We start from the raw sequence: 576,716 nt of genomic DNA on the forward strand, positions 1-576,716 counted from the left end.
TTGGCAAAAACTTTCCCACGTAAGGTAACATTCACTGTTTTCCGGGGATTGGCACTTGATATCTTTGGGGCCACTATTCAGACTGCTACAGTCACTTAGGAGACTACTGCAGTGGTCCAGAGAAGAAGTGATGGAGGCATGAACTAGACCACAGGCAGTGGGGATTCTAGAGCTGCCAGGGAGGCACTGCTGGCGGCAGCTGGGAACCGGACGGGAGGAGTAATGCCTGGCACCCTGGTTTCTGGCTGGGGCAACTCACAGAAACTCTCAGGAATGCTGAGAGAAGAGCAGATTGGGGGTGGGATCAAAGAGGGGACTGGTGTTGGGGAAGAGGTTGAGATGAGTTTTAGACACATTTGCAGGTGTCGACCAAAAGTTGGGCCACTGAGCAGACACCCGCCTACATCTTGAGGCCCCACACGAGGGTCTTGTCCCAAATGGGTGAGCCATGACAGAGTGGGAATGCTATGGAGGGAGGAGGTAGCCACAGGCAGGGCTTGGGGGTAGTCTGGAAAACAGAGAATGAGAGGAGTCAGAGCAAAGAGGCGAGGTCTGTGGAGGTGCTGCAGAAAAGCATTGGGCACTGACTCAACAGAGAGCCAGGAGCTCAGGAAGGCTCAGGTGGCTGGACCATGGCATGGAGCAGATGCAGAATAATAATGGCCTTCCATGAAGGCGAGGCCATCTCTAGCAAAATGTCCACCCTCCATGCCAACCCTCCCTCCCAAACATCCCTTCTGATTTCCCATGCTATGAGGGCCTGGGCACCAGAGCCCTTGGAGAGAAGATCCATCGGAGGAGGGAAAGTGGGAGGACCCACATGGCTCAGGTTAAACTTACACCTGGCCTTGCATGGAGAAGTCTCGGTGAACTTCTGAACAACAAATCAAGTTACAGATGGCTGAAACAAAGGGTAGTTTCCCAGGAGCTGCTGAGAACATCAGTTGGGGGCCTGTAGACTCATCCAAGTCAGACTCAACTGTATCTTTTTTTTTTTTTCCCAATTTTTTAAAATTGTAGTAAAATATACATAACAGAAAATGTACTATCTTAACCTTTTTTTTCTTTTTTTGAGACAGCATCTCACTCTGTCACCCAGGCTGGAGGTCAGTGGTGTGATCTCAGCTCACTGCAACCTCCATGTCTGGGGTTCAAGTGATTCTGCTGCCTCAGCCTCCCGAGTAGCTGGGATTACAGCCATGTGCCACCATGCCTGGCTAATTTTTGTATTTTTAGTGGAGACGGGGTTTCACCATGTTGGCCAGACTGGTCTCATAACTCCTGACCTCGAGTGATCAGCCTGCCTCCGCCACCCAAAGTGCTGGGATTACACGTGTGAGCCACCATGCCCGGCTTCCATCTTAACCATTTTTAAGCACGTTGTTCAGTGGTGTGACATACATTACCACTGCTGTACAGCCATCACGACTAACCATCTCCAGGCACTTTCAACTTGTAAAACTGAAAGTCTGCACCCATTCAACAATAACCCCCCACGTCCCATCCCCTCAACTCTATCTTTTTAAAGTGCTTTTCCCAGTGAAGTTTCTAACATTGCTAAAGAGCATAAAATACAAAGATCCGGCCACGCAGCAGGGGCTTTTTACCCTGCAGAATGCCCACAAAACTGTTTTGTATGTTTAATTTTTTTAACCAAGGAAATAGGGGATGCCCAAGATTTGGTCCCCAAACCAGAAAGACTGTGGGTTCTTTGCATCAAGCCGGGGGTTTTAGGTTTTAGTGCACTCCCCATGGGCACTCTGTCAGCCCGCTCCTCGGGTGTTCCCCCGCCCCTGCCTTTTCCTCTCTCATCTCCTCCCTCCACCCCTCTCAGCCTTGCAGTTGCCCTGCCTCTCCTCTGGCTGCTCCATTTGTAGGGAGGGTCTGCTTGAGGGGAGTTCCCATTCTCTCTCACCCAGAGTCAAGACTCTTGACTCTATTGCACCTAAAAAGTTCCTGAGGAATTTGACAATGCCCCACCCTCAGAGACAAAGGGTGAAGCCCAGGAATCTGTATTTTTAACAAACATCCCAGGGGATCCCGATACTTCAAGGACAGAGACACATGCACACACCCCCACACACACCCACACTGACTACCCGCACACTCCCACAGCTCAGAAGGCTGCAGGACCCACAGTAGGTATTCGGGACTATTTGTTCAATCCACACCTGAGTCGTTGCACAATTAAGTCCCTCGGAACACCTCGCCTGCCATCTGACAGCTTCCCATCCAGAAACCACACAGTACAGTAAAAAACAGAAAAAAGAAAGCCGTTAGACCCCAGTGAATGTTATTTTTAATGAAAGTGGTGCGTTTTGACTCACAATGTTGAAACCAGATTATAAATGAGTCATCAGTGAATCGACCACAAAGAGCCTTTGCGGAGGTGATTTACAGGAGAGCTCTGATGTCTGCTGTCCCCTGCACATGCTTCACAGAGATGCTGTCAGATGCAGAGCTGGTCTGGGGCATCTGTTGCCGCGTCAGCTCAAAAGGACGCTGTGTTGTCACCAACGGGATTCCCCAGCCCAGGCGGTGTTGCGGTCCCACCCACACAAGGAAGGCAGCCATCACTGAACAATGCTTGTGGTTACATCATCATTGCTGGTTTCCAGGTAGTGACTAGCAGATACTGGAGACAGACAGGCCATCTGCTCTTCCTGTGCACCCCAGCTCCTCCCTCATGCCCACATCCTCTTGCCTGGTCTTCTAGAAGCAGCCCCTATGCAGACAGACCAGCAGGACTGAAAGCTGGACAGACTCGAGCCAGAGAGCCAGGTGGAACAACCTGGCCAGAAAAAGTCTGGCCACAAAGAGTCTGGCCACAGCCCCGCTTTCCTCATCTCTGAAATGTCCACATGGCTGCCTGCCCTGCCCAGCTCAAGGGAATGTTGCAAGGCTCTCATGGAAACCATGCTTGTGAGTGTTTTGAGGACTATCATAACCCATCCCAAGGTCAGAGGACAGTAGAAAACAAAAATCTTGCTTTCAGAGGGTGCTTTCACCAGTCGGCAGCCTCTCCCCCCGGGCAAAGCCAGACAACTAAAACAGAATGAACCAGCAGAGTGGGGTGGGGGTGAAATGCTCCACTTCCAACCCAGAAAGGAGAAGCCAATGTTCATGTTTCCCCTTAGAGAAACAGGCAATGTTTGAACAGGAACACCACCACCAGAGGGTCAGTCCACACACAGAACACCCCATCTCCATGCCGATGGAGGACTGACTGTCCTGCTGCTGAACTGCACCCTTGCGGCTCTCCCGGACACTCCACTGGTGGCCACACTCAGGAAAATGAAGAAAAGCCTTCAAAAGGACCCTTCTGGCCATTTAGGGAATGCAGTGGCCTGCTAGCTCCTGCTTGCCTGTTCAGAGCTGCCTCCACTGGGGCAAGAATTTGCAGCCAAGAAAATCCCTGACAACCCCAGGGACAGAAGGGTCAGTCTGGTGGGATGGGAGACCGTCGACCAACCCAGCAACCCAGATTAGCCTGCTCCACCAGGAACTCTGTGTCCAGAGAGCAGGATCTGCCACGAGCAAAACTAGGCCTCATGTACTATTCCACAATAGCAACTAGAAAGCATGTGACCCAGAAAACCTTCAAAGAAGGCCAGAAATTCATTAAATCTGAAAAGGAGGGAAGAAGGGCGGGGGAGAGGAAAACACTGTTTAGCAAAGCCAACTCAATCCCTCTTTCATGCGTCACAGATGCTGGACCAGTCTCAGCATTCAAGAGGAAGAGAAAAATGAAAACAAAAACCAATCTGGAGTTGAATGTCAGCCTTCCCCTCACTGGTTCTGGGTCCTTTGCAAGGCCATATTGTCCCTGGACTTCTCTTGCTTCACTGGCCTTCCTCCCAGGATTGCCATGAGGATTAAATGGACTCATATATGTGTTGTACCTACACAGTACCTGGAACATAGTAAACATCCAATAATGTTGGTTTCTTGCTACAAGAAATTGTAAAATATGGCCACAAATTCCTCCTATCTTGGTAAGCACATCCCTTGGCAATTACTTAGCTGCAACTCCCATCAAGAGTTGAGGTCTGTGTCCCTACCCCTTGAATCCGGGCTAGCCTGGGACTTGCCTCAACCAGTAGAATTTAACAGAAGTAACAGTGTGTGACTTCCAAGGCTAGCCCTTGTCACTTCCACTTTTGACCTCTTGGAATGTGGCCCAGAGACAGCCATCTAAGGAAGCTGATCTAGCCCACTGGAAGACGGGTGGGCGGATGGAGAAGTGAGGTCCCCCAACCAGCTGCCAGTCACATGAGAGAGGCCATCTCAGGTCTTCCGGCCCAGCTGAGCACTCAACTAAATGCAGTCACATGAGTGAGTGAACCCAAGCAAAACCAGCAGAACTGTGCAGACAACTCTTACAATCAGGAAAATAATCAATTCTTGTTTGTTTGTTTGTTTGTTTTTTGAGACAGAGTCTCTGTTGTCAGGCTGGAGTATAGTGGCGCAGTCTCGGCTCACTGCAACCTCCGCCTCCTGGGTTCAAGCGATTCTCCTGCCTCAGCCTCCTGAGTAGCTGGGACTACAGGAGCCTGCCACCACATCCAGCTAATTTTTGTATTTTTAGTAGAGATGGGGTTTCATCATGTTGGCCAGGATGGTCTTGATCTCTTGACCTCGTGATCCACCCACCTCGGCCTCCCAAAGTGCTGGGATTACATTGTTGTTTTAAGTCACTAAGCCTTGGGATGATTTAGTATGCAGAAAATTCTTACTGAAATACCTTTATTATTTCCACCTCTAAAACATCTTCTCCCTTGGACATTCTTGGGTTTCCCTTAGCCACACCACATCTGGTAGATTATTCGATGAAAAACTAAGAGTTTATGGGGACCAGGAGCTATGGTTCTTACAGTCATCAAGTCATTTTTATGCCCACATGTTATGATAATTAATCAATCAAACAATGAAGCAGCATCTGCCAACTCAGGTTGATAATTAGCAAGTCTGCTTATTCTACCTTTAAAATAGATGACAAATTCAACGACTTATCTCCAATTCCACCACAATCTCTTACCTGGATTATTGTGTTACCCTCCTAATTGGTCTCCCCCTTCCATTTATGTCTCTCTACACGTTGCTCTTCTCCACAATGAAACCAAAAAGATTTTTGAAATATATTCACTCATGCATTCACTTCTTCAACAAAAATTTAATTTTTGGCCAAAAATATCTTCCTCTGTGGAATTTACATTCTAGTTGACATCTGAGAAATTAATAAGTTAATGAATAAAATATATGATGTGATACACTCAGCAAAGAATGAAGCAGGAAATGAGGAGGCATGGATAGATGGTGTTGGGAGGGGTACCAGCTGTGAATAAGGTAACCAGGAAAGGTTTCGATGGGAAGGTGATACTTAATGACCAATGGAATGGCAAGTGTAAGCACCCTGAGACAGAACCATTCCTGGCGTACTGCAGAAATAGCAAGGAGGCTAGTGTGGCTACACAGCATAAGGAAGGGAGGCCCGCCACTGCACTCTAGCCTGGGCGACAGATTGAGAACCTGTTTCAATAAATAAATAAATTAGCATAGGGGAGAGTTAGGAAGAAATGAGTTCAGAGAAGTAACAGGGAAGGGAGGTGAAGAAAGTCAGATTACACACCACGTTGCAAACCAATGTAAAGACTTAAGCTTTTGCTCTAGTGGTATGGAGAGCCATTAAAGTATTTTCCTCAGAGGAGTTACATGACCTGATGATGTATATTTTAATAGTGCCACTCTAGATAATGTATTGAATACAGACTGAAGAATATTCTGAGATGATGCCTATCACATAATTTTTTAATGTCCCCAAATACTAACATCAAAAATAGGTAGTACAGCCGGGTATGGTGGCTCAGGCCTGTAAGCCCAGCACTCTGGGGGGCCAAGGTAGGTCAGGAGTTTGAGACCAGCCTGGCCAAGATGGTGAGACTCTGTCTCTACTAAAAATACAAAAATTAGCCAGGCGTGGTGGTACGTGCCTGTAATCCCAGCCACTCAGTAAGCTGAGACAGGAGAATTGCTTGAACCTGCGAGGTCAAGGTTGCAGTGAGCTGAGATTGCACTACTGCACTCCAGCCTGGGCAACAAAATGAGACTGTGTCTCAAAAGAAAAAAAACAAAAAGTTGGTACAAGTACTAAAGAAGAGCAAAACCAAAAATCCATTTGCCATGTTTGTCACAAAACTACCTAACAAAGTATCCCCATGGTTTCCAAATACAAGTGGATGGGGCGAAACCACCAACAGATCCCAGCTCTGCATAGAATTAACATCTGTACAGAAGGAAGCAAAGGCGGAGCTGGCACATGTGACAGACCTGAGAATCCCCAAATACCCAAGAGGACTCAATGGAAAGCTGAGAGTCAATTTGAGAATAAGAGCTAAAACAGGAAGGGTTTTGCCCACTCATATACTGGGTGAGTTCAAGGAGTCAGCAGTAAAGGTCTGAAAAGGCTAGAACTGTCTGAGAAAGTCCCATAAATTCTAAAAACTAACCAACCAAAACTCCTTCTGTGACAACGCCTCACGCTGAGAAGAAACTTCTAGGAATAGGACCCAATTTGAGCAACACATGGGGCAAGAGAAAAAGAAAGAGACAAAGGAAAGGGTAAAAAGGGGGTAAGAGGAACACAGAGCCTTGAGACCTCAAAAAGTGAGGCACCACATTCCTAAACACTGTGAAAACAACAGAAGAGAGAACTTTAGAGCAGTGAGGCTTAAAAAAAAAAAAAGGCCAAGCAGTACTGTATCTTCTAGAGATTCACAAAAACTAGTTTATATTAAAATTTTCAATAGAAAACTATTGAAGGCCACACAGTGGCTCACACCTGTAATCCCAGCACTTTGGGAAGCCAAGGCAGGTGAATCATTTGAGGTCAGGAGTTTGAGACTAGCCTGGCCAACATGGCAAAACCTCATTTCTACTAAAAATAGAAAAAATCAGTTCAGTGTGGTGGTGTGTGCCTGTAATTCCAGCTACTCAGGAGGCTGAGGCAGGAGAATTACTTGAAACTGGGAGATGGAGATTGAAGTGAGCTGAGATTATGCCACTGCACTCCAGCCTGGGTGACAGAGCAAGACTTTGTCTCAAAAGAAAGAAAACTGTTAAAGTTAAATAATATATAGTTATTTAGGAAAAAAAAGATAAAATTACAGAATCACATCCCTACAGACCATAAAACAGATCATAAAGACATGCCTACAAAATGAATGAAATCCACAGCTTATTTAAAAACAAGCTAAAAGACCAACATAAATTAGAGCAAGAAAAATTGAGAAGCAAAATGATAAAATTCAGGGAAGTATTAGGAATTTTCTTAAATCATGTTAGATATTATTGTTAAATTAAAAAGAAGGGAAGAGGGCATAAATTCAGTGAATAATTCCTTAAGAGAAATAGAAAGTATAAAGTAAAAAAAAAAAAAAGGTATATTAAAATAAATGAAGAAAGAATTAAGAGGGATTTGAGAGAAATTAACAAACACAGAAGACAGACAAAGAAGATCCAACATTTGTGTAAAAGGAGTCCCCAAAAGAGAAAACCAAAGTGAGGAAAAGAACACAAGCTAAAAACTACAATGGAGTGGGAGAATTTTTCTGAAATTAATTTCTAAAGATTTGAGATTACATAAAGTCAGAATCACCCCAATACAAGCAGCACCAAAATACATTCTAATAACATTTTTAGACTTTAAAGAAAAATATAAAATCCCTCAGACATCCAAGAGTGAAGAGCACACTGCTTAGAAGGCAGAGAAAACCAGGTCATCCTCAGACCTCTCAACAGTCACACTTTGTGCCTGGAGAACAGATGGAAAGAGGGTGAGGATGGAAGCAGGGAGAACTGATAGGAGGCAGAGCCAACTGGACTTTCTGGTCGATCAAACATGGGATGTCAGAAGACCTGAACAGCTAGGATGAAGTTGCCATTGATTCTATTGGGTAGACTGTGGGAGGCAGTGGTTTGGGAGTGAAGAATAAGCTAGTAGTTTGTGCATACTATGTTTTAAATGTCTATTAATAATCCATATGGAGAGCTGAGTAAGCAGCTATATAAAGAATCTGGAGTTTGAAGCTGAGGTCTGGGTTAGAAATACATATTTGGAAAAGATCAGCATATGGAACCTGGGTAAAATCAATGAGGGAGTCAGTGAGGAGAATATACCCCTATTCAAAACTTCACATTGGCTTTTAACAAAATCCAAATCCTTTATCTTGACCAATAAAGCCCTACATGTGTCTCCCTCTCACACCTCATCTCCTATCACTCTCCACCTCACTCCAGGAGCTCTAGGCACATAGGCCACCTTGCTATCCCTTGAGTAACTTCACTCCCATCTCAGAGCGTTTACATTTGCTCTTCCCTGTGACCAGGACATGTTCCCTCAGATGTTTGCATGTCTGCATGCTGACATCATTCAACACTCTGCTCAAATGTCAGCTCCTCAGAGAAATCTTCTGACACCCTATCCAAAATGTCTACCCCCGACCCCAAACCCACCGCTCTCACTCTCTAACTCCTTAATCTGCTTTATTTTTCCATTATTCATAGGTTCCTTTTTCAGTTTCTATTGCAGCAAAACAAATTACCCTAAAACTTAATGGCTTGCCGCAGCCATTTGACTATGCACACAAATTCTGTGGGTCAGAAATTTGGACAAGGTGCAGAAAAAATGCCTTGTCTCTGCTCTACAATGTCTGGGGCCTCAACAGGGAAGGCTCAAAGGCTGGGGTGACTCGGCAGCTAGGGTTTGGAATCATCCGAGTGCTTGTTCACTCCTGTGTCTGGCATCAGAGCTCAGCTGACTCAAAGACGGGGAATGCTGACCAGAGGTCTCCACATGGCCTCCCCATGTGGCTTGGCTCCCTGACAGCATGGCCACCTCAGGGCAGTCAAACTTCTTACTTGGTTACAGAGACCCAAGAGCAAGTGTCCCAGCAAACGTGGAAGAATCTGCACTGCCTTTCAAGACCCAGCTTCAGAAGGCATACAACGTCACTTCCCCGACAATTTACAGGTCAAAGTAGTCTCAAGCCTGGCAAAAGGAGGAACACAGACGCCATGCCTTAACAGAAAAAGAATCAAAGAATGTCGAGGCTCTGTCCCACCGTACTGCCTGAGAAAGGGTTAAGTTCTTCTTCCCAAGCGTGCTACTAGATGCCTGTGGAAAGAATGAATTGTCTCCTTAATATTTGTCTGTTGACCTATGAATGTCTTGCTGTCACTATCTCCCCCTACCCTGGAGAGAGGACTCTGAACTCCCAGCTGCTCTAGTATATATCAAGTCTTGATATAAGATCTTGACTCCACAAAATGGAGAACACAGTGGTTCTCTCTTTACAGCAGGGCTCCTAAATCTGTCAACAGCACCCTCCCCCATGATGAATGGTCCATGTCCATTTTACAAGCTGGTCCCTGTTAATTCCCTACAACTTCTTGTCAGGACTTCTTAAAAGGATGAAATATTTTTCTGAATATTGGAAAAACCCACAAAAACACAACAGAAGAATTAAACAAGTTCACAGAATGCTCGTTCACAATGCCATTTGATTAAAGATAATTGAACAAGGAAACTTAATTCCAGGCAGAACTGAGTGGTTATTTTCCTAAATTGGAAAAAATGCTTCTCTTTCCACCATCAAAGCCCCTAAAAATGCCACCAAGATTGTTGAATAACATTAACTTGAGACGGGAAACCACATGACTTTACACCCACATATTCGCCCTTTGGCCTGGGCATGCTTGATTCAAGAGAAGAGTTACATGTGCCTGAGCACCTCCCATCAAGTTTTAGAAGCTTTGCATCGCCCTGACCAAGAGTTTCTCTTGGATTATAGCTAAGGCTGGGCATAGGCTTGTATGCAATCATGGGACAGAAAGAGGCAGAGACTGCATCCCAAAGGGAGATCAAATGAAGCAAAACAAAGAAAGGGAAGGACCAGACCCAAACCCAGATCCCACCGGCAGGCTAGAACATGGCTTGGGTTGTCTGGAAGCAGTTCCCAGACAGAAATCTCAGTGTGGTGAATCAGTTTCCTTGGACATCAAGGGGATAAAGAATCTGCTGTAGAGACAGAACGTATTTATTCAAGGAATGGCTGTGAGAATTGGGCATGAGAGGCGGTGGATGGAAAGAGCATGGAGTATGTGGCAAGGAAAAGCCACCATGAATCCCCAGTCTAGACACTAATCCCATAACCAGAGAGAAGCAAACTATCTAGAAGAAAGGGCATGTTTGGGAGATGCCAGTTGAGCATAGCTCTGAAATGACTGGTTGTGAGACCTGAGTCAGGTATTGCAAGACAAATCTTTTAAAATCACAGAGAGGAGAAAATAGAGATAATAAAAAAAGACAAATGATAGTTTACACACAAATCTTTTTTTCTGTCCTGTAAATCAAATTCCACTATAAACAATGCCATAAAAAAAGGTCTACTCCTCTAAATAGCAAAGATTTCCAAGTACAAAAAAGAAGGCCCCCCTACATTAAACAATGCAATTACATCACAGCATGAAAGCAATGTTCAGAGAATCTTGTATTATTCAGGACGATAATCCGTTATCATGAGACTGATGGCATGCATCCCCACGCCCGGGCAAGGGAGAAAAGAGGATTGAGCGGCAATGTCCTGCAGTATTCACTTTGAAAGGATAACACTTTTCCTGTTTTATCACACATGCTGCTTCTTAAAGGTAGGTCCCAATTCTATTGTTACCAGCCCTACAAATGCCTAGCAAATGCAAGGATAGTTTTGGCTGCAGCAATTCTTTGCAGGGGATGGAGCTCTGGGCCACTCTCCCTTTAAGTGTTTTCAGGCCAAGCCCAATGGCTCATGCCTATAATCCCAACACTTTGGGAGGTCAAGGGAGAGGATCACTTAAGGTCAGGAGCTCAAGACCAGCCTGGACTATAGAAAGACCACCCCCATCTCTATAAAAACTAATTAAAACAATAACAGGGAATGGTGGTGCATACATGCCTGTGGTCCCAGCTACTTGGGAGGCTGGGGGGGTGACAGATGGGGGAGAATCACCTGAGCTCAAGAGTTTGAGGCTGCAGTGAGCTCTGATCCCACCACTACATTCCAGCCTAGGTGACAGAGCAAGACCTTGTCTCTAAATAAATAAATAAAAAGAGGGGCCAGGTGCGGTGGTTCATGCCTGCAATCCCAGCACTTTGGGAGGCCGAGGCAGGAGGATCACCTGAGGTCAGGAGTTCGAGACCAGCCTGACCATATGGCAAAATCCCATCTCTACTAAAAACACCAAAAAATTAGCTGGGCATGGTGGTGGGCACCTGTAATCCCAGCTACTCAGGAGGCTGAGGCAGAATTGCTTGAACCTGGGAGACGGAGGTTGCAGTGAGCCGAGATTGCGCCATTGCACTCCAGCCTGGGTGACAAGAGTGAAACATTGTCTCAAAAAATAAATATAATTCAAATTTTTTAAAAAGTGTTTTCATACTGAAGAAACAATAGCAGCTCATATTTGTATCACATTTTCATGCTTGAGGGGCATTTTTACCTACATGGTCTCAGTGGATTCTCCCAAAAACCATGTGAGGTCAGGATAGCCCAGCCTGGTGTGACTCACACAGTGCACACACTTAGCTAGAGCTCTCTGTCTCTCCTTGGGGAAGGAGAGGCACTTGGAAGGGATGAAAACGCTGTCCCTCCCTGACCTTGCTGCAGACCAGGCCCTCTTTGTCCTCCAGGAAGACAAACAAGTCTTTGGGGACCTACGGGCATAGAGGCCACTTTGGTGGGAGCAGGACTTTTGTGGAAAGAGGGTCCAGTCTGAAGAGGGAATGAACTCAGATGTGTTAAAGGGACTCTGTCACCAGGTCTGGGAACCTATAGATGGTTGGGGGCCCCTAAGTATTGGAGCCAGTGCCAGGTGACAAGCAGCAACGCCAGGGAGTTGAGTGCCCGAAGGGTGGATGGGACCAGAGTACCACATCTTGCACAGAAAGGGAAGCCTGCTTGCAGAGGCAAGGGTTGCCCCCAGTTGGAACTCCTCCAGGGCTGTGACGTGAGGTCTCACTGGCAGACTTTTCTGTTCCCCGTGGAGCAGGACCATCAGTGTCTCCCCCCGAGTAGGATCAACATCCTGCCAGTGCTTTGAGTACCCCCAACAACATCAGTGCAAATCGCTCAGCCACCCCACAGCATCCCAGACTCTTGGAAGTCTTATTAGAATCCTGGACACCCAGCAAGGATGGGAGCAAGAGCTCCCATTCCTGTTCTTTGGGGCCAGGTGGGCACCCTTTAGGTCACGCCAAACCGAAGACAGATGGGAGTGGACGCTTCTTTTTCACTGGCATTATTGCTGTTATTGTTATTATTATTACTTCATCTTCACTGAAATTTGTTAAGGTGGAAAGAAGTTAAAGCACATGCCAGGAACTTATAGCCAGTGGATGACACCAGCCCTTTGATTCTCGGGCCCTGATTGCTTTATTATACCAGGCTCCTGCCCCAAAGGTAAACTATGCCAATGAGTCGGGCCTCTGTTTGTTCACTTGAAAACTGTAAGGAGTAGAGGGAGGCCCTATACTCTCTCCGTCCCCCGCTATCCTGGACCCGTGAGTCTCCCGCCCCGGGGTCCCGACTTGGAGGCGGGTGGCAGGCGTACTCCACCTCTCCTGCAGAAGGAGCGCAGGTCCTCTGAATACTTTCTCCTTCTCCAAACAGCACTTCCTTCGTCCCTGTTAGGAGCCTGCTTTATAAGGTGAGGGACCTTCTTTTCATAATAAAGCCCTTTTTAATTCTGAAAAAAAGTAAAAACCTTTGCTTGGAAGGAGTTCCGGACAGACCCAGCTTACACCGAGCTCCTTGGAAGCTGATAGCATTTCCACGCAGCTGCGGGTGCAGTCACCACGATGTGCTTGGGAGGAGAAGGACGATTTTGTGACCAGACAGAAGAGCCCTCTTCTGTACTAAGCCTGTGAAGCAGCAGCTGTTCTGTGTTCCTCTGACCAGGAAACGAGAGATCAACTCGGAGAAAATTCAGAGAAAAGCAACAAAGATGATTAATGAGTAAGTGACAGCCTTGCGGGGGAATCCATTGCCAGAGCTGGATGGATATCACACGCCAGAGCTGTGCGTGTGAGCAGGAGCTGGCCACAGAGAGAGAGAGGAACTATTTGACTAGGGCTCAGGCAGTATCCATACTATAGAAGTAACGGGAATGAAATGGAGAGGAAAGGAAGATGTCAGCTGAAAACCAGAAACAAGTTCCTCACCAAGACGATCCCCTCTCATGACAAGGATGGAAAGCATGTTGCTTTAGTTGTTATCATGGAAGGCCAGAAAAAGCCTTGGGAGAATCCAATTTCAGGAAACTGTGGAAAAATACCAGAGAGCTGTGGAGAGCCCACAGGGAACCTACAGAGCAGCCTCTAGACCTCGACAGCCCTGTCATGAATTAGAATCTTTGGACGAGGGTGGCAAGCCAGCCAGATCCTACAGCAGCCGACAAGCAACCAAGTCTACACAACTTCGCCCGGGACAGCTTCACAGGGTCACTGTGATTTAGATGATAATAAATAGCCCTCCCCAGCAGCCATGCGGACCTTGGGAACAAGTCTTCTTTTCTTGGTCCATTGAAGTCGCTGAAGCCCATTAGTAGTGAAGTTTCATCCCCATTTGTAAATCACTGCCTTAGTCATGCAACATAGCTCTTAAACAACTGAGGGTGTTTGTTTTTCATTCTCGGAGGTTATGAAGCATAGATGCTAGCACTGGCCTGAAAGCAGCTTTGTTCCTATGATTCCTGCACAGTCCATCTCCCAACTCTACTTTTCTGCTAAGGTGCCGGGCCCATAGAGCTCTTTGATTGCATGTCATTACAGTACAAAATAAACAGGAGAGGTGGCCCTGGGGGCTGCCACCAGGGCAGGAGGCTGCTGTGAAATCTGGAAAACTGACTCCTGGCCATCCCTGGTCCGGATACAGGTTATTTTTGTGGCAGCCCCTGACCCCGGACACCCTGCGGTCTCCTCTTACACATCCTTCTCTCCACGCACTGCTTCCACCTGTTGGCTTTTGTCACCATCAGCCCCAGAGTGTCTGCTCTGCCCAGACCCCACACTCCTCTGTGTCCTTTCCCACATTTCCTCCCCACTGTCTTGCTTGCTTCTCAAAGTCAGCAGGCACCACGAGGAAGGGGATTTCTCTGTCAGCCTACAGGAAACTTTCACCGTGAACAGATTCCTTCAATCCAGAAAAAAGCCTTCGGGGGAGGGGTTGGGGGGCTCCAGTCAGAAACCCTAGAGGGTTGGCCCCCGGGGCAGAGGCTCTCACACACCCTGCCTGCTGCTGGGGGCACACATGCTTGGTGAGGGTTCACAGGGCCCAAAGCTATAGGATTCCTCACTCAAACCCCTCAGCCTGGCCCTACAGAAATGTGCTCTGTCTTGGAGAAGCCAATTAACCTCTCCAGAGGTCATTCCCTCACACTGTATCACAGTGACCACAATTCTAATGCAGAGGCAGAAGACTCAACTAATTCTGCATGGAGAGAATGTGCTCATATATTCAGACTTCCTATACTCAAGGTTTCTCCAATAGACATGAGTGTTCTAATCAGAGCGCGACATTGCACAAGTGATCAAGCTCAAGGGCTCGGAGTATTAGAGAAATTTGCCCAACATCACACACTGTGTCACGCAGCAGGTCAAGTTTCAAACCCAATCAATCCTGTCTTACGCCAAAGCCCTTGATTTTTCAGTTATGTCCACTGTTCTGCAGTGAGTCCAACAAAATATTTGTTTCCAGTGGTTAGACTGAACACTCTGAGACCCTGTGGTCATGTGAAGATAGCTGTGTTCATCACAGCACTTGGTGACAAGTAGCTTACGAAAAAAATAACAAATTGGAAGGTTGGGAACAATAGCTCATGCCTGTAATTCCAACATTTTGGGAGGACCAGGCAGGAGGATCGCTTGAGGCCAGGAGTCCAAGACCAGCCTGGACAACATAGAGAGACCCTGTCTCCACAAAAAAATAAAAACCTTGGCTGATCATTAGCCTCACCTGGGGAGCTTTGAAAAATTAGCCTCACCTGGGGAGCTTTGAAAAATTAGCCTCACCTGGGGAGCTTTGAAAAATTAGCCTCACCTGGGGAGCTTTGAAAAATTAGCCTCACCTGGGGAGCTTTGACAATAGCCAGGTGTGGTGGCGGGTGCATGTAATCCCAGCTACTCGGGAGGCTGAAACAGGAGAATCTATTGAACCGGGGAGGCGGAGGTTACAATGAGCCAAGATCACGCCACAGCACTCCAGCCTGGGCAACAAGAGCAAAACCCCATCTGAAAAAAAAAAAAGAAAAGAAAAGAGGTTCACTTAGCTCACAGTTCTGCAGGCTGTACGAGACGCACGATGCGAGTATTGGTGCTGTTTCTGGTGCTGGGTCAAAACATAGTGGAGAAGGTCACAGGTGCAGCAGACACATGTAAAGAGGGAGAACCTGAGAGGCATCCTGGCTCTGTAACAACACACTCTCATGGAAACTAATCCATTCCCCTGAAAACCAATCCACTTCCACAAAAACGGCACCATGCTGTTCATGAGGGATCTGCCTCCGTGACCCAAACCCTCCCACGAGGGCCCACCTCCCAGCACCGCCCCACTGGTGGTGCTGGGGATCAAATTTCAACATGAGATTTGGAGAAGACAAACATCCAAGCATGGCATCTGTCTCCCTGAGTCCTCACTGGCCCCTTCAACTCCCCACAAGTCCTGTCCACTCTACCCACAGGATGGCTCTTGCATCTGTCCACTCCTCTCCCCATGGATTCCTAGACTAAGCCAGCACGGTCGGTCTCACCAAGAACACAGCAATAGCCTCCTTCCCCTTCAGACTCTCCTCCCACATTGAAGCCAGAGTGATCCTATGAACATAAATCCCACAGTGCACCCACAGACCTCTCCTGTCTCACCATGGGCCTCTCTCATCCACTGTATTAAGGCCATTCTTACATTGCCATAAAGAAATACCTGAGACTGGATAATTTATGAAGAAAAGAGGTTTCATTGGCTCACGGTTCTGCAGGCTGTACAGGAAGCATGGTGCTGGCATCCACTTGGCTTCTAGGGAGGCCTCAGGAAGCTTCCAGTCATGGCAGAAGGCAAAGCGGGAGCAGGCACGTCACATAGCGAAAGCAAGAGCAAGCGAGAGAGATTGTAGGGAGGTGCCACACCCTTTTAAACAACCAAATCTCGTGTGAACTGAGAGCAAGAGCTCACTTATCACCAAGGGGACGGCCCAAGCCATACATGAGGGATCCACCCACCTCCCACCAATCACCTCCCACCAGGCCCCACCTCGAACATTGAGGTTACAATTCAACACGCAATCTTGATGGGGACCACATATCCAAACCGTATCACCCACCTTCTGCCCTACAGCCTCCGTGGCCCTCCTCTGCTTCCTCAAGTCATCCTTGCCCCTGCAACCTCAAGGCCGTGGCGCACACTAGGCTTTTCCCCCACCAGCAGCTCTGCCCCTTGGAGCCCCCATGAGACCAGCATGTGGAGGGCGAGCCGGTTGGGTAGTGGAGGCGGCTCCTGTAGGAGTGTTAGCATCTCCACACAAGCCTTGACAGCCCTGCTCTTCTCCTCCGTGGGCCCCACAGTGGGTCTCAACCTGATGGCGCACCCAGAGATTCTGCCATGATGGTTCTGGGTGAGCCTGAGCCACAGTTTTTCAAAGGTCCCCAGGTGAGGCTAATGATCAGCCAAGGTTGAGAATCACTGCCCTGAAGACAGCATGAGGATGATAGACGGGTCATTTCTTACTGAAAGGGCCCTATGTGCCAATCACTGAGTTACGCACTCTGTGGCTGGTTTCACTGAAGTCTCACCAAAGCTACAGGAACTGAGGATGACGATCTCCATTTGCAGGTGAGGAAAACCAGGCTCAGAGAGGGGAAGGAACTCACCAAGGTCATATAGCTCAAGCCGGTAGAGCCAGAGAATGAGCCCAGGGGTGGCTGCCTCCAAAGCCTGCATTCGTGACCATTCTAAACCCTGTGCTTTCTGTGAGGTTCAGTAAGGTGCACAGAGAATGCCAAACTTCACAGTCCTCTGAGATACAAAATGTAGTTGTGCCACCATGGAGGAGCCAATGAGAAACAGCGTCCAAAATGTGGAAACACGTGTTTTGTTCCTGATGTCAGACTCTGTAAATCCCACAAATAACACCTCAGCACATCCTCCCATCACTGTCAACAAACTGTAAAACGCCTTTTAAACAGACCAGAGTCATGACTGTACAGAAATCAAATCCAGCAATTCAATTTTCCGAGGAATTTTTTTTGTTTTTTGAGACAGAGTCTCACTCTGTCTCACCCAGGCTGGAGTGCGCTTGGTTCACTGCAGCCTCCACCTCCCAGGTCCAAGCGATTCTCCTGCCTCAGCCTCCTGAGTAGCTGGGACTACACACATGTGCCACCACACCCTGCTAATTTTGTATTTTTAGTAGAGATGGGGTTTCACCAGGTTGGCCAGGCTGGTTTCAAACTCCTGACCTCAGGTGATCTACCTGCCTCAGTCTCCCAAAGTGCTGGGATTACAGGCTTGAGCACCACGCCCAGCCCCAAGGAATGCTTTGCTTGACTGTCTCCCTCCACTTGCTTTGTAAGAAACTCTAGTTCAAGTTGATTTGCAGAAGCTCCTTGAAACCTGTGACAGAAGGTGCTGGGCATCAGGTGAGGAACACCTGGTCCTCGTTAGCCTCTGGGGCTTCCACTCAGGCATTTGTTGTGAATTTTCTTTTCCATTGAGTCCTCACCAGTAATCCATGATCTGATCCAATATAAAAAGACTTCCAATTATTTAGATAATAACATATTACATTTATACAGTGCTTTACCATTTTCAAAGTACTTTCGCATATCTTATTTCATTTGCATATCAGGCATTCAGTGTTGGCTACATTTGCAAAGATAAATACAGGTGATAAATAGACAAAGTCTAAAAAATACTGTATTTTATTATCATCTCCAAATGCGGTTTCAAATAAGACAAATTAAATAAACATATTAAAATGAGAAGTCTCTTAAGGAAAGCAGCACACATTCATAAAGTTACCTTTTCCAAGACTAGCAAAATAATGAGCATGATGAGGAACTCAAAGCACATTTCTAGAGACTTCCATTTCCAGCAATATGGTAGACTACTAAGCTGACACATCCAACTGCTGAAAACAACCCAAAATATTGAACAAACTACTTTTTAAATAATAATAATTTGTTGAAGACAACCAAGAAACTAAGGAATACTGAGAGGGCAATACTAAGTAAAGTCAAGAATCTGAAAATATTTAAGTAAAATTAATTACCTGGAGAGCACCAAAATCAATGTTGACCTTGAGGACATTGGTCAAGCTCAGTAATCTGAGAAGTGCAGGAAACTGGAGATAAGATGGAACGTGGAGAGTCTAATAAGAAACACCTAGAGCTTCCTGTAACACTAGTGTACTCTTTTTTTTTTTTTTGACACAGAGTTTCGCTGTTGTTGCCCAGGCTGAAGTGCAGTGGCGCGATCTTGGCTCACTGCAACCTCCACCTCCCAGGTCCAAGGGATTCTCCTGTCTCAGCCTCCCAAGTAGCTGAGATTACAGGCTCCTTCCACCACGCCCGGCTCATTTTTGTATTTTTCGTAGAGACCAGGTTTCACCACATTAGTCAGGCTGGTCTGGAACTCCTGACCTCAGTCAATCCACCCACCTCGGCCTCCCAAAGTGCTGGGATTACAGGCGTGAGCCACCGCATCCGGCGAACGCTAGCATACTCTTAGTGGAAAGGTGAACTAGACCAGGGATTGCAGAGAAGATTGCTGTCTTGAGGCTTGGCATAGCATAAAAGGGAAAAACCTACCCTGAGAATCTGTAACCTCAAGCCAGCCCACATGTGAGTTTGCTGTTCTTATCTGCTCTAGTGGCCCTAAATAACTCAAGCTGGAAATTTGGTGGTCCTCAAAACCCTTAACTGAGAGTTTTGTTTACAAAGACCTACTCTAAAATTCCAGCTCTAGGGAAGATGGAGTAACCACATTCCATCCTGTCTCTCCCACCAGATGCCAGAACACAATGCACAGAGAAGCTGAGGATTCTACATGCAGGGGCTCACGCCTGCAATCCCAGCACTTTGGGAGGCTGATGCAGGTGGATCACCTGAGGTCAGGAGTTTGAGACCAGCCTGGCCAACATAGAGAAACCCTGTCTCTACTAAAAAACACAAAAATTAGCCAGGCATGGTGGCACATGCCTGTAATCCCAGCTACTTGGGAGACTGAGGCAGGAGAATCGCTTGAACCTGGGAGGCAGAGATTGCAGTGAGCCAAGACAGCGCCATTGCACTCCAGCCTGGGCAACAGAGACTCCATCTCAAAAAAACAAAAGTAAATAGCCTGCCGGGAGCTGTGGCTCACGCCCGTAATCCCAGTACTTTGAGAGGCCCAGGTGGGCAGATTGCTTGAGCTTAAGAGTTTAAGACCAGGGCAAAACCCCATCTCTACAAAATACTAAAAATATAGCCAGGCATGGTGGTGCATGCCTGTGGTCCAAGCTACTTGGGAGGCTGAGATGGGAGAATTGCTTGAGCTCAGGGAGGTCAAGGCTGCAGTAAGCTGTAATCGTGCCACTGTACTCCAGCCTGCGTGACAGAGTGACGAGACCGTGTCAAAAAAAAAAAAAAAAAAAAAAAAAGTAAATAGCAGCAGGCAGAATAAATGAGAAAACAAGAATTCAGATTACTGCTGAGCTGGCAGAAAGTTGACCATTTTCCCCTCTCCAGTCCTCCTGCTGCTTGGCCCCAGACATGGTCCACTCATAGGAGATGCATTGTAGATAAGAGGAATGAAAGCCCAGATTTCTGGCAGGAGGACTAGAAAGATGAGCCCCAGAGTATAAGAAAGCCCTGAAGAAGGGGCCGGGCCTGGTAACTCACGCCTCTAATCTTAGCACTTTGAGAGGCCGAGGCAGGTGGATTGCCTGAGCTCAGGAGTTCAAGACCAGCCTGGGCAACATGGTAAAAGAAATCACGAAGAAGAAGGGGCTTGGCAAAGTTACACCATAAAGTTATATATAAACTCCCAAATTTAGCAAACTGTATAAATTTAGAGATAAATTCAAAGAAATATATCTTTGAATTCATCCTAAATTCAAAGAAATCAATGCCAAGACACATCATAAGCAAACTTCTGAAAACTGAAGTCAAAGAAAACATCTCTAAAACCATCAGAGAAAAGTGCCACAAAGCCTGGCGCAGTGCCTCATGCCTGTAATCCCAGCACTTTGGGAGGCAGAGGCGGGTGGATCACGAGATCAGGAGTTCAAGGCCAGCCTGACCAACATGGTGAAACCCCGTCTCTACCAAAAATACAAAACTTAGCCAAGCGTGGTGGTACATGCCTGTAATCCCAGCTACTTAGGAGGCTGAGGCAGGAGAATTACTTGAACCAGGGAGGCAGAGGTTGCAGTGAGCCGACATCGTGCCATTATACTTCAGTCTAGGTAACAGAGCAAGACTCCGTCTCAAAAAAGAAAAGAAAAGAAAAGTGTCACAATGCCTATAGAGAAAGAAAAATTGAAATGGCTATGGACTTATCATCAGAAACTATGGAGGCCAAAAGGAAGTGGCACATTTTTTTTTTAATGCTGAAAAAACAGACCTGTCAACCCACAATTTTGCAGCCAGCAAAAATATTGTTCAGAAAGGAAGATGAAATAAAGACATTCTCAATGGAAGGAAAACTAACATTCACTGCCAGCAGATCTCTCTAAAAAAATTGCTAGAGCCGGGAGCAGTGGCTCGCGCCTATAATCCCAACACTTTAGGAGGCCAAGGTGGGTGGATAACCTGAAGTCAGGAGTTCAAGACCAGTCTGACCAACATGGTGAAACCCTGTCTCTACTAAAAATACAAAAATTACCCAGACATAGTGGCGGGCACCTGTAATCCCAGCTACTGGGGAGGCTGAAGCAGGAGAATCACTTGAACCCGAAAGGTGGAGGTTGCAGTGAACCAAGATCATGCCATTGCACTCCAGCCTGGGTGACAGAGCAAGACTCAGTCTAAAAAAAAAAAAAAAAAGAATAGCTAGATAAAGTTCTTCAGAAAGAAGAAAAACGGTATTTGGAAGGAAACTTGACACATCAGAAATGAAAGCAACAGACACGATAAATATCTAAATCAATACATTATTCTCCTATTGAGCTCCTTAAAACACGTTAATGACTGAAAGCAAAAATTGTAATATTTTCTAATGAGCTTTCATATATATATATACACACACACACACACACACACATATATGTAACATATAAGACAAATATAACAGAAAGAGGAAGAATAAAGGGACCTGTACGGTAGAAGGGAGGAGTTAACAAAGATAGATGCATACATTACTGAAACAGGCCAGGTGCAGTGTCTCATGCCTGTAATCCCAGCACAGGTGGATTGCTTGAGGCCAGGTGTTCGAGGCCAGCCTGATCAACATGGCAAAACCCATCTCTACTAAAAATACAAAAATTAGGTAGGTATGGTGGCGGGCTCCTGTCATCTCAACTACTCAGGAAGTTGAAACATGGGAATTGCTTGAACCTGGGAAGCAGAGGTTGCAGTGAGCTGCGATCACACCACTGCGCTCCAGCCTGGGCAACAGAGTGAGATTCCATCTCAAAAAATAATAATAATAATTAATTAATTAATGAAACAAAAAACAAGCAAAGAGAAACAAAAAAAGAGCTATTCGAATTATTTTTAACCTCTGAAGAGGGTCATTTAAAAACACCTCTAAAAAGAATAATGAAGAAAAAGCATGAAAAGGCAAAATAAATGATAACATGAAAAGGAAGTGATACCTGTAAATACGGCAGAGATTATAGACTGATAAAAGAGTACTTCAACAACTTTTCCTAATAGCATTGAAAATTTCTACATTCTTAGAAAAAAAAAATTACTAAAACTGATTACAAAATAAAAGGAGGCCAGGCGCAGGGGCTCAAGCCTATAATCCCAGCACTTTGGGAGGTCGAGACAGGCGGATCACGAGGTCAGGAGATAGAGACCATTCTGGCTAACACGGTGAAACCCCGTCTCTACTAAAAATACAAAATAATTAGCCGGGCATGGTGGCGGGCGCCTGTAGTCCCAGCTACTCGGGAGGCTGAGGCAGGAGAATGACGGGAACCCGGGAGGCGGAGCTTGCAGTGAGCTGAGATCCGGCCACTGCACTCCAGCCTGGGCGACAGAGCGAGACTCCGTCTCAAAAAAAAAAAAAAAAAAAACACGAAATAAAAGGAAACATTAATTAGGCCAGTAGTCCAAATTTTCTAGTAAAGAGAACACTAGGCCAAAACAGTTTACAGGAGAGTTCAAATAAACTTAAGGAACAAAGAAATCTTTTAAAAAATTTACCAAGAAATAGAAAATGAGAGACAATTCAACAACTCCAGGTTATGAGGCTAGTATGATTTTTTCAAAAAAACCTAAACAAGAAGAATTTGAGAATTTAAAATTCTAAGTCCATTTAATTCATGAATAAATATGCAAAAAATCCCAAGCAAATATTAGCAAACCAAATCCAACCGCATATCTTCTTTTGCGATACCATATTTTTGAAAAAATAAAACAGCCGGGCACGGTGGCTCACGCCTGTAATCCCAGCAATTTAGGAGGCCGAAGCAGGCAGATCACCTGAGGTCAAGAGTTCGAGACCAACCTGGCCAACATGGTGAAACCCCTGTCTCTACTAAAAATACAAAAATCAGTTGGGCGTGGTGGCGGGCACCTGTAGTCCCAGCTACTAAGGAGGCTGAGGCAGGAGAATCACTTGAACCTGAGAGGAGGAGGTTGTGAGCCGAGATCGCGCCACTGCACTCCAGCCTGGGTGACAGAGTGAGACTTTGTCTCAAAAAAAAAGAAATAAATAAAAGTAAAACACAGCACACCAAAGGCTGAGTTTATCTCAGGAATTCAAGACTGATTTTATATTTTTAAATCCACCAATATTAAAGGTTAAAGGAGAAAAATCTCATTAGATGCAGAAAAAGCATTTTATAAAATTCCACACCCATTTATGATTTTTTAAAAGTTTCTTAACTATTAACAACAAATCAGAAGTAAAAGGAAATTTCCTTAATCTTTTTTTTTTTTTTTTTTTTTGAGATGGAATCTAGCTCTGTCACCCAGGCTGGAATGCAGTGGCACAATCTCAGCTCACTGCAACCTCCACCTTCCTGGTTCAAGGGATTCTCGTGCCTCAGTCTCGCGAGTAGCTGGGATTACAGACTTGTACCACCATGCCCAGCTAATTTTTATATTTTTAGTAGAGACGGGGTTTTGCCATGTTGGCCAGGCTGGTCTCAAACTCCTGGCCTCCCGAAGTGCTGCAATTACAGGCATGAGCCACCGTGCCCAGCCAAAAAATTCCTTAATCTGATTAAAAAGACATCTATTTAAAACTTCTCAATTGTTTGGTTTCCCCTCTGGCACTGAAGGAGCTTGGAAGTCATCACCCCATCCTAACAACAAGTAAAAAGCTGAACAAACTGAAAAAGCAATAACTCTTCTGAAGTCCATCAGAGAAGTGAGGTCACATGGCAAATCACTGTCCCCAGAGTTGAAGAGACAGATATGCGAATACAGAGAATCACAACCTACCAAACCAGAAACCCATGAGCAGAAACTTCCGCAGAAACCAGTACCATAGCAGAGAAGTCTAAGCTACAATTGACAAATTTCTGGGGACTCTGTGTGGACTAGCCTAAGAGTTTGAAACTCCAAGGTGACCCAGTCATAGAGGAGGACCCACACTTTTATGACTTTGACCTCCTTGAGATTGACCAGGTTCTCACACTGAGACAGAAAAAACCTACTCATGGCAGTGGAGAGGAAAAGGAACCATTTTAAAATATGCTGGAGCATTCTGTTCTTCCTAACAAGGCCTGCCCTCAAGGGCTCCCAGGCGTGGTGGCAGGTGCCTGTAATTCCAGCTACTCGGTAGATTACTATACTACAATTCCTTCTAGCCAATACATCACGTCCAGCTATCAAGAAAAAATACAAGGCATAGTAAAAGGCAAAGAAAGAAAAAACCACACACACATACACACACACAGTTTGAAAAGGCAAAGCAAGCATCAGAACCAGATTCAGATGACAGGGACGGTGGAAATATCAGACCAGAGATTTTAAATAATTAAGTTTTTGTGGTTTTTTTTTTGAGAGAGGGTCTGGCTCTGTCACCCAGGCTAGAGTGCAGTGGCTCGATCTGGGCTCACTGCAGGCTCCAATTCCTAAGCTCAAGTGATCCTCCCACCTCAGCCTCCCAAGTAGTTGGGACTACAGGCACACATCACCACGCCCAGCTAATTTTTGTATTGTTTTGGGATTACAGGTGTGAGCCACTGCCCCCAACCCCTTTTATTTTCAATCTATATACATCATTATATTTAAAATGGATTTCTTGTAGACAACATATAGTTGGGTCTTGTTTTTTGATCTACTCTGACGATCTCTGTCTTCTACTTGAGGTATTTAGACCATTGATGCTTAAAGTTATTATTGATATAGTTGGGTCAATATCTACTATATTTGTTGTTGTTTTCTTTCCATTGCCCTTGTTCTTTGTTCCTATTTTTGTTTCCCACTCTTTTTCTGCCTTTTGTAGTTTTTTTTCTTTTTTTCAAGATAGGGTCTTGCTGTATTGCCCAGGCTGGAGTGCGGAGGCACAATCACAGCTCACTGCAGCCTCGACCTCTCTAGCTCAAGCAATCCTTCTACCTCAGCCTCCCAAGTGGCTGGGACTCCAGGCGAGCACAATCACACCTGGCTAAGTTTTTTTTTTTTTTTTTTTTTTTTGTATTTTTTGTAGAGAAAGGGTTAATGGAGCATTTTTTCCTCCTTTCTTAACATATCAGTTATAATTATTTTTTAAAGTTTTTTTAGAGGTTGCCCTAGAATTTGCGTGTACGTTTAGAGCTAATCCAAGTCTTCTTTCAAATAACACCATGCCTCTTCATGGATAATGCTAGTGCTTTATGATACCAAAATAGGCCGGGCCCAGTGGCTCAAGCCTGTAAACCCATCACTGTGGGAGGCCGAGGCAGGCAGATCACTTGAGGTCAGGAGTTCAAGACCAGCCTGACCAACATGGTGAAACCCTGTATCTACTAAAAATCCAAAAATTAGCCGGGCGTGGTGGCGGGCGCCTGTAATCCCAGCTACTCAGGAGGCTGAGGCAGGAGAATCACTTGAACCTGGGAGGCAGAGGTTGCAGTGAGCAGGGGTCTCGCCACTGCTCTCCAGCCTGGGTGACAGAGCAAGACTCAGTATCAAAAAATATATATATAATAACAAAATAATACCAATCTCTCATTCCTACTTCTTGTATTACTGTCTTCATTCATTTCATTTATACATATGTGTTATGGACCGAATGTTTGTGTTACCCCCAAATTCATATGTTGAAGCCCTAATCTCCAATGTGATAATATTTGGAGATTGGGCCTGTGGCAAATAATTAGGACTAAAGGCCGTCAAGAGGGCAGAGTGTTGGTCTAATGGTATCAGTGCCCTTATATGAAGAGACAACAGAGTGCTTTCTTTTGTTTTGTCTGCGATGTGAGGACAGAGTGAGGAGGTGGCCATTTGCAAGCCAGGATGAGGGCCCTCCCCAGAACCTGAGCACGCTGGCACCTTGATCTCAGACTTCCAGGCCCAGAACTGAGAGAAGATAAATTCTATCATTTAAACCTCTGTCTATGGTATTTTATTATGACAGCAAACAGAGCTATTATTATTTTAAACAAACTTTTAACTGTTAGATCAATTATGAATAAGAAAAATAAAAATTTTTATCTTACTTTCACTTTTTCCTTCTCCAATTCTCTTACTTTTTGTAGATTCAACTTTCTAATCCATATCATTTTCTTTTTTTCTGAAGTATTTATCATTTATTGCAAGGCAGGTCTACTGGCAACAAATTTGGTTAAGTTTTCCTTGTCTGAGAAAGTCTTTATTTTGACTGGGCACGGTGGTGGCTCACGCCTGTAATCCCAGCACTTTGGGAGGCCAAGGTGGGTGGATTAGTTGAGGCCAGGAGTTAACAACCAGCCTGGCCAACATGGAGAAATCCCACCTCTACTCAAATTACAAAAAATTAGCCAGTCGTGGTGGCACGTGCCTGTAATCCCAGCTACTCAGGAGGCTGAGGCAAGAGAATCGCTTGAATCCTGGAGGCGGAGGTGGCTGTGAGCCAATTTCATGCCATTGCACTCCAGCCTGAGCGCCAGAACAAGACTCCATCAAAAAAAAGAAAAGGAAAAGAAAAAAGAAAAGAAATCTATGCTTTTGAAGGATAATTTCACAGGGCAGAGCGTTCTAGGCTGGTGTTTGGAGTCTTTTCCCCTCAACACTTTAAGTATTTCACTCCATTCTCCTCTTCCTTACATGGTTTCTGAGGAGAAAGTAAATACAATTCTTATTTTTGCTCCTCATAGATAAAGTGTTTTGTCCCTCTGGATTATTTTAAGATTTATTTCTTTATTTTTGATTTCCTATAGTTTCACCAGGTTGCCCAGACTGGTCTTAAACTCCTGAGCTCAGGTGACCTGCCTGCCTGGGCCTCCCAAAGTGCTGGGATCACAGGCGTGAGCCATGGCACCTGGCCAGTTAAATAATTATGACTAACATGTTGTGGAATCTAATGGATAAAATAGACAACATGGAAGAACAAATAGGCAGTGCAAGCAGAGAGATAGATATTCTAAGAAAAAAAATCAAAAAGAAATGCTAGAGCCCAAAAATACTGTAAGAGAAATGAAGAATTCCTTCAATGGACTCAACTGGGGAGAGACTGTCTGAGCTTGAGGATCTGACAACAAAAACTTCCAAAATGAAAAATCAAAGAGAGAGAAGACTAAAAAACGAAGATTATCCTAGAACCGTTGTACAACTACAAAAGATGTAACATACACGTAATGGGAATATCAGAAGGAGAGGAAAGAAAGAAAGGAAAAAAAAAAAAAAAGGAAGAAATACTTGAGACTGGGCACGGTGGCTCACGCCTATAATCCCAGTTCTTCAGGAGGCCTAGGCGGGCATATCTTTTGAGGTCAGGAGTTCAACACCAGCCCGGCCAACATGGCGAAGCCCCATCTCTACAAAAAATACAAAAATTAGCCAAGTGTGGTGGCATGTCCTTGTAGTCCCAGCTACTCAGGAGGCTGAGGTAGGAGGATCACTTGAGTCCAGAAGTCAGAGGTTGCAGCGAGCTCAGCTGCCCCACCAAACTCCAGCCTGGGCAGCAGAGGAAACCTTGTCTCAAAAAAAAAAAAAAAAAAAAAGGAAGAAGAAGAAGAAGGAGGAGGAGAAGAAACGTTTGAAGCAGTAATTACTGAGAATGTTTCCCAAATTAATGTTAGACACAAAACCACAGATCTAGGAAACTCAGAGAACACCAACCTAGATAAATACCACCAAAAAAAAAAAAAAAAAAAAAAAAAAAAAATCTATACTATGTATATTGTATTCAAACTACAGGAAAACAATTAAACAAAGGGATGAAGAAAAATATACCATGGTAACACTAATCAAAAGAAACCAGAGATAGCTACATTAATGTCAGACAGAGCAGATTTCAGAGCAAGGAAAGTTATCAGGGATAAAGAGAAGCATTGCATGATGATAAAGGGGGTTAAATCTCCAAGAAAATATAATAATTCTTAATGTGTATGCACCTAACAACAGCATCAAAATATACGAGACAAAAACTGACAGAACTGCAGAGAGAAATAGATAAATCTACTCTTACAGTTGGAGGCTTCAACACCTTCTATTGGAAATGGACAAACTCAGCAGGCAGAAAATCATAAGGACATAGTGGAATTCAATAACACCATCCGTCATCCGGCTGTAATTGACATCGATCAACTACTTCATTCTAGCAACAACACAATATACATTCTTCTCAAGCTCACATGGAACATTCACCAAGATAGATCCCATCCTGGGCCATAAAACACACCTTAACAATTTTTTAAAAACAAAAATTATAAAATATCTGCTGTCAGACTAAAATGGAATTTAACTAAAAATCAATCATGGAAAGAAAGCTGGAAGTGTTCAGAATACTTGGAGATTAAATACCACACTTTTTCATAACACATGGCTCAAAAAAGAAATCTCAAGAGATATGGGGTTGGGGGGAGGAAGTTGGTTAAAAGATACAAAATTCCAGTTAGACAGGAGAAATAAATTCAAGAGACCTGTTGTACAACCTGGTGACTGTACTTAATAACAATGTATCATATTCTTGAAAATGTGAAGTAGATTGTAAGTGTTCTCACCACAAAAATGATAACTTTGTGAGGTCATATGTATGTTAATTAGCTCGATTTAGCCATTCCACTCTATGTATATAGTGGAATATATATAGAAATATAATATATTGAAATATATATTATGTATATCTTGAAATATATATTTTGAAACCTGTTACACACAATAAATACAATGTTATCACTTTAAAAAATTAAAATTCAATAAAATAATCTCAAGAGGAATAAAAATATTTTGAACTAAATGAAGATGAAAATGTGACTTATCAAATTTTGTGGGATGCAGCAAAAGTAGTGCATAGAGGAAGATTTATAGCCTTGAATGCATATATTAGAAAAGAAGGAAGATCTAAAATCAATAATCTAAGCTTCCTTTTTAGAAAACTAGAAAAAAGAGCAAATTAATTCTGAAGTAAACAGAAGAAAAGAAATAACACAGCCAGGCACGATGGCTCACACCTGGAATCCCAGCACTTCAGGAGGCTCAGGCAGGTGAATCACTTGAGGTCAGGAGTTCGAGACCAGCCTGGCCAACATGGCAAAACCCTGTCTCTACTAAAAATACAAAAAAATTAGCCGGGCTTGGTAGCGTGTGCCTACAGTCCCAGCTACTCAGGAGACTCAGACAGGAGAATTGCTTGAACCCAGGAGGCGGAGGTTGCAGTGAGCCGAGATCACGCCACTGCAGCCCAGCCTGGGCAACAGAGCGAGACTCAGTCTCAGGGAAAAAAAAAAAAAAATTAACTCAAAATGAATCATAGGCCTACATGTAAAGTGCACAAATGCACAACTCTAAAATTCCTAGAAGATAACATAAGAAAAAATGTAGATGACCTTGAATTTGGTGATGACTTCTTAGATGCAACCCTGAAGTCCCAGATGTGCCAGGCCTGGTAGCTCACGCCTGTAATCCCAGCACTTTGGGAGGTTGAGGCGGACAGATCACCTGAGGTTGGGAGTTCGAGACCAGCCTGATGAACACAGAGAAACTCCGACTCTACTAAAAATACAAAATTAGCCAGGCATGGTGGCACATGCCTGTAGTCCCAGCTACTTGGGAGGCTGAGGCAGGAGAATCGCTTGAACCCGGGAGGCGGAGGTTGCAGTGAGCCAAAATGGTGCCATTGCACTCCAGCCTGGGCAACAGAGTGAGACTCCGTCTCAAAAATAAATAAATAAATAAAGGCCAAGATGCAACACTAAAGACCCAAAAAACCTACCAAAGTTTTAACCTGTTCTACCAAGAAACAAATACTATTTCAGAATATAGAGAAGAAGCAGTCTCCGGCCCCTTTTATGAAACTATCATAGTCTTGGTTGTGAAACCCAACAATATTATAAGCAAGGGACGTTATAAGCTTCATCAGTGACCATACCAATGGAAATATACACTGAAATAGGATAATTTAAGTCAGGCACAGTGACTTGTACCTGTAATCTCAGTTACTCAGGAGGCCAAGGCAGGAGGATTCCTGGGGCCAGGAGTTTGAGACCAGCCTGGTCAACATAGTGAGATCTCTGTCTCTAGAAAAACAACATAAAAAATTTTAATGAAATAGGATAATTTGGAGAAGATTTATTTACAACGTGTGGTTTAAGGGGAACAACAAGGGATCTTGTTCTTGAGATAGGAACCAGGGAAGAGAAAGCTTACCAGACCTCAGAAGAAGAGAGAGTGGTTGGAATAAACAACTCATGTCTCAAAAAATATAACCAGCCAGAAATGAACACACCGTCCTCCCTTCCTCCAGTCTCCTGCTAGGGCTCCCCACTGGCCTGATCCAGCTGTCAACCAGAGGGTACAGGACCTTGATGAAGAAATTCACATGGGTCAGCCCTGCTGGGCAGTGGGCAAAGTGCAGTAAAAAGAGCAAGCATATCTGGAAGGGCAAAGGGAAGATCTCCAAATTGCAGGCCAAACTTGCTCATACATTTAGACTGAAAATTCGTTTTTAAAAATTATCAAGTTAAATCTAGCAATGTATAAAAAAGCTAATATGGAATAACCATGATGGGTTACATTTTAAAATGCAAGTTTGCTTTAACTTTTCTTTCTTTTTTTTTTTTTTTTTTTTTTTTGAGACGGAATTTCACTGTTGTTGCCAGGCTGGAGTGGAATGGCACAGTATCGGCTCACTGTAACCTCCACCTCCCAGGTTCAAATAATTCTCCTGCATCAGCCTCCCAAGTAGCTAGGATTACGGGTGCCCACCACCATGCCTGGCTAATATTTTTTATAGTTTTAGTAGAGACGGGGTTGGCCAGACTGGTTTTGAACTCCTGACCTCAAATGATGCACCAACCTGAGCCTCCCAAACTGCTGGGAATTCAGGCGTGAGCCACCACAGCCAGCCTGCTTTAACTTCAAAAAAACAAATTAACTAGAAAAACAAATTTTTCTCCTTTAAAAAATTAAAGGAGAAAGAAATCTTGGTTATCCCTATAGATATAGGAAAGATGTTTCCTAGGATTCAATATCCTTTCTTGATTAGAAAAAAAAAAAAAAATTAGTAAACTAGGAATAGACAAAAATTTTCCTTAACGTGATAAAGGAGATCTACAAAAAACAAAACAAAAGCCTACAGCAAACATCAGAAGCTGAAATGCTGAAGGCTTTCCCTGTGAGCCTTCAACAAGATGAAGATGCTTGATAACCCCACTCCTTTCAACATTATGCTGGGGGTCTCACAGGAAGTCAGACAATGCAATAAGGCAAGAAAAAGAAGTAACAGGAGGTTTAGGAAGAGACAAATCATTAATATTACAGATGACATAATGTCTACAAAGGAATTCCCCTAAATAATATACATATATTATTAAGATATTACAGTCAATAAGAGTATAACAAGATTTCTGAACACAAAATCAGGATACAAAAATCAGTTGTGGCTGGCTGTGGTGGCTGACGCCTGTAATCCCAGCACTTTGGGAAAGGAAGAAACTAGCTTGCACACCAGGTGCCACAGACTGCAGGGCTTAATCTACAGGAATGTGTTTCTTCACATTTCTGGAGGCTGAGATTCTGAGACCAAGGTGACTGCAGGGATGCCTCCTTCCGAGGCCTTTCTTCTTGGCTTGCAGATGGCTGCCTCCATTCTGAGTCTTCACTTGATCTTGCCTCTGCATGTGGCTGTCCTAATCTCCTCCTCCGAGATAGACACCAGTCATGTTGAATTAGGATGTACCCTCATGGCCTCATTTTAATTTCATTCCCTCTTTAAGATCCTATCTCCAAATACACATTCTGAGGTGCTAGGCGTTAGGGCTTCAACTTATGAATTCCAGGGGTGGGAGGACAATACAGTTGCTAACACCTGGGAAACCGTGGGATGAACTCAGCTGCCCTGGTCCAGGCTGGGGTTGGATTCCACGGGAGGAGGTGGGTGTGGTCATCTTTTCCCACTCACTGAGGTGCTGGTCCTCCATGGGCTTCTTTCTTCTGACTGTCTTCCAGTCGCCAGGTTGTTTCCCACACCAGGCCTGAGTTAGGGTCGGGACTCTCCATGGCCATGAGCATCCTTCTTTGCTTCTCTACATTCACCATTTCTGCAGAGGCCCCTCCTTTCTAGGAAGAGGGAACCTTTCCAGTTCCTGCCAATAGTTACAATGAGATTAGATGTGAATACAAGGGCCAACCTAGGGGAAAGGAGATACGATAGGGCAAAGGAGAGGAGACTGGGAAGGAAAGTCTCGGGCTGGCTATGCATGGGCATATGACCCCCAGTGCTTTATTTTTAGTGCCAGCTTGTGATATAACACCTTCTCCTCCTTACTCCCTACATCTCACACCATGCAGCCACCACCACAGCAGACAGCACAGTGCAATCGGAAGAGCACACACAGACTTGGGGCACACAGACCTGGTTTGACTCATGTCTCTGCCATTTACTAACTGTGTGGTGTTGGCCAGGTTGCTGATTCTTTGGGGGACTTGTTTTCGTCATATATGTAGAAGGGGACAGTAATATCTACATTATAATATCACTGGGAGGATTACTTGAAATCATGCATGTAAAGTGCCTGGGAGCCGGGCACAGTGGCTCATGCCTGTAATCCCAGCACTTTGGGAGGCCGAGGCAAGCGGATCACCTGAGGTCAGGAGTTCGAGACCAGCCTGGCCAACATGGTGAAGCCCCGTCTCTGCTAAAAATACAAAATTAGCCAGGCGTGGTGGTGCATGCCTGTAATCCCAGCTACTCTGAGGCAGGAGAACCACTTGAACCCAGGAGACAGAGGCTACAGTGAGCTGAGATCACACCAATGCACTCCACCCTGGGCAAAAACAGTGAAACTTGGTTTCAAAAAAAAAAAGTGCCTGGGACCTGTTGTTAGGGGTTAAACTATGCTCCCCTAGCCAAAAAATTCATACGTTGAAGTCCTTACCCCCAGTACTTAACAATGTGAGTATATTTGGAAACAGAGTATTTAAAAGGGTAGTTTTAAGATTTAGTGAGTAGTTAAGATTTAGGGAGGTCATTACTGTGGGTCCTAATACAATTTGACTGATATAAGAAAAGGAAATTATGACACAGACAACTGGGAGCAGTGGCTCACGCCTGTAATCCCAGCACTTTGGGAGGCTAAGGCAGGCGGATCATGAGGTCAGGAGTTTGAGACCACCCTGGCCAACATGGCAAAACCCCATCTCTACTAAAATTACAAAAATTAGCTGGGCGTTGTGGCGGGTGCCTGTAATCGGGAGGCTGAAGCAGGAGAATCGCTTGAACCCAGGAGGTGGAGGTTGCAGTGAGCTAAGATCACGCCACTGCACTCCAGCCTGCTCTTACAAGACTGTCTCAAAAAAAAAAAAAAAAGACACAGACACACACAGGGGACAACCACATGAGGACACAGAGAAAATAGGACCATCCACAAGCCAAGGAGAGAGGCTGCAGGGGGAGCTGATCCTGCTGACACTTTGATCTTGGACTTCCAGTCCCCAGGAATAGGAGAGACTCCGTTTCTGTTATTTAAGCCCCCTAGTCTGTGGTACTTTGTTACAGCAACCCTTGAAGGGAATAGTCTTCAGGCTGATAATCCTAAAGAAACCCTGGCCCCCAAGGCTGCCCCAGATCTTCCCCATTTCCCCCCAGGACTATCCATGTAAGAAAGACTTAGGCTCACTCATCTGAGCCAGTGACATTATGGACCCAAGAATTAAAAATAAGATGAGTTGGGAGTGAATACGAGAAGATGCAAATTTTCTTTCAAGTCATTGGTGGGAGTTTGGGAGCGGTAAAACGGGGGATAGACATGTTTCAGTCAAGAAAAAAATAATCAAGGCATGCTGATAGATCCCTAAACAATCTCAGCCTGTGATGACTTTGTCATTTCGAATGATATCTTTACTGATATTTGTCAGTTTCTTCTATAAACTGCAGGTTTCACAGGTAACCTTGTGAACAAATGGGTTTCCTGTGAACCAGCACGCCCACGTCTTTAGAATGTAGCCAGGTCTTCTGATTTTTCATTCCCTATTTTGGCAGTCAACAGACAGGCCACTTGTCTTTGCTGCTAAGGTGGAAGAAGGAGATAAAAGGATTTATTATCTGAACATTCTGGAACCTTCCAAACAAATCTGGTTTGTTTTTTTTTTTCCTAAAAGCTGGACCACATTTCGCAAGATGAGAAGTACATTTTCTTTCTAAACCAGCTTGTTCATCTCTGCTTGGTTCACACAAGCATTGACTCCTTATTGAATGACAACCTGCTAACCCACAGAGTAGAAGACTGCTACGACAGCACAGCAGTTGCACGCTGAAAATCCAGAGGATTAAGTGAGTTTGCATCATTCATCACTAGCGTTCCGTGGTCACGTTGCGGCGTCTCCATCACCAGCCGCCCGCTGGCAGGTCCTTGGGCTGTGTGAGAAGGGGATGAGATCAGCGTCCAGGGGAGAGCCCAGAGGGAACCACAGGCAGCCCCTCTGCTCACAAGAGGGGCTCATGCTCCCCACAAATGAGACACCCCGTGGCTGGGGCACCAGGCTTATCAGGCAGAAAGTGGGCTGGATTTCAGCCTTCACAGTTTGCTCAGCCTTAGAACCCACACAGCCCTGGACAGCGTCCACCATTCTGAACTCTACAGCAAAGGTAACAGAATGTTCCAAGTGATGCTTTAGGTTCCAAGCTACTTTCAATGCGATAGGAAATAGTCTAGAACCTGATCCACAACCTGTGAGCCTTCTCACTGCCCTCACCAAAAAATACAAAGAGTGGGCCAGTTGAGAGACATGATTTTGAAGAGAAGATTGCCTGAGGGGTGTCTGTGGAGAAAGCTGTGCTTCCTGGGTGGAAGTGGGGGCCTCCCCTCATCTCAAATTCATGGGTTTCCACAAAGTGTCTCAGAGAGCTCACCCTGGGATTCCCTCTTGCTGATGGCAGAGGAGGCTGGCGCCCTTACCATCCAGGAAATCCAGAGAGTGGGTGTCAGGCTGCGGGAGGCTGATGAAAGCCCCAACCGTGTCAGGCCTAAACCCGGAGCCTATAAATGTGGCCTTATTTGGAAAGAGGGTCTTTGCCGATGTTATTAAATTTAGGATCTCAGGATGGGGAGATTATCTGGGATTAGCCCTAAATGAGATTATATGAGCCCTAAATGCAATTAGCCATTTCCCCGTAAGAGAGGGACAAAAGGAGGTTTGCCCAAGGCAGAGGAGATGGCGATGTGATGCAGAGGTGGGGACTGAGTGATGCGGCCACAGCCCAAGGGTTGTCAGCAGACACCACAAGCCAGAAGCAGCAAGCTGGGAATTCTCCCGACCGTCGCAGAGGGAGCAGGGCTCTACCCACACCTTGATTTCAGCCCCGTGATCTTGGTTTCAGACTTCTGTCCTCCAGGACTGTGAAAGAATAAATTTCTGTGTTAAGCATCATAATTTGTCGTAATTTTTTAGAGAACCACAGAGAACTAATGTACAGGATGACCACTGCCTGCTTTTTATAATTATTATTTTTATTAATTGATTGATTGCTTGAGACAGAGTTTCACTCTTGTTGCCCAGGCTGGAGTACAATGGCACAATCTTGGCTCACTGCAGCCTCTGCCTCCCAGGTTCAAGCAATTCTCCTGCCTCAGCCTCCCAAGTAGTTGAGATTACAGGCATGCGCCATCATGCCCAGCTAATACTGTATTTTTAGTAGAGACGGGGTTTCACCATGTTGGTCAGGCTGGTCTCGAACTCTTGACCTCAGGTGAAACACCTGCCTCGGCCTCCCAAAGTGCTGGGATTTTGGGCATGAGCCACCGCATGGTTTTTTTAAATAATTTTTTTTGTGTGTGAACCGGGCACAGTGGCTCAAGGCTATAATCCCAGCACTTTGGGAGGCAGAGGCGGGCTGATCACTTGAGGTCAGGAGTTCAAGACCAGTCTAGCCAACATGGCGAAACCCCGTCTCCTCTAAAAACACAAAAATTAGCTGGGCATGGTGACGCATGCCTGTAATCCCAGCTACTCAGGAGGTTGAGGTAAGAGGATTGCTTGAACCCAGGAGGTGGAGGTTTCAGTGAGCTGAGATCATGCCACTGCACTCCAGCCTGGGCAAGAGAGTGAGACTCTGTTTCAAAAATAATAATATTTATTTTTGTAATGACATGGGATCTCACTAGGTTGCTGGTCTTGAACTCTCGGCCTCAAGTGATCCTCCCTCCTCAGCTTCCCGAAGTGCTGGGTTTACAGGTGTGAACCACCATGTCTGGCCCTGCCTGCTTTGATGCCAGAACCAGAAGCAAGCACTGGGTTGGGGTTGGCCACCCTCCCAGAGCTTGTCGGGGCAAGCCACACAAGAGGGTCAGAACCAGCTGCAGCCACACGGAGAGGGAACCAGCATGGGGTCCGCTAGCGGCCTGACCAATAAGACCACCTGGAGAGGCGGAAACCCCAGCAGCAAAAAGCTCGAGGTAAACCCAAGGGACTAAAGCAAAGCGTCTCAAATGATCACCAAGAAGAGACTCCAGGAAGCGCAGACCCACGGAGGAGCCCCGCCAGGAGAAAGGGCAGCTTTCAACCACAGCCAGACCCAAAGGAAGCACAGCCAGCTGCCCATGCACCTACTCGGGTGAGAGCTGTCCCGGGCCCTAAAACCCCTCACCCAGCTCCAACCTTGGGAGAAAGGACAGAAGCCAGCCTCATCCCTTTCCCATGCAGACTTCCAGCCCTAAGCAGCCTCAGCTGGAGCAAGAAGAATGGTTTGAAGTTTTGACTAATATCTTGGCCTGGACATTGAAATTCCAAAATGAGACTTTTTTTTTTTTTTTTTTTTCCATTTAAAGCAACCATCAGACAATTTCCTAAGAGGAGCAGAAAAGTCCAAGCCTGCCAGGGTCTGGGAACATGAATCCGGCTCAATAAACTTTAAAGGGGCAGCACAGGACAAAAGCTAAAGTCGCCTTCCAATTGCATCGCAAGCTGTGCTCATTCCACACACCGGTTGCACAAAGGCTGGTGAAAACATCTCAGTGGAACTGAGAGTAGCCAAGTTCCCGTGAAAGGAAAACATGCAAATCTGTTTTCAGTATCACTTTCAAGCTTCCTGAGTGGAGCCTTTGGCCTGGAATGACTCGCATTGACGTCAGCCGGAGGCAGCCATATCGCAGCAGCTGCCATCCCTTCCTCACCCGCAGCCCCCCGGGGCAGAAGACACTCTGGTTTTGTTCATGGGAGATTAAAAACAGTTGCTGCTGCATCCATAATTCACAACCCCTGTGATTACCGGGGCCAGGAAAACTGAGCAGAAAGCACAAGGCGTCCACATTAAAACCAAGGGGAGCGGGCGCAGTGGCTCACCCCTGTAATCCCAGCACTTTGAGAGGCCAAGGCAGGCGGATCGCCTGAAGTCAGGAGTTCAAGACCAGCCTTGTCAACATGACAAAAACCCTCTACTAAAAATACAAAAAAAGTAACTGGGCGTGGTGGCTCACGTCTTTAGTCCCAGCTACTTGGGAGGCTGAAACACGAGAATCGCTTGAACCCAGGAAGTAGAGGTTGCAGTGAGCCGACATCATGCCATTGCACTCTGGCCTAGGCGACAGAGTGAGACTGTCTCAAAAAAAAAAGAAAGAAAGAAAGAAAAAAACAGGCCGGGTGCGGTAGCTCACGCCTGTAATCTCAGCACTTTGGGAGGCTGAGGCAGGTAGATCAGCTGAGATCAGGAGTTCAAGACCAGCTTGGCCAACGTGGCGAAACCTGTCTCTACTAAAAGTACAAAAATTAGCCAGGCGTGGTGGTGGTGGGTGCCTCTAATCCCAGCTATTCAGGAGGCTGAGGCAGGAGAATCACTTGAACCTGGGAGGCAGAAGTTGCAGTGAGCCAAGATCACGCCGCTACACTCCAACCTAGGCGACAAGAGCAAGACTCCGTCTGAAAAAAAATTAAATAAATAAATTAAAAAAATAAAAAACACAAAACAAAAAAAACAAGGGGAGACCCACAAGAAAGATGCCAGAGATGGGGATCATGGTCAACTGGGACCCCGCCCAGGGCACCACACGCTTGCCGGTTCCCCTGAGCCTCAAGGCGATGGGATCTACACCACACATCTGAGGCTCTGATAAACTGCTGGAAACACGGGCTTACGCATGATGCTGCTTTGTTTTACGGCACTCTGTGAGGGAGAGAGGGCAGGTACCCCACAGCCCAGGGTGGACTCCTCTTGCCTACGGTCTCCTAGCAGAGCAGCAATCACCCAGGAGGAGAGAACAAGCTCCTTCCCGGGGCTGCACTGGGGCTGGTGGCAGTGGTGGCAATGTCGATTGTCATGTGCCCTGCCCTGCACTGGCGGCCTGGACCCTGACTCTATTTTGAATCTTCTGGTTCCTTCCAGCATCCAGGACAAGGCCCTGGCAGTAAAGCCCAGCTCCACACGGCTCCTGCAGCATGGAGCTGGTTCTCCTCCAAAAGTCCTGAGAGATGTATCATTTCTCAAGCTGGTAGATAATTCTGCCCCTTTCTATAGTGCTTCTCAGACACATCCCATAGGTAATTGTTGCTTGAAGCCTCTATTAAAATGTGAGGCAACAGAAGCCAGTGGAATCTGCATCCCTTTCCTTCGTTTAGTCTCAGGATAGAATGGTCTTTCTGACTAAGCCAGTGATTTGGGCATAAGGAAAGGAATGTGAGTGTGGGGAAAGGGAGGTGGGGGAGAGGGCTGGCGTGCACTGCTGCACTCTCTGTGGTTTTAAGATCCTTCAAATAGAAGCTGTGAACATGTGGCTGGGTGGGGTAGCTCACACCTGTAATCCCAGCACTTTGGGAGACCAGGCAGGGGGGTCACTTGAGGTCAGCAGTTCAAGACCAGACTGGCCAACATGGTGAAACCCCATCTCTACTAAAAGTATAAAAATTAGGTGTGGTGGCGGGTGCCTGTGATCCCAGCTACTCGGGAGGCCGAGGCAGGAGAATTGCTTAAACCCAGGAGACGGTGTTGCAGTGAGCCGAGATCATGCCACTGCATTCCAGCCTGGGCAACAGAGCGAGAGACTTTGTCTCAAACAAACAAACAAACAAAAAGGCCACGCACAGTAGCTCATGCCTGCAATCCTAGCACCTTAGGAGGACAAAGCAAGTGGATCACCTGAGGTCAGGAATTCGAAACCAGCCTGGCCAACGTGGCGAAACCCTGTCTCTAGTAAAAATACAAAAATTAGCTTGACGTGTTGGTGTGTGCTTGTAATCCCAGCTACTCAGGAGGCTGAGGAAGGAGAATGGCTTGAACCCGGGAGGCGGAGGCTGCAGTGAGCCGAGATCGTGCCATTGCACTCCAGTCTGGGTGACAAGAGTGAAACTCTGTCTTAAAAAAATAAATAAAAAGATAGAAGCTGTAAACATGTGGCTGTGCCTTGGGACTGCCCGGCTTCAGCACTGCTCTGAAGTCAGGGCCGGCGCAGAGCAGAGCTTACTACCAGAGGACGTGAGTGCAGATCCTGCTGCTGGCTCCACCACTTGTCTGAGCGGGACACCAAGCCCAGCTCTTGCTGCTGCCACTGCTTCTCCCCAGGGGCCTGCCCCGAACCCCACTCCTGGGCTGAGGTCTGGCCCCTCCCCTCACCTTGCTAATCACAGTGCCGTCATAGGTGATGTCATTTCCCAGTATACTGAGCAACGCGAGGGTGGGAGCTTGGGCCTGTCCAAATCCCAGCACCCATCACATAAAATGCAAAATGAAACACGCCAACCGCAGATAACGTCCAGATGGTTTTCTTATTGCTGGCGTTGCGATATCAGTAAGTATCAGCAAGTAACCATCATTCCCCAGGCGTCCCTTTCTTGGGTCTAAGGAAAGCTCGTAAGGTTGTGTGGATCCACATCGAGGACCGTCTGCTCGGAGGTGGGAGACTCTTCTGGGGAAAGGCAGACGGTGAAGAAAAACAAGAGCTGTTTTGCTGTTGTTACTTTTAATCAATCTTTTATTCACAGCTACAAACCTTTAATCAATTATGGATAAAACACATAAGCTTTTTGAGATGCCGATAAAGGAACCCATACTGAGAGACCACATAAAATCCGAGTGCTGAGCTGGCCATGGGCTTGGCGGGTCAGCAGCACACGGAGGCACAGAGATGGTGGCACCAACAGAAAGGAATGTGGGAAAATTTTGTCCCCCAGATAATACAAATAGAACAATAAAATGAGGTTCAGGGTTGAAATGGCAAAGTCAACGTTGCGGTCATTCTCTTGGGTCCCTTCCATGTGCTGGGCTACAATTATAAATGGGGCATGCTGGCTGCATGCCAGGGGCTCCTGGCCTCCAGGAGACAGACACTGTTACACCAGGCTAAGCAAGTGCCATAAAGTCAGGGATCGCTTGGGGCCAGGAGTTAAAGACCAGCCTGGGCAACACAGCAAGATGCCATTTCTACAAAAAAAAAAAAAAGAAAAAAAAAAATTAGCCAGGCATTACAGTGCACATCTGCAGTCCTAGCTACTTGGGAGGCTGAGGTGGGAGGATGGCTTGAGTCCAAGAGTTCGAGGCTGCAGTGAACAATGATCGAGCCAATGCACTCCAGCCTGGGTGACAGAGCAAGACAAGACCCCGTCAATCAATCAATCAATGATAAAACAGGCCACTGGCCAGATTTGGCCTACAAGGCAGTAGTTTGCCTGCCCCAGGTTCAGATTAGAAAATAGAGTTGAAATCCACTAGCACAGTCCCTCCAAGTCCTGCTTTTCTTCCCCCTTCCTATTCCATATGCCTAGATTTTTTCTCATATCCAGTGATTCCAAGGCATTGCTAAATGATCTGAAGATTACAGTGAGTTTGCCTTCATCTAAGCTCAAGAGACTGCAGTGCATAAAGATAATTTGTTCAACAGTGTGAGAACTGCTTTGCCAGGAGTGCTGAGTGTTTTAGTAATCAATCAATCAATCAGTCAGAGAAGAACTCATTAGGCACATGGTGCTGTTCCACACTGGAGATGTGCAGAGCGTTGAGGCTGGATCCTCACAAGCGTTGAGGCTGGATCCTGGCACGTGGGTTGGTGAGAAATTCCCACTTCCCTGTTGCCCGGGTACTCATCGCCGTTTCACACAGTTTTAGTTGTGTATAATCCTTGAGAGTCACATCTTCCATTTCTTAACCTGTACAATGAAGAAATTCAACTAAATAGCAACATGATTTTGTGTGTGCACCAGGGGGCTTCTCAGCGAGGGCTTCTTGGAGATGTCTTGAAGGCAGCCATGGGCCATGTATGAGGACTGGCCTCAGGGCAGGCTGAGCCATGGGGGAGGGCTCTTAAGCCCAAGAGATGGAGGCTGTAGTGAGCCATCCTCTTGCCACTGCACTCTAGCTGGACAATGGAGCAAGACCCTGTCTCAAAAAAAAAAAGAAAAAGAAAAAGTATTCACTATTTATATGAAATTCAATTCAAATTCAGCTGAGCATCTTGCCTGTTTATTTGCTAAATCTGGTAGCCCTCTAGGGAGAGAAGCAAGTTCACATTTGAGTGTCTGGACCTCCCAGCAACATACTAGTTGGTTCCTACAACCTGTGCGTGGGCATGAGTGCATGGAAATGGCGATAGGGAGAGGGAATAAAACAGAAATAGAGGAGGGTAAGTAATTGAAGCCTCGGTATTTTTGCTGTCATTGCAAGAAGAAGGAGATGATCTGACATATGGTACAGATGAAGAGTTGAAAACTCAATGCCAGCCGGGCAGGTGGCTTACGCCTGTAATCCTAACACTTTGGGAGACTGAGGTGGGTGGATCACCTGAGGTCAGGAGTTCAAGACCAGTCTGGCCAACATGGTGAAACCCCGTCTCTACTAAAAATACAAAAATTATCCGGGCGTGGCGGCGGGCAACTATAATCCCAGCTACTCAGGAGACTGAGGCAGGAGAATCTCTTGAATCCAGGAGTTGGAGGTTGCAGTGAGCCGAGATTACGCCGCTGCACTCTAGCCTGGGTGACAGCGGGAGACTGTCTCAAAAAAAAAAAGAAAAGAGAAAAAGAACAATGCCACAAGGAGCTAGACAAGGAGTAAAAGTTAGTCAAGTGGAATGGATACAGCCACAGGGAACAGTGGAGACATGGGACACTAGGGGGTGCATGCCCCACCTAAGAGTTCTGCCGGTACCTCGCTCCAGCTCACTCCGCCATGTGATCGTCAGGATTTGGTACGGAAGAGCTGATTCTCCTCGGGATGACGGTCCTGGTAACCTCACCTGTGGATAGTGAGGCTGATTTCAGAAAGAGCTTTCGAGAGCCCGCAGAGTTCATGAGTAAAGCTGAATACAGTCCCAGCCCCAGCAAATGAAGGCTCCTTCAGCATTAAAGCAACTACAAGCTTCACCTGGAAGCAGCACTGCCAGGTAAACACAGGACACCCAGTTAAATGTGAACTTCAGATAAACAATGAATACCCTTTCGGTATAAATGCATCCCAAATATTGCATGGAACACATTTACACCCAAAATATCTATATTTGTTGGCCGGGCATGGTGGCTCACACCCATAATCCCAGCACTTTGGGAGGCCAATGCGGGAGGATTGCTTAAGCTAGGGGTTTGAGACCAGCCTGGGCAACACAGTGAGACCCCATCTATACAGAAATAAAATAATTAGCCAGACATGGTGGTGCACACCTGTCGTTCTAGCTACCTGGGAGCCTGAGGTGGGAGGATAACTTGAGCCCAAGAGATGGAGGCTGCAGTGCACTGTGATCCCGCCATTGAACTCTAGCCTGGACAACAGAGTGAGACCCTGTCTCAAAAACAAAACAAAACAAAAAAACAAGTATTCATTGTTTATATGAAATTCTATTCCAGTTTAACTCAACGTCTTGCCCTTTTATTTGCTAAATCTGGTAGCTCTCTAGAGAGAGAAGCAAATTCACGTTTGAGTGTCTGGACCTCCCAGTAACACACTAGGTGATTCCTATGTACTCCCCCTGAGGCCAAAGGATGGATGTTCTAGAACCATCTCGGCCCCTCCCCAGTTGTGTGTTCCCCGTCCCTCCGAGCCTCGGTTTCCCCATCTCTTAGGTGGACATGGGAATTCCTACCTCACAGGATTGTCACAAGGATGAAATGGAGTAAATGTAACGGCATATTGTACAGTGTCTGAGACGAAGTGGACAGGCAACACGCTTGCTGCTGAGTGAAATTCCTCACCCTCAGAATGACGCTTTGTTCTCCCACTGCACCTGTCGAGACCCGTCCAGGCCGGGCCAGGGGAGCGTGTCACCCCCACAGTGGCAGGCAACGTCATGTGGCCTCCAGGGCCTTCAGGAGGAGGCAGCGAGGAACACAAGGGCTGTGCTCCAGGTGAACCGCCCAGATCACAGTTCAGGGCAGAATGTGGACCCTGGCTTTCTGTTCTTTTGGGTTGGAAGCCACGCCTACAGAATCCTCCTTCCCCACTTGGGCTTTGCCGCCATTTTTCAGCGGCATGGAAACTGCTGCCAGCAGCACAAGGATGGTTTCTAGTGCAACCAGAGAGTTCTCTGAGGGGCTCGGAGAGACCCAGGACCGGCTTCAGCCACCTTCCCCACTCCGGCCTGCAGCCTCTTGAAAGCCAGGCCTGAACATGGAATAGCTGGGAAGCCTTCGAGCATTCCAAAGAAGAAACGGAACCTGGAGCATGAAGAGCTTCATTTTATCAGCTTCCTTCCCTGGATGCCTGAAGGGTGACACCGGATGTCTGCGCTTAGGACACAGAGGTGCCTGCCAGCGCCGCACGCTGATCCGCCTGCAGACGGCCCTGTCCACGCACACAGACACGTCCCAAACACTGCAGGGAGATCTCTTGAGAGGGCTCATTTAACTCTGCTTCCCTTGGAAATAAAAGTGACTGCATTCTTTCACTAGGGCTGCCATAGCAAAGTGCCGCAGTCTGGGTGGCTTCAGCAACAGAAATGCCTTGTCGCCCGGTTCTGGATGCGGGAATTTGAGATCAAGGTGCCAGCAGGTCGGTTCCTTCCGAGGCTGTGGAGGACGCATCTGTTCCAGGCCCCTCCTCGGCGTGCAGGCCTACACGGTCACATGGAGTTCTCCCTTCACAGCTGTCTGTGGTCAAATGTCCCCTTCCTATAAAGACACCCATCATGTTGAATTAGGACCTACCCTCATGACCTCATTGTAACTTAGTTACCTCTTTAAAGACCCTATCTCCAGGCCAGGCGCGGTGGCTCACGTCTGTGATCCCAGCACTTTGGGAGGCTGAGAGGTGTGGATCACCTGAGGTCAGGAGTTCGAGACCAGCCTTGCCAGCATGGTGAAACCCCATCTCTACTAAAAATGCAAAAATTAGCTAGGTATGGTGGCATACGCCTGTAATCCCAGCTAGTCGGCAGGCTAAGGCAGGAGAATCACTTGAACCTGGGAGACAGAGATTGCAGTGAGCTGAGATCACACCACTGCACTCCAGCCTGGGTGACAGAGCAAGACTCTGTCTCAAAATATATATATATATAAATAAAATTAAATTAAAATAAAGATCCCATCTCCAAACAGGGTCACATTTTTAGGTACAGGCAATTAAGACTTCAACATGTGAATGGGCGGGGGGGGGGACAGAATTCAACCCGCATCAGTTATCTTGTGGGAAAGAATAAAGTCCATTAATCGAAAAGTCTGCTGTGGTAGATATCACAAATATTCCTCTTCTACATGGATGAATCTCAAAATAATTATGCTGAGTGAAAGAAGCCAGGCCAAAAGAGAACACGCTGTGTGATTCCATTTATAGAAAATTCTAGAAAATGCAAACTAATCCATACAGCAGCAGAAAGCAGTTCAGTGGTTGTCTGGGAATTGAGGAGCAGGGATGTCACGGGTGGGGAGATAGCAAAGGGTCCCAAGGAAACTTCCAGCAGTGATGGAATCGTCATTATTGTGATTGTAGTGGTGGTGGTTTCATGGGCATATGCGTGTGTCAAGCTTATCAAACTGTAGACTTTAAATATGCATATTTTATTATACATCAATTAAAATTCCATAAAGACTTGGGTTTTTTTTTTTTTTTAATTTATTTATTATTATTAGACTTCAAGTTGTAGGGTACATGTGCACAACGTGCAGGTTTGCTACATATGTATACTTGTGCCATGTTGGCGTGCTGCACCCATCAACTCGTCATTTACATCAGGTATAACTCCCAATGCAATCCCTCCCCCCTCCCCCCTCCCCATGATGGGCCCCGGTGTGTGATGTTCCCCTTCCCGAGTCCAAGTGATCTCATTGTTCAGTTCCCGCCTATGAGTGAGAACATGCGGTGTTTGGTTTTCTGTTCTTGTGATAGTTTGCTGAGAATGATGGTTTCCAGCTGCATCCATGTCCCTACAAAGGACACAAACTCATCCTTTTTTATGGCTGCATAGTATTCCATGGTGTATATGTGCCACATTTTCTTAATCCAATCTGTCACTGATGGACATTTGGGTTGATTCCAAGTCTTTGCTATTGTGAATAGTGCTGCAATAAACATACGTGTGCATGTGTCTTTATAGCAGCATAATTTATAATCCTTTGGGTATATACCCAGTAATGGGATGGCTGGGTCATATGGTACATCTAGTTCTAGATCCTTGAGGAATCGCCATACTGTTTTCCATAATGGTTGAACTAGTTTACACTCCCACCAACAGTGTAAAAGTGTTCCTATTTCTCCACATCCTCTCCAGCACCTGTTGTTTCCTGACTTTTTAATGATCGCCATTCTAACTGGTGTGAGATGGTATCTCATTGTGGTTTTGATTTGCATTTCTCTGATGGCCAGTGATGATGAGCATTTTTTCATGTGTCTGTTGGCTGTATGAATGTCTTCTTTTGAGAAATGTCTGTTCATATCCTTTGCCCACTTTTGGATGGGGTTGTTTGTTTTTTTCTTGTAAATTTGTTTGAGTTCTTTGTAGGTTCTGGATATTAGCCCTTTGTCAGATGAGTAGATTGCAAAAATTTTCTCCCATTCTGTAGGTTGCCTGTTCACTCTGATGGTAGTTTCTTTTGCTGTGCAGAAGCTCTTTAGTTTAATGAGATCCCATTTGTCAATTCTGGCTTTTGCTGCTGTTGCTTTTGGTGTTTTAGACATGAAGTCTTTGCCCATGCCTATGTCCTGAATGGTACTACCTAGGTTTTCCTCTAGGATTTTTATGGTATTAGGTCTAACATTTAAGTCTCTAATCCATCTTGAATTAATTTTCGTATAAGGAGTAAGGAAAGGATCCAGTTTCAGCTTTCTACTTATGGCTAGCCAATTTTCCCAGCACCATTTATTAAATAGGGAATCCTTTCCCCATTTCTTGTTTCTCTCAGGTTTGTCAAAGATCAGATGGCTGTAGATGTGTGGTATTATTTCTGAGGACTCTGTTCTGTTCCATTGGTCTATAGCTCTGTTTTGGTACCAGTACCATGCTGTTTTGGTTACTGTAGCCTTGTAGTATAGTTTGAAGTCAGGTAGCGTGATGCCTCCAGCTTTGTTCTTTTGACTTAGGATTGTCTTGGAGATGCGGGCTCTTTTTTGGTTCCATATGAACTTTAAAGCAGTTTTTTCCAATTCTGTGAAGAAGCTCATTGGTAGCTTGATGGGGATGGCATTGAATCTATAAATTACCTTGGGCAGTATGGCCATTTTCACGATATTGATTCTTCCTATCCATGAGCATGGTATGTTCTTCCATTTGTTTGTGTCCTCTTTGATTTCACTGAGCAGTGGTTTGTAGTTCTCCTTGAAGAGGTCCTTTACATCCCTTGGAAGTTGGATTCCTAGGTATTTTATTCTCTTTGAAGCAATTGTGAATGGAAGTTCATTCCTGATTTGGCTCTCTGTTTAACTGTCACTGGTGTATAAGAACACTTGTGATTTTTGCACATTAATTTTGTATCCTGAGACTTTGCTGAAGTTGCTTATCAGCTTAAGGAGATTTTGGGCTGAGACAATGGGGTTTTCTAAATATACAATCATGTCGTCTGCAAACAGGGACAATTTGACTTCTTCTTTTCCTAACTGAATCCCCTTGATTTCTTTCTCTTGCCTGATTGCCCTAGCCAGAACTTCCAACACTATGTTGAATAGGAGTGGTGAGAGAGGGCATCCCTGTCTTGTGCCAGTTTTCAAAGGGAATTTTTCCAGTTTTTGCCCATTCAGTATGATATTGGCTGTGGGTTTGTCATAAATAGCTCTTATGATTTTGAGGTACGTTCCATCAATACCGAATTTATTGAGCGTTTTTAGCATGAAGGGCTGTTGAATTTTGTCAAAAGCCTTTTCTGCATCTATTGAGATAATGATGTGGTTCTTGTCTTTGGTTCTGTTTATATGCTGGATTATGTTTATTGATTTGCGAATGTTGAACCAGCCTTGCATCCCAGGGATGAAGCCCACTTGATCATGGTGGATAAGCTTTTTGATGTGCTGCTGAATCCGGTTTGCCAGTATTTTATTGAGGATTTTTGCATCGATGTTCATCAGGGATATTGGTCTAAAATTCTCTTTTTTTGTTATGTCTCTGCCAGGCTTTGGTATCAGGATGATGTTGGCCTCATAAAATGAGTTAGGGAGGATTCCCTCTTTTTCTATTGATTGGAATAGTTTCAGAAGGAATGGTACCAGCTCCTCCTTGTACCTCTGGTAGAATTCAGCTGTGAATCCATCTGGTCCTGGACTTTTTTTGGTTGGTAGGCTATTAATTATTGCCTCAATTTCAGAGCCTACTATTGGTCTATTCAGGGATTCAACTTCTTCCTGGTTTAGTCTTGGAAGAGTGTAAGTGTCCAGGAAATTATCCATTTCTTCTAGATTTTCCAGTTTATTTGCGTAGAGGTGTTTATAGTATTCTCTGATGGTAGTTTGTATTTCTGTGGGGTCGGTGGTGATATCCCCTTTATCATTTTTAATTGCGTCGATTTGATTCTTCTCTCTTTTCTTCTTTATTAGTCTTGCTAGTGGTCTGTCAATTTTGTTGATCTTTTCAAAAAACCAACTCCTGGATTCATTGATTTTTTGGAGGGTTTTTTGTGTCTCTATCTCCTTCAGTTCTGCTCTGATCTTAGTTATTTCTTGCCTTCTGCTAGCTTTCGAATGTGTTTGCTCTTGCTTCTCTAGTTCTTTTAATTGCGATGTTAGAGTGTCAATTTTAGATCTTTCCTGCTTTCTCTTGTGGGCATTTAGTGCTATAAATTTCCCTCTACACACTGCTTTAAATGTGTCCCAGAGATTCTGGTATGTTGTATCTTTGTTCTCATTGGTTTCAAAGAACATCTTTATTTCTGCCTTCATTTCGTTATGTACCCAGTAGTCATTCAGGAGCAGGTTGTTCAGTTTCCATGTAGTTGAGCGGTTTTGATTGAGTTTCTTAGTACTGAGTTCTAATTTGATTGCACTGTGGTCTGAGAGACAGTTTGTTATAATTTCTGTTCTTGTACATTTGCTGAGGAGTGCTTTACTTCCAATTACGTGGTCAATTTTGGAGTAAGTACGATGTGGTGCTGAGAAGAATGTATATTCTGTTGATTTGGGGTGGAGAGTTCTATAGATGTCTATTAGGTCTGCTTGCTGCAGAGATGAGTTCAATTCCTGGATATCCTTGTTAACTTTCTGTCTCGTTGATCTGTCTAATGTTGACAGTGGAGTGTTGAAGTCTCCCATTATTATTGTATGGGAGTCTAAGTCTCTTTGTGAGTCTCTAAGGACTTGCTTTATGAATCTGGGTGCTCCTGTATTGGGTGCATATATATTTAGGATAGTTAGCTCTTCCTGTTGAATTGATCCCTTTACCATTATGTAATGGCCTTCTTTGTCTCTTTTGATCTTTGATGGTTTAAAGTCTGTTTTATCAGAGACTAGTATTGCAACCCCCGCTTTTTTTTGTTCTCCATTTGCTTGGTAAATCTTCCTCCATCCCTTTATTTTGAGCCTATGTATGTCTCTGCATGTGAGATGGGTCTCCTGAATACAGCAGACTGATGGGTCTTGACTCTTTATCCAGTTTGCCAGTCTGTGTCTTTTAATTGGAGCATTTAGTCCATTTACATTTAAGGTTAAGATTGTTATGTGTGAACTTGATCCTGCCATTATGATATTAACTGGTTATTTTGCTCGTTAGTTGATGCAGTTTCTTCCTAGCCTTGATGGTCTTTACATTTTGGCATGTTTTTGCAATGGCTGGTACCGGTTGTTCCTTTCCATGTTTAGTGCTTCCTTCAGGGTCTCTTGTAAGGCAGGCCTAGTGGTGACAAAATCTCTAAGCATTTGCTTATCTGTAAAGGATTTTATTTCTCCTTCACTTATGAAACTTAGTTTGGCTGGATATAAAATTCTGGGTTTAAAATTCTTTTCTTTAAGAATGTTGAATATTGGCCCCCACTCTCTTCTGGCTTGAAGAGTTTCTGCCGAGAGATCTGCTGTTAGTCTGATGGGCTTCCCTTTGTGGGTAACCCGACCTTTCTCTCTGGCTGCCCTTAAGATTTTTTCCTTCATTTCAACTTTGGTGAATCTGGCAATTATGTGTCTTGGAGTTGCTCTTCTCGAGGAGTATCTTTGTGGCGTTCTCTGTATTTCCTGGATTTGAATGTTGGCCTGCCCTACTAGGTTGGGGAAGTTCTCCTGGATGATATCCTGAAGAGTGTTTTCCAACTTGGTTCCATTTTCCCCCTCACTTTCAGGCACCCCAATCAGACGTAGATTTGGTCTTTTTACATAATCCCATACTTCTTGCAGGCTTTGTTCATTTCTTTTTCTTCTTTTTTCTTTTGGTTTCTCTTCTCGCTTCATTTCATTCATTTGATCCTCAATCACTGACATTCTTTCTTCCAGTTGATCGAGTCGGTTACTGAAGCTTGTGCATTTGTCACGTATTTCTCGTGCCATGGTTTTCGTCTCTTTCATTTCGTTTGTGAGCTTCTCTGCATTAATTACTCTAGCCATCAATTCTTCCACTTTTTTTTCAAGATTTTTAGTTTCTTTGCGCTGGGTACGTAATTCCTCCTTTAGCTCTGAGAAATTTGATGGACTGAAGCCTTCTTCTCTCATCTCGTCAAAGTCATTCTCCGTCCAGCTTTGATCCGTTGCTGGCAATGAGCTGCGCTCCTTTGCCGGGGGAGATGCGCTCTTATTTTTTGAATTTCCAGCTTTTCTGCCCTGCTTTTTCCCCATCTTTGTGGTTTTATCTGCCTCTGGTCTTTGATGATGGTGATGTACTGATGGGGTTTTGGTGTAGGTGTCCTTCCTGTTTGATAGCTTTCCTTCTAACAGTCAGGATCCTCAGCTGTAGGTTGTAGCTGTAGGAGATTGCTTGAGGTCCACTCCAGACCCTGTTTGCCTGGGTATCAGCAGCAGAGGCTGCAGAAGATAGTATATTTCTGAACAGCAAGTGTACCTGTCTGATTCTTGCTTTGGAAGCTTCCTCTCAGGGGTGTACTCCACCCGTGAGGTGTGGGGTGTCAGACTGCCCCTAGTGGGGGATGTCTCCCAGTTAGGCTACTCAGGGGTCAGGGACCCACTTGAGCAGGGAGTCTGTCCCTTCTCAGATCTCAACCTCCGTGTTGGGAGATCCACTGCTCTCTTCAAAGCTGTCAGACAGAGTCGTTTGCGTCTGCAGAGTTGCTGCGTTTGTTATTATTTACTGTGCCCTGTCCCCAGAGGTGGAGTCTACAGAGACAGGCAGGTTTCCTTGAGCTGCTGTGAGCTCCACCCAGTTTGAGCTTCCCAGCAGCTTTGTTTACCTACTTAAGCCTCAGCAATGGCGGGCGCCCCTCCCCCAGCCTCGCTGCTGCCTTGCCGGTAGATCACAGACTGCTGTGCTAGCAATGAGGGAGGCTCCGTGGGTGTGGGACCCTCCCGGCCAGGTGTGGGATATGATCTCCTGGTGTGCCGGGTTGCTTAAAGCGCAGTATTGGGGTGGGAGTTACCCAATTTTCCAGGTGTTGTGTGTCTCAGTTCCTCTGGCTAGGAAAAGGGATTCCCTTCCCCCTTGCGCTTTCCAGGTGAGGCAATGCCTCGCCCTGCTTCAGCTCTCGCTGGTCGGGCTGCAGCAGCTGACCAGCACCGATCGTCTGGCACTCCCCAGTGAGATGAACCCAGTACCTCAGTTGAAAATGCAGAAATCACCGGTCTTCTGTGTTGCTCGCGCTGGGAGTTGGAGACTGGAGCTGTTCCTATTCGGCCATCTTGCTCCGCCCCCCCGACTTGGGGGTTTTTTAAGAATAAATTGGCCAGATGTGGTGGCTCAGGCCTATAATTCCAACCCTTTGGGAGTCCAAGGGAGGAGGCTTGCTTGAGGCCAGAAGTTCAAGACCTAGTTGGTCCGAGTGTTGTAGGTTATTGTTAAGCTGATTTAACATTGTCTCCCCCGATAACCACAACTGACTATTAAAAAAAAAAGTTTGAGACCAGGCTGGGCAACACAGCAAGACCCCACCTCTATTAAAAAATTGTATAAAAATTAATCAGGCATGGTGGTGTGCACCTGTAGACCTAGCTACACAAGAGGCTGAGATGGGAGGATCACTTGAGCCCAGGAGCTCAAGGCTGCAGTGAGTTATGATCAAGCCACTGCACTCCAGCCTCTGGGCAGCAAAGTGAGATCCTGTCTCAAAAAATAAATAAATAAAACAACAAATATTTCACTTCTCTTCTTCCCTTCTGTTCTTTTGTTGGCCATATGGTAGGCATGTACTTACTTCCCTGTTCCCTTCGAAGTCAGGTGTGGCCATGAGACAAGGCTTGACCAATGAGATGCTGGCAGAAGGGATAGGTGTCACTCACAGGTGGTTGTATTAAGAGCCAGGGTGTGATTCAGCACTTTCCCTTTAGTCCCATCCCTGCAATCATGGAAGGATGAGTCAAGATGGAGCCTCCAACCACCTGGGTCCCTGCCATGACCAGCGCCCCCTGCTGACGTGCGGTAGATGTGCATCACCAGTGAGAAAATCCTTTGCTTTTTTGAATCACTGAGATTTGGGGCTTGCTTATTACCACAGCATAACCTAAACTCTGCTGACAGAGTCACCTACAAGTGAGAGAGTCTGTCATTCAGCTGTGGCCCCACTGGAATCAGGCAGGAGACGGAAGCCACACAAGTAGAGGGTGAACCTAACCAACCACCCAGACTCCTCCCCTCCCGAAAGCCTCGCTATACTCTGGTCCTTTTTGCTACACAGTAATATGCATAAAGGGGTACACACTTGCTTTTCTGTGTAAAAATGGCTCCCAAAAGAAAGCTAGCTGCTGGGGGTGGCAGTGGAAGTGAGAAGGAAGGCAAGCATTCCAGCAAGGTCTGAAGGTCAGAAGCGGGTTGTGTGGCGGGAGGCTGAGGTTGCAGTGAGCCAAGATCACATCACTGCACTCCAGCCTGGTGACAGAGTGAGATGCCATCAAAAAAAAAAAAAGAAGAAGCGGGTTGTGTTGTGTAAATGACGTTGGTCCTGTATTCGCACATCATGGCATGGAAACCGTGTCTCACAGCTTCCAGTTTTGTCTTCCTACATTGTCGGAGGGGGTCATATGCTACAGAGGGGGTCTTGAATTTGAGGAGTCACCAAAGTATCAGAATTTCTATGATGCCTATTTAGCAAAATGCATTTCAAACACAGGTGATCTTCCTGCACAAAGAAGCAGACTGTAATGAAGAGAAGACACGAGGCTTGCTTCGTGCCACTCAGGGAGAGAGTAGAGGCATGGTGCTTGGTTTCAGCACCTCCGCCAGCTTTCTCTGGGCCCCCTGGCAGACCTTCAGCCTTCCTGGCTCCTGAGGTCTGTCCATCAAGCTGGCTTACGTGGCCTCTGAGGTCCTCTTCAGCTTGAGGTCCTATGATCATTCAGGACTGGGTATCTCACCTCCTGTCCATGCCTTGGTGCTTCCTAGATACAGGACATTCTATGACACACTTTATGTAATTCTGAGTTATTCCTCACAGCAAGCTTAGGAGGGATATGGTATTATAATCCTGGTTTTACTGTTTTACTCCTCATGAGGAAACCGAGGCTTGACAAAGTCAAGTAATTTGCCAAAACCACATACCCTTACAAGACAGAGCCAGAAATGCAGCCCTGATTTTCAAAGCATGTTCTTCTGCTTCTCAAGCACATGCTCAGATCACTCCACATTCTTTCTCATGGCCTTTTTTTTTTTTTTTTTTTTTTTTTTTTTTTTTTTTTGAGACAGAGTCTCGCTCTGTCGCCCAGGCTGGAATGCAGTGGCCGGATCTCAGCTCACTGCAAGCTCCGCCTCCCGGGTTCACGCCATTCTCCTGCCTCAGCCTCCCGAGTAGCTGGGACCACAGGCACCCGCCACCTTGCCCGGCTAGTTTTTTGTATTTTTTAGTAGAGACGGGGTTTCACCGTGTTAGCCAGGATGGTCTTGATCTCCTGACCTCGTGATCCGCCCGTCTCGGCCTCCCAAAGTGCTGGGATTACAGGCTTGAGCCACCGCGCCCCGGCCTTTTTTTTTCTTTTCATTTTATCTTTGCCTTTTGTTAGTAGTACAAAAAAAATCAAGATTTATTGTGGTGGTCTGGATGACACCCTCATAATCAGGAATTACCCCTCCATGTTGGAACCAGCACCTCCATTTGTGCTCACAATCTAGCTCTAAGGGGTCTCCTAATGAAACTGCATTTAACTTTTCTTTTTTTTTTTTTTTTTTTTTTTTTTTTTTGAGATGGAGTTTCGCTCTGTCTCCCAGGCTGGAATGCAGTGGTGCGATCTCAGCTCACTGCAACCTCTGCCTCCCGGGTTCAAGCGATTCTCCTGCCTCAGCCTCCTGAGTAGCTGGGATTACAGGCACCCGCCACCATGCCCAGCTAATTTTTATATTTTTAGTAGAGATGAGGTTTCACCATGTTGGCCAGGCTGATTTTTAAAACACTTTATTAAAAAAAGAAAGAGAGGGAAGGAAGGAAGGAAGAGAGAGAAAGAAAGAAAGAAAAAAGAAGGGAGGGAGGAAGGAACGGGGAAAGAGAGAGAAAGAGGAAGGAAAGAAGGAGAAGGAAGGGAGGGAAGGAGGGAGAAAGGGAGAAAGGAAGGAAGGAAGGACAAGAAAGAAAGAGAGAGAGAGAGAGAGAGAGAAAAAGAAAGAAAGAAAGAAGAAAGAAGGGAGGGAGGAAGGAAGGAAGGGGAAAGAAAGAGAAAGAGGAAGGAAAGAAGGAGAAGGAAGGGAGGGAAGGAAGGAGAAAGGGAGAAAAGAAGGAAGGAAAAGAGAAAGAAAGAAAGAGAAGAAAGAAGAAAGAAAGAAAGAAAGAAAGAAAGAAAGAAAGAAAGAAAGAAAGAAAGAAAGAAAGAAAGAAAGAAAGAAAGAAAGAAAGAAAGAAAGAAAAAAGAAGGGAGGGAGGAAGGAAGGGGAAAGAGAGAGAAAGAGGAAGTAAAGAAGGAGAGGGAAGGGAGGGAGGGAGGGAGAAAGGAAGGAAGGAAGGCAGGTAATGGAGACAGTTATTCCCATTCCCCACCCCCCAGAAATAGAAACATTTAAGAGCTCCAAGTTTTTAAGAATTATTTTAATACACTTTTCCTGTGAAACTCAATTCAAGGCAGCTTCGAGGTAAAAATGCTCATATTTAGCCTCTGTCCTTGTATTTTTAGGCACCTTGAGTGCACTCACTACACTCACACCGAGAAGACCCCCAAGAAATTCACCTCCTTGTGCAGATAAAGGAAAGGCAAACTGGTCATTCTGGAAACCAGGGTCAATTCTAGGTTTCTAGAAGCCTGGCTGTGGGCCTCAGGGCCCTTCATGAAAGCAGGGGCCTCAGATTGACCCCTTCCAAGCATCCCCTCCCGGGAGGGGAAGGGCACAGATTCTCAAGGGACCCTGGTGCATGCAAGTAAACTGAGGCCTCTAAGCTAGCACGTGGCACCACTGCCCTAGGAGACAAGCCATCCCCGCTCTCTGTCTGGATGGCCTGGTCAATGCAATGTAGATCATGCATGTGATTTCTCTCACTGATATTCAGGGGTAGGGTGTCGAGAACCAATTTGAAATGTATCCAAGTATCTGATGGAAATAAGAGGGAGCTACAGAAAATGACTCAAGCTGAGGACATATAGGAAGGAATTGGTTCAGGTGTAAGGAAGGATTTCTGGGGAACTTTCTTCCTTGTGTTCGTTCCTCCCTCTTTACGTAAGGTCTTGAGTCATGAGCACCTTGCGTTAGATGCTGGGATACAAAATGATCAAAACAGAGGGCCTGCCCACTGAGAGTACACAGTTCCGTGGGCCACATACACCCTCCAAAGTAATCCCACCATGACAGGGCAGCTGTCATCATGGAAGGACTGCCCACGTGCAGAGGGTCCCAAGAAAGTGGTCCTGTCCTGGAAGCAACTTGAGATTAGGATCCTGCGTCATCCAACAGCTACAGCTTAGGCAGATGACTAGCAGTTCCCTGGGCCCAGGCAGTCCTCCAATTCATAAAAGCAAACAGGCGTGGGGCAGTGGCTCACTCCTGTAATCCCAGCACTTTGGGAGGCCTAGGCAGGTGGATCACAAGGTCAGGAGTTTGAGACCAGCCTAGCCAACATGGTGAAACCCCGTCTCTACTAAAAAATATACAAAAATTAGCCAGGGATGGTAGCATACGCCTGTAATCCCAGCTACTCGGGAGGCTGAGGCAGGAGAATTGCTTGAACCCAGGAGGCAGAGGTTGCTGTGAGCCGAGACCACGCCATTGCACTCCAGCCTGGGCGACAGAGCACGACTCCATCTCAAATAAAAGGGAGGGAAGGAAGGAAGGAAGGAAGGAAGGAAGGAAGGAAGGAAGGAAGGAAGGAAGGAAGGAAGGGAGGGAGGGAGGGAGGGAGGGAGGGAGGGAGGGAGGGAGGGAGGGAGGGAGGGAGGGGGGGAGGGAGGGAGGGAGGGAAGAAAGGAAGGAAGGAGGAGGGGAAGGAAATAGAATTGTAGGTTGCCAGCTGGACGGGTTCTAGAGGTTGGAGAGGCCAAGGTCCTCCCATGACGAATCAGGAAACTGAGGACACACTTTCCCTGCCAGTTCTCCAGCAACACCCGCTAGCATCCCAGGCTCTCTATCTACCTAAACAAAGTCAATTCCCCCTGCCTAGCAATTTAATTTATGAGGAGTTTTTTTATGGTAATGAGTTGGAACTGAACACACACTAAAATGCAGCACAAATCACTGCGATGAGAGCTGAAAAATGCTAATCTCTCTCCAACATCTTCAGTGCCATTCTCCTGGAACTACCTGCTCCAACAAGGTTCCCGCGGGTTAATTACTGCTGCAGAGGAAATTGCACTGATTTGCATCTGCTTTCATCGGCTGGAACCAGTGCATGTCCGTCCTGCAGGAACAGGCCTGGGTTAACCTGTTGGCTGCTTCAGGTGAGAGGGACACCGCGTTGCAGGCTGCCTCTCCACCCCACCAACGCTGTTTCCCAGCCTCGGGGCACCTGCAGAGATCCCGATCTGGTTACCTGTTCACCTGTATTTTGTGCATCTGATACTCCCAGAGCCTGCCCACCTGCTCCTTGCAATGCGAAAGCAGCAAATCCCAGGCCCCTCGCTCAAGGCCTGGGATTTAATTTGGCCTGTTTGAAAGGTCCCATTCCTACCTGGTGAGCTCATCAATAACTATCAAAGCCACCTTTCTTCCCCTCCAAGAACCAGCCTTTTTACAGTGACTGGTTCCAAATGCAATTTCAAAATCTGGCTGGCTCCTGCAGAAGCCAGCACAGCCTCCCAGATGGGAGGAGGCCATCTCTGAAGGCTGGGAGAGTTACACAACAGAATCCCAGTGCACTAAGAGAAAGAAGAGAGAGATTGCTGTAGAGGACTGGCCTCTGGGGCTCTGAAGACCTGAGTCCTCTGTTCTCAGATTGCATGGGGCTTGAAAGCTCCTGGCTGTTGGTCCCCTGTGTGTGTAACAGGGTACCTTCTTGTTCTCAGAAAAGGAAAAGTCTGTAATCCATGCATTGATATGCAAATGTGTGTTTACCCAGGTGAGGTGTATTGTGAGAGAAACCGCTGGGATAGGTTTCCACTCTGCACATAACCTTTATTACAGTATTCTTGTTCCACTGGGCTACTCAAAGAGGGTTTAAAAAGAAAGTTCCGCTTGCATACTACGTCTGGCCTGCAGAAATCTTTCACTGAGCCATGTTTTAACGAAAAGCACTAATATTATTATGTTTGCATTAGCATGCATGGGCTGTCGTTAGGTGCTTTTGATTATAATGACAGCACCAAGAGTCTTAAATCTAGGTAGCACCTGTTCTGAATGATCCTCTGATGATATTGAATATAAGCAAAATAAGTATTTCATATTTATTGCTGACAGATTGGATATGACTGCGTTTTTTCTGTGAAGGATGCTGAGCAACTCTGTATCAGTAATTGTGCATAGGACTCCAGGATTTGGTCCATACAGGAAGTCCTTTAACAGTGCTTAGCTTACAAGCTCTCCAGGGTGGGGATGGAGCCTCAGTCAGACTGATACACTTTGCAGAGTGCCTGGCTTAGTCCATGCTCAGTCACATTTGGGGCAGGCGGGAGTGAATAAAGGTACACATGGGTGGACAAAATAACACAGTCTAGCCCAGGCGCGGTGTCTCATGCCTATAATCTCAGCACTTAGGGAGGCCGAGGTGGGCGGATCACAAGATCAGGAGTTCGAGACCAGCCTGGCCAATACGGTGAAACCCCATCTCTACTAAAAATACAAAAATTAGCCGGGAATGGTGGCAGGTGCCTGTATTCCCAGCTACTCAGGAGGCTGAGGCAGGAGAATTGCTTGAACCCAGGAGGCGGAGGTTGCAGTGAGCTGAGATCACGCCCCTGCACTCCAGCCTGGGTGATGAAGCGAAACTCTGTCTCAAAAAATAAAAAATAACATAACCTATCCCTTAAGTAAAGCCAGGTTGGGGGGAAAGGCAGCAGCCACCGGTGAAATCACCCCTAGGTGAGGACACTCAGCAAGAGAAGGTGGCCCGCCCTGGAGCCACCTGAATAGGCAAAAGGGAGTCAAATATCTGCAGAGGAATTTGGCACAAAACGTGTGGCATATTGTATGACCTGTTTATAGAGATCGTCCTGGAAAAATAAAAAAAGGTTGAGGACTCAGGAGGGTGTAAGCAATGACTAACCTAGTTAGCTAATTACAGGAGTTACACAAAACGGCTGCAGGGTAAAGTCCATTCACGGGTTACTCAAGACTAGCCCCACCCCCAACAGGCACTGTGGAGGCCTGCAGCTGAGCTGGGCCCGCGTCCCTTCCTCCACATGCACACCCCTTCCTAGCTGCACACCCAGGTGCCATGCCATCTCGGGTCGCTGATACATCTGTTGGCTTGTGCCCCGGCTAACAGCCATGACTGAGCTTCCCAGTGTGTGACGATGGCAGTTCTCACCCGGAGCAGCACAGAAGGGCGGCCTGCTGGCTCTACAGCCCCTTCCTCTACAGCCCTCTTGGACCCCGATCCTCCTACAGACCCTCCCCTTCCCTTCCCCAGTAACCCTGACTCCCACCCAGGAGTTGCCAACCAATCACCGGCTGAAAGTGGAGGCCACTTGGAAGGCTAAACTTTGTGGCTGTATCAAATGTCCTCCCTGAGACAGCCCCAAAACAATGCAATTTCCTTTCTCAGCCATCGCCCCAATAAAGAAACACCGCTGCGGATGCATCTAGCCATGGCCAGCTGGAACGGCATTCTGGGCACCTTGGTCTGCCTTTGTAAACAGCATGTGCACACCCAGGGCTCACTGCACACGCTTGCACACGCCACACATGCACACCGCTGAGAGAGGGCGGGCATGAGGAGGGCCCTGGAGCCTGAGGGTCACAGAATGCTCGAGACTGCATTCTCCTCTAGGATCTTGTCCTTTGGCAAAATGAAACTCAGAGGGTCAGAGTTTCAGAGGGTCAGGAAATGACAAAGCCAAACCTCAAGCTCTGATGTTCTGGCCACAAAAGGAAATGCAGGCACAGCCAGCTGCCTAGAAAAGAGGAAAACAGGGCTACCGTGCTTCTTGGATTGCTGCCCGATTTTTCTCTTTGACCATCACTAGCCATGAAGAGGCCCTAATTACCAGGCCCCTTTGTACTTACCTGGAATATTGGAGGGCTCACTTCCACACATTTATTGAGGGTCTACTATGTGCTATGCACTGTACTAGAAACTGAACTGTGCCAAAACAGTTCCTGCTCTCTGGATGTTTATATCTGGCAAGTGAGAGCAGCAGAAAAACAAATGATGGCAATAGAGTAACAGGGAAAATAAGAGAAGACATACATATGTCAAAAAAGTACAACTGGGCCAGGTGCAGTGGTTCATGCCTGTCATCCCAGCACTTTGGGAGGCCGAGGCAAGCAAACCAGACCTGCCTCCTCAAGGTCAGGAGATGGAGACCATTTTGGCTAACATGGTGAAACCCCGTCTCTACTAAAATTACAAAATTAGCCGGGTGTGGTGCGATGCACCTGTAGTTCCAGCTACTTGGGAGGCTGAGGCAGGAAAATCGCTTGAACCCAGGAGGTGGAGGCTGCAGTGAGCCAAGATCACGTCACTGCACTCCAGCCTGGGGGACAGAGCGAGACTCTGTCTCAAAAATAAAAAATAAAAAAGGTGCCACTGTGTCTCTCTTAGGGAGGAAGTTGGGGAAGCTTTGCAGCCATAGTGACATCAGGTGAGGATTTTGCAGGAACTGTCAGGCAGGTGAGAAATGGCGTTATCCCTGGCCGAGGGAACCATGCAGGTAGAACTCAACGATAGAATGTGGCAGCCAAGTGGAGTCAAGAATGACATCCAGGCCGGGCGCAGTGGCTCACACCTATAATCCCAGCATTTTGGGAGGCCGAGGCGGGTGGATCACCTGAGGTCAGGAATTCCAGACCAGCCTGGCCAACATAGTGAAACTTCATCTCTATTAAAAATACAAAAAGGTGGCCGGGCACAGTGGCTCACGCCTGTAATCCCAGCAGTTTCAGAGGCCGAGGTGGGCAGATCACCTGAGATCAGGAGTTCAAGACTAGCCTGACCAACATGGAGAAACCCCATCTCTACTAAAAATACAAAACTAGCCAGGCATGCTGGCACATGCCTGTAATCCCAGCTATTCAGGAGGCTGAGGCAGGAGAATCACTTGAGCCTGGGAGGCAGAGGTTGTGTTGAGCCAAGATCACGCCGTTGCACTCCAGCCTGGGCAACAAAAGCGAAACTCCATCTCAAAAACAAAACAAAAAAACAAAAACAAAAAAATAGCCAGGTGTTGTAGTGGGCGCCTGTAATCCCAGCTACTCAGGAGGCAGGAGAATCACTTGAACCGGGGAGGCAGAGGTTGCTGTGAGCCGAGATCGTGCCTTCGCACTCCCGCCTGGGCGACAAGAACGAAACTCTGTCTCAAAAAGAAAAGAAAAAAGGAAAAAAAAGAATGACCTCCAGGTGTTTTGTCTTGGACAAGTGGGCTAATCACAGCACCCTTATCCCACATGAGAAATACTGAAGGACAGGCAGACATATAGAGTAAGATGGTGAGTTTATTCCCCGCCATCTTGATTTCGAGTTATCTGTAGGACAGCCAGGTGTAGGTATCAATGTGCACCTGGACAAGTGAGTGTGGAGAAGAGTGTAGAGGAAAGAGGCCAGGTAAGTAACCTCAGCAACAGCATGGTAGACGATGGTGTAGATGGGGTAAGGAGATGAAGACGGAGCATGTAGGCCACTCGTAAGCTGGTGCAGTTAAATAAGAAGGAGGAGAGCAGGAGTCCTGCAGGCTCACGGAATACAGTCATCAAGTTTCTAGCACAAGGAAGGGATGGGTGATCCTCCACTGATGTGAGGCTAAGGGTGCACACGGACAGGTTGGCCTCAAACCAGAAGGGGGGCTGTTCTCAGCTCCTGGAGTGAAGAGAAAGACAAGCAGGAGAGGAGGTAATGAGGGAAGTAGGGACAAAGGGGGACAAGAAGTTGAGAACTGTGTTTTGTTCTCCCTTATGAAAATAGGCTTAATGAAAATTGCCTAGGTCAAATTACCTGGTTTTTTAAATGACCAGGTAAAGTCTTTGTTTTGTTTTGTTTTGTTTTCTGGCCTGGTGCAGTAGCTCACACCTGTAATCCAAGCATTTTGAGAGGTCGATGTGGGTGGATCACTTGAGGTCAGGAGTTTGAGGCCAGCCTGGCTAACATGGTAAAACCTAGTTATCTACTAAAACTACAAAAAAAAATTGGCAGGGGATGGTAGTGCCTGCCTGTAATTCCAGCTACTTAGGAGGCTGAGGCAGGAGAATCGCTTGATCTTGGGAGGTGGAGGTTGCAGTGAGCCCAGATCACGCCACTGCACTCCAGCCTAGGTGACAGAGTTTTTTTCATCTCAAAAAAAAAAAAGTATTTTTTCTTTCTTTCTTTCTTTGTTTGAGACAGGGTCTGTGGCCCAGGCTGGACTGCAGTGGTGCGATCATAGTTCACTGCAGCCTCAAATTCCCAGGCTCAAGTAATCCTCCCACCTCAGTCTCCCAAGAAGTAGCTGGGACTACAGGTGCGTACCACCACATCGAGCTAAGGTAAAAGCATCTTTAGAGAAATAAACTAATTCTAAGTGTACTCTAATTATACCTCTCTATGTGATACATACATTTATTAACGATACAGCAAATGCCTTGGGGAGAAAAGATTCCCAGGATCTGGCAACACTGAATTATTTCACTGAGATTCCTCAAAACCACGAAACAATAAGTTTCAGCTGATAAATACATGAAATGTCAAACACTGTGAAGACTTTGACTATCCCTACTTAGAATAATCAAAATCAACCGGGCGCAGTGGCTCACGCCTATAATCCAAACACTTTAGGAGGCCAAGATGGGCGGATCGTGAGGTCAAGAGATCGAGAATATCCTGGCCAACATGGTGAAATCCCATTTCTACTACTAATACATACAAAAATACAAAAATTAGCCAGGCATGGTGGCATGTAGTCCCAGCTAGCTACTTGGGAGGCTGAGGCAGGAGAATCACTTGAGCACAGGGGGCGGAGGTTGCAATGAGCCAAGATCGTGCCACTGCACTCCAGCCTGGGTAGCTAAGCAAGACTCTGTCTCAAAAAAAAAAAAAAGAAGAATCAAAATCTGTGAAAACATAACATAGATAGCTGCTCATCTGATTAAAAGGCTCTCTGTTCTCATGTCCTATTCTTACAAACTCAAGAACCTGACACAAACTTCAACCTCCAAATAGAGAAGCAGCTTCACTGTACAGAGCCAAGTAAAAATGCCTTTGGTAGCTGGGCACAGCAGCTCACACCTGTAATCCCAGCACTTTGGGAAGCCAAGGGGGGAGGATCACTTGAGGCCAGGAGTTCAAGACCAGCCTGGGCAACATAGTGAGACTATCTCTACAAAAAAATGAAAAAGTGAAAAAAATTGCCTTTGGAGACAGAAGTTTGAGGGCATTTTGAAGACTTTTATGTGCCGAGAAATTTCAAGCTTGAAAGATCAAAAGGCAAGAAGAAATAAATATATCTGGTAGTTTGAAGGATCAAGGGATCAAACTGCTCATTTGACCAACTGGAGACTTACAAGAGCATTGGAATGTGGGTCGGATCCAATGTGGATAGAATTCAGCTCTGGGCTTTTAAACCCATTACCCACTGGGAACAGGATTCCGAAGGAAAATGGCAGGTGTGTGAATAGGTGTAGGGTCCACATGATAGGCCCTGTCTGGCAAACGCCCACTGGCATGCTACACCAAATGGAGAAAACAGACATGGGTTCCCTGTCTCATGGATCCCCTGAGTTTACACTGCAGGGCACATTGCAAAGGAATGAGAGCACCCACCACAAAGGGAATACCAGAGCTTGGGCCAGAGGGCAACACAGTAGCCCTCCCACTGCTTATGAAGCCCTGGGGCAAGAGAGAGGGCTAGAAGGAAGGAGGGGACAAGCATGTCCCCTGGCACCGATGACAGACTCGTCAGCGAGAGCCAAACCAAGCCCCTCAGTGAGTCACACAAACCGTGGAGTTTGAACTGAACATCTACAAGGAGCACGGAGGCTGTGCTTCTCCAGAGCCCCGCTTGCTGTGCCGGGAGCATTCCCGTGGTGCTGTCAGGGTGCCTGGGTGGGGCTTCACTCTGGGTTCCAGAAGCTACTGCTCAAATGCCGCGTCCTCTCATCAGGACAACTGAAAGCTGGGGAGAGGAAAGGGAAGACTCCAGGGAACGTGACTCTGACTTCCCAGAAAGATAAAGCCACGGATGCCACCGCACCTGGCTGGGAGCCAAAAGGCATGACGTGGTGTGGAAGTGAATTACAGAAACTCTCGGGCAGGAGCTGAGGGCTTGAGTGTCCAAATGAGATACAGCCTCCTCTTCCTGATCCCATTCTTTTCCTCTTCGAAAGGTGCTTTGTGCGTTTTAAATTCAAAGGAAGGGTTTGGACAAAAGGGAGGCTGTTCCATCCAGAAAGCACGTACTTGTCAGGACAAGCCATCTGCCAGGGCGTCTGGCGGGGAAGGGTTGGGGGCCACGGGCTTACTTACCCGAAGTCCTCGGGCAGTGGCAGGGGCCCAGAGCACCTCCCCGCTGTGAATCAGAAGAAGGGCATTCCTCCACTGTTACCAGCTCCTCCATCTCCACCAAAGCAAGCCAGGCCTTTCCCTTTCCCACGTTCCCGGGTCGAGAAGCAGGTGTGGTCCTTTGCAGCAAGTTGACATCAATGAAAAACACATTCCTTGGCCCTTCGATTCCTATTGGCACATGCAGTTTCTGAGACTGAGTTACACCTGACCTCTGGGTCAGTCCCTGTTTACTCATCCGCACAACCCACTCGTGTATCAGATAATGACCCAGCCCTTGGATGTGACTCCTGCTCGGCCCCAGGAGGAGTAGGCAGGGTGTCAGGGAGACCTCCCTCCAGGGGCTCACAGGCTGCCCCGCACTGGTGATGGTACCCAGGAGGGCCTTTGCATGGTATCTACTCATGTAAAACATGCCCCTTCTGATGCCCGCTTCCTCTTCATTTACTTCCTTGCATTTATTCATTCATTCACAGGATAGATATTGGGTTCCCCTGGTGCCAGGCTCCACAGAAAGTCTTCAGGGGAGCCAGGTCTAGTGGCTCACACATGTAATCCCAGGGACACTAGAGGCTGAGACAGAAGGATCCCTTGAGCCCAGGAGTTCAAGACCAACCTGGGCAATATAGTGAGACCCCATGTCTACAAAAAAAAAGAAAAAAATGAGACAGGGTCTTACTCTGTTGCCAGGCTAGAATGCAGTGGTACGATCTCAGCTCATTGCAGACTCAATCTCCTGGGCTCAAATGATCCTCCCACCTCAGCCTCCACAGTGGCTGGCACTGCAGGTTCACACTACGACACCCAGCTAATTTTTGTATTAAAACAATGTTTTTAAATTAGCCAAGCATGGTGATGCACACCTGTAGTCTTTAGTTACTCAGGAGGCCGAAGCAGGAGGATCACTTAAGTCCAGAAGTTTGAGGCTGCAGTGAGCTATGACTGTGCCGCTGCACTCCAGCCTAAATGACAGAGCAAGACTCCGACTCTAAAATAAATAAATAAATCAGAAAAGTGTGGAGGATGTAATGGTGAACCAAACCTGGTGTGATTCCATCTCCCACATGACTTACCTTTCAGTAAGGGAAGACATCAGAAGCAAGCAAGCAAGCAAATAAATAGGCCAGATAGTTTCTGTGAATAGGAAGGGCTTTGGAGCACATCGAGACTAGGGGAGGGGCTAACTTAGTCCTCTCTGAGGAAGGGACACATCCTGAGGGATGAAGGGCAAGCACATTTCAGGCCCGGGCCCCTGAGAAGGGGAGCCCAAAAGGAAGCCGTGATGGGGGTTCGAACCGCCAGCGTGAAATGGAAGCCTCAGCCAGACAAGGCGTGTCCTCGCTCGTCAGACACAAGCATGCTCTGGCCCAGAGCAGGATGGCCTCAGGCCTGGCCTCCACCCATGGGGCTTCCTCCTCTGAGGCAGAGAACTTTGAAAAGAAGTCACCCACGTGGTTGCTTCTAACTCTCCCAGAAAAGCAGCAAATGTGGCTTGTTACACCAGGGAGAGAGGCCGTCTCGGTGAGGACACTCTGGTGGCTCACGATTGGCCTGATTTCCTCAGGTGGTAGGAGAGGGTCAGAGGCCACTGATCCTCCAGTCACTGTCCTCCGGAGACCCCAGCCAGTATCAGTCAGCTCCTGCCAACGCCTCCTGGAAACTACACCATTGCCCCACTCGTGGGCAAAACCCCACATAGTACTTGGACTCTTTTTCTCAGAGGCGGCTGATGCACGCACAGCCAGGGCCCTGGGCCTGGCTGCCCAGCTCATCTTCGCTTCCAGAAACTTCCCTTCTCCCTGCTGCATGGGACCGGCGCCAGGCCACATCGTGGCTTGGCTTGGGGGCAGCGTGCCTCCCTCCTGAATGTCGCAGCTCCGTGTGCTTCCTGAGGTGATGAATGACCTTGATTCACATTGGTGAAGTAATGGCTTTCCTCCTCAACCTTCTCATCCATTAGTCACGTTGCAACACGGCCCTGCATGGCACAGAATGCATTCCCAGGAGCCAGCTCAGGGCATTGCAAACACCTCCCAGGCTCGGCTTACCAAACTCACAGTCACACAATCAGCCCAGGTGCCCGGAACTGCCTTGGCCCGCTGCCACCAAAGTCCCCACAGCAGGGACTTGGGAAAGCGTGAGAGCAGAGGCCAAGGACTGGGGCTCAGGTCCAGGTCTCCCCTTGCTCTGTAACTTTGGGCAAATGACTTAACCTCTTTTGGCTTCTGCATCTATACACCGCCAATAACGCCGTGAGCACTGGGGAAAAGCAAGTGAGAAAGTAACTGCGGAAGCACTTTGTAAGCTGTTATAAAGCACCAGAAAATGACAGTGGTTCAGTCCCACGGAAAAATTGATCACGATGGGTGACCGCTGGGTCATTACCCAAGGAGTTTGTTTGTTTGCGTGTTTGTTTGTTTGTTTGTTTGTTGAGACAGGGTCTTGGTCTGTCACCCAGGCTGGAGTGCAATGGCACAATCACGGTTCACTGAAGCCTCAGCCTTCTGGGCTCAGGTGATCCTCCCACCTCAGCCTCCAGAGTAGCTGCAACTGCAGGTGCATACCACCACACCTAGCTAATAACATTATTTTTGCACTTAATCTTAGCCAAAAGGCTGAGAAGTGATATAATTTTATCTTTTGTAGAGATGGGGTCTTATTGCACTGCCCAGGCTGGTCTCAAACTGCTGGGCTTAAGGGATCCTTCTGCCTCAGCCCTCCAAAGTGCTGGGATTACAAGCATGAGTCACCACGCCCAGACACCTAAAGATGGCTCATTTCTATGAGGAATAGAAATGATGTCCCTGAATCCATTTCTGGGACATGGAAAGACAACGTCATAACACAGTGTTTTTAGTACAGGTTGAGTATGCTCCTCATTTAAATGCCTAGGGGGCTAGGCACAGTGGCTCATGCCTGCAATCCCAGCAATTTGGGAGGCCCAGGTGAGAGAATCACTTGAGGCCAGGAGTTCAAGACCAGTCTGGGCAACATGGCAAACCCTGTCTCTACTAAAAATACAAAAATTCAGTGGGCGTAGTGGTGCATATCTGTAATCCCAGCTCCTCAGGTGGTTGAGGCACAAGAATCATTTGAACCCAGGAGGTGGGGGTTGCAGTGAGCTGAGATCGCGCCACTGCACTCCAGCCTGGGTGATGGTGCAAGACTCCATCTCAAAAAATAAATAAATAGCTTGGGAATCACAGTGTCTTGGAGTTTGCATTTTTTTTTTTTTTGATTTTGGAATATTTGCCTAATGTACCTATCAACTGATCATCCCAAATCCAAAAATCCAAAATCCGTAATGCTCCAGTGAACATTTCCTTTGAGCATCAGGCTGATGCTCAAAAAGTTTCAAATTGTGGAGGATTTCGGGTTTTTGGTTTGGAATGCTTAACCTATATATCAGTAGGTAAACTTCCTGTGTAAAATCTAAGAAACAAACCCCATGCTACATTGTAAAGCATTGTAATACGATGCCAAGAAATGTCCATAGGTGTATGTATAATACATCCTCTGCCCCAAAATCATTGCTTGGAGACTTGGGATTGGAACCTACATTGCATTAATGGCTGTTATTTGAGCCTGCGAGGAGATAGAGTAGGTGGATTCAACAGCAGGCTCAGACACCTGTAGTCCCAGCTACTCGGGAGACTGAGGCAGGAGAATCGCTTGAATCCAGGAGGCGGAGGTTGCAGTGAGCTGAGATCGCGCTACTGCACTCCAGCCTGGGTGACAAAGCAAGACTCTGTCTTTAAAAAAAAAAACCAGAAAACAAAACAAAACAAAACAAAACAAACGGTGGGCTCAGGCCACTGTCACTGATGCAAGTAATCTTGTAGCTTCCAATGTATATACTTAAGCAAGAATTAGCAAGTTTTCGAAAACTGCATGCCAAGTTAGTGGCCAAAAAGAATCCCTGCCCTCCTGCCTAGTGGAACTCCCTTTGATGGACAGCTCTTGCTGCTCACATGGGCCCATCCTTTTCTGTCTTTCTCTCTTTTTTTTCTTTTTTTCTTTTTTTTTTTGAGACAGAGTCTCACTCTGTTGCCCAGGCTGGAGTGCAATGGCACAATCTCGGCTCACTGCAACCTCCGCCTCCCGGGTTCAAGTGATTCTCCTGCCTCAGCCTCCCGAACAGCTGGGATTACAGGCACCTGCCACCATGCCTGGCTAATTTTTGTATTTTTCATAGAGATGGGGTTTCACAAGGTTGGCCAGGCTGGTCTCGAACTCCTGACCTCATGATCTGCCCACCTTGGCCTCCCAAAGTGTTGGGACTACAGGCGTGAGCCATCACACCCAGCCAATTGCTAAATTTTTACCATTCCATTTTATCAAACAAAAGAGAGGCAGGACTTGGATATTTCTTAATCCACAGGTAGTAAGATCAGGCTAATAATGGACAGGTGCAGTGGCTCATGCCTGGGTGACAAGAGGGAGACTCTGTCTCAAAAAAAAAAAAATATATATATATATATATATATGTGTGTGTGTGTGTGTGTGTGTGTGTGTATCAGGCTAATAATGATGCTCAAGGGCAAATTGCCAAGGATCTGGATGTAAATGGCAGGGGGCTGGGGATTGGATAGGAAGGGACAGCAAGCCAGTTGGCAGGAGGGTGTTCACTGCCCTCCATGCACCAACCCCGGCTGGTCTCCTTTCCTTGATGGCGAAGCACCATTAGCAGGCCTCCTCTAGCTCTGGAAGCAGGAGTCTTGTCCTTGAAAATCATAGAGTTTAGGCTGGGCACGATGGCTCACACCTGTAATCCTAGCAGTTTGGGAGGCCGAAGTGGGTGGATTACCTGAGGTCAGGAGTTCGAGACCAGCCTGGCCAACATGGTGAAATCCCGTCTCTACTAGAAATACAAAAATTAGCCAGACATGGTGGCTCGTGCCTGTAGTCTCAACTACTTGGGAGGCTGAGACACAAGAATCCCTGGAACCCGGGAGGTGGAGGCTGCAGTGAGCAGAGATCGCGCCACTGCACTCCAGCCTGGGCGACAGAATGAGACTCCATCTCAAAAAAAAGAAAATCATGGAGTTTGAGGCCTGGGAGGCTTGGGCGAATTCAAAACCAAGCACAGGCCTGGCGTGGTGGCTCACACCTGTAACCCCAGCATTTTGGGAGGCTGAGGTGGGTGGATCACTTGAGGTCAGAAGTTTAAGACCAGCCTGGCCAACATGGTGAAATCCCTTCTCTACTGAAAATACAAAAACCTAGCCAGGCATGGTGGTGCATGCCTGTAATACCAGCTACTCAGGAGGCTGAGGCAGGAGAATTGCTTGAACTGGGGAAGCAGAGATTGCAGTGAGTCGAGATCCTGCCACTACATTACAGCCTGGGTGACAGAGAGAGACTCTGTCTAAACAAAACAAAACAAAACAAAGAGTGCAGTTCATTCCTCTCCCTTTCTTCTCCACGATCTGAGAGGGAGAGTTTAAGAAATGCAGATGCCCAGGCTCCACTCACAGCCACTTAGAAGCAGGCCTTTCAAAACTGCCATCCCTAAGACCACCGTCTTCACTCCCCTCTACACATGGTCTTCGCCAGCCTTCCCCATCACAATCGAGAGCTCCGTCTTCCACCTCCAGCAAACACCTGGAGACTGTCCTTAACTCATTCCTCCATCATGTTCCACATCCAATCCATAAGAAAAGAATGTCAGCACCACCTTCCCAAGAAATTCTGAATTACGTATCACCTCCCCTAGCATCCAGAGTCACACACGGCCCCACAACCAACAAGGTCCTCCTTACAGGACCACACCCCTGCTCACCGCCCTCACGTAGTCTCTTGCCACCATCCAAGAGCAGCGTCCTCCTCCAAGCTTTGGACAGGCCACCCTCATTCCCCTCTCAGGGCCTTTGCCCCAGTTGTTTCCTGCCCTGGAATGCTGGTCCCCTAGTCTGGCTCCTTCTTGCCTTTGTGGAATTGCTCGTGCAGACGCTGTCTCTGATTCACTATCTAAAATTTTTGCTCAGCCAGGCATAGTGGTTCATATCTGTAATCCCAGCACTTTGGGAGGCTCAGGTGGGAGGATCCTTTGAGCCCAGGAGTTCAAGACCAGCCTGAGCAACACAGCAAAACCCCATCTCTACAAAAACATTTTTTAAAATTAGCCAGGCATGGTGGTGCACACCTGCAGTCCCAGCTACTCAGGAAGCTGAGGCAAGAGGATCACTTGAGCCCAGGAGTCTGAGGCTGCAGTGAGCTATGATCACACCACTACACTCCAGCCTGGGAGACACAGTGAGACCCTGTCTCAAAAAATAAAATATCCAGGAGCAGTAGTTCACACATGTAATCCTAGCACTTTGGGAGACCAAGGGGGGTGGGTCACCTGAGGTCAGGAGTTCAAGACCAGCCTGAGCAACATGGTGAAACCCCGTCTCTACTAAAGATACAATAATTAGCTGGGCATGGTGGTGGGCGCCTGTAATCCCAGCTACTCAGGAGGCTGAGGCAGAAGAAGTGCTGAACCCGGGAGGTGGAGCTTGTAGTGAGCCGAGGTCATACCACTGCACTCCAGCCTGGGCGACAGAGTGAGACTCCATCTCAAAAATAAAATAAAACAAAACAAAATCAAATCAAATAAAATAGTTGTTTTCCTCCTCTCCTACCCTCCCCTCTAGCCAATCTCTGTCCCCTTATGCATTTTTATTGTCCTGATAGCATGTCACTCTCTGAAATGATTTCTTCTTAATTTTATGTGTTGACTGTCTCCTATGAGCACCATAAAGGCAGGGTCACATCCCCCTCATTTACCACTGGAATGGAACAATTCCTGGGCCAGAAAAGTGTGCTCAAAAAGCATCTGTTGATCCCCTCCAAGAGTCCAGTAACTTCAAGCAAGCTGAGCAGGAGAGAGCACCAACTACTCTCGAGTTGCCAATGGCCAGTTTCAACACCTCAGGCAGTGAGGCCCACAGCCGAGCTCCAGCCATTGCATCTGAGGCCTCCAGTGCTAAGGGAAAAGCCCTGGGCCTCTTCCACTTTTGGCCTCCTTCTCTGCTGGGGCTGCCCCACTTTCCACAGGAGTTGGTGACGGGGCACGAGTTGGCCCCGGCAGTCCACGCCCAGAGCCCCGGGCAGGAGAGCACCTTCTCCCTTTCTTGGCCTCACCACCAGGACCGGCAAGCTTTTCAATTCCCCCATCTGCAAGACAGGGACAAAGAATGCTTTGTCACCCCACCTACTTCTCACGGGTGTTATGAAACAACTGTTTGCTCGGAAAACACTTTGAGCAACTTGGGGAAAGGTGCCCGGGGCTCAGATGACGCCTGTTGCATTCGATCCAGGCCAAGAAAGTGCTGTGCCAACTAGTCATCCGGTCACCGCCACACCCCCTGGAGGGGCGGGAGGCACAGCAGCTTCTCCTCTGTCTCCAAGCCTGTGTCACCAAGCCCGCTGGCCATGCTGCGGTCCCAGAATCTGCCCACAAGGTGTGTGCGTGATCCTGGGGCTGCCTGAGCCACTGGTTTCAGCAGAATCTGAGCTCTCTATGGGCCTGGACAGTGGCCTCCAAACACCCAACCTACCCTTAGCCAGGAAGAAGGGCCGAGGGTCACCTGGGGATAACCTACCTGAGCTCCTGCCCTGCGGGGCGGGGCTTAGATTTTGCTGCCAGCATCCCGGAGAGGGAGCTGGGAACAAAGTCGAGTGGTCTTGGCTCCCCAGCCTGGGGAGGGCAGATCGTAACCTGCAGGCAGGCAGGTGCCTCCTGAGCCGACAGCAGTGGCAGCAGCCACCTAGTTACTATGACAACCATACTTGGCCACCATCACTCTGTCCCCAAGAGGGGCCAGCCCCAACCCTGACCACGCAGGGTCACCCAGGGCTGCCCAAGGTTGAGAATGGAGAAGAACTGAGGCGAAGGCAGGCTGAGGGCCCATGGGCACACCTCCCCTTTGGTCAACAGCTCAATCTTAGCTTTGGACTGGACATTGGACTCAAAGGTGGGACAGGTCTCTCTCTCTCTCTGCAGCACCCACCCCAGGCGGCTGCTTCAAGATAAACCCTCTCCCTGCAGGTGACTTCAGCAAGGCCTTTCGCAGACAGTGCACAGCAGACAGCATGCATGTTTAATTATAACTCTCTCGCATAGGCAGGGCTGGCTATATACAGTATGTCTGCCTGTTACTAATTATATTTACTTTCAAACGAAGTGGGGGGAGATCTTCTGAAGATGAGTCAGAAAACAAAAAAGCCCTTCGTTGTTATGAAAGCAGGGGAATGTCTCCTGAGAGCGTCTGGAGCAGTGCTGTCACTGCCTGACAGTGGAAAACCTGAGCGCCAAGCCAGTCAACCCGGTAAACACCACATGCTGGCTTTCCTGGCCCAGCGTCCCTTCAAGCCAGTGCCTGAACTGCATACCAAGCCACAATCAATAGGAAAGGCGTTCTCCCTCCCGGACAGAGCAGCATGAAGAGCCTGGCGGGCTCTTCCTGCAAAGACAGGGCCACTCGGCGATCTGCTGCCACCTTAATTGGGAGGCAGTGTTCCAGTTGAAACACAGCAAAGGTTTTTTCCCTCATCAAAGGAGAAGCATTCTGACCAGATGGCTGAAATGAAAAGGCTTCATCCTCAGCCTCCACACAGCCAACGGTGTTATTAATAACAACACTGCGAATGCCACAAATCACATGCGAACACCTAGAAACCCAAAATAGTCACCACATGCAGAGCAGAAGTCGTCCGCGCTTTGGCGGCGATTAGATCATTGTGCTAATTTCAGCTGGACGCAGCCTCACGCACACGCATGTGGACTCACATCCGCGTCTGTCTGTGTGTTTGAGGTCTGCAAGTGTGAAGTGCCCGTGGCTGTTTGGGCGGAACTGGTCTCCAGGCCCCACTCAGCCATCAGCTGCCTCCTCTGAGAAGACCGCGTGGGCAGCCCTGCCTCCTCTCCACGCAGACGCCAGAGAGTGAGCCCAGCCGAGGGTGACACATCCGCCCAGGAGAGCCATGCAAACTCACACTGTTCAGAATGGGTTTTCCAATCATTTTTTAAACAGTCACACTTGTTTTGTTTGCTTTCTTCCAGGAAGGCTGCACTGTTTTGGAAAAGTAGGGGGAGGACATTTTTTTAAATGAGTTCACTTCCTGAGTCTTTAAAATATTTCCCCGTAGACAGAGTATTGAGAAGCTGTGGCCAGAGGACACAGCGGTCTCAGGTGGGCGGCACCCGGAGTATGAGGATGAGGGCGTGTCCCCTGACGCGCGCTCTTCACAAGCCATCCGCAGGGGAACGGAAGTTGGCAACCAGACAGCAACAAAAGAGCCGGGAGAGCATCCCTTCCCAAACCCCCACCCCACTTCCCAGCACCCTCCAAGAAAATGTTTCTAAAGCCAGTTTGGAATTCGGAATGGGTTTTCCTGTTTGTTCAGGCAAGGTTGAATTATGAAATCACAGTATTCAAAGGAGAAGAGAAAACATAGATATGAGAGACTAGTCACTGAAGATTTCATTAGGAAGGAATTATGACGTAGATAGCATGAATCAAAGTGCTTTTTCTCAGGCATTATTTTACCCGTTACTCGTGGCCGCCCTGTGAAGCAAATGGTGGTACGCCTATTTCACAGGTAAGGCCCCGAGAGGTGAGGCGGCAATCCCAGGGACCCTCTACCCACTCTCACAGACTAAGTCAACTTCCCTGCTGTACCCCTTCTTAGCAATCTGCACCATTCCTTCATTGCTGGAGGCATCACTAGAAGCAAAAGTTATTTGCAGGGTGAGTTGGCCTATGTTGATCACTCCCCATTAGAATGAAAACTCCATGAAGACAGGCACTTGTTGTGTTCACGAAGGTACCCAGACTGGGCACAGTGCCTTGAGCACAGTAGCTTTGAAGTATGTATTTATTGAAGAGGTTAAAAAAAAAAAAAAAAAAAAAAAAGCCCAGGCATTGTGGCTCCCACCTGTAATCCCAGCACTTTGGGAGGTGGATCACTTGAGGTCAGGAGTTCAAGACCAGCCTGGCAAACATGGCAAAACTCCATCTCTACTAAAAATATATATATATGCACAGTGGCAGGCGCCTGTAATCCCAGCTACTTGGGAGGCTGAGGTTGAACCGGAGAGGCAGAGTTTGCAGTGAGCCGAGATCACGTGACCTCACTCCAGTCTGGGCAACAGATCGAGACTCCATCTGAAAAACAACAACAACAACAGAAAACAAAACAAAACAACAACAACAAAAAAAACCCTCTTGTTCTGAAGGAAGAAAGAAGGCCCAAAAAGAGAAACATGGCAGCGCTGAGCATGCCAGCAGAAACACACATGATCCTTTTCAAAACCAGTGCCACAAACCCTTCCAAATTCACAAAATCCTGGGGCCTGGAGGGCCTGGTACCTGGGCAGTGAATAGGCCTTTCCACTTCCTATCAAGGCACTGGACGGGTAGGTACAGGGAGTGTCCCCCCACATGCAGCAGATGGGGTACGAGTGCCCTTCCAGCAAATGGAGAATCAAAGGCAGAGACAGCAGTGCTTTATCCTGAAAGTAGCTTGACCAGCAAGGGCAGAGCTTGGCATCAGACCTATCAGCCCTGCCCATAATCCCCTGATCAGATCACAGATGGAAGCAATGCTCTAGTTTTCAGAGCAATGGTCCAAACTCTAGCTTTGCCCCACAAAGATGACACCCAGCCTCAAAGTGTGGGGGCCTGGTCACTGAGAAAGCCTCCCTTTTCCCATCCTGGCTCCCCCTGCTCCCTTCAAAGTCCCCAGCCTTCACTAGAGTGGATAATGAGATGAGGAAGAACAGCAGATGGAAGAGCAGGCAGAAAAGGAGGGTTGGAAAGAGGAAGGACCCTCCCACCACCTCACCAAACTGAAGGCTGTGCTCCCAGCAGGCCTGCTGGGGTCTTGTCTTCCATGTGGTTTAAGACACAAGCATTTGTAAAGGCCTGTTGGCTCACTGTGTTCCCGGCCTTGTCTTAGCACTAGAACTCCTCAGGAAAAACACAGAGCCCTGCCCTCGAAAGGCTTCCAGTCTCACAGCAAACCAAACAGTACAGCTTAGAGGTCTCCAAGCACAGAGGCTGTTTGCCATTCCTGGCTTTTCCATTCTCCCAAGTCAGGGTGAGGAAGTTGTGCTGTTCCATCCTCAAACCAAGCCAGGCACTCCCTTTGGGCCTCTCAGTTTCCGACTTCTGCCCAGCCAAGGTTTATGAGAAAGTGGACGCCATCATTTCTAGGAGAAACAGAAGTGGGGAAGTTGTAACACACCACCCCTGACGAGACCGCACTCGGTTCCCGGGTCACACAGAGTAAATGGGGACAGTTTGACTCATCACATCTCTTTTCCTCTGATAAGTGGCCCTCTGGAGCTGCAGCATAAATGCCGAACTCAGGGCCCAGAAGAGTCAGGACTACCCACCCTGTGGGCACCGTGTGTAACACACACCAGAAAACGCCCGAGACCCATGACACGCTACTTAGCAGCCGTCCCGGAGCACAGGAAAGCGCGCCTTCCACCATGAATTCTCTCCAAAAGCCATCTGACTACAGCAGCTCCGATGACTTTGTTCTTACGGTTACATTTTAACTGACAAAGTTTAACAACAACTATGACTTACAGCCTTCTAAAAGTGGCAGCAAAACAATGAACTGAGGAAGTAATGGAAAAAAAACACACATGAAACCACTCAGTACCATGCATGATTTCTGTCATTTCTGAGCATGAGTATATGTGTGTGTTATGTGTATGTGTGTGTTATGTATATGTGTGTATATGTGTGTATGAATGTGTCATGTGTGTGCTATGTGTGTATGGGTATGTTATGTGTTATGTGTGAGCATGTGTGTTATGTGTGTATGTGTGTGTTGTGTGTGTTGCGTGTATGTGTGTATGTAGGTTATGTGTGTGCTATATTTGTATGTTACATGTTATGTGTGTGCATATGTGTGTTATGTGTGTATGAGTGTGTTGTGTGTGTTGTGTGTATGTGTGTGTTATGTGTGTGTGCATGTGTGTTGTGTGTTATATATGTGTGTTATGTGCATGTCTGTTATGTGTGGTGTGTATGTATGTGTTATGTGTGTGCTGTGTGTACGTGTATGTTATGTGTGTATGTCATGTGTATGAGTAGATGTGTATTGTGTTGTGTGTATGTGTGTGCTGTGTGTGTGCATGTGTGTTGTGTGTGGTGTTTGTGTGTTCATGTATGTGTGTGTTATGTGCATGTGTGTTATGTGTGGTGTGTGCGCGTGTGTGTGTTATGTGCATGTGTGTTATGTGTGGGGTGTGTGTGTGTTTTCTAATGGTAGAAAATATTTTCCAGACACACTGTCCTGGCGTTCCCAAGCACATATTTATGCCAAGTTTATAAAAAGCAGCTGCAGACAGGATTGACTGAAGGCTTGCTTTGCTGTCTGGCTTCCAGAAGGTGCATCGGTTCTCACTCTGTCACCAGGACTTGGATTTACCTTTTAAAACCCTCTAACTTTCTGCATCGTGCACCTGAGGGAGACACACCTGTGGCTCAGAGTGAACCAGAACAAAGTCCACCTCTTCCTCTTCTAAGCTTTCATAGTACACTTTTTATTTGCAACGTGCTTGAATGACTTGTATTGTGATCATTTTTAGTCCATCAAAATCCTCGAACAGATACAAAAAGGAAAGTGTTCCAAGGCTCATTTCACAAATATCTGGGAGGCTCAGAGAGGCGGAGTGACTCAAGCACAATCAGCAGCGGTTTTCTGAATTCTTTAGAACATCAGGCAGAGCCCTCCGCGGGTCCGCTGAGGCCAAACTGTCTCTTCACCCACCGGCTCTGGCTTCAGTAAGATGCCCTCTTCCATAGGCCTAAGCCCCTCCAGCCCTTCCCCAGATACTCCCTGTGGTGTCTCCCGCCCCCGACCAGTGAGAAGCTCCAGCCTCTACTTTACCTGCCTTTGGTTCGTCCCCTACCCGACACCCCAGGAAATCCCGAGTGGCTGTCATCTCCTGTGTCCAAATCCACACTCTTCTGCCAGTTTTCTCACTGACCTGGGATGGGGACTCCACTTACTTCCTTCCTCCACCATGGGCTTAATAAAGACAATAATAACCTGCTTTGTAGCTCTCCTGGAGGTGACTAATTGGTTAATCTTGGAAAGGCCCTTTGAAGATGAAAAGCCAGTATTACTCATGGGGTTGAAGGCATGCACCTGCCCCAGTCTGGGCCTGAGTCAGCAGAGAATGGCCTCCCACCTGCAAGCAGGCTGGGAGAGCTGGCCGGGGGCCTGCTCAAGGTCAAGGTTGGCCAACAGAGGGGTGTGGAGAGCGCACCTGGCACCTGTGGCGGGGAAACCAAGAGGCCTTGGCGGCCTGCGCTGGGCGAACCACTCCGACTCTGGGAACTGTGGCCCGTCAGCATTTGCGAGGTGTAATAAGCCTTCCAGTAACTCTGCCAAGAGGGCAGCACATGTCAGGAGCAGCAATCGAGACAGTATTTCCCGGTCATTGTTTGGGGAAAATGCTTTTCTCACTGCAAAGCCCTCCCATTTTCTCCTTCCTCTGGAGGAAGGGGAGCCAGGGGAGGTAAGTAGGGCACAGAGCGGTAGGACCTGAGATTTCACATGCAAGCTGCGGGCCGCAGGGCTCTCTGCTTTTCCAGCTCACGGATATCCTCAGCCTGTCTCCTACTCATCTCTCCAAGGAAAAGGAAGTGGCAGCAAGAACTGGGAACCACCTAAAGAAATTAAAAATAGAACTACCCCATGATCCAGCAATCTTCCTTCTGGGTATATACCCAAAAGAGAGAGAATCACCACCTAGGAGAGGTAGCCGCATTCCTGTGTTCACAACAGGCAAGATAGGAAGGAAACCTGGGTGTCCACTGTGGACAAATGAGTAAAGAAAATGTGTGCACTCAACAGGAATGGGGAAAGAAAGAGTGAAGAAAGAGAGAAGGACAGGAAAGAAAGGAAGGAAGGGAAGGGAAGGAAAGAGGGAGGGAAGGAAGGAAGGAAGGAAGGAAGGAAGGAAGGAAGGAAGGAAGGAAGGAAGGAAGGAAGGAAGGAAGGAAGGAAGGGAGGGAGGGAGGCAGGGAAGGGAAGGGAAACAGGGAGGGAAGGAAGGAAGGAAGGGAGGGAGGGAGGGAGGGAAGGAAGGGAAGGACTGGGTGTGGTGGCTGGCACCTCCAACCCCAGCACTTTGGGAGGGCAAGGCAGGCAGATCGCTTGAGGCCTGGGCAACATGGTGAAACCCCATTTCTACTAAAAATACAAAAATTAGGCATGGTGGTGCATGCCTGTAATCCCAGCTACTCGGGAGGTTGAGGTACGAGAATCTCTTGAACCCAGCAGACAGAGGTTGCAGTGAGCCAAGATCACACCACTGCGTTTCAGCCTGGGTGACAAAGCAAGACTCTGTCTCAAAAATAAAAGGAGATCCACAACATGAATGAACATGGAGGGAGGATAGGGAGGATATTATGTCGAGTGAAATAAGCCAGACACAGAAAGACCAATACTGCACGGCCTCATTTATAGGTGGAATCTTTTAAAAAAAAGTCAAATACACAGAGATGGAGAATAAGACAGTTGCTACCTGTATTGGGGGTGAGGGAGAGGAAATGGGGAGGTAAATGTGAAAGGACACAAAGCAGCAGCTATGCAGGATGAACAAGTGGAAAGACCTAATGTACAATGTGAAGACACACTTAGTTAATAGTGTACTGCATTCGGCATCTTTGTTAAACGAGTAGGTTATAGTTGATTGTAGCTGCTTTTGCCACAGAGGAAAAATACATGCCTATGAGAGATGACAGCTGTGCTCATTTGCTAGACTCTAGTAACTGTTTTACTATATGTACATGTACCTCATAACATCACATTGTATACCTTAAGTATACACAATAAAATTTATTTTCTTTAAAAAAAAAAGGCGGGGGCTGGGCGCAGTAGCTCAGGCCTGTAATCCCAGCACTTTGGGAGGCCAAGGTGGGTGGATTGCTTGAGGTCAGGAGTTGGAGACCAGCCTGGTCAACATGGTAAAACCCCATCTCTATTAAAATACAAAAATTAGCTGCGTGTGGTGGCGCACGCCTGTAATCCCAGCTTCTCAGGAGGCTGAGGAAGGAGAATTGCTTGAACCCAGGAGGTGGAGGTTGCAGTAAGCCGAGATAGCGCCACTGCACTGCAGCCTGGGCAACAGAGCCAGACTCTGTGTGCAAAAAAAAAAAAAAAAAAAAAAAAAAAAAAAAAACCTCATGTCTGTAATCCCAGCACTTTGGGAGACTGAGGCAGGTGGATCACCTGAGGTCAGGAATTTGAGACCAAACCCCTTCTCTACTAAAAATACAACAATTAGTTCGGTGTGATGATGTGTGCCTGTAATCCCAGGTACTCAGGAGGCTGAGGCAGGAGAATCACTTGAACCCAGGAGGCGAAGGTTCCAGTGAGCCAAGATCACACCACTGCACTCCAGCCTGGGCAACAGAGTGAGATTCCATTTTAAAAAATAAAAATAAAAAAAGAGAGGGCCAGGCACAGTGGCTCATTCCCAAAATCCCAGCACTTTGGGAGGCTGAGGCCGGTGGATCACCTGAGGTCAGGAATTTGAGACCAGCCTGGCCAACGTGGTGAAACTCCTTCTCTACTAAAAATACAATTAGCTGAGTGTGGTGATGCGTGCCTGTAATCCCAACTCAGGAGGCTGAGGCAGAAGAATCACTTGAACCTGGGAGGCGGAGGTTCCAGTGAGCTGAGATCATGCCACTGCACTCCAGCCTGGGCAACAGAGCGAGACTCCATTTCAAAAAATAAATAAAAAATTAAAAAAGAGAGGGCCAAGCACAGTGGCTCATGCCTGTAATCCCAGCACTTTGGGAGGCCGAGGCAGCTGGATCACCTGAGGTCAGGAATTCGAGACCATCCTGGCCAACATGGTGAAACCCCTTCTCTACTAAAAATAAAAAAATTAGTTGGGTGTGGTGATGCGTGTCCGTAATCCCAGCTACTCAGGAGGCTGAGGCAGGAGAATCGCTTGAACTCGGGAGGCGGAGGTTGCAGTGAGCCAAGATCGTGCCATTGCACTCCAACCTGGGTTACAGAGTGAAACTCTGTTCCCCTCCCCACCCACTACCCACCCCCACCCCACCTGCTACCCACCACCCCCCCGCCCCCTGCAAAATAAAAAGAAAGAGAGGCCAGGTGTGGTGACTCATGCCTGTAATCCCAGCACTTTGGGAGATTGAGGTGAGAGGATCTGGCTTGAGCCCAGAAGTTACCAGCCTGGGCAATCTAGTGAGACCCCATCCCTACAAAAAACTAAATATTAGTTGGGTGTAATGGCGTGTACCAGTAGTAAACTCCTGGCAGGAGGCCCGCTTGAGTCCCGGAGTTCAAGGCTGCTGTGAGTTATGATGGCACTGCCACACTCCAGCCTGGGTGACAGAGCTACAGGGAGACAGAACTGAGAACTAAAAGAGGCCAAAGCAAGTAGATGAAGGCAAGGGTCCCTTCAGACCACGCCTCCACCCACCCTTGACCCTGTGGAGAGCAATTTAGACACAGTGGCAGCTGGGAAGCCAAGAACAGAACACATTTAAGCCTTGCAACCTAATGCCAAGATTCCGCCCGAGAGACCCCATTTCCTGCCCTCTCTGCACATTCCTTCCATTCCTCCCAAGCACCTTCTCCCACTGCTATTTTCTTCTTTCTTCTAGAAAACAAGTCATGTGGCCAGAAGGATGTCAGGCACTTCTGCTTTCTTTTTGAGATTCCTGGGTTCTTATAAGGTTTTCCTGACCTTCTGTCTGCCTGCAGAGGCCTGGCACCCCAGAGACCCCCAAAACACAAAGAATGATAAAGCTCCAGAGAAACAGGATGGAAGCCTGGGTGCATGAGTGTGGGAAAGAGGGCACAGGGGCTACTACATCTTTGCACTCAGTGAGGAACGGATGGCAGGGCAGGGTGGGGGGAGCAGAGCGGCAGCAATGGGCTGTGAAGTGATTTTGTTCTGTTCAGTTTGGAAGGAGGTGGGTGGAAATGACAGTTTGGAGCCAATCGGAACAGAGGAAACTGTTTCAAGAGAAGCCGTTTCCTTTCTCCAGTTCTAACAGTGCCATCAAGCGGCTCGGGGAGCAGGCGCAGGGCAGTGCCTCCAGACAGCCCGAGCTGACCCCTCAGCAGAGGAGCACGGGGCTGGGCAAAGAGGCAGCTCTCAGCACCCTGCCTGTGGCAAGGGCCAGTCTTCAGCCTCCCAGAGAGACGGCCAAACACCTTTCCCTAGAACAATCTGCAAGGAGGTGGGTAAGGTATCTCCCCAACTGTAGGTATAATGCACAAGCAGCTTAATGGATACTGGTGATCAAGTTTACCAAGTTCCTGCAAGGCACTTCACTGGGACACATTGGGACAAACGTCATCATCCTGTAAGAGACACCAAAGCACGTTTTCAACCCAAGACATGGTCAGTCACCAGGGCAAGCCTGTCAATGCCATCAGTCCCTTGTCGATGTTCAAAGGAGAGCAGAGGACAAAGAGGACAAAAGGGTGCTAGGCAAAACTAGCTGTGACCAGCACACCAGGGGAAAGGATCGTAGGATCCTCCAAGCTAAACTTACTCTTTCACTTACTTCACTCACATTCCTTTTTGAATTCTGCAAATCAAAATCTATTCACCTAAGAAATACAAGGCAGGGCACGCCAGCTCACAACTGTAATCCCAGCACTTTGGGAGGCCGAGGTGGGTGGATCACAAGGTCAGGAATTTGAGACCAGCCTGGCCAATATGGTGAAACCCCGTCTCTACTAAAAATACAAAAATTAGCTGGGCTTGGTGGCGCACGCCCGTAGTCCCAGCTACTCAGGAGGCTGAGGCAGGAGAATCACTTGACCCAGGAGGCAGAGGTTGCAGTGAGCTGAGATCATTCCACTGCACTCCAGCCTGGGCAACAGAGTGAGACTCCATCTCAAATAAATAAATATAAAAATTAGCCAGGGTGGTGGTGCACACCTGTAATCCCAGCTACTGGGGAGGCTGAGGCAGGAGAATGGTTTGAACTTGGGAGGTGGAGGCTGCAGTGAGCTGAGATCACGCCACTGCACTCCAGCCTGGGTGACAGAGTGAGACTCCATCTCAAAATAAATAAAGAAGGAAACAAAAGACTCTCTCAGCAGTTGTGTGTCTGGATAACTGCAAATGAGAAGGAAGTGGACAAGGAGGAGGGAGAACATTCCACAAGGAGCCCAGGCCCCTAGGGTGGGTCCAAGCACTGACACTAAGTCACTGTGCACCTCTGAGGTGGTAGCCTCAGTCTCTGGGCCTCGTTTTTCTCAGGTGTAAAAACAGAGGCTAGAACAGTATCCATAGTTTTCTTTCTTTTTTTGAGATGCAGTCTCACTCTGTCTCCCAGGCTAGAGTGCAGTGGTGTAATCTCTCTCACTGCAACTTCTGCCTCCTGGGTGCAAGCGATTCTCCTGCCTCAGCCTCCCAAGTAGCTGGGACTACAGGCACACGTCGCCATGCTCGGCTAATTTTTCTATTTTTAGTAGAAACAGGTTTCGCCATATTGGCCAGGCTGGTCCCAAACTCCTGACCTCAGATGATCCACCCTCCTCAGCCTCCCAAAGTGCTGAGGTTACAGCTGTGAGCACTGCATCTGGCCAGATCCAAGGTTTTTTGTTTTTTGTTTTTTGTATTTTTTTGAGACACAGTCTCACTCTGTCATGGAGGCTGGAGTGCAGTGGTGCAGTTTCAGCTCACTGCAACCTCCGCCTCTGGGTTCAAGCAGTTCTCCTGCCTCAGCCTCCTGAGTAGCTGGGATTACAGGCACCTGCCATCACATCTGGCTAATTTTTTGTATTTTTAGTAGAGTTGGGGTTTCACCGTGTTGACCAGGCTGATCTCAAACTCCTGACCTCAGGTGATCCACCCACCCCAGCTTCCCAAAGTGCTGGAATTATAGGCGTGAGCCACCATGCTCAGCCAGATCCATGGTTTTCAAAACCACAGCTCCTCGGACCCCAGGGGAGGGGAGGAGCTAACTGGATGGACTTTGGCCCCCATCCCAGTTTACCAGAACAACTCTTCATTCATTCTTCTTTCATGTTTCGTGTTTAGGTTAAGATTTTATTTGAACAAAGGGTTCTGCAGTATTATAGGCACTTTTGGAGGGATCTGTCCTGCCCATGGCTCTCAGAACTGTCCCCCATGCCCACAGAGTTGACCTGAGGTCAGGAGTTTGAGACCAGCCTGGGCAACATAGTGAAACTCTGTCTCTATCAAAAAATACAAAAATTAGCCGGGCGTGGTGGCCTGTGCCTGTAATCCCAACTACACGGGAGGCTGAGGTGGGAGGATTGCTGGAGCCTGGGAGGCTGAGGTTGCAGTGAGCCTTGATCAGGTCACTGCACTTTAGCCTGGGTGACAGTGAGACCCTGTCTCAAAAAAAAAAAAAAAAAAAATTAAATATTAAATATTCAATACAGCATAGCATATAATGACTCAGTAAATATTAACGTTTTTATCACTTCCATTGTTGATATATTCAAAAGTTGTTTGTAAATCATTCATGTTTTCCTGTTGCTATAAAATTAAATTCCAGAAACATCTTGGACTACACCTACCAATACTACTATAAATTTTAATTTCAAAACTATTTTCTTATTCATATCTACTTGCACTGCACCTACCAATAACAGCTAATGCTTTTCTTTACATTTATTTGTCCTGAAAACCTCCATCCAAGGACTTACATATTCGTAGATAGGCTAATTCATTCATTTGTCCATTTCATTATTTTTTTTTTAGATGCTCTGAGATTTACCAAAGAAATAGATGGCAAAAATTCCTTCACTAAGAGCTTCCAGGGTAGAATTTGAAGAAATCATCATTTTAAGTCTGTATTTCCTAAATTAGGTTTCTCAGATTGGAGGTCACCTGAGTTCCCTCGGTAAGAGATCAAAGACTCACATATTGTCAATATGAGAAAAGGCCTCTGAAATTTGCATTTGTCACACTTTGGGTCACAGCCCAGTAGTGGGCCCTGAAATCAATTTAATGGATCAGAACCAGCATTTCAGATTTTTTTTTTTCTTTTTTGAAACAGAGTCTTGCTCTGTCACCCAGGCTGGAGTGCAGTGGCACGGTTTTGGCTCAATGCAACCTCTACCTCCTGGGTTCAAGCTATTCTCCTGCCTCAGTCTCCTGAGTAGCTGGGACTACAGGCACCCACAACTACGCCCAGCTAATTTTTGTATTTTTGTAGAGACAGGGTTTCACCATGTGGCCAGGCTGGTCTCGAACTCGTGACCTCAGGTGATCCACCCGCCTTGGCCTCCAAAAGTGCTGAGATTATAGGTGTGAACCGCTGGGCCTGGCCTAGAATTTTTTTTAAACTAGAATATGTCGCATACAGTATTGTTTTGTAAGTATTCTAAGTATTTTCTAAGTATTTTTCTAAGTATTTTCTAAGTGTTTTATAAGTATTGTTTTGTAAAAACTGATAAATGTGTGTGCTGAGTGAAGATGTCAAACACCCCCCTCGGCCAGGCGCGGTGGCTCACACCTATAATCCTAACACTTTGGGAGGCTGAGGCAGGAGAATCGCTTGAGCCTGGGGATTTGAGACCAGCCTGGGCAACATAATGAGACCTCGTCTCTACAAAAAGAAAATCTTTTATTAGCCAGGCATGATACTGCGCACCCATAATCCCAGCTACTTGGGAGGCTGAGGTGGGAGGATCACTTGAGCCTGGGAGATTAAAGATGCAGTGAGCCGTGACTGCCCCATTGCACTCCAGCTTAGGCGACTAAGAGAGACCCTACCTCAAAAAAATTTGAAATTAAAATTTATAAACCACAAAAGCTTACCTCTCACTGCGGGTCTCAGTCAACACAGCCTGCCAACGCTCTCACACAACCATTTGACCCTCCCCTTCCGTTCCTCAGTCCTCAACCCGATCCAACACACATGCAACCGCACCCCAGGATGCCTGTGCATCACTGCACCTGCCCGGCGTTTCATCAGCAGGCTGGACACTGGCAGGAAGGTAGTACTGTTTAAGGCTGACCCAGTCATGGCTTCCTCTCCTCAGAGTACTGCCTCTGCCAGGGGGCCTTCCTGCCACATTTGACTCCCAGCACAAATCCGTTTGGCTTTGGTTTTATTGAGTTTTGAGTTTCTTGGGAGGAGTGGGAGAGGGGTGGGGGTGGCTGGTAGACCAGTAGAGTTCAGGAAGCCAGCTGTGAAACCCCTGGTCACTTTTGGTCAAGCTAGTGCTGGGCTCAGAGCTGGAGGCTGGGGGCTGTCCAGCACTCACCGTCCTTACAGGCACAAGGGGTTAAGAGGGCCCTCGCTCATTACCACCCTTAACCTCCAACAGTCCGCTGGCAGCCTCTGTCAGCTCTGGCCATGTGTATGAAACAGCAGAGAATCTAGCTGAAAAATGATTTTTTTGTTTGCATGACACGAAATAATCATTTTACCTAATCTTTTTTCTTCACTCACATGACTGAACCACAAGATTGCTTTCGGCATCGTGTAGACCTTGCAACTCAGAGCGCGGAGCGAGGAACAGCAACGCCAGCATCGCCTGGGAGGCTGTGAAAAGGCAGAATCCTGGGTCCAGTCTAGACCTAAGGATTCAGAATCTTCATTTTAGCAAGACTCCCCCGGAAATGTATGCACACGTTAAAGTTTGAGGTGCACTGGCATAATTCTTATGCTGACTGAAGTGCTGTTTTCATTAAGATTCATATCCACTTGGCTTTGGCCACAGGTGCTATTTTTGCAGGAACGCAGTGCTCTTACAGGCCACTGGGACCTGCTGGCATCTGGAGTGCCACCTTCTGCTTCCATCGTCGACCCACGATTTGGAAATACTAGCTCAGCTGAGTGAGGTGGCTCATGCCTGTAATCCCAGCACTTTGGGAGGCCAAGACGGGAGGATCTTTTGAGGCCAGGAGTTCGAGATCAGCCTGGTCACCATAGTGAGATCCTGTCTCTACAAACAACTTAAAAATTAGCTGGGTGTGGTGGTGCATGCCTGTAGTCCTAGCTACTCGGGAGGCTGAGGCACGAGGATCACTTGAGTCCAGGAGTCTGAGGCTGCAGTGGAGCTGTGATAGTACCACTGCACCCCAGCCTGGGCAACACAGTGAGACCTGTCTCTAATAATAAATAAATAATGAATGAAATGCTGGCTCACTCACAGTTGCTAAGCTTTGGCCACGTTTCCATCCCTCCGCAGTGAAATTGTCAGCGTGAGATCCGTCCTTTCCTGGCAAGCTCTGTCTTTCACTCTGGTTTTATTCCCTTCCTCCTACTTTTCTGGCGTTAAAATGTGCTTTGTTGTAGGACATGAGAGTGTCTGTGATTGTAGACGTCGTTTTGTTTGGTTTTGTTTATGTCTTCACTAGGCAAAATAAAACTTGATTACCTATGTCTACCCTGTTGTTTGCAGTTTTCTAGCCTACGAATCCAAAAGTCTGGGAACAACTAGTAAAAATGAAGCCAGCAGGCTGTCCTGCTGATTCCTATGCGCCTAAAGCAGAATTGGAGTGTGGTGTCCCACAGAAGATGTGGGGTACAGCAGTGTTTGCACCCTCGTTCAGAGTGCTGGAAACGAAGAGGTGCCCACTCTGTGAGAAAGAGGCACAGAAAGACAGCGGCACAGCTGGAAGGCGGCACTCCAGACGCCAGCAGGTCCCAGCGGCCTGCAAGAGCGCTGCGCACTTGCAAAGATAGCACCTGTGGCCAAAGCCAACTGGATATGAATCTTAATGAAAACAGCACTTCAGCCAGCATAAGAACTATAGGAAGACAGGCCGGGCGCAGTGGCTCACACCTGTAATCCCGGCACTTTGGGAGGCCAAGGTGGGCAGATCACCTGAGGTCAGGAGTTCAATACCAGCCTAGCCAAGATGGTGAAACCCCGTCTCTACTAAAAATACAAAAATGAGGCCAGGTGCAGTGGCTCACACCTGTAATCCCAGCACTCTGGGAGGCCGAGGAGGGCAGATCACCTGAGGTCAGGAGATTGAGACCAGCCTGGTCAACATGGTGAAACCCCGTCTCTACTAAAAATACAAAAATTAGCAGGGCGTGGTGGCGGGTTCCTGTAGTCCCAGCTACTCGGGAGGCTGAGGCAGGAGAATAGCTTGAACCCGGGAGGTGGAGGTTGCAGTGAGCCGGGATCGAACTCCAGCCTGGGCAACAGAGTGAGATTTCGTCTCAGACCAAAAAAAAACTGTAAGAAGACAGATGTCATGGCTGGACACCCAACACCCAAACACATCAAGGTTTTCTCTGACATCATCTCCTGAAAACTAAAGAACCTGTCACAAGCAAGCAGACCTGTCCCCAAGCAGAAGAAACCATGCATTGCGGGAAAGAGGGATGATTTTCCTCAATAAATGGAGTGGCTGGAGTAAGTGAGTCTGTGGGAAGCACAGAACCAGGGCCTGGTGCAGTGGGAATGGAGGAAGGCTGGGAAGGCAGCCGCCACTGGGCCTGGTGCGGTCCACAGAGGAACAGGAGCAGCCTTCGTCCTCAGCCCACATCGCCAGGCCCTGTGCAGCTGCTCAGCAACCCTGCAAGGCTGGAGGCCCATCCCCAGCGTCCTGGGATTCTCAGCATTCCAGGCCCGGCATATAACAATGGCAGTGTTTGTGGCATTTCAGAACAAGCTTGGAAACTTTCAAATGTCAGAATGAATGATGTGGAAAGCTTGTGGGAGACGCGGAGAGGCAGAAGCTGAGCTGGGAAAATGGCAAGGCAGGGAGGCGCCAGAGGGAGCGCTGCTTAACACGTCCATGGGGCTCCAAGGCTTTTAATAAAGGAATCCTCAGAAGCAGAAAAACATCTTGTGCTGTCAGAGAAGCAGTGATGTGGCAAAAATGTGAAGATTTACTGCCGTCCCGGCAGGCAGAGCTGGGGCACGTGTTACTGATTTTATCAAGGACCCACTGTCTGATTCGCCAGAGGATTTCGCGGAACAGGGAGCGCTGCTGTCCCAGCCAGATCTGGGCATCGGAAGACACATGCAGCTCCTGTCTTGCTCAGAGAAGGAGGCCCCCTGTAACCAGGAAGCTCCCACACTGAAGACCAGACATCACTCCATTCCCACGGTCCACACGGCCCCGCCAGAGGAGACTGTGTTGCACAATCGTCCACAATTTTGGAACGTCTAAGAGATGCCCACTCTGTGAGAAGCGTTGGGCAGAGCTTAGGACCAGACATGGGAAGGCAGAAGTACAGCTCAAAGGCGGCATTCCAGATGCCACTTCATCCCAGGGGGGAATGACAGTGATGCACCCCACAGCAGGAAACCAGGGTTCAGCACCCCCGACCTTCCTGTCCGCAGTCTTCTCACCTGTGAATGACAGACTAGGGCTGAATAATAGTGACATCCCCTGTGGATGGCAAGATTCTCAGAAAGAAGGATCCTGGGTCTCCCTCAACCCAGGTTAGGCCTCAGTGACCTGCATGGAGTCAGAGTCTGTCGAAGGAATAGGTGGATGAAGCGGTGCAGGCCCCTCCTTAGGGCCAAGACTCAGGCCTGTCCCCAGGGTGGCGAGGTCTCTAAAGAGAGACGTGGCCAGGCGCAGTGGCTCACACCTGTAATCCCAGCACTTCGGGAGGCTGAGGCAGTGGATCACCTGAGGTCAGGAGTTCAAGACCAGCCTGACCAACATGGTGAAACCTGTCTCCACTAAAAACACAAAAATTAGCCGGGCATGGTGGTGCGTGCCTGTAATCCCAGCTACTCAGGAGGCTGAGGCAGGAGAATCACTTGAACCTGGGAGGCGGAGGTTGCAGTGAGCCGAGATTGCGCCATTGCACTCCAGCCTGGGTGACAAGAGTGAGACTTTGTCTCAAAAAGAAACAAAAGAGAGATGCAATACAGGCACGGTAGCTCATGCCTATAATCCCAGCACTTTGGAGGTCAAGGTAGGAGGATTATTTGAGGCCAGGAGTTCAAGACCAGCCTGGACAACATAGCAAGATCCCATCTCTACAAAAAAATCTAAAAAGTAGCCAGGCATGGTGGTGCATGCCTGTAGTCCCAGCTACTCGAGAGGCTGAGGTGGGAGGATCACTTGAGCCCAGGTGTTGGAGGCTGCAACAATCTATGATGGCACCCCTGCACTCCAGCCCGGGTCACAGAGCAAGACCCTATCTCAAAAGAGAGAGAGAGAGAAGTCATCAGCTCGCAAGGAAAGCCCCCTGCCTTCTCCCACCTACCACAACTGCCTACTTGGGCAGCAGGGATGGGCACATGAGGACGGGGACTTGGAACCAGGCCAACCTCTGCCTGCTCCACGCTCACTTCTGCTGGGTTTTTTGTGTTGTGTTGTTTTGTTTTGTTTTTGAGACAGAGTCTCGCTCTGTCACCCAGGCTGGAGTGCAGTGGTGTGATCTCGCAACCTCCGCCTCCTGGGTTCAAGTGATTCTCCTGCCTAAGCCTCCCGAGTAGCTGGGACTACAAGTGCCCGCCACCACGCTCGGCTAACTTTTGTATCTTTAGTAGAGACAGGGTTTCACCATGTTGGCCAGGCTGGTCTTGAACTCCTGACCTCAAGTGATCCACCTGCCTCGGCCTCCTGAAGTGCTGGGATTACAGGCCTGAGCCACCGCCCCCAGCCTCACTTCTCCTGTTAATGACCTCAACCCTCTGAGCCAATTGCCACATCCGTGTGAAACGAGAACACCACCTAGAAAGGCTTAGAAGGGTTAGAGGTGATTGCCCGGACGCGGTGGCTCACGCCTGTAATCCCAACACTTTGGGAGGCTAAGGCAGGCGGATCACCTGAGGTCGGGAGTTCAAGACCAGTATGACCAACATGGAGAAACCCCGTCTTTACTAAAAATACAAAATTAGCTGGGCATGGTGGCACATGCCTGTAATCCCAGCTACTTGGGAGGCTGAGGCAGGAGAATCACTTGAACCCACAAGGCGGAGGTTGCAGTGAGCCGAGATCACACCACTGCACTCCAGCCTGGGCAACAAGAGTGAAACTCTGTCTCAAAAAAAAAAAAAAAAAAAAAAGGAAGGAGAAAGAAGAAAGAAGAAGAAGGGTTAGAGGTGACTTTTGTAACAGCTTTCAGCACCTTGCGCACAGCCGGCTCGGAGTGGTCATTACTATTGGCTTACAGTGGCTTCCCCAGCAAAGTCAGCCTCCTAGGAAGGAGCACCCCAGTCTCAGGGCCACTCCCCGAGCACATGTGAGCTCAGCGGGATCCTTGCTGACCGGAGTCCCATGGCGAAACATGACGGGGAGCGGGGAAGTGCTGGTGGTCCGAACGGGGCAGGAGCCCGGGCACCAGGGGTACAGGGACCCAAAGGCCTCCCCTTGTTTCCTCCTCATCAATTCTCCGCAGAGTGAGGGGTGAGGGGTCAGGCCCTGGGGAGTAGGAAAGAAGCAGGGGTCCGGCCGCATCCCCACCCTCACCTTAATCCCCGGTGGGACGTCCCGACTGCTTCCCAGCAAGGCAGCCCTCAGGAGCTGCAGCACAAGTGTCTCGCCTGGAGCCTCCAACTTGAGAGCCTGATCTTTGAAGAACCACTGCCACACTCTGGCAAATGCAAGGAAGTCATTCCCGGTGCTGTGGCCTGGGGACCAGCACTAACTGTCCTAGGGCGCAATCCGAATGCAAGCAGGGGAGAAGAGGCCCCAGCAGGCTGGCTGCTGCTACCGGGAGTGACCATCACCCCTCTGTGTCCAGAGCTCACTCCATGCCTGGAACGCAGTAAACACTGCATCGACAGTGGCCCTCCCCGCAGCCCCCTTGCGCACCCCCTTAGCTCCTGAGCTCCTTGTCATGCTTTTCGCCGGGCCCTGCTCTCTCCTGACAGAAATCTGCATTTATTCCCAATCTCCAGCTGATCTGCGAGCTCCACAAAGGGGAGAAGCCACCTGTTGGGCGGTCTTGCATCTGTGGCAATGCCTTGTGCCTAAACAAGCTTTCGCTAAGTGTTTGTAGCGCGAACAAAAGAGCGAATGATGCATACGAATATGGAGGTCTACTAATAGGTGCTTAGAGAATTAAACCGGTGATGACAGTGATGAAAGTGATGAAAATGAGGCGCGTAGGCTAGGACATTGCAGTGCCTGCGGTAGGCACTAGATGGCGCCCAAGCACACCAAGAAGGTCGAGCAGCAGGAGTTTTTGGGAGAGGGGTTTCCTGGAAGATTGGAGCAGTTATCTATGAAGGCCCCTCGACTGAAAGTCTAAGATCTGGTACAAATGAGCCAGGACCAGCGGGACATGCTGTATTAGTCAGAGTTCTCCAGGGAAACAGAACCAACAGGATGTGTGTAGAGAGAGGAAGAGATTCACGCGGAGGAATGGGCTCGTGTGATTGTGGAGGCTGGCAGGTCCTAACCCCACAGCGTGGGCCAGCAGAGTGGAGACCCAGGAGAGCGGAAGGTGCAGAGAAGTCCCAGGGCGCTCTGCCGGATAACTCCCCTTGCTTGAGAAGGCCAGTCTTTTTGTTCTACTCAGACCTTCAACTAATCGGATGAGGCCCACTGACATTAGAGAGGGCCTCTGCTTTACTCAGAGTTTACCAATATGCTTTGGGATTCTTTTTAAATATAAAATGAGGTCCTGCTCTGTTGCTCAGGCTGGAGTGCAATGGCACAATCATAGTTCCAATGCAGCCTCAAACTCTTGGCCTCAAGCAATCCTCCCACTTCAGCCTCCCAAGTAGCTAGGATTACAGGTGTGCACCACCATGGCTGGCTGTAATGTTGATCTCATACAAAAACACTCTCCCAGTTGACACATAAAGTTAACTATCACACACACACAGCTTGAGCTGTTGTTCCAGAGAAGCTGTGTTTTATTTTGTTTGTTTTTGTTTTTTGTTTTGTTTTGTTTTGTTTTTGGAGATGGAGTCTTGCTCAATTGCCCAGGCTGGAGTGCAGTGGTGCAATCTCAGCTCACTGCAACCTCCGCCTCCTGGATTCAAGCAATTCTCCTGCCTCAGCCTACCAAGTAGCTGGGACTACAGGCGCATGCCACCGTGCCCAGCTAATTTTTTACGTTTTAGTAGAGACGGGGTTTCACTGTGTTGTCCAGGCTGGTCTCGAACTCCCGAGCTCAGGCAACCCACCCACCTTGGCCTCCCAAAGTGCTAGGATTACAGGTGTGAGCCACTGTACCCGGCAGCCGTGAACTTGCATGGAGACCGGCATCCTCCATCTCTCCCTCTTGCCTTCTCCCAAGAGCCCCATAATGAGTGTGAAGTGCTGGAGCAGAGACCTGTTTCCTCCCAGAGAAATCCAAAGGTTCCTGGATCAGAATGTTTTTCCACATGTGGCCAGGCGCGGTGGCTCACGCCTGTAATCTCAGCACTTTGGGAGGCCGAGGCGGGCAGATCACCTGAGGTCAGGAGTTCGAGACCAGCCTGACCAACATGGTGAAACCCGTCTCTACTAAAAATACAAAAATTTGCTGGGTGTGGTGGCGCACACCTGTCATCCTAGCCACTCGGGAGGCTGAGGCAGGAGAATCGCTTGAACCCGGGAGGCAGAGGTTGCAGTGAGCGGAGAACGTTCCTCTGCACTCCTCCAGCCTGGGAGACAGAGTGAGACTCCATCTTAAAAAACAAACAAACAAAAAAGAATGTTTTCCCACATGCAACCCCACAAGGCAAAGCAGAGAATACTACCCATGACATGGTTCTAGGTCCAACTTCTGAGGACACTCTCCCAACCTGTGTTATATCCGCTCTTTGCAGAATTTTAGTCAGTGTTTAAAAATTAGCTCGGCCCTAACAGTCTATGAATTGATGGTAAGTAATTTAATGGAGATGAGTAAGCGAGAAGACAAAGGGAGAAATGTTGCCCTGTCCGCTGAGCACAGCTAGTATCGCAGATAGGAAAGAGCTTTTAGCATATTCACTTGATTGGAGTCGTGTTTACATTCCTGTTGTCAACTGGAAATATTTGCTTGTTTAAAGGAAGCTTCCTGAGTTTCATCTAATTGTTAAATCTCTGTCCTGAGGGAAAGTTCTAGGTGTAGACCCACACTGCACAGTTCGTAAGTGACCACGTGCTAAGGCAAGGCACAAACTCACCTTAGCTGCTAAATTATTTTCTTTCACCATAAAACTGCAAACAGTACTGCAAACAAATCTGCAAACAGTACTGCTGTCAGCAAAATCATTCATTATTTTTCCATGTTAGTATTTTTTAAGCCACTATTCTCAGGAAAACAAAACAAAACCTTTAATTTGTATTTAGACATCATCAGCTAGCATCATAAAAACATTTGATTAAAGCAAAATTAGGCTGTTGGTAATAGACTCACAAAAGCCATTGGGGAAAAAACGGCTTCATCCTTTCAGCTACTCTCTACTTTCAATCCAGTTTTTTAAATAAGGTTTCTAAATACACAACATGAGCAGTGGCCTGCTGGTGTTTCTACCTTGGAAGAAAGTCATGGCAGCCTGTCCCTTGGTCCACCCAGGAGAGAAGAGAGGGACAAAGCAGCCGAAAGAAAGTTCTCCAAAGTGGAGGTGCCCTTTTTTTTTCCTGCCTCAGCCTCCCCAGAAGCTGGGACTACAGGTGCCCGCCACCACACCTGGCTAATTTTTTATATTTTTTTAGTAGAGACGGGGTTTCACTGTGTTTGCCAGGATGATCTCGATCTCCTGACCTTGTGATCCGCCCACCTCGGCCTCCCAAAGTGCTGGGATTACAGGCGTGAGCCACCGCGCCCGGCGAGGGGCCCTTCTACAATTCCAGACAGCCCGAGCATACTCTTCACTCTTTTTTGTTTTTGTTTTTGTTTGAGACGCAGTCTCGCTCTTGACATCCAGGCTGGAGTGCAGTGACGCAATCCGGGCTCACTGCAACCTCCACTTTCCAAGTTCAAGCGATTCTCCTCCCTCAGCCTCCTGAGCAACTGGGACTATAGGCACGTGCCACCACGCCCAGCTAATTTCTGTATTTTTAGTAGAGATGGGGGTTTCACCATGTTGGCCAAACTTGTCTCGAACTCCTGACCTCAGGTGATCCACCCGCCTCAGCCTCCCAAAGTGCTGGGATTATAGTACAGTCATGAGCTACCGCACCTGGCCTTTTTTATTTTGCAACTTTTATGGCTTTACTTAAACACAAATAAAATGTGTACATGGCTGCCCATTCATTTTCTTGGCCGGGCAGCCCAGCATTGGGATTACTGACTCTGACGGCAGCTGGGCTGCTCTTCCTGAAACAGCTTGGAGGTTCTTGGAGGAGGCATGGCAAGCGGTCCCTGCACAGTAAGATTCGCTGCGCATCAGCAGCACTTCCAGCTCCTTGATGTGGTGGACCAGGAACTGGTCTAACTGCTGCCGGATGAAGCTTTTGGTCTTCTTTTGGATGCTCTTAGGCTCCAGGAGGGGTCTGAGGGAGCCATCATTCAGCGTAGGAAATAAATGTCACCTCCACAGGCAGAACCAAGGAAAGGGGTTTTTGTTTTCTGGTGGTTCGTTGTTGTTTTCTGAGACAGGATCTCACTTTGTTGCCCAGGTTATGCAATCATAGCTCACTGCAACCTCAAACTCGCGGGCTTAAGCCATCCTCCTGCTCGTCTCTCCAGTAGCTGAGACTACAGTCACATGCCACCATGCCCAGCTAAAAGTTTTTTTTAAATTTTTTGGCAGGGCACAGTGGCTCACACCTGTAGAATCCCAACATTTTGGGAGGCCAAGGCAGGTGGATCATCTTAGGTCAGGAGTTCAAGACCAGCCTTGCCCACATGGTGAAACCCCATCTCTACTAAAAATACAAAACATTTGGCTGGGCGCGGTGGCTCAAGCCTGTAATCCCAGCACTTTGGGAGGCCAAGACATGAGGATCACGAGGTCAGGAGATCGAGACCATCCTGGCTAACACAGTAAAACCCCGTCTCTACTAAAAAATACAAAAAACTAGCCGGGTGTGTGAGGTGGTGGGCGCCTGTAGTCCCAGCTACTCGGGAGGCTGAGGCAGGAGAATGGCGTAAACCCAGGAGGCGGAGCTTGCTGTGAGCCGAGATCCGGCCACTGCACTCCAGCCTGGGCGATAGAGCGAGACTCCGTCTCAAAAAAAAAAAAAAAAAAAAATTGCCAGGCGTGGTAGCATGCTCCTGTAATCCCAGCTACTCGGGAGGCTGAGGCAGGAGAATTGCTTGACCCAGGAAGCGGAGGTTGCAATGAGCCAAGATCGTACCATTCCACTCCAGCCTGAGACAAGAGCAAGACTTCATCTCAAAAAAAAAAAAAAAAAATTTTTTTTTTTAGACATGGGGGTCTCACGATGTTGTCCAGGCTAGTCTTGAACTCCTGGTCCCAAGGGATCCTCCCACCTTCACTTCCCAAAGTACTGGGATTACAAGCGTGAGTCATCACACCTGGCCTGTTTTTGTTGTTGTTGCTGTTGTTTTTCAATAGACTTCTTATTTCTACCTCTGCCAATAGTTTTTGGGGGTTTTATTTGTTGGTTGGTTGTTTTTTAGAGGCAGAGTCTCAATATGTCCTGGGTAAATTCTTATGAGATCAGAGACCATATTCCCCAATGAACGACTGAAAGAATTAAGGCCGCGCAATGATCCTCACTTGGGAGACGGACAGCCCACATCAGCGAGACACAGAGCCCCACGGACTGTGCACCTGTGGGATCAGAGCTCTCTGGTGACACTCAACAGAGGTGGACCCAAACTCTAGGGAGGAAGGAGGCAGGAGGAAAGGCAGGCAGGGAGGGAGTGAAAGAGAAGGGAAGGAAAAAGAGAGGGAGGGGGGAAGAAAGGGGGAGAAAAGAGAAGGAATGGCCTCTGGGACAGAGGAGCTGGCCTGGGTGGGTTGCGGGCACAGTGATTTCCATCCCACCACTGGCTCCACGTGGAGTGGGCGCTGAATGGATGGCTCTCCAAAACTAAATTGGGGTGCTATTCCCAAAGTCAGGGAGAAGGACTTCAGACAGGAAAGAAACATGTGCCCAGGGAGGCACCCAGCTGCAGGCGTGGACAGGCAAGCTTGGTGGCATGAACAATATTAGTGTCATTCTCCTTTCATTTTCCATCAGTTTGTGTTTTTCTTTTGTTTTTGTTTTCTTTTAAGACAGAGTCTTGCTCTGTCACCCAGGCTGGAGTGCAGTGGCGCAATCCTAGCTCACAGCAGCCTGGAACTCCTGGGCCCAAGTGATCCTCTGGTCTCAGCCTCCCAAGTAGCTGGGACTACGGTTTATAAACCTGGCTAGTTACTTTAATTTTTTAGAGAGATGAGGTCTCTCTATGTTGCACAGGCTGATCTCAAATCCCTAGCCTCAAGCAATCCTCTCACCTTGGCCTCCTAAAATACTAAGGTTACTGGCCAATATATACCCAGTTCTTAACATGATTTTAAACTTTGTTCTCGGGTCCAACTAAATCAGATGAGTGGCTGGGCACGGCGGCTCCCATCTGTACTCCCAACACTGTGGGAGGCCAAGGCAGGTGGATCACCTGAAGTCAGGAATCCGAGACCAGCCTGGCCAACATGTCAAAACCCCATCTCTACTAAAAATACAAAAATTAGGCAGGTGTGGTGTCGCATGCCTGTAATCCCAGCTGCTCAGGAGGCTGAAGTGGGAGGATTGCTTGAACCCGGGAGGTGGAGGTTGCAGTGAGCCAAGATAACAAAACTGTACTCCAGCCTGGGCAACAGAGAGAGACTCCATCTTAAAAAAAAAAAAAAAAAAAAAAAAAGGCTGGGCGCGGTGGCTCAAGCCTGTAATCCCAGCACTTTGGGAGGCTGAGACGGGCGGATCACGAGGTCAGGAGATTGAGACCATCCTGGCTAACACGGTGAAACCCCGTCTCTACTAAAAAAAATACAAAAAACTAGCCGGGCGAGGTGGTGGGCGCCTGTAGTCCCAGCTACTCGGGAGGCTGAGGCAGGAGAATGGCGTAAACCCGGGAGGCGGAGCTTGCAGTGAGCTGAGATCCGGCCACTGCACTCCAGCCTGGGCGACAGAGTGAGACTCCGTCTCAAAGTAAATAAATAAATAAATAAATAAATGAAAAAAAAAAATCAGATGACCTCCTGTTTATTAAAAATGCAGATTTATGGACTCACTTCCACCAGATTGTCTCAGAAATGCTGAGACCGAGCCCTGGAATCTGCATATTTCTGGAGTCTTGCTCTGAGGCCCAGGATGGAGTACAGTGGTGCAATCTCAGCTCATTGCAGCCTCCCACTTCTGGGTTCAAGCAATTCTCCTGCCCCAGCCTCCCAAGTAGCTGGGATTACAGGCGTATACGACCATGCCCAGTTAATTTTTGTATTTTTGGTAGAGACGGGGTTTCACCATCTTGGCCAGGCTGGTCTCGAACTGCTGATTTCAGGTGATCTGCCTACCTCAGCCTCCCAAAGTGCTGGGATTACAGGCGTGAGCCTCCACGCCTGGCCCGGAATCTGCATTTTAACCAGCCCTCCCCAGGATGCTGCCCACTGGCACACGTTCCTGTAGTAAAAAGGAGAGATACTCCATAGACCATAAAACTCCACATTAAAACACGATCAGACTACAAGAGTAACACCAAAGAGAGACTGGACAGATTCTACAGGAAGGTTTGTAAATCATTTCCTTCCCACAGTCAAATTATTCTCCTCTCTGGCTTTTCCAGAAAAAATGCTGGCAATAAAAAAGGTGTAAATAGGACACAATCTAGGAAAGAAAATGTCCCAGACATAAGTGAGGCCAAAAGGTCCCCTCTCCCTCCCACTTTTGGGGACTGACAATCCCCTGTAGCTACTTTGTAAACTTCAAGTCTCGGAGTGGGTGAGAAGGGGTCACCGGCTCAACATTTTCTTTTCCCCAGCGGCCACAGCATCTGTCAGCAGGTCTCCCTGCGGGGCAAATACGCGGCTTGCGGGCCGGCCCTGCACACCGCAGCTGCTGGTTGCTCTGGCAACCGAGACCCAAGCTCAGGATTGCACCGGCCTTGCACAGATGTGCTTCCTCCGGCTGTCAACGCAGGAAAAAGAATTGAGTGTGAAACCCTCAGGATCTGTGAGAAATTATGTGATCTGGTAAGAAAAATTTCTGCAAACCTTTCTGATGCAAAAGACACTGTGAAATGGGCGTTAGTGAGAATTCTCCGTTCCCACCGTGTGACGGGTGTTTTGCCGAGTCATGCGGGAATGTTGGGGTCACCAGCTGATCCAGTTCATTCATTTCTCAATTAAAGAGTCCAGGGAGGGCGGCTGACCTTGAAAGGTAAACAGGACTGAACCCTAGGTCTCTTGACCTAGGGTCTTTGTTTCTGGCAGATCCTCCAATGGCAATGAAGTTTTTTTTTTTTTTTTTTTTTTTTGAGAGGGAGTTTTGCTCTTGTTGCCCAGGCTGGAGTGCAGTGGTGCGATCTTGGCTCACTGCAACCTCCGCCTCCCGGATTCAAGCGATTCTCCTGCCTCAGCCTCCCGAGTAGCTGGGATTACAGGCATGGGCCACCACGCCTGGCTGATTTTTGTATTTTTAGTAGAAACGGGGTTTCGCCATATTGGTCAGGCTGGTCTCGAATTCCTGACCTCAGGTGATCCACCTGCCTCAGCTTCCCAAAGTGCCGAGATTACAAGCATGAGCCACCGCACCCGGTCCTGGCAATGAATTTTGAACCTCCTTTAAGTTTAACCACCTCCTTCCAGGAGGTTCTCATGTTCTCGCAGAGCTAGTCCAAGCCCTGGAAGTTCCGATGGCTCCCCATCCAACTGTGAAGAGAGGCCAACAGGCCACACATTGGCTCTAGACAGAGACATGGAATAAGGACTCATCTCAGTGACGTGAGAAAAAAGGGGAATGAAGATTGTCCACAAGAGGAAAAAAATGAAAACTAAGAAATATTGAGAAGGAGGGCTGGGCACGGTGGCTCATGCCTGTAATCCCAGCACTTTAGGAGGCTGAGGTGGGTGGATCACTTGCGGTCAGGAGTTCCAGATCAGCCTGACCAACAGGGTGAAACCCTGTCTTTACTAAAAACAAAACTAACCAAAAAAAAAAAAAAAACAAAATTAGCCGGGCATGGTGGTGCATGCCTGCAATCCCAGCTAGTTGGGAGGCTGAGGCAGAGGAATCAACCTCCAGGTGGCGGAGGTTGCAGTGAGCCAAAATCGTAACAAGAGGGAAACTCCAACTCAAAAAGGGAAGGGGAGGGGAGGGGAGACGGAAAGGAGGGGAGGGAGGGAAAGGAGGAAAGGGAGGGAAGGGAGGGAAGGAAAGAAAGATTGAGAAGGAAAGAAAGATTTCGAAGGAAAGAATAAAGCAGAAGTAAAAAACAGCCCTGAGCCTTGGAGTCATAGGAAATTTTTTATCAGAGGTATTGATTCTTCCTGTTTAATCCTGATGGGTTAGCATTTTGTGAACAAGTCTTTCCCTTTCGCCTTGGCTACCAGGAAGCTCAGCACTAAACTCTGGGTTAATTATAGCAGTTCTCCTTAGCCTGAGTTTTCTTCTCCCTGCATTACTGCAAATCCTTTCTGGAAGTAGGTAGGAAGACTGAGCATTTGTGATTTTCTTGTTACCTATCTATTCCCTGTTGTGATAGCTGGACACCAAATTCCCTCCAGGAAACTATCCTCCTGTTCTTAGCCCGTGTGCTTGGGACAGAGGGTCCAACTCCATCTCAGGAGTGACGCATGTGACATGGGCGTGAGTCAAGCAGTCATGCCAGCTCCCTTACCACAGTGCTTCATTTTTAGGCGGATCTGTGAGCCAATTGGAGCCAAAGAGATGCAAAGAACAGTTTGTCAGGAATCATGGGATAGAAATTGTTCCCACTAGACTTGAAATTGGAAGGATGTGCGTCTGAAACTACCACAGCTGTATGGGGACCAGGAGGGAAGCATCTGCCCAAAACTACAGCCCAGTCAAGAGGGGAGACCTGTGGGATGAAGAGAGAGAAAGAAACCAGATCCATGTTCATCACTGGGACCCCCAGGTCCAGCTGTACCTGAAGCCCACTCTGCTGTCAAACAACAAGGTCCCCTTCTGCTTCCGTTTGCCTGGGTCTATAAGCATGGACAGAACGCCTTACTTTGCTTTCTCTTACTCCATGAAGAGTACATGGTTATGGCCAAATATGTAAAAAATACAGGAAAAGTATAAAGAAAAAAAAATCCGGCTGGGTGCAGTGGCTCATGCCTGTGATCCCAGCACTTTGGGAGGCTGAGGCAGGCAGATCACAAGGTCAGGGAGTTCAAGACCAGCCTGGCCAATACGGTGAAACCCCGTCTCTACTAAAAATACAAAAATTGGCTGGGCACTGTGGCTCATGCCTGTAATCCCAGCACTCTGGGAGGCTGAGATGGGTGGATCACCTGAGGTTAGGAGTTTGAGACCAGCCTGGCCAATATGGTGAAACCTCGTCTCTACTAAAAATACAAAAATTAGCCAGGCGTGGTGGCGGGCACCTGTAGTCCCAGCTATTGGGGAGGTTGAGGCAGGAGAATCACTTGAACCCGGGAGGCAGAGGTTGCAGTGAGCTGAGATCGCACCACTGCACTCCAGCCTGGGAGACAGGGCGAGACTCCATCTCAAAAAAAAAAAAATCTATCCATAACCCCATAACCCAGAGACAATGATCAAAATGAACTTATTGCTCCTAAAATTTACTTTGAAGACAGGAAAAACACCACTTGTGCATGTCGGTAACCCAAAGCCGGATCCCTTCACAAGCTTCCCCATTTCAGCTGCACGCCGGGAGTTTGTAGCTCATTCTGTTTAGCTGTAGAGAGTAGTTTTAGCAGGCTTTTGACTTAGATTTAAGGATTTCTTTTCTCCTCCCACATTCAAAAGCCATAAATCTGTACTCCAGGAAGCCAGCGGCATAGTATGAGGAGACACTCCCTATTCTGGGCTTGGCCCAGAATCAAAAGCCTTTTTGCTAGAACAGCTGAGCTGGCTGAGCGAACCGCCTGTCTCAGGGGAGCAGCTGGCATTTCAGGTGTGCCTTTTTTTTTTTTTAATTCTACTTTAAATTCTAGGGTACATGTGCACAACGTGCAGATTTGTTACATATGTATACATGTGCCATGTTGGTGTGCTGCACCCATTAACTCATTATTTACATTAGGTATATCTCCTAATGCTATTCCTCCCCCCTCCCCCAACCCCAGGTGTGCCCTTTATCTTTCAGAAGCCACCGCAAGAGTCGCGTGGAGGCGGCACAATTCCCACCTGGCTGTCAGTGATGCTTCCTTGTTTGCAGCCTGGGAAAGTGACTGAGTCCATGTGAGCCGTAGGGACCTGACCTGCCAGCAGTCCCCGAGGCTCCAGCTGGGTGGGCAGCCATGGTGGAGCAGGTTGCTTCCAATCAACAGCGCTTTAAGGAGGCTGCTGCAGGCCAGGTGGTGACTCATGCCTGTAATCCCAGCACTTACGGAGGCTCAGAAGGATCACTTGGGCTCAGGAGTTCGAGACCAGCCTGAGCAACATAGCAAAAACCCCGTCTCTACAAAAAATACAAAAATCAGCCGGGCATGGTGGCATGTGCCTGTGGCCCCAGCTACTCAGGAGGCTGAGGTAGGAGGATCACTTGGGCCTGGGAGGTTGAGACTGCAGTGAGCCAAGATCACGCCAGAGCACTCCAGTCTGGGCAACGAGTGAGACACTATCTCAAAAAAAAAAAAAGTCTCCTGCAAATGGTTTTCCACCAAAGCTCAGAGAGCGCTTCCAGATACGTTTAAATTACGATAACATTCAAACATACAGAAAAGTAGAATAGTATAACAAACACCTATATATGCATCACCCAGTTCCACAATTATTAATATATTGCCAGTTTCGTTTCATGTATTTTTTTTTTAAGGGAACAGCATGAAAATGTATTTCTTTCTGTACTGAAGTTTTTTTGTTTTTTGTTTTTGAGACAGAGTCTCGATCTGGCACCCAGGTTGGGGTGTAGCGGCACCATCTCAGCTCACTGCAACCTCCGTCTCCCAGGTTCAAGCGATTCTCCTGACTCTGCCTCCCAAGTAGCTGGGATTCCAGGCACCCGCCACCACACCAGGCTAATTTTTGTATTTGTAGTAGAGACAGGGTTTCGCCCTGTTGGCCAGGCTGGTCTTGAACTCCTGACCTCAAGTGATCCACCCAACTCGGCCTCCAAAAGTGCTGGGATTATAGGCATGAGCCATTGTGCCTGGCCTGTGCTTAAGTGTTTTAAAATAAATTGTAGACATTATGATATTTACCCCTAAATTTAATTTTATATACAGTATCTGTATATAAAAAATTATATATAATAAAATGGGTTTTTGTTTTTTTTGAGATACAGTCTCACTGTCGCCTAGGCTGGAGTGCAGTGGCACGATCTCAGCTCACTGCAATCTCCACCTCCTGGGTTCAAGTGATTCTCCTGCCTCAGTCTCCTGAATAGCTGGGACTACAGGTATGTACCACCACGCCCATTTTTGTATTTTTTGTAGAGACGGGGTTTCACCATGTTGGCCAGTATAGTCTCGATCTCTTGACCTCGTGATCCACCCACCCTGGCCTCCCAAAGTGCTGGGATTACAGCGTGAGCCACCGCGCCTGGCTAAAATGGTTATTTTAGTACATAATCACAATTGAAACATAATCATATAGAACCACAATGAAAAATCATGCAATTAATGCGATTTTCAACATTGTCTAATACCCAGGCACACTCAAATTTCCCCAAACAGGCTGGGCACAGAGACTCCATGCCTGTAATCACAGTACTTTGGGAACCAATCCCAGAATTCAGCCCTGTGGAGGCCATTGGCTTTCTCGGAAAAAGCAGCCCGAGTGAATTTGCGGAACACAAGTTGAATGAAGTTGGTCACGGGAGAACGGGAGAAGTGGGGACGGCCAGCATGGACAGTAGAGACTTTTCGCTACGTAAGTGAGGAGAGAAATCAGTGCTGCCTGCAGGAGAGGTGGGGCCAAGAGTCTTTTTTTGAGATAGGAAAAATCCTACCATGTCTGTGCGCTAATGGAAATATCTAGTTATAGGGGTGAAACTGATGATGCCGAAGAGAGAGGAAGAATTGCCGGAGCAATACCGGCGATGGCCCAGATGGAATGGGACCCCAGTAGCTGGCAGGGAAGTGCCATCAGGTCATACATGGTAATGGGGAAAGGCAATGGCTATGGGCACAGATACAGTCCATGGTAGTTCTGGTTGGAGTTTGAACTTTTTTTTTTTTTTTTGTCTTGAGACAAGGTCTCACTGTGATGCCCAGGCTGGACTGCAGGGGTGAGATCATAATTCACTGCAGACTCACACTCCTGGGATCAAAGTCATCTTCCCATCTCAGCGTCCCGAGAAGTTGGGACTACAAGTGCTCCCCATCATGCTCAGCTAATGTTTTTTAATTTTCATAGAGATGGGGTCTCCCTATGTTGCCCAGGCAGGTCTCAAACCCCTAGGCTCAAGTAATCTGCCCGCCTCCGCCTCCCAAAGTGCTGGGATTACAGGCGTGAGCCCAGGTACCCAGCCTGAACTCTCCTTATAAGAAGATATTCTCGGCCGGGCGCGGTGGCTCAAGCCTGTAGTCCCAGCACTTTGGGAAGCAGAGGCGGGTGGATCACAAGGTCAGGAGATCAAGACCCTCCGGGCCAACACGGTGAAATCCCGTCTCTACTAAAAATACAAAAAACTAGCCGGGCGAGGTGGCGGGCGCCTGTAGTCCCAGCTACTCGGGAGGCTGAGGCAGGAGAATGGCGTGAACCCGGGAGGCAGAGTTGAGATCGGGCCACTGCACTCCAGCCTGGGCGACAGAGTGAGACTCCGTCTCGGAAGGGAAAGGGAAGGGAAAGGGAAGGGAAGGAGAAGGAGAAGGGGAAGGGAAGGAGAAGGAGAAGGGGAAGGGAAGGGAAGGGGAAGGGAAGGGGAAGGGGAAGTGAAGGGGAAGGGAAGGGGAAGGGAAGGGGAAGGGAAGGGGGAGGGAAGGGGAAGGGAAGGGGAAGGGAAGGGGGAGGGAAGGGGGAGGGAAGGGGGAGGGAAGGGGGAGGGAAGGGGGAGGGAAGGGAAGGGGAAAAGAGATATTCTCATGCCCTTTGGAAATGATGCACCTAAGTCTCAAGGAAGTTAAGTGCCCCAGTAAGCGGCACATTTAAAACTCAAACCCCAAGCCCCTGCTTCTAAAAACTGTTCGTTCCGCCACCCCACAGCTGCCCCTCTATTTTTGCAAGGTGATTCTACAGAACTGGGAAGGCAAGGAGTTGAAGAAACCCTCTGTCACATTTTATTCTTTGCCTTTCATAGAAAAAGATCATACTTACGTTGCTTTGACTCACTCTAAAGATTAACCTGGAATTGCGTCTCTTCTTGGACAAGTCAGAAGTCCTTTCAACTGTCCTTTTCAATTATCTTCTCTGGTCTGGTAGGTTCCTATCTAGAATTTTAATTCACGAAGACCAGAAACAGGACTTCGCAAAATGTCGTCCTGGCACATTTTCCAGGAGGAACCATTTTATTCCTAAACAAATAATCGGAGCATTTTCATTTCGCTGTGATGATCGCTGTAATTGACAGAATCACAGTTGCTCTGGGGCTCCAGGCTACGGAGGCCGGGGGCACAGGCATGGCGCGGACGCCCCCGAGGATCACCGCCAGAGGGCGCCGGCGCGCTCCTTCGTGCCTGCTGCTGCCTGGATGAAAACACTCATAGCTCACGCGGGGCAGACGAGCAAATCCTATGAACTTCTCCAGCCTAGTTTAGAACAAGGGAAAGGGGAGCGCGCGGTACCGGCTGTCCACTCCGCGGTCCTCGTGGCTCAAGTCACCCTGAGTCTTCCCCCAGCTGACAAAGGCGATCGGACGCACAGCCGGGACCCAGCATCGTGGATGGATCCACTTTGCCAATGTACTGAAAAAACTGATGCCATGTTGAGAGAAGGGAGGAATCTATTTTTGTAAGAAATGTTACTTTACACATATTTGGCTGATTTTTGATCTCAAAAAACCCAAAACCTGGTCTAGTGTCCAGTAACTCAGTTGCCTGGAGCCCTATGCAATGAGACTGAATTTCCATGGGGCCCGGTTGGCAGCTTTAAATCATTTTCAGGCAAGGCATACGCACGTGCACACACACACACGTATATATACAGAGAGCTCACCTGGTACTTCTCTTTCGTTTCATGGTGACACATTACAATGCAACATGACCAGCTTACAGGTGCTAGAAACGGAAGTCTGAGGCTGACAACTCAAGGGTGTGTGTGTCAGGGGCAACAGCTCCGTAGATGAGTATTATTAACTATAATTACACCAACCCAGCTTCTTTTGAAAATTGATCAGAGATGCTTTTTCTTGTCTTGATGAGTAGGTGGGAGTAATTATCATTTGCAGTGGGAAATACCGTTGGTTCTAGGGCAAAGCTGGCTTCACTGTTTGTTGGATTTGTCTTTTATCATATACCTCAAGTCTCTCTGAGGAAGGAACTAATTCACCATTGTTTCTCCGCTGTGGGAGAGGGAGGCTGTGGGTGGGGAGTAAACTATAACCGAGATGTACCCTTATTGTATTTCATGTTGGTTAGTGCCCTGGAACCGATGTTTTTGTTTTATTTTCAGATGCAACAGTCTGACAGGTTTTACTAATACCAGCCCTCATCTGGCTTTTACTGAGGTGTCTATCTCGTGTTACAAACCATTCTGTGTGCTGAGGATACAGCAGTGAACAAAAACAGTTCAAAATAAAAATACAAAGCCAGGCGCAGTGGCTCATGCCTGTAATCCCAGCACTTTGGGAGGCCAAGAAGGGCAGATCACTTGAGGTTGTGAGTTTGAAGCCAACCTGGCCAACATGGTGAAACCCTGTCTCTACTAAAAATACAAAAATGAGCCAGGCATGGTGGCACATACCTGTAGTCACAGCCACTCGGGAGGCTGAGACAGAATTGCTTGAAGCTGGGAGGTTGATGTTGCAGTGAGCCAAGATCACACCACTGCTCTCCAGACTAGGCGACAGGGCAAAACTCCGTCTCAAAATAAAAAAAGTTCTAAGTAATCAAATACCCAAGTAATTAATTACCCAAAATCAAAGAGTCAGCAATTGAGTCAGAATTCAAGCCACAATAGCTATTATTCACACTATAGTCACTCCTAAATTTTTTTATTTAGTGATAGTGTTTAAATTGAGCTAAGAATGTCTAACATAATATCTGAGAAGCTAAAGATTTGGAAAGTCTTGTCTTCTGCCATCCAACATTTGGTAAAGACATGGTTATTTTAGCCAGCATTTTTCTCTTTTTTTTTTTGGTATTGTTTTTGGAGACAGTTTCACTCTTGTCGCCCAGCATGGAGTGCAATAGCTCACTGCAACCTCCACCTCCCAGGTTCAAACAATTCTCCTGCCTCAGCTTCCCGAGTAGCTGGGATTACAGGTGTGTGCCACTACACCCAGCTAATTTTTGTATTAGTAGAGACGGGGTTTCACCATGTTAGACAGGCTCCTCTCGAACTCCTGACCTCCGATGATCCGCCCACCTTGGCCTCCCAAAGTGCTGGGATTAAAGGCATGAGCCACTGTGCCCGGCCTCTTTTTCTGAATATAAGTGAATTTTAAACACTGTCACCTGTGAAAGCAGACTAAATTCCAAGTCGTCAAAGTTCTGGACAAGCTGCCGACCTGGACTGCTGGTCTGTAGTTCATCCAGCTCAAGGGAAAGCCAAGAAACAAAACAATCCTGTCTTTTAAAAGGGTTGGGAAAACCAGGGTGTAGATAGGGCCACAGAGCACCCTTAAATGATGAACTGTAATGACACCTAAGTCACCCCTGTATTTAGTAAGTTTCCATGAAAGGGTGGTTCAAAATGACTCTAAATTATGTTTTTGGGTTTTTTCTAAAAGGCCATCTCAGAATTTCTTTTTTTTTTTAGTTCAAGACCAGCCTGTCCAACATGGTGAAACCCTGTCTCTACTAAAAGTACAAAAAAAAAAAATTAACCAGGCATGGTGGTGCACGCCTGTAATCCCAGCTACTCGGGAGGCTGAAGCAGGAGAATCGCTTGAACCCAGGAGGAGGAGGCTGCAGTGAGCCATGGGTGTGCCACTGCACTCCAACCTGGGCAACAGAGCAGACTGTCTCAAAAAACAAAAAAACCTTTATGAATGCTCTTCAAAGGCTGCCAGGTTTGCTGTTTTTGGCATTTTGTTGTTACATTAGGAGGCTATCAAGAAATATGAAGAAAGCTGAATAGATCCTTTCCCTTCTCCTGTTCTCAAACTTATGCTATTTCTAATAATCAAGTAAGTTAACTGGCTTTTAAAATAGATTACTCCTCACAATGTTTCTTTCCTTCCACTTACCTGGTATGTTATCCCAAAGAATCTTTTAAATTTTAGGATTAAAAAAATCCCATTTCTGTTCATTTGGATTTCCATTCATGATTTACCAAGCATTTAACTATGCTCTATGCTGGGGAATCCGATGGTCAGTAAGACATGTCTTGGGAGCTGTCTCGTGGGAAAGATGGACAAGTCACCAGGAAAGTGACAGTAGACATTGGTAAATGCCATAGGAATATCCCAGGGATGGAGATCCTAGCATCTCCAACATGGGGCGCAGAACCCAGGACCTGGGCCTGCTACATTAAGTCTCTCTCAACGAGATGGTAAAATCAGGGAGTATTTTGTTTATCCAGATATCTGGGGTGATAAGCACAGTGCCCGGCCCAAGGCATAGGGAGCCCCACAGGATAGCTGAAGAGGAAGGCACATTTGGGGGAAGGATGCTATACGAGGTGAGATCGGAGTTAATCAGGCCAGATTATGAGGACCTCGGATGCCATACGAGGGACATGATGTTTCTGAGCAATTCCTCAGGCAGTGAGGCTGGAAAGAAGTGCGGCAGGAGGAAGTCATCAGCTAGAGGTGACTGTTGAAGGCAGAGAGGGAGAAATCACCCAGGAAGAATGGAGACACCAGGGGTAGTTTCTAGATAAAACAAGATCTTCTGGATGGGCTAAAAGAGGAGCAAGTTTGTCTTTCTCTTAATGAGAGGGTCTCGCTCTGTTGCCCAGGCTAGAGTATAGTGGTGCCATCACCTGGGCCCAAGTGATCCTCCCACCTCAGCCTCATGAGTAGCTTTGACTACAGGTGTGCCCTACATCCAGCCAATTTTTTCATTTTTGTTGAGATGGGCTCTTCTGGCCAGGTAGGGTGGCTCACACCTGTAATCCCAACATTTGAAAAGGCCGAGAAGGATGGATCACTTGAGGCCAGGAGTTTGAGACCAGCCTGGCCAACATGGTGAAACCCAACATGGTGAAACTCCCGTCTACAAAAATCAGCTGGGTGTGGTGGCACGGGCCTGTAACCCCAGCTGCTTGGGAGGCTGAGGCATGAGAATCGCTTGCACCTGAGAGGAATTCCAGCCTGGGCAGTAGAGACTAAAAAAACAGACAAGTCTTCTATGCTGCCAAAGAAGTTCTGGAACTCCTAGCCTCAGGTGACCCTCCCACCCCTTGGCCTACCCCAAGTGCTGGGATTACAGGTGAGCATGGCATCTGGCTTAGGAGTTCTGGCAGAGGCCCTACTCCTTGCCCTGAGTCCTGTCTCCCATGGCCTCTGGCTCTAGCCCAAGCTTGTCCAACCTGTGGCCCAGGGCAACTTTGAATGTGGCCCAACACAAACTTATAAGCTTTCTTAACACACACTGAGATTTTTCTGCGATTTTTTTTTTTTTTTTTTTTGTAGCTCATGAGCTATCGTTAGTGTTCGTGTATTTTATGTGTGGCTCAAGACAATTTTTTCCAGTGTGGCCCCAGGAAGCTAAAAGATTGGACAGCCCTGCTCTAGCCAAAGTTCATTCCAGCCCTCCTGTGTCAATCTGCTTTTCAACTCAGTCTTTCCAATACACTCAGATCCTGCTTACCTGGGCAGTTTGTGGCAGAAGCTGAGGCGGCTAGGGCATATCCCCTTCCACCCTCTCCAAAGCATCACTTTTACAATTAATGTAACTTTGGAGGTGGCAATGAGAATTTTATGTTAGAGCAAAATTACAAAAACTCTCATAGATCTGATACTGATGACTTGTACACTTCAGATCCTTATCAGTGATGTAGAATACAATGTATTCTCAGCTAGCGCGTTCTCCTACCAATTAGCCGCTTCTTACAATGCTAATGTACATATTCTGTAACCTTAACACAGCTAGTTTCTCTAACAAGGCTTCATGTTTCACACGTCAGCAACATCACCACTGAGCTCCTCTCTCAGGAATCTGTTTTAACGGGCCTTCCAGGTGACTGCTATCTCCCGAAGCTGGGCCCACCACCACCTGGAAGCCCTCGGGAGCTGACACTACCACAGGGATTTTCTTCACTTGGAATCTGAGGCAAATGTGCATTCTCCTGGCAGAGAAGCCTGCAGCTCTAGACATCCTGAAAGATGTTAATAACAAAAACCCCACAGCTTCAGACTCATCAAATTCAGCAGCGAGAGTTCTCCAAACACATGCCAAGCCAAAGTTTTCTCCAAGCCCTTTAATATTCACTTAAACAGTTGAGGCACAAGCAATAATAAAACTGCATTTTTTTACGTTACAAAAAGATTTTGTATGTTATCTGCATGATATCCCAATTTTCTCAGTCTCTTCTGCAGTAACTCTCATTCACACTCTGGTCCACAGGCTGATTTAATAAAGTCAGAGCGGCAGGCGGGAAGATGGTAAAATCAACTTACCGAGGGGCAAAAGGAACCAAACATTTCCTGAGTGCCTACTATGCACGCTCTACTAGCTTTTACACACTTTACATAAACGTGAACCTAAGTTCTAGTTAACAGGCCAGCATTGCTAAGGCCAGTAAGTCTACGTTTTAAATGTTATTTCGCCTTTAAGTACAAATTGTGGAACAAAACAATGTATCTTTGCCCAAAGCAGCATGTCAACTGTTGCACTACTACATTATTTTCCATTTCCAAAGTTTTAGTTTTTAGTAAGTGTGCAACATTAGCACACGGAAACACTCAAGCTGTGTATTAGTTCACTGAAATCTGGGGTTTTTCCGTTCTCACCCGCTGAGCACCATTTGGCCAGCATCACTACAACGAGCTGATTCTATCACCTTGTAAAACTTAAGATGGGAATGGATAGTGTTTGGCAATTACATTTCTGGAAGAAAAAAGTGCTTATTTTTTTCTTTAACTTGACACAGCTACCTTTAAAAAGTGGTACCTCATTTTAAAGCACCAAAGTTGTCATTTAAATAAGAAAATGTACTTGGCTTAATGAGCTGTAAAATGAAGGTATCACTGCCTTTTCAAGCATTACAGTAAAGCCAGTATGTTCAGAGCCAAGTGATACCCAGCTCATACTGCACTCCAGTTCCCAAGGAAACGGCATTTCTACCCTCCCCAAACTTAAGCTGCCCCTCACTCCTCCAGCCAGCCCTCCTTTTTCCCAGTCTGCTCTTTCCTTGCTGAGCTGTCTGCCTCTTGCTCCCTTTCCCATCTGTTCTCCCTCTAACTGCCCCTCTATACATGTCTGGGGTGCTGCCTAAGACTTCTTAGCTGCCTGGTGAGTCACTGACCAATCACCACTGCACTGCTCTGGATTGGGGATCCCACTAATAAAACTAACTGGCACGTCTGTACTGGTCATCCCCCGAAAAAAGCATCCTGTGTAACAAAAAAGCACTGTTTAAGGATTCAGGATCACAAACCCTCAAGATACCCGAGAAAAGTCCTCAAATGTGAGTCGCCTAGTGTAACAGTAGAGGTAAGTTCAAAGATGAAATGTGCTTTGTTCAAGGCTGTGCGGCTAATCAGAGGCAGAAACTAGAACTGTTTCTCTTTCCACTATACCACAAAAAAACCGAGATTAATAATGATTAAGAAGAGTTTGTAAGTCAACCAAAATAAAATGCCTAGTACATAGGAAAAGTCTTTGGATTTCTCCACAGACTTTTAGACAGAACAAAGGCAATCTTTACAATGAGAAATGCTCCTCAGTTCAACAGATGCCACCAAGTACCAAGGATCTTTACTCAGTTCTGAAACTGGATCTGTGACTACGGAGAATATGTCACTATTTGAGAATAAGAGGTCCCACCTGCTCCACTCTTTTCAAGTCTTCAGTCACAAAGTTGCAACTTACTCTCATCATTTAACAAGATAAATTAATCCAGCTGAAGTAGGATTGAGGAGGTACACTGAAGATAAAAGCAAAAGGCAACAAACATTTTTACAAGCAGATCATCCCAGTTACCTTAAAAGTTTCGGATTAATTTACAAAGTAGTGACAGAACCATATAATTTCAGTGAAAATCAAGATAGTTATACCATTAAAAAAAAAAAGATCAATTCAGAAATACTAAGTCAGGCAAGCATGCAAAATTCAGAGTATAAAAAAAAGCACGGCCTGGTTGCCCACATACATTCCTCAGGTTAAGGTGGATTTAAAGATGCCCAACAGAACCCAATGAATCAGAAGCTAAAAGGGACACTTCAGAGATCAGCAGACGCATTCTCTCATGTAACAAATGGAGGGAAAGTGAGCACACACTAACTGGCGAAGCTCACAAGGCTAGATTGGGGTGTACAGAGATCTAATTCCTGGTGCTATTTGCAACTACATATATTTAAAATACAAGGAGATAAATACCCAGAACACATTAAGCCTACTGATTTAAACAGAACATTTCAAGACTGATACACAGAAAGGGAAGGAAGCTGTTAACCCAGCACAGCAGCACACCTCACATACTTATGTCTCAGAGATTAAATGGAAAGAAATGATCAATCAAAACCTTCAATGCTCAGTTTTCACAAACACAAGCCTATCAAATTTCCGGATTTACAGTAAAATGTGCCAGCTAAAAGTGTACATTCTTCAATTTCTCCTATACTTTTTTTTTTTTGCCTATCTTTCAAAACTGAGCACTGGGTATTTTTAACATAAGCCATGTCATATGTACAGTTTAACTATGTTTCAGGAATAAACAAAATCCGTATTTCAGTAACTCATAGTGTATTTATAAAATGAAAAATTATCAAAATACACTTTTCACTGGGAAAAATAAATAAAATAGACAAATGGATCTACACAAAGTAAACATTAACTTTGGTAGATTTCAGTGTAGTTCATAACAAGCATATTTGCCCTTATTTCCCCAGAGCTGCTCAACTACCAAGACTTTTTAAAATATTTTTAACTGAGATTTTATTAAGTTGACATTTGTTTCTCATTCCACATCATCTTCAGCCAAGCTCTGAGCACTTACAATTCTCTGAAAGAAAAAAAAAAATAGTTTTTTAAAGTGTCATAAGCATGTAATCAGGATTCTAACTTCAACATAAAATGATCTCTGTATTCAAACAATCGAATCTTGGTAAAATTCACCCATTCTGACATTTAACTCAACATGTAATACTTTACACACCGTCAGCATCCAAGAAAACAATGATCACACTACTGTCAGTCCCATTTCAAAAGTCAAGTTAACAAAGGAGGCAAAGCATTACATTACATATATTTTTAATTCAGATGGAGTCTCTCTCACCCAGGCCGGAATGCAGTAGCACAATCTCAGCTCACTGCAACCTCTGCCTCCTGGGCTCAAGCGATCCTCCCCCACTTCAGCCTCCTGAGTAGCTGGGACTACAGACGCGTGCCACCATGCCCGGCTAAAGGAGACAGAGCATTACATTATATATATTTTTAATTCAGATGGGGTCTCTGACACCCAGGCTGGAGTGCAGTAGCACAGTCTCGGCTCACTGCAACCTCTGCCTACTGGGCTCAAGCGATCCTCTCCCAACTCAACCTCCTGAGTAGCGGGAACCACAGACTCATGCCACCACGCCCGGCTAATTTTTTTTATTTTTGGTGGAGACAGGGTTTTACCATGTTGCCCAGGCTGGCCTTGAACTCCTGAGTTCAAGTGAGTGCTAGGATTACAGGGCATGAGACACCATATCCAGCCAACATTACATAATACTACATCAGTCAATTATGTAACTAAAACCAAAAAGAATTTAAAATTTCTTTTCACTCCCAGGCAAACCAAGAACACTGATAACTGAGTGATTCAGAGGTCATTTTTAAGGAATTAGGCTTCATAGTGAATTCACAAATACTCCAAAAAACATCACCCTAAGGCCAATTTTCCAAAAGTACTATACTATGCTGCCTTTCAAACAGCGTAATATTAAACTGATGATTCCAGTATGAATCCTCTAGAACTAGAACCACATTAGTCTAAATAAAAACAATTTAGACCCAAGTCCTTGGTTGTCCAACTTGTTCCCTCAAATCGTTGGGACCTTTACTTTCTTTCCAGTCCTTTTCTAATTCAGTTGAGTAAAAATCAGTTTGAAAAATTAACCAGTTAAAACTATCAAGTTCTGTAAATACTTCCTATCATCATTCACTGTTTTAATCATACCAACTTGGGAAATCGACACATGTAATTGACACGCTATTCCAAAAAGTAGATTCATTTGGGCTCCTTGAACTCAAAATGAACAGAAAGCATTTTAATTAACTCCTAATTTACACATAAGTTAATCTTTTACAGTATATTAATGGTATTTTGCATTTTTGAGTAGGGATTTGGGGATGTCGTCAAATAACTACAAACTCAAAGCGCACCTCAGCAGCAGCAGAAGCACTGAGCCTTTACACAAGTGAGTCAGAGGGAATCCATGCTCCTGAGTGCCCTAATATCTAGGCTACAGCTACCTAGGCTCCTTTGCCAGATCACCTAACAGAAGGCATGGTCTCCTGGAAGAGTAGGCAGAAAGCTACTTGTAGAAAGTAGCCAAGAGTGACCTGAATTTGGACAGCTGACTACTAAGACCTGAGACTTATCACTAAGACACACACTTCCCGATCCACTCCAGGGCACAATCACTAGATCTGGGCAGTCATCTGGATGTTTCCCATTAGAGAAGAAAATGTCAAGCACTGATATTCTCGTTTGTTTTCATTATACACATGAGTTTATTTCATCATGTTCACTAGGCTCATTTTAAAATGTCCCTAATCATTCGGTTCTAAATCCTACTCACTTTTATGTCATAACATTCCAATTCCTTACCTGACTAATTGTTGGGAGCTTAGTCAGAAGCATCTGGAACACTGGTGGTGGAAGAGTTTGCTGTAAGACCTGCAGTAACTGCTGTGGCTGTCCACACACAGCAATTGCATTTGTCAGATGGTCTACGCCCTTCTCATATTCACCTGTAAGATTTACATAAAATTACATGTAACCTGAAAAGTCTTGGCCTTTGTCAAAATTAATTTTACACGCCATATCCAAATGATGCTGACCAAAAACACTATGCAAGTAAAATGCTGGAAATAACCTATAGTGCATTCATACAGCTATTATGAAGCCACTAACAAGAATGATTCAGATTACATGTACTGATATGGAAGTGTTTCAAACATACATACATAAGGGGGAAATCAATGTATAAAAATATCCAAGTATTACTATTTATATACTTGGAATATTTCTGAAAGACTGCATGAGACAATTGCTGAGAATTGAATAGTACGTTTCTGTAACAGAGAACTACAAGACTGTAGTGGAAAGAAGGACTGAGATGGAAAGAAGACTCAATCTCACATTAAGCCAAGTCTTTGAACTATTTGAATGGTATTATACGAGAAGGAAAAAAAAATTTTTAAGTGATACTAGTAGGAAAAATGGTCACACTAATGAAATATGACAGGAGAAATAAAGCCATGATTAACTCTGAGTGGGAGGGTTTATTTTCCTTTATCTACAAATATCCTTCAATAGACACATTACATTTGAAAAAAAACACTTAAGGCTTACAGTTTTTCAAAGTTCACTTAATTCAATAAATATTAAGTATCTGCTATGTGCATCTTGTCCTTAGTTAACTCCATTTTATTTTATTTATTTTTTGAGACACGATCTCCCTCTGTCACCCAGGCTGGATCTTGGTTGACTGCAGCCTCAACTTCCTGGGCTCAAGCAATCCTCCCATCTCAACCTCCCAAGTAGCTAGGACCATAGGTGTGCACCACCAAACCGGGCTAATTTTGCTAATTTTTTTTTTTTTTTTGTAGAAACGGGGTCTCACTATGTTGCTCAGCCTGGTCTCAAACTCCTGGACTCAAGTAATCCTCCTGTCTTGGCCTCCCAATGTGCTGAGATTACAGGCATGAGCCACCGCACTTGGCCCTAATTCCACTTTAAATCAAACTCCAAAAACTGCCCCAAATTATCTGAGCAAAACTATGCTATTAAATATTTTAAATTAAGCACTCTTCTGTATAGGAGGTTCCCATCGAAATATTTTAACGTGCCTTACATAAAAATAACGCCATTAGATATATTTTTTAAAAATAACAATACAAGTAGAGGTACAATTCTCCTCACGTTTCTCACATTTCTGCACTTCTGAGCAGGTATTTACTGCCTTCGCTCCAATCTGTCTTTTCAAGGATGTTTGTACAATGAACAACCTCAGAATAGAAACTTCCTCCCTCTGGAGCAAAGGCAGGTTTGCAACGTTACCTATGTGTAGGGAAAAGTGCACACATGTTTACTGCCCATTATAAAAAATTCAGGATCCTTAAATTCAGGGCTCCTCTCCTATATGTAACCCACTACATGTACATGTGTCCCCTGACTTTCTGCATTGCCTATAGGAGCTGTGGCTTGGGAAACCTGTGCAAATGCCAATACCCTTGTTACTATTATTGCAGTGAATAACGAGCTGTCCTTTGTCTCTAGCCCAGTGGTCTCATGTCTTTTGCCAGCATCCATGAAATTGGGGCAAACTAACCTGTTAGCATGCAATTGAGGTAAATCTCAGAACTGGATGGGAGTGGTGGCTCACACCTCTAATCCCAGCACTTAGCGAGGCCGAGGTGGGTGGATCACCTGACGTCAGGAGTTCAAGACCAGCCTGGCCAACATGGTGAAACCCCATCTCCACTAAAAATACAAAAATTAGGCCAGGCGCGGTGGTTCACACCTTAATCCCGGCACTTTGGGAGGCCAAGGTGGTTGGATCTCACGAGCTCAAGATATCGAGACTATCCTGGCCAACATGGTGAAACCCATTCTCTACTAAAACTACAAAATTCAGCTGGGCGTGGTAGCACGTGCCTGTAGTCCCAGCTGTTCAGGAGGCTGAGGCAGCAGAATCCCTTGAACCTGGGAGGCGGAGGTTGCAGTGAGCCAAGATCGTGCCACTGCACTCCAGTCTGGTGAAAGAGTGAGACTCCATCTCAAAAAAAAAAAAAAAAAGGCTGGGCCTGGTGGCGCATGCCTGTAATCCCAGCTACTTGGGAGGCTGAGGCACAAGAATCGCTTGAACCCTCACTTGAACCTGGGAGGTGGAAGTTGCAGTGAGCTGAGATTGCGCCATTGCACTCCAGCCTGGGCAACAGAATGAGACTCCATCTCAAAAACAAAACAAAACAAAACAAAAAACACCTCAGACCTTTTCCAGTTGTTAACACCATTAAGATCACTTTTTACTAGGTTCTTTTTATTTACCAATTTTCCATTATATAAATTCACAGGAAACTTATCTTAAAGAGTAAGAATGGGCCGGGCGCGGTGGCTCACGCCTGTAATCCCAGCACTTTGGGAGGCCGAGATGGGCGGATCAGGAGGTCAGGAGATCGAGACCATCCTGACTAACATGGTGAAACCCTGTCTCTACTAAAAATACAAAAATTAGCCGGGCGCGGTGGCGGGCGACTGTAGTCCCAGTCACAGGGGAGGCTGAGGCAGGAGAATGGCGTGAACCCGGGAGGCGGAGCTTGCAGTGAGTGGAGATTGCGCCACTGCACTCCAGCCTAGGTGACAGAGCGAGACTCCGTCTCAAAAAAAAAAAAAAAAGAGTAAGAATGGACCGGGTGCAGTGGCTCACACCCATCATCCCAGCACTTTGGGAAGCCGAGGCAGGCAGATCACCTGAGGTCAGGAGTTCGAGACCAGTCTGACCAACATGGGGAAACCCCATCTCCACCAAAAATAGAAAAAAATTAGCCAGGCTTGGTGGCACATGCCTCTAATCCCAGCTACTCATGAGGCTGAGGCAGGAGAATCGCTTGAACCTGGGAGGTGGAGGTTGCAGTGAGCCCTTGTCGTGCCATTGCACTCTAGTCACCGCACTCTGGGTGACAGAGTAAACCTCCACTTCAAAAAAAGAAAGGAGAAAACAGTTTCAGATCAACCTTACTAATTTTCCCCCAGCAAGCTGAGGATATTAAGTATGTCTTAGGGAACATCTCTACCATCACACCCAATGCACTTGACCCTGTCAGCTGATGGCAAGCCTGGGTATCAGGATAGTCACTCTGGTTTCTTTCTAGGCTCTTAAATCTGGTATATGTTTTTTGTTCTACCAATTGGCTGCTGTGGAAAGACTGAGAAACATTTTGGGTAAAATTTTGAGTACTGCAGAGTATCTGATGGCACCTGAGTATACGTAAAGGTTTCCAAGAGCTTTTCTTAACCTCTTGACTATCCATCAGAAACAGGTGAATCTCCACTGCCAATGTGAGGACTATGATTGTCCCATCTACACAATGTTTCAGGATACTCCAATTGTGTAGGTCATTGTCAGCTGGGTGTGCAGCTCTGGAGCTGCTTGGCCAATTCCTTTCCCAGATATTGAAATGATGATGTAATGATACCCATCACAAGAGATCAGACACAGGGCTGCACAGTGATCCACTGATGGTCAGTTTGGAATTACAGTAATCAAAAGATTGGCTAAGTCAGTTCCTGCTTCTGAATACATACCATAATTACATCTCTTTTGAACTCGCACTGTTGATTACCTTATCTGCAGATTTAGCAACAATGCTGAAGAAGATACATTGACACAACCTCAAGTGTAGTAGAAGACACACTGACACAACCTCAAGTGCAGTGATCTTCTCATCTTGAGCTCCCTTCCTGTGCAAAGTGGATGCTGCTACAACTTTTGCTGACTGGATGGTCAAATCATAAGTGGTATCTTTTGTTAATGGCATCAAGAATATCATAAAATCCATCTATCAGCATAGGAAGATCAAACCTAGTGTTATATGATGCAAGAAGCAGAGCAACTCAGTATGCAGCACTGCTTTAGCACTGAGGGGGAATGCTTTCCCTTTCCCCAATGCCTGGGTCCTCTCTCTCAGACTGATGGAGAAATTGCAGTGTGATGCCTATAGGAGACCTGGAAATGTCTCCTGATTGGTGCCTATCTTGTACTCCTCTGCAATTACAGATTTTATGTACACAGTTTTTAAGAGACAGCATATCACTCTGTTGCCCAGGCTGGAATGCAGTGGCACCATCACAGCTTACTGGAGCCTCAAACTCCTGGGTTCAAGGTATCCTCCTACTTCAGTCTCTGAGTAGTTGGCTACAGGTGCATGCTATGGCACCTGGCTTATTTTCTCATTTACTGTAGAGATGAGGGTCTCACTTTGTTGTTGATGATGGTCTCAAACTCCTGGCTTCCAGCAATCCTCCTGCCTCAGCTCCCCAAAGTCCTGAGATTATAGGCATGAGCCACCATGTCCGTCCCTACTCAATGATTTTTAACCCTTCCCAGTCTGTTGGCAATTTGAGTACTGTGACTCTAAGTCAAATTAATTGAGCAATTCTATTGATATCAAAAAAGTATTTCTTGGCAAAGGGGAGACATAAAAAGGTAGTTACCACCATTTTCAATGGATTAAATTCTCCCATAAAAAAACAACAAAAACCCATTCACACACAAATGTCCCATATCATGTAGTTAAATTCTATCTAAATCTATTGACACAGCAATCAGAATTTTAAAATACCTGACTGCAGTTTTATTAATGATAGCAACTACTTCAAAACTACGTTTGAGATTACTGAGTAAATTATGGTTCTCACGTTTGTCAATTTGATAATTTCAATTTCATAGCTGAACTTTAAAGACTGACAGAATGTTTTTTAGAAACTTCTTAGCACTGTTGATGAAATAAATGAAGTACAATGTAATGAAAAGGCTAAATTCTGGATCAGATAACAAGTTGGTTCTGAAATAAGGGGTCATGAACTCACCGTGTGACCTTGATTAGGTAAATTAACCTTCTCTGGGACCTTACATTAGCCATTCCTTCCTATAAATACTGGAAAAGATCTGAAGATTAGATGAAGGAGTTGAGGAGTATATTCCTAGCTCATATTCCTTCAGTTACTATTTACCTATCGCACTATGGCTATACATTAGAAACTACTTCAGAGTAAGAGAACCTCATTTGTAAAAACTTATTATATCTTCTATATCATATGATATAGCAAGAAAACCTAAAACTCACTTAAAATATATTATGGACAACAATATCCCACAAGGAATATTTCTTTCTAGAGCCAGTCTTACACAAAATAATCTTCCAATTATTAAGTGCCTAAAAACTTGTCTTGAGATATCTGGAGTACCTTTTCTTATAGCCAAATTACACAAACAAAACCCCATATCATTATAAATTTCTATCAGTGAGAAAAACTCTACCCAGTTCCTTAGCACTTCAATGACTATTACCTTGAGCTAGTAACTCTTCACCAAGCTGTATTTCTTCAAGGAAGAACTTCTGAACAGCTTCGGCATCTTTAAGGTCAGGTAACTGGAAATAAAATATTTAATAATTGACACCACAATTATGCCAGGGGACATAACCAATACACAGATATCAATAAAAATAAAACAACTAAAACCCAATCAATCATTCTAAAAAAACTGATAGAACTTTACTCCTGAACAACGCTTGTAGGAATTAGGAGTTCATCTACATTCAAACGAATAAAAGAAAAAACTTGAGTTTGTATTTGAAAAATTCTTAGAAAGCTCTAACTTGAATGTAAAAAGAGTGCAAAATCTATACCATCTACGCACTTTACACTATTTTCGGATTCCCATTATTGTAGATTTTTATATAACTGTAATCAATTTGTCCTTAAGATTCAACATTATTTTATATAGATTTGTTTTTTGTTGTTGTTGTTTTTGAGACACAGTGTCATTCTATCGCCTAGGCTGGAGTGCAGTGGCACAATCCCAGCTCACTGCAACTTCCACCTCCCGGATTCAAGTGATTCTCCTGCCTCAGCCTCCCGAGTAGCTGGGATTACAGGCGCCCGCCACCATGCCCAGCTAAATTTTTGTATTTTTAGTAGAGATACGGTTTCGCAATGTTGGCCAGGTTGGTCTCAAACTCCTGACCTCAGATGATCCACCCACCTCGGCCTCCCAAAGTGCTAGTATTACAGGTATGAGCCAACGCACCCAGCCTAGATTTTACACGCATCTAAAAGACATTTTTTGAGACAGGGTCTCACTCTGTCACCCAGGCTGTAGTGCAGTAGTGTGATCACAGCTCAGTGGCTTCACTGGCTCAAGTGATCCTCCTACCTCAGCCTCTCTCTACAAAAAAATGAAAAATTAGCTAGGCATGGTGGCCCATGCCTATAATCCAGCTGCTAGGGAGGCTAAAGCAGGATTGCTTGAACCCAGGAAGTCGAAGCTGCAGTGAGCTGTGACTGCACCACTACTGCACTCCAGCCTGGGTGACAAGGTAAGACCTTGTCTCAAAGAAAAGGCCATTTTTATTTGAAAACCTAAACTTCAGTAGCTGGGTGCGGTGGCTCATGCCTGTAATCCCAGCACGTTGGGAGGCCCAGGCAGACGGATCACAAGGTCAAGAGATTGAGGCTATGCTGGCCAACATGGTGAAACACCATCTCTACTAAAATACAAAAATTAGCTGGGTGTGGTGGCATGCACCTGTAGTCCCAGCTACTCGGGAGGCTGAGGCAGGAGAATCGCTTGAACCTGGGAGGCAGAGGTTGCAGTGAGCCGAGATCACGCCACTGCACTCCACCCTGGTGACAGAGTGACACTCCACCTCAAAAAAAAAAAAAAAGAGAGAGAGAAAACCAACCTAAACTTCTATTAGTGCGAGTTTTTGGTACTTGAATTACATTGTACATGCTCTTATTAGCCTAGCCAACACAAGTGAAACAATTTAAATTTCTGAAAGTGGAGACATCTTTCACGGACTATCCCAGCATATGGCAATAATTTAATTCTATTCCTGAATCTAAAAATACATACTGATGCATGTCTCAATCCATTTTCCTATGCCCTTAAAAATATGTTATCAAAAGCATAATAAACACACTACACATTTCACAAACGTAGTCTGAACCTACTAGAACAATGAAGTAGTTCCCTCCCATTTTCACTTCACTATTACCATGTCCAGTCAACCAGCTGTGTTTACACAACTGTTTCAAAATAACAAAACATACTGGTTGACTTAATTTTTCCTTGTCTCAACTTGCTTTAAAAAGAACCACTAATGATCCAGTAATCTAAGTCCTAGGAACCCAGACAATAGAACTCATCTCAATAAAAAGGAAAAGCTGCACACACAATGATTAACATTTACTTAATTTACTTACACACACCACAAAACATTTTTTACCAAGTAGATAAACCTACATAGTCATTAAAAATAATCAAGAACTCAGGATCTATGAAAAGAAAAAATAAATTACAAGTTTTATATCCAGAACTGTGTACTGCAACAAGGCAAAAATTTGTCAGGGCAGTGGGATTCTGGATCAGTGGGCTTGAATAATCTTGAATAATTTTTGAAATAATAACCCACGGTTCTTTCAAAGGAAGCTGGAGTAAGGAAATTAAAATCTTAAGTGTAATATTGTATCATTTTGAAGCACCTGATTAGGAACTTTTCATCTTTTGATGCAGATGTCTTGAGGCCCTCATATTGTTCCTTAATTATTGTTCACACAGTAAGCTGTTTGTTGTTATGGCCAGCAAAAGAAATAATGAAGGACCTGACAATTGTCACTGGAACTATGTTATTCACCTACTCCTAAAAATAAGCTGTATTTCAAAATAAAAATGCAATGTTCAGTATCAACTAGCTTTTTCCAATTACATTTTAATTACATTTCCAATTACAGATTTTAAAATATTTCTATAAACTATATAATTTAAACAGAAACCAGACTATTACCTTGGAAAGCCCAGCTCTCTCCTTGGCAAGCTTCTGTTTCTTTCTTCCTACAAGAAATGTAATGTTATATTTACATTCTGTCATTATAAAAATGGGAATGAAAATAACTCTAATTGCTGTGGCAGTCATTAATTCCATTTGCAAAACATTTCTAACTCTAGGAATCTATCCCTCCCTGTGATCTATCAAGGACATAAGAATAGTCTGGTCAATGAGCTGTAGGCAATGTGACACTGCACTGGAGCGTTCTCCTTCCCTTTGGTGCAGAAGATCTAGCAATTCACAAGACGGAGATAGCTCCAACAGCTGGATTTCTAAAGTAATTACAATAAGCGGATCAAGTCCCCCCTTCCAACCAACACAGGACATGTAACAGGGGTAAGAATTACGCCACTAGTATTAGGGAGTTTTATTACTGAAACATGCCAGATTATATCTTTACGGAAAATTGAAAACTGGCATTCTTAAATGAAAAAAAAAAAAAAAAAAAAAAAAAAAAAAAAAACCTAAAATGTACTGGAGGCATATGGTGGTTATATGAAAATACTATACCACTTAAAGGTACTTGAGCATCCTCAGATTTTGGTATCCAAGGGAGGCCTGGAACCAATCACTCAAAGAAACTGAGGGAGGACTACCCCTAAAGTGATAATCATTAACAACTACCAATGACATAGAGTAACTACTGACATAGTTAAGAAAATGTAAGGCTCCAATACTTATTATTAGCTAATATTTATTAGCTGGGTGATTTTACGCAAATCTCTCATTCTCCCAAGATAAGATCTGTCTAATCTTAGAAGACTACAATGAGAAACAAAAGCCACGAAACAAGCAAATGTCCTCTGAACACCTTAAAGCACTCTACAAATCCAAGCCTCAATGCATGACTAAAGAGGTCTGAGGGCCAGGTGCAGTGGCTCATACCTGTAATCCCAGCACTTTAGGAGGCTGAGCCAGGCAGATCACAAGGTCAGGAGTTTGAGACCAGCCTAGTCAACACAGTGAAACCCCATCTCTACTAAAAATACAAAAACTGGCCGGGTGTGGTGGCGGGTGCCTGTAGTCCCAGCTACTCGGGAGGTTGAGGCGGGAGAAGCACTTAAACCTGGGGGGCGGAGGTTGCAGTGAGCCGAGATAGAGCCACTGCACTCCAGCCTGGGCAACACAGCGAGACTCTGTCTCATAAAAGAGGTCTGCCTACCTGCAGACAGAAGGTTCATTTACTATGGTCAAGGTACCTTTTCTTTCTTTCTTTTTTTTTTTTTTTTTTTTTGAGCCGGGGTGCAGAGCGAACTCTGTCTCAAACAAAAACAAAAAATAAAAAACCAGGAACTATTATCATCCCCATTTTCCAGATGAGAAAATGTATCAAGGTCGCAATTACTTACTGGTGGAATAGCAACTCAAACCCAGGCTTTTGGACTTGAAACATGACTCTCTTCTGCCTCCATAGTTAATAGTGTGGAGAAGACATTATTACCATCAAAACAAAAGGCACCTCAGAAATGAATGTGCCAAGTTTGTGGGATCAATTGTATGAGACATACAATTTGCTAAACCAGAATTTAGGGAAAATGACAAAACTGATCATGAAACCCAGGAAAGTGAAACTTAGTCATAAGGTTTTTTAATAAGGTGGGGAGGAGTGTGTGATTGCCACTGAATACATTTAACTGACACAGCTACCAAATTTTAAGATCTCTTAGTTGCTTTACATTTTTAGCAATAAGATTAAAATTCTGGCTTTAGTTTCATGATACAATTAACTTGCTACATTAACATATTTTCAGATATAGTATAATGCAGTATCTCTGTGATAAAGGGAGAGATAGTAATCAACTGAAAAACCATAAAGAAATTTAACAATGAGCAAAATCAAGCCTTGACTCAATGCTTCCAAGATTTATTCATTTAAATAAGATGCTTAATATATTTTTGACATGTCATTTTATCCGTCCCATTTAAGTGAAATGCACCTGCAGTTGGCATTGTAATTTGGAAATTACATTTAATTTTCTCATAATTTAGAATGATAAAAAACTATGCTTCAAGGATCCTGATACTCTGCTTTTGCTAACAGGTGACAAAAGGTCTAAATAAATTAGGATCCCAAATTTAACCTCAACCTTCACTTTTAACAATTAAGCCTCTCTTCCGCTCCACCTCCTGGGTTCCCACCATTCTTCTGCCTCAGTCTCCCAGGGAGCTGGGACTACAGGCACCCGCCACCACGCCTGGCTAATTTTTTCTATTTTTTAGCAGAGACGGGGTTTCACCGTTAGCCAGGATGGTCTCGATCTCCTGACTTTGTAATCCACCCACCTCAGCCTCCCAAAGTGCTGGGATTACAGGCATGAGCCACTGCGCCTGGCCGCCTAAGCCTCTCTTCTTAACAAAAAAGAAAGCCAACAAGCTACATGCCTTATGTGAGAAACTGCTTTTTTATTGCAAATGTAAATATTCTACTGGAAATAAGTCTTAGAACTCAAAATTTAAAAAAAAAAAATTATTTTTAAAAACTCAAAATTACCTGAACTGAAATAAATTTCATTTCACAAAGGCCAAATAACCCCAAAGTTTTTAAAATCAGCCAGTCACGCAATTACACTTTTTTTTTTTGAGACCAAGTCTCGCTCTGTCACCCAGGCTGGAGTGCAGTTGCGCCATCTCGGCTCACTACAACCTCAGCATCCTAGGTTCAAGCGATCCTCCTGCCTCAGCCTCCCAAGTAGCTGGGACTACAGGCGCACGCCACCACGCCCAGCTAATTTTTTTTTTTTGTATTTTTAGTAGAGACGGGATTTCACCATGTTGGCCAGGCTGGTCTTGATCTCCTGACCTCATGACCTACCTGCCTTGGCCTCCCAAAGTGCTGGGATTACAGGCGTGAGCCACTGCGCCTGGCCTATTTTTATATATACATATGATATAGATAAACATATGATATAGATATATGAGAGAGAGAGATAGATAGATAGATAGACAGACAGACAGACAGATAGATACACACACACGTATATTTTGGAGACACAGTCTTGCTCTGTCCCCCCAGGATGGAGTTCAGTGGTACAATCTCGGCTTACTGCAACTTCCACCTTCCATGTTCTAGCAATTCTGCCTCAGCCTCCCAAGCAGCTGGGATTACAGGTGTGCGCCACCACACCCGGGTAACTTTTGTATTTTTAGTAGAGAGGGGGTTTCCCCATGCTGGCCAGGCTGGTCTCGAACTCCTGACATGAGGTGATCCGCCCACCTCGGCCTCCCAAAGTGCTGAGATTACAAGCGTTAAGCCACCACGCCCGGCCACAATTACCTTTAAACAGACTACAAGATTATTCTAAATAAATTCTACTTGATAACAAAAACATCAAACAACAAAATAATTCTACTTATAAAAAAATCTCATCCAGACGCGGTGGCTCACGCCTGTAATCCCAGCACTTTGGGAGGCCAAGACGGGTGGATCATGAGGTCAGGAGTTCGAGACCAACCTGTCCAACACAGTGAAACCCCATCTCTACTAAAAATACAAAAATTAGCCAGGTGTGGTGGTGTGCGCCTGTAATCTCAGCTACTCCGGAGGCTGAGGCAGGAGAATTGCTTGAACCCGGGAGGCGGAGGTTGCAGCGAGCCAAGATCATCCCACTGCACTCGAGCCTGGGCAACAGAGCGAGACTCAAACAAACAACAACAACAAAAATCTCTAGCATTCATCAATTACCATGTGTGAGGAACAGTACTAAAACTAAAACTCTACACTATACCATTTTTTAAAAGACAAAACTAAAGCTTGAAGTTACTTGCCTAAAGTTACTGCTGCAGCTAAGTAATTCACTGTAATCATTAAGTTGCTTAGGCCAGAAAAAAAAATTTTTAGATTGAAAATGGCGGAGAAGTTTTGAAATAACATTCCTCCATTTGTCTAAAATGATAGCTCTTGTTCCTGCAACAGGACTTCAGGGTTTCCAGCGGACGACAGGGTTAACCCATTCTTTGTAACTCTGCATTTGCACCAAATCCCCCAGCTGCCACCCATTTTGGCAACTACAGGAAAATAACCTGAAGGCAAAATTTGACTGCTAGCATTTATGGAGGAGCATGGGAGGCAATTCAAACATCTCAATCTTCACAAGACCAACATGAGGCAGGCGGCATTACCTGATTTTACAACTACGGAAATTAGGATTCAGAAACCACAAATTATGTCGCTAACCTGGCCCTAGAAATTCAGGGTCTGAATCCAAAACAGTATTCTATTAGTCTACCTAGTCATAAATCAAATTATGTCTATATCCCTTCCCTCCTAAAACATAAGAAAGCTGGAACTAGATGTCTGATTCTAAGTGCTAGTAAGATCAGCGCTGGAGTCACTGCTCACACATGGCTATTGAACGCTTGAAATGACTTAGTATAGCTAAATTAAATCGTAACCACTGTTACTTAAATAAACAATAATCCCTTCTTTGTACATCTTGGACTTTAGTAATTTATGTATCAATTTTAATTTCAAAAATTAATTTGGCTGAACCACCAAGATCAGCTACAAAAATATTTCTTATTCCAACAAATTTGCTCTTCGGTGATGCAAACGAAGATTCTCCCAAAATTCAAGGTGGATCACAACGGTTTTCATGACACGATTCCCCTCTTGTTGACCTCTCTTAAAAGATGTCGCAGGTATGAAATAAGACTGAGCCACAAGAGAAGCGCAGCCCTTTGGACTCCCCTGCAATTTCTATAGCATTCACTCATATCTTGGAAGCACTTAGAACGAAGCTACCAAGAGGGTTTAAGAATGCAGCAATGAGCCGGGCGGATCATCTGAGGTCAGGAGTTCGAGACTAGCCTGACCAACATGGTGAAATCCCGTCTCTACTAAATTCAAAAAATTAGCCGGGCGTGGTGGCGGCCGCCTGTAGTCCCAGCTACTGGGGAGGATGAGGCAGGAGAAGAGCTTGAACTCGGGAGGCGGAGGTTGCAGTGAGCCGAGATCGCGCCACTGCACTCCAGCCTGGGCGACAGAGCGAGATTCCGTCTCAAAAAAAAAAAAAAAAAAATGCAACAATGATACTGCACTGAGCATGCGGATTTAGCCTCAGACTAAAATTCGCGACAAAAATGCACGACTTTTTTTTAAGAGTAGAGGTTTAAAAAGATGAACGACAAAAAAAGAAGCAACCTCTTCCCCACGCCATACACACCCGAGACTGTAACACAAATCAAGAATGCATTTGCACGGCTAAAGTGTTTGGGGAAAACAACACAGGAAAAATCCTTCCTTCAAAATGGAGGGAATTCCTGCCGGGCAGTAGAGCCCCCAGAGCGGCGCAGCCAGCGCCATCGCCTACTGCGGGCCGCACCACGCGGTCGCCCTGGGCGGCCCACAGGAGGGTGGGCTGCAAGGACCCCTCCTGTGGAGGGCGACGGCCGGAGGCAGCAGGCCCGGCCAGGGAAGAGAGGACCCACTCACGTTCTCGAAGCCTGTTCTTGAAGTTGGGGTCACTTCGTCTTTTGCGATCGAAGTAGATGCAGTACCCAATAAAAAGGGCTCCGCATACACCGGCGGCGATGGCGCTGTTCCGACCCACCATCTTCTCTACGACGCTGAGCGTGGACGGTGGCGGCAGGGACGGCGAAGGAGCGGCGGGCCACGAACCCTCAGAGAGGTCGGCGCAGCTCACACCCGACGGCCGCGGGCCAGGAACTCGGAAAGGCAGAGCACACGCCACTTCCGGTCCCAGTCAACTAAGGGCCTCGAGGTAGTCCGCGGCAGTGCCTGAGCAGAGGTCCGGAGCGCGGCTCCTGCGCCTGCGCAGTGGGCCACGCCACCGATGCTCGTGCGCCGGTTCGTGTACGCTCTCGAGTCGGGAATTTGCACGTGACCGCGCACTTTTGTTTTTAAACCCGCGGACCATGCTGTAACGAGGCGGGCGCGTTGCTGGCGTGCACGTACTCAGAAGACTAGCTGACACCCTTGTTTGTGGCAGACAAGGATGCAGGGTCCCGGACTGCGAATGCTTCCTCTTGTCTAACACAGGCAGCCTGTACTTGTTTGAATTAAACTGTACTTTCTTTTCAAATTGCCACAATCCATTGTGCGTAGTGTTTCCATTTCAAAAGAATGTTACAGGATAGCCCCATTCTATGATAACTGGAATAAAATTAAATGGAGTAATTTCTTGAAAAATATACACAATTGAAGAAAAAATAGAAAACATGAATTGTTTTATAGCCACATGAAAACATACACATGATCAGGCCAGGCGCGTGGCTCACGCCTGTAATCTCAGTACTTTGGCAGGCTGAGGTGGGCAGATCACTTAAGGCCAGGAGTTCGAGACCAGCCTGGCCAACATGGTGAAACCCTGTCTCTACTATAAGTACAAAAATAAGCTGGCCATGGTGGCGTGGGCCTGTAATCCCAGCTACTCTGGAGGCTGAGGCGGGAGAATTACTTGAACCAGGAGGCAGAGGTTGCAGTGAGTGGAGATCGAGCCACTGCACTCCAGCCTGAGTGACAGATCAGGACTCCGTTTCAAAAACATAAAATACAATAAAACTATATATATATAGATAGATAGATACAGATATGATCAAAGTTAAGATATTCTGACAAGGAAAATCGTGGGCTGAAAGCAGACATTAAACAGACACTGTAAGTTGAGGGGTATCAAAGAAGTCAAGCATCAGTGTCAGAGACATTGGAACCAGAACTACCTTACCTTGAATAGGGACTGGGTAAAATGAGGCTGAGACCCATTGGGGCACATTCCCAGGAAGTTTGGCATTCTTGGTCACTGGATACTTACAGGGAAGGGAACAAGTTAATAATGTTTACCTAACACACCCAGGGAATGTTCTGATATCCCGATATCTTAAGAACAAAAGCATTCTTAGTTTAATTTTCCCTTTAAATATTGATTCTTGCAGAAGACATTAGTTACAGCAGATTAACAATCCTTTGACAAAGACCAGGCAGTGTCTCACACCTGTAATCCCAGCACTTTGGGAGGCTCAGATGGGCGGATAGCTTGAGCCCAAGAGTTCAACACCAGCCAGGGCAACACGGTGAGACCCTGCCTCTACAAAGAAATTAAAAACTTAGCCAGGTGTGGTGGCACACACCTGTGGTCCCAACTACATGGGGAATGAGGCGGGAAGATCCCTAAACCCAGGAGGTTGAGTCTGCAGTGAGTTATGACTACACCATTGCAGTCCAAGCTGGTGACAGGGCCAAGACCTTGTCTCACAACAAACACACACAAAAAAATCCTTTGTCACAAGCTCCTGTAGTAGAGCACATCTTCCCCATTATTTTTTTGCTGTGTTACATACATTGTACCTAAGGTGGACATGTTCCTTCTCTTGCTTTAGAGTGTGTACCATTCTATGAAGTACCCCTTCTTTCACTTCTTTATTTTTTTTTTGAGACTGAGTTTTGCTCTGTCACCCAGGCTGGAGTGCAGTGGCATGATCTTGGCTCACTATAACCTCCACCTCCTGGGTTCAAGCAATTCTCCTGCCTCAGCCTCCCCAGTAGCTGGGATTACAGGTGTCTGCCATCACACACAGCTTTTGTATTTTTAGTAGAGATGGGGTTTCACCATGTTGGCCAGGATAGTCTCAAACTACTGACCTCTGGTGATACACCTGCCTCAGCCTCCCAAAGTGCTGGGATTACAGGCGTGAGCCACCGCGACCGATCTTCTTGATTTTTTAAATAAACTTGTTTTCACTTTACTCTGTGGACTGGCCCCAAATTCTTTCTTAGGCAAGATCCAAAAACCCTCTGTTGGGGTCTGGATCCAGACCCCAGTAACACCAGGTTGTGTAATAAAGAATTTGGCTGGCCTTTTTCCCCAGTTCCTGGGAGTTCTAACCCCTTGGAATTGACGAGTGATTCACTCCTGTAATCCTAGCACTCTGGGAGGCCAAGTTGGGAGGATGGCTTGAGTCCAGCAGTTTGAGAGCAGCCTGGATACCGAAGCAACGTCGTTTGGGGTAATACCCAAGGTTCGTTGCTTTGTGCCAAGGAAGTCAAGAACTTGAGCACACATGGAGTAAGGTTAACAGCAGAGGTTTAATAGGCAAAAGAAAGAGAAAGGAGGCGTGGGTGCGGCAGGTCATGCCTGTAATCCCAGCACTTTGGGAGGCTGAGGCAGGCAGATCACCTGAGGTCAGGAGTTCGAGACCAGCCTGGCCAACAAGGTGAAACCCCATCTCTACTGAAAATACAAACAATTAGCCAGGCGTGGCGGCAGGCGCCTGTAATCCCAGCTACTCAGGAGGTTGAGGCAGGAGAAGTGCTTGAACCCGGAAGGCAGAGGTTGCAGTGAGCTGAGATCACGCCACTGCTCTCCAGCCTGGGAGACAAGAGCCAAACTCCATCTCAAAAAACAAAAAACTTTCAAAGGTAGTATTACAATGTGAATAAACTGAGAATGTAGAAGTCTCCACATTTCACATATACCATCCACAAAAAAGTGTAAAACTGAACACATGATTAGCAGACAATGCTATCAGCAGATAACTGCACTTTTATTAGCAGTACTCAGCAGGAAAAGAAAAAGCTGTTCCTGGTTGTCATTTCTGTTTTCTCTGTTTCTTAGGGCATCCACTTTTCTTCTGTCCCTTCTTCTTCGTTTTAAGGAGAACAGCTTTTTCTCCAATAAATAAGCTTTTAGAATGTCCTTCTGCAGTTTTGGAAGTAAAATTAAGTCCCTGCTTAGGTTTACCAACATTCTTCAATCGTGGATTTGAATTTTGTTTTAATTTTTCTTTATTAACAGAACGCATGACTCTGAGTTTTCTCCCCATGAGTTCAGAATTATTTAATTTCAGAGCAAGATGAACAGAATCTGTATTCTGCAAATCAAAGGAAAACATAATACATTAATTTCTACCAGAAACCCATCTGCAAAGAAACTAGTGAAAGTGTCACTTTAACAGATTCGAGAACAACTTTTGAGCTTGCACAGATAAGCCCCATCCAATCCCAGGTGTATCAGCTGCCGCGCTCGAAGTCTCCTTATCACCAGCTCCTCACTAGTGTTTCCCCAGAAAGCACTCAAGCTGCCTTGTGAAATGTTCAGCTAAGTCACAATGCTACAGGCTTCATTTTTTTTTTTTCATTGTAAAATGAGGTTCTAAACTAGATTAGTCATATGCAATATTGGCTTTTTTTTTTTTTTTCTTTTTTTGAGATGGAGTCTCGCTCTGTTGCCAGGCTGGAGTGCAGTGGCACGATCTCAGCTCACTGTGACCTCTACCTCCTGAGTTCAAGCGATTCTCTTGCCTCAGACTCTCAAGTAGCTAGGATTATAGGCACAGGCCAACAAAGCCCGCTAATTTTTGTATTTTTAGTAGAGACAGGGTTTCACCATGTTAGCCAGGATGGTCTCAATCTCTTGACCTTATAATCTGCCCACCTTGGCCTCAGAAGTGCTGGGATTACAGGCATGAGCCACCATGCCCAGCCCCCATATGCAATATTTTAAACCAATAAACCTCCTTCATATAGCCATCTTTGTCAAAGCCCCATTGTATTAGCTGACCAGAGGACAGGGAACTCTCCTTTACAGTACCTGACATGTGGACTAGACACCCTCTAGGGTTTCATGTAGATCCAAAATTCTGTTATACTTCTGTTCTAATGTACAGCCATTAATGCTAACCACCCTGAATATCCATGAGATGTTTATTAAGGGACTTTAGAAGCTTATCAAGTAATAGAAGACAGGGAGCAGAGAAGTGGTAAGATAACTACAATACAGTAATAATGGCAACAAACGCTGTGACAATCTTTCTAAAAAAGCTACCAGGCAATTCTTATCAAGAGTCTTCAAAATGGTAACACATCTTAACCTAGTAATATCCTAATGGGGATCTATCTTAAGTAATCTACAATCCAAACTTTTGGGGAAAAAATCATAACCAGGCCAGGCAGAGTGGCTCACACCTATAATCCTAGCACTCTGGGAGGCCAAGGTGGATAGATCATTTGTGCTCAGAAGTTCGAGACCAGTCTGACAAACATGGTGAAATCCTGACTCTACAAAAAAAACACGAAAATTAGCCAGGCGTGGTGGCACACACCTGTAGTCCTAGCTACTCAGGAAGCTGAGATGGGAGGATCACTAGAGCCTGGGAGGCGGAGGCTGCAGTGAGCTGAGATCGTGCCAAAGCACTCCAGCCTGGGCAACAGAGTGAGACTCTGTCTCAAAAACACAAAACACATAACCACTGCAATTTCATTATTACAGGGAAAAACAGAGAATTCTACCAAGGTTCAACATGAGAGAAATGAGAGTACAAACTCTGTTATATCACCCAATGGAACACGCTTACATAACAGAAAACAACATAAAATAGGAAGTAAACACAATTTAACTTCACAGAGAGAAGTTCAACTATAAAAATGGCAGCACAAGGAAAAACTGAAAGGAAATGTAGTAATGGGTTGTTACTGAGAGAAGAAAAATTTATGACATCACATAGTATGTAGTCAGCTCCCCAAATCCTGAGTTCAGTATCAGAGGATTCAATCAACTGCAGATAGAAAATACTTGAAAACAACAAATGACAATAAAAAATATGTATTACATGTAACAATATACATTCATGCAAATGTGCCATTTTATATAAGGGCCTTCAGCATCTGCAGATATATATACTGTTTGCTATGTGAGAGGGATCCTGGAACCAATACACCGTCGATATAAAGGGATGACAATAGATTATTTTTTGTTTTGACATAGGGTCTCACTCTGTCACTTTGGCTGGAGTGCAGTGGTGCGATCATGGCTCACTACGGCCTTGACCTCTTGTACTTAAGCAATCCTCCAGCCTCAGCCTCCTGATAGGACCACAGGCACTGGCCACCATGACCAGCTAGATTTTTAGTTTTTAATTTTTCTTTCTTATTTTAAGACAGGGTCTCATTCTGCCATCCAGATTGGGTGGCTCACTGCAGCCTCGACCTCCCAAGGCTCAGGTGATCCTCCTGCCTCAGTCCCTCAAGTAACTGGTACTACAGGTGTGCACCACCACACCCAGCTGATTTTTGTATTTTTTTGTAGAGGTGGGATTTTGCCATGTTGCCCAGGCTAGTCTTGAACTCCTGGGCTCAAGCAATCCACCTCCGTTGGCCTCCTAAAGTGGTGGGATTACAGGTGTGAGCCACTGCACCCGGCCTTACTTCTATATTTTTTTTGTTGAGTTGGCGTCTACCTACGTTGCCCAAGCTGGACTTGAAGTCCTCACCTTAATCCTCTCGCCTCAGCCCTCCAAAGTGCTGGGATTACCGTCACAAGTCAATATGCCCAGCCTGTATATTCTTTTACTCCTTAATATTGTCAGGCATGAAACACTGGTTAAAAATTAGTGAACTAAATATAACTAATTTTGTACAAAGAATAAAACTTTCTTATACCTTAATGTCAATTATTTACTCTATCATACAGAAGGTGGAGAAGATTCAGTGATTTAGTCCTTCCAATATCCAGGATCTAAAACATTTAATTAGTATGAAGGAGGAAGTGGGACATATTTTGGATAGGTGCAGTTGTAGCAATATATTATGGCAGGTTATAAATTCAGTTTTCTTGTTTTCTTTTTTTTTTTTTTTTTGAGACGGAGATTTACTCTTGTTGCCCAGGCTGGAGTGCAATGGAGTGATCTTGGCTCACAAGAACCTGTCTCCCGGGTTCAAAAAATTCTCCTGTCTCAGCCTCCCAAGTAGCTGGGATTATAGGAATGCGCCACCACGCCCAGCTAATTTTGTATTTTTAGCAGAGATGGGGTTTATCCATGTTGGTCAGGCTGGTCTCGAATTTCCGACCTCAGGTGATCCACCCGCCTTGGCCTCCCAAAGTGTTGGGATTACAGGCATAACCCACCGCGCATTGCCCTTTTTTTTTTTTTTTTTTTTGAAATGGAGTCTTGCTCTGTCACCCAGGCTGGAGTGCAGTGGTGTGATCTTGGCTCACTGAAACCTCTGCCTCCCAGGTTTAAGTGATTCTCCTGCCTCGGCCTCCCAAGTAGCTGGAATTACAGGTATGAGCCACCACATCTGGCTAATTTTTTTAATTTTTTGTGTTTTTTTTTCCCCCTTGAGATGGAGTCTTGCTCTGTGGCCCAGGCTGGAGAAAAATGGAACATTCTCGGCTCACTGCAACCTCCACCTCCCAGGTTCCAGTGAGTCTCCTGCCTCAGCCTCCTGAGTAGCTGGGATTATAGGCGCCTGCCACCACACCTGGATAATTTTTGTACTTTTAGTACAAACGAGGTTTTACCATGTGAGCCGGGCTGGTCTTGAACTCCTGAGCTCAAGAGATTCAACCGTCTCAGCCTCCCAAAGTGCTGGGATTACAGGTGTGAGTCACTGCACCCAGCCCAGTTTTCTTAAGATGGAATTTGAGAATGGAAGTGAAAGTTATCTCTCAACCATGACATGTAGTAGTATCAATGCCTCCCAGGGCACTTCGAAGGACAGTGACAATGCATTAGTCTCCCATACCTCAAAGAGGACATAGCCAAACCCTTTGCCGATGCCTGTCACTTGGTCTCTCACAATCCTCACGGCCATGACACTTCCACAGTCCAGAAAGTGCTTCTCAACGGCAGATTCTGCAACTTCTGAAAACAAATTCAACCAAAATGGAAGTAAAGAGTTGGGAGCTCCTCAGAAACATGGAGATGTTTAATAATACAGCTAGTTAAGCATGGCCCCATGATAATAAGTCATTATATTGCATACTTTTTAGTACATGTGCTGCCACGGCAAACACGTTGGCATGCTTTCAAATTAGTCTTAAATCAAAACATTAAGTTACTACTCAGTTCTTATTTCCTTGTTATTTATTTAGTAACATTAACCGTACTTTGTTTAAACAAACTTACTATAAGGGAGATTCCCCACAAAAACTGATCTCTTGTCTCTCTGAAACAAAAAGATAGTTAATAAAAATCACTCATTAGACCAGAAAATGGAAGTCATTGAAAATCCTCGCTATCTCTCCTTCCCCCCATATCTGACAGGTCACCAGTCTCCTCATTTAGCCACACATTCTGTTCTTCGATTCTGTTTCTTGTCTTCCCTGCTGGACTGTGTGTGGGTACCAGAGGAAGGGAGTGGCTTTTTGTCCACAGCTGGCACTGACACATGGAGGGATCAGGAACAGCCTGCTACACTGGGTGCATGCAAACTTTTTCTGTGAAGGGCCAGATAGCAAATATAGGCTTTGCAGGCCATGTGGAATCTGTTGCAACTACTCAACTCTGCCATTATACCTTGAGAACAGCCCATGGATAGTACACAAACGAATGGTTGTGGCTGTGTGTCAAAAGAAAACTTTATTAACAAGAAAAAAGCAGCAGGTAGACTTAGCTCTCTACCATAGTTTGTTGACCCTGTACTGGGTCCCCAGGTCAAGCCAGGGTTTTCATCCAGGTCGTTGTCATTTCCCCACTAAGTTGCTTTGATATCGACCGAAATGCACTCTATGTTTCTGTGGCTGAACTAAGTGTCCTTCGTTCATTTCTAGGCACCTTTTTCAAGTCCAAATCTGGTCATGTCACTCTGAGTTTAAATTTTTAGAGTAGCTCCTGAACAAAATCCAGACTCCTCTGCGTGAAGCACAGTCAACAAGGTCTTCATGATTTAGCCTCTACCTATTTGTCCAACAGCAACTCTTACACACCTCACCCATCTAATAATTGTATCAAGCTCCTGCCATCTCCTGAGTGAATTATTTTCTGTCCTCACCATTTATACTGTTTTTCTGCCCAGACATGGCCCTCAGCCTTTACAACACTTTTGGTCTACATAAGCCTTCTCTTCTTTCTTTTTTTACCCCTGCTTCTCCACAGGGTAAGTTCTATCTCCTCATCTTTCAAGACTATCATGAAATTTATTCCCCTGGAAACTTGCCTTGTCCCTTCTTCCTGGCATATTCCCAAGTCAAGTGTCCCAATCCTGAGCTGACAAATCATCCTGTGCATTGACGACAGTACTTATACAAGTGACATGACCTGTCACTCCGACCCTTTCTAACATATACTGTCAGCTCCTAGGAAGTTGAGACTATGTCTTAGAACTGTATCTCTGACAGAGTATGTACTAAAAACTGTCTAATGAATAACTGAACTTTCTAGACCTTGGTCTATAAAGTGTTAGACCAGATGATGTCTAATGTACCTACTGACCTAATTATGATTATTTGAAGAGGACTATGTTTTTGTTTCTTTTTTTTTTTTTTTTTTTTTTTTTTTTTGAGACGGAGTTTCGCTCTGTCGCCCAGGCTGGAGTGCAGTGGCGCGATCCTGGCTCACTGAAAGCTCCGCCTCCCGGGTTCACGCCATTCTCCTGCCTCAGCCTCCCGAGTAGCCGAGACTACAGGCGCCCGCCACTGCGCCCGGCTCATTTTTTGTATTTTTTAGTAGAGACAGGGTTTCACCGTGGTCTTGATCTCCTGACCTTGTGATCCGCCCGCCTCGGCCTCCCAAAGTGCTAGGATTACAGGCGTGAGCCACCGCGCCCGGCCGTTTTTGTTTCTTTTTAAGAAACAGGGTCACCCTCTGTTGTCCAGGCTGGAATGCAGTGGCATGATCACAGCTCACTGCAGCCTCAAACTTCTGGGCTCAGGTGATCCTCCCACCTCGGCCTTCTGAGTAGCTGGGACTATCAGCATGCATCATACACTTGACTAATTTTTTTTTTTGTAAAGGCAGGGTCTTACTACATTGCTCAGGCTGCTCTAACTCCTGGGCTCAAGTAATCCTTCCGCCTTGGCCTCCCAAAATGTTAAGATTACAGGCATGAGCCACTGTGTCCAGCCAGGACTACATTTTTGAAGGGAATGTTGACCTCGGTCCTTGTGCCTCTCTTGCCATCAACTCTGTAATCACAGAGGACATAGGCTGTTTCCTTCTGTGCTTCCCTCACATTGCTGATTCCAGTCCCCTTCCAGGAAAAGCCTGGAAGGAAAGATTTCTCTCTACAAAGCTTTCGTTCTTTAAACAAATCAAGTACTACTTACAGATGAGGTCTCAGATGCGAGATCAACTCTAATACGAAATCCATCTGCAATTTGGGCCCCATTTCTATATTATAAATACAAAGGGAAAATGGTTGTTAAAAATGAGTACTCAATTACTAAAACATCTATGCTAAAGTGAAACCAAAGAATAAACAAAGTACTCACACATACTTATACGACAATTATTCTGTTCAAACCTAGGGATAAAATTACCTTTTCAATGCCTGTGTGGCAGCACTCTCTTCCTTAAACACAACATAGGCATTCATATTTTTCTGATCAGGATGAATTTTACGTCTACACCAAAAAAAAAAAAAAAAAAAAAGAAAGAAAGAAAGAAAGAAAAGAGAGACAAGATAAAGTTTGTTAGCCTCAAAGTCACTAGAAAATATCCAGTTTGTTTTCAACTCTTAATCAACACACATGACAAGAATTCCTGGGTGGAAATTTCATCTCTTTGAACAAATATTTAGTAATAACTCAAAAAATAACACACAACTTAAAGATATTGATGGAGACACAACCCACACTTTCTTAAGAGTCCTAACCATGAGAAAACAGATGGACCATGTATATGAATCCCTGAGAACCATACAAGAACTAAAAACTAACATCTTAGCTGCAGTCCGTATGTAACACACACATAAACAGTTGTGAGACGTGAGTTTTCCTCTTTACTGTAAAACACCCATATAGAAGAGTGCACAAACCACATATAGCTGAGCAAATTAACAGCTCAATGTGCCTTGTAGGCCACTCAGAAGCCTCCCTGTGGCCCTTTCCAGTTGCAGCCCCTCCTTCCCTCCAAAGGCAACCACCATTCCCATTTTTATAGGAACTACTTCCCTGCACATCTTTGTGGTTTTATCAGCCAAGTGTCTATTCTTAGACATCATACTTTGATCTTGTCTATTCTTTTGACCTGATATGTCTTTTGAATCTTGTTTAATTTACAGAACTTTCTCTGTATCTCTGTATCTCACTGTTTAGCCTGCAGAACTCCCCCCAGCCTGGATTTTGTGACTGCAAGCTCATCAAGTAGTTCAACACAAACCTTTGTCCTCTATATTTCTTGTAAACTGGCAGCTGCATCCAAAGGCTGGATCAGACTCAGATGTGACCCCTTTGTCACGACTATTGGTGGGTGTTGTGTTCTTTCCAGAGAGTCATGTTATGACTGGTTTTTACCCTTTGTCAATGACTGCAGCTGGTGTTACTAAATGCCTAAACGCATTAAGTCACTAGGATTGCAAAACGGTGATATAATTTGGTTGTGAGGAGTTAGCAAAAAGGACCTAGGAATGAACACAGATCTTTCCCTGAAGACATCAACCTACTGTTTTGAAGTAACAAAAACGCTACTACACAAATGAGTATCATCAAGAAGGGAACTGGAAAACAGTGCTTGACATGACTCATGGCATTCTCTAATAATATACTACACTAATGCTTTTGTATTGATTAAACCAGCTGTGATTCACTGAATGCCTAATATATACCAGACACTCAGTTAGATATTTAACGTATTTCATTTAATCTCACAACTCCAACAGGTGTTTTTTTTTTTTCTGATTTTATGAGTAAGGAAGCTGAGACTGAAAGAGGTACGTGACTGTGATGAAACGGCAACAAGTGGCTGGCCTAGGACTGAAACCACGTCTAGCTGACTCTAGAGCCCTGCTCTTTCACACAACACATGCTGCTGACAACATCCAAATCCAACACATCCTAGTGCACCCCCAGGAACAAATGCAGGAGTTCCACTTCCACCTAGAATGTAAAAAGCCAGAAAGCGCATCACTCCTGCCCTTACCAGTTAAGAAGAAACCAGATAACCCACAGCATCGTAACTTTTGTTGCAGCCATCAGAGAGCTGAAGTCTTGGGGAAAGCCAGCAGCTAGAAGCTAAGGACACGCCTGCTCCCTCCAACGAGAGACAGAGGAAGCACTGGCTCTACTGGCTCTATGATGGCTGAGCACAGGGGCAAAATGCTGGACACCAGACAAGCAGGAAAGATTCCCACCATGATCTCACTAAAACACTAGAATTCAGTGTGGGCTGGGCCTGAAACAGAAGTCCTGGAGGCTGCTGACGCAGGAGTGTGCACCCATCCTCAGGATCTGCCCCAATGACCTCCACTCTGTGGGAAAGCCTGACATCGCAGCCATGGGTGCTGCAGGCCTGGAGGATGGAATGGCCAAAGTGTGGGAAAGGCACAAAGCCCCACCTGGATTCTTGTCTTGATGGAGGAGAAGGCTAAGCTGCTAGGGGAGGGATAGCAAACCCTGTCACTCCAGGGCACAGAGAAGACTCCTACAGCCGGAGGAAGGGAGGAGTCCAGCTACCAGAGGAGAGGTGGGAAACATCCTCTGCACAATCCCCACTAAAGGTACAAGGCATTTGGCACAGCTTGGCTGCCCCAGGAAAAATGCCCTCATCAGGTGCACTCCTGAGACACAGAAACACTAAGACAAGACAGCAGAGACCCTGCTGCACCCACTCCCACCAGACTACCAAGCAAATGACAAACAACAGCACTCTTTATTTTGAGATGGAGTTTCACTCTTGTAGTCCAGGTTCGAGGGCAATGGCACGATCTCGGCTCACTGCAACCTCTAACTCCCGGGTTCAAGCGATTCTCCTGCCTCAGACTCCCGAGTAGCTGGGATTCCAGATGCCTGCCACCACACCCGGCGAATTTTTGTATTTTTAGTAGAGACAGGGTTTCACCATACTGGCCAAGCTGGTCTCGAAATCCTGACCTCAGGTGATTCGCCAGCCTTGGCCTCCCAAAGTAATGAATTACACGTGTGAGCCACTCTGCCTGGCCAACAACAGCACTCACTAAATGAGATCTTCGATAAAACCTACAACTTTCAATCTCTAAGAGACATCTCCGGGCGGGCGCGGTGGCTCATGCTTGTAATCCTAGCACTTTGGGAGGCTGAGGTGGGTGGATCATCTGAGGTCAGGAGTTCAAAACCAGCCTGGCCAACATGGTGAAACCCAGTCTCTACTAAAAATACAAAAATTCGCCAGGTGTGGTGGCACACGCTTGTAATCCCAGCTACTTGGGAGGCTGAGGCAGGAGAATCACTTGAACCCAGGAGGCAGAGGTTGCAGTGAGCTGGGATCGCACCACTGCACTCCAGCCTAGCGACAGAGAGAGATACCTCTAAAAAAGCCAGTCACAAACTGGAGCAAAATATCTGAAACACACATAGCAGGAAAAGGTGTTATATCTACAATATATAAATAACTCCTTACAATTGTATAAAAATAATTTAAAGGTCACTAAAAAATGGGCAAAATTTTTGTACCAACATTTCACCAAAGAATAGATACAAATAGTAAGCACATAAGATGCTTAACATCTGTAGTCACTGTGGTTGGCAAACCTTTAGAATGGCTAAAATTAAATGACGATGCCAAGTGCTGGTGAGGATGTGAAGCAACTGACATTCTCATCTATAGCTGGTAGGAATGTGAAATGGTACAAGCACTTTGGAAAACAATTTTTGCAGTTTCTTAGAAAGTTAAAATATACCATAAGATCCAGCAATCCCACCAGGGAGTTTCTCAAGAGAAATGATCCGTACCCAAATCTTTTTAGCATTTTTATGTATAACAGCCAAAGGCTGAAATAACCTGAATGTTCATAAACTGGTGAATGGGGCCGGGTGCGGTGGCTCACGCCTATAATCCCAGCACTTTGGCAGTCCGAGGTGGGCAGATCACCTGAGGTCAGGAGTTTTAGACCAGCCTGGCCAACATGGCAAAACCTCATCTCAACTAAAAGTATGAAAAAATTAGCCGGGCATGGTGGATATGTGTCTGTAATCCCAGCTGCTCGGGAGGCTGAGGCATGAAAATCACTTGAACCTGGGAGGTGGAGGTTGCAGTTAGCCAAGATGGTGCCACTCACTCCAGCCTGGGCGACAGAGCAAGACTCCATCACAATACAATACGATACATCACAATAAATATAATACAACACAACACAATAAACAGGTGAATGGATAAACAAATGGTACTGTCATACAATGGAATACTACTGAGCAATAAAAATGAATTAATTACCAATGCATTGCAATAATAAGAACAAATCTCAGATGGGCACGGTGGCTCAAGCCTATAATTGCAACACTTTGGGAGGCAAAGGCAGGCGAGCTGCTTGAGCTCAGGAGTTCAGGACCAGTCTGGGCAATAGTGACACCCTGGCTCTACTAAAAACTTAAAAAAATCAGCCGGGTGTGGTGGTGAGCACCTGTAGTCCCAGGTATTTAGGAGGCTGAGGCAGGAGGACTGCTTGAGCCCAGGTGATCAAGGCTGCCGTGAGCCATGATCCGCCACTGGACTCCAGCCTGGGCAACAGCACAAGACACTGTTCCCCTCCACCAATCCTCCTCCACAAAAAAACAAACCTCAAAATCATTATGCTGAGCAAGTTAGACAAGAGTACACCCTGTATGATGACTCTACTTACATAAAATTCTGGAAAAGGCAAACTAACACATAGAGACAGAAAGCAAGTGAGTGGCTACCTGAGGACAGAGGTGGAGGGACATATTGCAGAGGGTTAGGAAGAAACTCAAGGAGATAAAGTGTTCAGTATTGGGACTATGGCAGTGATTTCAAGACTGCCTACATATGTTAAAATCATAAAACTGTACATATCATATATGTGTAGTTTACTGGAAGTAGCCTTAATAAACCAAAAAAAAAAAAAAAAAAAAAAGTTTTAAACATTTTGGCTATAAGAAAAAGGGAAAAAGTTTTACATGAAAAAATTTCCCATAAGCCAAGTCAAAAAGCCAACGAGCTGGGGTGTGGTGGTGTGCACCTGTAGTCCCAGCTACTCGGGAGGCTGAGGCAGAATGATTACTTGAGCAAAGGGAATTCCAGGCTATAGTGGATTATGATTGAGTCACTGCACTCCTGCTGGAGAACAAAGCAAGACTCTATCTCTTAAAAATAAAAAAAGGGCCAGGCACGGCGGCTCATGCCTGTAATCCCAGCACTTCGGGAGGCCGAGGGGGACAGATCACATGAGGTCGCGAGTTCGCGACCAGTCTGACCAACATGGGGAAGCCCCATCTCTACTAAAAATACAAAATTAGCCAGGCGTAGTGGCACATGCCTGTAATCTCAGCTACTCAGGAGGCTGAAGCAGGAGAATCACTTGAACCAGGGAAGCGGAGGTTGCAGTGAGCTGAGATCGTACCATTGCACTTCAGCCTGGGCAACAAAAGCAAAACTCCATCTCAAAAAATAAATTAAATAAATAAATAGCAAATGACAAATAGAGAAAAAATATTTACAATTCATGTCACAAAAGGCTGATTTCATGAACATCCCACAGATCAACAAGACTAATAATTCAAATAAAACAAAGCACAAATGACTCTTTTTTTTTTTTTTTTTTTTTTAATTTTTTTTTTTTTTTTTTTTTTTTGAGACGGAGTCTTGCTCTGTCGCCCAGGCTGGAGTGCAGTGGCGCAATCTCGGCTCACTGCAAGCTCCGCCTCCCGGGTTCACGCCATTCTCCTACCTCAGCCTCCCGAGTAGCTGGGACTACAGGCGCCCGCCACTGCGCCCGGCTAATTTTTTTCTATTTTTTAGTAGAGACGGGGTTTCACCATGGTCTCGATCTCCTGACCTTGTGATCCGCCCGCCTCGGCCTCCCAAAGTGCTGGGATTACAGGCGTGAGCCACCGCGCCCGGCCAAATGACTCTCAAATTACATGACAAGATGCTCACTCATAAGAGAAATTCAAATTAGAAATACCACACTCAACTATCAGGTTTCCAACAATCACAAAGCTCAAAAACGTACTTTTTTTTTTGAGATAGGGTCTCACTCTGTCATCCAGGCTGGAGGATAGTAGTGCAATCATGGTTCACTGCAGCCTCCACCCTCTGGGCTCAAGTGATCCTCCCACCTCAGCCCCCAGAGTAGCTGGACTGCAGGCGTGCACCACCTTGCCCAGCTAATTTTTGTATTTATTTGTAGAGATGGGGTCTCGCCATGTTGCCCAGGCTGGTTTCAAACTCCTAGGCTCAAGCAATCCACCCACCTCAGCATCCCAAAGGTGCTGGGATTACAGGCACGAGCCATCTTCCCTGGCCAACATACCGTTTTTGTAAAGTAAAAAACGTTACTGTTGGTAAAGATGTGGGAACATAAATAGGTTGCAATCTCTACGAGACAGCAGTCAAAATTATGAATGCAAATGCCCTTCTGATTGAGCAATGCCACTGCTAGAAGTTTATCCTACATAAAAGTTAGCTCATGTACAAAATTACCTGAGTACAAGGTCACTCATTTACTCCGACATTATCTGTTTTGTTTTGAGAGAGCCGGTCTTGTTTGTTGCTCAGGCTACAGTGCAGTGGTGTGATCACAGTTCACTGCAGCCTCAAGCTCCTGGGCTCAAGTCATCATCCCACATCAGCTTCCTAAGTAGCTGGGACTACAGAGTCGTGCCTCCATGACCAGCTAAAATATTACAGCAAGGTTATTTATTTTATTTTATTTTTTGAAGACAGGGTCTCACTCTGTCACCCAGGCTGGAGTGCCAGTGGCGCAATCACAGCTCCACCTCCTGAGCTCAGGTATTCCTTCATCTGATTCCCAAGTAGCTGGGACTACAGTGCACAGCATCATGCCCAGTTAATTTTTTGTAGAGATGGGGTTTTGCCATTTTGCCCAGGGAGGTCCTGGGCTCAAGTGATCTGCCTGCCTTGGCCTCTAACAGTGCTGAAATTACAGGCATGAGCCACCGCACCCGGCCTCTAGCATTATTTGTAATGGCCATGAGACTGGGAAAAAACTTTACGTCCATCAGTGGGAGATTTGATAAAATAAATTAAGGTACACCTACAGAATACTCTAAGAAAAAGGGCGTTTTAAAAAAATGCTATAAAAATAATCACTTTCACACCAATATAAACAGATCTCCAAGTTGTACCAAGTAGAAAAAGGGAAAGTGTGGAGTAGTGTATGTTGAACACCAGTGAGTTAAAATGTTTTATGTGGAAAGAAGAACATGTATGCGTATCAGTTTTTAAATGCTAAGATATCTGTAGAAGCTTATATAAGAAACTAAAAACACTCGCCTAGGGTAGGGAATTGGTTGATGAGAAAAGGTATATAATTAAATTTTTTTTATTTATTTTGAGACAGAGTCTCGCTCTGTTGCCAAGGGTGGAGTGCAATGGCACAATCTGGGCTCACTGCAACCTTCGTCTCCTGGGTTCAAGTAATTCTCTTGCCTCAGCCTCCCAAGTAGCTGGGACTACAGGCATGAGCCACCACACCCTGCTAATTTTTCTATTTTTAGTAGGCACAGTGTTTTGCCATGTTGGCTAGGCTGGTCTCAAACTCCTGGCCTCACGTGATCCGCCCACCTCGGCCTCCCAAAGTGCTGGGATTACAGTTGTGAGCCACCACATCCAGCCATCATTACATTTTAAATTAAAAACAATAACAAAAAGGCAGTGGCTCATGCTCGTAATCCCACTGCTTTAGAAGGCTGAGGCAGAAGGATTGCTTGAAGCCAGGGGTTCAAGACTAGCCTGAAAAACATAGTGAGACTCTGTGCCATAAAATAAAATAATAAAATAAAATAAAATAAATTAAATAAATTAAATTAAATTAATTAAATTAAAATAAAAATAAAAATAAAATAAAATAAATAAATAAAATAAAATAAAATAGCCAGGGTGGTGTGCACATCTGTAGTCCCAGCTACTGGGGATGCTGAGATGGGAGCATCACTTGAGCCCAAAAGTTTAAGGCTACAGTGAGCCAAGATCTTGCCACTGCACTCCAGTCTGGGTGACAGAGCAAGAGCTTGTATGTTAAAACAAAACAAAACAAAACAAACAAAAAAAAAAACAATGAGATAGGGCTGGAGGAGAAGCTGACGGTATGGTGTGAAAATTCCAATTTTCTAACATATCCCGCTAAACTCCTTAGTAGTACTTGTACATACACCTATCAGAACCTCTGTTTCTGTTCAAATTTAGGCTCCTGGGTTTCAACCTCATACAGAAATAAAAGTATGACTCAAAAAGAAGGGTTGTATCTTACTAAAGCTTTTAGTATCCACAGCACTGAACAATGCCTGGTATCTAGCAGGATCTGCATCTTTGGTTACCTCCGCAAACACTGTGGGAACCTATATATTCATCAAATCTTAACTATACACCTGGCGCTGTGACGGTTATGAGGAAAAACTGGCAAAGACCTGGTTGGCGAAATAACTCCAAATGAAGACTGAACATTGAAATGGAGTCACCAAGATGTCCAAAGGGACTGTTGTCATACAAAAGTTTGATAGAACAGGATTCCCAGAAATGTTTCTAAAGTACATTATATTTTATCTAATATAAAGAAATCTCTGATCATAAACTTCATCATTTCATGCACCATTAATACAGAAAAACACCCAAGATACGAGACTAATAGGAAACCAGCATAAAGCTGAAGGTAAGTGAAAAATAAGCCTTCCATATGGAAGGGCAAACAAGGAGACTTGTATGTTTCATTCTTGGCACTGAGTGGGAAACAAAAAACTCCCGAGCACTGGAAACAAGCCATTACCAGGATGGTCCAAAACCCTCAGACAGAGAATGTCAAGTGGTCACAGGCTGGCAGTATACCCAGGTGACCAGCACAAGCAAACATGAATTCTCTTTGGAAAAACACAGGAAATAAGGCATTTGTAATCCGTATGAGAAAATTCAGGCATGAAGCTTTACAGTCGCTTCCAAACACCAAAAACATTCGTAAAATATCCATGGCTCAATTTCCAGTAATATTTTCTACGACTCTATAATTTACATTATGGCTTAAAGAAAAACGTGACAAATTTAAAGGCACTAAAATACAGAAGCAAATAGTCAAGCATGCTCTATTATCCAACTATATTAATAAAATATATGAGATTGTTAAGAAATGGTCTCACTTTTTAGCCACAAAGGAAGAAAGTTTAAGGTGATTCCCCCTTCCTCTAATTATAGACTTACTTTATTGCTGCCAGCTTTTTGGATAGAGTTCCCTCTGCTGGAATCTTTTAAGAGAAAGAAAAAGTATTAAAGACAGTATTTGAAATATTACCTCAAATTAATATTTTAAGTGAAGTCTAAATATCCAACTCCAGTACACTGTGATCAAAAACATTCCAGGGAAATAAACAAATCAAAAATAATCATCCTAATGTATTTTTTTTTTTTCTTTTTTTTTGAGACGGAGTCTCACACTGTCGCTCAGACTGGAGTGCAGTGGCATAATCTCGGCTCATTGCAAGTTCTGCCTCCCAAGTTCACACCATTCTCCTGCCTCACCCTCCCGAGTAGCTGGGACTACAGGTGCCCACCAACATGACCGGCTAATTTTTTGTATTTTTAGTAGAGATGGGCTTTCACCGTGTTAGCCAGGATAGTCTCGATCTCCTGACCTCATGATCCGCCCACCTCGGCCACCCAAAGTGCTAGGATTACAAGCATGAGTCACTGCGCCTGGCCAATCATCCTAATGCTATATGAAATGAAGCTTGTGGCTTAGGATAAGCTTTTCCAACGAAACCATCATGCTCAGATTTAAAAGGCTCAAAAACCCAGAGAGAAGTTAAGATTCTGGGCTCTCAAATTGCATCAGATGACTCCAACAGGGAGGACACCAGGAAGAGACACCGACGATGAAAGACACATGAAAAATGTAAAGAAAAGGCCGGGTACGGTGGCTCACGCCTGTAATCCCAGCACTTTGGGAGGCCGAGGCGGGTGGATCATGAGGTCAGGAGATCGAGACCATCCTGGCTAACACGGTGAAATCCCATCTCTACTAAAAATACAAAAAATTAGCTGGGAGAGGTGGCGGGCGCCTGTAGTTCCAGCTACTCAGGAGGCTGAGGCAGAAGAATGGCGTGAACCCGAGAGGCGGAGCTTGCAGTGAGCAGAGATTGTGTCACTGCACTCCAGCCTGGGCGACACAGCAAGACTCTGTCTCGAAAAAGAAAGAAAAATGTTAAGGAAAAAGAAAGGTTTATAAAGTAACATTTTATCGTGTATTCTAATTTTTAAATATGTCTAACTAAACTGATGAATAACATAAAAAGACATATCACCTGTATCTCTAAGAGTTTATATATTTTAACAGGCAAAAAAATGCATGGTGTCTTTCATTGTGCAGGTATGGGAATCCCCCTTATATTCAGGTTCACTTTATTTTCAGTCACATATAGCCTCCTTTAAGAGTAGATGGGGTAGGTAAGGAAAACTTTATGGAAGAGGCAGAAGTACACGTCAACAACTACAGCTGTCGACGACATGCCAAATGCAACCAGGTACTGAGAAGATCAAGGTGAAAAGATACCAATCCTGCAAGTTCACAATCTAGGAGCATGTAGAACGTAAATGCCATGTAGGGCAGTTATTATAAATCTTTTCTGGAAAACTTATTTTCTTTCTCAGTAACCTGATAGTTTACATAGTAAAACTAAGAAATTTTAACTATTCTATTTGCAGTTTATCTTGCTAAAACTGCTAATATAGTCAAACTCTCAAACCTCAAAAAAACAGTCAAGATGTAGAAATGTCTAAATGAATAATCAACATGTGAATGACATCATCAAAACACATTTATTGGGTGCCTTCTGTACAGGGTCTATATCCCATTATTTGTTTGGTTTTGTTTTTTTTTGTTTGTGTTTGAAACAGAATCTCACTTTGTCGCCCAGGCTGGAGAGCAGTGGCACAATCTTGGCTCACTACAACCTCCGCCTCCCAGGTTCAAGCGATTCTCCCACCTCAGCCTCCCAAATATCTGGGATTACAGGCCCCCACCACCATGCCCGGCTAGTTTTTGTATTTTTAGTAGAAACGGGGTTTTGCCATGTTGGCCAGGCTGGTCTCGAACTTCTGAACTTAAGTGATCTGCCTTGGCCTCCCAAAATGCTGGGTTACAGGCATCAGCCACTGCACCCGGCCTACATCCTGCCATTGAAGATATTAATAAATAAGTATAACATAAGGCAATAAAGTACAAGAATAATGCGGAGGAAAAAACATCATTTAATGATATAAAGTATCAGAAAAGCTTTGAAGAAGGGACATTTTAGCCGCATACTGAAAAATACTTCCATAGGCAAAAAAGGTACCTTAAGGAAGGATTCCAGGCAAAACAAATAGACCAGCAAAGGGACAAAGGAGAGAAAACCCATGTGTAGACGAACACAGGATGGGCGGGGCCACACTGGAGAACTGTCAGGCTAAGAATTAAGGATGTATTTCACTGACAGTGAGAATAATTAACACAATGTACATGTGCTGGTAACCCAACAAGAAGAAAGACAAACAGAGTATTTGTAATCACAGCTTACAGTCTGGTGGAGGTGGCAAATAACAATTTCAGTAGAGTGTACTAAGTTCTATAATGAGGGATGGGTGCAGTAAAATGCATAGCAGGGACACACTGGTAGCCTAGAGACTGGGGAGAATCAAGGCAGGCTCCCCAAAGGGGAGAAGGCAACAGCAGGCCCAGTGAGGGGTGTGTGTGGCGGCTGGTGGGGGGCAGGGAGGAAGGGCGTTTCATTAATGCAAGGCAGGGAAAGCAGCAAGGGTTCCGGGAAGAAGAGCTTCAGGAAAACTGAGCTGACAGTGTTTTGTTGGACAAATTAGAGGAAGACTGAAGGTAGGAACTATAATAGGCCTCTCCAACTATTCTGACAGGAGGTAATAACTTAGGTAGGACAAGGGAAAAAGAAAGGAATGACTCATAGTAGTTAGAAATCACAGTTGAAAAACGGGCAGGAATGGCAAACACTAGCACGGGTGAACCAATGCAGAGTCAAAGGCATCCACAAAACCTGCAGCCTGGGTGCCACTAAATACCACAGAAAAATCAGTAGGCAGCATAGGGTTGGGGTGAGAATGGATGGAAGTAAGCAGATATACTGAAATCAGGGTATGACAAGACACCCACAAACAATGCATTAGCCAAAGGTCTAATACGGGGAAATGGAACTCAGAAGGGCAGACAAAAGATATGTGATAAGAGTGGGAAATAGATACCCTGACAGAAATTATAGGCACTGTCAAAACTTTGGGTAATGTCTACTTCTATAGAAGTGGGCAGTTGTGCCTCCTCTAACATTTGGCAATTCCTGAAGATATTTTCCATTGTTACACTGAGGTGCAGGGGGCGCTACCAGCATCTAGTGGGTAAAGACCATGTATGTTACTAAACATCCTATAATACAAAGGGCAGCCTCCAATGACAAAGAATTATCCACTCCAAAATGTCAACTGTATGGAGGGTGACAAACTCTAATCACATGAGAAAGAGCAATTAGAAACATGAAAAAGGCTGGGCGCAGGGGCTCATGCCTATAATCCCAGCACTTTGGGAGGATGAGGCAGGCAAATTACCTGAGGTCAGGAGTTTGAGACCAGCCTGGATAACATGGTGAAACCCTGTTTCGACTAAAAACACAAAAATTAGCCGGGCGTGCTAGCCCACGCCTGTAATCCCAGCTACCTGGGAGGCTGAGGCATGAGAACTACTTGAATCCAGGAGGCGAAGGGTGCAGAGAGCCGAGATCCCACCACTGAACTTCAGCCTGGGTGACACAGAGTAAGACTCTGTCTCAAAAAAACAAACAAACAAACAAAAACAAAAACAGAATAAACATTTCCTATATTCTAATATACATTAATTATGCAATAGTGTCCAAAAATGTACACTATGGTACATCAACTAACTATGCCTATGCAGTTAAAAAAAAAAAAAATCATGTATGGGAAAACCAAATATAAATGATACTTATTTCCTGCTCCAAAGAATGTGGCTATAACTGGTCCAGAGTGCTGAGCTGGTAAAATCCAACTCACTTCTATCAAGTTTTAATATTAAATTGACTTAAACACTTGATCTGTCTGTGCTCAGAGAACAAGGACTGTTTGCAGCAATCACACCCACCTCCCATACTAAATGCATATGATGGGAAATAAGAAGAGAATGCCTAGGATTCCAGCAATGATAGCCAGTATTAACTTTTCAGCCTATTCTGTTGACACAGTAAATAACTCACCCATCCACCCTACAAAGTACACTGCAGGCTTTCATAGTAAGAGTATCATTTTATTAAGTAAACTCACTACATTATTTAAAAAGTTCAAGAGTCAGCAGTAGATAATAAGAGCAACTCTTTTCTTGGGTTAAATTTGAACCTATTGATTCAAAAGGTTAAAGTGCTCCACCACCTCACTAACAGCAAGAAGTTAATCTGATTTAAATGCAACAAATTTTAGTATTATGTAATTTTATGGGGGAATGAAACATACCAGAGAACGAAATCGTACAGATTCTATTTGTCCATACTCTTTAAAAAACGATTTCAGCTTCTAAAATTAAAAAAAACACATACACATTAGCTCACCCTCAGAACATCAAATAAGTGCTATAAAAGGCAATTAAGAAAAATTGTCCGATAATCCTTACTGCCAGGTTTTTTTTTTTTTTTTTTTTTTTTTTTTTTTTTTTGAGACAGAGCCTTGCACTTTCACCCAGGCTGCAGTGCAGTGGTACGATCTCGGCTCACTGCAATCTCTGCCTCGGCGGCTTCAAGCGATTCTCCTGCCTCAGCCTCCCAAGTAGTTGGGACTACAGGCGCCTGCCACCATTCTCAGCTAATTTTTGTATTTTTAGTAGAGACGTGGTTTCGCCATGTTGGCCAGTTTGGTCTTGAACTCCTGACCTCAAGTGATCCAACCACCTCAGCCTCCCAAAGTGCTGGGATTACAGGCATGAGCCACCACACCCGGCCTACTCCCAGTTTTTAAGAACATTTCAGGAAAAGTAGGTGACTATTCAGTTGGATGAACAAAAAAATTTTACTGAAACTTGTGAGATTCTGTCTCAAAAAAAAAAAACCACACAATTCAAGCTCCTATTAGTATCCATTGGATGTATAATGCTTTTCTTTCAATCTTTTATAACCTTTATCGCATGTAAATTAAGGATAGACTTATACCTTCCACATGTTTTCACATTGGTTTAAACCAGGAATAAACTTTTCTTTTGAGATGGAGTCTCACTCACTCTGTTACACAGGCTGGAGTACAGTGGCACACTCTTGGCTTCTGCAACCTCCCCCTCCCGGGTTCAAGCAATTTTCCTTCCTCAGCCTCCAAACAGCTGTGATTACAGGCATGTGTCACCACATCCAGCTAATTTTTTGAACTTTTAGTAGAGAAGGGGTTTCACCATGTTGGCCAGGCTGGTCTCGAACTCCCGACCTCAGGGGATCTGCCCGCCTTGGCCTTTCAGAGTGCTGGGATTACAGGTGTGGGACAACACGCCTGGCCTCAAAAAGGTTTTTCTACTGTTTTTAATGAAGTAGAGTTTAAATTGTCCTTCAAAATATGAGCAGGATGCTGAGCTAAGGATTGCAACAGTTACTATCACATGAACATGCAGAAACAAAGGGCAGGTTTTGCTTCAGCGATCCTCACACAATGGAAGAAACGCAGGACATCGTCATTCTTTAAACAACACATACTTACTATGCACAAGGCACCATTTCAGGTGTCAAGAGACAGAATGAGGCTGAGCACGGTGGCTCACGCCTGTAATCCCAGCACTTTGGGAGGCCGAGGCAGGCGGATCACAAGGTCAGGAGATCGAGATATACTGGCTAGCACAGTGAAACCCCATCTCTACTAAAAATACAAAAAATTAGCCAGGCGTGGTGGCAGGCACCTGCAGTCCCAGCTATTCGGGAGGCTGAGGCAGGAGAAGGGTGTGAACCCGGGAGGCGGAGCTTGCAGTAAGTCGAGATCACGCCACTGCACTCCAGCCTGGGAGACAGAGCGAGACTGTCTCAAAAAAAAAAAAAAAAAAAAGAGAGACAGAATGATGAAAAAAGAGGATCAGGCCGACTGGCTCATGCCTAAAGTCCCAGCACCTTGGGAGGTTAAGGAGGGCAGATCGCTTGAGCCCAGGAGTTTGAGACCAGCCTGGGCAACATAGCGAGAACCTGTCTCCACAAAAACAAAAAGTAGCCACGGCCACAAAAACAAAAAGTAGCCAGACGTGGTGGCATGCACCTGTAGTCCCAGCTTCTCAGGAGGCTGAGGCAGTAAGATCACTTGAGTTCAGGAGTTTGAGGCTGCAGTGAGCAATGATCATGCCACTACACTCCAGCCTAGGTGACAGTGACAACCTATCTTGAAAAAGAAAAGAAAAAAGAAAAACATCTTTAAACATATGGAGCTTATATTCTAGTGGCACATAACAGGAGATAAGGCTGAAAGAAAGAAACCAGGCAGGATGTCACTGCAGCATTCAAATATAATCTGCAAAAGCCTGAATTAGGGCAGGGACTGCAGGAATGAAAAGGAGGGGGTGGATACTGAAATCCATTTATATTAGGATGATTTATGTAATAATTTGCAATGAAGTTATATCCATGACTTATTATTCAATGCTTATTCAACACAGGAAGAACAAAGTTATTAACTTCTCTGAAATTTTACTATACACAAACTTACCTTCTTATTACATGTAACAGGCAAATTCCCAACAAATACAGTTCTCTCGTTCTTTAATCTCTCTTCTTCTTGGTTGATTTGAATTTTCTTTCTTTGACTGACAACTGTGTCATCTATATCATCAAGTATTTTTCTATCTGCTACTTTAACACCAGGTTGAGAATTTTTCCTTTTCTGCCCTTGTTTCTGGTGAATTTCTTCTTCTAAATCAGCACTCGCTAGAGCACTTTCCCTTTTTAAGGCAAAAAATAAAACAAAATAAGCAGTAAGAGTCATACCAGGTAGGTCTAGTATTTGACAAAGCACAGCCCTACCTTCTCAATTAGAAATATTTTCCAATGTCTTCTGAATTTTCCTAGATTTACCACTCACAAATATATCAAAATTTTTAAAGCAGTTTTATCTAGAAACTGACTAGTATCTTTAGAAAAAAAAATGATTTAACTCAAGAGTTAGAAAAAGTTAAGCTCTTTTTTTTTTTTTTTGGAGACAGGGTCTCGCTCTGTCACCCAGGCTGGAATGTAGCAGCGTAATCACAGCTCACTGCAGCCTCGACCTCCCAGGCTCAGGCAATCCTCCCACCTCAGCATTCCAAGTAACTGGGACCACAGGCACATGCCACCACACCTGGCTAAATTTTTTTTTTTTTGAGATGGAGTTTTGCTCTGTCACCCAGGCTGGAGTGCAATAGCGCAATTTAGGCTCACTGCAACCTCTGCCTTTTGGGTTCAAGTGATTCTCCTGCCTCAGCCTCCCAAGTAGCTGGGATTACAGGTGACCGCGATCACGCCCGGCTAATTTTTTTATTTTTAGTAGAGACAGGGTTTCATCATGTTGGCCAGGCTGGTCTTGAACTTCTGACCTCAAGTGATCTGCCCACCTCAGCCTCCCAAAGTGCTGGGACTAAAGTTGTGAGCCTTTTATACATACATACAAATATATATACACATATTTCTGAGACAGAGTCTAGCTCTGTCACCCAGACTGGAGTATAGTGGTGCAATCTCAGCTCACTGCAACCTCCGCCTCCCTGGTTCACAACAATTCTCCTCAGCCTCCCAAGTAGCTGGGATTACAGGCGCCTGTCACCACGCCCAGCTAATTTTTTTTTAAGTAGAGACGGGGTTTCACTGTGTTGGCCAGGCTGGTCTCAAACTCCTGACCTCTTGATCTGCGTGCCTCGGCCTCCCAAAGTGCTGTGATTACAGGCATGAGCTACCACGCCCGGTTTCCTTTTATATTTCTTTTGTAGAGACAGGGTTTTGCTATGTTGCCCAGGCGGGTCTTGAACTCCTGAGCTCAAGCCATTCGCTCACCTCAGCCTCCCAAAGTGCTAGGGTTACAGGCGTGAATCACTGCACCTGGCAAGAATAAGTGAAGCTCAATTTCTGAACACATTAAAGCTGCCAGGCAACAGTAGCAGCAAGTTCATCTAAACAGAAGCTGATTCACTTAAAGCTCTTGGAGATTTAGTTTACACTCTATCAATGCCTAATTTCATTTTCTACTCTAGACCTTTAGGGGCACTATCACACTCCCTGAGACTCTAAAAAGGTTAATATGGCAGCAGAGTACTTACTCTGTACAAGCAACACGGCCAATAGGAAAAACCAGATTCCCTACTTCTCATACTTCTGTAATATTTAAAGGACTCTTACCAAAAGTAAATTGTGAAATGGTAAATACAATATAAAGTATTGCTGAATATGGATAAGCAAGGTCTGAGCATCAATCTGAAAGGAGAACTAAAGGATATTAAGGAGTGAGGGAAGAGAAGAGCCAGTAAGAATCATAAAAATGATTCACTCATCAGCAAATACTTACCAGGTTCCTACTCAGTTCTAGGCTCTGAGAATACAAAGATAAACAATCAAAGGCCTCCAGTAGTCTAGTGAAAAGACAGACCAAGTTCACAATAAAATGGTAACAGCTATGATACATGGTATGCACACATAAACAAGAAAGGCTTCTCAGAAGAGGAAATCAGTGTCTGGCACACAGTCCAATAAAAGCTGACTGTCATTACTCCTACTTGAGGACAGGGTCCATGTCTAGTGTTTTGCTCGCTACAGTATATAAAGTGCCTAGCAGGAGTGAAAGGAAATGAGACAGTACAGTGAGGTGGGAACCAGGTCGGGAGGGACCTTCAGTGTTACACAAAAGTGCTTAGATTTTATCCTATTGAAGATGAGGAGACACTGAAGACTGACAGCATCTAAAACAGATCATTCGGGCAGAAGAGTGGAAGGTAATTAGAAAGGGGATAAGGTTGGAGAAGGGAGACTAGTAAGGATATGGTTACAACAGTGTGTATCTGAGAAGACTGATCAAACTGACCAGAGCAGGGAAGGAGGTGAAGAGGAAAAGGCAGATTAAAGAGATAATTAAAAAACAGCATCATCAGGACTTGGCAACTGATTAGCTAAGCAAGGAGAGGAAAGAAGACAGGATGACTCTCGGGCCACTAACTTAGGCAACTAGAAGGCTAGTGGTAGCACTCATGCCAAGGAACAGGTCTGATGAGAATGATGAGCTCCCAGTGGAGCATTCTTACCTGGAAGTACATAGGGAAAAAAGAGGTGCAAATGCCAGGAGGCAAACAAACATACATGTCTGGAGATCAGGAGAGAGATCACGGTGAGCACAAGAGAGACTGCCCCCAACAAAGGGTGACAAAGGGTCACAAGAACATGACCAAGAATGAGACCCCTGAGGGAAATGCACATTTAAAGAGTAGTCAGAGGAAAAGATACCACAATAACCCCAAGAAAGAATTGGCCAAGAGGACAATCAGAAGAGATTTCTCTCAGGGAATCCAGTAGCTTCGACAAGAAAAGCAGCTACGTGAAGGGTAACAGAGGACTCATAAGACAAAAGCTGCACTGCCCATCACATATGTCAGAGAGGTCAGGGTGGCCTCAGTGAGCACTGCTTCAGTGGCACAGTCAGGACAGAGAATAAAACCCGCCACTACCAGAATGCAAGTTCATGGAAGGGTGAACAGAGTCAAGAAGAGAGAAAGTAAAAGAACAGACTACTTTTCCTAAAAGCTAGACTGAAGGGAAGGACTGTGGGAATGGCAGCAAACAGAGACACGCAATTGTATGGGTTTTTTTTTTTTTTTTGGTGGTTGAGGGGAATGTCCTTTTTAAAGATTAGAATCTTGACTACATCTATATAGTAGAAAGAGGGATAAGGGCCGGGCACGGTGGCTCACGCCTGTAATCCCAGCACTTTGGGAGGCTGAGGCTGGTGGATCACCTGAGGTCAGGAGTTCGAGGCCAGCCTGGTCAACATGTGAAACCCCGTCTCTACTGAAAAAACACAAAAATTAGCTGGGTGTGGTGGTGGGTGCCTGTAATCCCAGCTACTCAGGAGGCTGAGACAGGAGAATCGCTTGAACCTGGAGGCGGAGGTTGCAGTGAGACGAAATTGCACTACTGCTCTCTAGCCTGGGCGACAACAGCGAAACTCCATCTCAAAACAAAAACAACAACAACAAAAAAATGAGTGACAAGGGAAAGAGGGGAATGTGGATGGATCTGACGGCACAGTCCCTAAAAAGGCAGAAGAACATACACGGTACACACAGCAACCAGGTGGTTAATATTGGACAAGAGGGAAGACACCTAAGAAAGAGGGGAAGAAATAAGGCTGTGTACAGATACATTAAGTTTAAATAGGAGGACAAAAATAGCAGTTCCCAACTGTTAGTGATTAATAGCTCCAGAACTGGTAAAAAGGTCTTCAGTTGAAAGGAGAAAAGGGAAAAGGAAATAAGGGGTTTGAGGAGAGTGACAAAGAAGACAGGAATGAACACTGTTACCTAGGTACATGTGATGGGATCACTATTTGGATCACGATTCAAATACACTGTTAAACAACGTTATGCTGGCCGGGCATGGTGGGTCATGCCTGTAATCCTAGCACTTTGGGAGGCGGAGGTAGGAGGATGGTTTGATCCCAGGAGTTTAGGACTAGCCTGGGTAACATAGCGAGACCCTGTCTCTATTTTTCTAATTTAAAAAAAAAAAAAAATGCTGCCTGGATCACTTGAGTCCAGGAGTTTGCGACCAGCCTGGGCGACATGGCAAAATCCCGTCTCTACAAAAAATACAAAAATTAGCTGGGCATGGTGGTGCATGCCTATAGTCTAAGCGACTCAGGAGGCTGAGGTGGGCGGCTGGATTGAGTCTACGAGGCAGAGGCTGCAGTGAGCGACAATCGCACCACTGCACTCCAACCTGGGTAACAGAGCCAGACCTTGTCTCAAAAAAAAAAAAAATGTTAATGAGGGTAAAGAATAAATTTAAGAACACCAAACGTATTTCTTAAATTACATACTTGTGAGGTGGCTCACGTATGTAATCCCAGCACCTTGGGAGGCTGGGGCAGGTGGATCATGAGGTTCAAGAGTTCGAGACCAGACTGATCAATATGGTGACACCCCGTCTCTAGTAAGAATACAAAAATTAGCTGGGTGTGGTGGCGCACGCCCATAGTCCCAGCTGCTTGGGACGCTGAGGCAGAAGAATCACTTGAACCCGGGAGGCAGTGGTTGCAGTGAGCCGAGATTGCACCACTGCACTCCAGCCTGGGTGACAGAGTGAGATTCCATCTCAAAAAACAAAACAAAACAAAACAAAACCAACCAGACAGCAGTAAACCAGGCCACGCAGTGGCTCATGCCTGTAATCCCTGCATTTTGGGAGGCCAAGACAGGTGGATCACCTGAGGTCAGGAGTTCAAGACCAACCTGGCCAACATGATGAAACTGTCTCTCCTAAAAATACAAAAAAAATTAACCGGGCAGGGTGGCGCCTGTAATCCCAGATCCTCAGGAGACCTGAAGCAGGAGAATCACTTAAACCCGGGAGGCCGAGGTTGCAGTGAGCTGAGATCAGGTCACTGCACTCCATCCAGCCTGAGCAAAAAGAGCGAAACTCTGTCTCAAAAAAAAAAAAGCAAACCAAACTCTTTTATATACATGCTGAAATATTTATAGATGAAACATAAGTTTTCCTTTTGCTTCCAGATAACGAGGGGGTGGCTGGGCGCGGTGGCTCACACCTGTAATTCCAACACTTTGGGAGGCCGAGGCAGGCAGACCGCTTGAGGTCAGGAGTTCGATACCTGCCTGGCCAACATGGTGAAACCCTGTCTCGACTAAAAATACAAAAATTAGCCGGGCATGGTGGCGCACACCTGTAGTCCCAGCTACTCAGGCAGAGGCAGGAGAATCGCTTGAACCTGGGAAGGGGAGGTTGCAGTGAGCTGGTATCAATGCACTCTACTCCAGCCCGGGCATGGCATCAAGACTCCATCTCAAAACAAACAAACAAAAACAAATAATGAGGGGGTATATGAATGGGGTAAAAATACAAAAAGGTTGGCCAAGTATTAAATTGCTGATGCTGAGTACATGGGGTTTCTTAGCCTTTTCAACTTTTCTATATGTACTGGATTTTCCATAATAAAAGTTTTGAAAAAAAGTAGAAATATGAAATGAGAAAACTAAGACGAATATTGCAGGTATAGGAATGTTAATTTTTTTACCACCTGATTTCTTTAACATCAAATAAGAGAATTTTACCAACCTGTTTGCCAACTTTTTCTCTGCGTTAGTGTGTTTCTTCTTCGCTTTCACTTTTTTTGCAGGTTCTTGCAAAAGTGGTCTTTCAATCTGGGATGTACTTTCTTCCTCCTCATTCCGTTTCCTTTTTTTGATGGTTTCCTTTTTAAAAGTTTGAAGTTATATTTCAGACCCCATTCTTTTAGAATTCTGACCCTAAGCCATAATTTAGTGGTCTTTCTAAATGAGCATCTCTTCTCTCTCACTGGTATGTAAGAGTCATGAAAGGTAACTTACAATGAATCCTGTGTGCCCCCTTTAGAAATCGCGCTTCACGCGGTAGGTAAGAAGCCTGTTTCATATGTAAGTGGTTTTAACCAGCTATTCGGGAAGAAAGCCCAGTGACTTACTTTAGGCACAGGCACGTACACGGGTTGAATCTGGGGCTCCAGAGAACTGAAGAGGGCCGCCAGCCGACCGGTGCCACCTCTGGAATGGTGCTCGCCGCGGCATAAGCTACTGGCGACCTGTCCAACCCTGTAGTCTCCCGGCGGACTCCCGCGAACGCCGTCGTCAGGGTTCTCTCTAGAAACGGACGCCAGAAACTCAGCCACGCCACGCATCACCGCTTCGCCAGCACGAGGGAACGTACAACATCCCTCCCCAGCTACTCGTGCCGCGCGCCACTCACCCCTCCTCGACACTTCTCTTTCTCTTCCGTTTGTTCATCCCTTCCAAGGCCATTCTTACTCCGAGAACTCCCAGACGGCAGCGGCGCGCAAGCTCGCACTTCCGGGTTCCGGGCACTTCCGCTCTCGGGCCACGCCCCCTCCTCCCCCGGCAGTCAACAGCCAAGCCGCGGTGGGAGGCGCTCGGTGAGGCGTCAGGTTTGTCCCCTTTGGTTGGTGTTCCTTGCCGTTTCAGAGAAGCCTCATTTTGGGAGTGGAGGACGTCTTCTAGGAGTGATTGAAGCCTGCAGTGTGAAGAATCAGCCAGGCTAGGAGCGGGGTGTCCACCCAAGCCAAGGGAGAAACACGTAAAATACTGACTTGTTGAAAAGGAGGGAGGTTTGGCAAGAAATGAGGTTGGGGGTGAACGCAGTGGGGTGTTTACAACTGGCTAATCGCTGTTAAGAGTACAAAGAGTTCTTTGTACTCTTTTTGCAACTTTTCTGAAATATGACATCATTCCAAAATAAAGACCACACCTCTAACGAGTCACGTCAACATACAAATTCGAAAGATTGTAATACGGCCCTGGAAAAGTAGATACTTGACATTCAAAACTCTTCAAAGTGTTCTCAGCCCGTCTTCCCACTCATCTCCCTCCAGCCCCTGACATTCTAGCCTGCTTTTTCCACCGCCTGTACAGTTATTCTTGTCCCCTCTGTTGTAATTGCCCTCCTCTTTCCCCTTATGCAAAATAATGCCCATCCTTCAAGGCCTAGCTCAGATACTGTCTAACTTAGTGTTTCTTTGCAGCCAGGCGCGGTGGCTCGCCTGTAATCCCAACACATTTGGAGGCCGAAGCAGGAGTAATGCGTGAGGTCTAGGAGTCTGAAACCAGCCTGGTCGATCTAGCGAGACTTCCTCTCTACAGAAAACAAATTATAGGGGCACCTTTGTGCTCCGCGCCTGATCTTGGCTCATTGCAACCTCCACCTCCCCGGTTCAAGCGATTCTCCTGCCTCAGCCTCTCGAGTAGTTGGGATTACAGGCATGTGCCACCACGCCTGGCTAATTTTATATTTTTAGTAGAGACAGGGTTTCTCCATGTTGGTCAGGCTGGTCTCGAACTCCCGACCTCAGATGATCCGCTCACCTTGACCTCCCAGCGTGCTGGGATTACAGGTATGACCCACCACACCCAGCTAGGTAGCAGATACTTACATAAGAAAACAGACTACGAAAGAAGCTGTGGTTGGAGATAGTTTTAAAATTATCTTCATTGCCATTCAGTGCTGTTTTTAACCATTTAGAGATCACTGACCACTTTGAGAGTTTGAAATATGAGGACATGGTGGGGCAAGGTGGCTCACGCCTATAATCCCAGCACTTTGGGAGACCAAGGCGGAAGGAATGCAAGCCCAGGAGTTTCAGATCCACGACTGCACCATTTGCACTCCAGTCTGGCAACAAGAGCAAAACTCCGTCACAAAAAAACAAAAGGAGGCCGGGTGCGGTGGGTCACGCCTGTAATCTCAGCACTTTGGGAGGCCGAGGTGGGTGGATCATCTGAGGTCAGGATTTTCAGACCAGCCTGGCCAACATGGTGAAACCCCATCTCTACTAAAAATACAAAAATTAGCTGGGCTTGGTGACGGTCGCCTGTAATCCCAGCTAGTTGGGAGGCTGATGCAGGAGAATCGCTTGAACCCGGGAGGCAGAGGTTGCAGTGAGCCGAGATTGCGCCATTGCACTCCAGCCTGGGCAACAGAGTGAGATTCTGTCTAAAACAAAACAAAACAAATTAACAAGACCCCACTCTAATGTTTTTTCAGTAGGAAAAAAAAAAAAAAAACGTTTTAGAGAACACCGTTAAGAAACCTATTATCTTGGCTGGGTGCGGTGGCTCACACCTGTAATCCCAACACTTTGGGAGGCTGAGGCGGGCAGATCATGAGGTCAAGAGATCGAGCCCATCCTGGCTAACACAGTGAAACACTCCCTCTACTAAAAATACAAAAATTAGCCGGGTGTGGTGACACATGCCTGTAGTTCTAGCTACTCGGGAGGCTGAAGTAGGAGAATCACTTGAACCTGGGAGGCGGAGGTTGCAGTGAGCCAAGATTGTGCCACTGCACTCCAGCCTTGGGCAACAGAGCAAGACTCCTTCTCAAAAAATGAAAAAGAAAAAAGAAAAAAAAAAAAAAAACATACCATCTTAATATGTTAATTGTAAACTAACTTAGTAAAGTCTAGTTTAGGTGACCAGAAGTAGACATAGGTCAATTCTACTAATGCAATAAAATCCTCAAACCCTCTTAAGAAGCTAGGAAGTAGAACAAGAAGGCAGGTGAGACAGAGGCACAAAGGTATAAATCTCGACTCCAACAAAATCTGGAACAATTCCCTATTCAGCACTGTTTCTATAACATACTCAGTACATGATATTAAAAGCTCCTCAAAAAACAGGGTTTCATGATTAGGTAGGATTGAAAACAGTAGGGTAAAGGAAGTTATTTAGGCAGGTATCTCTTCACAGGCCTTCTCTCAAAGTTTTTAATATGCAAACACTGTGGTTCTCTAAGAAAAGAATGTGCTATACATAGATTTCCCAGAATATATTTGGTTATAAATTCCCAGAGCATTTCCAGGGAGCAGTATTCTAGGAATTCATTTTGGGAAGCATCGTTCCACAGATTTAAAAGATCATCCCTTAAACTAATTTTTGTGAAAATAAAGGGCCACCACAAAGATGCTTTAAAAAATATGTATTTGAGCTTTCTAGGCCTTAAAAAAGTTTATTTCCTTTCTTTTTTTTTTTTTTTTTTTTTTGAGACTGAGTTTTGATCTTGTTGCCCAGGCTGGAGTGCAATGGTGCAATCGGCTCACTGCAACCTCCACCTCCCGGATTCAAGCGATTCTCCTGCCTCAGCCTCCCTAGTAGCTAGGATTACAGGCATGTGCCACCATGAACAGCTAATTTTGCATTTTTAGTAGAGACAGGGTTTCACCATGTTGGTCAGGCTGGTTTTGTCCTGACCTCAGGTGATCCACCCGCCTCAGCCTCCCAAAGTGCTGGGATTACAGGTATTGAGCCACCACGCCTGGCCTTTGTATTAAAGAAAGGTTTTCTTTTGGTAGAAAGTCCAATAAGTGGGGCCAAAAAAACTAGATTATGGATTTTTAAAAGTCTGCGGCAAAGCAGTGTTTCTCAACCCAGATGCATATTAGTACCACTGGAGACCCTTACAAATTAAAGATCAACATCCAGGTACTACCTCCAACCAATTAAATATAACTCCTTGGGAGTGGGGTGTGAGTACTGAATATACTTTTAACAATGTCCAGATGATTGCAATGTTCTAGCTGCTGGTAATGGTTTCAAGTGTTAAATAAAAAAATAATAATTTTCTAATTTGGACAATTCTCCAAGTGATAAGAAAAATATTTAAATTCAGACTCAAGCAAAATAGTGTATGCAAAGATAAAAGAATGCCTAGGTCAGGTGCAGGGGCTCATGCCTGTAATCCCAGCACACTGGGAGGCCGAGGTGGGTGGATCACATGAGGTCAGGAGTTTGAGACCAGCCTGACCAGTATGGTGAAACACCGTCTCTGCTAAAAATACAAAAATTAGCCAGGTGTGCTGGCAGGTGCCTATAATCCCAGCTACGTGAAGGCTGAAGATAGAGAATTGCTTGAACCCAGAGAATTGCTTGAACCCAGGAGGTGGAGGTTGCAGTGAGCTGAGATTGCGCCACTGCACTCTAGCCTGGGTGACACAGCAAGACTCCATGTCCAAAAAAAAAAGAATGTCTAATACATTCCTTATCTGGTTAACGGACTTTTAATTTTCATAGGTAGACTCTTCCCTTTTTTGTGTATCAATTAATCCCGTGATAATACATGCTGGATGTGTATGTTCCAGTCAGTCATCACATACAGAAATGAACTAAAATTACTAAATCTTTTAGAAACAAAAATCAAGGATTCACAAACTATGGCATTTTATTTCAGAGCCTTTGCTTACATTTGTACAATATATTACATAATTCTTCATTGTTTGCAGATCCTAATATATACTTTATAGCTTTTATTCTATAAGCTTTTTCTTCAACATTTTGCTGTCAACAAATCTTTACAGTCCTGTACAAATTTGAATAACTTGAAACCATTTTCAACAAAATTAGTTACTGTAAGCACACACTACAAGACTGAAAAAGCTTTTCTTAGAAAAGTTGAATGTAAAGGATTCTGACACGTTAGCATCTACAACAAAACGCATTGAAATTCTCACGTCGTATTGCCAGAAACAAATAAAACATGCCAGCCCCATCCAAAAAAAGTACACAGAACTACAATTAAAACAGTAAAACAGTCTGTACAATAAAGTACTGTGTATTAACAGTGCCAGGTATTAAATAGCTTGAATGAACACATCCGCAATATACAAATGTCTTACAAAGGTGAAGAATTAAATACAAGTGCCAAACAGAACAGAGATTGGAATCATACAACATAAAGTCAATACAAGTGAAAACAATCTTGCATTCATTTTGGATTCTATACAAGGCATTTAATTTTAAAGGCCTACCACCCCCATTAGCTATTTATATTTAAAATAACCACCATCCTTTTGAGACAGTTCATATCAACAATCTTGAACCATACTAATACATTACTTGTTCCTGAAGTCCTTTTGTTGTAGCTCATAATAAAATAAGCAATACAAATGAATTATCTGTATTTAAGGGAAAAGAAACATTTACAAGAAAACACAAAAATATAACTGTTATAATTCATTATGAATAAATATACACTTTGAACTGGCTAAGTACAATCTTTATACATTGTTTAAGATTTAATACAGTTTATTAGCCATTTTCTTTTTTCACACAATGTATTATATCAAAATTAAAAAAAAATACTGATTTATAGAAAAATGGCAAAGTACAGTAGTTCCATTCCAATTTGAAGGGGCATGAAAAGCCACTGCAAGACCTTTTAGCCTAATTCAAACCTGTAAACATGTTCAGTCTTTTTATTTTAAAGAGAATCTTTAATATTTGGTTACCAGGATTGATGTCTGATATCCTGTTAACTGCAGGTTTTGAATTTATTACATGTGCTTGACTTATACAATTAAAGCCACCCTAAGGTGACTTGCTTTAAAAAACAATTACCTTGTACAAATGAAAATAGGTTCATATTTTTTCATAAATAAATGGAAAAATATCAAATGTTCCAGCTTTAACAAAATACAAGGGAATACATATACAGTAAGTTATCTTAACATGTTCGGACCCACCCCTTAACTATGCTTACTGTATTGTCTCTACAGGCAGTGAAAAGCCTCCATTTGCCACAGTGGAAGGCCTTCAAGTTACCAGACACACAATTCCCAGACAAGTTGGAAACAATTATTGCTTGAGGAAAAGCAGTTCATTGTACTTTTTCTTCATAAAAAAGTGCACTTAAGTGCCAAGTCAGCTTGTCAAGAAACAATTTTTAAATATAAAATAGTGCTTGTCTGATATTTTTTTGTGCCACTGTGCAGTATAAAAAAAAAGTGGCCCTCAACAGCCATTAAGTGCAAAGTGCTTTAGCAAGTCCTGCTGTCACCTGCACTCAACTGACATTCCATTTTGTGATGCGCTGGACATTGATGGTTCAGCTAAAGTTAACATAACAGCAGCTGTTATGGAACTGGATGAAGGTGAAGAAGAGGATGAGGATGTAGCAGCACCTAAGGAAAAGGGAGACCAAACCAAGAGCTTAATAAAAATGTATGTTCAACAATGGACAGAAACTACTAGTCCTCTGAACTAAAATTCCGTTATATTCTCCAAAATCATTTAGCTTACAACAACAGTGGTCAATTCTCACAGTACCACAATGTAAAGAAAGGAAAAGCTAGTGTAGCTCAAGAAGCTAGACAGTGCCCAACTACAGAAGTAATGAAAAGGATAGACCAGGGAAGGCTCCTGCATGGGTCAAAGAGGGAAAGAACTGTGCCTAGTCTACAAGACACACAAATAAAATATAGAATACACTTTTTGTAATAGTGAAACAAGTATCAAAACAGGAAAAATCTGCAATCCATTCAAAAATCTTTTATCCCCTAATTCCTCCATCTTTCTGTACTTGGGAGTTTTCTTGTACATGTAAATGGTGACGAGAATGGGAGGCTTAATTGCTTCTTCAAATTGGACCAAAACAGTGCATAGCTCAACTGTTGCATTCTCCTCCACTAGGTTTACAAAGCAAATAACACATTAGTTATTTTCATCAGAGAAAGTCTCTCATTGTTTCCTTTTTTCGTTTTTTTTTTTTTTTTTTTTTTTTTTTTTTTTTTTTTGACAGAGTCTTGCTCTGTCGCCCAGGCTGGAGTGCAGTGGCACGATCTTGGCTCACTGCAAGCTCTGCCTCCCGAGTTCATGCCATTCTCCTGCCTCAGCCTCCCCAGTAGCTGGGACTACAGGCGCCCGCCACCACGCCCGGCTAATTGTTTTGTGTTTTTAGTAGAGACAGGGTTTCACCATGTTAGCCAGGATGGTCTCGATCTCCTGACCTCATGATCCACCTGTCTCGGCCTCCGAAAGTGCTGGGATTACAGGAGTGAGCCACCACACCTGGCCTGTTTGTTTTTTTTTTTGAGATGGAGTCTCGCTCTGTCGCCCAGGCTGGAGTGCGGCGGTGCGATCTCGGCTCACTGCAAGCTCCGCCTTCCATGTTCGCGCCATTCTCCTGCTTCAGCCTCCTTTTTCTTTCTTTTTTTGTTTTTTTTGTTTTTTTTGAGATGGAATCTTGCTCTATTGCCCAGGCTGGCCTGCAGCAGTGCAATATCGGCTCACTGCAACCTTTGCCTCCCGGGTTCAAGCAATTCTCCTGTCTCAGTTTCCTGAGTAGCTGGGATTACAGGCATGCACATCCATGTCCAACTAATTTTTATATTTTTAGTAGAGATGGGGTTTCGCCATGTTGGCCAGGCTGGTCTCAAACTCCTGACCTCAGGTGATCTGCCTGCCTCGGCCTCCCAAAGTGCTGGAATTACTGGCGTGAGCCACCATGCTCAGCCTCTCTCATTATTATAAATTAGTATTCATAAAATAATATTTTTAAATACATGCACAGATTTTAAAAATTCATTCAGTACAGGGGTAATAAGATAGAAAAGTAAATGTCCCTCTCATCCAGGAACCTCCTAATCACCCAAATTCCCCTCCCCATTGTTACCAGTTGCTTCATATTCATTATAACTCTAGAAGAAAGGCTGGCAAAAAACCACCCCGGGGCAAATCTGGCTTACTTGTCTTTGGAAAGAAAATTGCATTGGAACACAGCATGCCTATTTGTTTACATATTGCCTATGGGAGATTTCACACTTAGCATGGCAGAGATAAGTAGTTTCTACAGAGACCATATGGCCCACAAAGCCTAACGTATTTATTGTCTCTTTACAGAAAATGTTTGCAACCCCTGTTCTACAGGAATTTTACCTCTAGAATCTAGAGATATAATATACAAATTTAAAATATGTAGATATAGCAACACCTTTAAAAACACAAATGGAGGCCGGGTGCGGTGGCTCACGCCTGTAATCCCAGCACTCTGCGAGGCCGAGGCAGGTGGATCACCAGGTCAGGAGATCGAGACCATCCTGGCTAACACTGTGAAACTCAATCTCTACTAAAAATACAAAATATTAGCCGGGCGTGGTGGCAGGCGCCTGTAGTCCCAACTACTTGTGAGGCTGAGGCAGGAGAATGGCATCAACCCGGGAGGTGGAGCTTGCAGTGAGTCCAGATCGCGCCACTGCACTCCAGCCTGGGTGACAGAGCAAGACTCCGTCTCAATAATAGTAATAATAATAATAATACAAAAATTAGCTGGGCATGGCGGCACGCACCTGTAGTCCCAGCTACTCGGGAGGCTAAGGCAGGAGAATCGCTTGAACCGGAAGGCTGAGATTGCAGTGAGCCGACATCGCGCCACTGCACTCCAGCCTGGTGACTGACCGAGACTCCGTCTCAAAAACAAAAACAAAAACAAAAACAAAACACAAGTGGAAGCACAGTTCAGTGTCTTTTTTTTAAACAATACATTTTAAGAGATTGTACCATATCAGTACATACAGATCTTTTTCTTTTCAAAGTTGAGTAGTAGTCTACTATATTTACAACTCATAACTTCATATGAATTTCACTATACTGTTCTTGCATTGGTTTTAATTTTTTTGGTAAGAATGATACCTTATTTGGGCCAGCTGCAGTGGCTCATGCCTATAATCCCAGCACTTTGGGAGACCCAAGTGGGTAGATCAGGAAGTCAAGAGATCGAGCCCATCCTGCATCCTGGCCAACATAGTGAAACCCCGTCTCTACTAAAAATACAAAAACTTGCCGGGCGTGGCGGCACGCTTGTAATCCCAGCCACTCGGGAGGCTGAGGCAGGAAAATCACTTAAACGCGAGAGCAGAGGTTGCAGTGAGCTGAGATCGCGCCACTGCACTCCAGTCTGGGCAACTGAGCGAAATTCTATCTCCAAAAAAAAAAAAAGAGAATGATACCTTATTTTATTTGCATTTCTTTGGTAACCAGGATAAGCATTTTTCTATGGATTTTTCTTAAAATAGTATTTAGGAACTGACTTTTAATGCTAACCCAGTAGAGAGGCTCTATTTAGCAAAAGCATTCATTATAAAGAATTTGTGGTGACTATATTTACAAAACACAGTTTAGACTGTGTAGAAGGAGTTTCCGGATAGATTTTTTTTTTTTTTTTTTTGAGACAGTTTAGCTCTTGTTGCCCAGGCTGGAGTGCAATGGCATGATCTTGGTTCACTGCAACATCTGCCTCCTGGGTTCAAGCAATTCTCCTGCCTCAGTCTCCCAAGCAGCTGGGATTACAGGCGCCTGCCACAACGCACAGCTAATTTTTGTATTTTTAGTAGAGACAGGGTTTCACTATGTTGGCCAGGCTGGTCTCCACCTCCTGACCTCACGCAATCCACCCACCTCGGCCTCCCAAAGTGCTGGGATTATAGGCGTGAGCCCCTGTGACCGGCCTCCTCCCAGATTTTAATTTGTCTCACTTCCTCGTGTCATTCAGGTGTCAACAAAAATATGCTGACCATTTGTAATCTAAAGTAACCCATCCAATCACTGCCTTAACATCACTGTATTTTCTTCATGGTGCTTTCAATATCTGAAATTATCTTATTAGGATGTTTTTGGTAGAGTATAAACTCTATGAAAGTGAATATTATGATCTGAAATAAATGTTTTTATTTGAGACAATTTATTTCACTTTAGAGATGAGGAAAATAAGACAAAGAAATTAAAGAATTTGCCTGAAAATAGACAGATATAAAGTCATGGCAGTCTAACTGCACAGTGAGAAATTCTGGTTTATGTTTAAATAAAGTAAAAATACTGACGGGGCACTGTGGCTTACACCTGTAATCCTAGCACTTTGGGAGGACAAGACAGGTAGATCACCTGAGGTCAGGAGTTAGACACCAGCCTGACTGACCTGGCGAAACCCTGTCTCTACCTAAGAATACAAAATCAGCCGGGCCTGGTGGTGCACGCCTGTAATTCCAGCTACTTGGGAAGCTGAGGTAGGAGAACTGCTTGAACCCAGGAGGTGGAGGTTGCAGTGAGCCGAGATTGCGCCATTGCACTCCAGCCTGGCAACAATAGCGAAACTCCATCTCAAAATAAATAAATAAATAAAAGTAAAGTAAAAACACTTACTTTCTCTCTCTTTCTTCTTTAAACGCTTTCTCCTCCGATCAATGGAAGCTACTTCAGATTTTAATGACAGATAATGTTTTCTGATTTCTTGAAGCTTTTCTTGAAGAATTGTGATGCGTTCAGCACTTGTCATATTTTCCAGGTCCGCTATAAATTTAAAGCTTTCATTAATAGACGTTTTTAAAGAAAATTTTAACATATAAAGGAGAGAACACAGAACATGGTTGTTGAATAAGGTTAAGGCAGATAAACTAAAAAACTAAGGCTTCTAAAATATTTGTTTTCCAAATTTTTTAGCCTAGAACAATGCCTGGCACATAATAAATGCACAATATTTGTTGAATGAATATGTACAGAATTAAACACCTTAAGATCTACATATATCCACATCCATATATATAGTATCACCACAGTAAAAAAATCACACTTAAAAATAAAACTGGGACCAGGCACGGTGGTTCACACCTGTAATCCTAGCACTTTGGGAGGCCGAGGCGGGCAGATCACGAGGTCAGGAGTTCGATACCAGCCTGGCCAAGATGGTGAAACCCTATCTCAACTAAAAATACAAAAATTAGCCACGCATCGTGGCAGGTGCCTGTAATCTCAGCTATTTGGTAGGCTGGGACAGGAGAATCGCTTGAATTCGTGAGGTGGAGGTTGGAGTGAGCCCAGATCGTGCCACTGCACTCCAGCCTGGGCAACAGAGTGAGACTCTGTCTAAAAAAACAAAAATATAAAAACAAAACAAAAAACCTAGAAAGACAGCAAAATGCTAAATTGTACACATTTTTTGAGTAACAACACTGTGGATAAATTTTTCTCTTCTGTTCTCTGTTATTTTTTAGGTTTTTTTAAAGAGTGTGTGAAACATTTAAATTAGAAGGCAATTTTAAAAAGCTCTAAAACAATCTTCACTCTCCTAAGAATACTCAAGGTATTTCCTTGTGTGAAAAACTCTAGAGTAGTATTTTAAAAATATACATATTGGCTGGTGTGGTGGCTCACACTTGTAATACTAGCACTTTGGGAAGCAGAGTTGGGAGGATCAGCTCAGTCTTGAGCTTAAGAGTTCAAGACTAGCCTGGGCAACATAGTGAGACCTTGTCTCTATTTAAAATATACACACATATACATATATATATCTTTGTTCAAATGAAGATTTATGAAGTTTTCTCACATATACAAAAGTAGAGACAGAAGGATAGTGAACCCCATGTACTCATCATCCAGCTTCAGTAATCATCAATTTATGGCAAAACTTGTATCATCTGCACCCCTATCCATTCCTGACCCCTAACACCAGATAATTTTAAATCAAATTACCTATGTCATATCAGAAATATCTAGTCAGTGTTGACATTTGCCTCAACTGCCTTAAAATTTTTCTTTAACCTATTTATTTATTCAAATCAGGATCCAAATAAGGTCTATACATTGCAATTCATTAATACATCTATTAAGTTTGCTAGAGTCTCTTTTTCAGAGTATCAGCATGAAGAGTTACTAGAATTGGGGCTGGGCATGGTGGCTCATGCCCGAAATCCCAGCACTTTGCGAGGCTGAGGCGGGAGGATCACCTGAGGTCAGGAGTTCGAGACCAGCCTGGCCAACATGGTGAAACCTTGTGTTCACTAAAAATACAACAACAACAAAATTAGCCGGGTGTGGTGGTGGGCGTCTGTAATCCCAACTACTAGGGAGGCTGAGGCAGGAGAATCATTTGAACCAGGGAGACTGCAGTGAGTAGAGACTGTGCCACTGCACTGCACTCTAGCCTGGGTGACACACTCTGTCTCAAAAAAAAAAGGCTGGCGCGGTGGCTCATGCCTGTAATCCCAGCACTTTGTGAGGCCGAGGTGGGCGGATCATGAGGTCAGGAAATGAAGACCATCCTGGCCAACATGGTGAAACCCTGTCTCTACTAAAAACACAAAAAAATTAGCTGGGTGTGGTGGTGCTTGTCTATAATCCCAGCTACTCGGGAGGCTGAGGCAGGAGGATGGCTTGAACCCAGGAGGCTGGAGATTATAGTAAGCCAAGATCTTACCACTGCACTCCAGCCTGGCAACAGAGCGAGACTCTGTCTCAAAAAACAAAAACAAAAACAAAACAAAACAAGTTACTAGGATGAAGTCTGTATGCTTGTCAATTTAACATGTCACTTACACATCTGAAAACTCCATTTGTAAACTTTGGGTAATCGATTACTGGGCTCCTTGAGATCAGGATCCTTATCACCATTCTTTCCACATTTTCCTGGAGACTGTGTCCTTGCGGGAGATTTGGTACTATGAGACTTCATTCCAGTGGAAACTGATTTGACTGGCTGACTCTTAGTTACACTTTCACCAGCTGAAAGTTCTTCACTATCACTACTATTTGCTGAAAAAGAAAGAAAAGATTTAATAAATGAAAATTTAATAATAAATTTGTCACAGATTTTAGTAGATAATTTTAAATTAGTCATTTGAATTTAGTACTACAGAAAACAACTTGCCTAGAAATCTGGAAAATAACATACAAATGCAGCAGCATCTTAGGAAAAGCAAAAACAAAAAACTTCTTACCTGAACTGCCAATAATATATATATTTTTAAAATCACTCACACTAATCTATCATTATGCTTGGCAGACTGTCAAATATACAGTAATCATTTGAATGGCTTTTTACTCTATTATGTTAATATATAAAGTAAAATATAACTTCTTTTAAAATGATTAATTGTAGAAACCTCTATAATCAATATGTAACATTGGGTATATGCAACATTTTCCTACTCCTTTGGCCACAAACAAATAATGATGCACAATTATCATATTCAATAAAGAACTCCTTGGGAATAAACTCTAAAGTTTGACATGTATAATGAAATTATTCTTAAATAACTCCTATGCTGTGGGTTGACTAAAATAATCAGTTTCACCCTAATAAAATATTCAGTATTTTATGAACAATTCAGAAGTCTGTGTAACAATTATGTTACAACTGCTATTGCTAAGTAAACTTCAGTACTAAAATGGAAATACCTGACCTTGACAGCTTACCATGTGGACAGGTAGGTGATGGGATTAGTATTTCCATAGATAACCTCTTTTTGGATACAAAGTATTACTTTAGATTCCATCAGAATTAATTCATGTTACTAAATTATTCTCTGAGAATGGTTACTCATTCTGATTTACCATGGCAGAAGCCCCGTAAGTAAAATGGGAGAACACTGTGTCTCTGTATTATATGAATATACTAAATGACTCATTGAAGATAAACTCTCCTAGGAAATGTCATTTAAATAGTAAATGCTTGAAGACAAAAACATCACAGTGAAAGAAAAAACACTTTAAATATCCTACCAGTTACACCAAACAACTGATGACTGACTGAATTGGCATATATTTACTGATCTTTCACTTAACAACATCACCAAAAAAAAAAAAAAAAAGAGTTAAACTCTCAAAGCCAGAAAGTTCCAAATAGTAAAGGCAGATAGCAGCAACTCCTCCCACTGTGAAATTTTGGGAATAAAGAAACTCCACCACTGGTTGACACATATACATAACTTCCCTCCCAGCTCCCCCACTGCTGCTCTGGAACCCCTGGCAACTCCTAGCTAAGCCACCCAAGGGTTGGCCCCACTCTATGCAGTGGACTGTCTCAGCCTGGCTTTCGTGGCCTTGCTGAGCACAGCCGCCCGGGGCCCCAGGGACGCCATATTCACCGCCTGGAAGTCATATGGGCTCAGCAGAACCTCGGGGAGCTGGCCGAATAACCCTTTTCTGCACTGAAGTGCAGCCAAGCCGGCTGCTAGCAAAGGTCAGGCAGTGGAGGTGGCAGGAGTCTCCTGGAAGAGCAGCAGGAGGTCAGTGTGGGGCACCTGAAAAAAAATTCTTTACATATTTTCTGCTTCTTACTTTGTCTACAAAAGAGATAAAATGTGCAGCCCTCAGAAGAAATACAGTATATATATATTTTCTGTGGATTGATGAACGGAGTCGTTGCTAAAGTTGGAGCATACTTAGCAAAAAGTATTGTTTGTAGTTACTCTCAGGTCACATAATATAGGGTACCAAAGATAAATGTCGTAGACTGAGTTGTTGGAATTACAGTTCTAAAGTTATCTTGATTGTTACACTTCTATGCTGATTTTGCCTTGAAGAATTACTAAGCGATCAATTTCACTGTAATAAAAATAACACATAGTTGAAATATTTCACAATGTGTGATACATTTTATAGCAAGTGAAAATAACTGTGGAACACAAAGGTAACAAATATGTTGATGTTTATAGTATATTGGCTACTATTTCAAAAACAGATTACTTGATTTTTCATTAGCAATCAATACCACCGCTGAATAACATCAACTTGCTTAAAACTAGAATTTACCTAAGATTAGAAAACCTGTGGTTTTTTTTTGCAGAAATTCTTTATTATTATACTTTAAGTTCTAGGGTACATGTGCACAACGTGCAGGTTTGTTACATAGGTATACATGTGCCATGTTGGTTTGCTGCACCCATCAACTCGTCATTAACATTAGGTATTTCTCCTAATGCATGTTTTTCTTTTTTCTTTTTAAAGCAAGTAGCCTTACAGAATCTGTGTGACTTTTTTTGAGTGTACAGACAAAATCAAAATAATGTACTATCCCATATCCTGAATACCATTTTCTTACTGGGGGGAAAATTATCAGCTATTATTTTTATATTTTAAAAATGAGAGATTTCACACTTACTGCCTTTTCCCTTCTTTTTGTTGTTTACCACTGTTGCTTTATGGCTTCTTTTCTGCTTTTTTGATGAACTTCCTCCTCCCTGAGCATCTTTCACTCTTTTCTGACCTGTACAGGCTATGAAGGGAAAGGGATTAAGTAACACAAAATAAAATCCAACATTTCCTAGGTATAAATTAATTTCACATTTTAGAAGCATAGAACAATCCAAAACTACATGTTCTTTATGACATTTATAAATTGTCACAGAAATTACAATTTTTTAATAAACTGTCATTAATGGAAGCTGAATTCTTATACATAATAAAAGTCAGGGTTTTAAAAAAGAGAAATAAAGTATGCACATCCTTCTTTAAAAAATCAGATCTAAATTGAAAATAGTCCTTAATATAGTACTGGGAGTTTATGAGCCTAGTAATTAAAAAACAAGCATATGCTGAAAATAAAAACTGAAATTTGTTAAGATTCAATAAAACCATAATATAAAGACTTAATCACAGGTTAAAGTGTTAATGACATTATGTCTTATATTAACATAATTTTTTAAATGATATAATGATATTAATGGGGTAAATTTTAGCAGTAATTCACACTTGGTTTTTTTTACCAATTTATTTCAAAAATAACTAAGCTCCCAGGACGCTGTCTGGTTAACACACATACCATTTACAAATTCAACATAGTAGTTCTAAAAAATGTCTCATCTTCTTGGTGGGAAATTATTGCAAAACATTACAAATAAATGTCTCCCTTTTCTTCAAGGACTAGCCCAAGTCCTACATCTTCACTAAGATGTTCCAGGCTTCACTGATGACTCACTTCTCTCAACTGTAGCATTTTTCTATTCCTTAGCAGATGCTAATTCATATATGTTATCTCTCAGACTGTATAAAATAAGCTTTTTTTCTCCATAGACTAATAAAGTACTATCTCCATTAAGTTCCAATGTCAGACACTAAATCAACCTTCTGTGTATAAAACCTAACTTCCTTGGTCAAAAACAGGACAAGTAATTAACTGTCTGCACCTTCCTTTTTAAAAAATAGGTCATATAATCTTACTTATAACTTTTCCTAATACCTTTTTAAATTTTTAATATTTATTTCTTTTTTATTTTTTACACCAAGTATGTGAACCCACCTAAAGTCATTTTAATATAACAATTTAAGTGAAACACAAAGGAGACGTAGATATTGACCATACTGAAGCACAGAGTCACAATTGTCAGGTTTCTCTCCAAGAGAGTTTAATTCTAAAGTGCTCAGATGCTAAGAAATAAAAACCTTCAATGTAGAATAAATTAAGAGGAAAAAACTACATCTAAATAGCAAAACTTACATTTTAACTTGTGATATAGTGGGGACTCTCCAATATTCATAGTAAGTAAATTTATTAAAATGTGGCCATGTGAAATAGGTGCTTAAGAATTTATTTCTGGTAGGGCGTGGTGGCTCATGCCTGTAATTCCAGCTCTTTGGGAGGCTGAGGTTGGTGGATTACCTGAGGTCAGGAGTTCAAGACCAGCCTGGCCAACATGGTGAAACCCCATTTCTACTAAACAAAATACAAAAATTAGCTGGGCATTAATCCCAGATACTCAGCAGGCTGAGGCTGGAGAATCTCTTGAACCTGGGAGGCGGAGGTTGCAGTGAGCCAAGACTGCACCACTGCATTCCAGCCTGGGCAACAAGAGCAAAACTCTATCTCAAAACAACAAAAAATAAAACAAAACAAAAAACCAATTATTTCTAAAAAGATATAAGTTACCCTAAATTTAGGAGTAGCTTTCAAATTCCATAATTATTAACCTAGTCAAGATTAAGATTCAAAACGGCAGCGTTGACTTAGTCTATTAGTAGACAAGATATCGTCCTTTTTTTTTTTTTTTTTTTTTTTTTTTTTTGAGACGGAGTCTCGCTCTGTTGCCCAGGCTAGAGTGCCATGGCTGGATCTCAGCTCACTGCATGCTCCGCCTCCCGGGTTTACGCCATTCTCCTGCCTCAGCCTCCCAAGTAGCTGGGACTACAGGGGCCCGCCACCTCGCCCAGCTAGTTTTTTGTATTTTTTTTAGTAGAGACGGGGTTTCACCATGTTAGCCAGGATGGTCTCGACCTCCTGATCTCGTGATCCGCCCGTCTCCACCTCCCAAAGTGCTGGGATTACAGGCTTGAGCCACCGCGCCCAGCTGTCTCTTTTTCGTTAATTTTAATCTTTTGTAAGATATTAGGAACATATAATGAGGATACAACCTCTCAAAAACTGTAGCAATAGGTTGGGCCCGGTGGCTCACGCCTATAATCCTAGCACTTTGGGAGGCCAAGGCAGGTGGATCATGAGGTCAGGAGATCGAGACCATCCTGGCTAACATGGTGAAACCCCCATCTCTACTAAAAATACAAAAAATTAGCTGGGCATGGTGGCACATGCCTGTAGTCCCAGCTACTCAGGAGGCTGAGGCAGGGGAATTGCTTGAACCCAGGAGGCGGAGGTTGCAGAGAGCCCAGATCACACCACTGCACTCCAGTCTGGGCGACAGAGCGAGACTACATCTCAAAAAACAAACAAACAAACAAAAAAACCCCAAAAACCTATAATAGTAAAACCTGTTTTTCATCTTTCCTTTTTTTTTTTTGTGAGACAGGGTCTTGTTTTATCACCTAGGCTGGAGTGCAGTGGCGTGATCTTGGCTCACTGCAGCCTTCCCAGGATCAAGTGATTCTCCCACCTCAGCCCCCAAGGTAGCTGGGACTACAGGCATGCGCCACCACAGCTAGCTAATGTTTGTATGTTTGGTAAAGATGGGGTTTTGCCATGTTGTCCAGGCTGGTCTTGAACTCCTGGACTCAAGCTATCCACCGCCTTGACCTCCCAAATTGCTGGGATTACAGGCGTGGTGACCACACCTGGTCAGTAAAATTTTATTGTTGAAAGCCTGTCTAATATTCTGAAATAAAGGATTCTTTCATTTTGAAAATTAGTCATATCTGGATAGTTCAGTTCCATGAGATAGTATGGCACAGAAAAAATCATAGTAGTTATACTTATAAATGTGAAAAAAGCAAAGAACATTTCAATTTAATTGCAAGTATATTTTTAATTTATTTTAAAACAGAAATGTTTTAAGTCAAGATTCCTGAGAAAACACAGAATTAACTAATTTGATCTAGACCGTATCTCTTTAAGCTCTGCTAAAAACCTAAAGCTAGCATTCTAAAATCTTTTATGGTATATAAAAAACATATCCTAGTGCTCTGCTCTGTCTTTACAATGGAAAAGTGTGTTCCAAAGCCAGGTGTCAGCCTAGAGTATACTGATTTAAAGATACCTGAATGAAGTGGTTTATAAGAAAAATGATGACAGAAGTATGGCTATGGCACCATCGAAAGGCACTAATACTTTGGGAAGGTACCGATTTGAATTTCCACTTTTAACAATTTCACGGAAAATCAAAAAGTATTACTGTAGGTTATTAACGTACACATTGGTCCTTCAATTTGGAAGCTATGCATCTAAGAAAGCATCAAATTCCTTTACAAACTCACACAAGTTAGTCAGGCTTGAAAATCAGTTTGACACGGTTGTCTGAGGAAAGCAGTGCCTGGACAGTTGGTTGCTCCAAACCCCTACATACAGTATTTGGTTAAGGGTGGAGGGGTCTGTCAATAAATCAAAATGTTCGTGAGAAACTGTACATTACAATTGCAAAAACAATGTTACAGAAATAGATTTAAGCTGCTCATGCCATATAGTCAACCACTGCATATAATGAATTCTCAAACAGGTTTGGATTTGGGCCTGGGTGCAATTTCTAGCATGTGTTCTGGTCCACAATAAAATGTCATGGATGGCTCAAGCAAAGCACATTAAAGCCTTCTCAAGCTTTTAAATGCATTCCACTATTCATTTTCAAATTACCTTTAAAATTTCCATTTTTACCATGTTCACACAAATACGACACTTAATTGCCTCACGTTATAACAAGAGATACTGTGAAATCATTGAAGCTTTAAGAGGGGAAATCCTAAAATATGTCAACGTATACATTTTCCTTCTCACCTTTTTCAGGATGTTCTGGTTCTGGCTGATTACTACTGCTTGAGCTCACACTGGCATCAAAACCTGCTGGTGAGCTATTCCCTTCAGACTGGAGGTCTTGGAGCTCCCCAGCAACACTATCCACCTCAATTGTGCTATCAGTTTCACTCTTGATACTTCGAACCTCTTCTTGGTTTGGAGCCAGTGGTTCTGATACTGTTACAGAAGACTGCTGCCGGCTGCCTTCTGTTACAGTGACTGATGAAGGCGATTCAGGTGTAGTTGGAGGGGTATTTAGCACTGAATTACTGCCACTACTTGGAAATTCTGCTTTTCTGTCATTGACCTCTACTGTTTTTTCTTCAATGGGTTTACTATCGACATTGACTGGAGGTGGTTTTTCTAGTTCTACACTGGGTGGACAACTCTCCTCTTCAGTCACAGTCTGTAGTGACTCCTCTGCCGCCCCCTCCTCTGGGGCAGGATGGGGTGGGGAAGCTGCAGCCTCAGTATCAGAGTCTGAAAAAAGCTCTTTCAGCGTTTTTTTAGGCCACTGTCCCTGAATACTTGACCAGACATCTTTTCGATCTTTGGCCCTGCTGTTTTGAAGTCTTTCATCAGAGTTATTTAAAAGTTTAATCCTTTTTTCTGCCACTTCTGAAAATCCTGAATAGAAACCAGTTGTCCGTAGAGATTTTCTTTTTTCCTCCAAACCATTGTATTTCTTAGTTGGTGTCATCTTTGCTTTTGATTTTTCTTCCTCATCTTCATCTGAAGAGCTGTTGCTACTGTTTTCCATGCAAAGTGATTCTTTGTTCTTGGCCTTCTCTTCCTTTTTGCCAGGTGATCCAGTTTTTAGACACTCTTCTGTATTGCAATACCTTCTTTTACCACGTTTTATTTGTGGTTTTGAAGATTTATCTGTTGTGTCCTTCTTGACATCTTTTCTCTTTTTTGTGACTTCATCTTCTTCATAATCAGTATCTTCAGATAATACTTCTATATCTTTCCTTAATCTTTCTGGAGATTTTGACACTGGTTTGGATATTACCAAATCTGCATGAACTTTGTTTTCTTCTAGCAAAGATGAAGGGTTCTGTTCCTCTTTTGAAATAAGATCATTTCTGTTGTGGGTCAAATGATCAATCTTAGATTCCTCTTTGCCATTATTATCCATGTCTTGAGCACCTCTCTCATCTTCCTGCTCACTGTCTTCAGCAGAACTTTCAGAAGCTAGAAAATAAGAGAAAAAAAAATGATGAGTATGATAAGAACACTAGCAATGTCTTCTATGTGCCAGGGACTGGACATATTAGTCCTGTGTATACAGCCACCTGAGGTCGCTGGCTTTTATCTCTATGTTACATGCAAAGCAACTGGGTTTCAAAGAGGCTAAGAAGCTCTTCCGATGATGGAAATGTTCTATTACGATCACGGTGATGGTTATAATACTGTAGACTTTTGTCAAAACCCATCAAATTTTAAACATAAAAGTCATCAATTTTATGTAAACTATACCTTAATAAAGTGGAAATAAAAAAGAAAAAAGCTTCTCCAAGTTATTTTAAGTATAATATTTTTATCATAATATATCTAAGAAAATAGTGGGGTCAGGATATAATCCCAGATTGTACTACCTGTAAGTTTATATTCTTCTTTTTTTTTTGAGATGGAGTCTCACTTTGTCACCCAAGCTGAAGTGCAGTGGCTCGATCTCGGCTCACTATTTATATTCTTATAAAACTATAGCCTTCGTTTTTCTTTTAATCAGAGACAGGGTCTCACTCTCTCAACCAAGCTGGAGTGCAGTGGCACAATCACAGCGCATTTCAGCCTCAAACTCCTAGGCTCAAGAGATCCTCCCACCTCAGACTCCTGAGTAGCTGGGATCACAGGAGCAAGCTTCTGCACCTGGCCTCTCATTTTTCTTTCATTTTCTTTTGTTTTCTTTTCTTTCCCTCCCTCCCTCCCTTCTTTTTCTTTCTTTTCTTTCTCTTTCTTTCTCTATTTTTTTTTTTTGAGACAGGGTCTTGCTCTATTCCTCAGGCACTATCATGGCTCACTGCAGCCTCAACCCCCTGGGCTCAAATGATCCTCCCACCTCAGCCTCCCAAGTAGCTGGGACTACAGGTGTGCCATACCCGGCTAATTTTTGTATTTTTTGTAGAGACAGGGTCTCGTCATGTTGCCAAGGCTGATCTTGAACTCCTGAGCTCAAGCAATCTGCTCACCTCGGCCTTCCAAAGTGGTGAGATTAAAGGTGTGAGCCACCACACCTGGCTAGCTTCATTTCTCAATGTAATAATAATATCCAATAATTTTGTAATCAATGATTTCCATGATGTTTTAAAGAATAGATAAAATTAATTTTAGTTACTACTAACTTGTATAAAATTAATTATGGAACTTACTGCTTCAGTGTGTTCATTCTGGTAAATCATTTTATTATTATTTTAAGATAACATTTCCTGAGAACTTACTACATGCTGGTTACTTTGACATGCTTTGAACAGACCATCTCATTCAATCCTCACAATAGCCCTACGAGATACATGTCATTATCAGCCCCACTTTATAGTTTAAGAGACGAGGGTTTTAAATAAATAAGAAAAACAAACAAAAGCAACACAACAAAACACAGCAACAACAAAAAAAAGGGACTGGGATTTAAGAGGTTAATCTACCCCCAAAAGTAGTTAAATCTAAGTCATTTAACTCCAGAACTTACAACCTTAACTATAGCTCTCTTCTGAGAAATCCATGCATGTTCTTTAGCTAAATTCATTAAATGTAAAACATAACTGATATAACTAAGATTGCTAAAACATTTGACCTTTACAATGTGTGCCTGCATGGCTACTTTTTTAAAATTATCAAAACAATACACATACCTCATTAAAAACAAATCTAGACTCATAATGAAAAACCAACAAGAGGATAAAAATCTTTTTCCACCTCCAAAGTGTTAACATCTGTTATAGTCATCTCTTACTATTAATAATATACTATTTGTTTTATTTATTTTTGTGTGTGTGTGTGATGGAATCTCACTCTGTCACCCAGGCTGGAGTGCGGTGGTGTGATCTCAGTTCACTGCAACCTCCTCTTCCCAGGTTCAAGCAATTCTCCTGCCTTAGCCTCCAAACTAGCTGGGACTACAGACACGTGCCACCATGCCCAGCTAATTTTTATATTTTTAGTAGAGATGAAGTTTCATTATTTTAGCCAGGCTGATCTTGAACTCTTGACCCCAAGTGATCTGCTCATCTCAGTCTCCCAAAGCACTGGGATTATGGGCATGAGCCAACATCCCTGGCCTGCTGACTTATTTATAAAGTTTATCCTCTATGAGCAATGGGGATTCTTTCTTATCAACACCCATATCTGCCCTCTACCATCCTTCCTATATATAGTTATCTTTCATTTTTACAATATAGTATTTATAACACATGTAAATGTGGTTCCCTGCAGAAACTGGTAGTACATTTGATAAACTTCCTTTCTTATACAGCATTTTATTTTTCAAAGAGTTTCCAACTACTTTTCTGCATATTATATCTTCCTTTGTATCTCTTTCACATTATTTTATTTCATTAAATCAAGCATTGTATCCAATTTCCCCTTATTCACCCAATCTCTGCACCCTAGAGAGCTATTTTCCGCAACAGCATCTGGGTGGTATCTCTCTGGGTCTGCTCTAACAGCTGTCATCCTGGGAATCCTCCTTGCTGCTTTCTCTTGAGCTAGATCCACTGTTAACTGAATCTCACGTCTTCTTCTTCCTTGGTTATCGCATCTGTACTAGAGCTCACCATTGAGTAGCTTCCTTAAAAAGGTACATGGGATGTAAATATTCATTGTCCTTACGTATATGAATACATCCTTACCCTCAAACTTCATTGATTGAGAGTTTAATGAGGTACAGAATTCTAGGTTAAAAATTGTTTCCTTCAGAGTTCTGAATCCTTCTGAATGTACTGCTTCTTTGCTTAAGAGGTTATAAACCATAACTTTCATTTGGTTTCTCATTCCTTTGTGGTGATTTTTTCATTCTTGATATTTTATAATTTCATAATGATGTACTATGGTACGACTATTAATTTATTAAGTACCTAGTGAGCAATTTCAATGTAAAGATTTGTGTCTGTCAGTTCTGGAATTTTTCTTCTTTTAGTGACTTGCTATTTTTTTTTTTTTGAGACTGAGTCTTGCTCTGTCATCAGGATGGAGTGCAGTGGCACAATCTCAGCTCACTGCAACCTTCACCTCCCAGGTTCAAGCAATTCCCCTGCCTCAGCCTCCTGAGTAGCTGAGACTACAGGCGCTTGCCATCATACCCAGTTAATTTTTGTATTTTGGTAGGGACAGGGTTTCACCGTGTCAGCCAGGATGGTCTTGATTTCCTGACCTCGTGATCCGCCTGCATCAGCCTCCCAAAGTGCCAGGATTACAGGCGTGAGCCACTATGCCTGGCCTCTCTCCTCTATTTTCATACTTCCCCCTTCCTAGATTAATTCACTATATAACATATCTTTTCTCGAACATTTCCATTGCTTTTTTTATATTTTCTGAAGATTTCCTCCATTTAAAATTCTTAATGCTCTATTGAAAAATTTTTTTTTTTTTGGAGACAGAGTCTTGCTCTGTTGCCCAGGCTAGAGTGCAATGGCACGATCTCGGTTCACTGCAACCTCCACCTCCAGGGTTCAGGCAATTCTCCTGTCTCCCCAATAGCTGGGACTAGAGGAACATGCCAAGCTAATTTTTGTATATTTAGCAGAGATGGGGTTTCACCATATTGGTCAGGCTGGTCTCAAACTCCTGACCTCAGGTGATCCACCTGCCTCGGCCTCCCAAAGTGCTAGAATTACAGGCGTGAGCCATCATGCCCAGCTCTTCTGAATTTTAATTTAGATTTTTTGTTTTTGTTTTTGTTTCTGAGACAGAGTCTCTCTCTGTTGCCCAGACTGGAGTGCAGTAGTATGGGTTCAAATGATTCTCATGCTTCTGCCTTCTGAGCAGCTGGGATTATAGGCACCAAGCACCACATCCGGTTAATTTTAGTATTTTTAGTAGAGACAGGGTTTCACCATGTTGCTTAGCTGGTCTGGAACTCCTGAGCTCAAGTGATCTGCCTACCTTGGCCTCCCAAAGTGCTGGGCTGGGATTATAGGCCTGAGACATTGTGCCTGGCCTAATTTAGATTTTTATCTCCAAATCTTTCTTGTTCTTTTCTTTTTCAATGCATCTTATTCTTTTTTTTTTTTTTTTTTTGACGGAGTTCCACTCTTGTTGCCCAGGCTGGAGTGCTATGGCGTGATCTCGGCTCACCACAACCTCCGCCTCCTGGGTTCAAGCGATCCTCCTGCCTCAGCCTCCCAAGTAGCTGGAACTACAGGCATGCGCCACCACGCCCGGCTGTTTTGTATTTTTAGTAGAGACGGGTTTGCTCCATATTGGTCAGGCTGGTCTTGAACTCCTGACCTCAGGTTATCTGCCCACCTTGGCCTCCCAAAGTGCTGGGATTACAGGTGTGAGCTACCATGCCCAGCTTATTCTTGTTTTATAGATACTGCAGGTTCTCTGAGTTTAACAAGAGATATGCCCTATTAAAACTTGCTTGGCGCTACTGTTAGTCGGATTTATTAACTGATAGGCTTTACGTGATTCATCCGGGATCTAGTTTACTGTAGGGGATTTCCACTGCCAGAATGTAGAAGATTATTCTCCAGAGGCATTCAATTTCTCCACAGAACTCCAACTACCACTGTACCTCTAGTTTTATTCCCAACCCATCTCAGGACAAGAGGATAGAATCTTAGCTGACTGTGTTCTCTACTCACAAAGGGTATCAAATTTTTATGTATACATATACACACACAAATATGCATTCATATGATGATCATTAATTGGAAATATCTGAAATGTCTTCAATTTGATCTGTGGCCAAAAATAAAATAAAATTCACTGAGGAAAAAAGAAAATATGAAGAGAGCACTTAAAATGTTAAAAGTATGCAAATACTATATTCATTGTTGAACTGTCTAACAGGAAAAATATGGGAAGTAACCAAAATGTCTTTGTGTTAGAAACTAATTAAATAAATTATGATATATCTATTCAGTAGATGTAGATGTGCTGATTTGGAAAGATTTATAAGTTATACTACTAAGTTGGGGAAAAAAAGTTTGTAATATGTTAATGATCCCATCTGTAAAAAGACTGCACACATGTGAGTGTATATTACACATACAGTATAAATACGTGTGTGGAGGGGTTTGGGGGCATTTTATATATGTGTGTATGTGTGTGTGTATCTATATATACTAATATGTCATACATATGGTATAAAAATGCAATTTCTGAAATGATATAAACCTCTAAAAATGGGGGAAAATAGAGAAAAGCAACACAATTTGCAAGTCAGAAAGCAGATGAATGAATGAAGGGCACCAAAGAAGGCTAAACCTCATACCAGCAGTGAGGAAAGCCAAGAACCAACCCAGTTTACCATAGAACCCTCAATAATTACTGACTGCCCTAGTGCCTATGAAAATAAAAAAGGGCAGTGGGGAGCCTCATACAAGGAGCACTGGGTGAAGACTGAAAATTACTTAGATGCCTAGATCCCCACCTCATTTCAGGTTGCAAGGTGACTGCCCTTCTAGAGCTTTATTCTCTGAAGATAGTAGGAGAGGGCTCCTAGCCTGGAAGATGCTAACAACTGTTGAAGGCACAGGTACAGATGTAATGCTGAAATCAGGGGGATTCATGAACATATCTAAACAGTAAGAATCCCCCCACCCCAATCTCTATTCTTCAACTAGACCCTAGAACACTGGAAACCATTCTCTTACCACCCTCCAGTCAAGAGACTGGAACTATTTTCTCTGGAAGCCAACTAGTCTAAAAGAAAAAGACCTAAAGACTTCATATTATTAATTCCCTAGGAAATGGCCAACCAGATCACCCGATAGTGAAACTGAAGGTCAACTAGTGCCAACCATATCCTTGCAATTTCCAAATCAGTTTAGTCTTTCCTTCATAATCTTAAGACAGCCAGGAAAAAAATCTTAATAGGGAAGAGCTCAAAACAACAAAATAGAAAAAAGCAAATTAGAGGTAACTGACCTAGCAAAAAAAAAAAAAAAACTATAAAATCCTTTGAAAGATCAAAATCAGAAAGGTAAGGTATTACGTCCATCTATAAGAACAGAGTGGTACAAAACACACAGAAAATAGAGCTCTTGAAAAATCAAACTAGTTTAATTTAGAAATATTCATTAAAAGGCCAGGCGCACTGGCTCACACCTGTAATCCCAGCACTTTGGGAGGCTGAGGCGGGTGGATCACAAAGTCAGGAGTTCAAGACCAGCCTGGCCAAGATGGTGAAACCCCATCTCTACTAAAAATACAAAAAATTAGCTGGGCACGGTGGCAGGCGCCTGTAATCCCAGCTACTCGGGAGGCTGAGGCAGGAGAATCACTTGAACTCGGAAGGTGGGGGTTGCAGCTTGAACTCAGACGGCGGAGGCTGCAGTGAGCCATGATCGCACCACTGCACTCCAGCCTAGGCAACACAGTGAGACTCAGTCTCAAAAAAAAAAAAAAAGAAAAAAGAAAAATTAAACATTACAGCAAGAAGTCAACAAAAGGATTAAAAGACAAAGCAGATAAAATTTCAAAGAAATAAGAAAAAGACAAAAAAAATCAATAAAAAGCAAGAAATTAAAATATGAGCATATTAGAGTGTATTACAGAAGGTATAATATCAAATAATGGCTGGCCAAACAAAGATAACAGCCAAGTGCAGTGTCATGCACCTATAACCCCAGCTACCCAGCTACTTGGGAGGCTGAGGCAGGAGGACTGCTTGAGCCTAGAAGTGTGAGAACAGCCTGGGCTGAACATAGTGAAACATACACTCAATTAAAAAAAAAAAATTTGGCGGGGCCGGTACGGTGGCTCATGCCTGTAATCCTAGCACTTTGGGAGGCTGAGAGAGGAAGATCGCTTGAGTTCAGAAGTTTGAGACCAGCCTGGGCAATATAGTGACACCTCATCTCAAAAATAATTATTTTTAAAAATAATAATAATGAATAAAAATTAAAAAGGGAGAGAACAGTAAAATGCAGAAGAGGAAATAATCAAGAAAATCATTCAGAAAAAAAACTGCCTAGAACAGAAAGACAGAAGTTGCTAGAATGAAAGAGTCTAGCAAGTAGACATCACAGGGGATGAAAATATACCCACACAAGGCTAAAAAAAGAGAACAGCCAAGTGTGTTATGGATATATCTGTTCTCTTGCTTTGGCCTTGTGTAGATATATTTCAGAGTGAAATTTTTGGACATGAAAAACAAAAGATTCAGGATTCCTAGCAGGGCCTGGTGGCTCATGCCAGTAATCCTGGCACTTTGGGAGGCTGAGGTGAGCTGATCACTTGAGGTCAGCAGTTCGAGACCAGCCTGGCTAAAATGGCGAAACTCCATCTCTACTAAAAATACGAAAGTTAGCCAGGTGTGCTGGCAGGCCCTTGCAATCTCACCTACTAGGGAGGCTGAGGCAGGAGAATCACTAGAACCCAGGAGGCAGAGGTTGCAGTAAGCCGAAATTGTGCCACTACACTCCAGCTTGGGCGACAGAGTGAGACTCCATCTCAAAAAAAGAAAAAAAAAAGATTCCAGAGAGGGAAAAGCAAAAAATAAAGAATAAAACACGTCACACACAAAGAATCAGGAGTTGGAAGAGCTCTGGACTTCACAAAAGCAACACTGGAAGCAAAAAAACAATTCACCACTGCCAATAAAATACTGAAGGAAAAACTTCCAATCCAGTCAAACTATGAATAGAATAAAGATATTTGCAAAACTGAATACAAATATTTAAATGCAGCCAATCTCTAAAAATTGCTTCTCATGCACTTGTTCTTAAGAAGCTACTACAGAATGTGCTTCACCAAAATGAAAGTATAGGGGTGGGCAGGAACGTGAGATGCCAAAAACAAAGAAATCCAAGAACTACATTAAAGGAGATCCCTAGAATGGGATCTCCCTAGGAAAAGAGCTGTGCAACAGACATAGAGGGAAGCCAGTCCAGACTACAGCAGGGCTATTTCCAAAGAAAGTCATACTGCAGGCTATTATCATTAAGCTGCTTGCTGCCACTGTGTAGTCTTTGAATGCCTGAGTGAACCAGACTGGATTTTAAAATCCATATTTATCTTGTTTATAAAATTTATATTTATCTTGTTTCAATGAAATTCCAACTCTCCCTTCCATGTCTTATGTGCCACTACCTAGATCAGCTAATGACATCACTTTATCCAGCAGAAACATTCTGATCTACTTGTGAAAAATAGGGGTAAATCACCATAAGCCTAGAATGAGAATATACAGAGTAGTCTGCTACTACGACTGAGCACACTCCCACATAACATCCACTGTGAATGTGTCAGATGTGTCAGATATTCTTTTTTTTTTTTTTAAGATGGAGTTTTGCTCTTGCTGCCCAGGCTGGAGTGCAATGATGTGATCTTGACTCACTGCAACCTCTGCCTCCCAGGTTCAAGCGCTTCTCCTGCCTTAGCCTCCCAAGAAGCTGGGATTACAGGCGCCCACCACCACACCCGGCTAATTTTTTTATTATTATTATTATTTTTTTTTTTAAATTTATTTATTATTATTAAACTTCAAGTTGTAGGGTACATGTGCACAACGTGCAGGTTTGCTACATATGTATACTTGTGCCATGTTGGTGTGCTGCACCCATCAACTCGTCATTTACATCAGGTATAACTCCCAATGCAATCCCTCCCCCCTCCCCCCTCCCCATGATAGGCCCCGGTGTGTGATGTTCCCCTTCCCGAGTCCAAGTTATTTTTTTTTAGTAGAGACGGGGTTTCACCATGTTGGCCAGGCTGGTCTCAAACTCCTGACCTCAGGTAATCTGCCCACCTTGGCCTCCAAAAGTGCTGGGATTACAGGCGTGAGCCACCATGCCCCGCCAAATGTGTCAGATATTCTAACTGTAGTGGACCCCTATGTTTACCAGAACTGGCTTATGACCTGTCCAACTGAATTCTCTAGAGGGGCTTTTGTAAACTCTCAGAGAAAGAAGCTAAATCTGAAATCAGAGTATGGCTTAGAATCTCTATTCAGGTAACATTCTCAGAAAGCCTTCAACTGCGCTTTCTTATAAAACTAGGCTTATGCTTGTTACTCAATTTTTAAAAAACTAAAAACAGGCTGGGTGCAGTGGCTCATGCTTGTAATCCTAACACTTTGGAAGGCCGAGGCAGGTGGATTGGATTGCTTGAGTCCAGGAGTTTGAGACAAGCCTGGGCAACATGGTGAAACCCCATCTCTCCAAAAACTACAAAAATTAGCCTGGCATGGTGGCACACACCTGTAGTTCCAGCTACTTAGGAGGCTGAGGAGGAAAGGTCGCTTGAGCCCAGGAGGTCAAGGCTGCAGTGAGTCATGATAGGACCACTGCACTCCAGCCTGGGCAACAGAGTGAGACTCTGCCTCAAAAACAAAAACAAAAACAAAACAAAACAAAAAAACCACCCTAAAAAAATGAAGTAAAATAAAAATTACTTAGGAATATAAATACAGATAATTCCATTCTGAAGAAAAGTAAAGCAAGGATTACACAAAAGTCCAGACTATAATTACTTCTGGGAGGAGACATACTACATGTTTAAGTAAATAGTATTTGACAGCTACTGTGGAGACATACTAGTACCCATATTATTACTGTTCTTTAAACTATACATGTATTTTCCATGTACTATTCGCATGTAGGATACATTGGAAAATGTTTTAAAAATCAATTTTAAAATATTGTCCTCATCAGTACAGTGGTGAGTAAACAAATAAAAATATAGTACAGCACTTGGATTATAAAATAATGAGTTAATATAAACACACATCTACAATAAGAAACAAAACCTAGCTTCTACTACATTCAAAGTATGTAAAAATGAAATATCTTTTAAGTTATAAGAAATGTTAAGATATTTTTATGGAGATCCATTCTTTTATCTCATAGATCAGATATGTCCCCTTCCCTGCCTCAGATTTAATAAAGCTCCCCTTTAATCCTCATTGCTTTCATTATCTATACTTCATTCTGCCTTAAATACTAAGCAATAATCTCATCATAAAAGAGGTCACGTCAGGTTGGGCGCGGTGGCTCACACCTGTAATACCAGCACTTTGGGAGGCCAAGGCGGGTGGATCACCAGGTCAGGAGATCGAGACCAGCCTGGCTAACACGGTGAAACCCTGTCTCTACTAAAAATACGAAAAATCAGCCAGGCACGGTGGCCTGTAGTCCCAGCTACTCAGGAGGCTGAGGCAGGAGAACGGCGTGAACCCGGGAGGCGGAGCTTGCAGTGAGCTGAGATCGCACCACTGCACTCCAGCCTGGGTGACAAAGCGAGACTCTTTCTCAAAAAAAAAAAAAAAAAAAAAAAAAAAAGGTCATGTCCAGATGCAGTCACTGCTACCTGTAATGTTAGCACTCTGGGGGGCTAAGACAGGCCAACTGCTTGAGCCTAGGAGCTCAAGACGAGCCTGGTCAACAGGGCAAAAGCCCGTCTCTAGAAACAATATAAATATTAGCCGAGAATGGTGGCATGCACCTGCAGCCCTAGCTCCTTGGGAGGCTGAGGTGTGAGGATCTTTAGAGTCTGGGAGGTTGAGGCTGAAGTTAGCTGAGATTGTACCACTGTACTCCAACCTAGGCTACAGAATGAGACCCTGTCTCAAATAAACAGATCATAATAGTCACAATCAGGACAAACAAAGTTTGGTGTTCTTTACAACACAAACTATGCTTTACATTGCAACAGAAAGGATGGTACAGAAAAGATTAAAAAACTAAAGTAACAATGCTAAAAGTTGAATATTAAATGTTAACCAAAATTTTATGGTGCGCTTGGATCTACTAGTAACAAAAATTCAGGGCCTCAATCAATGGCTGATTTTATTTCAAGTACAGGTTGAACATCAAAAATCCAAAATCTGAAAAGACTCCAAAATCTTACACTTTTTGAGTGCTGACATGATTCTCAAAGGTAATACTCATTGGAGCATTTCAGATTTAGAATTTTCAGATTTGGCTTGTGGAATGCAAATATTCCAAAATCCAAAAAAAATCTGAAATCCAAAACATTTCTGGTCCCAAGAATTTCAGTTAAGAGAAATTCAACCTGTAGGCCGGGCATGGTGGCTCATGCCTGTAATCCCAGCACTTTGGGAGGCCGAGGCAGGCGGATCATGAGGTCAGGAGATCAAGATCATCCTGGCTAACACGGTGAAATCCTGTCTCTACTAAAAATACAAAAAATTAGCCGGGCGTGGTGGCGGGCATCTGTAGTACCAGCTACTCAGGAGGCTGAGGCAGGAGAATGGCATGAACCCGGGAGATGGAGCTTGCAATGAGCCGAGATTGCACCACTGCACTCCAGCCTGGGTGACAGAGCGAGACTCCATCTCAAAAAAAAAAAAAAGAGAGAGATTCAACTTGTAATAAGAGAGCAAATACAATTCTGGTAGAAAAAATAGTAGTTGGTAATGTCACTGAATTACCTTTATAGAATTTGACTCATATAAACTACAATCAAATACCTGCATGCAACAGAACGATTGTTATGTTTACCTTGAAGTCCATTAAGGATCGAAGTAATTTCTATGGATTTAATATGAGCAGTATCAGAGTTTTTGGCATCAGTGAGATCCAGTTTGGATACCATTTCAGGAGATGGATTTGTCTGAAATGGTGGCTTGGATAAGCGCCGAAGTTTACAGTTTTTTGGAGAGTATTTTTCTTCTTTGTCTTTTTCTTTGTCTAATTTATTCTAGGTTAAGAAAAAAAGTATGTCATAATTTATCATAAGGCACTTATTAGAAACAATGTTAATATCCACTTTTAACTCACTGTTATAGAATATATTGTTAAATATTTAACATAAAACGAAAGAATATAAGAAGCCCCTCAAAACAGCCAAAGATTTTTAAAGCTACTTAAGAAAATACTACACAGGATGATCAAAAGGTTTTGTATTTATACTTCAATAATAGGACTCAAATTAGCAATCAGATAGGTGATTAGGACTAGCAAACCTACAACTTACTCTTCAGAATTAAAATCACAATACGTTTAAATTAAATACTAACTAAAAAAAGAAACAACTGCAACCTGGTCATTTCAAAATCTCATTATATGTGGGTTGGAAATGACAAAATTCCAAGTACTTTTGTAAAGTCAAGTCAGGAGCAACCTTCCTACCTCAGTGACATTTTCATGTTTTGAGAAAAGATGAGAAATTTTCTCAAATTATTTGTTTACAAATAGATGAGCAGAGGCAGATACATTTCCTGGAAACTACTCTTAAAAATTTTGATTTATAGGAAAAATAAGCTCTCTGAAGCTTGAGTTAGCAGTAAACACTGTAAATTTTGAGTGAGAGTAATTCTCCTAAGGAGGATACATATCTAGTATCATTCCAGATGCAGAGAAGATAAGTTAATTCCTCACATATAATAGATTCCTAAGGGTAGTGGTTCTCCAAGTGTGGTCTCTGGCCCAGTTATATTAGCATCTCTTGCAAACTTGTTAGAAATGCAAACTCCTTGAAACAACCTCAGATCTACTGAATCACAAATGCCCAGAATGAGGCCAAGCAATCTGAGTTTTAAGTAGTCCTCCAAGTGATTCTGAGATGTGTTCAAGAGTGAGATCCACTGCCTTAGGGATCTGAGATTCATTCTCAGAACACACTGAAAAGGCATATATGTAAGTAGACTACCACAGCCAATAAATGATTAGTGTTGTTCCAATTTTCTTGCTATTGCCGGCCTTTTCACCACTTCATAATTTATCCCAAAAGTCATAATCTATCCATGCATGCTGAAGGCAGAAATAGTTTCCCCGAGTTCAAGTTCAAATATGGCTTTCAATGTGTATCAGAGGGCAGCCTCAACAATAGTGTCTCTTAGAGTTAGATGAAATACAGTGATGGGGGGATGTACATTATCAAAATATTACCTAGGAAGCCTTTTCAAAATTCACGTGCCTCTTCCCTCATGACCAGGAGTTTTAATATGCAGGAGGAGAGGCCAAGAACTGAAGAGAGGCAAATACCTAGAAATAACTCCTTAAGTAATCTATTAGTTCTTAAGTAATCTATTAGTTTTCCCACCACTATCCTCCACCCTTTCTTCCCCACCCTTATTCTCCCCCTTACAAATGCTACTCTAAAACTTTCTTTGTGTAAAGACATTGGCATTTTTAGTTCCCCTACCCCCAACAGAACTCTTTCAGTACCTAAAAACAATGCTAAATGCAGCATAATTTTCATACCTTCGTGTAAAGAGGGGAAATGAAAAAGGGGTTGGAGAAGTCTTGAGTTGTAACTACTGGGTTGCTACACCGAAAATTTTAAAACACAGACCCAATTTTATAGTGAAAAAAGAATGACCCCTTTAGGGGGGAAGCTTTCATTATTTGGGGCCACTAAAGAAACATTTAGCAAAAAAGTAAATATTAAAAGCATCTCACTTTGAATATGAAGACTGAATTTCAAAATAACTATTAAGCACCTCAACAACATGTACTATTCAAAGTATGTAACAGCCATTAAGAAGATTTTAAAAATTCTAAAACCTAGTCTAACCTAACTTTTAGGAAAATTTAGTCTTAGAATGAATAATTCTATCATACATAAAAGTAACATTAATTTTCCATATGAGCTCCTAAGGAAATCCCCATGGCATTTGTGTGGTTAATAGGATCCTGTGGGGCTGGGTGCGGCAGCTCACGCCTGTAATCCTGGCATTCTGGGAGGCCGAGGCAGGTAGATCACCTAAGGTCAGTAGTTCAAGACCAGCCTGGCCAACATGGTGAAACCCTATCTCTACTGAAAATACAAAAATTAGCCAGGTGTGGTGGTGTGTGCCTATAATCCCAGCTAGTCGGGAGGCTGAGGCATGAGAATCGCTTGAACCGGGAGGTGGAGGTGCAGTGAGCCGAGGTTGCACCACTGTACTTCAGCCGGGGCGACGGAGCGAGACTCTGTCTCAAACAAACAAACAAACAAAATCTTGTGAAAATATTCTAAGCCACTAACTATAATCAGATAAAGATGAAGAGAAAAGGAGTTGCCAGATAGCCTTTTCTTCCTTGGAATGGTTTACAGCTATAATAATAACCTATGTCTTCAAGCCACACTGCCTTATGGCTCCTGGTTGGGAACCAGAGGGGAAGGAAATGGCAAAAATGGATAAATAAAATGTGGTTGAGTGGCTTTATATAATGTTGCGACTGAAAAAGTCTCAAAGATCATTCAGTACTGTTTCTAAAATGCTTTCCCTAACCTGACAAAATTAATTATATACAAATCTAGCATTTGAAAAATGTGCTATTTCAATAAAGTGTAACATGTATTTAATTGAATCATTTGCAGGAAAACTTCTTTTAAAGAGCTAATAGTGTGTAGTAAAACCAAGCACTTACCTTTATTTTCTTCCGATGTTTTATCTTTGGCACATTTTTATCAGCAGGTCTTACTATTTTATCTGCTTTAATCCATTCATCGTATCTAAAATAAAAGGAAATTAATATAAATATGTACAATATACACCACAGAAATAACCTATGCCATATTAAAGAGAAACTCATATAGAATCACGACATTTTAGAAGGGAAAGAACCTTGGAAATCATCTCAGCTTCCCGGTTTGAAGAGCAAGCTACCAAGGCACAAAGAGAAGGATGTAATAACTTGCCCATGGACATAAAGTTAGCTAATGGCCGAGCCAAGACTAGAGAGCATGATCTCACGATTCCTCAACTAGCACTGCTTACTCAGCTACAACAAAGATAAACTGAATCTCTACAGTAAGTATTAAGATAAATCACCGTATTTTCTACATTTTGTTTTACTTTGTTTTGTTCTTAAGCAGCAGGTAGGCAATTTTTCTCTAGACACATCAGAAAGCTAAGGTAATAGCTTCAGTTTTAAATGGCATTGTGTAATAGAAAAGCACTGTATTATGGCTGGGAGCAGTAGTTCATGCCTGTAATCCCAGCACTTTTGGGAGTCCGAGGCGGGCAGATCATGAAGTCAGGAGATTGAGACCATCCTGGCTAACATGGTGAAATCCCGTCTCTACTAAAAATACAAAAAATTAGCCAGGCGTGGTGGTGGGCACCTGCAGTCCAGCTAATCGGGAGGCTGAGGCAGGAGAATCGCGTGAACCCAGGAGGTGGAACTTGCAGTGAGCAGAGATTGCGCCACTGTACTCCAGCCTGAGCAACAGAGCGAGACTCCATCTCAAAAAAAAAAAAAAAAAAAAAAAGCACCGTATTGTAACATATAGATAATGCAAAATCAACTAGAAAAAAAAATGCTTGCTCATAAAATACTAGAAAAACATTACTCGGTAAAGTTTTTCAGTATTCTGAAATGCTTCCTACATGTACAGACAGCTGAGTCAACAGTTGTGATGGCCTCTTGATTCAATGCTGATAGTCTTCACAATTTCATAGGGTGCAAGTTACTATTAACTGCAATAAAACTATTTGTTTAAAGCAAAAAAAAAAAAAAAAAAGAATGACAGTTTCTTCATCCTTCATTCATTCAAGAAGTATGACAGCTAGAAGAAGTAAACATTAAAAATGAATTGACATTCTCTTCTTGCGTTCAAAGTTACGCACATTACTCACAGAAAACAGAAAACTCACTGGTATTTTTAACTCTAGAACATGGACACCTGAAAACGAGCTTTTAAATTAAAATGTCCTCATTGTTAGAGGTATTAAAAGGAAGTAACAAAGTCCCCAAATCAAGAAGTAAACTGACTAATAAATTATATTCTTACTCTAGCATAGGCCTGGAAAGTATCTGTAGCAAACTCCTGGGCGGTTATTCCGCTGGTACAAACTACTGACTTGTAGCCAGAAAAGCTGAGGATTCATCCCCATGCAAGGGGTTCTGTTTATATGCTGGAAGATGCTGAGGGCCGTAATAAGAATAAGAGGGAATGGAATGAGCTTTAGGACAGACTTAACATAATCTCTGCTTACTAGTTATGTGGTCCTGATCAAAACTCATTCTCAGTCCAAGGCTTAGTTTACTTCTGTATAAAATAAGATTACAATTTAAAAATAAAATAAAAAATAATGCTATGTACCATATATGAGTTTTTTTGATAGAAATATATGGTAAGTACAGGTGTAAGTACAAATATATGATAAGTACGTTGAAAAGCTTTAAAGCAAGTGGTGTTCTACTAAACACACTCCTTTTGGTACTTACACCTGGCACTGTAGCATCCATCTATATATTTGCAGCAGTACTTCTACCTTTCCTGTTAATACCAAGAATTGTATAATGCTTAGGAAAGCAATTTACTTCCTTCCAAAATTGGGGGCATGGTGGGAAACGAAAACACCTCCATCCTCTGCAAATTTCAATATGAACTCCTAGAAGTTGCTCTATTAGAATAGCTATGGAAAGAAGTCCAGATAGCAACTTTGTTTTTAAAAGAAAATAAAACAAACTTTCTAATTTTTTGTGAGAGAAACTGAAGTCAGCTCATGATGGCTGCACATAACATTAATGTGGGCTAAACAAAGTTATAATCGGCCGGGCGCAGTGGCTCAAGCCTGTAATCCCAGCACTTTGGGAGGCCGAGACGGGCGGATCACGAGGTCAAGAGATCGAGACCATCCTGGTTAACACAGTGAAACCCCATCTCTACTAAAAAATACAAAAAACTAGCCGGGCGAGGTGGCGGGCGCCTGCAGTCCCAGCTACTTGGGAGGCTGAGGCAGGAGAATGGCGTAAACCCGGGAGGCGGAGCTTGTAGTGAGCTGAGATCCGGCCACTGCACTCCAGCCTGGGCGACAGAGCGAGACTCCATCTCAAAAAAAAAAAAAAAAAAAACAAAGTTCTAATCATGTTTTACCTTTCTTAACCAAAGGCTATCTGTTCTGTAGCTAGTTTTATACCAGACACTTTTTACTATCAATAAAAAAACTGACTCAATTCAAGCTGGATTTTGTTATCAATTATATTTTGAAGTAGGATAAAATAGTAGTTTTCAATTTAAGAATACATACATGATATTGTACATTTGTATATTTTACCTGCCTCATCCAACACATCAAACAAGGAAAAACAGTTACTGCCTCATGGGTAAGGCATTACACTGTGAAAAAGGAAGATTCCTTTATTACTCAGAGATAATGTATGTTGTTTAAATTCTCTTAAGAACAAGGTGACAAGAACATACACATAAATAATAAAATAATGGATGCTTGGAATGGCACAGGCTGGGGCCCATTGCCTAAGCTCCATAAATCCTACATAGTAATCATGTTCTCTTCTACTCAATTATAAAAAAAAAGGATGGTACAAGAAGACTGGATGTCAGAAAAATGTTGAGTAGTGACTTTAGGTGTCAAACCTGTATTGGAGCAGGCAGGACACACACAAAAAAATAAATTATTAAATTAGATGAAATAAACTACATACATAGTTCTAATAAAGAGTATGGCCTTACTATTCTGGAAAAATTTTGTTTTAAAATTCTCATGGGGCTGGGCACAGTGGCTCATGCCTGTAATCCCAACACTTTGGAAGGCTGAGGTGGGCAGATTACCTGAGGTCAGGAGTTCTAGAGCAGCCTGGCCAACATGGTGAAACCCCGTCTCTACAAAAACACAAAAATTAGCCAGGCATGATGGCGCACTCCCCTGTAATCCTAGCTACTCAGGAGGCTGAGGCTGGATAATTGCTTGAACCCGGGAGGTGGGGGTTGCAGTGAGCTGAGATCGCGCCATTGCACTCCAGCCTGGGTGAGAGAGCAAGACTCCATCTCAAGAAACAAAACAAAAAAATTCTCATGGAATATTCTGTATAGTTTTAAGAAATTCCTTGAAAACTTACTATAGAGTAATAATGTAATCTAACAGCAAACAATGTAGATTGTACAGCAAACAATATAGATCTAACTTACAGATATATAAGTATTAGCTAATATTATGACTCTTCTGTTATTTGACTTCTTTCTATTCTACTTTCTCAGTGCTTTTATTTTTTATTCAGGTATTCCCTTGTTTAGACACTAAGCTTTTGCATTTTTTTTTTACCTGGCCAGTTATGCTCTTTGTATAAAATACAGTTACACAGTATTGTTACTGTCATCAAAACTAATAACTTTTAGAACTAGAGTGTATCTTAAAAATTTATCAGGGACTTTATTTCACAAGTTAAGAAATTCCAACAATGAAAATGAATTAGAGTGCTTGCCAAAAAGCACTCCTGTGGAGAATTAGAGAAGAGAAGGAAATGGACTGTCCGTTAAAAGATTCTAACACGAAAATAAAGGTAGGGGGCATTCCAGGCCCTATTCAGACTAAGCTTCATGAAGAGCGAGAAACCAGTGACATAAAGAGGAAGAAAAGGTGAAAATAACGTGAGAATTTTGGTTGAGGAAGCTTTTTCAAATTACAAATGTCCTTACCAAATACAAGCTAAGACTACTGACACAAACATATTGGCAGACAAGATTTCAAAACCTAATGAGATTTTAAATAGTATTTTAGTTGTCTGACAGATGTTACAAGAAATACAAAGATGGTCAAAAGATTAAATAACTATAACGGATCATTGTTTTTAAAAATAAGAAATGTTCCTTCTGTGTGTAATTGCCCATTAATTACCTAAGTGTTCCTTCCATTTTCTCCACAGGATGTTTTCAAAGAATAGGGAAAAAACATACACGAACACACACACACAAATTCATGTGGGGATGCCGGGCGTGGTGGCTCACACCTGTAATTCCAGAACTATGGGAGGCCCAGACATGCAGATCACCTGAGGCCAGGAGTTCGAGACCAGCCTGGCCAACGTGGTGAAACTCCGTCTCTAACAAAAAGATAAAAATTAGGCCGGGTGCAGTGGCTCATGCCTGTAATCCCAGCACTTTGAGAGGCCAAGGTGGGCAGATCATGAGGCCAGGAGTTCGAGACCAGCCTGGCCAACATGGTGAAACCGTATCTCTACTAAAAATACAAAAATCAGCCAGCCGTGGTAGCGGGCGCCTGTAGTCCCAGCTACTTGGGACGCTGAGGCAGGAGAATAGCTCAAACCCGAGAGGCGGATGTTGCAGTGAGCTGAGATCACGTGCGCTATGGCACTCTAGTCTGGGTGGCAGAATAAGACTCATCTCAAAAAATAAAAAAAAATTCATGTGGGGAAAAACTCTACATGAAAACACCACATTTCCTACAGACGTTACAATTATTTAAGAAAGAACTAAACTGGCATAATTACTGGTGCCAATTAATTTACGAAAGTAATATTAGTGTGTAAGATTTCTCATTCCTTACCAAGGAAGTACAGGCTTGAAAGAAGAAAGCTTACTTCAGAACTACAACAAAAAGTTTACAGTTAATCCTTTCTTCTTTATAAATTTAGACTTTTAAAAACACAGTATATGTAGTATATATTAAAAAGAGACAACACCAAATTTACCTTAGACATAATAGGTAATAGTCAATGCAGATAGAAAATAGGAAATTTTAGCTCAAGTTCACATATCCTGAATTTCATAAAAAATTAAAATAGGCCAGACCCAGTGGCTCATGCCTGTAATCCTAGCACTTTGGGAGGCCGAGGAGGGCAGATCACAAGATCAGGAGTTCAAGACCAGCCTGGCCAACATAGTGAAACCCCGTCTCTAAGAAAAATACAAAAAAAAATTAGCCAGATATGGTGACAGGCACCTGTAGTCCCAGCTACTTGGGAGGCTGAGGCAGCAGAATCACTTGAACCTGGGAGGCAGAGGTGGCAGTGAGCCAAGATCACACCACTGCACTCCAGCCTGGGCGACACAGCAAGGCTCTATCTCAAATAAAATAAAATAAATAACCGTAAAGGAAGAGGCAAAGAGTGAAACTGCAGCTAAGATATAGAAGGCCATAAAATATTTCTCAATTTCTCCTTGTGGTACCATGTCAAGTAAGATATCTATTCATCCCTGAAAGTACCTTCTTAAGGAATACGAGAATCTTTTTTTTCTTCTTCTTCATATGGCGTCTCCATTGCCCAGGCTGGAGTGCAGTAGAGCCATTCTGGCTCACTGCAGCCTTGACCTACCAGTATCAATTGTCCCACTTCAGACTCCTGAATAGTTGGGACTCCAGGCATGCACCACCACACCTGGGTAATTTTTTTGTATTTTGTAGAAAAAGGGTGTCACTATGTTTCTCAGGCTGGTCTCAAACTCCTGGGCTCTAGTGATTCGCCCACCTTGGCCTCCCAAAGTGCTGGGATTATAGTTGTGAGCCACCGTGTCTGACAGAATACAATAATCTTAGTAAGTAAGTTAAATACAAACCTTTTGGTTTGAAAATGCTTCCAGACCAGCCTGGCCAACACGGCGAAACCCCACCTCTACTAAAAATACAAAAATCAGCTGGGCATGGTGGCGCATGCCTGTAATCCCAGCTCCTAGGGAGGCTGCGGCAGGAGAATCACTTGAACCCAGAAGGCAGAGGTTGCAGTGAGCCAAGATGGCACTACCGCACTATAGCCTGGGCAACAGAGCGAGACTCTGTCCCAAAAACATACGTAAAATAAAATAAAATACATTGTCTTGCAATTTTAGATTCAAGCAATGCAGTTTTCTGAAAATGAGAAAACTGAGGTAGACTGGGTTGTATTTTTTATATATATATAATATAAACATATATATACAGTCCAGGATAGTTTATCTATCCTGGCTTTAACTGGTCTTAACCTTTAGGAATTACGATTACAAGATCATAATTGGCCTTTTCGCAACAGGAAATAAATTAATTTTGCAGGGCACAAGGGAAAGAGCATTACTAAAAAGCTTCCATTTAAAAAGAAATACTGAAACAAAAAGTATTAAAACAAATATTAAAAAAAATATTGAGTTAGAAAATTAAGACAGTGATTAGCCTATACTTTTTCAATTCAGTTATCAATACAGTCAATATAATTAATTCTACAGATGGAATCTAAACAAGTATCTCATTGAATATTTATCTAAAGTACTAAGGAAAATATTTCCAAGGTATATATATGACTTGTCTGAGAATATTTCTATTGAGATCACTTAACATTCAACTAACAAACAAACACAAAAGAACATATGCATGATAAACTCATTTAACTTCTGAAGATCTAATATGTTCCCTGACCTACATAAAATGAAGTAGAATGAAATTTTTATTATTATTTTTTTTTTGAGATGGAGTCTTGCTCTGTCACCCTGGCTGGAGTGCAATGGTGCGATCTCAGCTCACTGCAACCTCCGCCTCTCAGGTTCAAGTGATTCTCCTGCCTCAGCTTCCCGAGCAGCTGGGATTACAGGTGTGTGCTACCACATCCGGCTGATTTTTGTATTTTTAGTAGACACTGGGTTTTGCCATGTTGGCCAGGCTGGTCTTGAACTCCTGACCTTAGGTGATCTGCCCCCCTCGGCATCTTAAAGTGCTGGGATTACAGGCATGAGCCACCATGCCTGGCCGTAGAATGAAAAATTATATGAGACTCCAAGATTGTAAGTACGCATGTGGACGTATTCATCTGACAAACACCTCTTAGGTACCTATTATGTAATAACAGAGTCTGCACTAGGCACTGGGTACTCAGCAATGAATCAACAAACAGCTCTTGTCTGTGAGGAGCTTACAATTCAACAAAAGAAGACAACACTAAACAGTAATGACAAATTTTGTATACAAACCTGAAACTTTCTGAAAGAAACCCACCATACAAATATTTGATTTTTCAAATGTTTAAAAATATTCATACAAAGCTAAAAGATACCATTCAGAGACCATAGCATACTTGCTCTCACCACAGAAAAATAGGATTTCTAAAAAGAAAACTTTATGGCTTTTCTATGGATGCACTGGCAAATTATGTAAGAAATCACTCCGTAATAATAAAAACAGAAAAGAACGTTAATCGATCAGATATACTACCAAAATGGTTAATATGCCCACATCAGTTCAGCTTTTGGTTCTTCTTAAACCCAATTTTAAAAGAAATATTATCAGCATATAGTTAATATACACCTAAAAAGCACAGTCTTAGAAATTTAAAAATATACAGCATGCAGAATAAAAGTATTTTAAAAATAACAAGTAAAATCAAATTAATGTAATACTTAAAACCTCACTCTTTGAAATATGTATAGATTATAAGATAAAAATCTAATAACCAATCATGAAGTAAATGTTAAAATCATATTTTGTTTTCTATAATGAATAGATTCATTTAATAATTGTTGCACAATATGTATTTTATATCTTGCCTCTCTATAATCAAAAAAGTTAATGTATGTCATATAATTAACTTATTAGTTTTTTTTTTTTTTTTTTTTTTTTTTAATTGAGACAGAGTCTCGCTCTGTAACCCAGGCTGGAGTGCAGTCGCGTGATCTCGGCTCACTGCAAGCTCTGCCTCCCGGGTTCACGCCATTCTCCTGCCTCAGCCTCCTGAGTAGTTGGGACTACAGGCAACTGCCACCATGCCCGGCTAATTTTTTGTACTTTTAGTAGAGACAGGGTTTCATCGTGTTAGCCAGGATGGTCTCGATCTCCCAACTTCATGATCTGCCAGCCTCAGCCTCCCGAAGTGCTGGGATTACAGGCATAAGCCACCACGCCCGGCCAACTTATATAGTTTTTAAGAACCTCACATCTAAAGTGGAAATTTGTGCTGTTTTAGTAAGGAAAGGGATTTCCCCTCCTGAATTAAATAAAAGTATGACAAAATAATAGAAAAAAACACCAAGATAAAAAGCGGTGTTAATCGTTATTAATTATAAATTTCATAAGCAATTTAACCAATATTTATCTACTGTATGAATTTTATATAATCTCAATTTATATGTATTTTAATCTGAATATCTAAAACAAGACTTATGAAAATAACTGATCACAACTAATACTTTTAATAACGTACCTATAATAAAATAAAATAAAAAAGGAGTATATTATTCAAAAATAAAATTCCTGCCGTGTACAGTGGCTCACACCTGTAATCCTAACATTTTGGGAGGCCGAGGCAGGCGGATTATGAGGTCAGGATTTCAAGACCAGCCTGACCAGCATGGTGAAACCTCATCTCTCCTAAAAATACAAAAATTAGCCGGGCATGGTGGCACACACCTGTAATCCCAGCTACTCGGGAGGCTGAGGCAGGAGAATTGCTTGAACCCAAAAGGCGGAGGTTGCAGTGGGCCAAGATCGTGCCACTGCACTCTAGCCTGAGCAACGGAACGAGACTCTGCCTCAAACTAAACTAAACTAAACTAAACTAAACGAAAATAAAAACAAAATAAAATTCCTAAGTATGATATAAACATTTCATATTTCTACTTCATATAACACTTAAATCTACATCAGAGAGACAGGAATGGTATTCCTCATACTTAAGAATATAACAGCAGAATGAGAGAACCATGAATTAAAATTATAGCATAGTCATATTTAAGAGTTGACATAAACAGCTCAACGGAATGGTATAGTAATTATATCAATAAGTTTTCCCAAGCAATATAACTCTATAAAATGAAACTGAAGTATAGGTCTTTAGGCAGAGGTAATACGTAATAATAAGAACACGAATACAGCATTTTACCAAAGCTTACAAAGACAACTGCAAATGGTTAACTGTGGCATTAATTGCATATTATAATGCAGATGCTAAGTTTTTTTTAATTCCCCAAAAGTATACTCTGTTAGTATTTGATAAATGTATGGAATTAGTTATTTGTGCATACTTAGACAAAAATATCAATGTACCTGCCAATCTACAAAACTACTCAATGAAACAGGTCTAAGTTTAGTAAACACTCTTAAGGTGAATACACAAAGAAAAATTAAAGCCCATTTGAGTACAACACATAACTGAACTATAATCTTTTTTTCATGAAGGAAATGTTTATGTTCATTTGTACTCAAAAACTATGGTTAACTCAAAAGTCACTCTCTTTTAATACAAATTTACAGATAATGGAAACCACTGTCAAATGGTCATTTTATAGGCCTCTGACTTCTGTACTATAGAAACAAGGCAGACAATTTCCTAGGGTACCTTGCTTTCTGACATTACCAGGACAATTATTTCAAAGAAGATGAGTAGAACAACTCTGTACTCTATTTCAATATTCCTAAATCCAATGGCATACACAACTGAAGTATAGCAGGGATCAGATTACATGGAAGTAAAAGAGAAAAGAAAAAAAATGAAGGACACAAAATATTTTAGAGCAGGAAAGAACAAAGCAATTAAGTTGAAAAGTGCCATCAAAAATTTTTTAAGGACAAAAGGAGACTAAGAATAGCTAAAAAGTCACAGAAAATTATTATTTCCAATCAAATTCATTCCAGTCTCTCAGTCTCGACTCCATTTTGTTTGCTAAGAGATAGACTCTTTATGTAACCCAAAGAGGTCACATATATCATATACAAATATGAACTCAAATTAGATCAAAGATGTAAACATTACAGCTAAAACTATGAAGTTCTTAGAAGAAAACATACAGGAAGATCTTCAGAACACTGGATTTGGCAATGTTTCTTTGGAAATAACATCAAAAGCAGAGGCAACAAAAGAAACATTTGCAAATCACGTATCTGGTAAGGGAATAACATCTAGAATATATGAAGAATTACAATTCAACGACAACAAAACAACTGATCAATTCAAAAATGGCAAAAACTTGAAGGGACGTTCCTCTAAAGAAGATATACAAATGGCTAGTAAGTACAAGAAAAATGTTCAACTCTAGTCATTAGGCAAACGCAAATCAAAGCACAGTGAGATACTACTTCACACTCTCTAGAATGGCTATAACCTCCACATTTTTTTAAATAGAGAATAACAAGTGTTGGCAAGGCTGCAGAGAAACTGGAACCCTAACACATTGCTGGTGAGAATGTAAAACGGTGTAGTCTCTGTGGGAAAGTCTGACAGTTCCTCAGAAAGTGAAACACAAAGTTATATATAAATGAAGTGAGAAGCAGCTCCAGTGAGAGGGTCAAGCCATATCTATCCCAATCCCCTATTATAGGTATCGCTTTAAAAAAACCAGTGACCCAGTGGCTTTTATTTGAATTTTAACATCTGCTCTACTTGGGAGGTCCAATTTAGATCAACATTTATTTAGTACTTACCATAGGCCAAATGAATACTTTTCTAGATGTGGTAAGTGATATTAGGAGAATAGACATGAAACAAATTTTTTTCATATTTTAAAATTAAGTTCAGTTTTGTAATAATACATAATGTAGTCCTGATGTAGAAAGCTTGAATGATGAAGAAAAAAGAAAAGGAGGGGGAGGAGAGTTGAAGGGAAATAATTTACCCAGAGTCCTAGGTGAAAGTTATATTCCAGGAGATCAAATTCCTCTGGCTCAGAAAAATAATTCAGAAAAATTCAGTATCAGAATTGTGACTCAAGTGAGTATTGGAAAAATAGGAACAGAAACAACAACAACAAAATGTTAAATGGGTATCAGAAAGAAACAGGGGAACAATTAGAAGGGAGAAAACACACAAAGATGAGGAAGAGACAAAAGATAATTGAGGAGTGGTTTCTCAATTTTGAGAAAGAAAGAAAGAGAGAAAGAAAAGGAAAATAAACAAGAAAAATGGTGGTAGCTGGAGCAGCTGGAGCCCAAGCAAAGCATATCATGGACAGAGTGATCAACTGACTGTTATGCCACTGATAAGGCACGTAAGAGGGCAAGAAAAGCAGGAGGAATTTATCTACAAAGGGTCACTAGTGTTCCTGGTAAGAACAGTTGTGGAGATACAGTGAACAAAAGGTTGATGAGAGTGGGTTTACACAGAAAAAGGAGAGAAACTGAATAACAAGTGTAGGTAACTTTCAAACAGTTCTGCTGAATGAAAATGGAGCCAAGAAATGTCACAGTAGAAGTCAGGCTCCAGAAAAGATTTTCCTTGAGATAGAACAAATAACCACAAATCTGTAAGTAGTGGGAATGACTTAGAACAGAACAAGAAAATGGGCCATGTCTTCGATCAGGCAAGAAGGGATGGTTATGAAGACTGGCTTCAGAAAGTAGCATGATTGTGTATCTATAGCTAAAGATGAAAACACAGAGAATGTGGCAGCAAATGCAGTTAGATAGGCAGATCTAATGAAGTGTGTAGAAATGTTTTTCTTGTTTCTCTCAGCAGGTACAAAGCAAGGTCACCAGCTGAAAATGAGGATAGGGAAGAGATGTTGGGGATGTGAAGACATAAGCAGCAGTATGAAAGTTTTCTAAGAAACTAGGAGAGTGAATGGAAGAAGGACATAAAGAATTAAGGACACACTTGAGGTTCACAGTTACGAATTTAAAATAAGAACAGTCATTGTGGTTGCTTGCTTTACTCCAACCAGGATCAGCTGCACAGGTGCAGGCAAGGAGCAGGAGGGTTAGATTTAATCAAGGTTCTTGTGGTTTTGTCAGATGAGTACTATAAAGCAAAAGGAGAGAAAAATAAGAGCTGGAGTCAAAAGAAGTGATTATAATAATAAATGCTAGTGAATGTAAGCAATATCAAGGGAAGATTGAGTGCATTAAGTGGGGGTGGAGACGTAAAGGGTGGTAGGATCAACAGACTGTCAATCTTGCTGGGGTTAACTGTCATGCCTGGGACTGAATTCTCTAATAAGGACCACTTCTTAGTATCTTTGGTGACAAGCACAGTATTTGGCACATAGTGGATATTCAACTTATGTTTGGAAAATAAAGGAATAAAGTGTGAAAAAAGCAACTGAACAATGGCAAAAAGTAGGATTGAACCTACTTATTTGTGAAAGCCTTTTACCAGGTTTTTTCAACCCCTAACTCATTCCCTCCTAAGGAGGATTTAATTTTTTTGGAGAAAATATTTTTAAAATGTAACACATTTTTTATTTCAAATAATATATTTAGCATAATTTAGTTTATTTTCAGTTCTCTATAACTGTTAACATGAACTAGAACCATTGTGGCTTATTTAAGAGTTTTACAACTGAAGTTTTACAGTGTCTCTTTTACTTTTGTGTTCCCATTAACACAGCTGGTGATCCGCAACACAGAAAAAATTATTCTCTAACTAAATGTGCAACTCTTTGATTACAGAAAGCCAAGTTGGAAATGAGCAGAGAAAATTCAATCAACATTGATATGCTATTACAAAATATTCATGTATTTTAAATACCACACCAATTAGTCTAGATAGTTTCACTCAGTTGTTTGTTACTAAACAAGGAAATCCAACACACTCAACCAGTTTACGGCATGTCAATTTCAATGTGTACCCTTACTTTCAAAAAATCAATCCCATATTTATGACACGACTTAGAAACTTGAGAATGAAAAGGATCAATTAGATAATTACGTTAAGATTCTCTATAAAATATTAACATAACTAAGAAAAGTTAAACGTAACAGAGAGCCTACTATTAAAAACTACTTAAGCAGGATTAAAATTTTTTTAAATGTATGGGGACATTTTTAAAAGACTAAAAGAGAACACACTATAATATTAATTATTTTATCTTTCTTTTTTCTTTTCTTTTTTTTTGTTTTTGAGATGGAGTTTCGTTCCTGGTGCCCAGGCTGGAGTGCAACGGCACAATCTCAGCTCCGCAACCTCTGCCTCCCAGGTTCAAGCGATTCTCCTGCCTCAGACTCCCAAGTAGCTGGGATTATAGGCATGTGCCTCCATGCCTGGCTAATTTTGTATTTTTTTTAGCAGAGACGGGGTTTCTCCATGTTGGTCAGGCTGGTCTCGAACTCCCGATCTCAGGTGATCCGCCCACCTCGGCTTCCCAAAGTGCTGGGATTACAGGTGGGAGACACCACGCCCAGCCAGCAATAATTTTATCTTTCTACCTTTAAGTATTTTCTCATTTTTCTAAATTGTTATTTTTAGAAGAGTTTAAAAAAATAATTTATGAGCCTACTCCAAACATTCCTAGTGCTTGGTGACATAGTAAATAATAGAGTGCTAAACAATAATTTTAGATACTATCACTGCATCAGAAAAATTTTGTAAGAAGTATTATACTATTTGTGGTTAAAGAGTTCAAGTCCTTTCCAGTCAATGTGGTGTGAATATGTTAAAATACGACTTTTTGTCATCACAATAGTAGAAAACAAACTTGCCCAAATGTTAACCTTTGTATAACAAAAATCAACATTTTCAGCTGTGAAATAGGGACATACATGAAAATTATATTAAAGATCTATACAGGTCGGGCGCAGTGGCTCACGCCTATAATCCCACCACTTAGAGAGGCAGAGGTTGGTGAATCACCTGAGATCAGGCGTTCGAGATCAGTCTGGTCAACATGGTGAAACCCCATCTCTACTAAAACTACAAAAATTTGCTGGGCATGGTGCCATGTGCCAATAATCCCAGCTACTTGAGAGGCTGAGACAGGGCAATCTCTTTAACCTGGGAGGCGGAGATGGCAATGAGATGAGATCACGCTGCTGCAATCCAACCTGGACAACAAGAGCAAAACTCCATCTCAAAACAACAACAACAACAACAACAACAACAAAAAACAGCATTTTAGAAAACAAAGAAAAATGAAAAATTAACAAGAAAAAGGAATTTTTTTTTTTTTTTTTTTAAGACGGAGTCTTGCTCTGTCACCCAGGCTGGAGTGCAATGGCGTGATTTCGGCTCACTGCAACCTCTGTGTCCCTGGTTCAAGTGAGTCTCACGCCTCAGTCTCCCAAGTAGATGGGATTACAGGCACCTGCCACCATGTCCGGCTAATTTTTGTATTTTTAGTAGAGATGAGGTTTTGCCATGTTGGCCAGGCTGGTTTCAAACTCCTGACCTCAGGTGATCTGCCTGTCTTGGCCTCTCAAACTGCTGGGATTACAGGTGTGAGCCACCGCGCCTGGCCTAAAAACAGTATTTTTAAACAAAGAGACAGATACTCTTACATTTGAGAAAATCTCTTTGCTGGAAAAACATGGTTCACGGCCAGGAGCATTGGTTCATGTCTATAATCCCAGCACTCCTGGAGGCCAAGGCAGGAGAACTGCTTGAGCCCAGGAGTTTGAAACCAGCTTGGGCAACACAGTGAGCCCCATCTCTACAAAAGATAAAAAATTAGCCAGGTGTGGTGATGCACACCTATAGTCCCAACTATTCCAGAGGCTGAGGTGGGAGATCACTTGAGCCCAAGAAGTCGAGGCTGGAGAGCCATGGTCGCACCACTGCACTCCAGCCTGGGTGACAGAATGAGGTCCTCTCTCTCTTTTTTTAATCTGAAACATGTATTTCAGATTCTGAAATACATGTTTCAGATTAAAAAGACCATGGAAATAGGTCCACACAAATCTCCCAAATTGCTTGTCATAAATGACTGCCACTGAAGATAAAACTATTTTCATGAACCTCCATGCATAAATCTTCATTTCTAATTTCACATCTGTTAAGTATAAATTTAGAGATCAAGCTGAAGACCCTAAAAATAAAAGAAAAATTGTCATAGAGCTGATGAGGATTTGTTGCAGTCCTTATTAGATTAGCCTCAGAACTGGAGGAGCAGCAAAAATAAAAATTATTGCATACTTATCAATGAGACAGACTGATTATTGCTGAGAGAGGTAAAATACTGTTACGTTAACTCTAAGAAGATTAACTGCTTAATATACTGAGGTACATTTGCTTTCTCCATGATGTTGGAGTGTATAGTGATCCATCCTACAGGTCTTCATCAAGATGTTAAGTTTTCTTCTTTTGAAAGTTCATAGCATACAAGCACTTGAGTTGTCAGAAATAGACGGCAACCTTCACAGTAACACAAGCATGTCTTGTTGAACTAGGTCCCATTTTCCTTCCTATATTATTAAAAACTTGAATGCCTCAATTTAAATTCTTTCCTAACTTTCCCTTCTTGCTATCTATTTAAAAACTAAATTACTAGAGATTCTTTCTACCTTCTAAAATCAAAATACTTCTGGAATTCTCTTTCTTTTAGTCTATCTTTTCTTAACAAAACAAAGTTGTATCTTAATTGTAAAACAGTTTCATGAATGACTCAATTCTTCTATCTACTAAGCCTTTTTTGTTTAATGATCCAATTAATAGAAAATAAGCCTTGGCTGGGCACGGTGGCTCAGGCCTGTAGTGGCAGCACTTTGGGAGGCCGAGGCAGGCGGATCACCTGAGGTCAGGAGTTTGAGACCAGCTTGACCAACATGGAGAAACTCCATCTCTACTAAAAATACAAAAATTAGCTGCGCGTGGTGGCGCATGCCTGTAATCTCAGCTACTCAGGAGGCTGAGGCAGGAGAATCGCTTGAACCCAGGAGGCAGAGGCTGCGGTGAGCCAAAATCCAGCCATTGCACTCCAGCCTGGGCATTAAGAGTGAAACTCAGTGGAAGGAGGGAAGGAAGGAAGGAAGGAAGGAAAGAAAGAAGGGAGGGAGGGAGGGAGGAAGGAAGGAGGAAGGGAGGGAAGGGAGGGAAGGAAGGAGGGAGGGAGGGAGGGAGGGAGGGAGGGAAGGAAGGAGGGAGGGAGGGAGGGAGGGAGGGAAGGAAGGAGGGAGGGAGGGAGGGAGGGAGGGAGGGAGGGAAGGAAGCCTTGATTATATATAGTGAAAGTTGGAGAACACCTAAATTCTATCCATTTCTCACAGAATTTCAAATCCTTCATAAAGGCCATGAGGAAAAACTGCCTCTACACGTAAACTAGCAAAATAATTAGAAAAACTAAAAAGAGAGGTAAAAGGTGTTGTGACTCTATTTCGTGGGCATTACGTTGTAATTATTCGTTTTTGCTAATCCAAGTATTTCTTTCTAAATTTTTTCTCAAGAGATGGGGTCTCATTCTGGCACTCAGGCTGGAGTACAGTGGCATGATCATAGTTCACTGCAGCCTCAAATTCCTGGGTTCAAGCGATCCTCCCACCTCAGTAGCTGGGACTACAGGCATGCAACACCACACCCAGCTTTTTTCTTCCTAATTTTAAACTAACATATTCTACATTTACATTTATGTCCTAGGCAGAAGTAGAACTCCTTCCACATTTATATTCAGTAAGATAATTTAGTAAGATCAAAATGACTTGAAGTCAAAAACTGGACAAAATATTCTTTTGGTAGCTGTATCTGAGATCTCAAGTACGTTCTTTGGAATATATTAATAGCCAGGCCTTCAGGTGAGGAAAATCATGTACTAGAAAGGCAGCATAAGAATCAACAGCTGACACCTATAATCCCAGCACTTTGGGAGGCCGAGGTGGATCACCTGAGGTCAGGAGTTCAAGAAAAGCCTGGACAACATGGCAAAACCCTGTCTCTACTAAAAATACAAAAATTAGCCAAGCACAATGGCAGGCACCTACAATCCTAGCTACTCAGGAGGCTGCAGCACAAGAATTGCTTGAGCCCGGGAGGTGGAAGTTGCAGTGAGCAGAGATCATGCCACTACACTCCAGCCTGGGCAACAGAGCTAGACTCAAAAACCAAAACCAAAAACAAAACACACAAAAAAAGGACCAAGAGGTGAAAGGATAAATTGTGCAGTGTATTAAAAGTGGTATCTGGAAAAACTTATGTTTCTGGATAACTATCACATCTAAGCTCTGACGACACATATTCTTAAAATCTAAAACTGTATCCTGATTAGAAATAATAAAGAATGAGCCCAAAACAAAACTTCTGAACATTTCCTCATGACTTAACTTGCTATTTGCTATTTTCTTCCAAGCATCAGAATGGATCAGACTGGTACTTTTCTCAAAATAAGAAAGGTAATCAGATTAGATCATGAGCTTCCTCTTATACAACAGGACAACAAAAAATTTAAGAAACAGAATTTCGTATAGTATAATTTATTAAAAACACATGCATGTAAGAATACTATATATTTTCTGAGTACATTTATATGTATGTGAAAGTAGAATGAAAAGTTAGTAAGGACAGCCTCAAAACTCTCAGAAGTGATTTTCTTTAGGGAAAAGGCATTGTGGGAAGTGATTAAAGAGAATCAAAATTTAATTTGCAACACTCAAACACAGAATTTGAGATGATGCCTTCCTAATAACTTCCCAAATCACAGAATATAATTTAAGTATAAAGCATGAGAACTGTATTCCTCCTTAAAGACACTAGGTACACCACGAAACCACAACTTAAAACTTCTATGGTTAATCTTTCCAGGTATTTAACTGTCTTACAGGCTACATTTCAAATATAGTATCAGATATTCTAAAATAAATTAAATTATTCTTAAAAGAAAACTGAACGAACAGATCCCAAAACTGGCTTGCCAATTTTGGATAAAATAAAAATACAAAATTTCTTTGGAAAGTCAAAGAAAATTTATCTAAGAAAAATGTTTAAGTCACTGAACACGACTTAAAATCAAATTTCAGTCTTGCCTATCAGTTCCCTAGGGTAGGAGCAGTCAAAAAGTGCATTCTATTTTAGTGAAGCAGGCCTGCTTACATGTTCAACCATATTTTTTCAAAGATACTAATAAATTTCTGAGACTTCTGAATAAGGTTGTAATGCAATAGCTGTTAATAAGGAGATAAGGCTTTCTTTAAATAGCTAATGTTTCCTAGGATTTTAAATCCCTGACTACAGAAGGAAAGAAATGACTTAAGAATACAAAAAAGAGGTTACTGTGGCAATGTAGTTTAAAATGCAAGACAGCAAGCAGCCTGATAATTGGTTTGCAGATGTCCAGAAGTTCTGATCATTTCATCAATGTTTTATCTACTAATCTACATGTAGTACATAAAAATCAAGTGTGTAGACCTCAGTTTTCTAGACACTAGGGATATCTTCCAAGTACTGAAAACATTAATTGTAAGTCACTAAGTGAGGTATTTATATGCTAAAAACTTACGTATTTTTTATAAGGTACTATGACCTCAATTAGAATACTAATAAATCTGTAATCCGTCACTTAAGTTTTTAAATAGAAAAGTATTTTATAATTGTTTTTAGGTAATAATCACTAGCTAAAACTCAAGTTACCTCACATTCCATCCGCAGTAATGCACCAAGTAAAGGACCTCTCCACCTTCGACATCAGAATCTTTAATACTAGCTTCATACATTTTTTGATTTTTCCCTCGTCCATACCGCACTTGGACTTTCATGCCTGGTGGATAGCATTCAAACTCCTCTTCCTCATTGTTGTCATCATCTTCTTCATCCTCTTCTTCTTCTTCCTCCTCCTCCTCCTCCTCTTCTGCTTCTTCATCATCTTCTTCTTCTTCTTTATTCGTTTCATCTCTTGAAAGGTTTAAAAAATTGCAGAGTTAATAAAAGACACTTCATAAGTTTTTCAGTTCCAAACCACATATATTGATAAAAGTTGTGGCTGTGATTGTTCCAGGAAAAGCAGGTTCCACGTGTATGAAATTCTCAGAGTTTCATTTTACTATTAAAAACTAAAACTGTAAGACAACCAAGGTTACAGAAAGACACATTCAGAGAAAATGAAGATTCAAAAATAAGTGCAGTAAAAGAAAATTTCCAAAAGTCAGAAGAACAGAATTTGTGCCGAACAGCAAGAAGCAAGTATGGTCAACTCTAACAATGTTTTCATGTTTTATTAATAAAAGTGTTTTACATCTCAATTGACAAAAAAAATCATTATACTTCATTGCCATTTTACAACTAAAAGTTATTTTTTTCATTCAAATATTTCCAGCCTCAAGATGTTCATTTTTTTTAGAGGCAGAGTGTTGCTCTGTCACCCAAGCTGGAGGTCTCAGGATGTTTGAAACAATAATTTTCACTAGCAGATGGCAGTCTTAATAACTTTAAAACATTCTCCATCCGAATTTTCAAATGCTATAATAACTGAAATACTGTTTTAATTTAAACAGAAATATTCTAAAAATGTACTACCAATATCTTATCAGGTTTGTTCTTTCCTTTAAACTTCAACACAACTTCTACTCTCATTACCACAGATTTATTAACATCATCTACAAATCTTCTCAACTTTGATGTTCCAAAGAAATAGACAGATGAAAGGCCAATTACAAGTACATGAAACTAAAAGTCAAACTATTCTAGAAAGAGTATCACATTCTTTTTTTTTTTTTTTTTTTTTTGATGGAGTCTCACTCCTGTCGCCCAGGCTAGAGCGCAATGGCGCGATCTCAGCTCACTGCAACCTCCGCCTCCCGGGTTCAAGCGATTCTCCTGCCTCAGCCTCCCAAGTAGCTGGGATTACAGGCACCCATTACCACGCTCAGCTAATTTTTTGTGTATTTAGTACAGACAGGGTTTCACCATGTTGGTCAGGCTGGTCTCAAACTCCTGACCTCAGGTGATCCGCCCACCTCGGCCTCCCAAAGTGCTGGGATTATAGCCGTGAGCCACCACACCTGGCCTTACATCCATTTTTATCTTCTTAGTACCATGTACTTTCTAAAACTGAGCATTCATATCCTTTCTGTACTGACCACCAATCTGTATTCAATAAGGTGGAGAAAATCTTCAATTATAAATCTTTCTAAACACTAGATTTATTTTTTTTTAAATTTCAATATGAAATCCAAGGCTACATTTAGTCTGGTTTTATTTGCTGCCCTGTATGTCTGTACTTAAAGACTCCATCACTTTAGGGTTGACAAATGACTAAACATCGTAAGGCAGAACAACCAGATAGTTTAGTATTTAAGCTTTAAAAATTAATGATAATATGTAAAATACATAGATATATTAAAATAAACGCTATATTCTATATTAAGACTAATGATTATATATATACATATATTACACCACACACACACATATATTTTTTCTATACATATATATACACACACATACATATATATATTCTTCCCCCTTGGAGACACAGTCTCGCTGTGTCACCCAGGTTGGAGTGCAGTGGCCTGATCATGGCTCACTGTGGTCTTGACTTCCTGTGCTCAAATGATCCTCCCACCTCAGCATCCCAAGTAGCTTGGACTATAGGCACATACCACCACACCCAGATAATTTTTTATTTTTGTAGAGACAGGGGTGTCCCTATGTCGTTTAGGCTGGTCTTGAACTCCTGGGCTCAAGCAATCTTCACACCTCGGCCTTCCAAAGTGCTGGGATTACAGGTGTGAGCCACTGTGCCTGCCTGATGAATATAATATGTATATTTTAAAAAAACTTCCTCCACCGAAAATTTCAGTTTTATATTCCTATATGCAACCTTTTTAGGGATAATATACTTTATCATTCCTAATTATGTAATTACATAGGCAACAAAAATAATATATAAATAGTGATATAAGCAGTACTATAATGCTTTTTTATTCTCCTTTTCCTTTTGTATAGTGGGGCAGGAGCATTGGGGGGATGTTTAATAGACCTGTGGAAGTAAGTCCACGTTCACAAAAGTATCAAATGTATCAATTCTGTCTGAACCATGACACAAATTCCTCAAAAATTCTCAAGATTTATTCCTATTTTAAAGACTCAGTTACAGTTAAATACGTATTTAAAAAACTAAAACCTTCATGAAACCAGCTATAATCTGAGATATACATATATACTATACATATATGTACATATATACGTATATATATGTACATATATACATACACACACACACACACATATATATATATATATTTTTTTGAGACAGTCTCTTGCTCTGTTGCCCAGGCTAGAGAACAGTGGCATGATCTCAGCTCACTGCAACCTCTGCCTCCCAGGTTCAACCAATTCTCCTGCTTCAGCTTTCCAAGTAGCTGGGACTACATGCTACCATGCTCAGCTGATTTTTTGTATTTTTAGTAGAGATGGGGTTTCACCGTGTTGGCCAGTCTGGTCTTGAACTCCTGACCTCAGGTGATATGCCTGCCTGGGCCTCCCAAAGTGCTGGGATTACAGGCATAAGCCACTGCATCCAGCCTGAGATTAAAATATTAGCAATGCTATTGAAAATACTTTAATATTTCTATTATGAAAAAGTAATTTTATTAAGGCTAAAATATCTAAAAACTTAACAGAAATGGCATTATCAATGATAAATCATTATGAGGAATTTTATTTTTATAGCAAACTAAATCTTTTTTTTTGAAAGAATACTTGCCTAAGTCATAAGACTCTATTTTTGCATACTGGGGAAAAGAAGCATATTTTATTGTGGCCACAATAAAAGAGATTTATCATGCACCTCAGAATCATCATATAAAAATGAGATATAGGATCAAAATTCTAAATTTTTTGAAATGACGACAAACTCTAAGCTGTATGTTACATCATAGAATACACTGAGTTGATGAGTACAAACAATTCTAAATGCCAACAGCAAGCACAATCATACTTTAAGTGGTAGCCCAGGCAAATTTGCATTCAGTCTAAAACAGAAACCCAACACTCTTGTATTAATGAAATCAAACAATCAAAAATTAAAAATATACATTTAGTATCACCCTCAGACACAAACTAAATGAAATTCACTTTAATAATACACTGAAGTATAAAGAAAAAAACAACATAATTACTGGCAATCAACCAAAGAAAACTATTCTCCTAAGACTTTAGTGGCAAATTCAAGACTAATGTGCTAAACCAGATGGAACACAGAATGCCAAGAAAGAGAGCCTCTGAAAGTATAAAATGCAACCAACATACAGGTTAAAAAAATTAAGTTGATGCATACATTACATACATGCACTCACACACATATGCATTTAAGCTAGTCATATTTTAGAGAAGAATATCTTGGGAAACGAAATGTTATTAGCAAGGATTTTCATCTGAATTCAAAAAGAAACATCAAATCTTCCCAACTTGATGTTACACTCTTCACAATGAAACAAAATTTTTAAAAAAGATAGTGTATTAAGTAACTGCTATGGTCAAGGCACTGAACTAGACATTTTACATATATCAACTTCTTCAATCTCCCATATCTGGACAATGGAAGAAGGATACTGAACATTCTTGGTAATAGCCTATTACTTAGAGAAAGTTTATATGCCAGAAAAATACCTATATATTAATTATCACTGTAAAAATTTCCCCTGCAACTATCTAATAAAACTCAAAAATCAATTATAGTAAGCCCCTCTTATCTGCAGGGGATACATTCCAAGATCCCCAGTGGATGCCTGAAACCGTGGATAGTATCAAACCTTATATATACTATGTTTTTTCCTATACATACATACCTCTGATAAAGTTTAATTTATTAATTAGGCACAGCATGAGATATAACATAAAGCAATTATAATACGCTATAATAACAGTTATGTGAATATGGTCTTGTCTCACTCTCTCAAAATACTTTATTGCACTGTACTCACCTGTTTTCAGACCACAGTTGACCACAGGTAACTGAAACTGTGGAAAAGCAGGGAGTACTGTATAAACAGTCCCAAATGCAATGCTTCTAAAAAATATCTACCAAACTTGGGCAGTCACATTAGGAAAATTTTAGTTTGAGGTATGCATATACTAATAAATATCTGTAGTACATAAAAATCCATATAATTATAGAGTTAAAGGGGTTACTAAAAACCTACAAAACAGTTTATTCTATAAAATAAGTAGAAGCACCAACTTAAAAAATTAAGTAACAAAGAAAAAATACAGATTTATCCCAGTGCCTTGCAAACAGCAGATGTTCCAGAAACATCTGTAGATTTAAAAATCCGATTTTTTGGTAAAAAGCTGAATCTTTATTAAGATTCTTATCAAAATGATCTCCTTTAAACATACACTTCTACACACAGAAATATAACAAAGTATAATCAACAAATATTTAGGATTTTTTTCTTCCATGTTTGTCTGTATGGTGCCACCGAAATTTCAGAACTCTGATCAATCAAAAGATTTTAGGCAAAAAGTTGAAATTTGTACCAAATTTCTTAATACCTGAAATAGTCTCCAACAGCAGTAAGGCATACTTCAAATATATATTTTTATACACAAAAATACAACAAAGTATAATAAACACTTTTTACTATATTCATATAAGCCCCATTTTTCATTTTCCCCTTCCCTATCCGTCTGCATACTGTGGCCAAATGTCAGTATGCTAAACGGGTTTTTTGTTTTGTTTTTTTTTTTGAGAAAGAGTCTCGCTCCGTCCCCCAGGCTGGAGTGCAGTGGTACGATCTCAACTCACTGCAACCTCTGTCTCCTGGGTTCAAGAGATTCTCCTGCCTCACCCTCCCGAGTAGCTGGGATTATGGGCACATGCCACCACTCCTGACTTTTTAGTATTTTTAGAAAAGACAGGGTTTCACCATGTTGGCCAGGCTGGTCTTGAAATCCTGACATCAAGTGATCTGCCCGCCTTGGCCTCCCAAAGTGCTGGGATTACAGGCATGAATCACCGCAGCTGGCCTGCTAAATGATTTTTTAAAAAAAATTCATTGTACTTATTTAAATGAGACACTAACAGAGATGTTTATATTTTTTAAGCCTCAGAAAAAAGATTCAATGCCAAAGATTATCTATAAAATCCAGGGGTCCACTAGTAGTGCATAAATTACATTGTCAAATAATTCATCATTCCAAAGTGACTAAAACAAACAAATGCTACTACCACATAAGATAGAACATACAATTTTTGGCCTTTTAAACCCTTAGTATTTTTCCACTCTTGTTTTTGCTTAAGAAAAAATACAACTCTCAGAATCTACAGCCAACATACAATCTATAAAACATGGACATAGCCCGAAGTTTATATTATCAAGTAATTCAGCAGACCTAAAAAGTACTTTGCTCTAGCTAAAAATTTTATCAATTTCCATGATGAGAGCAAGAAGAATGGATCAAAAGTATGATCTTTCTCTACAAATTTCTATCGGTAGGGTCTCTGAAAGAAGTGAAAGCTATTTAATAAATTAATATTTTGTCAATTAATTTAGATTCATACATATACACATACAAACAGAAAATGATACAAATCCATCAAGCTGAAATGCATCGTAACCAAAAACAATTTTCTTACCCAGATTTTGCTTTTTCTTCCTCAGCTTCTACCTTTATGTTGAGGGATTCATCTACCCTAGTTGTGTCATCATCTTTGTCGTCCAGATTTTCATTTTCTTCTGGTTTTTTAATGTTAACTTCTTTTTCCTGATCAGAATGTGTAGGTATAGGTTCTAATAAATTCTTTTTACTTCCCTAGAAAAAGATCAAAGGAAAGAAACCAACAAAAGTAAAAAAAGTAAAAATTTTCAACCTACATCCATGGTTTATCTCTTAGCAACAGGAGGTATCAACCAATTCTAATATTAAAAGTTATAAATTACTTTTAAGAAACTCCTGCTATTTTAAAGCACTAGACAAAAATAGCTAACAGCTATTTTGAAGTTATTGTAAAAATTATACAAAAGTAGCACTTAATGAAGAAAATTAATAAAGAGTAATATTATATAATATATTGATTTTGGAACTTTACAGAGGATATGAAAAATATACCAAAGAAAACAAAGGACAATTAACAATATCTGATTTACCAAAGAGGGCTTAATATTTTCTTTTCTTTCAATTTCATCCTCAATAGGCTTTTCTTCTTTTGGTATTACATTCCTCTCCTCCTCCATCTTTATTTCTTTGATCTCTGTTTCATTTTCCTCCTTAACTTTTACTTCTTTTACATTTTCACACTCCTTACATTGCTTGTTAACAACTTTCTCTGGCAATGCCATCTGAAATTCAATGTTGGCTGATCTACAGTACTCCTCAAAACCATATAAGTATCTGGAAACATGAAGAGAAATTACATTTGGTGAAACATTTCAAAATATAACTATAGAGTTACTTTTAATGTGTATTCATTTCTTTTGTCTAAACTCTCAGATATTGGGCCATGTTAACATTCTAATTTATTCTAGTTGTTTCTAATCTTTTCAATGCAAACAAAAAATTTTGTCAAAAATTTAAAAAACCGTGCTCAGAGTCATAACAATAACAGCTATTAATAGTATTAATAACAGCATCTGTTTGTTGCACATTTCTTATGTGTGAGGCTGGACCCCCTAGTAAATCTCATTTAGTCACTACAGTAATCCTGGGGCATGCAGCAGCAACCTTTTTTTTTTTTTTTTTTTTTTGGAGACAGAGTCTCACTCTGTTGCTCAGGCTGAAGTGCAGTGTCACGATCTCAGCTCACTGTAACCTCCACCTCCTGGGTTCAAGCAATTCTCCTGCCTCAGCCTCCTGAGTATCTGGGACTACAGGCGTGAACCACTATGCCAGGGTATTAGTGGAGACAAGGTTTTGTCATGCTGGCCAGGCTGGTCTTGAACTCCTGACCTCAAGTGATCTGCCCGCCTCAGCTTCCCAAAGTACTGGAATTACAGGTGTGAGCCACCGTGCCTGGTCAAGCATTCCATTTTACAAACGAGGAAACTGAGGCTTAGGTGAACAAATAACTGGCCCAAGGGCATAAACAGCTAACAACTGGCAGAACTAGCATTCAAATGTGGATTTACTTGACTAGAATATTAGCTTTTTAACCTCTATGAAGTACTTGACAAAAGTACTTAGCGACAAAAACTTTCTTTATAGAATTTCTCATAGATTTAGTATTCACAAAATACACTTCAGAAAACGCTATCACAGAATGACTAGTAAAATTTTCTGATTTCTTTAAAGAAACAATTAGCCTCGTTAAAAGGTAAATTTCATCCTGCTTTCTAGGTAAAAATACTGAAGATAATCATATCAATTATACTAACTTACTTTTTATAAGCACATTTAACATTGTATCCTGCAGCTGAATTTAAGACAGGGATTCCAAGATCTTGGTAGACTTGTTTCCAAACAGCTCCACTTTCAATCTAATGGACAAAGTGAAACAAAAACTCTTAAAAGGTGTTAATGTAATAACATTTTGATAGATACAGTATATTTTTATATTTATTGGTTCTAGTCTCAAAAGAATTTTTAGAAACTTGATAAATTCTAAATTTGGTTTAAAAATAAAGGTTTTAGTACTCTAACAAATATCAGAAAATTATAAATGTTGAAATATTAGGCCATTTGACATTCTGTTTTTTTCTTTTTGGAGACAGGATCTCATTCTACTGCCTAGGCTAAAGTGCAGCAACATTGGCACAAACACAGCTCACTGCAGCCCTGAACTTCTGGGCTCAAGGGATCTTCCTGCTTCAGCAACCCAAGTAGCTGGGACTAGGCGCACACCACCACATCTGGCTAATTTTAAAATGTTTTTCATGTTGCCCACGCGGGTCTCAAACTCCTGGGCTCCAGCCTTAGCCTCCCAAAGTGCTGAGATTACAGGCATGAGTCACCATAACTGGTCCCATTTGACTTTTAAATAAACCCAGTTATGGGAAATGGAAAAATATTCAGGCTCTTTAATCAAAATTTTTAACAAAGAAACAGAGACAAACATTTTCAAAGGATTTATTATTTCCCATAAAATATACAGGCTAATAAATGAAAGCAGTTTTACAGAAATTTGTAAAGTATTTTATTCCACAGAATATTCACAATTGGATACTTTTTTTTTTTTTCTTTTTTTTTGAGATGGAGTCTCGCTCCATTGCCCAGGCTGGAATGCAGTGGCGCGATCTCGGCTCACTGCAAGCTCTGCCTCCCAGGTTCACACCATTCTCCTGCCTCAGCTTCACGAGTAGCTGGGACTGCAGGCACCCACCACCACGCCTGGCTAATTTTTTGTATTTTCAGTAGAGACGGGGTTTCACCATGTTAGCCAGGATGGTCTCAATCTCCTGACCTCGTGATCCGCCCGCCTCGGCCTCCCAAAGTGCTGGGATTACAGGCGTGAGCCACCGCGCCCAGCCTGGGTAAGTATTGTACATCATGTCAACCTTAAAATAATTTCTTCAGATCAGTTCAACAAACATTTCCTGCCTTAATCCCTTTATATTATTAAAGGGATTAAGAATATAAACAATATTAAGACAGATCCTTGCTCTTAAGGAGCACACTGTCTAGTGAAAAAGAGACACAGGAAGGATTTCCACCAATATGACTGTGCTGTGATTCAGATTTAAAAAAGGAGGTTTATGAAAGTTTGACCAATTTAACAGTTATCAGAAAGCTCACATGTAAAAAATGTTTTTGTTTTTTTTTTTGAGACAGTCTCATTCTGTCACCCAGGCTACAGTGAGTGCAGCGGTGCAATCTTGGCTCACTGCAATCTCTGCCTCCTGTGTTCAAGTGATTCTCGTGCCTTAGCCTGCCATATAGCTGGGATTACAAGTGTGCATCACCACGACTGGCTGATTTTTGTATTTTTTGTAGAGATGGGGTTTTGCTATGTTGGCCAGGCTGTTCTCAAACTCCTGGCCTAAAGGGATCTACCCGCCTCGGCCTCCCAAAGTGTTGGGGTTGCAGGCATGAGCCACCATGCCTGACCTAAAAAATCTTTAAAATTTAAATTTTGTCTGAGAAGGCTAGCTGTACTTTCCACTTTATTTTCTTCTTAGGATTTTACTGAAAAACTTTTTTTTTTGTTGTTTAGAAAAACAATTTCAGAGATAGCAGATACCTGAGAAAACATGTTACATGAAAAAGATGTTTTTTCAGTTTGACCACAGTACTCACATTATCAAATCCTCCAAGTTTGTGTACAAGTCTGAATAACTTAAAAAGATTCAAATTTCGATATCCAAGTACAGGTCGTTTGTTAATAGGTGTACCTGTTACAGAAAACACAAACTATATTAGATCCATACTACATTTTTAATTTAAAATTCCAAAGATTCAAATAATACCACTGAGTATTTATATTATTTTATATATATATATATATGAGAAATTATCTTGTTAATCAAAGACATGATATCTACACATAAACAAGCCCATGGCCACTTTAAATTTTTTCACATAACCAGATTTTTGAAATCTTTTATTTTCATTCTCTCATACTTTCTTCCCTCTGCTGAGCAAGTAAATAAATACTAGACAACTGCTTCCCAATGAGAGTTGCTTTTATGGCATTTTCTTTGTATTCTACCAACTTACTACTACTCTAAATAATGATTCTATAGTAAAGCTACATGTTTGTTTGTTTGTTTGTTTCATTCTAACACAAGAAAATGCAAGGCAAGGATGCTAAATCGAACAAACCATGAGAAAGTGGTAGAGAAGATAACAGGGTAGGGGTACAATGCCTCATATGGCCATTTCTACAAAATATATGACTGGCTTAATCATATTTTTTCACTCTTCTCTAGTAGTAGATTTCATTCATTTTCTTTGCCTTTTCATTTATCTTATACAAGAGCCTATGAAACAGCATACTTCTTAGGCCAACCCTCCATTCATGTAAAGAAATAATACAAGAATCAAAGACATTTTATATTGAAAAATGAAAAGATACTTATATTGTGTTAGGCATTATCATTTATGAAAACAAAAGATGACAAACAGCCAGTTTCTACTCATCAGAATTACAATCAGGGATTTAAAAAACATTCAATTCCCAGAGAATTGTGTTTCTAAACACTAATCATTCATTTTGCCCTTCCCTTCCAGCTAGAAAGTCTCTCCTTACTCCCTTACAAGCATCTTCCCAGAAAATAAGAAAGTAGACTCTGACCAAGAAGATAAACTCGAGAACAACAGTGTTAAGGTTACGGAAGGATTAGTTCATTACCCTAAGTTATTCTTCTTCCTTCAATCCTTGCATGGCCTTAGCAGCTTTTGGCAGATTAAATAAGCTGAGCCAAGGCTCACTCTGAGACTGTCACACTTTCTTCTCTATTTCTGGCCTAATTCCCATTTTGCTACTGTTCTTTAGGGTCCCATGGATAGGTAAGAGGATTGGCAGGATAGGGTAATAAGCGCATTTATGTGTCCACAGCCACAATATCTGTCAAAAAGCTATCAAATGCCTCATTCTACTTGTTACGTGACAGGTGCTATGCTAGGTGTTGGTGATATCAGAGCCAAAAAGACAGCCATAATTACTGATGACATAAAGTTCAGTAAACAAAATTGTATTCTTATTTTTAGGATACTAATTATATGTCCAAAACTTATCACGTTAAGGATAAATAAAAAATACTCACCTCTGTCCTCCATAAATTTGTACAACTGCTGAAGAAAGTTCTCCCTTTCTTCTGGAAATGGTTCTATTTCTTCCTAATTTTAATCACAGAAGAATATTATTTTCTTCAATTAAGCATTTTAATAAAACAAGCAGACTTCTTACCAACAGCAAAGACTAGAGTTCGTTAAAATACTTCAAAGGCTTTTTACCTAATCAAAATTATTCTTTTAACACTAAGCTGTTAAAAACCAGATAAGTCTAGACATTTTATGTTTTATAGAGGAATATGTCTTTAAAAGTATCTCAATAGTTAGAATCCCCACAGTAAAAACTCCCATATGAGAAAAGGGACTAGCAAGATTGTTCGTGTGTGTTTTTAACCATATCAGAGATCTATTTTTCAAATCAGGGTCACAGGTTCAAGAATACCTACTCTCAACTTATGCAAAACTGGGTCAGGGTTAAACACCAAAACTAACTCTATTATTGCTCCTCAAGGAACTATAAAAGTATGGGTCCCATTAGCTGTAAGTGCAAGTATCCTTCATTTTATGCAGCCCCACCGTATATACTTCAAGCTTACATAATCAGTAAAGTGGGGAACAAACTTGATCTACAATACCTGAAGATTCAGACTTAGGGAAATCTTCAAGTAATAAAATAGTTCCCTGATTTATCAATTACAAGGGAGGGACTAGCTTCTTGCTGCTGTGGCCAAGGGCTGTGGCAGCAGGAAGCTGGTCCTGAAGCAACCTGCAAGGAGCAGGGTAGTAGGTAAGATTGAGGAACTCATCAATTCAATGACTTTCATCCATTCAACAAACACTTGAGCACCTGTAAGTGTAGGCACTATGCTAAATCAAATAAAAGAAAAATAAGCTATGGAGCCTGCCATTACAGAACATGATTAGGAGTAACTGCAGAGAAAATGATTCCAAACATACAGCTAGGCTTTACAGTTACTCTGGCTTAAATACACATATTTGTAATAGTAAAAGTTAGGATATTCAACTGGTAATCTAAACAAATCAAAATATAGCATTTTTAAATTTCGAAAATCATGTGCCTAATGCCACTGCTTTAGCGAGATTGTCTTTTTACTTTAAAAGCCAGTACAAGAAAGAAAGGTATTTTTTTTTTAAAGCCCATGTTGATAAACTATTAGGTTTTCTAACTGGGCAGAGAAAAATAAATGACAACCATTAATTTGCTAATGATGAATCTGTATTTCTCAATTTAAACACACTCCATACATTCAGGTTTTGGTAAGGAGAGCAAATTCAAATCTAAAGACACCTATTTTCTAGATGTTATCTTAAATGTTCCCATGGTATAATATTTAACTTTAATAAACAGCCCAATTTATTTCTATTCCAAAAACGTTTAAGGTAAGCTTTTAACTCAAGAAAATGTTTACACTATACTGCAGATTTGCTTTTACAAAAACACTTGTGAAAACACTAAGCACCAAAAGGTTTGGTAGCTATCATTTGTTATATTTTACACACTATGACAGACACTCTAAGTATGAATACGAATAAGACAGCATTCCTAACTTTAAGGAACTTACAAATTTGTGGGGGAGAAAAAATAGACAACAAATATAAAACAAAAATATGTATAAGGAACAGTAGTAGGGTTGTTTGGTTGGTTGGTTGGTTTCTGAGACAAAGTCTTGCTCTGTCGCCCAGGCTGGAGTGCAGTGGTGTGATCTTGGCTCACTGCAACCTCCGCTTCCTGGGTTCAAGCAATTCTGCTGCCTCAGCTTCCCGAGTAGCTGGGATAACAGGTACCCGCCACCACGCCCAGCTAATTTTTTATGTTTTATTTTTTAGACGGAGTCTTGCTCTGTCACCCAGGTTGGAGTGCAGTGGCGTGATCGCCACTCACTGCAAGCTCCACCTCCCGGGTTCACACCATTCTCCTGCCTCAGTCCCCTGAGTAGCTGGGAGTACAGGCATCCACCACCATGTCCAGCTAATTTTTTTGTATTTTTAGTAAAAGACAGGGTTTCACCGTGTTAGCCAGGATGGTCTCGATCTCCTGACCTCAGGTGATCTGCCCACCTTGGTCTACCAAAGTGCTGGGATTACAGGCGTGAGCCACCACACCCGGCCACACCCAGCTCATTTTTGTATTTTTAGTGGAGATGGGGTTTCACCATGTTGGCCAGACTGGTCTCAAACTCCTGACTTCAGGTGATCTGCTCAAGTCAGCTTCCCAAAGTGCTGGGATTACAGGCGTGAGCCATCGTGCCCAGCCAGGAGCAGTAGTAGTTTAGACTAGCAAATGAAGTGATGTTTTCCTGAGGTGACAGAGGTGATGGTTCACAGGTTTCTCTTTACAGAGATGGCACCTAAGTAGGGTTCTGAAAACTGAACAGGAATATGCCATGCTGACTAAGGAAGGAGGGGAAGGAAAAGGTGGTGCCTACAGAGGTACTAGTGTATGCAAAAGTGAGGAGCAGCAATATATGTAATTTGACATTGCTATAGCATAAAGTTCAAGTGAAAGGGCATAGAAAGGGAAATGATGAGAAAAAATTGAGGCAGGGATTAGGCTATAAAGGAGATTCTATATGAAAGCTTAACTTTTACAGAGACAAAAAGCTACTCAGGAGGTTTTTAGCAGCAAGGGAATGATTGCTCATTTTAGCAATTTAAATAGAAAGCAGTCAGGGAGAAGACTGAAGCAGGGAAATTTCTACATTACACACTGTCATTACAGATCACTATACCCTAAAATATAACCTCCAAAACAATCTCATTTCATTAACAGTTTACTACAGTTAAAAGGCAGAATTTCTTTTTTTTTTTTTTTTTTTTTTTTTTTTTTGAGACGAAGTCTCGCTCTGTCGCCCAAACTGGAGCGCAGTGGCCGGAGCTCAGCTCACTGCAAGCTCCACCTTTCGGGTTTACGCCATTCTCCTGCCTCAGTCTCCCAAATAGCTGGGACTACAGGCGCCCGCCACCTCGCCCAGCTAGTTTTTTTTTTTGGTATTTTTCAGTAGAGACGGGGTTTCACCAGGTTAGCCAGGATGGTCTCGATCTCCTGACCTTGTGATCCGCCCGTCTCGGCCTCCCAAAGTGCTGGGATTACAGGCTTGAGCCACCGCGCCTGGCCAAAAGGCAGAATTTCATAACTTACCTAAAATACTACATACTGACAAATAAATTTACTAAACACATTAAATACATTTCATTTCATGGTCAAATATAGTAGCCTTCACTATCTGCACCACTCATTAACTTTTATGAAGCTGTTCAGCAAACCATTAAAGAGTACCTTGTCACTGCCAGACCTAAAGCACCAGGTTACAATAAAATCCAAAATTTGAGCTCTTTGATCCACATACAACCAGATGTCTTATTTATGATCTCATTAGAACTATCTACCCATTTGTCTTAGATAAAATGATTCAAGATTCTCTGAATCAAAGAGATATTGATCTTTACTTTTCTGCTTTTTCTTCTTTTTTTTTTTTGAGACAGGGTCTCACACTGTCACCTGGGCAGGAGTGCAATGGCGCGATCTCGGCTCCCTGCAACCTCCACCTCCCGGGTTCAAGCAGTTCTACTGCCTCAGCCTCCCAACTAGCTGGGATTACAGGTGTCCACCACCACACCTGGCTAATTATTTTGTATTTTTAGTAGACACGAGGTTTCACCATGTTGCCAAGCTGGCCTTGAACTCCTGATCTCGTGATCTGCCCATCTCGGCCTCACAAAGTGCTAGGATTACTCATCCCACCATGAGCCACAGCACCCTGCCTGATTTTTCTTTTAAATATTAAATGAAAGATGTATTTTATAGTTTTTTGGGTAAATCAATAAAATATGGAGATGTAAACATTTCATGAGGTGACAGTTGTATACATGGTAATAAAAAGCATTTTAAAGTATTAGGTAAGTAGGTTTTTTTTTTTTTTTTTTTAAAATAAGACAGGTTCTCGCTCTGTCACCCAGGATGTAGGGCAATGGTCAATTCACGGCTCATTGCAACCTCCACCTCCAGGGCTCAGACCATCCTCCCAACACAGCCTCCTCAGTAGCTGGGGCTACAGGAGTGCGCTGACATGCCCTGCTAATTATTTTTATTTTTATTTTTACTTTTGTTGAGATGGGGTTTTACCATGTTGCCCAGTCTGGTCTCGAACTCCTGAGTTCAAGCGAGCCGCCTGCTTTGGCCTCCCAAAGTGCTGGGATTATGGTTGTGAGGCACTGTGCCTGGCCTAGGTGGATACTTTTTTTTTTTTTTTGAGACGGAGTCTCACTCTGTCACCCAGGCTGGAGTGCAGTGGCGCAATCTTGGCTCACTGCAAGCTCTGCCTCCCGAGTTTATGCCATTCTCCTGCCTCAGCCTTCCAAGTAGCTGGGACTACAGGCGCTCGCCACCATGCCCGTCTAATTTTTTGTATTTTTTGTAGAGACGGGGTTTCACCATGTTAGCCAGGATGGTCTCGATCTCCTGACCTCGTGATCCACCTGCCTTGGCCTCCCAAAGTGCTGGGATTACAGGTGTGAGCCACCGCACCTGCCCTGGTAGATACTTTCTTAATCATCTCATAAACCAAAAGCATGGGAAGACTAAGACATCTTTTTGAGGTTATTAGGATAATCAGACTTAATATTTTTAATTTCACAAGGTCATACATCTAAAGTAACCAAGTAAACTACCTGATTATGAGTATCACAAATACAAGATTATGAAATATTTCTCATACTAAAAATACTTATCTGATTAATGACTTAATACCAAATCCTAACCCACAAGGGAAACCCAACTGTTATTTATAATTTTAAAAGGTATCAGCTGTTTTCCCTTACCTCTTCTTCACTGCTATTATCCTCCTTTTCTTTTTCATCATCTTCCTCCTCCTCTTCTTCCTCTGCTTCACTGCTAGAGCTATCTTCTTTCAATTCAGTCTTCCAGTTAGCAGGAATAGTTCTACTTTTGTGAAATTCAAGTGCCTGTTCAAAGGCTGGAAACAGACCATAAGCTATGTGAACTGAAGAAATTAAGACAACTGTTTTCTCAAAAAGTATTAAACACAATAAAGAAACAAAAACTACTGTGCCAATACCACCATTTATTGTTTGCTATGTACCAGAAACTGTGTTAAGTGCTTTTAAATGTAGCAATATATTTAATCCTATCCATCCTATGCATTAGGTAGTCATTTTATAGATGGCAAAACTGCCACCATTGGAAGATTACTTAAGTTCAAATAAATTAAAGAAGAGCAGTTTTATTCTTTTAAACAAAGATTAAGCTTCACTAGTAAAAACCTTTAATACAGGAAATCATGTAATATCTTATGCAATATACAATTATCAAACAGTATTAATACCAGACACAGAGCCATTAAAATAAATATACAATACCTGAAAATTGACCACACATGATTTTCACATTTTCAGTTAAACTTCAATTAAAAAAACTATGGTAAGAATTACCTTCAACTAAAATTAGCTAGACATGATTATTCTCATTTTATAATATATGGGAATAAATTATATACCAAAAAATTTTGATGATTTTAACCAATCTACATAGCATATTACTGAATTCAAGGAATAAAGGAAAAGAGAAGACAACTATTTACAGTGCCAAAAACCAAGTGACAGATGCAATTACCAAATATTCCTCAAATAAAACTACTGGAGTCTTGTGGTTAAGGATGTACATTCATTAGTGAGAAATACCAAACCAAAATTACTTTGATTCCTCAGCCAGGCGTGATGGCTCATGCCTGTAATCCCAAAGGCGGGTGGACTGCCTGAGCTCAGGAGTTCAAGCCTGGTGAAACTCTGTCTCTACTAAACACACAAAAATTAGGTGGGTATAGTGGTGGGCGCCTATAGTCCCAGCTACTTGGGAGACTGAAGCAGGACAATTGCTTGAACCCGGGAGGTAGAGGTTGCACCAAGCTGAGATTGTACCACTGCACTGCAGCCTGGGCGACAGAACAAGACTCTGTCTCAAAAAAAAAAACAAAAACAAAAACAAAAAAAAACGTTACTTTGATTCCTTTCTTCTACCATTCCCAGAAACCAGTATTTTATTTACCAGGCAAAAACCAGATTATAGGAATAGCTGACTACATAGTTCTCTCCCATTATTCTAGATTATTATGCCTGACTATAAGCTTAAAAAAAAAAGGAAACTTATGGCTGGGTATAGTGGCTCATGCCTGTAATTCTAACACTTTGGGAGGCCAAGGCGGGTGGACTGCCTGAGCTCAGGAGTTCGAAACCAGCCTGGGCAACACGGTGAAACCCCATCTCTATTAAAATAACAAAAAATTAGCCGAGCATGATGGCATATGCCTTAGTCCCAGTTACTCAGGAGGCAACAGAATTGCTTGAACCCGGGAGGCAGAGGTTGCAGTGAGCCGAGATTGCGCCACACTCCAGCCTGGGCGACAAAGCAAGACTCTGTCTCCAGAAAAAAAAAAAAAAAGGAAACTTATAACACAGAAGACACATGGGTTTATAAAAATAAAGGTCACAAGGAACCAAATATAACCATAAGAACGTAATTTTAAAAAAAATTTTAAAGAGCAAAAAAAAATTTAATCTTCAAAAACACTTTAGCAGTTTTTACAGTACTTGTAATTTATTCCAAGATTATCCTTACCTTGTTTTAATACAGCATCAGGCTTTGGTGCAGTGTCACTAGTAATTTCATGGACATCTTTTCTTGGAACTGAAGTACTATATATTATTTTTAATTACAAAAGAAGAAAAAAACCCAAAATATGACTGAGATTAATTAAGAATCCAGATGATTACATATCACAGAAAGATACTGAAAATATAAGAATGTTGACATTTACAATAAAAGTGATTGCACACAGAGTAGCAAGTCAAAAATAACATAAAAGACAGGATGTTAAAATATGTAATCATCTACAGAAGGATCCTACCATAAGAGATACTTTATAAACACCAATGTGTTCCCAAATACCAGAGTCCCCTGCCTAAATGCAACACTGAAAATTATTTTGATGTTTTTTGTTTTTTTTGGTTTTTTTTTGAGACAGGGTCTCACTCTGTCATCCAGACTAGAGTGCAGTGGCACAATCTTGGCTCACCATAACCTCTACTTCCACCTCCCAGGCTCAAGCGGATTCTCCTGCCTCAGCCTCCCGAGTAGCTGGGATTACAGGCACATGCCACTACCACCCGGCTAATTTTTGTATTTTTAGTAAAGACAGGGTTTCACCATGTTGGACAGGTTGGTCTTGAACTCCTGACCTCAACTGATCCACCCACCTTGGCCTCCCAAAGTGCTGGAATGATAGGCATGAGCCACCATGCCCGGCCAAAAATGATTTATGGCAATATAATGATAAAATATTTGGGGCCAGGCATGGTGATTCATGCCTGTAATCCCAACACTTTGGGAGGTCAAGGTGGGAGGACTGCTTCATGCCAAAGTTCAAGACCAGGATGGGTAACATAGTAAGACCCAGTCTCCACAGACAAACTAAAAAAGTAAGAAAAGAATTAGCCAGGAGTGGTGGCATGTGCCTGTAGTCCCAGCTACTCGGGAGGCTGAGGCAGGGAGCTGAGCTGGAAACCCAGTGCAGGGTTACAGTAAGCTAGGATTGTGCCACTGCACTCTAGAGTAGGCAACAGAGCAAGATCCCATCTCTTAAAAAAAAGGTTGAGCTGGGTGCAGTGGTTCACACCTGTAAACCCAGCACTTTGGGAAACCGAGGCGGGTGGATCACATGGGGTCAGGAGTTCAAAATACAAAAATACAAAATTAGCTGGGCATGGTGGTGCATGCCTGTAGTCCCACCTACTCGAGAAGTTGAGGTACAAGAATCGCCTGAATGAGGCAGAGGTTGCAGTGAGCTGAGATTGCGCCATTGCACTCCAGCCTGGGCAACAAGAGTGAAACTTCGTTATCAAAAAAAGTAAATAAAATAAAATAAATAAATAAAGGTTGGACACAGTGGCTCACAACTGTAATCCCAACACTTTGGGGGGCCAAAGTGGGCAGATCACTTGAGCTCAGGAGTTCAAGAACAGCCTAGGCAATATGGCAAAAAAAAACCTACAAAAATTTGCCAAGCATGGTGGCACACACCTGTAGTTCTAGCTACTTGGGAGGTTGCCAGAATACTACAGTTGCAGTTGCCATACTGTACATCAGATCCTGTACGTTTTAATCATCTTACAAATAAAAGTTTGTGTCCTTTTACTAACGTTTTCCCATTTTCCCTAACCCCCAATAATTTAATATCAAGTCAGTATTCAATTTCAGTGCTCAAATTCCTCCAATTATCTCAATTTTGTTAAAGTGGGTTCTACATATTGTTTTTTGTTGTTGTTGTTTTGAGATGGAGTCTTGTTCTTGTCGCCCAGGCTAGAGCGCAGTGGCATTATTTCTGCTCACTGCACCCTCCATCTCCCAGGTTCAAGCGATTTTCCTGCCTCAGACTCCTGAGTAGCTGGGATTACAGGTGCCCACCACCATGCCTGGCTAATTTTGTATTTTTAGTAGAGACAGAGTTTCGCCATGTTGGCCAGGCTGGTCTGGAACTCCTGACCTCATGATCTGCCTGCTCAGGCCTCCCAAAGTGCTGGGATTACAGGCATGAGCCACCGTGCCCAGCCTACATACTGTTTTTGAAGCTAACTTTTCAGACTGGGTGCAGAGGCTCACGGCTGTAACCTCAGCACTTTGGGAGGCCAGGACATGTGGATCGCTTGAGCTGAGGAGTTTGAGACCAGCCTAGCCAACATGGTGAAACCCTATCACTACAAAAAAATACAAAAATAGCCAGGTGTAGTCCCAGCTACTCAAGAGAAGTTGAGGTGAAGGATCACCTGAGCCCAAAGGGTCATGGCTGCAGTGAGCCGTGATCATGTCACTGCAATCCAGCCTGGGTGAAAGAGTGAGACCCTCACCAAAAAAAAAATAAATAAATAAAATTAATTAATTAAAGATAAAAATACCTTTCCTGAACTTGAAAATTCAAACACCAAATCTTAAAACATAACGAACTTTTCAAGGTATTTACACCCAATATAATTCTGTATAAAATATCTGGCTTCTCTAGTCATATAATTCTTAAAGAAAAATAAATCATTTATTTAACCCTTACCATCCATATACAAGTAACCCATTTTAATCCTCAGACTACTGAAAATGCTGAATATTATCTAACAGGTATCACTACAACCATTAGACATAACTAGTAGAAGAATCAGAAATTCCTAATTAGACCATCAAGAATAAACCCTAAGGAAATAATGTCAATAGATCATCTATAGGCCGGGCACGATGGCTCACGCCTATAATCCCAGCACTTTGGGAGGCTGAGGTGGGCAGATCACGAGGTCAGGAGTTCGAGACCAGCCTGGACAACACAGTGAAATCCCATCTCTACTAAAAATATAAAAATTAGCCAGGTGTGGTGGCATGCGCCTGTAGTCCCAGTTACTCAGGAGGCCGAGGCAGGAGAATAGCTTGAACCCAGGAGGCGGAGGTTGCAGTGAGTGGAAACTGCACCACTGCACTCCAGCCTAGGTGTCAGAGTGAGACTCCGTCTCAAAAAAACAAAACAAAACAAAAAAATCAATAAAGTAATAAATATGCTAGATATCGCAAATTTGCCTCAAATAACCAGCAATTATGTGGACAAACGTTGACAAATTAGACAGTACTAAGTGTCTAGTTTGGAAAAGATTACCAAAATGAGCAAGGAAAAACATACTATAAGACAACAACACATTAAGATAATATGAAAAACAGTCACTCTGAAACATTCTATATGATGAAAAATAAAAGCCTAAGGTAACTAATCAATCATTTAACATCCTAATTTAAAATAACAGCATATATTTATAAACTGGTTTTTCAAACCAAGTAAATTATACTTACAATTTTCCATCTTTGAAAGATCGAACAAGAATATTGTCCTTTTTTACAGCAATCTCATCACTACAATCAGGACAAACCACCTTTTAAGAAAAAGGGTGAAGCTATTATAACTAAAAGAACTCATAGTTATGTAAGTACCTACTATTTAAATCCTTTTAAAAAGTGTAAGCTTGAAGTTGAAAAACTAATTTTAGTTTGAGGGTAAACAGGTACACACATATGGGAGCACACACAAGTAATTTTAAATTGGTATCCTACATCCCTCCAGCTGCCTGGATAATCTAGATTTTTTTTTTGGCATAGACACAGCATGGAAAGCAGAAGTACAGCTATGACTAGGATGAAGCTGTGGACGAAGTTCTAGTCAGAAATAGAAAAAAGACAGAGCTAGATCCTTAACTGAAGGGATACATCATGGCTAAGAGAAAAACAATGGTCCAGAATTTCCAGAGCCTTGTAGGCCATATTAATTCTTAGGATAACATCTAACATCTTTGTTGAAAGAATCTGAAACCAGACAATGTCATAATAGATTTTCCTTTTAAAAATCTACTTTGGCTGCTATGAAGAAAATGGACCACGCAAAGCCAACTGTGCAAAGAGACTAAGCTATTGTGATCATCTGAGTGAGAGGTAGTGGCTTGGATGTAAAGTGGTGGCAATGGGAAATTAAAGGGATGAGAAATATCCAAGATAATAAGGGAAGTAGAAAGATGAACAAGAAGAGGATGCTTAGTTTTCTGCCTTGTGCAAATAGGTAGATGATAGGGTTATTCACTGTGAAAGAAAAACAACAAAAAAAGGGCCAAGTTTGTGCAAGAGGGAAGGGATAAGAAGAGGAGTTTTGGGACTATTAAGTTTTAGGTGGCTAAAAGACATCCAAATGAAGACAGTGAACAGAAAAATCAGGTCTGGAGCAGAGCGTAGAGGACTGGACTCAAGGATATTAATTTGAGAGTCCACAGACTAAATATCGGGGTCTAAAACTTGGGGCTTGTGAGCCAAATCCACTCATTACTTTTCTCTGATGAGCTAAGGATTTTGAAAACTGCACATGTGATAGCTTTGGCCAGTGATGACACTGGTGTATGAGTAACTGGGCTCACTGTCCAGTTCTACCACAGGAATGACAACATGCATTTTATCCCATTCACCCATGTAATGTTATTTTCTTGGTCACTTTGATTATCTCTTTGTTATCTCTGCAAGTGAAGCTTTAAAAGGGGATGAGATCACCCTAAAGAAAATATAGCAATACATTCTGAATCCCGAATTACAGCTTGAAAGGGTGATTAGAAGTGGAGAACTTGGTGAAAAAAACTGAAAAGCAGAACTGCATCAGTCATGGAATCTAAGATTTCCCCCTCTTAAAATGAAATTGGATAATAAAATAAAAAATTGAGACTGGAGAATAAGTCTCAATTAGAATTAAACAATACTACTTGTATTAATAAGCTCAGCACAGTCCTAGTCAGGGTAAATACTCAGTGCATGGTAGTTATTTATAAAATGTTCCTGGGACTGTGCAGTTGTTTCCTTTTTCTTGTTTTTTTTTTTTTTTTTTTTTTTTGAGACAAGGTCTCACTCTGTGCAGTGGCATGATCATGACTCAATGCAAACTCAACCTCCCAGGGTTCAATCGATCCTCCCACCTCAGTCTCCCAAGTAGCTGGGACCATAGGCACAGGCCACCAAACCCAGTTAACTATTTTCTTAGGATGTTATTAAAACACTTTGAATTTACTCGATTTATAAAAATAATTTAAAAATTAGAAACACAAATATTATTTTGTGATTATATCAAGATTGGTCAATTTAGAACATAATTTTTCAGTCTAGTTACCAAAAATTATCCATCACTGTCCAATGGATCTCAATTTTGGGAGGGGATAACATACATCAATAATTCTAAGAATTTAAAAACAAAAATGAAATGGTTGACTAAACAGATTATTAACCTTTCAATACTAAAAATACTTAGATATTTTTATTTTCATCAAAGAAATTATTTAGTGATTATGGTGTGAGAAGCTTAAAGTAATAACACAAAATACTAACATTTAAAAATTTAATGTTCCTATTGAGAAAAAGACTTAGAAAACAGTTGTGTGTGTGTGTGCGTGTGTGTGTGTGTGTGTGTGTGTGTGTGTGTGTGTTTGAGATGGGGTCTTGCTGTCACTTAGGCCCGAGTGCTATGGCATGGTCTCAGCTCACTGCAACCTCCACCTCCTATGTTCAAACAATTCTCCTGCCTCAGTCTCCCAAGTAGCTGGGATTACTGGCGCCCGCCACCATGCTCGGCTAATTTTTGTACTTTAGTAAAGACGGGGTTTCACCATGTTTGCCAGGCTGGTCTCGAACTTCTGACATCAAGTGATCAGCCTGCCTCAGCCTCCCAAAGTGCTGGGATTACAGGCGTGAGCCGCCGCACCTGGCCCACAAAATAGTTTTATAAAATATAAAACTTGCTCTGTCACCCAGGCTGGAATGCAGTAGCGTGATCTCAGATCACTGCAGCCTCTGCCTCCCAGGTTCAAGCGATTCTCCTGCCTCAGCCTCCAAAGTAGCTGGGACTACAAGCACGTGCCACCATGCCCTGCAAATTTTTGTATTTTTAGTAGAGAAGGGGTTTCACTATGTTGGCCAGGCTGGTCTTGAACTCCTGACCTCAGGTGATCTGCCTGCCTCGGTCTCCCAAAGTGCTGGGACTGCAGGTGTGAGCCACCGCAGCTGGCCTTAAAACATACTTTCAAAAGAAATTCTCACAAAGAATCCTAGGGCTTTAGGAAGAAATAAATAATCGCATACACAGACGCTTTTTTTCAGCTTAATAATTAACCCAAAGTGTGGCAACTTACTTAACTCTGCTAATACTCAGTTTCCTTATCTCCAAATGGGGATAAATAATAATACCTATTTCATAATAAGTGCTAGCACACTCCCTGTACATACAGGTATCCACTGAATGTTGGATGGATACACACGAAGGTACAAAGGTATTATAAAATATTTATATTTATTAAAACAAATAATTGTCCTCATTTTTCATTATCACTACAAGAGCTGACATTTACTGGATACTTAATTTGTGCCGAACACTGAACTAAGCAGTGGAGATAAAGACATAAAACACGCTCACTAAAAAGGGTAAATGGACATCACAAGTAGAAAACAGTACAAACAAAGATAGTTCTGTTTCTTTTTCATCTGAGAACATGGTTACCTAGTTTAGCATAAAAACCACAAATATACAAAAGAGTTTATATATACTATGGACATAAGTTTTCATACAAATACATATAAACAAAGAATAGTGTTTTAATCCCATTTCTAAGTTTCTGCAATTGTTAGTCAATGAGCAGGAAAATGAGAGAATGAGAATAAAGAGTTAGCAGATTCTCAACCACAAATTGTTAAGAAAAGTTTATTAATCATCACCGGGCGCTGTGGCTCATGCCTGTAATCCCAACACTTTGGGAAGCTGAGGCGGGCAGATCACCTGAGGTCAGGAGTTGGAGACAAGCCTGACCAACCCGGAGAAACCCGTCTCTACTAAAAATACAAAATTAGCCAGGCGTGGTGGCTTGTAATACCAGCTACTCGGGAAGGCTGAGGCAGGAGAACCACTTGAACCTGGAAGGCGGAGGTTGCAGTGAGCCGAGATTGCGCCATTGCACTCTAGCCTGGGCAACAAGAAAGAAACTCCATCTCAAAAGAAAAAAAAAAAGAAAAGTTTATTGATCACAAGAACAAAAAACCTCTACACCACTAAATGAGTCTATCCTCGTAAAATATTTTGAATAGAACTTGGTATATGATAAATGCATACTTAACAAATATCTGTTAGTCTTGAGAACACAAAAATTTTATTAAATGTCATTAACAGAAGGGAAAAAAGCATTAGAGGATAATTTGGCTAATTATTTGTAGTATGAAAGTAAGAACATACTCAGAGACAGAGAATAATTTTTCACCCATTCTGTCTCTCGATATTTGAGAACAAACTAGTTGTCAGACAAGAGGAGAACAGTACTTTCAAAGTGTCTTTTGTTTATCAGTGGATCTTAAGTTTATAGCTTATTAAATATGAAGTTGGGGGAGGACACATTTGTAAAAGATGCGGGCTGGCCTCAGTAGCCACCATCTGTAATTCTAGCACTCTGAGAGGCCAAGGTGGGAGGGTCACTTGAATTCAGGAGTTCAAGACTAGCCTAGGCAGCATAGGGGAACCTCGTATTTACAAAGTATTTAAAAATTAGCCAGGTGTGGTGGTCTCCACCTGTAGTGTGAGCTACTCAGGAGGCTGAGGTGGGAGAACTGCTTGAGCCCAGGAGGTCAAGGCCGCAGTGAGCCAGGATCGCACCACTGCACTCTAACCTGGGTAACGGAGTAAGCCTCTGTCTCCATGAAAAAAAAAAAAGTGGATCTCACGGTTTAATACAAATGATTCAATAGTCTTCAGATAAAATCATCATAGGACAATTCAGACATATCAAAATTTTAAAGAGTTCAAGATAATTCTTTGTTTCTTTTCTTTTTTTTTTTTGAGAAGGAGTCTTGCTCTGTTGCCCACACTGGAGTGCAGTGGCGTGATCCTGGCTCACTGCAACCTCCACCTCCTGGGTTCAAGCGATTCTCCTGCCTCAGCCTCCTGAGTAGCTGGGATTACAGGCATGTGCCACCACACCCAGCTAATTTTTTTGTATTTTTAGTAGAGACAGGGTTTTCCCTGTTGGCCAGGCTAGTCTCAAACCCTGACCTCAGGGGACCTGCCCACCATGGCCTCCCAAAGTGCTAGGATTACAGGTGTCAGCCACCGCACCCCAGCCAAGATAATTCTTAAGACATATTGATTATTAACTTCAGTCTCCTACTTGAAATTTAAAAGCTTAAGTGACTTATCCAATTATATCCTATCCAGAAAAAAATGCATTCTTATTGCCACAGAATTAAATCTTCATTAAAGTATGATATAGAGCTAATTATTAATTGAACCTCTATTTACTTTAAGAGCTACAAATTATTTTGTCTACCAAAAGATTATTTGAAAAGCAGCCTAGTTATGTCTGTGAAAGATGTTAGTATATGTTCCCTTCGTAAAAGTCAAAGAAAATGGTCTATACATGGCCCTTTCAACTTGCTAAAGAAGCTAGTGGTTATGAAAAACAGAGAGATAAAAAACTCAAAAGGCTTTCTGTCATCTGTCTCAACAGTTTGAAATACAGGAACTTGGGACAATCACGAGGATACTCCTGATAATAAATCCTGAGTACCTCCTCAGAATCACAACAAGGCAATGTGAGAAAACAAGGGAAAAAAGCAAAATATTCAACATGGAATCTAAGGAGTTGCAATCTTTTGGAGAGAAAAACGTTAAAAAGTAGGTAGAATTAAAAATCTACTGTAGAGAAAATTGAAGAGTGGAGTAACATATAACTGCAGTCATGATTATATAGGGAGTACCCAAAAGGCAAGATTAAGATCAAGGATGGAAACACCCTGACTCATTAAGTATGAAGAAAATGTCTAGTTATCCTTGTCAACCAATAAAGATTCTGTTGTTCTTTTGCAATCTAGGCCTACATGGACTTAGGAGCTTTAAAAGTTAGCATCATGAATTTTCTACAAAGAGAGAGAGAGAGAGAGAGAATTAAACTTCCACATGGCTAAACCTCTAAGATTATCAAGATTTTGCCTTTCCTGAATGACTTCAAGAGTTCTTTGTATTCAAAGACAACATTAAAAGTAAGCTTAGTGTGAACGAAATAACGCTTCTGAAAAACATTTCCTCGTTTTGTACCTATGAAAAACATTAGTAAGAAAATTGTTTTCTTCATAAACTTATACAGTTTGAAATTAAACTCTTTTATAGTGAAGCTACTCACCAATGCAGGAAACCACAGTGCTTTCTTTTTATCCAAACTAATGTAATCTACACATACAACTTTGCCTAGTAGCTCATCAATCTGTTTCCTATCATCCTCATCTTCATCACTGGAGGATGATGAAGACTCTTCCTCTGGTCTAAGGAGAGAAAAAAATAAAATATTTCCATTTATCCTCACAAATAAGCATGCCAATGATGAATATAGGTATTCCCAAACTCTTAACTACATTTCCTAAGACCTGCAAAATGGCTAATTTAAATCTTAAATCATTTTCTAAATTTCTAAAAAAGTAACAGCAAGAGTTTATCATGAGAGGAAAGCACATCATTTTCCTAAAAATATTTCTGGTTTATTTAGTGCTACTGTGAAAAACTGAAGAGGAAGATCAGGACAAATAACTGGTTCCCAAATCCTCAAAAAGGTGGAAGCCCCATATTAAACATCCCAGTACTATACTAAAATATACACAATCCCAATCTCAAATTAAAGGAATTCTGGAGATAGTAATTCTACATCTCCAGTACAGAGTTAATTTTAAAAGGTAGGAGAGCAGACCTTTATTAACTGAGGTTGGGGTGGGAAGAGGAGGCAATCTGAAAAGAGATCACCACTGCTATCCATAACAACAAATGGATAAGCTTCTTTTGTATGATGTTAAGCACTTTCAAAATTAAAAGAAAAACAGAAAATCCTTTCAGTAACATTAAATATTGGACTAGTAAATTAGAAAGACAACTGCCAGAAGAAAAAGTATCTGAAACCATCAATTTGACGTCTGAGGAAAGTGTAGTAAAAAGAAAAACAAAACAAAAAGCTATTCCAATTTGAATCTGATTCTAATAAAGAATCAGCACCAAAGAAAATGCCCAGAATGAGTAAAGACTAGGAAATGTTTGATGGACAATAACATATGCCCTTTTTAGAATGGCTATTATTGAACACCTACAAAGATAAAGGTGTTTTTCAGATAGTTTGCAATAATCAATTTCACTGACCAAAAAAGAAAAACTGACAAACTATTAAAAAAACTTTAGACATGATTTACCTATTTGGTACACTATCTAGTATACTCTCAATTTGTCTTTGATGCCTTTCCAAAAGTATGAAAGTAACTGTCATGTCTTTATATTTATATATTCCAATATAAATGTAAACAAAGTGAAAACTATTTTTTTCTTTTTTGAGATGGAGTCTAGCTCTGTCACCAGGCTGGAGTGCAGTGGTGCCATCTCAGCTCACTGCAACCTCTGCCTCCTGGGTTCAAGCGATTCTCCTGCCTCAGCCTCCTGAGTAGCTGGGACTACAGGAGACCGCCACCACGCCCAGCTAATTTTTGTATTTTTAGTAAAGAAGGGGTTTCACCATGTCGGCCAGGATAGTCTCCATCTCCTAACCTCGTGATCCACCCACCTCACCTCCCAAAGTGCTGGAAATACAGGCGTGAGTTACCCCACCTGGCCAAAAAAGTAAAAACTATAATAGCTTTTTAAAGTGACATGGGGAATACCACCCCCTTGATTTCAATGATCAAATAACAAAAATTGTTCCCTGGCAGAAACAAAGCAAATCTTCAAAGCTTGCTATTGAATATAAGTATTGTACTTTGGCTGGGAGTATTGTACTCCCAGCATTCTGGGAGGCCGAGGCGGGTGGATCACCTGAGTCATGAGTTTGAGACCAGTCTGGCCAAAATGGTGAAACCTTGTCTCTACTAAAAATACAACAATTAGCCAGGCGTTGTGTCGGGCGCCTGTAATCCCAGCCACTCCGGATCGAAGGCTGAGGCAGGAGAATTGCCTGAACCCGGGAGGGGGAGGTTGCGGTGAGCCGATATCGCGCCACTGCACTCCAGCCTGGGTGACAGAGTGAGACTCCGTCTCAAAAAAAAAAAAAAAAAAAGATGTATTGTACTTCAATGGCACTTAAAGAAGGTCAATCTCTCCTTAGAAAGTAGGTAACAATAGGAAAACTCAACTACCTTTATACTAGTGGAGCATAAGACCCTACACATAGACATACAGCTTAGGACAGTAATGACAGTCCTCACAAATCTGATTTCTACTTGATTTAGAAGAGCTTAAGAGTAGTGACTTTTTTAACTTTCTAATGACTACAGAATACAACCAAGCTTAAAATCGTAATTATTGCTTTTTCAAAGTAGCCACAGAAGACTCATTCAGCTAGGGGTTTATGAACACTCTATTATAAGTTAGCAGCTAGAAAGCTACAATGTCAGAGATAACATATATCAAAATCTGTACAACATTGGGAAAAGGGGGCTTTATTTGACTAACAAAGTTATCTGCATCATTTTTACAAATTGTAACTTTTCTTAAGACTTAACAAGTGTTAAGACTTCAGATTTCACAGTATATCAAAAAGAAAAACAAAACACTTTTGTTCAGCTAGCTGAAACATCTATCCACCTTACACATAAAATCGCAAAGTTCCTATCTAAAATCATCCCCTCTTTTAGACTAGATGCCACTTCCCCCTCACCTACTCAAGACTTTGTTCCACCTTATTCAAATTTACAACCCCTGCCCATCTACCTCTTTTCATCTTGCTCTTCTTATTACCACAGCATTCACTTTTATTATACTATATAATTTACTTATTTATGTTTATTCCTCCACAAGTATGTGAACCCAATGTTTAATTCACTATCTCCTCCCCTGAGAGAATGTAAGCTCTAAGTTGAAGATTTTTTAAGTAATTTTTTTGTTTATTGACATATCTCAAGTACCTGAACAATGCTTGGCACAGTATAGATACTCAATAAACACTTGTTCATAAAATAAAGTAAAAATATTTATTTATTTTTTTTTACTATGGTATTTCTGATTTTTTTCTAAAATCACAAAACGTATACAATCAGTGTAAACCATACTATTATACATGAAGCTCTTTAACTTTTCCTTTTAGAGGAGCTTAGCCAGAAAACTGTTTACACAGACAGGTACTCAATAAACTAGTGAACTAAAATTAATGAGCATCCAAAATATTTTACAGGAGCAAAGACAGAGCAAGCACAGAGTCTGCTTGATTTTTATTCATTTCTGACATTGCTATTTCTTTGGTGACAAGGTATTTGTAGAGCCACAACAAAATAATGCACTGTCTCTATGAAATAAAATCTGATGCTATCACTAGAAATAAGTTAATTACACAGAAATTTTTACCATAATATTCTAAAAGCCAATCACTTAAAACTGATCACACTCACTATTAACTCTAATTAGTTGTAAATCAGGAAAGACGAACTTTAGACAAGACATAGGCCAAGGAATACCAAATAATGATACAAATTGAGCAAAAACAAGAGGCTTAACCTTTGACATGCAATTCTGATTCTTTTTTATTTTAGGCAAATCAGTTTACTGTTTCAAACTCTGTAAACTGAAATGTCCTATTAGTATCCAGAAAACTGACAATGTATATACCTTCTTAGACATTAAAACACACACAACCTATGTACGCTTAACTATAAATGGGTTTTAATTTTTTTCTCAATTGTTATCAAGGAGGAAATGAATCAAATTCTCAAAATAAAGTGGCAAAATAAAAAGATCGTCTGGAATTAGATAGTGATGATAGTTACACAATTTTACGAATATACTAAAAACCACTAAACTGTACACTTTAAAAGGGTGAATTATTGGATACGAATCTACAGATTAAAACATATAACAAAAGAATAAATTTTATGATATGTGAATATTAAACTAATTTAAACATGTGTTCAGATCTGCAGGCCTGTATTTAAATAGCAAGTATAAACCAGGTATTGGGTAAATCTTAGCACTGTTACTGGGTAAAATCTATACTCATATAATACCTTATTAACAAGATTCATTGTAAACCTTATGTTTTGTCTTTTTTCCGAAGGGGGAAAAATAATAGCAAATAGACTGCTTTCCTATTGTAGCAGTTGCACATAAACGTCTGCCAGATTATTGGAAAACAACTTCAAGAGGAGAGGGACAAACCAATATTTCCATAACTCCAGGTATTCTATTCTTCTGGATGACTTAAAGACAACCGCTGCAAACAATGGGTAAATTATAAGGAGAAAATTCAATCCAGTAACACATTGATTAAAAGAATCAATAACTTGCTTTAAAAAAATTAAGCTAGAGGATGATAATCATTAATAAAAGAAAATACTTGAACTTACTAGGATTAAAGGTAGAATATACTGAAACTCAATTTAATGGAAGATGTTAAAAGTAATCAATTTTGGAATAACTAGGGGTAGATTAATTGAGACATGGAATAACAGCTGCTAAAAGAAAACAAATTTGGTGATACATCACTCCAACAACGAAGTCCTGGGAATCCTAAGAAGAGATAACTTTATATATTTTTGTACAAAAATACATTTTAAATGGCAATCTGAGACCACAGCAAAGACTTTTTTCAATGGAATAATGGAAGAAGAAATGAAGGTCAGATGAATGCCCTTAAGATTCAGGTTTAAGACTTTGTTTCAGAAAATCACTCTGAAGAAAGGGGAGAAAGAACTTTAAGCAAATGTAATTAAGGAGATGGGCATTTCGAACTGCAGTACTTGCCTGTAATGCTTACACACCAAGGCTTAAAATGCCAAGCAAGAATAACATTGTCAGGTTCCTTGGCAGTGGGAATGACCAACCATGGTAGAGAGGGGGAAGGAAGAGCAAGCAAAACAAGATTACAGACGGAGCAGGTCTTCATTCCTACACAAGTAATTCTCAACCTTTGGTCTGCATTCATACTTTGCACATGTATAACACAATCTCCACAGCAAATCTCTCATTACACATAGAGATTCTCAACAGGAAAATCACTAACTTAGAATGTTTGCTGGAGTCTTTAGAAAGCAAAGATCAACTTATTCAGTAACAAATGCATGCTTTATTCTCATATTCACAAAACGGACACCTCAACTAAGAAACATCTAACAGTTGGGGAACGATAGAAGAGGAAATAAAAACTGACTGACTTTTTAACAGATCATAATTTTTGGTCATATCTGCAGGTCAATATTACGTAATACTGCACAATAAATTCATTTTTAAACTTATGTTTCCACTTTAGGATGATGTATGTAAAATCGTAAAACAATGTCTAAATACTAGATGCAATCTTTTCAAAATTAAAAAAACTTATTGACAAGAGACTATTTTTCCTATATTATATATAACAATATAGAAATTTTTTTAAGTTCGAATAATGCAACAAGAACCAGTCCTACTTGTCAGACATAAACACCAGGAAGCAGAATTTTTATATTTACATGTAAACACATTTTCATATATAAATGAAATTATGTTACATACTGGTATTACACCATGAAATTTTTCATGTCAATATATGATGTTGATTATCTAGTACTTACATAACATTTACTCTATAAACACTTTAAGGATATGAATTCACTTAATTTTCACAACAACACTAAGAGATAGGTAATATTATAATCCCAATTTTACAGATAAGAATTGAGGTATGAAAAGATTAAGTAAACATCCCAAGATCACACAGCAAGTAAGTGGCAGAGCCAGGACTCAAACCCAGACCAACTGGCTCCACAGTTCATACTACGCCAGAGAATTGGGTTTAGAGGGGAGAGAAACATGTCTGGTTTCAAGGAAAGTGTGGGGAGACACAAAATGGTTCATATAAAGGTTTAAGCATTTTTGTTGAGAATTAAGGCATGGACGAGACAGTTATGGGGAAGGGAGGCATGGAGACCAAAAATAATAGCATGAATAAAAGCATGATATTAGAAAACAAGCAATGTATTCAGGAATTATTGACTGGTTTCATTTTGACTACAGCATCAAGATAACATGCAGGGAGAAACTGAAGGCAGATACAGCTGTTAAGTAAGGTCGCCTAAGCATGGAGAACCTCAATCACCCATGCTGAGGAGTCTGAAATTACTATTAGATCTGAAATTACTATTAGATCTGGTTAGCATTTTGCAAATTACAATTTTAAAATAACTATAAACAATACTAGAAGGAGAAATGAATTCAGGTTCAACTAACAGTTATGAAAATGGACTTACATATGATTAGATCTTCTTCCTCTATTTGTTTTCTTTCCTATGACTGGAGTGCCAAAATGCTCAGGGTTGGTGAGTGGGAGCTGGTCTAATGTCTGTGGGTAAGAACATAAACCCATCAAAAAATTACCACTTTGCAAGTGCCTTCTTTGCTTTAAATCAAATCAATTTAAGAATATGCTCAGATTTTGAAATTAAACTCTCCCCCCAGGGAAGCTAAAACACAGCTTTCCTAAAGATAGAAAATTCTAGTTTCAAAGATATTAGAATAAAGATGAATGAGCTCATTACTGGAAAAAAAAAAAGTGAAAAGAAATTTGACTGCTCTCTCTAGATGATTCATTACCTATGTGAAGGTTGATAGGTATCTAAGAATGATTAAAATACAAAACAAACACAGCTCACTGGAAAGACAGATGTGAGAATTAAGAAACCTACTTGTAAGGTTAGGGCCACCTGCAGCTCCAATATTAATTTGTACATAGGGAATCATAATCCATAAAATAAAATTATTAAGTAAAATAAACAAAATTAATTATGAAGATAAAGCATCGATTGCATGAACAAAAAGCCTCCGAGTAACTTATATTACTACTCTGCAAACATTTTCTGCAATAAACCTTTTTTAATAAAATGTAACATTAATTTTACTTAATTTTTAATTACATTTTATTTCTACATTTGAATTTTTTCCTTTCCTAAATTTTCTTAAGATTTTCCACAGTTTCTATTCCTTTCCTCATCCTAAGAAGAATCTTTCCTGTTATAAATGATTTCACAAACATCAGAGCAACTAGAGATTCCCAAGAAAACTGCCCAGATGAAAAAAAAGTGAGGAACTATTTAAGACAAAGAGACTTCTTAAAGTTACAAACCAGGGTGGTATAACAAAGAGGACCCATCAACTTAGAATTAAAGAGCAGGCATCTAAACTAACTAATGTAATATGTAAAAAGAAATATTTAGGCTGGGCGCAGTGGCTCACGCCTGTAATCCCAACACTTTGGGAGGCCAAGGCAGGCAGATCACGAGGTCAGGAAATCGAGACCATCCTGGCAAACATGGTGAAACGCCATCTCTACTAAAAATACAAAAAAATTAGCCAGGTGTGGTGGCGGGCACCTGTAGTCCCAGCTGCTCGGGAGGCTGAGGCAGGAGAATGGCATGAGCCTGGGAGGCGTCGGCTGCAGTGAGCCAAGATCACGCCACTGCACTCCAGCCTGGGCAACAGAGCGAGACTCTGTCTCAAGAAAAAAAAAAAAAGAAATATTTAACTTTTTAACAATTTAGGGCCGGGCGCGGTGGCTCACGCCTGTAATCCCAGCACTTTGGGAGGCCGAGGCGGGCGGATCACAAGGTCAGGAGATCGAGACCATGGTGAAACCCTGTCTCTACTAAAAATAGAAAAAATTAGCCGGGCGCAGTGGTGGGCGCCTGTAGTCCCAGCTACTCGGGAGGCTGAGGCAGTAGAATGGCGTGAACCCGGGAGGCGGAGCTTGCAGTGAGCCGAGATTGCGCCACTGCACTCCAGCCTGGGAAACGAAGCGAGACTCCGTCTCAAAAAAAAAAAAAAAAAAAAAAAAAAAATTTAGACAATTTTGTTATAGCTACAATGAACTAAAATGTGAAAAGATGAACCATATTAACAATCTTTTTTACATAATTCATTAGAATATATGTAAATGTGTTTAAGGTACATAGATGTATGTATCTAACAACAAACAATATGATCAAGAAAAAAGGTACTAGCCATAAAGGATTAACCAAAGATTGATTCCTTCAAAAGACTGACAAAAATCGTAACTTTCATAATCCTCATGAGGCAAAAAATCTAATCTTTTAAATTTAGTTTGTACAGAACCTAATCCTCTCCTTATGAACCTTAAATCAAGCATTTAAAAAATATTATTTGGGCTGGGCGTGGTGGCTCACACCTATAATCCCAGAACTCTGGGAGGCCGAGGCAGGCAGATCACCTGAGATGGGGAATTGGAGACCAGCCTGACCAACATGGAGACTCCGTCTCTACTAAAAATACAAAATTAGCCTGGCGTGGTGGCAGGCGCCTGTAATCCCAGCTACTCGGGAGGCTGAGGCAGGAGAATCGCTTGAACCTGGGAGGCAGAGGTTGTGGTGAGCCAAGATTGCACCATTGCACTCCAGCCTGGGAAACAAGAGCAAAATTCCATCTCAAAAAAAAACAAAAAAAATTTATTTGGAGGCAAAAGTTGTCCTAAACTCAATATATACCAAGCAGAAACTCTTTTTATTCTGTCACTTTATCATTCAGATTGGAATGCAGTGGCATGATCACTGCTCAATGCAGCCTCAACCTCCTGGGCTCAAGCGATCCTCCCACCTCAGCCTCCCAAGTAGCTGGGACCACAGGTGTGCACTACCACACCCAGCTAATTTTTGTATTTTTTTGTAGAGATGGGCTTTTGCCATGTTGTCCACGCTGGTCTCAAACTCCTGGGCTCAAGCCATCTGCCCAACTCTGCCTCCCAAACATCTGGGATTACAGGCACAAGCCACCCACCCAGCCCAGAAAATCTAGATGTTGCCTGTCATTAACTCCTATGGTGAAAATTTCTACGTAATCTGAAATACTATTTTGGTAATACTGTATCACTATAGAGTATTACTAAATGATTATATATGGTAAACAGGGAAAACAAATTAATCTGGATTCACTTTCTGCCAGGCAAACAGATGGATTAAATGTATGCTGTCCCCACAAAAAATTAAGGTTGCTCTCTTGAAAGCAGAAAAGAGAGAGAGAGAGAGATTTATATTACACACAGTGATTTCTATTTTAAGTATCTGTTAGTCATTTCACTTGCTACAGGAAAGAAAATTTCTAAAGAGTTGTTTAAGAATCACACATAGTAATTTTCAAACAAGAGACCACAGTCTCTCCCCTAGTACATAACAAGAAGAAACATAAGAAGCAGTATCTCTGTCCCTGCCTCAATGTCCAGGAAAGCAGGGGCATGTTTATCTCAAGGGACTGAAAAGACCTGGGGGGAGGGTAGAATTTGTCCCATCTCATACCTAAAGAGTAAAAACCAGAGGCTCCTGAAAGCTGTATTAAAGGCACATAGAAAACTACGCAGGCCTAGAGGGAAAGAGTCTATGGCCCTATTACCCAAAATGGGCTGCAGAAAATATGGAACTGGGATTTTACCTAAACTTCTCTAGAGTTTTCAATTGCACGTAGTAAATACAAAGAAAGAATACCAGATAATTGGCCAGGCGTGGTGGCTCATGCCTGTAATCCTAGCACTTTGGGAGGCCAAGGTAGGAGGATCACTTGAGGCTAGGAGTTCAAGACCAGCCCGGCCGACATGGCGAAACCCCATCTCTACTAAAAATACAAAAATTAGGTGGGCGTGCTTGTGCACGCTTGTAGTCCCAGATGCTCAAGAGGCTGAGGCATGAGAATTGCTTGAACCTGGGAGGCAGAGGCTACAGTAAGCCAAGATCATGTCAGCCACTATACTCCAGTCTGGGCGACAGAACAAGACTGTCTCCAAAAAAACAAAAAACAAAAAAAAAAAACCAGATGATGAATCCACTTTTGTATAAAACTCAAAGTATGAATGGTCTTTAGAAATACCTAAACTGTCCTACAGATGTTAAGCAGCAGGTAACACACTCACTAAGCTGGTTATGGCTAAAACCAGTGGCTTCAGTGTTGGAATTTAAACTCACTGAGGTTGGGCGCAGTGGCTCAAGCCTATAATCCCAGCACTTTGGGAGGCCGGGGCGGGTGGATCACGAGGTCAGGAGATCGAAACCATCCTGGCTAAAACGGTGAAACCCTATCTCTACTAAATCTAAAAATACAAAAAAATTAGCCAGGCGTGGGGGCAGGTGCCTGTAGTCCCAGCTACTTGGGAGGCTGAGGCAGGAGAATGGCGTGAACCTGGGAGGCGGAGCTTGCAGTGAGCTGAGATGGCGCCACTGCACTCCAGCCTGGGCAACAGAGTGAGACACCGTCTCAAAAAATAAAATAAAATAAAACAAAACAAAACAAAATAAAATAAAATTATTTAACAAATGCAATTGTGATCTCTTTCCACGAATCTTGAATTTCAGTGTTTATGAAATGGGATTAATTTCAGTAGTTTATTAAATGGGATTAGTGACAAAATACTGCCAGTATGAAGTGGCTTTCCTCTTAAAGGACAATGTTATGACTACTACTGCTAATACTCTGAATGGTCTTTCAAAAACATTAAAACTTTTAAAACAGTATGAAAAATAGCAAATAAAGAGAAAAGAACATACAGATGGTAGATTAAATTCCCCTATTGGGGTACACTCTGGACCACATCTTCATAGGGCTTACTACACTTAAATTTTAAAATATGTTTGATTGTTTGATTAATGCTTTTTCTCCTCCAACAGACGGTAAGTATCCAACAATAAGTTCCATGTTTACACAGCTTGGCTTACCCTTTGTCCCGGTACCTAGCACTACACAGCTCCTGGCACATCAGAGGGGAGTTAAAGATTCACACACCAGTATTCTAATTTCCTTCTAGCAAAACAAAAATTAAAAGTACACACCTGCACAGACACACTAAAACTGAATCTCCTTGAAGAGATGAAGGATACACAGCCACTTGTTCATATTACCTTCAGCATTTAACCTACAACTATCTTATGAACCATTCCAACTCAAAATTATCCTGGTTAAAAAAAGTAGTATTTTGGCTGTTTCTCTAGACTAAAAAAATAAAATGCAGACCTTCACTTAACAGGAGAAAAACCATATCTTCAAGTCCTCATACTCACTGACTGTACAGAAATGAAATTAAAGTAATTCCACAAACTCAGGGAGAATTCTGTACTTTATCACTATACTTGTCCCAAAGCTGTCTGTATTTACTATATGTCAACCTTCAGTTTATTCCACACATATTTATTGAAGGCTTTTGTGTAGAAATTGGTAGGAAAAGGGGGGCCTATCAAGTGAGGAAAAAAAGGATATTCCCCTAAAACACCTTAAAATCTTACAGTGAAAATGAGAAAAGTTTAAAAAAAAAAAAAAAAAAAAAAAGACTCTAAAACAAGAATAAGCAAGAGAAGTGCAAAAGGACCAAAAGATAAAGAGATCCAATTTGGGTAGAGAGTTCACAAAAGACATCATGGAGGAGGAAGCATTTATAATGGCCTTCAACATAAGTGAGATTCCAACAAGAGGAAAGGAGTCAATAAAGTATGGACCGTAGTCTGAAGATACCAAGCAGTCTAATAAGGCAGAAGTACAGGGAAGTGGTTGAATATGAGACTAAAGGGATAGGCTGGAATTATAATACAGAGAACCCGTCTCAAATTCTAAATTTAAGTGGGAATTCAATCATTAAGAGAAGCAAAAATTTTTCAAAACAAAAACCTAAAGTCTAATAGGTTAATAAGTAATATTAAAATATCCCCAAAGAAACACTATTCCAAATACTGACTAGAAAAAAGAAATAGCCTGGCCACACTGTGCATCAATGAATATCTGTAGACTGGATTAGATAACATGACACCATTCAGAGTAACATCTATCTTTTAAATTCTGAATTGCAAGCAAGTTAGTTACAAAACTTCGTGAACCCTCCCTTCTTACTAACATCTTTCAATTTAAGGATATGGCTTTGGTGCTAGAAAGTGCTGGTTAGAAAAACAGCTCTAGCTATCCATTTCTTAATCTGAAAGCTGGGGATAATAATAGTAACTACCTCATAATGTTGCAAATGCAATAATGTATGTAAAGCACTTAGCAAAGTCCCTGGCAATTATAAGCACCTCATCTATTCATCCAACTAACACTTATGAAGTTCATACTCGGTATCAGGCACTGTTACAGCAACTAGGAACAAAGCCCTAAAGAAGATATACAAAGTCCCTGCCCCTGTGACACATTCTAGTGAGGAAAGCAGACAATAAATATGTACTCATATTTCCATGTTAGGGAATAAGAGCTAAATCAATCTAAAAGGATGATAGGGAATGGAAGGGACAATTTTAGGAAGGGCAGTCAGGCAAGAGGAGAGGGTATAATAGTAACAGTTAATAGCAGCAGCGGTAGTTAAAGACTGTTGTATCAATACGTCCTTTATGACAAGGATCAAGTGGATTACAAATCAGAAATCTGCTTTCTAGTTATTTACAAATTTTAAATCTATTTAAAAACTGCCTAAAGATAATAATTAAAGCCCACTGTATTTTACCTGTGGACAAATACTAAAACACTTTACATAGACAAAAAAGAAGACAGAACTTGGTGCTCAAACACAGGACCTTACACAGGTTTCACAGATTACATCATAATAGTACTGTGTATTAATGAACTTTCCTGATTAGGAAGTACATTGACTGAGTTGAGAAAACAAAAATTTATTCCTCCCAATAAAAAATATTAAGACATGTTCATTTGTTAAATGATGACTTACTTCACTTTCAGCAAAATGCCTCTCTCCTTTCAGGCACAGTGAAGATCGTCTCAGTGTCTTCTCATCTCCATCATCGAAAACTATGAGAGGGAGTAAAAATGGAAGCCACTGAAGGATTTTTTCAAAGATCAAAGAGATGATATGTATTATAATTTTCTGAGTGCAAATAGATATACTATTTAAGACTATATTTGGAATTCAATTCACATTTTATGTTTTCTAGTAACTTCAAATATAGTTATTAAAGTAACTTATCCAATTTCTAGTGAAACAGAAACAACATATATGAAATGAAAACATCTTGTCTAAAACAGGACATACCAAATAAAAATAAGAAGTTGGTATTTCAAGAGGAAACCACTTAAATGCTAATTAACTCTTCTCAAAATGGTAAAGAAAAGCCAGGTTTTCCTACTGACAGATATTGACAGATTTACCTAAGAAAGATTACAAATTTACGCAGTCAGACTGCCCCTTCAAAAAAATAACTGTATTTTCATTATTTAAAGTAGGGTTTCTCGCGCTTAGCACTGTCACTAGTGCATACTGCACCAGAAAATTCTCTGTTGTGGTAGGCTTGTCCTGTGCACTGCAGGATATTGAGCAGCACTCCTGGCCTCTACCCACTAGATGCCAGTAGCACCCCCTTCCCAGCTGTGACAAACTAAAATGTCTCCAGGCATTGCCAAATGTTCCCTGGGGGGTAAATTCATCCCAGTTGAAAACTACTGACTTAAAATACTAAAATGTCTACGAAAAGGTGATGGAAGTGTTAAGCAACTTGGTTGCAGTAATTATTTCACAATATATTTGCATATCAGATCATCATGTTACATATACATTTACATGATTTTGTCAATTATATCTCAATAACATAGCGGAAAAATTTTAATAAAAATAAAGTACTTAAAACACCCCAGCAAAACCACCATAAGTTAACAGATATGGAATGTATAACTATTTTTGTATTATATGCATAAATTTGTGATATACATAAATCATTTGAGGATATGCTACATTACTTAGAAATCATGGGAAGACAGTAACTCTGTTTTAAATAATGTTACCAGATCTCGATTTTAGAAATTACAGTTTCTGCCTACCTTACTAAAATTAGATTATCTTCTTTTCTTTTTCTGATGCTCAACAGGATCTCACATTTATTGAGAAATGATTAATGATTAAAAGAAAGGCAATGCCCTTTCCTCACTGGTTGAACTAAAATTAGATTCTTGTATGTTACGTAACAACTTACATCATGTGAGACTGGATAAATAATTTTCAGTACATCTTTAAATGATGTAACTAAAATACACAACATAAGTGTCACATTTAGTAGACTATTACAACCAATCACCATCTATACTTACTACACAGAATTGCTCACCGTCTTCTCACTTGCATAAAGTCAAATATTTCCTTATGCCTCAAAATCAAATAATTTTCCCTCTGTTTTCACCAGGTTTTATTCTCACACCAAAAAAGTAAAAACAAAACTCACCTATTCTATCTGAAAGTTCTATCAAACTCTGAAATCACCAAACATATTACTAGGTGTTTACTGTCATCTCTGAGGTCATTGAATGGTAGGAATTGTTACCTTTAATAAGTAATACTGGAATAAATGGCTATCAATCTAGGACAAGTAGTTTTTAATCATTATTTTAGAACACTGGAAAAAATACATACTACTCTAGGTGAAATAAAAATCTATTTGTAGAACAAAAATAAAAATAAATAAAAGTTAAAAAATTAGAATATATTAGAAAATAGATTTATAACACTGATGAAACAGAGAAAACACAAATGAAATTATGTTCCTTTCAATAAACATGAAAAGATGTTCCATCTCACTAGCAATCATGGGAAGAGCATATTGAAACAAGACTGAGATATTACTTTATGTCCAAATTAGCAAAAATTTTTTTAAAATGACATAAAATCTGACAAGGACTGAGAAAACAGACAGTATCGTTTAGGAAGGCGGTTTTCATTAACTAATGAAGTTTTTAGAGTATATTTTTCTTCAACCTCTATTTCTTAGTATGTACACTAAAGAAGTATTAGGATACAATAGGTATCCTAATTAAGTACCTAATTAGGTAAAAAAAACATTCAATCCAGCATTTATTATAATAGTAAGAAAACTGGCAACCTCATCAGTAAGAAAAAATAAACTAGCATATCAACTATTATAAAATATACTACTACTTTGTTTCCTGCTGGGAGCCATCTATATATACATAGTTAAAAGAAATTTCTGTTATAAAACAACATGAATATCCTTAACATTACTGAACTATAAACTTAAAAATAGGTAAGATGGGGAAAAAAAGAAATTTCTCTAAGATATAGTTTGAAGTAAAAAAAAAAGCCAGAATTCCAATTGCATAATATATACATTAAATAATTTCAATTTTTGTTATATATACATACATATACTTTGGAAATAAATTTTTAAAAGATGTGGAAAGATAAAATCCAGTAACGGTAATAATATCTAGGGTATTAAGAAGTGAATCCAGGAAATTCCATTTTATTTGTATTAAGTTTTCTCTGTGTAACTAAAAATACATTTTTAAAAGAAAATTTATTTTCTTACCTACAGTGTACCAACTCGCGTCTGTTAGTTTATTGATAACAGCTTCCTGATATGCACCATCAAGATTCTTCACTTCCACAATAGCTCCTACCTAAAGTATTTTTAACATGTTAGAAAAACTTTTAAAAGGTAAATGAACAAACCAAAACCTGGGTTTTTCTTTCAATTGAGTGCATGATGGTGAAGAATAAAATGATTACTGACTTCATTTAAAAGTGCCAGCAGTTGGCATGAGCGTAGTGGCTCACGCCTGTAATCCCAGCACTTTGGGGGGCTGAGGCGGGTGGATCACTTGAGGTCAGGAGTTAAAGACCAGCCTGGCCAACATGGTGAAACCCCGTCTTTACCAAAAATACAAAAATTGGGCAGGCGTGGTGGCAGGTGCCTGTACTTCCAACTACCCAGGAGGCTGAGTCAGGAGAATTGCTTGAACCTGGGAGGTGGAGGTTGCAGGGAGCCGAGATCGTGCCACCGCACTCCAGCCTAGGTGACAGAGTGAGACTCGGCCTCAAAAAAAAAAAAAAAAACAGTGCCAGCAGTTTTACCCACCAATATTTTTGTACCATCAGTGAAAATGTTAACGTAGTCACAAAGATAAATAATTCCTAAGTACTATTATAAAGTTTTACCTTTACAACCCCCTAAAAGAGTCCTGGGAACCCCCAGGGTCGATAGATTACACTGTGAGTACCACCATCTGTGAAACTGACTGTCCTTACCCCGTATTTCCACCCTTCTTTCAAGGAACCTCAGGCAGGAGGTTTAAATCTAAAAATTGCTCTGGGGTTTCCTTTTGGCCCTGAACCAGCCAAAGAGCACACAGTGGTTTACCCACACATTCTCTTTTAGTTTGCTCACTGGCAAAAAGTAAAACAGCATTTATTTCACTTACCAATGAGCAAAAATGAATGCAAAGAAATAAAACTCTCCAGCTGTTAGTATGAAGGCTGATGACCCTTAAAAGATTTCATTTGCCAGTAGTGGCTCCAAAGAAGTAAGAGCTCTGATTTTTGGTTTTCTAACTTTCTCACTTTTCAGATCATCATCGAACTGACATCACTAATCCCTAGTTCATCATCTATTAATTTTGGAAAATCCATCATTTTAGTAAAGGAAATATCGTGGATTAACTAAATAAAAGTAGTCAATGCTTCTTTGATGCTCATTTTATTTCTGAATAAACTGTTTGATTTTACTACCATATCAAGTATTATTTAATATTAAATTCTTTTTGTAAGAGGCAGCATCTCATGCTATCCCCAAGTGCAGTGTGCACAATCATAACTTATTGCATCCTTGAACTCCTGGCCTCAAGCCATCCTCCCGCCTCAGCCTCCTTAGTCGCTGAGATTAAGTCTATTTTTTCTATTAGTCTTTTTAGAGAAAATTACATACTGAGTTTATCAAATCAATAACGAAATGGCCAATGAATTAAAAGAAAATTACCAAGTATAATTATTTTTTCCCAATCAATCATTAGAATTAACAATAAATACATGAATTACCTTTAGTGGGCCCTTTATGTGGTCATCCTGAACTTCCACTGTTGAAGAATCATGTCTAAATGTCACCTAGAGATTATAACTTTAATTAGCCACCAAAAATAAACCAAGCAACACAAGCTCATCAATGCACCAATTATTCATTTGTATTAAAAGAAATATAAAATAATAGCTGCCTAGTTTATACAACATCCCAATTCCTAAATAGATTAACTAAAACAAAAAATTATTTACAAACAACTGTCCAGACCATATCTCAGTTTTCAAAAATAAAAGTAATCAATGATAGCACATCTAAATTATTAGACGTTTCACATGTCATTCTTTTTCTGTTTTTTTTTTTTTTTTTTACCTTTTTTCTTTTTTTGATACACAATCTCACTCTGTCGCTCAGGTTGGAAAGCCATAGCGCAATCTTGGCTCACTGCAACCTCCACCTCAGGGTTCAAGTGATTCTCCTGCCTCAACCTTTCAAGTAGCTAGGATTACAGGCACCTACCACCAGGCCGACTAATTTTTGTATTTTTAATAGAGACAGGGTTTCACCACGTTGGCCAGGCTGGTCTCAAACTCCTAAACTCAAGTGATCCGCCTGCCTCGACCTACCAGAGTGCTGGGATTACAGGTATGAGCCACCACGGCCGCTCCCACATATCATTCTTTATTTCAAAACTATCAGTTATTAATTTAGTTGTAAAATTGCTTTTCCTAAGAAATGAGAAAGAAAGATGTGGGGATTTTAGGCTATTAGGTATTATATCATTTTGTGAAGGCCTACGCAGCAAACACTTACTGAGATCTGAGCATCAGTCTCTAGTACCAAACATTTCATCTTCACGACAACCCTATTAGGTAGGTATGATTGTTCCCATTCTGTTGATAAGAAAACTGAGAAACAGGCCAGGTGTGGTGGCTCATCCCTGTAATCCCAGCACTTTGGGAGGCCAAGGCAGGTGGATCACCTGAGATCAGGAGATGGGACCAGCCTGGCTAACATGGTGAATCCCCATCTCTACTAAAAATACAAAAATTAGCCAGGCATGGTGGCACACGCCTGTTAATCCCAGCTACTCCGGAGGCTGACGCAGGAGAATCGCTTGAACCAGGAAGGTGGAGGTTGCAGTGAGCCGAGACTGCATCACTGCACTCCAGCCTAGGGGACAGAGTGAGACTCCGTCTCAAAAACAAAACAAATAACAACAACAACAACAAAAAAAACCAGAAAGTGTAAGTACCTGGTCCAAGATCACCGAACTAGACATGGTGGAGCTATATTTAAAGTCTAGTTCCAGAATTTTACTGTACTCTACATCATTACAGAAATCAGAGAATGGGAAGCCAGATGTGAAAAGATTAAGTTAAAATAATGAGTCCAAATTTAAATATTTAATTAGCTGGTGAAAAACAAGATAGCTTCCACTACTCAGTATAGAAAACAGTTGTTTTCCCTATAAGGTTAAGAGTTTTTTATAGGGATTGAATCATTAACAAGGTCTTTATCAGGTTTATGTGATAATTATTTTAGGTAACAGGCAGGCTCACTCACAAACCAGCTATGAAAGGAGATGCCTTATACCCACAGCATCCCAGGCATTTCTGTGTCATACAAAAGCATTATCACACTTTATTTAAATCACATGTTTAGGTACCTGTGCCCTTCACTTAAACTACAAGCTACTTACAGATGGGGACTAGGTCTTAACACTAGAGTTTCACCTTTAGCTAGAGCTTAGCACATAGTAAATGTTCAATAAATGAAAACAGGTAGTAAAAACGTATCAACAAATTTGTTAAAAATATATTAACTTTGAAGCATAAACAAATTAAACATGTTAAGAAATATATCCCAATATCTACTGACAAAATCACGGAATTAAAAACAATTTCTCGGCCGGGCGCGGTAGCTCAAGCCTGTAATCCCAGCACTTTGGGAGGCCGAGACGGGCGGATCACGAGGTCAGGAGATCGAGACCATCCTGGCTAACACGGTGAAACCCCGTCTCTACTAAAAAATACAAAAAATTAGCCGGGTGAGGTGGCGGGTGCCTGTAGTCCCGGCTACTTGGGAGGCTGAGGCAGGAGAATGGCGTAAACCCAGGAGGCGGAGCCTGCAGTGAGCTGCGATCTGGCCACTGCACCCCAGCCTGGGCGACAGACCCAGAATCCGTCTCAAAAAAAAAAAAAAAAATTTTTCTTTTTCCTTGTGTATGTGTTTTTTTGTTTGTTTTTGTTTTTGTTTTTGTTTGAGACGGAGTCTCGCTGTATCGCCCAGGCTGGAGTGCAGTGGCCGGATCTCAGCTCACTGCAAGCTCCGCCTCCCGGGTTTTTACGCCATTCTCCTGCCTCAGCCTCCCGAGTAGCCGGGACTACAGGCGCCCGCCACCTCGCCCGGCTAGTTTTTTGTATTTTTTAGTAGAGACGGGGTTTCACCGTGTTAGCCAGGATGGTCTCGAACTCCTGACCTCGTGATCCGCCCGTCTCGGCCTCCCAAAGTGCTGGGATTACAGGCTTGAGCCACCGCGCCCGGCCTTTCCTTGTGTATGTGTTTTAATGGACATCACCTCCACAGAAACAAATTTTTAGGGCAGCCAAAAAAATTAAAAATAAGCTTTAGATATTCATTACTTATAAAGCACAAGGTACTCTGTGCTATCAATAGAGGCGGTACAATCCAATAAGAGTTTTGTTTCTTTCATTTACAGCAAGAAATGGCAGGGCCGATACATGTCATTTTCCTAGTTCATTCATTAGACAGGAAATGTGCAGCTAAGGATGCAAGCTGGGGCTTAAATTCAGCCTTTGCTTTGTGGGCCAAAGCATGGGTCCTGGAGTGACACAGTTCCTGTCCAAAAAGAGTATCTTTTCCAGCTGGCACAAACTTGTTATCTGCAAGCCAAGCGCTGCTAAGGAGGCTTTCCACCAGGAGGGAGGGCTTTTGTCTACTTCACACAAAGGTGATACATGTGCTACCAGTAGTCCTGAAAAAGTACAAAAATTGGTAAAAGGCTTTCTCTTCATCTGCAGGATAGTACTGGCAAAAAACAGTGCTCGGGGAACACCAGTGTGTGAAGCCAGAACAGGAAATGCATAGTATAAAAGCACCAACCACCAAACATGTGGAAAATGAAGGTAGGGTGGGACCAAGACTAGCCCTCTACTGGTTTATAGAATTTAAAGGCCTTATCACAATGGTTCCTAACCAGGAATGCAAATTAGAATCACCCAGGTAGCTTTTCCAACACATCCACACATAAGGAATACAGGCACAGTAAAAGCTCCAGAAGAGACTGATACCCTACATAGAAGTACAACACCTCTACAGCCTATGTAATTGGTGAAATAAAAAACAATGGTTTAAAAAGTATCTGCTAATCTAGATTATAAATTCCTTGAGGACAGATCAGGTCAGTTTCATCCTAATATCCCCATCCTCCTTCCCACCTAAAAGTTCCCTGCAAAAGGTTTGTCACTCAATAAATTATTGACAAATGAATAAATGTCTATATACAAGTTCACTTGTCTGGCATTTTTCAAGGCTGATAATTTATTAAAATGGAAGCAATTACATTCCTTTTTCTACATTAAGACAAAACTCAAGTACTTTAGAAAGATGTTTCAAAAAAGGCAGAGCATAAGGAGTCAATAACTAGATGTACCTTATTTCACCGTTATCTAGGGCACCATCAATTAAAAGTCACATTCCAATTTTATGGCTGAAATAGAGGGGGGGAAACGCCTTAAAACTGATGAACTACGGTAGTTTCAATTCTGCCATGAATTTGGCATAATGGCCTTGGAGAAATCACTAACCCTCTCTGAGCCTCATTTTTCTTGTAATAAAATGAAACAATTAAACTAGATGACTTCTAAGTTCTTTTCCAGCTCTAAAACACTACACAAACAATAAGATGTCTATAGTGAAATGGCATTCAAAATACCAACTGTGATAATCTAATTTCATTCCAAATATAATACTTTTAAAATAACAAAAAAAAGCTTTGTTTTGAGGTACTTTTACAACCTTCACTCACAGAAACTTATTTTGTAGAAAAATAATTCTTAAATACACTCACCAAATAAAAGTTTAAATATGAAATGCTGAACATATAATTTATAAAATCTATAAATACTGTACCTTGACTTTGACAAGTCTTTTTGCTGTCTTGATCTTGGCTTCACAAAAGGCTCCTCTGTATTTAGCACTCACATCAGTGCCCACTGTCAAATAGGGAGGCTCATCAAGGGCCTAAAAATGCAAAGAAATATAATTAGATTTAAACTCTCTAATTCTTTCTCACAATCAGACCTCAGAATAGTGAGCATAATCTTGTTAAGCTATAACAGTTATAAATGTGAAATGTATGTTAACAAGACCAATCTATAAAATACTATAAATTTAAAAACAAGTAAAATGTTTATCATAAAGACTATTTAAATGTACATCATATAAAATATAAAGGTATCTTATTTCCATTAAATACATATGGTCCATGATACAAATTAGATCACTCACAAGTATGCCCCTCTAGTCACTCAATTCATTCAAATATTTATTTATTCTATGACCACTTAAAGAAAAGGGACCATTGGCCAAAAGGCAGATCTTTAAAACTCAAATTCGGGGGGCGGGGGATGGGAGGGAACAAACTCTTCTAATATTTAGGCTCTATCTTAGCAGTCACCCAAATTCAGAATACCTCTGTTATATCTCTATCTAAAAAAGTCTAAGGTAGTATAGTGTAGTGCCTGGTATGGTGGCTCCTGCCTATGATCCCAGAACTTTGGAAGGCCAAGGCTGGAGGGTCACTTGAGTCTAGGAGTTTGAGACCACCCCAAGCAACATAGGGAGAACTCGTATCCACAAAATAAAAAAATAAAAATTAGCTGGCTGTGGTACCATGCGCCTGTACTCCTAGCTACTTGGGAGACTGAAGTGGGAGGACTGCTTGAGCCCAAGAGGTCGAGACTGGAGTGAACTGTGATCGTGCCACTGAACTCTAGCCTGGGTCACAGAGTGAGACCCTGTCTCAAAAAAGCAAACAAAAAATAATGTAGTATAGCATATAAGGGAGAAAAATAAGTGTATTTAAACTACTAGTGAAAACTATACGAAGAAATTCAATCTGGAAAGTCTCAAAACTTTGAAACCAAAATATCTCAAATGCTTTAATAGGAGGGGTTCGCTGGATATTTAGTCTTCTACCTTAACTAATATTTATGTTTCTTCAGTTGTGATTTAGTTTTTAATAGCTGCTCTCACGTTTTACAATCAGGTACATTTCTACATCTGTATTTCTAAGGAGTTCTTCTGCTTATATTAATTCCACAGCCAAAGGAAAATCATGTAAGTAGCTTTTTCCAAAGTGCTTTATAAGAAGTACTAACATCCCAGGACATTCCACCAAAAGGAAAGGAGGCAGGAGTTGGGGGAAATTCAGTGTATTGAATGAATTACTTCTCTGCCTCAACTTTGGAGATTCATAAATGTAAACTAAAAGATCTGAGAAACCCTCTAATAGAGAAAAAGATAACATTTTAACATTTCCCAATCTACTTGTCCAAAGAACTTTTTCTTTTCTCTTGACATCTATTAACATCCTACAGAAATTCCATAGAATATAAAGTGAGAAATGCTGTTACAAGTAATAATTAAATAATCAATTTCATTTAGATTTTAAAATAAATTCTCCCCTAAAGGTTGTGGCTATCATACAGAGTCATCTCTCCCCCAAAGAAAGGGAACGATAGTCTAGCACTGTAACAGAAGCGCCCACAATTGCATCAGGCCTCCACAGCGGCCGCCCGGCTCACAGTCCATGTATTTCATAAAAAGGAAACTCAAAACATGCCAGTTACGCAATTTTTACAATCAACTTAGGAAAATGCCTATTCATCAGTTCATTTATACCATAATAGGAATATACCCTCACAGAAAGATAATCATTTCTGTACTAATACTTTTTAATTGTTTTATATTGTTAACTACGACTTAATAACTTTACATTGCTGTTGTACCTACTGAATAAATGCATTTCTACTTTACCTACCTGTCTTAGGTCTCTTCAAATATCATTATCCCTGGCCAAAATTATGGTTACATTCCAGGCATACTAGTGGCTTTATTTTAGCAAGAATATGAAAGGAGATTCACAGCACTTTGCTCCAAAATCATAAAAATGGCCACGCATTGGGGGTCACACCTGTAATCCCAGCAATTTGGGAGGCCGAAGCAGGAGGACTGCTTGAGCCCAGGAGTTCGAGATCAGCCCAAGCAACATAGCAGGATCCTATCTCAATTATTTAAAAAAAAAAAACCTTTTATTATAAGGATGGGAAGATTATGTACAGCCCAAGTGATAATGAATGTGTTTGTTAATGTAACTGTGGTAATCATAAAACGTGCATCAATTCATCATGTTGCACATACTGAATATGTTCAAGCTTGTCAATTAAATATTTTTTTTAAATGTTTTAAAGAGAGAAAAAAAATTTAAGGAAATTTCAATTCACTCTGTGGTTCAATTGGTACTGGGTATTACTGCTATAAAAACCCAAATGATAGGGCAGTCTTCATGACCACAGGCTCATAACTTTCCACAATTTGCAACCTCCTCTATTAATGCATTCTGCCATACTAGTCAGTAAAATTTTATTTTGAGAGACAAACAGTATAGTTAAAAATAAAATTGATGAAAACTGAAATTATGAAACATAGAAGAGAACAATAAATCAACTAAAAGTTGCACATTTGTACCTACTGAGGAACATATAAATATTTAGGAATTGATACACTTTAAAATTTTTAATAGATAATTCTGAACAAAAATAGGGTACAGAACAGTAACATCTTCAGACTATTAGTATTCAGAAACCCATTTGCATATTCTTTTCATTAACATTCACAGACACTAGCAACATTTCAACTACAGCAAACTGTAGATTTGCTTATTGGGCAAATTTATTAAAGCTGAATTTGAGAAAGGGGATTTCCGCCCCGCAAATTAAGCCCATTGCACATCTTCAACAATATAAAAATCCATGTTGACAGAAGAAGGGTATTAATTACTTCAAATTATTGTGGGGCAAATTATGCTTTTGAAGGGTAATATTTTCTTTCCTTCATGCTAGAACACATGAAAAGGAATTACAAGGCATATAAAGAAAATGCCTTTAGAAAGACTTGCAGAGGGAGGGTTGGGCGCAGGGCTCACGCCTGTAATCCCACCACTTTGGGAGGCCGAGGCGGGCGAATCTTGAGGTCAGGAGATCGAGACCATCCTGGCTAACACGGTGAAACCCCATCTCTATTAAAAAAAAAAAAAAAAATTAGCCGGGCATGGTGGCAGACACCTGTAGTCAGCTACTCAGTAGGCTAAGGCAGGAGAATGGCGTGAACCTGGGAGGCGGAGCTTGCAGTGAACTGAGATCATGCCACTGCACTCCAGTCTGGGTGACAGAGTGAGACTCCGTCTCAAAAAAAAAAAAAGACAGACTTGCGGAAAAAAAGAAGACAGACAGACTTGCGGAAGGAAACCAAAGTCTGATAAAAGCTGCTAAAACTGAAACACATTATGAGAGCAGTGTTAATTTGTTATAAAGAGCACAGAAAAAGCAATGATCTGTGTTCTGATCTTACTGCTGCCACCTCTATTTATTACACATCATCTCAGGTAAGTTACTTTTCTGTTCCTAAATTCTCATTTAGCACAATAATTTGAATCTCTTTTTTTTTTTTCAGACGGAGTCTCGCTCTGTCACCCAGGCTGGAGTGCAGTGGCCCAATCTCAGCTCACTGCAAGCTCCGCCTCCCGGGTTTACGCCATTCTCCTGCCTCAGCCTCCTGAGTAGCTGGGACTACAGGTGCCCGCCACCTCGCCCGGCTAGATTTTTGTATTTTTTAATAGAGATGGGGTTTCACCGTGTTAGCCAGGATGATCTTGATCTCCTGACCTCATGATCCGCCCGTTTCGGCCTCCCAAAGTGCTGGGATTACAGGCTTGAGCCACTGCGCCCGGCCAATAATTTGAATCTTACACATAATTGTTTAGCAAGCCTATGTCAAAGCATTGACATTACAAAGGTGGACAGAATGGGAACCTTTGAGACATATATAATCATCTAGAATGAAACTATTGAACTATTTTTAAATGCCAACCAAAATATGAATGAGACTTTACACAGAAACCCAAATCAAATCTGTGACTGAGGTGGTCAGATTTGAGTATGTAATTTTAGGTGGGCATAAGGTATCACTCTATCATTAGTTTAACATGAGGTAATGGAGGAGACTGATGAATAGCACAGGCTTTCAAAGCAGAGAGGCAAGGTCCTAATCCAAGCTCTACTCCTTACACCAACTAGATGAGTTTTTGTAGGCTACTGAACCTCTCTAAGCTTCAGCTGCCACATCAAAAAACAGAGTCAATATTAGAAAGCACTCCATTGTGATGTCTGAGGTAGTCAGCTAGGAAGTTATAATATTATGAAACACTTAATGTGGACAAACGAGTCATTTTATCATAGAAATTCAGATTTGGTTCCCTTCCTTATTTCTTAATATTCAAGGGGCAAAACCACATTCTGGCTGGGCAAGGTGGCTCATGCCTGTAATCCCAGCACTTTGGGGGGCCAAGGCAGGTGGATTACCTGAAAGTCAGGAGTTCGAGACCAGCCTGGCCAACATGGTGAAACCCCATCTCTACTTAAAATATAAAAATTTAGCCAGGTGTGGTGGCGGGTGCCTGTAATCCCAGCTACACAGGAGGCTGAAGCAGGAGAACTGCTTGATCTCAGGAGGCGGAGGTTGCAGTGAGCCGAGATCGTGCCATTGTACTCCAGCCTGGGCGACAAGAGGGAAACTTCATCTCAAAAATAAATAAATAAATAAATAATAAAAATAAAAAATATTTTAGGCTGGGCACAGTGGCTCATGCCTATAATTCCAGCACTTTGGGAGGCTGAGGCAGGTGGATCACGAGGTCAGGCATTCGAGACCAGCCTGACCAACATCGTGAAACTCCCTCTCTACTAAAAATACAAAACATTAGCTGGGTGTGGTGGCGGGCACTTGCAATCCCAGCTACTCGGAAGGCTGAAGCAGGAGAATCACTTGAACCTGGGAGGTGGAGATTGCAGTGAGCCAAGACTGTGCCACTGCACTCCAGCCCGGGCGACAGTGTGAGACACCGTCTCAAAAAAAAAAAAAAGTCAGCATAATACAGTAATTAAGAGTACGGGTTCCCAAGCCAAGCACAGTGGCTCACACCTGTAACCCCAGCACTTTGGGAGGCCTAAGAGGGAGGACTGCTTGAGCCCAGGAGTCCAAAACCAGACGGGGCAACATGGCAAAACCCTGTTTTTACTAAAAATACAAAAATTAGCCAAGCATGGTGGCACCTGCTGGTAGTCCTGACTATGAGGGAGGCTACGGTGGGAGGACCACTTGAGCCCGAAAGGCTGAGGTTGCAGTGAGCAGAGATCGCGCCACTGCACTCCAGCCTGGGCGACATTGAGACCTTGTCTCAAAAAAAAAAAGAAAAGAAAAAAAAGGGTATACGTTCCTAAACTAGATGCCTAGGTTCAAATCTATCCCTTAGTAGTGAGGTGACCTTGGGCTAAGCCACTTAGCTTAAGGCCTCAGCATACAATAACAGTTCTGTCACAAGGATGAGGAGTAAGATGGTACACATAAAATGCTTACAAGAGGGCCCAGCACACATTGCCAAATAAAGGCAATTATTTTTACTTTACAACCTGGGAGGCAATTGTTAAAAAAAAAAAAAAAAAAGTTTAAGTCTATATACAAATGGGTTAAATCATAAAAAAATTCCCATATAAATAGAGCAGATGCCAATGTAATTCTGTATATATGTGGGGGATGAGGAGTTCCTTTAAAATATTTTCTCCCTCATTCAATCCAGACATGAAGTAATCATGTTGAATTCTAGCGGCAAGAGAATGAATCTTAAATCTTTGTGGGGATGCTCCACAACAAAGTGTATCACGACCCCTTAGTGTACCAAGACTGCACCAGTATTTTGAGGCTAATTTACTTTGGTTCAATTTAGAGACATACAAAGGATTATGTCGACAGGTTAACTAAGATTCTTTTGACCAAGACCAACCCTGGTAAGTATGCATGTCTATCTATACGTAGCCAGAAAACAAACAACTCTTGCCTTTTCTTTTTGCTCTGCTTCTCTAATTCTGATCAATAGTATGGATCATCTCAGAGGCTAAAATAAGATGTTTTTATGTAGCACCTCCATGCCAAAAAGGAAATTAAACTACTAAATTACCATCCCTTTCTTGAACAAACAGAACAGTTTTCTGGTTGTCAAGGCAACAGCTACCTCATAGTTTTCCAGCATTGCTTAAATAATTATTTTCCTAGCCAGTCTACGAAATGTCCTTACTGGCACCTAAAAACCACTGAATTCCATGGGAACACTAAAAAGCATAAGCCATTTTAAAATTAGCTATTAGTGGATAAAAATCCTTCAAGATGCCAAAATGCCAAGGAAGCACAGAAGTGCACAAATGAATCAACAGTAATCTCTAATGTGTCTCTGGGCTGCAGCATATAAAACACATAAATTAAGTTTTAGAAAGACAATAGTTAAATCAAATCTTCAAATGGCTGGCTAACACTGACACTGACTAGGAAATATTCAATTATTTGAGATGTTTTTTAAAAAGCAAAACATGCTAGATGACATTTTATTGAGGTAGTTTCTTTTAAAAAGTAAGGGATTCAAATTGGTTACAGTGCCAATGTAGCCAAAAGAATCAGAAAACAAGAGTATTAAATTTGATCATAAAAACCATCAGTAGGCTGGGTGCAGTGGCTCTCGCCTATAATCCCAGCACTTTGGGAGACCAAGGTGTGTGGATTGTTTGAGCTCAGGAGTTGGAGACCAGCCTGGGTAACAGGGTGAAACCCCGTCTCTACCAGAAATACAAAAATTAGCCAGGCATAGTGGCATGCATGTATGGTCCCAACCACTAGGGAGGCTGAGGTGGGAGGATTGCTAGAGCTCAGGAAGTGGAGGCTGCAGTGAGCCATGATTGCAACACGGCACTCCAGTCTTGACAGAGCAAGTCTGTCAAATAACAAAACATTTATATACCAAAGGGTGTACCATTTAAAAAGCAAGCTTAAAATGCACCATTTGGTTGTGGGGAATATAAAAACAATGAATACATCGAGGAAATGAAGAAAACCATGGTCGGGCGTGGTGGCTCACACCTGTAATCCTAGCACTTTGGGAGGCGAGGTGGGCAGCTCATGAGGTCAAGAGATCGAGACCACCCTGGCTAAAACAGTGAAACCCGTCTCTACTAAAAATACAAAAAATTAGCAGGGCATGGTGGCAGGCGCCTGTAGTCCCAGCTACTCGGGAGGCTGAGGTAGGAGAATGGTGTGAACCAGGGAGGCGGAGCTTGTAGTGAGCCGAGATCGCGCCACTGTACTCCAGCCTGGGCAACAAAGCAAGACTCCGTCAGAAAGAAAGAAAGAAAGACAGAAAGAAAGAAAGACAGAAAGAAAGACAGAGAGACAGAAAGACAGAAAGACAGAAAGACAGACAGGAAAGAAAGGAAAGGAAAGGGAAGGGAAAGGGAAAGGGAAGGAAAGGAAGAAAAGAAAGAAAAGAAAGAAAAGAAAGAAAAGAAAGAAAAGAAAGAAAAGAAAGAAAAGAAAGAAAAGAAAGAAAAGAAAGAAAAGAAAGAAAAGAAAGAAAAGAAAGAAAGAAAGAAAGAAAGAAAGAAAGAAAGAAAGAAAGAAAGAAAACCATGCAATATAACTTCAAAATATTCTCTGGGGCCATTTCTTCTCTCCCTTTTCATGTGGCACTAAGGACATGGATTTGTTGTGAAGGGGTAAAGGTTGAAGAGGCACAAGGACAGAAGCTGAATACACAAGGCAGTGAAGAGGAGGCCTGGGGGAACCACACGGAGGTACAGTCCTGTGGCTGAGGACATGGGTGAGAGCTGAATAGGAAGAGAGGAGATGAGCAGCAAGGCTGGAAGATCCATTACCCGGACCAAATAAATAAACAGACTAATCAAATAAGTAAATACACTGAATATAGTGGGGGCCGTGTTTTTCACTCCAAAGAAGTTAAAATAGAAGGAAGGGAGTGATCGCGGCTCACTGCAACCTCTGCCTCCCAGGTTTAAGCGACTCTCCTGCCTCAGCCTCCCAAGTAGCTGGTATTACAGGCACTCTCCACCACGCCCAGCTAATTAGTAGAGACGGGGTTTCGACATGTTGGTCAGGCTGGTCTCGAACTCTTGACCTCGTGATTCACCCCCGCCTTGGCCCACGTCTTGATTTCTAAATAACTCTCTCCATTAAAAGGTATTAGGAAATGGTTGATTCCTTAGAAAAATGGTTGATTTCAAGGTTGGACAGAGAAAAGCACAAGAAGAATCTGAAACATCTTGTGTCAGAAAGTAAAGAAATGGTGCGACTAATGATAGGGACATTTCAAAGGGACACAGAAAGCATCTTGAAGGGGTTTTCCTCTTACTGGCCAAATGGGGGAAAGTTTGAGCATTAAAATAAATATTATTTGTTCTATTATCTCCTTAGGGATATATCAACTTAAGATCTGTGTATTCCACAGTAAATTAATTATATCTCACTTTAAAAAGTTGGTAACAAATTACAATTCATTCAGTAAAAATGAAATCCATGAATCCATATTGACAAGAATGAATGAATTAATGAATGTTTTAAAATGTAGAAAAGATAAAGTTTTTCCTTATACTAAACTGTTAACAACTGTAACAGAACTGATAGAGAATCAACGTCTGGCAACCATCATAAAGGTAGCTGATTCAGAGAGCTATCAAAAGATGCTAAGCTGGACAGGTGGTTTGATGAACAGAACATTCGCATCATCTTTGAATACTACTGAATTATTTTTACTGGTGTAATTGTGTGACGTTATGCACTGTAGTATCTAAAGAGCAACCTTTCTGTGGTATATCTGCCAAGAGTAACTGGAAATGAGAAAAAGATAGACAGACCAAAAAGTTGAAGTTATTCTGTTCTGTTTATTAGGAATTACACACTGGAGTACAATGGGTGACAGAACATCGTGTTTTAAGCTTGCTCTTAAAAACTCTGAAGATGATAATGAGTACATACGTATACATATATGTATACAACACATATTATAAGAGTGTGTGTATATATATAGATATATACATACATATACAAATCTGTGTATCTCTCTCTGTATACACACACAGAGAGAAAAAGACAAATTAGATATAGAGCGAACGACTTTGAATGTTAACAACTGGTCAGTCTGGTGAAGGAGATTACATGAACTATTTATACAGCACATTTGGAATTATTTGAAAATAAATTATTTTGTAAAGTAATATATATTTATTGCGCATTTGCATATTTTTCTATTAATTATCTATTTATATTCTTTACCCATCTTTCCGAATTACTCGTTTTTGTTTTGTTTGTTTGTTTTGCTGGATTGTAAGACTTACTGCATATTTTAAAACTCAACCGTGGCTGGGTGCAGTGCCTTACACCTGTAATTCCAATATTTTGGGAGGCCGAGGTGGGCGGATCACAAGGTCAGGAGATCGAGACCATCTTGGCTAACACAGGGAAACCCTGTCCCTACTAAACATACAAAAATATTAGTCGGGCCTCATGGCAGGTGCCTGCAGTCCCAGCCACTCAGGAGGCTGAGGCAGGAGAATGGCGTGAACCCAGGAGGGGGTGCTTGCAGTGAGCCGAGATCACGCCACTGCGCTCCAGCCTGGGAGGCAGAGAGAGACTCCATCTCAAAAAAAGAAAACAAAACAAAACAAAATCTCAACCACTTCCCAAAACACGAAAATCTCTGGATGCTATCTATATTTCTTAATATCCTTCTTCTAATTTTTTAAAGTTTGTTTTTGGTTTTCTACATGGTCCTACTGTGTATCTTCTTAAAATTTAAGTTACTTGAGGAGACAAAACCACAAGTTACTTATAAGCAAATTTTAGATCCACATCTAGTAGCAAGAGGGATATCCGAATAGTCACAAATATTAACAGAAGAGTATCTGCATGCTCCTGGAAATTTAAGTAACTCCAAAGAAATATTCTAACTAGAATTTTCTGCCTCAGCAAACAGGTGAGAGAGAAATTGGGAGAGACATTATTAAAAGCCTACTATATTTAAGGCACTGTTCTAAGTATTAAAAAAGGAAAGGAGCTTTCTCATGTAACACAGCCAACCTACTTTGCCTTGAGAAGAGGTTGTCATCTTGCTAGTGAGAGCACAATCATATTCAAACGCAAATGAATCTTCTTTGGAGTAACAGCACTCTCAGAACATAAACTTTCATGATATGGAAATTAGAGGAGACTAGTGGAGGATTCAGGCAGTTCAAAATTCAGAATACAAAGAGAAATAGAAACTGGCATTGTTGTGGCTTAATGTATCTGGGCATGTTGGTAACAACTACTGGCATGGATTAGAAGGCAGTAAGTACAACATTTTTTAATATAACAAGTCACTAAAGATAGCATCTGGAGAACATTTATAGGAGTTTGATTTTTTTTTTTAAATCCTTAAAATTCCTACTGGGTCAGGCCTGTAATCTCAGCACTTTGCGAGACCAAGGCAGGAGGATCACTTGAGCCCAGGAGTTTGAGATGAGCCTGGGCAACATAGCGAGACTTCATCTCTACAAATAATTTTGAAAAATAAGCCAGATGTGGTGGTGAACACTTATGGTCCTAGCTACTAAGGAGGCTGAGGTGGGAGAACTGCTTGAGTCCAGGAGGTTGTGGCTGCAGTGACTCCATCATTGCACTCCAGCCTGGAGGACCAAGCTAAAAAAATAATAGGTCGGATGCCATGGCTCATGCCTATAATCACAACACTTTGGGAGGCGAAGATGGGCGGATCACCTGAGGTCAGGAATTTGAGTCCAGACTGGCCAACATGGTGAAAGCCAGTCTCTACTAAAAATACACAACTTAGCCAGGCATGGTGGTAGGCACCTGTAATCCCAGCTACTCGGGAGGCTGAGGCAGGAGAATCACTTGGACTTGGGAGGCGGAGATTGCAGTGAGCTGAGTTTGCACCACCGCACTCCAGCCTGGGCAACAAAAGTGAAACTCAGTCTCAAAAAATAAAATAAAATAAATAATAATAATAATCTGGCCGGGCATGGTGACTCACACCTGTAATCCCAGCACTTTGGGAGGCTAAGGTGGGCAGATCACGTGAGGTGAGCAGTTTGAGACCAGCCTGGCCAACACAGTGAAACCCTGTCTCTAATAAAAATAAAAGTAGCTGGCCGTGGTGGCAGGCACCTGTAATGCCAGCTACTCGGGGGTTGAGTCATGAGAATCACTTAAACCCGCGAGGCAGAGATTGCAGTGACCCGAGATCACGCCACTGCACTCCAGCCTGGGCAACAGAGCGAGACTACGTCTCAAAATAAATAAATAAATTAATTAATTAATAATAATAATCCCCATCAAGTTTTTAATCGTGTTTTATATCCTCAAGAATATGATTTTGAAAGAAGCCATCAACAAGAAACATCAATCTTTAATCACCTGAAAACCTATCAATTACTTGTCTAGTGACCAAAAGAAACTGACCCACACAATACGTATTAAATACTAAGTCACAAAATTCTAGATTCAGAACACTACTGTAGTAAGCCCTTTGGTAAATGATGCTAAATACTCATTGCTGTAACACTATATACTGACTTTTCTTTTCCCTAATATACCAACATTTTGTAAAAGTGATCATTTTATACCATATTTTAATGATTCCTATCAGTCCTCTAGACTGAGCTACTTAAGGTAGAAATAGTGTCTTATTCACCTTTGAATGTCCTGGTCCTAGAATAGTACCTACACATAGAAGAAATTCATGAGATAATTGTTAATACAAAAAGATTAAACATTAGTTAAGCTCTGCTAAATGAGATTCCTCTTAACTTGATTATTTGTATTTCAAAAATACCTCATATTGAGAAGCATCTTTGAGGCGAAAAAGCATGAGCTATGGACTCAGTATCTGAGATCAAACTCTAGGTTCATAACTTACTAGCTACATCATCCTTGGGAAAAGTTATTTAACTTATCTGAGCATAGCTTCACATTTGTAAAGTGTAGTTTATCATAGCAAGAAAATAAACATATGTTTACTTTTATATTATACATTCATTACATATAATTAAATATAAATTACATATTAAATACACACAATACCAATGTGACCTGTTACACATAAAATCACATGTAATAAGCCCTCAATATAAAAAAAGTCTGTGTTAAATGTGTTATTATTACCATTCTTCTTAAAGAAGATTTTGTACTTAAGAATCAGATCATGCAGAAATTAGTGACGGAAGCAGTTCAAGAATAAGGTATGAGCAGCTAAGCAGCTAAGCTTATGAGTACAGGACTACAGAGAGGAATGACAAGGGCATTGGTAGCAAATATCCACAAACGGCAATTTTGTTTGGGTAGGCCAGGTGATTTTCCAGATACTCTAGAGAAATGTTTTCTGAAATCTCAAGTTCCTGGCAGTTATATTTACAGGCTGGAGTGCAGTGGCGCAACCTTCTCACTGCAACCTCTGCCTCCCGGGTTCAAGTGATTCTCCTGCCTCAGCCTTCCAAGGAGCTGGGACTACAGGCGTGCGCCACCCCACCTGGCTTCGTGTGTGTGTATTTTTAGTAGAGACAGGGTTCACCATGTTGGCCAGGCTGGTCTCGAACTCCTGACCTCAGATGATCCACCCACCTTGGCCTCCCAAAGCGTTAAGATTACAGGCATGAGCCACCGCACTCAGCCTACATAGCTGTTCTTAAACTTAAAAAAAGTAAATTCTCTCTCCCTTACAGAGATGATGGTTTATTTTTATGTTACTGAAATTCATGCTAACATAAAGCTACCATATTTCTTCTAATTTAAGTCATTAATTGTAAACCACACTTAGCCACTAAGAAAGAAAAAATCTGCCAATTAAACTATGATATACCATCAATTGACTGCTAAATGCATCCTGATTTCAGAAATGTTAAAATGTAGAAAATGTATACCTTATACCTGATAAAACGTAATCATATAGTAGCTAAGATTTATTCTTACAGAACTGTATAAGTATAAAACCAAATCTGCAAACTAAATTCCACAAACCAACAAAATCAATGAAATTCAAGTAAGAACATTAATTCAATAGATGGATGATATTCTGCTACAGCTACACACTCAAAACACAAACATGGCACACACTACTTTGGACTAACATGCTTTTAATGTTGAGCACAGTGTAATGAATCAATTCTCCCACCACTTTTCCCTATGTAAATTAATACAAAACCTTTGCTGGAGAGATCAGTGTTGCCTCATGAGGTAGGAACATTTCACTTACTGTGAATTCCATCTCTGTTGTTTTATAATTAAACCTGCAACAAGTGAAGTAATACTACTCACTATGAACTCTGGCTGTAAAACATAAAAAGTAATTGCAGAAACTGAAATTATACTAGGTTGGTGCAAAACCGCGGTCTTTGCCATTAAAAGTAATTGCAGGCCAGGCGCAGAGGCTTACTCCTGTAATCCCACCACTGTGGGAAGCCAAGGCAGGTGGATTGCCTGAGCTCAGGAGTTCAAGACCACTCTGGGCAACATGGTGAAACCCCATGTCTACTAAAATACAACAACAACAAAAAATTAGCTGGGTGTGGTGGTGCGTGCCTGTAGTCCCAGCTACGTGGGAGGCTGAGGCAGGGAGAATCACTTGAGCTGGGGAGGTGGAGGTTGCAGTGAGCTGAAATTATACCACTGCACTCTAGCCTGGGTGACACAGTGAGACTCTATCTCAAAAAATAAATAAATAAATAAAAATAAAAGTAATTGCAAAACCACAATTACTTCTGCACCAACCTAATAGTTCTTTGCTATCCAGATGTACAAATGACCCAGAAAATGTTTACATTAAATCTTTTTAGCTCTCTATATGAAATGAAATGGCAGAAACTCAAGATAAAACAATAATAAAGTATATACCTTTTGAATTTAGTCATTTGTATTACTTGATACAAATAATCAGTTTTAAAAATTTAATTTTTTATTCTATGCAGAGAACTTGCAAACTAGACCAAAGAGAATTTAGGAGAAGTCCAGTTTGATATATACTCATATAGAGGTAAAAGGATATAGAAGAATAAGGCCATAATTTGTGTAAAGAATATCTCAGCTCAGCTATGGCTGTGATCTGTAATCTATTAGTTGACTGATTTTTTACTCCCTGATTCTCAGTTTCTCCATTTCTAAAAAGAGAGTAAATAATACCTTCTGCCTTAAAAACACTTTATATATAAATGTTAAGTCTGCTGCAGACTTATCTTTGAATTATGATTATCATGTTCTAAAGCAAATGCATACCAAAAACAGGCACAATGGTAAGGAAAATCCAACACCAGGCCTAATTTGTGTGTGTGTGTGTGTGTATGTGTGTGTGTGTGTGTGTGTGTGTGTGTAGACTGCTCTACCTGTTCAATGACTATGCATACATGAGGGACCCAACAAATCATATTTTAACAAGTAAAATAAGGACAAATTATCTTACAGATGACCAAATTTTTACAATAAAGAAGCCCACACAGCTTTACAAAGACTAAGTCGCTAACATGACAAGTATCAATTACAAGTTATTTCTCTTAACAAAGAGATATGTTCTGGCAATATGCTTTGCCAACAAGTAATTCATTAGACGGTAACCACCTGATCCAAACTGGGCCAATCCATTTTTCTCTCCTAGGAAGTTAAAGCCAGGTTAACCAATTAGCTGGTAGAGAAAGGATGTGATGTAGCCTATGGTAGCCATTTTCTGGCATGCACAGGGAGAAGTAGAGAAAATCAGTCTGCTGAAACGAAGTAAGAAATAAAACAGATGCAGAGAGGAAAGAAGTGCACATAAGAAACTGTGGGTTTTCTGAGTGACTGAGAGAAAGGCTAGCCTCAGTTCCTGTTAGCTTTCCAACTGCCTCCTCAAGCCAAACTGGACTTCCCCTCTTTGGGTACCATGAGATGCTCTGTACCCTTATAATAGATTCTCTTTTCTGCTTTTCATCAACTGAAATGGGTTCTATTATCCATAACGAAAATAGCTTTAATTAAACCCATCAGATGCCTATTATCACAATAGAAATAATATAAAATATAGTTACAATTCCACAAACATTAACTGAGCACCCACAATGTCCTGGGATATTCAGAACTTAGATCACATCTAGACAAGTATTAAACCAATTCCAGTTTAAATTTTTAAAAGCTAAACTGTCAAAATATACAAAATTCCTGGGCTGGGCACCGTGGCTCATGCCTGTAATCCCAACACGCTGGGAGGCCAAGGTGGGAGGATTGCTTGAGCCCAGGAGTTCAAGACCAGCCGGGACAACATGACAAAACCTCATCTCTACAAAATATCAAAAACTCAGCCAGGCGTGGTAGCACACGCCTGTGGCTCCTAGCTAGTAAGGAGGCTGAGGCAGATGGTTCACTTGAGCCTGGGGAGTGGAGGCTGCAGTAAGCTGTGATCACACCATTGCACTCCAGCCTAGGTGACAGAGAGAGACTTTCAAGAAAAAAAACCTTGACCAGTAAGAAATAATGAACGTGAACATACGAAGCAAAAAAAAAAAAAACAGGTTTTTAAAAAATGCTATTCAAGGTCATCAGATTATTATAACATTAGCAAACCAACGCTAATTAGTAGCATTAGTAGCATTAGCAAACATTAGTAAGATATAAGCTCTGGCTATCTATTTTTAAAAATCAGCTTCTAAGCCCTTACCAGATGGGTCTGGCCTTACAATCTTCTTAAAAATATATTTACACTTATTAAAAAACAATAGTTTACCTTTTCCATAGACCCTTACATTTCTACTCATATTTTTCAAAGTTATAAACTTCTTACCAAATAAAAAGAAAAAATAAAGCAAGAATACTAATTGTCATGGTGGTGCACACCTGTAATCCTAGCTACTTGGGAGGCTGAGGCAGGAGGATTGCTTGAGCCCAGAAGTTCAAGGCTGCATTGAGCTATGATCACACCACTGCACTCCAGTCTGGGAGACACAACAAGACCCTGTCTCTTTAAAAAAGGAAAGAAAAAAATTACAAGTTATTTCTCTTAACAAAGAGATATGCTGGCCAGGCGCGGTGGCTCACGCCTACAATCCCAGCACTTTGGGAGGCTGAGGCAGGGGGGATCACCTGAACTCAGGAGTTTGAGACCAGCCTGGCCAACATGATGAAACCTCATCTCTACTAAAAACACAAAAAACTAGCGGGGAGTGGTGGCAGGCGCCTGTAATCCCAGCTACTTGGGAGGCTGAGGCAGGAGAATCGCTTGAACCTGGGAGGTGGAAATTGTAGTGAGCCGAGATTGCGCCACTGCAATCAAGTCTGGGCAATAGAGCAAAACACCATCTCAAAAAAAAAAAAAAAAAGAGATATGTTCTGGCAATATGCTTTTGCCAAGAAACAGCCTGAGCAACATAGGAAGACGTGACTATACAAAAAATAAAAAAATTACCTGGGCACGGTGGCACACGCCTACAATCACAACCATTCAAGGGGCTGAGGTGAGAAGATCACTTGAGCTGAGGAGGTTGAAGGTGCAACAAGCCATGATCGTGCCACTGCACTCCAGCTTGGGTGGCAGAGAGACTCTGTCTTGAAAATTTAAAGAAGATTTTAGAGGCTGGGTGCAGTGGGTCAAGCCTGTAATCCCAGCACTATGGGAGGCCGAGGAGGGCAGATCACCTGAGGTCAGGAGTTCAAGACCAGCCTGACCAACATAGTGAAACCCAGTCTCTACTAAAAATACAAAATTAGCCAGGCATGGTGGCACACGCCTGTAATCCCAGCTACTCGGGAGGCTCAGGCAGAAGAATTACTTGAATCTGGGAGGTGGAGGTCACGCCACTGCACTCCAACATAGGCAACAAGAGTGAAACTCCATTTCAAAAAAAAAAAAAAAAAAGATCATAGAAATAAAATTTCAACTTTGTACATTAATCTGTTAATCTAATATTCTTTTTTCACTAAACTGAATTTATAAGCTAAACAATTTACTTAAATACTAGTTAACCATGGGGAGTGTGTGCATGTGTACTTCACTATCATACAAAGTTAGATACTTGCAACAGTAATTTTGAAGAATGAAATCCCTTGCAATAATACATGGTCCTTGCCGCCTATGCCATCTCAATTTGTATTACAGTTCTACTGTTAAAACTGGAAAGAACCTTCTGATACATCACATAAACGCAATTCGCTTTTTATATTATAAGTTACTAGCCTATGACAAGATAAACAGTGATATTAAAAGCAATAATGTAAATGAGACCATTTTAATGCCTTATATTTTGTGTGTGTGTGTGTGTGTGTGTGTGTTTTGTTGGTTTTATTTTACATTTTTCTCTTGATGACCCTTCCCAACATCTTTCAGGACTTTAATGGTGGCACTAAACAGCTTTTCTTGGCCATTCCTTCCAAACTACCTCACACTAAATGGAGATTCTATTAGTTGCTGAGGATATCTATTCCAACTATTCACTTAGGACCATAACAATTTCAAGATGAATGTAAAGAAACATATTTAAGTCAAAACTCTACCAAAATGCTATTTCCTGACTCTCCATATGCACCTACTCTTACTGGTACGTCATAGTGGTATTCTTTTGAGTCATCAGTAATTAATGGTTAAGTCAGAGCCAATATCCGATTTGAAGACCTGAGTATTAGTCCCTCATCCCACTGCACAGCTATTTAAGTAAATGTACACACACAAAGTACCATTAGCAAAGGCAAGTAGGAAGGGCCATGCTACGTACAGGGGTATGTAATAGGCCTTCAGGATACTCGGTCTTGCCTTCTTTCAATGGGCTCTCAGAACTAAACAGACTCAATTTCAAAGCATTCAACAGAACAGTTTATATTAGATTATCATCACACCTGGAGTTTTAAAAAATTATACCAATCAAATAAGTTACTAGTTTCCTTATCTACCTAGGGATCTCAATGCACGTGCAAACATTTTCAGAATTTCATTATCAAACATGCCCTCCTACCTAAATGTGTTAACCATGCCCACCTAGCCTCCGTTTTGCTGGGATTTTCTGATCCCCACTGAGATCATGAAAAACATTTCTATGGCATCCCCTCCTATAAGCATTCCCAGTGGGACAGAAAAGCCAATAAATCCCTTAAAATAGTCTAGCGATTTCCCCTGCCAATCCATTTTCCCTAAGAAAATGCTGAAGAGGCAATCCACTAGACTGTGATTACCCAAGGGAGATGATAAATTTCAGGTGATATGAGGAAGATTAACTGAGCACACACAAAAAATAGTGAACTGTTAATTTACTTATCTTAAAAAAAGATAGAAATAAACTTTACTAGTAAGTATTTCTTATGTTGATCTACAAGAGCAACACACCATGTGAACACACACATCCTGAGGGAAAAGTGGCAGCTGCGCAACACAGCCGGGTTGACAATGAAGTCTTCAACCATCCTATCACTTTCGGCACACAGTATTTGGTATGCCTGTACATGGGAATTTAACAGATTACATTTTTCTTGTTTACATAAGTTTGTGGATTGTACTATAAACTAAAAAAGTGGTTCTCAAAGTATGCTCCCAGGACCAACAGCATCAGCAACATCTGAAAATGTGTTTTTTTTTGAGACAAGGTCTCACTCACTCTGTCACCCAGGCTGGAGTACAGTCATGAGATCCTAATTCACTGCAGCCTCCACCTCCCAGGCCGAAGTGGTCCACCCACCTCAGCCTCCCAAAGTGCTGGGATTACAGCAAAGTGCATACAGCGTCCAGCCAACACCTGGGAATTTGTTAGAAATGCAAATTCCCAGGCACCACTCCAGACATTCCGAATTAGAAACTCTCCGGGAGGGAAACAGCACTTTGTGTCTTAAGCCCTCCAGGATACTCTGATGCACTCCCCACCCTCCACAAGACTGAGAAACATTGACCTAGAGGTTATTTCTCTAGGTCTTAAGTAGATATTTGTAACAGATATGCTCAGTAACCAATAGAATCTCCATTTGGTTTCCTGAACCACATAGTATGAGGTATTCTGGTAGGAATAAAAAACTGAAAGCCATTTTGGAAATTTCAGAAGTCATTAAAGACCTGAAAGACATCAGGATGGTGATAATGAAAACAATGTAATGATGTACGCACAAAATAAAATATGGCCATAAAAGCAGACCAATTTAAAATAATACACTATTTAAAAGCTGCTTTGAGAAGAAGACTCTAGCGAAGAAACCAGCAATTGAGATAAAATAATCAATGGAAACAACTAAAGAATTAGTAAATAAAAAGCTAATCTTCTATGAAGAAAAAAGTTAACAGCAGACCTGAGATGGCTTTCCTTAGAAAGGGCTGCTTGCAAAGTTGGCCCTTGGCTGAGAATTCAGAGGAACCTGGATTTAGGGAGGGTTCCTACCACCAACTGATAAGAGTGGCTGGTTGTGTCTAAAACAATATGGCTGATGCTTTCACTATCAGAGTCTAGAATTTGGTATGTGCTAGACATGCAGTATCTATGTGATCAGCTCCCAATAAAAACCCTGAATGCTGAGTTTTAAGGAGCTTCTCCAGTTGCAACATTTCACGTTGTCACAATTCTTGGTTAGGGGATTATGTGTGTCTTGTGTTAACTCTACCGGGAGAAATTTGCACCTGGTTTCCTCCAGACTTCCTTTTGCTGTTCATGCTTCCTATCCTCTTGTAATAAATACAACAGATACAAAAGGAATGTATCTTCCTTTTGCTGATCATGCTTCCTATCCTCTTATAATAAATCACGGCTGTAAACATGACTAATACAATACACTGAGTCCTGTGAACTCACCTTGTGAATTACCAAATCTAACAGTGGTACTGGAAATATCCACTACATTCTCTTAATTCTATTCTGAGCTCTTTGACAGTCATATAATGATAAAAACACTGACAGTAACTTCAAGTCTAAAATGTATTACTCTTATTCCACCCATTAATAAAATAAAACATTTTAATATTATTTTATTTCCACTGTCTTATTATTTTTAACATATCCAGTAACCTTATTTGAATCACATGCTTAGTTCTTGTACAGTAAAGAACAGGACACCTTCACTGACAATCCAAGGGAAATTAGTATGTTGTTAACAAACAAGGTGGAATATATACCGGGCAGGCTCTAACACGAGATGATCACTAAAATCAGGCTATTTGACAAAATTGACTTCAAGAATATTGGGGAAGCATCGCAAAGAAATAGTCATGATCTCCCACAACTCAGGGTCCTGAGCAGCTCACTGGGTTCCTGCCTCTCTGCTCCTCGCCACACAAATGGCTCCTGCCAGAACCCGAGATGGCAGCTTCAGGTGGGCAGGTGGCCACGCGCCAGTGCCCACGTGGAGAACAGTCAGGGGCCCCTCCTTGCTCGGTGCCTAACAGCAGGGGCGCAGGGTGGGACTGCCATCGGCCACGCGCAGAGCTCACTTGGTTATGGCAAGGGAGGCAAGGGAGACCCTGTGACCTAGGGAGTCGCCAGGCTTCCAGTCCAGCTGGCAGGAAGGACTGACGAGGCAGTGGGGATAAAGGTGCAAACAAAGAAACCATGGTTTCAGGAGGATAATGGACAGAGAGACCTTGTGTTGACCCGAGCACATTTTTTGAAAAAAATTCTTAATATTGGGTGACCGCTAACCCTCAATTCAAAAATTAAATCATATATCTAAAAACGAAAAAAAAAAGTCCTGAGTAACTTCTGATTATTATTTTACATATTAAAAGATAACAGAAAAAACAAAGCAGTTTCAAATGTGAGTCCCAAGTAAAAACTCACCAACTTTACAACTTACAAGCTTGCCATCAAGGTGGCTTCTCACCAGGACAACTCTATACAGTGTGCTTTAAAGTGAGCAGGTGGGTTGGGTGCAATGGCTCAGCCTATAATCTCAGCACTTTGGGAGGCCAAGGCGGGTGGATCACTTGAGCCCAGTTCAAGACCAGCCTGGGCAACACAGGGAGACTCTGCCTCTGTTAAAAATAAAGGCTGGGCATGGTGGCTCATACCTGTAATCCCAGCACTTTGGGAGGCTGAGGCAGGTGGCTCACCTGAGGTCAGGAGTTCAAAACCAGCCTGGCCAACATGGTGAAACCCTGTCTCTACTAAAAATACAAAAATTAGCTGGGCGTGGTGGTGCACGCTTGTAGTCCCAGCTACATGGGAGGCTGAGGCACAAGAATCACTTGAACCCAAGAGGCAGAGGTTGCACTGAGCCGAGATCAGGCCACTGCACTCCAGCCTGGGCAATAGAGTGAGATTCCATCTCAAAAAACAGCTGAGCATGGTGGCCCATGACTGTGGCCCCAGCTACTCGTGGTGAAGACTGAGGTGGAAGGATCATTTGAGCCCAGGTGATTAAGGCTGCAGTGAGTTGTTATCATGCCTCTGCACTCCAGCCTGAGTGACAGACCAACAGCCTGCCTCCAAAAACAACAACAACAACAACAAAGGGAGCAGGAGTTACTTATTTAACAGTGGTAAGAGAGACTCTCATGTAATTCTTAGGGAGGCTGGTGGATATATTTTTAAAAACCTATTTTTTATACCATTCAAAAAACCAATTAAGAAATGCTGAAAAAATCAGAAATACAAAAATTAAAAGAAATTATCACATTACTTATATTAGATATCAACATTATCAATAAGGGAATACTTTTCAGATACAAAATGATCTCTAAAACTTTCCTATTTTGGGTAAAATACTAGCCTAGGAATATACACTATGAATATACACCATGATTCAGAAGGGGAATCTGCTATGAAATAAAAACAATGAAATACCAGAATATAGTGGCATATTTGAAAGAATTGAAAATCATCAAAAACACAATTACTCCTAAAGCATATAATCTAACAATGTCTTCAGGGAGTCCTGGTTAACCTAGTATCACTTGCTCATCCCTTAGCCCTGTGATACTGTATGAAAACTGTTTACAGTTATGTTTAATTATATCCTCAGGATTCAAAGTTTTTACATGATCTCGGAAACACAAGATCTACTTGAGAAATGCATTGATTTTAGTCCCAGCGCTGTCTCTAACTCATAAAAAGTAACATTTTCTGCTCAAGGCTACTTCACAGGATATAATCAAGCAACCTTCTTTTTGGTAGGCTTTGGGATAACAGTCAATGCAAATTTAGTGAATACGAAAATTAATTGCATGTGTGTCAAAATTTTGGAAGCACAAGTAGGTAAACCAAGGTGCCATGGACAATGGGTGAAAACTATTATAAATACGGAAAATTTTAACCCAGAAATCATAACATCGTTTCTGTGGATTTCTGAAGACCCTACAATAATTTTCAGAGATGATATATCTACACAATAAAGCCTGTGCTTTCAACAAACCCAAAAAAGTTTAAGAACTCCTATTGTACTCTGATTTTTCATAACAGTTACCTAATTAAAGTGGGAGAAAGGGAAAACAGGAATACTTAAAGATAACTTAATCAAATTTAACCAGACAGGGAAGTATTTACTACATTAGATACCATTTAATTTTATAACAAAATAAGTTTTATTTATCTTTTAAAACACATTTATTTTTATCACAAAAACAATTATGTAGATGAACAAAAAGTGTCATTACCCACTGGTATGAAAGAGCAAAGAGAGGTGGAGCTTTAAGAGATTTTAAGGACATAATTCACTAGAGGCAGGAAAAACAGTTTAAATCCAGACGTCATACCATAACTGCCTTATCAGGTAGTAACAACCTAACACCCTTTAAAAAACCTATAACCAACATAAACTTACCTACCAATTCAGAAGCTAATGTTTAAAATGTTGAAAAAAACATTATTACAAACTGTGTTTTAAGAAACACACAGGTAAAGATTTGGAAGTATATACTAAAATGTTAATAGTAGTTACCTCTGTAACGTCTGAATTATGACTGATCTTTTTCCTACCTGATTTTCTGGATTTTCCATACTTTCTACCACGAGTTTTTTAATAACTAGAAAATGTTAAAATCAAATAAAATGCTTTATGTTCATTATTAAATTATAAAACTATTAATATTAAGTATTATTACTTAACATTTACTTAAGACAATCAATTTTAAGATTTCTTGCTGACACTTTTAAGAAACAATTAACTCAGACCCTAAAGAAAATGAAATCGATCCTTTAGTTATTTATTTATTTATTTATTGAGACAGTCTCGCTCCCCAAAACAGTCTTGCTCCAGCTGGAGAGCAATGGCGCAATTGTAGCTCACTGCAACCTCCGCCTCCCAGTTCAAATGATTCTCAAGTCTCAGCCTCCAGAGTAGCTGGGTTTACAGGCATGCGCCACCACACCCAGCTAATTTTTTTTTTATTTAAGTAGAGACAGGGTTTCACTATGTTGGCCACACTGGTCTCAAACTCCTGGTCTCAAGTGATCCGACTGCCTCAGCCTCCCAAACTGTTAGGACGACAGGTCTGAGCCACCATGCCCGGCCTCATTCCACATTTAAAACAAATCACCATTAATTCTTCAAGGCCAGGCTGGCACAGTGGCTCACGTCTGTAATCCCTAGCACTTTGGGAGGCTGAGACAGGCGGATCACTGAAGGTCGGGAGTTCGAGACCAGCCTGGCCAACATGTGAAACCCCGTCTCTACTAAAAATACAAAAATTAAGTCGGGCGTGGTGGCAGGCACTTGTAATCTCAGCTATTGGGGAGGCTGAGGCAGAAGAATCACTTGAACCTGGGAGGCGGATGCTGCAGTGAGCTGAGATCATGCCACTGCACTCCAGCCTCGGCGACAGAGTGAGACTCCGTCTCTGGGAGAAAAAAAAATTCTTCAAGGCCTAGATTATCTGCTCTCCAAGTATCCTATAAAATTGATGATGCAATGTGATGAATTGATCAGAGAAATTTAATTACATATACTTCACTGGCTTTTGTCTGTTACGTTTCTATTACAAGTGATCTTTAAAACTATAATGTGATTACGGCCTATTATTTCAAATAAAAAATTGCTGGGCACAGTGGCTCACGGCTATAATCCCAGCTACTTGGAAAGGTAACGTGAGAGGATCCCTTGGGCTCACCCATGAGTTCCAGAACAGCCTATGCAACATAACAAGACACCATCTCTAAAATTAAAATTTAGAATTCTTCCCAACTCATTCTACAAAGCCAGCATTATTCTGATATATATTCTGATATAATAATGTATCAGCATTATTCTGATATATTATGAGAAAATAAAACTACAGGCTGGACATGGTGGCTCATCCTTGTAATCCCAACACTTTGGGAGGCTGAGATGAGAGGACTGCTTGCGGCCAGGAGTTTAAGACCAGCCTGGGCAACATAGCAAAACCACATCTCTACAGACCAATATCCCTCATGAGCACAAATGCAAACAATTCTTTTTTTTTTTTTTTTTTTTTTTTTTTTTTGAGATAGGGTCTTGTTTTATCAACCAGGCTGGAGTTCAGTGGTGCAAACTTGGCTCACTGCAACCTCCAACTCCTGCAGTCAAGTGATCCTCCCACCTCAGCCTCCCAAGCCTCCCAAGTAGCTGGGACCTACAGGTGCAGACCACCAAACGCAGGTGATTTTTTTTAATTTTATTTTCTGTAAAGACAGGGTTTTGTTATGTTGCCCAGGCTAGTCTTAGACTCCTGGACTTAAGCCAACCCAAAGTGCTGGGATTAGAGGTGTGAGCCACCATGCCCAGCCCAAAAATTCTAAATAAAATTCTAGCACGTAGAATCCAACAATATGCTCTAAAACGTAATATATCATGACCAAGTGCACTTTACTGTAGAAATGGAGGATTGTTCTAAAATTCAGAAGTCAATGTAATTAACCTATCAACAAACTTAAAAAAAAATCATCTCAATATACACAGAAAATACATTTTATTAATACAAAAGCCATAATCCGCTCCTGATGTAACCACTCAGCAAACTAGGAACAGAATGAAACTTCCTCAATCAGACAAAAGGCATCCATGAAAAATCTGCAACTAACATTACACTTAATGGTGAAAGACTGAATGCTTTTCCCTACAGTTAAGAACAAGACAGGGATATCCACCTCACCACTTCTATTCTGCATTGTTTTGGAGACTGCAGCCAATGCAATCAAGAAAGAAAAGATATTTGAATTGGACATGAAGAATAATAGCTGCCTTTACTGACAACATGATCCACTACCAAGGAAATCCAAAGGAATCTACAAAAATGCTACTGTAACCAATAGGTGGTTTTAGCAAGATCACAGGATACACAATATAGAGAAGTCAGTAGGATTTCTATACATTAGCAACAATCAGAAATTGAATTTTTAAAACAATACCATTAACAACAATAAAAAATTACTAAATATTTAGAGATCAATCTTGTAGAGAGTTCTCATTCTGAGAGTTCTAACTAGTAATTCAGGATTCCTTATACAAGTATTTTTCAAACTGAGTCACAACCGATTAATTACTAGGTAGGGAAAGAACAAGAGAAAAAAATGATACGAGAGAAGACTGAGTTAACCACTCATTCACACGTTTGTTTCTGGCTTTTGGGTTTTTTTGTTTTTGTTTTTTGAGATAGGGTCTCCCTCTGTTATTCAAGCTGAGCACTGTGGCTCACTGCAGCCTTGACTTCCTAGGCTCAAGCAATTAGCCTGTTTCAGCCTCCCAAGTAGCTGGAACTACAGGCATGTACCACAATGCCCAGCTAATTTTTGATAATTTTTAAAGACAGGGTCTCACTATGTTACCCAGGCTGGTCTCAAACTCCTGGACTCAAGTGATCCTCCCACCTTGGCCTCCCAAAGTGCTGCGATTACAGGCATGAGCCATCGCACCCAGCCTGATTCATACATTTAAACTAAAGCCTATAATGTATCAGGTGCTGGTTAAGAAACAGGGACTTGATTTAAGACTCAGTCTTTGTTTTCATGGAGTATAGTGGAGGAATCAGTTAAACAGTTAAGTTACTATATGAATATAACTACTATGGTCAGATTCTGCACAAAAGGAGCAGGAAGAAGGATGTAAATCTATCTTAGGATCTCAGAGAAGGATACCTGAAGGATGACTGGTAGTCTAGGAAAAGAATTCCAATTGGTTGAAATGAGAAACAATATAGATTCTGGAAAAGAGCTATAGTGCATGAGGAAAGTTGACAATACAGAAAGCCACAATCATTAATGACCATAGCCAGAGGAGAAGCATGGCCTGATAGCAACAGAAGAACCACTACAAAGTTTTATGAGCAAGAGCTACATTATCTGACGTCTTAGATCACTGTGGCTGCAATGTAAAAAACAGATTCCAATATACAAATACAAGACTGAATCAGACAGATCAGTTAGGAATCTGCTACCTTTTAATCTAGAATGAGATACAATGGCTTGCACAAATGCTGGGATGGAGACAGAAGAACTGGGTAAAGACATTCTCACATTTGGTGACTAACTGAATAAAGGGATTAAAAATTTTACCTTTTGGCCAGGCACTGTGGCTCACACCTGTAATCCCAGCACTTTGGGAGGCTGAGGTGGGTGAATCATTTGAGGTCAGGAGTTAAAGAGACCAGCCTGGCAATACGGTGAAACCCTGTCTCTACTAAAAATACAAAATTAGCCGGGCGTGATGGCAGGTGCCTGTAGTCCCAGTTACACGGGAGGCTGAGGCAAGAGAACTGCTTAAACCCAAGAGGTGGAGGCTGCAGAGAGCCGAGATTGTGCCACTGCACTCCAGCCTGGACGACAGAGTGAGACTCCGTTTCAGAAAAAACAATTTTTTTTCTCCTCACTGCTGACTTCTATTTCATAAGAGCAGATCTGATCCCGGACTAGCAAACAAAGAAGAGAGAACTAGAGAGACACCCAAACTGCAGGGGAGGTGGTAGTAACAAAGCAGAAGACAAAAGGAAATTCCAGGTGAGGCTACAGGGCAAGAACAATCTCACTGTGTGTACCGTCTTGAATGTATCAGAAACTACTAGTGTTCATGATGGTATATGAGAAAGAATCTACTTATTTTTATTTTTCTACTTGCCCTAAAGTAATAAACATGCATCACATCAAGCAAATTAAAGCCTAATTATCAGCAAACTAGTAAACTATTTCTGTTGACACCTTTATTCTCTACCCAGTAATTCAACTGGCAACTACTAATTTCACTAAGTACTGTTACTTGACAAAATGAGATACTCTTACTTGAATTCCTGGTCCTGAAGAATTGAGTCCTTTCTTCAGCATACAAATTAATACATGAATTCATTTGCTTTATAAAACTATAAAAATACAGAAGTATACAAAAAGCAAATGTCTCCTTTTATCTTCTCGGTTCCCACATCCCTCGTGGACATAACTACTGTCTCCTTACTTAGGGTATTCTTCCAGTTTTACCCCACATTTACAGGGACCCACGTACAAAACAATGTATTTTTTCCAAATAAATTTTAAATTGGCTTTTAGTTGAGCATATTATCCTTGTAAAACTAATAAAACATTAATGTTGCCGGGCACAGTGGCACATGCCTGTAATCCCAGCACTTTGGGAGGCCAAGGCGGGTGGATCACTTGAGGTCAGGAAATCAAGACCAGCCTGGCCAACATGGCTAAACCTCTTCTCTACTAAAGAAATACAAAAATTAGCCAGGCATGGTGGTGGACACCTGTAGTACCAGCAACTTGGGAGGCTGAGGCAGGAGAATTGCTTGAACTCAGGAGATGGAGACTGCAGTAAGCTGAGACTGCACTCCAGCCTGAAAAACAGAGTGAGACACTATCTCAAAAAAAAAAAAAAAAGGTAAGTCCTAAATTACTACACCCAATCCCAAACCCTTTCCAGACCTTCACTTACATACATGTACATGTATCCATATTTAATAACATTTCTGTGAATCTATTTTTACATAATTGGTACTACATTACCAATGTAATGTAGTACAGTGTATTAATACACTGTCTTTCAACTTTTCTTTCATTTAAAAAATGTTTTAGAGATCTTTCTACATCAGTAAACACAAGCTGTCGAATTATTTTTGTGCTATAACCACTGTAGGAATTTGCCATGGTTATTTACCTTGTCCTCTATTGGTGATATTAAGTGGTTTTCTGTTTTTCACTATTAAAAAGAGGGCAACTACAAACATATTCATGCCAGCTTCCTTGTGCACTTGTACACGGGCTGCTTCTGGGTAGGTATTAAAACGGAGCACAAAGAACATGAACATTTTTTAAGACATAACCCAAATTCTCCCAATTTGGGAGAATTCCTAAAGTGTAATTTCTAAAGTGTAATTCTAGTGCCTTAAAGCCCAATATATAATGAAAAACGAAGACTCTTCCTTACAGTTTAGTGTTCTATTTTCAACCAAAACTTTTCTAATCCTAGAGGACTTTAACAATCCAGCATCTTGAATAGAAATTACCATTAATTTCTGCACCAGTTATTAGCAATGCAGTATCTTAACAGCCTTGAAAGATACATTTATTCAATTCGACAATAATTACCAAAATTAAAAACACACAACCTTGGCCCAAAGGAATAAACCGCCAAATTCATTCAATAGATATACTTGGACATGTGTGAGATAACATATGTTCAAAGTTATTCATCACAGATGCAAGTCAGTAGGTCTGGACAAAAGTCTAGCTAAATTCAAAGTGACATAATAAATTACAATCCTGGAAGGGAATTCAACGTATCACTTACTTCAAATAGTAAATTAACTCAAAGTTCGGGAGCTATAAAAGAAAATACTGCCGGGCGCGGTGGCTCAAGCCTGTAATCCCAGCGCTTTGGGAGGCCGAGATGGGCGGATCACGAGGTCAGGAGATCAAGACCATCCTGGCTAACACGGTGAAACCCCGTCTCTACTAAAAATACAAAAAACTAGCCAGGCGAGGTGGCGGCGAGTGCCTGTAGTCCCAGCTACTCGGGAGGCTGAGGCAGGAGAATGGCGTGAACCCGGGAGGCGGAGCTTGCAGTGAGCCGAGATGGTGCCACTGCACTCCAGCCCGGGCAACAGAGCGAGACTCCGTCTCAAAAAAAAAAATTAAAAAAAGGAAAAAAAAAAAAGAAAATACTGATAAATTTAACATTAAAAAATTGCTCAACGGCAAAAAAAAAAAAAATACACAAAGCGAACAAATCAAAATATAAATGACAAAGTCTACAAAAAGTTATTTATAATTCATAACACTAAAGAGCGTATCTCTCATATATAAAGAACATCTAAAATCAATAATTTTTTTTAAAGACCAACCATTCAGGCCAGGCAAAGTGGCTCACTCCTGTAGTTCCGACACTTTGGGAGGCCGAGGTGGGTGATGTGCTTGAGCCCAGGAGTTCAAGACCAGCCTGGGCAACATACAAAAAAATTTAAAAATTAACCGGCATGGTAGCATGTGCCTGTAGTCTCAGGTACTCAGGAGGTTGAGGTGGGAGGATCACTTGAGCCTGGGAGGTTCAAGGCTGCAGTAAGCCGTTATTGCACCACTGCACTCCAGCCTGGGGGACAGGAAGGAAATAAACGACAAAAAAAAAAAAAAAAAAAAAAAAACAACAGCCAACCATTCAGCAGAAAAATGGACATATGACATAAAAGGATATTTCATATAAAAAGAATTACAATGGACTCTTAAACACTTGAAAAGATGCTCATACTCATTCACAAACTTGATGTAAAATCTACTAAATAAAAACAATTCATTTTCCATTTTCCACACACACCCGTAGTCCCAACTACTCGGGAGGCTGAGGCAGAAGAACTGCTTGAACCTGGGAGATAGAGGTTGCAGTGTGCCCCTATCATGCCACTAACTCCCTCCAGCCTGGACAATACAGTGAGACTCTATCTCCAAAAAAATCAAAAAAAAAAAAAAAAAAAACCCACACCATTTTTCACTACCAGATTGGCAAAAACTCAGAAATTCAGAAGTCTAGTGATGTACATGGCAGGTAAGGTATGGGAAAATATTAGCCCTCATATTGCTGGGGAGAATGTAAATCTGTATAACCTGAATGGGAAACTATTATAAAAATAAAAAATGCAGGCCGGGCAGATCACAGGTCAGGAGTTCAAGACTAACTTGGCCAAGATGGTGACACCTGTTTCCACTAAAAATACAAAAATTAGCGGGGCATGGTGGTGCACGCCTGTAATCCCAGCTACTCGGGAGGCTGAGGCAGGAGAATTGCTTGAACCAGGGAGGCAGAGGGTTGCAGCGAGCCAAGATGACACAACTGGGCGACAAAATGAGATTACATCACCAAAAAAAAAAAAAGCACATATGCTTTAATCAGTAACCCTTCTCTTGGGAATTAATCCTACAGATACTCTTACAGATGTATGAAATAATATATGTACAAAGTTATCTCATCTCAGACCTGCCTGTAAAAGCAAAAGGTCAAAAACAACCTAAATGTCCAAAAATAGGCGTGTGGCTAAATAAATTATGTTACATCATAAATCTTATACTGTCCTACACAGAACTGCAAAAACAAGTGAGGAAACTGGTTGTTTGTAGCTGGAGATGGGCATGGAGATGGGCATGAAAGACCAGAGACGAGGAGACAACTTTTTAAGGATTATAGAACTATTCTTAAACTGGACTGTGGTGATGGGTGCACAACCCTAGACATTTACAAAAATTCCGTTGACAGCCAGGTGTGGGGGCTCACACCTATAATCCCAGAGCTACAGGAGGCCAAGTGGCAGTATCTCTTGAGAGGAGGCGTTCAAGAACAGCCTAGGCAACACAGCGATACTGTGTCTGTACAAACAACAAATTTTTTTTAATTAGCTGGGCATAGTAGCACACACCTGCATTCCCAGCTACTCAGGAGGCGGAGGCTGGAGGATTGCTTGAGCCCAGGAGTTTGAGGTTAACACTGAGCTATGATCGTGCTACTGCACTCCTGCCTGCGCAACAGAGTAAGAATTTGTTTCTAAAAAAAGAAAATAGCCCAGGCGTGGTGGCTCACGCCTATAATCCCAGCACTTTGGGAGGTTGAGGTGGGCGGATCACCAGGTCAGGAGATCGAGACCATCCTGACTAACACGGTGGAACCCCATCTCTACTAAAAATATATATTTTTTTAAATTAGCTGGGCGTAGTGGCAGGTACCTATAGTCCCAGCCACCTCAGGAGGCTGAGGCAAGAGAATGGTGTGAACTTGGAAGGCAGAGGTTGCAGTGAGCCAAGATCATGCCACTGCACTCCAGCCTGGGCGACAGAGCCAGATTCCGTCTCAAAAAAATAATAATAATAAAATAAATAAATAAAATAAAAATGTAATTAAAAATGCATTTAAAATTCCTTGATTTTTACACTTACAATGGTTTAATTTTTTTGGTGTGCAAGTTATACCTCAATAAAAGTTGTTAATAAGAACACACAAGGCTAGGCGTGGTGGCTCACACCTGTTAATTCTAGCACTTTGGGAGGCTGAGGTGGGCAGATCACTTGAGACCAGGAGTTTGAGACTAGCCTGGCCAATGTGGCAAAACCGCGTCTCTACTAAAAAATACAAAAAATACTAAAAAATAGCCTGGGTGACGTAGCGAGACTGTCTCAAAAACGCAAAAACAAAAAAACACCCACAAATGAGGGGATCTCTATGTACTAGTAACACAAACATCTCCCAGATGTGTTAAGTGACAACATTTAAAAGTGCAGAACAGTATGTATAATTTAAAAGTTGAAAGTAAAGGGTAGGGGAGATAGGGGAGTAAGACAGCAAACTTGTGTTTGTTTTTCTGTGTGTGGAAACAATACACAGAAAACAATGACAATACAGAAAGAAGGAAAATTCAACAAATGGAGGTAAAAGGTAGGATTGAAAGGGTTTTTACTATATTCTTTTATATGTATTTTTTAAAACTTTTCAGCCATATGCTTGAATAGTCAAAAAATTAAACTAGAATAGATATTTGGACTTTAATAATACAGATATACCTTATAATGTAAGTTGTCTGCTTCTTCATTTTGTTACATATTATATTTCATATAATTTTGCAATCATCCTGATTGTCCCCAAGAGTCTGCCTTTGTGAATAACTGTACCTACAGAAACTTTGCATCCTCAATATTCTGGAAACAGTTCCAGTTTTAAATATTCAATTCCAATGTTACTGATTTATAAATTAATAAAGGTTCTTAGAAATTCCAAGTTTTGAATGGGTACAGTGGCTCATGCCTGTAATTCCAGCACTTTGGGAGGCTAAGGCAGGTGGATCATTTGAGGTCAGGCGTTCAAGACCAGCCTGACCAACATGGTTAAACCCCATCTCTACTAAAAATACAAAACAAGTAGCCAGCTGTGGTGGCTCATGCCTGTAATCCCAGCTACTTGGGAGGCTAAGGCAGGAGGAATGCTTGAACCTGGGAGGAGAAGGTTGCAGTGAGTCGAGATCACGCCACTGCACTCCAGCCTGGGGGACAGGGTGAGACTGCATCTCAAAAAAAAAAAAATCCAAATTTTCCATCTACAGTGATTATCTGGAAAATGTACCCCCAAAAAATCTTTTTTTCAATCACATGACCAAATTAAAGGTTGGGTAAAGTAAAACTCATCCAAAATATGCACAAAACTTCAAATTTAACTTTTTTGATTACTAACAAGATAAAGTTATAGATCTACCTTTATGTAACAGTAACAGAATAGGAACAACATGGACCCCAAAGTCTCTGCTGAGCAGAAAACTAGAAATGACTAGAAATAATACTGACAGAAGAGAAAAGTTAAAGTAGAACTACATAGCCAAGAAAAAGCTCCAAGGGAAGGTTGTGGATTCAAATGAATACACAGATAGCTCTTCTAAGGCTCCACTATACTTTCCTCATTCCTGTACAGCTATACTACCTACAGGGCAGCAAATCTAAGATCCACAAAAACCAGAGCTCCTGTTTTATTAACTGCTCCCCTTGTGCCAAGTATTATGCTTTAGTAATCTCATGTAATCTCAGCAATACTATGACATAGGTGTTGCTATCCTCAGTACCAAAGCACAGTAACTAAACATCAACATCACACAAACGTCAAAGTTAATGCCAAAAACAATATGCTACGAGAGGATTTCCACTTTTCCTCTCTTATTTTTTACTATATTTTAAATACCAAACTTCTACAAGTAAAAAAATTTTATATAATGAAGTAGTACATGTTCATTTTAAAAACGAAACATTGTAATTTCACAAAGTAGACTTTAATCATTTTCTATACTGTCACCCACTAGAAATGATCACTATTAACTTGTTACAGGTCTTTCCAGACCTTTTCTTAAAAGCATTAACAGTTGATGTGCCAAGTCAGTACAATTATCTACTTATACTATATATGTAAATGTGAGGTAAAATGTCTACCTATAGATAGTATAAACTGTAAGCAAAAGCAAACTGTTGCCCAAACCTAGGTTAAGTCAAATTTGGGTTTAACTATATAGAATATTTTAAAAAGCACAGAAACCAAAAGAAAAGAATGAAAGAGAAGGTGGAACGATGAAAGCAGGAAAGGGCCAAATATGGTCTAGCAACCCAATTCAACAGTACAGCCAATTTGTCACTACCTACCTACTTAAGAGCTGATTCTAACATCTATTTCCATGGTAACTAGGCATTAAGCAAAAAATATATATGTACCAGACTTTTAGGAAAAGATTCCTTTCTCCTTCACCAGAAAAATGCCTGGTTTGGCAAATTTGAGCAACGCAATCTGGAAGTCTGACTTTATGTCAGAAATTTCACTATATTAGCCTGTAAAACATCTTAAAATAGTTATTAACTAATTGGAGGGGTGGACTACAAGGAGTAAAACTGATCATCTGCAGACATCATAATCTTAGTTTCTAAAATTGGAGTTCCAGTTGCCTTCTAATGACATACAATATGCTCAAAACCCAGTAAAACGTTTAAAATTCTAAAATGCAATATATAAACAAGAATTAATTACTGACATCTAGTATCATCTGGCCACCTGGAAAATTTACACTGGACTTTCAAATCTGAACCTTTAAAAATTAATGTAAGCATAAATTAAATTTTAAGTAAAAACATACAGTAAAATAATACCTCTTTAGTTACTGATAGGATATGGGCAGAATAATGATATGCAAACCAGTAGCATCTTTTCTTTTTCTTTCTCTTTTTTTTTTTTTTTTGAGACAGAGTCTCACTGTTGCCCAGGCTGGAGTGCAGAGGTGTGATCTCAGCTCACTGCAACCTCCACCTCCCCGGTTGAAGCCTCCTGAGTAGCTGGGATTGCCGGCGCTTGCTACCACACCCGGCTGATTTTTGTATTTTTAGTAGAGATGGGGTTTCACCATGTTGGCCAGGCTGGTCTTGAACTCCTGACCTCAGTTATCTGCCCGCCTCAGCCTCCTAAATTGCTGGGGTTACAGGCACAAGCCACCGTGCCTGGCCATATCTTTTAAAAAATATGTTCGACATTTTGAAACCACGTAAATATTTTACATCAAAAAAATTGAAAAGGAAAAAACAGCACTCCTTAGAAACGAAAACCAAACTGAAGTAAATGTTCTATTTTCAACTGCTGACATAAATACACAGAGAGAATTATTATTTCAAGTACCTTAAATATTAATATTTATTTAAAATATTATTTTTCATTAATATTTATAAGTTTTTCATTTAAAAAGTATTCTGAGCTTACATCCCTACTGGAATACAGCCTAAGGACATAAACAGACAGACAAAGGAATCTCAAACTACATTACGATATTGTTATCTCAAAGCTAATATGTATTATATGTATAATACAATGTTAATGTTGTTAGGAACCAACATTTTTAGCAGAAGATAAAAAATGATATAGGCCGGGCATGGTGGCTCACGCCTGTAATCCCACCACTTTGGGAGGCTTGAGGTCCAGAGTTCGAGACCAGCCTGGCCAACATGGTGAAACCCAGTCTCTAATAATAATACAAAAATTAGCCAGGCATAGTGGCTCGTACCTGTAATCCCAGCTACTTGGGAGGCTAAGGCAGGAGAATTGCTTGAACCTGGGAGGCAGAGGTTGTAGTGAGCCGAGACCAGGCCACTACACTCTAGCCTGGGCGACAAAGCGAGATCCCATCTCAATTTTAAAAAAAAAAAAAAAGGCCAGGCACAGTGGCTCACACCTGTAATCCCAGCACTTTGGGAGGCCAAGGCAGGCAGATCAGGAGGTCAGGAGTTCGGGACCAGCCTGGCCAACATAGTGAATCCCCGACTCTACTAAAAATACAAATATTAGCAGGCGTGGCAGAGGATGCCTGTAATCCCAGCTACTCGGGAGGCTGAGGCAGGGGAATCGCTTGAACCTGGGAGGCGGAGGTTATGGTGAGCCAAGATCGTGCCACTGCACTCCAGCCTGGGCAACAGAGTGAGACTCCGTCTCAAAAAAAAAAAAAGGACACAACTATAAAAGAAGTTACATGGCTGTGCTCATCAAGAAAGTATCACAGGCCAAGAAGGAAGTCCCTGCTCTCCCAACGTCCAAAGGCTCTGAACACTGAAACAGCAGTGATGAACGGTATCCGTATCCACAGCCACACAAAAAAAGAGAAGATCTTCATGTCACCCACCTAAGGACAGCCCAAGACACTGCTGCTGTTCTGGAGGCAGCCCAAATATCCTTGGAAGAGTGGCCCAGTCCAGGGGAAACAAGCTTGACCACTATGCTATCAAGTTTCCCCTGACCACTGAGTCAGCCATGAAAAGAACAGAAAGTCAACAACATTCTTATGTTCACTGTGGATGTCAAGGCCAACAAACACCAGATCAAACAGGCTAAGAAAAAGCTCTGTGGCACTGACATAGCCAAGATCAACACCCTGATCAGGCCTGATGGAAAGAAGATCCATGTTCTACTGGTTCCTGATTACGATGATGTTGCCAACAAAACTGGGATCATCTAAAGTGAACCCAGCTGGCTAACACTAAATAGACATATTTTTCACCAAAAAATAAGTAAATAAATCACAAAATAAACAAAACCTCTGTAATTTTTCATGAAAACTGGAAATATCAGTATGAATTGAAAATTTATTCTTCCCTTTTTTTTTGAGAAGGGGTCTCACTCTATCACCCAGGCTAGGGTGCAGTGGGGCAATCTCAACTCAGATGACCTGCCCAAGTAGTTGGGACTATAGGCACACACCACCATGCCTGGCTAACTTTTTTTTTATAGAGACAGGGTTTTGCCATGTTGCCCAGGCTAGTCTTGAATTCTTGGGCTCAAGTGATCCGCCCACCTCAGCCTCCCAGAGTGCTGAGATTACAGGAGTGAGCCACCACACCCAGCCATAATTTACTCATCTTTTTTTTTTTTTTTTTTTTGAGATGGGGTCTCGCTCTGTCACCCAGGCTGGAGTGCAGTGGCCGGATCTCAGCTCACTGTAAGCTTCACCTCCCGGGTTTATGCCATTCTCCTGCCTCAGCCTCCTGAGTAGCTGGGACTACAGGCGCCCGCCACCTCGCCAGGCTAGCTTTTTGTATTTTTTAGTAGAGACGGGGTTTCACTGTGTTAGCCAGGATGGTCTCGATCTCCTGACCTCGTGATCTGCCTGTCTCGGCCTCCCAAAGTGCTGGGATTACAGGCTTGAGCCACCGCGCCCAGCCCATAATTTACTCTTTCTAATACAAAAAAAGAAGGGAGGGGAGGGGAGGGGAAGGGGGGGGAAGGAAGAAAGTACTTCCTGTATCTAAATACTGAAAAACCCTATAAGTCATGACCAACCCAGTAGCAATGAGCACCTGTAACACCCTTACTGTGATCTCTAAAAACCATTTCCCACTTGAGAAAACCAGGGCTCCTTGTTCTTTTCTTTTTTTATATATATTTGATGTCATTAATGTCTCAGCAACGAGGGTTCCTTAAAGAAATAGCTGAGTCCAGATGTGGAGCAGGAAATGTACAAAGTGAACCTGATACTCCTTGTGCCAGAAAGAGAGTAAGTTATTGAAAACTGATGGGACAATATTCAAAAGAATACAAAAGAACCCATCTGACGGGGTTCCAATTTGCCAAAGATGAGACAAATGAAACATGAAAAACAGCAACTACAATGGATTAAAACACATCACATACATAAAAATCCATAACACAAAAATAATAAAAGAAACAAAAAAATTTACTGGGTTCCTAGGACACCAACTCATTATTATAAAAACTGGCAAAACGAGGTGGAAGAGGAATTAAATTTTTATGGCCTGCACTTCTAGATTTTAAAGACATTAAATACATGGACTAAAAGTTTTCTTTACAGAAGAATTTCAACTAATAAATGTAGGAGTGATATAATTGAAAAATCACCATTTTGCAATCCTTATGTAATGGATCTAGTCAACAATCCTCAGATGTTGTTAAAACCTTTGTGTGGGGCCGGGGGCAGTGGCTCAAGCCTGTAACCCCAGCACTTTGGGAGGCCGAGACGGGTGGATCACGAGGTCAGGAGATCGAGACCATCCTGGCTAACACGGTGAAACCCCGTCTCTACTAAAAAATACAAAAAACTAGCCGGGCAAGGTGGCAGGCGCCTGTAGTCCCAGCTACTTGGGAGGCTGAGGCAGGAGAATGGTGTAAACCCGGGAGGCGGAGCTTGCAGTGAGCTGAGATCCGGCCACTGCACTCCAGCCTGGGCGACAGAGCGAGACTCCATCTCAAAAAAAAAAAATTAAAAAATTAAAAAATAAAACCTTTGTGTGAAAGTTGGTAAGAACTTAATAAAGGATAGATCAAGCCAACATAATCTAAAACCACTGACCAATCCTAGCAATACTGAAAGGGAACCAACCTCATGATGCTAAGTAAAACAATACAGCACCTCTTATAAAGAATGCTCACCAAAAAAAATACCCTCCAGAACAAATGATCAGTTTACAGGAAATTACAGGAGTTAAACCAAACCACAAAGATGTAATCAGCCAAACAGAATGTGGGAAATTCTACAGGTTAACAGTTGCTTCATCAAATAAAGGGCATGAAAAGGGAGGAGATTTAAAAGATCATTTACAACTGTATCTTCCAACTGCAGTGTGAAGACTTTATTTGAGTCCTAATATAAACAAACAAACTGCAAAAGACATTTTAGAGACAGTCAGGCTAATCTGAACATGTTCTTGCTACCAAATGCCATTAAGGAATTATTGCTAATGTTATTAATTGTGACAATGGTAAGATAGTTGTACTGTGAAAGGAAAGTCCAAGTGTGTCAGAGACACATGCTGAAATACATATGGGTGAAATGATATCTGGGATTTGCTTTAAAATGCCACATGGTGAGGGAGAAAGGAGAGAAGAGGGGCTGCAGAGTGAAACAGATAATACCAAGATGGCAAAATATTGGCAACTGGTGAGGCTAGGCCATAAATATGTAAAATATGTGAACTTTATTTTTGTATGTTGCAAATTTCCATAGTTTTAAAGCTGTATCACCAGCATGTTTGTTACCATGAAGTGTATTCGTCTCTAATCATTTATTTTTACTAGTCTCCAGAATTAACAGCACTAAATTTTTCAAAAATTAAAAAATGTCTCAACTTACATATTTAATCTAAAAATCAATTACTGTATCACATCATATCCATATATATGAAAATGACTATCTGCATTATAAAGTCACTGTGCCTATCCACAGTTAAATATTTGTTTAGCAGAACTGTATTTACATAGTTACAGTGTTTCATTATACTTCAATTTTATTTGAGATCTTCATTTTACTTAATTAGAACCCCGTATCTCTTTCATCAACACCTAATCACAGTTAATACTACGATCAGAACAATTTAAGTTATAACTCAAGGGGAACAGAGATGGGGAACCAAACCACACTGTTAATGTTTGCCATAAAGGCTGGCTTCAATCCATGCACAGAGGCACTTCATTCATTAAAAACTGCAGTCTCAGCCCAGCACAGTGGCATACACCCGTAATCCTCCTGTAAAGCTACTTGGGAGGCAGAGGCAAGAGGATGGCTTGAACCCAGGAAATCCAAGACAGCCTAGACAACAAAGTGAGATGCGACGTCAAAGAAAAAAAGCAGTCTTATTCTAAGTCTCTCATTGTACTTTCTAGAGCCACCTTAAAGTGTGACCCTAACACAAGTTCATGTACATAAGAAGCTTTTTGGTGTTTTCCTAAGGGATAAACTGCAGTTTGGTTTGGTTTTTTATTGAGACACAGTCTTGCCCTGTCACCCAGGCTGGAGTGCAATGGCACGATCTTGGCTCACTGCAACCTCCACCTCCCGGGTTCAAACGGTTCTCCTGCTTCAGCTGCCCAAGTAGCTGGGATTACCACCATGCCCAGCTATTTTTTGTAATTTTAGTAGAGACGGGGTTTCAGCATGTTGGCCAGGCTGGTCTCAAACTCCTGACCTCGTGATCTGCCCGCCTCGGCCTCCCTAAGTGCTCAGATTAAAGGCGTGAGCCACTGTGCCCGGCCTAAACTGTGTTTTTTAATTATCTGAAGGTTTAATACCTGAAGAAATAACAAACGCTAAGAGTTCAGCCTAATCAAAAATTAACACCAGCCTCTAAGGTATAAGAGAGTTATTTACTCACAGAAACAAATGCTTCTTGCCTATCAGTGTTTAATGGTATCATTTGAGATCTGAATCCTGGCACTGGTTTTTTAAAGTGGAGCAGTTCTCTGGAAAAGAACTCTGGATTACGAGTCAGGAGATCCAAGTGAGGGAGTTGGTCTATGCCAGAGTTTGAATTCATAATTCTTATTCATTGGTGGTTAGCTGCTTGAAGCAGTAGTACTATCTTGCAAAGGATTCTAAAGCTTCATTTAGAAGCAACCAGTGTTTAAATGTATGATGCAAAAAATATAGAACTAAAAAAGAGTGTAGCTTCCTGGATATCTTTTTATTGTCACAGAAGTAATTTAAGTATTTAGTACTGTTCTTAAATATTCAAATGGGTTCCTGAAACACTGTCCCTCTCCCTGCATGTTACTCTACCCTAGATCCCCCATAAAAGAAACCCAGAAAAACTACTGGTGGAAGAGGTACTTTTCATTTGCTTTTTCATTGGTTATTTCACAACCAGTAAGTGGTGTGACTGTTAGAGAAACAGGCTCTGGGCCAGGCACAGTGGCTCATACCTGTAATTCCAGCACTTTGGGAGGCTGAGGCGGGCAAACCACTTGAGGTCAGGAGTTCGAGACCACCCTGGTCAACATGGCAAAATCCCGTCTCTATCAAAAAATACAAAATTTAGTCAGCTGGGGTGGTGGGTGCCTGTAATCCCAGCTACTCGGGAGGCTGAGGCACAAGAACCGCTTGATGCCGGGAGGTGGGGGTTGCAGTGAGCAGAGATCATGCCACTGCACTCCAGACAGAATGAGTGACAGAATGAGACTGTCTTTAAAAAAAAAAGAAAAGAAAAGAAAAACAGACTCTAGAGGTCAGAACTGAGTTCAACTCTATGCTCTATAACTTTCTCTGGTCCTCATTTCCCCTATCTGTCAACAGGGAAAAGAAAAGTATTCTCATAGTGCTATCGCGAAGATTAAATGAGATATCTGTGCTTAGAAGACAACATAACACATACAAAGCAGTACTCAATAAACTTTATCATTTTTAATTATTACTATTATTACTATATTTAGCTTATTCTACATTAAAGATGCCTTGCAAGGAGAAAAAAGGAACTACAAGAATACTTTTTTTTGTAAGACAGAGTCTCGCTCCGTCACCAGGCTGGAGTGCAGTGGCATGATCTCAGCTCACTGCAACTTCCGCCTCCCGGGTTCAAGTGATTCTCCTGCCCCAGCCTCCTGAGTAGCTAGGACTACAGGTGCACGCCACCACGCCCAACTAGTTTTTTTGGTGTGTATTTTTAGTAGATTCAGGGTTTCATTATATTGGCCAGGATGGTCTCGATCTCTTTGACCTCATGATCCACCTGCCTCGGCCTCCCAAAGCGCTGGGATTTAGGCATGGGCCACCGCGCCCGGCCAGCAACACATTTTTTTAAGTATTCTTTTATTATTATTATTATTATTATTAATATACAGACAGGGTCTCACTGTTTCCCAGGCTGGTCTTGAATTCCTGGGCTCAAACAATCTTCTTGCCTCAGCCTCCCAAAGTGCTGGGATTACAGGCATGAGCCACCACACCCAGTTGAATCTACTTTTTCTACTGTAAATTTTATGAAATCTAAATACAGAGCAAGTATCTCTGCTAAAAATTTAGTGCCCAGTATGGTGGTTCACGCCTGTTATCTGAGCACTTTTGGAGGCCAAGGCAGGAGAACCACTTGAGCCCAGGAGTTTGAGACCAGCCTGGGCAACACAGTGAAACCCTGTCTTTACAAAAAAAAACACAAAAAATGAGCCAAGCGTGCTGGCACACACTTGTAGTCCTAACTACTTGGGACACTGAGATGGGAGGATTGTTAGAGCCTAGAAAGTCAAGGTTGCAGTGAGCCGTGATCACACCACTGTACTCCAGATGGCAAGAGTGAGACCCTCTTTTTTTTCTTTTTTTGAGGCAGGGTGGCCTTGCTCTGGTCCAGGCTAGGGTGCAATGGTGCAATCTCAGCTCACTGCAACTTCCCTCCACCTCCCAGGCTCAAGCAATCCTCTCAACTCAGCTCCCGGAGTAGCTGGGACCACCGGTGCCCAACACTATGCCTAGCTAACTTTTTTTTTTTTTTTTTTTTTGAGACAGAGTCTCACTCTTATCACCCAGGTTGGAGTGCAGTGGCCTCATCTCAGCTCACTGCAACGTCTGCCTCCCAAGTTCAAGTGATTATCCTGCCTCAGCCTCCCAAGTAACTGCAATTACAGGTGCCTGCTACCACACTCAGCTCATTTTTGCATTTTTAGTAGACAGGGGGTTCCACCATGTTGGCCAGGTTGGTCTCGAACTCCTGACCTCACGTGATCCGTCCACCTCAGCCTCCCAAAGTGCTAGGAGTACAGGTGTGGGCCACCGCGCCTGGCCAACTAACTCTTTTATATTTTTAATAGAAACAGGGTTTTGCCATGTTGCCCAAGCTGGTCTCAAACTCCTGAGCTCAAGTGATCCACCCACCTCAGCTTTCCCAAAGTGCTGGTATTACACGCATAAGCCACCGTGCCTGGCTGACTCTGTCTCAAAATACGCAAAAAAAAAAAAAAAAAGAAAGAAAAGAAAAAAAAAAAGATCAAAGAAACAAGGAAGAGGAAGGGAAGGGGAAGGGGAAGGGGAAAGAAATGGGGAGGGGGAGGGGGGCAGGGGGGAGGGGGGCAGGGGGGAGGGAAGGGGACGGAAGGGAGGAGGGAGGGAGGGAAGGAAGGAAGGGGAAAGTGAAGAGGAAAGGGAAGGGGAAGAGAAGGAGGGGAGGGGAGGGGAGTGGAGGGAAGGGAAGAGAAGTGAAGGGAAGGGAGTGGGGAGAGAAAGACAGAAAGACAGAAATAACTTAGTATCCAAATTGAGACATGCCACAGGTATAAATATACACCAGATTTCAAAGATATAGTATGAAAAAAAGTAAAATATCTCAATAATTTTGATATCATTACATGTTGAAATAAGAATGTTTTGGATATGCTGGGTCAAATTAAACATTATTATAATGAATTTCAGCACCTGTTTCTTTTTATTTACTTAATACAGCTATTATAAAACTTAAAATTACACATGGCTTGCATTATACTCCTATTGATAACACTGCTCTAACAATATACGCTAGCACTTGAATAACTGCCCACTGCTTATCCTTTCTCTTGTCATTACTAATAACTGCTGTGGGTCGCTTAGTAGACGCCATGCTAAATGCTTTACATGGATTACCTCATTCAATCCTTCCAAAGTAGGAGGTACATTTTATTATTGTCTTCATTTCACACAAGATTAAAAATTTAAGCATCACAGAAGGTTACATTATTTGCTTAACGTCACAAGGCAGTAAATTAACAGTGCCAGGAGCAGAATTCAGTTTGATTTGAGAGTTTATTTTCTTCTTTTCTTCTTTTTTTGAGACAGAGTCTTGCTCTGTCGCCCAGGCTGGAGTGCAGTGGCAGGATCTGGGCTCACTGCAAGCTCCGCCTCCCAGGTTCTTGCCATTCTCCTGATTCAGCCTCCTGAGTAGCTGGGACTACAGGCGCCCGCCACTACGCGCGGCTAAGTTTCTGTATTTTTAGTAGAGACGGGGTTTCACCGTGTTAGCGAGGATGGTCTCGATCTCCTGACCTCGTGATCCGCCCGCCTTGGCCTCCCAGAGTGCTGGGATTACAGGCATGAGCCACCGCACCCAGCCAGAGAGTTTATATTCTTAACCAATGAGGCTGTACTATCTTCCACCCAAAACTTGTATTCCTGAATTTTATGTTATATAAAGACACTGCCCCCAAAACAAATATTTTCTAGTGGTTCTAAAAGCCAGTCCTTTTTAAAATTAAAAACTAGGGGTGGAAAAAAAGAAAAGCAAAGCAAAAAACAAAGCCTACACAACCTGACTCCAAGAATGAAGATTAGGCTGGACACAGTAGCTCACTCCAATAATCCAGCATTTTGGGAGGCCAAGGCAAGAGGATCATTTGAGGCCAGAAGTTTGAGACCAGCCTTGGCAACATAGTGAGATCCCATCTCTACAAAAAAAACAAGAAACAGCCAGGCATGGTGGCACATGTCTGTAACGTCAGCTATTTAATACTTGGGACACTAAAGTGGGAGGATCGCTTGAGCCCAGGAGTTCGAGGTTGCAGTGAGCTATGATCATGCCACTGCACCGCAGCCTGCAGAACACAGCGAGACTCTGTCTAAAACATAATAAAATGTAAAAGAACAAAGATTAACCAAAGCTATATGAATCTGACTTCTAAAAATTAGGTGCACAGGTAATAAGCACTCTTTTATCATAACACAATGTACACTAACTACACTAAATACATATTCTAAATTATTAGAAATTGGTAATTTGGAGACATTTAGTAAAGTGGTTCGTCCCTGCCTCTACAATATATTACAGGTATTATTTTTTGGCACGTATAAACCAAACATAAGTATTTTACCTGCATCATCATACTTAATAACAAAGCAAGCAATGAAGTAAACGTTATTAGACACATTTCTCATATACTGAAAATAAAACTCAAAGAAGTAAATTGCCTAAGCCAGACACAGTGGCTCACACCGATAATCACAGCACTTTGGGAGACTGCGGTGGACAGATATCTTGAGTCCAGGAGTTTGAGACCAGTGTGGCAACATGGTGAAACCCTGCCTCTACAAAAAACTCACTAGGCGTGGTGACACACACCTGTAGTCTCGGCTACTTGGGAGGCTGAGGTGGGAGGATCACTTGAGCCTGGGAGGCAGAGGTTGCAGTGAGCCAAAAAATACCATCTGAGTACATACAAAACAATCTTAAGTGTGATTTAAAAATACAATTACTCAAGGTCCCTTTTCATTATTTTCTATAGCAACCCTTTGGAAAATCATGTTAAACATAAAAGCTGCCTACTTAAAAAGTGAACTGTATCTTACAGATTAAGACAGATTCAAACCATAAAACAAATTAGAGTTAAGGAGCACTCATCTGTTTTTCCACCATTGTGCTATAAATCATCTCTATCCTCATCATGCAAAGGTCTGGAAAGGCTGAATTCTAAAACAAACATCTGCCTTTAGAAGAGTTAGGCATTCAAACTGGAGTTTATGAAACCCAGTGGTTACCTTGGAGACTACCTATCACCACAAGCATATACCTAGCAGATAAGATCAAGCAGAAAGCATCTGCTAATTAAGTGTATTCTATGCATGGCCTGTTTGTATTAGCATATAATTTCCATCTTCATAACATTTCTTTGTAGTAAATAGTAAATACTAATCTCATTTTACAGCCAGGCCTAAAAGGCTAAATCATTTAGGCAGAATGCACTCCCCCTCCCCTCAAAATGACCACATCCGAATCAAAAATATGTGAAAATGTTATCTATCAAGGGGAAATTTAAAGCTGCAGATGGAATCAGAGTTGCTAATTAGTTGACCTTGAAAGGGGCAGATTAGCTTGTCTTATCTGGGTGAGCCCAATGTGAACACAAGAACACTTCTAAGTGAAAGAAGGAGGCAGGAGAGGTAGTGTCAGAGACAGATTTGAAGACAGTAGGCTACTGGTTTTGAAAATAAGAGAGAGAGACCAGACGCAAAGGAGGAAATACAGCCTCTAGAAGCTGGAAAAGGCAAGGGAACAATTCTCCCCTACAGCCTGCAGAAGAAATGCCCAGTGAGACCCATGTCAGACCTCTGACTTCCGGATTTGTACAAAACTCCTCCCTCTCAATACACACATAAACACACACATACACTTACAACTAACCACTCACACAATATTTGGCACTTCTAAATGTTCTGTGTACTAAGAAAACTAGATATTCAAGTAAAGATATATAGTAAATAAGAGGCAGAAACAGCATTAATATTAGTAGGAGCTCTGATTTGGAGTAGTTTAGGTTTAAATCCTTACTATGTCACTTACTAGTGGCATGACCTTAGTTAGGTAAGTTATATAATCTCTCTCGGCCTTAAGTTTTTCATCTGTAAAATAAGAATATATATATGTACTTCTCAGGGTATTTTGAGAATTAAAATTTTAAATAGGCCAGGCATGGTGACTCATGCCTATAATCCCAACACTTTGGGAGGCGGAGGCAGGGGGATCACTTGAACCTGGGAGTTCAAGATCAGCCTAGGCAACATAGTGAGACCCTGTCTCTATGCAAAAAGTTAAAAATTAGCCAGGCATGGTGGTGGACACCTGTACTCCCAGCTACTCAGGAGGCTAAGGTGGGAGGATCACCTGGGCCCAGGAGGTCAAGGCTACAGTGAGCCATGGTCACGCTACTATATTCCTGCCCAGGCAACAGAGCAAGAAACTCTGTCTTCAAATAAGAATCAAAAAAAAAAAAAGACTGACACATACTAAGCACTGAATAAGCAGTGGCAAAATTATCATACGATAACAACAAAAACGATGATAATTATGGCATAAAGAACATGATGACCAGGAAAGAGGCTGGTGTGATAAATATTTTAATGCTATTTCAGAACAAGACAAGACTGATGGCAGTTAGTTTGAGATAAATGGGATGTTACTTTAGCAATAAAAGACAAATTTAGAAATTACATGCCTACTAAAAAGTAAGACTGTGCTGGGTGCGCACGGTGGCTCACTTTGGGAGGCCGAGGCGGGCGGATCACGAGGTCAGAAGATTGAGACTATCCTGGCTAACACAGTGAAACCCCGTCTCTACTAAAAATACAAAAAATTACCCAGGTGTAGTGGCACGCACCTGTAGTCCCAGCTTCCCAGCTACTCGGGAGGCTGAGGCAGGAGAATCACTTGAACCTGGAAGGCGGAGGCTGCAGTGAGCCGAGATCATACCACTGCACTCCAGTCTGGGCAACAGAGTGAGACTCCATCACAAAAAAAAAAAAAAAAAAAAAGGCTGTGCTAATTACTAAAGTATATGAGGATTAACTATTACTTATTATTACAAATTTACAATATATCATGTCAAAGCAACTGTCTTAACATTCCAAATGTGAATATATAATTTTAGGGCTCTGCATGATCCCTTAAATAAAATCTCTTTTTTGAAGACAGAGTCTCTCCCTCTGTTGCCCACGCTGGAGTACAGTGGCGTGACCTCGGCTCACTACAACTTTCGCCTCCCGGGTTCAAGCGATTCTCACGCCTCAGCTTCCTGAACAGCTGGGATTTCAGGTGCGCACCACCACGCCCAGCTAATTTTTTTGTATTGTTGGTAGAGACAGGGTTTCGCCATGTTGGTCAGGCTAGTCTCAAACTCAAAGTAAACTTGCAATTTTCCCCGCCTCAGCCTCCCAAAGTGCTGGGTTTACAGGCATTAGACACTGTACCATGCCAAATAAAAACTGTTTACAATAGTTGTAAATTACCTGAACGCCCTCTTCACTACCTCCATCAATGCAGAAAGACTACAATTGGAAAGCTTTTTGTGAGAGAAAAAACTTGCACATACAAATTACAGAGAAAAAAAATTATAATGGGGGAGGGGGAAATGGGATAAACAGAATTAAGTCCATAGAAGTAAATAGAAAATACCTGGCTGGGTGCAGTGGCTAGCGTCTGTAATTCCAGTGCTTTGGAAGGCCAAGGTGAGAGGGTCACTTGAGGCCAGGAGTTCAAGACCAACCTGGGCAACACAGTGAGGCCACATCACTACCAAAAAAAAAAAACTTAGCTGAATGTGGTGGTGCCTGCCTGTATTCCCAGCTACTCAAGAGGCTGAAGTAGGAAGATCCCTTGAACCCAGGAGTTCACAGCTACAGTGAACTATGATCACACCACCATATTCCAGTCTAAGTGACAGAGCTAGGCCCTGTCTCTTTACAAAAAAAGAAAAAAGAAAAAGAAAAGAAAAAAAAGAAAATGTTTCAAATGGCCAAAGTAAACTTGCAATTTAAGAGAAAGTTGACTGTTCTAAAGATTGTTCAGTCAAAAAAAAAACAGAGAGAGAGACAAGCCATCCAGATTGTAAAACTTTTCTGAGCTAGATCATATTCTGTGTCATCACTTGGCAGAAGAGATAGGGTCTGAACTCAAGGGCTCAAATGACCTTTCAAAGTTTCTTCAGGCTATATGGGCCACAGTGTTTCAACTCAAAATTACTTTGGCAATATAACCAGGATTCATTTTTCTCCTACTTTAAAATATTAACTCTTCAAAGCTTTGTACAAGCCTCTAATTTTCTAATTTATAATTTATAATACTAATTTTCTTTTTAGAGATAGAGTCTCACACTGTCGCCCAGGCTGGAATCCAGTGGTGCAATCAAGGCTCACTGCAGCCTTGAGCTCCTGGGCTCAAGCTCCTCCTGTCTCAGCCTCCCAAGTAGCTGGAACTACAGGCACACGCCACCTGTCCAGCTTGACACTAATTTTCAAGCTAGCAAAGGTTCTCCCAGAAGAACTAAGTCCACTGTAGTTAATTTTTATGTTTTTTCATATGATTTCTTCTATTTTTTTTTTTTTTTTTTTTGAGGGGGACAGAGTCTTGCATCTTGCTCTGTCGCCCAGGCTAGAGTGCACTGACCTGATCTCGGCTCACTGCAACCTCCGCCTCCCAGGTTCAGGCACTTTTCCTGTCTCAGCTCCTGAGTAGCTGGGACCATGAGCACATGCCACCATGCACAGCCAACTTCTGTATTTTTAGCAGAGACAGGGTTTCGTCATGTTGGCCAGGAGTTCATGTTGGTCATGAACTCCTGACTTCAAGTGATTCACCTGCCTCGGCCTCCCAAAGTGCTGGGATTACAGGCGCGAGCCACCACTCCCGGCCTGATTTCTTCTAATTTTTAAGAGAACAGGGAAATGTACATAAAAATATTTCATACCACGATACAAGTAAATTCTAAATTCAGAACTTTTTCCAACAAAGGAAGTAGGCAAAAGGTTTGTAAACTCACTACTCAATAACGCCATCAAAAAGTCATTAAATGGCAACAACTGTATTACTTGTTTATAATAACTAGTAGAGAGGCAGCATGGTTCAGTTTACTAACAAAAGAACAGGCTCTGTGATCAGTTTAACGTGTGTCAGGCAGGGCACGGTGGCTCATGGAGGCTGAGGCTGGAGAATGGCGTGAACTCGGGAGGCGGAGCTTGGAGTCAAGATCTCGCCACTGCACTCCAGCCTGGGAGACAGCTAGACTCCGTCTCAAAACAAAAACGTGTGCCTGTGGGCAAATCACTCAACATCTTTACACCTGCTTCTTCGACCATAAAAAAGGAAAAACGCTGCTGACCTGTCTCAAAGGGATGTTATTAGATATAACTACTGATTATGGGACTTTAAAAATGTAACATGCCATATAACTGTATTGTTAAAGAACTCCTTAAAAACTATATATTCTGACTTTGAGCATCTGCTGGGGACACTTCCTGTAGTGATCCATTCCAAAATTAACGTGTTTTTTATTTTGTTTTTAAAACAGGGTCTTGCTCTGTCACCCAGGCTGGAGTACAGTGGACGCAATCACAGCTCCACTGCAGACTTGACATCCTGGGTTCAAGCAATCCTCCCAGCCTTAGCTTCCCGAGTAGCTGGAAATAAAGTCACAGGCCACCACTCCTGGCTATTTTTAAACTTTTTTGTAAAAGCAGGGTTTTGCCACATCGTCCATGCTGGTCTCAAACTCCTGAGTTCAAGTAATCCGCCCATATCAGCCTACCAAACCGCTGGGATTACAGGTCTGAGTCACCGCACCCGGCCCCCAAAATTAACCTGTCTAATCAATGCTGAGAGAGATCCCAAAGAACAGCATAAGCTTCTTTAGAACTAGCCATATAGCACAGGGATGCTCCCTCACTAATCCTCATAGATTACCTTTTAGTAACAATGTCATGTGATGATATTTAACAGTCGGTGGCTGCAATAATTCACAGGGCAAGAGTTCAAGATCAGCCTGGACAACACAGTAAGACCCCATCTCTACAAAATATAAAAAATCAGCCTATGGTGAACCATACCTGTAGTCCCAGCTACTCGAGAGGTTGAGGTGGGAGGATCACTTGAGCCCAGAAGGTCAAGGCTACAGTGAGCCATGATTGTACTAAGCACTCCAGCCTGGGTGAGAGAGCAAGACCCTGTCTCAAAACAATAACAATAATAATAACAATAATAATAGTAATTCATAGGGCTATAAGAAGCTTTGTATATATAATAGGTAATGGGACTATTTGCCACCTATTAGTACTAGGCATCCAAGTAAGTTAACAACACTTACTGAAGGCCAGGTACAGTGGCTCATAACTATAATCCCAATATTTTGGCAGGTTGAGGCAGGCAGATCACTTGAGGTCAGGAGTTCGAGACCAGCCTGGTCAATGTGGCAAAACCCTGTCTCTACTAAAAATACAAAAATTAGCTGGGTATGATAGCATGGGACTGTAGTCCCAGCTACTTGGGAGGCAGAAGCATGAGAATCTCTTGAACCCAGGAGGCAGAGGTTGCAGTGAGCCAAGACTGTGCCACTGCACTCCAGTCTGGGCAACAGAGCAAGACCCTGTCTCAAAAAAAAAAAAAAAAGTACCTGCTGAATACTAAACACTGCTACATACCTATAAAACTTAAAGAAACATGCCGCTGCCCTATATAATCATTTGGTTGTAGAAAAAAATAACATGCTGAATGCAAATAAAACCTTACTAAAGCCATCAAGAAGAATGACATAGACTTGTATAATATGTACTGATATAGAAGAATGTAAAAGAAAATTACGGGCCGGGGGTGGTGGCTCACGCCTGTAATCCCAACACTTTGGGAGGCCAAGGCAGGCAAATCACGAGCTCAAGAGATCAAGAGCAGCCTGGCCAACATGGTGAAACCCTGTCTCTACTAAAAATACAAAAATTAGCTGGGTGTGGTGGGGCACACCTGTAGTTCCAGCTACTCAGGAGGCTGAGGCAGGAGAATTGCTTGAACCTGGGAGGCGGAAGTTGCAGTGAGCCAAGATCGTGCCACCGCACTATAGCCTGGCAATAGAGCCAACAGTCCATCTCAAAGAAAGGAAAAGAAAAGAAAAGAAAAGAGAAAAGAAAATTACAAACAATATGCATAGTATAAGACCATTTCAACACAGTCAAACATAACAAAATAAATACTCATGTTAAATTCGTATGTGCAAAGAAAAAGGTGTGGAAGAATACACCCAAAAACTGTTGAATCAACTTACCAACAGGAAGTAAGACTTCTACTGTTCACTGCATACTACTATGTAATTTTCAATGTTTACAGAAAATCTTTATTGCTTTCATAATAAAAATTTCTTTAATTTTGCTAGTAGAACTAGCAAATATTTAGAAAAATATTTCTCCAAATTACAGCAAAGCACAAATAGGTGACTTACTAAATGCCAAAAGCTCTCTGGCTTGCCTTTAGAAAAACAACACTTTCAGCAAAGAATATTCAGATTAAAAAAATAGAAATGGGGCTGGGCGCGGTGGCTCCCACCTGTAATCTTAGCACTTTGAGAAGCCAATGCAGGCAATCACCTGAGCTAGGGAGTTTGAGACCACCCTAGACAACATGACGAAACCCCATCTCTACTAAAATACAAAAAATTAGCCGAGCATGGTGGCGCATGCCTGTAGTCCCAGCTACTCAGGAGGCTGAGGCACAAGAATTGCTTGAACCTAGGAGGCGGAGGTTACACTGAGCCAAGATTGCACCACTGCACTCCAGCCTGGGAGGCACAGCAAGACTGTTACCAAAAAAAGAAAGAAAGAAAGAAAAGAAATGGGTTCTTTGATGAGGTATCCTTATCAAGATAAAACTGAAAATGTAAAAAATTGAATTTTTGAGATGCAATCTCATTCTATCGCCTAGGCTGGAGTACAGTGGTGCAATCTCAGCTCACTGCAATTTCCACTTCCCGGATTCAAGAGATTCTCCTGCCTCAGCCACCCAAACAGGCGCACCACCATGCCTGGCTAATTTTTATATTTTCAGTAGAGACTCCTGACCTCAAGTGATCTGCCCGCCTCAAACGCCCAAAGTGCTAGGATTACGGGCGTGAGCCACCGTGCCTGCCTAAGTTGAATTATTTTTTAAAATTCTGAAATAGGCATAAGCCAAGCTGCTTCACTTAACTGACAGCAATAGTGGCTCCTCTATGTTCAGGATTGTTCAGCTTTCCTTTTACTCCTCTCTGGAGTAAAGACTTGGGTTTAGCAGGGCTCCTAGAGTCATTCGCCCTACTCGCCTAGGCTGCCCATGCTAGATCAGCTTCGGGTGGCTGACTACACCACATCAGAAGAGTGTTCTGATCAAGAAATGAAAACAATTTTTGCAATACATAAGCAAGGTTATATAGACGGATGCTTACCCAGAAAATAAGTATCTCCAGTGGTTCACCTAATCCATAAATAACAACAACCCTCTAGGCTTGGAAGTAAAATTTACTTTTCCCTTAAAAGGAAAGATGGAGCAAATTAGGAGAGAGGAGATATATTTACAAAGAGAAGTTTCTGCATCAGTAAGTACCAGGAAAATAGAGGTTAGAAATGAGAGCAAAGAGTTCTTGGAATAAAGAAATCTGGTTATCACCTTCTACTAAACATTCTGTTTTTAAGGATTTCAGAAGGAAAGAATAACAGATTTAAGTCTTAATTACAAAACTGCAGCTTCAAAATTAACTTTTAAAAGACCAGAGTCACTCTATCTCTCCGAAAGCCTACTTAAACTCACAAAAATCTGTACATTCTCTCTATTGAACTAATAATAATAGCTACAATGTATTGAGAACATACTACATAGTAAATCCTATTACATTTAGTCACCCCAAACAACTCCATGAGGTAAGCACTGTAAGCATTTCATATTTTAGATGAGAACACCAGTCTTGGAAAGTTTAAGAAAAACTGCCCACAATCTGGTAAGCAGGAGTAGCAATTCAATCCCAAGCAGTCTTGATTAAAAGAATCCTCACTCTATCAGCTTATAAAAAAAAAAAGACAGCCTTCCACTAATATAACTGCCACGTACTAACTGCTCAGAACTATGCCAAGCACAGTGTAAAGCATTTTAAATATGGTATTTCATTTCATATTTACACAACTTTACAAGGTAGCTGCTATTATTCTTATTTTACAAAAAATGAAACTGATGTTTACTTTCATTTCAAAAACAGTAACTTTACCCAAACCTCAGCAGCCAAGTAAAGGACATAAAGAGGACTGGAAATAAGAGCACTGATTTTCCAAGCCATATGCTCTTAATCACGAAGCTACAATGTTTATTGGGCACTTTAAACAAAGACAGTTCTCACAGTCATATTCAAGCAGTAAATTAAGAGACAGGACAAGCTTCTGCATCACTAAGTAGCAGGAAAAGAAAGGTTAGAAATGAGAGCAAGGTTCCTGAAATAAAAAAATCTGGTTTACATTTAATTTATATATAAATTATCTTAAAATATATATAATTTAATATATATAACATTTTACTGATAGTAAAATGTTTATAAATACATACGTATATATATTTCAGTATATATATTGACTATCAATATAAAGTAAATCCTTTCTTTACCATTTGCTGAAAGGTTTTAGTTTATGATCTTCATTTGCTATTGAAGTAAGTGCATTGTTAAAATACGATGTTCAATGAAACTTACTAAAGTTATCAATGACTATGTTCTCATAAGCAATTATACCCTGAAACCAAAAGGTTATCAATTAGCAGATAGCATTAATAGAACTTTTATACAGGATTTCAGATATTCTAGTTAAGTCACATTGCCAAAAATGTATCTATAAACTAGAGAAAAATGGCTTAAATGAGAAAAGTCTACATATAAAGTATCTGTCCCATTGTCCAGGCCAGGCTTGGTGGCTCACATCTGTAAACCCAACATTTTGGGAAGCCAAAGTGGGAGGATCACCTGAGCTCAAGAATTCAAGACCAGCCTGGGCAAGATAGGGAGATCTCATCTCTACCAAAAACACAAACAATACAGCAAGGCATGGTGGTGTGCATTTGTAGTCTCAGCTCTTTGGGTGGCTGATGTAGGAAGATCACTTGAGCCCAAGAGTTGGAGGCTGCAGTGAGCTATGATCACGCCACTGTACTCCAACCTGGGCCACAGAACAAAGCCATGTCTCCAAAAAAATAAAATAAATTATCTATCCCACTGTCCAAGATACAGTGTAAGTAATCTCACACATTTTAATAGTATAAACCTATTGCCGAATTATTATTCTCTTAATTGATGACAGGTAAATTTATAACTTAAAAGTGATATATCCCATTTTCTTCCTTATAAATGTTAATTTGTAACTTTAAAGTGATACACCCTATTTTCTTCCTTCTAAATCAGTAATAACAGCCCAGAGAATTAGCCCATTCTACCACCTTACTATCAACACTAACATTAATCTGGAAAGATACTGACAATAGTTAGAGGGATGCTGAATTCTATACTTATGTCTAACTGCATCCTAAAGCTAAGTATATCTGGTTATTCACAGTTAGATACTATCCTTGCCTTAGGATAACCCCATTAGAGTAAATAACTAAATATGCAAAAGGTAAGAGTGAGCATATATTAACATTTGCAATAAACAGTTTCATGAATAATATCCAATGTGCCATGGTGGCATGCACTTACAGTTCCAGCCACTAGAGAGGCTGAGGCAGAAGGATCACTCAGGCCTAGGAGTTCGAGATCAGCCTATGCAACATACCAAGACTCTGATCTCATAAATTAAATTAATAAATAATCCCAATGTGCTACAGACTATAATTCCAGATTTCCAGAGTAACCTTTGGAAATTATTTTATAAAATGTTTCCATGGATCAAAGGCTAGTTATAAATGAAAAAAATTCAAATTCTTCTTAGGAATTCAACACAGTAAACATTTCAAGCAGTTCACATTGAGTATCCCTAATCCAAAAATCAGCTGGGTGCAGTGGCTCACATCTGTAATTCCAGCACTTTGCAGATCACTTGAGGTCAGGAGTTCGAGACCAGCCTGGCCAACACGGCGAAACCTCGTCTCCACTAAAAATACAAAAAATTAGCCAGGTGTGGTGGCATACACCTGTAATCCCAATTACTCTGGAAGCTGAGGCAGGAGAATCACTTGAACCCAGGAGGCAGAGGCTGCAGTAAGCCAAGATCACACCACTGCACTCTAGCCTGGGCAACAGAGCAAGACTTCATCTCAGAAAAATAATAATAATACATATATATAAGGCTGGGCACGGTGGCTGACACCTGTAATCCCAGCACTTTGGGAGGCTGAGGTAGGCGGATCACCTGAGGTCTGGAGTTCAAGAGACCAGCCTGGCCAACATGGTGAAACCTCATCTCTACTAAAAATACAAAAATTAGCCAGGTGAGGTGGCAGGTGCCTGTAATCCCAGCTACTTGGGAGGCTGAGGGACAAGAATTGTTTGAACGTGGGAAACGGATGTTGCAGTGAGCCAAGATCGCACCACTGCACTCCAGCCTGGGTGACAGAAAAAGATTCTGTCTCAAACAAACAAAAAAACAAGAGAGATACACACACACACACACACACACACACACAATGTAAAACACAAAAATTCAGAAATGCTACAAAAACTGAAACTTTTTGAGTGCTCACATGACACCAAAGGGAAATGATCACTGGAACATTTTGGATTTTCAGATTTGGGATGTTCAAATCCTAAGTATATAAATGCAAATATTCCAAAATCTGAAAAAATCCCAAATATTTCTCGTCCCAAGCATTTCAGATAAGTGATACTCAACCTGTTTAAGCATTTCACCTAAATGTTAACATTTCAGAAACAATGAAAACTTTTTTCTGATTCTGCAATGATTTAAGCAAAAATAAATTTGAAAATAAAATGAACAGAGACTAGTTGATTACTTTTTCTTTAATGGTAAAAGTAGAAGGATGTACAAACAACAACTCCTGTTAAATAGATTAACAGCAGATCAGTCAACAGATGATACCACAGGGCTGTGTTTCCTAATATTTTTATTGTGGGTTCCATCAAGAATCTGATGAAAGCTATCTACGGCTCCTCTCCTCTGAAGCCTACACTTGGGACTTTCCGAGTAATATATGAGCAAGTGCTAATTAAGGAAAGGGGAAACTATGCTCAGAGTAAGGCAAGTGTTGTTTTAAAACTTTTCCCTTTCTGACTCTTTCATTATGTTCCTTGATTCTATTAACCAGTCAAAAATAAGAGCCAGTATGGTAAGGTGAACATGAAGATTAGTTTGTCTATGCTGACCTTAGTAGATCTGCTTTTTATTTTCTAGTAAACTGTTTATATACTTCCGTAAACTCATTTTTTTCTTCCTCAAACCTGAACGCTGTCTCCAATTTTAGAATGAAAATTATCAGATTTCTAAAAGCACATTATTTTCTACGGAAACCTTGAATATCAGAGTTTCCTGTACTCCTAAGAGATCCAAAGAGCCAGGAATGTCTATCTGTTTTGTTCCCTGACATATTCCAACTGACTAGAACAGAGACCAATACATAATAAGTATTCAATAAATACTGAATTAATTTTTTAAATGTCTGACTCCTTGGTGGCCACTTGCCACAACACAAAATACATGAAGTTAAATACTCAGCACTCTCCAGGTTATCATACAGGTAATATTAGTACCCTGAAAACTGAAAGATCTACTCCCAGGACCCAAGAGAATTAAAAATACATGTTCACACAGAAACTTATATACAAATGCTCAAAGCAGCATTACTCACCATAAGCAAAAAAGCAGAAATAACCCACATGTCCTCCAAATAAGTAGACTGACAAAATATCATATCTTCATAAGATAAGAGTATTATTCAGCAATAAAAAGAAGCATAGTTAACACTTGCTACTTCTTTTTTTTTTTTTTTTTGAGACAGAGTGTTGATCTGACACCTAGGCTGGAGTGCAGTGGCACAATCTCGGCTCAACCTCCTGAGTAGCTGGGATTACAGGCGCCCGCCACCACACCCGGCTAATTTTTTAATTTTTAGTAGAAATGGGTTTCACCATGTTGGCCAGGCTGGTCTTGAACTCCTGACACCGTCATCCACTCACATCGGCTTCCCAAAGTGCTGGGATTACAGGCGTGAGCCACCGCGCTGAGTCAACACTTGGTACCTCTTTCACTCATGGGAAGTAAAAGAAATCAGACACAAAAGGCCACATGTATATAGGATTCCATTTACAGAAAATGTCCAGAATATGCAAATCCTTACAGACAGAAAGTAAATGCTAAACTCAGCGTCTGAAGCCTGTAATCCCAGCACTTTGAGGGCCAATGCCAGAGGATCACTTGAGCTCAGGAGTTCCAGACCAGGCTAGGAAACATAGTGAGACTTCACTACTACAAAAAATTCCAAAATTTGCTGGGCATGGTGGTACACACCTATAACCCCATCTACTTGGGAGGTAGAGGCAGAAAGATTGCTTGAACCCAGGAGGTCGAAGTTGCAGTGAGCCATGGTCAGGCCACTGCACTCCAGCCTGGGTGACAGAATCAGATTTTCTTCTCAAAAAAAAAAAAAAAATTTAGATTAGTTATTGGAGGGATAGAAAAAAGGAAGAACAGTGAATGGATAAGAAGCTAATGGATAAGAAGTTTCTTTTTGGGAATTTGGAAGTGTTCTGGAGTTAAATAGTAGTGATGGATAGCTAGGGATAGTAGCATGTGCCTGTAGTCTCAGCTACTCAGGAATCTTAGGGTGGAAGATCACTTGAGCCCAAGAGTTTAAGGCCAGCCTAGGTAACATAGCAAGATCTCGTCTCTAAAAAAACAAACAAAAAAATTAATAAAAAAGTTTTCTAAAGATAGTAGTGATGGATGCACAAACTAGTGAAAATACTAGAAATTTATGAACACTTTAAAAAGGTGAATTTGGTGAGGTGCAATGGCTCATGCCAGTAATCCCAACACTTTGGGAGGCCAAGATGGGAGGATCATTTGAGCCCAGGAGTTCAAGACCAGCCTAGGTAACACAGTGAGACCGCCACAAAAAATTTAAAAGTTAGCTGGGCATGATGACCGGGCACAGTGGCTCAAGCCTGGAATCCTAGCACCTTGGGAGGCTGAGGTGGGCAGATCACCAGGTCAAGAGATCGAGACCATCCTGGCTGGCAAAGTGAAACTCCGTCTCTACTAAAAATACAAAAATTAGCCAGGCTTGCTGGTGGGCGCCTGTAGTCCCAGCTACTCGGGAGGCTGAGGCAGGAGAATGGCATGAACCCGGGAGGCGGAGCTTGCAATAAGCCAAGATCGCGCCACTGCACTCCAGCCTGGGCGATAGAGCAACACTCAATCTCAAAAAAAAAAAAAGTTAGCTGGGCATGGTGCCATACACCTCTGGTCCCAGCTACTTGGGAGGTTGAAGCAGGATCACATGAGCCTACTGAAGATCAAGGTTGCAGTGAGCTGTGATTGCGCCACTGCACTCCTGCCTAGGCAACAGACTATGGCCATATCTCAAAAAAATAAAAGGGTGAATTTTATGGTATGTGAATTATATCCCTTTTTTTAATTAAAAAAAAAAACAAGTGAAAGGACTGCTCAACTCAATGTTCACTGCTCACTAATATGGGAAGGCTAAGAGTTGACAATGCCTTCATGGTCATACTCAGTTCCAAGAATCCCATCTACCAATTAATCACAGCAAAGACTTCTTTTTTAAAAAAACAAAAAAAAAGGGAGAGCGGCCAGGTGCAGTGGCTCACACCTGTAATCCTAACACTTTTGGAAGCCAAGGCAGGCAGATCACTTAAGGTCAGGAGTTCAAAACCAGCCTGGCCAACATGGTGAAAACCTATCGCTACTAAAAATATTTAAAAAAAAAAAATTAGCCGGGCGTGGTGGCAGGTGCCTGTAATCCCAGCTGCAGGGGAGGCTAAGGCAAGAGAATTGCTTAAACCCAGGAGGCAGAGGCTGCAGTGAGCTGAGATCGCATCACTGCACTCCAGCATGGGCAACAGAGTGAGACTCCGTCTCAAAGAAAAAGGAGGGAGGGCACCTGTGGGAGGACATACATCTGCAAGTTGCAGCAAGTAGAATTTTCCCTTCACACCCAATCCATTGAAATCCAATCATCCCCATCTTCAAATATATTCCCAATACTACTAATTCTCCTCACCACTATCTCTCCCAGGACTAGTTTGACAGCCTTGTGACTGATCTCCCTACTTCCACTCTTGTGTTCCCATGATCTGTTCACTACCCAGCAGTAAAACATTTGTGAAAATGTTTATCTCATCACTTCACTCAACACCCTTCAAAGGGTTCCTAACACAGTCAGATTTTACTCAAGTCCTTACCATGTCCTATAAGGCCCTATAATTGTACTGGCCCTTTGTGACCCTCTCTGGCTTCCTCTCCTAACACTCCAGCCCTGATGGCCTTCTTCATGTTCCTTAAATATTTATCACACTCAAACATGCCAAACACATTCCATCTCAGGGAATTTGCACTTGTTTTCTGTAGGGAATGCTCCTCCCCCAGAAACCTGAATGGCTTACTCTATCACTCGTTTCACAGCACACTTAAATGTCATCTCAAAAAGGCCCTCTATTAACACCTAAAGTAACCCACCCTCTGTCACTCTAATCTCTTATTATGATTCCGTATGATTTCTCTTCAAAGCACTTACCACTATTTTTTTTCTTAGTGTGTGTCCACCATAGTAGAAAGCAAACTCCATGAGGTAAGAACTCTTGTTCTATTCACTGCTGCATCCTCAAAACCCAGAACAATGTGTTCAATGGTACACAACGTGTTCAATGACTGAATTCACTGGCTGACTTGGCAAAAACACATTCTTCAGTGACACAGGTACTCATCTAGTATTTTTTTTAATTACAATAACCAAAGATTTAGCAATCTGGACAGAAAACAAGTTAGTATTTTACAAGATTACCTATTCATCAAAAAGACCACAAATTTATAGCACAAAATTTGCCATGTTATGGATCTTAAATCCCTTCAAATATCATAGTTATGAGGTGAACATTCACACCAGACTAGCCAAGCCTCTGACTTCATCCTACCTACTTACTCTTACATCTTAACTAGCATGTCCAATGACCGTATGCTTCAAATGACAGTAATATCTATCTAATTTCCTAAGACAAAAAACCCTCCATCTTCCTCCTACCCCAGGATGAGTTACTAGGTCCTGAATTCTACTTAATTTTTTTTTTTTTTCTAGACGGAGTCTTGCTCTGTCGCCCAGGATGGACTGCAGTGGCATGATCTCAGCTCACTGCAAGCTCCACCTCCCGGGTTCACATCATTCTCCTGCCTCAGCCTCCTACAGGTGACCACTACCACGCCCGGCTTTTTTCTCTTTTGTATTTTTTTAGTAGAGACAGGGTTTCACTGTTTTAGCCAGGATGGTCTTGATCTCCTGACCTCGTGATCCACCCGCCTCGGCCTCCCAAAGTGCTAGGATTACAGGTGTGAGCCGCCGTGCCTGGCCCTGAATTCTACTTCTAAAAGACTCAGATCTATCCTCTCTGCTCCACTTCCACTGCATTAGTTCAGGCCCTTATTCACTTTCCACTTGGACTTCTTACCTGGAATTTCCATCCTTACATTCAGCTCTCCCCTTGTTTTGCAGTGGCCCGATCTCAGCTCATTGCAACCTCCAGCTCCTAGATTCAAACAATTCTCAACAACTTTCAATGATTCCATGTAGTTTTCAAGAAAATTTTTTCTTTTTTTTTTTGAGACAGAGTTTTGCTCTTATCACCCAGGCTGGAGTGCAATAGCATGATCTCGGCTCACTGTAACCTCCACCTCCCGTGTTCAAGCAATTCTTCTGCCTCAGCCTCCCTAATAGCTGGGATCACAGGCGGATGCCACCATGCCCTGCTAATTCTGTATTTTTAGTAGAGACTGGGTTTCACCATGTTGGCCAGGCTGATCTAGAACTCAGGTGATCCACCTGCCTCAACCTCCCTAAGTGCTGGGAATACAGGTGTGAGCCACAGTGCCCGGCCAAGAAAATTTTCGACTCCCTGACTCAGCTTCATCTCCCACCACTGCCCTTCTATTCCTACCCAAACATATAACGTTTTAAGTTAATTCAGTCACACCAAATTACTTACAGTTTCCAGATACTTCACCTTGTTTTGTTCATTTTCCACTACGTTATCCTCTATCTGAAAAACTATTTTCTTCCCTTTTTTGCCTAGCAAAAGCCTTCACACTCAGCTTAGATGTCAACTCTACCAGAAAACTTTCCAGAGATCTCTGATTTCGCTGTCCTTTTCTGTTCTCTCATGGCATTTCCTACAATTATTTTATGTCGGAATACTCATAAATCGATATCCTAAGAGTTTTGCTTTATTTATCTGCATCTTCTTCTACACTGTGGGCTCCCTGAAAGCAGGTCAGAAGCCTCACCCACCTTCATTCTGTATTACCTGACACATGAAAGCAGGTTAGATGCCTCATCCATCTTCATTCTGTATTACCTGACACATGCAAGGGGTTGTGGTTAAATGAATGACTTATGAAAGAGGTGAGACAGAAGGAAGAAGGGGAAGGAAAAAATGATAGAGGGATGGAAAAGAAGGGAGAGAGGGGAAGGAAGTGAGAGAGTGGATAGGAAGAGAAAGAAACGTAGAAGGGGGGGAGAGAGAGAGAACATGTACACACACAGGGTATTAAAAAAGGGAATTTGTAATCAATCCATTATTTTCATGTGGCCTAAGCCAATTATTATTGAAGAAAAGTACATCTGAAAAATTCAGTCTACATGGATTCTAAATATAATCATCATTTTTTCTTTCTTTTTTTTTTTTTTTTTTGAGATGGGGTCTTCCTGTCACCCAAGCTGGAGCGCAGTGGTACCATCTCGACTCACTGCAACCTCTACCTCCTAGGTTCAAGCAATCCTCCTACCTCAGCCTCCTGAGTATCTGGGAATACAGGCATGTGCCACCATGCCCAGCTAATTTTTTTATACTTTCAGTAGAGATGGGGTTTTCACCACTTTGGCCAGGCTGGTCTTGAACTCCTGACCTCAAGTAATCCACCCACCTCAGCCTCCCAAAGTGCTGGGATTACAAGCATAAGCCACCATGCCCGCCAAAGTATAATCATCTAAATCACTCATCCTCTAAAGATTCTGGTATATCCAGCCCATCCAGCCCATTTTGATTGAAAATTTACTGCTATGTAATGAAAGACATTAATAACATGTACAATATAGATACAGGAAAAAAAGTTTGATTTAAAAATAGTAATAAATAGCCGGGTGCGGTGGCTCACGCCTGTAATCCCAGCACTTTGGGAGGTTGAGGTAGGCAGATCACCTGAGGTCAGGAGTTCGAGTGGTCCTGATCAACATGGAGAAACCTTTAGTCTCTACTAAAAATACAAAATTAACTGGGCATGATTGTGCCTGCCTATAATTCCAGCTACTCGGGAGGCTGAGGCAGGAGAATCGCTTGAACCTGGGAGGCGGAGGTTGCAGTGAGCGGAGATCGCACCATTGCACTCCAGCCTGGGCAACAAGAGCGAAACTCCGTCTTAAAAAACAAAAAAAAGTAAAACTCAACCTGACATAATAAAAATAAGTCTTATTTACTCTTCATAAGTAAAAATGTCTTATTTACTCTTCATAAATAAAAACAAGAATGATTTACAAACTTTAATAATCTACTACTTCCTTATAACATGGTACTGCTGATTTTTATTTATTTATTTATTTTTTTTTTTTTTTTTTTTTTTTTTTTGAGAGACGTTCACTTTTTTCGCCCAGGCTGGAGTTCAGTGGCACGACCTCAGCTCACTGCAACCTCCGCCTCCTGGGTTCAAGCAATTCTCCTGCCTCAGCCTTCCGAATAGCTGGGATTACAAGCGTGTGCCACCATGCCCAGCTAATTTTGTGTTTTTAGAAGAGACAGGGTTTGACCATACTGGCCAGGCTGGTCTCAAACTCCTGACCTCAGGTGATCCTCCCACCTCAGCCTCCCAAAGTGCTGTGATTACAGGCGTAAGCCACCGCGCCCAGCTGGTACCACTGATTTTTAAAAGTCTGTCAAGAGTATGAAAAATAAATTCAACATAACACCAACATCATGGTCTATGTTATAGCACTAATTCCTTATGTATTACGTATTCCTCAAAAACACACTGTGAAAAAAGTAATACAGTCTATATTAGTCAGTAATGGGAATGTATTCACATAAATTCTTAAAGGTAGTACACGGGAAAACTGCTAAAACATGTAACACTTAAACTTTAAAACACCTAAAAAGTATTACTACATAATCTAACTTTCAATCACTTCAATAAACTGTCACTTAATACAATTTAAAGATTTGTTGTCGTTAATACAACAGACAATTCAAACTTAAAAGCTTGCTCCGAAGTATAAATATGTTTGAAGATCCAATAAATGGCATAAAACCTTCTATAGCTCAATGATCATCGTAATACAGAAATTACAGCAGGCACAGTGACTCTTGCCTATAATCCCAGCACTTTGGGAGGCTGAGGCGGGAGAATCACTTGAGTCCAAAAGTTCAAGAACAGCCTGGGCAACATGGCAAAATCTCATCTCTACAAAAACTACAAAAATTAGCCAGATGTGCCTGCAGTTCCAGCTACTCAGGAGGCTAAGGTGAGAGAATTGTTTGAGCCCGGGAGGTGGGAATTAGAGATCGTGCCAGCCAGGGTGAAATAGAGAGACTATCAAAAAGAAAAAAAAAAAAAACAAATTGGGAACACACAAAGAAAGAAAGAAAATTTAGGCCTAATATACTCAACATTAAATAGATTCTGAATCGCAATTTTTGCTAAAGCAAAATACAAATTACAAGAAGCTTCTCATCTTTTATCACATAAGAAATAAAGTTGTAATAAATAAGCTAAGTTTTTAATACTAATGATTACTAGCAGATTCTCTAAGAGAAGATTTGCTATACTAATAATAACAGGAAGTTCTTGCATAAAGTTAGAAATTTATTTTAGTAACTTTTTCCTTTTGACAATAAAAGTACCTTTCAAAAAAAAAGGCAGAATGTAATGCTGAGCACTTAAAATTAGTATCTCTAAAATGATACCAAAAAATTTGCATTTGGCTAGTATTACCAAGAAACTTTTAAGGCTAAAGTTTCCAACATACTTTCATTTTTTTAAACACACTAGTTTTAAAAAAAAGGAAACGAAAGGAAGAAAAAAAAAACATTTTAATCTCAAAGACTTTCAACTTAACTACATTTCTTTTAACCAAACATTTATAGAGCACCTAAGAAGTGACAGGCACTACAACACTGGGAACTGTGACAGATTACATTTACTCCAAACTAAACCTTTTATTTATTCAGCTTCTGAACTTATTATTATTCAAACCAAAACTTTTCTTAAGAAATTCTCACCCAACATCAAGGTGCACATATGAGTTACCTAATAAATGCACTTTTCACTGTTTTACACAGGTCACAAGAGTTATAGCTAGGATTTGTGACTAACAAAACGGATTCATTCCTGAAACATGTCTATGCTGTTTTACATGAAAATGAGATAGGAATAAACTGTTTCAGGTAGTTTACAGCATCCCAAACTCAAAGAGAAAACCTTAAAAAAAATTAGACTACACTTAATTACTCTGTATAGTAGACCAAAATTTAAGTAGCCACAGCTTTTACCTTCTGCAACCACAGGTATTACAAATTTTAATTTGGATGCAGTACTGTCCAAGTCGTCTTGATTCCGAGGACAAGTGAAATTTTTAAAAAATAGTTCAAAGAAACTGTCAAAAGTAGACAACGTTGATATTCTAACATGCTATCTGTTGCATTTCTACACTTGTGAACACTACCCTTTTCAAGCACTTCTGAATTTGTAATAAATGTAAAAATACAAGCTAGTGTCTAAGTTCCACCAGTTGAATCTAGACTTTTCAAAAATCTAAGGTTTCATTCCAGCATGTTTTTAAAAAAAAAAGAAGACAGCATTCATATACATATTCTCTCAAGTGACCAAAAAAAGTGTAATTTTATGGTTATCATTTCTTCCAACAATTAAGCAAATTTTTTGACCCTATTCTCCACTCAGTTAACATGTTTACGTCTAAGAGGAACCTGGCCATCAGTTTTCCACACATCATAATGCAACAGAGCCTCTGACTTATTTGCAGACCAACCAGATCAATAAAGAAAAATAAACCACATAACCCCAAGTGCCTGGAAATACAAGAAACAATTGGTATCTCTGAATTGTGTAAAGATCACCAAAATTATCTTTTTAAATCTTTCAATTAAATTATGTTTGTGACGAGTCAAAGAGTTTTCTGCTAAAATTTTATAGTACTGTTCACACAATAAACAAGATTTTCTTTCATCAGTGTAACTGATAGAACCACAATACAGTTCAGTTTCCAGGGTCAGATTACCTGACCTGCTTTTTGTTTTACCTTTTAAAACACTTTAATTCATGCCGTTATTCCTCTCATTCCCTACAAAAAGAGGGGTTCAATATGGGAGAATCATCTTCAGTTGAGATATCCTGTAACTGCCTCCAACTCCACAGCAAAGCCCGCCAGCTGACCCCGGTCTCTCTGGGGAAGGGCTCGGTCACTAAGCCACCAAACACACCTTCCTCTGCAAAACTCGGAAGCCCCACACGACGACCTCGTCCAAACCCCCTACTTCCTGAATTCGATAACCCCAGAGATTCGTATTCTGCAGGCAATCTTACCTTCATGATGACTCTGGGACCGAGATAGTCTCTAAAACACCGGGTTCACCTGCACCTGGAGGGGAAACAAAAGACACCCAGTCAACACCACAGGCACCCCTCTGCACTGGCGGAGGCGGAGGGAAGGAACCGAGCGACGCCCGAACCCCGAAGAAAGAGCCGCACCAGGCGCCAGCCCCCGAACCATCACACGCCGACTCGGGGCTCCCTCTGGCCCCGCCATCCCCGCAAACCCAGCCACCTACACAGCTCGGCAGCTTCCCGTCCCCATTGTCGAGACCCGACGGAGTTTCCCGTCTACGACAATGACGCCATTTCTGTCAGAGAAGAAACTCACAACAAGCCCGGCGTCCGGCGCGGGGCCGGCCGATCTCCCCGCGGGCCTCAGCGCCCGGCGGAGCGAGTCCGCGCCCCCATGCGCCGCGTCCGAGGTGGAGGCCGGCCGGGGGCCACCAAGGGCTCAGGAGGGCCTGTGGGCCGCGGGCTGGACCGGCCCGCCTCAGAGCCCCTGCCCACGTCCCGTTCCGGGCGCAGACCCGACAAGTGGGAGCGGGATCAACATCTGGCCCCGCCGCGGGGACAACGTGAGGGCCGAGGGCCCCGGAGGCGGAACGGCCCCCACCCTGCCCGGGCCCCCGACCGCGGCCGCTAAACCGCTGAGTGTGCGGCCGCCTAGCCAGGGGGCGGCTCGGACACAGCGGCTGCGGGGGGTGGGGGCTCCCGGAAGGCCGAGGCCCCGAATTCGGGCGCCGCAGGGACCACCACCGCGATCTTCCTCTGCTCCTCGGTCGGGCCCAGCGACTCCCAAAAGAACCCCCTTAGGAGACCACGAAAGCCCCAGAAAATGTCCCTACCTTCCTCGGAGGCGAGATCTGACCCTGGCACGTCCAGAGTTCCCTCTCTCCTCCTCCCCCCCAAAACCAGTAGGCCTGGGGGAGAGATGGGGAAGAAGGGCGGCGGGTCCAGCGGCTGCTGAGGCAGAGGCTCCGGCTCCTCCTCCTCCCGCGGCGGCGACTGGTACCTTTGTTTGGCGGCCGCTCGGGCTCCCTGGTTGGGGGGAGGGGGACGACGAAAAATCCCTCCCGGACTGGAGGTCCGGGCCCCCAAACGCGCTGCCCTCCAGAGGACGGCGGCGATGGACCCTCTGCAGCTCCCTCCGGGCAAAGGTCCAGGCGGTGGCCGTGGCGGCGGCAAGCTGAAGCTCAAGACTCTCCCTCCGCTCCGGCGACCGAGCTCCTCACTCCGGACTCGACTGACGGGCAAACATCGCTTCCCCCCACCCCGACTCTAGGTCCCCCCCCTTCCTTTCTCCCCTCCCCTAGATTTTCCCCCCCCCCCCACCTCTTTCCCGGATGGCCTCTTAGACGACCTTGGATTGGTTAAAATTCTTTAGAACCCGCCTATACACTGTTCCTATTGGTCGCTAGATACAAACAACGACGCCATTTTCCCACCAGTTCTATGGAAACAGAGAGTTACGCCTCAAGGCTTCCTGGGAAATGAAGTCCAGCCTCTGGGGCCAACGCGCAAATCCTCGTCCGCGAGAACTGCAAGGCCCGCAATGCCCTGCGCCACCGTGGACCGGAGAGGGGGAGGGGGTGAAAGGGGCGGGGCAACAAAGCAGTAGGGAGGCGTCAACGACGCCTGCGCAGTGTGACCGGGATGGCGCATTTTCTTGCACCGAGTAATGCGGTGTCGCTGGCGGCTGAGGAGGGCGGAGAGTTGTGTGGTGAAGTAGTGGGAGGGATTCATGTAGGCATCGGGAAGAGCCTAAGCCCACACTATAAAATAGGAAGTTAATGCGGGGTACAGCTACTCCCGGACCGGCGGCGTGAAAGTCGTGATATCATCGTTGAACTGTGAGCAGCAGTGGCGGCGGCTGGGGGAAACCCGGATGGGAAGGAGGGAGGGGGAGGCTGGGAGGCGGGGCAGAGAGGAAAGAAAGAAAGGAGAGTGAGGACCCGGATGCTGAACCGGATTGTGTATGAATTTTCCATCCCCTAGCTTTAAGCGGGGAGGAGGAGGAAGGGTTGGCCAAATGCGGCGGAAGGGAGCATCTGAGCGAGGAGGAAGCAGAAACCTCACCGTTTCTCTCCCTCCGGACTCTGTGGTAGCACTGTAGACGTTTGCAGTTCTCTGTCCAGCCGCTGTGGAAAATCAGCCTCGAAGTGATAGAAATTCCCTGCTTATATCAGGCAGCTTCTTTCAGATCCATCGTCTTTCTCCCGGAGTATGAGTGGAAGGATTCAGTGTGCGCTTCACATTTGTATGTCTCTGTTTAGCCATTCTCAAACCAGGCCCTTCCCTTTGAAAAGATGAGTCGTTTGCATGGGATGTTCGCTTTTTAGACGCAAGCTTGTTGCCCGGGTTTCATCGTCCAACGCGTTAGAAGGCGCTTCCTTTTTTTCTTGGCTGCCGAGCGCGGACCACTGGGGTGGCCTCTGCCTTCGTAGATCTGCGCCTGGCGAGACGGACAGATGCTGAACAAAACAATGTGAAATTACCGCAGTGGCAGTGCCCCAGAGGAGAGTTCCGCGGTGATAGGAGAATGTGAGGGAATTTGGCTTATTTAGGGAGGGAAAGGAAGGGTTTCTGAGCAAGTGAGGATCGAGCTGAGAGCTGTAGGGCTAGCAGGAGTTAACTAAGGAAAGAGAAAAGGAAAGGACATTCCAGACAAAAAGACTAACTTGTCGGAAAGCCCTGTGGCAGAAGGGAGCTTTTCCAGTGTGAAGCACAGAGCCTGGAGAGATGGGGTGAAGGGGAGTGTGGAACCTTACAGATTTGTGAAGGAGTTTTGTTTTTGTCCTAATAGCAATGGGATATCTTCCAAGGATTCTCAGTTAGAAGGGAGAGATGACTCCGATTGGAATGTCACCGTGGCTGAAGAGTAGAGGACGCGAAAAAAAGAAGAGTTAAAGAGGCAAATGCAGGGAGCCCGACGAGGAGGCTATTGCCGTAGTAGTTCACATGGTGACAGAAATGGAGCGTTTGTGATAATAATTGTGGATTCACCCTTTGAACAAATTTCTGGCAGCTTTTTAGTTTTGAAAGTGAGAAGTTTCAGACTCTCACTGAGGTATTCAGTAGTAGTTTATTCACTCTAAAAGGAAACTAGTAGAGTTCATGTAACACACACTAATGCCTCCTTACATTTAAGTTTAGTACGTGATAGCTGAAATTTCCAGCTGTGATAAATTGGGAAATCCTTTGATTTAAAACAAAGGCGAGTGAGAGTATGTGCCGCAGTGTGTAAAATCCTTTAGGCTTAAGAAGACGCAAGGCAAGTTGGTGGTGGTTACCTAGAAAAATTGAGGTTCTTATGTTTTCATACCACTGAAAATACTTGTATGTAAACATCCTCTGGGAAAGGAAATTGACTTGTTAAGTGAGTATTCTTAAACATCTCTAAGTAAGCAAAGGAAATAATTTTTTTTTTAAAAGCATGACTAGTGTTTTAAGTTGAAAAATAACATCAACCACAAAGCTCTCTACAAATTGAAACAAAGATTAGCTCTGATTTCTATGCAACAGGGTACACCTGCTAGAGATCCTGACACAAAAGGGAATTCTGAAACTGTATCTCATTGATTTTTAAGTTCAGTCAAATGTGTTTTGGAGGCTGTGAGAATCTAATATACAAACGTGATTCTTGCTCCCAACCTGTAGTTGAGAAAAGATAGGTATTGATATATAAATAGAGAAGTATATGAGATGCTTTTTAAATTCTACCTTTAATGATGTTCGATAATAATCTTTAAGCCATTATTCTTCCTGTTCTGCGTCTTCTTTTTTTTTCAATCCCTGATAATAAGGTATAGATAATAGGTTACCTAATAAGGATTTACCTAATATTATACTTCAATCCCGGATAATAAGGTAACGGGTCAGAGATCAAGTAGTATAGGTAATAGGTTACCTTAATAAGTATTTGCCTAATATTACCAATAGGTATATTGATTATTTCACTTATTTGATTCTTTATGAGCCTCTTTTTCCTTGTGACGTCTTTGGTATTAATTGCTAGTCAAGGTGGATGTAGAAATTTCCCATATGGGATGTTTCTCTTTGAAATGTTTCTCTTGTTAAAATGATTTCTTTTCGTGGAGTGCTGATTTTTTTTATGATTGTTTGATATAGATGAGAACAGACTACAAAAAAATGTGCCTTTCAATCCTGAAGAGTAACCTGAACTATACACTAGTTTTGTGCTTTAATTTTCATTTGTAATCTGCCTTCAATAAAGAGTTAAGCTAGTGGAATTTATGTCTTAACTTATAACACAAACATGAATATTTGCTTGGCATTGAAGGGTAAAGATATTCGATAGCTGGGGATCTTAATCTGAGGTGCATGTAAACGATTCAGGGACTACATGATCTCTGAGAAGTTATATGTTATAAGGAGAAGTTATATGTTGTGAGTCTTTGCGGCAGTGCATACATTTGTGTTGGAGCGTATTAACACATACACAGGCCTTTTTTTTTTTTTAAGAAGATTCATAGCTTTCATCATATTCTCAAAAGGTTTATGTGATCCATTAGATGGTTTACTGTATGGGGAAGCATCAAAGCAATTGCATAGTTGATGGTTATATGTGTGTTATTATTTCAGCCATCCATTATCGTGTGCCTACCAACTGCCTAACAGTGCATACATATGTAGAAGTTTTATTCTTTTCTCCTGTTGCCATATTACAAGTCTCATTTCACAGCAGAAAAACCTACATTACAGAGACAATGTGGTTCAAACCATTTTACCCTTGTATTCATTGACTGCTACAAAACAGGAACATTAAATACCCGATAGTCACTAAATTGGGTAGTCTCAGCACTTCTACACTCGTAATTGTGCTGGAAAAGTGGAATGCTAGCACTAATAATTAGATTTTGGTTTGTGGGGGTTTTTTATTTATTTTTACTTGTATAAATGTATGGGGTACAAGTATAGTTTTATCACATGCATAGATTGCATAGTAGTGAAGTCAGGACTTTTAGGGTGTCCATCACCCACATAATCACATTGTACCCATTAAGTAAGCTTTCATCATCCACCTCCTTCCCACCTTCTCACCCTTTGGAATCTCCATTGTCTATCATTCCACACTCCACATGTCCATGTATACACATTATTTAGCTCCCATTTGTAATTAAGATGTACTATTTGTCTTTCTATGTCTGACTTGTTACACTTAAGGTAAGGGCTATCCATCCATTTTGCTGCAAATGACGTGATTTCATTTTGTTTTAATGGCTGACTAACAATTCATTATGTATATACCACATTTTCTTTATTCAGTCATCTACTGATGGACACCTAGGTTGATTTTACTATTATGAATAGTCTGTAATAAACACACAAGTGCAAGATTTTGGAAATTTTACTTTTGTGGCACGTTGTCGGTATTTACTCAGGATCTTTGGATTTGCTTGGCTACATGTATATAAATCAGTGTGTTTATTAACTGAAATATGTGCAAAAGTCTTGTCTTTGGTGGATTAATTTATAGTATAAATCCACAAAAGTCAGATTCTGCTCCTAAGTATATTTTACATTTTTAATTTTAGTGCCAGCAAGAAGTTACAGTACTAAAATCGCCTTACGCCTGAGAGTGTCAATGATGCGATCATAGTATCAGGTGACCGGGCTATAAAAGATGACTTTTGTTACTTAACGTTATGAAGTTACTAGGGCAAATTTAGAAATCGAGGAACACTGGTGAAACCCCGTCTCTACTAAGAAAAATTAGCTGGGCGTGGTGGTGGGCACCTGTAGTCCCAGTAGCTCAGGAGGCTGAGTCAGGAGAACTGCTTGAACCCAGGAGGCAGAGGTTGCAATGAGCCGAGATCGTGCCACTGCACTCCAGCCTGGGCAACAGAGCGAGACGCCGTCTCAAAAAAAAAAAAAAGCAAGGAACACATCCTCACTGTTAAAATAAATAACAGTAGCCCACACCCCGTTAGTTGTGGTGTGGTGTGGTACCATGTAAGCCACCTATTTCCAGTTCCCCTAACATTCTCAAACAGCTGTATCGGAATCATACAAGATGCGTATTTAAATTGAAGATTTCTAAGTCTCTGGCCCAGACTTAGAAAAAAAGGATCAGGCCGGTCATGGTGGCTCACACCTGTAATCCCAAAACTTTGGGAGGCTGAGGCAGGTGGATCATCTGAGGTCAGGAGTTTTGAGACCAGCCCGGCCAACATAGTGAAACCCCATCTCTACTAAAAATTCAAAAAATTTAGCTGAGCGTGGTGGCGGGAACCTGTAATCCCTGCTATTTGGGAGGCTGAGGCAGGAGAATCACTTGATCCCAGGAGGGTGAGGTTGCAGTGAGCCGAGATCGCGCCACTGCACTCCAGCCTGGACAACAAGAGCGAAACTCCGTCTCAAAAAAAAAAAAAAAAAAGAAAAAGAAAAAAGGAACTTTGAACAAATGAGAGTAACACAAAGTACATGAACTCAACTTCATTTTCTTCGTTCAAAAAAAGTGACCCTCACTTAAGCAAATATATTCTTGTGCTTTAACTTCTGGCATACTGAGATAACTTTCTAAAGTGGCTTCCAATTCCAAAAACCAATGATGTGCAACTCATTGAACAGCCCTAACCACAAACTGCCATTAGATGCCATATTACATTTAGCCTTTTTGTTGTATCTGCCTTGAAGCCAGAAAAGTTGGTTAGAAGCGGGCTCAAGATTCTAAAGACTAAATCATAGTCCCAAGAAGCAGAAGAAAGAGGATAAAAGTAATAAACTTCCCAAAATGTGCCAAAGATGCTAGAGCAGTTAGAAAAAGATTCCTAATACGAGGACAAGTAATAATAGAAACAGATTCAAAGAAATAAAGTAGAGATTCAGCAGTACAGGGAGACCCTAGGAAGACCATGAGTGTTATTGTAGGAAATATTGAAATAAGGCAGATTTCAGTATAAAGGGGAATATGTTTAATAAATATGATTGCATTTGAGTTAATGCATATCTTAAATCAGAAGTCTCTGAAATTGATTGATTGTAGGAGAATCCCTTTAAATTTTAAATACATAAAACATACTCATCTTAGTGCTCATTTAGAAAAGGATATGTTTACTAATTAGTGTAATCAGTTAAATACAGAGGTATCTTTCCAGTTCTTTGGAGTTGTTTTGACATTTGCCGTCAACAAATTAAGCCTTTTATGGTTGATAAAATAGGAAAGGCTTAATATAAGTTACACGACTAAGAAAACTTAAAAACCAAGAGAACACTTTGACCAATATAATCACTTGAATGAAGAATTTTCTAATTGAGAGAGAATTTACATACCACCCATTTAAAGTGTACATTTCAGCAGTTTTTAATGTATTCACAGGGCTGTGCAACCATCACCACAATTTAATTTTATAACATTTTGATCCCTGCAAAAAGAAACCCTGTACTCATTAGCAATTAGTCCCTTTTTCTAACCACGAATCTACTTTCTGTCTCTGTAGATTGGCTTATTCTGAACATTTCACATCAATGGAATCATACGATATGTAGTCTCTTGAGATTGGCTTCTTTCACTTAACATATTTTCAAGGCTTCATAGATGTAGAATCTTCTTTTTTTTGTTTTTTGAGACTGGAGTCTCACTCTTTCACCCAGGCTGGAGAGCAGTGGTGCGATCTTAGCTCACTGCAACCTCTGCCTGCTGGGTTCAAGCAATTCTGCCTCAGCCTCCCAAGTAGCTGGAACTATAGGCACTCACTACCATGCTTGGCTAATTTTTGTATTTTTAGTAGAGATGGTGTGAAGGCTGGTCTTGAACTCCTGACCTCGTGATCTACCCACCTCAGCTAATTTTTCGTATTTTTAGTAGAGACAAGGTTTTGCCATGTTTCCCAGGATAGCCTCAAACTCCTGGGCTTAAGCAATCCGCCTGCCTCAGCCTCCCAAGTGCTGGGATTACAGGCGTGAGCCACTGTGCGCGGCAACAGAAAATTCTTTTTAAACCAAACTGGGTGACTGTCTTTTCACAAACACCTTGAAATACAAATTCCTGCGGCCGGGCGCGGTGGCTCAAGCCTGTAATCCCAGCACTTTGGGAGGCCGAGACGGGCAGATCACGAGGTCAGGAGATCGAGACCATCCTGGCTAACACGGTGAAACCCCGTCTCTACTAAAAAATACAAAAAAAACTAGCTGGGCGTGTTGGCGGGCGCCTGTAATCCCAGCTACTCAGGAGGAAGAGGCAGGAGAATGGCGTAAACCCGGGAGGCGGCGCTTGCAGTTACCTGAGATCCGGCCACTGCACCCCAGCCTGGGTGACAGAGTGAGACTCGTCTCAAAAAAACAAAAAAAAAAGGAATACAAATTCCTTTGCAGTTTTGATTAGTTTCATATGATCTTTATGTTTCTTTTTGACAGATTGGCTTTGAAGTTTAAATCCAATGGAGAAGACTCAAGAAACAGTCCAAAGAATTCTTCTAGAACCGTATAAATACTTACTTCAGTTACCAGGTAATACTTCATTTATAGTCCATAGAGGGTCGTTTTCACACAGTAGTGGTCGTTCAAATGTTAGCAAATAGAAAAGGTTAGACTTGCTAGCTGTTGAGATTTTGTATTTAAGGTGATGCATCTGAGAAAAATGATAAATAGAACGTTCTAATTTTTCATTATTAAACGGTAATTTTTGCCAGGTGAAGTGATATACACCTGTTGTTTCACCTACTTGGGAGGCTGAGACAGGAGGATGGCTTGAGCCCAGGAGTTTAAGGCTGTAGTGCACAATGATCACACCTGTGAATAGCCACTACACTCCAGCTTAGGCAACATAGTGAGACCCCGTCTCTTAAAAAGAAACGTAATTTTTGAAGGCACCCTTTAAAACATATCCAACGATTTAACATACCTTAAAAATTAAAAATACTTAAAACATTTTGGTATCTCATTGGAGGTTGTATTCTTTATGGATATTACGCATTCAAATTCTCCACTGTTTAGATATTAGGGGAAGTTATGCAGATTTGTTTAACAATAGAACACTTGGCCGGGCGCGGTGGCTCAAGCCTGTAGTCCCAGCACTTTGGGAGGCCGAGACGGGCGGATCACAAGGTCAGGAGATCGAGACCATCCTGGCTAACCCGGTGAAACCTCGTCTCTACTAAAAAATACAAAAAACTAGCCAGGCGAGGTGGCGGGCGCCTGTAGTCCCAGCTACTCGGAAGGCTGAGGCAGGAGAATGGCGTGAACCCGGGAGGCGGAGCTTGCAGTGAGCTGAGATCTGGCCACTGCACTCCAGCCTGGGCGGCAGAGCCAGACTCCGTCTCAAAAAAAAAAAAAAAACAATAGAACACTTTATTTACCATCCATATTCAAGTTTACCTTCTATGTCTTTGTTTTCCAGTATCTCACACATGCACTGCATTTCGTATACTACTAGTTCCTTTGACAGCCAAATAATAATGTATCTAAAATCACAGTATTTGGAAGCATAGCCCACTTTATTCCTGTATAAAGGCGTGCCACCTGCACATGGCTTCCTACCTCATGTGTACGTGTGTGTTTTTGTTTTATTTTGCTTCTTTAAAAACTTGTCTGGAGGCTGGGCATGGTGGCTCACACCTGTAAACCCAGCACTTTGTGAGGCCAAGGCGGGCGGATCATGAGGTCAAGAGATTGAGAGCAGCCTGGCCAACATGGTAAAACCCCGTCTCTACTAAAAATACAAAAATTAGCTGGGCATGGTGGCGCATGCCTGTAGTCCCAGCTACTCAGGAGGCTGAGGCAGGATAATAGCTTGAACCTGGGAGGCAGAGGTTTCTGTGAGCCGAGATTGCACCACTGCACCCCAGCCTGGCAGCAGAATGAGACTCCGACTCAAAAAAATCCTTGTCTGTAAATGATGATAAGCAAAAACTCATGAATATAATAAACAGGGGTTCTTGTAATAAAAAATCATTTATAAACCAATTATTTCTCATAGAAATAATACAGGCCAGGTGTGGTGGCCCACACCTGTCTTCCCTGCACTTTGGGAGACCAAGGCAGGATTGCTTGAGGCCAAAAGTTTGAGACCACCTTGGGCAACATAACAAGTCCCACTCTCTGTTTTAAACATTTTTTAAAAAAGAAGAAATAATGTAAAAGTTGGTAAATTATTTGACAAGCATAAAAACCTATTTAGCCCATACTGTGACTAAACTCTAATGATGCTCTCAATTCAGTCTCAATAGACACTTTTTAATGTCTGTGCTAAAGTATACACCTTTCTTTATGAGCACACCTCTATGGTAATGTGTGCATTTCTGTTCTTCATGAGCCTGGGAAGGATAAAAGCCAAAAGAATGCTAACTCCTGTGCTACACCTTGGAAACCGTAATTAGTGTCGTTTTTATTTTGGCAGACCCTAATAGAGACTCGCCTGTTAATGTCAATGCATCAGAAGAATGAGGGAATGATAGAAATGGAGAATTCAAAGGGAAGGTTGCCCACTGTTTAAGAAAAAGCCAAGAGACTGCTTTTGAGTGACATGTATCCAGCAGTTAGTAACTTTTTTCAGTATCTCCCAGTGAGAAACATGGCTCAGTTTCACTTTCACTCTGCCCAGCTCTTATTGCCAGACGTCCTTTAGAACACTTTCACAAACACTCGCTGAACTGGGCTGGCATTCATAGCAAGCCAGTTATCAGTGCTGACAAAAGTCTAACAAGCGTCTCTCGGCCGGGCGCGGTGGCTCAAGCCTGTAATCCCAGCACTTTGGGAGGCCGAGACGGGCGGATCACGAGGTCAGGAGATCGAGACCATCCTGGCGAACACGGTGAAACCCCGTCTCTACTAAAAATACAAAAAACTAGCCGGGCGAGGTGGCGGGCGCCTGTAGTCCCAGCTACTCCGGAGGCTGAGGCAGGAGAATGGCATAAACCCGGGAGGCGGAGCTTGCAGTGAGCTGAGATCCGGCCACTGCACTCCAGCCTGGGCGACAGAGCCAGACTCCGTCTCAAAAAAAAAAAAAAAAAAAAAACAAGCGTCTCTCGAATGTCTCTTACTCTACTACTTACAAAGCAAGGACTGCCTACAGTTACCTTTTAACCATAATGCTTACTTACGCAGTGACCACCTTCTATGACTTTTCTTTTTTTTAAATTCTCATTACCTGGAAATAATGCCATTAGATAACATGCTTAAAATTATCATTAGGTACCTCACCTTCTTATTCAAATACGTTCTTGATCCATGATGGACTATAACATCAAAAGATACTTCTAAAGAAATATGACATTGCACTATGCACATAACACACTTTTTTTTTTTAGAGAGAGCTTCAGAGTTATTGAAGTAACTTAGCGGTGTGCCAGATCATTTACACTGTTGTAGTATTACTCTTGCTAGTAAATAATAATAATGATATCAGAATTTTCTGAAGTCAACCTGACCAACAAGGTAAAACCCTGTCTCTTCTAAAAGTATAAATATTAGCCAAGTATGGTAGCGCATGCCTGTAGTTCCAGCTGAGGCATGGGAATCACGTGAGCCTAGGAGCCAGAGGTTGCAGTGAGCGGAGATCACGCCACTGCCTGGGCAACAGAGTGAGACCCTGTCTCAAAAAAAAAAAAAAAAAAAAAAGGATTTTCTGAAAGTAGTAAAGAAAATGATTTTTATTTTTAAATTTCTCATACTTGCTGTCATCTTATGTTTATGTTTATTTGCCTAAGTGTGGGGCCCTAGATGAGGTAAAGGGTGGGATTAGGGAGAGATGAAGCTGGCAGTAGAGGAAGAAGGGCTCCAAAAAGAGAGATAATAATGTTTAGATCTTAAAGAGGAAGCAGTAATCTTTTAATTTTGAGAGATCTCTGTGATTAGCCTCAGTGTTAGAAATTATTTCAGAACTTAGCCAGGCGCAGTGGCTCACGCTTGTACTCCCAGCACTTTGGGAGACCAAAGTGGGCAGATGGCTTAAGCCCAGGAGTTCGAGACCAGCCTGGACAACATAGCAAAACCCTGTCTCTACTAAAAATACAAAAAATTAGCCAGGCACGTGACACGCCCTTGTACTCCCAGCTTACCTGGGGGACTGAAGTGGGATGATCACTGGAGCCTGGGAGGTCGAGGCTACAGTAAGCCAAGATCACGCCACTGCACCCCAGCCTAGGTAATACAGGGAGACCCCGTCTCAAAAAAAAAAAGGGGGGGCGGGGAACTTGCTAGGCCGGGTGCGGTGGCTCAAGCCTCTAATCCCAGCACTTTGGGAGGCCAAGACGGGCGGATCACGAGGTCAGGAGATGGAGACCATCCTGGCTAACACGGTGAAACCCCGTCTCTACTAAAAAATACAAAAAACTAGCCCAGCGAAGTGGCGGGCGCCTGTAGTCCCAGCTACTCGGGAGGCTGAGACAGGAGAATGGCGTAAACCCGGGAGGCGGCGCTTGCAGTGAGCTAAGATCCGGCCTCTGCACTCCAGCCTGGGCGACAGAGCGAGACTCCGTCTCAAAAAAAAAAAAAAAAAAAAAAAGTATCAGGCTAAACATTAGCATGTCATCACAGGGGAAAAAAATATTAAAACTGTAGTACCTCAAAACTAAGCCATATATTGTACTGTTTTTTAAATAACATTCAAAAATAAAATGAAAAATGAAATTCCACATTGAGACTCTGTTGTTCATCTTCAAAAAAATGTGTTTAAGTGATATAAGCCAGGTGCAGTGGTTCACACTTATTATCCCAGCACTTTGGAGGCCAAGTGAGACAGATTGCTTTTGAGCCCAGGTGCTTGAGACCAGCCTGGGCAACAGGGTGAAACCCTGCCTCTACAAAAAATAGATAAATAAAAATAAAAATAGTCAGGCATGGTGGCTTGTTCTTGTAGACCAGCCTGGCCAACATGGTGAAACCCCATTTCTATTAAAAATACAAAAAAATTGGCCAGCCACGATAGCTCATGCCTGTAATCCCTATACTTTGGGAGGCCGAGGTGGGTGGATCACCTGAGGTCAGGAATTCAAGACCAGCCTGGCCAACATAATGAAACCCTGTCTCTGCTAAAAATATAAAAAATTAGCTGGACTTGGTGGCACACGCCTGTAATCCCAGCTACTTGGGAGGCTGAGGCAGGAGAATCGCTTGAACCTGGGAAGTGGAGGTTGCAGTGAGCCAAGATCGCAACACTGCTCCCCAGCCTGGGCAACAAGAGCAAAACTCCGTCTCAAAAAAAAATACAAAAAATTAGCTAGGTGTAGTGGCGCACACCTGTAATCCCAGCTACTTGGGAGACTGAAACAGGAGAATCCCTTGAACCCGGGAGGCGAAGGTTGCAGTGAGCCAAGATCATGCCATTGTTTTCCAGCCTGGGTGACAGATCAAGACTTGTCTCAAAAAGAAAAAAAAAAACCTGTAATCCCAGCATTTTGGGAGGCCGAGGCGGGTAAATTACCTGAGGTCAGGAGTTCGACACCAACCTGGCCAACATAGTGAAACCCCGTCTCTTCTAAAAACACAAAAATTAGCTGGGCGTAGTGGCAGATGCCTGTAATCCCAGCTACTTGGGAGGCTGAGGCAGGAGAATCGCTTGAACCCAGGAGGTGGAGGTTGCAGTGAACTGAGATCGCACCATTGCACTCCAGCCTGGGTGACGAGCGAAATTCCGTTTCCAAAAAAAAAAAGAAAACGATGTTTTAGGGTTTTTTTGTTTTTTTTTTTTTTTTTTTTTTTGAGACGGAGTCTCGCTCTGAGGCCCAGGCTGGAGTGCAGTGGCCAGATCTCAGCTCACTGCAAGGTCCGCCAACCGGGTTCACGCCATTCTCCTGCCTCAGCCTCCCGAGTAGCTGGGACTACAGGCGCCCGCCACCTCGCCCGGCTAGTTTTTTGTATTTTTTAGTAGAGACGGGGTTTCACTGTGTCAGCCAGGATGGTCTCGATCTCCTCACCTCGTGATCCACCCGTCTCGGCCTCCCAAAGTGCTGGGATTACAGGCTTGAGCCACCGCGCCCGGCCGATGTTTTAGTTTTAACTTTTTATGTAACCATTTTCCTGAAACCTAATCTAAAATTAGGATGTTATTACCATGCATTCATTTAACAGAAAATTTATAGAACATTTTTACTAAGTGAACTGGCCATGTTTTTTATCTATCATTCCTTTATATATGGCTACAATGACTTCTAGTGGTAACTTCTATCCAAAGACCTATCTTAAATTAGCCAGGCGTGGTGGCACATGCCTGTAATGCCAGCTACTCGGGAGGCTGAGGCAGGAGAATAGCTTGATCTCGGGAGGCGGAGGTTGCAGTCAGCCGAGATCACACCACTGCAATCCAGCCTGGACAACAGAATGAGACTCCATCTCAAAAAAAAACAAAGATCTATCTTGAGCTTTCTGTGTAAGAAAAAGATGATACTGCTGGGCGAGGTGACTCACGTCTGTAATTTCAGCAATTTGGGAGGCTGTGGCGGCCGGATCGCTTGAGCCCAGGAGTTTGAGACCAGTCTGGGCAACATGGGAAAACACTGTCTCTACAAAAACAAAACCGGACATGGTGGCTTGCACCTATAGTGCCAGCTACTCAGGATGCTGAGCTAGAAGGATCACTTGAGCCCAGGAGGTGGAGGCTGCAGTGAGCTGTGAACATACCACTGCACTCCAGCCTGGGTGACGGAGTGAGACCCTGTCTCAAAAAAAAAAAAAAAAGGAAGAAAGAAAAAAAGAAGATGCTGAAAAATGAAGGCCCCTAGTCAAAATAATAAGGTTAGCTTTTGACTAAACTCAGGATTTTAAAAGGGAATACTTCAGTGCGTGATAATCTCATTTTTGAAAGGAAAGAAGCAGAGCTTCCACATCTCTAAAGCCTTAACTTAAAGGAGAAATAGATATTTCAAGAGGTAATTTTATGAAGTAATTAAATAGTAAAATATATTTTATTAACAATGCCTATAGTTATGTAAAATAGGCAGTGCCAATTAACTGACACTAAACTAGCTTTTTGGCCTGGTGCAGTGACTCACACCTGTAATCCAAACACTTTGAGAGGCGGAGGCGGGTGGATCGTTTGGGCTCAGGAGTTCAAGACTAGCCTGGGCAATGTATCAAAACCCCCTTTCTACAAAATACACAAAAATTAGCCAGGCATGGTGGTGTAGTCTGTAGTCCCAGACACTCAGGAGGCGGAGGCACGAGAATCATGTGAACCCAGGAGGTGGAGTTTGCAGTGAGCCATGATCGTGCCACTGCACTCCAGCCTGGGCAACAGAGCAAGACTGTGTCTCAAATAATTAATTAACAAGCTTCCTTTTCAAAAAAATAAATTAAGTCATAAGTCCTAAAAGCCCATCCTACTTTAAAATTGTTTATTCAAGTTCAGATGAAAAGAGTGGACTAGTAGGCCACTGAAGTACTTTAGAGTCTCCTGTGCCTGCCCTAATTTTAGAAGGTTGTGCATTTTATGATCCGGATTTCAGAGCGATTGAGAATGGGGTGTTGAACAGTACAAGGCAAGCTCTGCAGTAGGTAATGGATTGATGACGCTGGATTTAGCAAGTCTGAACAATTTAAAGGAAGTTTCTGAATGTGTTTTTTGTAGTTAAAATACTCAAAACGCTCATCTTATTGTCACATTTTATTTTTAAATTGCAGGTAAACAAGTGAGAACCAAACTTTCACAGGCATTTAATCATTGGCTGAAAGTTCCAGAGGACAAGCTACAGGTATTAGGCAACTCTAATCTTGTTAATCCCCAAGAAATTAATAGCTGTCACATAAAAATATTCCTAGTTCTTGATTGAATTTAGTCCTCATGCAAGATATTATTTTATATTGAGGTTGCTAAATATTTATTGTGAAAATTAACACCTGAGACTTTCATAATCTGTTAATTAAACTGAGTATATAAGTTTTGAATAGTTCAAATAAGTGAAATTTTTAATTCTTTTTTATTAGATCATTATTGAAGTGACAGAAATGTTGCATAATGCCAGTTTACTCATCGATGATATTGAAGACAACTCAAAACTCCGACGTGGCTTTCCAGTGGCCCACAGCATCTATGGAATCCCGTCTGTCATCAATTCTGCAAATTACGTATATTTCCTTGGCTTGGAGAAAGTCTTAACCCTTGATCACCCAGATGCAGTGAAGCTTTTTACCCGCCAGCTTTTGGAACTCCATCAGGGACAAGGCCTAGATATTTACTGGAGGGATAATTACACTTGTCCCACTGAAGAAGAATATAAAGCTATGGTGCTGCAGAAAACAGGTGGACTGTTTGGATTAGCAGTAGGTCTCATGCAGTTGTTCTCTGATTACAAGGAAGATTTAAAACCACTTCTTAATACACTTGGGCTCTTTTTCCAAATTAGGGATGATTATGCTAATCTGCACTCCAAAGAATATAGTGAAAACAAAAGTTTTTGTGAAGATCTAACAGAGGGAAAGTTCTCATTTCCTACTATTCATGCTATTTGGTCAAGGCCTGAAAGTACCCAGGTGCAGAATATCTTGCGCCAGAGAACAGAAAACATAGATATTAAAAAATACTGTGTACATTATCTTGAGGATGTAGGTTCTTTTGAATACACTCGTAATACTCTTAGAGAGCTTGAATCTAAAGCCTATAAACAGATTGATGCACGTGGTGGGAACCCTGAGCTAGTAGCCCTAATAAAGCACTTAAGTAAGATGTTCAAAGAAGAAAATGAATAATGTTAAGCCATTCTTGATTGGGCCTCATAGCTTATTTTAGTCAATTTTTTTGTCTTTTAGCCTTAACCACCTTCTAAAAAATTTGTTATTCTCCAGAAACATAATAAATAGGTGAATAGGGGTGATGCAGGTGAATTCGTTTTCATTTAGAAGCCCCTCTGTACAGATAATCAAAATTCAAAGTTGAAAGAATCAAAAGAAGCCACAGTTATGTAGGTCTGATTTGAATGTCATAATTGCAGTGACAGGACATTACCACCAGCTCTACCCTACTATCATCAATGTTGTGTTTATTCCGTCAATAAAAAAGACTCGCTTCCAGGAATTTTTATCCATACACTTTCTAACTGTACTATCTGGGCAGTTCCAAGCCAGTTTCTTTTAGCTAGCTGGCCCAAATCTCTTTTTTTCCTAAATGCTGCTGCAAAGAATATCTCACTGTCATCCCTGGAAACCCCCTCACTGAAGTCTTCTATGAAAAGGCTGATATGCTAAACAGTAAACACTCCGGTCCTTTTTCTTACATTTTCCTTTTTTCCTTCCTCTCCACCCCACAAGTTTTGCTTTTTTTTTTTTTTTTTTTTTTTGAGACGGAGTCTCGCCCTATCGCCCAGGCTGGAGTGCAGTGGCCGGATCTCAGCTCACTGCAAGCTCCGCCTCCTGGGTTTACACCATTCTCCTGCCTCAGCCTCCCTAGTAACTGGGACTACAGGCGCCTGTCACCTTGCCCTGCTAGTTTTTTGTATTTTTTTTTTTAGTAGAGATGGGGTTTCACCGTGTTAGCCAGGATGGTCTCGATCTCCTGACCTCGTGATCTGCCTGTCTCGGCCCCCCAAAGTGCTGGGATTACAGGCTTGAGCCACTGCACCTGGCCAAGTTTTGCTTTTTAACCAAGGTGTCTTTGCTTAATGAAATTAACACGCTAGTCTAAATTCTTTTTTTCTCCCTTGTAACATTTGTGTGCCCCAAACTGGTTAGTGTCTGGGTACAGCATTCCGTTTCCAGTTGGGAAGTGGAAAAAGTGTATGGGATATTTTAGAAGGGAGCTTTTGAACCTTATTATATTTTGTCATCATTGATAGTGACAATCTTAAAAGGGTTGTTTTCTTACCTCAAGTACAAAAGCATGGAAAAATGCCCTTTTACTTCCCGCCCACATCACCACCCCCCTTGAAGACAGTAGGTGCTTCAATGCAAAGTGAGTAGGCATCTTTAATCTCCCTGATTAAAGGAAAGAAAGTGTTAGCCTGAGAGGGCCTGACTGAAAAGTAACCAAAGGCTTAGTATCAAGCACTAATTAGCTTTTTAGTGCCTTAACCCTGACCTTGTTACCCGTTTCCTATAATTTCTAGACCCAAGCCACTGAAGTCATCTGTGGCCCAAGAGATAGGACCAAAAAAATGCTGATTTCAATATTTGATTTGTTGACATCCCAACATGAAGTTTATGTTTCCCTTAGAAACATGTTTTGCTTGATTGGTTCTATAGCATATTACTTAGGATCTATTTACCATATACTTGTATGAGAAATCCTCACCCAAGCATTCAACCTAAATCTTTGAAAAGTTGGGTGCTGTCTTTAGTAACTTTTAAAGTAGTTTAAATCTCCCATTTTAACAGTGATGAAGAAACCTGTTAAAATCATGACTGTTGATGTTATAGTATGGAAATTTGAACTTTATGAACCCATACTTTAAAAAACATTATTTTTTAAAATCTAACACTGACTATAGAAACAAATTAAAATATCTACCTTTAAGTATAAAAATTGCTTAAGTAGATTTGTTCCTTGCCTATCAAATTAATTTTGGCCTGGTGTTCTTCATCATTCGTTTGTCATTTTTATCTTGCCTTTGTCAATAACAGAAATGCTTGTCATTGAATTGAGAATTTTTTTTTTTTTTGAGATGGAGTTTCACTCTTGTTGCCCAGGCTGGAGTGCGATGGCACAATCTCGGCTCACTGCAACCTCCACCTCCCGGGTTCAAGCCATTCTCCTACCTCAGCCTCCTAAGTAGCTGGGATTACAGATGCCTGCCACGTTGCCTGGCTAATTTTTTTTTTTTTAGAAGAGATGGGGTTTCACCATGTTGGCCAGGCTCGTGTCGAACTCCTGACCTCAGGTGATCCACCCGCCTCAGCCTCCCAAAGTGCTGGGATTACAGGCATGAGCCGCCGCCCCCAGCCAAATTGGGGACTTTTAGCAGTCATTTTACCTGTAGAATAATCAAAACTCTTCACTTAATCTGTAGTCATAGCTATTAACACAGAAAAATGAATGCCAGTTACGTTGCCATAAACCACCTTCTGAACTTGGCAAGATCTTAAAACCATCAACCATTCTCTGTTCACTCTGTGAACTTCTGTCTACTTCACTTCCTTCTCTACCTCACCTGTACTCTATAGTCACTCACTTCAATGACACTTAAAGAGCATTCACTCTCAGATCACTTTTCTCCTTTCCTTGCCCATTCGTATCTTGCCAACTCCCAGTCCTGGATAAATCCAAACATCCACCTTCTTTGCACATCCGTGTTGCTCAGTGCTGCTGGGGAACACTTTCAGAACTGCTGTTGAAGCCATTGTGAGTTTACATATTCCAACCTCTGCAACGCCTTTATTTTCCATCTAATCTTTCTTTCCTAGCAGAGATTTCTATTTTTTGTTTTGTTTTGAGACAGAATCTCGCTCTGTCTGGCAGGCTGGCGTGCAATGGCACAATCTCAGCTCACTGCAACCTCCGCCTCCCGGGCTCAGGCAATTCTCCTGCCTCAGCCTCCCGAGTAGCTCAGATTACAGGCATGTGCCACCACGCTCAGCTAATTTTTGTATTTTTAGTAGAGACAGGGTTTCACCATGTTGGCCAGGCTTGTCTCAAACTCCTGACCTCAGGTGATCCACCCGCCTTTGCCTTCCAAAGTGCTGGGATTACAGGTGTGAGCCACCGCGCCTGGCTGCAGAGATGTCTTATTAAAGATCCCCTACTTCTCTTCTTCCACTCTTCTCCCACTAAATATAAACTCTCCTAACCTTCCTTCCTTCTACTTTAGGTCTGTCTTTACATAGTCTGCTATTTTCAAGAAGAGTTTGACCTCCTACCTTAGGTTCTCATGTGCTTGAATTTCCCCTGATCTATTGAGGGCCTTGTCCTATTCCATCTTCCCTTTTAAATATCTCCCATCTAGATAATCTCAAGTTCTATCCATTGACTCTTTTTTAATCAGTGTACTGAGAGGAAGGAAGTGGGCAAGGAAATAACATGAAGTATCTTACTGGCTACTAGATACTTTATATGTTTTCTTCAAGCATTTACTGAGGAATGCCAGGGCCTTGAATACAGATCAAAGTACCTGGCTCTGCTGGGCACGGTGGCTCATGCCTGTAATCCCAGCATTTTGGGAGGCCAAGGCAGGTAGACCACTTGAAGTCAGGAGTTCGAGACCGTCCTGACCAACATGGTGAAATCCCATCACTACTAAAAAAAATACAACATTAGCCAGGCGTGGTGGTACACACCTATAATCCCAGCTACTTAGAGGGCTGAGGCAGGAGATTTACTTGAACCCAGGAGGCATAGATTGCAATGATCTGAGATGGCACCATTGCACTCCAGCCTGGGCAACAAGAGCAAAACTCCGTCTCCAAAAAAAAAGAAAAAAAGTACCTGACTCTTCTGTACACGCTGCCTCTCGTTCTCTATGCACACTTAAATGCGTGTAAAGGTTTGAAAAGCACTGGTTAGGCCAAGCGTGGTGGCTCACACCTGTAATCCCAGCACTTTGGGAGGCCAAGGCGGGCAGATCATGAGGTCAGGAGATCGAGACCATCCTGGGTAACACAGTGAAACCCCGTCTCTACTAAAACTACAAAAAATTAGCCGGGCGTGGTGGCAGGGGCCTGTAGTCCCAGCCACTCGGGAGGCTGACACAGAAGAATGGCATGAGCCCAGGAGGCGGAGGTTGCCGTGAGCTGATATCTCGCCACTGCGCTCCAGCCTGGGCGACAGAGGGAGACTCCATCTCCAAAAAAAAAAAAAAGAAAAGCAGTGATTTATTCTAATAACAGTTTCTTTTCTATAATCTCTATTCCATCGATATCACAATTATGCAATAGTGGCTGATGTTCACTATTTGAAATACAGTCCCAGCACTTTGGGAGACCGAGGTCAGGGGTTCAAGGACCAGCCTGGCCAGCATGGTGAAACCACATCTCCACTAAAAATAGAAAAATTAGCCAGATGTGGTGGCACACACCTGTAATCCCACTTGAGAGGCTAAGGCAGGAGAATCACTTGAACCTGGGAGGTGGAGGTTGCAGTGAGCTGAGATCATGCCACTGCACTCCAGCCTGGCAATAGAGCAAGATTCGTCTCAAAGAAAAAACAACTACAGGAAAAGACTCATGATAATGGAACCTACAGTAATGTGAATTTAAATATAATGCAGTTGTCATTTGGCTCCCCAAACCCACATTTGGTTAACTGGAGACTCACTCTAGTCATTTCATTATTCTTATAATATTTATCTTACTGAATATTTGGACCTTACAGTGTTACTATACTTTGTACTGGTTGGTAAAGAATAAGTGTAATAATATAAATTTCAATGTATATAGTTCAAGTTAATCGTTAGAATGCTTCATGACCACTGATTAATGAGAGATATCTGGGTAACATCTGCCTTGTCATACATATTCTTTATAAAGTATGCTTTAGGAGAATGACCAGTTTATTATTGAATTATATTTATCACTGTACATAAAGAAAGAAATATATACTCAAAGATCTCAGAGTTGCTATAATAAGTAATGGAAGATATTTGGACCTCAGTGGGTGAGGTAGTATTAATGGTAAGCTGTAAAAGTAGTTTGTAAATCTCACCAAAACTTGTCACTTAAGAAAAACTAGGCCGGGCGCGGTGGCTCAAGCCTGTAATCCCAGCACTTTGGGAGGCCAAGACGGGCAGATCACAAGGTCAGGAGATCGAGACCAGCCTGGCTAACACAGTGTAACCCCGTCTCTACTAAAAAAAATACAAAAAACTAGCCGGGCGAGGTGGCGGGTGCCTGTAGTCCCAGCTACTCGGGAGGCTGAGGCAGGAGAATGGCGTAGACCCGGGAGGCGGAGCTTGCAGTGAGCTGAAATAGTGCCACTGCACTCCAGCCTGGGCGACAGAGCGAGACTCTTTCTCAAAAAAAAAAAAAAAAGAAAAAAAGTAAAACTGAAATGAGGCCGGGCACGGTAGCTCTTGACTGTAATCCCAGCACTTTGGGAGGCTGAGGCGGGCAGATCACAAGGTCAGGAGATTGAGACCTTCTGTATTTTAGCAGAGATGGTGAAACCCCGTCTCTGCTAAAAATACAAAAAATCAGCCGGGCGTGGTGGCGGGTACCTGTAGTCCCGGCTACTGGGGAGGCTGAGGCAGGAGAATGGCATGAACCTGGGAGGTGGAGCTTGCAGTGAGCCAAGATCACGCCACTGCACTCCAGCCTGGGTGACAGAGTGAGACTCCATCTCAACAAAAAAAAAAAACTAAAAAATGAGAATAGTTAAACATTTGTAGACTAAGAACGTTTTCAAGAGATTTAGTATTTTTGTTGTATTTTTGAGATGGAGTCTTGCTCTGTTACCCAGACTGGAGTGTAGTGGTGTGATCTCGGCTCACTGCAACCTCCACCTCTTGGGTGCAAGCTATTCTCCTACCTCAACCTCCTGAGTAACTGGGAATATAGGCGCTCACCGCCACGTCCAGCTAATTTTTTGTATTTTTAGTAGAGACTGAGTTTCACCATGTTGGCCAGGTTGGTCTTGAACTCCTGACCTCAAGTGATCCACCCACCTCGGCCTCCCAAAGTCCTGGGATTAAAGGCATGAGCCACTGGCCCTGGCCAGGAGATTTAGCTTTAAATGATATTCTAACAGAGATATCAATACTTTGTGAGAAAGAAATGGTTTATGTATTTAAGCTAACAGATTTAGTCAGACCCGGTGAAACCCCGTCTCTACTAAAAAAAATACAAAAAACTAGCCGGGCGAGGTGGCGGCGCCTGTAGTCCCAGCTACTCGGGAGGCTGAGGCAGGAGAATGGCGGGAACCCGGGAGGCGGAGCTTGCAGTGAGCAGAGATCCGGCCACTGCACTCCAGCCTGGGCGACAGAGCGAGACTCCGTCTCAAAAAAAAAAAAAAAAAAAAAAGAAATTGAAAATGAAGCAGAAGTTTATTGAACAGAAATTGTCATTTGAAACAAAACAAAGTAGCAATTTAAACAGACTAATAAACTTTCTTTTCTTTTTTTTTCTTTTTTTGAGACAGAGTCTCGCTCTGTCACCCAGGCTAGAGTGCAGTTACATATCTCGGCGTGACTGCAACCTCCACCTCCTGGGTTCAAGCGATTCTCGTGCCTCAGCCTCCCAAGTAGCTGGGGACTACAGGCGTGTGCCACCATGCCCAACTAATTTTTTTGTATTTTTAGTAGAGACAGGATGTCAACATGTGGGCCAGGCTGGTCTGGGACTCCCAGCCACAGGTGATTCGCCCACCTCGGCCTCCCAAAGTGTTGGGATTACAGGTGTAAGCCACTGCATCCAGCCTCTTAGTAGATTTTCTAATAAGTTATTATGAAATTGCCAGGCATGGTGGCTCACGCCTGTAATCCCGGCACTTTGGGAGGCTGAGGCAGACGGATCACAAGGTCAGGAGATCGAGACCATCCTGGCTAACACGGTGAAACCCCGTCTCTACTAAAAATACAAAAAATTAGCCTGGCGCTGTGGCGGGCGCCTGTAGTCCCAGCTACTTGGGAGGCTGAGGCAGGAGAATGGCATGGGCCTGGGAAGCAGAGCTTGCAGTGAGCCGAGATCGCACCACTGCGCTCCAGCCTGGGCGACAGAGCAAGACTCTGTCTCAAAAAAAAAAAAAAAAAGTTGTTATGAAATTACATGGGCCGGGCGCGGTGGCTCAAGCCTGTAATCCCAGCACTTTGGGAGGCCGAGACGGGCGGATCACAAGGTCAGGAGATCGAGACCATCCTGGCTAACCCGGTGAAACCTCGTCTCTACTAAAAAATACAAAAAACTAGCTGGGCGAGGTGGCGGGCGCCTGTAGTCCCAGCTACTCGGAAGGCTGAGGCAGGAGAATGGCGTGAACCCGGGAGGCGGAGCTTGCAGTGAGCTGAGATCTGGCCACTGCACTCCAGCCTGGGCGGCAGAGCCAGACTCCGTCTCAAAAAAAAAAAAAAAAAAAAAAGAAATTACATGTATGGTTTGATAACAAAAGTGAAAGTAGAATAATGTTTTAAGTTTGTTTAATTTGTTGAACCCTGAAACTTAGCCAATTAAGGTTCGAAAACCTCTGTGAATTGAAATTGAACCAGCCAGGTGGGGTGGCTCATGCCTGTAATCCCAGCACTTTGGGAGGCCAAGGTGGGCGGATGTGGAGGTCAGGAGTTCGAGGCCAGCCTAACCAATATGGTGAAACCCCATCTCTACTAAAAATACAAAAATTAGCCAGGCATAGTGGCACATGCCTGTAGTCCCAGCTACTCAGGAGGCTGAGGCAGAAGACTCGCTTGAACCCAGGAGGCAGAGGGTGCAGTGAGCTGAGATCCTGCCTCTGCACTCCAGCTGGGCAACAGAGGAGACTCTGTCTCAATAAGAAAAAGAGAGTGAATCAAAATAAAATGTAGCATTTAGGTCTGGTGCAGTGGCTCGGCCTAAAGCGAAACTCTTGTCTCAAAAGAAAAAATTAAAATTAAATGAAATTGTAGGATTCTATAAATGAGTTAGCACTAAACATAAAATATATAAAATTTAAGACAGTGTTATAACGATTGAGAAAAAAATCTGAATATAAATTCTGACAGTTCAGAGGAAAGCAAGAGAGGATTCAGCACCATGAGAATGTCATTAATATTGGCAGAAATTCTCAATTGACCTTCAAGTCAACTATGAGTATCAATTTAATGAGGAAGTTGGAAGAATTTGATGCAGTTTCCTGTGTCACATCATGGTTCCAATAGTAATATATTATTTAGCTAGTGACTGCTGCAACAAACCAAAGATCACACCAGTAATTCCCAGCTGGCTTGGAATGTCATTGCATATATGGACAATTAATGTTTCCTGACTTATTGGATCTGTTCTTTCAACCCATCTTGCACACAACTGCCAGATTAATATTATTACTTTTTATGTTGTATACTTCTGTTCAAAAATCCTTTATAGTGGCCGGGCGCGGTGGCTCAAGCCTGTAATCCCAGCACTTTGGGAGGCCGAGACGGGCGGATCACGAGGTCAGGAGATCGAGACCATCCTGGCTAACACGGTGAAACCCCGTCTCTACTGAAAAACAATACAAAAAAAACTAGCCGGGCGAGGTGGCGGGCGCCTGTAGTCCCAGCTACTCGGGAGGCTGAGGCAGGAGAATGGCGTAAACCCGGGAGGCGGAGCTTGCAGTGAGCAGAGATCCGGCCACCGCACTCCAGCCTGGGTGACAGAGCGAGACTCCCTCTCAAAAAAAAAAAAAAAAAAAAAAAAAAAAAAAAAAAAAATCCTTTATAGTACAAACACTTTAGCTTCACCGTCAAAGCTCTCTATAATCTGCTTCACATCTTATCTCCTATCATTCCTTAATAGCCTTTACTTCACATAACCCTATCTATTCATTCTTAACTAAAGATATCCAGCTGGGCTCAGTGGCTCAAGCCTGTAATCCCAGTATTTTGGGAGGCCGAGGCAGAAAGATCGCTGGAGGCCAGGAGTTCAAGACCAACCTAGTTACATGCTGAAACCTCATCTCCACAAAAAATAGAAATAAGAAAATTAGCCGGTTGCTCCTGCATGTCCATATCGGGTGAATCCCTTGAAGTCAGGAGCTCGAGACAACCATGGCCAACATGGCAAAACCCCATCTCTACTAAAAATACAATAATTAGCCAAGTGTGGTGGCGCATGCCTGTAGTCCCAACTACTCAGGAGGCTGAGGCAGGAGAATCGCTTGAACCTAGGAGGTGGAGGTTGCAGTGAGCAGAGATTGTGCCACCACACTCCAGCCTGTGGAGCAAGACTCTGTCTCAAAAAAAAAAAAAAAAAAAAAAAAAAGATATCCTACAAGTTCTCACATTCATGCCTATATTCCTAGTATGTCTGACATGTTTCCCTAGCCACTCACTAAATTTGCTGTATCTCTAACTTACAAAGTTGTAATTTCTTGCTGAAGACCTCTCCAAATCAAAATGTCTGTAATAAGTAACAATGTAACTAAAAGAAACAAACCAATTCCCTTCACCCAGATAGAAAATGAGTAAGAGAATGGCCTTAGCTAAGTATTTAGTAGAGACCTTACAAAGCAAAACTTAAATATGGCCTTTGGTAACTAATGGCCTTTCAGAGGCTATGACTGACTTAATACAAGGTCTTTTTGTTATGCCTTACAGACCAATTGCACTCTGATGGTGAGACACTGACTTCATAGTAAGGCAGCTGGAAAACATCTCTTTAACATGGATTCATGGCAGGATTTTTCTAATTCGAATAATGTACCATGTCCTTTAAAAGAAAAACAATATTCTTGGACCTTTACTGTTGACCTAGATTGTTTTACTTAATATATACTTAATATGTAAAAGGTATACTTAATGCATAAAAAGACATGAGCTCTGTAGGTGCTATTAATACCCTTGTTTATTGGCTGTTCTCCCATCCTAATTCTTCCTAATGACAGTTTAATTTCCTTTTGGTGAATTACCTTTCCCCAGTTGGGCACAGCCAAAGTAACCCATAAGGAAGCCAAGGGGTATCTGGACATTGTTATATCTTTCCTCTCAGTGACCTGCTACAGTCAAAGGTTGGATATATGACCTAATCTTGGCCAGCTGGACTGTGTCCAAGGAGATTTTTGAGTGGAGAAAACACATATCTGGCAGCATATGTTGGCCAAATGATACGTGTTGCTGTGGTTCTTGTCTGTCTCAGTTCTTTGCCTTGAACCTGAACCTGCTTCTCCTGCCCTCCTATTGTACTCTATTTAAAATCCTAGTAAGTTAGCCAGGCTGGGTGCAGAGGCTCAAGCCTATAATCCCAGCACTTTGGGAGGCCAAGGTGTCACTCCAGCCTGGGTGACAGAGTGAGACTCTATCTCAAAAAAAAAAAAAAACATACAGAAGAGGTTTCGGTTGTATTGGATTGGACTCTTGTATTTGTGATCAAGGAAGTTACAGCAAACGGGTATAAGAGTTCCAAAAATTCTGGGGGAAGCTGAGATAAGGTGGAGGAAGCCACAGGTTCCAGACATTAGATGCAAAAATGAAGGGTGATGTGGTTTGGATATTTTTTCCCTCCAAGTCTCACACTGAAATGTAATCTCCAGGGTTGAAGGTAGAGCCTAGTGTGGGAGGTGATTCTGTCATAGGGGTGGATCCCTCATTAATAGTTTCACATCCAGTGAAAGGATCTACCCAGACCAAGAGGTGTTTTAGTTTCCTGACTTGAGGCATGTGATTAAAGTCCATTTGCCAGTCCTGGCCGGGGGCAAATCCCTGAGCTTGATGTATAGGGAAGGGAATCCCTGAGGAGTAGTAGAGTAGCAGATGGAACACTGAGAAGTGATTTCCTTAAGGATAGATTTCCACAATGGAAAGGAAATGAGAGGTTCTACGAGGCGGGCTAGCAACTTGTAACCTATATGGAAGAGGTTATGAAATGACGATAGAATAGAATGGGCCTGTGAGTGTGGAAGGAGATATTTTCCTTGATCCAAGAACCATTTGCATTGTGTGGGAAGAGATTGATAGGGAAGTTTCAGTGGCAGAGTAGGTGGGAGTGACTGATGAGGAGAAAAACTGGCCATGAAGGACAGAAGTTGGAATGCTGGCTGCTTTTTTAGCTACCTTATCAGCATAAGCATTGCCCTGAGAGATGGGATCTGATGCCATTTGGTGGCCCTTGCAGTGTATGACTCCAGCTTCCTTCAGAAGTAAAGCGGCCTGGAGAAGAGTTTTTATTAAAAAGGCATTAACGATGGAGGACCCTTGCATAGTGAGGAAACCTCTTTCAGCCCATATAACGGCATGCTGGTGCAGGATATGGAAGGCATATTTAGAGTCAGTATAAATATTAACATGTAGTCCCTTTGCAAGAATGAGGTCCCAAGTTAAGGCAATGAGTTCAGCTTGCTGAGAGGTAGTGGAGGGGGCCGAGCGGTAGCCTCAATGATAGATGTGGAAGATACTATAGCATAGCCTGCCTTTGCTGGTGAGTGGCGATTAGGCCTGGTGGAACTGCCATCAATAAACCAGGTGTGATCAGGGTGAGGAACAGGAAAGAAGGAAATATGGGGAAATGGAATGAATGCCAGGTGGATTAGACAGATGCAGTCATGGGGGTCAGATGTGGTGTCAGGAATAATGTGAGGGCTAGCCTAAAACTGTAAAGTGAAGTTGTTTGGACAGAAAGGCTACAGGGCGTGGCCCTGGCTCTTGTGTAAGAATTCTGACCACACAGCCCTGTACTTCAGCTATGTGTAATGAAAAGGGTTGGGATGAGTCAGGGAGAGCTAGTATGGGAGCAGCTTTTAGGGCTGTTTTTTAAGGAATAGAAAGGGGAATGGGGAAAGGATTTAGGATTTATGGGGTCAGCTAGGTTTATCTAGAACAGAATGGGTTATGGAGGGAGGTATTGAGGAAAGGAGAGTATATGACTTTGGCACCACGGGGTGGATAGGCAAGACAATTTGGTTGGTAAGGCACAGATCCTGAACTAACTTGTAAGACTTGTCCGGTTTTTGGACAGATAAAATGGGGGAATTGTAAGGAGAGTTTATAGGCTTTTAAAAGGCCATGCTGTAACAGGTGAGTGATAACAGGCTTTAATCCTCTTAAAGCGTGCTGTGGGATGGGATATTGGTGTTGAGCAGGGTAAGGGTGATTAGGTTTTAACAGGATAGTAATGGGCATGTGATCGGTTGCCAGGGAGAGAGTAGAGGTATCCCATACTTGTGGGGGTTAAGGTGGGGGGATATGAGGGGAGGATGCAATGGAGGCTTTGAACTGGGGAAAAGGACAGCAATGAGGTGTGGCTGTAGGCCAGGAATAGTCGGGGAAGCAGATAATTTAGTTAAAATGTGTTGACCTAATAAGGGAGCTGGGCAGGTGGGGATAACTAAAAAGGAGTGCAGAAAAGAATGTTGTCCAAGTTGGCACCAGAGTTGGGGAGTTTTAAGGGGTTTTGAAGTTTGTCTGTCAATGCCCACAAGTTATGGGGACAAGGGAAACAGGCCCTTGAAAAGAAGGTAATGTGGAGTGGGTAGCCCCCGTATCAGTTAAACGGGGGACAGAATTACCCTCCACTGTAAGAGTTACCCGAAGCTCAGCGTCCGTGATGGTCCAGGGGGCTTCCGAGGCAATTGGGCAGTGTCAGTCTTCAGCTGCTAAGCCAAGGAGATCTGGGAAGGAGTCAGCCAAGGAACACTGGGTTTGGGCTCCAGGGGCTTCAGGAGCAGCGGTGATGTGAGTCAGACAGTCTGACCTCCAGTGGGGGCCCGCACAGACAGGGCACAGCTTAGGAGAAATCCCAGGCTGCAGGTATTCTGAGGCTTAGTGGCCAGTCTTTTGGCATTTGAAGCAAGGTCCATGAGGATGCTTTGAAGGAGCCTCTGGGAGCTGTGGCTTGGATGTTCTGAAGTTCTTGTATGCTGGAGACGTGGTTGTGGGTTGTCTTACAGTGGAGGCAAGTAGCTGTAACTCAGAAATTAGTTGCTGTCTGGCTACCTCCTCTCTATTATTGTACACCTTGAAGGTGAGGTTGATTAATTCCTGTTGTGGGGTTTGAGGGCTGGATTCCAATTTTTGAAGCTTTTTTCTTTTTTTTTTTTTTTTTTTTTTTTTTGAGATGGAGTCTCGCTCTGTCGCCCAGGCTGGAGTGCAGTGGCCGGATCTCAGCTCACTGCAAGCTCCGCCTCCCGGGTTCATGCCATTCTCCTGCCTCAGCCTCCCGAGTAACTGGGACTACAGGCGCCCGCCACCTCGCCCGGCTAGTTTTTTTGTAGTTTTAGTAGAGACGGGGTTTCACCGTGTTAGCCAGGATGGTCTCGATCTTCTGACCTCGTGATCCGCCCGTCTCGGCCTCCCAAAGTGCTGGGATTACAGGCTTGAGCCACCGCGCCCGGCCTGAAGCTTTTTTCTAATGTCAGGAGCTGGCTGGGTGATAAAGTGCATATTAAGAATAAGGCGGCCTTCTGGCCCCTCAGGGTCTAGGGCGATAAAGCATCTAAAGGTTGCTGCTAAGCGGGCGGTGAACTGGGCTGGGTTTTCATCTTTACCTTGGGTAGTTTATTTAAGTTTGTCATAATAGCTCTGTAAGCTGCCTTTTTAAGCCCTTCAACTAGGCAGGAAACCATGTAATCTCACCTACCTATACCTGGGGAATCTGCCTGATAGTTCCATTGGGGATCTTTTTGGGGAATTGCTCTAATGCCTTCCTGGAGGTCTGACTCATGAAGCCAGTGGTTATCAGCGTGAGATTGGGCTAGAGAAAAATCTCTTTCCCATTCTTCTGGAGAAAGGGTAGAAGTTAGGATGACATTTAAGTCACCCCAGGTTAAATTGTAGGACAGAGTTAGATATAAGAATTCCTGTATATATTTAGTGGAGTCTGATGAGAAAGAGCCTAAACGCTGGCTGACTTGGGAAAGGTCTGATAGAGAAAAAGGCACATGTGCCCAGACTATGCCTTCAGCTCCAGCCACCTCTCTAAGAGGAAATTGTTGGGCAGGTGGGGCAGGGCTAGTCGCGGAATGAAACTGTAAGACAGACCCGGTGTGAGGAGGGGAGGTAATAGAAGAGTTATAGGGTGAGGGAGCAGAGGCTGACAAAGAATTGAGACCTGACTGGGCCTGGCGAGGAGCAGCCTGGGGAGAAGGGAAGAGGTCGGATGAGTCCGTAGAAAAGAAGGATTCGAAGGACTCAGAAATTGGGGTGGAGAGTGAAGGAACAGTCAGAAGAGAAGAAAGATTTGGGACTAGTTGCATTGGGAGCAAAGATTAGGAAGGGACCGATGTGTAAAAGAATGCCTGGATGTCAGGCACCTCAGACCATTTGCCCATTTTTCGATAAAAATTATCTACGTCTCGTAGGATGGAGAAATCAAAAGTGCCATTTTCTGGCCACTTAGAACCATTGTCGAGTCTGTATTGGGGCCAAGTGGTATTGCAGAAGAAAATAAGACACTTAGATTTTAGGTCAGGCAAGAGTTGAAGAGGTTTTAAGTTCTTGAGAACACAGGCTAAGAGAGAAAAAGGAGGAATGGAGGGTGGAAGGTTGCCCATAGTGAAGGAGGCAAGTTTAAAGAGAAGGGTAGATACACGGAGAAGTGGGTGGGGAGCAGCTCTGGGCTGCAATGTGGGTGAGCAGCCAAAGTTGGCATCCCTGCAATTGACTTGCCACCAAGGGAATGTGGGTGAATGACCAAGGCAGGCGTCCCTGCGGTCATGAGACACCAATGGAACGTGGGTGAATAATCAGGCAGGCATCCCCGCAATGATTAAACACCAAGGGAAGGCTGTCTTCCTGAATCTGTGACCGGCGCCAGAGTTTTGGGTCCACGAATAAAATGTGTCTCCTTTGTCTCTACTAGAGAGGAAAGAGAACTGAAATTGGAAGGACAGGGAGATTGAAGGGTAACGAGAGAGGCTGGATAAGAGAGTGAAAAGACCGCTTACCCAATTTGAAGTTGGAGAGATGTTCCTTGGGCTGGCTGGTCTGAGGACCTGAGGTCATAGGTGGATCTCTTCACGGAGTGAGGGTGAGGACAGGGGACTGGTCTCCCGAAGGAGTCCCTCTGACCCGGGTCTTCAGCACCAAATGTCTCACGCGTCCGTGTAAAGAGACCACCAAACAGGCTTTGTGTGAGCAACAAGGCTGTTTATTTCACCTGGGTGCAGGCGGGCTGAGTCCAAAAGAGGAGTCAGCAAAGGGTGGTGGATTATCATTAGTTCTTATAGGTTTTGGGATAGGCTTTGGAATTGGGAGCAATGTTTTGCAGGCAGGGGGTGGATCTCATAAAGCACATTCTCAAGGGTGGGGAGAATTACAAAGAACCTTCTCAAGGACGGGGGAGATTACAAAGTACATCAATCAGTTAGAGTGGGGCAGAAACAAATCACAATGGTGGAATGTCATCAGTTAAGGCTATTTTCACTTCTTTTGTGGATCTTCAGTTGCTTCAGGCCATGTGGATGTATACGTGCAGGTCACAGGGGATATGATGGCTTAGCTTGGGCTCAGAGGCCTGACAAAATCTAGAATCCGTCTCACAGAAAGCAAAACAAAGAAAAAAAACCCAACACATTAGCTTCTCCTCCTGGCCCGGGGCCCTGCCCCATGGCACAAGGAGACAGCATCTGTCCTCTCCCTGTGCCATGGGGCAGGGCATGTGAGGGTTTCCTCCTGGCCCAGAGAAGGACTGGACTCTGGCTCCCTCAGCCCAACCTCTGCCCCTGCTCCCTGCTTCCTCCTCTTCCACCCCAGTGCCCCAATGAGGTTTATTCATGCTCTAGTAGCAGCTCTGCAGCAGCCTCGTCTTCCAGTTCTTCCTCCTCTTCCTCTGCCTCCCAGTACTCCGCTTCCCAGGCATTGCCCAGGTATCCCCACTCCTTCCCTCTCTGTCCCCCACAGGGGGACAAGCAACAAGCCTCTCTGTCCCCAATCAGCCCCCCAAGTATACTCAATCTTCTCGTCCAGCCCAGGCTGTGTGGAGCCAGGGTCCCCCACAACCTCCTTCCTGTGGCGGCCTTTTAGGCGTCCTCCTTCTCCTGGAGGCCAGTCCACTGCCCACATCTCCCCCAAAACATCACCATCACCACCAGCAGCAACATCATGGAAGCTCTGGGCCCCCTCCACCTGGAGCATTTCTCCACCACCTGGAGAGCTGTAGCCCCATACCATGCACACTCTGTTTTTCTTTCTTTTCTTTCTTTTTTTGGAGACAGAGTTTCACTTCTGTCACCCAGGTTGGAGTGCAGTAGTGGCACTACCTTGGCTCACTGCAACCTCCACCTCCTAGGTTCAGGCGATTCTCCTGCCTTAGCCTCCCAAGTAGCTGGGATTACAGGTGCTCACCACCTAGGATTACAGGTGCTCACAGTGGCTAATTTTTGTATTTTTAGTAAAGACGGGGTTTCAGCATTTTGGCCAGGCTGGTAACGAACTCCTGACCTCAGGTGATCCACCTGCCTCGGCCTCCCAAAGTGTTGAGATTACAGGCGTGAGCCACAGCACCCGGCCAATGCACACTCTTATGCCATGTGTTCCTCCCTGGGGTCTCTTTGGCTCTAGCCATCAGGGCCAGCATACCTGGCCCCATCTCACAGCCAGATGTTCTACAGACAAGCAGGCCCCAATTGCCCTCTACCTCCTGCAGTCTCTTCTTCTAACTCTGTACCTCCTCTCAAGGGTCCTACCCATGTTCACACACCTCCCAAGGCCCCTACGTCTTCCCGCTGGTGCCTATGGGCACCACCTCCTTGGCTGCCCTTTCCACGCCATTGCTGTTGTGGCTTCCTCACCAGTAGGCTACAAAACGGCCTACTCACCCCCCACCATAGGGAGAGAAAGCTGAATCCCCAGGGCCTAGACACAAGCCAGGGTGCCTCTCTCCATCTGAAGGGGACCCCATCGGGTCAATCCAGTCTTGCCCACTGTGGGACCTGCCACCTGCGAGCCCTCAGGTGTCATCTCTGCCACCACTACCTGTAGCCCCTGCCTCAGGGTTACTCCTAAGCACCAGACAGATCAAACGGGAGCTTGCTGAGGAGTATGAGACCCCTAAGAGCCCAGTACACCCAGCTTGCAGCCCCCACCTCCTCATAAGGTGGTAGTCCTGCCCAGCCATGCCAGTCAGTCAGCCAGGTGAGTGGGTATGGGAGGGTGAGTTGGTACGGGAGGGTGAGCCTGGAGGTGGGTTATGAAGGGGAAACAGAGAGAGGCACAGGAGGGGCCTTGTGTTTATGTGGTGGGTCTTTTTTTTTTTTTTTTTTTTTTGAGACAGGGTTTCACTCTTGTTGCCCAGGCTGGAGTGCAATGGCACAATCTTGGCTCACTGCAACCTCTGCCTCCCGAGTTCAAGCAATTCTACTGCCTCGGCCTCCCGAGTAGCTGGCATTACAGGCATGTGCCAGCGCACCCGACTAACTTTGTATTTTTAGTAGAGACAGGGTTTCTCCATGTTGATCAGGCTAGTCTTGAACTCCCAACCTCAGGTGATCCACCCGCCTCAGCCTCCCAGAGTGCTGGGATTACAGGTGTGAACCACCATACCTGGCCGTTGTGGTGTTTTTTATCTTATTTTTTACTGAGACAGCGTCTTGCTCTGTTACCCAGGCTGGAGAGCAGTGATGTGATCATGGCTCACCACAGCCTTGAACTCTTGGGCTCAAGCGATCCTCCCACCTCAGCCTATGTGCCTGGAGCTGGGACAACAGACACATGCAGGAGCAACCGTCTAATTTTTTTATTTCTATTTTTTGTAGAGATGAGGTTTCTGCATGTTGCCCAGGATGGTCTTGAACTCCTGGCCTCCAGTGATCTGCCTGCCTCGGCCTCCCAAAGTGCTGGGATTATAGGCGTGAGCCACCACGCCTGGCCTATATGGTGTTTCTTTTTCCTTTTTTTTTTCTTGAGACGGAGTCTCGCTCTGTCGCCCAGGTTGGAGTGCAGTGGCATGATCTCGGCTCACTGCAAGCTCTACCTCCCGGGTTCACATCATTCTCCTGCCTCAGCCTCCCGAGTAGCTGGGACCACATGCACCCACCACCACGCCCTGCTAATTTTTTGTATTTTTAGTAGATATGGGGTTTCACCATGTTAGCCAGGATGGTCTCGATCTCCTGACCTTGTGATCTGCCCACCTTGGCCTCCCAAAGTGCTGGGATTACAGGCTTGAGCCACTGCACCCGGCCGTTTATAGTTTAAATGATAATAACCCTTCCCCAAAACTGCCCTTTTAAAACTAAATGAAAGGCCATCAAGTGGTACAGAAGTCAAATCCTATGGCACTAGGTTTCTGAGAAAGAAAAAAAAAGCTTTATTGTGAGTCAGCCAACAAACAGACAGGAGGCCAGCTCAAACCAGCCTTCCTGTGCAATTCTTAAGTCAGTGCTTTTTAAACTTTTTATTGTATTTTATTTTTTTGAGACCGAATCTCGCTTTGTTGCCCAGGCTGGAGTGCAGTGGCATGATCTCAGCTCAGGTCACTGCAACGTCTGCCTCCCAGGTTCAAGCGATTCTCCTGCCTCAGCCTCCCCAGTAGCTGGGACTAAAGGTGTGTTCCACCATGCCCGACTCTCGTTTGTATTTTTTTTTAGTACAGATGGAGTTTCACCATGACCTCAAGTGATCCACCCACCTATGCCTCCCAAAGTGCTGGGAGTACAGGCATGAACCACGACACACAGTCTGCAAATGGGTTGTTTTGGTTTTATTTATTTATTTGTTTGACAGAGTATCACTCTGTCACCCAGGCTGGAGTGTAGTGGCATAATCTTGGCTCACTGCAACCTCCGCCTCCTGGGTACTAGCAATTCTCCTGCCTCAGCCTCCCGAGTAGCTGGGATTACAGGTGCACGCCACCACACTCAGCTAATTTTTGTATTTTTAGTAGAGACGGGATTTCACCATGTTGGTCATGCTGGTCTTGAACTCCCGACCTCATGATTTGCCCGCCTCGGCCTTCCAATGTGCTGGGATTACAGGTGTGAGCCACTGCACCTGGCCTCTACAAGTGGGTTTTTAAAGGAAAAAAGAAGAGGTAGTTTCTAAGTTGTTTACCAATAATAATTTACATTAAAATAAAATAAGCTATTGATTGGCTATACATTGTTTTATTTTATTTTTTGAGATGGAGTCTCACTCTGTAGCCCAGGCTGGAGTGTAGTGGTGGTATCTGGGCTCACTGCAACCTCCACCTCTCGGGTTCAAGCAATTCTCCTGGCTAACCCTTCCAAGTAGTTGGGACTATAGGTTTCACCATATTGGCCAAGCTGGTCTCGAACTCCTGACCTGGTGATCTGTCCGCCTCAGCCTCCCAAAGTGTTGGGATTACAGGCGTCAGCCACCACGCCTGGCCTATTTTTTATTTTCTCACCAACTAATGGAAAAGTGAGGGCTTTATTTATTTATTCATTTTCAGATGGAGTCTTGCTCTGTCCCCCGGGCTAGAGTGAAGCGGCACGATCTCAGCTCTCTGTAGCCTCTGCCTCCCAGGTTCAAGCAATTTCTGCCTCAGCCTCTTGAGTAGCTGGTTTTACAGGCATGTGCCACCACACCCCACCCAGCTAATTTTTTTTTTTTTTTTTTTTTTGAGACGTAGTCTAGTTCTCTCACCAGGCTGGAGTGCAGTGGCGCGATCTCAGTTCACTGCAACCTCTGCCTCCCAGGTTCAAATGATTCTTCTGCCTCAGCCTCCCAAGTAGCTGTGATTACAGGCACACAGCAACATGCCCAGCTAATTTTTGTATTTTTAGTAGAGACAGGGCTTCACCCTGTTGGACAGGATGGTCTCAATCTCTTGACCTCAGGTGATCCACCCACCTCGGCCTCCCAAAGTAATTGGATTACAGGCATGAGCCACCGAGCCTGGCCTTTTTTTCTTTTTTGAGACAGGGTCTCACTCTATTGCCCAGGTTGGAGTGCAGTGTTGAGATTTCAGCTCACTGCAACCTCTGTCTCCCCTGCTCAAGAGATTCTCCCAATTCAACCTCCTGAATAGCTGGGACTGCAGGCACCTGCCACTATGCCTGGCTAATTTTTGTATTTTTTTAGAGACAGGGTTTCGCCACATTGCCCAGACTAGTCTTGAACTCTTGAGCTCAAATGATCTGCTTGCCTCTGTCTCCCAAAATGCTGGGATTATAGGTGTGAGCCACCATGCCCTGCTGAGGAGAGTCTTAATTTGGGATCCATAGACTCCTTTGAAGCCTATTCATGGGCTTCAAAGGATTAATCAGTCCTTGAAATCATATGCAAAATTTGTGTGTAGGTAGACAGCCTTTATCAAATTTCCAGTGTGGTTTGTAATCCCCTCTTCCAAAGAAAAAACAATCACTGTAATATCTAGTTTCTAGTTCCAAGGAGTGAACTATCAAAGTATAAAGCAGTAGAGACATCCAGCAGGATACTGACTGTTTATGTCCATTTAATATGACAATTAGAAGGTCACTTCTCGGAAGAGTCATTTGACTTTGCTCCCTCAATTTCCTTTCCACTTCACCTCACTTCAGTCTGCTTTTGGAATGCTAATACTCACTCTACCCACTGCTAATCACTAATCACTCACTCTACCCACTGCTAATCACTAATCACTAGAGTAACACTAATCACTAGAGTAACACTCACTCTACCCACTGCTAATCACTAATGCTAATCACTGCTCTTGTTGTGGACTCTGTGGTATCCACCAACAGGTTCTTTCTGCCTGCTGCATAAACAAAATTGACAGAAACCATGGCATTGCAGTAAAGAAAGTTTAATTGACACGTGGGAGACAGACTTATTACTCAAATCCATCTCACCAAAGGCTCAGATGTTAAGGAGTTTTTCAGATAGTTTGACAGGTATGGGGGCCAGGGAATGGGGAGTGCTGATTGGTTGGGTCAGAGGTGAAATCATAAGAAGTAGAAGCTGTCCCCTTGCACTGAGTTTGTTCGTGGGTGGGGGGTCCAGGTTGGTGAGTCAGGGTGGGGCCATCCACTTGTCAGAAATGCAAAAACCTGAAGACATCTCAAAAGGCCAATCTTAGGTTCTACAACAGTGATGTTATCTGCAGGAATAATTGGGGAAGATGCGAATTTGTTACCTGAGGAATAATGGGTGGTAATCATTTCACTACAATTACAACTTAGAAGAATTCAGGACCCTCTCATCCTCCTAACTTCGTGGCCTTTCATTTAGTTTTAAAAGGGCAGTTTTGGGGAAGGGTTATTGTCATTTAAACTATAAACTAAATTTCTCGCAAAGTTAGCTTGTCCTGTACCCAGGAATGAGCAAAGACAGCCAACCTGTGTGGCTAGATACAAGATGGGGGTAAACCATGTCAGATTTCACTGTCAAAATTTTGCGAAGGCGGTTTCAACAGAAATTAACATGTCTAGGATAGTTGCTTTTCTATTATTTTTTCTATCACTGCATTTACTTTCATTCTGCCTTATGCTTTAACTAGGTAATTTTGTTTTTTTTTCTTGAGTTTTGGAGGCATTAACACTATATTCTTCTCTTTGACCACCGCATGCTGCCTACGTGGTAGGCTCTCAATACGCATGGAACTGAACCTCTTACAGGATTTGTAACTCACTTCCGTGGTACCTACTAAACTGGAACACGCGCGTTCCTGGGCGGCTCTGTCATCCCAGGTTTCAGCACTGGGAAATCGCTTGGGCCCCCGCTCAGAGGCGGGGCTTGGGTGGGTTGACCACTCCTCTGGCCTCCAATACTGTTGTTGACATTCTCGTCTATGCTCCTGCAGCCGTAGCTCACTCTGGTGGAGGCGGGACTTCCTACAGCACTTCCGGCCAGAGTCTAAAGCTTCGCTGCTGGGCAGTGCGCTGGAGGGGCAGCTGCTCCGAACACCTGGAGTCTCCGCGGGCAGGTGAGCCTCAGAGGTTCAGGGAGCTTCCGGAACGAGCATTCCTGGCCGGTGCGTCACCCTGCACTGCTCTTAGCCTTTTCTTCCTTTCCTGGAATCTTCCCAGATTGCCATAGCCGGGCGTTGCCTGTTCCGTGCGGCTTTGAACCAGCCCAGAAGTGCGGGCCCGAAGGGAATGCGTGTGTGCTGGGAGGCGGTCCAGCCGGCTGGGTTGGGGCCGCCCTGCCCCTTCTGGAAGGCCTTGTTTAGGAGTAGCTGCACGTGATCCCTTGCATTTTAAGCTTCTTTCAGAGAATTGGCATGTCACTTTGGAAGAAGTGAAAATGGTACAGGCGACCAACGACTTTCACAAGGTGTCCTCTTAGAGGAACAGCTCCGTCCTGCCGAATCAGTTAACATTGGTGATGACAGAGAAATAACGTTAAGTAGGTGGAGAGCACTTAAAGTAACTGTTCGTTTGTTCTTTTGGGAGAGTCTTGCTCTGTCGCCCAGGCTGGAGTGCAGTGCGGCGATCTCGGCTCACTGCAACCTCCGCCTCCTGGGTTCAAGCGATTCTCCTGCCTCAGCCTCCGGAGTAGCTGGGATTACAGGCGCCCGCCCCCAGGCTCAGGTAATTTTTGTATTTTTAGTAGAGACGGGGTTTCTCCATGTTGGCCAGGCTGCTCTCGAACTCCTGACCTCAGGTGATCCACCCGCCTCGGCCTCCCAAAGTGCTGAGATTACAGGCGTGAGCCACTGCGCCCGGCCTGAAGTGACTATTTTTTACTTGGTGTTTACTACCACATGGGGACTGTTCTAAGTTGTGGGTGGATCCAAATGACGGTGTGACAGCCTTGTCCTCAGAGAAGCAGTCCTGGCGGGAAGACAGAATTAACAAATTGCCAAACTGTTAGAGAAAGTTAGTGGAGGTAGAGATGAAGAGAGAAGACTTTTCTTTTCTCTGTCATTAATTTAGCCACAGCTGCTGTCTTTTGATATTTGCTTCAAAACGTTTTTCATATTAAGTTTTAACTTTTCTATATGCTTATATTTTATATACTGTTGTAAACAGCACATCTCTGGGTGTTTTCTTTTTTTTTCAATCTAAGTGGACGGCCTGCCTTTTTTTCTTTTTTTTTTTTTTTTGATATGGAGTCTTGCTCTGTTACCCGGGCTGGTGTGCAGTGGCCCAATCTCAGCTCACTGCAACCACGCCTCCCAGGTTCAAGCAATTCTCCCACCTCAGCCTCCCGAGTAGCTGGGATGACAGGTGTGTGCCACCATGCCCAGCTAATTTTTTTTTTTTTTTTTTTTTTTGTATTTGTAGTAGAGACGGGGTTTCGCCATGTTGGCCAGGCTGGTTTGGAACACCTGGCTACTACAGGTGTGAGCTATGGTGCCTGGCCCAGCCTACCTTTTGACTAGCAGGTTTATTGGATTTACATTCATTGTCACTACTGAAATATTTGTTCAGATCAAAATCTTTGGCATCATCCCTGATTAATCTGTTTCATGTATATCAGCAAATCCTATGGACTCTCCACCTTCAAAATCTGTCCACACTCCCAAGTTCTTCTCATCACCTTCACTTGTTCAAGGTACATTGTCTCTCACTTGAATTGCTGCAGTAGTTTCTGCTCTTTCCTCTTTTAGTCTGTTTGCATCACAGCATTTCGATTGATCCTTTAAAAAAAAAGATTTATCTCTTTCCTCTCAAAAATCCTCCAAGGACTACACATTTCACCCAGAGTAAAAGCCAAAGTTGGCTGGACGTGGTGGCTCATGCCTGTAATCCCAGCACTTTGGGAGGCCAAGGCGGGTGGATCACGAGGTCAAGAGTTCGAGACCATCCTAGCCAACATGGTGAAATCCCGTCTCTACTAAAAATACAAAAATTAGCCGGGCATGGTGGTGCGTGCCTGTAATCTCAGCTACTCGGGAGGCTGAGGCAGGAGAATCGCTTGAACCCGGCGGGGGGCGGGGAAAGAGAGGGGTGGAGGTTGCAGTGAGCGGAGTTCACGTCACTGCACTCCAGCCTGGCGACAGAGCAAGACTCCGCCTCAAAAAAAAAAAAAAAGAAAAAGAAAACCGGCTGGGCACCGTGGGTTAAAAAGCCTGTAATCCTGGCACTTTGGGAGGCCAAGGCGAGTGGATCACCTGAGGTCAAGTGTTCGAGACCAGCCTGGGCAAAGTGGCGAAACCTTGTCTCTACTAAAAAATACAAAAAATTACTTGGGAGTGGTGGCGTGCGCCTGTAGTCCAAGCTACTAGGGAGGCGGAGGCAGGAGAATCCCTTGAACCCTGGGGGGCGGGGGAGGAGGTTGCAGTGAGCGGAGATCATCCCATTGCACTCCAGCCTCGGCAACAAGGGCAAAACTCAGTCTCAAGAAAAAAAAAAAAAAAGCCGAAGTCTTTAGAGTGGATTATTCGTCGAAGGTCCTATGTGACCTAGCCCTGCTTCACTTCTGATCTCATGTTGTTTTAGTCTCCTGTTTGCTCTATTGTATGGCCTCCTCAAGCGCATCCTAGCCTTAGGATATTTGCACTTGCTATTCCTTTCCCTCATATGTCCACATGGCTCAGTTCTTTACCTCTCTCATATTTTTGGGACTATTTTCTTCTCAGTAAGGCCTACTCTGACAAGCGACTGCCATCTTTAACATTTCCATTGCATTCATTATCCTTGTGCTTATCATCATATGACATGCCATGTGATAGAGTCATTTATCTGGCTTATTATGTTTTCTCTCACTGGCATAGGTTTATGAGGGCAGGTGTTTTTCTGTTTCGTTTACTGCTGTTTTCCTTTTTATTTTTCCTGTGTGGGGAAAAGAAAGATCAGACTGTTACTGTGTCTATATAGAAAGAAGTAGACATAAGAGACTCCATTTTGTTCTGTATTTGAGATGCTGTTAATCTGTGACCCTATCCCCAACCTTGTCCTTGCAAGAGACATGTGCTATGGTGACTCAAGGTTTAAAGGATTTTGGGCTGTGCAGCCCAAAATGTTGCTTTGTTAAACAAGTGCCTGAAGGCAGCCTGCTGGTTAAAAGTCATCACTATTCTCTTAATCTCAAGTACCCAGGGATAGGCACACTGCCAAAGGTCGCAGGGACCTCTGCCTAGGAAAGCTAGGTATTGTCCAAGGTTTCTCCCCATGTGATAGTCTGAAATATGGCCTCGTGGGAAGGGAAAGACCTGATGGTCCCCCAGCCTGACACCCGTGAAGGGTCTGTGATGAGGAGGACCAGTACAAGAGGAAAGAAGGCCTCTTGGCAGTTGAGATAGAGAAAAGCATCTGTCTCCTGCCCGTCCCTGGGCAATGGAACATCTCGGTGTAAAACCGGATTGTATGTTCTGTTTACTGAGAAAGGAGAAAACCACCTTAGGACGAAAGGTGGGACTTGCTAGCACAATGCTGCTCTTTATGCACTAAAAAGGTTTATGGAGATGTTTGTATATGCATGTGAAGGCACAGCACTTTTCCTTAAACTTACTCATGTCACAGAGATCTTTATTCATATGTCTTACTGCTGACCTTCTCCCTATGATGATCCTATTATCCTGCCACTTCCCTTTTTCTAAGATGGTAAAGATAATGATCAATAAATACTGAGGGAACTCAGAGACCGGTGCCGGCGCAGGTCCTCTGTATGCTGAGCGCCGGTCCCCTGGGCCCACTTTTTCTTTCTCTATACTTTGTCTCTGTGTGTCATTTCTTTTCTCAAGTCTCTCATTCCACCTAATGAGAAACGCCCACAGGTGTGGAGGGGTAGGCCACCCCTTCATCTGGTGCCCGACGTGGGTGCCTTTCTCTAAGGTGAAAGTACGCTCGAGCGTAGTCATTCAGGACAAGTCGATGAGAGACTCCCGAGTATGTCTACAGTCAGCCTTGCGGTAAGCTTGTGCGCTTGGAAGAACCTAGGGTAACAGTGGGGCAAACTGAAAGTAAATATGCCTCTTATTGCAGCTTTATTAAACTTCTCTTAAAAAGAGGGGGAGTTAAAGTCTCTACCAAAAATCTAATTACGCTACTTCAAACAATAGAACAGTTTTGCCCATGGTTTCCAGAACAGGGAACTTTAGATCTAAAAGACTGGGAAAAAATTGGCAAAGAATTAAAACAAGCAAGTAGGGAAGGTAAAATCATCCCACTTACAGTATGGAATGATTGGGTCATTATTAAAGTAGCTTTAGAACCGTTTCAAACAGAAGAAGATAGCGTTTCAGTTTCTGATGTCCCTGAAAGCTGTGTAGCAGATTGTGAAGAGGCAGGGATAGAATCCCGGAAAGGAACGGAAAGTTCACACTGTAAATGCGTAGCAGAGCCGGTAATGGCTCGGTCAACGCATAATGTTGACGATAATCAATTACAGGAGGTGATATATCCTGAAACGTTAAAATTAGAAGAAAAAGGTCCAGAATTAGCGGAGCCATCAGAGTCTAAACCACGATGGCCAACTCCTCTTCCAGCAGCTCAGATGCCTGTAACTTTACAACCTCAAATGCAGGTTAAACAAGTACAAACTCCAAAAGAAGATCAAATAGAAAAAGACAGAGTCTCTGTCTCGGCAGTTTTCCCCAGTCGCCCAGGCTGGAGTGCAGTGGTGTGATCTCGGCTGACTGCAACCTCTGTCTGCTGGGTTCAAGCACTTCTCTGCCTCAGCCTCCCAACTAGCTGGGGTTACAGGCACATGCCACCACACCTGGCTCATTTTTGTATTTTTAGTAGAGACGGGGTTTCACCATCTTGGCCAGGCTGGTTTTGAACTCCTGACCTTGTGATCCACCTGTCTCAACCTCCCAAAGTGCTGGGATTACAGGCGTGAGCCACCGTGTCCGGCATTTATTTATTTATTTATTTTAAAGATCTCTTATTGTACTTCCCTGTAAAATCCATTACTGTTTTATTCCAATTGCCTAAAATAGTATCTGACTTTTAGCAGACACTCCATAATATAATTGTTTACCGAATGAATTTGGGGTTTTTGAACCATCTTCTACACTTTGCATTTTTATGCTTTTTTCCTCCTTTCTTGTCTTTTTTTGTTTGTTTTTTTGAGATGGAGTCTCGCTCTGTCGCCAGGCTAGAGTGCAGTGGTGCGATCTCGGCAATCTCTGCAACCCTGCCTACTGGGTTCAAGCGATTCTCCTACCTCGGTCTCCTGAAGTAGCTGGGATTACAGGCGCGCACCACCACGCCCAGCTTATTTTTGTATTTTTAGTAGAAACCGGGGTTTCACCATGTTGGTCAGGCTGGTTTTGAACTTCTGACCTTGTGATCCGCCCGCTTCAGCTTCCCAAAGTGCTGGGATTACAGGTGTGAGCCACCATTCCTGGCTTTTTTTTTTTTTTGAGACAGAGTTTTTGCTCTTGTTGCCCAGGCTAGAGTGCAATTGCATGATCTTGGCTCACCGCAACCTCCACCTCCTGGCTTCAAGCAATTCTGCTGCCTCAACCTCCTGAGTAGCTGGGATTATAGGCATGTGCCACCACGCTCGGCTAATTTTGTATTTTTAGTAGAGATAGGGTTTCTCCATGTTGATCAGGCTGGTCTTGAATTCCAGATCTCAGATGATCCACCTGCCTCAGCCTCCCAAACTGCTGGGATTACAGGCCTGAGCCACTGCGCCTGGCCACTCTTGGCTCCCCCCACTTTTTTTTTTTTTTTGAGACAGGGTCTCCCTCTTTCACCCAGTCTGGAATGCACTGGCACGATCTCAGCTTACTGCAACCTCTGCCTGCTGGGTTCAAGTGATTCTCCCACCTCAGTCTCCTGAGTAGCTGAGATTATAGGCGTGTGCCATCATAGCCTGGTTAATTTTTGTATTTTCATTAGAGATAGAGTTTCACCACATCGATCAGGCTTGTCTCAAACTCCCAACCTCAGTTAATCCACCCACCACTGCTTTCCAAAGTGTTAGGATTATAGGCATGAGCTATAGCACCTGGCCCCACCCTTTTTTTTTTGAGATGGAGTTTTGCTCTTGTCACCCATGCTGGAGTGTGGTGGTACAATCTCGACTCACTACAGCCTCCGCTTCCTGGATTCAAGTGATCCTCCTGCCTCAGCCTTCCAGGTAGCTGGGATTATAGGGACCCTCCAGCATGTCCAGCTAATTTTTGTATTTTTAGTAGAGATGGGGCTTCACCATGTTGGCCAGCCTGGTCTCGAATTCCTGACCTCAGATGACCCACCTGCCTTGGCCTCCCAGAGTGCGGGGATTACAGGCATGAGCCATTGTGCTTGGCCTTTTTTCTTTTTTTTTTCTTTTTTTTTTTTTTTTACAATAGGATCTCCCTCTGTTGCCCAGGCTGGAGTACAGTGGTGTGATCAGGGCTCACTGTAGCCTTGAACTCTTGGGCTCAGATGATCCTCCAACCTAAGCCTCCCAAATAAATTGGCCTATAGGCGTGCACCACCACACCCAGCTGATTTTTGTATTTTAATTTTTAATTTTGCTGTGCATACTTAACTGAATCTAATCATAATTTATTTTTTATTTTTTAATTTTAATTTTAATTTTTTTGCAATGGAGTTTCGCTTTTGTTGCCCAGGCTGGATTGCAATGGAATGATCTCGGCTCACTGTAACCTCCGTCTCCTGGGTTGAAGCTACTCATCTACCTCAGCCTCTCAAGCAGCTGGGATTACAGGCATATGCCACCACGCCCGGCTAATTTTGTATTTTTAGTAGAGACCAGGTGTCACCATGTTGGCCAGGCTGGTCTTGAACTCCTGTCCTCAGATGATCTACCCACCTCGGCCTCCCAAAGTGCTGGGATTACAGGAGTGACCCATTGCGCCCAGCCCATTTTAGTTTTTTTTTTGTTTGTGTTTTGTTTTTTTGAGACAGAGTCTGGCTGTTTCACCCTGGTTGGAGTGCAGTGCCTTGATCTTAGCTCACTGCAGCCTCCACCTCCCTGGTTCAAGCCATCCTCCCACATCAGCCTCCTAAACAGCTGGGACTCCCAGCATATGCCACCACGCCTAATTTTTGTACGTATAGAGATGGGGTTTCACCATGTTGTCCAAGCTGCTGTTCAACTCCTAGGCTCAGTCTGCCCACCTTGGCCTCCCAGAGTGCTGGGGTTATAGGTGTGAGCCACCACGCTCAGCCTAATTATAATTTTTTGTTTTTTTTTTTGAAACCAAGTCTTGTTCTGTTGCCCAGGCTGAAGTGCAGTGGTGTGATCTCGGCTCACTGCCACCTCTGCCTCCCAGGTTCAAGCGATTCTCCTGCCTCAGGCTCCTGAGTAGCTGGGGTTACAGGCGCACACCAACACGCCTAGCTAATTTTTATATTTTTAGTAGGGATGGGGTTTCATTCTGTTGGCCAGGCTGGAGTTGAACTCCAGACCTCAAGTCATCCGCCTGCCTCGGCCTCCCAAAGTGCGGGGATAACAGGTGTGAGCCACTGTGCCCAACTGACATTATTCTAATTTTAACCTTGTAGAACAATATTGTTTTAATCTTTAAGCTACTGATTTTCAACAGGCTTCCTGGCTCACCTCAGTGTTTAATTAAATCAATTTATCATAAATTTATTTAATAGAGTATTTATCGTATACTTAGCACTTCAAAGTTTGTAAAAGAAGTATATGTCACTTTCCCTACATTTTGCTGGGAATATGTGCAAGAAAGACAATTTGAAATCAATATGATAGAGATATTGTTAGGTGTGAAATGAATATTACCCAGAAAGTAGATAGAGGTTACCAGAAAGGGAAAACATCATTCTTTGCCAGTAATTATTTTAGTAGCTGGAATGAATTTGTGGAGAAGTGATTTTAGAAGATTTGATTGTATTTGTAAGTGTAAAGAAAAGTCACAGACTAATTGGTTTGTTAGTTACTTTTTTTTTTTTTTTTGAGAAGGAGTCTTGCTCTGTTGCCCAGGCTGGAGTATAGTGGTGCTATCTTGGCTCACTGCAAGCTCCACCTCCCGGGTTCACGCCATTCTCCTGCCTCAGCCTCCCGAGTAGCTGGGACTACAGGTGCCCGCCACCACGCCTGGCTAATTTTTTTGTATTTTTAGTAGAGATGGGGTTTCACCGTGTTAGCCAGGATGGTCTCGATCTCCTGACCTCGTGATCGGCCTCCCAAAGTGCTGGGATTACAGGTGTTAGCCACTGCGCCCGGCCTGTTAGTTACTTTTCTATGTTCTCATTTGTATAGTTTTGTCATAAAATTGTGGGTTTGGTACACATTTAGGTCATTGGTGTTTTAGAGAGAAGACATGCCTTCAGTTTCTTTGGAAAATGCCTAAAGTTTTTGTAGAAGCTCCTTAAAATTATGTGAGATACAGTTTGGGAGGCCAAGGCGGGTGGATCACTGGAGGTCAAGAGTTTGAGACCAACCTGGCCAACATAGAGAAACTCCGTCTGTACTAAAAATACAAAAATTAGCTGGGCATAGTTGCGGGCGCCTGTACTCCTAAGTGCTGTGGAGGCGGAGGCAGAAGAATTGCTTGAACCCAGGAGGGGAAGGATTATAATCATAATTCTCCTGCCCAGCCTCCTGAGTAGCTGGGATTACAGGTGTGGGCCACCACACCTGGTTAATTTTTGTATTTTTAGTAGAGATGGGATTTCACCATGTGTCCCAAGCTGGTCTCGATCTCCTGACCTGACGTGATCTGCCTGCTTTGGCCTCCCAAAGTGCTGGGATTACTGGTATGCACCAACGAATTTGGCCTCTATTCTTTTCAAATTATTTTATTTGAAGAATTATTTAGTTACCTTATCATATAGGAGGTCTCTCATCCTGGCTCATGCCTGTAATCCCAGCACTTTGGGAGGCAGGTGGATCACCTGAGGTCGGGAATTTGTGACCAGCCTGGCCAACATGGTGAAACCCCCTCTCTACTAAAAATACAAAAAATTAGCCAGGCATGGTGCTGGGTGCCTGTAATTCCAGCTACTTGGAAGGCTGAGATAGAAGAATCCCTTGAGCCCGGGAGGCGGAGGTTGCAGTGAACTGAGATCGCACCTTTGCACTCCAGCCTGGGCGACAAGTCTCAAAAAAAAAAAAAAAAAAAATTTAGCTGGGCGTGGTGGTGCATGCCTGCCCCGCCTAGTGATTAGGGGGAGGCTGAAGCAATAGGATTGTGTGAGCCCAGTTGTTCAAGTCTATAGTGATCTAGGAAATAGACTGAGTTTAGATTTTAAAAGCAGATTGATAAGAAAAAGGTCAATAAACCAGTAGGAAACGCACAAAGTATATTAATAGCTGGTTCATAAATGGAAATGGAAATGAACTACATATTTTATTCATTAGACTGACCATCAAAAAAATTTTTTTTTTTGAGACGGAGTCTCACTCTGTCCCCCAGGCTAGAGTGCAGTGGCACAGTCTCGGCTCGCTGCAACCTCTGCTCCTGGGTTCACGCCATTCTCCTGCCTCAGCTCCCCCAGTAGCTGGGACTACAGGCACCCGCCACTACGCCCGGCTAATTTTTTGTATTTTTAGTAGAGACAGGGTTTCACCATGTTAGCCAGGATGGTCTCGGTCTCCTGACCTCGTGATCCGCCTGCCTTGGCCTTCCAAAGTGTTGGAATTACAGGCGTGAGCCATGGTGCCCAGCCTCAAAATTTTATTAATACATTATGAAGGCCAGGTTGTAAGAATACAGGAGTTTATACACTGCTGATAGCATGGTAAGTTGATATAGCCATTATAAAGGAACATTTAGAATTAGCTATTAACATTTAATATGCACATACTTTTTGACTCAGCAATACCAGTTTTGAGAAACTTTCCTACAGATACAGGAAGATAAATGTGTAGGCGTAATTTCTTCAATATTGTTTGTGATAGCAAAAACTTGGTATTAACTAAATGTCCTTCAGTTTGAAGACTGGTTAAGTATATTATGGTATATCTATTCAAATACTATATTCCCCCCAAATTAAAATCTCTTGTCATAGCTTTGGGTAAATCTCTAGGATATATTATTGAATGAAAAGGTGAGGAATAGAACCTCCTGTATAGTAGGCTTTCAGTTGTGTAAAGAAAGAAAAAATGTATTTGCTTTTCTATATATAAAATATTATGGGAGTAGGCTGGGCACCGTGGCTCACTCCTGTAATCCCAGCACTTTGGGAGGCCAAGGCGGGTGGATCCTGAGGTCAAGAGATCGAGCCCATCCTGGCCAATGTGGTGAAACCCTGTCTCTACTAAAAATACAAAGCTTAGCTGGTGTAGTGGCAGGAGGCACCTGTAGTCCCAGCTACTCGGGAGGCTGAGGCAGGAGAATGGTGTGAACCCGGGAGGCGGAGCTTGCAGTGAGCCAAGATTGCACCACTGCACTCCAGCCTGGGGCCACAGAATGAGACTCCGTCTCAAAAAAAAAAAAAGAATTGATTTAGACTAAGAAGTAGTACAAGAATGTCTACTTGGATGTAGTTTTTTTTTTTTTTTTTTTTTTTTTTTTTGAGAGAGTCTCGCTCTGTCAATCAGGCTAGAGTGCAGTGGTTCAACCTTGGCTCACTGCAACCTCCATCTCCCAGGTTCATGCAATTCTCCTTGCCTTAGCCTCCCGAGTAGCTGGGATTACAGATGTGCTCCACCTCACCTGGCTAATTTTTGTATTTTTAGTTGAAATGGGATTGATTTCACCATAGTGGCCAGGCTGCTCTCAAACTCCTGACCTCAGATGATCCTCCTGCCTTGGCCTCCCAAAGTATTGGGATTACAGGTGTGAGCCACCGCTCCTGCCTGGCTTTGTAGAACCTTAAACATATTTATCTATCTCAAGAATTTTTCCCAAGGAAATACTTCATAAGGTAACATTTTTTTTTTTTTTCTTTTTTTTTTTTTTTTTGAGACGGAGTCTCGCTTTGTCGCCCAGGCTGGAGTGCAGTGGCACCATCTCGGCTCACTGCAAGCTCCGCCTCCTGGGTTCACGCCATTCTCCTGCCTCAGCCTCCGAGTAGCTGGGACTACAGGCACCCACCACCTCGCCCGGCTAGTTTTTGTATTTTTTAGTAGAGACGGGGTTTCACCGTGTTAGCCAGGATGGTCTCGATCTCCTGACCTCGTGATCCGCCCGCCTCGGCCTCCCAAAGTGTTGGGATTACAGGCGTGAGCCACCGCGCCCGGCCATAAGGTAGCATTTTAAAAATCAAAGCTGTTTTTAGCTGTTTTCTTTGGAGTAGTAAATAGCATTAGAGAAATGATTGGCTGTGTGTGGTGATTCATGCCTGTAATCCCAGCACTTTGGAAGGCTGAGACGGGAGAATCACTTGAGGCCAGCAGTTTGAGACCAACGTGGGCAGCATAGAGAGATTCCCTTCTCTTCCAGTAGAAAAGAGAGAGAGAGAGGCCAGGCACGGTGGCTGTCGCCTGTAATCCCAGCACTTTGGAAGCCGAGGTGGGCGGATCACAGGGTCAGGAGATTGAGACCATCCTGTTTAACATGGTGAAACCCCGTCTCTACTAAAAATACAAAAAATTAGCCGGGCATGGTGGCGGGTGCCAGCAGTCTCAGCTACTCGGGAGCCTGAGGCAGGAGAATGGCATGAACCCGTGAGACGGAGGTTGTAGTGAGCCGAGTTTGCACCACTGCACTCCAGCCTGGGCAACAGAGCAAGACTCCATCTCAAAAAAAAAAAAAAAAAAAGAGAGAGAAATTATTAAGTAAATTGTGGTTTCATACTTGAATATTGAGATGATTAATGTGTTGACTCTGTGGTTGCATAGAAAAATGTTTATGGACGAATGTTAATATGGCTAGTTGAGGCGGCTCAAACCTGTAATCCCAGCACTTTGGGAATTCTCAGGAGGATTGCTTGAGCCCAGGAGTTAAAGACCAGCCTCGATAACATAGTGAGACCCTACCTTATTTTTTATTTTTATTTTTATTTTTGAGACGGAGTCTTGCTCTGTCACCCGGGCTGGAGTGCAGTGGCCGGATCTCAGCTCACTGCAACCTCCACCTCCCGAGTTTACGCCATTCTCCTGCCTCAGCCTCCCGAGTAGCTGGGACTACAGGCGCCCGCCACCTCGCCCGGCTAGTTTTTTTTGTATTTTTTGGTAGAGACGGGGTTTCACCGTGTTAGCCAGGATGGTCTCGATCTCCTGACCTTGTCATCCGCCCGTCTCGGCCTCCCAAAGTGCTGGGATTACAGGCTTGAGCCACCGCGCCCGGCCGACCCTGCCTTATTTTTTAAAAAGTTAATAAAAGACGTAGAACAAATTATATGTCTCAGTTGTAGTAAAATTCTGCTTACATGTTAATGAAAATTTTGAAAGAGCACTTAAAACTGGTAAAAAACTCATTTTTAGGGTAATATAATTATAGTGAAATTTAAACATTTAAATTTTATGATCGGAAAATGGTAATAAGTCAGAAATGGCTTTGGAGTTTCTTTCATTGCAACCTTAATAGTAAGCAACAGTCTTTCCCATGAAAGGGACAGAAAAAAATGAATGTAACGTCTACATTTTTTTTTTTTTCCTTTGAGATGGAGTCTCACTCTGTGGCCCAGTCTGGAGTGCAGTGGCACGATCTCAGCTCACTGCAACCTCCGCCTCCTGGGTTCAAGCGATTCTTGTGCCTCAATCTCTCAAGTAGCTGGGATTATAGGCACCCACCACCATGCCTGGCTAATTTTCATATTTTTATTTTTTTAAATTTTAAATTTTATTTATTTTTTTGAGACCGAGTCTTGCTTTGTTGCCCAGGCTGGAATGCAGTGGCACACCTTGGCTCACTGCAACCTCCACCTCTCGGGTTCCAGCCTTCTGAGTAGCTGGGATTGCAGGTGTTTGCCACCATGCCTGGCTAATGTTTGTATTTTTAGTAGAGACAGGTTTCACCATGTTGGCCAGGCTGACCTTGAACTCCTGACCTCAGATGATCCACCCGCTTCAGCCTCCCAAAGTACTGGGATTACAGGTGTGAGCCACTTTGCCTGGCCTACACTGTTAAATGAATGCTTTTCAGACCATTGTACCCCACATGCGGGTCAGGCCATATCTGGAATGTGGTTTTCAGTTCTAGGTATTGCAATTTAAGCATGGAATCAGTAAATCAGTTACAGAGGAAAACTGGAATGCTATAAGGAGGGTTTAAGGAGCTAGAAATGTGTATCCTGGTAGAGAGGTTTGGGAGATGAAGACAGGAAGCAGGGATAGCAGAAATGGTAACAAATGGCCTTCCATATTTATTTATTTATTTTTTGATCTGTCACCAAGGCTGGAGTGTAATAGCGTGATCTCGGCTCACTGCAACCTCTGCCTCCCGGATTCAAGCGATTTTCCTGCCTGAGCTTCCCTAGGAGCTGGGATTACAGGCATCCACCACCACACCTGGCTAATTTTTGTATTTTTAGTAGAGACAGGTTTCACTATGTTGGCCAGGCTGGTCTCGAACTCCTGACCTCAGGTGATTCACGCACCTTGGCCTCCCAAAGTGCTGGGATTACAGGTGTGAGCTACCGTGCCCAGCCGGCCTTCCACATTTAAATGTTGGCTGAGAAAGGGAATATATTGATTTTCTGTAGCTACACAGGGCAGTAGTAGAAAATTACTAGGTGAAAATGATAGAGATGTAGATTTCTTTTCTTTTCTTTTGTTTTTTTTTTGAGATGGAGTCTTGCTCTGTTGCCCAAGCTGGAATGCAGTGGTGTGATCTTGGCCCACTGCAAGCTCTGCCTCCTGGGTTCACACCATTCTCCTGCCTCAGCCTCCCAAGTAGCTGGGACTACAGGCGCCCGCCACCACACCCAGCTAATGTTTTGTGTTTTTAGTAGAGATGGGGTTTCACTGTGTTAGCCAGGATGGTCTCGATCTCGTGATCTCATGGTCTGCCCGCCTTGGCCTCCGGCCTTGGATTACAAGCATGAGCCACTGCACCGGCCTAGAGATGTAAATTTTGTCTTTTTAAAGAACAATAACAAGTAGAGTCACTCCAACATTTAAGTGGGCTGTCTTCATTAGTTAGCAAGTGTGTGTATTTTAAAAAGTCATTCCATCTTAACCAAGCCTTAGTCAGCACCCAGATAGGCCTAAGAAGAGCAACATGCCACTCACATTCAGGTGATTAGGAGAGGGCCCAGTGCAGTCCATAAGAGAGAATTTAACTAGGCAGCAGCTGACTGCAGGTCATTTTGACTGGATACTAAAATGGGGCTGGGGGTGGGGGTGGGGGAGTGATCAAAGTGATTGTCCCAGCAACAGGCAATAAGGGTACAGAGTGGGCCAGTAACAGCATCAAGTAGGTCTAACTTCAGGAAACAGGGACCCGTTGGTTACTAGCTAGAAGAAGAGGGTAAAGGCTTTGGAACTAAGGCATAGGTCACCAAGACATGGATCCAGTCTCTAGGTCTTCACAAAAGATCATGGTATCAAGAAAGACAATATTAGAAACATTCAGAGACTAGACAGGATCATCAAAAATACTGCCTTGAGGCTGGGCGCAGAGGTTCACGCCTGTAATCCCAGCACTTTGTATTTTTAGTTGGGAGGCCCACAAACTTTGGGAGGCCGAGATGGGTGAATCACCTGAGGTCAGGATTTCGAGACCAGCCTGACCAATAACATGAAACCCTGTCTCTACTAAAAAAAAAAAAAAAATACAAAATTAGCTAGGCTTGGTGGCGCATGCCTATAATCCCAGCTCCTCAGGAGGCTAAGGTGGGAGAATCACCTGAACCTGGGAGGCGGAGGTCACAGTGAGCTGAGATTGTGCCACTGCACTCCAGCCTGGGTAACAGAACGAGACTCGTCTCAAAACAAACAAACAAAAAAACCTGACTTGACACGGAGACTGTTAATTACTGACCTTAGATCTTATACTTAATGATCTCGTTGGTCCTGTCTGTGGGCACAGCATACAGGTAGGAACGAAAAAAAATTATATTACTGGAGATTGAATAGGATCAAGCATGTGAAGGAATTCATGAGTTACTTACAGATGTTATTAATAATGAGAATGGCTTCCTAGTGTCTTCAATCCTCATTCCTGCTATTACACTCCCTGGTTTTACTACCCATTGATGGCTGCTCCCTTCTTCTCACCAAGCCATTCTCACTGTTAGCCTGATCTGCAGGGTGATATGGTAGTACCCTTAAGCTGAGCCCCAGCTGGAAAGAGCTTCAGACTGTGGGGCCTTGTGAGTTTCTGGGTTTAGATAATCCCTATACATTCTAGTTCATGGAGCCAAGATTTGGCCTAATACTTTAATTTCTTGTAGGAATGGAGTTCTGCAGTCATTTTATTAGTCTCTCTTCTTAGGGACTAGAGCTCTGAATCTGAGCACAGGTTTTTGGGTAGTGCTGTGTCTCTGGCCAGACCTCTTAGTTTACTAAAAACATAAATTCCTCATACCTGGTCTGACCTGTATGTCGATCCTGCCATCAGATCATCTAAACTGGCCGGCTCAGTGGCTCACACCTGTAATCCCAACACTTGGAGGCTGAGGTGGGCAGATCACTTGAGGTCAGGAGTTTGAGACCAGCCTGGACAATATGTGAAATCGCATCTCTACTAAAAATACAAAAATTAGCTGGGCCTGGTGGCGGCCGCCTGTAATTCCAGTTACTCAGGAGACTGAGGCAGAAGAATCGCTTGAACCCAGGAGATGAAGTTGCGATAAGCTGAGATTGCACACCATTACACTCCAGCCTGAGCGACAGAGTGAGACTCTGTCTCAAAAAAAAGAAAAAATTCATCTAAACTGCTTTGACTTTTCTCACCAACTATGGACTTGGAGATCATTTCTCTTTTGCTTTTCAACGCTACTGGGCAGGTTTAGATCTGGATCCTGGCCCCCTTCCCAATGGCCCTGCCCTCCTTTATTTAAATAGACAAAATTCAGCTCCATATTGAAAGTAGGATTCTTTTCACAACAATTGGGAAAAATGGTTTTGTTTGTTTTGTTTTTCGTGAGATGAATCTTGCTCTGTCGCCAGGCTGGAGTGCAGTGGCACGATCTTGGCTCACTGCAACCCCCGCCTCCGGCATTCAAGTGATTCTTCCGCCTCAGACGGCCAAGTAGCTGGGACTACGGCCAAGTAGACGGCGCGCTACCACGTCCAACTAACTTTTTTCTATTTTTAGTAGAAACGGGGTTTCACCCTGTTCGCTGGGATGGTCTCGATCTCTTGACCTTGTGATCCACCCGCCTTGGCCTCCCAAAATGCTGGGATTACAGGTGTGAGCCACCGTGCCCAGCCTAATGTTATTGTTTTTACAAAATATTTGAGGACCTGATTGGGACCTTATGCTGAAACTTAATAAACTTAAAATCATAATGTGAGATTGAAATGCTTAGATTATTCTGTAATATGGAAATAGCAGGTCAAATGTAACAGACAACTCCAGTAACGGAGGAAATGTCTACCTATTCTTTTTTTTTTTGAGATGGAGTCTTGCTCTGTTGCCCAGGCTGAAGTGCATGGCTTGATCTTGGCTCACTGCAACCTCTGCCTCCCGGGTTCAAGCAATTCTCCTGCCTCAGCCTCCTGAGTAGCTGGGATTACAGGCGCACACCACCATGCCTGGCTAATTTTTGTATTTTTGATAGACACAGGGTTTCACCATGTTGGTCAAGCTGGTCTCGAATTCCTGACCTCGTGATCCACCCACCTCGGTCTCTCAAAGCGCTGGGTTTACAGACATGAGCCACCACTCCCGGCCGTCTACCTGTTCTTAAAAAAAAAAAAAAAAAAAAAAAAAAAAACCATAAAGGTAGAGAGGTAATAATACCAAAGGCCTCAGATATCTATATACTAATGGAGTTTGTGGGTAGTCAGTTTTTGTTTTTTTTTTTTTTGGAGACAGAGTTTTTTTTGCCCAGGCTAGAGTGCAATGACGCAATCTTGGGCTCATGGCAACCTCTGCCTCCTTGGTTCAAGTGATTCTCCTGCCTCAGCCTCCTGAGTAGCTGGGATGACAGGCATGTGCCACACCACTCCTGGTTAATTTTGTATTTTTAGTAGAGATGGGGTTTCTCCATGTTGGTCAGGCTGGTCTTGAACTCCCGACCTCAGGTGATCCGCCTGCCTCAGCCTCCCAAAGTGCTGAGATTATAGGCGTGAGCCACCATGCCCGATTGTCAATAATGTAATTATAACCCCAGACGGCATGTCATAGCATATGTTTTTTCTTTTGTTTTGTGCACATATTATATATGGTAATATTAAAATAGAAAAATACTTTGTTCAATAGTCATGTAACTTGTGGTTGTTTAAAAATCCTTGTACTTCAACACTGTTATCTTTTATTTGTGTTTTTTTGTTTGTTTGTTTTGAGACAGGCTGTAGCTCTGTTGCCTAGGCTGGAGCACAGTGGCATGATCTTGGCTTACTGCAGCCTCAATCTTCTGGGCTCACATGATCCTTCCATTTCAGTTTCCCAAGTAGCTGGGACTACAGATGTGCCTTTTTTTTTTTGTATTTTTTTTGGTAAAGATAAGTTTCACTATGTTGCCCAGGCTGGTCTGGAATTCCTGACCTCAGATGATCTGCCTGCCTTGGCCTCCCAAAGCGCTGAGATTACAGGCATGAAAAACCGTGCCCAGCCAACACTGCTAGCTTTTTAAAATAGTAAGTGAGTTTTATTTGGGCCGGGCATGGTGGTTGATGCCTGTAATTCCAGCATTTTGGGAGACTGAGGCGGGTGGATCACTTGAGGTCAGGAGTTCTAGACCAGGCTGGCCAACATGGTGAAACACTGTTTCTACTAAAAATACAAAAATTAGCTGGGTGTGGTGGCGTGTGCCTGTAATCCTAGTTACTTGGGAAGCTGAGGCAGGAGAATTGCTTGAACCCAGCAGGCAGAGGTTGCAGTTAGCAGAGGTCGTACCACTGCACTTCTGGGCAACAGAGCGAGACTCTGTCTCAAGAAAAAAAAAGAAAAAAAGAAAGTGAGTTTTATTTAGACAAAGATGAAGGTATGGAAATTAACCATATTTGTTCTTGCAAAAGGAACACAGATTTTTAAGCCCTAGTCTCACAGGCTCTTTCTGCAACATCTGATACTGTTATTTGATTATTCCTGCTTTAAACTCTGTCCCTTGGATTCCAAGGCATCAGGTAGCTGGTCTTCTTTTTTCTTTTCTGTTTTTTCTTTCTCCGGCTTCTTAGGGATTTCTTCCTTCTTTCTTAACTATTATGTTTTTGCAGGATTCTGTCATTGATCCCCTTTTCTTTCTAGCTGATACCCTTTTCTTTCTAGTTGATACCCTTTCATTCTCATCTACTTTCACGCTATCAGCTATAAACTCTGTGCTGACGACTCCTAAAAACACATTTCTAGGCCGGGCGCAGTGGCTCATGCCTGTACGTGGTGAAACCCCATCTCTACTAACAATACAAAACAATTAAACAGACATGGTGGTGGGTTCTGTAATCCTAGCTACTTGGGAGGCTGAGGCAGGGGAATTGCTTGAACCAGGGAGGTGGAGGTTGCAGTGAGCCGAGATTGCGCTACTGCACTCCAGCCTGGGTGACAGAGTGAGACTGTGCCTCAAAAAAAAAAAAAAAAAAAAATTTGCTTTAAAGGAATTGTATTAAGTTCTTATCAGTGTTGTATTTTTCTTCCTAGATCTCATATTTTGGATTCTGGATATATTATAATGAGTGACACTTTGACACCGGATGTCATTGGTCGAAGAGTTGAAGTTAATGGAGAACATGCAACAGTACGCTTTGCTGGTGTCGTCCCTCCTGTGGCAGGTAAGTAATTATTGTGTGTCTGTGCGTGTATGTGTGCGTGTGTGTATTTTGCAGCTGTTTCTGTGTAAGCTTCTCAATGGCACTTTATACCACAAATTTTGATGAAATTAACACCTAATTTATAGATGCTTCCCGTATCCAGTTGTATTTGAGTGACAGTAGCCTGTGGTATCTGTGATTTTGTTTAATTATATTCCATTTAATTATTTAGTGTTGCTATCTTATATAAAATCAACCTTAAAATATCTTCTGAGGAAACTATTATAAACAGCTAAAAGTCTTGAAACCTCATAAACCTCAACTCAAGTAATTTTTTTGAAATTTCTTTTGTCATTAATCCATGTGTGTAGGTATCTAATATAGTTTAAATTGATACACATTGCAATTTTTTGTTACCTTTTTTAAAACTTATTTTTTGTATAAATTTACCTATGTTTCTACAGCATTATTTTGCATATTTCTTTTTTTTATTTTGCATATTTCTTAATGATTACATTTAGTATAGTATATAGTTTGTTTAATTGTTCCTCATTTTTGGATGTTAATTTTAGTTTTTAGAATAAATAATAATGTAGTAGACTTACTCATAAGTCTTAGTCCACAAAAATTTGAGTTTTCTGTGTATTTTGAGACAGAGTTTTGCTCTTGTTGTTCAGGCTGGAGTGCAGTGGCATGACGTTGGCTCACCACAACCTCCGCCTCCTGGGTTCAAGTGATTCTCCTGCCTCAGTCTCCTGAGTAGCTGGGATTACAGGCATGTGCCACCACACCCGGCTAATTTTGAATTTTTAGTGGAGACAGGGTTTCTCCATGTTGGTCAGGCTGATCTCGAACTCCTGACCTCAGGTAAATCGCCCACCTCGGCCTCCCAAAGTGCTGGGATTACAGGTGTGAGCCACTGCGCCCAGCCAATAAGAAGGCTTTATATGAACTGGGCAACTGTTGGAACCAAGCTGATATGGGTTTACTAGCTGATTGCGGTGTGCCCAGGATTAGAATATTTATCCATATTTTTACTTTACCCATCCCTCTTGTTTCTTCTGAGCTGCAGCCAGAGATCACCAGTTGATTCACAGGAATAAGCAGGGTTAGCCTAAGTTGAAGAAGCAAACTTAAAAACAACTAATGAGACTAGAATCTGATAACAAATGCTCCATAGTTCTTGAAACATAATTTTTCTCTCTAGTTTCCAATTTTTACTAAAGACAAATCATGGTAAGACTGATTTGCTTTATTATAGTTGACCTGATTATTTGTATAAAGTGCAGCAAGAATAATTATTTTTCATGTAAGCTGTTTTTAAATTGGCTTTGATGGAACTCTGTCCCATAGAAAGAACCTCAGATAAGACTTTTTTTAAAGCTGAGCCCAGCATGAGTTTGCACCATCAAACATCTATGAGTTGAGTAAATTCCTTTCCTCTTGGGCTCCAAAGATAAATTTGGGCTCCTGGGCCTGTGAGAAAGTGACATTTTTTACTTCCCCCAAGTTAGGAAGCCTGTATAGAGCCTGTGGAGGCAAGGTTTGAGATGTTTTCCCAAGTGGCTTTTATTGGCTTTACAAGTCAAGTTCGTTTCCTTAAAGGAAAGCATGCCATTCCAGTTAAAGCCTTGGTAAAATAACCAGGTTTTCCAATTGTGTCCTGTTACAAAAGAAAACAGATTCTTGGCCAGGTGCGGTGGCTCATGCCTGTAATCCCAGCACTTTGGGAGACCGAGGCAGGTGGATCACCTGAGGTCAGGGGTTTGAGACCAGCCTGCCAACATGGTGAAACCCTGTCTCTACTAAAAATACAAACAATTATCCGGGTGTGGTGGTGCATGCCTGTAGTCCCAGCTACTTGGGAGGCTGAGGTAGGTGAATTGCTTGAACCTGGGAGGCGGAGGTTGTAGTGAGCCGAGATCATGCCACTGTACTCTAGCCTGGAGCAGGACTCCATCTAAAAAAAAAAAAAAAGCGGGGGGGGGGAACAGATTCTTACTGCACTTATGCAAATAACTATATGGTCATAAATTAAGAATACTTAAAAATAGTTTGCAAATTCTGGAGGAATCAGGTAGAAGAAACAAATATGCTCCAAATTTACTTTATGAGAATATACTTCACTCAATTTTTATTTTTATTTTTTTTTGGGAAGGAGTTTTGCCCTTGTCACCCAGGCCGGAGTGCAGTGGCGTGATCTTGACTCACTGCAACCTTCGCCTCCTGAGTTCAAACAATTCTCCAGCCTCAGCCTCCGGAGTAGTTGGGCGCCTGTCACTATGCCTGGCTAATTTTTATATTTTTCGTAGAGACTGAGTTTCACCATGTTGTCCAGGCTGGTCTCCAACTCCTGACCTCAGGTGCTCTGCCTGCCTTGGCCTCCCAAAGTGCTGAGATTATAGGCATGAGCCACCATGCCCAGCCTACTCAATTGTTGAAAGCTGGAAATAGCTCAAAAGAAGAGTTTCCTTGACTCCCAAGTCAGCCAGTCAGTGCTGCAGTCTATTTCCTTTGGGTCAGGGGGTTTCTTCAGTATCGTGCCTTCTGTGGTTCACTAGAAAGATGTTACTGGACCCTACCACTTACCCAAAGTTAGCCTTTGGGTCAGGGGTTTGCATACTATAGTCCCTTCAGTGGTCCCCAGAAAGATGTTATAGGAAAGGGGTCTCAATCCAGACCCCAAGAGAGGGTTCTTGAATCTCGCGCAAGAAAGAATTCAGGGTGAGTCCGTAAAGTGAAAACAAGTTTAATAGGAAAGTAAAGGAATAAAAATGGCTACTCCAGGGGATTCTGAGGTACAATAAGGTTTGGTGAAAACCACTGAACAAGATACATGTGGTCTCTGCCTTCATGGAGGCTGTGGAAGTCTTTAACATATACTTAATCTGGCTGGGGTTTTTTCTTTCCTGGTATTATTATTTGTAAATGGGAAGAGAAAGTAATGTTTAATGAATAATTACTGTATACCAGACACTTGAAAGCATACTCTCAACTTTGAATATTACAATAACAACTTTAAAATATAGATGTTATGATTCCCATGTTTATAGACAAGAAGACCAAGTCTCAGGTCTCAAAACTTTTATGTAGCAGAGTTGGGATTTGAATCTATCCTTCATTGCCCATGCCCTTTCTACTCTGTTACTTTTTTTTTGAGATGGAGTCTCACTCTTGTCGCCCAAGCTGGAGTGCAATGGCATGATCTCGGCTCACTGCAACCTCTGCCTCCCGGGTTCAAGTGATTCTCCTGCCTCAGCCTCCCGAGTAGCTGGGATTATAGGCACCCGCCACCATACCCAGCTAATTTTTGTATTTTTAGTAGAGGCAGGATTTCACCATGTTGGCCAGGCTGGTCTCAAACTCCTAACCTTAGGTGATCTGCCTGCCCCAGCCTCCCAAAGTGCTGGGATTACAGGCATGAGCCACTGCACCTGGCCCTACTCTGTTACTTCTAAAGAATGTGAATATTCTCAGGTTCTTGATATATGTTGCCAAATTGTTGTCTGCAAGTCAATCAATGTCCAGTACTTGGAAATTTCCAATGTTCACATTCTCTGGGAAGCAGACTGAGCTAGAAATTTACACTTAGGAAGTTTAGTGTTCAGAAAGTTTATTAGCAAGTACTTTGGGACCAGTACTCATGAAAGAGGAAAGAGAGTAAGCAAGGTTGGGCAGAGGGCTAAGCTGGGCTATGGTGCAGCCTCAACAAATGTTTCAGCTGTCCCCTTTGGGTGCTCTGAAGATACAATGGCCTTTCAGAGTCTTTTCTAGTTGAGATGAGGGGCTGGGTCATTATATGTTTGTGATGACCTGTCACTGGGTTCTGTTGACCCTAGGAAGGTGGAGTACAGTGGTGGGATCTTGGCTCACTGCAACCTCTGCCTCCCAAGTTTAAGAGATTCTCCTGCCTTAGCCTCCCGAGTAGCTAGGATTACAGGCACCCCCCTCCACGCCCAGCTAATTTTTGTATTATTAGTAGAGACAGGGTTTCACCATGTTGGTCAGGGTGGTCTCGAACTCCTGATCTCAGATGATCCGCCCATCTCGGCCTCCCAAAGTGCTGGGATTATAGGTGTGAGCCACCTCGCCTGGCCCAGAATTGTTTTAAATCAGTAAGTCCAGATTATTGAAAAACTTGATTCTGTTTCACATCTTGGTTTAATCCTTTAGTCCAAAGCAGTGTTTATTCTTTAAGATTTTAAGGTGGGGTAGTCACATGCTGTTTTCATCTGCTGTCTCTTTTAACAAAATTATTTGCCAGACATGGTGACTCAGGCTTGTAGTCCCAGCTACTGGGAGGCTGAGGTGGGAGGATTGCTTGAGCCCATAAATTCACGGCTGCAATGAGCTTTAATCCAGCCTGGGCAACAGAGTGAGATGCTGTCTCTAAAAAAATTAATAAAAAAAAAATCTGCATTAGCGTTTTTCTTGATTAATTTTAGACATGAGTTTCTTAGCTTCCCATATAGAGAAAAATCTAATTTTTATCCCACTATTTCCTGTGGTTACACTTTTTCACCAAAATGAAATGTTGTTTATTTATAAAGACTTCTGTAGCATTTATTTACCTACTTTTGGCTTTTCACATTATTTATATACTGAATTTTAATGCTAGAGATATTTTAAAAAATAGTATTTAATGGTTGGGCATGGTGGCTCATGCCTGTAATCCCAGCACTTTGGGAGGCCGAGGTGGGTGGATCATGAGGTCAGGAGATTGAGACCTTCCTGGCTAACACAGTGAAACCCCGTCTGTACTAAAAATACAAAAGATTAGCCGGGCATGGTGGCATGTGCTTGTAGTCCTAGCTAGTTGGGAGGCTGAGGCAGGAAAATCGCTTGAATCCAGGAGGCAGAGGTTGCAGTGATCCGAGATTGCATCATTGCACTCCAGCCTGGGTGACAGAGTGAGACTCCGTCTCAAAAAAAACAAAAAAGTATTTATTGATTATATCTTATTATTGTTGTTTGATTGCTGTTCTTGTTCCAGAGTTTTAATTTTTTTTTCATTTCCTGTATTGAAATAATAATACCTGGAGAATAGAGTTGACACAGGTAGTCTGGTAGCAAATCTCTTCATAAAGTATTTACAGCAGTGCTGTTCTTTTAGCGGTTGTATACACCTTTCAGAAGAATCATGCTTTTATCCTCCTGCAGAGCAAATAGATATGTATGTATTTTAATATGGTAATGACATGATATGGATGAAGGAAACAGCTAAGCTTACTGACTGTTGCCTAGGGGAACATCTAAACATTGTATCAAACCAAAGTTTCTGTCTTTGACATACACACCATGGTATTTAGGTGAAAATTGTAGTGGAATTAAGTAGGTAATTAAGTTATTTATTTCATTTAGTGATTTCAGGGTGCGTGTTGTAGCTTACTTACTACTAGGATGCTGCCCTACTTAAAATTTGTAACGAATTTTATTATAGGCATTTGAAAATTTCTTTTTTTTCTTTTCTTCCTTTCTTTCTTTCTTTTTTTTTTGAAACAAATTCTCACTCTGTTGCCCAGGCTGGAGTTCAGTAGTGCTATCATAGCTCACTGTAACTATAGCCTCTGCACCTGGGCTCAAGTGATTCTCTCACCTTAGCCTCCCAGGTTGCTGGGACTACATGTGTGTACTACCATGCCTGGCTAATTTTTTTGTATTTTTTAGAGAGCGGATTTTGCCAGACTGGTTTTTAGCTCCTGGGCTCAAGCAATCTGCCTGCCTAGGCCTCCCAAAGTGCTGGGATTACAGACATGAACCACTGCATCTAGCCGTTATTTTTTGAGACAGAGTCTTTTTCTGTAGCCCAGGCTGGAGTGCAGTGGCACGATCATAGCTCACTGCAGCCTCAACCTATGGGGCCCAAGTGATCGTCCCACCTCAGTCTCCTGAGTAGTTGGGACTACAGGCACTAGCCACCATATCTTGCTAATTTTTTTTTTTTTTGAGACGGAGTCTCTCTTTGTCACCCAGGCTGGAGTGCAGTGGCACGATCTCGGCTCACTGCAAGCTCTGCCTCCCGGGTTCACGCCATTCTCCTGCCTCAGCCTCCGAGTAGTTGGGACTACAGGCCCCTACCACCACGCCCAGCTAATTTTTTGTATTTTTAGTAGAGACGGGGTTTCACCGTGTTAGCCAGGATGGTCTCGATTTCCTGACCTCGTGATCCACCCGCCTTAGCCTCCCAAAGTGGTGGGATTACAGGCGTGAGCCACCATGCCCAGCCACCTTGCTAATTTTTTGTTGAGACAAGGTCTTCCTGTGGCGCCCAGACTGGACTTGAACTCCTGGGCTCAAGTGATCCTCCTGCCTTGGCCTCCGAAAGTGCTGGGATCACAGGCGTGAGCCACAGTTCCAGGCCAGCTTATATATTTGTAATGCTGATTACTATTCCATTGTCTGGATGTACCATGGTTTATTCTTCACCTACTAAAGGATATTTCGTTTTCTAGTTTGGGGAATTGTGAGTAAAGTTGCTTTAAATATTTGTATGCAGGTTTTTGTGTGGGCATACATTTTCAACTCATTTGGGTAAATACCAAGGAGGATGATTTCTGGATTGTTGGATTCTTTTAATTTTTGTGGGTACATAGTAGGTGCATTTATTTTTTATTTTTTATTTTTTGAGGCAGAGTTTTGCTCCTGTTGCCCAGGCTGGAGTGCAGTGGCGCAATCTCAGCTCACTGCAACCTCCGCCTCTCAGGTTCAAGGGATTCTTCTGCCTCAGCTTCCTGAGTACCTGGGATCACAGGCATGTGCCACCATACCCGGCTAATTTTTGTATTTTTAGTAGAGACGGGGTTTTTCCATGTTGATCAGGCTGGTCTCAAACTTGCGACCTGGGGTAATCCGCCCGCCTCGGCCTCCCAAAGTGCTGGGATTACAGGTGTGAGCCACCGCGTCTGGCAGGTGTATTTATTTATTTATTTATTTATTTATTTATTTTATTTTATTTTTTGAGACGGAGTCTCGCTCTGTAGCCCAGGCTGGAGTGCAGTGACGTGATCTCGGCTCACAGCAAGCTCCGCCTCCCGGGTTCACGCCATTCTCCTGCCTCAGCCTCCCGAGTAGCTGGGAATGCAGGCGCGCGCCACCTCGCCCAGCTAGTTTTTTATATTTTTTAGTAGAGACGGGGTTTCACCGTGTTAGCCAGGATGGTCTCGATCTCCTGACCTCGTGATCCGCCCGTCTTTACAGGCTTGAGCCACCGCGCCCAGCCAGGTGTATTTATTTTATTTATAGGGTGCATGAGATGTTTTGATACAGGCATACAGTACATAATAATCACATCTGGGTAAATGAGGTATCCATCACCATTTATTCTGTCTTTGTGTTACAAACAGCCCAATTATACCCTTTTAGTTATATAAAGATGTACAATAAATTATTGTTGACTGTAGTTACCCTGTCATGCTATCAAACACTGGATCTTATTCATGCTATCTGTATTCTTGTACCCATTAACCATTCCCACTCCCTTCCCCTGCCCAGCCTCCCAGCCTTTAGTAACCATCATTCTACTTCTTCTTCTTCTTCTTCTTCTTTTTTTTTTTTTTAAAGATGGAGCGTCGCTCTGTTGCCCAGGTTGGAGTGCAGTGGTGCCATTTTGGCTCTCAGCAACCTCCGCCTCCTGGGTTCAAGTGATTCTCCTGCCTCAGCCTCCCAAGTAGCTGGGATTACAGGTGTGCACCACAACGCCTGGCTAAATTTTGTATTTTTAATGGAGACGGGGATTTGCCATGTTGGCCAGGCTGCTCTTGAACTCCTGACCTCAGGTGATCCGCCTGCCTCAGGCTCCCTAAGTGCTGAGATTACAGGCGTGAACCACCTTGCCCAGCCCCATTCTACTCTCTATCTCCATGAGTTCAATTGTTTTCATTTTTTTAGCTCCCGCAAATAAGTGAGAACATGTGAGGTTTGTCTTTCTGTGCTTGGCTTATTTCACTTAACAGAATGACCTCCAGTTCCACCCATGTTGTTGCAAATGACAGGATCTCAGTCTTTTTTAAGGCTGAATAGTATTTTATTGTGTATGTGTTTATTTTCTTTATCCATTCATCTGTTGATGGACACTTAGGTTGATTCCAAACCTTGGCTATTCAGAATAGTGCTGCAATAAACATAGGAGTGCAGATGTCTCTTCTATATACTGGTTTTCTTTCTTTTGGATATATAACTAGCAGTAGGATTGCTGGAACATATGGCAGTTCTAGTTTTAGTTTTTTGAGGATTCTCCAAACTGTTCTCCATGGTAGTTGTACTAATTTACATTCCCACCAGCAGTGTGTGAGGGTTCCCTTTTCTCTAGCATTTGTTATATAACCTCTCTTTTGGATAAAAGCCCTTTTAACTAGGGTGATGTGATATCTCATTGTAGTTTTGATTTGCATTTCTCTGATGATGAGTGTTGTTGAGTACCTTTTCATATACCTGCTTGCCATTTGTATGCCTGCCTTTGAGAAATGTCTATTCAGATCTTTTGCCCATTTCTTAATCGGATTATTAGATGTTTTTCCTATTGAATTGTTTGAACTCCTTATTCTGGTTATTAATCCCTTATTAGATGAGTAGTTTGTAAATATTTTCTCCCATTCTATGAGTTGTCTCTTCACTTTGTTGATTGTTTATTTATTTATTTTCTTTTGAGACAGAGTCTCGCTCTGCCTCCAGGCTGGAGTGCAATAGCCGCCATCTTGGCTCACTGCAACCTCCACCTCTGCGGCTCAAGGGATTCTTTTGCCTTAGCCTTCCGAGTAGCTGGGACTACAGGCGTGCGCCGCCACGCGCAGCTAATTTTTGTATTTTTAGTAGAGAGGGGGTTTCACCACGTTGGCCAGGATGGTCTCAATCTCTCTGTTTTTTTTTTTTTTTTTTTTTTTTTTTTTTTTGAGACGAAGTCTCGCTCTGTTGCCCAGGCTGGAGTGCAGTGGTGCAATCTCGGCTCACTGCAAACTCCGCCTCCAGGGTCCACGCCATTCTCCTGCCTCAGCCTCCTGTGCAGCTGGGACTACAGGCGCCCGCCACCACGCCCGGCTAATTTTTTGTATTTTTTAGTGGAGACGGGTTTTCACCGTGGTGCTAGCCAGATTGGTCTCAATCTCCTGATCTTGTGATCCGCCCGCCTCGGCCTCCCAAAGTGCTGGGATTACGGGCGTGAGCCACCGCGCCTGGCACTTTGATTGTTTCTTTCACTATGCAGAAACTTTGTGATGGATTAATTATTTTTAATGCTTGTGATGTCAGTGAAGTTGGGACTGATTATGATGGCTTTTCATGTGGCTTGAGTCCATAGAGAATAGGAAAAAAATTAGGCCGACCAGAGTAATCAGGTTTGTGTGACAGCTTTATCTATCATTGTAAATTAATAAACCTATGTGCTAGTGTCTGGTTCAGTCTTTTGTGCATTTGGAATTTTTAAAGTGAGGCTATAAGGGTTTGTTCACCCTGGATGTAGAAAGCAAAAATCTGGATCTTACACATTCCTGGGATCTGACTAGTGAGGTAGGTAGGCCTGCCCTTATACCACTGTGTCCACTCTCTTATTGATGCTGGTTTCTGTACTTGCTCCTCTGTCATTACTGTACTGGCCCCTGGGCAAAAGCTTGCTAAACCATAGATGTTCTTCGTCAGACTTACAGCTAATCACTGTTGAATGCTGGCTTTGCTCCTTCGGTCTGCTTTAGCTTGAAAAATGACTTGTACTTTGCAGTGTGAGAGAATGGCCTTACTTTGTGCATTCTTCTTTGTAGCATCCATCAGTTCAATCCATTCTGATAGTTTCTATGATGATAACATTAATTGTACTTCTTTTTTTTTTTTCTTTTGAGATGGAGTTTTGCTCTTGTCGCCCAGACTGGAGTACAATGGCACGATCTTGGCTCACTGCAACCTACACCTGCTGGGTTCCAGCAATTCTCCTATCTCAGCCTCCTGAGTAGCTGGGATTACAGGCACCCGCCACCACGCCCGGCTAATTTTTCTATTTGTAGTAGAGACGGGGTTTCGCCATGTTGGTCAGGCTGGTCTCGAACTCCTGACCTCAGGTGATCCACCCGACTTGGCCTCCCTAAGTGCTGGGACTATAGGTGTGAGCTGCTGTGCCTGGGTATTGGAAAATGTTTTCTTTTAATGAGAGCATTTATACCATTTATGTTTTACTTAATTATTGATAATTTGGGTTTATATCTCTCATCTTAATACTTTTTGTTTGTTTTGCTGATGTTCTGTTCCTTTTTTTCTTCTTTTTCTCCCTTCATTGGATGATGATGATGATTATTTGTTTTGTTTTGTTTTGTTTTTTGTTTTGAGACAGGGTCTTACTCCATTGCCCAGGCTGGAGTGCAGTAGTGCTATCTGCAACTTCCGCCTCCTGGGTTGAAGTGGTCCTCCCACCTCAGCCTTCCAAGTAGCTGGAACTACAGGTGCACACCACCACACCAGGCTTGTTTTTGTAGTTTTTGTAGAGACGTGGTTTCACTGTGTTACCTAGGCTGATCTCGAACTCCTGAGCTCAAGCAATCAGCCAGCCTCGGCTTCCCAAAGTGCTGGGATCACAGGCGTGAGCTCCAGTGCCCAGCCACTATTTCTTTTCTTTTTTTGTTTTTTGAGACAGTCTCCCCCTGTCACTCAGGCTGGAGTGCAGGGGCTCAACCTTGGCTCACTGCAACCTCCACACCCCAGGCTCAAGCAGTCCTCCCGCCTCAGCCTTCTGGGTAGCTGGGATCACAGGCACGCAGCACCATGCCCAGCTCTTTTTTTGTATTTTTAGTAGAGACAGGGTTTTGCCATGTTGCCTAGGCTGGTCTCGAACTCCTAAGCTCAAACAATCCACCCGCCTTTGCCTCCCAAAGTGCTAGGATTACAGGCATGAACAACCAAGCCTAGAGATGATTATTTTTATCTGATGTTTCTTCTGTATTAGCTTGGTAGTTGTGGTGGTATGATATAGATTGGTTTTTGTTCTTGGTTCCTGGTTCTTAGCTCCCATACTTCTTGTTACAGTCTTTTGTTATAGTGTTGGTGTGTCTGGCCTCAGGCAACAGGATCTCTTTCCTGCCCTCCATTCTCCTGCCCCAAGGCAGATCTCTAATCATCTTCACCATTCCGATTGTGGGTCATAAGTCCCTCCTGTAGAGACTCTCACCCCTCTACACTAGAGGCAGGAATGCTGATGTCTTTGAACTTCTAGATAGCTGAATCTGTGAAGGTTCTTGCATCCATGGAGGGCTTGGAGGTTCCATAGCCCTTCCTCCGTACCTTGCCTTAGCGCATCTCTTCATCTAGATTCTTTGCAATATTTTTTATAATAAACCTGTAAACGTAAGTGTTTTCCTGAGTTCTGTGAGCCACTCCAGGAAATTAATCAAATATAAAGAGGGGGTTGTTGGAACCCCAGCTGTTTGAAGCTGGTCGGTCAGAAGTTCCAGATGCCCAGACTGGTGGCTGGGGGTCTGACACTATGTCCAGTCAGATAGTGTCAGAATTGAATTGGTGGACACCCAGGTGGCGTCCACTGCTTGGTGTGCGGGGAAAACCCCCACACATTCGGTCACAGAAGTCATTTTCTGTGTTGACTGTTGTAGTGTGAGAAGTGGTGTAGCAGAGGAAAGACATGGTTTGAAGAGAATTTTAACTTACACAGTAGTTATTCATTTTTTATTTTTCCTTACACAGCAGTTAATTTTGTATTATTTGGAGGTAAGTCTAGAGATTAAAATATGTATCTGCGGTTTACAGAAATCTAGTCTAATAATTATACCTCCTTTTGGACCCATGAAAGACCTTAGAACACGCCATTTATCACCTTCCTAACTCGTGTGACATTTTAACCAATGTTTATTTTAAACCCAAAGAACTGATATTATTACTTTATATTGTCTATATTAATTTAACTTTACCCATGTATTTACCCTTTTCTTGCCTTTTATCTCCCCACCATCTGTATCTTTAGGCTTCTATCTGGGATCATTTTCTTTTTCCTTGAAGACTACCTTTATTGGGTTTTTCTTTGCTGACATTGAAGGAAAACATTATTTTTCCTTTTTTTTTTTTGGAATTTTTTTTTTTGAGATGGAATTTTGCTCTTGTTGCCCAGGCTGGAGTGCAGTGGCACGATCTCAGCTCACTGCAACCTCTGCCTACTGGGTTCAAGTGTTTCCTGCCTCAGCCTCCCGAGTAGCTGGGATTACTGTCATGCGTCACTACGCCTGGCTAATTTTGTATTTTTAGTAGAGACGAGGTTTCTTCATGTTGGTCAGGCCAGTCTTGAATTCCTGACCTCAGATCCACCTACTTTGGCCTTGCAAAGTGCTGGAATTACAGGTGTGAGCCACTGTGCCTGGCCCTTTTTTTTTTTTTTTTTTGATATTTTTATTGTAGCTACATACATAACAAAGTTTGCCATTTTAACCGCTTTTTAATTTAACATTTTAAATTGTGGTAAAATATATGTAACATAAAATTTACAATCTGAACCAGTTTTGAATGTACAGTTTAGTAGTAACTACCCTAGGTATCTCATGTAAGTGGAATATGGTATTTGTCCTTTTGTGGTGGCTTATTTCTCTTACTGTAATGTACTCGAGGGTCAATCTTGTTTAGTGTGCTCAGTAAATTTTAGCCATTCTTGTTTTCTGGAGTGGTGGTTTTTGTTGGCTTTTTCACCCAGAGATGCTATGGCATTTGCTGATTGAAGTCCTGAGTGTAAGGCTAACTTGGCCATTCCCTTCTCCCGAAGTGGTATCTGTGTGATATGGTTTCCATTGCAAATTGGTATTTGCTTGCAGAAAAATGGAGCATTGCCTGTATCATCATCTGTTACTCATTTGGTTTTTCTTGTTCTGCTAGGACCCTGGTTAGGAGTAGAATGGGACAATCCCGAGAGAGGAAAGCATGATGGGAGCCACGAAGGGACTGTGTATTTTAAATGCAGGTAACTTTTCATTATGAATCAGCATGGTCATTTAGTCAAGATTATATTTAATACTTGAATAAGGAGGGATGGAGAGGAAGAAACGTTTGGCTCATGGAGTAGTTATATTATGGAATTTGTTGTATTCCAAAAAGGCAGTTATTTTATTTGTGGCTTAATTGCTGCTGTTTGTAGAATTTTTCCCTTTTTAAAAAAAATTCTGACTCTTGACCTTGTGGGTGGCATTGCTTTCTACGTCCTTTTTTTTTGTGACACTCCTTTAAATTGGATGAATGTAAACCTTTCTGGCTCATTACCAATTTATAATTCAGTAAGTAAATAATAGAAAAGAGAAATAGCCTAGATATCCAGTAAGAAGGAATTGATTACCCAAAATATAGAACATCTAAATAGTGAAATGCTGAGCCACCATTAAAAATATTTCTTATCATAGGAAGACTTACACGTCACATTGCACTTCTTTTTCTTTTCCTTTTTTTTTTTTTTTTTTTTGAGAGGGAGTCTCACTCTGTCACCCAGGCTGGAGTGCAGTGGTGCAATCTCGGCTCACTGCAAGCTCCGCCTCCCGGATTCATGCCATTCTCCTGCCTCAGCCTCCCGAGTAGCTGGGACTACAGACGCCCACCACCACGCCTGGCTAATTTTTTGTATTTTTAGTAGAGACGGGGTTTCACCATGTTAGCCAGGATGGTCTTGATCTCCTGACCTCGTGATCCGCCCACCTTGGCCTCCCAAAATGCTGGGATTACAGGCGTGAGCCACTACGCCCAGCCTCTTTTTGTTTTTGTTTTTGTTTTTGAGATGGAGTCTTCCTCTGTCCCCCAGCTGGAATGCAGTGGCACAATCTCGGCTCACTGCAACCTCTGCCTCCCAGGTACAAGTGATTCTCCTGCCTTAGCCTCCCAAGTAGCTGGAATTACAGGTGCCCACCACAATGCCCGGCTAATTTCTGTACTTTTAGTAGAGACGAGGTTTCACCATATTGGCCAGGCTGGTCTTGAACTCCTGACCTTGTGATCCACCTGCTTTGGCCTCCCAAAGTGCCGGGATTACACGCCTAGTCCATCACATTGCATTTCTATTAATATTTTTGATTACCTGATGTCAGAAAAGCTGCATGAAGCTCTGAAAAGGGTGCTGAGAGCCTTCAGGCAGAGCCTATCTTCTGAATTTTTGTTGTTGTTTATGTTTATTAGTTTTCAATTTCTCAAAAGGATCTTTCCCTAGTAAGCTGTTTTTCCTTAAGTGTGGTACAGTGAACACAATACTGCCCTAGAAATCAGGAGGCCTCTAGTCTATTTTTAACAATCTTTATTGTTTGTTTGTTTGGTTTATTTATTTTTTGAGACATTGTCTCGCCCAGACTGGAATGCAGTGGCATGATCATGGCTCACTGTCACCCTGAACTCCTGGGCTCAAGTGATCTTTCTGCCTCAGCCTCCTGAGTAGCTGGTGCTACAGGCACGCACCAGCACACCCAACTAATTAAAAAAACAAAACAAAACAAAAAATTATCGAGATGAAGTTTTTCTGTGTTGCCCAGGCTGGTCTCAAACTCCTGGCCTCAAGCGATCCTCCCACCTACGCTTCTCAAAGATTACACTGCACCAGCCCGCTTTTAACAGTCTTTATGGTCCTGAACAAGACAAGTTTGCTAACCTTTAAAATGAAAGTCAGAATTAAATAACCACACAGCGTATCTCCTGGTCCACTATTCCATAATTTTAGAAAGTCAGGATGTTCTTAAAAGGCCAACTCTGCTTGTAGACTTGCCATCTCTGAATTTGTTCAGAGCTGTTCAGGTTATGTGTTTCGGGAGAAATATTTTAGCCAGGCCCACAGATTCCTTAGGTACCTGGACCATGACCTTACAAACCCTCCTGTGAAAGGACTTTTTTTTTTTTTTTTTTTTTTTTGAGATATAGTCTCGCTCTGTCGCCAAGGCTGGAGTGCAGTGGCATGATCTTGGCTCACTGCAACCTCCACCTCTCTGGTTGAAGCAATTCCCCTGCCTCAGCCTCCTGAGTAGCTGGGATTTGCTACCACGTCTGGCTAATTTTTTTGTGTTTTTAGTAGAAACGGGAATTTCGCCAGGTTGGCCAGACTGTTCTTGAACTCCTGACCTCAGGCAATCTACTGGCCTCGGCCTCCCAAAGTGCTGGGATTACAGGTGTGAGCCACCACCCCCTGCAAAAGGACTTTTTATTTGGAACTTACCCCAGCCTACTTTACTTCCTTCTTCTAAAAGCTAGCCCAAATTGTTCATAATTTTATTGTATTTAATGGTCTCCGAATACAGTGATATTTTCAAAGTCTTGGTTACCCTGAGCAGAAAATCCAGAATTGCTTCAAGTCCTGGGTGGTGCAGTATTTGTCCTGAAATGCTGATGGGGGGCCTTGGTTCAGGGACATTGACTCAGTATAGTCATGCGTTGCTTAATGAAGGGGATGCGTTCTGAGAAATGCCTGTTAGGTGGTTTCGTCATTGTGTGAACATCATAGTGTATTTACACAAACCTAGATGGTGTAGCCTACTACACACCTAGGCTACTGTATGGCGTAGCCTATTGCTTTTAGGCTATAACCTGTATAGCATGTTACTGTGCTGAATACTGTAGGCAATTGTAACATAATGGTAAGTATTTATCTAAACGTAGAAAAGGTACAGTAAAAATACAACATTGGCCAGGTGCGTTGGCTCACGTCTGTAATCCCAGCGCTTTGGGAGGCCAAGGCGGGTGGATCACAAGGTCAGGAGTTCAAGACCAGCCTGACCAATATGATGAAACCCCGTCTCTACTGAAAATATAAAAATTAACAAGGCGTGGTGGCGGGCGCCTGTGGTCCCAGCTACTCGGGTGGCTGAGGCAGGAGAATCGCTTGAACCCGGGAGGCGGAGGTTTCAGTGAGCCGAGATCGCGCCCCTGCACTCCAGCCTGGGCGACAGAGCGAGACTCCATCTCAAAAAAAAAAATAATAATAATAAAAAAATTAAGCATTGTGGAGTGGCATGGGTGGTATGTGCCTGTTAGTACCAGCTACTTGGGAGGCTGAGTCGTTAGAATTTCTTAAGCCCAGGAGTTTCAAGACCAGCCTAGACAACACAATGAGATCTCATCATAAAAAAAAAAAAAAAAAGATAGAAAATGGTACGCCTACACAAGGCACTTAGCGTGAATGGACCTTGTAGGACCGGAAGTTGCTCTGGGTGGGTGAGTGAATGTGAAGGCTGGGACATTCTTGTACCCTACTGTAGACTTTAGAAACACTGTAGCTTTAAGCTAAACTAAACTTAGAAGTCTTTTCTTTCTTTAATAATAAATTAACCTTAGCTTCCTGTAACTTTTTTATTTTATAAACTTCAAATTTTTTTTTTTTTTTTTTTTTTGAGGCGGGGATGGATTCTTGCTCTGTCATCCAGGCTGGAGTGCAGTGGCATGATCTTGGCTCACTGCACTGCCCGAGTTCCAATGATTCTCTTGCCTCAGCCTCCCGAGTAGCTGGGATTACAGGCTTGCGCCACCACACCTGCCTAATTTTTGTGTTTTTAGTAGAGATGGGATTTCACCATGTTGGCCAGGTTGGTTTCGAACTCCTGACCTCGTGATTCACCTTCCTTAGCCTCCCAAAGTACTGGGATTATAGGCGTGAGCCACCATGCCTGGCACTTTTAAATTTTATTTATTTATTTATTGTTTTTAAACCTCTGCAATTATTAGTTTATCAGTATCATCCAGGACTCAGATGTTCAGTATGCCTCCTGAAATTACATAAACAAATGCAAATGGAAAGAATCCAAGTCAAAATTATATAACAGAACAGCACTCCATCACAAAAGCGTGTAAAATTACAAGAACGCTATTTTAAAATACTTGCACTTTAAGAAAACGCTAATCTCGTAAACCACAAAATTGCCAAATTGTTCCCTAAACTGCTAAGCAGATAATGACTAATGAGTTTGTTTTGTAAAGAAAAATCATTCAAATAAATTGAATAATTCATACTGAGATGCAAAGTTTAACTGTCTTCTTTCCTCCTATCTACTTGGATTTATAAAGGGGCAAACCGTAATTTAGGAAAATATACCCTATTTTGAATGTGGCATCTTCATTTTAAAAGCTGGCCCAGTTAATTAAAAATACTTGTAATGGAAAGTCTCGTTTCCTGAGCAGTCCATATTGAGATAAATGGGAAAAGATATCTATAGCCAGCATTTTCATAGTCTTCAGAGACTAATGTCAACAAAAAATTTAATATGGCAGTCTTGTATTTTAAGCTCACGCTTTTGGGGATACATTCTCAGGTCTTCTTTAATGTGGGAACTGCAAAATATAACTGCCATTACATGGTAATGGGAGTTAAAGAATAGAGTCCTCATGTAAAGGTTAGAACATACTTTTCTATTAGTCCTTCAAGGACAGACTTTCAAAATGTTTGATTCTAAAAATCCCATGCTTTGAGTAGACTGATTACTCTTCAGTTTGTAAATGTAAGTGGGCTATGTGAAATTTCTTAACTGATCAAGATTTTCGATGTTCAGTTATGTATGAAAACTATCTCAACTTAACTTTACCCCCATTATGGTATGCAGGGTGTGTAGACAAAAGCTTTTTATTAGCTAACTATATGAAAGGATAAACACTGTAATAATTCATGTGATTCAAAATGGGCAAAAGCAAAAGACTAGCTTCCCCTCAAGAAGAAAAATTTCAGACCTATGAAAAGGACAACAATACTAATAAAAAAAAATTGTATTTACTTAGAAGCATTCAGAATGTCAACAAAACAGCTGCAACTTTTTTTTTTTTTTTTTTGCAATTACAGAGTGGTATTCAGTTAACAGAACAACAATTATTTCGTATAAGCTGCATCAGAGACAACTGAAGATGAAAAAACTACCATCCCCATATATAACTAATTTGTGCTGTGCACCAACAAGAACTTGCTTTACAATTACAATTTACAACCCCCATACTGTACCAGGCAAGGCTAGTGGCTACTGAAAATACCACCAGGACAGGGCTATCTAAAGACACATTCGGTAGTGTGTTAACTATACAAAAAAAGACACTGTGTAGTTTAAAAACAAATCTTACGCAGCCTTACATTTCAGTTTTTTTCTTTAAAAGGAGTGAGTTGTGTACAGGGGGGTTAAATGCTTTATAGACAAGAAGAAAAACTGCACTAGAATGAACTTACTCATCATCATCATCTTCGTCTTCATCTTCATCTTCTTCATCTTCCTCCTCCTCCTCCTCATCCTCTTCATCTTCCTCATATTCCTCCTCTTCCTTCTTTTTCTTGCTTTTTCCAGCCTTGACAACTCCCTTTTTTGCTGCATCAGGCTTTCCTTTAGCTCAATATGCAACAATATCCTTTTCGTAGTTTTCCTTCAGCTCCGCAGCTTTCTTTTCATAAGGCTGCTTGTCATCTGCAGCAGTGTTATTCCACATCTCTCCCAGTTTCTTAGCAACATCACCAATGGACAGGCCAGGATGTTCTTTGATTTTTGGGCCATACTCAGAGCAGAACAGGAAGAAGGCCGAAGGAGGCCTTTTGGGTGCATTGGGATCCTTGAACTTCTTTTTTGTCTCCCCTTTGGGAGGGATGTAGGTTTTCATTTCTCTTTCATAACGGGCCTTGTCCGCCTTTGCCATATCTTCAAATTTTCCTTTATCTTTAGTAGACATGGTCTTCCACCTCTCTGAGCACTTCTTAGAAAACTCTGAGAAGTTGACTGAAGCATCTGGGTGCTTCTTCTTATGCTGCTCCCGACAAGTTTGCACAAAAAATGCATATGATGACATTTTGCCTCTCGGCTTCTTAGGATCTCCTTTGCCCATGTTTAGTTATTTTTCCTCAGCGAGGCACGGAGTTGCCCAGTGCCTGTCCGGCTCTCACTTGCCCCGGCGCTGTTTCTATCGCCTGGCACTTTTTAAAAATTTAATTTAAATTTTTTTTTTTGAGACGAAGTCTCACTCTGTCACCCAGGCTGGGGTGCAGTGGCACGATCTCGGCTCACTGCAACCTCTGCCTCCCAGGTTCAAGCGATTCTCCGGCCTCAGTCTCCCGAGTAGCTGGGACTACAGGCGCATGTCACCACGCCCGGCTACTTTTTGTATTTTTAGTAGAGGCGAGGTTTCACCATGTTGACCATTCTGATCTCAAACTCCTGATCTCAGGTGATCCGCCCACCTCGGCTTCCCAAAGTGCTGGGATTATAGGCATGAGCCACTGCACTGGACCTGAACCTTCTTCCAGAATACCTCCTGAAGGACCTGCCTGAGGGTAGTAGTTTACAATTAACTTTTTTTTTTTTTTTTTTTTTTTTTTTCAGATAAGTAGGAGTTTACTGGGTGCAGCAACTCATGCCTGTAATCCCAACACTTTGGGAGGCTAAGGCAGGAGGATCACCTGAGGTCAAGAGTTTGAGACTAGCCTGGCCAACATGGTGAAACCCGTCTCTACTAAAAACAGAAAAAATTGGCTGGGCGTGGTGGCACGCACCTATAATCCCAGCTACTGGGAAGGTTGAGGCATGAGAATCACTTGAACCTGGGAGTTGGAGGTTGCAGTGAGCTGAGGAGCTGAGATCGCACCATTGCACTCCAGCTTCGTCGGCAGAGTGAAACTGTGTCTCAAAAAAAAAAAATAATAAGAAAAAATAAGAGTACATTCTAAAATAATGATAAAAAGTATAGTATATTGAACACTTAAACTAGTAACATAGCCATGTATTATCATTATCAAATATTATGTACTGTCCATAATAGTATGTGCTATACTTTTATATGACTGGCAGCGCAGTAGGCTTATTTACATTAGCATCACCACAAACAAGAGTAATATGTTGTACTACAGCATTAAGACAGCCACAGCTTCACTAGGAGAGAGGAATTTTTCAGCTCCAGTGTGATTATGGGACCACTGTAGTATATGCGGTCTGCTGTTGACCTACACGCCATTATGTGGTGCGGGACTGTATTCGGATTCTTAGCCTTGGAATAACTGCTTACTTCATTATGTCTTCTAGTGTTGTCATGGCAAAACATTTACATAATTGAAATACATATTATCTTATTATAAATAACTTTTTAAAATTTAAATAGGCACTTTGTTGACATTAAAAAATTATATAGGTAGGTAATGTTGTCTGTGAATTCCGTTTCAGGGTATTTTTGGGGCAGTACAGAAGAGATCATTGCATCTGAAGTGGTGGAGAACCACTGGTCTAGACTACCGGAATTTAACTGGTCCTTTAGAGTTTGATGATTTCATGTCGGTTTTTAGTTTCTCTGATCTCTTTTGTAACCTAAGGTAAATATAGTAATCTCCTCAGCTATTATTACTCATAATTAATATCTGTAATGTTAGCAATTAATAGTGGTTTACAGTGTCAAAATAACAATAAAATGTGTAGATGAATGTCTAAATGTAACATTTTATTTGGGAAGCAAGAATTGCAGTTCAGGGCATACACATAGACTAGTCTTTGGTATATCCAAAGAACAAAGAGAACAGTGGACATTTTTCTTTTTTTTGAGAAAGAGTCTCACTCAGTCGCCCAGGCTGGAGTGCAGGTGCAGTTGCACAATCTTGGCTCACTGCAACCTCTGCCTCCCGGGTTCAAGCGATTCTCCTGCCTCAGCCTCCTGAGTAGCTGGGACTACACCACGCCTGGCTAATTTTTGTATTTTTAGTAGAGATGGGGTTTCACCATATTGGCTAGACTGGTCTCGAACTCCTGACCTTGTGATCCGCCCACCTCAGCCTCCCAAAGTGTTGGGATTACAGGTGTGAGCCATCGCTCCTGGCCTTTGTTTTTTTTTTTTTTGAGATGGAGTTTCATTCTTGTTGCCCAGGCTGGAGTGCAATGGTGTGATCTCAGCTCACTGCAACCTCCCCCTCCCAGGTTCAAGCGATTCTCCTGCCTCAGCCTTTGGAGTAGCTGGGATTTTAGGCATGCGCCCCCACGCCCAGCTAATTTTGTATTTTTAGACAGGATTTCTCCATGTTGGTCAGGCTGGTCTCAAACTCCCGACCTCAGGTGATCTGCCCGCCTTGGCCTCCCAAAGTGCTGGGATTACAGGCGTGAGCCGCTGCACCTGGCCCTTTTTTTTTCTTTTGACACAAGATCTTGCTCTGTCACCCAGGTAATAGTACAGTGGCACAATCATGGCTTGTTGCAGCCTCAACCTCCTACGCCCAAGCAGTTCTCCCACTTCATTTTTTTCTTTTTTTGTAGAGATGGAGACTCCCTATTTTGCCCAGGCTGATCTTGAACTCCTGGGCTCAAGTGATCCTCCTGCCTCAGCCTCCTAAAGTGCTGGGATTACAGGTGTGACCCACCGTGCCCTGTCTAGTACCTTTTATAAAAAGGAGAAATGTTACATATTATTCTGAAAGAAAGTTCACTGGCACTAGTAAAGTTTTGGAGAGCTGGCTAGCAAGCTCTGATCGGTGAGTGACGGTGGTGGGTAAGATTAGTCTTAGAGTCAGAGCAGATTGTTTTAGTAGCTATTAAATAAAACTGGCTTCAGGTTACAACAGGCAGTTTCAGCAACTAGGCTTGTAATAAACTGAATTCTTGGAGCAGGTGCTGTGTGCCCCGAGTACTTTTCCCCTTGGCCCCTTGACTTTGATTTAGTTGGATATGACAAGAATGACTCAGTTTCTGTAATCAACTTTCACAAGATTTATCCAAGATTTATGGCCATGCACCAGTCACCTGTGTCCTTCCTGGGTACTTCTGCTCTCTACTTCTTGTCTTTTGGGGGAGTTGAGGGGTCGAAATATGATAAGTAACCTTGAAATCCTCTTTACCTTGTCACCTTGTCCCTAGACAGCAGAGTGATTTTCAGTTTTTTTTCCTTTCAACCTGAACTGAAGAGAATGCTTTGAGCAGAACTTTGTGTGTCAGTATTCTGCCCACTCACCTTTTATTTCAGTGCTTCTGTTTCCAAGCAATGATAGGAGTTCTCTTTTCTGGTGAGAAATAAATCTTAAAATATGACTTTTCTTCAGCACTAGGGAGCAGAATCTAGCTTTAATACTTAGAATCAGAGAGGATATGTCTGTGATAATGGACATCTTAGGAAACGGATGGTTGACAATTTAAGAAATAAAGCCCTAGAAATAAAGGATAAGTGTTGGAAAGAAAGGATAAATATTTGAGGTGACGAATACCCCATTCACCCTGATGTGATTGTTACACGTGGTGTGCCTGTATCAAAATATTGTGTGTACCCACAAAAATGAAAACTTAAACTAAAAAAAGAAAGCCCTTGATTTATTCATCTTTTGTGTGTCATAAGCCTGTTGTAAAGCATTTTGAGGATCTTGGCTGAGCAATAATGGATTGGTATAAAATATTCCCTTGGTATGGTGTAATGTGTTAGAAGTTTTTTTTTTTTTAATCAGGAAATGTAATGATAGTATGTGGGCAGGGCGCATCTCTGTTCAAAAAGGTGGTTTCTCTGCTTCATTTTTGGAAGGCTTTCTTGAATCAGAGCAAAATCATAATCGTGTCAACGCAAAAGCAGTCGAGGTGAATATTAAATTCAGCTGATGAGAGAAGCAAACAAAAAGAGCAGTCTACAGCAAGGTGCTTATCTACTGCACTGTTTTATTCACGGGAAAACAAACTCACTGGGTCAACTCTTTAGATGTTACAGCACTAAACACTGCAGGAAAGCTGAGTTCTCCTCTCATGATGAACAGCTAGTTATGCAACCTTGCTGAACACTAAACATTCCTGAAACAAACAGGGTATCAAGATCAACAACATTTATTAGAAACTCCCCAGAGACCTGGCCTTTTCCAGTAGCTTGTATCCAAAGCTCCAGCAAGAAAGAAGCTTACTATGGAAGTCTGGGAGTCTGTTGGGGACCCCTTTACCTTTGTGTAGTGTTGCCAGATTCAGCAAACAAAAATACCAAATGCATAGTGAACTTTGGATTTCAGATAAACAGCAGTTCTTTTTTTTTTTTTTTTTCTTTCTTTTTTTTTTTTTTTTTTGGTGTGAGACATGCATGGGGGCATACTTACTTAAAAATGATTTGCTGTTTATTTGAAATACAAGCTTAACTGAGCATCTTCGATTTTATCTGGCAATCCTGATGGAGACATAGGACAGAGTGAATCTTGATAACTGGGTTTTATGAGCACATCCTGTTTCCACAAGGGCCATGGGTCAGGATGATGATTTTGCCAGCAGCATGTGTAATTGGTGGGCAGAATGAGGAAGGAATCTGAACAGGCCAAATGCTTCCAAGAGAAACGTTTTTGGACACCCCTCCCTGTGTTCTTCTCCTCACCAACATTTTTCTCTTTAGACATGGTTTAGAATTTCAATGTTTGGATACAGTTTCTTAATATGTTAATATAGAATCTCAGTGGAGTCCATGTAAATTATTATAGTTTACCTCCTGGAGATTTGTTGTTATTGATGGGCACCCATTCAGCTAGGATTTTTCATTATTTGTTGAGGCTGTTTTGTTTTCTGAGAAACCTGCTGGAAATGTCCCAGAAAATATTGATCTGTAGTGTTAGTCTTTGATCTGTAAAGGGCATAGCATCTGTTTTGCAACTACCTAACACCATTCCTAACTCTCTTATCATCTGCCTGCAACTCAACTCGACAGTAATAAAGATCTCTTTATGACTTCTTGTTTTTTACCATGGTTTTAAAACTTGTTTATTACCACTGTTTTAAAAAGTGTAGATTTAGGGCCTGGCACCGTGGCTCAAGCCTGTAATCCCAGCACTTTGGGAAGCCGAAGTGGGTGGAGCACTTGAGGTCAGGAGTTCGAGACCAGCCTGTCCAACATGACGAAACCCCATCTCTACTAAAAATGCAAAAATTAGCCAGGTGTGGTGGCGGGCGCCTGTAATCCCAGCTACTTGGGAGGCTGAGGCACAAGAATTGCTTGAATCCAGGAGACAGAGGTTGCAGTGAGCTGAGATCATGCCACTGCACTCCAGCCTGGGTGACAGAGAGAGACTCCATCTCAGATATAAATAAATAAATAAATAAATCAAAAGGGTAAATTTAGGACAGGAATGCAAACCATGGTATTTTTGTTTTGCATTATTTTCTCATTTATCATTATTATAAATATATTAGTTGAGCTCTTACACTTTGTCACTGAAATCAAATAATGTTTTAAAATACATTTTTCTATTTCTAGTTCCACCACCCCCATGTTACTCCTCTAAGGAAAACCAATACTATTTTATAAATTTTATTTCAGTATGAATTTTTTTTTTTTTTTGAATCGGAGTCTCGCTCTGTCACCCAGGCTGGAGTGCCGTGGCCGGATCTCAGCTCACTGCAAGCTTCGCCTCCCAGGTTTACGCCATTCTCCTGCCTCAGCCTCCCGAGTAGCTGGGACTACAGGCGCCCGCCACCTTGCCCGGCTAGTTTTTTGTATTTTTTAGTAGAGACGGGGTTTCACCATGTTAGCCAGGATGGTCTCAATCTCCTGACCTCGTGATCCGCCCGTCTTGGCCTCCCAAAGTGCTGGGATTACAGGCTTGAGCCACCACGCCCGGCCCAGTATGAAATTTAATTTCTAAAATTTCAGATCTCACTATTTCATAAAACAAAATCTGTTTTATTAATGAGACTCTAGAAACAGTTTATTAGATACAAAACTTATTTGTACACATTTACATAGATTAAGGTATATAAGCAAACAAATACAAATTGTCTGGAGCTATTTTTCTAACACCTAGTAGTGTGCCTGAGGATTTATTTCACCTTCTTTCACATAAAGTGTTTAACATTAATAATTAATAGTTAGTAAACACAAGATCTATTTGTATGTTGCCATACTAGAAAATTAAAGGAGGCCGGGCACAGTGGCTTAAGCCTATAATCCCAGTACTATGGGAGGCCTACGGGGAAGGATCACTTGGGCCAGGAGTTTGAGACCAGCCTGGTCAACATAGTGAGACCCCATCTCTACCAAAAATGTAAATAAAAAAAAGGAGATCATCTAGAAGTGATCTTTGTAATTTCCTTCAGAAAGCGCACCTCTGTTTAAACCATAAAACCTTATTGAAAATGTTACAGCTTTCATAAATGTTTAATTTTCAGTGGCACTGCTTTTGCTCTGCTATTTTTTGTTTTCTATGTAGGATCCTGTTTGATGCCTCTGGTAGGACAAAAGCACAGCTCCTTTTTTTGTTTTTTTCATCAAACTCCTACTCATCCTTAAAGACCCAGCTCAGATTCCACATCTTTTCAGAATATACTCAAGATCAGGGACTTTTTTGTGCTATGGATCCTTTTGGCAGGCATAAAATAATACTTTTAAAAGCAGGAAATAAATATATTACAAAGAAAATCAGTTATGTTGAAATATAGTAATCAAAATATTTTTTTAAAAATTGATGTATACATAGAATATGCATGGGAAAATTGCTATAGTAATATATTAAGTATTTTTTATTATTAATCTTTATTAAATAATATTAAATGATAAGATCTACCAGTGGGTCTAATAACTACTGAATTTTGAAGCAATCATGAGAATAAGTGATCTTTTAAAAAAATATCTGCCACAAGTGTAAATAGGAAAATATCTTTGATTTCCATTGGTGACAAAATGCTATAAATCTTACTCTAGTTTGTTGCCTGAATTTATGAGTAAAGATAATGTTGAATTTTGTCCACCTTCCTCATCTGTCTCAGTTAGCTATTGCTGCATACCGTATATCTTGGAAGATTTTGCTCACAGATTTTAAAATAATCATTTGTTTTGTTTCTCCCCACTTTGAAATCTGTGACTTGAAGGAGTTCAGGTGTGGTCGTCTCTGCTGTGCAGATGTGGCCTGTGTGAATCCAGATGGCAAGTTCTATGGTGGGGGATGCTAAGATCTTGCTCTTTACCTCACCTAGGCCAGGCCACACTGTCCTTTGAGCCCATGTTAGCATATGGCAGAGGATGTCCCTTGCCTTCCCCTGAACTTAGCCTTGTCCTGTTCATGGAGGTGAAACTGCTGGGCCTGGGTGGCTAGATGGACACATCTAAGCTTGCCCAACGTGGCATCCGTTTTTTGGTGGGGGGGTAGGTGTGGTATATTGTCACCAAAGATGACTGCCAGTAATGCTTCCCATCCTTATTCATGCATGCTGCTTCTCCCATGAAGAGGCGGAGTGTAATTCCTCTTTCTCTGAGTCTAGGTTGGCCCATGACATGCTCTGGTAAGTAAGTGCAATGATGTTGTATCAGTAGTTCTGGGATTAGCCTTTAAGAGGCCTTGCAGTTTCTGTTTTCACTCTCTTGGAAGCCAGTCATCACCTGAGCTAAGTCTAACCCTGTTGGGAACAGGGGTCCAGCCAGACTGTAGCCATTCCAGCTACCTCCACTCAGGTGCCGAAATCTGAGTTGAGCCATCTTGGATGGTTCAGCCTCAGCCAGCTCCCAACTGAATGCAGTCACATGGGTAACCACAGCTGATGACACGTGAATCAGAACAACAAAGCTCAGCAAAGCTGACCCACAGAACTGTACCGAGTATCACCCTAACGTTTTAAGCCACTGTGCTTTGGGGAGTTTTTATGCAGCAATAGGTAACTGAAACAAGTAACAACTTTATACCTGAGATTTATGTGACTTTTTCTTGTATATATTGATATTTTCTGCTAGTAAATTGTACATACTTCATATGATGAAATTATGTCATTATGATGGTTTGGATAGGTTGGGAGCTTGTCTGAACAAGTTTGAGAGCCATTGGCTAGGTTTAGAGAGTATGACGTTTGACTTATCTCAGTATTTCAAAATATGTGGGGTTTTGTTTGTTTGTTTGTTTGTTTGTTTGTTTTTAGACGTAGTTTCACTCTTGTTGCCCAGGCTGGAGTGCAGTGGCGTGATCTCAGCTCACCACAACCTCCGCCTCCCGGGTTCAAGTGATTCTCCTGCCTCAGCGTCCCGAGTAACTGGGATTACAGGCACCTGCTAGCATGCCTGGCTAATTTTTTGCGTTTTTAGTAGAGATGGGGTTTCAACATGAGGGCCAGGCCAGTCTCGAACTCCTGACCTCAAGTGATTCACCTGCCTCGGCCTCCCAAAGTGCTGGGATTACAGGCGTGAGTTTTTTTTTTTTTTTTTTGAGACAGGGTCTCACTGTGTTCCCCAGAACGGAGTGGCATGGTGCAATCCTAGCTCACTGGAACTGTGAACTCCTAGACTCAAATGATCTTCTTGCCTCAGCCTCCTGAGTAGCTGGGACTATAGGTGCACACCACCATGCCTGGCTAATATTTAAATTTTTTTTGTAGAGAAGGGGTCTCGCTCTGTTGTCCAGGCTGGTCTCAAACTCCTGGTCTCAAGGGATCCTCCAGCTTCGGCTTCCTGAAGTGAGAATCCTCTCACTTCGGCTTCCTGAAGTGAGCTGCCACACCTGGCCAGTTTATTTTCAGTACTATTATATCAGATGCAGTAACTATATATAAAGGGCAGTTAGTGCTTGTGCCAGGCAATAAAGTAGATGGCTTATTTAATCTTTATAAATAAGCTCTTTTGAGAGGGCTTTATAGATGAGGTAATTTAGGTTGAGGTGTAAATTCAGCTGCCTGAGGTCACATAGCTAGTAAGTAATCAGCCAGGAGTTGAACCCTGGTTTGTGTTTGTATTGCCTCCATCCCTGTTCCCCCATCCCCACCCCTGGTTTTAAGAACATATATGTTAACTAGGATTTTTTTAGGAGAAAGCAAGTTTATTAAGAAAGTAAAAGGGCCAGGCGCGGTGGCTTACTTGTACTTCCAGCACTTTGGGAAGCCAAGGCAGGTAGATAACCTGAAGTTAAGAGTTCGAGACCGGCCAGGCCAACATGGTGAGACCTTTTCTCTACCTTTTCTCTTGTATTTATAAAAATACAAAAATTAGGCAGGCGTGGTGTTGCACGCCTGTAATCCCAGCTACTCAGGAGGCTGAGGCAGGAGAAATGCTTCAACCCGGGAGGCTGAGGTTGCAGTGAGCCATGATCACACCACTGCACTCCAGCCTGGGCAACAGAGTGAGACTCCGTCTCCAAAAAAAAATAATAATAATAAAGGAATAACAAATGGCTACTCCATAGGCAGAACAGTCCTGAGGACTACTGGGTGCCCATTTCTATGGTTATTTCTTGATGATATGCTAAACAAGGGATGGATTATTCACGCCTCACCTTTTAAGACCATGTAGGGTAACTTCTTGATGTTGCCATGGCATTTGTAAACTGTCATGGTGCTGGTGGGAGTGTAGCAGTGAGGATGACCAGAGGTCACTCTAATCTCCATCTTGGTTTTGGTGGGTTTTAGCCGGCTTCTTTACTGCATGCTGTTTCATCAGCAAGGTCTTTAATGACCTGTATCTTGTACCGACCTCCTATCTCATCCTGAGACTTAGAATGCCTAACAAACTGGAATGCAGCCTGGGAGGTCTCAGCCTTATTTTAACCAGCACCTATTCAAGATGGAGTTGCTCTGGTTCAGACATCTCTGACATATTTCCCCCCTTCCTTTTACAAGAAAACCCTAATCCTAAGGGTTGCAGAGGGATGAAGATTCACCTTCTGTAACTTCTTTATGCTGAACAGGGGTGATGATGTCCCTGCCTAACTGTTGGGTCTCTTGCATTCAGGGTAGAGAGGAGCTCAGTTCAAAAGCGCTGGTATGGCGAAGGCCATTCTTAACTCTTGGGTTCCGACAAAAGGTGATATCTGGAAGATTACTAAGTGTTCAGTTTAAGAAAACATTTAGTAAGCTTATCCTGCATTCCTACACAAAGAGTATAATCACAGCAATATATTTCACAACAGCAAAATGAAAAAAGTAAAATTATCCCAAGTAAACTAAATTAGAAGGTTTTCCATAAACTGGGCAGTTGTTGAAATCAAGCTAATAAGTAGTCACTAGCCAATTCCAGTATGTGCCCAGAATTAGGATAACATTACCCATCTCTCTTGTTTCTTGTGAGCAGCAGCCAGAGATCACTGGTTGGTTCACAGGAATAGGTGGGATCATTCTTTTGTGTTCCATAGGCCTGTGGGACACAGGTCAGGAACTGTGTAGACAAGGAATGAGGCCAGTTTTCCCAAGGGGCTTTTATTGACTCTGTAAGTCAAGTTTGATTCCTTAAAGGAACACACGCCATTCCAGTTAAAACCTTGGTAAAATAAGCAGTTTCTCCAATTGTGTCCCAAGGTCACTCAGTCAGTGCTGTAGTCTATTTCCTTTGGGCTGGGGGGCGGGTCTCCTCAGTATTATCCTTTCTGTGGTTCGCCAGAGAGATGTTACCGGAAAGGGGCCTGATCCAGACCCCAAGAGAGGGTTCTAGAATCTTGCAAAGGAAAGAATTTGAGGGGAATCCATAAAGCGAAAGCAAATTTATTAAGAAAGTAAAGGAATAAAGAATGGCTACTCCATAGGCAGAGCAGCCAGTAAACTAGGCTTTTAACTTAAGAAATATGTTTAACTTACAGAAACAAACCACTGATGTGTGTGTATAAGCCATGAGAGAACTATGGGACTTAATTTTGCTACAAAAGAGAATTTAATTTCCTGCATAATCAGCTTCCCCCTGTTCCACGGAATTAATTTCATCAACATACAAGGTGGATATTTTCTCCTGTCTTAAACAGTCTCCCTTCTTTGACCCCTGTGCCCCTTCAGGACAAGGGTAGGCTGTGCTCAGTCGCCTCCCAGTCTTTGGAACTCACCCCCACTGGGCTTTGCCCTATTGCCCCAGCCAGACTGCTTGTAGGAAAGGTTATGTTCATGTTGCTGGATTCAGTGGCCAGGCCTCAGCTGTTACCTTACCTGACCTGTTTTTAGCAGTGGACATGGTTGTTGACTTTCTTCATTGGCTTCCAGGACACCACACTCTCCGAGTTTCCCTTCCCCTCCCCTCCCCTCCGCGAGTTTCTATCTATTGCTCAGGCTAGAGTGCAATGATGTGATCTTGGCTCATTGCAACCTTCACCTCCCGGCTCAAGTGATTCTCTTGCCTCATACTTCCAAGTAGCCAAACTCCAGTCACCAGCAACCACACCCGGCTAATTTTTGTATTTTTAATAGAGACAGGGTTTCACCATGTTGACCAGGGTGGTCTCAAACTCCTGACTTTAAGTGATCTGCCCGCCTCAGCCTCCCAAAATGCTAGAATTGTAGGGGTGAGCCACCGCACCTGGCCCACACTCTCTAAGTTTCTAACTCCCTCCTGGCGACTTCTTCCCAGGTGGGGGATTGGTTTTAACTTTTTGGGATCACAAGTTCCTTTTAGAGTCTGGTCATCACTGTGAACCCACATCCTAGAAAAAACTGTATGTATGTCTATGTTAACAAAATTTATCACAAATACTAGTTTTCATCCTTTTCAGTTATGGTGACTTTTTTTATTTTTATTTTTTGAGATGGAGTTTTGCTCTTGTTGCCCAGGCTGGAGTGCAATGACGTGATCTTGGCATATTGCAACCTCCACCTCCCGGGTTCAAGTGATTGTCCTGCCTCAGCCTCTCGAGTAGCTGGGATTATAGGCATGCGCCACCACGCTTGGCTAATTTTGTATTTTTAGTAGAGATGGAGTTTCTCCTTGTTGGTCAGGCTGGTCTTGAACTCTCGACCTCAGGTGATCTGCCCTTTTCAGCCTCCCAAAGTACTGGGATTATAGGCATGAGACACCGTGCCTGGCCAAAATTATGGTGACTTCTAAGAAGGTCTGATTTCTTTCTTCCAGAGTTAATGGTTGTCTCCTGAGCAACATAGTGAGATGTTGTCTCTTTTTTTTTTTTTTTTTTTTTTTTTTTTTGAGACAAGAGTCTCCCTCTGTTGCCCAGGCCGGAGTGCAGTGGCGTGATCTCGGCTCGCTGCAAGCTCTGCCTCCCGGGTTCATGCCATTCTCCTGCCTCAGCCTCCCGAGTGGCTGGGACTACAGGCGCCCGCCACCACGCCGGGCTAATTTTTGCATTTTTAGTAGAGACGGGGTTTCATCGTGTTAGCCAGGATGGTCTCGATCTCCTGACCTCGTGATCCGCCCGCCTCGGCCTCCCAAAGTGCTGGGATTACAGGCGTGAGCCACTGCACCCGGCCTGAGATGTTGTCTCTTAAAGAAAATACAAAAAATGTTAGCTGGACATGGTTGCTTATGCCTATAGTCCTAGCTACGTGGGAGGCTGAAGAGGGAGCATTGCCTGAGCCCTGGAAATTGGAGGCTGCAGTTAGTTATGGTTGCGTCACCGCACTCTAGCCTAGGTGACAGAGTGAGACCCACTTTCTTTAAAAAAATAAAATAAAAAACAAAACTAGGTCAGGCCTGGTGGCTCACACCTGTAATCCCAGCACTTTGGGAGGTCAAGGCTGGAGGATCACTTAAGGTCAGAAGTTCAAGACCAGCCTGGCCAACATGGTGAAACCCTGTCGCTACTAAAAATACAAAAATTAGCCTGGGCATATTGGCACATGCCTGTAGTCCCAGCTAATTGGGAGGCTGAGGCAGGAGAGTTGCTTGAACCCGGGAGGCAGAGGTTGCAGTGAGTCAAGATTGCGTCCTTGCACTCCAGTCTGGGCAACAGAGTGAGATTCTGTCCCTAAAAAAAAAAAAAAAAAAAAAAAAAGTAATGATCGTAAGCTGAAATAGTGTTTGGTTTTTTTTGTTTGTTTGTTTTGTTTTTTTTTTGAGACGGAGTCTCACTCTGTCGCCCAGGCTAGAGTGCAGTGGTGCAATCTCGGCTCATTGCAAGCTCTGCCTCCCAGGTTCACACCATTCTCCTGCCTCAGCCTCCTGAGCAGCTGGGTCTACAGGCACCTGCCACCATGCCTGACTAATTTTTTGTATTTTTTAGTAGAGATGGGGTTTCACCTTGTTAGCCAGGATGGTCTCAGTCTCCTGACCTTGTGACTCGCCTGCCTCGGCGTGCTGGGATTACAGTTGTGAGCCACTGCGCCTGGCCTGAAACAGTGTTTATAATACAATTTTGAGCAATTTATAGAGTTCCCTGTTTCTTCTTCTTTTTTTTTAAGTGACAAAGTCTCGCTCTGTTACCTAAATAAATAAATAAATAAATAAATGATTTTGTATATAATCCACCTATAATTTTTATTTTTTATTTTTTAGATAGAGTCTCACTCTGTCACCCAGGCTGGAGTGCAGTGGCATGATCTTGGCTCACTGCAACCTCCACTTCCCGGGTTCAAACAATTCTCCTGCCTTAGCCTCCCTAGTAGCTGGGACTACAGGTGTGCACCACCATGCCAAGCTAATTTTTGTATTTTTAGTAGAGATGAGGGTTTCGCCATGTTGGCCAGGCTGGTCTTGAACTCCTGACCTCAGGTGATCCACCTGCCTTGGCCTCCCAAAGTGCTGGGATTACAGTCGTGAGCCACCATGCCTGGCCACTCCCATGGATTGAATAGTTCTGTTTTTTCTAGTGTGAATTATCAGTTTCATATTACTTGTTTATCTAGAGGGATTTAACATGCTTGCATGAAATCATAACCCTTTATGGTCAATCATACTGATTATATGTTATTTAGTATGTGATATTCTCTTTTATGCTAATTTTGATTTTTTAGCATATATAAATTTTTGGAGACCTTCAGAACATTGCATTTATGTTTCATTCACTGTTCCTTACCAGGCACCCAACAGGAGGATCCTTTATTCGTCCGAACAAGGTAAATTTTGGAACAGACTTTCTTACTGCAATTAAGAACCGCTATGTGTTAGAAGATGGACCAGAGGAAGATAGAAAAGAACAAATTGTTACACTTGGAAATAAACCTGTGGAGACTGTTGGTTTTGACTCTCTTATGAAACAGCAAAGGTAAGTGGAGTTTTTTTTTTTTTTTTAGAGACGGAGTCTCGCTCTGTCGCCCAGTCTGGAGTGCGGTGGCCGGATCTTAGCTCACTGCAAGCTCTGCCTCCCGGGTTTACGCCATTCTCCTGCCTCAGCCTCCTGAGTAGCTGGGACTACAGGCGCCCGCCACCTCGCCCTGCTAGTTTTTTGTATTTTTTAGTAGAGACGGGGTTTCACTGTGTTAGCCAGGATGGTCTCGATCTCCTGTCCTCGAGATCCGCCCGTCTTGGCCTCCCAAAGTGCTGGGATTACAGGCTTGAGCCACCGCGCCCGGCCGTAAGTGGAGTTTTTAATGGCAGAGCTGACTTTTATGGTTTTATTAAGGTTCAGAATTTAAATACCCATGACTCTACATGGACGCTCACGAATTTGCTTCTAAATTGGTTTATGGTTCCACAGAAACTAAATAAAAATTTGAGGAATCCAAGGATTATTTAGGGAAATTAAAATTCTTATGTTAGAACAGGATTGGTAGATTTATCCAGTTTGCAATTGAAACATTTATTGGCCCATCATTAATATTCACATCATATTATCTCGTGTTGACTAAGTAACTAAGGCTGATGTTTGGGTTCTTTTCTATTTCATGGTGATGGTAAGTTGGGAATGGAAACAGCAGTCTGAATTGTTCCCTATGCCACAGAGGGTGCTGGTGCCATCTATTAATAGTAGGGAGTAGTTCCCACCTCTGGCCACACATCTTCATCACCCAGGGAGCTGTGAAACATGCCGCATCTTTGGTCCCATCCCAGCTCTGCTGAATCACAGTTTTGGGATATGGGCTCTAAATAATGCATTTTATTGTATTGTATTGTATTTTTATTTTTATACAGACAGGATCTTGCTATGTTGCCCAGGCTGGTCTTGAACTCTTGGGCTCAAGCAATCCTTGGCTTCCCAAAGCACTGGGATTACAGGCGTGAGTCACTGCACCCGGCCTTAAAATAATGCACTTTAAAACTGCTGCATGAGAACGTTCTCTTTTCTCTGAAACTGTATGTTGTGACTTTGCACAAGGAGGCTTACTAGTCATTCCAGTGAACTGCTTGAATCAAAGAGAGAGAAAGTTAATATTTACACAAAACCCGTCATGGCTGCACAAGAACTGGCCAGGCCTTGCAGCTTACTACTGTGGTGAGTGACTTGGACGAGGCAGCTGGGTAAGGACCCCTGGTGGCCACTGTGAGAATCAATTTGTGGCCACTTGGAAGCCTGCAATATATTCTCTTTCAGTCTCTAAAAGAATTAAGCTATAGTTCTGTCCAAAGTAAATTTCTTTACTATCTTTTGTTATTGTTGTTATTAATAAAAGTGCACATGGGAACAATATTGAAAATAAATACATTTCTTGGTACATCTACTCTTTAGCATACATGGCCCCCATTAAAAAAAAAAACTCAGAATAAATCAAGAGTTTTAGAAAAAGGAACAAATGGACTGTTCTTTATAAAACAAAATACCTTGATTGTTGAGAATTTAGCAATTACAAATTGAACAAAAAAGTATGACTAATGCCACCACTTGGATATAAGTATCATAAACGGGCTGAGTGCGGTGGCTCATGCTTGTAATCTTAGTACTTTTGGAGGCCGAGGCAGGCGGATTCACATCCACCTCTTAAGGCCAGGAATTTGAGACTAGCCTGGCCAACATGGTGAAACCCTGTCTCTACTAAAAATACAAACAATTAGCCAGATGTGGTGGTATGTGCCTGTAATTCCAGCTGCTTGGGAGGCTGAGGCAGGAGAATCGCTTGAGCCTGGGAGGTGGACGTTGCAGTGAACCGAGATCATGCAGCTGCACTCCAGCCTGGGTGGCAGAATGAGACTCTGTCTCAAAAAAAAAAAAAAAAAAAAAAGACATAACTATCATGAACAGTTTTTACTGTTTACCCTACTGATTTACTTGGATTTAAAGAACTACATGCTTCATAGGGGTTAGAGTTCTTTACTTTGTTCCCATTTAAAATATAAATAGCTTGGGCAACATGGCAAAACCCTGTCTCTACAAAAAATAAATAAATAAATACAAAAATTAGCTGGGTGTAGTGGTGCGTGCCTGTAGTCCCAGCTATTTGGAAAGCTGAGGTGGGACGATCACCTGAACCCAGGAGGTCAAGGCTGCAGTGAGCCATGATTGCACCACTGCACTCCAGCCTGGGTGACATAGTGAGACTTTGTCTCAAATGACAGACAAATGAACAAAAAACTCAAATATTTAAATATCTCTTACCCAAAAGAAGCATTTTTTAAATTTTTATTGGTTAATCTCTTTCAGAGAATATTGTGGGCTCTAAGAATATTAACAAATTGCAAACGGATTTTTGTCCCCTAGTTTATGAACAACTATGTAACTCATGAATTTTTCTGTAAATGACCCTACTACTTGAGTATCATTGAATTTAATCATTAGCTAGTGTCTTTCTTGATTGAAAAGGTAAAATTTTAGAGATTCTGGAGCAATCTCGTATGTTGGCTAGAGATTAGTCAGTTCAGAAATTATGAGACAGCTTGGTGGAATGCAGCCAGTGTTGGAGTTAAGCTGGGTTCAGACGCCAGCTAAGTCACTTTTGGCTCTGACAGAAGTTAGAGATAGCTACTTCCTGTTTCTAAGCCTCAGTTTCCTCAATTACAACATAAAACCTAAGATATAAGTGCTGTTGTGAATAACAAATGAGATCCTGCAATTAATGGTAGCTTTAGGAGTTTTTTTTAGGAGTTGAAACCTCTACTTTAAGCCACTGTCTTATCTCCTCAATAAAATCCAGCTGACCAGCTTTGAGATCGTACCACTAAGAAAAGACTCAATAAAGGAATCAAAAGCAAATTTAAAAATCTGTTATGTATGGTTTCTCTTGGAGATGGCTTTGGCTCTAGAGTGGTGCTTGGATTGAGATCTGAGTCCTCACCCTTAGTGCCAAGTTGTCCTGGCAAGGCAGGCTATTTTAAATGTTAGGGGGAAGGAGTGACATCTGTCGGACACAGTGCAAACTACAGTTTGAAGTAGTTGGCTGTTTCTGAGATTCCTGTTGTTCTTTTCAATGATGTCATAAGCCTACAAAGCTGGCTTTTGGGCGATTGCTGCGATAGAACACAAGTATTTATGTACATTTATCATGCATCAACAGAAATATTTGTTTTATTAAAAAGCAAGTATCTCTTAAATCAGTGTGGAACTGGAAATGGAGTTGGTGGTGTCCAGTCTGATTGCAGGGTTTGTGAAGTTGGGCAGTGCCCAGCAGACACTGAGTTAACAGGACATAAGTAATGATTAAGTTGTTTGGCCCTAACTACATACTTAATTGGAACTGTGAGGTATTTATTTTGGCCTAAGTACCATGAAAAAAATTACTGAAACCCTAAGGACCCTGTGGTCTGAGAAAGTTTGGGACCCTCTACCCTTGAATTCTGCTGCTGCCTTTTGTACCCTAGGTTTTCTTTCCTTTTTTTTTTTTTTTTTTTTTTTTTTTTTTTTTTTGTTTTGTTTTGTTTTTTTTGTTTTTTTTTTTTTGAGACAGAGTTTTGCTCTTGTTGCCCAGGCTGGAGCGCAATGGTGTGATCTTGGCTCACTGCAACCTCCACCCTCCCAGGTTCAAGCGATTCTCCTGTCTCAGCCTCCTGAGTAGCCAGGATTACAGGTGCCCGCCACTATGCCAGGCTAATTTTTGGTTTTTTTTGTTTGTTTGTTTTTTTTAGTAGAGACGGTGTTTCACCATGTTGGCCAGGCTAGTCTTGAACTCCTGACCCCAGGTGACCCATCCACCTTGACCTCCCAAAGTGCTAGGATTACAGGCGTGAGCCACCGCGCCCGGCCACGTATTTGTTCTTTTGTGACTGGCTTATTTCACCTAGCATAACGCACTCAAGGTTCATCCACATTGTGGCATATGTCAGAATTTCCTTCTTTTTTTGTTTTAAGTTTGCACAGTATTGCATTGTATATGCGTGCCACGTTTTGTTTATCCCTTCATTTGTTGATGGATACTTGGGTTCTTCCACCTCTTGACTACCAGGAATAAGGCTGCTGTGAACTTGTGCATATACCGTGGCCTTTTAGAGATGTGAAGTCTGAGGCACAGAGGTGCTGATTCACTTCTCCAAAGCCAAAGGTGATGGTGGAATCGGGATTTGAACCCAGGTGGTCTGGTGCTAATTCACTTCTCCAAAGCCAAAGGAGATGGTGGAATCGGGATTTGAACCCAGGTGGTCTGGTTCCAGATTCTGTGTTCTTAGACATTATATATGCAGATTCTTTTCATGAATAGAAAACACAAGATTCTCTACACTTAACAGATGGCTGCCAGAAGTATCTGGTCATGCTAGAGCTGGGCACGCTTTCTAGGAAGTCCTTTAGGGAGGCTTTTACATGTGAGTGCAAGAAGCACTCCATAGCGTGTACTTCTGCATGGTTGGGAACAATCTAAATGTCAGCAGAAGAGTATCTACATTCCTTGTGGTCTGTTCATATAACAAACACTATCAGGTGTGAAGATGAATGTCCTGGAGCTCCATGTGTCACTGTAGTGAAATCTCACCACTGAACAATAGACTGTTGAGGAAGAAGTCAGCTGCAGAAGGCTCTGCAGAGTAGAATACCATTTATATCAAGTTTCAGAATATTAAAAAATGCTGTATTTGTTTAGGGATATGGAAATACATGGTAAAAATATTAAGAAATGCTTAAGAATTAAATAAACACCAAATGTAGTATAAGTATAAGGTTACCCCTGGGGAGGGCTGGGCGCGGTGGCTCACACCTGTAATCCTAGCACTTTGGGAGGCCGAGGTGGGTGGATCACTTGAGGTCAGGAGTTCGAGACCAGTCTGGCCAACATGGTGAAACCCTGTCTCTACTAAAAACGCAAAAATTAGCCGGGTGTGGTAGCAAACGCATGTAATCCCAGCTACTCAGGAGGCTGAGGCAGGAGAATCACCTGAACCTGGGAGATGGAGGCTGCAGTGAGCCTAGATAGTGCCACTGCACTCCAGCCTGGGCAACACAGTGAGACTCTAGCTCAAAATAAAATAATAAAAAAAAAAGGTTACCCCTGGGGAGTAGAGGGAGAATCATGTTTGGAGAGGGTCCCAGAGGACTTCAGTTGCTTTTGTAATATTTGTAGTGCTCTTTTTTTGGTAATGTTTTATTTCTTAATTTGAGTGGTAGTTACTGGTATTTGTATATTATTTTTGGTACCCTCTTATATGTCTGAAATGTGTTTAATTTTTTAAAGGGCCAGTGGATGGCATACGTGCTTATGTATCCATGTGAACTCTGTTTTTCATGCAGTCAGCTGAGCAAGTTGCAAGAAGTTTCTCTGAGGAACTGTGCAGTAAGTTGTGCTGGTGAAAAAGGAGGAGTTGCCGAAGCATGTCCTAGTATCCTTTTCACTGAGAGCTTGTTACTGGAATCTGACTTTGGATTTGATGCCTGTGCCAGAGACTGCTAATTGCCTACCCATTGTCTATTCTTCACAACTTCCTTCCTAATGCAGTTCAGTTTTGCTTGGTGTAGTTGGGGCCCAGATAAATTATTTACCTTCCCAGACGCCTTTGCTTGCAAGTTTGCCAGCATGACTTCCCCCAGTTGAGGTGGAAGTTTCTAGACCGGGCTCCTTGAAAGGAGGCACACTTGGCAGGGTGCAGTGGCTCACGCCTGTAATCCTAGCACTTTGGGAAGCTGAGGCAGGTGGATCACGAGGTCAGGAGATCAAGACCATCCTGGCCAAGATGGTGAAACCCATCTCTACTAAAAATACAAAAATTAGCCGGGTATGGTGGCATGTGCCTGTAGTCCCAGCCACTCAGAAGGCTGAGGCAGGAGAATTGCTTGAACCCAGTAGGCGGAGGTTGCAGCGAGCTGAGATCGCGCCAGTGCACTCAGCCTGACGACAGAGCAAGACTTCGTCTCAAGAAAGAAAGGGGGCACACTTGGTTGGCCTCTGCCTTTTGCCTGTTGCTTTTCCCCTTCCCCCTGCCTTGAGCGGATGGAATGCCCAGGGCTTTGGCAGCTGTCTTGCAAGTGTGAAGAAAGCCATCTGGTACAGATTGGGAGAGCAGAGGAGAGGGAACCTGGGCCGCTGACAGTGTACCGGGAACCCAAGACGAATCTGCTTCACCCCTGGTCTGTTTTCTCATGCATTTCTTTTTTTTTTTTTGAGATGGAACCTTGCTGTGTTGCCCAGGCTGGAGTGCTGTGGCGCGATCTCAGCTCACTGTAACTTCTGCCTCCCAGGATCAAGCGATTCCTCTGCCCCAGCCTCCCGAGTAGCTGGAATTACAGGTGCCTGCTACCACATCTGGCTAATTTTTGTATTTTTAGTAGAGATGGGGTTTCGCCACATTGGCGAGGCTGGTCACGAACTCCTGACCTCAGGTGATTCGCCCGCCTCGGCCTCCCAAAGTGCTGAGATTATAGGCGTGAGCCACACACCTGGTCTCATGCAGTTATTTTTAGTGGGAAAGACTCTGGTTCTGGTTTCATGCAGCTGAATGCACTTTGTTATAATACTCCAAAAGAGGCTCTTTATGAAGTTTGGAATCTCTTTTCTCTACCTCCTCTTATTAGTGTTATTTTTGTCATATATTGCTTTTTTGCCCGTAAGCAAAAATGTTGGAGGTGAGTTAAAAGAAAATTTCGAGGATGGGCATGGTGGCTCATGCCGGTAATCTCAACACTTTGGGAGGCTGAGACTGGAGGACTGCTTGAGTCCAGGAGTTTGAGACCAGCCTTGGGAACATTGCGAGACCTTGTCTCTATAAAAAATTAAACAAAACAAAACAGAGTGTAGTGGCATGTGCCTGTCATCTCAGCTACTCAGGAGGCTGAGGTGGGAGGACTGCTTGAGCTCAGGAGTTCAAGGCTGTGAGGAGCCTGTCATGCACTATACTTCAGCCTAGATGACAGCTAGACCCCGTTTCTATTAAGAAGTTTCTCGGCTGGGCGTGGTGGCTCACGCCTGTAATCCCAGCACTTTGGGAGGCCAAGAGAGGCAGATCGCGAGGTCAGGAGATCGAGACCATCCTGGCTAACACAGTGAAACCCTGTCTCTACGAAAAATACAAAAAAATTAGCCAGGCATTGTGGCGGGTGCCTGTAGTCCCAGCTACTTGGGAGGCTGAGGCAGGAGAATTGCTTGAACCCAGGAGGCGGAGGTGGCAGTGAGCTGAGGTCACGCCATTGTACTCCAGCCTGGGTAACAGAGCGAGACTCCGTCTCAACAAAAAGAAGAATTTCCCATGGTAACCAAATAGATTTTCTCTAACTTTAGAAGGTCTTTCCCCAATTCATTAAGTCTATTTGATCTGTACATAATAACTTTTGCAAAAAGTATCAGTTTTGATCAGTTTTTTCCTGAGTGCAGAGATGCCAGGTGAAGTAGCTCTCTTTGGCAAAATGCCCGGACGGTGCAATGAAGGAAATTAAATCAGAACTCTCTCCATCTACGTGTCTGCAGTTTCAGTTCCCTTAGGGGAAACAGCCTGGGGGTCTGTTGGGACCTGTGGTAGCTACAACATCCACTGTCTGCCCCTGAGCAGCCTCCTCCATTGACCCCAGCGTGCTGCAAATATGTGGTCATTTTCAGAGCTAGGCAGCTGGAGTAAGGGGAATGGAGTGGATGCAGAAAAGAGTTTGCTAAGGAGCCAGTGCCACAGAAGTGTCAGAGCATTCTGCATTCTGCCTGGTCTATTCCTAAACTATTTCAGAAGATTGGTCATCGGGCCATGTGCAGTAGCTCATGCCTGTAATCCCAGCACTTTGGGAGGCCAAGGCGGATGGATCACCTGAGGTCAGGAGTTCAAGACCAGCCTGGCCAACATGATGAAACCCTGTCTGTACTAAAAATACAAAAAATTAACCGGGTATGGTTAATTACGGGTGCCTGTAATCCCAGCTACTCAGGAGGAGGCTGAGGCAGGAGAATCACTTGAACCTGGGAGGCAGAGATTGCAGTGAGCCGAGATCACACCACTGTACTCTAGCCTGGGTGACAGAGCGGGACTCCATCTCAAAAAAAAAAAAAAAAGGGGGTGAGGGACCAGGTGTGGTGGCTCATGCCTGTAATTCCAGCACTTTGGGAGGCCAAGGCGGGTGGATCACCTAAGGTCGGGAGTTAGAGAACAGCCTGATCAACGTGGTGAAACCCCATCTCTACTAAAAGTACAAAAATTAGCCTGGCATGGTGGTGCGTGCCTGTTATCCCAGCTACTTGGGAAGCTGAGGCAGGAGAATCGCTTGAACCTGGGAGGCGGAGGTTGCAGTGAGCCGAGATCGCGCCATTGCACTCCAGCCTGGGTGACAAGAGCAAGACTCTGTCTCAAAAAAAAGGACAGATGTGGCAGTAGATGGGTTTGGGAGTGCTGGCTGTTGGGTTGCTCAGAGCTGTCAACGGTGTCCTGGAGAATCAGCATGTTGTTTGTTTATACTGCACTTTTCTGGAGAAAAATGTCCCCCAGGACACGAAGAAATGAGGTTTCATGAGATAATCCAGTCACCGTTGGTGTTTGCAGATACAGTGATGAATGTCTTGCAGGTCCCAATTGAATTCTCGCCAGAAGTTGAAGTATTGCTTTGGGTGCTTAATCCAGTCATCCTGTTTTGAGTTGGTCTGTCTTTGAGGTTATTTACTTGACCAGAACTCAAGGCAGTGGGAGCGCTGCAGACCTGGGTATGTCAAATCTCAGGGCACTTCCAGGGGAGGGGATGAGCCGCCTCCTCCCTCATGACCTGCGGAGGAGAATCTGTGCCCAGGGGCCTGACCTGTGCGTTCACGGGGACAGTGTGTGTGGGAGGGGTGACCACATATTGAGAGCTGTTGTTTGTGGTTGATTTCAGGATGTAGGTGGTCTGTATGCTCTGTACAGACCTTAGAGACAATGACAACTCTAGGCTACATAATGGGAAACAACAATGAGGGAAGTGTGATTGGACTTAAACCCTTCCTCAGCAGCCTAACAGCCGATTTAGCAGGGTTAATGGAAACACCAGGTGGCCAAAGTGTCACCCAGAGGCCTGGAAAGCACCCCTTGCATGAGCCTGCGTAAGGTGGTGTCAGGAAGCTAGGGCAGCCAAGGGGAGGCTGAGGAGGAGGAGCGGAGGAACAGTTTACAGAAACCATCTTGCAGGTGTGTCCCCAAGGGTGGAGGAGGAGCCCGAGGGGACCTGGAGGGTGTTTGCCGGGTCTGGAATTTTCGGCAGCCTGACTTTTTTCCCTTCCATTTGATGCGACAGCCACAGCAAAATCAAGGCTATCCTGTAGGTACTCATATTACCAGTTGAAATGCAACTGTTTACGAGGGTAGACCCCATTGTTAGCTCCAGGCAGCTGGCAGGATTTGGGCATGGGTAGCTGGCGACCGGGTTTGGAGTCATCCCTTTCTTCGCATCTTCTCTGCCATCCTTCCCTTGTTCCTGACCTTCTTGCAGAGCTTCCTAATTGGTTCCTGCCTAAAATTATTTCCTTTCTAACCAATGCTTTGGAGTGATGCCACTGTTTTTGTAAAGAAGCTTTCTCCACGTTTTATGTACGTTTGATGACCCCTGTTGCATTATGGGGTGCAATGAAATGGATTTTGAATCGAGGCTGACTTGGGTGTAATTTCCCACTTGTTCATTTGCACACAATGACACAGCTCTCTGACTGCTGTGCCGCCGTTTTTTCTGCTGTGAAAAAGGAAAACAACCCAGAAATCAGCATAGTGCCTGGGTCTGGTTAGCAGTGGCGGCAGCAGTGAGGGTGGTGGCTGTCCCTGCTGCTGTTGTTATTACTGGATCTTAGAGCTCTTTTTTTTTTTTTTTTTTTTTTTTTTTTTTTTTTGAGATGGAGTCTCACTCTTTCACCCAGGCTGGAGTGCAGTGGCGCGATCTTGGCTCACCGCAACCTTCTGGCACTCAGGTTCAAGCGATTCTCCTGCCTCAGCCCCCTGTGTAGCTGGGACCACAGGTGCGTGCCACCACGCTTGGCTGATTTTTTTTTTTTCTCTTCTTTTGAGACAGAGTTTTGCTCTTGTTGCCCAGGCTGGAATGCAATGGCACGATCTTAGCTCACCACTACCTCCGCCTCCTGGGTTCAAACGATTCTCCTGCCTCAGCTTCCAGAGTAGCTGGGATTACAGACATGCGCCACCACGCCCGGCTAATTTTGTATTTTTAGTAGAGACGGGGTTTCTCCGTGTTGGTCAGGCTGGTCTCGAACTCCCGACCTCAGGTGATCCACCCGCCTCAGCCTCCCAAAGTGCTGGGATTACAGGCACGAGTCACAGTTCCCGGCCCAATTTTTGTATCTTTAGTAGAGACAGGGTTTCACCATGTTGGCCAGACTGGTCTTGAACTCCTGACCTCAGGTGATCTGCCCACTTTGGCCTCTCAGAGTGCTGGGATTACAGGCGTGAGCCACCGTGCCTGGCCTGGATCTTAGAGCTCTTCTGTTGCTGGCCAGTCCTCCTCAGTCACTTCTATGGGACCTTTCTCTGGTTGCAGGGTGTTGGGTGTACCCCGAGGCTCAGATTTGGGAGCCCTGGCTTCTTGAGAGACCTTCTGGGGTGTGGCTGGCACTCCTCCACGGCCTGCCCTCTTTGGCATCTGTCTCTCCAGCCGCTGCTTTGATACCTCTGTCTGGATGTCTCATAGCCATCATAGATTTAGCATGTCCAAAACTAAGACCCCTCACGCCTGCCCATCCTGTAGTCTTCCCCTCTTAGTAAATGACAGTTCCAGTTGCAAAGGCCACAGATCTTGGAGTTGTCCTTGACACTCCCTGTCTCCCATGCCTCATACCTAAATCCACTGGCAATCCTGTGAGCCCCAGTCCAGAGTCAGACGCCCCCTCTGCCGTGGTCTGCCCTCTCATGCTGCTGGTCTGCTCTGGCCTCCGGGAGACTCCCGGCCCTCCTTTGTTTCCTGCAATCGTGTTCAACCCAGCAGCACAGTGACTTTTCCTTTTTTTTTTTTTGGACATAGTATAGATCAAAGTCAAAGCAGAGTGATTTTTAAAAGACCCAGGTCATCTGTCGCTGTTCCAAAGCCTCCAGTATCTCCCGTTTCAAGCAAAGACTAGCAAAGACTTTGAAGTGGCCTGCAAGGCCTTTGTGATGTGTGGCCTGGCCCCTTGTCCCTTGTGACCTCGTTTCTAGTACCCCCAAGCCCATCTGCTCCAGTCACACAGGCGCCGGCCGTCCGGGTCATAGGCTGAGCTCGTTCCCATCCCAGGGCCTTTGCTCGTCACTCCTTCGCTGCGTGCTCCTCTCCCAGATGGCATCCCCCCATTTCCCTCAGCTCTCTGCTCAGATGCCCTCTTGTTGGAGGAGGTGGTCTTCCCTGAGCACTGCATATAGAACAGCCACACACCTTTCCTGTGTGCCCTGCTCTGTCCCTGAGCACAGACAGGCCTGCCTGTGACACACTGTAGAGGCCCCTGTGTCGCGATCATCTCTCCCTGATGAGACTCTGCTTTGCCACTGTGATGCTCCTGGCCCTAAATAATTACTTGCAGAATAGACGAGTACATTGAATGATTTCCACACATACACATATTAGATGAGAGTGTAGGCTCCTCCACTAGCTGGCCCGGTCCTGCTGCAAGCTCCTTTTTCTCTGTGGGGACCTGGCTAAGCTGTGCCCCTTCCTGATGGCGCTGCACCTGCACCTAGCGCCTCACCTGCGCTTGTGTTGCCCATCAGCTTTGCTTTTGCAGTCCCACTGTGTTATCCTCTCTGAACCCCTGTATCAGGGGCAGTTGGAGTGATACTGTTATAACTGCTTCCAGGCTATGGGACACCCTCTCAATTCCTAAGTCATGCACTTTTGAACATGTGTCCCAAGTTGACCCCTCTTATCTCCCCTGCAGATGCTATTTATCTGGAGATTCCTATGGTAATGATGCCCCACAGAAGGTCATGTGCCGGGGTGAGGCTTGTATGTATACCTTAGGTGCTTAAGAAATCAAAGTTACCCTCACTGCTTTTCCCGTCTCCTTTTGTTGGATAGTGCTAGGATGGTTTAATGTTATGACATTTGGTTCTTTTTCATTTGATTGTAGATGTTTGTCTCAAGTTTTGAGTATATAACAATGAACTTTTAATTTATTTTTAGTTTTTTGAGACAGTCTCACTCTGTCATCCAGGCTGGAGTACAGTGGTGCAATCTCCACTCCCTGCAACCTCGCCTCCCCGGCTCTAGAGATTCTCGTGCCTCAACCTCCTGAGTAGCTGGAATTACAATCACATGCCACCATACCTGGTTAATTTCTGTATTTTTAGTAGAGACAGGGTTTTGCCATGTGGGCCAGGCTGGTCTTGAACTCCTGACCTCAAGTGATCCCCCCACCTTGGCATCCCAAAGTGCTGGGATTACAGGCGTGAGCCATCGCGCCCGGCTGGATAATGAACTTTTTAGTTTCTCAGTGAAGTTTTGGATAACTTAAAAGTATTATGTACTCCTGAAAAAATTTCAAGTTAACTAGAGGGTATAAAATGAAAGGTTAAAGCACTCATGCTGAGGAAATAAGAGTAACTACTTTTATGTCTTTTGTGAATCTTTTGAAATTACTGTTTCTTAACGTGTGCTTTTAGATATTAGAAGGGTAGATTTGTCAAAAAACCTGTTGTCATCATGGGATGAAGTGATCCACATTGCTGATCAGCTCAGACACCTGGAAGTCCTTAATCTCAGGTATGAACTCTTGGTTGCCGAATTTTCATGAACAATAAAAGTCATCTCCTTGCTCCCTCACAGCATCTCTGAGGCAGAAAGATTAAGGCTGCCACCTGATGATACAGGAGTTAAGAAGAAATTACTCAGGCTGATAGTGAGGGTATAGAAGTCCTCAGTAAGGTTTTCCTTTTAATGAAGAGCAACCCCAAATTATTTTCCTTTCGAACACAAGCAGCCTGTAAAATGGAGCTGCAGACATGTATTTTTGAGATGGAGTCTCACTCTTGTTGCCCAGGCTGGAGTGCAATGGTGCAATCTCGGCTCACTGCAACCTGCCCTTCCTGGGTTCAAGCGATTCTCCTACTTCAGCCTCCTGAGTAGCTGGGACTATGGGTGCCCACCACCACTGCCGGCTACTTTTTGTATTTTTAGTAGAAGCAGGGTTTCGCCATGTTGGCCAGGCTGATCTTGAACTCCTGACCTCAGGTTTTCCACCTGCCTCGACCTCCCAAAGTGCTGGAATTACAGGTGTGAGCCACCACGTCCCGCCTCTTTAAGGACACTTTAATCTTTAAGGGCACATTGATTATTATAGCCTTGCAAATGGTCACATGAGGTGATTCATGAATAAGGAGTGTGTTTTAACTTTTATCAGGTGGGGGATGAGTTAGATTGACATTGAACTGCAAGATCTTATTTCTTTTTAGCCTGACCATAAAGATGGAAGGTTGGGGGAGGTGATATTTAATTGTGGAGTAGGAGAGGAGAGGTGATATTATTAAAAGTGCTTGTTTATTTGAAATTTGAAAACTTCTAGCGTTTAATTGCTGTAGGAATGAGTAATTTCATTGGGATACTGTTTAATTGTGTTTTGATAAGGATTTTTCATTAATCTAACTATTTTACTAACGTCACAGTTTTCCAGGCCTTCCTGAGTATTTGATTTGTTTTAATCTCAGAACCTAACTTTCCAAGGGTTTAGCCAGGCTTCCTCCTTTTTTTTTTTTTGTTGCCCAGGCTGTAATGCGGTGGTAGGATCTCGGCTCACTGCAACCTTCGCCTCCCAGGTTCCAGTGATTCTCCTTCCTCAGCCTCCCAAGTAGCTGGGACTAGAGGCACCTGCCACCATGCCCGGCTAAGTTTTGTATTTTTGGTAGAGACAGGGTTTCATCATGTTGACCAGGCTAGTCTTGAACTCCTGACCTCAGGTGATCCATCTGCCTTGGCCTCCCAAAGTGCTGGGATTATAGGCGTGAGCTACCACGCCCGGCCCAGGTTTCCCCTTTCATTCTTAAACCATTTTTGCATAGACAGGTGAGTGTACAGTATAGCAGGTAGACAGGCCTGAATGAGTTGTGCTCCCAAATACAGCAAATAGGGGTAACTCAACCCATGGTGTCTCATCTTCAGAAATATGGGCTTGTGTTTTTTAATATATCTTCTTTCAGAGGGACTGTCAGGATTGAATAGAGTTTTGAGAAAGAATTTAAGGGGCAATAATTTCATCCATCCTCCTAGTCATAATTTCATCCATCCTCCTAGCCAAAGGGCAGACTCTATGTTTAGAGAAGCAAAATTCTAGCCCACGATTCAGTGTATCAGTAAGAGTCTGGAGAACGGGACCTTGCTTTGCACTATCCAGAGCCATGTCTCGTGAAGCTGGAAGCTCACCTTGCAAACGCCTGAGTTTCGGGTTTAGGAAGCCTGCAGCCGCATACGGCTGCCCTAATCCTGTGAAAGCATCTTTACACAGCTGATCCCAAAAAGTTGTATATTGTAAATGTTAAAAATTAGGTAGTCTTGATTCACTTGAATCATTAAAAAAGTGATTTCCATTTTAAGATTGAAACAAATCAAACCCCTTAGATTAAAACCCAAGTTGTTGCTTTCAATGACTATTTCAGTTGGGTTTACTGTATAGAAATAAGTATATTGTATCTTCTTTTTCTACACAGTGAAAATAAACTAAAATTTCCCTCCGGTTCAGCATTAACTGGAACGTTTTCTGCACTGAAGGTTTTAGTCCTCAATCAAACAGGAATAACGTGGGCTGAGGTAATCATATTTCTTTGGTTTATTACATATTAATAAGCAATTAAAAATGTTTGATTTAGTAGGGAATTGAAGTATAACTGTGGCTTCGTTTAAATCATCCCAATATCTATTAATAGATAACAAGATTCTTTAAAGTGCCTTGCAAAAACGAGTTAAAAGCGCATCGTAGTTGAGTTTTGCATTTAGGAATCCGTGTCCTCTCTCAGCTCACTTGGACTTGTTCTGGGGCCTTTATAAACAGTGGCGCTCCATTGTGGTATGCAGCAAGGATGTGCTGAGCTTCGAAAAGCCGTCGTGTTAGCTATTGACTAGCTCCCTGAGTTTTCCTGTAAGTTTTTTTTAGAACAGAAGCCAAGCAGCAGAAAGGTTCTCACATCCTTTTCTTGTTAGAAGTTCGGCTTTTGGAAGCCGCTGTTCATTTTATACAGCTGGGCTCAAAAGTAGACTTGTGGGTCCTCGGCACAGCAGCGTTTGGGACTTATGTCTGGCGGTACAACTTCCTCTGAGGCGTGCTGACTTCACACACCCAGAGCATGCCACTGTCTGTTTTTTTTTTTTTTTTTTTTGAGACGGAGTTTTGCTCTTGTTGCTCAGGCTGGAGTGCAGTGGCGCGATCTCAGCTCACTGCAACCTCCACCACCCAGGTTCAAGTGATTCTCCTGCCTCAAGCCTCCCGAGTAGCTGGGATTACAGGCATGCGCCACCAGGCCCAGCTAATTTTGTATTTTTAGTAGAGACTGGGTTTCTCCATGTTGGTCAGGCTGGTCTCGAACTCCTGACCTCAGGTGATCTGCCCACCTCGGCCTCCCAAAGGGCTGGGATTACAGGCCAGAGCCACCGTGCCCAGCCCACTTTCATTTTTATTCATTTATTTTTCTTGAAACAGAGTCTTCGCTCTGTTGCCCAAGCTGGAGTACAGTGGCGCAATCTCGGTTCACTGCAACCTCCGCCTCCCGGGTTCAAGCGATTCTCCTGCCTCAGCCTCCCAAGTAGCTGGGATTACAGGCGCCTGCCACCATGCCCAGCTTATTTTTGTATTTTTAGTAGGGACGGGGTCTCACCATGTTGGCCAGGATGGTCTTGAACTCCTCAAATGATCTGTCCACCTCGGCCTCCCAAAGTGCTGGGATTACAGGCGTGAGCCTCCGCACCCGGTTCGGGCATTCCACTTTCAAACCAAGGGTGTAGAAATACATTCCCAGCTATGTTCACCCAGGAAGTGCCACAGAGGCTGCTCAGTGAGAGACAGGTGAGTCCCTTGTGCCCTTAATATGCCCACGGAGCCTCTTTCCTAGGGCCCCTCCTCTGTGAGGTGCTTACTCCCTCTCCAGTGTAGATGCAGCTGGAAGACAAGAAGGGGCCAGGCACTGGGGCTGACACCTGCAGTCCCAGCGCTTTGGGAGGCTAAGGTGGGAGGATCACTTGAGCCCAGGAGTTTGAAGCTGCAGTGAGCTAGGACTGCACCTTTGTACTCCAGCCTGGGCGACAGAGCAAGACCCACCTCACCCTCCAAATAAACTAGGAAGGGCACACAGAAATTCAGGTGGTAGAGATGACAGTAAAGTTCCAGTGAGAAAATTTAGAAATAGTTGGTGAGGCTGGGCATGGGGGCTCTCACCTGTAATTCCAGCCAGCACTTTGGGAGGCCCAGGCAGGGGAACCGCTTGAGGCCAGGAGTTCAAGACCCACCTAGGCAACATCGAGAGATCCTGTAGATGCTATATATATTATTATATATAATTATGTAATAAAATTATGTAATTATTACATAATTATATATAATAATATATAATAATTTTTGTAAAAAATTTTTTGTAAAATTTTTTTTTTGTAAAAAAAAATTAGGCTCATGTGCAGTGTGGTAGCAGCAGGCACGGTCTTGACATGCAGAAAGATGCCAGCAAGTTCGTGGACCTGTGCATGCGGCAGAAATGCTCCACCAGCAACTGCGTCATCAGTGCCAAGGACCATATATCCATGTGGATGAACGTGGCCAAGGCCAACAAGGTCACGGGCAGGTTTAACAGCTAGTTTAAAACCTGTGCTATCTGCAGGACAGTTTGCAGGATGGGTGAGTCAGATGATTCCATTCTCTGGCCATGGCCAAGGGCGTTATCTCAACTATTTTGTTTTTGAGATGGAGTCTTGCTCTGTTGCCCAGGCTGGAGTGCAGTGGTGTGATATTGACTCACTGCAACCTCCGCCTCATGGGCCAAAACGATTCTCCTGCCTCAGCCTCCCAATTAGCTGGGATTACAGACATGCACCACCATGCCTGGCTAATTTCTTGTATTTTTAGTCGAGATGGGTTTTCGCCATGTTGGCCAGGCTGGTCTCAAACTCCCGACCTCAAGCAGTCTGCCCGCCTCAGCCTCCCAAAGTGCTGGGATTACAGGTGTGTGCCACCATACCCGGCCATTTTTGTATTTTTAGTAGTAATGGGCTTTCATCCTGTTGGCCAGGCTGGTCTCCACCTCCTGACCTCAAGTGATCCACCTGCCTCGGCCTCCCAAAGTGCTGGGATTACAGGCATGAGCCACTGTGCCTGACCTCAAAGAACTTTTGACTGGAGAGAATCATGGATGTAGGATATTTGTTGTAAATATATAATGAAAACTTTAAAAAATAATGAAAGAAGAAATAACTGTTAAGAAATTTATGAAAGGACATGAAAAATTAGCATATCCTTTACAAACCCAGATTGGCATTTAGAATTGAGGAAAGGTATTTAACATCAATTTACTTCTTTTGGTTAAGCAAATTCTATCAAATACTAACACATGCAGTTAGTATCTCCTGTTGCACCTCGTAGCTGTCTTACCTAAACCATGCATTGACACCTACCTCCGAGGCCTCAGAGTGCCCACAGTATGTGCTCCCACAGCATTAAAATGCACTCCTTTAACATTTTATTTATCACCCCCCCACCACCATCCCAGGCCTGAAACAGTCTTATGAACTGTCGGTGAGGCACTTGTTTGCTGAAACAGTAACTGAGCTGAATCCTTGTGGTGGTTCCTGTGAATGCCCGGGAAGAAACAGCCAACAGAGGCCACCTGAGCCTGAGCCGAGTTTCTCTTCCAGGTGCTGCGGTGTGCCGCCTGGTGCCCGGGCCTGGAGGAACTCTACCTGGAGTCTAACAATATTGTCATTTCCGAAAGGTAACTAGGGCTTACTTAAATGCATCTATCCCCATTAGTCATCATTCTGAGTAAACAGATGGTCTCAATTATATCTCACCTTAATTTTTAGAAGATTTGTAAACAAGAATTAGGAAAAATGCTTATTATTCATTGCCTTCGCAAATTAGAATTTGACTAATTGGTTCTAATCAAAGGAAACTCGTCAGAATTAAGTATTTGTGAAGACATGAGTTATCTTAGTTTTGCATCAGTGTATTAACTTGCTGCTTGCTGTTTCTTTTCTTTTTTTTTTTTTTTGAGACGGAGTCTCACTCTGTCGCCCAGGCTGGAGTACAGCGGTGATCACGGCTCATTGTAACCTCCGCCTCCTGAGTTCAAGCGATTCTCCTGCCCCAGCCTCCTGAGTAGCTGGGATTATAGGCGCCTGCCACCACGCCTGGCTAATTTTCTTTATTTTTAGTAGACACGGGGTTTCACCATCTTGGCCAGGCTGGTCTTGAACCCCTGACCTTGTGAGCCACTGTGCCCAGCCAATTTGCTATTTCTAAATAGAAGTTCTGTAGGATATGCTGTAAGGATTAAATAATGTATTTTTCATTAGCATCATCTGTTTCAGGTCATTGTACCAAAGTACATGTAAAACCTTGTTCTCTGAAATATATTGTTGCCTCATCTCCCTTTTTTTATTAATAATATTAAATTACTGTGTAAAATTAACCTAATTGTGGGAGAAAATTTACAACAGATTCTGAATTAAAGGATTCAGAATCTTAAAGATTTTCGTGTACAGAAGGGTTTCATTATGTAGGCAAATGCAAGTGTGTTTTTTTTTTTTTTTTGCGATAGAGTTTCATTCCTGTTGCCCAGCTAGAGTGCAGTGGCGCCATCTCGGTTCACTGCAACCTCCGCCTCCCTGGTTCAAGTGATTCTCCTGCCTCAGTCTCCTGTGTAGCTGGGATTACAGGCACGGCCCACCATGCCTGGCTAATTTTTGTATTTTTAGTAGAGATGGGGTTTCACCATGTTGGCCAGGCTGGTCTTGAACTCCTGATCTCAGGTGATCTGCCCACCTCGGCCTGCCAAAGTGCTGGGATTACAGGCGTGAGCCACTGTGCCTGGCCTGCAGGTTTTTTAAATTAAATTTTTTAATTTTGAGGTAATCATAGATTCACATCAAGTTTTATAAGAAATGATACACAGATATCATTTGTACCCATGACCCAGGTTCCCCCATTGGTAACAAGTTGCAAAACTATGAAATAGGATCACAGGCTAGGTGGGACATTGACACCGGCAGGAATTTGTGCATTGCCAGAGGCACCCCTCAGGTTGCCCTTTTATAGTCATATCTACTTGCTTTTTACCCCCAACCCTCCATCGCATCAAATGCAGGCATTTTAAGGCTGTCTCTTTGAAAACAAAAGAGAAATTCACAGTGAAAAAATTTTATTTTCCATACAGGCCAACAGATGTTCTCCAGACAGTCAAGTTATTAGACCTTTCCTCTAATCAATTAATTGATGAAAATCAGCTGTATCTGATAGCCCACCTGCCCAGGTAATTTGCCTCTAAATGCCTGATACAATAGTGTTCAGTCAATTCTTAGTGAAGCAATTTTTATATACTATGTATGCTTTCTCAGTAGAAACGTGGTAACAATGATGGAATTTCTAAATTGAGTAATTCCCTTTGGAAAATTTTCATTTGAATTCATTTAAAAAATGTACTTGTGAACGCTGTATAATGTGGACTATGTCTGTACCAGATAATTTGAAGAATGAATAATTTGACCCTGGCGATATTGCCGATAGTCTTCACTCGTTAAACTCCGGGCAGTAGACCGTGTCTCTTTCCTCTGAGATGCGTTTAGCACCTGACGTAGCAGTAGGTACTCAAGAACCATTAGGTGACTATCGAGTCATTAGAATATAGGATAAAGAGTTCACTTTGCATGTCCTAAGTTGGACTTCATGGTTTCTAAGTATTTTACATGGGATTAAAAACCTAGGGTGTAGAAAACAATTTACAAACCGAGTCTGGTTGATACCCCATAGCATTTTAGAGTGTTCTGTGTAATCAAATTTTACATTTTGAATTTCAGGTTAGAACAATTAATCCTCTCTGACGTTGGAATTTCTTCTATACATTTTCCGGATGCTGGAATTGGTATATAAGATTAGTAAAGTTCCATCCTGCCCCCCCATGCTATACTTTAGCTACTTCTTTCACTTCTACTGTGTAACTTCATTCCTCTTTTTATAGGGTGCAAAACCTCCATGTTCCCGTCCTTGCAGTACCTTGTAGTAAATGACAATCAGATATCACAAGTAAGAGCTGCTTCGGAGTATGCCCAGCACACTGTTGCCTCTTTCCATTGTCATGGCAGAGTTCAGAGGTTCCTTCTACCAAAAAGTAAAAAAAAAAAACCCCTAAATCAAAAGAGAAATGCCTCCTCAGCGTGGAACTCCTCATATGAAGCCAAAAATATTAAGAAAGAAATTAGTTCACTTCACACCTAAGTGGACTTCACACTCAAATGGCACATTAATAGAGTAAAAGTGGCTGGGCGTGGTGGCTCAATCCTATATTCCCAGCACTTTGGGAGGCCGAGGCGGGCGGATCCCCTGAGGTTGGGAGTTCGAGACCAGCCTGACCAACATGGTGAAACCCCATCTCTACTAAAAAAAAAAAAAAAAAATTACAAAATTAGCTGGGCATGGTGGCACATGCCTGTAATCCCAGCTACTTGGGAGGCTGAGGCAGGAGAATCGCCTGAACTCGGAGGCAGAGGCTGCGATGAGCCAAGATTGCACCATTGCACTCCAGCCTGGGAAATGAGCGAAACTCAGTCTCAAAAAAAAAAAAAAAAAAAAAAAAGAGTGAAAGTATGTGGTCTTTCTAGAGGGGGTTGCTTGGTGGGTGATGAAATTCCCTTCCTCAGATTAGAAGTAGGGACTTGCTTTCCTGTCGCTGGTTCCAACTTCTGCAAAAGTAGCACGAAACATACTGCTTTTCATTTATTTCCTTTTGCTGTGTTTCAGTGGTCATTTTTCAATGAGCTAGACAAGTTACCAAGTCTACGGGCTTTGTCCTGCCTAAGAAACCCCCTGACCAAGGAGGACAAAGCAGCAAACATGACGCGGCAGCTCATTATCGCCAGCATTGGCCAGCTGAAGACCCTGAACAAATGCGAGGTGAGCACTGGCGTCGTGACTAGCTGTTTTTTAGACTAGAAAATAAATGATTTTAGGCCACGCGCCATGGCTCACGCCTGTAATCCCAGCACTTTGAGAGGCTGAGGCAGGCTGATTGTTGGAGTCCAGGAGTTCGAGACCAGCCTGAGCAACCTGGTGAAACCCCATCTCTACAAAAAATACAAAAATTCGCTGCGTGGTGTTACACGCCTGTAAGTGCCTGTAGTCCCAGCTGCTCAGGAGGCTGGGGTGGAAGAATCACCTGAGCCTGGGAGGCCAAGGCTGCAGTGAGCCATGAACATGCCACTGCACTCCAACCTGGGCAATGGAGTGAGACCCTGTCTTAATTAAAAAAAAAAAGTAAAAAGAAATTGTTTTTGAATATTGTAAAGGAGGTGAGATGTATATTTCTTCGGAAAGGTAAAAGATTAGCCTTGTGCAGTTTCATAATAACGGTTCTTTTCCAGCTCCTCAGGAGACAGCAGCGACATCAGTGCGCTGTCGTTTGAGGAATCCCAGGCAGCTTCTCCATGTTTTCAGGAAATGTAGGCAAAAAGAACCGAACCACAGAGCTGCTTTCTCTTCTCCTTCTCAGCTACTCTTCCCCATAAAAGTGGGAAGCCCATGCCTTGTCCTTGCCAGCACTTTTGTGCATTCACTGGGAGTCAGTCAGCTCCACCAGGGCAGGCGCCTCCAGGCAGACCTCGAGGAGGTGACCCAAGGGACCTGGCATAGTCCTGAAACTGGCCTATGTGCAAGTACTCTCATGAATTAAAAGCGTAGGCCAGGCATGGTGGCTCACGCCTGTAATCCCAGCACTTTGGGAGGCCATGGTTGGTGGATCACGAGATCAGGAGACCGAGACCATCTGGCTAACACGGTGAAACCCCGTCTCTACTAAAAATACAAAAAAATTAGCCGGGCATAGTGGCGTGCACCTGTAATCCCAGCTACTCCAGAGGCTGAGGCAGGAGAATCATGTGAACCTGGGAGGCAGAAGTTGCAGTGAGCTGAGATCACACCACTGTACTCTAGCCTGGGCAACAGAGCGAGACTCCATCTCAAATTTTTTAAAAAAGTGTAAAACAAATTCTTTTTTCTTTTCTAATAACCCCTGAGTTCTGTCAATGTTAAAAAGAAGAGTGAAAACTATATCTTGTCCCTCTCAATTTGATTATTCTCTGCATGTGCTGTGGAGGAAGGACAAAGTGCAAAACGCAAAGGACTTGTTAGAAAAAGTCTTTCTAATAGATTTGTTTTTATGTCACACCAACATAGATTCTCCCCAAGGAGAGGCGGACAGCTGAGCTTGACTATCGAAAAGCTTTTGGAAATGAGTGGAAACAGGCTGGTGGACATCAGGATCCGGACAAAAACAGACTCAGCGAAGAATTCCTCAGAGCCCATCCTAGATACCAGTTCCTCTGCCTGAGTACGTGCGTATACGCTGGTGGCCTGCGGGTGGCGGATTTCCCGCTGGAACAAAGTGTTCCCTTGGGTATCAAAAGAGGTTCTCAGTGTTGCTTTTGCCCTTCCTTTCCTGGGCTTTTTCTGTTCATCTGAATAGACTATAGGTACTTTCCTGGGGCGAGGGCAGCAGGGCAAGAGCAGTGTCTCTCAGCAGGAAGAACCTGGGAGACTGTGTATGTTCTTGAAATGGAGAGAGTTGCATTTGGGGAAGGGAACGCAATTTTTTTATTTTTAAGAGATGGAGTCTTGCTCTGTCGCCCAGGCTGGGGTGATCTCACTGCAACCTCTGCCTCCCGGGTTCAAGTTATTCTCCTGTCTTAGCCTCCCTCGTAGCTGGGATTAGAGGCGCCCGCCACCACGCCCAGCTAATTTTTATATTGTTAGTAGAGATGGGGTTTCACCGTATTGGCCAGGCTGGTCTCGAACTCCTGACCTCAAGTGATCCACCCACCTCAGCTTCTCCAAGTGCTGGGATTATAGGTGTGAGACACCATGCCCGGCAGGAAAGCACTTCTTTTTCTTTTTTTTTTTTTTTCTTGAGACAGGGTCTTGCTCTGTCACCGAGGCTGGAATGCAGTGGCACAATCTCAGCTCATTGCAACCTCCACCTCCTGGGTTCAAGTGATTCTCCTGCCTCAGCTTCCAGAGTAGCTGGGACTACAGGCGCGTACCACTATGCCTAATTTTTGTATATATTTTATTGAGACGGAGTTTCACTCTGTTGCCCAGGCTGGAGTGCAGTGGTGCAGTATTGGCTCACTGCAACCTCTGCCTCCCAGGTTCAAGCAATTATCCTGCCTCAGCCTCCTGAGAAGCTGGGATTACAGGCATGCGCCACCATGCATGGCTAATTTTTTTTGTATTTTTAGTAGAGATGGGGTTTCATCATGCTAGCCAGGCTGGCCTTGAACTCCTGACTTTGTGATCTGCCTGCCTCAGCCTCCCAAAGTGCTGGGATTACAGGCATGAGCCACCATGCCCGGCCGGGAAAGCACTTCTTTTTTTTTTTTTTTGAGACGGAGGCTCGCTCTGTCGCCCAGGCTGGAGTGTAGTGGCATGATCTTGGCTCACTGCAAGCTCCACCTCCCGGGTTCATGCCATTCTCCTGCCTCAGCCTCCCGAGTAGCTGGGACTACAGGCACCCACCACCACGCCCAGCTAATTTTTTGTATTTTTAGTAGAGATGGGGTTTCACCATGTTAGCCAGGATGGTCTGGATCTCCTGACCTCGTGATCCGCCCACTTCGGCCTCCCTAAGCGCTGGGATTACAGGGGTGAGCCACTGTGCCTGGCCAGGAAAGCACTTCTTAAATATATGTTCTCTTTGCACATGTTCACTAGGTTTCAGGTGGTGCACCATGCTCCACTGTAGAAAGGGTAGGAAGCACTCCAGGTTCTCTCTGAGGCATCCTATTTTTTTTTTTTTTTGAGGCAGAGTTTCACTCCTGTTGTCCAGACTGGAGTGCAATGGCGCGATCTCGGCTCACTGCAACCTCTACCTGCTGGGTTTAAGCGATTCTCCTGCTTCAGCCTCCTGAGGAGCTGGGATTACAGGCGTCTGCGACGACGCCTGGCCAATTTTTTTGTATTTTTAGTAGAGATGGGGTTTCACCAGGTTGGCCAGGCTGGTCTCAGAAACTCCTGACCTCAGGTGATCCGCCCGCCTCGGCCTCCCAAAGTGCTGGGATGACAGGCAAGAGCCACTGCGCCCGGCCGGCATCCGTATTTTTTAAAGCCCCACAGGTAGTTCTAGTGAACAGGGAAGTTCGCATGAGAGTGTAGTTCTGCAGTAAGCTCTCATCCCCAGGGCTCACTACCAAGGCTGGTACTTGGCATGCACGGTGGTTCGTTAAATCCTCCAGCCTGGTTCTTCAGACTTTGAAGCTAAGAATTCATGAGTCTTTGTCCCTGATGTACTTTCCATTTTGTTTTGCCTTCATTATTATTCCACATTTCGCTTTTATGTGATTTTCCTTTTTTATATTTCTTAATGCAAGAAGCTCACTGCATACACGCTTTAGGCTTGAACAGTATCTTTAAGGAAGAAAAGCAGCCTGGAGGAATCACTTTCAAATTACTCCATTAGCCGGCCCAATTTCCTGGCCACGCTCCACTCCTTGAATTCGAAATCACTTGGGGGTGGGCAAGGGAAGATTCTGAAGCAGCTGGCCAGGTATTGTTGAGTATTCACTGCTCAGAATGCTAGAAGACAAACGGGGGGATTTAGAGAAATTCTGTCACTGTTTGGCGTAGAGCAGGAAAAAAGTTCTGCTTTCCTCCTCTTCTATGGAGGTTGTGGTCCCGGCCGAGGAACTGGTTTGCAGTGTGGTACTGAGCGCCCAGCCTGGCACTGCACGGTCTGGTTGAAACTTAGGGAAGGTGTCTTGTGGATTGTGTCTCAGGTGGCACCAGGTTTCTCTCGGCGCATAAAGAACTGTTACCAAAGGTGACACTCGGGGAAAACATTTGAAGTATTTGAGGGCAGTCTTCTCTTGCTAGTTTGAGTCAGGACACCTAAGGAACAATGATGTAATACACATGTAAACACGCTGCTTTTCATTTATTGTCTTCTGTTGAGCTTCACTGGTCATTAACAATGAGCCAGATAAGTTAGAGTCTGCAGCTCTGGGTAGACGGACGATTCTGCCCTTAGGAGTGGTTGTTGTCTATCACTCCTAAAAATCACACTGAGTAAAGGCAGCTCCATGTGTCCAGGGAAAGGCACAGGCTGTCTGGATACTTACCTATGCTTTTTTTTTTCCCCCCCTTATAGTGGCCTTTGGTTTATCATTCATCTCTTTTGATTTCTTAAACAGAATATGGTGTACCTGAAGATTGGGAACTCAAAACACAACAACCATTTATGCTCAAAAACCAGCTACTAAGTAAGATGCTCAGATTCAAATAGTTTATTTGTATTTGAGTCCTTAGGTGCCGAAACAAATAGTGTGTTTCTTTTAAGTGTGTATCTCTTAAGTACTTAAGTAAATACTTTGAGTTTTAAATGAATTTTTTTTTTTTTTTTTTTTTTTGAGACAGTCTCCCTCTGTCCCCCAGGCTGGAGTGCAGTGGCATGATCTCAGCTCATTGCAACCTCTGCCTCCCAGGTTCTAAGTGATTCTCCTGCCTCAGCCTCTGGAGTAACTGGGACTATGGGCATACACCACCACACCCAGCTAACTTTTTTTTTTAAATTGAGATGGAGTTTTCCTCTTGTTGCCAGACTAGAGTGCAGTGGCACAATCTCGGCTTACGGCAGCCTCCACCTCCCGGGTTCAAGTGATTCTCCTGCCTCAGCCTCCCAGGTAGCTGGGATTACAGGCATGCGCCACCATGCCCAGCTCATTTTGTATTTTTAGTAGAGACGGGGTTTAACCATGTTGTCCAGGCTGGTCTCGAACTCCTGGCCTCAGGAGATCCACCCGCCTTGGCCTCCCAAAATTCTGGGATTAGAGGCGTGAGCCACCACACCCAAAGAAATGAATTCTTTAAAACATATCTAAATTCTTATACATTTTTGCAACTCCTATGTTTTAAACTCATTTAATAGTGTTATAAATGTGGGAGGTAATGGAGTTGTGAACCAAATTGTGATTTGTGAATTTATGACTTGAAAACCTGTCCAAGCTGTCAGGAAAGAAGCACTAAGCAGGGAAAGGGATCAGGAAAGAAGCACTAAGCAGGGAAAAGGGAAAGTGGTGTCTAGCTATTTTTGTTGTTGTTAGCAATTCATGGAAGGATTTTAAACATTGATTAGACCTGCCAATTTGCACTGCATAGCTCTATCATTTGGCCATCTGTTGATGTGTGTGGATAATTTAAATCCATATAATAGTAGATATCAATTAGTCTTTTTCTTTGTTTCTCTTAAAGCACTGAAGATAAAATACCCTGATCAACTTGATCAGAAAGTCCTAGAGAAACAACTGCCGGGTAAGAAAAATGAGCCTATCTTTTCCTTAAACTCTGAATCAGTGGCCTAGGTATGAGTCAGCTAAAATTAAAACCTTTAACTCATGTCTCAAAGTGTGGACCTCAGAGCTTAGAGGTTTTCATTAGTCTTTTATATTCTAAAATACAATCAATCATGCTAATGTCACTACTCCCCCATGCCCCCAAAAGTTCAAGTCTCCCATAACTTTATCAGCTGAAAGCAGTTTTCTTAAAATTGGAAGCCCCTGCATATAATTACACGCACAAACACACACACACACACACACACACACACAAAATTTTATTTTGAGACAGGGCCTCTATGTCACCCAGGTTGGAGTGCAGTGGCACCATCTCAGCCCATAGCAGCCTCTGCTTCCTGGGCTCAAGCATTTCTCCAGCCTCGGCCTCCATGTAGCTGGGACTACAGGTGTGAGCCACCAACGCCCGGCTAATTTTTGTATTTTTTGTAGAGATGGGTTTCGCCATGTTGCCCAGGCCGGTCTCGGATTCCTGAGCTCAAAGCCATCCGCCTGCCTCAGCCTCCCAAAGTGATGGGGTTATAGGCATGAGCCGCTGCAGTTGGCCTAAATTGTATTTTTAACCAAAAGCCTGAGATCTTGAATGGCACAGACTTTCAGAAGCATTCCCCAAGCCTGTTGCTGTTTCCAGGGAGACTGTGACACTGGGTTTGGGGTCTGCTTCTCATCCCTTCATAAGCGAGGAGCTGTGTCCTGGTGAACTGAATTCTTATGGGAGGTTGGTGACTTTGCTTACTTTCTACTTCTTTTCCTGATGGATCAGGAGTCCCTGCAAAAACAATTTGTAGATGCTCTTTTAATGGACACCCTGAAATGGTTTTGGGAAAACTACCTTAGAACTTTAAAAAAAAAAAAAAAAAAAGTGCTACTGGAACTGAATTACTTTTATTTGGAAAATAAATATGCTTGTGTCAATAAATTAGATCAATATAACTTACCTTAAACTTTCACTCAAAATAAAAATGAAATTATAGTCTATTTTTGAGTTTGCCATGATACTGTGAATTCTCAAGATTAAACTTGACTCATAGCTAACTGCTAAAATATAAACGGTAAATTTAGAGCAGTGAGGATTTAAATAAATGAAATACACATCAGCTTAATGACTCTAGTACACTGGGTTTGTTTGCCCGTCAGTGCAGTAAATTCCCATTGATTTTTAAATTAGTTTCTATCAGATAAAGCAAGCTTATCATGGTGTTGCTTATATAAAGCAGGCTTTAGTTGTGTTCACAGAAGTAGCTTTCTGATTGATAACCATCCATTTAGTGTTAATTTACCAGAACGTCTCCATTTTTATTTATTCACAATCTAGTTTCTACTCCTGTAATACGTAATTTGGCTACTGCTATATAATGGATTAGAATTAGTGATTTCCCCTTTCATTATTCTGTTTTCAAACTTAAATACTGCCAGTAAAGGCCCTGGTGGACACAGACTAGTCAAAGAGGGCCAGGACTGTTTTATTTTTTTATTGTTTTTCAGACGGGGTCTGGTTGTCACTCAGGCTGGAGTGACATCTCGGCTCACTGCAGGCTCCATCACCTTGATCCCAGGCTCAAGTGATCCTCCCACCTCCGCCTCCTGAGTAGCTGGGACTATAGGCACGAACCACCACACCCTGCTATTTTTTTGACTTTTAGTAGAGATGAAGCCTCGTTATGTTGCTAAGGCTGGCCTCAAACTCCTGAGCTCAAGCTGTTCTCCTATCATCACCTCCCAAAGTGTCGGGATTATAGGTGTGAGCCACCGTGCCTGGAGGGCCAGGACTTTCTGTGAATGTTTTTGGCCTTCGATGTCTTTGCGTGTTTCCTTTTGCCTTTGCAGATACATCAAATCAATTAATGGGAATGTCACCACTATGGAGTATTTGCTCAAGAATACTGTCATCAGACCTGCTTCGTTAAGCTTTCCTCTGCAGTCTTCCTCTGGAAGGCACTGAGGTAGACCTGTCAAGTCCTGTCATCTGGGCATATGCCTGAATGCAGCCCTTGGCTGGGGGTGACAGTGCCACCTTACCCTTCTCTACTTCCACACTGTACACCTGACTGGTATCCCAGGTCTTCTGAGATTCAGTTAGCCATTTTGGGAACACCCACTGCATTCAGGCTGTTTTTATTACTCTTCGGGTAGAGCTGCAGAGATTCGACTATCCATAGAAATTCTATGTAAGAATTACTATTTTCAGAGTCTGAGTCCTGTGTTCTATAAACTCAGCAGTAAGCCAGCAGATTACGAGGGTTCTTTTTTCCCCCTTTATTTGCTTTTCTGTTCCTCAAATGTGCACTCACTCACTCACTCACTCATACCAAGGTTCTTAATACTAATTCTTATGCCACATGCTGCAGATATTTGACCACCACCATAGGTAAATGTCTTCTAAAAAGAAAAGTAGTAGCCAGGCATGGTGGCTCACACCTGTAATCCTAGCACTTTGGGAGGCCAAGGTGGGCAAATTGCTTGAGCCCAGGAGTTCGAGACCAGCCTGAGCAACATGGTGAAACCCCATCTCTACAAAAATAAATAAATACAAAAATTAGCTGGGTGTGGTGGTGCATGCCTGTAGTCCCAGCTACTTGGGCAGCTGAGGTGGGAGGATGGCTTGAGCCTGGGAAGTTGAGGCCGCAGTGAGCTGTGATTGAGCCACTGCAATCTGGCCTGGGTGACAGAGTGAGACCCTGTCTAAAATTAAAAAAAAAAAAGCAATACCATTTTTTTAATCCATTAGATTAGCAAAATTAAAATAATACTGGCTGGCATGAAAAAGCAGTATACCCTTTTTGTAAAGTCATGTGGGAATTACTGTACAAAGTTAAAAATACACGTACGCTCTGACCAAGCATTGTGTCTTACAGCATTTGTGATGGTAAAGATAATAAGAATCTAAATACTTGCCAGTGGGGGAATGGTGAATAAGCTCTGGTAGAACCACACAGCACACAAGGCACTGTCATGTGTCACTGAGGAGAATGAAGCAGGTCTAGAGCTGCGCTGCCCAGTGTGACTGCAATAACCACACGTGGCTATTTAAATTCATTAAAATAAAATTCAGTTCTTCAGTCATACTCGCCGCATTCCAGGTGCTCAGTACCACATGTGGCTGCCATATTGGGCAGTGTATGTCTAGAGGACATGGCATGGAATTGGCATGAAAAGCTATACCGTCATGTCATAAAGAAATACAAATATAGTAGGTCAATATATTATAAAACCTATACATCCTTTTTTTTTTTTTTTTTTTTTTTTTTTTTTGAGACGGAGTCTCATTCTGTCACCCAAGCTAGAGTGCAGTGGAATGATCTTGGCTCACTGCAAACTCTGCCTTCCGGGTTCAAGCAACTCTTCCTGCCTCAGCTTCCCAAGTAGCTGGATTAACAGGCGCCCCGCCACCATGCCCGGCTAATTTTTGTATTTTTAGTAGAAACAGGGTTTCTCCATGTTGGCCAGGCTGGTCTCAAACTCCTGACCTCAGGTGATCTGCCCACCTCAGCCTCCCAAAGTGTTGGGATTACAGGTGTGAGCCACTGCGCCTGGCTTAAAACCTATACATCCTTATATGAACATACAAAAAAAAGGCCTAGAGGTAAACCTCTCAAATTTTTAACATTGGTCATAGGCAGGTAAAAAGAAATAATTAGCTATTTCTATATTTTCTGAATGTTAAGACAGTCATGTTAGTATATTAAGAATGGTAATGCTATTTATTACATAAAAATTGCTACTTTCTTCTATAGAACCGTTATGAGTAGGCAGATTTTTTTTGAGACAGGGCTCACTTTGTTACCCAGGCTGGATGGAGTACAGTGGCGTGATCATGGCTCACTGTAGCCTTGACCTCCTGGGCTCCAGTGATCCTCCCAAGTAGCTGGGACTAGAGGCGTACATTGTTATGCTTGGCTAATTTTTTATTTTTTGTAGAGATGGGGTGTCCTCATGTTGCCCAGGCTGGTCTCGAATTCCTGGGCTCTGATCCTTCTGCCTCCCAAAGTGCTGGGGTTACAGGTGTGAGCAGGCCAGGCAGATTTCTTATTAGAATTGTTTTATGACCAAACTTTCTGTTTCTGTCACATGTTAGGAGGATGTCATTTCCCACTGGTGTGCAGCAGTTAACCCCTTCTCTAACCAGGCTCCAACAATGAAAGCCAGTCCATCTAAATCTTTTAAAAGGACTAGACTATCACATATTCACACATGAAAGAGCAAATTTTGTTAATTAAAATTATACATTCTATTAACTGTATTCAATACATACAAAAAGGCCAGTTTTTATTCTAAAATAAAGATAACATTTATTATCACAAGTTGCATAAAAACACACAGCTTTTACAAAAATGATTTTTGATAGAAAAATATGTTTGAATACACTGTGATATTTGTAGGAACACCACACTATTGCTGTATCTCCAGCTAAAGCTTCAAGGAAACTCTGTTTCTCATAATCAAAATATCCACTATTTACCACAACCCATCTTTGGAAAGAAGTTCATAGTATATTCTCAACAAGCCAAAGCGTTGACTCGGAAGTTACATTCCCATGCCTGGCAGTCACTTGTGTATGTTTAACACAGTTACACATGACATAATTACAGAATGGCGGTGCTGGAAGGGACCTTGTAGATCATTTAGTCGACACCCTCAGTTTACAGAGGTGGAACTAAGGCCAGAGTTGAGAGATGTCCTCAGGATACCTGAGTCCCATTCCAGTGTTTGTTCAGTAATTCATAAGGAAGTCATCACAAAGGTTTAAAAAGAAAACGTTAAAGACTCACTCCCATTATTATTCTGTGCTGAGAGTATCATTCTGGTTTATTCAGATTAAGAAAGAAATACACTACTGAAATGGTATGAAACTCACTGTCAAAGGGCACTTAGGTCCGTTGGCTCCGTTTCCCACAGTTCCCCAAATGAACAGGTGGTACAAAGACTCAGGCTTTCCCCTAATTACTTCCTTGGGTAAACTGACTTGGGTAAAATGACAGATATAGCCAGGCCCTGGGCTCACGCCTATAAGCCCAGCACTTGGGGAGGCCAGGGCGGATCACGAGGTCAGGAGTTTGAGACCAGCCTGGCCAACATGGTGAAACCCCGTCTCTACTAAAAATACCAAAGTTAGCTGGGTGTGGTGACAGGCACCAGCTACTCGGGAGGCTGAGGCAGGAGAATCGTTTGAACCCGGTAAGTGGAGGTTGCAGTGAGCCGAGATTGCACCATTGCACTCCAGCCTGGGCAACAGAGCGAGACGGTCTCCAAAAAAAAAAAAAAGACAGATACAGCTATCATTGCAATAATACTGTGGTCTCATCACATGAGCTAGTTTTACAAGTGTCATTTGAGAGAATGAATGGACTTTTCTTGTCTTTTGATAGGCTCCATGACAATTCAAAAGGTGAAGGGATGGCTGTCACGTCTTCTCAAAGTTCCTGTGTCAGACCTTCTGTTGTCCTATGAAAGTCCGAAAGTAAGTTGCCCAGGAAAAAACAAAGTCAAGCTTCGTCCTCATGACGACATTAAACTGTCTCTAGATAGCAACAGTTTGATTCTAAATGGCGACCATAGATCTGTTTGATTTTAAGGGTAAGCTACTGCCGGGGGACGGGGTAGAGTATGTGTAACATGCTTTATCAGATCTGTCTTAATCACATCCTTCCCTACCTTCCTTCTAATTTTAGGAGCCGGGCATAGAAATCAAGCTGGAAAATGACCTACAGTCATTACGTTTTTATTCTGTGGAAAATGAAGATTGTCTATTAGTGCGATGGTAACAACCAACTAATAAAATTTAGAGACTGCACTGCTTATCATGTCTGGGGTTCATCGGAAATAAATGATCCACTGGAACAATTCTGTCAAAAACAAAGGGGTTTACAACTTGCCCTAAGGATAACAAGGGATGTATTTTCACCACTGATGTAGTTTTTGTTGGGAAGCGACCATTTCTAGGCTTATACATAATAGCAGTAATAAAGGCTTTGAACCTACTAACAATTTTCTGATCGTATTTCATATTTATTTTTATAGTTCATCACTGCATTTTATGATAAGATTTAAATATTAAATAGAAACTAGCTAGCCTAATAAAATCTGAACACAGTTAATGTCTGTCATAAGACTAGTTTTAATGGAATTCTCTATTGATACTACTATTTTAAAGGGTTACTAAAACGATTTGGCTGGTCATTTTGGGAAATGTCCCTTAAACTTGGGGAGACACATCCTCTACTGTGTATAACAAGTATGCTATTATCTGTCTTCTCAATTGCACTATTTTCTAAGAGTGCTTAAATTAATCACATGCTTTTTCCCTACAATTATACCTAAGCTGAGTGTATCTTCTTGCGTAGAAGATAACCAGCTCTGATTGAAATGTACTCATATTAGGTAAACTTTAGGCAATGATAGGAGGAAAGCAAAACTAATTCTTTCAAAATGTCAACAATTTAGAAATATCCTTCCCGATGCCACTAAAACCCTGAGAGGTATTTGCTTTTATTCATATTCACAAAAATTTAGCATTTAAAAACTATGAGTACTAAACTGACCTTCAGGATTTATGTTAGATGCAGAAAGAAAACTTGGATATGAGTCTGCCGTATAAATGGACTTCTTTAAAACCAAGGTTCAGAACTGAGAATCAGATTGGTTCCTCTTCCAGTTCAAGTTGCCCACTTCAGAGATCCACAAAATCTGACGTTATTTCCAGAAACCCCAAACTTTGGTATAAGTGACCACTGCTCAAATATGTGATCACACGATCACACAGCATTCCTGTGAGTTCTTTTTGTCTGATAATTATCCTCATTAAACTCTACAGAGCTATCCTGCAATCCAGGTTGAAATTCAAACTCTCAGTTACTACTACAGATTCTGAACGAGGCCAAGTTTTAACCAAAAATTACAGGTAATGGTGATTACTAATTAGCCACAATGCATCAGGATTTAGAAATTTTTTTTTTTTATAAAATAACTTGGTATTTTTCTGATAATCTTCCAATATATAAACTTTTCTTATGCTACAGTACCAGTTGATTTTTAAGAAGGAAATTTGTGCAAACATTAAGAAACACCGCATTGGTTCCGGGTGAAAGTGCCGGTCTGGAACTCTTGAAAGACCGTACAGTCTACAGCTAAACCCTGGGACTCCTCACACTTGCACTCAGATTATCGTTTGCCTGCCCTGATTCTAGATGCTGCTAATTCAAGTCCCTGTTATCTTGCTTCACACCGACAAGGATCACCGCACCATTCCTTCAGTTTCCACAGTTCTGTCAGTTCCCATGGAGAATACTGAGGAGAAGACAGCATTCCTGTCTCACAGGTCTTCTCACACAGCCACAGGCTGTCCTGTTGAAAAATAACCAAAGCTGATCTGAGAGTGGTGAAACTGTTTTAAGAGCGTCAGAAAGTCTGCACGTAGACAGTTTTTATCTATTCGAATGATGCTGAAATTACTTCAAGGATAACTCCGTGTGGACCAACTGGTGAGGTTTGGGGGTGGTACCTCCTGATTGGGGAAAACACCAGGTCCCACAGTCCTGTGGCTGTGGAATACAGAAACAAGGCCGTGTGTGGATGAAGAGTTAGTCAACAAATGCAATTCTGTAATGAATGATTTTAGAAACCACAAGTGAGTTTCGTGTTTGCTATTAAAGGTGTGTCTATGGCAGTATTAATAACAGCTATTACTCTGATGGAATGCTTACAATATTGTGGGGACTCTACCCAAGCACTTTGTAAATATTTCACTCAGTTCTCACAGTAACGCTGTGAGGTAGGAGCTATTTCCCTCTTACAACTGAGGAACAAACTAAGAGTTAAGTAACTTGTTCAAGGTCACAGGGCTGGTAAATGAAGAGGAGGGATTAAAGACTCCCAAGCTCAAGTTCTTAACCACTAGACTATTTCCTAGCTACATGAATTGGCTTCTGTTTTCAGCAATATAGCAGAACACAGAGAGAAACTCATTCAATGTTTTGACAACACAAAAATGTTGGGCAAAATGAAACACCTTTATAAAGCATGGCAGAACTCCATGAAGAAGAAACCGGTAGGAGAAAGTGCTGAGTCAGCATGTGCCCTGAAGGCGGCTGCCGATCCTTGGGTTATGAAAGGCCAAGCCCAGGGACAGGAGACTAATGGGAGACTGACACAGAGCTAGGATCTCTAGGGGCCACAGCCTCAGGGGGTATATGAGAAAACAAACTCGGCTTGTCTGTCTCAGTCTCGCCCCTCAGTGGGATGGAAAGGCATCTCTCTCCCGAGCGCCTACCCACAGCGTGCACTTAGGTAGGTCTGGGGCTGGTAGTCAGTCTCTGTAAGCCCAACAGTTCAAGTCAAAAATCTGAAGTATTCATAGATGGTAGTTTTCCTAGTGCATGGTAGAAAAAAATGTAAATCCTCTCTGTAGGAACGCATTTTAAATAAGGACTCAGTTTCCAAAGACAACACGGTCACAAAAAAAAAACAAAAAACAAAAACAAAACTCTTCAACACATCAGAAAACAAGCCCCATGAACAACAGTCTGTAGAAACAGGAAACTGCAGAATCAGACCCAGCAAAGACTACAGATCCCAGAGTTATCAGATACAAAAATAATTCTGTTCAAAGATGAGACTGAAAGTACAACAAAGGAATCGGACTATCAAAGTGGACACAGAGATGTGGGTTGACTTCTGAGAGCTGCTCTGGGCCCCAGCTCTATGCTGGGCTTCTAACTGCCAGACACTGCATGTGCCTTCTGTCCCCTGCACCTTCGATGGCCAAAGTGGAAGCTGCAAGAATCCAGAACTCAACAGAAATCTCTAAAGCTAAAGTCAGCTTTGTGCTTGGTTTCTTCCCAGGTCTCTAGTTTCCATTTTGGTCTCTGCAGATTCATTTTTTTTTTTTTCTGGTTCAGCAATAGTGTGTTTTAAATGATGTCTTATATTTCATGCAATGTCTTATTTGTATTGGTCAGAAGGGTTGAAGGATCCTTAGACTGCCACACTCAATCAGTGGATTCTGTCATTATTTTTTGTTTTTTTTGAGATGGAGTCTTGCTCAGTCGCCCAGGCTGGAGTGCAGTGGCCGGATCTCTGCTCATTGCAAGCTCCGCCTCCCGGGTTCATGCCATTCTCCTGCTTCAGCCTCCCGAGTAGCTGGGCCTACACGTGCCCGCCACTACACCCGGCTAATTTTTTTTGTATTTTTAGTAGAGACGGGGTTTCACTGTGTTAGCCAGGATGGTCTCCATCTCCTGACCTCGTGATCCGCCCACCTTGGCCTCCCAAAGTGCTGGGTTTACAGGCATAAGCCACCACGCCCAGCCTTCTGTTGTTAAGTTTCAAAGCTGAAAATAATTTCTGATCAAATCTATGGAAACTGAATTTTTCGTAGGTAGGGGAACTTTCATTTATAACTTTTTGCTTTAAACTCAGAAAAATACTGTATGAGAAATAACCTAGGTGGATTATTGTGAATTAAAGCAACAGCATAGCTATTACGGTAGAAGATCCTCATTCTTTCTGCCCATGGTGTGATATACATTACAGGCTGAGCATTCCAAATCTGAAAATTTGAAATCCAAAATGCTCCAAAATCCAACTTTTTTTTTTTTTTTGAGACAGAATCTCTCTCACTCTATTGCTCAGGTGGGAGTGCAGTGGTGCATTCACAGCTCACTGCACCCTCAACCTCCCATGCTCAAGTTGACCCTTCTACCTTAGCCTCCTGAGTAGCTGGGACCACAGGGAGGCGCTGCCATGCCCAGCTAATTTTTTTGTACTTTTTGTAGAGATGAGAGTTTTGCCATGTTGCCCAGGCTGGTCTTGAACTCCTGGGCTCAAGTGATAATGCCCACCTTGGCCTCCCAGTGTTGGGATTACAGGCGTGTGCCACTATGCCAAGCCCAAAACTTTTTGAGAGCCAACATGACACTCAAAGGAAATGCTCACTGAAGCATTTCAGTTTTCAGATTTGGGATGTGGAACTTGTAAGTATAATGCAATTATTCTAAAATCCAAAAAAAATCTGAAATCCTCAATACTTCTGATCCCAGGCATTTTGGATAAGGGACACTCAACCTGTATGTAGAAATCTCACCTCCTCAACTCTTAAGAAGCCTGAGGCCATCCCCAAAGACTTACCTGGTATCTTTTAGGTCCTATGGCTGCCATCCAGATGCCCATGCTTACATCTTCACCCTATACATGGCCCACAAAGTTTAAATGTAAAAATTTTAAATGCTATTTTATTTGTAAAGACAAAACCATGGCCACTCCCATCATAAACCACCTTTCTACTTTTTTGCTTTATTATTTTAATATGAAATAGCAAAAATGGATTCACACAAAGTCAAAGTTAGTGGCCTATGAAGCACCCCCACCACAAGGTAGTAAGATGAAACCGCGAGTAGACGACCCATCCTTCTCGTGTACCTTAAGCTTTCAGAAAGCACTTTGGGCTCCCTCCTTAGGAATTAAAATCTTTCTATTCCTCCAGGGACTATACTTTTTGTGTGTGTGTGAGACCGAGTCTCCCTCTGTCGCCCAGGCTGGCATGCAGTGGTGCGATCTCAGCTCACTGCAACCTCTGCCTCCAGGTTCACATGATTCTCCTGCCTCAGCCTCCCAAGTAGTTGGGAATACAGGTGTGCGCCACCACGCCTGGCTCATTGTTTGTATTTTTATTAGAGGTGGGATTTCACCATGTTAGGCTGGTTTTGAACTCCTAACCTCAAGTGATCTGCCTGCCTCAGCCTCCCAAAGTGCTACAATTACAGGCATGAGCCACAGTGCCCGGCCTCCAGGGACTACGCCTGTAAATACCAGCTGAAAACATAAGTAGGCTCAAAAAAGATTTAGGAATAGAAGTTAAAGGCAAGATTTGAGGGATATGGGGTGCATCCTTAACCTTTGAGAGGTGATTCCTTTACAGAGAGTAACGTGCTTTTCCCTAAGGTAAGTGGGTTCTGCTTTTCATGATGGAATGCTGAGATGAAACTTGGTATGATGAGTGTATACGTAGGTGGGAAATCCTTAATTTTTTATTTTATTTTTTTTATAGAGATGGGGTCTTGCTATGTCACCCAGGCTGGTCTTGAATTCCTGGGCTCAAGTGATCTACCTGCCTTAGCCTCCCAAAGTGCTGTGATTACAGGCGAGAGCCACCATGCCAAGCTAAGAAATTCTTAATTACCTGATAGGTCTTTAACCTCCCCGAGTTGCTTGCCAGCCAGCTGACGATGTCCTTGGAGATCACATACCCTGACCCACATGCAAAGGCAGGGTAAGCGGGGCTGGGGTACTCCAACTCCTGCCACTTTCCGGTTCGGTCAACTGCCCAATTCAGTCTGAAACTGAGATGAAAAATAATGTGGCCTCTTGTGTTAGTCTGACATATATCCCACCACTATTAAACTTGACTCCTTTATCATCACTATAAAGGAATAAGCTTGTAGAAGTGAGGAAAGAAAATAAGAAAATTTCTTTTTTTTTTGAGACGGAGTTTCGCTCCGTTGCCCAGGCTGGAGGGCAGTGGTGCCATCTTGGCTCACTGCAACCCTGCCTCCCAGGTCCAAGCGATTCTCCTGCCTCAGCCTCCCAAGTAGCTGGGATTACAGGCATGTGCCATCATGACCAGCTAATTTTTTATATTTTTAGTAGAGACAGGGTTTCACCATGTTGCCCAGGCTGGTCTCGGAACTCCTGACTTCAGGTGATCCACCCACCTCGGCCTCCCAAAGTGCTGGGATTACAGGAGTGAGCCACTGTGCCCTGCCAGAAAAAAATTTTTTTAATCTAAGGAAAGGAATGATCATTTATCCAGTGTTGTTTTAGATAAGATGGGTATGTTAAATTTTCTCAAAGTTGCATTTGTAAAGTTTCTGAATGAAAAGCATTAGGTCACCCTGTGTTTTAGTACATATGAAAACAAAAAACCAAATCACTAATCCATATTGTATTCCTGAGGAAGCACAGAAAATGGTTTCAGAGATGCGTCACAAACTTATTCTAACAAAATATACAGTAGCTTCTAATGTGAATACCATTTATTTCTTTGGTATAAGAATAAAAGCCATATTGTTTTCCCTCCTTTACTACATTAGCCTGAGGCTTTTCATTTAAACAAATTTTCCGGTGGCTCAAGCCTGTAATCCCAGCACTTTGGGAGGCCGAGACGGGTGGATCACGAGGTCAGGAGATCGAGACCATCCTGGCTAACACGGTGAAACTCCGTCTCTACTAAAAACACAAAAAAAACTAGCCGGGCGAGGTGGCGGGCGCCTGTAGTCCTCGCTACTCGGGAGGCTGAGGCAGGAGAATGGCGTAAACCCGGGAGGCGGAGCTTGCAGTGAGCTGAGATCTGGCCACTGCACTCCAGCCCCGGGCGACAGAGCAAGACTCCGTCTCAAAAAAAAAAAAAAAAAAATTTTCCTCCAATTGTACAGTAATATAAAATTTATTATTATTTTTAAGACAGGGTCTCCCTCTGTTGCCCAGGCTGCAGTGCAGTTGCAAAATCATAGCTCATTGCAGCCTCCAACTCCTGGGCTCAAGCAGTCCTCCTGCCTCAGCCTCCCAAGTAGCTATGGGCTACAGGCTCACATCACCTTTTTTATTTTTTGTAGGGACAGGGTCTTGCAATGTTGCCCAGGCTAGTTTTGAACTCTTGGCCTCAAAGGATCCTCCCACCTCAGCTGTCCCAAAACTCTGGGATGACAGATGTGAGCCAGCATGACTGACCTAGAGTAATGAAATATATATTAACCTAGGAGTCTAGTAAGAAATTGTATATCCCAACCACATTTTCAAAAAAAAAGGATATTTTATGCTTAATTAATTACATTTGATCAGGTACATGAATGCCAGTGGGCTAAGAATGGTTAACTTACTTTCCCCACCAAAAATTAGGCCCATCCAGATTCTTTTGGGCAATCCTATTAAATACAGCTTCGAGGTCTATGTAACAGTCGTCATCTGTCTTCAGCAACAAATTGAAGCTGGTTGTTTCCATAGTCCTGTTGACACAAAAGGGATATGAAAGTCAGTGCAACCAGACAAAGAAACAAACACCAATGCAGTGGCGTCACTCACACTTCATTCAAAACTGTACCTGTCATTATCTGTATTTCTTACTCCTCAAATGTTGAGAACATTTGCTCTAACAAAATTTTGCTGCTATCAACTAAGGCCATCACTTGGTCTTTACTAAGTGGCATAATACAGAGAAGTACTAAGCTGATTTTAAAAGGTAAAGAAGAGCATGATGAAGGAAAATATCTGGCTTAAATGGAACATACGTTCAAACAAATGCTTCTTAGGCATCATTCAAGTCCTGCTGCCAAATGTATTAAATGTCTGAACCCTACCCTGTGTGTTCTCAATAACAAAGGCCCAGCATAGTGAATCAGGTGTTATATCTGGGCCTCTCACGCAGAACACTATTGTACAATATGCATCTGATGCTACTATTTATATGACACTCAAAATATTTTATGGCTTAAAAAAACCTGACTGATTACATTGAAACATATTTTCCCTTGGAAACAGCTTCCAGCAATTAAACCATTATAAATGACCTGGAAGGCAAAGGAGAGTGACTTCATTATCTAGACGTAAAATATATAATCCTGACTAAAGACAAAATGGACTCCTTCATTTCACATTGACAATTCCTGTACAGCTGTTTAAAAATGCAGTTTTGCTAGGGGGCCAGTCACATGTTAGAAATCTCAATAAAATAAATGTAGAATTTCATTAGGTCAAAGAATGGTGAATTTAACAATAATGGGTCCACACCAAACAGCATCACCCTATGTTTCTAAAGTTTATTTCCAATTAACAGCAAAAGGCATACATAATATTTGCTGATTAGAAATAAATTTTCATGATAAAAAATATTTGGGTCACTGATAACTGAAATAAAGAGGAAGAAATAATGAAACTCATTTGCAGTGTGGAGATGGGCGATGCCAGCTATGGGGACGCAGGTCCCAGATCAGAGGCCTGTTGAAGGTTACTGCAGTGATCCAGGGAGAGAAGGTGGCAGTCAGAATAGTGGCAGTGGAGACAAAGGGAGAGGCTAAGATACTTCCACGCCTGGGAAATATCTTGCTCTAAAGAGAGTCCTAGAACCCAGCAGCCCTGACTTCCCACCCTTGGGACCTCCATGCCCATTCCTCACCTCAGCCTCACCTATAATTGCAACTCTCATTTGTGGCCCCAAATTAAAAGGAGGTTCTTTTTCTTATTATGGCTGTCTAAACTTAACCAGTATTTGACACACCCAGATTTCCAACCCTCATTTACTTCTGCCCTCTACCCACAAGATGAGTTCCAAATTATATTAATTTGCACCAGCTGGCCAGGTATGGTGGCTCACGCCTATAATCCCAGCACTTTGGGAGGCCGAGGCAGGAAGACTGCTTGAGACCTTATTTCTATTTATAAATAAATAAATAATTTGCCCCAGCTAAGAAACATTACCTTCCATAAACCAATTAAACCATCTACCCCTAAGGACCAGGGAACTGTATCCGTAAAGTACTGTTCTTGGTAACTTCCCACTCTGTCTAGGGCAACAGAGAAGAAAAGAAGGCGACAGACCCTGGGCCTCACCAAGGAACAGGAGAAGGTTTTTAAAAATAAAAGTGAAAAAAAAAAAAATAAAGAGAATACCCTTTATAGGTTTGGCCTAATCAGAGATACAGTTTGAAAGTTTTAGCTCCACGGTCAGGATAGACAGTATCAGGAGACTCAACAGAAAATTCTGAGATCCTAGAGTAACTAACTAATAATTCTAATAACTATACATGTTAAGATTTTATATATATATGTTACTATTATTATGTATTGTTACTGTTATTATTGTTATAAAAGTAGGAGTTACAAGTAAGTTCCAAGAAACACTGGAGGGTCTGGGAAATTATAAATATGATAGACTCTGGGAGTTGTGGAATTTCAGTAAGCCAGCTATGTAAGAGTTTTAGAATCAGGGAGGTAGTTTTTAAGTGGATGCAGTAGAGACTGGAAGTATAAGGTAGATATTCAGTAGAAGAGAATTTCTATCAGTAACCTAAATGTGAGTGATTATAACTGGGGAATCTGGGTAGGTGGGTATAAATACAACTAAAAATGAACCATTCCCAAAGTCACTGATTTTTGTCTAATGCTGGCTTGAGACAACCAAGGCAAGTAGAAATGACTCAAAATGAATCAAGTTTTGCTTTTTTTTTTTTTTTTTTTTTTTTTTGAGACAGAGTCTCACTCTGCTGCCCAGGCTGGAGTGGAGTGGTGTGATCTTGGCTCACTGCAACCTCCGCCTTCTGAGTGCAAGTGGTTCTCATGCCTCAGCCTCCTGAGTAGCTGGGATTATAGGTGCTCGCCACCACACTTGGCTAATTTTTGTATTTTTAGTAGAAACGGGGTTTTACCATGGCAGCCAGGCTGGTCTCAGACTCCAGATCTCAAGTGATCTGCCTGCCTTGGATTCCCAAAAGTGCTGGCGGCAGGCACAAGCCACCAGCCAATTTTTGCCGTGTTTTTGATAGGTTAATATCACATTGTGGATCTTTATCAAAATAAAGAGGCAACATCTTAGAAGCTCAGTTTCATAAGGAACTGGGATACAATAGGTCATATCCCAGGTGCTCAGTGGCCTTAGGTTTGTTTTTATTTGTTGAAATCTCAGTGGTTTGAAGTTGATAAATTGTCTTGATAGCAAAAGAACAGTAAGACAGGCACAGTGTCACGCGCCTGTAATCTTAGCTACTCAGGAGGCTAAGGCAAGAGGTTTGCTTGCACTCAGGAGTTCAAGACCAGCCTAGGAAACATAGTAAGAACCCCCCCAAAAAAAAAAAAAAAAAAGAAACTAACAATAAAACAAGTTCTACCTATCCAACATTTTTACAACCTACCATCTATAGAAGTTCAATAATTTTGCAGGAACATTACGATAAGTGTCGACGACATCCACAAAAACAATATCATCATAGATGCTGCTTTCCTCCTTCAGTAAGGCATCTTCCTCGTGGAGATTTCTTATATGATCAGTAAGTCTTTGAGGGCGAGAATGAAGGCTGTGTAAGAGAGCATCACCTTCTAAAAAGGAAAAGTTGAGAGTTGAAGAAAAATGCTATTGTAAACTTACCACTCAGAACTTACGATGTACACTACAGTTCTTTGCCCAAGGTAACCTAACAGAAACACATGCAGTTTTGTTTGGAACTTTAGGTAGAAAAATGGGAACTCTCATACACTGCCAGTGTTTAAGTGGATGCTCCCACTCTGGAAAGCAATTTGGCAATATCTATTTAGGCTGAAAATGTGTACACCTTATGGTTCAGTTGAGGCCACTTGTAGATATATCCCTACTAACGTTATTTCACATGAGGCTATTAATTACAGCATTGTTTGTAATTGTGGCAGAAAAACGGGACCAACCTAACTGTCCACTGAGAGAAAAAAAAATAGCCAGGTTGTGGTATATTCACATCATGAAATATAGCAGTTAAAAAAATTACCCTGATCTTGCATGTTAAAAGGATTGGGATGGAAAAATAAAGTTGAGTGAAAATTGCCAAGTGATAATACAATGTGACACCACAGATATCAATTATAAAATATTCAAAACTTTGTTATTTAAAGACATTGTCGGGCGTGGTGGCTTATGCCTGTAATCCCAGCACTTTGGGAGGCCGAGGGAGGAGAATAGCTTAAGCCCAGAAGTTTGAGATCACTCTAGATAACACAGGGAGACCCCCCATCTCTAAATAAAATTTAACAATTAGCCAGGCATCGTGGTGCATGCCTCTGGTCCCAGCTTCTTGGGAGGCCAAGGCAGGAGGATCCCTGGAGTTCAGGAGGTCAAGGCTGCAGTGAGCTATGGTTATACCACTGAACTCCATCCAGTCTGGGCAACAGAGCGAGACCCTGTCTCAAATAAATAAATAAAGAGATGTAAATATGTTCAAAGTAGAAAAATAAGAATGGGAAGGGTACACATGAATTTTAGGAAGGTGGCACCCCCTTTGAGGAGAAGGAAGAGAACCACATCTAGGGAGAACTACAACAGGAAGGTTTCAACTGTAACTACAGTGTTTTCTTTCTTTCTTCTTTTTTTTTTTTTTGAGACAGAGTCTCACTCTGTTGTCCAGGCTAGAGTGCAGTGGTGTCATCTCGGTTCACTGCAACCTCCACCTCCCGGATTCAAGTGATTCTCCTGCCTCAGCCTCCCAAGTAGCTGGGATTACAGGCGTGTGCCACCACGCCCAGCTAATTTTTGTACTTTTAGTAGAGACGAGGTTTCACCATGTTGGCCAGCTGGTCTCGAACTCCTGATCTCAAGTGATCCACCTGCCTCAGCCTCCCAAAGTGTTGGGATTACAGGCGTGAGCCACAGCACCCGACACATAATGTTTTCTTTTTTCTTTTCTTTTTTTTTTTTTTTGAGACAGAGTCTCACTCTGTTGCCCAGACTGGAGTACAGTGGTATGATCTCAGCTCCCTGTAATCTCCACCTCCCGGGTTCAAGGATTCTCCTGTCTCAGCCTCCCTCGTGAGTAGCTGGGATTACAGGAGCCTGCCACCACGCCCAGCTAATTGTTTGTATTTTTACAAACAATTGTAAAAATTGTTTGTAACAAGAGGTGGGGTTTCGCCATGTTGGCCAGGCTGGTCTCGAACTCCTAACCTCAGGTGATCCACCCACCTCGGCCTCCCAAAGTGCTAAGATTACGGGCATGCGCCACCGTGCCTGGCCATGTTTTATTATAAAAAAAAAAAAAATAATCACAAACGAATATGAAAAAATGTAAACATTTGTTAATTCCGACCACTGGGTACCTGCGAGTTTCAGTACTATTTCTGGTGTATTTATGATTATTTCCTTTTTTTTCTTTTGAGACAGGGTCTTGTTCTATCACCTGGGCTAGAATGCAGTGGTGCAATCACAGCTCACTGCAGCCTCAACTTCCTGGGCTCAAGTGATCCTCCCATCTCAGCTTCCCAAGTAGCTGGTACTACTGGCACTTGTCACCACACCAAGGAAATTTTTTTTATAGAGATGGGGTCTTGCTATGTTGTCCAGGCTGGTCTCGAAATTCTGGGCTCAAGAGATCCTCTTGCCTCAGTCTCCCAAAATTCTGGGATTACAGGCGAGAGCTACTGTGCCTGGCCAAGATATTTCATAATAAAAATGATTACTAACGTGCTTAAAAGACAATTTATCTGCCACTTCACAAGTTAATGAGTCACTTGTCACATGTGTGCAGGGACTATCCCCAGATCCTACTGATTTAAGGCAATTCTTTCGCTGTGGCAGGAGACGTCAGGATTTTCTAAAAATGTCTCAATCAAAGAAAATTTTTGAAAAATACAAAGAAAGTGAGCTGCTGAGGGTGGCAAAGGAAATGAAATACAATTTGCCACTGCACTCTTTATCACTGCAACTGGAAAGGATGAGGTGGGGAGCTGAAGGCCTATATCTGACTTCTGCCTCTCATGACTTGTGAGATACTACACAAGTTCTGTTGGCTCTAGACCACAGCAGTCTCACTTGTAGAAAATGGTGCTGGATTCAATCAGTGATTCTTGGGAATGCTTGCTGAAATGCAGATTCCTGGGTCCTAAGCCTAAAGATTCAGTAGGTCTGGGGTGGAGCCCAGGAATCTATTTTTTTCCCTTTGCCCTGCTCCCAGGAATCTGTATTTTTAATGGCCACTGCTGCGACCCTGATGCAGGCAGACAGAACACAGACTAGCCTTTGAGAAACACAGGGGTATATGACTTCCTGTTTTTTTGTTTTTTTTGAGATGGAGTCTTGCTCTGTCACCCGGGTTGGAGTGCAGTAGTGCTATCTCAGCTTACTGCAACCTCTGCCTCCCAGATTCAAGCGATTCTCCTGTCTTGGCCTCCCGAGTAGCTAGGATTACAGGCGTGCACCACCACGCTTGGCTAATTTTTGTATTTTTAGTAGAGACGGGGTTTCATCATGTTGGTCTGGCTGGTCTCGAACTCCTGACCTTGTGATCCACCTGCCTTGGCCTCCCAAAGTACTGGGATTACAGGCATGAGCTACTGTGCTTGGCCTGAACTCCTGTTTAGACTTACAATTTTTTGACTTTATGGTAAGGTAAAAACAATACATGTTCACCAGAAACCATGCTTTGAGTACACATGCAACCATTCTGTTTATCATGTGACTAGTCTTTAATTATGTGAGATGTTCAATCCTTATTATGGAATAGGCTTTGTATTAGATTATTTTGCCCAACTGTGGGCCAATGTAAGTGTTCCGAGCAAGTTTAAGGTAGGTGAGGCTAAGCTATAACATTCGGCAGGCTAAGTGTATAAAATGCATTTTCAACATACATTTTTAACTTAAGATGGGTTCATCAGGGTGTAACATCGTAAGTCAAGGAGCATCTGTATAATTTAACACTTGAAGGAAAGTGAAAGTGTTATAAAATTGTAGTAACAGGAAAATGGCTGGTAACAACAGGAGTGCAGAAATTAAATACAAGCCTATTAGACTAGGAACACATTTTGTTTCACTGCATGTATCTGAAAAATATGGGCATAAATTAATATGTCAGGAACATGAAAGGATGTCTGCTTTTGCCACTTCTATTCAACATACATGTTCTAGCCAGGACAATCAGATAAGAAAAATAAAAGGCATCCGGATGGAAAAGGAAGAAGCAAAACTATCTCTTCTTACAGATGAAATGACCTTGCATGTAGAAAATCATAAGGTCTAACTATAAAATGATTAAGTAATACATGGACCTGTTCAGCAATGTTGCAGCACACAGATCACAAAAACCTACTGTATGTTTATATACTCGCAATGAACAATCTTGAAATCAAATTAGAAAAACAATTCCACTTACAACAGCATCAAAAAGATAACATAAGTGATCTCAGCTCACTGCAAGCTCCGCCTCCTGGGTTCATGCCATTCTCCTGCCTCAGCATCTCGAGTAGCTGGGGCTACAGGCGCCTGCCACCATGCCCGGCTAATTGTTTTTTGTATTTTTAGTAGACACAGGGTTTCACCGTGTTAGCCACAATGGTCTGGATCTCCTGACCTGGTCATCCGCCCACCTCAGCCTCCCAAAGTGCTGGGATTACAGGCATGAGCCACCGAGCCCGGCCTAGAAGTGCAATACTTTTATACTGAAAATCAAACATCACTGAAGGAAATTTAATAAGACATGGATGCTCAGAGACTTAATACCGTTAACATGGCAATACTCCCCAGGTTGATCCACAGACAGAATGCAATCCCTGATGGGAATGTGAACTAGTACAACCACTATGGAGAACAGTGTGGAGATTCCTTGAAGAACTAAAGGTAGATCTACCATTTGATCCAGCAATCCCATTACTGGGTATCTACCAAAGGAAAATAAATCATTATATGAAAAAGATACTTGCACATGCATGTTTATAGCAGCACAATTCGCAACTGCAAAAATATGGAACCAGCCCAAATGCCCATCAATTAATGAGTAAAGAAAATGTGGTATGTATGTGTATATATATAATGTGGTATGTATGTATATGTGTGTGTGTATATATATACACACACACACACAGACACCCACACACCATGGAATACTACTCGGCCACAGAAAGAAACAAAATAATGGCATTCACAGCACCTGCGAGCCGGAGGCCATTATTCTAAGTAAAGTAACTCAGGAATGGAAATGCAAACATCGTATGTTCTCACTCCTAAGTGGGAGCTAAGCTATGAGGATGCAAAGGCATAAGAATGATACATACAATGGACTCTGGGGACTTAGTGGGGAAAGGGTGGGAGGGGGTAGGAATAAGACTACACATTGGTTACGGTGTATACTGCTTGGGTTATGGGTGCACCAAAATCTCAGAAATCACCACTAAAGAACTTATTCATGTAATCAAACATGACCTGTTCCCCCAAAACCTATTGAAATTAAATATATATTTATTCATATATTACTAAATATATATTAAATATATATTTATATTTCATTATATATTTAATATATTAAATATATATTTATTCATACATATATGAATATCTATGAATATATATATGAATAAATATATATGCAATCCCGTAAAACACTCCAGCTAGGTTTTCTTTTTTTTGCACAAATTGACAAGCTGATCATAAAATTCATATGGAAGTGCAGGAGACCCAGAATAGCCAATCAAGCTTGATAAAGAACAAGGTTGGAGGATTCACATTTCCTAATTTCTTTTTTTTTTTTTTTTTTTTTTTTTGAGACGGAGTCTCGCTCTGTCGCCCGGGCTGGGGTACAGTGGCCGGATCTCAGCTCACTGCAAGCTCCGCCTCCCGGGTTCACGCCATTCTCCTGCCTCAGCCTCCCGAGTAGCTGGTACTACAGGCGCCCGCCACCTCGCCCGGCTAGTTTTTTTTTTTTTTTTTGTATTTTTTAGTAGAGACGGGGTTTCACCGAGTTCGCCAGGATGGTCTCGATCTCCTGACCTCGTGATCCGCCCGTCTCGGCCTCCCAAAGTGCTGGGATTACAGGCTTGAGCCACCGCGCCCGGCCACTTTTTTTTTTTTTTGAGATGGAGTCTTGCTCTGTCACCCAGGCTGAAGTGCAGTGGCAATCTCAGCTCACTGCAACCTCCACCTCCCAGGTTCAAGCAATTCTCCTGCCTCAGTCTCTAGAGTAGCTGGGATTACAGGCGCCCGACACCACGCCTGGCTAATTTTTTTTTGTATTTTTAGTAGAGACAGAGTTTCACCATGTTGGTCAGGCTGGTCTCGAACTCCTGACCTCATGATCCACCTGCCTCAGCCTTCCAAAGTGTTGGGATTACAGGCATGAGCCACCACGCCCAGCCTCCCAATTTTAAATCTTACTAAAAAGCTACATAATCAAGGCAGTGTAGTACTGGTTAAGGACACAGACATATAGATCAATGGAATAGAATTAAGAGTCCAGAAATAAATCCTTACATTTACAGTCATTGGTTTTCAACAAATGGGTGCTGGGACAATTGGATATCCACATGCAAAATAATGAAGTTAAACCTCTATTTCATGCCATACATGAAAATGAACATGGATCCAAGGCCTACATATAAGTACCAAAACTATAAAACTCTTGGAACTGTAAAACAAAACACAGATCTTTGTGACCTCACATTAGACAAATGGTTCCTTACATATGACAGCAAAAACATGTGACAAAATTGGACTTCATCAAAATTTACTTTTGTGTGTTAAAGGGCACCATTTGCAAAGCGTGTATCTGATAAGGGACTTGTATCCAGAATATATAAAGAACTCTTACAATTCAACAATAACAAAATAATTTTATAAATGGGCAAAGGATCTGAATAGATATTTCTCTAAAGACATACAAATGACTCTCTCTGTCTCTCTCCCCCCCTTTCCTCCCTCCTTCCCTGCACCCCTCCCTCCCTTCTCCCTCTCTCCACCCCTCCCTCCTCACTTCCTCCCTCCTCCTCTCCCTCACTTCCCACATCTAGTTCACATACCATAATAATTCACCCTTTTAACAGTGTGCAGCCTGAGCAATATGACAAAACCCTGTCTCTACAAAATATTTAATAATTAGCTGGGCATGGTGGCATGCACTTGTAGTCCCAGCTATTCAGGAGGCTGAAATGGGAAGTTCACTTAAGCCCAGGGAGGTTGAGGCTACAGTGAGCTGTGATCATGCCACTGCACTCCAGACTGGGCAACAGCGTGAGGCCCCGTCTCAAAAAAAAAAAAAAAAGAAGAAAAACAATAAAACAAAAAAGGAAGATATACAAATGGCCAATAAGCACATGAAAAAAATGCTCAACATCATTAGTTATTATGGAAATACAAATAAAAATCACAATGAGATAACAATTTACACCCACTAGGATTGGTATATTTTAAAAGATACACAATTTAGTAAGTGTTGACAAGAATATGGAGAAACTAGAAGCCTCATATACGGACTATGGAAATGTAAACTTGGCTGCTGCTTTAGAAAACAATCTGGCAGTGCCTCAAGTGATTAAACACACAATTACATGACCCAGGTCTTCTACTGCTAGAGATTTAAGAGAAATGGAAATATATGACCACACAAAAACCTGTACCTACATGTTTACTATAGAATTATTTATATTCAAAAAGTAGAAGCAATCTAAATGTCCATCAATTAATGAATGAATAAAATAGGGCATATCGATGCAATAGAATATATGATCATATAAAAGAAGTACTGACACATACAAAATGGACGGACCTGGAAAACATGTTACAGCAAGAAACCGACACACAGAGCACATACTGTACATTTCCATTTATGTGAAATGTTCAAAATAGGCAAATCCATAGAGAAAGAAAGCACATCAGTAGTTGTTAGGGGGTGGGAGGTTGGGGAGGGAAGAATGAGGAGTAACTGCTAATGGGTGTGGGGTTTCCTTTTGGGAGATGGAGCCGGTTGTAGAACTCTATGAATACACTAAAACCACTCAACCACTTTAAAAGGGTGACTTTTATCTGAATAAAGTTTTTTAAAAGACAAAAAAAACTCCTTTTCTGTCAGGTATAAAGATTAAGTGTATGAGATTCAGTGTATTTTTCAAGTTTCAACTAGCCAACTTACCCTGAATAGTATATATAAAACCACCTGCAACTCCCTCCACACCTTCCAAGAATTCATGAGGCAATGCACCCTCCCCAGCCTGAAAGGAATAAGAATGTACTCAATGTTTCGTTACTAAAAATACATTTATCATATTTTCAAATCGATTTGACAAGTCATAATATGACTCCACTTGCAGCAGATAAATGCGTCTAAGATGCTGGTGCACTAGAGGCTTATAATATCAGGATGACATACGGTATTCTACTATTTTTGTTATCTAATTACAATACTAAAGATAAGGTATACCCAACATTCCATAAGGTGTTCAGAATTGCAACTTACATAGAATCATATTTATGTACTTGCTACTCTAATAGTGCAAAAAGTAATTTATTTTACATCCCAACCCCACCACTTAAAAGAATATGTATTATGACCTTTGATTTTTTGGAAACTAAAAATTCTCATGAGTTCAAATATATCTTGGCACACTTTAAAGTTAAGTGACAATGCACAGAAAGGCTCAAAATCAACAGTCTGTCCCAAATATTCAAATTGAACTCTACTGAATATTGATTTAAAAAATTTTTTAAATTAAAAAAAATTTTTTTAAATAAGAGACAGGATTTCACCATGTGGGTCAGGCTGGTCTCGAACTCCTGACCTCGGGTGATCAGCCTGCCTCAGCCTCCCAAAGTGCTGGGATTACAGGTGTGAGCCACCTGACTCGGCCTAATTTCATTTTACAGACAGGGTTTCACTGTGATGCTCAGGCTGAGTGCAGTGGTGCAATGATACCTCATTCTAGCCTTGAACATACAATCTTCCCACCTCAGCCTCACAAGTAGCTGGGACTACAGGTGTGTGCCACCATGCCCAGCTAGTATGTATAAATTTTTTTGTAGAGAAGAAGTCTCACTGTATTGCCTGGGCTGGTCTTGAATTCCTGGGCTCAAGCGATCCTCCCGCCTTGGACTCCTGAAGTGCTGGGATTACAGGTGTGGGCCGCTGTGCCCGGCCTGCTGATGTTGTTGAAGGTGCCTAAGCCTATTGTGCCAGCAGCCAATGATAGTCCTTTCTACCTCTTAGACTGGAGAATCTTTTATTATTAGAGAGTTATCTCTCTTCAAAAGTTACCCAATGGCCTTCCTCAGAGTGAGCTGTTTCACTTCTGTATACAGTGAACCACTCTGGTACATCTACCAGAGTATTGTCTGGCTGTTGTGGGCTAGATCAGACTGTTAGGAGTCCATATTCAGTGTATTTACAGTATTTTTTCTACACCTTCATTTAATCAAGAGAGCTACTGCTTGGCTATTCTTAAACAGATCTTTTCAGCAGAGTTGTACTGTACAAAGCAATGTTTTAAGGCCAGTAAAACAAGTCATCTGAGGTCACTGTAGTAACTTGTCATTTAATTTAAAAATACGTCTGTAGGCCAGGCGTGGTGGCTCACACCTGTAATCCCAGCACTTTGGGAGGTGGAGGTGGGTGGATCATGAGGTCAGGAGATCAAGGCCATCCTGGCTAATATGGTGAAACCCTGTCTCTACTAAAAATACAAAAAAATTAGCTAGGCTTGGTGGTGCGTGCCTATAATCCCAGCTACTCTGGAGGCTGAGGCAGGAGTATCATTTGAACCCGGGAGTAGGAGATTGCAGTGAGCCAAGATCGTACCACTGTACTCCAGCCTGGGTGACAGAGCGAGACGCCATCTCAAAAAAATAAAATAAATAAAATGTTTGTAGCCAAATGCGTGAAAATTACTAAAGATGCATGCTTTAGATTCCAACCTTGTAGTTCCATAAAAGATTGTATATGCTTTATTTATTTTTTACTTTTTTTTTTTTTTTTTTGAGACAAAGTCTTGCTCTTGTCCCCCAGGCTAGAGTGCGATAGCGCCATCTCGGCTCACCACAACCTCCACCTTCCGGGTTCAAGCGATTCTCTTGCCTCAGCCTCCCAAGTAGATGAGATTATAGGCACGCACTACCATGCCTAGCTAATTTTTTTGTATTTTTAGTAGAGACAGGGTTTCACCATGTTGGCCAGGCTGGTCTTGAACCCCTGACCTCAGGTGATCCGCCTGCCTCGGCCTCCTACAGTGCTGGGATTACAGGTGTGAGCCATCGCCCGGCCTACTTATTTACTTTTTTGAGACAGAGTTTTGCTCTTGTTGCCCAGGCTGGAGTGCAATGGTGCGATCTTGGCTCACTGCAACCTCTACCTCCCGGGTTCAAGTGATTCTCCTTCCTCAGCCTCTTGAGTAGCTGGAATTATAGTCGTTAGCCACCATACCTGGCTAATTTTTGTATTTTTAGTAGAGATGGGGTTTCACCATGTTGGTCAGGCTGGTCTCGAACTCCTGATCTCAGGTGATCTGCCCAACTCAGCCTCCCAAAATGCTGGGATTACAGGTGTGAGCCACAGCACCCAGCCTATGCTTTATTTTTTATTGTATATTTCCATATTGTTTTGGCTTTAGAACTCAATAGTAATTTCTGTTTACTGACATCTCTGAAAGGTCACAACTTGGCTTTTTGTTCGTCTTTAAAATTTTTCTGACATCACTCGCTGGCAAGGGAATAAAATTTAGTGAAAACTCTCAGCTGTACGCATTTGTGATGAAAACCTTAATCTGCACCTGGGGTTTCTTGGCGGAGGCTTTAAAAAGTTACCTGGTTTTTTTGTTTGTGTATTTTTTGTTTGTTTTTTGAGATGGAGTCTTCCTCTGTCGCCCAGGCTGGAGTGCAGTGGCTCCATCTTGGCTTACTGTAAGCTCTGCCTCCCAGGTTCATGACATTCTCCAGCCAGCCTCAGCCTCTTGAGTAGCTGGGACTATATGCGCCCACCACCACGCCCGGCTAATTTTTTGTATTTTTAGTAGAGATGGGGTTTCACTGTGCTAGCCAGGATGGTCTTCATCTCCTGACATCGTGATCTGCCCGCCTCGGTCTCCCAAAGTGCTGAGATTACAGGCGTGAGCTACCACGCCCAGCCCTGGTTTTGTTTTTGTTTTAGGTTAACTGTATGTTTAAGCTATCTTTAGCCCTCTATAATTTTTACTCCCAAAGCAGATCATTTGAATCTTTACATTTGAACCTAGTTCTCAAGTCAGAAGTAAACTTATTCCTTTTTTTTTTTTCGCAATGGAGTCTCGCTCTGTAGCCAGGCTGGAGTGCAGTGGCGCGATCTCGGCTCACTGCAACCTCCACCTCCTGGATTCAAGCAATTCTCCTGCCTCAGCCTTCCGAGTAGCTGGGACTACAGGCACCCGCCACCACACCCAGTATTTTTAGTAGAGATGGGGTTTCACCGTGTTGGCCAGGCTGGTCTTGATCTCTTGACCTCATGATCCTCCGACCTCAGCCTCCCAAAGTGCTGGGATTACAAGCGTGAGCCACTGTGCCCAGCCAACTTATTTCTTTTAGTGTAACCAATATTATAGAATTGCGGCATATGCTGGGTATTTTAAAGTTTCATGAATAGAAAAGGAGGCAAGATAGTAAAGGTATTTGCCTTGAAAATAAGGAAAGAAAAACGTCATAATTCCATAAAACTTTCCATTTTAAATAAAAAAATTTTTCATAAGACTTAAAATGAACTTTAGTAAACAAATGGTGTGTATGTCTACTAAAGTAAACACCATCTTTATTGCCCTCCATTTACTTTGTGAAATTTACTTGTCATAATAAATCCTAAATCCTAAACATCAGTGAAATCCTAAACATGGCCTACAAACCTAAATGTATAACTACATATGAATTTATGGTCTATTTCTTTAATATCTTTCTTCCTCACTGAACTGTGAGTTCCACTGTAGGCCACTAGTATGTCTGTTTCACCCTGCCATTGTTTCTGCCTTACAACAGGTGTGCAGTAAATGCTTTTTGAATGAGTAATAACATATTACATATTCATTTCAACTCAGAAGTTAATCCATGTGAATGAGGTTAATATTCATTCACTAAGCTTGTGGATTTAAGTGCCAAGTACATTCCTAATCATTAGACGGGAGATGAAGGGGAATAAAAGATTGTCTATGATTCCACCATAGACACCATTTGTTTACTAAAGTTCATTTTAAGTCTTCCTACACCTTCTTTATTGTCCTACATTTACTTTGAGAAATTCACCTGTCAAACTGTTTTAAATTTAAAGCAAAGCTGAATGAGAAATATGAGAGTCAGAAATCCCAGAGTTGCTTCAGCAAAATAAATGAAAGTACTCAATCTTATTTTCTATTTATTTATTTATTTTTTTGAGATGGAGTCTTGCTGTGTTGCCCAGGCTGGAGTGCAGTGGCGTGATCTTGGCTCACCGCAACCTCCACCTCTGGGGTTCAAGTAATCCTCCCACCTCGGCCTCCCAAGTAGTTAGGATTACAGGCATGTGCCACCATGCCCAGTTATTTATTTATTTATTTATTGTATTTTTAGTAGAGACGGGGGTTTCACCATGTTGGCCAGGCTGGTCTCGACCTCCTGACCTCCAGTGGTCCACCCACCTTACCCTCCCAAAGTGCTGGGATTACAGGCACAAGCCAGTACACTCCACCTTATTTTCCAATATTTTTATCTGTAGTAGTTTGGTTTTTTTTTTTTTTTTTTTTTTTTTGAGACAGAGTCTCACTCTGCCACCCAGGATGGAGTGCAGTGGCGTGATCTCAGCTCACTGAAACTTCTGCCTCCTAGGTTCAAGCAATTCTCATGCCTCAGTCACCCAAGTAGTTGGGATTCCAGGCATGTGCCACTATGCCTGGTTAAGTTTTTGTATTTTTAGTACAGATAGGGTCTTGCTGTGTTGCCCAGGCTGGTGTTAAACTCCTGGCCTCAAGTGATCCGCATGCCTCAGCCTCCTAAAGTTCTGGGATTACTGGCATGAGCCACCACGCCTGGCTATCTATAGTATTTTAACTGAGATTTTATTTTCAAGGTGAGATAGTAAATACTCTGAATACTACTGAGCAAGTGTTCTTAAAGAATGCTAACTTAAAAATTACTGAGAAATAGGCCAGGCGCAGTGGCTCATGCCTGTAATACAGCACTTTGGGAAGCGTAGGTGGGCGGATCACTTGAGCTCAGAAGTTAGCAACCAGCCTAGGCAACGTGGTGAAACTCCATCTCTACAAAAAACACAAACAATTAGCTGGGTGTGGTGGTGCACACCTGTAGTCCCAGCTATGTGGGAGGATTATTTAAGCCAGGAGGTGGAGGCTGCAGTGAGCTGTGATCGTGCTACTGCACCCCAGCCTGGGCAACCAAGTGAGACCCTCTCAAAAAAAGAAACAAAAAATGAGAAATGAAATATTGCACTTTAAAAATGCACCAATCTTAAGGCAAAACTGTAAACTCACTAACTGTAGATCATATTTGAGTTTTTGCCTTTACTATGAAGACAACAACATTTGCTACTATATAATATGTTGTAAAACACACCAGAATCATTGCTCCATGCTGCCTGGGCTCTAAGGTAAATTTTAGAACACTTTTGTGTATTAAAAAGAAGCTAAAATATGCAATTAAACCTTAAAAAAAAATGACTTACTGTAATGACTCTGAGAACTCCCCCTCCATCATTCACTGTCACTCTGTGGAGATTTCTTGACACAAGGCCGTGGAGGTCTTGGCTCTCCCACACGATTGTACCTTCAAAGCTCTTTTGTGGAAAGATGAAGAGTGAGTCAATTTCCTTATTGCTGTCATTTAGGTTTTAAGTATGTTTTCAGGTAAGATTTTAGAGAAAAATTTTTCCCAAAACATATCATTTAAAATGTTCACCCCATAACTCTGACATACCACTGTTAGCGTTTGGTGTATATCCTTGACCGTTTTTTCCATGCACATACAAAAAACCAATTACAAAGAGTATATAGACAATTTTGCATGCTGCTGTTTGCCATTTCCCATTGTATCAAAAGCATTTCCTTCTGCTGTTGCAGCTGTCACAACCATTCTTCCTCATGTATGTATACATCCCAATGAGCAGACACATCCTGATTTATTCATTTTCCCCTACTGTTAGACATTTGGTTGCTACTAAATGTCTACTAAAATATCTACTAAGTATCTACTAAAACAATGTAGGCATGTTTCGGTGTAAATATTTATTTACCCCTAACAATTTGTTTTTTACTTAAAATAAATTCCCAAAGGTGAAATTACTGGGACAAGAAAGAGGTATTTTTTGTGGATTTTGGAACACACCACCAACTGCTTTTTGAAAGCAACTTTTACTAATTTATAGGGTTATCAGCAATGTATGAGAAGGACAATTGCACTGTATTCTCCCTGGTATGGGATACTAGTAAAAAAAAGTTTAACCTAATATAGATTTTTACAAAATGATTCCTCATTTAGTGGGATTTATTTTTCATTTTTTAACACAGAGCCTCGCTCTGCTACCCAGGCTGGAGTGCAATGGTGCGATCTTGGCTCACTATAACCTTTGCTCTCCAGGTTTAAGCGATTCTCTTGCTTCAGCCTCCAAGTAGCTGGGATTACAGGCGCTCACCATCACGCCCGGTTAATTTTTGGATATTTAGTAGAGATGGGGTTTCGCCATGTTGGCCAGGCTGGTCTGGAACTCATGACCTCAAGTAATCTGCCTGCCTCGGCCTCCCAAAGTGCTGGGATTACAGGCATGAGCCACAGCACCCTGCCTGAATTAAAAAAAAAAAAAAGATAGGCTTAGTTGGATTTCTGATTCCTAGCGATGTTTATGAATTGCATGTTCTCTTCTGAGGACTGCCTTATCATGCTGCTTTGCCATCTGCCCTCTGAGTTTTCTATTTTTCTTATTCATCTATGCAAGCTTTTGATAAATGATCTTAATCCTGTGCACATTTTATATGCTAAAATAGTTTTTCATTTGCTACTTAATGTTATTTTTGAAATTCAGAAGTCCATAAATTTTACCTTGGCAAATCTGACAAACTTTTCCTTTGTGATTATTACTATTAAATTCTGAGCTTAGAGAGCTATGCCCCCCTGTCCCAAGGCCCTGATACATATTGAAATCTTAATGTCTTCTAATTTATCCACGATCCCATTTTTAATTCTGTGCACAGCTGGCTCCTTAGTCCTGCTCAGGTCTTAGCTCCATACCTTCTCCTCCGAGAGGCTTTCTCCAGATATCCTCTAGAAGACTCCAACTCCCAACTTCTCTCTATCACATCAACCTGTTTTACCTTCTTAATACCATTTATCACTCTGGTATTTCTTGTTTATTTTATTATTAAACTAACTGCCTCTACCAGAAGACAAACACCTTGAGAACAGGAAAAAGCTTGTCTGATCAACCACTGCATCCCCAGCATCGAGCCCAGCCTGACATGACTGAAAACTCAAAATGTGTGCTGAACAAATAATGTTGAACTAAAAATCAGCTAGAATTGACTATGGTATAGAGGATTAAATGAAAGATATAGCTCTAATACTCTAAAAACTTTCATATGTTAAAATGAAGAGATAAAGTACTTCACAATAATGTCTCATTTTAGCCAGCATTATAGGGAGACCATACAAAATTCAACTTGTCTGATAAGCTAGGTCAGTGGTTTATAAACTTTTTTTTTCCTCTGTACAGAGTGATATAAACTTTTTCTTTTTTTTTTTTTTTTTTTTAATTTTTATTGTTTTGAGACGGAGTCTTGTTCTGTAGCCCCGGCTAGAGTGCAGTGGCGCGATCTCGGCTCACTGCAAACCCAGCCTCCCGGTTCCTGGTTCAAGCAATTCTCCTGCCTCAGCCTCCCGAGTAGCTGGGATTACAGGAACGTGCCACCATGCCTAGCTAATTTTTGTATTTTCAGTAGAGATGGGGGGAGTTTCCACCATGTTGGCCAGGCTGGTCTTGAACTCCTGACCTAGTGATCTGCCTGCCTCGGCCTCCCAAAGTGCTAGGATTATAGGCATGAGCCACCGTGCCCGGCCCAACTTTTTCTTTTCTTTTTTCTTTTTCTTTTTTTTTTTTTTTTTTTTTAAGAAATAATACTTTTCTTCTCCTCCATAACAGATAAAAATATTCCAAGAGTCCGGGTTCCTCAGGCAGTTTATTACTTTCTATTCAGCTAATGTATCCTTAATCTGCATTATCTGTGAAACTCCGGATGCAACGGGTGGGGCCCTAGGGCTCTCAGAGCAGATCGTGCAGATCCACCTTAAGCAGTGTCATCATTTTCTAATCTTCAAAAGAGAGAAAATGATACTGGCCTCAAAGGGCTGTTTGGAAGATTAGTGATAAAGTATATGGTGAAGTGTCTTTACTTAGTAAAATAGTGCCTTTATTACCACTAAAAGGCACACAGAAATGGAACTGCCTCTTCAGAAGATTTCATTTTCGTATCTTTGAAATAGGTGCCGATTGTTTCTATACGTCCTCTAGATAGCCTTAACTCTTTTTTTAAAAATTTATTTATTTGTTCTTTTTCAATTCTATTCCTTCTGAGGCCTTAACATTCTCTCAAACTTGAGATCAAATCTGAAATAATTAAATCCCTACATAAGAGGAAACAACACTTCTTTCTTTTTTTTTTTTTGAGACGGAGTTTTGCTCTGTTGCCCAGGCTGGAGTGCAGCGGTGCGATCTCAGCTCACTGCAACCTCTGCCTCCGGGTTCAAGCGTTTCTCCTGCCTCAGCCTCCAGAGTAGCTGGGACTATAGGTACACGCCATCACATCTGGCTAATTTTTGTATTTTTAGTAGAGACAGGGTTTCACCATGTTGGTCAGGCTGGTCTTGAACTCCTGACCTCCAGTGATCAGGCTGCGTTGGCCTCCTAAAGTGCTGGGATTACAGGCATAAGCCACCACGCCCGGCCCCAGAGGAAACAACATTTCTAATAATTGAGAAGAACTGTATGATTGAAGCTTAATTAGTAAAGTCAATATCTTAAGACAATGTATCAAACATATCAACAGGCCAGTATAGGAAGACTGGGTTAAGAGAAAAATTTTGGCAATGCAGCAGTGTCAAGGGGGAGAAAGATGCAATAACTGGAAGATAAAAAGCATTTTGGGCCAGGTGCAGTGGCTCACACCTATAATGCCAGCACTCTGGGAGGTCAAGGTCGGCGAATCACCTGAGGTTGGAAGTTCAAGATCAGCCTGACCAACACATGAAGAAACTCCGTCTCTACTAAAAATACAAAAAAATTAGCTGGGCGTGGTGGTGCATGCCTGTAATCCCAGCTACTTGGGAGTCTGAGGCAGGAGAATCGCTTGAACCCAGGAGGCAGAGGTTACGGTGAGCTGAGGTCGCACCATTGCACTCCAGCCTGGGTAACAAGAGTGAAACTCTGTCTCCAAAAAAAAAAAAAAAAAAAAAAAAAAGGCATTGGTCACATTCTACCTAGATAAAATAGCACTCTAAAACACCCACTCTTCCGCTGTTATAATTTAAGTTCGATGCTCAAATCTAGCACAGTTCAGATTTAGTTTTTTAGGTACCTTGACAAACTAAGTAGGAGGTTCCTAGATAGGGGACCTGAACATTGAAATCACTTGAATGAGCCAAGAGCATTAAAGATGAATGAACTGACATTTTGGTTTACGCACTGATTATCTGTGAATTGACACATTCAGTAAGCATTTGATAATCTCTAAGTGAACTGGAAGGTCAGTGTTATGACCTGTTGCTAAGTCCCAGACCCCTTGATAATATAGTTTGGATATATGGTCCCTCCAAATCACATTTTGAAATGTGACCCCCAACGCTGGAGTTAGGGCCTAGCAGGAGGTGTCTGAGTCACGGGAGCTGATCCCTCAAGAATGGCTTGACTCCTTCCCTACAGTAATGAGTGAGTTCTTGCTCTATTTGTATACGAGCGCTGGTTTTTTAAAAAGAGACTGGCATCTCTCTCGTTCCTTTTCTCAACATGTGACATGTTACTCCCCTTCGCCTTCCATTATGAGTGGAAGCTTCCTGAAGCCTTCTCCAGAAGCAGATACTGGTGCCATGTTTCTTTTCTTTTCTCTTTTTTTTTTTTTTTTAGATAGAGTCTCGCTCTGTTGCCCAGGCTGGAGTGCAGTGGCACAATCTCTGCTAACTGCAACCTCCATCTCCCGGGTTGAAGTGATTTTCATGCCTCAGCCTCCTGAGTAGCCGGGATTACAGGCACGTGCTACCACACCCAGCTAATTTTTGTATTTTTAGAAGAGACGGAGTTTCACCATGTTGGCCAGGCTAGTCTTGAACTCCTGACCTGAAGAGATCTGCCTGCCTCAGCCTCCCAAAGTCCTGGGGTTACAGGCATGAGCCACCGTGCCTGGCTGCCATGCTTCTTGTATAGCCTGCAGACCCATAAGCCAAATAAACCTCTTTTTTCTGTAAATTACCCAGCCTCTGGCCAGGCACTGTGGCTCAAGCCTGTAATCCCAACACTTTGGGAGGCCGAGACGGGTGGATCACGAGGTCAGGAGATCGAGATTATCCTGGCTAACAAGGTGAAACCCCATCTCTACTAAAAAATACAAAAAGCTAGCCGGGCGTGGTGGTGGGCGCCCGTAGTCCCAGCTTCTCGGGAGGCTGAGGCAGGAGAATGGCACGAACCCGGGAGGCGGAGCTTGCAGTGAGCTGAGATCCAGCCACTGTACTCCAGCCTGGGTGACAGAGCGAGACTCCATCTCAAAAAAAAAAAAAAAAAAAAAAAAAAAAAAAAAAAATTACCCAGCCTCAGGTATTCCTTTGTAGAAACACTAAATGGATGAATATGCTTGACCACGTGAGGCTGCTTTGTGTTAATCACGTCTCTTTCTCCTTGCAACAACAACCTCTTGCCCTTAAGTGTACTCTATTTTCTTCTAAAACTTGAATAGTGATAAAGTTTGGAAGGACTGATAGCACATATACTTAGGATAAGGAACTGATAGGACTTGGTGAGTACTTGGACATGAGTGAGGATAACTCTCATGATTCTGGTTTAGGTGACTGAGGAAAAGGAGATGGTTACGCAAGATTAAATTTTAGTATATGTGCTGCCGAAGCGAACACACTCAAGATTAAAAATACAGGCGATGAGAACAGGTGGGATGGAGACAATGTTACCATTAGAATGCCCAAACATTCAAGTGGAGAAGTTCAGTAGGCAGCTCAAAGCACGTCTGGAGTTCACAAGAGATGCTGAGGCTGTAATTATAGATTTAACAGCCTTCAGCATACAGGCAGTAATGAATGAAATTGCCTGGGAAGAATGCGTAAAATAAAACAGAAGGCTAGGTAGCAAATCCTAATGACTTATATTTAAGAGGAAAGCAAAAAGGAAATAATGAATCATACCGAAAGTAAAAACTATAGTGACCAGATAAAAATCCTCACCTTAAAACTACAAATCTAGAAAAGATGATGATAAAACGAGTAATTCTCTGCACTGTCCATTCAACTGACATGACATGGGCCATGCTACTTCACAGTGGGTCCTTCCTGGGTATTGTCCTTTCAATTGACATGACATGGGACATGCTACTTCACAGGGGGTCCTTCCTGGCACCCAACTCCGTTTTGTCTGTGACTAGGCTATGATACAACAAACAAATTCAACGAATAATTGAATAGTTAGCAGAAATTCCCTAGTCCCCCCAAATCATCTTGACTTATTCATGGAGCTTACATAATCCACCAGCTGTTTTGTTACTAAGGAAGGAAGAAGTTTTATCTTCTGCCTGTCTCCTATACCTGTTTCTGCTCCACAACACAGTTTAATTTTTATTCCTCACCTCTGCTCTCATATACCTACTTTTTATTCTGATGTAAGACAATTATGAAACCAGGTATCTCTTAAGATCCAAAACAACTTTTTTACGGTAATTCCCTGCTAAGATCATAAAAACCAAAATAAAAGTTGGGAAAAACAGTACGGTACAGGTTGGAAAAATGAGATATCATATGTATCTCTCCCATAACATAAGCAAGCTGTAGCTCCTTTCACGCATCAATTCTTTTCCATAGAGCTTCTAATTTCTCATCCAAACAACAGAGTAGCTTAAATATATACAGTACTTCTGTGCCTATAAACACTAATGACTTCTTGTGTATTGGAGAAATGACTACATATAAAGAATTTCAACCTTCACAAAAAATAAGGATATAGGCCAGGTGCGGTGGCTCACACCTGTAATCCCAGCACTTTGGGAGGCCAAGGCGGGTGGATCACCTGAGGTCAGGAGTTCAAAGCCAGCCTGGCCAACATGGTGAAACCCTGTCTTTATTAAAAATACAAAAATTAGCCAGGTGTGGTGGCGGGCACTTATAATCCCAGCTATTCGGGAGGCTGAGGCAGGAGAATCATTTGAACCTGGGAGGTGGAGGTTGCAGTGAGCTAAGATGGAGCCATCACACTACAGCCTGCGCAACAGGAGTTAAACTCTGTCTAAGGATATAAGTGTCCATAATGCCAACAATAATGTCACTAGTGACTCAGGTGAACAAAAATAGTCTGCTTTTTACTAAAATTAGTTTCAGGTTCCAACTGTACTATTAAAGACAACATAAAATTAGAGACAAATTTTTTTTTTTTTTTTTTTGAGACTGAGTCTCACTCTCTCAACTCACCCAGGCTGCAGTGCAGTGCTGCTATCTTGGCTCACTACAACCTCTGTCTCCCAGGTTCAAGTGATTCTCCTGCCTCAGCCTCTGCGTAGCTGGTACTACAGGTGTGCACCACCACACTCTGCTAATTGTTTGTATTTTTAGTAGAGATGGGGTTTCACTGTGTTAGCCAGGATGGTCTGGATTTCCTGACCTCATTATCCACCCACCTCAGCCTCCCAAAGTGCTGGGATTACAGATGTGAGCCACCACGCCCAGCCAAAACATAAATATTTTAAGAGAAATACACAGTAGTCTTCACTTGTGAACAATCACTTGTGACGCCCACTGAGATTTATGCTTTAGTGAGCTACACAATGAAAACCTTACAGGCGACCTGCTTACTGGACAAGCTATACTGCTGACACGTGACTCCAGGCAATCACCAAGTGCGGAGGGAGTAAGATGATGAACTTCCTCTCGCAAATGGAATACACTACCTATTTCTCTTCTGTTACTTTTTGCTGATCATATGCCAGCAAACCATCACTATCACTTTTCCGAGCAAATAAACCCAATCAGCCTTGATGCAGCAAAAAAGAGTATTTAAAATTGAACATATTTTCTTTTTCTTTTTTTTTTTTTTTTTTTTTGAGACAGAGTCTTGGTCTGTCGCCTGCACTGGAGTGCAGTGGCCGGATCTCAGCTCACTGCAAACTCCGCCTCCCGGGTTTACGCCATTCTCCTGCCTCAGCCTCCCGAGTAGCTGGGACTACAGGCGGCGCCACCTCGCCCGGCTAGTTTTTTGTATTTTTTAGTAGAGACGGGGTTTCACTGTGTTAGCCAGGATGATCTCGATCTCCTGACCTTGTGATCCGCCCGTCTCGGCCTCCCAAAGTGCTGGGATTACAGGCTTGAGTCACCACGCCCGGCCGAACATATTTTCAACAAAAACAGAATTTTGTACAACTGGAGAGAATTTTCTTAATTGCTAAAAGTTTGTTTTTTCTTTCTGTTATATAAAGCTAATATATGTTTATTATGGAACACTTAGAAGATAGATATACAAAAAGAAGAAAATTAAAATCACCCATAATCTTAGTTCCCCTCCAGGTATAGCCACTATTAAATAAGTGCTTGCTTTTTGTGTGTGTGGTTATTTTTGCTGTTTGAATAGGGACTGGGTTTCATCAAGTTGCCCAGGCTGGTCTCAAACTCATGGGCTCAACGATCTTCCCACCTCGGCCTCCCAAAGTGCTGGGAGGATAAGCCTGAGACACCACACCTGGCCTGCTTGTTTTTAGAAGAAAAAAATATTATACAAAATTAATAAAAGTAATGAAATCAAAAGTCTATTTTGCCTAAAGCTTGAAGGGAGATAAAAAGCACAAGGCTATAGTCATTAAAACTCTTAATAACTAGTCCTGGTGACCAGGCACAGTGGCTCACGCCTGTAATCCCAGCACTTTGGGAGGCCAAGGCAGGTAGGCAGATCATGAGATCAGGAGATCAAGACCATCCTGGCTAACATGGTGAAACCCCGTCTCTACTAAAAATACAAAATTAGCCGGGCGTGGTGGCACACACCTGTAGTACCAGCTACTCAGGAGGCTGAGGCAGGAGAATTGCTTGAACCCAGGAGGCGGAGGTTGCAGTGAGCTGAGATCGTGCCACTGTACTTCTGCCTGGGTGAGAGAGCAAGACTCTGTTTCTAAACAAACAAACAAACAAACAAAACCTGGTGTGGTGGCTCAAGCCTGTAATCCCGGACCTTGGGAGGTGAGAGGATTGCTTGAGGCCAGGAGTTCAAGACTAACCTGTCAACATAGCACAGTGGCTCACGGCTCTTTGGGAGGCCAAAGGAGGTGGATCACCTGGGGTCAGGAGTTCAAGACCAGCCTGGTCAACATGATGAAACCGTGTCTCTACTAAAAAATAAAAAATTAGCTGGTGTGGTGGCATGTGCCTATAATCCCAGCTACTTGAGAGGCTGGGGCAGGAGAATCACTTGAACGTGGGAGGCAGAGGTTGCAGTGAGCCAGGATCATGCCAGTGCACTCCAGCCTGGGTGACAGAGCAAAACACTCTCTTAAACAAAAAAAAAAGATATAAAAAATTTAGTTAGGCATGGTGGCAGGTGCTTGTAGTCCCAGCTACTCAGGAGGCTGAGGTAGGAGGATCACTTGAGCCCAGGTGGTTGAGGCTGCAGTGAGCTATGATCATGCCACTGGACTCCTGCCTGGGCAGCAGAGCCAGAGCCTGTCTCAAAAAAAAAAAAAAAAAAAAAAAAGTAAATAAAAATCAGGGGGGAAAAAAGTCTTTTAACAACTACAAAGGTAACTCATTATTCTGGCTGAGTACTTCCCATCGTTAGTACCCACTGCCAGATATACCATCCTGAGCACCAGCAAGGAAGGTTAACTCCTCTCCCCCAACCCAATTTTTATTTTGAAAAACTTCAAACCTATAGAAAAGTTCAAATTACCATTCAAATCACCTAGACTCACCAATTGCTCACATTGTGCCATATTTGCCTTTTCTCTCTCTACACACACACTTTTCTGTTGTTGAATCACTTGAAAATAAAATGCAGATTTATCATGAATTTTTAACTTTAAGTATTTCAGCATGTATTTCCTAAGAACAAGGACATTCTAAGCGAAAGTAGTATTTTTTATGAACTAATCAAAATTTGCAGTTCTTTCCATAAGGCTGACCAAGATAATGGAGCAGACTCCATGAAACTGCAGTTAGCTTGAAGCATTAAAGTTTATTTTCTTCCTCTTTGCTGCACCCCATGTGACTTTCTTTTGGAATACAGTTTCTCAACCTCAGCACCAATGACATTTTGGGCCAGATAATTATTTCCTGGGGCAGGTTGTGGGGGGTGGTCTGTGACTGCAGGATGTTTAGCAGAATCCCTGTCCCACTAGATGCCAGTATCACCCTACATCCAGTTTTAACAACTGAAAGTATCTATATACACTGCTCTGTGCACAGAAGGGAAATTGCCCCTGGTGAAGAAACACTGCTCTGAAAGAACAGGACCCCCTCAATCCAGATGGGGAGTATAATGATCAATCCAGATGGGGAGTATAATGATAATGACAGCATCTATTGATCTATTGAATTCGTGGCATTTGGCAGCATGTTCTAAGCAGTCTACATGTGTTAAATCATTTAGCCCCTAGAATAACCATCTGAAATGGGTTGTGTACCACCTTCATCTTAGAGGAGGAAATAGACACAGTGAGATTAAGTACCTCATGTGAATGAACAAACCAAAGAATGGCTTCCTGCAAAAACTGAGAGCCAACACTATGTAGCTGAACCACTATTATTTTTTTTTTGGAGACGGAGTCTCTCTCACTCTGTTGCCCAGGCTGGAGTGTAGTGACGTGATCTCAGCTCACTGCAACCTGTCCCCCGGGTTCAAGCGATTCTCCTGCCTCAGCCTCCCGAGTAACTGGGATTACAGGCACCTGCCACCGCACCCAGCTAATTTTTGTATTTTTAGTAGAGATGGGGTTTTGCCATCTTGGCCAGGCTGATCTTGAACTCCTGACCTTGTGATCCACCCGCCTCGGCCTCCCAAAGTGCTGGGATTATAGGTGTGAGCCACTGAGCCTGACCTGAAACACCATTCTTACAGTAAAAGATAACTTTGATGGTACATACTGCACTTAAAAAGGAAAAAAATTCATATGTGAAATTAATAAAAGGACACAGGAAAACAGGCACTCTCATATATTGCTAATGATTGTTCACACTGGTACAAATTGCTGAACTCCCCTCCAGGAAGGAATCATGTGACTTAAAAATGTGTATGCCCTTTGACCCAACAATTCATTCTAAGAAAATAACCAGTTATACACATAAAACAGAGGTGCAGTGATATTTACTAGTCTTTTCCATAACACTGAAAAACTGAAACTCTATCAATACCCAAATACAGAGTTAAATGACAATAGTTTCGTACAATGTAATTCTATAAAGCCATTACAAATAACAGAGCATATCATATCAAAAGATGTTCGTGATATGTTAAAGTAAGTAAATTATAAAGTAGAATGAATGGCATAATCCTAGCAACTATATACACATAGAAGCAAAAATGTTAACTGTGATTATCTTCACATATGAGATTCTAGTAGTATTGTTTTCCTTTAGTTTATCTGCATTTTCCTTTTTTCCACCCCCTATTTTGGTTTGGCTTTTATTTAAAAGTTTTTTTTTTTTTAATTTATTTTTTGACTGCTCTTGCGAAGCAGGCTACCCCATAAGCAGTATGCTGAGAGTAGCGTATTCAAAAGTTTTTAAAATGGAAGTTCATATACAAATGAAAAGGAGATCCCTTTGACATTGACAGAATTAACGTACAGTTTCAACTACTTGTACTCAATTCCAAAGACCCATAGTACGTTATAAAAATGTGTGGTTCCTGTTGTTGAACAAATTGTGAGCGGCACCCCACAGTCTGGTAGGAAGAAGTTTCTTGGTTAGTCACCAGGACCGGTCAGTTGTCTAGCCTCCACACCTTAACCCAGCTGTGATGCTGCGGGATGAGCTCTATAGCTGAGTTAAAGTGAACTCCAGAGATGTCTGGGAAACTGACCCCGACTGTGGTTCCAGAGCACTGACTTCAGGAATGTACTCAGCCTAGACTAAAACAGTCTAGAAAGGCTGAAGCTGATGAATGAGTAATTTGTTCATGTCTGATCCTGATTCTGTCACACTCTGCGACCATACTGTGTGGCTTAACTCCAGGACTAATGAGGGCACCTGGCAGGCGAGGCATTCTTTAGTGCATATCTACTTACGACTGGACCTAGAGGGACCCAGAAGGTGACAGGTATGTTTTCAGGCCATCATCCACAACTGTTCACCCTTTGGAGAAATTTTATTTAACTTGGAAATGTGACCCATCTCTGTCATCCTGTCTGCACTGACTTTTTTTTCCTTTTCATTCTTCAGATAAGCAAATTATTTAATTTTACCCAAATGGTATATCTGTCTGGTCTTTCCATCAATCCACACCCAACACCATCCTTTGTCATTAAAATAGTTGTGCAGTTCTCTACTCCACTAAACAAACTATGGCAATGTGCAACGTTTTTCAAAAAGTGGTTTTGGAACCTCTGAGGCCTCATGAAATTCTCAGGAGGTCTGAATACAGAGTGCTATGCTTTAGCACATCCACAGTTGGTACCTTCATCTATCACTCTGGAGTGCTGCCCTGGTACAAGAAAATATCAAGCGCCTGCCCCTGAAAACACATGCCCACTCCTATGAAGGGCTGCATTGGGACTACAGTCTTTTCCTGCCACCCTGTACCTCTGGCAAGATGAACTGTTCCACGGGCTTGTACCACAGCTTGTTCACCTGTACACCACAGCTCGGAGGACTGAAGCGAGCAATGAAGAGGGCCTCCTACAAATTGGGAGAAGAAGACAAGAAAAAATACTTCATGTTATACCATTGCACGTGCAACAAGTTTTCAAATACCTTACATCTTGGTCAGCTAAATCCACAACGGCCCTAACCGCGGTCACTAACATGGTTCCACTGTAGTTTTGGCATCACTGGGTTTTCTAGTGCAGTCATGGTTACTAAATAACGATATTTAAGGTAATCAAAGTTGTCATGAAGTTCTCAAATGCTAAACAAAATCCACATAACCTTAAAAAAAAAACCCACCTTGAAAGAAAAAATATTAAGGGAAGGAAGCGGTGTTGTTAAATTAAGCCAACATATTATAGTGTCAGAACTCCCTCAAAGGGTTAAGACTAAACTGAAATACCACAGATTTTTACTGGGAACAAAAGCACTCAGGAAACTCCCTTCAAAAAGAATCTTCAGAAGAAAATATAAACAAAACAAAAAAGGGAATGTAAAAGAGGACTGGGGCCAAGTGCAGTGGCTCACGCCTGTAATCCCAGCACTTTGGGAGGCTGAGGCAGGCAGATCACTTGAGGTCAGGAGTTCCAGACCAGCCTGGCCAACATGTGAAACTCCACATCTCTACTAAAACTGCAAAAATTAGCTAGGCGTGGTAGCAGACACCTGTAGTCCCAGCTACTTGGGAGGCTGAAGCAGGAGAATCACTTGAACCCAGGAGGTGGAGGCTGCAGTGAGCCCAGATTGCACCACTGCACTCCAGCCTGGGCCACAGAGCCAGACCCTGTCAAAAAAAAAAAAAAAAAAAAAAAGGACTGATTTTCATTATGTCTATTGTTTTCTTGGACCCTCCCATTTCTTCTAGGCAACATTTCCTCATTCTCATGCCTATTCTTATATACCAACTTACCATAGGGGAAACTTATGTTAAGCTCTTAAAACCAGGCAGGGGTTCAAAAATAACCACATTTCAATGGATTATGTCTATTTCTTTCATGAACACCAGTTCTTAGGAATGCAGTATAAGAATAGTTTTTGCATTGTGACTACCCATGAACCATTAGCATGCATCTTAGACTAGTCCTTTCTTTTTTTTTTTTTTTAAATTTTATTTTTTATTATACTTTAAGTTCTAGGGTACATGTGCATAACGTGCAGGTTTGTTACATATGTATACTTGTGCCATGTTGGTGTGCTGCACCCATCAACTCGTCATTTACATCAGGTATAACTCCCAGTGCAATCCCTCCCCCCTCCCCCCTCCCCGTGATAGGCCCCGGTGTGTGATGTTCCCCTTCCCGAGTCCAAGTGATCTCATTGTTCAGTTCCCACCTATGAGTGAGAACATGCGGTGTTTGGTTTTCTGTTCTTGCGATAGTTTGCTGAGAATGATGGTTTCCAGTTGCATCCATGTCCCTACAAAGGACACAAACTCATCCTTTTTTGACTAGTCCTTTCTTGAGGACAAAGATTAACTCCTCCTTGGTTAAAAATATGGCAACTAAAAGTTATATCGACATGATCAAAATATTGTATGTCTGAACCAAACTACTTGATTGATAACTCGCACACTATAAATAGTTTTGTTTTTTGAGACAGTCTCACTCTGTCACCTAGGCTGGAGTGAGTAGTGCGATCATGGCTCACTGTAATGCAGCCTCAACCTCCTGGGCTCAAGTGATCCTCCCACCTCAGCCTCCCAAGCAGCTGGGACTATAAGCATATGCCACCAGGCCTGCCTATTTTCTTAATTTTTTGTAGGGACGGGGTCTCACTGTATTGCCTAGGTTGGTCTCGAACTCCTGGGCTGAAGCAATCCATCTTCCTTGCCCTCTCAAAGTGCTGGGATTACAGGCGTGAGCCGCTGTGCCTGGCTAATAGTTTTCTTTAAAACTATATATACTAAGATAAACAAGTATATTTTAAAAAATCAAGATTAATTCTAATTTCTAGAAAACAGTGCTACTCAGAGTACTGCTATTTCAATTCCCTATCTGGTCTTCACTATCAATGAAACTGTTAACTACAATCACACATGGACTCCTACAGTTGAGTAACTACAAAGCTCTTCTCACTGTAATCATTATGGCTGGCATCACCAGCAGAAATCCTACTCTTCCCTCTGTCTTATATTTATGTCTACAAACACATCAACAAACTAGACAGATTATTTAGAGAAAGAACAGGGCAAATTGCAAAAAAGAAATTTCATCTCAAATTTATTTGTGTATTTATTGGTGAGTCTCTAACATTGTATTCATTGCTAATAATCAACATTAATAATACAAACACATTGTAAAAAACTGAACAGAGTTCTGCTTCCAGTAATATCAGACCAATTCTCCTATAGATAATAATTATGAACTCTGGATGAAACATAAAAAACAACGATTTGAAGGCACTGGAATTCAAACAAACAGGCAGAAACTGGAGAAGAATCAGTACTTGGAAGAAGGAAAAGGCTCCAAATATGCATCTCCTCCCTACCCCTCTTCTCGACTCTTTGTCTGAGGGTACAACTCTAGGGCAACCAGAAATTTGAGTGAGAATCTGTAGTCATTCTGCTTGAAAATTAAGAGGACAGAGTTGGGGTAAACACATCAATTAATAAAAGGCGTGAGGGGGAACATCCCAGAAAGGAAAGGATCACAGAGAGAACTGTAAATTCTTCATATAAACTCTGCCCACATCTGTGGCTGACTCATAAAATACACATTCAAGGCAGAACCTAAGTAGTCCATCCAAGGCCAAAAAAACTGAATAGAGATTTTAGCTGTTTCTCATTGAAAGTGAGACAATGTTTACAGTCTGCCTGCTAAAATAAACAAACAAACAAACAAAAAAACATTACTCTTTGAAGAATATAATAGGATCCAGAGTTCCTACAATGAATTATTCACGATATCTACGATACAACGCAAAGATAAGGGCCAGGTGCGGTGGCTCACACCTGTAATCCCAGCACTTTGGGAAGTCAAGGCAGGAAGATCACTTGAGGTTAAGAGTTTGACACCAGCCTGGGCAACATGGTGAGACCCTGCTCTACAAAAAATTTTACAAGTAGCTGGGTATGGTGGCACGCGCATGTAGTCCCAGCTACTCAGGAGGCTGAGGAGGGCAGACAGCTTGAGCCCAGGAGTTTAAGGCTGCAGTGAACCGTGACTGGACCACTGCACTCCAGCCCAGGCAAAAGAGCGAGACCCTGTCAAACAACAACAACAGCAGCACCACTACCACCAAAACCCAAACCAAAAGACCCCCAAAATAATAGACACAAAACAGAAAAATGTTACCCATATTTTAGAGGAAAGATATTAATCAATAAAGACAGACGCTGAGATGACTCAGAATAAGCATACACAGATTTTAAAGCTGCTGTTTCAACTATGGTCAAAGCTGTAGAGAAAAATATTCTCAAACAATGAACACATAGGAAATTTTAGAGAAATAAAAACAGTAAAAAAGAACTAAATGGAAACTGAAGCGCTAACAAGTATAATATTTAAAATAAATCTAAAATAAAAAGTTCATTGGATAGGCTTAACTTCAGATTTGAGATGACAGAAGAGTCACTAAACTTGAATAAAGATTAACAGAAGTTATCTACACTGGAAAAGAGACAAAAACATTGAAAAAAATGAACAGTCTTGTGATCTGTAGGACAATACCAAAAGATCTAACATACATGTAATTGGAATCCCAGGAGGAGTAGAGAGAGCAAGTGAAATCAGAAAAGGTTCTGAAGACACTAATAGCTGAAAATCCCCCAAATTTGGTAAAAGACATACATTTACAGACTGAAGAAACATGTAGCACACCTTGAACAAACAAAGAAAAAGCACACCATGCCTGGTGCGGTGCCTCATGCCTGTAATCCCAGGACTTTGGGAGGCTGAGACAGCACTTTGGAAGGCTGAGGAGGGCAGATTACTTGAGGTCAGGAGTTCGACACCAGCCTAGCCAACATGGCAAAACTCCGTCTTTACTAAAAATACAAAAATGAGCCAGGTGTGGTGGCATGCACCTGTAATCCCAGTTACTTGGGAGTGGATATAAATATGTAATAAACCAAATACAGAAAAACGTTAACTGTTGTAGAATGCAGTTAGTGGCTATAGGGTTGTTTACTGAATAATTCCTTCAGGTTTTCTTCATGTTTAAAAAACAGATCCTTCAAATACAATTCCACGCTACTTCTTCAGATGCATTCTGTAAACAAATCAGATTTCCCCACATATCAGGAACAGAGAAACTTCAGGGATTTTCTGTTTTCGGTAAAAGAATAACTTTTATTTCCTCTATATCTTATTACAAAAAAGACTTGAAGCAGTTATTAGCTTTGTATTACGGACTTTTACAGTTGGAAGAAAGAGGCAAAATACTCACTTATCCTAAGAATCCCACACTTTTTTTATACCCATTACCAATTTTCGAAATTCCCTAGGCTTTAGGGAATTTTAAGTTGGAGATTTCTAATCTAGTCAACTCCTTCTTTTCTGGATATAGCACATTTATTCATAGATAATCTATCTCCAAACTAGTCTTATATCACACTACAGTGTATTCAGTCAATAGGGGAAGAAAGGTGAAAGTCTCTCAACCAGAGAGAATTATATAGTCTTCCAATCTACTTACTGTATGTCACAAGGAAAAGTTGATGTTTTTGAAAAAGAAAAAAGAGAAAAAACCTGTACAGAGCAGTGCATACCTCTTGTTCTGCCTGATAAAGTTTGACAGTGATGTTCCTCTGGAAACCCACATCACTGGCATCATAGAACACTCCAAGACTGGTAATAACGATGGGGTGGAGAACTCGGAAACTCACGCTGACAATTCGATCCTCAGACAGCCCTGATGAGGAGTCTTCGGACAGACTGAACGCTTCAATTTCCTGATTCAAAACTAAGTAATGAGAACAGGTTTATATAATTGAACAAATACAATCCTTTGCTTTACTAGTAGGAAGCAGTGAAGTGGGCTTAATGCCAAAACCTAGGTAATCATTTGCTATATAATTCACAAATGGCAGGAATTTTTAAAAAATGCTTGAGAAAAATGGCTGCTTCTATATAAACATTTTTGAAATTTAAGAATAAAGTTTTCAGCCACATCTAAGTAAGTTAATTATCAGAACTGGTTTAATAGCTTTTTGCATACATGGGTGCATATATATGTATAAATGCCACAGGGGATATTAAATTTAAGTCATCTATTTGGAAGGGTTGGATACATATAAATAATAAAAACAGTACTAACTGTAGTCATAAATAATCAGTAAATTTGGTCTTACTCTGCAAATTCCAAAAATCCTACTTCTTGATAGGCAATTTAAAATATTTGTGATACGTGAGGCAATTATCACAGTATAAATAAGCAACTGAAGTCACTTCAAATAACACTGAAAACTCTTGCTATACAGCATTGATAAAAGGTAAGCATATCAAACACAGTTTTGAACCACCTTCTATGTACCATTCCCCATCACATTTACATCTTCACTACTACCCTTGTGGTTGTGGCATTATCTTCAGTTTACATATTAAGAAACTGAGGCCCAAAATTAAGCAATTCACCTAAGGTCATAGAAAGGGGCAGATCCAGGAATCAAGTCCCATTTAGTAATTCCAAAGTCAGTCCCCTTTCCACTCCCCCATGGCTGTCTAATCAGTGCCAAAAGAGTTCTTTTCAAATAATTTTTCTTTTATTTGATTTATTTAATTCTGAGACAGTCACCCAGTCACTCAGGCTGCAGTGTGGTGGCATTAACATGGCTTATTGAAGTCTCAACCTCCTTTGCTCAAGGGATCCTCCTGCCTCAGCCTCCTGAGTAGCTGGGACCGCAGACACACACCACCAGGTCTTGCTAATTTTCTGTAGAGATGGGGGTCTCATGTTACCCAGGCTGGTCTTGAACTCCTGACCTCAAGCAGTCCTCCCGCCTCAGCCTCCCAAAGTGCTGGGATTACAGGTATGAGCCACTGTGCCCAGCCTTCAAATAAATTTTCTAATTACCATAAGTGAATCACAATACATTAAATAAAGCAGTTCATAGGCAGGGAATATCAGTGCTGCTTTAATAATATAAAACCCTATTTTAAAAGATTATATCAAAGTTCTTTGTATCTTTTAGAGCTGTGGTTTTCAAATTTTGCTGACTACACAACCTCATCAGTTAAAAATATTTGTACACACACCTATTTACTTACAAAATATATGCATATATTGTGGTAAGTTTATATATTCAGTATTAATAAAGATTGTATTTTCTTATTTTCAGATAAATAGAAATTCTAAGCCTGGGCAGCATGGCAAAATCCTGTCTTTACTAAAGATACGAAAATTAGCTGGGCATGGTGGCACACACCTGTAATCTCAGCTACTTGGGAGGCGAAGGCACAAGAATTGCTGGAGCCTGGGAGGAAGAGACTGCAGTGACCTGAGATTGTGCCACTGTAGTGCAGCCTGGGCAACAGAGCAAGACCCTGTCTCAAAAAAAAAGAAATTATATTTTCTTCCTATACTCTAGCAGATCATTTGGATGCCTACATCAGACTTCCTAGAAGCTCTTTACACTCAGTAGATACTCAATAAAATGGGACTAAAGGGAAGTGATGACTCAACCTAATTACAGACATGAGCAGCAGGGAAAAAAGGAAAAATACAGTTTTTTGTCATGGGCTGGGCAAGCATTAACCGGAGAGTCCAGACTACAACATAATGGACAACAATACAATTTTTTTCTCTTTAAGATATTCAGTAAACAAAAGATATCCATAGGAAAAACCTCTTCATTAAAAGCAATAGGGCAAGCACATTATAATACAGCATTTTTAGATATTTTCTTATCTAAAAGAAATGTGCCTTGGGCTTCAAGTTACATGGACACAGGAAATCCCGCTGCATTACAGTGCTATTAATCAACCCTTCTACCCCAGACACAATATCACAATGATTAATGCTTACCATGACCTTCCCGTACTGAAATAACCATAACTGCCTTTGGATTATTGAAAAAATAAGATTAGGTTCAATATTAAGTTATATACACATTTAAAAATTCATAACCTAGGTATTACATATATGAAAATGTTTTATTCACAGAAAGTTCTACTTCTTTACTTTTAATAAATAACAGCACTTAAGATAATAAAAATATGGTTAATTTAAAAGTGAAGGGCTTCTTTTTGTTTTTCAATTGTAATTTGTTGGAGGATACCACATCATCAGTGACATAACATTCTATGGGGTTTCTGATCCCTTTAAGACTCCGGTGAGGCTGGGTGCGGTGGCTCATGCCTATAATCCCAGCACTTTGGGAGGCAGAGGCGGATGGATCACCTGAGGTCAGGCATTCAAGACCAGCCTGGCCAATGTGGTGAAACCCTGTATCTACTAAAAATACAAAAATTAGTCAGGCGTGGTGGTGGGTACCTGTAATCCTAGCTACTTGGGAGACTGAGGCAGGAAAATCGCTTGAACCCAGGAGGCGGAGGTTGCAGTGAGCCAAGATCACGCCATTGCACTCCAGCCTGGGCAACAAGAGCGAAACTCTGTCTCAAAAAAAAAAAAAAAAAAAGACTCCCAGTGAAAGCCAAAGGACTTTCTCATAATTCATACATAAAATTTGGTTACAATGTTAACTGAATTCATAGATGTCCTAATTAAGAAACCTCTGTTTTATAATACAGACCTGAATATATTGTCCAATTTATTTAAAAAGCTGTTTGAAGTCCAACTTTATAAAATGGCAGGCTCTTTAAAATAATGTTCAGTACCTTCTACCTTCTAGGAACTATTCTAAATACATCATATGTATCAACTTATTTCATCCTTATGTCAATCTCCATGAGGGAGATTCTTTTATCACTAAGTTTACAGATGATAAAACTGAGGCAGAGGAGGTCACACAGCTAGAAAATAGCAGAGCTTGGATTGAGAGCCATGGAGCCTGCTTATAAAAGTGAGGTGTTATTTAACTATACAATTTTAACAAACCTTAAAATATCAGAAATCCTAATCAGCATATTTAAGACTTGGAAGTTTAACCTCCTTTAGAAACACAGTTGAACATAATGGGAAGTGCTAAAAAACACAGACAGTTATAAATTTATCAACTTCCTAAAACTGGTTCCCTGATGACACAGAGAACCTAATTAGGATCAGCTTTCTTTGTTGTCTTTGTTTTTTTGTTTTTGAGACAGGGTCTCGCTCTGTTACCCAGGCTGGAGTGCAGTAGAGTGAACAGATCATAGCTTACTGCAGCCTCGAACCGCTGGGCTCAGACTGTAGCCTCGAACTGCAGTCCTATCTCAGCCTCCCAAGCAGCTGGAACTACAGGCGTGAGCCACCATACTTGGCTAATTTTTTTTTTTCTGGAGACGTAGGGTTTCACTATGTTGCCCAAGCTGGTTTTGTGCTCTTCCTCCTGCCATGGTGTCCCAAAGTGCTGGAGAAGCTTTCTTTACCCTCACCAAAATTTTTACAAACTTTTAATTTTAAGGCATAAATAATGTTATTTGTGTTTTAAATTTTTTTACTATTTTTTCTTTTACAGAAATAAATTAGACAATAATTCTAAGAGAAAGTGATTCATAGTATTTGTTTCTTCAAGGTTATTATAAATTAACTGGTAAAATCAGCAGTTTTCCAAAAGTTCAAAATTTGGTAATTCAGGATTTATCTAAGCATAAGGAACTTCCAAATGCATATGAATCACACTGAAAAACAGAGTCTCCTGGATCCTGATGTTTCGATTCTGTAAAGAATCTCTACAGATACCCCAAGTCAATCTGTCAAAAATGATGAAACAGGTCGGGCGTGGTGGCTCATGCCTGCAATCTTAGCACTTTTGGAGGCTGAGGCGGGTGGATTACGAGGTCAGGAGTTCGAGGCCAGCCTGGCCAAGATGGTGAAACCCCATTTCTACTAAAAATACAAAAATTAGCTAGGTGCAGTTGTGGGCACCTGTAATCCCAGCTACTCGGGAGGCTGAGGCAGGAGAATTTCTTGAACCCGGGCGGCAGAGGTTGCAGTGAGCCAAGATGGCACAACTGCACTCCAGCCTGGGCAACATAGCAAGACTCCATCTCTTAAAAAAAAAAAAAAAAAAAAAGATGAGACACAAATTTGGATGAAAGATATTTTAGTCTATTAAAAACAGACTCCAGGGCACGGTGGCTCAAGCCTGCAATCCCAGTGCTTTGGGATGCTGAGGTTGGTGGATCCCTTGAGGGCAGCAATTCAAGATCAGCCCAGGCAAGACAGCGAGATCTCAACTCTACAAAAAATTAGCCAGGTGTCGTGGCACGTGCCTGTAGTCCTAGCAGGGTGGTGAGGCAGGAGGATCACTTGAGCCCAGGAGTTTGAGGTTATAGTGAGCCATGACTGTGCCACTGCACGCTAGCCTAGGCGACAGAGCAAGACCCTGTCTCTAAAACACATAATAAAATAAAATAATAAAAAACGAAAACAGACTCCATACTATTAAGCTTAGCAACTTTTACTCAACGTCAAGAATGTGTATGGCAGTCGAGGGAAAAGATGACTTACCTGGATTTGTGATGTTGAGTAGTTTACAGGAATAAGGATCCTCCCTGTCTTCCACAGGCACTTCACAGCCACGAGCACCTATTATGAACTTCACAAGCACACTGAGAGATGTGTTGGCATTAACATCAGTTACTGATCTTCACCTTGCACATGCACGTTTCCTCACGCCCATTTCAGAGCTTTTACTTTGAGACACAAGTGTTTATGAGGATTAATTCTCTACCTTTATTTTTCTAGTCTAGCAAAATGGGGGAACAAGCAAATTGAAAGTTGCTAACTACCAAGTTACTTATGCACGAGTCCTTCATTGCAATGCTATATTAAAGCAAGTAAGAATACGTCTGGCCTCGCTACCAGCAAATGTTCATATCATTTAAAAGCAAACTATAGTAAAGTCAGCTTCTCATGCCCACACCTACAAACATATCTAAAATTTTCCTTTGTTGCCTTCTTCTGTTTCAGAAGGTGTTCCTTTTGCTCAGGATTAGGTCTTTCCATCCAAGAGGAAATCCCCTTCTCTCCTAGACCTTGCTTCACTGGTTACTCCTGTAACTAGTGGCTCCTTCCTTCCACAGTATAAACATGATAAAATCCTGACTCTAATTATTCTCTTCACCTTCCATCCTTCCTTGCTATCACACTTTACACTGAGGTCCTACAAAGAAATTAAAACTGCAGCCTCTTGTTTCTTACTTCCCGCTCTTTTTATAAAACAAGAGTTTTAGCTTTAACATCACCACCTCCACTGAGATTCCACTAATGTAACCAATGAGCTGCTGCCAAATCAATAGACACTCTTCAACTCTCACCTTCCTGGCTTCTCCACGGCTTGATACTGCCCAGTTCCCTAAAATGCTCTCTTCCCTTCCTTCTGCGGCCTGCTCAGTCATCTTCACTGGCTCTTATTCCCCAGCTTGTCCACTGAGAGGGGGATTAGTTCAGGGCTCTGCCCTTGGGTCTCTTCTCAATCTACTCATTTTTTTTACTTCCTTTCCCTAGACAATATTATTTATTCTCAAGGCTTCAACTAGCATGGGAATGATTCTTGAATTAGTAACTCTAGTTTTTTTCCTTTTTTTCCTTTTTTTTGTGAGACAGAGTCTTGCTTTGTCACCCAGGCTGGAGTGCAACGGCGCAATCTCAACTCTCTGCAGCCTCCACCTTCCAGGTTCAAGCGATTCTCCTGCCTCAGCCTCCCAAGTAGCTGGGAATACAGGCGTGTGCCACCACGCCTGGCTAATTTTTGTATTTTTAGTAGAGATGGGGTTTCACCATTTTGGCCAGGCTGGTCTCGAACTCTTGGCCTCAAGTGATCTGCCTGCCTCGGCCTCCCAAAGTGCTGGGATTACAGGTGCGAACCACTGTGCCCAGTCCTGAATTAGTAACTCTAGTTTAGACCCATGTTCTAAGTAAAGGACCTATAAATTCATTGGACATCTTCATCTAGATAACCCACAGCTGTGTGCTAAAGCCTGCTACTACTGACTTCTGAGGGTCAACTGTCAACTTTTCAGAAATTTTGTGAGACGGTTACTAAACATAGCCTTTATTTAAAATTAAATTATATAACCTTATAATTAAATATATATCCAAAAAAGGAAATACTCAAATTAATCACAATGTTTTACTACATTTTACTATTATTTATGTTCTTGAGGTAATTTATATTTATTACATCTACATGGTGGAATAGTATACATGGCAAGCTACTGCTCATCTTTCCCCGACTCTGTGTTCAGAGATGTTACGTTAGTCACCTGTATTGGCCATGGTGGGAATATTCACCCCCTAGAAACCGGCAAATAGTACAAATAAGGGTTTGGTTTATTGTTTTGTTGATTGTCTAGACTTAAGAAAGTATAGAGAAAATATTGATAATGCAAATTAAGCTTAATGTAATGTGTCTGTCTATAGCCATTACAGAGTGAATAGTTCAAAGAAACAGTCAAGGAAGATACAATTCCAGTATTCAAAAACTATTACCTGATACAGCACAGAACTCACTGGCTTTATTAAGTGTAAAGCTGACATATCTTGTCAATTTAGTCTTCACTGTTTAACTTAAAAGAAAGACTTTTGTTAGAACTATACTCTTTTGTTAACTGCAACCGTAAGCTGGTCATAGATAGGAGAGTCTGACAAACAACAAAAGCATTCTATGAGAATCAACCGACTTCATGGAATTTACGATAAACAGTATTGTACAGGTCATTATCTGTCAATTACTGCTGTATATCCTTTATGTCAATAAAATTTATAATAAACATGTATGTACACATAAGCATCCTTTTTCCCAGAGAGCCAGTTAGTAAACCTTCAACAGTACACCACTGCCTGTAGGAACCTCAAGGTCAACACATACATAACTGAGCTTCTTTCCCATGAAACCTGCTCTTCTCATGTAGTATTTTTGTTTTGATTGATTCCACTATTCTCCAAGTCAGAACACTAGCAATCTTCTTAGCCTCCTCCTTCATTTTCTACATTCAATGACCTTATTCTCTCATAAGGTCACCTCTGCAGATCAGCTCCTCAGCAGTCCTTGCCTCAACAGGTCTCGTCCTTCCACTCAACCTTCCGCATGCCTGTTACACATGATCTGCTCACTGTCTGCCTCTCACAGTCATATGCTTCCCCCCTCTTCTCTTTATATACATCTCTCTGCGCTCCTACCTCTCCTGGCTACTTCTCTCACACTGTGCCACAACCCTTCCCCCACCACCACGAGCCCTGTGCTCCGGTTATACAGAAGCGTTAGGAGTTTCTCATACACCCCAGGCTCTTTTCTATCTATCTATATCACAGCACATGTAACATTTTATTACACTATCATACCTATTTCCTTCTACTAAATGTCAAGCCCCCTCCTAACACTCAGGCTATCTGTATTTATCTTTGTATTCTACCACACATACCACACCATCTACTTACAGAAGTACTTAGTGTTGAGTTTGGGTCCTTTGGAGAAACACAAGAATGGAAAATATGCCATAACCACAGAAATGCAGTTTCTGTTACTAATTACTAATTAAGGCAGAATACCTTTCATAGACAACTAGCATTTAGAATAAAAGTATAAAGAGAAATGAGTAAATGTGCTAACTAAATTATTGCTAGTATGTATCAAATTTGTTTTTTGAGCCATCTTACTAGGTACTCTTACTAGATACACAAAATTACTACGTTCCAGGAAGGTGTTTTTGCCTAATATCTATTTTTATACAGACAGCTGATCATTTTCATAACACAAATCGAGCGTGCTAAATTTAAAGCAAGACTGTTATGATGGCAAATAAATTAGTGGTGAATGTCTGAATATTAACTTTACTCATTACATTTGGTTCTGAGTCATTCCTTCAATAGTTGTTGAGTGACTTAGTCTGCACCAAGCTAGGTTTTAGGTATTGCGAAAACACCAATGAAAAAACCTGAACCCCCAGTGCTCATGAAACCTACATTCAAGTGGAGGAAGACAAACAATTTTACAACTAAATACAATACAGATGCCAGTTGGTGATAAGTGTTACCAAAAAAAATTAAGGCCAACTAAGGGAAGACAGAAACAAGATAGGGATGGGCTGCTATTTAATATGGGGCTGTCTGCTAGAGTGACATCTAAGCAGACACCTGAAGGAAGCGAGTCCTGAGCACATTAGTGAGAGAGGACATAGCAAATGCAAAGGCCCTGAGGCAGGAGCACTTTTAGTGTATGAAAGTACAGTAAGGCCGCCGGTGTATGTAGATAAGGTCAAAGACCACAACAAGGACTTGGGGTTTCACTCTGAGCAAGAAAGGAGGTCAATGGAGGGGTATGAATAGAGAATTGACATAATTTGACTAATTTCAAAAGGATCACTCTGGCTGCTGTATGGAAAAGAAAATGGTAGGGGGTCAAAGGTAGAAGCAGTAAGTTCAGAGAAGGGGGCTTCTGCAATAATCCAGGTGAGAAGTAATGGCAGCCTAGATCAGACGGTAGTGGTAAAGGTGGTGAGAAGTCAGATTCTGGGTCTGGTCTAAGCAGCATTAGGAAGGTATGCTGATGGATTGGATGTGGCAGGTGAAAGGAAAAATCAGGATAACACCAAGGGTTTTGGTCTGAGCAACTGGTGGAGGAGTCACTATTTTCTGACAGGGAAATACTATAGGAAGTACAGAGGAGTCACTATTTTCTGACAGGGAAATACTATAGGAAGTACAGCTTTTGGAGGTGGTTCTGATAGTAGTGATGATTCTGAGGTCTTTCATTTGCTGTGTAATAGGCTCTATTATCACTGCAACCATGAACTAAAGAAACCTGTCTTCAAAAGGAATGAAAGCTACTATGAGAAAGCACTACTAGTGACAAGAAAATTCACAATTAGGCTGGGTTCGGTGGCTCACGCTTGTAATTCCAGCACTTTGGGAGGCCGAGGCAAGCAGATCACTTGAGGTCAGGAGTTCAAGACCAACCTGGCCAACATGGTGAAACCCCGTCTCTACTAAAAATACAAAAATTAGCCAGGCATGGTGGCAGGTGCCTGTAATCCCAGCTACTTGGGAGGCTGAGGCAGGAGAATCGCTTGAACCCAAGGAAGTGGAGGTTGCAGTGAGGTGAGATCGGGCCACTGTACTTCAGCCTGAGCAACAGAGCGAAACTCCGTCTCAAAAAAAAAAAAAAAAAAAATTCACAACTGCAATTTGCTTGTATAGCTACTTACTCACAAATGTGCCAGTGCTATTCTATCCTGAAAGGGCATTCTCTGCTTATCACCTGAGTCTTCACATAAATAGAAGTTAACTTTCTATGCATTTCTTCTCCTAGTCCCTCACCACACAATCTTCAGAGGCTGATCTCATTGAGAACAGACTAAAGTTTTGGGCGCCTAACTAATAGCTGAGAGCTATCTAACGTCAGCATGAAAGGGATTACCAAAGGTCAGTTTTGGAAGGGTAGTCAGGAAAAAGAGCACGGCATATTACACACACTGCAGATTACACAACTAAAAAATACTACAAAACTGAAAAAAATTAAATTTATCTCTGTGAAGTTAGGAAAAGTATATTTAGACATGCACGTGTCTAAGGAGAAAACTGCTCTAAAATGGAACCTTTTAAGAATTGCTATTCTAAATCAAGGCAAAAAACAAACAAATCACACTGGGTATCTAAACACTACATATGCTAACCAGTGAATATACTCTCTTCCAACTATCATTTGGCTTAAAATGTTGGTTAAATTTACTTTTTGGCCCAAGCTATATGGAAGAAAAGCAAATGAAACAGCCATTTCTCCCAAGAAGAGGCCACATATCTGAATGAACATTTCTATTCAAAATAAGGTTTCTCAGAACTTTTTTTTTTTTTTTTTAATTAGGTGGGGACTCATTCTCATCACGCAGGCTGGAATGCAGCGGTGCAATCACAGCTCACTGCAGCCTCAATTTTCCAGGCTCCAGCAATCCTTCCACCTCAGCCTCCCAGGTAGCTGGGACTACAGGCACACACCACCATGCCTGGCTAGGTTTTTCAGAACTCTTATTTCAATAAACCAGGCAAGGCAACAACTCAGAAAACCTACCGTTGACTTAATGTGGGATGCTGTAGCAAATGCCTCATCCAGGTGCTTCTTATCACGTTTCGAAGTTCATGGTTATTGCGAGCTGACAACACGCCAACTACCACATCATAGTGAGTAGATTTCCACTGAGGAAATAAGGCCAACTGATCTAGAAATAAGAACAATACATTAGAAATAAGTCATGTATCAATTACTATGAAGTTCAATATGTATCATAAGTTTATTACAAAGTAAGTATATGTTTGTAGGAAATTCAGATAAATACAAAGAAAAGAATTTTTAAATCCCATATAAACCCAGTATCCAGAGACAACCACTAATAACATTTTGGTGTACAGTCCTTTTTGTCTTTCACATATATATGTATGTATTCATGCTCACAGAAGTATATTAATTCTTCAAAACAAACAAGATGTTTGTGGTAAGAATCTGTTTCAAAAGGCAATGTAGCATAAAAAAATAGTAGGCATTAAGAGTCAATTAGGCCACAGTTAGAATCCAGGCTCAATCATATATTAGCTATAAGTTATTTAGCTTCTTAAGCTTGTTTCCTCAACTACAAAATGGGTATAATAATACTTCTCATACAGCTGTTGTAAAAATTAAATGAGATAACATGTATAAAGCTCTTGGTTTAGTATCAGGCATATAGGAGGCATTCAATGGCAACTAAAAAAAAATGTGCTTTGAAAAGTGAAGTCCTACATTAATGTTAGGTATTAAGTTTGGCGGATGAAGTTGAAGGACTTCCATACTGGAAAGTAATGCAACCCTTATTTATATCAATGAATTCTACAGCCAGTAAACCTTTTACCACCTACTAAATATTCTAAAGAATGACAGGAAAGCAACATTTTTAGTAAAAAAAAAAATAAAAATAAAGTAACAAGTCATTCTGAACGGCTCATTTTTTATTGTCATAAGGTCTAATGGGCAGGGTTACATTTCCATCTAAAACTTATCCTTAGAAGACAGAAGAGAAAGATATACTTTGTCCTTGTTTTTCATCACCAGTTTTAAGGCTTGAGAGCTACAAGACTATATATAGCTCTGATGAGGTATCCATTTCATCTCTTTCTCCAGTGGTGGGAACTGATCCAAAAAGTTTCCAAAAATAAATTACTGAAGCCCAGACTCTTTACTACATTAAATGCAATGTTTTTATATACCATGGGATCTAGGTATTCAGTCTAAAAGACAACAAAACCACGCTGATATTTTTTTCAAAGGCCCAATTAAAATAATAAAAACACATCTTTCTACTAGGATAATTTTAAGGATCTAATACAGAAATTTTTGTGTAGATACCTTATTTTCCACAATAGATATATTTCTTAAAATGTTCCATTCTAGGGCAGGCACAGTGCTCACGCCTGTAATCCCAGCACTTTGGGAGGCCGAGGTGGGCGGATCACCTGAGGTCGGAAGTTTGAAACCAGCCTGACCAACATGGAGAAACCTTGTCTCTACTAAAAATACAAAATTAGCTGGGTGTGGTGGCACTTGCCTGTTTTCCCAGCTACTGGGGAGGCTGAGGCAGGAGAATCTCTTGAACCTGGGAGGTGGAGGTTGCAGTGAGCCAAGATCACACCATTGCACTCCAGCCTGGGCAACAAGAGTGAGACTCCACCTCAAAAAAAAAAAAAAGTTCCATTTCAAATGGAATATAGGTATTTATTATTTCACCCTACAATGAGTCATGTACCAAAATGAATTCTTTTTTTTTTTTTTTTTTTTTTTGAGACGGAGTCTTGCTCTGTCGCCCAGGCTGGAGTGCAGTGGCCAGATCTCGGCTCACTGCAAGCTCCGCCTCCCGGGTTCACGCCATTCTCCTGCCTCAGCCTCCCGAGTAGCTGGGACTACAGGCACCCGCCACCTCGTCCGGCTAGTTTTTTTGTAATATTTAGTAGAGACGGGGTTTCACCGTGTTAGCCAGGATGGTCTCGATCTCCTGACCTCGTGATCCACCCGTCTCTGCCTCCCAAAGTGCTGGGATTACAGGCTTGAGCCACCGCGCCTGGCCATGAATTCTTTTATAAAGACAAAATTTATTTTTAAATAAACTCAAATTTTCATGGATTAAGCTTATTAATAGGCCATATTTATTGAATATCTAATCTGTGAAAAGCACTACATATAGAGTATCACTTAACGTTCACAACCCATTGAGGTAGGTACTTGTTCTTTTTTTGAGACGGAGTCCCACTCTGTGGCCCAGTCTGGAGTGCAGTAGCGCGATCTCGGCTCACTGCGACCTCTGTCGCCCAGGTTCAAGTGATTCTCCTGCCTCAGGCTCCCGAGTAGCTGGGATTAAAGGTGCCTGCCACCATGCCTAGCTAATTTTTGTAGTTTTAGTAGAGATGGGGTTTCACCATCTTGGCCAGGTTGGTCTTGAACTCCTGACCTTGTGATCCACCACCTCGGCCTCCCAAAGTGCTGGGATCACAGGGGTGAGCCACCATGCCTGGCCTGGTACTTGCTGAAAAATGAAACACACAGAGAATTCTGTAACTTAAGTCAAACAGCTTGGAAATGGCTGGGCTAAGATTTAATCCCAGGCAATTTAACTCCATTCTTTATCACTGTTCTAGTCTATAGCTATACAGCTTAATATAGCTTATCTGAGTCTAAATTCTGATCTTTTAATGCACAATACCAGTTCAACTGGTGAATTAGCAACAAGCGGATCACTGAACACGCTGGGTAACACATCAATTTTTTTGAACTCATGGCTCAGAACATTTTTTCTCAGATACATAATTATATGATGAAAGTTGTACCTAGTGCTGGAACTCACTCTAAATGAGTGTCTGAATTCGGAGACTAATTTAAATGACTACATAAAATTGACAATATGCCTCCCCACCTTTTTCACACAGAAATATTATGTACATTCTACTGTCAGGAAGGAGGCAAAGGTTCCGACATTGATTCTACAGCCAACATTTTGTATTACGTAAGTATGAAGTTATTTAAATCCCTGCACTTCCACTTCTTATTTAGAGAAAATTGACACAAAAAAATGTTTTAGATATTCTATTTCATTTGTTTCAAAGTCTCATCTCAAAAGATTAAAAGCTGTAGGGCAAAAACCACATTTAATCTAAATGCCTCTTTTATCTGACATCATCAGAAAATAAGGATGCTGCACAAAAGCAAACTTTCAAAATATTTGAAACATCACTTTTAATGCCAAAAATTTACTACCTTATTTTTGATGGCTAATCAAAGCAAATTTTTTAGAAATAGATTACACAGAGAATAATTTAATCTTTTCTTGATATCTCAAAATCTTCATGAAAATTTCTCAAATCTATCCGTTTCTTGTCATTAATTCTAGCTGCTGCTTAGTTCAGTCTGTTTTTTCACCTAGACTAATACGAGGGCATCCTAACTGGTTTTTACCTGAATTCTCCATATAATTGTTAAACAAGATTTTTCTAAAAATAATAAAGAAATACAAAGATAACCATGTGGCATGTGAAAATCCCATGGATTATGGATGTAAACTACTTTTTGATCTTATTCCACCTCTCTGCCACTCTCAATGCCCCCTGCTTCTAACCCATGTCTAAGCTGCTTCTGTTCAACTGCTTTACTTTACATGCATTTCTCTTTTCCTTGCAGAGGGCAAGTAACACAGCACATTGTGGTCTTTTAGAGAACTACTTCCAGATATACTGAAGTCAAATTTCAGAAAAATAGGTTTTTTAAACCACATACCATTAAAGTAAATTAGTCCAACAGACTCCTGAGTACCGTGTTACACAGTACAAAACCCAAAGTAGCTGCATAATAAAATACCTGTGTAAGAATGTTGCTCAAATTTCTAGCTCCCCTTACCAATCTGGCTCTAAACTCTTATCACCTTTTGTTTTATGTTACAAGAACAGGGTACCAGGGTACCTAGTTGATTCTGGTGTCTAGAAACAGAGGGGGAAAAAAAGTGCTAAGAAGTAAACATGATACAAAAGGACATAAAGATAATTCAGAAAAGAAAAAAGGCAAATAGCAAACCTATGAAAACATGTTCAACTTCAATAAGAATCACGTTTGAATTAGAGCAATGAGACACCAGTTTTCTCCTGCATTCAAACTGACAAACGTCTTCTTAAATGATAGTAACTAAATGCTGGGTACTTCAAGGAAATGTTGTTAGTGATTTCAAGAAAGTGGCTACTCTCCACCAGGCATGGTGTCTCATGTCTGTAATCCCAGCTTCAACGTTGGGAGGCCAAGGAGGGCAGATCACAAGGTCAGAAGTTCGAGACCAGCCTGGCCAATATGGTGCAACCCCGTCCTTATTAAAAATACAAAAAAAAATTAGCTGGGCGTGGTGGTGCATGCCTGTAATCACAGCTACCTGGGAGTCTGAGGCAGGAGAATTGCTTGAATCTGGGAGGCGGAGGTTACAGTGAGCCGAGATTGTGCCACTGCACTCCAGTCTGGGTGACAGAGCGAGACTCCTTCTAAAAAAAAAAAAAGTGGCTACTCTTTCATTGCTGGAAGGAATGTAATTTGGTACAGCCGTCTGCAGGGCAATTTGGCAATGTGTCAAATAATTTAGAATGGTATAATTTTGTCCAGCAATTCTAAGAACTCATCCTAAAGAAATAATCAGTGATATACTCAAAGATCTTTATTAATCATAGTGTCACCTATTAATAGTGAAAAACCGCAAGCTACATAAATGCATAAATAAGGGACTCATTAAATAAATTATGGTGTAGCTATATGACAGAATACTATGCAGCCATGAAAATTACATGTTAATCGTATCATTAAACATTATTCTATTAATATATCATATTAAGATAAACACGCTATAGGAACTATGTAGATACTAGATGGTTCCCTTTATATAAAGTACAAACGTAGCCAAATTTCTGCCACTGGTTACTATCCCTGGTAGCGACAGAACAGAGCATGAAGGGAACTTCTGAAGCATTGATAGTTTTCTTTTTTTAACTTTGGGTGGTGATTAGTTGGGTGTGTTCAATTTGTGAAAAGATATCAAGCTGCGCCAGTTTTATTCTCCTGATGTATTCCCTCAAATGATAGAGCATCTCCTATGCTCATTGTTCTAGATGGCACAGACACAGCAGTAAACAAAATCTTCATAACGTCAGGAATAAATCACAATCCAAAGAAAGCTCCCTGAGAGTAACGTAAGGGCCAAGGGAAAGTTGTCCCTCTGAAGGTTCGGTGAAAATCACTGATAAAAGATTGATAGGAGAAAGGCATATAAATTTATTTGATCAGTAAAGACACAGGAGAAACTGCCCATTTCTATGCTTAGGTTTAACCAAGTATGGATAGCTATGTGGAAGTAAGATTGGACAGAAAGGTTAGGATCTAATGTTAACAGACGGAGTTGGAAAACCCAGCAAGGCCTGTCTAGATTCTTCTTGTCCTCTCAGAGTATACACTTTCCTACTGGGTATGGGATAGGACCCTCTCTGATACGAGGTTCTTATGACCTGTAATCAAAGAAGGTAGGTTAGGTAATTTTTACATAGAAAGGTGGTGGGGGGTAGTTAAGAGTAATATGTTTAGGTTTTATGGCTTTGGGGAAGAGGGATTTTAGTTTCTACAGTTAGCCTCAGGTGAGAATGCAAGGCCAGAGAGAGGACAGCAGCAGCAGGTCAGAGACAGCTGCTTCTGAGGCCTTATTTTGGGGTATTGTTTTCTTCTGAGACCCTACAGTAAGAACTATTTCTTTTCTTTAATATGTAATATATCCTAAGAGTCTAGCAACCTGCTCGACTCTGCACTGAGTGGACACCCAAAGGTATGTTAAAGTCTAACGAGGGCCTGGCGCAGTGGCTCATGCCTGTAATCCTAGCACTTTGGGAGGCTGAGGTGAATAAATCACTTTAGGTCGGGAGTTCGAGACCAGCCTGGCCAACATGGCAAAATGCAGTCTCTACTAATAATACAAAAATTAGCTGGGCGTGGTGGCGCACACGTGTAATCCCTGCTACTCGGGAGGCTAAGGCAGGAAAATGGCTTGAACCTGGAAGCAGAGGTTGCAGTTAGCCAAGATGGAGTGCCACTGTACTCCAGAGTGAAACTGTGTATCCACAAAAAAAAAAAAAAAAAAAAGTCTAAAGAAGCTTGACATCAAAATTGATTGCTCAAAATAAGCCTAAGAGTCTTAAAAATCAGAGCAAAATTCCACTCTCATATGCATGCTCTTGGAAGAGATCAGTCACAAATAGACACAAATCTTGAAAATGAAGAAAACATGCAAGCCTATCATAGCTCTAATGATAAGGACAATCTTCATACGCACTACCAAAGACACCTCCCAAAACACACTAGCACAGGCATCAGCTGCCACCAGACTACCACTCCTCTCTAAAACTCACAGAGTGTTTACTATGAAACAGGCACTGTTCTGGGTGTTTCATTAACTGAATCTACACAATAAGTCTATGAGATCATCATTTTATAAATTAGGAAACTGAAGCACAGAGACATGATTAGCATATAGGGATAATTTTGGAAAAACTCACCCCAGGCAAAATTACAAAGCAAGCTCAATTTGCTTTTTGACTTTCTACTTGCCCTACATCTGTTTCCATCAGATACTGTGAGCACCTTGGCAGCAGGGACTCGGCATCCAGCACAGAACCTAACACTCAAGTACTTGTTGAGTGAATATGCTCCTTTGTCTTGGTTTCTTTCTTTCCCAAAGAGAAAGAGAAGTCTTCTTTTGTCACATCATTTTTCTAAATTAACTGTTAAATAATTCCTACTTAAGGCATTACCCAAAACGAGTATTTTGTAATCAAGATATCCTATGTTTAGATTTCTGGGTCCGATGGTTATCTCCACCTGCATTTTCCTCTGTCACCCTTAGGTGTACTGGATTTCACTTCCTCTTTACCAGTTTGCTTTCCCTGACTGGTTTAAGGGAAGCTATCACATTTAAAAAGTTGCTGATTCTGGAACTAACGTGACTCACTCACTTCATTCTGGTCCCTGCTCAACTGTTACCTCTTCAGAATGAAATGGACTTTCCTGACCTATTTAAAACCATCTCTTTAATCCCTTAACACTGCTTTATCTTTTTTCACTATACTTATCACTGCCGCTGTGATATTTATAATTATATCCTGATGCTCTGTCTTCCCTTCTAAATTGTAAACTATATGAGGGCAGGAAGTTTAGCTTGATTATTGCTGTAATTCCACACCTACAATAGGAGCTGGCACAGAACAGGCTCTCAAATATTTGCTGAATTAACTGCCAGCCAGAGAGCCTTTTTTTTTAATATTCAGGGAAGGTATATCTTTCCAGAAAAAAAAACAAAAAACAAAACAAAACTGCCATGACTTAATGAGACTGAAGACAAAGTAGTAGAAGAGGAAAAAAAATACATTTAAAAATGTTAATTCGGCCGGGCGCAGTGGCTCACGCCTGTAATCCCAGCACTTTGGGAGGCTGAGGCGGGTGGATTACGAAGTCAGGAGATCGAGACCATCCTGGCTAACACGGTGAAACCCCGTCTCTACTAAAAATACAAAAAATTAGCCGGGCGTGGTGGTGGGCGCCTATAGTCCCAGCTACTCTGGAGGCTGAGGCAGGAGAATGGCGTGAACCCGGGAGGCCGAGCTTGCAGTGAGCCGAGATCGCGCCACTGCACTCCAGCCTGTGCAACAGAGCAAGACTCCATCTCAAAAAAAAAAAAAATGTTAATTCAAGAAAAGAATACTTAGCAAAATCTTGTGTTTTTTTTTTTCTCCTGTTAGGCTTAAAGTAAAAGCGTTAAATTGTAAAAACACCCAACTATTTTAGTTTCAACATGGTGACAGCACAATGGTCACTGTAAAGGTGACCATGTGACAGTAAAGGAATTATGGGAAATTTTAGCATTTAAGATGCTTCCACTGCTTTTAGTTTTGAAAGCACCAAAAGGAAAAAAGGAAAGGTAGAAGTCAGTCGTGTTTAATTAAATAATTAATTAATTAATTTTTTTGAGATGGAGTTTCGCTCTTGTCACTGAGGCTGGAGTGCAATGGTGCAATCTTGGCTCACTGCAACCTCCACCTCCCAGGTTCAAGTGATTCTCCTGCCTCAACCTCCTGAGTAGCTGGGATTACAGGCATGCACTACTATGCCCGGCAAATTTTTGTATTTTCAGTAGATACAGGGTTTCGCCATGTTGGCCAGGCTGGTCTTGAACTCCTGACCTCAGGTGATCCACCCACCACGGCCTCCCAAAGTGTTGGGATTACAGGCGTGAGACACGGCGCCCCGCCAGTCAAGTTTAATTTAGATTATTAAAATATCGATGGGTTGACAGGTGCAGCAAACCACCATGGCGCACGTTTACCTATGTAACAAACTTGCACGTCCTGCACAGGTATCCCGGAACTTAAAAAAAAAATCCTGGCCGGGCGTGGTGGCTCAAGCCTGTAATCCCAGCACTTTGGGAGGCCGAGACGGGCGGATCACGAGGTCAGGAGATCGAGACCATCCTGGCTAACACAGTGAAACCCCGTCTCTACTAAAAAATACAAAAAACTAGCCGGGCGAGGTGGCGGGCGCCTGTAGTCCCAGCTACTTGGGAGGCTGAGGCAGGAGAATGGCATAAACCCGGGAGGCGGAGTTTGCAGTGAGCTGAGATCCGGCCACTGCACTCCAGCGCGGGCGACAGACCAAGACTCCGTCTCAAAAAAAAAAAAAAAAAAAAAAAATCCTATTTATTATCTGATCAGATACACAGTACTCATTCAAAGCCAAAGTTAATGAACATAACCAGTGTTGATCTTCTTACCTACATTATTACCCTGTCCCTTTCTATGTTCTATTTCTTCATTTCCTTAATCTAGCCTGGTCTAACTGGATGGTAGATAAAGGAATCATCCGTCATGTGCAGTAAGGGAGTAGGAAAAACTTGTCTCAAATTAAGAAACTGCCTAGCAAGTCTACCAAGATTTCAGTTTGAAGTCTACTAAGATTTCCGTTTTTGTTTGTTTTACTGAACCCTAAACAACCATTAAGGTCATACACAGACTTAATGACGCTCTGCAAGGAGATTCCAGCAGGGCTCACTCATATAACAAAAGAGAGAAAGCTGTGACACACAAGCAGATGTTACAAAGCATTTTTTATATATGGCACTCTCCTCTTAGTTCACTTTACAAAAACCTAAAAAACACTGAGCAAAACCCTGGCCCATTAACTGGTTAAGTGCACAGTAACACTGTACTTTCATTAAACCACTTAAATACTGTTCAATTCTATTCAGGTCACACAAATTCTTTTCCAAGAGCTAGTGATCTAATAAGAAAAGACTTTGTTACCAAAATAACCTCAACATAATTTCTTATAACTGAGACTGTTTTGAGGATTGCCGAATACTTTCTACTTATAAGGCATAGAGTGCTGAACTGCAAATACTCAATTCTAATTTTAAGAACCTTTGGATTAGAAAACAGCTGTTTTTGGGAGAGATAGTAAGGAAAACAAAGTCCCAGTATAGTTACAAAATAAGTATTTATACAATATTTAAAAGAGCTTTCCAGGTTTCTTTCATGTCCTAGGGCAAGCCCTTAAAGATACAGGGAAAGCTAACGTAGTGCTCAGGGTGGTGGAACCCACTAACAAAATAATCCACTGGGCACCGTGAGTAAAGCATTCTATTAGGCTGTGACGCGAAACAAGAACAAAGGTTTCATTCCTAAGAGCGATTAAGTTTTAGAGTAAATAGACATGATCGTTAAAGAATTCGATATTTCCACGTAAACTGCTTTACCAGGTTATGCGACCCAAACTCACAGGAACAACTCCACTCTCGGCCATGCCCTATTTATGTCTAGATTTTTAACCAACTTACATCATAATCCAAGAATACGAACTACTGTATATTCTTACAGCAAAGTTATTCCTTAAAAGCAAAACCCAGCCACCTTTGAAAACACGCACACACATTATCCGTGGCACTAAAACCCCAGTCTTGACGGAGAAAGACCAACAACTTGCGGGGGGAAGAAAACAACTTCAGAGCCCGAGCTCCCAAATCAGCAGGCGCTGGCGGCTGAAGGGCACACGAGGTTCCGCTCCCGGGCGAACCCGCGGCGTCCGACACCACCGAGCAGGCCCGGGGGCAGGCGAAGGACTTGCAGCTGCGGGCGCCGGCTCTGCGGCCGTTAAGGGAAACGGGGAGGTGAGAAGTGGCGGGGACACGAAGAGAGAAAAGCTCCCTCAAGTTTGCCCGATGTTAACGCTCCAAGGATGAAAAGAGCCGTTTGTTTCGTCTGGGGACCGTCGCGTTTGGCCCTTCCCCCGCCTCCAGCAATTCCCGGCGAAGCCCCGCGGCACCGAGCCGGGCCTCCCACCCACCCCGCGGCCGCCAACTCGCCCGGCTCCCCGAACCTCACCTGCAGGGCCGGCCCCGGAGGCGCGGGCGGGCGGCGGGGAGCGCAGCCGCAGCCAGAGGTGCAGCGCGGCCCCGAGCACACACGGGCACAGCAGCACCAGCCAGTTTCGCATTGGCCGCCCCCGCCGCGAGCCGGGCTCTCCCGCGTCCCGGCAGAGAGGGAGGGGACCTGCAAGTGCGGAGACTGAGAGGCGGCAGCTGACGCGCGACCACTCCGAGCACGTCCGCCCTCGCGCTCAGCGCCGTCCGGGGGGCTCCCAGCTGCTACCTGCCCCGCTCCTTTGGTCCCTCGGACCGCGGGTGGCGGCGGCTTAGCCGGCCGAAGCCCCGCCCCCTCCTCCCGGCCTTCCCACCGGCTCCGCCCACCTTTTCTCCCACTCGCCCCGCCCTCTCCTTCCGCGTTCCCACCCGCGCCCGCCGGCCGGCCGGGAGCTGAAGTCCCGCTCTGGGCCCAGGCAGGGGGCGCCCGCGGTTTAGAAACCACATTTCCCATAATCCTAAGCACGCGCTTCCGTCACTCGGCAGCCGTGGAGGCAAAGCGCGAGGCCCCACACAGAGCATGCGCATCCTCCTTGGCCTTTGCTGCCACCCTACGGCCCAGGGAAGGTAGTGCCGGAGACCCGGTGCTCAGAGGCTGCCCCGAGCCCAGAAGGGAAATGCGCTTTGCCTCAGATTTGAAGGAAATCCGAGTGGCTCTTGTGTGAAATCACGCAGAGCTCCTTTGTTCTGGGTGCTTGCTTGCTCGCCGGCTGTGGGAGGTGGGATCCTGCTGACGTCTCCTTGGCCCGAAGAGCGGGACGAGGAAGCCCAAGTGCCCGCGCCTGGAGCGGTGAATCATCAGGGATTAGCTCTGGTGCCGTGGGTTCCCGGCTCTTTGCCCGTTTCTGTGCTCTGGGAACGCAGGGCGACAGACAGCGAGCGGGGGACTAGGCTGTGGAGCACGATGACGACGGGCCAATCAGGGTCAATCACTGCACGTGCTCCGGGTTCATACTGGAGCTGGGAGCGAAACGGGAGCCGGGCGAGCTGGAAGAACGTGGGCTTCGGGGACCCGAGGAAGGGCGGCCGCAGCACGCCTTCCAGGCAGAATGCCGGCCCCGTGTCTTGCGGCGTTACCCGGAGTGGGAGCCCTCCTGGCCCTCCGGGCCCGCGCCGAGGCAGCCGGAAAGCGGGGACGGGGCGGTGAGGGTACTGGGGTGAGGATGGGAGAGAAGGATGAGAACGAGCGACTGGGCTATGGGGCGGCTTTTGTTTTTGTTTTTGTTTTTGAGACGGAGTCTCACTCTGTCACCCAAGCTGGAGTGCCAGTGGCGCGATCTCAGCTCACTGCAACCTCCGCCTCCCGGGTTCAAGCGATTCTCCTGCCTCAGCCTCCCGAGTAGCTGGGATTACAGGCGCCCGCCACTGCGCCCAGCTGTGTTTTTTCAGTAGAGACGAAGTTTCACCATGTTGGCCAGGCTGGTCTCGAGCTCCTGACCTAAGGTGATCCGCCCGCCTCGGCCTCCCAAAAGGCTGGGATTACAGGCATGAGCCACCGCGCTCGGCCGCGGTGGTGGTGGTTGTTTTTAAGTTTCCACAAGTGTGGAAACAGGTGACTGTATTATTGAAAAAAAGTCTTGGATGACAGAAGATCCACCTCAGACCAAAAAGTACTTTGGCTCGGGGTGGCTCACGCGTGTAATCCCAGCACTTTGGAAGGCCGAGGTGGGCGGATCACTTGAGGGCAGGAGTTTGAGACTAGCCTGGGTAGCATGGTGAAACCTGTCTCTACTAAAAATACAAAAATTAGTCGGGCGTAGCGGTGGGCACCTGTAGTCCCAGCTACTCAGGAGGCTGAGGCAGGAGAATCGCTTGAACCCAGGAGGCAGAGGTTGCAGTGAACCGAGATCGCGCCATTGCACTCCAGCCTGGGTGACAGAACGAGACTCTGTCTCAAAACAAAAACAAAAACAAAAAAAAGAAAGTAATAATCGGTTGCCAGAAAAGGAATACTATTTTTATCCTCAAGAAAGGTAGTAAATGGCCTCTGTTGATATTGTAAAATTTTCATTTTGTGGATAGAGTGAGTTATCAAAAAAGAGGACTAATCCCTCATTTTAGCAGAGCTAGTCATTTGACAAATACTTACTGAGCTTCCATTATGTGCCAGGAACTTTTGTAGGTACTTTAAGTACACCTGTGAACAAACTAAAGATCCCTATCCTGTGTCGATGGGGGGTAGGGCACAGACTATAGACATAAGAAATATACTCAACCAGCATGTTAGAAGGTTATTCCTGCTCTGGAAAATATAACAATTAGGGCCGGGTAGGGGAATTGTGAGTGTGGGATTGAAATGGGACAGATTGCAGTATTAAATAGCAGTATTTAAACAGCTGTTCCGAGTTACAATGAGCACTAAAGGGAAGAATAAACATAAGTCAACCTAATATTTTAAATAATCAAGGTGTTGTTTCACTTCACAACCTAGAGGTGAAGTTTTTCACTGGCACTCTTACAGGCTTGTAACAAAAATAGTTTTGAATAACTTCGTAACATCCTTCGAATCACAGTGGGAGCTTTCTATAGTACTTGTTCATAGGACCAGGGACCTTTCTACTTACCTGTTTTCTACTATCCCCTAATAATCTCATGACTAAAGTGAGTTAAGATTGCAAGAGAGTAACTCCTGTAATCCCAGCACTTTAAGAGGCTGAGGTGGGAGGATCACTTAGTCCAGGAGTTCAAGACCAGCCTGGGCAACATAGCAAGACCTCGTCTCTACAAAAAAATTAACAATTAGCTGGGCATGGTGGTATACACCTATGGTTCCAGCTACTCGGGAGGCTGAGGCAGGAGGACCACTTAAGCCCCAGAGTTCAAGGTTAGAGTGAGCTGTGATCACACCACAGGACTCAGCCTGGGTGACAGAGTGGGACCTTGTCTCTCAAAAAAAAAAAAGTAAGGGTGACAGTATGTATAATGGAAAGAACAGAAAAACTCAGTAGTGATATAAATAGTCTCTGCAGTCAAGGGGCTCATAGTGTAAGTAGGAACAAGTTAACAGAATTAGAATTAGGGAGATACAAACGAGGGTGGTTGGTAACCATGATGGCAATTCAATGTGAAAAGTGCTCTGAGAAAGGAATGCACAGGATGTTAGAGCGGCACAAAACAGGGGGTACGGCTGTCTCTACTCATGGGGGATTGGTTCTAGGACCTTCTATGGATACCAAAATTCATGGATGTTCAAGTCCCTTATATAAAATGGTATAATATTTGCATATAACGTACACACATCCTCTCATACACTCTAAATTTTCTCTAAGTTACTTATAATACCTAATATGATGTCTACGCGTCACTTCATTCACGTGGATTCAATGGCAAGCAGCAAATTCAAGTTTGCTTGTTTCCTGAATTTGAGGTTGGTTGAATTCACAGATGCAGTACCCAGGTTTATGGAGGGCCAACTATATTTAACTCTACTTGAGGGTCCCCAGAGGAGGCTGTCCCTTGAAAATACAGGGCTAGGCTTGAAGTCAAGTGGTCAGTTAACAAGGCCAGAAAGTAGGAAGGGCATTCAAGAGCACTGTAGGCAAAAAAATAAAAAATAACATAAATAAATAAACCTGAGCTAGTGATGACACGGCAGTTAGGGAAACGTAAGCAATTGGTATGACCTTAGTGCAAGTTAGGAACAGGGCAATGGTGAGAAGGTGAACAGAAGGCAGAGGTCAGGTTGTAATCGTAAACTATGCTAAGGAATTTGGACTTCATTGTGAAGGCTCTAGAGAAGAATTTTTCTTTTCTGATTACAAAAGTAATACATGATCATGAAAAGGAATTTGGAAAACAAAAATATAAAATCATACTACATACAATTCATACATTTTTAAAAATTTTTTCATTTAAAAAAATTTGCCATTCATACTATAAATAAGAATTTATATCCAACTATTTTCGCCTAACCTATAAGCCTTCTCATATTTAATTAGTAGTCTCAGAAAATATAACTTAATTATTTGTCCACACCATAATTTCTTATCTGGTCCCATATTATTGGACATACAGGTTGTTTCCATTATTCCACTATAATGAGTAATACTGCCACTTCTGTGCACAAAACTTTTTCCACATTTCAGATAATTTCCTTTTCTGATATTATTTTTAAGCCGCTTTATTCATACTGCTATTGTTTCAATGTGTATGTCTGCCTTCAATATGTTTCTCTTATCCCACTTACCTTATATTTTTAAAAAGTTCTTAACTAATTCAAAGGACAAAACTTTTTCATCAGTGAGACTGAATATTCTTATGTTCATTAGCTGTTTCTATTTCTTTTGTGAATTATTCATGTATCTTGCCTTTTATCCATTTGCATAAGCCATTTATTTTTCCTCAGTTTTCTTGCCTTCTAATTTTATAACTTTTAGGACACAAAAACACTTTAAATTTTTATAAATTCAAATGATCAATATTTAATTTTTTTCCCATATTTTAGGATGATTCTGATCATGAGATCTGGTCAATATGCTTGTTTGTTTTATTTAATGTTTTAATCCATCTGGAATTTATTTAGGAATATGGTGTAATGCAAGGATCTCAAAATTAATTTTTTTCGTATAGCTAACTATTGTCCTGGCCCATTATTTCCCTATTACTTTATGACATCACCTCAATTTGTTAAAATTTTTTAACATAATAGTATTTGTTTCCAAGCTGCGGTTTTGCATTCATCTGTCCTTTCATCAGTACCATAATACTCTAATGATCATAGTTGTATAATATTTTGTAATCCAGAGGGCAATTCTCCCTCTCAATACTCTTTATTTCTCACATATATATTATTTCTAATTTTTTTTTTTTTTTTTTTGAGACAGAGTTTTGCTCTGTCATCCAGATCTGGGCTCACTGCAACATCTGCCTCCCAGTTTCAAGCAATTGTCTTGGCTCAGCTTTTCGAGTAGCTGGGACTACAGGAGCGCACCACCACCGCAGGCTAATTTTTGTATTTTTTAGAGAGACAGGGTTTTGCCATGTTGGCCAGGCTGGTCTTGAACTCCTGACCTCAGGTGATCCACCTGCGTTGGCCTCCCAGAGTGCTGGGATTACTGGCGTGAGCCTGGCCTATTTCTAATGAATTTTATAATAATTTGTATAGTTATTCCACTTTCCCCTAAACCTTATGTTTAATAAAAAACTAATGCATGGTTATCATAACAAACACAAGTAATGTAATACAAATGTAAACAAAATATATAATGTTAGAATTCTTCAGCCCACCCCAATCTTTCTTTCCGGACTTAGCCACTATAGCCCAGATATTTCTTCTTGTATATATATTCTGAACTTTTCCACATTTCTTTACTTTTCCAATGATGGAAAGGGAGGAAGCACCCTCCTTTTCAATCCCCATGAATGCAATCTGTTCTCTTAACCTGTATAACTCCAGAAATTCTTAGTCCCCTCTCTCAATATTTCTAAGTACCAAGGCGTGTTTTCTTTTCCACAAGATCATCATCACTCTCGTTGCCACCTCTTGTTCCAGACTGCTCTGGTGTTCTCGATCAACCACCTCAACTCATAACCACTTCTCTAGACCACAGCCCCAGATCCTTCTGCTTTGACCCCAAACACAGACATAGTGCCTCCCTTTATCCCCCAAATCACAGCTAAGACATGGCTGTCATGTTTAACAGAATTTTAAAAGGATTGGCTGGGCGCCATGGCTCACGCCTGTAATCCCAATACTTTGGGAGGCTGAGGTGGGCGGATCACCTGAGGTCGGGAGTTTGAGACCAGCCCCACCAACATGCAGAAACCCCATCTCTACTAAAAATCCAAAATTAGCCGGGCATGGTGGTGCATGCCTGTAATCCCAGCTACTCAGGAGGCTGAGGCAGGAGAATTGCTTGAACCCGGGAGGCAGAGGTTGCAGTGAGCCAAGATTGCACCGTTGCAGTCCAGCCTGGGCAAAAAGAGTGAAACTCCGTCTCAAAAAATAAATAAATAAATAAATAAATAAAAGGATTTAGCCTGAGAAGATACACACAGAAAACTTTTAACTTGATATGAGATAAACTTGCTCCTATGGTCCCCCAGTAGAGGTCCCTACTGGCTATCTCTTGCCTTAGGCCTTACCCTAGCCCCTTAATGACACTTCCAAGCACCTTCTCATCCCTTCCATGTGAGGGTCACTTCTTGCTGGTTCTCTTTTCTCTGGTACAGGGCCCAATGCGATCAGCCAATGAAATAAAAATTGCCCTTGAAAATCTCTTAAATAGCCTAAAATACACAGTATATACATTTTTGTATATGTAATTCTGTAAAAGTATTTTTTTATTCCTCTAATTCTTATTTACTTATTTGGTAGTGATGAGCTCTCACTATGCTGCCCAAGCTGGTCTCGACCTCCTGACCTCAAGTAGTCCTTCCACAGCCTCCCAAAGTGCTGGGATTACAGGCGTAAGCCACTGTGCTGGCCCTCTAATTCTTTACCATTAAAGTTTCTCATCAGGCTTCAGTTGTTTACTTTCTTCCTCAAGGAAACCATCTTGTCTGGTCACTTAAACAACAATTTTCACCTTTTTTTTTTTTTTTTTTTGGCGAATAGTTGGGAAACCTTAAAATCATTCAGATGTTCTTTTCAGGACTACTGGCACTCTGCCTCGGGTGGGTATATACTGCCCTAGTAATGTGTGCTATTTAAATGATTGCTTCTCTTCCTGTTTTAAGCCAATAGTTGAATTCTTTTAAATTAAATGCCTGTGATGTGACTACCATATAATCTTTGCAGAAGACAACCTTTACGCAAGCAGGTAGAATTATTAACATTTCAGTCTGAAAGCATCTTGACTTGGGCTTGTCCAAGAAGAGTAGGAAAATAGACACTGCCAAACTGTCCTTCAAAAAATGTGCTCCAGGAAAGGAGGGAGGCCGGTGTAACAGGAACAGAGTGAGTGGTGAGGAGAATAATCGGGGATGATGTAGTCCCTACCAAGAATATGATGTAAATCATGACAAGGATTTGGGCTTTTACTCTGAAATGAAAGGGGAGTAGTTACATGGTGGGTTTTTGTTTTTTTTTTTTGAGACAGAGTCTCACTCTGTCACCTGGGCTAGAGTGCAGTGGCGCGATCTTGGCTCACTGCAACCTCTGCCTCCTGGGTTCAAGCAATTCTCTTGTCTCAGCCTCCGGAGTAGCCAGGATTACAGGCGTGTGCCACCATGACTGGCTAATTTTGTATTTTTAATAGAGATGGGGCTTTACCATGTTGGCCAGGCTGGTCTTGAACTCCTGACCTCAAGTGATCTGCCCATCCAACTCCCAAAGTGCTGGGGTTACAGGTATGAGCCACCACACCTGACCTACATGGTGGGTTTTAAGCAAAGGAGTGACATGATCTGACTTATGTGTTAGCAGGATCACTCACATTGCTGTGTAGTGAATAGACTGGCTGGGGGTGGGGAAAATCTACCGCGTGGAGTAGCAGAGATGATGAGTGTCATTCGTCTTGAGACAAGCTGCAGTAGCAAGAGCCAACCAGAAGATGGAGGAGGGATCCTGGGTGTTTCTATATGGAGTTGATCTATCTGAGGGTTCAGGGGCCGACTCTAAGATGCCGTGGTGTATCTCCCCAATTCGGGATGGAAAGTGTTGACTGCAGAAGAGTCTCAGTTGAATCTCTCTCTCTGGGAATTGCCATTGGCTGAAGGTGGCTGCCTTATCCAAGGGTACAGCTCCCTCCCAAGAGACAACCTGCATTCAGTGACTAGTTAAGGAGCGGTGTAAAGATTTGAGTAACTCTGAAGAGCCATCCCGTGGCCTCTGTTGCAACTGCATCACAGTCCAACTTCTCCCTCTGCCCAATTCTGCTTTCCTCACTCCCTTACCGGCATTCCCAACAGCAGTCCCCAGTAAACCTGTACACAACCTGTGTTTCAGAGTATGTTTCCGTGGGAATCTGACCTAAAACAGTGATTCTGTTAAATGACATAAAAGAGGATGTCATTTCTCTACCTAAAACCCTGCAAATGGCTCCCGTGTTCTCTCACAGGGAGACCAGAGTCCTTACAGTGGCCTGCAGGCCGTTGTCATCTGCAGGCCTGAACCCTTCTAACCTCATCCTCTGTTCCCCTCTTCTCATTCAGTTTGCTCCAGAACAATCCTGGCCTCCTTTCCATCCCATGAATAGGACAGGTACATTCTTTCCTTGGGATCTTTGCACTTTTTCTGCTCTTCTTCCAGATATTTTCATAGCTCACTCCTCCTCCTTCAAGTCAACGAAAATGTTGCCTTTTCCATGAGGCCTTCCCTGTCCCTTCCATTAAAAAACCTTCCTCCACCACTCCCAATCTCTATTACTCTATTCTGTATCACTTATCACTCTTTTTTTTTGAAACAGCGTCTCACTCTGTCACCCAGGCTGGAGTGCAGCAGCGTGATCTCGGCTCACTGCAAGCTCCACCTCCGGGTTCAGGTCATTCTCCTGCCTCAGCCTCCGGAGTAGTTGGGACTACAGGTACATACCACCATGCCCAGCTAATTTTTGTATTTTTAGTAGAGACGGGGTTTCACCATATTGGTCAGGCTGGTCTCAAACTCCTGACCTCGTGATCCGCCCACCTCGGCCTCCCAAAGTGCTGGGATTACAGGCGTGAGCCACTGTGCCTGGCCATGTGTCACTTATCACTCTTAAACATACTGTTCAATTTACTTCTTTATTTTGTTTATAGTTTATTGTCTTACTGTCTACACAGGGCAGAAAGTTTCCTTCCCCTTTTGTTCCCTGATGTATCCCAGAACCTGGAGGAGTCACTGGCATTTTGTAGGTCCTCCATAAATATTTATTGAATGAACAGTGAATGAATGAGTGAATGAATGAATTTGGGAATCTTTAGCAAGTTGACTGCAGTAGAACTCATAAGGTGAGATTACCCAGGCGTAGTCTGTAGAGCGATGATGAAGGGAGACACTAACATTTAGGGTGTGAGCAGAGGAAGAGAAAATTATAAAGGACATTGACAAGAACCCAGACTACAGGAGGAAAACAGGAGGATGTGTCACCCAAGACAAGATGTAAGATGGCAGACAGAGTGCAGACAACAGCATACAACATGGCCAACGTGGTGAAACACTGTCTCTAAAAAAATCAAAAACAAAAATTAGCTGGGTGTGGTGGTGTATGCCTACTGACAACATATGAAGCGAGATCAAGGCAGCAATTTGTCTGCTGATTTAAGAGTGGGCAGGTAACTAGCAGTTTTGAGGAACAGGTAGGGCAGAAGGGACAGTACTGTGAGTTGAGTAGTGAATGAGAAGTAATGAAGTGGAAATGGTGTGTGCATTACTATTTTGAGAAGTTTGGTCATGACGATCAGAACGCGAAAGAATGGGAGCTGGGAAGAGGGCTCCGATTGAAGAAGTGTGTGTGTGCATTTAGATGGGAGAGATAAGCCTGACTTGAGTGTTTTAAATGATGTATGGAAAACGCTAGTGACAACCACATAATTTGTAATCCAAATCAGGATTTTGAGAGAAAAGGGGGGCAGGACACATGCTAAGATGGATAAATGTCAAGACAACAGGAACTATCTGCAAACCAGACCATATGGTCTCCTTGTCCATACCTCAAGTTTTCCATGCAAGTCGTTTCTCCTTACACTTAACGGGCTATTTTTTTCTGACGGTAGGTGGCAGTAAAGAGCTTGCCTCTTTTTGCCTCTTTTGGTTTGGTTTTGTTTTTGAGAAAAATTTAATTAGAGATTTTGGATGACAACTAAGATGGTAAAGGTTAGCTCCACAGGCTTAAACTAGGCTTAAAATAGGAGATTTCAACTTAGATTTTACTTTGGGAAAATTCATATATGTTTTTGTGAAGAAGAGTATCTCTTGGTTCTCAAAGAAAAAATAATTTTTGAGTAATTATAAAATATGTTGCATTTCCACACTGAGCCATTTTATCTTTAAAATGATGAACTTCTGTCTTCTTCCTAATATGGAATAATTTCCATTAGTTTTATCACTTTTTTTTTTTTTGAGACAGAGTATTGCTCTATTGCCCAGCCTGGAGTACAGCAGCACAATCTCGCTTCACTGCAACCTCCGCCTCCTTGGTTCAAGAGAGTCTCCTGCCTCAACCTCCCGAGTGGGATTATGGGTGTCCGCTACCACGCCTGGCTAATTTTTGTATTTTTTTTTTTAGTAGAGATGGGGTTTCACCATGTTGGCCAGGCTGGTCTCGAACTCCTGACCTCAATTGATCTGCCTGCCTCGGCCTCCCAAAGTGCTTGGATTACAGGTGTGAGCCACCGTTCCTGGCCTGTCGCTTCAGTTTTAGCACATGCATTGCTATATGCACACATTTCTTATTTGTGTATATAAATTTTCAGTCAAGTCTAGTTTCAATAGACTTTGAGGGACCTTGCTATTGAAGATTACAAACATTTAAAAAAACTATAGGCCAGGCACCATGGCTCACGCCTGTAATCTCAGCACTTTAGGAGGCTGAGGCAGGCGAATCACTTGAGATCAGGAGTTCGAGACCAGCCTGGCCAACATGGATGGTGAAACGCCATCTCTAAAAAAAAAACAAGAATTAGCCAGGCGTGGTGGCACACACCTGCAATCCCAGCTACTCAGGAGGCTGAGGGAGGAGAATCACTTGAACCTCGGGAGGCGGAGGTCACAGTGAGCCGAGATCACACCACTACACTCCAGCCTGCTGGGCAACAGAGTGAGACTCTGACTCAAAAAAATACAAAACAAACAAACCAAAAACCTATGACACATAACAGCAAATTTCTTGTTATCACAGATAGGACTAGAGAGGTCCAAAGATAGGAAGTTTTAGGAGTTCGGAACGGTAAAGTGAATGAGCACACCTTATTTAGGGAATCTTGGCAGAATCTGATGTCATAAAATTTAAAATTCAGAAATCTTTGTCAGAGAAAAAACAGAATCAAAATATTATTTGCAGGTCCAGCAAACAAATTTGAATTCAAAACTCAGATTTGCATTTATTAGCTGTGTGGCCTTGAGCATGGCAAGCCCTTTTCCTCTGGGTCTCAGATTCCTAATCTGTGAAATGAGACTCACAGGATGTACTTCAGTGGATTGTTTTGAATATTAAATAAGAAAACATATTGCTAAAATTTATACATGTTATTTTCATTCTTTTCCCTAAACATGAATATGAAGACGTCCAGATTAAAATGAGGAGTATGCGGCCTTAACCTTTGGAAAATATATCCCAAATGATTAAGGAAAAATATTAATTTTAATAATTGCTTTAAAACAGCAAAACCAAAAAAGCCTTGGACATACCTTAATTCAGTAATTCTTCAACTTTATGTCTCAGATCCAATATTCTAGGCACTGCTTGACACAGAGAGCAGTTTTCCTACAAGGGAATTTGGGGACAAGAGGGGGTTCTTTGCATGTTTGGATAAGTGCTAGAATTCAAATTCCTTCCCCTGAGAGTCCTCTGCCTTTTTCATTTAATGAACTCAGTTACTTTCTTTGCTTCCTCTTTCTCTCCTTGTTAGCATAAAGCAAATGCTGAAAGTAATCCACAATATCAATCATATCAAATATCATGGAATGTGGCCTCAGTCCTGGAAGAGGTCTACTCCATGTAGGTGATTTGGTACATTACGGTAGATTATAGCAGCTGAAAAATATCCTTCGGCCAGCCGTTGTCAAAACTAGAGTCACTGATGAGATCACAAATGAGAAGCATTCATTGTCTCTATAAGACTTCCTAAAATGCCCTTATGACTAAGGGAAGTCCCGGCTTTCTGCCAGTATCACAGACTAATTTGTTCATTAGCTGGTTGACTCCTTGGTTCTTGTACATTTCAATGCCTAAAGTTTGTAGTGAGTTTGAGAAATATAAAGAGAGGAGTATGGGGAGGAGAGCTGACAGGAGGTGGGTGCTAGAAATGATTAAGACCTCTAGAAGTGAAAAAAATGGGTATGATATCACCATGGAAATGAGGTTTACCTATTGCAAAAATTTGCTCAAGTTGTATAGCATTCACTCATTCATTCTTTCAACAAACATTTACTCTGTGCCTATGCATGCCTGGAACCATCAAGGTTACAAATGAGAACAAAATAAGCTTGTCTCTTGTCTTCACGGAGCTTCCATTCTGGTGGGGGAAGGTACTCAAAGAACAAACACAAGTAGATTTCCTCCTGAAAAGAATAACTGGCAGGTTTGCAGGTATTACCACGTAATTTCTTTTTAAAAAGAAACCTAAAGACTTCTTCAGGTGTCCAAAGAGCTAAAATTTTAGAAGTTCAGAATGGCAAAATGAAAGAGCACACATTATTCAGGCAATCTTGGCAGAATCTCATGTCATAACATTTAAAAATCAGAAATCTTTGTAAGAGGAAAAACAGAACCAAATTACTCTCTGTAGGTCCAGCAGACAAATTTGAGTTCAAAACCCAGATTTGCATTTTTACAATTATTTACTTTGGTAAATTACTTACAATTCACTAAAATTATAAATAATTATAGTAAAACAAACAAACAAAAATTAACAATGAGCTAGCCTCCCAGTGTCGCTCAGCAGACCTCATTGCTAAATAAGTAATCACGGCTATCCTTTCCTCTCCAGCAGGCTCCATTAACTTGTTCTGCATTCAGAGACTGCTCTTGGGCCCTTCCCATACGCGGCTCACATTTGAAACGCCTGCCCCTGGTGCCTTAATGCCTCTGACTGGCAGCCACACAGCCCCTCCATCTGGCTCAGTTTCGTGGGTAGATAGGGCAATGCCGATTTGTTTGCATTCTGCCCCAGGGGCTGATTACAGTAACGGCTGTCACATAGAGCTCTTGCACACCTAACAGGAGGCTTGACGACAATAAAACCAAGAATGACCAGTGACTGTGTGAAAAATGAATTAAGATGAGGTGTATTGAAAGCAAAGAGGTCAATTCAAAGGAGCAGAAATAATCGACAGTAATCAAGGAAGAAAGCAGCCATATCACTGGGAAGGAAAACCTCTTGAGACACTCAGTATATTCAATACGATGAAGTAATTCACCCTGTAACATGGACAAAAGGAGCTTTCTATATTGGAATGGGCAGTAGGATTCCATAAAGTGAATCATGTTTAAAAGAGACACTCTTAAAAAATGAAATAGGTGGCCATAATCCCAGCACCTTGGGAGGCTGAGGAGGGTGGATCACAAGGTCGGGAGTTCAAGACCAGCCTGGCCAACATAGTGAAACCCCATCTCTACTAAAAATACAAAAAATTAGCCGGGTGTGGTGGTGGGTACCTGTAATCCCAGCTACTTGGGAGGCTGAGGCAGGAGAATCGCTTGAACCAAGGAGGCAGAGGTTGCAGAGAACTGAGATCGCACCATTGCACTCCAACCTGGGCAACAGTGTGAGACTCCGTCTCAAAAAAAAAAAAAAAAAAAAAAAAAAAAAAATTTAAATAGGTTGTTCTAATGAGCAAATGTTTAAAATCCTAAGTAAAATTTTGTCTCTTTCTCATTAGTGCTTAATTGTCTTCAATCACCCCAGTCCTACTTTGAATATATACTAACTCCCTTTTAAGGACAGATCTAGACTTTTCCACTTTGGCTCATCTGAAAGTTTTCTAAAAGGATTGTTCCTTAATATTTCTTTTTCACAACTTAATAGGGTGATTTGAGTTTACACACACAGAAAGAGATTTCTTCGTACCCTCCTCTCCTCTGATTTTTAAATCTTGTTCCCCTTGTTCATTCTGTATGTTGAGATGTGATCTTGCTTTTAGGAGATCAAAGAAAAAGAAAAACAAGTTTCTCTCACATGTTTGTCTTCTCTTTAACAATCCACATAGTTTTTATATTGGCCCAAGATACACCCTTAAAATTCCTCCAAAGCTTTTAGACTTTGCAGAGAAGTTTTAGACTGTGTGCAGAGAAGTTTTGTGCCAAATTGCACAGCCTGTTTTATAAGAAATTAATTTCAAATGCTATCAGAGAGGATGGCGTTATGTTTTCAAAATGATGCTACATTAATTCAGCAAGAAAAGCTTAGAGCCATTCTGAGTCAGAGGACAGGATATTTTGATCTTAAAGATAAAAGGGTAATTCCAAATAGCTGATTATGCATAGGGTTCATTATTCATATTGATATAAGTATTATGGGGCATTTCCTCTGTGATGACAGGGCTAGATTCTACTCATACACACTAATAAACAGTTTTTCCTCCTGGTTTGTGTCTCTTTCCCCTGATGAACTAGTGTTTGGAAACCAAAACTATAATTATCTTCAGTGGAGATGGCAATTGGATACCCCAGAGAATATGTCTAATCTTTATAAGGTATTTAGCAGTGAAAATGGGGTTTTGCAAAAAGCCAGAAGACTTGCTTTGGAATCCTAACTCTGTCACTTACTAAAACTTTGACTTTAGATAAGCTACCTAATTTCCCTAAGCCTTACCTTCCTTGTCTGCAGAATGTGAAAAATAATGACTACTCCATAGGATGAAAAAAAAAAATTAAATCTAACGCCATATGTGAAAGTACTAAGCATTAGTCAGTCCTTAGAAAATGTTAGTCTCAGACGGGCACGGTGGCTCATGCCTGTAATCCCAGCACTTTGGGAGGCCGAGGCAGACAGATCACGAGTCAGGACTTTGAGACCAACCTGGCCAACATGGTGAAACCCCGTCTCTACTGAAAATACAAAAAAATTAGCCGGGCATGGTGGCGCATGCCTGTAATCCCAGCTACTCGGGAGGCTGAGGCAGAAGAATCACTTGAACCTAGGAGGTAGAGGTTGCAGTGAGCTGAGATTGTGCCATTGCACTCCAGCCTGGGCGACAGAGCAAGACTCCATCTAGAGAAGATGTTAGTCTCCCCTGTCGTCTGTGAGCGGGAGGAATGAAGAATGTAAAGAGGGTTATTAGCTACTACTGTGTCACAAACCAAATGAAAACTCAGGGCCAACACTTAGCACTGATTTTTTTTTGAGGCAGAGTCTCACTGTGCTGCCCAGGTTGGAGCGTGGAGTTCAGTGGTATGGTCATAGCTCACTGCACACTTGAACTTCTGGATTTAAGTGATCCTCCCCCTTCCGCCTCCTGATTAGCTAAGACAACGGGCACGCCACCATGCCAGGCTAGTGTTTTTGTTTGTTTGTTTTAGAGACGAGGTTTCCTATGTTGCCCAGACAGGTCTGGAACTCCTGGCCTCAAACAATCCCCCCACTTCGGCCTCTCAAGGCGCTTGGATGATAGATGTGAGCCATGGGTGCTGGCTTCAGTGTTCATTCTGGATCATGCATCTGGGATTGGCTGGGGTGACTCTTGATATAGACTGCGGGTTGGCTGGGGCACCTCTGTCTTATCTCATTCTCAGGTCCATGCAGAAGGGGACAGTTCCTACCTGGGGCAAGTCCTTCTCATGGAGAAGTTGAGCACAGGAGGGTTGAGCAAAAGCATATGGCCTCATAAGGCCCAGGCTCAGCAGTGGATGGTGTTACCTCCACTCATAGGCCGAGCCCAATATCGAGTGGTGCACCTCCAGCAGGAGGTGCTGCAAAATCACATGGCAAAGGGCATGGATACAGGGACCGGGAAGGATTGGGGATGACACGCAATTTCGCAGAGAAGCAAACATAACTCCCTGACCTTATGGTAGGGTACTGTGCTAGGTTAAGGCCAGGCTAATAAAATGCAAGAAACTGGCATCCTGTGAGCTGAGGGGGCAATGGAGAGGAGCATGCAGTCAGAAGGGACAGAGAACAGAGTGGCTAGGACAGTAAGGGTTGACAAGTATGGCAGGCTCTGGAATGTCAGAGAAAATAAATGACGATGAAAATAACTGCTCTGCTGTAACACATTTATTGCACGACATTTACAAAGAGGCAGAGGGTGCACACCTGGTTCCTGAGAACTGTGAGCTACATACATTTTTTTCTTTTTCTTTTGAGACAGTATCGCTCTGTCACTCAGGCTTGTGGTGGTGCAATCCCAGCTCACTGCAGCTTTGACCTCCTGGGCTCAAGTGATCCTCCCACCTCAGCCTCCCAAGTAGCTGGTACTACAGGTGCGTGCCACCACAACTGCCTAATTTTTTATTTTTTTGTAGAGATGGGATCTTGCTTTGTTGCTCAGGCTGGTCTTTGAACTTCTGGTCTCAAGCCATCCTCCTGTCTTGGCCTCCCAAAGGCTGGGATTACAGGTGTGAGCCACCGTGCCCAGCCTTGAACTACAAATTAATAGACTCATACAGATTTTCTTGATTGGCCTCAGGGAGGACATTAAGGCCCCTCCCTGATCCCTTGTTTTACTCTCTGATGTGATTCAAAGGAAAAAGTGAGCTTCTGAAAGGTGCAAGCCAGGCCACTTTTGGACCAGACCAAGGGTTTGGTGGGAGGAGGGAAGGAGCCACGTCGGCATTTCTCTGCTTGAATTTCTCTTGAGCTGCCCACAGGCTTGGGGGGATAAGGCCAGGCTTGGGGGAGTCTTCTGTCTTCTGCTTAAAGGAGATTTTGGTTCTCTAAAGGCAAACAGGACCATGGTGAGGCCGAAGAGAAAGAAGTCTGTAGGCCTAGGCCTGCCTCTCCCATTTCCTTGCCCACAAATGTCGCCCAGAGCATCTGCTATGCAACAGGAAAGACTAAGGAAGCCAAGACTAATGGGGAGTGGATCACAAAACAGCATGATCAGCACTATGATCAAAGTAAATCCGGGTGCTATTGGAACCCATGGAGTCTGGGAATGTAAAGGAAGGCTTTGAAGAGGACGTATGACCTGGAAGGTAAGTTTGAGAGTTGAACATAAGTTCTAGATCCTGAGAGAAAAAGGTAGAATGTTTTATGAAGATTTCAAGCCCAGCTCACCAGCACAGGCAGTGAGAAAGAAGAACATTAAGCTCTGATAGGCAAGAGGGAGGTTGAAATGATGGGTCCTAGACTAACTGGATTAGGGAGAGAAATGAGAAAAAGAAATGACTGCGTGTGCAGGAGGAAGAAGAGGAATCAGTGTGCTGGAGGCCTTTGAGAGGATGAAGATGAGGGGTGCAAGAGACAAGCTAGAAGGATGGAAGGTTGCAGTGGGAATGAGATATTTGAATCTGAATTCATAACCTATGTCTAAGTCTATCGTATAACCTTGACGTAATTTTGCATTTGTGGTTCAGAATTGACTTAATCGCACCTCCATTATCTTTGCACTTCCGTACTCAGCACTTCATTTCATGTCCCCGAAATGGCTGAAAATCCATTATGCTAAGACGCCCTTATTTTGAACCCTGCCCTCACAACCTCGGTGACTGATCAATCACAAATAGCTAACTCATAGCTTTTCTCACATGGTTGTGCAGATTATCACATCTTTCAACATCATTATATTATGACTTTATAATATCTTGACATTCAAATTGTTTAAACATATTATTAAAATATTCTGGTTTTAAATTTGGCTGGGCACAGTGGCTCATGCCTGTAATCCAGCACTTTGGGAGGCGGAGGTGGGCGGATCATGTGAGGTCAAGATTTCAAGATCAGCCTGGCCAACATGGTGGAACCCCATCTCTACTAAAAATACAAAAATTAGCCAGGTGTAGTGAAGGGCAGCTGTAATCCCAGCTACCTGGGAGGCTGAAGTAGGAGAATCGTTTGAACTCGGGAGGCGAGGAGGCTGCAGTGAGCTGAGATCGCGCCATTGCACTCCAGCCTGTGAGACAGAGGGAGACTCTGTCTCAACAACAACAAAAAACATTTAATGCAACAAATGATTGTTAAGTACCTGCTGGGACCAGATACTGAGGCAGGCCCTGGGATCTAATGGTGAAAAGGATACACACAATGCCTACCACGCTAAGGCAGTGGTTTGGGGGATGACAATATTAAGTGGCGTGGCAGTATGTAACACAGATAAAGGTGGAGCTACTCAGATTCATGATAACCCCGAAGTACCACAGGGCTCCGCTCACACAAGTATTAAAGCCACTATTCAGGGGATATTAACTTTGATGTTGTTAAGATAAATAAAATAAAGCAGATACAGCTGAAGTTTTCTTTTTTCTCCTTCCCGATTCTGTTCCCTTCTCTTCCTTCCTGCCTCCGAGTTGTCTACCTTAACCATGTTTGTGCGTGCATGTCCATTCATCGAGATGCGTAATATTGCATAGCTGACAGGCTCATTAGCACTCCCAAACCTCCCAAAAGTTGCACTGAATAAAAATATGGTATATGTCGTGATTCTCAAATGGAATTTAACCACGCAAGACTAATGACATGAAAAATCGTTCATTATTGTACTTCAACTATAATGACGTTACTAACCAACATCCAAAACAGGCACCCTCTAATAAAAATTGCTAATTACTTGTTATTGAATGCATTTGTCCAATAAACCTCTTTTTTTTTTTGAGATGAAGTTTCGCTCTTGTTGCCGAGGCTAGAGTGCAATGATATGATCTTGGCTCACTGCAACCTCCGCCTCCTGGGTTCAAGCAATTCTCCTGCCTCAGCCTCCCGAGTAGATGGGATTACAGGTCTGATCCACCACACCTGGCTAATTTTTGTGTTTTTAGTAGAGGTGAGATTTCTCCATGTTGGTCAAGCTGGTCTCGAACTCCTGACCTCAGGTGATCCACCTGCCTCAGCCTCCCAAAGTGCTGGGATCACAGGGGTGAGCCACCATGCCCAGCCATAAACCTCTTTCTTTTGTAAATTGCCCAGTCTCGGGTATGTCTTTATCAGCAGCATGCTGCTGCTGATTAATACTGTAAATTGGTACCAGAAGTGGGGTGCTGCTGGAAAGATACCTGAAAAAGTGGAAGTGAGTTTGGAACTGGGTAACAGACAGAGGTTGGAACAGTTTGGAGGGCTCAGAAGAAGACAGGAAAATATGGGAAAGTTTGAAACTCCCTAGAGACTTGTTGAATGGCTTTGACCAAAATGCTGACAGTGATATGGACAATGAAATCCAGGCTGAAGTGGTGTCAGACAGAGATGAGGAAATTGTTGGAAACTGGAGCAAAGGTGACTCTAGTTACGTTTTAGCAAAGAGACTGGCAGCATTTTGCCCCTGCCCTAGAGATTTGTGGAGCTTTGAACTTGAGAGAGATGATTTGGGGTATCTGGGCCCATTCACTATCATGAAAACGGCATGGGAAAGACCCGTTCCCATGATTCAGTCATCTCCCACCAGGCCCCTCCCACAACACGTGGGAATTATGGGAGCTACAAGATGAGATTTGGGTGGAGACACAGAGCCAAACCATATCATTGACCTGCTGGCACCATCAAATTTTTCTGTGTGATGAAATTTCAGCTCACTTTTAGGTGTCTTTGCCTACAATCATCATGGGACCCTTTCTAACTACACATTGTACATCACATACAACACCTGCATCTTTCTCTGCCACACTTATCTGCTGAGATCTGCATTATGGCTGAATTAGCCGATATTTACATGCCAACGGGGTATCGATATTTTTCATCTGCTGCTTTCTACACGTAGGACAAGGTTTATATTACAGGTCCTACACTTTCCTAGAAACCGGAAACATCAGTGTTATGTTACTATTTACAGTGATAGCAACAGCATTTATAAGTTGTGTCCTACCATGAGGACAAATATCTTTTTGAGAGGCAACAGTAATTACAAACCTATTGTCATCTGTTCCATACATTGACAACAGCCTGGTGCAATAAAACTGAGGCGGCTTTTCAGTTGACAAAGCCACCCTCACACCATTCTTCACCTTCCACTTCATCTTACCTTTCATTATCATGGACCTAGTAGCCATCTACCTTCTATTTCTTCCCGAGACAGGATCCAACTCCTGTCAGGAGTTTCATCAGATTCTGACAAAATTCCATTCCATCCCTACTACACAATCGAAAATATTTTGAGTCTAATTCTCCTTCTACTATTACTACTTATATTACTTATATTTCACTAGGAGAAACCCACTAGGAGACCCAGGTAATGACACTGTGGCAAACCCCCTCAACACACCACCCCACATTAAGCCAGAATGAGACTTTTTATTTGCCTATGCAATTCTATGCTCTATTTCCAATAAACGAGGAGGGGTACCAGCCCTGGTCTTCTCTATTGTTATCCTAGCTATTGTCCCAATATCTAAACAGCAAAGCATAATATTCTGGCCATCGAGCCAATACCTGTTCTCAGCATCATGCACTCTACCCATGTAACAGACCTGCATATGTATCCCTGAATCTAAAAGTTGAAATTATAAAAAGTAAAAACATATACATACATATATGTATACATGTACCTACACCTATGTACACAATATGTAGTATCAGCTGGGCGTGGTGGTTTATGCCTATAATCGCAGCACTCTGGGAGGCCGAGGCAGGCAGATCACTTGAGGTCAGGACTTCAAGATTGGCCTGGCCAACATGGTGAAACCCTGTCTCTACTAAAAATACAAAAATTAGCGGGGCATGGTGGTGGGAGCTTGTAGTCCCAGCTACTTGGGAGGCTGAGGCAGGAGAGTCACTTAAACCCGGGAGGCAGAGGTTGCAGTGAGCCAAGATCGTGCCACTGCACTCCAGCCTGGGTGACAGAGTGAGACTCTGTCTCAAAAAAATAAAAATAAATAAAAAATCTATCTATCTATCTCTATATAGAGATAGATATATGCAGTATTATTATTTTTTAAATTCACCGGAATAGCATACTTTATATATATTGTTCTACATACTTGGTCTTCTCGCTCAACATTATATTTCTGATGTTTGTCCTGTTTGATATATGTAGACCTAATGGGTTCCTTTTAACCACCATCTAAGGTGAGATTGCACCATTGGATTAATGGGTCACAGTTGATTTTTGCATTTTTCTACTGATGAACATGTATATTTTTTATCCTCTAGGCTCAATTTAAGTGCTTTACAAATTCTCATTCATGCATCTTTATAACAGATAGTAGTTTTGCCCTTCTTATTTTACAGATGAGGAAACAGACACAAAGAAGGTAAGTTATCCACTCAAGGTCACACAGCTAGTAAGTGGTGGAACAGGACTCCAACCCAGCTTACCTGTCACATCAGAATCTGTGTCCTAAACCTGGGCTTGCTGCTCCTTTGAGGTATTTCCACTGTTCACTGTAATAGTTCTGTATACTTATTTTCGTGTCCACTGCCATGTGCACACACAGTTTTCTTTCCAGTTATACCTAGAAACAGCATTTCTGGGTTCACACACTATCTTTCATCATGGTGAGTTTTTACAGTGTGAATTAGAGTGGGGAATAAAGTGTCATAGGAACAACGCTGTGACTTTGAAGGAATTCGGAGCAGTTAAATAGTTAGTTCAATGTTTTATCCAGCTCTTAACTTTAGGTTCTTTTCCGTTACGGTAATCATCTGAGATGAGGTTAATAGAGTATGAAACTACTTTGAGAGAAGACAGAAGACAGAATGGCCATGTCACATAAGCAACTCTTCTGAATGGTTCATCTCAATGTACTTCATTTATTTATTTTTTGTTTTGTTTTTTGAGATGGAGTCTCACTCTGTTGCCCAGGCTGGAGTGCAGTGGTGTGATTTCGGCTCACTGCAACCTCCGCTTCCCGGGTTCAAGTGATTCTCCTGCCTCAGCCTTCTGAGTAACTGAATTACAGGTGTGGGCCACCAGGCCTGGGGCTAATTTTTGTATTTGCAGTGGAGACAAGGGTTTCACCATGTTAGCCAGGCTGGTCTCGAAATCCTGACCTCAAGTGATCTGCCCTCCTCGGCCTCCCAAAGTGCTGGGATTATGGGCGTGAACCGTAGTGCCTGGCCACACATGTACTTTAACACAGCTGCATGTGGCTGTGTGATCTATTCTGGAATTGTACATTTTCTCTGTATAATTTCAGCCCATATATCTAACTCATGAGTCTGCTAAACCACTGAGCATCATGAAAAACGAAAAGCAGATTCTGTATGATGGCCTAACTCAACAGTTCCAAACACATTTTTGCACTATTACGAGCTTTTGGTTTTATAAACTTGCAGTATATTTGATGTAGGTCTCTATATGTTTGTGTAAGTCAGCTATAAATGCCAAGATACCCTTAATATCTCACCGTCATGTCATTCTCATTCAGATGTAAAGTATAGCAACCTCACTTGCAAAAGGATCAACACACTTGTTTCTGTAGTAACCAAGGACACTCATTAAATTTTAAAAAGTTATCTTACAGATGAGATATTCCCAATGCCGTTACCCATCAAATGGAAATAGAATTGAAGGGCTTTCGGTTAATCCTTCCTGAAGACCTTTTTGCTTTGGCTTAGTCTAAGACAGCAAACACATAAACTATAACACACCCCTCAGAATTGGTAAGATCCAGGCTGCTCTTTCCCCATCATTGGTCCATTTCTGGGGGTTCTTCAGGGACACATGAAAGAACCTGTTTGTGTGTCTGGTTTAAAGGAATCCTGCCTGCATGGGCTTGCGTTTGAAGGCTGGTTCTCAGGTCACTGGTTGAGCAGTTCTAATCACATCTCTGCGAGCCGTGTTTCCTCATTGTAAAATGGGGATACCGCCCACCTCATTGATGAACTCGTTCATGTGTATTGATTCAGCATCTACTGAGTACCTCAAGTCCCTATTCTCAAGTCGTTCGCAGTCCAGTAGGGGAAATAGATATATTTAACGATATGGAAGAAATCTTAATTTTTAGCAGGTTGCAAGAGGCAGTTTTGTTGGATGAATGTTTTGATATTCCCTTTCTGAAGCTAGGGCTCCACAACTTAAGTAATTGGTGCATTGTGCTGAAAGAAACCAATTGTACTGTGTGAATTACGAAAAGGAATGCATCTGTTCCTGGGAGGCAGGGAGGGAGGGCAAAAGGGATCCGGCCCTGTAGTGGGGTCGGGTGGAGGAACATCCTCAGTTGGTGGGGGCAGACATGTCCAAGGGAACTTATAAAACTGTGGGTGATATAAAACCCTCTTCCATCACCCTTGTAAAATCTCCAGCAAAATCTACATTGGCCACTAGTGCTTTAGGTGTAAATAAGATTCTGGAGAATTCAAAGGCAGCCAGACATCATAATCATACATTATGCAAAAGTGGTTTCCAAACTGCAGGTCAGGATTTTTCGGTGCATGTGAAAGCAATTTGGTGCGCCATGCCCCGCATTCAATAAGGGAAATAGAACAGCATAGAAACTTCAGGGCACCTTGCACATTGTAGAGGTAATGACGCTTTCTGAAACTTTTGTATGTAGGTCCTCAGTTGTGGAATAAAATGTTTTTCTTTTTGTGGGTCATGGTCAAAAAGAGAGAATCTTAGTATTATAATACATTGTGCTGAGTACAATAGTAATTTTTTTTTTTTTTTTTTTTAAAACAGAGTCTCTCTCCTGTCGCCCAGGCTGGAGTGCATTGGCACGATCTCAGCTCACTACAACCTCTGCCTCCCGGGTTCAAGTGATTCTCCTGCCTCAGCCTCTTGTGTAGCTGTGACTACAGGCACCTGCCACCATGCCCAGCTAATTTTTGTATTTTTAGTAGAGATGGGGTTTCACCATGTTGGCCAGGCTGGTCTTGAACTCCTGCCTTCAGGTGATCCGCCCACCTCAGCCTCCCAAAGTGCTGGGATTACAGGCGTGAGCCACCATGCCCAGCCTATAATAGTAATCTTCATGGCTCACTTTGCTGTCACAGGTCCCTAGAATCCTTATAAAAGGGGTCTTGGTTCAACAGTTCCCTGGGTTGAAGACTAGCTTCTACCTCCTGTTTTCTCCATTTCTCTGTTTTGAAGTCCTTTGGATCTTCCTTTTGCATCCTTGCAGAGCCTCTTTGGGCTCCTGTCTTGGCCCAGCCTACCTTGCTCAGAGGGTTGCCTTTGATGTGACCAGAACTCCACTCCACTTCTGCCAGCCGAACTCCCATGTGGCAGGTGGGAAACAGCACTCTCTTGTTTTTGTGTGGATCAAGTTCTTTGCCTGCTCTCTGCTCCTACAGCTCTTTAGCCTGGCTAATTCCTACTTATTTTTCAGGTCTTAGCAGAAATAGAGCATTTACCATGAAGCTAATGAAGTTCAAACTTTAGGGTCTGTGCCAAACCCTTACACCCAATTTGGTAATCTGGTATTCATTTTCTTAGGGTTGGATAAGTCTGAGGCCTCATGAAACCTGAATCCACTTCTGGGTGTCAGTTTAGAAAACCTCACCTCCTAACTCCTTGCAGTGTGGATGCTGATCTCCTACACATGCCCATTGGTCCCCTACACCCCACTCCTAGGACAGCCCTGACCACACTCTCCCTATAGGCTTGCCAGTCTTCACCCTGAAACTCATATAAAGGAATTATGTTTGTCCTTGCTGGTGAGTGCCAAGGTGCCCTCATAGTAGACAATAAATAAAAATGTGGTAAATGTCTGAACTTCATAAGTTGATTTGGGGAAACAATGCTTTTTATGCCTCCCAAAGTATTCCATAAAACTGCTGACAGGGGCTGGGCGCGGTGGCTCACGCCTGTAATCCCAGCACTTTGGGAAGCCGAGGCAGGCAGATCACTTGAGGTCGGAAGTTCAAGACCAGCCTGGCCAACATGGTGAAACCCTGTCTCTACTAAAAATACAAAAATTAGCTGGGTGTGGTGGTGCACGCCTGTAATCCCAGCTACTCGGGAAGCTGAGGCAGGAGAACCGTTTAAACCCCAGAGGTGGAGGTTGCAGTGAGCTGAGATTGTGCCACTATACTCCAGCCTAGGCAACAGAGTGAGACGCTGTCTCAAAACAAAACAAAACACCAAACCAAAACACAAAACCCTGCTGATAGCAATGAAGAGGAATGAGGATTAGCCATGAAGAAAGTTCCAGAACACTGACCTCCCCTGCCCTGGCCTGTGTTTGCAGAGTGCTGCTGTTCCTGATTGTGCTCTATTTCTGAGAGGTTAAAGGAATTTGTGTCAATTCCACCAAGTAAAGATAGCTTAATTGTCTGCCCCACAACCTAAGGATCTCTCAGGAACAGGGTATTTTTATTAGAAAATCCGAAACAGGCCAGGCACGGTAGCTCAAGCCTATAATACCAGCACTTTGGGAGGCCAAAGCAGGTGGATCACTTTTGGTAAGGAATTCAAGACCAGCCTGGCCAACATGGTGAAACCCCATCTCCACTAAAAATACAAAAATTAGCTGGGGGTGGTGGTGCGTACCTGTAATCCCAGCTACTTGAGAAGCTGAGGAAGGAGAATCGCTTGAACTCAGGAGGCGGAGGTTGCAGTGAGTCACAACTGTGCCACTGCACTCCAGCCTGGGCAACAGAGTGAGACTCCATCTCAAAAAACAAACAAACAAACAAACAAACAAAAAACCAGAAACAAAAGATATAGCATCTCCTCAAACTTAAGAGCTGTCGAATTTGTCAATTTTTCTTTTGCGTAGTGTTCATGATATTACACAATTTGCCTTTTCCTTTCCTTTTCTTTTTTTTTTTTATTTGAGGCGGAGTCTCGCTCTGTCGCCCAGGCTGGAGTGCAGTGGCCGGATCTCAGCTCACTGCAAGCTCCGCCTCCCAGGTTCACGCCATTCTCCTGCCTCAGCCTCCCGATTAGCTGGGACTACAGGCGCTCGCCACTGCGCCCGGCTAGTTTTTTTTTTGTATTTTTTAGTAGAGACGGGGTTTCACCGGGTTAGCCAGGATGGTCTCGATCTCCTGACCTTGTGATCCACCCGTCTCGGCCTCCCAAAGTGCTGGGATTACAGGCTTGAGCCACCGCGCCCGGCCTTCCTTTCCTTTTCTTACTGAAGCCTTCAGTTAAAGCAGTCCGACTCTGATCTAGCCCTGACCCAGTTACTCTTGCTCAGGTGAGCCCTGGGAGCGCTGGGGTCTCCTTTCTGTTCTTTTTCCCCTTGTGGATTATTCTTCCTAAAAATGGATGACAGTGGTTGAGAACACAGGCTCTGAATCAGACTTTCTGGGTTCAAATCAGTTTCCTCCATTTACGGATTGTGTGACTAGGAAATTGAGCAAGTGGATTGATGGGCTAGCGAATCAAGTCAACATCAGGAATGTTGCAAGCCTGCAGATGTTTTCTTGGTAGCTTGAAAGTGGCTTTGGTTGGGAGAATTTACTGATTAGCTGGAAATTGACTTTGATTGGCAGTATTTACTAATTGTGTGACTAGGAACTTGAGCAAGTGACTTGTTTGGCTAGGGAATCAAACCGACATCAGGAATGTTGCAAGCCTGCTGATGTTACGTTGGTAGCTTGAAATTGGCTTTGACTGGAAGCATTTACACCATGGAAATTGGCAAATGCTGCAAATCAGTGCCTCCCCCTTTCCCCAACCTGGGCGTTACATTTCCCAGCACATCAAGCTCAGTTTCCTCATCTATAAAATGGGAGCAATAATAGTACCTACCTTGTGGAGAATTTTGTGACAGTTTCATTGTGCATGGTAAATACTTCGTGCTTGTGAGCTGCTCTTAGTATTTCCCTCATTTTACAAGGTCCAGTGCCTTTCTGTTTCTGGTGCCCCATTCTGACACAGCTTCAAACACAGGACCAGCCAGATCTAGCATGTGCCTTGGCAATAAACTTGTTTTTTCTTTTTTTACTTTTTGAGAGGTAGTCTTGCTCTGTTGCCCAGGCTGGAGTGCAGTGGCACAATCTCAGCTCACTGCAACCTCCACCTCCCAGATTCAAGCGATTCTCCTGCCTCAGCCTCCCAGGTAGCCGGGATTACAGGCGTCTGCCACGATGCCCAGCTAATTTTTGTATTTTTAGTAGAGACGGGGTTTCACCATGTTGGCCAGGCTGGTCACAGACTCCTGACCTCAGGTGATCCGCCCGCCTCAGCCTCCCAAAGTACTGGGATTACAGGCATGAGCCAGTAATAAACTTAAAAAAGAAAATTACTTAGCGGATTAGTCTTCAAACAACCAGCTCATAACTGATAGGAAATGTGTGGTCTTATGTTGTTTATAAGGCAGACACTGGTGACACATGTTATAAAATTAGAATTCCTCTAAATCTAGCACCGATTACTTTTTTTATATATATGTCATTTGACTGGGTGTTAAAATTTCTTCTTTGAGATTTCTATTATTTTTCTCCCAATTAAGGCAAAGACTGTAAGGATAGTTTATTACAGCATTTGGTGGTTCAGTAAACAAATATGTTCTAAAAAATCTAAATAGCTGTGTTGAAGTAAAACATGTGTACCAAATTCACATGAATTATAGGCAAGTTAATACCTTGGTGAGCAAATAAACTCTTGGTAATATATTGCTGTCAGCTGAGTGCTAAAAATATAATATATATTATAAATATCTGACTCAATTTGATCATGAATGAATTAATCACTTATGTGTATTTAAATATAATGGCCAAGCTTAAGCTCAATATTCTCTTAAATGAGTTCATTTACTCTCAATAGGTTTGGGGGTCTTTATTTACTGACAAAATAGATTCATGATTATTGGAATATGTGTATTTTTTTGAATTTTTATTTTTTTGAGACAGGGTCTTGCTCTGGTGTCCAGGCTGGAGTGTAGTGGCACAGTCATGGCTCACTGCAGCCTCAGACTCCTGGGCTCAAGTGATCCTCCCACCTCAGCCTCCCAGGTAGCTGCAACTGTAAGCACATGCCATCATGCCTGGTTATTTTCTCCTTTTCTGAGACGGAGTCTATCTCAGTCGCCGGGACTGGAGTGCAGTGGCACAATCTCAGCTCACTGCAACTTTCACCTCCTGGGTTCAAGTGAGTCTCCTGCCTCAGCCTCCCAACTCGCTGGGATTACAGGCGGGTGCCACCATCCCTGGCTAAGTTTTGTGTTTTTAGTGGAGATGGGGTTTCACCATGTTGGCCAGACTCGTCTTGAACTCCTGATCTCAAGTGATCCACCCACCTCAGCCTCCCAAAGTGCTGGTATTATAGGCGTAAACCACTGTGGCGGGCCTGTGGCTACTAAAAAAAATTTTTTTTTGAGAAGACAGTGTCTCCTTTTGTTGCCCAGGCTGGTCTTGAACTCTTGGGCTCAAATGATCCTCCCATCTTGGCTTCCCAAAGTGCTAGAGTTACAGGTATGAGCCACTGCACCTGGTCAGAATACGTATATCTTCATCTAACTTTACCAGCATTTAAATGACAGAAAGGGAAAGTGTTATTAATGCACAATTGATCACAAAACCGTCACAGGTTCTGCAGCCAGGATGAGTTTATATGAGAATTCTTCATCTGAGATGCTTAGAAGTTCATCTCCTCAAAGGGCTGCTCTCTTCAGAAACAAGCGATACTCTGCTTTGATGATGTTTACAAAATACCACATGTCAACATTTAAGAAGACAATGGTTTTCAAAGGAACTGGAAACTCCTTTCCTGGATTGAAAGGGCAGAACTCTATGGCCACTGAGACTCCTTCTCCCTCAAGATGCTCTGATGTCAATAAGTACCTTCTTTGCCTCTGGGAATTCTCTCCCTTGCAGTAGTAAACCTTTTCCAGGCCTTTCTCTATCAGTGGAAATGTGTCTGGTCTTAGCAACAAGTTTCAGGAAAATTAATACACATAGGTCCCCCTTCTTTCTCAGGCATAGGGACATCCCCAGAGGATGCAGGACTGCTATCATAAGAGTGGACTGGTGTCTTTTTTTTTTTTTTGAGACAGAAAAAAAAAAACCAGGCTGTTTTTTTTTTTTTTTTCTGTTGCCCAGGCTGGAGTGCTCTGCTTCCTGGGTTCAACCGATTCTCCTGCCTCTGCCTGCCAAATAGCTGGGATTACGGGCACATGCCACCGCACCCAGCTAATTTTTGTATTTTTGTATTTATTTTTGTGTTTTAGATGGGGTTTTGCCATGTTGGCCAAGCTGGTCTCAAACTCCTGACCTCAGGTAATCTGCCCACCTCAGCCTCCCAAAGTGCTGGGATTACAGGCGTGAGCCACCGCACCTGGCCGGACTGGCGGCTTTATAAAAAGAGCTTCTCCCACTCTTCCCTGCTCCTGATCCTTCAGCATGCCAGAGTTGGGCTTCTAGAGTCTCATGTGGTCAGTAACGTTGTTACTAATCCAACTTGTGCTCAAGTAACGTTGGCCCCACTGGAAAGGTTTGTCTCCACCACTGCTGATGAGGTCATTCTAGGTGGAAGGCAGTGGCTGTCACCCTGGTCAAGCATCTGCAATTTCCTTCTGACCACGGCCCACCACCTCTTCTGCTCATGAGGCTCCTGTCCTGGACCTCCCGGGCCTGAGCTCTCCTTCCCATTGTGTGTTCTGGTTTGCAGGATTAGGCTTCTGCTATGGTCTCTGCTACGATGTGTATATTTGTCCCCTTAAGAACTCATGTTGAAACTTGATTCCCAGTGTGGGATTATTGAGAGACGGGGCCTTTTCAAGGTGATTGGGTCATGAGGGCTCTACCCTTGAGAATAGATTAATCCATTAATTAACAAATTAATAATTAATAAAGTAATGGGTTATGAGAGTAGGACTGGTGGCTTTATAAGAAGAGAAGAGAGACCTGAGCTAACATACTCAGTCACTCGCCATGTGATGCCCTGAGCTGTCTCAGGACTCTGGAGAGAGTCCCCACCAGCAACAAGGTCCTCACCAGATGCGGCCCCTCAACCTTGTACTTCCCAGCTTCTGGAACAGTAAGAAATACATGTAATTTCTGATAAGTAACTTAGTTCCAGATATTCTGTTATAAGCAACAGAAAATGTACTAAAACCACTATTAATAAAACAGTCTCTACTGCAAATTCTTTTCTGGAAAGTGCTGGCTCTCCAGACTCAATATAGGAACCCAGATTTTGCTCTAGCAGCAGGTCTAACATGAGGCTGGGGCCTGGCCCTGTGAGCCTTCCCAGTGGCTTTGTCCCAGCTACCTGAACATGTGTTTTCATGCTTTCCCATCTCCATGTATCTTGTCCCCAGGATGGCTGCCAACCTGCCAGGATTCTCCAGCATCACCCACCAAGGTGCCCTCAAACTCCTCTGTCATCCTCCCCAGCTGCTCACTGTTTTCATTTCAACCCTGAGTATCAACTATTTTCCCACCTCCTCCAAGCGGGGAGCATAGCAAAGTGGTTAAGAGCCTGTGCTCTGGCACTGGACAGCCTGGTTCCAGCTTCACCTGTTACCACTTAGGTGACTTTGGCACGTCACTTGATCTCTCATGCCTCACTTTGCCATCCTTAAAAATGGGTTTAATCCTAGTGCTCACAGGTTTGTCATGAGCATATATAAAGTTACATTTGCAAAGTACGTAGAAGACGGATTGGCACCTGGTAAACTCTATATAAGGATTTGATCATTGTGTTAGTTTGCTAGGGCTGCCATAACAAAGTACTATAGACTGGGTGGTTTAAACAACAGAAATGGATTTCCTTACAGTTCTGGAGGCTGGAAGTCTGAGATCAGGGTGCCCACAGGGTTGGTTCCTTTTCAGGCCTCTCTCTCCGTGGCTTGCAGACGGCTGTCTTCTCTTCATGTCCTCAAATGGTCTTCCCTCTGTGTGTGTCTGTGTCCTCATCTCCTTTTCTTATGAGGATACCAGTCATATTGGATTAAAGTCCACGCTAATGACCTCATTTTTACTTTATTATCCCTTTAAAGGCCCTATTTTCAAACACAGTAGCCTCCATTTATCTGTGGGGATACATTCCAAGAGCCCCAGTGGATGCCTGAAACCACTGATAGTACCAAACCATATATATGTGTGTGTATATATACATATGTGTTTTTACATATATACATATATACATCTATATCTACTGTGTTTTTTTCTATACATGCATACCTGTGATAAGTAAGAGATTAACAATAGTAGCTAATAATAACATAGAACAATTTTAACGATATGCCAGCATCACTACTCTTGTGCTTTGGGGCCCTTATGAAGTAAAGTAAGAATTATCTGGACACAAGCACTATAATACCACAACAGTCAATCTGATAACCGAGACGGCTCCTAAATGACTAACAGCATGGGGTATCTACAGAGTGGCTATGCTGGATTAAGGGATGATTCACATCCTGGGTGGGACCGAGTGGGACGGCATAAGATTTAATCATGCTACTCAGAATAGAATGCAATTTAAAATGTATGAATTGTTCATTTCTGGAACTTTCCGTTTAATATTTTTGGACTGCAGTTGGCCATGGGTAACGGAAACTATAAAATGTGAAACTGCAGACAAGGGGGAACTACTATATGGTTGTATTATGAGGTATTACAGTTTAGGACTTCAACATATGAATTTGGAAAGGAGGCACAATTCAGCCCAAAACAATAACTAAATGAATAATTTGTGCCTGGATACTGCCAAGCTCCTGCAGCCATTGTTATAGCCTGAAGGTTTGTGTCTCCCTGAAACTCATCTCTGGAAACCCTATCCCCTAAAATTTGATGGGGCCTTTGGGAGTGATTAGGATTAGATGAGGTCAGGAAGGTAGCATTAGTGCCCTTGTAAGAGTCCCGAGGCGGTTTGCTCCCCTCTGCTCTGGGCCGCATGAGAACACAGTAAGAGGAGGGCCGTCCACAGCCCAGGAGAGGCCTCACGAGAAGCTATGCTGGCGCCCTCATCTCAGACTTCCAGCTTCCAGAACTGGGAGAAATACATTTCTGTTGTGTATAAGCTACTCAGTTGGCCGGGCGTGGTGGCTCATGCCTGTAATCACAGTACTTTGGGAGGCCAAGGCGAGAGGATCACAAGGTCAGGAGTCCAAGACCAGCCTGACCAACATGGTGAAACCCCGTATCTACTAAAAATACAAAAATTAGTTGGGCATGGTGGCTTGCACCTGTAATTCCAGCTACTTGGGAGGCTGAGGCAGGAGAATTGCTTAAACCTGGGAGGCAGAGGTTGCAGTGAGCCAAGATCGTGCCACTGCACTCCATCCTGGGTGACAGAGTGAGACTCCATCTCAAAAACAAAAAAACAAAAAAACAAAAATGCTACTCAGTCTATGGCATTTGTTTTTTATAGCAGTGTATACTGGCTAAGACCATGCCCTTTTGACTGTCCCTGGCTGGCCCCGCGATGGCTGTCTAGAGTGATTTCTCTCCAGCGTCAGCCTGGGACAGCAGCTGGACATCCTTCACCAGCCCCACCAGAGTGACAGCAGCTGGCTCTCACCCTCTTTCCCTTCTAGGTCCCTGCAAGACCTGGCCTTGTAGAGGAGGGTCCCAGTCTTTGGTATCTTGGTCCAGTGCTTACTCATTTAAAATTGGCAGAGGTGAAAACTGGAATATAACAGAGAAATCAGTTCACCACAAGAAGACAGCACTGCTTGCTAGTATAGTTGAGGCTTGAACAACACGGGCTTGAACAGCATGGGTCCACTTATATGTGGATTTTCCTCCACCTCTGCCACCCCAAAAACAGCAAAACCAACCCCTCCTCTTCCTCCTCCTCCTCAGCTACTCAACATTAAGATGAAGATGAGGATGAAGACTTTTATGACGAGCCACTTTCACTTAGTGAATAGTAAATTTTATCTTCTTTATGTCCTTTCCTTTCCTTCCTTTCCTTGCCTTGCCTTGCCTTGCCTTGCCTTGCCTTTCCCTTCCCTTCCCTTCCCTTCCTTTCGTTTCCTTTCCTTTCCCTTCCTTTTCCTTCCTTTCCCTTCCCTTCCTTTCCTTTCCCTTCCTTTTCTTTCCCTTCCTTTCTTTTCCTTTCTCTCTCTCTCTTTCCTTCCTTCCCCCTTCCTTCCTCTTCTTCCTCTTCCTCTTCTTCTCCTTCTTCCCTCACTCCCTCCCTCTCTTCCTTCCTTCCTTCTCTCCTTCCCTCCTTCTTTCCTTCCTTTCTCTTTTTCTCTCTTTCTCTCTCTCTTTCTCTCTTTCTTTCTTTCTTTTCTTTCCTTTCTTCTTTCTTCCTTTCCTCTGTCACCCAAACTGGAGTGCAATGGTGCAACCTAGCTCACTGCAGCCTCCAACTCCTGAGCTGAAGCTATCCTCCCATCTCAACCTCCCAAAGTCCTAGGATTACAGGCATGAGCCACCATGCCTGGCCCTCTTTCTTACAGTTTTCTTAATCAAATTTTATTTTCTCTGGTTTATTTTATGGTAAGAATACAGTATATGATACACATGACATAAAAAATTTGTATTAATTGACGTTTATATTCTTGGCGAGACGTCTGGTCAACACTAGGCTATCCGTAGTTAAGTTTTTGGAGAGTCAAAAGTTATATGTGGCCGGACGAGGTGGCTCATGCCTGTAATCCCAGGACTGTGAGGCCGAGGCAGGCAGATCACCTGAGATCAGGAATTTGAGAGCAGCCTGACCAACATGGCAAAACTCCATCTCTACTAAAAATACAAAAATTAGCTGGGCGTGGTGGTGTGTGTCTGTAATCTCAGCTGCTCGGGAGGCTGAGACAGGAGAATTGCTTGAACCCAAGAGGCGGAGGTTGCAGTGAGCTGAGATCGAGCCACTGCACTCCAGCCTGGGTGACAGAGCAAGACTCCATCTTGAAAAGGAGAAAAAAAAGTTATAAGTGAATTTTTGACTGCTGGGAAGAGGGAAAGGGGCTGGTACTCCTAATCCCTGCATTGTTCAAGGGTCAATTGTGGTTAGAAACAAAGTCAAGTCCCAGCCACCACAGAGATATTTAACGGTTAATATTGGGTTAATACTGTGGCCCCTTCCTAGACCTTGAATGTTTTACCAAATAAGTATTTCGACCTCCAAAATGACTTTTGCCCAGGCTGGAGTGCAGTGACGCATTCTCGGCTCACTGCAACCTCTGCCTCCTGGTTCAAGCGATTCTCCTGCCTCAGCCTCCTGAGTAGCTGGGATTATAGGTGCGCACCACCACATCCAGCTAATTTTTGTATTTTTAGTAGAAACGGAGTTTCGCCACATTGGCCAGGCTGGTCTTGAACTCCTGACCTCCTCCTGCCTCAAATTCCCAGAGTGCTGGGATTACAGGTGTGCGTCATCATGCCCCGCCCTTCAAATGACTTTTATCATCACCTCTTGAAATGGCAATTTTGAAGTTTGAGAGCTTTCATTACAGACTTGACCTCCTCTTCTGGTGCTGATTATGGGAAGGTGCTGCCTTCCCGGCATATCATGAGTTATCTTCATAATTCAGTTTCTGGAGCGAGGGGGTCTTAGCTTGTATTCCTGTATAAAAAGATTGTGATGTTGATGTGTTATGAAACTGGAGCGTGATGGGCACCCAGTTACTAGCTGGTAAGTGTTGCTGTCTCTCCTTCCCTCCATGCATCTTCGGTAAATGACCAAGTCTTATCTGAAATTCTGAGTCTTTGTGTGGTCTCATTCCCACAATAATTACTATTTACTATTAATTAATATTTACCTACTTACTGAGCATGTGTTATGTCCCAGGCATATGTTAAATACTTATGTTATTTCATGAATCATCAAGAGCTGCCTGTGAAATAGGTGTTATTATCCTCATTTTACTAGATGAAGAAATGAAAGCTTTAGACAGTGGCAAAGCCAGTAGACGTCAGAGCCAGGATTTCAACCAAGCATCTCTGATTCCAAAGCCCAGGCTCCTTGCCATCCTGATTTTTGGGTTTTGGCCTTGTAAATGCCTCCTGGCTCAATTTCTATTTATCTATCAAGCAAGGTGTCTTCTTTCCTCTTGGATGTTCTTCTTCCTATGTAATTTTTTTTTTTTTTTTTTTTGAGACAAAGTCTCACTCTGTATCTTAGGTTGGAGTGCAGTGGCATGATCTTGGCTCACTGCAACTTCCACCTCTGACGTTCAAGTGATTCTCCTGCCTCAGCCTCCCAAGTAGCTGGGACTACAAGTGTGCAACACCATGCACAGCTAATGTTTGTATTTTTAGTAGAGACAGGGTATCACCATATTGTCCAGGCTGGTCTCGAACTCCAGACCTCAGGTGATCCGCCTGCCTTGGCCTCCCAAAGTGCTGGGACTACAGGTGTGAGCCACTGCGCCCGGCCGTAATTTTTAACTAAAGGAAGCTGTGCCAGTGTGGATCTGCACTTCCAAATGTTACCTGCCAGTAAGGGCTAAGATGAAACAACTGATTATTTGATCAGGAGAAAGGTATTAGAAAAGCAGCATCAAAGGCCAGATACAGTGGTTCATGCCTGTAATCTTAGCACTTTGGGAGGGCAAGGCAGGAGGATCGCTTGAGCCCAGAAGTTTGAGACCAGCCTGGGCAACATCACGAGACCTTGTCTCTACAAAAAATAAAAAACTTAGGCATGGTGGCGTGTGCCTGTAGTCCCAGCTATTCGAGAAACTGAGGTGGGAGGATTGCCTGAGACCAGGAGGTACAGGCCGCAGTGAGCCACGATCGTGCCACTGCATTGCAGCCTGGGTGACACAGCGAGACCCCATCTCAAAAACACAAAACAAAGCAAAAAGAAATAAATAAAGAAGAGTGACATCAGCTGCATAGCACTGGATTTATCCAAACCAATGAATTCCTTTATTTTGCCCCAGGGATTGGTTTATATGTAAAATCAAATTGAATGAAGTCTAATTTAACTGAAAAAGAAAAAATGAAATAAAACGTACTAAATGATAAGAATTTTACCAAATGATTTGGAAAGAACAGCTAGAGAGAGAATGAATACTTGTATGCACACCTGGTCATGGTAATAATAGGTCTCTTTTCTCCCGGAAACACTTCAGATACTCCCTACTCCTAATAACAGGCCTTATGCGTGAACTAAACGGACCGCGTTACCTTCGTGTTTCATGGGACAATGTTTCTTTCCTCTTCAAGCTGTTCTTTCACTTCTTAGCAGCAGTGGCCCTCCCCTGGCCTTAATTACCACAATTAAACCAGTACACAGCTACACCGTGTGAAGGTGCATTGATAGAATGCAGGTGCTTTTTGATTTTTAAATGGCAAGAAAATATAACAATATTACGAAGTCAACAGTGTGCACACTCCAGCCTGGGAGACAGAGCAAGACCCTATCTCAAAAAAAATAGTGTGCTTTCATGGTTTACTAGTAGCTGCTTTTTTTTCCCCCTTTTCTTGAGACAGAGTCTCACTCTGTTGCCCAGCCTGGAGTGCACACTATGAGTAATTAGTGAGTAATTAATAATTTTTATTAACAAGTGTGTTTTGTGGGTATTAGTGTTCTTCTAGTTGAAGTACAACGATGGTTTTTCATGTCATTTGTCATAGTCCATGTGGGAATAGTGACATATTCTATATTTCTGTTAAGTGTCCTTTTGGTTATAGGGTTTGTAGGTTTCTCTTCTAAACCTTCTCCTATTTATGGGGGCCTAGGGCTGATTGTTAGTGGTGCTGTAGGTTGTGGTACTGTGTTGATTTTTGGTGGGGCTTTTGTGGGGTAGATAGTCTTTTTGATTCACTTGGGTGGCTTGATGGTTGTTTTTGGCTATACCATGGCGATGGCTGCTGAGGAATAGCCTGAAACGTGAGGGTCAAGCATTGACATGTGACGGGCTTTACTATTAGGACTACTAATGGGGTTGCTGTCAGTTTGGTGACTAGTTGAGCATGACGGGGTGGGGGTCATGATTGATTTTAATAGCGTAGAGAGTTGGATGATTTTGAGGGGGAGGGGGTGGGGTTGTTGTGTGAAGATTCTGTGGGTGTGGCTGCCTTGTATAGTTACGGGTATTGAAGAGTGGTAGTTGCTGGTGGATCATTATTTGTTAGTATTTATGTTGCGATTGAAATTACTCGGGGTAATATATTAGATAATTAGGAGTAGTGTTAAAAGGGATGGGATTAAAAAAGCGAGAAAGTAGAGTTTAATTAGGCCTTTTTGAGTAGAGATGGAACAGAGGCTGAAATTTGGGTTTGTGAAATGGTCTTTGTTATACACCTTTCTAGTCAAATTAGGTCTAATAGCAGTGAAGCCAGATTTTGGCTTGTGGATAGTTTGAGTGGGGTTTGTATAATGAATGGTGACTGAAAAAAATCCTAGTATATTGGAGAAGTTGAATGTCTGCAGTGGATATTTTAGTTTAAGGTTATTAGTTATGAGATTAAGCTCCATTGCTAGTAAGAAGCCTAAGGTGGTCACACCTAGGGCTGTGAGCTTCAAGTGGAGTGATATGGTTGTTTTGGGGGGATGAAGCAGGAATAATACTCTTGGTGAGGAGGAATCCCGCGAAGATGCTGCTGGTTGTTAGGTGTTGAATTGAGTTAATTAGGAAGGGGTTATTTTTGTTAATAATAACCAGAGTCATGAAGCAAGTTTGCCCTATTAGAGTGAAGAAAATAATACGGGTGCTGTAGACAGCTGTCAAGGAGGTGGCAATAAGCATAATAGAAAGGGCTCAGGTGTTGGTGTATGATGTGTTTGTGGTTTCGATGATGAAGTCTTTGGAGTAAAAGCCTGTGAGGAAAGGCATACCTGTAAGTGCAAGGCTGTTGATAATAAGGGAGGAGGAAGTGAGGGTAGAGTCTTGAATAGCCCTCCTGTTTTTCGGATGTCTTGTTCATCACTGAGGTTATGGATGAGGGACCCTGAACATATAAATAATATAGGTTTGGAAAAGGCGTGGGAGCAGATGTGAAGGAATGCTAGATGCGGCTGATTGGTGCCAATCGTGACTATTATAAGGCCTAACTGGCTCGAAGTGGAGAATGCTATGATTTTTTTTTGATGTCATTCTGTGTTACAGCACAGATTGCTGTGAATAAGGTAATAGTAGCCCCCAGACATAATGTAAAGGCTTGGACTGATATGTTATTTTCTACTAAAGGGTAGAAGCAGATGAGCAGGAATACTCCTGCTACAACTGCAGTGCTGGAGTGGAGTAGGGCTGGGACTGGGGCTGGGTCTTCTACGGCAGATGGGAGTCAGGGATGGAGGCCGAATTGAGATAACTTTCCCGCTACTGCCAAGAGAAGGCTAATTAATGGAAGGGAGTTGGGGGTAGGGTGTAGAATAAATGTTTGTTGAAATTCTCATGTGTTGGAGGACAGGAGGAATCATGCTATAGCTGAAATAAAGCCAATATTGCTGACGCGGTTGTACAGAACTGCTTGGCTGCTGTATTAGCATCTGCTCAGCCACACCATCATCCGATTAGTAAGAAAGACATGATTCCTACGCCTTCTCATTCAATAAAGAGCTGAAAGAGGTTGTTGGCGGTAGCCAGAATTAATACTGTGATAAGGGAAATAAGTAAGTATTTGAACAATTGATTTAATGTTAGGGTCTGAGTTTATATATCATATTGAGAATTCTATAATAGATCAGGTAACGAATAGTGTTACTGGGATAAATATTGTGGAGAATTAGTCTAGCCTGAAGCTTAGTGAGAGTTTGAGAGTTTGGATTATCATTCAGTGTCAGTCTGAGATAATGACTTCTTGGTCTGTGCATATCAACATTGTTGTAGGGATGAGGCTAACAATGAAGGCGCATGCGATAGATGTTTTCACGTAATTTGGGTATGAACCTTTTTGGCGGGGGTTGGTTAAGGTAATGGGAATCCATAAGATTAAGGGGATTAGGGATGTTATAGCCGTGGAAGAACACATGTTTGTTGCTTTTATTTGGAGTTGCACCAGTGTTTTGGGCTCCTAAGACCAATGGATGACTCTAATCCTTTAAAAGTTGAGAAAGTCATGTTGTTAGGCATGGGGGAATGAGTCAGCAGTTCTTGCATACTTTCTCAGTAGGTAAGAAGTTGCAGGCTTCTATTATTAGACCTACAATCTAATGTTTTGGTTAAACTATAGCTATAGCATGCAAACCCCATAATAATTTTAGGGTTTAAGGATAATAGGAAGATAGACACAAGATGTATAAGTATTAATGTATTTTCTCATGTAAAAGAAGGTTTAATACTGTTAATATAATATGCAAGTGTCCCTCGTTGTGTTGTAATTAGCATATTTAGGGAGTAAGGGGCTATAACTAGTATATCAAGTCCTACAAGCATAATAGTGATATTAGATCAGGAGAACGAGGCCATGGTCACAAAGAGTTCTACTAGATTAATGGTACGGGGTAAGGTAAATTTAGTAAGATTTGCTAGAAGTCATCAAAAGGCTATTAGCGGAAGCAGTGTTTGAATGCCTTTGGTAAGTAATAGGGTTTGCCTATGGACCCACTCGTAGTTTGAATTTGCTAGGCAGAATGGTAAGGCTGAAGCGAGTCCATGAGCAATTAGAAGGGTGACTGCACCTGTTAAGCTTCAAGGGCTCTGAATGAGGATAGCCATGATAACAAGTGCTATGTGGCTTACAGAGAAGTAAGCAAAACGTGATTTTAGATCAGTTTGTCATAGACAAATAGAGCTTGTCAACTATCCCTCATAGGGACAGTATGAGGAAAGGGTATGCTATATGTTCTGTTAGGGAATTGAGGATAAGAGTAAGTCGTATTATACCGTAGCCACCTAGCTTTAGGAGTACTGCTCCAGGTACTATTGAGCCCGCAATAGGGGCTTCTATGTGGGCTTTGGGGAGTCATAGGTGAAATCTGTATAAAGGTATTTTTACTATAAAACCTATGATACAGGTTAGTCATATAGGATTGTCGGATCAGGAGGCTAAGAGCTCTTGGGTAGTAAGTATTATTACTAGCATGTTTAGTGAACCTGAGGTATTTTGAGTATAAACAAGTGTTACAAGTAGAGGAAGGGATCCTACTAGTGTGTAAAATAAGAAGTATGAGCTTGCATTGAAGCGTTCTGGTTGGTTGCCTCAGTGGGTGATGATAATTAGGGTAGGAACTAGTGTGGCTTCAAAGGGGATATAAAATATAATTAGTTCTGTGGCTGTGAATGCTCTGATTAAAAAAGTCAGTAGGGAAATCAATATAGAAATATAGAGCTTTTTTCCTGGGGGTGATTCATTGGACAGGTGATAGTGGCTTGCTAGAACTGTAAGAGGCAGTAGACAGGCTATTAAGATCAGAAGGGGTGACGTCAGTGGGTCAGAAGAGAAAATTAATGAGAGGTTGTACAGGTTATCGTTGAATTGGTTAAAAAATAGTAGGCCGGGCTGGGCGCAGTGGCTCACGCTTGTAATCCCAGCACTTTGGGAGGCCAAGACGGGTGGATCACGAGGTCAGGAGATTGAGACGATCCTGGCTAACATGGTGAAACCCTGTCCCTACTAAAAATACAAAAAAATTAGCTGGGCGTGGTGGCGAACGCCTGTAGTCCCAGCTACTCGGGAGGCTGAGGCAGGAGAATGGCATGAACCCGGGAGGCTGAGCTGGCAGTGAGCCGAGATCACGCCACTGCACTCCAGCCTGGGCAACTGAGCAAGACTCTGTCTCAAAAAAAAAAAAAAAAAATAGTAGGCTGATGAGGCTGATAAGCAGGCAGTGAATAACCATGTTGATTCAGATTACAGAATTTTTAGAGAATCATGTCATTGGTAACAGTATAATTGTTGGAATAATAATTTTTAGCATTGAAGTAAGTTTAGATTTTGTATGTAATCCAGGCCCTATGTGTTGGAGATTGAAACTAGTAAGGCAAAGCCCACTGCGGCTTCGCAGGGAGCAAATACTAGGAGGACGACGGGTATTATGGGTGCTAGAGTGAAATGTATGTTTAAAGCTATGAGAGTATTTATGATAACTATCGATAGCATTATGCCTTCTAGGCATAGCAGGGATGATACTAGGTGGGATCAATAGACTAATATCTCTGGCAGTGATATGGTGTATGCTAATAAGGGCATTTGGTAAACATGGTCTATCACAATCTAATGAGTAAAAATCATTTATTTTGACTTAAACCGTTTACTGATTCATCTCGGTCTAATCCTTTTTGGGCTCATTCGTAAGTCAAGCCTAGGATTAAAATGGTAACTAGTATAGGGACCGTGCTGATTATTAGTGTCAGGTTGGTTGTTTGAAGCGCTCATGACAGGGGTAGTAGGAGAGTGATCTGTGAGTCAAAAAGGAGGAATGCGATGGCTACTAGGAAGAATTTTACAGAAAAGAGGAGGCAGGCGGAGGCTACTGTGTCAAATCTGCATTCATAGGGACTGGATTTTTCTGTATAAGTGTTACGTTGTGGGAGCCAAAATGCGATTATTATTAGTAGTAGGGCCAGTAAGATGTTGGTTGCTAGAGTGTCAGGTTGATTACTGTCTTTTGGATATTACTGAAACTAATTGATTCGAAGTCAATGGTACTGTTTACACTAAAAGAGTAGGATCCTCATCAGTAGACAGAGATGTATAAGAATAGTCATTCTACGTCTACAAAGTGTCAATATCGGACAGCGGCTTCAAAGCCAAAGTGGTGGCTGGATGGAAAGTGGAATTTTAATTGACTGAGGGGGCGGATAGTAAGAAATGTTGATCCAATGATAACGTAAAGTCCATGAAAGCCTCTGGCTGTAAAGAACGTTGAGCCGTAGATTCCACTGGAAACAGTAAAGAGGTTGTGCAGTGGTGCAATCTCAGCTCACTACAACCTCCGCCTCCCGGGTTCAGGCAATTCTCCTGCCTCAGCCTCCCAAGTAGCTGGGATTACAAGCACGCGCCGCCATGCTGGCTAATTTTTGTATTTTTCTTAGAGACAGGGTTTCACCGTATTGGCCAGGATGGTCTTGAACTCCTGACCTCAAGTGATCTGCCTGCCTTGGCCTCCCAAAGTGCTGGGATTACAGGCATGAGCCACTGTGCCTGACCTTGTATTTTTTCTTTAAATGAGATATGGAGGAGATGAGAGCCTTTTGGTTCTATTTTTTTTTTTCTTTTTTTTTTTTTGAGACTTTTTTGAATATCACTCTTGTTGCCCAGGCTGGAGTGCAATGGCACGATCTCGGCTTACCGCAACCTCCGTCTTCCGGGTTCAAGCGATTCTCGTGCCTCAGTCTCCTGAGTAGCTGGGATTACAGGCACACACCACCATGCCTAGGTAATTTTGTATTTTTAGTAGAAACGGGGTTTCTCCATATTGGCCAGGCTGGTCTCGAATTCCCGACCTCAGGTAATCCGCCTTCCTCTGCCTCCCAAAGTGCTGGGATTACAGGCGTGAGCCACTGTGCCTGGCCGAGACTTTTGGTTTTTAAATGCCTCAGTCTGACAACAGGCAGGGTAGTGGTGTTGTCAGGTGGGCTGATTCAAATTCAAATTCAGTCACTTAGTAATTGTCTAACGTCCGGCACGTTACTTAATTTGAATTCAGTTTCTTTTCTTTTCTCTGTTTCTCTTTCTTTGAGACAGCATCTCTCTCTGCTGCCCAGGCTGGAGTGCAGTGGCATGATCTCAGCTTACTGCAGCCTTGACCTCCGGATCCCATGTGATCCTCCTGCCTCAGCCTCCTGAGTTGCTGTAACTACAGACATGCATTACCATGCCTGGCTAATTTTTAGATTTCTTGTAGAGATGGGGGTCTTGCTATGCTGACCAGGCTGGTCTTGAACTTCTGAGCTCCAGCAATCTGCCCACCTCGGCTTTCCAAAGCACTGAGATTACAGGTGTGAGACACTGCACCCAGCCTAAACTCAGCTTCCTCATATTTATATGAGGAACATACATCTACCAAATGAGGATAAAGAATATCATAATTCAATTTTGTAAGGATTAAAAAACTTAACTCCTGGCTGGGCACAGTGGCTCAGGCCTGTAACCCTAACACTTTGGGAGGCCGAGACAGGCAGATCATCTGAGGTCAGGAGTTCAAGACTGGCCTGGCCAACATGGTGAAACCCCATCTCTACTAAAAATACAAAAATTAGCCGGACATGGTGGTGCGCGCCTGTAATCCCAGCTACTTGAGAGGCTGAGGCAGGAGAATCGCTTGAACCTGGGGTGTGGAGGTTGCAATGAGCCGAGATTGTGCCACTGCACTCCAGCCTGGGTGACAGAGCGAGACTCCATCTCAGGGGGGAAAAAAAAAAGTTAACTCCTTTGCTCAAGACCTGGCACATGTTTGCACTCAACAAATATTGGTTCCCCTGCCCCCTTTCCTTGGTTACTATTTCAGTCTTCTAAGGGTTCATTCACACCCCTAAGGAGAAGCACTTAGTGTCAAGAAAGGACTAGTAGTAACTTTCATGCCTTTATTCAGATAATACTTTCTGATTGCTATCATGTGCCAGATGATATGTTCGGTGCTGGGAATGAGTAAAACCATATAAACCAAACGGTATCCAAGACGGGTCTCAACCAATTTAGAAAGTTTATTTTGCCAGGGTTAAGAACACACCCATGACACAGCCTCAGGAGGTCCTGATGACATAGGCCCAAGGTGGTCGGGGCACAGCTTGATTTTATACGTTTTAGGGAGACATGAGACATCAGTCAATATATGTAAGATATACATTGGTTCAGTCCAGAAAGGCAGGACAACTCAAAGTGGGGAGGGGGCTTCCAGCTCCTAGGTAGATAAGAGACAGACTGTTGCATGCTTTTGAGTTTCTGATTAGGCTTTCACTGAATAAACCGTTTACAGCAGGGGTCTCCAACTCCCAGGCCACAGACCAGTACGGGCCTGTTAGGAAGCAGAAGGTGAGCGGCCAGTGAGCATTGCTGCCTGAGTCCGCCTCCTGCCAGACCTGTGGCAGCATTAGGTTCTAATAGGAAGGTGAACCCTATGTGAACGGTGCATGGGAGGGACCTAGGTTACTCCTTATGAGAATCGAACGCCTGATGATCCAAGGTGGAACAGTTTCATCTGAAACCATGCCCCCCACCCCACATGCATGGAAGAATTGTCTTCCACAAAACCAGCCCCTGGTGCCAAAAAGGTTGGGGACTGCTGATTTACAGGAATAGTCACTTATGCCTACTCTGGCTTAGTGAAACAATAGGGCAGAGCAAGCAAATCGGATGTGCATTTGTCTCACATGAGTGGAGGGATGACTTTGACTTCTGCCTGTCCTTTGTCCGCAAGGAATTTCCTTGTGGGCAAATTGTGAGGGAGTGCGTGGGGGTTGGGGGACTGGTGGTGGGGGTGGTGGTGTGTATGTAACTATCTTATTTAGGAATAGAGTGGGAGACAGGTTTGCCTGAGGCAGTTCCCAGCTTGACCCTTCCCTCTGGCTTAGTGATTTTGGGGAGATTTCTTTTCCTTTCACAGCCAGAACCCCGGGCCTCAGAGGGTTTATGGCATTGTGGGGGAGACAGATCTTCTTTGAGTCATCGCTTACACAGATGTAAAACTGCAACCAAGACAAGGGCCTCAAAGGAGAGCCTCACAGTGAATAAGAACCTAGAGATAGATTGGACCTCGTCAGAGAGGTCAGAGAAGGCGTGAGTCTTCAGTGATGCTTGAGTCAAGATCTACCAAGTAAGTCCATCTGGCAAAGAGAGGAGGGAAGAGTGTGCCAGGCAGAGGAAGCTGCAGGTGCAAAGGCCTTGTCCAGTAGGGAGCATGGCTAGTAGGTGGGCTTGAATCATGGCCAGTGGGCATGGAGCACAAGGTTCTCAGGGGGAGTGAGGTGTGAAAGGGATGCTGGAGAGTAAGTAGGAGTCAGGGCAAGCATGGCCTTGGAGGCCACCCTGGGTCACTAGGGAGTCTTTGAAGTAAGTGGTTACAATACCAGCATGCAGTTAATGATCGTATGTGGGTTTGAACATTTACAAATTAGTACATTATGTATAGCTGAAACTGAATCAAGTTGTGAGGGTTTTTCTAGAAACCAGATGGAACGCAGGATGGTACTAATGTGTCGCTGGCTTGTCCACACATCAACAAAAGCATTAAAACTGGGCAGACGCCCAGCTCATCCTCCACCTTTGCTGCTCTGGGCCTACATCCTGAGGATGGCAGAGCACATCCTGTGCCACCCAGGAGATGTGGCTGGAAGCTGGGGGTTAGAGGGCATCCTCTGATCTTTCATGAAAACAGCCCATGGCAGGGCACAGTGGCTCCCACCTGTAATCCCAGTGCTTAGGAGGCAGAGGTGGGCCAGGAGTTCAAGACTAATTCAGGCAATATAGTGAGACCCTGTCTCTACAAAAAAATAAAAATAAAAATAAATTAGTCTGGCATGGTGGCGTGCACCTGTAGTCCCAGCTACTTAGGAGGCTGAGGCCGGAGGATCGCTTGAGCCCAGGGACTCGAGGCTGCAGTGAGCTGTGATGGCGTCACTGTACTCTGGCCTGCACAACAGAGCGAGATCCCATCTCAAGAAAAAAACAACAAAACAAAAAACCTCGCCCATGATCTGGTGTCTTACCCCCAGAAGAGCTGAGGAGATGTAAGTGTGAATAATTCTGTCTAATGGATTGCTATCATCCATGTTCTTCTCAGTGTTACAGAACAGGGGTCCTGATCCAGACCTCAGGAGAGGGTTCTTGGATCTCATGCAAGAGAGAATTCAGGGCGAGTCTGCAGTGCAAAGAGAAAGCAAGTTTATTGAGAAAGTAAAGGAATAAGAGAATGGCTACTCCATAGACAGAGCAGCCCCGTGGGCTGCTGGTTGCCCATTTTTATGGTTATTTCTTGATGATATGCCAAATAAGGGGTGGATTATTCATGCCTCCTCTTTTTAGACCATATAGGGTAACTTCCTGATGTTGCCATGGCATTTGTAAACTGTCATGGCGCTGATGGGAGTGTAGCAAGGAGGACAACCAGAGAGGTCACTCTTGTGGCCGTCTTGGTTTTGCTAGGATTTAGCCAGCTTCTTTACTGCAACCTGTTTTATCAGTAAGGTCTTTATGACCTGTATTTTGTGCTGACCTCCTATCTTATCCTGTGACATAGAATGCCTTAACCATCTGGGAATGCAGCCCAGTAGGTTTCAGCCTCATTTTACCCAGCCCCTGCTCAAGATGGAGTTGCTTTGGTTCACACACCTCTGACATCAGATCAGTGTTGCTTGTTATTACTCTTATTATTTTCATCTCAAATCTGAAGAGTCACCAGAACAAACTTCCTCCCGCCCTTTGGTTTGCTCGCTCCCCTGGCTCCCAGCAGCAGGGGGGCTACGGACAATGGGCAGATTTGTGGTTGAGTTCCATGGGGGCTGGAGCTGAGGATCAGAGGCCAGCCCTTTTGACTCATGTCGTGGGGTCCCAGCGTGAAGCTGCTCTGTGATTGCCCTGGAACTCAACACGCCAGAGATGCCACAGGGAGATGGCAGAGGCTGCTTGGTAGCTGAGAACAAGAGAGATGCCCCAGGAAATGCTCAGAAACAATCCGAGGTTCAGAAGCAGGGCCAGAGCCCCCAGGGATGTGAGCAGAGTGGCCATCGGTGTTCCAGCCCCAGTGTATTAACACCTATGGGCTGGGTGACCTGGGCATCTGAGCTTGCATTCAGAGGTGTCGTAGATGAGCCCCCTGGGGCCTGTGCTGCGGCTCCCTCCCCAACGGTGGTGTCTGATGACAGGGTTTTGCAGCAGGCCATCTCCTCCATCCATTCCTGATGGTCAGAAGGCAGGAGAACCTGAGAGGACAACATCTCCATCATCACATGGGAACTCCCAGTGGGATCCCTCACTGTCTTCCCGAAAGACACAAATTCCACAGAGTTTGCGCATCTTGTTCACAGGGCCCCACCTGCGTGGTGCTGATGGCCTATTCTCCATCCAGATAGCTGAGGATCATAGTTTGTACTTTAAAATGATGTCAAGCATGCTCTTAAAATGCCCCACTAGCGATGCTAGTTATCATTAATGTAATGTTAATGGTATCTAAAGAGGAGTAAAAATTTGAGCAAAGTGCCAAAAAAAAAAAAAAAAAAAAGGTAGGATTCTTGATTGCAAGTCACAAAACCCAACTTTTTATTAAAGTATAACATACACACAGAAAAGTGCCCAAATCAAAAGTGTACAGCTCCAAGAATGTTCACAAACGGAATGCATCCAGGTAACCGGCAACCAGATCAAGAAACAGAACATCCCAGAAGAACCCACCACCTCATGTCCCTCTTCTGGTTACTATCTTCTTAGGACTGATCTCTACTTGCAACCACAAGGATGAGTTTTGGGTTTTATACTTTATATAAATGGAATCCTATGGTGCGTTTTTGCCTTATCTTGTTTACCACTAGGTTGGTGAATACACTCCAAGCTGGGGGTGGAGTTGCAGCTCATTCCCATTGCAGTCTGGGATTCCATCATGCGAATATACCCTAATGTGCTTATCCAACCAACATGGGCATTTGGGTGCTTTCCCGTTTGGAGTTATTATGGAGAGAGTTTTTGTGAAGATTTAGGGCGTTTCTCTGGATGAACACATGTACACACTTCTGTTGGGTATACACCCAGGGGTGGAATTGTTAGGTCATATATATTTACATCCAATTCAGCCCATTTCATGAAAGAATAAGGAATGTACTGGAAGGAGTTTGCTGGCTCAAAGAATTGACAGAAAACTAGAAGGGAGATCTGTAGGAAGATAGGTGGAGGCGGAGACAGCTCAGCAAGTCCAGTGAGTGGAGCAGAAATGACATTCCCAGGACCCTGCCATCCCTGGACATTGCTACCAGTGGACATACCATCCCTTCAGCCTGCCAGCCCTAGACACCTGCCTTCCTGGATGACTACCAACCCCGGACCACGGTGACTTCCTTGAAATGAGTCTCAGCATCCCTTCATTTCTGTGTCACATTCTCCAGGCTCATAGCCCCAACCAAGGGTCCAGGTAGTCCACCCCAGGTCAATGACCACTTCCCGACTGGTATGGGGCTGGAAGCAGGGTGTGCCTGAGAGACAGGGAATACTTCCCTTCTTCAGCTTCCACGGTGGGTACTACACACCACTAAGTTTATATCTAAGGCATGATGTCCCTGCTATAGGAAGGGAGGCAAGATGCTGGACAGTTAAGCTGAAAACACAAAAATGACAACTGTCCTCACAGCTGCACTCCATAATGCAAGCAGGCTTTATTCCATTCATCTTCCACTGACAGAGTGGGGGAGCTCAGTGACATGTCTGTGGACCTCATAGCTCATGTGCAGAAATCTGCATCTAAGAAGAGGGAGCTCGGCCAGGTGCGGTGGCTCACGCCTGTAATCCCAGCACTTCGGGAGGCCAAGGCGGGAGGACCACTTGAGGTCAGGGGTTCGAGACGAGCGTGGCCAACATGGTGAAACTCTGTCTCTACTAAAAATACAAAAATTAGCCAGGTGTGGTGGTGGGTGCCTGTAATCCCAGCTCCTCGGGAGGCTGAGACACGAGAATCACTTGAACCCAGGAGGTGGATGTTGCAGTGAGCCGAGATTGTGCCACTGCACTCCAGCCTGGACGACAGAGCAAGACTGTCTCAAAAACAAAAAAAAAGAAGTGGAAGCTGGGTTCATGACCGCTCTAGGAAGGGTGACCCATCTCAAAATGCCATAGGTCTGGAAGAGGTGCAATAAAAGGACAGAAAAGCATCTCATAGGGGGAGGTAAGGAAAAGAGGAGGAAAAGGAAAAGGAGAGAGAACAAAAGGGAGCCTGAATCTGGAGGGACGGGACATGTAAAAACAACACGGAGAAAGTTTGGTGGAAGAGGAAAGCAGCATTTTTTTGACCTGATTTTGATGCTCTCTGTGCTGTCCCACTTTCTCAGCTTCTCTGATGTGCTTTTGTGACTTGTACTTTGCTTCATCGGGTTAATGATGTTGGTGTGAACCACAGAATAAAGAGATCCTGGTCATAAACTGCACTACCAAAGGATCTGAGGTCTTAGCGTCACATCCAGCATACAATTCTGCTCTAGTTTGAGCATCTTAACAACACTGATATTATCAGTGAGCTGATAATGAAACTCAGAATGGGTTTTAACAAAAGAAGCAAGGAATAAAAATGTCCTAAATCCATTTACGAGGGCAGCAAGTCATTAATTGATCTGAAAATTATATGTGCCTCTTTGTAGGCAATTTTATTCATCCAACAGAACCATGGTCTCTTTGAAGTCATCCATTCTTCCCTATATTATACCATGGCATTCAGTACATTTATTTGCTTTAAATGATAATCAGAACTTTCATCTATGTAGCATCTCTGTTTCCTCTCAGACAGAAAGGCAGGATAATTACCATTAAACCCAATTTGCAGGTTAGAACATTTCAGGCACACAATGGCCTGCTCTGTATCACACAGCAAGTCTCGGTCAGAACTAGGGAGACAGGCAGTTTCCAAATAAACAGAATAGAACAAACTTAGACAAAGAGCTCTGCTCCCACAGTGTATTCTCCTCTTTCATCGGGGTCATATGAGTTTGGTTTAGGTAGGGCCTTCAGGTTGATCTTAGACAATCTGAGAGCTAATTCATCAATGTCTAGCCTTTCCTTGGGGCATCCATGAATCACCTTCCTTCAACTGCCAGAATTCGGCTTCCTCCTGGTGAACATGGGAAGTGAAGTGTGCCGTGGGTTGGTGCAACAAAGGTGTTTGCTTCACGGTGTGCAGTTAAGATAGTTTGCGGGTCTCCCTTCCTGCAAACAGGTAGACCTGGAAGGTAGCACAGTTCAGGGGGCTAAGGGAACTCTGGGGCCGGGTTGCCTGCCCTCAAACCCCAGTTTTTCTGCTTACCATGTGTAACCTTGGGCAAACTACATAAACTTTTTGTGCCTCAGTTTCCCCTCACTCTAAAACAGACATATGGCCGAGTGCACTGACTCACACCTATAATCCCAGCACTTTGGGAAGCCGAGGTGGGCAGATCACTTGAGGCCAGGAGTTGGAGACCAGCCTGGCCAACATGGTGAAAGCCCGTCTCTACTAAAAATACAAAAATGAGCCAGGTGTGCTGGCCTGCGCTTGTCATCCCAGCTACTAGGGAGGCTGAGACATGAGGATCATTTGAACCTGGGAGTGGAGGTTGCAGTGAGCTGCGATTGTGCCATTGCATTCCAGCCTGGGCAACAGAGCAAGACTCTGTCTCAAAAAGATGAATAAATAAAATAAAACAAAACAGACATGCACTTATGGTATTTATTGTTGGAAGATTAAGTACCTTAATGCACACCAATGCTCAGATGACTAGGGGGCACACAGGGCGCTGCTGTCACCATGACTCACTCCTGCAGAGGAGGGACTGCCCTAGTAAAACCCCAGCGGGCCCAGCCGTGTCCAGAACAGGTGCTTATATTACTGCAGACCACAATGGAACTACTGAGTAGGAGCCAAAAGAGGAGGGAGCAGGAAGAAGTGGCATTTGGAGAGGGGAGACCGCACCCACAGGTCTGCTACAGCATGTCAACGGCATAGGGTACTTTTACAGTCAAGTTGACTTCAGTGTCTGCCCACCATCTATCTTTGCAGGACCACTGAAACAAGGGACATCCACCATGGCCCCGGGAGGATACGTTAAGAAAACCATTCCATGGCTGGGCGCGGTGGCTCACGCCTGTAACCCCAGCGCTTTGGGAGGCCGAGGTGGGTGGATCACAAGGTCAGGCATTTGAGACCAGCCTGACCAACATGGTGAAACCCTGTCTCTATTAAAAATACAAAAAATTAGCTGGGCATGGTGGTGCGCGCCTGTAATCCCAGCTACTCAGGAGGCTGAGGCAGGAGAATCGCTGGAACCCAGGAGGTGGAGGTCGCAGTGAGCTGAGGTCGCACCACTGCATTCCAGCCTGGGCAACGGAGCGAGACTCTGTCTCAAAACAACAACAACAACAACAACAACAAAAAACAAAAGAAAACCATTCCAATCCTGTGGGTTGTCTTCTCACTAGGATGATGGAAATGCAGGAACTAGAGAACCTCTGCAGCTGCTTTCTCCAGGAAAGGAGATGAAAACGTTATATGTTTCAGTTGGCCAAAATGCTCTAATTTGATACTGAATATTGCAAATAAGAGATATTTAGGCATAGTTTTTTTTTTTAAATAAGTTATCCCCTGAAATGTATTAATATGATATAAACTTGGAAATTGACGTTTAAAAATTTTAAACTCTTAAGTCCAGACTTATTTTTACATGGCACATTTGTTATTTGGCTATAAAAATTTTGATTTTCTTTGCCAATAATGAAAATAACATGAAAATGAAAAGGAAAAAAATGAAATTGAATGCCACGAAGAAAACAGATGAAAACATAAGACAAGCCCTGGCCACCATTGGCTGGGCAGGGGTGGGTGTTGGTCTCACTCCCTAAGGCTTAGAGCATGCATGGTCTCTACAGGGGACTTTGCAGGTCAGAAAAGGAGGCGTTTTCATCACACATGAAGTTAGAGAATGGTACAAAAGAACTTCTTCTCGCGAAAGGGGTTTTCTGACGCAGGCACTGGAATGATGAGAGGGTCTTCCCGCACGTGAGCTTCACAGTAGGCCAGGAGGTCCGCAGCTGCCTGGGAGACCTGTGAGGGCACAGAGCACAGGCATTTGGTTAAGGGCCCCTTCGCAGAGTGGGTCCAGGGAAGAGGCGTCCACGTAGAGTGAGGATAAGCCCTAGGATAGGCTTTATAGTGCGCACAGCCTACGACAAGGTCATGCCCAGGCTGCAGGGAGGGTTCGTGCAAACCCAGGAGACTGGTTCGAAGTGTGCCTCCAAGAAAGGGAGGCTGCCCTTGCAAGGCAGGTCAGCATGGAGACAGGAATAAGGGATGGCAGGAGGCCCAAACAGCCTTGCTATACTCTTGAGTAGGTGAGGAGTGGAGGCTCCAGGACAGTAGTCTCACAATGATTTTGCTAAACCGTTTCTGGAAGAATAAAGCAGAAGGCAGCCCCTGGCCAAGCCAGTGTGATCATATTTATTATCATTATTAGTGGTTTTATTGCAATCCACTCTTGTGACCAACACAGAGAGACACTTCATCCTCTTCAACAGAACTCATATTTAGCTATGTTTTAGAAGCATACATGTTTTATTTTTATTTATTTTTAATTTTTATTTATTTTTTGAGGCAGAGTCTCACTCTGTTGCCCAGGCTAGAATGCGGTGGCGCGATCCCTGCTCACTGCAACCTCCATCTCCCGAGTTCAAGTGATTCTCCTGCCTCAGCCTCCCAAGTAGCTGAGATTACAGGCACCCACCATGCCCAGCTAATTTTTGTATTTTTGTAGAGATGGGGTTTCACTATGTTGGTCAGGCTAGTCTCAAACTCCTGACTTCAGGTGATCTGCCCACCTCGGCCTCCCAAAGCGCTGGGATTACAGGCGTGAGCCACCGTGCCCGGCCAGCACACATGTTGTAACTTGCGGTGGCCACTCCCCTGCAGCGAGAGGTGCTCCTGACCAGAAAGTTCTTTCCCCTGCATTTCTTTCCAGGCTTATCTGAAGCCTGCTGGCACATGGCAGTTGTACATCAAACTGTCCCCAAGCTCAAGCCCAGAGGAAGAGCAGGTTGGGAGAGGGCGGGGTGCGGACAAGCATTTGCTAACAGGGAGAGGCAGTTACGAGCTTATTTTGTTCATGGTCTGTGTCATGTGCTTGGCAAATAAATGGCCTGTGCATTAACTCATCCTGCCAATTAGGCTGTTCTGCCTGCGAGTGTTTATTAGAGGATTACAGGCAGGGGTAAGTATATAGCAGTCAAATGAAATCCTTTTAGTACATTCAGTGTCTAAATCTTCCCTAGAATGATAAAAATGTTCCACAGATGAAGAAAAAAATGTTTAGAAAACTCCAGCTACACAGGCAATACACATTCCCTTCTGGGTTTTAAAAATTGGCTCATCTTTCAACATTTTACAGAGATTCTTCTGATTTTCAGCCCAGACCTAACCGCTTTAGCAATGGCTAGGAATAATTTCAGCAGAGATATACAATGAATCAACTAAACACATCACTCAAATAAATCAACTTGAAATTTAGCAGATGAGTCAATCTAAATCCTTACAAAGCCTACATTTGTTAAGAATGTGGCATGGAGAAATGAGTTCCTGTAAACATCAGGCTTCTAGTTCTACCCCTGCCCCTAAGCCAGCTGTGTGACCTTGGGTAAGTAGTTCAACCTTTCTGAGCTTCACTTCCTTCGTTTGTAAAATTCAGGAGCGTTGGAGAGCTCTAAGGTCCCAATTTACTCTAAAATGTCTATGATTCTACCTTTAATAGCATGGTCAGTATTTAAGATCCTAAAAATGTGTATGTTGAGTTTAATAGGAGTGTTTGAAGTTTGCAGTGGTTTACAGGACACCCATATAGGAATTTCCCAGATGGGTGAGGCCCAGGGGAAAACTGAATCTGTGGGGGGTCTGTGAAGCCATCACAAGGAGCTAGAGCACAGGCTTAGGGAAACAGACTCTGAGGCCCACAGGGCTGTGATGGACACACAAGAGAATGGAATCACATGGTGAGTGCTGCAAACTCAGAGCCGTTGGGCATGGGAGATTGAACCCCCCCTTGCTGCCACCTTCTAAGGAAAGCCGAGTGCCCTCCCCAGCTGCTAGAGTCATGACCTTCTTAGTTTCCACTCCTGGCTTCTCACCATGCCTAGAGATGCAGAAGCTGCTGAGGTCTGGGGTCTCCCTCATGGCCACCATGTTAGGACAGCCACTAAATTCATCCAGTGGTCCTTCTGGCAACCCCTGGGCGGTGGTCTTCACTGCTGCCTGGGCAGCACATACAAGGGCTGCAGTGTTGGAGCAACCACATTGCTCCTCTAGGGGCCACTGTCCTCTTGGGTTTGCTAGGTCTGGACCCCTGACTCCAGTGAGCTCTTCTGGGAGCTCTGTTTAAGAATGGCTTGGCTGGACACAGTGGCTCACCTGTAATCCCGGCACTTTGGGAGGCCAAGGCGGGTGCATCGCCTGAAGTCAGGAGTTCAAGACCAGCCTGGCCAACATGGTGCAACCCCATCTCTACTAAAAATACAAAAAATTAACTGGGCGTGGTGGTGGGCACCTGTAATCCCAGCTACTCAGGAGGCTGAGGCAGGAGAATCACTTGAACCTGGGAGTTGGAAGTTGCAATGAGCTGAGATTGCACCACTGCACTCCTGTCTGGGCAATAAGAATGAAACTCCATCTCAAAAAAAGAAATAAATAAATAATGTCTCGTCTGACCATCATGCCCTCTCCAGTTTTCTAGTTTTCACTTTTCCCATCTACTTCATTTTTTTTTGGGCATGCTCCAGTTTCATCTGAATTCTCTATAATCCTCGTTACGTCATTCAGGAAGGAAGTATTCACTATCTACCCTTTAGCTAATTCAAAGGATACAAGGGAAAGCACAAGGCCCTCTAGAAGATCTCACTGTGATCTCAAACATGATGTAGTCACTATAATAATCCATATGTGCTGAAATGTCACAAAAGAACACTTGCACGCCACTGTGGATCCATGATGAGAGGCCAGGAGACGGGCCAGGAGACTGACAACCTGTCCAGTCCCACACAGTAGCGGACACCTTGGTGAATCTGCCCCCGTTCTCCAGAGGGCAATCACTGGACTTCTGGGCCCAGAAACATGATTTCCTGGCACACTCAGAATGGATCATCTCTTGTGGCTGACCCATATTAAACAAGCTCAGGAGGCAGCTGGATAAAACCATAATACAAATAGAAGCTAACATTTACATTTACTGATCGCTTCTCAGGTGCCAGCACTGTGCTACATGCAACAGATGTACTATGCCATTTAATTCTTCTGATAAGTACAATTCTAGCCTGGGCAACATAACAAGACTCTACCACAAAAATGAAAAAAATAGCCAGGCATTGTAGTCCCAGCTACTCAGGAGGCTGAGGCAGGAGAATGGCATGAACCCAGGAAGCAGAGCTTGCAGTGAGCCGAGATCACGCCACTGCACTCCAGCCAGGGGCACAGAGCGAGACTCCGTCTCAAAAAAAAAAAAAAAATTGCCAGGCATGATGGTGCACACCTGCAGTCCCAGCTACTCAGGAGGCTGAGGCAGGGACATGGCTTGGAGGCTGAGGCAGGGGCATGGCTTGGAGGCTGAGGCAGGGACATGGCTTGGAGGCTGAGGCAGGGACATGGCTTGAGTCTGGGAGTTCAAGGCAGTGAGCTGTGATCGCACCACTGCACTCCAGCCTGGGTGGCAGAGCAAGATCCTGTCTCAAAAAAAAAAAAAAAAAAAAGTACAATTCTTTATTTATAATTGACAAATAAAAATGGAATATATTTATGGTATACAACATGATGTTTTGATACATGTATACATTATAGAATGGTTAAATCAGGCTAACTGACACATCCATTGCCTCATATACTTTTCTTTGTGGTTAAAAACATGTAAAATTTACTCTTTTAGCAATTTTCTTTTTTCTTTTGAGATGGAGTCTCTCTCTGTCATCCAGACTGGAGTGCAGTAAGGCTATCTCAGCTCACTGTAACCTCTGCCTCCTGGGTTCAAACAGTTTTCCTGCCTCAGCCTTCTGAGTAGCTGGGATTACAGGCTCCTGCTACCATGCCTGGCTAATTTTTTATTTTTGGTAGAGATGGGGGTTTCACCATGTTGCTCAGGCTGGTCTCAAACTCCTGACCTCAGGTGATCTGCCCGCCCGGCCTCTCTATAATCTGTGCTGGGATTACAGGCATGAGCCACTGAGTCTGGCAAGCCATTTTCAAGTATACATGATAAGTACTATTCTTAAAGCCGCTTTACAGATGAGGAGACTGAGGCACAAAGGTTAAGAAGGTCACCCATCTATTAAGAGAGGAAACCAGGGCCGGGCATGGTGGCTTATGACTGTAATCCCAGCACTTCGGGAGGCTGAAGCGGGCAGATCACAAGGTCAGGAGCTTGAGATCATCCTGGCCAACATGGTGAAACCCCATCTCTACTAAAAATACAAAAATTAGCTGGGCGTGGTGGCCCATGCCTGTAATCCCAGCTACTCGGGAAGCTGAGGCAGGAGAATCGCTTGAACTAGGGAGTCAGAGGTTGCAGTGAGTCAGAGGTGCAATGATCACGGCATTGCACTCCAGCCTGGTGACAGAGCGAGACTCCATCTCAAACAAACAAACAAACAAAAAACAGAGAGCGAGAGGGAGAAAGCAGCAGAATTTGAAGCTAAGCTATACTATACTACAGCCGTCCCCAACCTTTTTGGCACCAGGGAGTGGTTTCATGGAAGACAGTTTTTCCACTAACTGGGGATGGGGGGATGGTTTCAGGATGATTCAAGTGCATTACATTTATTGTACACTTTATTTCTATCACATATTGTAATACATGATGAAATAATTATATACAATTCACTATAATGTAGAATCAATGGGAGGCCTAAGCTTGTCTTCCTGCAACTAGATGGTCCCATTTGGAGGTGATGGGAGACAGTGACAGATAGTCAGACACAGGATTCTTAAAAGGAGCTTGCAACCTAGATCCCTCACACACACAGTTCACAATTGGGTTTGTGCTCCTGTAAGAATCTAATGCCGCTGCTGATCTGACAGGAGGCAGAGCTCAAGCGGTAATGCAAGCAATGGGGAGCACCTGTAAATACAGATGAAGCTTTGCTTGCTCACCTGCTGCTCACCTGCTGCTGTGCGGCCCGGTTCCTAACAGGCCACAGACTAGTACTGGTCCATGGCCCGGGGGTTGGGGACCCCTTTTCTACTCCACAGAATCTACGCTCGATACGAAATCTATAATCTACACTGTATGCAGAATCTATACTCAGCCGCCATACTACAGCAGCTGCTTTGTTAATTGACAATGAGACCCGTAATTCTCAAGCGGCCTGGAACGTTCTCACCTGCCCAGCCAGCGCACAAGAGGAGAGATCCTTGTGGAACAACTACCTGGGAGCTCACAGGACCAGAAGAAGGAGCGTCTTCCACCTAGAGTGTCTTAGGTCATTTCATTTAACTTAGAGACAGGAAGTGTCTTCAGCTGGGACTTACCCTCTGTCCCCATACCCTGAGAAGTGCGGGATGGACACGGTCACTGTGGTCTCCAAGACACCCCTTCCTCTAGGCTGTGACCTGCCAATCCCCTTCTGTCTACACATACAATCCAGCTAGTCAGAAGTTGGCTGGTTAAACTGTCACGACAGCTTTCTTCCCCTTGATCAGTTTACCTGTCCAGGTGGTTATCAACATCCAACATGGGCCAATTCGACTCTTTCAATTCTCTGGGAGCAACCTCAAGGGGGCTCCTCACTGTGGAAGCTGCATTATCAACCAGTCCATCATGTACATCATGACCAAACATTAAAGGAGTGGGCTCAAAAAATGTTGAGGCTTTGGGGAACAGCTCAGTCAAGGAGAGGTCAGCTTGGGCCCACGTTCCACTCCACAGCGGAGTAACTTCTTCCCTTACAGCCCAGTGTCTGCAACACCCTAACAATTATGCTGTTAATGGTCTGGCCTTGCCAGGTCTAAGCAGGTCTAATCTAGGAATTTTTCTGTCACCTCCCAAAGGTGATGCTGTACTTGATGCCACAATTTTTCTTGCAAGAAAACAAGTTGTTCTTAGGTTGCTTCCTTTTGTTGCTTTAAGATCACAGTTGCGTTTGCTGAGTTGTAACTACACTCCTCTGGCTTGCTGAATCCTGTCTGTGCATCCATGCAACAGGAATGCACACACAATGAAGCCAGTATTAGTGCCGATCAAGAAGTGCTCAGTTTAAGCCCAAATGTGTGGATCTGGGTTGGTTCCATGCAACATTAATTTCCTAGGTGCACACAGAATTACTGAAATGTAACACTGTGAAGAATGGCCCACTTACGCACAGCTGCATCTAATAGAGCATAAGTCATCTTACAGCAAAATAGTCAAGGGAGTTTTCCACCTTCATCACCCCCTCTTTTCACATAGTGTCCAGAGTCCTATATAACCTGTATAACCAAAGTATCTTGGGTAACCCCTGAAGTTTATTGTTAATGTGATCTGAAAAGATAAATGTAGGTAATGACCATCTTAATGAGCCTGATACATGAAAGGTGGCGTCCCAACAAATAGCTCAGCATCCAGGTATTAATTAACCTAAGCCTGCTCCTTCCGCTGAGAGGGAGAGTTTTCTTAATCAGCCCTAGATTGATGTTTATGGTTGGAGGTTTCCTTCAACACGTACCAAATAGGGGTTGCAGACACCGCCAGATCCCATTAAACATCTGCTATCTTTGGAACATAAAGTAGACAATTTTCTTTCAAGGAGAAAATCTTATTCTGGTAGAAAATTGAAAATTCCTTTACCGTGTATGCTTTCTCATCAAGCCTGAATTCGGCTTTCCCTCAAGTTTGCTGTGATGAAATGCCTGGAGCATCTCTGTGCCTCCCCGTCTTAGTATTGAACTGTTAGAGTTACAAGACAACAGATGTTGAAAAGAATCGGTAGCTTGGGAACAACTGTGGAATTTTACCATCACATTTCAGAGTAAAAGAGGTGATTAAAGCAGCCCAAGTTAGCACATAATCCTGTTAGTTGCACTATAATTACAAGCTTCAATGATGGGAGAAAATGCCGCAATTACCATAGTCACATTCCGTGACAAGACAGATGACATAATTATTATTCTGGTTGTGACACCCACTGCATTTATCCTTTGCATCTGAAGTAGACAGACCCACACCTATTTCTAAGCTGGTCTGGTTAACAGCACTACTGGGGATCAATTAAAAGCACCTAGGTTAGCTTTGCCTGTTTCTCCTTCTACTCCAAAACACAAAGCAGGATTACAGTTAATGGCACAGCCAGGTTGCAGCCAGCATGGTGTAATGGTATATTTTACAAGGTCAAATTTGGTGCACACACTACTAGAAGATATCATATACTGCTTATCCTCAGCGGGATCCTCGGGACATTACAGGTATATACCCCACCTCTAAATTCTCAGCAAGCACTGCAGGGTGAATTCTTGTGCTTTTTTTTTTTTTTCCTCCTAACATTGGGAAATATTTGAGACCTACACACCAGTTCCTAAGGGCAATCTCTAGATACTTTCATATTATAGCTTTCAGTGGATCCCAGTAACTACTTCATACTATTCCTGCTCAACATGGCCAATTCTTACTTGTTGGTGGATGGCCTGTATGGGGAGAGGCTTCCGTCCAGTGGTTGGGTCCTAGGCCACAGGCAACATCTAGTTGAGAGTGGGTTAGGTTATATCTGAAGGTGGAAACCAGAGAGGGGAGAGTAGGTGATATGTATGAATAAAAGAATAATTCAACAGAGTCCGTCTCTGAATCCTTAAGTCAAATGTCCGTAACAGTGGACTAGCCACTGTTAACTACTTTCAGCATAGGCTTTTTTTTCCACATCAAAAGTTGATTGCACATTGGGAGCTAAATCTAAGATGCTTGAAAGAGAGTTGTAATATCACCAAATTAACTTAAGAGTTGTTCTCACATGGCCTTCAGCACAGGAATATTAGAGTCAGAGGTTGCAGTGAGCTGAGATCACGCCATTGCACTCCAGCCTGGGCAATAGAGCAAGACTCTGTCTCAAAAAAAAAAAAAAAAGAAAGAAAGAAAAGGAAGAGAATTTGCTGGGATTTTGACTGGGATCACATTGAATCTATAGATCAAGTTGGGAAAAATTGCTGTTTTAACTATATTGAGTCTTCTTATCCATGAATATGGACTATCTCTCCATTTTATTTAGATGTTTGATTTTTTTCCCTCAGAGTTTTGTAGTTTTCCTCATACAGATCTTGTGCATTTTGAATATATCTGGTATATTTTTGCTCATCTTTTTACATTCAACCTGAGTCACTTTATTTTAGGTCTATGTGTAATGTGAAATATATTATTTTTAAAGGTTAAATCTGATAATCTAAATTAGTTTTCCCACTTAACACTTATTATTAAGATAGATATATTTGGTATTGTTTCTGCTGTCTTATTTTGTTTTTTGAAACTTTTACGTTCTCTTTTGTTTTCTAGTTTATGTTCCATGGTCTTTATTTCTTGTCCTCCAGTAATTAAGAAGTGTAGGCTGGGCACGATGGCTCACACCTGTAATTCCAGCACTTTGGGAGGCCGAGGTGGGCGGATCACTTGAGGTTGGGAGTTTGAGACCAGCCTGGCCAACATAGTGAAACCCCATCTCTACTAAAATTACAAAAAATAGCCGGGCATAGTGGTGCACACCTGTAGTCCCAGCTAGTTGGGATTGCTTGAACCCCGGAGGCAGAGGTTGCAGTGAGCAGAGATTGCTCCACGGCATTCCAGCCTGGGCGACAGAGTGAAACTCTATCTCAAAAAAAAAAAACAAAACAGCATTTAATCTTTATAGCCTTAATATGTTTATAATGTTAATCAGTTTCAGAAATGAAGTTATATTGATTGATTCACATCTATGAAATATGAAGAAATTGGCTATACTGAACAGTTATCATGCATGTTTTCCCCTAGCAACTGAACCCCTTCACTGGTTGGAGGAGTTATCTACTTCTATGAGTCCTTGTGTGGGGAAACAATTCTTTCTCTTAATAGATCTGAAAATGTCAAATACTCACCTTCCCAGAATCTCTTGCAACTTCGCACATATGACTCTGTTTCTATCTGACACACATGTGCCAGACTTCGACTTATGATCTGAGGGGGAAGACATTAGGAGCTTTTGTTCTGGTGGCAGTGGCCCTGGCTAGAAGGTTGAGTTCCTGGCTCAGAGTGACAGTGGCACAAACTGTAGCATGCAGTGCCGGGTGGTTATGGCCGCAGTCTCCTCCTCAGACTGTTCTGCAGTGTGGTTTTGAGTGCTGTTCCCAGAAGATGAATCTTAAGCCCACTTCTCTAGACGTCCTAACAATTTTATAAGCTCTTCAAAATCCCTTTAATAAATTCCTTTTATAATCAACTTAGATGCTTATCAACAGTGGACTGGATAAAGAAAATGTAGCATATATACACCATGAAATATAATGCAGCTATAAAAATGAGTGGAATTGTGTCCTTAGCAGCAATATGAATATAGCTGGCAGCCATTATCCTAATTGAATTAATGCAGGCACAGAAAACCAAATACCACATGTTCTCATTTATCATCGGGAGCTAAACATTGAGTACACATGGTCACAAAGATGGGAACGAGAGACACCAGGACCTACTTGAGGGGTGATTGAGGAAGAAGGTAAGGGCTGAGAAACTACCTATTGGGTACTATGCTCACTGCCTGGGGGATGAAATCACTTCTACACCAAACCCTACTGACATGCAATTTACCCACATAACAAACTTGCACATATACCCCTTGAACCTAAAGTTAAAGTTGAAACTAACCAACTAACTAAATTCCTTTTATATTTACTCAGCCAGGGTAACCTTCTGTTATTTGTAATAAAGACCCTTAGACTGACAAGTGGCCACATTTACACTCTCCTCTCTTCTCCCTCCCCCATTTTAATGTAAGTATTTTCTAGGATTGTCATAGTCTACTGCAGACAAATGTTTATTTTTACATTATATGGATTTCTGAGAAGAATGATAAAAATTACATTTTGTAAGAGCAGTCACCATAGTTATTATTTTTTTAAGACACAGTCTCCCTCTGTCGCCAGGCTGGAGTGCCAGTGGCGCAATCTCAGCTCACTGCAACCTCTGCCTCCCGGGTTCAAGCGATTCTCCTGCCTCAGCCCCCCGAGTAGCTGGGACCACAGGCGTGCACCACCACGCTCAGCTTATTTTTGTATTTTTAGTAGAGACCAGGTTTCACCGTGTTGGCCAGGATGGTCTTGATCTCTTGACCTATGATCTGCCTGCGTCGGCCTCCCAAAGTGCTGGGATTACAGGCATGAGCCACCGCGCCTGGCCAGTTATTGTTAATTCTAAGTTTACATTGATTGAATAACCCCGCAACTTCTTTCCTACCATGCCATCCCTGTGTGGAAGTTATTTCGATTCAGTCAGCTGGCTGGATCCCATGTTACACACATGTATGTGCAGAGTCCAGAGGAGGCAGGAGACCACCCGGGCCATGGTGCTGGCAAGAAACCTGAACAGAAGGTCATCTCTGAGCAAGTCAGAGTCTAAAGAAACAGTGTGGCAGTTGGCCCGGCACAGTGGCGTGCCTGTAATCCCAGCACTTTGGGAGGCAAGGTGGGCAGATCACCTGAGGTCAGGAGTTCGAAACCAGCCTGGCCAATACAGTGAAACCCCATCTCTACTAAAAATACAAAAATTAGCCGGCCCTGGTGGTGGCGGGTGCCTGTAATCCCAACTACTCAGGAGGTTGAGGCAGGAGAATCACTTGAACCCGGAAGGTGGAGGTTTCAGTGAGCTAAGATCTTGCCACTGCACTCCAGCCTGGGCTTGTGACAGAGTGAAACTCTGTTTCAAAAACAAACAAACAAGCAACAACAACAACAAAAAAACACAATGTGGCAGTGACTAGAAGAATCCCAAAGGTCCTGGGAATAAAGAACAACCACAATGGGCTGGTACAAGCTCTTCGTCAGGCTCCCAAGGTGAGAGAATTGATTGAGCTCAGGAGTTTGAGACCAGTCTGGGAAACATAGCGAGACCTCCATCTCTACTAAAATTTTTTTTAATTAGCTGGACATGGTGGTATATGCCTACTTAGGTTCACTTAGGTTTGACAGCCTCTCAGGGTGGAACTTTTGAAATACGAGGCAGTACACTGCCCAGTCGTTCCTATGGAGTTTGACATCAGCCTCACTGGTGACCTAGTGTTCTTTTTGCTGCTGCTACTGATGTTTGTGCATTCCATAAGCTGACACAGATGGACAGAGGTCCCTTATTTGGTACCTTCAGTCAATGGAGTAAGAAAGTTGTCTGATACCCAGATCTGAAGGCTATTAAGAGTAAGAATTGAGAAGACCGACTCTATCACACTGATAAAGAATTAAGCAGAGTTCTGACCCAGAAACTATAACTTGGCAAAGACCATTTGGATCCCAGTGATAGATATCGCAGGCAGATCACCTTTGGGAGGTCAGGAGACATCAGACTGATGTCTCCATGATGAGTGAAATCATAAGTGTTCTGTCTTTCAACAGTGCTCTAAAACAGGGGTCCCCAACCCCCTGCCAGGGACCAGTACCAGTCCATGGCCTGTTAGGAAACGGGCTGCACAGCAGGAGGCGAGCGGCGAGCGAGCAAGTGAGCATTACCGCACGATCTCCACCTCCTGTCAGATCAGCGGAGTCCTTAGATTCCCATAGGAGCGTGAACCCTATTGTCAACGGTGCATGCAAGGAATCTAGCTTGCATGCTCCTTATGAGAATCTAATGCCTGATGATCTGTCACTGTCTCCCAATACCTGTCCTGTCTAGTTGCAGGAAAACAAACTTAGGACTTCCACTGATTCTACATTATGGTGAGTATGTAATAATAATAGCAATAAAGTACACAATAAGTGTAATGCTTGAATCATCCCCAAACCGTCCCCCACTGTCTGTGGAAAAACTGTCTCTGATGAAACCAGTTCCCAGTGCCGAAAAGATTGGTGACCGCTGCTCTAAAAGATAGGAGAGACTGGGGAAAATGGCTGTGCTATCTAATGAGAACGGGGATGCTACCAGTGCTGAAGATCTGAGTGTGAGTGCTGCCTTGGCAATGCTATGAAGGATGCCTCAGGCCCAATCTCATACAGACTCAGAGGGAATGCTAATATTTATCTGATGGACATGAAGCCCTCCAGCACAGCAGGTCCAACAGCACGAAGACTTGTTGATTCTGAATGCTCTATAGTGATGGAAGCTGGATTTGGAGATAACTTTGTCTTGAAAGCGTTTTCTTAAAAGTGTTATTATTATTATTATTATTATTATTACTGAAATAAAGTCTTGCTCTGTTGCCCTGGCTAGAGTGCAGTGGTGAGATCATAACTCAAAGCAGCCTCTGTCTTCTGGGCTCAAATGATCCTCCCGCCTCAGCCTCCTGAGTAGGCACATACCACCATGTCCAGTTAATTAACAAAAAAAAAAAATTTGGTAGAGATGTGGTCTCGCTTTGTTTCCCAGACTTGTCTCAAACTCCTGAGTTCAAGCAATTCTCCCACCTTGGCCTCCCAAAGTGCCAGGATTACAGACGTGAGCCACTGCACCCAGCATAAAAAAATGTTTAATTGGCCAGGTGCGGTGGCTCAAGTCTGTAATCCCAGCACTTTGGGAGGCTGAGACGGGCGGATCACGAGGTCAGGAGATGGAGACCATCCTGGCTAACCCGGTGAAACCCCATCTCTACTAAAAAATACAAAAAACTAGCTGGGCGAGGTGGTGGGCACCTGTAGTCCCCGCTACTCGGGAGGCTGAGGCAGGAGAATGGCGTAAACCGGGGAGGCGGAGCTTGTAGTGAGCTGATATCCGGCCACTGCACTCCAGCCTGGGCCACAGAGTGAGACTCCGTCTCAAAAAAAAAAAAAAAAAAAGTTTAATTATAGGACTATACGTTTATACAAATATATGTGTACATATATATACATATAGGTGTATTTCTATAAAACATATATGACATAAAATGCATCGTCTTAAGTATTTTTAAGTATACAGTTCAGTAGTATTAAGTATATTCACATTCTTGTGCAACTATCAGTACCATCCCTCTTCAGAACTTGCAAAACTGAAACTCTGCTTCCATTAAACAACTCCCCATTCTCTCCTTCCCCCAGCCCCTGGAGACCACCATTCTCCTATCTGTTTCTATGAATTTGATTACTCTAGGTGCCTCTTATAGGTGGAATACAATATTTTGTCTTTTTGTGCCTGGCTTACTTCTGTTAGCACAGTGTCCTCAAGGTTCATTCATGTTGTCACATGTGTCTGAGTTTCCTTCCTGTTTAAGGCTGAACCATATTCTGTTTTAAGTATATACTACATTTTGTTTGTCTATTCATCTATTGATAGACATTTAGGTAGCTTCTATGCCTTGGCTATAGTGAGTAAGCCGCTATTAATATAGATGTACAGATTTCTCTTCAAGACCCTACTTCCAATTCTTTTGAGTCTATTCGTAGGTGATAGATGGATTGTCTCACCTGATCCCATTTCTATAACATTGATTTGGGCCCAGAAATCTTCATAAGTAGGCAACAATGAGGAAGGGGTCCCAGGTTGGGGAGAACAATTGTTCTGAGAGACGGCTAACCACAAACAGCCCCTTACACAACATCCTGTTCCCTCACTTTGCACGTAGCCCCAGCAGCAGGACTGTAACTGCACGAAACCCCTCCAGCATGACCCTGTAAAGCCTCCTTCCAGCCCCTGCCTTTTTGAAGACAGTCCCTTTTCTGCTGTGCTGCCCGTTGCTTCCTTGCAATGTACTTTCCCTCTAATAAGTCTGCTATTTTTTTTTTTTAAACCTATGACTGCCTTGGCAAATTCCTTTAGCACTCATGATCCTGACTGTAGTCATCACACCTGCAACAGGCCCTGCGTCAAAACAGGTGACTGAGCTGTTCCAAGTACATCAAGCCCATCCTTCAGTGCCTCCAGTGCCTTCGGTGCCTCCTATGACTCAGATTGTGTGTGGATCCAGCCACGTGCAAGACCCTCAGCCCCTGCTCGGGAGGACCTTTTGACTGAGCAGGAATTTTCTCAGAAGCTTTCTTATGGTCTTAATGTATATTATCATGTGTAAATTAACATAATTATGCACATCTGTATCTCCTATAATGAAATTCAATTGAATAAAATGAAATAAGTTTGCTAAAGAAAAGCAGCACGTATTTGCATTACATTTAAACTTCTGCATAATTGAGAATATATATATGTTGCCATGGACATAAATGGCCACTTGGTTGGGTAGAGAATTCACTGTAGATGCTGTTTCTCCTTGGGCTGACATCTTCAGAACTGTGGTGAAGTGTTGTCCAGACTGAGATTTTCCTCCTTTGTGGGTGAGGCACTGTAGTGTAGTGATAGTACCCAAGGTTCTGGGTTTGTATCCTTCCTTCATCAAATGGCAACTCTGGACCTCTTTTCTTTTCTTTTCTCTTTTCTCTTTTGTCTTTTCTCTCTTCTCTCTTCTCTTCTCTTTTCCTTCTTTTCTTTTTTTCATTTCTCTTTTTTGAGATGGAGTCTTGCTCTGTTGTCCAGGCTGGAGTGCAGTGGCATGATCCTGGCTCATGGAAACCTTCTCCTCCTAGGTTCAAGCAATTCTCCCGCCTCAGCATCCCAAGTAGTTGGGACTACAGGTGCTCGCCACTACACCTGGCTAATTTTTGTATTTTTAGTAGAGATGGAGTTTCACCATATTGGCCAGACTGGTCTTAAACTTCTGACCTCAAGTGATCCTCCCACCTTGGCTTACCAAAGTGCTGGGACAACAAGCGTGAGCCACTGCACCTGGCCTGGGCCTGTTTTCTTGTCTGTGAAATGGGTATTCATAGCACCAACATCTCAGGGCTGGTGTGAAAATTCAAGCTCCTAACACATATTAAGAATGTACCCAGGTTGGGTGTGGTGGCTCACGCCTGTAATCCCAGCACTCTGGGAGGCCAAGGTGGGAGGATTGTTTGAGCTCAGGAGTTAGAGACCAGCCTGGGCAACATGGCAAAACCTAGTTCCAGCTACTTGGGAGGCTGAAATGGGAGGATTGCTCGAGCTGGGGAGGCGGAGGCTGCAGTGAGCCAAGATCACGACACTGCACTCCAGCCTGGGTGACAGAGCGAGACTCTGTCTCAAAAAAAAAAAAAAAAAAAAAAAAAAAAAAGAATGTAATCAAGGTTAGGGGTATTTGTCCTAACTGCTTCTTCTGCCTATATTCTTTTCTTTTTTTTCTTTTTTTGTTTTTTTAGATGGAGTTTTGCTCTTGTTGCCCAGGCTGGAGTGCAATGGCACGATCTTGGCTCACTAGATTCCTCATTACCTCCTTCCTTGTTTACTGAAGCAGTGTTTGAATGCCTCCCAGGTTCAAGCGATTCTCCCACCTCAGCCTCCCGCGTAGCTGGGATTACAGGTGCCCGCCACTACGCCCAGCTTATTTTTGTATTTTCAGTAGAGACGGGGTTTCACCATGTTGGCCAGGCTGGTCTCGAACTCCTGACCTCCGGTGATCTGCCTGCCCCTCGGCCTCCCAAAGTGCTGGGATTACAGGTGTGAGCCACTGCGCCCTGGCCTCTTCTGCCTATATTCTTAATGGGCTCTTTATTAGTAGTATTGTTTTTGTTTTGCTTTTTGCTGTTGACTTATTTGTTGATGGGGAGATCACTCTTTCCTTTTGAGATTAAGACCCTCAGCAGTATTTGTGTTTCAGTGTCGATCATTTCTCTCACACTCTTTTCTGGAATATGGCAAGCAGTTCGGACCTGCAGATTCAGGTCTTCCTTTATTTAATGAAGTCGTTTCATGTTATATCCTTAAGAGTATTTTCTATTCCATTTACTCTCTCTGCCAGGAACATTCGCATACAAATGTGGGAATGCTGTTGTCAGTTTGGATTTCTATCAGCTTCTAATTGCTTCGATCTGATATTCCATCTGTTTCTTTTGTTTCCTGTGCACCTTTCTGAAGCCTGTCTCCAGGTCATCACTGTGGTTTTCCACAGTATGTGTGACACGCTCCGCTCTTTCTAGCGGTCCTCCTACCTCCCTCCAATTCTTTCCTTAGCTTTTCCACCTTCCTTTCCAACTCATTAGTTTCATCTCTTCTGTTTTTTTTTTTTCTTTTTGAGATGGAGTTTTACTCTGTCACTTAGGCTGGAGTGCAATGGCACAATCTTGGCTCACTGCAACCTCTGCCTCCTAGGTTCAAGCAATTCTCCTGCCTCAGCCTCCCGAGTAGCTGGGATTACAGGTGCCCGCCATCATGCCCAGCTAATTTTTGTATTTTTAGTAGAGACGGGGTTTCACCATGTTGGTCAGGCTGGTCTCGAACTCCTGACCTCAGGTGATCCACCCACCTCAGCCTCCCAAAGTGCTGGGATTACAAGTGTGAGCACCGTTCCCGGGCTAAATAAATTTTTAAAAGACAGGGTCTCACTCTGTGACCCAGGTTGGAGTGCAGTGGTGCAATCTCGGCTCTCTGCAACTTCGACCTCCCAGGTTTAGGTGATCCTCCCACATTAGCCTCTAGCTAGGACTACAGGTACATGCCACCACACCCGGCTAATTTTATCTATATCTAGATCTTTTATTTTTTTGTAGAGATGGGGTTTTGCCACGTTGCCTAGGCTGGTTTTGAGCTCCTGTGCTCAGACAAACCTGCCTTGGCCTCCCGAAGTGCTGGAATTACAGGCGTGAGCCACTGTGCCGGCCTTAAAATATTCTATAATACTACAATAGAAAATTGGGTAAAGGGTAGGAATAGCCAATTAGCAAAAGAAGAATTTAACATACAAAATTAGTTTAATTCCAGTAACAGTCAATGAAATGTATGTTAAAATAACGAGGCATCAGCAATCAAGAGATGGTATGACATAAAGGTTAAGAGCGAAGGCTCTGGAGACGCACCCCCTGGTGTCCTATCCCTGGGCTCTCACTACTTTCCAGCTGCTGAATTTTAGGCTAGTTAATTAATCTTTATAGACCTCAGTTTCCTCCTTTATATAATGGAGTACCCACTTCATTGGACTGCTATGAGAATTGAGTGAATTTACTGTGACTTGTTCAGAACAGCACATAGTAAGCACTCAGTAAGTGTTGGCTACTATTATTATTATCTGTTAAATTGGTATGGCATAATGAATGGCGTTTTGGGGGAGAATGTGGGAAAACAGCCATACATGACTGATAAAAATATAAATTGGTATCCCTTTCCATAGGGAAATTTGATATTGATTCAAACACTTTCTTGTGTATACAGTCACGTGTTGCTTAATGATGGGGCTATGTTCTGAGAAACGCCTTGTTAGGTGATCTCATCATTGTAAGAACACCACAGAGTGTACTTCCGCAAACCTAGATGGTCTATCCGATTACACACTAGGGTATAGCCTATAGATTACAGGGTATAGCCTACTGCTCCTAAGCTACAAACTTTGGAAATGTTAATTAATTAATTATTTTGAGACAGGGTCTCACTCTCATCCAGGCTGGAGTGCAGTGGCATGATCAGGGCTCACTGCAGCCTCAAACTCCTGGGCTCAAGCGATCCTCCTGCCTCAGCCTCCCAAGCAGCTGGGACTACAGGTGTGCACCACATCCAGCTTACTTTTTTGAATTTTTAGTAGAGACAGGGCCTCACTCTGTTGCCCACCCTGGTCTCAAACTCCTGAGCTCAAGTGATCCTCCTGCCTTGGCCTCCCAAAGTGCTGGGATTACAGGAATGTGACTATACTGAATACTGTAGGCAACTGTCACACAATGGTAAGTATCTGTATATCTAAACATATCTAAACATAGAAAAGGTACAGTAAATATACAGTACTAGAATATCTTTTTTGTTTGTTTGTTTCTTTTGTTTTGAGACGGAGTCTTGCTCTGTCACCCAGGCTGGAGTGCAGTGGCGCCATCTCGGCTCACTGTAACCTCTGCCTCCCTGGTTCAGGCAATTCTCCTGCCTCAGCCTCCCGAGTAGCTGGAATTACAAGCCTATGCCATCACGCCCGGCCAATTTTTGTATTTCTAGTAGAGACAGGGTTTCACCATGTTGTCCAGGCTAGCCTTGAACTCCTAACCTCAGGTGATTCTCCCATCTTGGCCTCTCAAAGTGTTAAGATTAGGTACTTGCTTATTTTTTAAATTTTTGAAAAATGCTGACAAGTATAAAGAGGATAATTGGAATGATCTATAACCACTACCTTTTGATGTTTTTCCATCTATATTTGTTTTACATTTATTATAAAACTAGGGCCATAATGTACATTTATTGTTTTTTTATAACCTGGTTTATCACTGAAGAGTATATTGTGATCATATATCCAGGCCAGGAAATATTCTCCTAAAATGTCATTTTTAATATCTATTTTCCCCTGATGTACAGTAATTTATTTAACCCGTCTCCTATCCTTAGACATTTCAGTTATTTCCAAGTGTGAGTCTTTTTTTATTTTTCCTTTTTTTTTTGAGACAGATCTCAACCTGTGGGAGTGGGAGATCGTGCCACTGCGCTCTGGCCTGGGCAACAGAGAGAGAGAGAGAGAGACTCCATCTCAAAAAACAGCAAGAACAACAACAAAGAAAACAAGTGCCATTGTAATGAACAGAGAAGTAGTATTATTTTCAAAACAAGCATTAAAGGCCCCTGAAAAGGATATGACTTTTTCACATTCTCACTTCAACCCACCAGATATCCTGCTTCTTTGTTGGAAGCGCTTTAAGTAAGCTGCATGCTTAGAGATGTGTTCAACTCACTCTTGTTAATTTACGGTTTGAAAGAAATTATCAACGGAATAAGGAGAGTATATACAAGAAATATCTTGAAGACTTGTAAATTCAACTTTTGTGTCCTTGCATTTCCTGACTAAAGTATTTTTTTGATTATTTGTTCTCCTTTCTTTTAAGCATCAGATGATACCCTTTTTAAAAATAGCTCTTTCTCTTCTTCTGTTTTCTCCAAATTTCTCTTAGTTTTTATGAAGGAAGATTGTTAATAACTGCCAGTATCTGTCACGACACAATCCTTTCTTTCTTTTCTTTTTTGAGATGGAGTCTCAC

General features: G+C 42.9%; 7 protein-coding genes, 2 long non-coding RNA genes, 1 other non-coding gene and 1 pseudogene across 25 annotated transcripts in view; 2 read left to right on the forward strand and 9 right to left on the reverse strand.

Moving 5' to 3' along the window:
• The window catches only part of LOC103230790 (uncharacterized), a 16,648-nt gene extending 3,288 nt beyond the window's left edge, over positions 1-13,360 (reverse strand). The window contains exon 1 of the long non-coding RNA XR_496695.3: positions 12,799-13,360. This is a non-coding gene — a long non-coding RNA (uncharacterized lncRNA). The remainder of the gene's footprint in view (positions 1-12,798) is intronic.
• Positions 13,361-39,517: 26,157 nt separating this feature from the next.
• LOC103230792 (uncharacterized) lies at positions 39,518-63,814 on the reverse strand. The gene is made up of 4 exons (XR_005236201.2): positions 63,269-63,814; positions 42,859-43,882; positions 41,912-42,018; positions 39,518-41,162 (listed from the first exon to the last, which is right to left on the reverse strand). It is a non-coding gene; the product is annotated as an uncharacterized lncRNA (long non-coding RNA).
• Positions 63,815-108,698: 44,884 nt separating this feature from the next.
• TOMM20 (translocase of outer mitochondrial membrane 20) lies at positions 108,699-126,981 on the reverse strand. The gene is made up of 5 exons (XM_007989839.3): positions 126,711-126,981; positions 121,238-121,284; positions 118,738-118,819; positions 113,271-113,413; positions 108,699-111,458 (listed from the first exon to the last, which is right to left on the reverse strand). Exons 1-5 carry the CDS (start codon positions 126,829-126,831, stop codon positions 111,414-111,416), a joined length of 438 nt encoding a protein of 145 aa, XP_007988030.1. The 5' UTR covers positions 126,832-126,981; the 3' UTR covers positions 108,699-111,413.
• LOC119619859 (small nucleolar RNA SNORA14) lies at positions 125,907-126,041 on the reverse strand. The gene has a single exon (XR_005236303.1). It is a non-coding gene; the product is annotated as a small nucleolar RNA SNORA14 (small nucleolar RNA).
• Positions 126,982-127,860: 879 nt separating the features above from the next.
• Positions 127,861-158,225, reverse strand: RBM34 (RNA binding motif protein 34). Of its 2 annotated transcripts, none has more exons than XM_037986035.2 (11): positions 158,101-158,225; positions 157,820-157,994; positions 157,435-157,571; positions 151,838-152,069; positions 149,630-149,689; positions 145,313-145,356; positions 136,492-136,575; positions 136,279-136,342; positions 134,141-134,180; positions 133,758-133,876; positions 127,861-128,044 (listed from the first exon to the last, which is right to left on the reverse strand). In XM_037986035.2, the coding sequence occupies exons 1-11, from the start codon at positions 158,151-158,153 to the stop codon at positions 127,883-127,885; spliced, it is 1,170 nt and encodes a 389-aa protein (XP_037841963.2). In that variant the 5' UTR covers positions 158,154-158,225; the 3' UTR covers positions 127,861-127,882. The 2 variants fall into 2 exon arrangements, with proteins under 2 accessions (XP_037841963.2, XP_007988032.2); XM_007989841.3 differs by lacking the exon at positions 127,861-128,044 and adding an exon at positions 129,302-130,105.
• Positions 158,226-162,063: 3,838 nt separating this feature from the next.
• Positions 162,064-324,667, reverse strand: ARID4B (AT-rich interaction domain 4B). 5 transcript variants are annotated; one of them, XR_496697.3, is made up of 25 exons: positions 324,244-324,667; positions 323,390-323,444; positions 258,193-258,303; positions 254,061-254,126; positions 252,556-252,646; positions 249,954-250,033; positions 243,508-243,599; positions 237,450-237,588; positions 231,565-231,644; positions 228,304-228,380; positions 226,491-226,645; positions 221,684-221,756; positions 220,215-220,309; positions 218,361-218,458; positions 217,133-217,376; positions 216,622-216,797; positions 210,675-210,935; positions 192,123-192,207; positions 189,267-189,465; positions 176,620-177,831; positions 172,567-172,680; positions 171,551-171,706; positions 170,001-170,216; positions 167,832-167,978; positions 162,064-163,819 (listed from the first exon to the last, which is right to left on the reverse strand). XR_496697.3 is itself a non-coding variant. In XM_037986036.2 (24 exons), exons 2-24 carry the CDS (start codon positions 323,393-323,395, stop codon positions 163,692-163,694), a joined length of 3,837 nt encoding a protein of 1,278 aa, XP_037841964.1. In that variant the 5' UTR covers positions 323,396-323,444; positions 324,244-324,667; the 3' UTR covers positions 162,064-163,691. The 5 variants fall into 5 exon arrangements, 4 of the variants coding, with proteins under 4 accessions (XP_037841964.1, XP_007988035.1, XP_007988038.1 ...); XM_037986036.2 differs by lacking the exon at positions 171,551-171,706 and having other exon boundaries at positions 210,783-210,935; XM_007989844.3 differs by lacking the exon at positions 171,551-171,706.
• Positions 324,668-325,033: 366 nt separating this feature from the next.
• GGPS1 (geranylgeranyl diphosphate synthase 1) lies at positions 325,034-340,364 on the forward strand. 2 transcript variants are annotated; one of them, XM_007989849.3, is made up of 4 exons: positions 325,034-325,248; positions 331,775-331,867; positions 338,975-339,045; positions 339,278-340,364. In XM_007989849.3, the coding sequence occupies exons 2-4, from the start codon at positions 331,798-331,800 to the stop codon at positions 340,037-340,039; spliced, it is 903 nt and encodes a 300-aa protein (XP_007988040.1). In that variant the 5' UTR covers positions 325,034-325,248; positions 331,775-331,797; the 3' UTR covers positions 340,040-340,364. The 2 variants fall into 2 exon arrangements, with proteins under 2 accessions (XP_007988040.1, XP_037841967.1); XM_037986039.2 differs by lacking the exon at positions 325,034-325,248 and adding an exon at positions 325,508-325,655.
• Positions 340,365-361,559: 21,195 nt separating this feature from the next.
• Positions 361,560-445,552, forward strand: TBCE (tubulin folding cofactor E). Of its 7 annotated transcripts, XM_037986047.2 has the most exons (18): positions 361,584-361,669; positions 380,198-380,328; positions 393,154-393,238; positions 412,868-413,053; positions 418,373-418,461; positions 425,653-425,752; positions 427,690-427,789; positions 429,635-429,787; positions 430,874-430,950; positions 432,394-432,489; positions 433,034-433,098; positions 433,195-433,259; positions 433,974-434,126; positions 435,405-435,558; positions 438,413-438,481; positions 439,470-439,529; positions 444,937-445,028; positions 445,240-445,552. In XM_037986047.2, the coding sequence occupies exons 2-18, from the start codon at positions 380,229-380,231 to the stop codon at positions 445,330-445,332; spliced, it is 1,737 nt and encodes a 578-aa protein (XP_037841975.1). In that variant the 5' UTR covers positions 361,584-361,669; positions 380,198-380,228; the 3' UTR covers positions 445,333-445,552. The 7 variants fall into 7 exon arrangements, with proteins under 7 accessions (XP_037841969.1, XP_037841975.1, XP_007988050.1 ...); XM_037986041.2 differs by lacking the exon at positions 429,635-429,787 and having other exon boundaries at positions 361,560-361,669; positions 444,937-445,144; XM_007989859.3 differs by lacking the exon at positions 429,635-429,787.
• Positions 396,697-399,081, reverse strand: LOC103230799 (high mobility group protein B1 pseudogene; annotated as a pseudogene).
• Positions 440,196-506,891, reverse strand: B3GALNT2 (beta-1,3-N-acetylgalactosaminyltransferase 2). Of its 4 annotated transcripts, none has more exons than XM_073011854.1 (13): positions 506,580-506,837; positions 497,696-497,818; positions 496,189-496,336; positions 490,632-490,732; positions 485,791-485,984; positions 481,020-481,115; positions 468,712-468,822; positions 463,183-463,261; positions 455,464-455,647; positions 452,440-452,565; positions 450,744-450,903; positions 449,693-449,749; positions 440,196-440,339 (listed from the first exon to the last, which is right to left on the reverse strand). In XM_073011854.1, exons 1-13 carry the CDS (start codon positions 506,689-506,691, stop codon positions 440,310-440,312), a joined length of 1,521 nt encoding a protein of 506 aa, XP_072867955.1. In that variant the 5' UTR covers positions 506,692-506,837; the 3' UTR covers positions 440,196-440,309. The 4 variants fall into 4 exon arrangements, with proteins under 4 accessions (XP_072867955.1, XP_072867954.1, XP_007988041.3 ...); XM_073011853.1 differs by lacking the exon at positions 440,196-440,339 and adding an exon at positions 443,834-446,911; XM_007989850.3 differs by lacking the exons at positions 440,196-440,339; positions 497,696-497,818 and adding an exon at positions 443,834-446,911 and having other exon boundaries at positions 506,580-506,891.
• Positions 506,892-556,284: 49,393 nt separating this feature from the next.
• GNG4 (G protein subunit gamma 4) overlaps positions 556,285-576,716 on the reverse strand; it is a 95,727-nt gene continuing 75,295 nt past the window's right edge. Inside the window, exon 4 of the mRNA XM_037986050.2 lies at positions 556,285-557,669. Within this exon, the coding sequence (XP_037841978.1) occupies positions 557,541-557,669 (129 nt within the window). The 3' untranslated portion in view covers positions 556,285-557,540. The remainder of the gene's footprint in view (positions 557,670-576,716) is intronic.

The sequence above is a fragment of the Chlorocebus sabaeus genome, chromosome 25 (genome assembly GCF_047675955.1).
Source record: "Chlorocebus sabaeus isolate Y175 chromosome 25, mChlSab1.0.hap1, whole genome shotgun sequence".
Lineage (NCBI taxonomy): Eukaryota > Metazoa > Chordata > Mammalia > Primates > Cercopithecidae > Chlorocebus > Chlorocebus sabaeus.

Excerpts from the sequence above, each read along its gene's own strand:
- TBCE (XM_037986047.2), top strand. The coding sequence starts at position 380,229 with ATGAGTGACACTTTGACACCGGATGTCATTGGTCGAAGAGTTGAAGTT. Across the intron at positions 418,462-425,652 it reads AGTTGCCGAAGCATGTCCTA|ATATTAGAAGGGTAGATTTG; the intron begins GTATCCTTTTCA and ends GTGTGCTTTTAG. Across the intron at positions 434,127-435,404 it reads AGACCCTGAACAAATGCGAG|ATTCTCCCCAAGGAGAGGCG; the intron begins GTGAGCACTGGC and ends ACACCAACATAG.
- B3GALNT2 (XM_073011853.1), bottom strand. The coding sequence starts at position 506,691 with ATGCGAAACTGGCTGGTGCTGCTGTGCCCGTGTGTGCTCGGGGCCGCG. Across the intron at positions 485,985-490,631 it reads ACTCAACATCACAAATCCAG|TTTTGAATCAGGAAATTGAA; the intron begins GTAAGTCATCTT and ends CTCATTACTTAG. Across the intron at positions 450,904-452,439 it reads CCTAATTTTTGGTGGGGAAA|TTTCAGACTGAATTGGGCAG; the intron begins GTAAGTTAACCA and ends TTTTCATCTCAG.
- ARID4B (XM_007989844.3), bottom strand. Across the intron at positions 252,647-254,060 it reads ACATAAAGGGCCCACTAAAG|GTAGGAGCTATTGTGGAAGT; the intron begins GTAATTCATGTA and ends AAAATACTTTAG. Across the intron at positions 231,645-237,449 it reads CACTGTGGTTTCCTGCATTG|GTGGTTTGTCCTGATTGTAG; the intron begins GTGAGTAGCTTC and ends TTTTCTTAAAAG.
- TOMM20 (XM_007989839.3), bottom strand. The coding sequence starts at position 126,831 with ATGGTGGGTCGGAACAGCGCCATCGCCGCCGGTGTATGCGGAGCCCTT. Across the intron at positions 118,820-121,237 it reads AGAGAGCTGGGCTTTCCAAG|TTACCTGACCTTAAAGATGC; the intron begins GTAATAGTCTGG and ends TTTTATTTCCAG. Across the intron at positions 111,459-113,270 it reads AGCTCCCAACAATTAGTCAG|AGAATTGTAAGTGCTCAGAG; the intron begins GTAAGGAATTGG and ends TTTTTCTTTCAG.
- GGPS1 (XM_007989849.3), top strand. The coding sequence starts at position 331,798 with ATGGAGAAGACTCAAGAAACAGTCCAAAGAATTCTTCTAGAACCGTAT. Across the intron at positions 331,868-338,974 it reads ATACTTACTTCAGTTACCAG|GTAAACAAGTGAGAACCAAA; the intron begins GTAATACTTCAT and ends TTTAAATTGCAG. Across the intron at positions 339,046-339,277 it reads TTCCAGAGGACAAGCTACAG|ATCATTATTGAAGTGACAGA; the intron begins GTATTAGGCAAC and ends CTTTTTTATTAG.
- RBM34 (XM_007989841.3), bottom strand. The coding sequence starts at position 158,153 with ATGGCCTTGGAAGGGATGAACAAACGGAAGAGAAAGAGAAGTGTCGAG. Across the intron at positions 157,995-158,100 it reads AAGAGAAGTGTCGAGGAGGG|AGAGAACCCTGACGACGGCG; the intron begins GTGAGTGGCGCG and ends GTCCGTTTCTAG. Across the intron at positions 130,106-133,757 it reads TTGGCTATGTCCTCTTTGAG|AATACAGATTCTGTTCATCT; the intron begins GTATGGGAGACT and ends TTTGATTTGCAG.